General features: G+C 38.8%; 1 protein-coding gene, 1 long non-coding RNA gene and 1 pseudogene across 4 annotated transcripts; 1 reads left to right on the top strand and 2 right to left on the bottom strand.

The window, feature by feature from the left end:
• Window positions 1-250,105: 250,105 nt before the first annotated feature.
• LOC137201691 (uncharacterized) lies at window positions 250,106-497,869 on the bottom strand. Of its 2 annotated transcripts, XR_010932281.1 has the most exons (3): window positions 487,585-497,869; window positions 485,821-486,662; window positions 250,106-250,368 (listed from the first exon to the last, which is right to left on the bottom strand). It is a non-coding gene; the product is annotated as an uncharacterized lncRNA (long non-coding RNA). The 2 variants fall into 2 exon arrangements; XR_010932280.1 differs by lacking the exon at window positions 250,106-250,368 and having other exon boundaries at window positions 481,522-486,662.
• On the top strand, window positions 343,901-345,377 carry LOC137202783 (lysosomal dipeptide transporter MFSD1 pseudogene; annotated as a pseudogene).
• A 3,671-nt stretch (window positions 497,870-501,540) lies between the features above and the next one.
• On the bottom strand, window positions 501,541-558,600 carry AEBP2 (AE binding protein 2). 2 transcript variants are annotated; one of them, XM_067695836.1, is made up of 9 exons: window positions 557,779-558,600; window positions 537,516-537,723; window positions 531,907-532,014; window positions 516,384-516,570; window positions 513,174-513,298; window positions 508,265-508,332; window positions 506,077-506,190; window positions 503,680-503,706; window positions 501,541-503,118 (listed from the first exon to the last, which is right to left on the bottom strand). In XM_067695836.1, exons 1-9 carry the CDS (start codon window positions 558,453-558,455, stop codon window positions 503,073-503,075), a joined length of 1,560 nt encoding a protein of 519 aa, XP_067551937.1. In that variant the 5' UTR covers window positions 558,456-558,600; the 3' UTR covers window positions 501,541-503,072. The 2 variants fall into 2 exon arrangements, with proteins under 2 accessions (XP_067551937.1, XP_067551938.1); XM_067695837.1 differs by lacking the exon at window positions 557,779-558,600 and adding an exon at window positions 557,434-557,639.
• Between the last annotated feature and the right edge of the window lie 18,116 nt (window positions 558,601-576,716).

The following is a 576,716-nucleotide window of genomic DNA, read 5'->3' as shown; positions in this document are numbered from 1 at the left end:
AAGCACTTCACAAAGTACTCGACATAAAAGACAAGTTCCTTTGGTACTGCAAATGTTATGTCTTTATTTCCGTGTGTAAACGCTGATATTAAGTATTTTAATATTAATGTACATTATCAAAGAGATTACTGTTAAGACACATTCTCAAGTTATTGTAGGTTCTTAAATTCAAATGTACAGGTGAACAATTATCCAATTCCTGTGATTTTCTCCAAGGAGTGTGTAACCCTGAAAATTTCATTATAAAAGAAGAGCTTCCCATGTTTTAGTAGATTCCTCCTTTGCCTGAAGTATTACCTGATCTCAGCTAATTGTGATTTTATATTTTTCTTAAGCTTCTGCTATTTCCACCTAATTTCTTCAGTTCCATTTGTCAAGTCCTGGCTGTGTCCTTTTTCAAAGTTAACCGTGTTCCTGCATCTTTCTCTCCATTCTGAACATCACTCCTAGTTGGAATCTTATCATCTCCTTAAACATTTTCAAAACCTTTTGAAATTGTTATCCAGCCTATAGTTTCATTCTATCCTACAAGTCTTCCTCTTAAAAACCTTCCATGCCCCCTCTACTTTGCCAAACAGAAAGAATACATCTCCATGAATTATTGCTTACCTATATATATATCTTACACTCCAGCTAAAATAGAGAATAAGCTATGGTCTCTCAAAGGATATAATCCACTTTCCTACTTTTTTGCTTTTGTTATTTCTCCCCACCAAGAGAAATAATATTTATTTATTTTATTCAGTTGTGTCTTGCCTCGTAAAATCCTTTGCAATATATCTTGTATTGGTGATTTTTTGTGCGTGCTGTGTTCCTCCAAATCCTGAGATTCTGTGAAGGGTTTTGGTACACTTCAACAAAAGTAGCTCTGCTTAGAAGAGTATAAACCACAGACATATATTGTTACTCAGCTCTTCAACTCATATTTAAGAGCTAGGGAGAAAAGGAACTTAGTCTTTTTTCATTTTAATGTGCATCCAAAATGCCTTGTACATGATAGTTGATCCCCTGATAGGGATCAACTAACATTTAAATACCAGTTAAGGTTTTACCTCTTGTGAGTTACTGAAAACATGAAAATCCTAAAGGAGAACATAAATACTTAATTTAAAAAAGTACTTCTACATCTCACATGAGAGTAGACCATGAAAGCGTTAAACAGTAAGTCCCTGACCTGTTAAGGAAGAAGACAGTTACTTCAGCAGAAATGTCATGTCATCTATGTTTCTACATAATGGGACAATCATTTGTAGCCTGGAGCCCAGGAGGTAGGATTTTTCTCACCAAAACAAGGCCAAGTTAACTTTCCCTAACCATGTCATAAACAGAGAGCAGAAATGGGAAGAATGTATTTGTGGTATGATAATACATACATATAATCTATGTCCCTGGTTCCTGGGATGGGGCTTCAAAAATCCTTGGAATTTCCGGAGCGATAAGCAGTGTCTTTGTTATGCTAATGAGGTGACAATAGCTCCAAGATGGAGAGTAGTCACCATAAAGACCAATTCTGTGATTAGAGGACTGGAACTTTGGACCAACTCAATTTCTGGGCATGGGAGATGGGCTGGAAATTGAGTTCAATCATGTGGCCAATGATTTACTCAATCATGCCTATGTAATGACACCCCGATAACAGACTCTGGACACTGAGGCTCACTGGAGCTTCTTGGTTGGTGAACGCATTGATGCACTAGGAGAGTGATGTGCCCGGATTCCAGGAGACAGCCTAGAAGCTCTCCATTTGCCCCCAACACCTGACCTGCCCCAATGTCTCTCTTCGTTTTGCCGTTATAACATTTATAATGATACTGTAATCATAGGTAGAGCACCTTCAATGAGTTTTGTGGATTCTAACAAATTATCCAATCTGAGGACGTTGTGGGAAGCCTTAAGATTTTTTTTTACCAACCAGGCAGAAGTGAGGGTGGCTTGGAAACAGCCAAACTTGTGGCTGGTGTCTGAAGTAGGGGCAGTCTTGTGAAGGAACTGTACCTTTAACCGGGGTCAGTACTAACTCTAGGTAGTTAGCACTGGAGTTGAACTCTAATTTAATTCCACTGGGTGTCGGACACCCAGATGGTATCACGGAACTGGTCTCAGAATGCACTACTGCAATTAGTCAGGAGGTAGTTGCTCAAAAAGCATACATAAAGCACAGAAATGGGGCTTTCCTGGTGGTGCAGTGGTTGAGAGTCCGCCTGCCGATGCAGGGCACGCGGGTTCGTGCCCCGGTCCGGGAGGATCCCACATGCTGCGGAGCGGCTGGGCCCGTGAGCCATGTCCGCTAAGCCTGTGTGTCCGGAGCCTGTGCTCTGCAACGGGAGAGACCACGGCAGTGAGAGGTCCGCGTAGCGCAAAAAAAAAAAAAAAAAAAAAAAGCACAGAAATGAGAGAGAGTGATGTACGGAGCCTGGCAAAGAAGAAGAGACATCCCAGGATCATATGCAATTAACTATGGAAAATTTTCCAAAAGTAATGAAGTTTCTTAATAAAAACACTGACAGTGACTCTTTTTTTTTTTTTTTTTTTTTTTTTTTTTTGCGGTACGCGGGCCTCTCACTGTTGTGGCCTCTCCCGTTGCGGAGCACAGGCTCCAGACGTGCAGGCTCAGCGGCCATGGCTCACGGGCCCAGCCGCTTCACGGCATGTGGGATCTTCCCGGACCGGGGCACGAACCCGTATCCCCTGCATCGGCAGGCGGACTCTCAACCACTGCACCACCAGGGAAGCCCAACAGTGACTCTTGAGATAAATTTTGTGAGAGGCATAAGATAGACTGAGAAGCAGAACTTGACTCCATCATCATAACTCAGAACAGGATGTGTTCCTACTTAGAAATGGCAATGTAAGAATGAGGTGTATATGGGTGTGGGAGGTACAGACTGCATCTGGATGAGAACAAAGATATTTCTCTTAGCCACACACATTAAGGAAGTTTCACCCACTTTAAACTGAAGACAGGATGGGAAATCAATAACAGAACCCTCCCCTGCTGTGCATCATTATACTTAACACCACAGTGACATAAATGGCACTTCCAATCCCTTGCATGCGTTCACTTTCACCTAACATTTTCATTGTCTTCCTAAAGCGGGAATTGAAAGACTTCTCCAAGTATTCTTGGAAAAATCTACCTGAACTAGCATATTTTGTAGTCAAAATTCTTATACCCAGAGTGGGCAAGAGCAAATGCACACTAACCATCTTATTTCACCATAACCAGGCTTATTTGTGTCTGAATGCTGTACATATTCCACTTCTCTTTAATGAGAGTTCACAAACTGACTAGCCACTTTTAAAGAAAACAATCATTAATACATACATATACACATACATACATACATACATACATACATACACACATACATACATAAATCTAAGACCTGGGACTGATTCCAACTTATAAATGGCCAAGTTGTTTTGGTTCTGGAATTCTGGAAGGAAATATATTGAGAACATCAACTATTGACTCAGATTGCAAATTTCCCTGCTGAAAATATGCAGGAAGTGGGAGTGATGTGAATGAGTGCGTAAAGGGGCATTATGTCCTGTATTTGATGAATGAATAGGCTTACTTGGCCATTATCAAACCATCATGGGAACCATAAAGCTTACCTTCTCCCTTTCTTACAATCTGATAATCCTTAGAAAACAAAATTTTTTTCCTGCTCATTTTCAATGTATTTAGTATTTTCTGCTTTAGGAAAAAATTATTAAACTGAACAATTTCTGCTTTAAAACACATTCTAAACCTTAGTGTTATAAGATCACAGGTTCTCTCTTAAAAATCTCAAGGTCACCTAAAAATATTTTCGACAAATTTTTATAACAATACTAATTTCATAGTGATAAAATCTGACATAAAGTTCCCCAAAGTGTGCAACTCATTGGATCATGAAAATAACCACAAATTCACAAAATCCAATTTGCCACAGCACAGTACTTTACAGTATGTGATGGCTAATTTTATGTGTCACCTTGGCTGGGCCACAGTTCCCAGATATTTGGTCAAACACTATTCTGGATGTTTCTGTGAGGCTGTTTTTGAATTAGATTAATATTTACTTTGGTAAACTCTGAGCAAAGCAGATTGCCCTTTATAGGGTGGGCCTCATCCAATCAGCTGAAGGCCTGAATAGAACAAAAGACCAACCTCTCCCAGGGACAAGAAAAAATTCTACAGCAGACAGCCTTTGGACTTGAACTGCACCATCAGCTCTTCCCTGGGTCCCCAGCCTGCTGCCCCAGATTTGGGGGCTTGCCAGCCTCCATGACTGTGTGAGCCAGTTCCTTAAATTAAATCTCTTTCTACATGTATACGCATCCTTTGGTTACGTTTCTCTGGAAAACTCTGCCTAATACACAACAGAAACAATAAACATAAGTCAAATGGGCAAAAGGAGTTTCAAACCTAAAAAAGAATAACCTTGAGCTACAGAAGTATTTATGTAATGAACTATATACATTATAATAAAAAATTCCCTAATCACAAATGTCTTTATTCACAGAAAATATTCACTTTTGCCAGTCATCACAAAATATGATCAATCAATTATCAAATTACATTGCCTTTGATAATAGTATCAAATAGTATTTTTAATATATACTGACATACTGACAAAGATACCTCTCCTTTTCTTCCTGGTTTTCCTTCTTCTGGTAAGAGTACTTGACTTTTCTGTGGGTAATTAATTACGTGTTTCAGGTTGACCTCACATGCTAAGCCAGAGGTAGGTCGACCTGTGTGTGGAAAGCCCCTCCACAGACGAAGTGGAAAATTCACAGGTCCTGCAATGTAGCTACTGATAAATAGAGGTTCTGTAGCCTTGGAACAGGCACCAAAAAAAAGAGAGGTGGTCTAAGCATTCTGCAAAAAGAATTTCAGGACCCAGAACCACACATTAGGCCAGTGGTAATGGTTCGCTGAAGAGGTTTCTTTGCCTTACACTCTAGTGGAAGTATTTTCTGAGCCCTGTTACAACACTTCTCACAGGTGGAAAGATAAGAGTACTGGAAGTCTCTTTGTCCAGGGGTCCCCTCACCTGGCAGATTTCTCATTCCATGTGAGCTACCAATTATCATCACCACCTTGAACTGATCAGGACAAGAGAAGCCAGGCTCATTCAGATATATCCCAGAACCAGTGAAATACTCAGGGATGGGTATGCGACTCAAGTCAGGACAATAGAGCCACAATCACTGGACTATTTCTGGGAATGTCAGCAAAGAAAAATTCTCTTTCCTTGGGTATTGTGACGCTGCAAGGACGGGGGGGTGGTGAGCTCCTCTCTTTCTAACCTGTGGAAAGATCCTTCCTGAGAGTAAATCATGCAGAAAAAAGCAAAGCTGAGACAGAGAGAAAAGGGATGCTGTTCGTGGATATATGTCTTGATCAGCCGTATCTAAAGTCATATCCACCTCCTGGAGTTTTTGGTCACAGGGGCCAAAATATCCAAGTTTAGCTCAAGACTGAATTTAAATTCTGTCCCTTGAAAACCACAGAAGCCCTAATTCACTTATATAGCTTTCCACGAATTATATCTAGAACTTACAACAAACAAAATAGAAGCTACCATTAGACCTATATGAGTTACTTTACTTTTGTGACACAACTTGTTTTAAGGCCTACTGGCAAAGAAATGAAGGCTTCAATGCAATTGCTCATGAGACTGAAACCTGAGTTGAGTGAACACTTTTCTCAATACACTGGCCTCATTTTCAATCTATTCTTTACTTTCCATTAGTCCTTCCCATAATTTATTCAAGGTGAGTGAGGAAGATGCTGGGCACAAGAAGCAGAAGACACAGGAAAAAATGATTGAGACCATGCCTTGTCTCCTCAAACAGCTACCATTATTTTCACACTTGTTAAGTGTATTGGTTAATGCAAGTTTATTTTCAAATTTAGTCACTGTGCTTAAAAATGGAAAACTCTCTCCTTTTCTCCATATACTCTTATTCTATCTACATTTGAGCATTTTTTTTTTCTTCTCTTCCACTAAACAATTTGAAGCCTTCTAAAGCAGGAGAGACGTGGGCAGGAAACCAACCAAATGACTACAGGGTTGTATTGATATTTCTACCCTTTGGAAAGGTGTGTGAGGTATTCCTTTCCCCAGGCTACCAAGAGCCTCCACTGTAATGCAAAGCAAAATCTCTATTGTCCATACACTCATAAGTATAAAAGTGCTTTGGAGGACACATCAGGAGGCCACATAAGTGGACACGAAACGTTTTTGTAAAGAGATAAATAACTGTCAATACGAGTCATATCCTTTTTACCACAAATATACTGCCATGATATTTTGTTGTTCATTCAATCATTATTTTTTATTGTTATTGAAGTATAGTTGATTTACAATGTTGTGTTGGCTTCAGGTGTATAACCAAGTGATTCAATTATATACATTCTTTTTCAGATTATTTTCCCTTATAGGTTATTACAAAATATTGTGTATAGGTCCCTGTGCTATACAGTAGGTCCTTACTGGTTATCTATTTTACATAGAGTAGTGTGTATATGTTAATCCCAAACTCCTAATTTATCCCTCACTCCATTCCTTTCCCCTTTGGTAGGTATAAGTTTGTTTTCTATGTCTGTGCGTCTATTTCTACTTTGTATATAGGTTCATTTGTATCATTTTTTTTAGATTCCACATATAAGCGATATCATAAGATATTTGTCTTTGTCTGGCTTATTTCACTTAATATGATCATCTCTAGGTCCCTCCATGTTGCTGCAAATAGCATTATTTCATTCTATTTTATGACTGAGTAGTATTCCATTATATATATATATATATATACACACATATACACACACACACACACACATACCACATCCTCTTTATGCATTCCTCTACTGATGGACATTTAGGTTGTTTCCATGTCTTGGCTATTGTAAGTAGTGCTGCTATAAACATTGGGGTGCATGTATCTTTTCAAATTATGGTTTTCTCTGGATATACGCCCAGAAGTGGGATTGCTGGGTCATATGGTAGCTCTATTTTCAGTTTTTTAAGGAACCTCCATACTGTTCTCCACAGTGGCTGCACCAGTTTACATTTCTACCAACAGTGCAAGATTTTTTTAAATGCCATGCTATCTGAGACTCCCTAGCCAGTGACTGTACTAAATTACATGGGAGGGAGAGAGGCAATCCCTTTCAGCTGACAGCAAAGTCAAATAAGTGCAAGTTGAAGCAATAGGAATTTAGATAAAGTGGCAAAGGAGAAAATGGACAGATCACAATTTGTAGATTATAGACACTAGAATGTGTTCAAGGAAGTTGTAAAATCTTTTTTCTGAGGGATGGTTCATGATGAAAATACTGTCTACCATATGCTTGCCTTCAGGCGGGGAAAGGACCAGATACATATTTTTAAGCCAGTTCCAACTCCAAGTCCCAGTCATTACTAACATGAAGAAAAAGAGCTGCTGTTGACTGAACCAGCCGTGTTTTTCTCTGACTCATTCACATTATGTGGAATTGGCTCAAAAAGAGAACAGATGTGGGTCGTCAGGGTGCAGTGCCGACTTTTTGGCTCATCTAAGTAAGAAAACCTTCTATACTCCGCACTTGCAGATGTGTGGTATTAGCTAACATTTAACACTTCAAAACAATAGGAGAATAACTAGTGAAAAGGAGAGGAAAAGAAGTTCACCCTTTTTTTCATCACTTCGAGTGAAAGCATGTCCAGTAAAAGTCAGTCCCAGATACCACTGTACCCAGTGTCATTTTGCAATAAGTTAGGAAAGCAATAAATTGAATATTATTCTACTTCTGCCCAATAAGGCTGATTCTCTAGTGTTTGCATTTCTCATCCATGAGTTACTAACTCTTGTTAGTTTTGTTTTCCAAGAGAGAATTAATCTGAAAGTATAATCTTTTTTACTGGAGATATTCCGCTCATTTTCTGGCTGTCTGCAGATAACCTGTATATCTGAATTGATAAAAACCAGATTGTTCGAGTCAGACCTTCAAGATGGCAGAGGAGTAAGAAGTGGAGAATACCTTCCTCCCCCCAAATACATCAGAAATACAACTACATGTGGAACAACTCCTACAGAACACCTACTAAACACTGGCAGAAGACCTCAGACTTCCCAAAAGGCAAGAAACTCCCCACATACCTGGGTAGGGCAAAAGAAAAAACAATAAACAGACACAAAAGAATAGGGATGGGACCTGCACCTCTGGGAGGGAGCTGTGAAGGAGGAAAAGTTTCCACACACTAGGAAGCCCCTTCACTGGCAGAGATGGGGGTTGGCGGCGGGGAAGCTTTGCAGCCACGGAGGAGAGCACAGCAACAGGGGTGCAGAGGGCAAAGGGGAGAGATTCCCGCACAGAGGATCGGTGCCGACCAGCACTCACCAGCCCGAGGGGTTTGTCTGCTCACCCCTGGGGCCGGTGGGGGCTGGGAGCTGAGACTCGGGGTTCAGAGGTCAGATCCCAGGGAGAGGACTGGGCTTGGCTGCGTGGACACAGCGTGAAGGGGGCTAGTACGCCACAGCTAGCCGGGAGGGAGTCCGGGAAAAAGTCTGGACCTGCCTAAGAGGCAAGAGACCATTGTTTTGTGGTATGCGAGGAGAGGGGATTCAGAGCACCGCCTAAATGAGCTCCAGAGACGGGTGTATGCAACACCAGAGACGGGCATGAAATGCTAAGGCTGCTGCTGCAGCCACCAAGAAACCTGTGTGCAAGCACAGGTCACCATCCATAGCTTCCCACCCGGGAACCTGTGCAGCCCGCTACTGCCAGGGTCCCGTGATCCAGGGACAACTTCCCCAGGAGAACGCACAGTGTGCCTCAGGCTGCTGCAACATCATGGTGGCCTCTGCCGCCGCAGGCTTGCCCCGCATCCGTACCCCTCCCCCTACCCCCAGCCAGAGGAGCCAGAGAGCCCCCTAATCAGCTACTCCTTTAACCCTGTCCTGTCTGAGCGAACATGCCCTCAGGCAACCTACACGCAGAGGCGGGGCCAATTCCAAAGCTGAACCCCAGGAGCTGTGCAAACAAAGAAGAGAAAGGGAAATTTCTCCCAGCAGCCTCAGAAGCAGTGGATTAAATCTCCAAAATTAACCTGATGTACTCTGCATCTCTGGAATAACTGAATAGAGAGCAAATCATCACAAAATTGAGGCGGTGCACTTGGGAAGCAACTGTAGATTTGGGGTTTGCTTTCTGCATCTAATTTATTCCTGGTTTTATGCTTATCGTAGTTTAGTATTTAGAGTTTATTATCACTGGTAGATTTGTTTATTAATTTGGTTGCTCTTCCTCCTTTTTTTGAAAATATATATAGATTTTTTTTTCCTTTTTCTCTTTTTGTCTGTATGTGTATCCTTCTTTTTGTTATGGTGTCTGTATAGCTTTGCTTTTACCATTTGTCCCAGGGTACTGTCTGTCTGTTTCTATTTTTGTTTTTTAGTATAGTTTTTAGCGCTTGTTATAATTGTTTGATTTTTCGGTTTTGTTCTTCTCTTCTTTCTTTCATTTTTTAAATTACGTTTTAATTTTTTTAATATTTAATAATTATTTTTTATTTTATTAATAACTTTATTTTATTCATTTATTTATTTATTTTTCTTCCTTTCTCTATTTCTTTCTTATTTTCTCCCTTTTCTTCTGAGCTAAGTGGCTGACAGGGTCTTGGTGCTCTGGCTGGGTGTCAATCCTGTGCCTCTGAGGTGGGAGAGCAGAGTTCAGGATATTGGTCCACCAGAGACCTCCGGGCTCCAAGTAATATCAAACAGCAAAAGCTCTCCCAAAGATCTCCATCTCAAGGCAAAGAACCAGCTCCACTCAATGACCAGCAAGGTCTAGTGCTGGACACCCTATGACAAACAACTAGCAAGACAGGAACACAACCCCACTGATTACCACCAAGGCCATCTAAAATCATAATAAGGTCAGAGACGCCCCAAAACACATCACCAGATGTGGTCTGGCCCATCAAAAAGACAAGGTCCAGCCTCATCCACCAGAACAGAGGCACCACTCCCCTCCACCAGGAAGCCTACACAACACACTGAACCAACCTTAGCCACTGGGGGAAGACACCAAAAACAACGGGAACTACAAAACTGCACCCCGCAAAAAGGAGAACCCAAACACAGTAAGTTAAGCAAAATAAGAAGACAGAGAAACACACAGTAGATGAAGGAACAAGGTAAAACCCACCAGACCAAACAAATGAAGAGGAAATAAACAGTCTACCTGAAAAAGAATTCAGAGTAATGATAGTAAGGATGATACAAAATCTTGGAAACAGAATAGACAAAATGCAAGAAACATTTAACAAGGACCTAGAAGAACTAAAGATGAAACAAACAACGATGAACAACACAATAAATGAAAAGAAAAATACTCTAGAAGGAATCAATAGCAGAATAACTAAGGCAGAAGAATGGAGAAGTGACCTGGAGGATAAAATAGTGAAAATAACTACTGCAGAGCAGAATAAACAGAAAAGAATGAAAAGAATTGAGGACAGTCTCAGAGACCTCTGGGACAACATTAAACACACCAATATTCGAATTATAGGGGTTCCAGAAGAAGAAGAGAAAAAGAAAGGGACTGAGAAAATATTTGAAGAGATAATAGTTGAAAACTTCCCTAATATGGGAAGGGAAATAGTCAGTCAACTCCAGGAAGTGTAGAGAGTACCAAACAGGATAAATCCAAGGAGAAACACACCAAGACACATATTAATCAAACTATCAAAAATTAAATACAAAGAAAAAATATTAAAAGGGAAAAATAACAAACAAGGGAATTCCCATAAGGTTAACAGCTGATCATTTAGCAGAAACTCTGCAAGCCAGAAGGGAGTGGCAGGACATATTTAAAGTGAGGAAAGGGAAAAACCTACAACAAAGATGACTCTACCCAGCAAGGATCTCATTCAGATTTGACGGAGAAATTAAAATCTTTACAGACAAGCGAAAGCTAAGAGAATTCAGCACCACCAAACCAGCTTTACAACAAATGCTAAAGGAACTTCTATAGGCAGGAAACACAAGAGAAGGAAAAGACCTACAATAACAACCCCAAAACAATTAAGAAAATGGTAATAGGTACATACATACTGATAACTAACTTAAATGTAAATGGATTAAATGCTCCAACCAAAAGACATAGACTGGCTGAATGGATACAAAAACCAGACCCATATATACGCTGTCTACAAGAGACGCACTTCAGACCTACGGACACATAGAGACTGAAAGTGAGGGGATGGGAAAAGATATTCCATGCAAATGGAAATCAAAAGAAAGCTGGAGTAGTAATTCTCATATCAGACAAAATAGGCTTTAAAACAAAGATTATTACAAGAGACAAACAAGGCCACTACATAATGATCAAGGGATCGAACCAAGAAGAAGATATAACAATTGTAAATATTTATGCACCCAACATAGGAGCACCTCAATACATAAGGCAAATGCTAACAGCCATAAAAGGGGAAATCGACAGAAACACAATCATAGTAGGGGACTTTAACACCCCACTTTCACCAATGGACAGATCATCCAAAATGAAAATAAATAAGGAAACACAAGCTTTAAATGATACATTAAATAAGATGGACTTTATTGATATTTATAGGACATTCCATCCAAAACCAACAGAATACAATTTCTTTTCAAGTGATCATGGAACATTCTCCAGGATAAATCATATCTTGGGTCACAAATCAAGCCTTGGTAAATTTAAGAAAATTGAAATTGTATCAAGTATCTTTTCCGACCACAATGCTATGAGACTAGATATCAATTACAGGAAAAGATCTGTAAAACATACAAACACATGGAGGCTAAACAATACACTACTAAATAACCAAGACATCACTGAAGAAATCAAAGAGGAAATCAAAAAACACCTAGAAACAAAGGACAATGAAAACACAACGAACCAAAACCTATGGGATGCAGCAAAAGCAGTTCTAAGAGGGAAGTTTACTGCAATACAGTCCTACCTCAAGAAACAAGAAACATCTCAAATAAACAACCTAACCTTATACCTAAAGCAATTAAAGAAAGAAGAACAAAAAAACCCCAAAGTTAGCAGAAGGAAAGAAATCATAAAGATCAGATCAGGTATAGGTGAAAAAGAAATGATGGAAGCAATAGCAAAGATTAATAAGACGAAAAGCTGGTTCCTTGAGAAGATAAACAAAATTGATAACCATTAGCCAGACTCATCAAGAAAAAAAGGGAGAAGACTCAAATCAATAGAATTAGAAATGAAAAAGGAGTAGTAACAACTGACACTGCAGAAATACCAACGATCATGAGAGATTACTACAAGCAACTGTATGCCAATAAAATGTACAAACTAGAAGAAATAGACAAATTCTTAGAAAAGCACAACCATCCTAGAATGAACCAGGAAGAAACAGAAAATATAAACAGGCCAATCACAAGCACTGAAATTGAGACTGTGATTTAAAATCTTCCAACAAACAAAAGCCCAGAACCAGATGGCTTCACAGGCAAATTCTATCAAACATTTAGAGAAGAGCTAACACCTATCCTCAAAATCTTCCAAAATACAGCAGAGGGAGGAATACTCCCAAACTCATTCTATTAGGCCACCATCATCCTGATTTCAAAACTAGACAAAGATGTCACAAAGAAAGAAAACTACAGGCCAATATCACTGATGAACATAGATGCAAAAATCCTCAACAAAATACTAGCAAACAGAATCCAACAGCACATTAAAAGGATCATACACCATGATCAAATGGGGTTTCTCTCAGGAATGTAAGGATTCTTCAACACACACAAATTAATCAATGTGATAAACCATATTTAAAAATTGACGGAAAAAAACATAGGATCATCTCAATAGATGAAGAAAAAGCTTTCGACAAAATTCAACACCCATTTATGATAAAAACCCTCCAGGAAGTAGGCATAGAGGAAACTCATCTCAACATAATAAAGGCCATATATGACAAACCCACAGCCAACATCGTTCTCAATGGTGAAAAACTGAAACCATTTCCTCTAAGATCAGGAACAAGACAAGGTTGTCCACTCTCACCACTATTATTCAACATAGTTTTGGAAGTTTTATCCATAGCAATCAGAGAAGAAGAAGAAATAAAAGGAATCCAAATCGGAAAAGAAGAAGTAAATCTGTCACTGTTTGCAGATGACATGATACTATACACAGAGAATCCCAAAGATGCTACCAGAAAACTACTAGAGCTAATCGATGAATCTGGTAAAGATGCAGGTTACAAAATTAATGCACAGAAATCTCTTGCATTTCTATACACTAATGATGAAAAATCTGAAAGAGAAATTAAGGAAAGACTCCCATATACCACTGCAACAAAAAGAATAAAATACCTAGGAATAAACCTACCCAAAGAGACAAAAGACCTGTATGCACCAAACTATAACACACTAATGAAAGAAATTAAAGATGATACAAACAGATGGAGACACATACCATGTTCTTGGATTGGAAGAATCAACATTGTGAAAATGACTATACTATCCAAAGTAATCTACAGATTCGATCAAACTACCACTGGCATTTTTCACAGAACAAGAACAAAAAATTTCACAATTTGTATGGAAACACAAAAAACCCCGAATAGCCAAAGCAATCTTGAGAAAGAAAAACGGAGCTAGAGGAACCAGGCTCCCGGACATTGGACCATACTACAAATCTACAGTAATTAAGACAGGATGGTACTGGCACAAAAACAGAAATATAGATCAATGGAACAGGATAGAAATCCCAGAGACAAACCCATGCACATATGGTCACCTTATTTTTGATAAAGGAGGCAAGAATATACAATGGAGAAAAGACAGCCTCTTCAATAAGTGGTGCTGGGAAAACTGGACAGCTACATATAAAAAGAATGAAATAAGAACACTCCCTAATACCATACACAAAAATAAACACAAAATGGATTGAAGACCTAAATGTAAGGCCGGACACTATAAGACTCTTAGAGGAAAACACAGGCAGAATACTCTATGACGTAAATCACAGCCAGATCCTTTTTGACCCACCACCTAGAGAACTGGAAATAAAAACAAAAATAAACAAATGAACATAATGGACCTACTGAAACTTAAAAGCTTTTGCACAGCAAAGGAAAGCATAAACAAAATGAAAACACAACCTTCAGAATGGGAGAAAATATATGCAAATGAAACAACTGACAAAGGATTAACCTCCAAAATTTACAAGAAGCTCATGCAACTCAATATCAAAAAAACAAACAACCCAATCCAAAAATGGGCAGAAGACCTAAACAGACATTTCTCCAAAGAAGTTATACAGATTGCCAACAAACACATGAAAGAATATTCAATATCACTAATCATTAGAGAAATGCAAATCAAAACTACAATGAGGTATCACCTCACACCAGTCAGAATGGCCATCATCAAAAAATCTACAAACAATAAATGCTGGAGAGGGTGTGGAGAAAAGGGAAGCCTCTTGTACTGTTGGTGGGAATGTAAATTGATACAGCCACTATGGAGAACAGTATGGAGGTTCCTTAAAAAAAGAAAAATAGAACTACCATAGGACGCAGAAATCCCACTACTGGGCATATACCCTGAGAAAACCATAATTCAAAGAGTCATGTACCACTGTGTTCACTGCAGCTCTATTTACAATAGCGAGGACATGGAAGCAACCTACGTGCCCATCAACAGATGAATGGATAAAGAAGATGTGGCACATATATACAATGGAATACTACTCAGCCATAAAAGGAAACAAAATTGAGCTATTTGTAGCTATTTGTAGTGTATTTGTGTAGTGTATTTGTAGTGTATAGTGTATTTGTATTTGTAGTTTTATTTTTACAAATGAAGAGAATGAATGTTTGAGAAATCATTTTTCTGAAGCCCTAGAGGACTAGCTGTCAGAATCAGCATTTACACTCAAGCCAATATACCTTCTGGAACTCATGCTCTTTCGATACCCAGATGAGTTACTAACTTGTCACAAGCACCAGGGGATTGAACTCAGGAGAGACAGTAGTGACTACCTGAGGACCTGTCTAAAAGGTGGGCCCTCCAACCGGCTTAGTCCCCAACATTAGCCCTGTAGCTAGGTGCCCAGAAGTGAAAAGAAAGTAAAACTTAACAGGAGAAAAAGTAAAAGAGGTTGACTATAGAGGTACTTAGATCAATCAACTCTCTTACTAACTGCAATCAGAGGTCCAAATAAATTCCTCCATTCTCAATCCTGTATGAAAGAAGCAGAAATCAGTCCTATTATCTAATTGATATTATCCAGTCCATTTTACTCTTTCAGTATATCCCATAATTATTAGGTACTCAGTCCAGGATTTTTAAAGAAAATCCTTCTCTCACTCTCCTTTGTTCTAATTCTTTCTTTTTTTTTTTTTTTTCTGAAAAAATGTAGGCTGTGGTACAAGAAACCACCATACTGTTAATCATAAATGAGAAAATTGAAGGTTTATTCAAAAGCACTAGGTTACAAATCTGGGCCAAGAATTTATAAGGTGTCGACTTTTTCTGACACCTGACAGCTTGGATTTCTCTGTCTTTTTTGAAACAGAAGTATCAAGAGATTAGTTTTCTGGCTGTTCTATATGACTTTGCCAAACCCACAATACGTAGAAACCTATCAATGTGATAAATAATATGCAAAACAAATCCTGGGAAAGGGATTAATTTTGGTGGAGACTTCCTTCAAATAGTCAAATTCATCTTTCTCAAAAGAAGCAGAGGAAGCTGCTAATGTTGCCTTGGAAAATTTGAAAGTGAAATATGTTCACTTCTCTTTACTTATCCAAATATCTCAACTTAGTTCAAGCAATGGACTCAAAACATCCTGTGATTGAAAAGGCAGATTTTTTTCAGTTACTTTCCCCTAACTGATTTAAAACAGAAAATTTATACCACAAGTAATAAAAAGAAGTGATATAAAATGTTCCCCCCCACACAAAATAAATTGGAAACAAATGCAAAAAGACACATGAGGGGACACTGGAAGAAAAATTGAGGTCACAAAAAAGTGGTTTTGAACAAAATAAAATTTCAAGACATTAAAGAATTAATCAGCAGCTGTGATTTTTTCCCCTAAATAATGTAGTAATTAAGATCACAGGCTCAGTCACTTTATAGCTGTGTCATCTTAGGCAAATCATACTTCACCTCTCGTCATCTTATTTTCCTCACTCATAATATAGCTGTACCTAACCTCAAATGTCACTGTAAAGATTAAATAATTTGATACTTGAAAAGCTCTGAGAATCTTGCCTGGTACATAAAAATGTCTTACTACACAACTGCCAAACAAACGTCACTACTTTATTTATTAAACTCTAAAACTTGAATTTGAAAGGAAGCCACTACTTTTAGAAGGTTGCTTAATGTAGTTAATTCTGCTTATTCTACTCTTTCCATGTCATATAGGGGGAGAAAAGGGAGAAATACTCTAAATCTGGGCTCATCTTTTGTCTTCCAGCATTTTTCTCATCTTTGATATCTATTTTAAAAGACTACTGACCCTCAATGTGATAGAATAATGAGCAGCAAGGTTAATGGTCTCTACATCTCTCAGGGGGTATCAATTCTTTTGTCTCACTGTAATTTATTAAATGTTCTTATGGCAAGCTTTTATGTTAGCAATAACAGTGTATTCTTTGTTCAGGTGTGCGTGCAAAAAAAAAATACTAGTATAGAGGATAAGGAAAACATAGCTGATTTATCAATCACTAGAAGAGTCTTATCTAAAGATCCATTGCTTTAAGTTTGAAATTTGGTCTAGAACAATGGATCTCACATTTTAGCATGTATTAGAATCACTGGGAGGTCTCCTTTAATGCTGGTTCCAATCCCCAGAATTTCTGATTCAGTAGGGCCAAACATCTGCGTTTCGAACATGTTCTTGTGACGGTGATCGCGAGACCACACTTTGAGAACCTCTGCTTTAAATCTATATAATAAAGTCACTGGGAACTTTTTTCAAAAAATACCAATGCCTTTTAAATCAGAATCTTTGGGGGTGGGTCTGGGCAACTGCATTTTTTTTTAAAAAAAAAAACTCTTCCCAGGAGATGCTACAGTACAGCCAAGACTGAGAACTCCTGGTCTACAGAAAGGGTTGTCAAGTAGGATGGGTGTTGAACCAGATTCACCTAGGAAGCTTTTCCAACTCTTCCTTAGCCCACCCCCAAGGTTAGATGGAAAGGCGGTGGAAATACAGTTTCTAAATGTTTCTCGAAGTTAGTCTTGGGATGACTTCAGTCAAAATTACCTTATATTTATTAAAAATGAAGATCCCTTGCCTCACCTGGGACCTACAAAGTCTCAGATGAATTTACACACCACACCAAAGTTTGAAAATCACTGCTCTAGGGATCAGAAGCAGTGGGTTCTAATTCCTCCTTGCAGATTAGGAGTTGCACTGGAACCTCACAATTAATATGGTGATTGATTGGTTTACCAGCCCTAGAGAGGTGAAAGGAGAATTGATAAAAGGAGACAGGCAGGAAGGAACGGGGCAGATGGGCAGGGGTAGAAAAGGTAGGGCTCCTCTCTCCTTACCAAAACCAGTAACCACCCAGCTGGCCTCTCCTCTCTTTAATTTGCCCTGGCACGCAAGGACAGAACGTCTTCTGCTGATACACATGTCTAAAGCACCAAGCAGCCTCTGCTGACAGCTGTGTTGACTGCTGTCTCGACAAAGAAAAAGCAAGAGAGCAAAAGAATTTTGCAAGGAAACATTTTCATTTTCCCCTCTAAACAAGGAAAGAAAAGCCGTATGTGGGGAAACACGGGATGCAAACACGATTATGTAATGTAGTGAAAACAATAGAGACTAATGTAAAGTGAAATGTTTAGGAAAGTGACTATTGAGAAGAGACTGTCCTTGGTGATGCTGTTTCATTAACCTCTGCTATTCAAAAATCCAACGCCGGATTACTGGCATATATTATCATGCTATTGATAATGATTTCAAAAATGACTTTTCTGGGCATTTCCAAAAAGACAAAGATGAATGAAGAGTCCTCACGTCACTTTGGAAAGATAAACACTGCCCAGGGTGTTGTCAACCATAATCATTCTCTATATGGCGTTCCGGAGTTTGCACTTTTGCCCCTAGAACTGACGTGCTCCTGATGCCTTTGTGCCAAAGGGGAACCCCAAGCTCTGGTAGCCGGATTCTAGGTGAATCTCTTGGCCGGTGATGTTTTCTGTCAGCCCACAGCTTAGTTGTGCATCGGCAGCTTTAGGCAACGCTGCATATTGATGGCATAAGCCCAGGCAACAGAGCGCAATCAGATCTATCTGATGAAATCTGCCAAAAGAGTTTTAAATCCCAGCATAGGGTTTCTAACAAGATTTTCAAATAACTAAAGACTTTCTAAGATACAAACATTGTATCAACTATTAGTGTTACATGCTTCTAAGCATATTTTTCTTCATGTGTGCTGTGTACAGTCACTCTAACTCCTTAACAGTGGTTTAAATTTTAGGATGACAATCTGTAAATTTCTGAAAATGATTTAAGCATATAAAGTTGCAAAGTCAAATGATTCCCCTGTGACCTTTCCTTGAAATAAGAGGAAATTGAAAGAGTTTGTTTTCCTTCCATTTTATCTGAAGTAACCAGAGGGTTTTATTTTTGTGAACTTATCAGATTTACTAAGACTGTTCTCATCTAAAATAAAACTGATTCTGCAAAGATTGAATTCTCCTATGTCATGCTACAGCTCAGCACGGTAGAAATTAGAGCTACTGTCCCAGCCTTCCCCATCTTTTCAGTCGTCTAGTTCACTGTTCTGAAAAATGTGTAGAAACTTCTGGAAAGTATGAACAGATTGGATTTATATACGTAAGGATGAGAAAAAAGAAAGGAAGGACAGTGCGCTGCCACGCTTTCCTTGAGAAGCATAAGGTTTAAGATAGCGGTTCTTATCTGTGTCAAGAAAGGATGATTTGCAAATTCAGAAGAGCAGCTCAGTTTCTACTACATCCTGTAAAGAGAATTATTTCTCTCTTTGAGAAAGACCATAAATTCTGATGGTACTTGTCAGAATGGGAAAACATTTCTTGAGCCTCCCACCTATACAATGAAGTGAAATTGATTCCTTTTTGTTTAGACTCAAAAGCACCACCATTTAATGACATGAGCTCATGATTTTGATGAGATTAGAAAACTTTTAGTAATGACAAAATATTACAAGTGGAGTAGCTAAATGATTAAGAGGAAAATATGATGAGAATAAATGTATATAAAGGAAAAAGAAAAAGCTTTCTAATTTCCAGTGCAAAGTACACAGATGCAACATGTGACACAGGAAACGACAAACTTTCCAGCATTATTTTTTTCTTATGACAAGACCACATAAATTCATATGCTATTTCTCCTATGCTGTTTTTGATCATTTACTGCCATTTTAGCCATGAAATATGATATTAAATGTCACTTATTAAAAACAAACAATTTCAAATTGGTTAAACTAATTATTGGGAACAGAATAAAGCTTGTTATGTGTTTTTAAACCAATGATATGAATTCATTCTTTATCATAAGGGAGAGTTTCTAAATAGTGGCTGGAATCAACATATTGCCTTTTAAAGTGTGTTCCGCAGACTCCTGGGGGTCCCTGAAGATTTTCCAGGGGTTCATGAGGTCAAAACTATTGATATTTTTATCATTATACTAAGGTGTTATTTGCCTCTTCCACTGCGTTACATTTGCACTAATGGTGCAAAGGCAAAGATGGGCAAACCTGCTAGTGCCTGAACACTAAGAAAGGCCATTGCACCCAGAATCACCTCTACACATTTTCAATTTAAAAAAAAAAATAGTTGCAATTAAGAACTTCCTTGATGAAACATTTAACAATTATTAGTTTTTAAAAAATCTTCACCCGTTAGTCTACTTCTCTTTGATATTCTATGTGATGTAAGGGGTAATGCACGTCAAGCACTTCTGCCACAAAATGAAGCACAATGATTTTCTCAAGTAATAGCCCATGTGCTATTTTTTGAGTTGCAAACGAACTAGCTGCTTTTTTGCCTGAAACACCACCCCTGCCTGAAAGAATAACTGGCAGACAAGCTATGATTGTGCAGAATTAGGCATCTGGCTGATAATTTCTTCAAAATCAAAGAAATGAGCTGATTTCAAGGAAATGAGCTGATTTCAAGGAAAACAATTGACAGGCTTGTTGTCAGTAACAAAATTCAAGCTTTTGAGTAAAATCTTAGAATTTTTCAAAGTTATATTTGCCACCATGAGTTTGATAACTCCTCAATACTTAAGGAGCTTTCAAATGAGCTCAGTGGTTATTTTAATGAAAGTAATTTTTCTATTATAGAATGAAATATGTCAACAATCAGTGAATCAAGAGTTTCCGAATGACTAACATATCATTTTATAAAATCAAGCATGGGTCAAAGTGCAAGAGAGACCCATGGATTGTAACGTATAGATACATAAAGTTAATTAACATGTTTTCATATCCCATACTGAAACTGAACTTTAAGAAACTACCACTTGCCATGTTTTGGTATAATATCAAAGAAGAATACACACAATTATTTGAACATGTTATTAAGATACTCTTCTCTCTTCAAACTAGGTATTTGTGTGAGGTGGAAGTCTTCATATACTTCAACCAAAGCAACGTTACAAAAGATTGAATGCAGAGCAGATATGAGAGAATCAGCTGTCTTCTATTAATCCAGACATGAGATTTACAAAAAGTATAACACATGGCTATTTTCATTAAAATGCTTTACTTGTTATTTTTATTATTTTTAAATGAACTAAAATATTTTAAAATTCTCAGTCATAACTTCTGACTCAGTAAATATTGATAGATATAATCCACATAAGCAAAAGTGTTTGAGATCCTCAATAATTTTTAGTAGTATAAAGTGTTCCAAAACAAAAATATTTGACAACAATTGTCCTAGGCTAGGGTTATCATTTTCACTGTCATCCTGTGAACGAACACTGATTTTGGCACACTTAAAGGTAATTTTGTAAGGGCAAGTAGTCAGAGAAACATTATGGAGTTTAGATCATTCAGAGACTTGGAAGATGTACATACCCTGTGAGCTGGGATCCAGGCTACTCTGCACGGGTGCTGCTCAAGTGGTGCTGATGCCTCAGGAGCAAAGGGAACTGACCTCTATGAAAAAAGAGATATTTCTGGGAAAATTATAGAATCCTTAAGCATCCATGCTTGTGTCACCTTGAAATTGAAAAATACTACCAATAAAAGTTAAAGGGAAAAGAAACAAAATATTGTGCACAGGATTACACATATGCCAGGCTCTAATAAAGCTGATGACAAAAAGTAAATGATAGAAAAATAATTGTGATTCAATTGCCAGAAACTTAAAAATGAATGTGACAGCATGATCTATCAACATAATTGTGAATATTTAAAATGAGAAAGAAAATTATCTAGTGAGATGCTTAAAAAATGTAAGATATAGAGGAGGACATGGAAACAAGGATGAACTCAAAAGCACGTCACACCTACCAGAATTGTTTGTGGAAGATTATAAAGATGCAGAAAAACTAAAATAATTTTTAAAAGGATAAAATACGGGTAATTATAAATGTATAACAAGATAATGCTTATAAAGATGTTATGTTAATAAGTGACAGAAAAGTCACTACTCACCTTCTCTTTTGTTACCACCTTCTATATAAAGGTAGCACTCTTAAATCAGAAAGTGGCCAACAAATGCTTTAAAATGAAATAAAACATGATAAAGGTGAAATGATAGTCAAAGCATATCTAATTTAAATAAATTCCTTTCTCTAGTCCCACTGGAATTGCTTCCCAGGGAACTGAAAGAATCACAGATGCAACTATAGAAACGGTGTCTGGAATCTTTGAAAATTAAAGAATGGGAGGAGTGCCAGAAGTCTTTTTTTCCTGGTCATCTAAGAGAAAAGGGATGGATTCCACCAACTACAGTTCAGTAAGTTTGATAGATGTCTGCAATTTTAGATCTTAAGCCTAAAATCTGATACCAGTATATATTCCAAAGGAAAGTCACAATTAAACTAACCTATTAACTTTTTAAACAAGACTGTTGGACAAGGAACAGGGGAATGTCACGGATATATTGAAATTTGAATTAAAGAAGGTATTTGATAGAAACTCTCTGGATATCTGTTTTGAAGTGAAGAAATGCCAATGATAGCATATACATTTTTTTGCAATAACTAAGCCAATGGGTAACACTGATAGACTAATAATCTTAGAGAAGCCAAACCACGGGCTATTCACCAGTGACCGGAAGGAAGACGTGGAGCCAGGTTCATCAAGTTTGTAAATGACACCACACTGGGAGGGACAGCAAATACATTGCATCTGGATTCAGTAGACACTCCAATTAATGGAGTGCTGTGATAAAACCAAAGAGATGCAATTTATCACGTATAATACAAAATAATGCTTTTAATTTTTTAATTATATTCCAGGCTATGGCAGTCTAGTCTTGAAAATATCTGCTCTGAAAAGATCAGATGGTTGAGTTGACCACAATGTGTGATAATGATGTCGAGAACCCAAAAATGTACTGTTAGGTTACACGGAATGATACTACAGAGCCTAAATCCAGCTGTTGGTAGAGTTGGGCAGGGATCATCCCATTATAATTTCTAAAGTCAGATTATCTGTGGGGAACAGTCTTGATATATCCACTTGAAGAGGAACACTGACAAACTGAACTTTATTCCAAAGAGGCCAAATGGACTAATGAATGTCTGGAGACCCAAAATGTATGCATTCATGGGTGTTTAGTCTAAAGAGAAAAGAATAATCACTCTATTCATCTACAAATATTTGAAGGCCTATCCCATGCAGAGTTTATTCTGACTTTCCAAGACATCAGACAAGGACCACTGCATGAAAGTAAAGAAAGCACCCTAAACGAGCACATGAAGAGTCTTCCCCAATAAAGCCCACTGCCTCACAGTGGAGCATCACTGTCACAGGAACGGTCAGAACAGAAGCTAGATGATCAAGTTCAGGTCCTAAAGAAGGATTTCTTCATTTGGTGAGAAACTGGACTAGTTTTTCTAAGATCTCTACCACTTCATACTTCTTTTTTTTTTTTGCGGTACGCCGGCCTCTCACTGCCGTGGCCTCTCCCGTTGCGGAGCACAGGCTCCGGACGCACAGGCTCAGCGGCCATGGCTCACGGGCCCGGCCGCTCCTCGGCATGTGGGATCTTCCCGGACCAGGGTACGAACCCGTGTCCCCTACATCGGCAGGCAAACTGTCAATCACTGCGCCACCAGGGAAGCCCCACTTCATACTTCTTTAATTGATACAGTTGACGGTATCTGGAGGCAACTAGCTGTGCAGTCAGCAACCTTATAAGACTCAGACCTAGTCTTCTTCCCTATAATGTCTAGATAAATCAAGAAAAGTCGAGAATATAGCTAAACTATTTGGGCAATAGCAGCTATAGAAACTCAGGCAGAAAAGGGGGGAAATAATCACAGTTTCAGATTTACAATAAAAAGCCAAGTTAATGTTAAGTCCACAAATGGATATGGTTATCACACTAATAAGAAACTGTCAATAACATAGCCCTGAAGGTGGCAAACAAATGTACCATGTACTATACACTGCCAGAAATAAATCCGATTAGAGCAAAATGCTATTTAGGTTGCACGCACCTGGCTTTTCCTACTCTGGGCTTCAAAATCCTAGCCATACACACAGAGGCAGCCTAGTTCAGATATCAATCTCATTAGGCGTCTGCATTTCTGAGATTTATGAAGAAAAGATTGGTGAGAATGATTTGGAACGCCCAGAGTTCATTAACTTCGACACAAATACACGCTGTGACCTCCGAGGGAGCTCTGGCATACACTTCCCAGTCATCCTCTTAAATAGCGCTAGAGAAACCTTTAGCCAGAGCGATTAAGCGAATTGTTCTCTGGGTAAATTTTAGAGGCCTTTCTTCTGCTCGTCTTGTCCCGTGATCCTCCTCTGTGTGTCCTGTGCAATTCTTGTCCCTCATTGGACTCTAGTGGAATAAGATTTCCTTCTTTCAGGACCCTTGTTACTGTGATAGGAACTCCTGCTCTATTCATATGCTTACTTAAAGTTTATTTAATATGCAAATTAAATAAATTTAATTTATTAATTAAATACTGTGAATCAACTACATAGGATGCTTTGTTTACCTCTTAAATGATCTGCAAAATGTCTGTCTTTTCTTATTATCTTTTTTTTTTTTTTTTTTTTTACTTTATGTATCTGTTTATTTTTGCCTGCACTCGGTCTTTGTTGCTACGTGTGGGCTTTCTCCAGTTGTGGGCAAGCGGGGGCTCCTCTTCTTTGCGGTGCGCAGGCTTCTCAGTGCGGTGGCTTCTCCTGTTGTGGAGCACGGGCTCTAGGCACATGGGCTGCAGTAGCTGTGGCTCGCGGGCTTTAGAGCGCAGGCTCAGTAGTTGTGGCGCACAGGCTTAGTTGCTCCGCGGCATGTGGGATCTTCCTGGACCAGGGCTCGAACCCGTGTCCCTGGTATTGGCAGGCGGATTCTTAACCACTGCGCCACCAGGGAAGTCCCTTACCTATTATCTTGAAGTGACTTTCCTTTAGTCAGCTCAATGGTACAGCCGTGCTCCATAACATAGGTGCCCTTTGTTTCCTGCAATCAATATTCAAGTTTTCTTTGGATTTTCCATGCACTCATCCTGCTGACCATCCCTGCTCCAAGGATGATGTGTTATTCTATTCTATTCTCTTCAATGAGAAACCTCCTAATTCGGGGGGTTGGGGGGGAGGCATATTGGGGTAGAAAGGAGACCTCCAATAGATCAAGTCAAAAACTACATGATACTCTTTGTATTACCTATTAATTGCCTCCTTGGTTGTATTGGCTCAGTATTTGGTTTGGTTTGGTTTTCCTATAACTACTTCATGCCCTATGTTCTACGAACTAAAAAGCATGAAAATACAGGCATAACTCAGAGACGTTGCGTGTTTGGCTCCAGATCACCACAATAAAGTGAATATCACAATAAAGCGAGTGACATGAATTGTTTTGGTTTCCCAGTTTATATAAATGTTGTTTATACCATACTGTGGTCTATTAAGTGTGCAATAGCTTTATGTGTAAAACAACAATGTACATACCTTAAAAAATATTTTATTGCTAAAAAGTGCTAACTATCATCTGAGCCTTCAGCAACTCACAGCATTGATTCAAAGATCGCTGATGACAGATCACCATAAATACAATAATAAAGTGTGAAATATTGAGAGAATGATCACAGTGTGACACAGAGACACAAAGTGAGCAAATGCTTTCGGAAAAATGGCGCCGATAGACTTGCTAAGTGCAGGGTTGTCACAAACCTTCAATCTGTAAAAAACACAACAAATGCAAGTGCAATAAAGCAAACCACAATAGAATGAGGTATGCCTGTAAAAGGTATAAACAGAAAGATTTTATGACAATAATTTAAAGTTTTTTTCATACTCTTTCCTAGGTCATATGATCCTAATGAGTACATGTTGTACATACATGCTTCAAAACTATACACGCACCACAGACATTCTACGATATGTATTTTATTTTACTGCCAGAGGGGACCTGAGTGAATCTTTCCTGTCTGACTGTAACTAACATCAAAATATTCTGAGTAAAACTAACTTAGGCCATATGATCTGCGATTAACAAAATAGGATATAGGATATTGTGTACATGCTCATTTGTTTTACCCAGCTTGCTCTGACTCATTAAAAACTATTTTCATTCTTTGCTGGGAGTATTGGGTACCCAAAAAAGCAAGATACAAATGGAATTGATTCATGACTGTCTGGGTTCTGGGAACAGACACCTTCTGGCATGTGTTCACAGGTGGAACATTGCTTCTTGACTGTAGTCTGTCTGACGCAAACAATACCTGCTTGTTGAAAAGGTGGCCAATTACTTCCTTTGAATGGGAAACCCAGCAGACTTAGATTCAGGTCACAAAAGTTGTTTGGGGTTCTACCTTTTTTGAGATTTTCAAAGAGGTGCCCAAAGCGCCTTTGTTTTCAGAGTTCACGGGTTTTCTGTATCCAATATCAAAATATGCCTTGTAGGTAGCCAGGACTATTGCAACTTACGTTTACATTGTGGTTTTGTCTAATATTTCAAAACAGCATTGTCTAAACATACTCAGTTGGTATCATGAGAGTTAAGACAAGAGAATCTAAGGGATGTGGTTTTCCTCAAAACTAACTGAGGGGCTTCTCTGGTGGCGCCGTGGTTGAGAGTCCGCCTGACGATGCAGGGGACATGGGTTCGTGCCCCGGTCCAGGAAGATCCCACATGCCGCGAAGCGGCTGGGCCCGTGAGCCATGGCCGCTGAGCCTGCACATCCGGAGCCTGTGCTCCGCAACGGCAGAGGCCACAACAGTGAGAGGCCTGCTTACCGCAAAAACAAAAAAAACAACAAACAAAAAAACAAACAAACAAAAACTAACTGAGAGGTGAAATCAAAGCACACAGTGTTGGAAAGTCTTTTGTAAACTAGTAACAGCTGCTTAAAAAACGCTTTTGTTGGGATGGAGGAGGGAGAGCCTGCCTGCACAGGCTCAGCACGTAGGGAAGTCCACCTCGTGTTAAGTCAAAGGAAATTCAACAATGTTATCTAAAACATACAAAGGGCATAAACTGATAGGAGGTTAAATCGACTGTGTAAATATTCTTAAGAAGATATTATTAAAAAACCAAATGTTTTCTTTTGTCTAAACAATGAAATATGGAATTGTGTAGCTTTGCCATTTCCTTTTAGGCTGTTTAGGACTCAAGTTACTTTTATTTCCTGTTTTTTTCTTCTAATATGAAAGGTACAAATATAAGGATAAATCTAAAAGAAGAAGAAAAATAGGTTCTGGTCTTATTCAATGTGTATTACATTTTAGCTGAAATCAGGTACATGTGATGAAAACTAACAGGAGGTTTCCATCTCAGGAGGAACACTGTGTTTCTTTTGACCTTGAATTACGTAACATGATAAAGGACTCCTTTTGCCTAAACTTTTCTAGCAATTTCCCAACCGCATTCATTAGCAAATATAGGCCACTGTTTACTTCAAATTTTTTCTTGTATATGAAACTATGGAAGTTACCGAGTATTTAAAATTAAACTTAGATGATCAAATATCCATTAACAGAACAGAATTTTGTTGTTGTTGTAACAACTTGATACAAGTTACAGTACTATATATTATTAAAATTTAATGGAAATTTAAACAGAAAAAATATAAGCTGCACTGGTAATGATTATAATTATAGTATTAGATAGAGATTCACTAGGGAATAAGAAGGACTCTCATAGTTTTAAAAACCAGCAACAGCTTAATGGACGGTGGGTGTTGTCTCTCTAAACAGATAAGCATAATTAAACTGTCTATGGGACCACGGCCCACTCAAAGGTATTTGCTTCCCTCTCTACGTTATAAGAATTTACCTACACCGTGTGTCAAACAGAAAGAACCTAGAAATACTGGTCTTACCAACCATGGAGTGCTAATAGGACACCATATCAAGTTGGCAGAGATCCAAGTTTCACTGCCTAGCTTATTCATACAACACACTTCTTCCTGAGCCTTGACCTTTTAGACACCAACACTTACGTTAAAACAACTTCTAGAGTAGAGTGGAGTAACACAAAGGATGTAACTAAAATTAGAGACCTAGGCACTAATTCTAATGTTACCTCTGAATAAATCAAGACAACATAATCAGCCTCCCTCCCACAGTTTGTCTGATAAAGGAATGGGATCAAATTATTCTAAGGTCCTCTTTGGTTTAAATATTCTACAAACTTCACAATATAGCAGTGCTTCCCAAACTTTCCAACAACGAACGATCTCTCCCACACCTTTTTTTTTTAAACCACTGCTACAGACTAGATGCTTTATGTACTCACTTATCTCTCCATTTTAAAAGCCAAAGATTAATGTGCACAATTAATACCACACTGAGTTAACATAAATTTGATATTTAAGTTAAGCCATGTAGCTTATCTTTGGTAAATATATGCAATTCATTAGCTTTGGGGGGAATATTAAATGTATGAACTACTTAGGGATCTAGGTACATTTACTTGGAAATCACCAAAGTAAGGGAAAGACACCATCCAAATCTGTCAAGAGAACTTAGCTACCCTCTGTTTGTCTTCCTGATTCGGCTACCTGGAGAAAATCATTACCTCTACCAACTTCTCCCAGAAACAATATTTGTTAGTCCTGCATCTGAAGTCTTTCTGTCTTCATCTGAAGACCCTACATTAGTGGATAACACATCTTGACCAAAGAACAATCTTAAAACCAATCCCAATGAATTGGGGGTGAGTGGGTAGGGTGCCCACTGTCACATAAGCCATTGAACTTAAAGACATAGACTTTCAAGGTAATTCACACTTTTCATCAGTATTTGTTCTTGAAACCTTTAATTAACTAATCAGCCAGGCCGGAAATACTGATGTATATTCCATATGCCTGAAATTGGCCTTTTATGGATACGGCAAAGATGTATAAGAGGCCATCTAAGTAGGCAAGGAAGAGTTAAGTCAGGAAAACAAGGCACAAATACAAAGCACTAGCCAAGAAGCTGTGTGGCAAAGAGAAAACAGAGTTAAGGTGAGTCAGCTAGAGACCTTAAGCAAATAAACCATTTTAGCCAATCTGAGTTTTAATTTCAACTGATAAATGAAAGACAAGGGTTTTGAATATTTCTAATCCCACAGGACCAGTAAAATTATCAAATAGTAGAGGAGTTCACAGGCAGCTACTGAGGTCAGTGGTGGATTTAGCTCTAAAGTTAAAATTGAGCTGAGCGTAAAGGCATGTATATGGTTTGGAGAGTTAGTGCATAGAAACGAAATGGGCAAAGACAGAGATATCAAAGATCAAGGTATGTTCAGGTAAGAAAAATAACTAATCAACTACATAGAGTAGAACAGGATTATACCTGAAATCCTAGGTAGGTGGGAACAATACTATTCGGGGCATTGAAAGGCAATCTTAGGATGCTATGGAAGCCTTCTAGGTGGAGAAATTGCATTCATTTATTAATTCATTCACCATATACTTATGGAACACATACTACAAACAAAGTGCTATATTAGGGGCTGTGGGATGAAATAAAACTGGACACTATGTGTTCCTTATCTTCATCCATTTCACCTTTTCCCCCAACCCCTTGCCTCTAGCAACCACCAAACTGTTTTCTGTATCTATGGGTTCAGTTTCGTTTTGTTGTATAAGTGATACCATGCAGTATTTGTCTTTGTCTGACTTATTTCACTTAGCAGAACGCCTTCAAGGTCCCTCCATATTGTTGCAAATGGCAAGAAATCTTTTTTATGGCTGAATAATATTCCATTGTGTAGATACACCACATTTTCTTTATCCATGCATCCATCAATGGACACTTAGGTTGCTTCCATGTCTTGGCTACTGTCTTGGCAATGAACATGGAGATGCATATATCTTTTCAAGTTAGTCTTGCTGTATCCTTCAGATAAAAACTCAGAAGTAGAACTGCTGCATCATATAGTAGTTCTAGTTTTAATTGTTTGAGGAACCTCCATACTGTTTTCCATAGCGGCTGCACCAATTTAGATTCCAACCAACAGTGCAAGAGGGTTCCCTTTTCTCCACATCCTCTCCAACACTTGTTATTTCTTGTCTTTTTGTAACAGCCATTCTAACAGGGGTGAGGTGATATCTCATGGTTTGATTTGCAGGAGCAGGAATTTGAACCAATAAAGCCAAGTCTGAAGCCTGTTGTGTTAACCTTTACATTATGCTGCCTCTCTAATGACACCTATCAAGAAGCCTTAGTGATTCACTCATTTAGACAATGAGGCAAGGAGATGTAGGTGAAAACTTAGTTTTGAAGTTAAGAAGGTGATTTTTAAGGCCTCCTCTGGTTCAGAAATTTTCACACGGATTCAGAGTCAGGTAGATTATTGTATAACCATAGCTTAGCTGACTATTAGCTGACCTACCCTGGACAAACCTCAGGCTCCTACTTTGTGAAACGGCACAACTTCCCTTCACAATACTGTTACAAAGCTTAGAGGCGAGAATATTTGTACATGGTTTAGTGCGGGGCCTTGCACATACTAGTCAAAAGGAACAATACTTTCTCACCTTGTATACCCAACAGCATACCTGACCACAGGAGGCAACATAATTATTTTCTCAGTGTATGTATTAATTGACTCAATAATTGATTGATGAACTGATTGGTTAATGGAAAGAATTTTTTCTTATAAATTTATTATGTTTTTAATTTATTTACTTTCAGCTGCGTTGGGTCTTCATTGCTGCGCGCAGGGTTTCTCTAGTTGTGGCGAGCTAGGGCTACTCTTCGTTGAGGTGCACAGGCTTCTCATTGCGGTGGCTTCTCTTGTTGGCGGGCATGGACTCTAGGCACGTGGGCTTCAGTAGCTGTGGCAAACGGGCTCAGTAGTTGTGGCTCGCAGGCTCTAGAGCTCAGGCTCAGTAGTTGTGGCACACAGGATTAGTTGCTCTGCAGCATGTGGGATCTCCCCGGACCAGGGCTTGAACCCATGTCCCCTGCACTGGCAGGCGGATTCTTAACCACTGTGTCAACAGAGAAGTCCTAATGGAAAGAATTCTTAACCAACCATCTGATTCCAATGATCCATCTCTCTTTTCTCTGCCTTATCCCTAGTCTATGATTTCAAGTTTGAATAAATTTTCTATCTAGCATGTATCCATTAGTAGATGTTAAAAGAGGTGGCAGTATTTCAGAAAAAGTAAAATTAAGGCAAGTAGAATATATACAGAATTGTATGAATTTCATCATGGAGTTATCCTTTTCATACTGCTGCTCGAGCAGGAAGATCACAGCTTTAGAAACCTCGCTCCTTCCTCCTGTCAATTTAGATCTAAAACAACGACTGTGCAGACTCTTCTGCTCTATGTAGATTTAGACGCTTTTGTAATAACAAATGAAAAAAGAAATTCTACAAATGAAAAGGAAAAAATTCTGAATTATTGAATTCCTGAATTCCATTTTTTAAAATTTTTACTGGAGTATAGTTGACTTACAATGTTGTGTTAGTTTCAGGTATACAGCAAAGTGAATCAGTATATATATACATATATATATATATATGTGTGTATATATATATATATATATCCATTCTTTTTCAGATTCTTTTCCCATATGTGTTATTACAGAATATTGAGTAGAGTTCCCTGTGCTCTACAGTAGGTCCTTGTTAGTTATGTATTTTATATATAGTAGTCTGTACATGTTTATCTTAATCTCCAAATTTATCATTCCATTTGTTTTTGTTCACTAACAATTTAAACTGAGTTTTCAGTCACCAGGTATAGTAAATGTCTGAAAATAAATCTAGAGTCTTGAATTCACGTGGCATTACAGATACTTAACACATATTAAATGAAAAGCTTGGAAACTTCAATTGACCAGAAAACAAGAGTAAATAAAGGAGTTTGATCACCAAGGTAAAGTTCAAAACATTCCATTTTTACCACAGCAATCATTAAAATTCTCTTCTTATAAAATTCTCTGATTTTTCAGTCTGGGGAAAGTTTCCTAAAGGAGATATAAATGATGCTTTTTTTTTTCTGGCTGCTCCAGGTCTTAGTTGCTGGCATGCACGATCTTGGTTGCCGCATGCGGGATCTTTAGTTGCGGCAAGAGGTATCCTTTAGTTGCAGCATGCAGGCTCTTAGTTGCAGCATGCGGAATCTAGTTCCCTGAGCAGGGATTGAACCCAGGCCCCATGCATTGGGAGCACGGAGTCTTAATGGTTGGACCACCAGGTAAGTCCCTAAATGATGCTTTTTTAAAAAAATGATGAACTTGTTGTCATATTTTGGTAAACCATAAAAGGTCTTCACATTTCTCCTTCCACCCTCCCCCATTCATACCAGCATATAAAGTTTGCATTCCAGTCACGAGAGTAGAGGTAGAGTCAGTAATTTTTGAGGCACGTGGATGAAAATATCACTGTGGGAGGGGAAAAAATGCACCTCTGAACTATTTGCCCACGTCAGAAAAATAGTGCCACCGTCCAAACACAGGAACTCGCATTTACATAAGGCTGTCACTTATTTTCTACATAAAGAAGAAATAGCTTAATCCTTCATGGAAAGCAAAGCACAACAAGGAAATGAGATATTTTTTCTGGCAATTCACTTTCAGTGAAGTAGCAGGTCATTTTTATCTCCTTTTCTCAGAGAATAATACTTTCTTAATAAGTGTCCCTTTCTCTGTCAGGAAAAGTCTTACTAAGTTGTTGAGATGGATGTTGCTATCTCTCTCATGTTGAGAATCTGAAATGCCGTCTTCCAGCACAGTTTAGAGGGAACGCTTTCTGAGGATGCTGTGCGGTCCTACAAATGTCAGTTTGGAGAATCTCCTGGCCCTGGTCTCAATCTTTGTTGTACTAAAACATGTTTAAAAATATTAAAAAAAAACAGCCAATAAGCATTTTTAAGAATAAAAATAGTAATAGACACTCCTCTAATATTTCAAGTGATCTCTGAAATAGAAAGTGGCAGGGAAAAAAAAAGGAAAACGAAAATGAGGAGAGCATGTCACGAAGAGACTTATCTCCACTTCTCCACATTCACTCCTTGCCACTTCTGTTGCCACTCATGGCTGTTTCTTGGAGGCTCAGAAGAAGCTTTCTAGTTTATGACCGTGCTGATATTTCCTCTCGGGAAGGGAAAAAATGGTCCACAAACAGTGCATTAACCTAAAAGGAAAACATCTGTTTGGAGCATGGAGCAATCTACTGGCCGTTTTTTTTGAATTTTCTGAATACAGGGATTGCTGCTGAGATCCTCTGTCTGATTCCGCAGGTCTCATCCGAGCACAAGGAAAGGAAAATTGGCCTTTAGGGGAGCACTCACCTGGGACTTAACTGGATTAGAATAGAGATTATGTCTGTCATTTAGACAAAGGTGGCTTCCTTAATAGTACAGGAAATTTGAGAATAAACACAGCACGTAATGGTCAGAAGGATATGGTTAAAATGGCAAATTTTACGTTACGTAGATTTTACCACAAAGAAATGGTAAGACGGATTTGTTTTTTTAAAGATACTTATTCCTTCTCGTATTTCAGATTCTAAAACAGGCATCAAAAACCCCAAATCTAAATATCACCAAAGTAAATCCAACTTAGATGATTCTTTTGCTGTGAAATCAACCCCTCAACTTTTACTAACAAGCAAAGAGGACTTTTGTTTCTCTATAGACTAATATTAAAGTTTTTGGCCTTTTAAAAGGGCCAGTGTCTCATCCTATTAAGTCTATGTTCATTGAGAGCACTTTAAGTGTACATAGATATGTGAAGATCTAAAATTAGGTGTGGCATGTACATGAAACTAAAATGGAAAAAGAGGGATGTTAAGGAGAAAAGCTTCGAGAATAAAAACTGATTTAAAAGATTGCAACCCAATCCAAAAATGCGCAGGAGACCTAAACAGACATTTCTCCAAAGAAGATATACAGACTGCCAACAAACACATGAAAAGATGCTCAACATCACTAATTAGGGAAATACAAGTCAAAACTACAACAAGGTATCACCTCACACCAGTCAGAATGGCCATCATCAAAAAAGCTACAAACAATAAATGCTGGAGAGGGTGTGGAGAAAAGGGAACCCTCTTACACTGTTGGTGGGAATGTAAATTGATACAGCCACTATGGAGAACAGTATGGAGGTTCCTCAAAAAACTAAAAATAGAACTACCATACGACCCAGCAATCCCACTACTGGGCATATACCCTGAGAAAACCATAATTCAAAAAGAGTCATGTACCACAATGTTCACTGCAGCTCTATTTACAATAGCCAGGACATGCAAGCAACCTAAGTGTCCATCGACAGATGGACGGATAAAGAAGACGTGGCCCATATATACAATGGAATATTACTCAGCCATAAAAAGAAATGAAACTGAGCTATTTGTAGTGAGGTGGATGGACCTAGAGTCTGTCATACAGAGTGAAGTAAGTCAGAAAGAGAAAAATAAATACCGTATGCTAACATATATAGGGAATAAAAAAAAAAAAACAACGGTTCTGAAGAACCTAGGGGCAGGACAGGAATAAAGATGCAGACGTAGAGAATGGACTTGAGGACATGGGGAGGGGGAAGGGTAAGCTGGGACGAAGTGAGAGAGTGGCATGAACATATATACACTACCAAATGTAAAATAGATAGCTAGTGGGAAGCAGCCTCATAGCACAGGGAGATCAGCTCAGTGCTTTGTGACCACCTAGAGGGGTGGGATAGGGAGGATGGGAGGGAGACTCAAGAGGGAGGAAATATGGAGATATATGCATATGTATAGCTGATTCACTTTGTTATAAAGCAGAAACGAACACACCATTGTAAAGCACTTATACTCCAATGAAGATGTTTAAAAAAATAAATAAAAAATTTTAAAAAGTAAAGATTGGACTCGGTTTCAAAGCACCGGATTGGATCTTACGAATAGACAGCGAATGAAGTTCCTGGGACAAACCTGGCCAATAATCCAGGTGCCCTAAATCACCATCCGGTACTGCCACTGTGCAACTAACAGCCATTAGGTGTCAAACACACCAGCATATTCAAAAATAATTGCATTTAGAGCTGGGTCTAACTGGTCACATAATTGGAGATAATTTAATTTTTTTCAAATTGCTTCATAAAGTATAACTGGTAAGAGGGAAAATAGATACCCTATGCGATGGACTCACAGTGAGTCATACCTAATACTTATAACCCAAGAAGATAAATACAATCTAAACTAACCACCGTCAACAATAAAAACTGCACCTGAACCCATGGGTTTGTGACTACAGCAACCACTGTAAAATATAACTTGAAATTATTAAAGGAAGAAAGGAAAAATCTTATCTTTTACTCTTTCAATAAACTCTATAAGAAACTACAGGCAGTTCTTTTCATAGCATGAATTTAGAACTTCTACTTGTCAAATGATATCTTCTCCAAAATGACTTCATACACTACAGTCTTGATTTAACATGGAGCTACCAGTATTTTAAATAACTTATTACTGACCAATGATAAATTAGCTGCCACAACGAATCTCTACTTGCCAATAAATATTTGCCCAGTGGTCAGGCTTCTGGTTACAAGAACTACTGTTTGTATAACACTGGTGCATTTACAAAGTACGTTTTTCATATATGACAGTGTTTCATTTAAATCTCACAGCTGTCTGATAAAGTATTATCTCCACTGTCCTTTGACAGAGGAGAAGTAATATTTGACAAAGTCCTAAGATTGGTACAGGAAAGAGACAAAATAGAACCCCAGTCCTCTGACTCACGTTGTCATGATCTTTCCCTGAGAGAAACGTCAAAAGACAACTTGAAATGCAGAAATTAAACCACCACGATGGTTTTCAGAGTTTTAGTTATTTGCCTCAAGTGAATATTTTAATATTCAAGCATTTTTGTAATAGGTCGCAGCTGATACCTTGAGTGTTGTTGAAAAGGCAGAAGACCAAAAGCAAATATAAGAGTAATAAAAGCAGTGTTCTGTTGGCAAATTTTGTTCTCCCATAGGATACTGTGGTATTGCCATGTATGCGTTTGCTAGGGCTGCCATGACAAAATATCACAGACCGGGTGATTTAAACAACACAAATTAATTTTCTCACAGTTCTGGAGGCTAGCAGTCTGAGATCAAGGTGTCAGCATGGTTAGTTTCCTCTGAGGTCACTCTCCTCAGCTTGTAAATGGCTGCCTTCTCCCTGCATCTTCACCTCATCTCCCCTCTGTTGATGTCTGTGTCCAAATTTCCTTCTTATAAGGACACTAGTCATACTGGACTAAGCCACCCTAATGACCTTATTTTAACTTAGTTATCACTTTAAAGATTCTATTTCTAAATGTAGTCACATTCTGAGGTACCAGGGGATAGCACTTCAGCAATTAATTGATAATAAATGTATTGCTATAATTGTATTAGAAAAAAGTTTTTAAATGACTAAGAAGAGTTAGTACATAAAATATATACTAAACAAGAAAGAAAAGAAATGTATGAGTTTATGATTGAGTTGGGGGGGTAGATTTAATGTCATAGTCACCAATGAAATTAATAGTTTTAAATATAGTGGCTACCTTCTGTTTGTTCCTATAGTTCTTTAAAAAAAAAATTAGTTTCTAAAATAGTCTCCTTTTCTACTGCAAACCTGAATTGCCTCTTAGTCACTGTTTCACATACCATATTAAAAATTTATATCTGTTTCTTAACAAAATTTTAAGAACAATTTTTTTTTTTTTTTTTTTTTTTGCGGTACGCGGGCCTCTCACTGTTGTGGCCTCTCCCATTGTGGAGCACAGGCTCCGGACGCACAGGCTCAGCGGCCATGGCTCACGGGCCCAGCCGCTCCGCGGCATGTGGGATCTTCCTGGACCGGGGCACGAACCCATGTCCCCTGCATCAGCAGGTAGACTCCCAACCACTGCGCCACCAGGGAAGCCCTGAATTTTAAGAAAATTTTAATGATACATATTCAAAATAAAAATTAAATATTGTATCTGTCAAGACTATCAATCAAAAAATAAATATGTCATTAAAAATTTTAGCAGTCATAGAATACTCAAGTTAGAAGTGACCATAGGAATTTTACTAATTCCTTGATTACAAATATATATATATAATATTTTCAGTTTTGTTCTGATTCCAGGTTATACCTGCCATTGTGTTGGCTTTCTCGACTACTGCTGTCAAACATGGATCAATGTCTTTAGAAACAGGTTAACAATTATGTTTTTCTTTTATTCAAAGTGGTGGCTCGGAATGCGTCTCCTCTAAGACCCAGCGTGAGCTACTTCTCCCCAAACAGCTAATTTTACGCTGCTCACGTACATATGTAACTCAGTTAACATGGAATGATGGTAATAAAACGTTTTCTATTTGAAATGCATTGCATAATTCTTAACTCCTATTATAAACAGATGTCATCTAAAGAACAATTGCCACTTTTGATGTTCATTTACAGTCCTCCACCTTCACATGACAAAATGGTTGTTAACATTAGTTTATTTAGCCATAAATTTTTTCAACTACAGGTAACACCATCACAAGGGAAGAATGGCATTACATAAAAGGGTAAAAAGGAAAAAAAAAAGCAGAAGCATGACATAGCCAACTAATAACTAATTTACTAGGCTTGAGTTGACACATCATCAAAGAAAATTGTCACTGGGTTTATGATCCTTGTTAATTTTTAGCCAGCAAGGTAAATTTGTTTTTACTCTTTGGCATGACTTTGTGCTTGCTTATTTGCGTACCCACTTGCTTTCTCTATTTTTCTTTCCTTATTTCTTTTCTATTTAAAAAAAAATCAGAGTATATTCTCTTCCCATTATATTTACCCCCCAACTTCTACAAATATAAATCTTTATTATTCTAACTCAATATATTTTCCACTCCAGTAATCACCAGGAGGAATGCACTTCTGTTGTATTTAACTACACAAGTATATATAGAAAACCAGAAATAAAATTGAACTCTTAATACATCTAGTAACAAAAGGTAATCAATGTCCTTCAATTACGAAGAGCAAAAGGATTGCTCAGCTGTAGGGTGAGGTCCTTGTAAGGTGGATTTACGGTGATAGTTGATCAGAATAGAACCCTTAGAGAAGCAAGGGCAGAGATAAAGGAATAAATAACCTTACCTACCAACCTACTCAATGAACTTGAATAAATCAACAAGTTTAAAAAAAAAAAATCAACACGTTTTCTTTGTTCTTTCCCCCTGACAATTATTATTTTTTCTGCCTGTTGACTTAGACTACTGAATTGGAGTAGTGCCTGAATAATTTACCTCCACTAATTGAAACTTTATATGGTACAAACGTACGCTTCACTTTGTACTCTGTACAATGCTGTAGTACTCCAATTACAGTTTTGAACAACTGCAGGATTTTAGGGTATTGGTTAAACTCCTTAAATAGACAAACTGAGATCAAGCACTTGAGGAAGCACTATTTGCATATAAATAAATACTGTGCTCACCATTGCTAATCTTGTCCTGGTCTTTACTGAAGGTCTGCCAGGTTTCTAGTTGTCAGGGGCCCTTGTTACAGGAGTGTGAGTTACTCTGCATTTAGAAGACATAACACGGCCTTTCATTAAAATTCCTCTATAATCCCAATATGTAACCCTCAAGTAGCTAAATTAGTAATTGTCTGCAAAGTAAATTAACAAGGCTGGGCTACTGAACTGTTTTTAAGTAATCCAATGATGTTACGTGACCATGGGTTTAAAAGCATTTTTTGTTTTCAAACACCAAATTCTATTTTCACTGTTGTTTTAATGAAGTACACAGAGTCCTTCTCCATTTAATTGTCCCATGCTTGTTTCTGTCTTCAATATTTTCCCACTTTATAATATTGTTGAATCAGTTATTTTTCACTTCCCCGAGGCATTCAATACATTTATTCATCTTTCAATAATATTTGTAATGGGAAAACTTTGATTTTTTTTGTGAAGGCAAAAAAAATTCAAAATCTTCAAATATAATTTACAAATTTTAATTGGTGTCTTGGAAGTCTATAAAATCGCATTACTGTGCAGCTAGCTAGAAAAGAATTGGAAAAGGAGCCCAACAACATGAAACTGTTTCGTGGAGATAAAGGCAGAGTATACTAGAACCCAAGTCACAAGAACAGACTGGTTGGTTATTACAATGAGATAATCCAAGATCTTGCTTCCTGCTTCAGTAAGTTTGGGTGCAAATGTCCAACAGCTGTTCTCTTTTACCCAGAAGTAGGTGCCTTTAGCTATGGGTTGAATGACTGCCACATGCACAATTCCTAATTCCTTAGGCAGGGAACAAAAGAGAATCAACAGATACAAAATAATCAAATGATTACCCAGTGTATGGCCTTTATAGTATATGGTTTTCATCAAAGACAGTACACAATAAAAGCATCATCTTACACTATTTATCATGGTAGCCAGTGGTTTTCGACTTGGATTCCAAGAAGTGGCCAGATCTGTTCTATTTTCAAGTTATAGTCTAACTTCCATTGTCTAAGATTTCGTTATAAAAAGAGGCCCCCTCATTTTATTATTCCCATAATCAAATTTTTAACCTTAGAAAACCCACAAGGATAGCAGTAAAAGTTCCATATGGGGATAGAATTTTCTGTGTCATACTACAAGATCTGACCAATTGCTTCATTAATTAGTAAAGGGAAAAAAAACTATACTGAATTCCACAAAATATAATGTAAGCCAGAAGAGAATTGTTAGTTCTAAATTTTTCAGTTCTTAAGTTCAGTTCTTAAAAAAGACATTCTTTATTCTAGTTTGCTTAGTCAGAAAAGTTATGCAGCTTTATCATGGCCCTTATAAAGATTGCCACACAAGACCTATTCCAGTACCTTTTTACACAGTGATTTCAGCCAAAGGCACCACCATCCTATTCTCCAGTCCCTTATCCAGTGTGAATCACAACTAAGCACTTCAAATGACTAAAAATTGTTTATAATGGACTTCTGAATTTCACACGGTTGAGATCTAGAAACCACTAGAAAGATTTTAACTGAAACTTCGTCTCCTAGAAAAAGTAATCGGTGTCATTAATGAGCAAAAAAGAAAGGAGAGAGCACTTCTTGCTCCTGATGATTTTCTTATAATTGATCTGGAAAGATTGTGTGTGTGTGTGTTTCACTGGAAGGACAGTGGCCCACAAAAGGCACGTTAAACTACCCTGAATCCTTCTTGGAATAAGGCAAGCATCTTAAGGATCTTTCAGTTGAAAGTAATAGAAATCCACTCAAACCAGCTCAAGTGAAAGAGGAATTTAAAAGAGATTCAAAGTTATCTTGGAGTAGCCAAATACAGAAAACACATTTAGGTTTTGATAAAAAATGAAACATCCGTAAGGCAGTTTTTCTACCTTTCAGACATCTTCTCTACTTCGCTTTTAGATCATCTTCTGCAATGCAGTTATTTTTTGTTCCTCCATAACAGCAGCTTTCAGGTAAGTTTACTTTCCTATTTCCAACTCTCTTTAACTTACAGGCAGAATGTCCACTGCTGTCTAATTCAGTCTCTGGGGCTCCAAGTTTAAATTACTAAGAGAGTGAATCTGATTTGCTCAACTGGGTCACATTACACCTTGGCCCAATCAAGTGTGGCCAGGGGTTGGGACTTGCTCAAGCAAGTAATCTTTCATAGGCAATAGGTATCAGTAATAATACTTGCTGAGTTTGAAAATTAACTTCTATAGATTATATAAATGCCCTGTTTACTGAAGATACTAGATAAATGGTGATCGTAATAATATTAATATGAAAGTATCTTTCCTAATATGGCAAACATAACATTTAACTCATAACATTTTTAATTAGCCAAATATAGAAGAACATATTTGAAACTCAGGCATGAATTTAGTAATTATATTTTGATATTCAATATCTCACAATGAAAACAAATGTTCATATTGGAAAAATTTTTTTATAAACTACCATCAGTGAGTGTCTTTTTATTAAATTTCAATTAATAGTTGTATGCAAATCACGAATTTGGGTATGTTTTTTAAAACTCCTAGTAAAGACAGCATAAAGAAAACATCAGTTCAGTGGCTTAAAACAAATCATCAGAATGTTACAACTGTCATTGTAATAATAATACCTTTCATTTACAACTGCTGTGCTGAGCACTTTCTGTACAGATTCTCATATACCAATAACAATTCTTACACTTAGGTGTACTTTTTTTTTTTTTCTTTTGCGGTACACGGGCCTCTCACTGTTGTGGCCTCTCCCGTTGCGGAGCACAGACTCCGGACGCGTAGGCTCAGTGGCCATGGCTCACGGGCCCAGCCGCTCCGCGGCATGTGGGATCTTCCTGGACCGGGGCACGAACCCGTGTCCCCTGCATCGGCAGGCGGACTCTCAACCACTGCGCCACCAGGAAAGCCCCACTTAGATGTATTTTTTAAACCATATTACAAATGAGGAATCCGAGGTTCAGGAATACTGTATTTTGTCCAGTTACCCAAAGCAAGTCTGTAGTGATAGCAAGATTTTCTAATAAAAATCAGGCAGCTCTTCAACTAATTCAAAAGCCTCTTTGCAAAAATTTGAAGAATCTGACATTTTCTTAAGACAATGTTTTAACATCTGCTAAAAAATTACCATTATAAATATAGAAATCCATAATAACTACAAATATGAATGGTACCCCTAGAACTGTACAACACAAAACTTGCACAACTATATATGACAGCCTGTTAATCACAATAGTAAGGATATTACTAATCAATTCTCCTTTCTACATCGAGTACCATTCATTACTGCTCTAGCCCTCCCCACCTTTTCCATTTACCCCACCCCATTACCTAGGTAAATGATTAAACTCTAAAGTGTTTTAGCCCATTTGTTCCATTGATGGTTCAGTGATAAAAGACTTTAAAAGGAGTGTTAAACCAAAGTTCCAATAAATCCCTATATATAATTCAATCAATAAAACATTATGTGGTCCAAGAAATGCACATGGTTTATGACCCACTGCCCCTCTGTGACCTCCTTTACTTAAAAAAATCTTAGTTCTACAGTGAACAAGGGAAATCTCTTAACAAACATCAACAGAGCTTCCATTTTGTTGTTAGCTAGTTTGATGAAGTGAAATGTGACATCACTCAGCAAACCTGTTTAGAAGACGTAACTATTGATACTTGCACTAATTATGCTTATGCCCATTGGCTTTTTCCAGAATGATGGCTTTGCCACCTAATCTTACATTAGGCCAGCAATGCTCAAGGAGGATGGAGGAGAGAAGAGTGACGGATCAAAATGTCCAGGGAAGCACGCGTACTTAGGAAAAGTGTATTTATTGTAAGACAATATTGTAGTTGGGGGAAAAGGAAGGCAACTCTTGTTTTTGTAGTACAAACCACAGAAAGTAAAACCTTATGAAACCCTGGTTGATGGGGATGGAGGATGAGGGAGGGCTAAAAAAGAAGGGAGATATGACGAATATGTGACAACTTGAAGAACACTTGCCCAAACACTTCATCCTGAACTCGTGGCACCATTTCACTGAACACCATCTTATTTAACAACATCCTTTGCACTCAAGACATGGGAGGAGAAGTAGAGCCAACCAGGCTACTTGACTTTGGCTTTGAACTTAAAAGAGCCAAAAGTTTTAGCTTTTGTGTAGCAGCAAATTTGTGCAGGGAAACAATACAAGGCCTAGAATAGTGGCCTTGAAATATACCTTTCGTAGACTTTTTTCCAAAAGCCGTATTCATAGTTCTAAAAGCCACACAGTTACCAATTTTGGATATTGTTCCTATGTTAGTGAGGAACATGGGGACGTAGCTCATGCTACAATAACTCTATTGACATTCGCATTACAACCACTCCTTCTCCTATGGTAGCCTGTGATCCTCAGAAGCACAGTCTCTTGGAACTCTGTTAATATATGTGTTTGTATATGTGCATGTGTATGTATATGTACATCTTCCAAAAAATTTTTTTCCATGATTTTACTTAAATAGTAAGTGCTAACTAGATGAAGGAGGTGAAGATCCTTAGGGGCATAAAATATCACTGTAACACACAAAACTGTAATCCACAGTACTAACTCAATCCGAGGGTGCCAGGATAGACTCAAAGAAGGGGGACTTTAAACAGGCCTCCGTGAGTCTACAGGAAGGGGACCTGCATGGAAGTGGGATGTAGCAGTGGCTGGCTAAGGACAAAGGACTTCCATTTTCCTGTTGACAATTTCCACCTGCCAGCTTCCACCATATTTATGAGGCATAAAATAAAGATACCCACCTCCACCGAACGACCACCAAGCTCCAGTGCTGTGCGCCCCAAGCCAAAAATCTAGCAAGACAGGAACACAGCCCCACCCATTAGCAGAGAGGGTGCCTAAAATCATAATAAGGTCACAGACACCCCAAAACACACCACTAGAAATGGTCCTGCACACCAGAAAGACAAGATCCAGCCTCATCCACCAGAACACAGGCACCAGTGCCCTCCACCAGGAAGCCTACACAACCCACTGAACCAACCTGAGCCACTGGGGGCAGACACCAAAAGCAGTGGGAACTACGAACCTGCAGCCTGCAAAAAGGAGACCCCAAACACAGTAAGATAAGCAAAATGAGAAGACAGGAAACACACAGCACATGAAGGAGCAAGGTAAAAACCCAACACACCAAACAAATGAAGAGGAAATAGGCAGTCTACCTGAAAAAGAATTCAGAGTAATGATAGTAAAGATGATCCAAAATCTTGGAAATAGAATGGAGAAAATACAAGAAACGTTTAACAAGGACCTAGAAGAACTAAAGAGCAAACAAACAATGATTAACTGCACAATAAATGGAATTAAATATTTTCTAGAAGGAATCAACAGCAGAATAACTGAGGCAGAAGAATGGAGAAGTGCCCTGGAAGATAAAATACTGGAAATAACTACCACAGAGCAGAATAAAGAAAAAAGAATGAAAAGAATTGAGGACAGTCTCAGAGACCTCTGGGACAACATTATATGCACCAACATTCGAAGAATAGGGGTCCCAGAAGAAGAAGAGTGAAAGAAAGAGACTGAGAAAATATTTGAAGAGATTATAGTTGAAAACTTCCCTAATATGGGAAAGGAAATAGTCAATCAAGTCCAGGAAGGGCAGAGAGTCCCATATAGGATAAATCCAAGGAGAAACATGCCAAGACACATATTAATATAAATATCAAAAATTAAATACAAAGAAAATACATTAAAAGCAGCAAGAGAAAAATAAAAAAGAACATACAAGGGAATCCCCAAAAGGTTAACAGCTGATCTTTCAGCAGAAACTCTGAAAGCCAGAAAGGAGTAGCAGGACATATTTAAAGTGATGAAAGGGAAAAACCTACAACAAAGGTGATTCTACCCAGCAAGGATCTCATTCAGATTTGACAGAGAAATTAAAATCTTTACAGACAAGGAAAAGCTAACAGAATTCAGCACCACCAAACCAGCCTTCCAACAAATGCTAAAGGAACTCCTCTAGGAAGGAAACACAACAGAAGGAAAAGACCTCCAATAACAACCCCAAAACAATTAAGAAAATGGTAATAGGAACATACATATTGATAATTATCTTACATGTAAATGGATTAAATGCTCCAATCAAAAGACACAGACTGGCTGAATGGATACAAAAACAACAAGACCCATATATATGCTGTGTACAAGAGAACCACTTCAGACCTATGGACACATAGAGACTGAAAGTGAGGGGGTGGAAAAAGATATTCCATGCAAATGGAAATCGAAAGAAAGCCAGAGTAGCAATTCTCATATCAGAAAAAATAGACTTTAAAATAAAGATTATTACAAGAGATAAAGAAGGACACTACATAATGATCAAGGAATCAATCCAAGAAGAATATATAACAACCGTAAACATTTATGCACCCAACACAGGAGCACCTCAATACATAAGGCAAACACTAACAGCCATAAAAGGGAATTCAACAGTAACACAATCACAGTAGGGGACTTTAACACCCCACTTTCAACAACGGACAGATCATCCAAAATGAAAATAAATGAGGAAACACAAGCTTTAAATGATACATTAAACAAGATGGACTTAACTGATATTTACAGTACATTCCTTCCAAAAACAACAGAATACACATTCTTCTGAAGTGCTCATGGAACATTCTCCAGGATAGATCATATCTTGGGTCACAAATCAAGCCTTGGTAAATTTAAGAAAACTGAAATCGTATCAAGTATCTCTTCCGACCACAACACTATGAGACTACATATTAATTACAGGAAAAAATCTGTAAAACATACAAACACATGGAGGCTAAAAGATACACTACAAAATAACCAGACATCACTGAAATAATCCAAGAGGAAATCAAAAAATACCTAGAAACAAATAACAATGAAAACACGACGACACAAAACCTACGGGACGCAGCAAAAGCAGTTCTAAGCAGGAAGTTTACAGCAATACAATCCTACCTCAGGAAATAACAAATATGTCAAATAAACAACGTAAACTTACACCTAAAGCAATTAGAGAAAGAAGAATTAAAAAAGCCCCGAAGTTAGCAGAAGGAAAGATACCAAAAACATCAGATCAGAAATAAATGAAAAAGAAATGAAGGAAACAATAGCAAAGATCAATAAAACTAAAAGCCGGTTCTTTGAGAAGATAAACAAAATTGATAAACCATTAGCCAGACTCATCAAGAAAAAAAGGGAGAAGACTCAAATCAATAGAATTAGAAATGAAAAAGGAGAAGTAACAACTGAAACTGCAGAAATAGAAAGGAAAATGAGAGGTTACTACAAGCAACTCTATGCCAATACAATGGACAAACTGGAATAAATGCACAAATTCTTAGAAAAGCACAACCTCCTGAGACTGAACCAGGAAGAAATAGAAAATATAAACAGACCGATCACAAGCATTGAAATTGAGACTGTGATTAAACATCTTCCAACAAACCAAAGCCCAGGACCAGATGGCTTCACAGGAGAATTCTATCAAACATTTAGAGAAGAGCTAACACCTATCCTTCTCAAACTCTTCCAAAATATAGCAGAGGGAGGAACACTCCCAAACTCATTCTATGAGGCCAACATCACCCTGATACCAAAACCAGACAAAGATGTCACAAAAAAGAAAACTACAGACCAATATCACTGATGAACATAGATGCAAAAATCCTCAACAAACTACTTGCAAACAGAATCCAACAGCACATTAAAAGTCTCATACACCATGATCAAGGGGGGTTTATCCCAGGAATGCAAGTATTCTTCAATATACGCAAATCAATCAGTGTGATAAACCATATTAACAAACTGAAGGAGAAAAACCATATGATCATCTCAATAGATGCAGGAAAGGCTTTTGACAAAATTCAACACCCATTTATGATAAATACCTTCCAGAAAGTAGGCATAGAGGGAACTTATCTCAACATAATAAAGGCCATATATGACAAACCCACAGCCAACATCGTCCTCAATGGTGAAAAACTGAAACCATTTCCACTAAGATCAGGAACAAGACAAGATTGTCCACTCTCACCACTATTATTCAACATAGTTTTGGAAGTTTTAGCCACAGCAGCCAGAGAAAAAAAATAAATTAAAGGAATCCAAATAGGAAAAGAAGAAGTAAAGCTGTCACTGTTTGCAGACGACATGATACTATACATAGAGAATCCTAAACACGCCACCAGAAAACTACTAGAGCTAATCAATGAATTTGGTAAAGTAGCAGGATGCAAAATTAATCACAGAGATCTCTTGCATTCCTATACACTAATGATGAAAAATCTGAAAGAGAAATTAAGGAAACACTCCCATTTACCACTGCAACAAAAAGAATAAAATACCTAGGAATAAACCTACCCGAGGAGACAAATAACCTGTCTGCAGAAAACTATAAGACACTGATGAAAGAAATTAAAGATGATACAAACAAATGGAGAGATATACCATGTTCTTGGATTGGAAGAATTAACATTGTGAAAATGACTATACCACCCAAAGCAATCGACAGATTCAAAGCAATCCCTTTCAAACTACCAATGGCATTTTTCACAGAACAAGAACAAAAAATTTCACAATTTGTATGAAAACACAAAAGACCCCAAATAGCCAAAGCAATCTTGAGAAAAAAAAAATGGAGCTGGAGGAATCAGGCTCCAGGACCTCAGACTATACTACAAAGCTACAGTAATCAACACAGTATGGTACTGGCACAAAAACAGAAATATAGCTCGATGGAACAGTATAGAAAGCCCAGAGATAAACCCACATACATATGGTTACCTTATTTTTGATAAAGGAGGCAAGAATATACAATGGAGAAAAGACAGCCTCTTCAATAAGTGGTGCTGGGAAAACTGGACAGCTACATGTAAAAGAATGAAATTAGAACACTCTCTAACACTATACACAACAATAAACTCAAAATGGATTAAAGACCTAAATGTAAGGCCAGACTCTTTAAAACTCTTAGAGTAAAACATAGGCAGAACACTCTATGACATAAACCTCAGCAAGATCCTTTTTGACCCACCTCCTAGAGAAATAGAAATAAAAACAAAAATAAACAGATGGGACCTAATGAAACTTAAAAGCTTTTGCACAGCAAAGGAAACCATAAACAAGACAAAAAGACGACCCTCAGAATGGGAGAAAATATTTGTAAATGAAGCAACTGACAAAGGATTAATCTCCAAAATTTACAAGCAGCTCATGCAGCTCAATATCAAAAAAACAAACAACCCAATCCAAAAATGGGCAGACGATATAAATAGACATTTCTCCAAAGAAGATATACAGATTGCCAAGAAACACACGAAAGGATGCTCAACATCACTAATCATTAGAGAAACGCAAATCAAAACTACAATGATGTATCACCTCACGCCAGTCAGAATGGCCATCATCAAAAAATCTACAAACAATAAATGCTGGAGAGGGTGTGGAGAAAAGGGAACCCTCTTGCACTGTTTTGGGAATGTAAATTGATACAGCCATTATGGAGAACAGTATGGAGGTTCCTTAAAAAACTAAAACTAGAACTACCATATGACTTGGCAATCCCACTGCTGGGCATATACTCTAGAAAACCATAATTCAAAAAGAGTCATGTTACCACAATGTTTCATTGCAGCACTATTTACAATAGACAGGACATGGAAGCAACCTAAGTGTCCATTGACAGGTGAATGGATAAAGAAGATGTGGCACACATATACAATGGAATATTACTCAGCCATAAAAAGAAATGAAATTGAGGTATTTGTAGTGAGGTGAATGGACATAGAGTCTGTCACACAGAGTGAAGTAAGTCATAAATAGAATATATTTGTCCTTGTATATATGGCAAGGACATATATACACTACCAAATGTAAAATAGATAGCTAGTGGGAAGCAGCTGCATAGCACAGGGAGATCAGCTTGGTGCTTTGTGACCACCTAGAGGGGTGGGATAGGGAGGGTGGGAGGGAGATGCAAGAGGGGAGGAGATATGGTGATATATGTGTATGTACAGCTGATTCACTCTGTTATAAAGCAGAAACTAACACACCATTGTAAAGCAATTATACTTCAATAAAGATGTTAAAAAAAAAAAGATCTAAGTCTTCTCCCCATTGATTAAAAAAAAAAAAGTCTTGCTTTCTATTCTGCAATTTTGTTATCTTTAACTCACAGTTAATGCCTGGGGAGATGTTGGTTTGTTTTGTTTTGGATCTAAATCTGCAAGCCCTCTGCCATAGACTGAATGTACATGTCCCCCCAAAATTCATATGCTGAAACCTAATCCCTAATGTGAAGGTATCTGAAGATGGGGTCTTTGGGAGGTGATTACATCATGAGGGTGGGGACCTCATGAATGGGATTAGTGCCCTGATTAAGAAGAGATCTCCAAGAGCTCCCTCACCCATTCTGCTATGCGAGGACACTGCAGAAAGATGGCCATTTATGAACCAGAAGTGGGCCCTCACCAGGCATCACATGTGCAAACTCCTTGATCTTGGACTTCCCAGCCTCCTAAATTGTGAGAAATAAACTGCTGTTGTTTATAAGCCAAAAAAAAAAAGATCCCCTCCTCAACAATTTCTCTATCACATTGTTTTGTTAAAAAGATTCTCAGTCTAAGAAACTACTCCTTAAATATATATGTGTGTGTGTATACACACACACACACACACACACACATATAATACACACACACAGAAAAGCTATTTGAAAATTTCTTATAAAGTTAAACATACACTTAGTATGCAATCTACCAATTTCATTTAAGAAAAATGGAAATGTGTCCATGCAAAGACCTGTATATGAATGTTCACAGCAGCTTTATTCAGCTATAAACTGGAAGCAACCCAAAAGTCCATCAACAGAACATGTCCATGCAATAAAATGGTATTCAACAAAAACAAAAAAAAGAAACAAACTACTAATATATGCAACAACATAGATAAATCTCTAAAGCATTATGTTTAGTGGGAAAAAAAAACAGGCATAAAAGACTACAGTTGACATGATTCCATTTATATAACAATCTAAAAAAGGCAAAACCATAATGCCAGAAAGCAGATCATTGGTGTTGAGAGAGGAGACTGACTGCCAATACTCTTGAAGGATGTTTTTGGGGTGAGTAAATGTTTTATACCTTATTTTGGTGGTAGTTACATGGCTGCATATATGTGTCAAAACCCATTGAACTATATCCTTAAAATGAGTGAATTTTATTACATGTGATAGCTTAATAAAGCTGATTAAAAGGAAGAAAAATACAAATATAACAATTTAGATCAGTGGCCCTTAAAATATTTTGTATCATGATATTTAATGAAAGCTATTCACCTGATTTGACAAAATTAATAGAAAGACCATGAAGAAGTTTTGTAGACTCACTAAAGGCATCCCTATTTAGTCTACAGCCTAAAACACTTTTCCTTGGAGGATTAAGTTAAGACAGCCTGATGAAATACTCAGATTGCTTACCTCAACATTTAACCCAAAATCAACTGGATAGAGGAAAATGCAAGTTGAGGCATTCAAGGAAATTGTCCTACTTAGCCTGAGGAGAGACATTTCAGAAAAGAATTTTGAGAATGTTGAAAACAGATATCGCCCACTTACAATTTTTCCAAAACCCCCAAGTTTGGCACCCACCTCCATTCCATTGAAAATAACCTCATGCACCATCTTTGACACAAACAACCAAAGTTTGCAAATGCCTTTGATCCCAGTGAGATATAGTGAAATAGAATCTCCACTGATGAAAGCTAATAGTTTTGCATTCAATTCATATGGAGTACTAATGGCCAACATTTCCTCTTCTCTTGTACCAAAAGATTGAGGCCCTGTCCTTCAGATTTCCAAAAGATCACAAGTTTTATTATAATCATCTCATAAGGAGTAGCTTTTCATTAAAAAACTTCAAAAATTCTCACTTAATTTTTAATTAGCTATCGATTTTCTTTGCATCATTCTGTATACAAATGTTATCACAAAGAAATGGGCCAATTTTAATTGTCCTATCAACTGTCCTTCTTCCTTTGTCATCAAATTTCGGAAACAAAATAGTCCTACATGATTAAATTAGTCTTGATTTCCCTGATCGCTACAAGGGAGACTGATTTCTCTTAATCTCATGTCTATGAATATGGCATTACCATAAAGAATTTTTTAAAGCCAATTGTTTTCCAAATCAATATCGATATTTTGGTAGCAAGTTAAGCACTTACTTATTATAACTATGTTCCTAGTTCTTTTAGCCAGAGGATACAAATTTCGACAGAACATCATTTCTACCACGGTATGATAAAATATAAACTAACGAAAACTTTTTTGCTGTCCCATCCCACATGAGATTTTGTTGTTTGAAAAAGATCTTGCCATTTTTTCCTAATAAAAAAAGAAAAATATTTAAGTTAACTTAGAAAATTCAGCATCCCTTCTCTCTCCCTCAGGTTGTATTAATTTTGTAAAACTAAATCATAATTGTAGGATCTAGCCTTTCCTAAAATGCAGTCTCTACAACAGACAGTGGGACATGATGGAACCCATGTGACATAGAACTGAAGGCTCCTAATGAAGCTGCTTGAGGTGGCTTATGTAACCAGCTTAAAGCTGAGTAATGAAAATGTAATTTTCTAATAAATTCCTTTGAAGGTTCATTTATTCTTTCACTTATTCATTTTTATTTATTCATTTTTGCTTATTCAGCAAGCATTTAAAGCAAGGGGTTTTGTTTTTGTTTTTGCATAACATTGCAAATAATTCTACTGGAGAAAAATCAAAGAAACAGAAAATCAGTGATATGGTCCATGCAAGATTAATGTTCCAGAGCTGCAGCTGGAAGAAAGCAGAACAAGCTCAGGGATGACACAGAATTCTCTGACACGGTCATCCAGCATGGCAAGCAGATCAGATGTGAGCAGGAGGAAAGAGACGATGCTGGTAGAAAGAAGTTTTTATATGCTTTTTACAACTTGCACTAGGATAAAAGGTGAGTAAAATGCAGACCTTGTCCCAAGAAAATCTCAAAGTTTTATTGAAAGCCTAAAGCATTTGTTGTTTCTGCACAATTGATTCTTTCCAATGCCCTCAATTATTCCATGGCAATTTGGTATCCACTATCCTTTTTAAAAATACACACATGAAAAATTGCCAAAAGTTGGAGACAACCAGGATGCCCTTCAGTAGGTGAATGGATAAATAAACTGTAGCACATCTGTAGAATGGAATATTATTTAGCACTAACAAGAAATGAGCTATCAAGCCATGAAAAGACATAGAGGGATATTAAATGCATATTACTACGTGAAAGAAGCCAATCTGAAAGGCTACATATTGTAGGATCGCAAACACACAACATTCTGGAAAAGGCAAAACTATGGAGACAGTAAAGAGATCAGCAGTTGCCAGGGGTTAGGCAGTAGGGAGGGGTGAAGAGGCAGAGCATAGAGCATTCTTTTTCCACGATAAATATAATTTTTTTAATTGTGAAATCTTGTAGGACATAATATGGACAGAGTGGTAATACATCAAACTTCTCGGTATTTATTTAATAGAAGGACCTCAGCACTATGGAATGATGAGACTTCTGTAACTAAATTAGTTTAGGAGTTATCATGAAGCAAGCCAGACAAACCAAAACCATAAGACAGAGGTGTAAACTTGTCTTCAAAATACTGATACTACTATGCTGAAATGTTTCAAATTTTGTGACTATAGAGACAAAATAATGATGCAAAGTTGTAATAAATTCATGATTTTGAGAGCCTATAAAATTATTTTTCCTTTTCTTAAAATTGTTATTTTATATTGGAGTATAGTTAACAATGTTGTGTTAGTTTCAGGTGTACAGCAAAGAGATTCAGTTATACATATACACGTATCTATTCTTTTTCAAATTCTTTTCCCATTTAGGTTATTGCAGAATATTGAGCAGAGTTCCCTGTGCTATACAATAGGTCCTTGTTGGTTATCTATTTTTTTTTTTTTTTTTTTTTTTTTTTTTTTGCGGTACGCGGGCCTCTCACTGTTGTGGCCTCCCCCATTGCGGAGCACAGGCTCCGGACGCGCAGGCTCAGCGGCCATGGCTCATGAGCGCAGCCGCTCCGTGGCATGTGGGATCTTCCCAGAACGGGGCACGAACCCGTGTCCCCTGCATCGGCAGGCGGACTCTCAACCACTGCGCCACCAGGGAAGCCCGGTTATCTATTTTAAATATAGTGGTGTATACATGTCAATCCCAAACTCCCAATCTATCCCTCCCCCCAACCCTTCCCCCCGGTAACCATTAGTCCATTCTCTAAGTCTGTGAGTCTGTTTCTGTTTTGTAATAAGTTCATTTGTACCATTTTTTTTTAGATTCTGCATATAAATGATATCATATGATTTTTAAGGCAATGAAATTATTCTGTATCATATAATGATGTATGCATGTCCTTATGCATTTGTCAAAATCCACGGAATGTATACCTACAGTGAACCCTAATGTAAACTACAGACTTTGGGTGATAGGGATGGGTCAACATAGGTTCTTGGATAATAACAAATGCACCACTCCAAAGCAGGAAGGCAGGATGTTGATAGTGAGGGAGGTTATGTATGTGTTGGGGCAGGTGTGTGTGAGAACTCTGCTTGCTTAAGTTCTGCTTAATTCTGCTCTGAATTTAAAACTGCTGTAAAAAATAAAGTCTGTTAAAAAACAAACAAAATGCATGAAAAAATGTTGCTTTAACTGAAGTCTTAAATTGTTCCCTTTACTTATTAAACTATTCTTTCTGTTCATCTCCCACCGAATTTTTAATAATATACTTTAAGCTTAAAATTATTTTATTTATAACCCTATCGTATATATGTGTGAAACTTAATATTTTATATTCTCTGGCCATAATGTTCTAAGTGTTAACAAAAAATCGTTCTGAATTGAGTTACTGTAGTTTTTAATAGTACACAATCAAAATCACAGGTATTACAAATTAGGTAATACTTAAATCTAAAAATTATATTTTACTGGAAAGTTTCTCTTATCCAGATATGTGGTATTTTTTAAAAAAAAGAATAGTTTATGTATCTGTGAATAAAAATTCTTATTGCTATAATCATATAGGATTCAGAATCTATTTTATTCCTATTTTTAATTTTTATAAATGTAAGCACTGAAAAACTTGTTCACACAGAAGTAGCTGGAAGGTCTGAGGATCTAATGTATAACATGGTGATCACAGTTGATATTACTGTATTGTATAATTGGAAAAAAAAGTAAATATGTGAGGTGAGTGAGGTGGTGGATGTGTTAATTAACTTGAACGATGGGACTTCTTCCACAATGAATAATATATCAAATCATCATCACGCTGTATATTTTAAATATATTACAATTTTTAAAAATTAGTTGGGAATAGAGAATTTTTGAAAGCAACAAGTCTTTGAACACTGGGTTAGATGATGAAAAACATATAGATGAAGACCTACCTCAGGAAACAAGAAAAATCTCAAGTGAACAATCAAAAGGAACTAGAAAAAGAAGGCAAGCAAAGCTCAAAGTTAGTAGAAGGAAGAAAATAATAAAAATTACAGTGGAAGTAAATCATATGGCAACTAAAAATGATACACACCACTATGTATAAAATAGATAAACAAGGATGTACTGTATAGCACAGGGAACTGTATTCAATATCTTGTAATACCCTATAATGGAAAAGAATCTGAGAAAAAAAAAATATATATATAACTAAATTTTTTAAAAAGATCAATGAAACTAAAAGTTGGTTCTTTGAAAAGATAAACAAAGTTGATAAACCTTTAGCAAGACTCACTGAGAAAAAAAGAGACAGAGCCTAAATAAATAAAGTAAGAAATAGAAGAGGAGAAATTACAACTGATACCACAGAAATACAAAGGACCATAAGAGAATATTATGAACAGTAATGTGCCAATAAATTAGACAATCTAGAAGAAATGGATAATTTCCTAGAATCATATAATATTCCAAGACCAAATCATGAAGAAATAGAAAATTTAAATAGACCTATTACTAGTAATGAAATTGAATCAGTGAAGAAAAACTCCCAACAAACAAAAGTCCAGGTCCAGATGGCTTCATAGGAGAATTCTATCAAACATTTGAAGAAGAATTCATACATATCCTTCTCAAAATTATTCCCAAAAAATGAAGAGGAAGGAATTCCCTAAACTCATTTTACAAGGCCAGCATTACTCTGATACCAAAACCAGATAAAGACACAAGGAAAAAAAAAAGAAAGAAAGAAAATTACAGGCTAATATCCCTGATCAACATAGATGCAAAAATCTTTAACAAAATATTAGCAAACTGAATTCACAATACATTAAAAGGATCATACACCATAATCAAATGGGATTTATTCAGGATACAAAGACGATTTAACAGCCACAAATGAAACAACATGATACACCATATCAACAAAACAAAGAAAAATCATATGATCTTCTCAACAGATGCAAAAAAAAAATCCCAAAATTCGATATTTATGACAAAAATTCTCAACAAAGTGGGTATGGAGGGAACATACCCAACATAACAAAAGACATATGTAACAAATGTACAGCTAACATATTCAATGGTAAAAAGCTGAAAGCTTTTTCTCTAAGATCAGAAACAAGACAAGGATGCTCACTCTGGCCATTTTTATTCATAATATTAGAACATAGTATTGAAAGTCCTAGCTAAAGCAATTAGGTAAGAAAAAGAAATAAAATAAATCCAAATTGGAAAGGAAGAAGTAAAACTCACTATTTGCAGATGACATGATACTATATATATATTATATATATATATATAATATATATATATATACACACTATATATATAGGATACTATTTATATATAGTATATATGTACTATATATACATATGATCCTATATATCCAAAAGGCTCCACCAAAAAACTATTAGAATAAATTAACTCAGTAATGTAGCAGGAGACAAAATTAATATATAGAAATCTGTTCCATTCCTATACACTAATGAACTTTCAGAAAGAGAAATGAAGAAAACAATCCCATTTATAACTGCATCAAAAAGAATAAAATACATAGGAATAAATTTAACCAAGGAGGTGAAAGATCTGTGCTCTGAAAACTATGAGACACTGGTGAAAGAAACTGAAGATGACACAAATAAATGCAAAGTTATATCATGCTCATGGACTGGAAGAATTAAAACTGTTAAAGTGTCCATACTACCCAAAGCAATCTACAGATTCAGTGCAATTCCTATCAAAATACCAATGGCATTTTTCACAGAACTAGAACAAATAATTTTAAAATTTGTATGGAGATACAAAAGACCCCGAATAGCCAAAGCAATCTTAAGAAAAAGAAAAAAACTGGAGGTATCATGCTCCCAGACTTGCAATTGTACTACAAAACTTTAGTATTCAAAACAGTATGGTACTAGCAGATTAATGGAACAGAATAGAGAGCCCAGAAATAAACCTACACTCATATGGTCAATTAATCTACAACAAAGGAGGCAAGAATACACAGTGGAAGAGGGAGGAGATATGGGGATGTATGGATATGTATAGCTGATTCACGTTGTTCTACAACAAAAACTAACACACCATTGTAAAGCAATTATACTCCAATAAAGATGTTAAAAGAAAAAAAAGAATATACAGTGGGAGAAAGACAGCCTCTTCAATAAATGCTGTTGGGAAACTGGACAGCCACATGCAAAGGAATGAAACTGGACCACTTTCTTACATCACAAACAAAAATAAACTCAAAATGGATTAAAGACTTAAATGTAAGATATGAAACCATAAAACTCCTAGAAGAAAACATAGGCAGTGATCTCCTTGACATTGGTCTTAGCAATATTTTTTTGGATATGTCTTCTCAGGCAAGGGAAACAAAAGCAAAAACAAACAAAGGGTATGACATTGACCTAAAAATCTTCGGTATAGAGAAGGAAATCAACAACAAAACAAAAAAGCATCCTGTTGAATGGCAGAAGGTATTTGGAAATAATATATTTGATACGGGATTGATATCCAAAATATATAAAAACTCAACACCAAAAAAAATGAACAACTCAGTTAAAACATGGTCAGAGGACCTAAACACACATATTTCCAAAGAAGAACTACAAACGACCAATAGCCACATGAAAAGATGTACAAATTCACTACTCATCAGGGAAAAGCAACTCGAAACCACAATGAGATACCACCTTACACCTGTGAGAATGGCTACTAACAAAAAGGTAAGAAACAATAAGTGTTGGTGAAGATGTGGAGAAAAGGGAAACCTCATACATTGTTGGTAAGAATGTAAACTGGTACAGCCACTATGGAAAACAGTACGAAGGTTCTTCAAAAAAGTAAAAATAGAGCTACCATATGATCCAGCAATTCCACTTCTGGATATTTATTCAAAGAAAATAAAAACACTAACTTGAAAAGATACATGTACCCCTACAGTCATTGCAGCATAGTTTACAATAGCCAAGATACGGAAGCAACATAACTGTCTACAGATAAATGAATGAATAAAGATGACGTGGCATACACACACACACACACACATACACAGAAATATTACTCAGCTATAAAAAAGAATGAAAGCAACATGGGTGAATCTGGAGGGCATTATGCTAAGTGAAATAGGTCAGACAGAGAAAAACAAATACCTTATGATTTCACTTACATACGGAAAATAAAACAAATGAATAAAGCAAAACAGAAACAACTCATAGATACAACATAGAGAACAAACTGGTAGTTGCCAGAGGGGAGGGGTATGGGGAAGGAACTAAATAGGTAAAGGGAATTAAGAGATAAAACCTCTAGCTATAAAATAAACAAGAGAGAATGAGAATAAACATGAGAATGTAATGTACAAAATAGGGAACAGAGTCAATAATATTGTAACAAATTTGTATGGGGACAGATGGTAACTAGATCTTTGTGGTGATCATTTCATAATGTGAAAAAGATTAAATCACTATGCTGGACACTTGAAACTAAGTAATATTGTATGTTAATTATAAGTCAATTAAAAATCACATAGCTCTGGGCTTCCCTGGGGGCACAGTGGTTGAGAGTCCGCCTGCCAATGCAGGGGACACGGGTTCATGCCATGGTCCGGGAAGATCCCACATGCGGCGGAGCGGCTGGGCCCGTGAGCCATGGCTGCTGAGCCTGCATGTCCGGAGCCTGTGCTCCACAACGGGAGAGGCCACAACAGTGAGAGGCCCGCATACCGCCAAAAAACAAAAAAAAAATCATATAGCTCAATAAGTTAATTTGAGTAGGATCTCCATTTATTAATTATTAAAAAATTTTTTTGGAAAACAAAGAATTGAAAACTGCCACATCTTGGAAAAGGATTTGTATGTTACCTGTCACCAGAGCCATTTACTTTCTCAAGATCAACCGCAATAAGTAGAACAGTCTTTTGTTCCTCAGTTGGATTTTACACCCTGGACCATACACTAATTCAGGATGTGTGATATTTATGCCTTTGTAAGATAAGAGAAAGGAGATTGTGAATAGGGAGGAGGTGGGAAGAGAAAGCTTGTACTCTGTCACAGAAGAACTGAGGCTTTTTCATTAATTTTAGCAAAGAGTACACTTGGCAGTTGAGAATCAGGATACCTGAAAACTCTCAGTGACAGCATAACCTTGGAAAGCCTCTGAAGGCTTCCAGGGATGCAGGTCCTTGCATGGGAAGATCACTTTTACAGACACTGTGGTGCTTACAGAGGCTCACATAGTTAAAAGATAGGTATTACCAGGACAAACTAAATTGTAAGATTCATAATTTTTGGAAATGAGATTCCATTTATAACAGTGCACTTTAAAAGTATATATATACTTTATATGATTCCATTCCTATTAAAAGATTTAGTATTTACCAACCTTCTTTAAAGAATTTTTATATTCATGTATTTTTTAGAGGTAATCATGCTTTGCAAAAAGTAAACTGATTTCTACCTTCAATTTTCAGAACTTATGAGACATTTTCGAAAGTACCAAAATCTAATGGATTCTAATATTAGTGAAATGGATTCTTCTAACTCTAATATTCCTAGAACTGGGAAGACAATAAAGGAAGACAAAACACACTAATCAAGAACATTTGGCATATTTAAAAGAAGCCTGGTGAATAGAACAAACAATCCGAACATCTGTATGGAACCACAAAAGTTCCTGAATAGCCAAAGCAATCTTGAGAAAGACCAAAGCTGGTGGCATCACACTCTCTGATTCTAAACTATACTACAAAGCTATAGTTATCAAAACAATATGTTGTTGGCATAAAAAGAAAAACACATAAATCAATGGAACAGAATAGAGATCCCAGAAATAAACCCACACATATATTTTCAAGAAATTTACAAGAATTGAGTCAAGAATATACAATGCAGAAAGGGCAGTCTCTTCAATAAATGGTATTGGGAAAACTGGACAACTACATGTAGAAGAATGAAATTGGACCACTATGTTACACTTTACTCAAAAATTAACTCAAAATGGATTAAAGCCTTGATAAAGTAAGACCTGAAACCATAAAACTCCTAGAAGAAAACATAGGTGGGTAAGCATTTTGACTTAAGACTTGACAATGATTGCTTGGATTTGACACCAACAAAAAAGCAACAAAAACAAAAATTAAAAGGTGGGACTACACAAAATTAAAAAGCTTCTGAACAGCAGAGGAAACCCACAAAATGAAAAGGCAATCCACTGAATGGAAGAAAATATTTGCAAATCATACCCTTACCATTGCTCACTGTTGGTTGGAATGTAAATTAGTGCAGCTACTATGGAAACCAGTATGGAGGTTCCTCAAAGGATTGAAAATAGAACTATCATGATCCAGCAATTCCACTTCTAGGTATTTATCCAAAGGAACTAAAAACACTAACTTGAAAAGATATATGCCTCCCATGTTCATTGAAGCGTTATTTACAGTAATCAAGACATGGAAGCAATCTAAGTGTCCATCAATGGATGAGTGGATGAAAGAAATCACATTATATATATATATACATACACATACACACACACACACACACACACACTGGAATATTTTTCAGCCATAAAAAAGAAATCATGCCACTTGTGACACCATGGATGGACCTTGAAGGCATTATGCTAAATGAAATAAATAAGACAGAGAAAGGAAAATATTGTATGACCTCACTTATTTATGGATCTGAAAACAAACAAAATACAAACTCATTGATACAGAGAACGCATTGGTGGTTGCTAGAGGTAAGGGGGTAGAGGGTGGATGAAATTGATAAAGGTGGTCAAATGGTACAAACTTCCAGTTATAAAATAAACAACTTATGGGGAATTAATGTACAGCATTGGAACTACAGTTAATAATACTGTATTGTAGTTTTGAAAGTAGATCTTAAAAGTATTCACCACAAGAAAAAAAATTGTAACTATGTGTGGTAATGGATATTAACTAGATTTATTGTGGTGATCATTTCCAGGTTATCTGGTTCTATGGGGGCTATTTTACAACTCTGTAAACTGTAGATAACTGATGGCAATGCAAAATGATTTTTGTCTATGGACATGCAAATGAATTCTGTCCCCTACAGGCTCTTCTGACATCTCTCCCACTGTGGATGAAGCCAGTTTTGCTTCTATTTGCACATTTATTAAATAAATATTTTTACTCTATAAATGTCTATTCTTTGGATTCTTCTATTTTTCTTAACACTTTAAAATTTATTTTTAATTGCAGTAAAATGAACATAAAGGTTTGTCATCTTAAGCATTTTTAAGTGCCTAGTTCAGTAGTAAATACATCCACACTGTTGTAAATCACCACCATCCATCTCCAGAACTCTCTTCATCTTGCAAAACTGAAACTTGGTACCCACTAAATAGTAATTCCCTATTCCTCCCTCCTCCCCCAACCCCAAGCTCCTGGTAACCACCATTGTACTTTCTGCATCTACAAATTTTACCCCTCTAGATACTTTATTTAAGTGGAACCACACAGTATCTTTTTGTGACTGGCTTATTTCACTTAGCATAATATCCTCAAGGTTCATCCATTTTGTGCATGTGTCAGAATTTCCTTCCTTTTTAAGGCTGAATAATATTCCACTGTATGTATATACCACATTTTGCTTATTTATTCATCCATTAAGGGATATCTGAGTTACCTCCACCCACCCATGAACAATGCTGCTATGAACATAGGTGTACAAATATCTCTTCAAGACTCCGCTTTCAATTCCTTTGGGTATAGACCCAGAAGTGGGATTGTTGGATCATACAGTCATTCTATTTTTAATTTTTTGAGGAACAACCGTATTGTTTTCCATAGCAGCTGTACCATTTTACATCTCTACTAACAGTGTACAATGATTCCAATTTCCTCACCAAGACCTGTTATTGTCTGGGTTTTTTTTTTTTTTTTTTTGCAGTACGCGGGCCTCTCACTGTTGTGGCCTCTCCCGTTGTGGATGGAGCACAGGCTCCGGACGCGCAGGCTCAGCGGCCATGGCTCACGGGCCCAGCCGCTCTGCGGCATGTGGGATCTTCCCGGACCGGGGCATGAACCCGTGTCCCCTGCATAGGCAGCCGGACTCTCAACCACTGCGCCACCAGGGAAGCCCTGGGGTTTTTTTTTTTTATAGTAGCCAATCATGCTAATGGGTACAAAGAGGTTGGATTCTTCTTTGACTGCTTGTGGTACCTTACTGATCCTCTCATTAATAATAAGTTAAAACTTGTTTGTTCACTTTGTATCTGTAGGAGAACAAAGTTTTTATTTTATTTTGAAAATTACCTTTTAACAAGTGTAAAATGGAACAAGACAAGCAGTCTAGAATGTTTTATAAAAGTGAGAGATATTTCAGCATGTTTGCTAATAGATGCGATGCAATAAAGAGGGAAATGTCTGATGCCAGAGAGGAGTGTAATAGCAGGAGCGAAGTTCCTGGGTACAGAAAGAAAAAATCCAGAGAGCCTTGGAATCACATATAATTCATTGTAATTGGAAGAGAAGCAGAATATTCATGTCAAATGCACATAGATTGCTTCACTTGGTTGTGGGAGCATATGGGTGATATGCTTTTGAATTTCTCTTTTCATTTTTTAATCTCTACTCCTTAGCTCAAAACTTAGTGCAGAGTGGCTACTTAATGTTTCTAGCATGAATATATCAAAAGTAATCCTACTCTACAAGAAAGAACACAGTAGTAAAGACCCACTGCCTCTAATATATAAATACTTTGAATAGTCAACTAGTTCAACTCATAGCCTTTATTAGCAGCTCCGTAAGATGCTTTTAATTACCCATGTAAATAATTTTCTATATTAACTTTTTTCTTCCAGTTTTACTGAGATATAATTGACATACTACACTGTGTAAGCTTGCGTACAACATAATGATTTGACTTATATACACCATGAAACGATTATGACAATACATTTAGAGAACACCCATCATCTAGAAAATTAGAGAAATAGAAAAAAGTTGTTTTTTCCTTGTGATGAGAACCCTTAGGACTTACTCTCCTAGCAACTTTCATATGTAACACACAGCAGCGTTCATTATCTTTATCAGGTTATACATTACATTCCTAGTACTTCTTTAATTTATAACTGGAAGTTTGTACCTTTTGACCACCTTCATCCAATTCCCCCACCCCTACCCCTGTCTCTGATCTCTTTTTCTATAAGGACATGGAAATAATTTTAAAAGCACACTCTCCTGAATTTCCCTCTACCAACCCACGCTTAGTAATTGAAGGTAAAAGGGTCCTGCAGCAATGTCTACCTGTCTGCAACGTGACACATCTTTGACTGATAGAAAACAGACAAACTAATGAGAGGAAGCTAAATAGGGATATTGTTTCCTGGGCTCTGATGACTTAGTGCTGGCAAGCAGGTGAACTCTATCTAAGAGATAAGGAATAAGGAAAACTTTACGCTTGGCCTTAGATAAGTAGAATATGATTTAAAACAAAACAAAATGAAACAAAAAAATAGCTGACTCCTAGTTAGAGCTTACCAGCCCACAGAAGTAGAGCCCAGGATGTATTCTGAGCCTTTAAATGCATAAAGAGCAGGACTGGGAAGAGCGCTAATTGACAGCTGAGTGGCAGTCTCACTGTGTGGGAGAGGATAGCTGTGTACCTATTAGCATAAACAACACATTCCAGGGCTCCAAACTATGTAACTTCCCACATTGACCCAGCTGACCCCAATGCTGAGTGAGCTAGTCAGCATCTGAGAGTAAAGTGAGAAGTTACATAGATGCCAAAGGTAGAAAAAAGGTAGAAAAAGTTCAGCTATGTCTCTCCATTTAGTTCAATTCAACAAACGTTAACACCTCACGTTCAAAAAACCCTGTAACAGAAAGTAGGTACAAAGAACAGTAAAATGGATGCCTCCCTATTTTTGATGTAACTGTTAACATTTTTTCTTAGATTAGAATTCGAATTCAGAGAAAGGACTTGCTTATTATTACTTAACTACAGATCATGGAAAAAACAATACATGAATTTACTAAACATTTAAATTAAGTCTTACTAACAGATACACACTACTATATATAAAATAAACAACCTACTCTATAGCACAGGGAACTATATTCAATATCTTTTAATAATCTATAATGGAAAAGAATCTGGAAAAGGATATATAAATAAATAAATAAATATATATATATATATATATATATATATCTGAGCCACTTTGATGTACACCTGAAACACCTGTACACCTGTAAATCTAGCCTTCTAGCAATTGTGACCTAAATTATGAGCGCTGACACCTCCTCCCACAGTACACTCAGGATCACTTTTTGATCCAGGACAGCTAAATCTGAGTCCGGTCTGTCCCTAGTCCTCTCCATTTCCATCAGCTCGCCTTTTCTTCCTGTTTCCATGCTTATGGGTATGTGTATGGTCTCCCAGAGATTTATGGATTCCCCCTGCTTTGTGATGATGTTGCATTATTAAACCTTTAATGTTACACTGACAATTTGTATGTCTCCCATCCCTTGTGTTCCTTTTTCTTCTAACTTGTTGGTTCCTCTTCTGGGGTCTCTCGCTCTCTCTCTCTCTCTCTCCTATCTGGTCTCCTTGAAGTTGCAAAATCATTCGATACTTTCAACACATATTTAAGGAGCACAGCTGGCTGACTTTGTGAGTTGTGCTACACTGGAGATGTTCCCCGGCTTTTCCCTATTTACGCCTCCAGAGTGCTTTTTCATTCCCCATCTTACTGCAGTTATACTTGTTTCTCTGCTCCTCTACTTCGAGAAATCCCGTGGTTTAGTCTGGAGAAGACTGAGTTCATGAGAGGATGCCTGTAAAAAGATCATGCCCCGGGAACACTCAACAAGTCTGAAGTCAGTCTGTCTGTCTCTCTTTCTCTCTCTGCTTCTGTTTTTCTTTCTGGCCCTGAGGTTCTCTGCATTGGAGGGAATGACAACGTCATTTGAAAAATCTCGCCCACAATTTCATAGGTCACCCTCTCATGCATTTTTTCTCCCAACACATACTCTGTAAAATACCACTTTTATAGCTAGAACTAGTTGCAGAATTTATCAGAAAAGTTTTGGGGCTTTTAGATTTCTTTTATAAAAAATCCTTATGATGACTCACGTCATAAGGGTGATGTATGAAACTGTCAGACTGATTTTAATTTTGATCCTTTATGTTTCCTCCCCACTCTGTCACTGTCACACTAATGACTGTTAAAATATCCCCAAAGACAAGCGAATAAGAAAACAAAGACAAGAGCCAGAAGACTGCAAGTTCCCAAATGAGCAAATGTTGCCCATATTTGAGAAAAATTATATTGGCTTAGTTTATAAATGTTTGAGCATTATGACAATCTCCAGAGGGAAAAAAAGATAACCTTTGACTGTAAGAATGAGATACTTTGTTCGTGATGTCACCAGCCAGTTATTGCAATTTTTAAAGATTAACACCTTCCTCTCTAGGTTAATTTTATTTAGGAACAATTACAAATGTATTGACCTGTGAATGAAACAGATGTTTCAAGCATTATATGTTGTCGTATCAAGTATAAAATCTAAAGGAGTAAAAAACACTTTCAAAATCATTTTCAAAGAAGTCAGAAAAAATTCTGCTCATGTTGAAAGCTGTCCTTGCTAAAAAAAGAATACATGTCTTAATTTATATGTATCTGGCATGGAAAATCTAGCTATTATAGAAAATCTGTAATAACTCATAACATAGTTAACTGCCCATTACTAAGACCTTACCTGTCTCCACTCCATCCCATTGAGTTGTTCATATCAGCTTAATAACTGGATGGCCTGAGTCAGGTGTCAACAATCAGCTACCTTCTTCTTATTATGCGTTATCATCATCTCTTCACCATCATCATCAAACAGTCAATATTCAATGAAGTCTGCTGTGCGCTGGGCACTTTTAAAAACATATCTCATTTAATTCTCACAACAACCTTATCAAGTAGGTATTATTATCCCCTTTCCAAAGGAAACTGACGCTTAACAAGATTAAGAAATTTGCCCAAGGTCTTACACCTAAAAAGTGGTGAAGCCAGGATTTGAAATGGGCATGTCTGCTTGCATATCTGACAACACTGCGATGCTTCCATGATGGATATGATGGCAAAACTTAAGTGGTTCAAAATCAGCAGCTCATAGGAAATTACTGAAAGTATATAGGGGGACAAATTGTAACTTTCATCAGGAATGTGAAATTATTGTGCACATTTACCTTGATGATCAGAGAAGCATGAAAAATATGCTTCCCTTAATTTGAAGTTCTGGTAATAAAATATTTCACAAAGAACTTTTCCATTTGAGCTTAACTTAAGAGAGCAGGCCAGGCATTGTTGTTCTCATTTTACAGAAAAGGAAGCTGAGTCTTGGAGAGGCAGAGTCACACAACTTGGACACGGTGAAATAAAGCCTAGAACTCAAGTCTTTTGAGTTCTAGTTATTTGCTCTTTCCAACACATTTTAAGGAAGCCCATGTTTATGAATGATGAGAGGAAGCTCCCTGGACTTTGTTCCATGATTGCTCAAAAAAAAGGCGGGGGGAGAAAGAAAGCACCATAAATCAGCTTGAAATATCCACTGAGAACTTCGTTCACTAATTAAATGGTACTAATAAGTACTGTAACAAAACTGTTCCTGGAGTTACTCAGTTATTCTGGGTCTCTCCCATGTTATTAAACTGCTTGATTTTCTCCCTTTAAAAAAAAAAACAAAACATCGCCTGCTTTGTGACACAATGTGACTTCAAAACATACGAAATAAGGAAGAGGAGAAATTTATAAATAATGAAAAGACCATAAACCATTTACAAACAAAAAGCGTTAACGTTTGAATAGGACTATGCTAAAGCATTCTCAGAAGTCCCCTTGCATATGCCAATTCCTTTGTTACAAATTATCTTCCAAGATGATCTAGATATATTCCAAATATTTTTACTCTTATAAATCATAAACCAAATTTGCTAAAACTGAAATATGCATTGTTGAGTTTTCAAAATTCTAATTCATTTTTTAAGTTGGCAAAGTAACATAAGATTTAATACACAGTTTAACAGAAAGTTAGGAAATAATTGAAAACCACACATAAGGCAAAGATAACTATTCTTACAAAGAGGATTCACACCTAAAATTGTGGACTTTGTTTTGTTTCGTCTGGATACTGACTTAGAACCTTCCAGTTACTTAATTTCTAGGCATCCTTAGGCCAAGCCAATAAATGTAGGGATAAATAGATTTTACTTATATATTTAGTCATATATTTCATACTGGACTATTGGCTAAAACCAGGATGTACAAGAAACACTGAAACAGAATAAAAAGATAAACTTAATGAAAAGTCAATGAGCAGCATAAAAATAGTAATAACTTTTCAAGAGGAAAGAAATAGATTTGTTCCTGATACAAAAGAAGCACTCTTGAGAAAGCAGGATATAAGAGTTTCTGGTTGTTGAAATAAAAGAGGAAAAAAGACTCTGGAAGAATTTTGCTTGATGAGTATACTTGAATGAAATCCTGTCTGCTATATTATATAAACACTTCCAGTGACCCCAAAAAAATTTCATTACAGCTAAAAACATCATCACTAAGAAAAAAAAAATGTCATGAAGAACCTAGGGGTAAGACAGGAATAAAGACACAGAATTACTAGAGAATGGACTTGAGGATATGGGGAGGGGGAAGGGTAAGCTGTGACAAAGCGAGTGAGTGGCAGTAGACATATATACACTACCAAACGTAAGGCAGATAGCTAGTGGGAAGCAGCCGCATAGCACAGGGAGATCAGCTCGGTGCTTTGTGACCGCCTGGAGGGGTGGGATAGGGAGGGTGGGAGGGAGGGAGACGCAAGAGGGAAGAGATATGGGAACATATGTATATGTATAACTGATGTAAAAAAAAAAAACAAAAAAAAATATCATCACATTCTTAGGTGATCCAAACTTTTATAGGTGCTGTGGGAAGTTAACCCAAAGCTGAAGCAGAATCAGCCCAGAAAGGTAAAGGGACAGCATACATGTAGATCATGTTAAAAATAATATCTTAGTATCTTGGTGAAATTCTGGGGCCAGTGGACCCCAATCTGAAAATCATTGGTCTACATAGTAGCTTTCTGCAGAAACATAAACTCAAGAATCATAAAATGTTCAAGCTGTATGTAATACCAGATGAGATACGGTGAATTTGTTAGTCCCTGCCTTTGTGTATCCTTCATAGGTGTCACCCAGGCCCTATATCCCCACCAACATTTTTCTAGGATGTTCTAGGAGTCACATAGGCCCCTATTCAGAGACCATCTGCTCCAAGGTCAGCTGGAGACCAACACTGAGGGTTCTTCATTGATGGTGCTTGTTTTGCTGCATTTTGCGGTTGAAGAAGGTGTCAGGGCACTTGCCAAGGAGAAGAGGGGATGGCTGAGAAGAATTTATTTCAAAAGGTTAACCAAATGCTTAAATGGTTGCAACTGGGTTGATTAGGTTTAGAGTTTCTTAAACGGCATTTATATTTTCACTGCCATTCAAGGAAACATTTAAATTATTCATCCTGACTTCAGCTTAAAATCTGTCTATTAAATAAGACAGCAAGAAAATGATAAAAATGAGAACATTTCAGCAACTGGTTTTAATATATATATATATATATATATATATATATATATATATATATATATATGTGAGATACTTCATATCAGGAATCTACCTGTGGTATTTTTACTTCACCACCCCCCCCATATTTTTTTCTTCCAACTCCTGTGTAGGGATATTTTCAAAGTTTACTAGTTCTTTCTTCCTCTGGTTAAACATACTGATGCCTTTTTCTACATCTGTAAATTCTGACACTTTCATTTCAATATTACTTTGCTTCAAGAACAGGTATAAACCTCATAAGATATTTAGATTTTACAGGAAGATAGTGGAGAAATACTACTATTAGCCCAAGACCTAGCATTTGATTGCATTTCTTCATTGATTTCAAGGATAAAGAATCCTGAGGGCAACTATTTCCCAGATTGTAAAGGGGAAACCACACTAGTCATCGATGAGAACCTCACAGCCACCATACTTGTACTCTACCCCAAAAGCAGAGCTTTTCACATTATGATACCACAAGATGGACATGGTTAATTTTTTTAAGTTATTTTTCTTGAGACATCTTTTTTCTAGCTTTATTGAGATCAATTGACCTATAACGTTGTATGTTTAAGGTGTACAACGTGATTTGATATATGTATATATTGTGAAATTATTACCAAATTAACGTTAGTTAACAGATTCATCACCTCACATAGTTACCTGTGTGGGTGAGAACATTTAAGATCTACTCAGCAAGTTTCAAGGGTATGATACAGTATTGTTGACTAGAGTCACCATACTATACGTGAAAATCTTTTTCTAACTTCCCTGTGAAATTACTTTAGAATTCTCTCTTATTTACAAGTACATCTGAAATATTTTATTAACTTTATTCCACTCAAATAAAGTTACATTTAACTGCCTATAAGAACTAAGTGCATATCACTTCCATAGTCATTAATGTATCAAAACATTTGCTTATCCCAGATTTTACCTATTAGAATGCTATAGGAAATTATAAAAAACATGCAATTAAAAATGACAATAGCTGTTATGCAATCTCCCTCTATTGGAAAGTACTAAAAACTTACTCTAACATATGTACCTAAAGTTGTGGTTACATAGTCAAGTGACACTGTGACCTAAATCAATTAACCTAATGTCCTATCCCTCCCAACTTTGCCACAGAAAAACATGTCACAAGACTTGCCCACTTCGACTAATTTTGCTGCAAAACTGCTCTATTCTAGTTCATGCTAAATGTGGCACATAAAGGTAAAATTAACTATTTTTATCTCGTGTACCACAGTATCTGACTACAATTATTCAGTCAAAGTAGAATTTTTTTCAAAAATAATTTGGGAGACCTAAAACTACTATATCAAAAGAACATGTGTCATTCGTTTTTTTCTTAATTTATTTATTTAATTAATTTATTTTTGGCTGCATTGGGTCTTCCTTGCTGTGCACGGGGTCTACTCTTCGTTGCAGTGCGCAGGCTTCTTATTTCAGTGGCTTCTCTTTTTGCGGAGCACGGGCTCTAGGCTTGTGGGCTCAGTAGTTGTGGCTTGTGGGATCTAGAGCGCAGGCTCAGTAGTTGTGCACAGGCTTAGTTGCTCTGCGGCATGTGGGATCTTCCCGGACCAGGGCTTGAACCCGTGTCGCCTGCATTGGCAGGGGGATTCTTAACCACTGTGCCACCAGGGAAGCCCGAACAGGTGTCATTCTCACCTCAAAGTCAGGATTTCTAAATTCTTTCTTCAGTCAAATCTTTGCGTGAGGAAATTAGGTCCAAGTGTTTAAAGATAGTCCTTCATATCTTAAGACAGCGAGTTTCTACTTGATTAGTCTAAGAAAGCCTCTATCAGGAGAAAATTCACAAGCTAGAATTTATTCTCTTTTATGACATAATATAGAACAAAGATCCGGATTCAAACCACAGATGGGCCTTAACAGTTGTGTGACCCTGACAATTTAATTTATCCTTCTCAAGTTCAATCTCCTTATTTCTAAAGCAGAGGTAATCATCACACTTACTACTTAGGATTATATTTAGGATTATCTAAGTCAATGTACAAAAAGTGTTCATCAAAGTGTCTCACTCTGAAGAAATGCTCAACAATTGTTAGCTATTTTTAAATAGTAATACTAAACATGAATTTGATGAAGCTTGATAGCAAATTTAAATTACGTGAATGAGTCTTACAAAACAGAGTGCATTCAAAAGTATGTTTTTTATATCTTTAAGTAAAATTATAGAGCTAATAATGTATTCATTCTTTAATATGCTCCTCGGTAACCAAGACTGACATTAAAACTTAAGATCTAAGGCAGCAGAAAAGAGTAAATAGATCTTGGATGGACTTTAGGTATTATTTTGTATAATCTCCATGTTTTTTCACTTAGGAGAAAACTGAAGCCTTAAGAGGTAAAATGACCTCTAGCAAAGACACAGCTAGAATCTAGGCACTAGATGTCACAGAGCATGGAGTCAAAGTCAAGGCCCCAAAGGCCAGTTCAGTACACTTCTCAAAATAGCAAACTTTTGGGCTTCCCTGGTGGCGCAGTGGTTGAGGGTCCGCCCGCTGATGCAGGGGACACGGGTTCGTGCCCCGGTCCGGGAAGATCCCACATGCCGCGGAGCGGCTGGGCCCGTGAGCCATGGCCGCTGAGCCTGCGCGTCCGGAGCCTGTGCTCCGCAACGGGAGAGGTCACAACAGTGAGAGGCCCGTGTACCGCAAAAATAAAATAAAATAAAATAGCTCTCTAGCTACAGTAACTTTAATCTGTTTGTGTGTTTGTGTGTCACCTGTCAACTCAAAAATGGTCGAATCATTGATGCAGGCCTTTATTCTGACAAATGTTGAAAATAAAGCAGAGGAGCACAAATATCATTTAAAAAAAAAATAGCAAACTTCTTCCTGACATCAGAGGCTCTTCATTTCATTGTCACTTGTTCAATACATATAAAAAATACAAGAACACAAATATGATGCAAATTATGATGTGACCAAATGTGAATATGAAATCAGTATGTTTAGTCCCCAGAATAATAAACCTCAAAGAATATGCTACATTTCATCTTCAAATTATCTCATTTTATTCTTTAATCTACCCTGTAAAATAGGAAGGCTATATCTTATTAATTGCATCTTAAAGAAGGGTAAATTGAGACCCAGAAAAGTACAATTTTAAAGCTAGGGATGAATGAGACCAAAACCAGGTCTTTGGACTCCTGGTCAACTGTTTTCTTCACTCTTCTTTGCATTATGACGGTTTTATGCTACAAAATTGATACCCTCTGCCCATCATTAATAAATATTAAATGTGTAAAAGTAGAACCATCCAAGTGAATCAATATTTTGATGTATATGAAATTAGTATGCATCTTAGGATATATGTTGTAAAGAGTTTGACCTCAGAGAAAAGGTTATAGTCATTGTTAGCTTTATATTAGTTTAAAATACAAATTGCCCAGACTTTTAATTCCTATAATGCACATTACAAAATAAACTTAAGGTTACAATCAAAAAGGAATAGAAAGATTAAAAATCAGTTACTTTTTTAAGATTAAAAAAAAAAAGCCTTTCGCATTTGAATGCAACTTGTAGAAGAAATCACATAGGAAAACCATAAGATTCTGAGTTGTATTTTCAAAATGACCTTCACTTTGAAGTGTCCCTTTAAAGATATCCCTAAGTGTTGCTAAGCAGAATAAAACAAGTTCTACGGACTGTACTTTAACACAATGACAGATTCAACTGATGTAACAGCATTATCAGCTACACACCCTGGTCAGATAATACCTTTCCCAAGGCACTAGGGCAATAAAGATTTGCTTAAGCCATGCTGTCAGGATTGTAAATCCTCTCTGAGAAAAGCAATTTACCCCTTTGCCACATATACTGCTTGGATTAGGAGCAAACAAGGGAGACCTTCAGGGTGTGGTGTTCGCATCCATGCTCTGAGCCCCGGGAGGTGGGACAGCGAGTCTCTAATCCCCTTCCAGGGAACTGACCAGAGCTGTGCCTGGAATTTGTCAAAAACGCAGACTACATGATCTCCACAGAGAAGGGGAAGAGGTAACCGCCGTTATGAGATCAGTGAGATTAGTGCAAATCCGGTTTAAGGTTCTAGGGTGAACTGGCATAGGAAAAAGAGCACGGCATTTTTTAAATTGGAGAGATCTGAGTTTGAATTCCAATTCCTCCATTTCTCTACCACCAGCATGACTTTATCAATTTCCTCGTCTGCAAAATGAGACAATGCCTCTTAGAACGGTGGTGGGTTAAATGAATGAATATATGTAAAACCCTTGGGGAACGCTACTCAATACTCTGTCATGGCCTATGTGGGAAAATAATCTAAAAAAGAGTGGATATGTGTACACCTGAAACTAACACAACATTGTAAATCAACTATACTTCAATAAAAATTTAAAATAAATTAAAAAAAATAAAAACCACAGGGAGTTATGCTGCATTGAAAAAAAAAAAGTGCTTCGTGTATGTGGCAGGCCCTACTTTAGTGTTATTCTTATTTATTATCTCTCTGACCCTCAGTTTCCGCTTGTGAGAAATGGGGATAACAGAACAAACTTTGCGAGCTGTTTTGAGGATTACATGAAAATTCAATACTTCCTCCATAAATGGTATTGCTATTGCTGTTGCTGTGTTATTTTGTGGTTGTTTTTCTCCATGCAAATTAGTTTTTGCGTCGAACAGTGGTATCATATACTCTCATGCTAACTGAAAGTGAAGTGAGCTGGATCTTTCCCTAGTTATAGGATGACAGTTTATGACACAAGTCTGGAATTTAGCCCTAATTCAACCTAGGGTTGCCCAAGCAGTAGAAGATACTATTCTCGGACAAAGTAAGTAAATCATTGGAACTGAGTTACGTTGAAAAGTTCCTTCATACAGGTAATAAAACAGAGCTATAAAATTCAACGTCAGAAACACACTCAGATTATTCTGTTTTAAGATCTCAGGAATAATAAAGGTATTCCACAGAACAGTTCTTCCACATACACTTTTACCATGCTACCGCTAATATGTCTGTCAAAGTTAAACCTTCAGATAAGACTATAAGACATTCTCCAGGTTGGACAAAAAAGGACAATTGGCAAATTTGCTGATGATTTTTCTACAAGAGACCAGCACCAATATTAACTGTGATGAAACAAGATATACCCTGGGGGTAAAAAATAAGGAAGTAAGAATAGGGGGAGGCAAGTGAGACACCTTGAGTGCAGAAACCTGAGTAATCAAGATAAATAATACTGGTAGTGCAACGTCTTGTTCTGTTCTTTTAAATCAAAATTAATGTAAAAAAATCCATGACAAGCAAAATATCAAAATTTTAAATAAAATCAGTGACTATGTATTCTGTGGCTTCTGTAGCATATTGCCTCAAATTTAGTTGCTTAAAACAATACAAATTTAGGGCTTCCCTGGTGGCACAGTGGTTGAGAGTCCGCCTGCCGATGCAGGGGACGCGGGTTTGTGCCCCGGTCCGGGAAGATCCCACATGCCGCGGAGCGGCTGGGCCCGTGAGCCATGGCCGCTGGGCCTGCGCGTCCAGAGCCTGTACTCCACAACGGGAGAGGCCACAACAGTGAGAGGCCCGCGTACCGCAAAAAAATAAAAAATTTAAAAAAAACAATACCAATTCATTACCTTATCTTACAGGTCTGTAGACCAGAAGTCTGACACGGGCTAAAAAAAAAGATGTCAGCAGGTCCAGGTTCCTTCTCAAGGCTCTAGTGGAGAAGCCGATTCCTTGCCTTTTCCAGCTCCTCGAGGCTGCCCTAATTCCTTCGAGCAAGATCTCCTTCATCCACCTTCAAAGCCAGCCGGGTTGAGTCCTTCTCACAAGGCATCATCACCCTGACTGGCCTCCCTCTTCCACTTTTAGGACACTTGTGATTACACTGGCCCCACCAAATCCAATCCAATCAATCCAACACAATCTCCCCATATCAAGGCCCTTTACTTAATCATACCTGCAAAGTCCCTTTTGCCACTTAAAGTAATATATTCACAGGTTCCACTGATTGGGTCTTGGTCATCCTTGGGGGCCATTATTCTGCTTACCACAGAGAACGTCCAACCCTGCAGGTGCACGGCCTGGCCTCATTCTCCACACCCTAATCTCAGCCCTGCTGCGTTGTTTTTTGTTTTTTTTTTTGAATCTGGGTCAAAAATTTTATTTAACTCATTAATTAACAAGGAAACCACTAAGATGTTCTAATCATTTACAGGAGAATGCAAAGAGTAGACACAAATATAGGTCACCAGGGATCTGAATTAACTTAGAAATAGATGCAAAACTGGCAAAAAAAAACCCGGAGAGAAATAATGTTTCATTACATTGGATATAATTTGCATATCTATGGACGAGTCATTTACATTGCTATCAGTTTTCTACAACTTCCAGAATTGTAAAATAGCTGAGATAATGAAAGATTGCCTGCTGCATTGTTAATTGACAAACTGTGGTTATTTTAAACCTAAGTTTTCTGGATTGGTAGAACTCTATTCATGATACCCTTATAAACTCTTAGAGGTGTCACTAAACAAAGATACTCTAACAGTGGCCCAGAAGCATACAAGTAATCAAAAAATTGCAAAACAAGCACAATAAATAATTTGTTTATAGGCAAAGGCAGAAGTGGTTCAGTATTTGAAAGTTGTTGAAAAGTTAAAACTCACCTCTAAAGCATTAATGATTTTATTCTCTATGTAGTAAATAATATACTCTGTTATTCTAAAATTTTTACTCTATTACTGTTACTTTTGACTTATTTAAGTACTGCAAATGTTTCATTTGAAAGTGATGATTATTTTCTCTCAATTTTTTTTAACATCTTTATTGGGTATAATTGCTTTACAATGGTGTGTTAGTTTCTGCTTTATAACGAAGTGAATCCATACCTTCCTTCTGCAGGGCCCTGGGTGCTCTAGGATTGCTTTCTTCTCACATCAAGTGGAGCTGGGTATTCCTGGCAACTCTGAGCATATAAGTGCCTTCTCTAGACCTTACGTTGGATTTCTCCACCTTGATCTTCCCCCACGTTTGTGACTTCCAGAGCACAGGGACTATTTGTCATTTGACACAAAATATATGTAAGAGTTTTCTGCAAATGGTTTAGCATTGAATTTTTAAAATACCCCAAAGAATTAAGTACTGCCTCCTTATTTATTTATTTAATTTTTATTGGCGTATAGTTGCTTTACAATATTGTGTTAGCAACGTGAATCAGCAATACATATATATATATCCCCTCATTTTTGGATTTCCTTCCCATTTAGGTCACAACAGAGCACTAAGTAGAGTTCCCTGTGCTATACAGTACGTTCTCATTAGTTATCTATTTTATACATAGTATCAATAGTGTATATATGTCAATCCCAATCTCCCAATTCATCCCACCCACCCCCTTTTCCCCTTGGTATCCATATGCTTGTTCTCTACATCTGTGTCTCTATTTCTGCTTTGTAAATAAGATAGTCTATACCAATTTTTTCAGATTCCACACATATGCATTAATATATGATATTTGTTTTTCTCTTTCTGACTTACTTCACTCTGTATGACAGTCTCTAGGTCCATCAACATCTCTACAAATGACCCAATTTTGTTCCTTTTGTCCCAGAGAGGTGGAGTAGCTTTCCCAAAGTCACACAAGATATGAGCCCAGCTCCATCATGCTCTAAAGCCCCTGCCCTTTCTACCTACCCCCGCGCCAATTCATCACTACTGGGGGCATTATTGTGGATATCCAAATACAAGCTTAAATCAGGAGATAATCCCCATAGGGTCCAAACCATTTAGCCTTCCTTGGGAGTCTGAAGGGGAACATAAAGGCACACACATCAAGTGAGACCCTTTTCACACACACACACAAAAAGTCTGCTGACAAAAGTAACCATTAAAACTTTGTTAGAAAATTGAGCAGTCCAATTCCTGGAGATGTATTAACTACCCTACTTCTGATCAAAGGAAAGAAATGTGCTTGCAATTAACATGTTCAGGGAAGCAGAGAGAAAGACAGCTGCTTCATTAACAGTATCCTTGCCAGTAGCACCAATTAAATTAAGATGGTCTCTTTTCCCCCAAAAGATTTGGTTCCAAACACATTACACAAATTATACTCAGAAAATTTACTGCCAGGAGACCATTTATATTCATGAATCCTAGAACTTTCTTTTGCAATATTTTTCTAAAAAGGAAATTCCCATGGTTGCCCTAAATTATTGGACATTTTTATTTGTACATAAAAGAAGCAAATTCCTCCTCTTCGTGCCTTTAGCCAAGGCAGCCAGTGCCAGCACTGGATCAGCAGGTGCGGCTCCCAGCATCCTCTTGGAGCTGGCTGCAGCATCAAGAGAAAAGCCGGCAGTAATCACTTCGAGGGCAGGACATCATGGGCTCGTCCTGCAGAGCACTCGCCAGCGGCTTAAAACTGCCTGTGGAAGTCAGTGAGAGATGCAGGGCCATGGGCCTCTTGGTCAAATCAGAGTTCACTCAAGGGTACACGTTGCTTCACAGAGCAAGTGTGGTTCTAAAGAAACAGTCTTCAGACATTTCCCCCTGTAGCTGATCCTCTTTTCTCCCAAGTACCAACATTCCTCCTCTAAGTTCTGCCTTCCTTCCAGCTTAGATCCTGACAACAAACTGGTCAAATGCCATCATGGCAAAACGCCATCTCATAAAGACCAAGAAAAACAAAATAAAACCTAACAATGTTTGTTTTAAAGGACTTCAGAGTGAAGATGTTAACAAATTATAACATCCCATTTACCATCAGAGACCTTGCTTAAATACGTTTTCCTCAATAAATAAACACATTAAAAATCCAGCCTTTCTGAGAAATATTCCTTTTCAAATAGTAATCAGGAGACATAAATATTAAGTTTTATTCAACTGATCCCATGTTTTTAAAATTTAGTTAATCATCAGAATCATTTGGAAAGCTTCTAAAAGTGTAGATCCTTGGGCCTCCATCTAAATCTAATGAATCAGAATTACTCAAGGAAGTGCCTGAGAATCTGAATTTTTTACCAGAATGATGATAATTTGACAAGTTTAGGCAACACTGAACTAGGCAGATCTTTTTTGTTTCTATTATATGAATAGCTTTGCATTGAACCGTGTAGCTAATATAAAGATGAAAGGACACAGAGCTCATATTTCGGAAGGATTTGAAATTTAGTCGGAGAAATCAGACAAGACAATAATTACAGGCAGACTGCATTTTATTGCACTTCACAGATACTACGTTTTTACATTTGTTCTTTGTGTCTCTGTGCCACATTTTGATAATTCTCACAGTATTTTAAACTTTTTCATATTTGTTATGGTGACCTGTGATCGGTGATTTTTGATGTTACTGCTATGCCTCGCTGAGGTCTCAAATGATGGTTAGCATTTTTGATCAGTAAAGTTTCTTTTTTTGGCTGTGCCACATGGCATGCGGGATCTTAGTTCCCTGAGCCAGGGAAGTCCAGAGAGAGTACTTTTTAATTAAGGTAAAGACATTGTTTTTTTTAGACATAATGCTATTGTACACTCAACAGACTACAGTATAGGGTAAACATAACTTTTATAAGCACCAGGAAACCAGAAAATTCATGTGACTCACTTAATTGTGAAATTTGGCTTATTGTGATGGTCTGGAACCGAACCCACTCCGAGGTATGTCTGTATACAATAAGGCATAAGATAAGAAGTGGTATAAGAGTGTGTTCCACCAAAAGAGATCTAGGAGGTTAAAGGGGAATAGGAAGGAAAAGCTTTAAAGAATGTATTTCACTTGAGATGAACTTTATGAAAGTATCATCTTGATGAGAATCAGAAAATGCAAAGCTACAGAGACATAAAGCTCACTATATAATGAGAAAGAATGAGTGACAGTGTTTGGCTACAGCACTGGGAGTAGCCAGCACAAAGGCTGGACATTTAAACCAGTGCTCACCTGAGAGGCCACTGCATGTTTGGCAGTATTGTGTATATTCAATTTTATAAGAGATTAGATCAATGAACTAAAACACAGAGTCCCCTGGTGATGATATGCTCCAAACAGCACTGCAGCCAGAGCCCTCAGAGAAAAAGACAGGGCTTTGACACTTAGTGAAATGGACTGTGACATCTGAGCCTGAAATATATGAGATACCAGGTCTTAAAATCAACCCAAATATCCCTCATTTAATTCTATCTACCTACCTACCTGTCTATTTCTACTATGTAATTTCTGCACGGATGATAGGATTGCATGCAATTTTTTTTGAACATTCAGAAAGCTCAAAATACAAAACTCTTTGGGGATTTGCTGTTTTTGACAACATAAACTCAGTCTAAATTAAGACCTATAGAGGTGAGTTCTACCCACCAATAGACACATCTAAATCCACAGAGGTCAAACAAATAGATTTTGCTATCCTACTGCCAATAGTGAACATGCTCAAATGGTAACAAAGTGATATTTTCCAGGCATATCTGCCGCAGAGAAAAATGACTGATCTCTTTGCATGCTATATTTATGTAAATATTAATCAACAGCTTTTGATAAAGAAAAATACAGCATATGCTTAAGCAAACATGCACATATGTTTTTGAAAAATATTTTAAATACAAGCAGCTTTGCAGAAATTCTCAAGAATTATTCCAAACGTTAGCAATTATATTCTCAAAGGAAAGATTGGTCTCTATAAATGAAATAAATGCAGGGATCTTTTTTTTATTTAAGTACTCGTGATTGTGCAACACAGATGTCGAGATATGTTTATTCTAAGAGTTGGGAAAATAAGCACAAGGCTAGGGACACAGACCTAAAAGAAATCAAGAGCTAAGCAGAAAAAAAGAGACTGGAAAAAACCTGTATATTATTTTCTCTTCTCCTTTCTATTCCCTTTCAGTGTGAGTTTATCGAAGCATTGCTTTCATGAGAGTTTAATGCTTGGACAGCTCTGTACTGAAAAATAGGGAAGAGACAGGGAATAATAATTACTATTTTTTAAGCATCTAGTTTGTGCTAGAACATCTGCTAGACTCTTTACATGTGTTATCCTGCAAAGTAGGCAGCTCTTATTACCCACAGAAAGATTAAAGAAATTATCCAAGGTTATAGAACCAGTATTAATAGTGCCTAATTCATTGGGCTATTATGAGGATTAAAAAGGATTAGAACATGAAAAGTATTTAAAACAGTGCCTGGCATGCAGTGAGGAAATATAAGTCACCATTATTATGTAATTAGAAGACCAGTATCTATATATACTATATATAGAACTGAAATATATATAACTATATTATATAAATAATATAAAAATATTTCTATAAAATATAACTAACTTAAAATGCTCTCCATTTCTGTATTCTTGTCACATTTTTAGTGTTATTGATTCATGGAAGCACCATTTCTCAGTTATTTTATATTGAGAATCACTGCTATAATCTAAAATTGAGTTAAAGGATATTAAAGCACAAATATATGGAAGGAAGGCCTCCCTGTGATTTATTAGCAGAGTGAATAAACAGATCATATAATACCATTTACAATTTCCACCTGCTTTATTTGCATAACTGTGCAGTGTGTGCCCAATCACAGAGACAGATTTGTAAGAGGTATGTCTGTCTATGCATGTTTAAATGTGTCACAGCCAAGGCAAGGCCTCTCGGGCTTCTTCCCTATGAGGACAGAGAACAGATTTCAGAAAGCCTCGGCCAAATTTTCTTACTAAATTCTTTTGTTTCAAAAAATATATAGCTGTCTTTTTTAAAAAGTTGTCTAGAGATTACCATGCTAAGTGAAGTAAGCCAGACAGAGAAAAACAATTATCATATGATACCACTTACATGTGGAATATAAAAAAAATGATACAAATGAACTTATTTACAAAACAGAAACAGACTCACAGACATAGAAAACAAACACGGTTACCAAAGGAAAAGGGCTTGGGGAGGATAAATTAGAGGTTTGGGATTAACAGATCCACACTACTACATATAAAATAGATAACCAGCAAGGACCTACTGTATGGCGCAGGGAACTATACTCAACATCTTGTAATAACCAATAAAAGAAAAGAATCTGAAAAAGAATAGATAAATTATATGTATAACTGAATCACTCTGTTGTACCCCTGAAGCTAACACAACATTGTAAATCAACTATACTTCAATCAAGAAAGAAAGGAAAAGAAGTTGTCTATGTTAACATGTAACAGGTCTATTATTGTTATTTATAAATAAATGTAAATACATATTCAAATTTTTTGTTTTAATTTCTAATATTTAACATATAATATTAGTAGATATAACCCACAAAAAAGCAAGGGACCTCTGGGGAATTTCAATAACTTTTAAGACTGTAAAAGGGGGGACTTCCCTAGTGGTCCAGTGGTTAAGACTCCACACTCCCAATGCAGGGGTCCTGGGTTCAATCCCTGGTCGGGAAACTAGGATCCTACATGCTGCACAGCACGGCCAAAAAAAAAAAAATAGAGACTGTAAAAGGTTCTGAAACAAAAAGTTTGAGAACCCCTGCTACAGGTGCTATTGCTGCAATTCTCATGGAAAAACTGAGGCTTGGCTTCACCCAGCCTCAGCAGCATCATAACTGATCGGACTGGAGTATGAATGTAGACGTGTGTGCACATTTTGCATGTCCCATGCATGCCTGGTGTGGACAAGTGTGAAGCAAATGTGAAAATTAATCAGAGAGTCCTAGTATATAGTGTATTTTATTTCACGTCCTCACCTGATAGCCTTAAGAGGTAAGTGCTATTATTATCTGCATGTGAAGAAATTAAGATATAAAGAGAAAAGGGGCATTCAATAATAAACGTATAAACATTGAGGCAGAAATAATAAGCAGAAAGCCCATTTTCATCTAGAAGGGGAATCTCCCATCTGAGATAAAAAAAAAAAAATTAAGGAAAGGCAGAATGGGTGAAACAGAGCAAGTCTCAGAGGAAACAAACAATCAAACAATAACCACCCCCGTTGTTAGATCTTGAGAAATTGTTCCTCTACATTCATACATAGAGATATTAATACTTAATCTACCTTCCTCCAAGTTTGTAAGAATCAAAACAAATGCAAATGCTTATGGAAATTCTCTTCGAGATTTAAAGTCCAGAAGTAATAAATAAGGTTATACTGTGTATGTTCAGAAAGCACTGTAAATGTGCTCTTATGAGTATTTTAAGATTACTCAGTTTAGTGGGACTTTCTACTTATTAGTTTGATAATTTCTTAATGTTAAGCACAGTATTTTTGAGTGTTGTTTATGTTTTTCTACCTTTGAAATCATGATACGTGTTAAGCTAAGAGTTGCCAACGTGTTTGAATAGCGTTGCTAATTACTGGCATTTTCATGAATACTACAACCATATGCTCTGTAAATGACTAGGAAAAAACCTCAATCACAGAGCTTTTCAGAAAGCCAGGATCCCTCTTGTGGGCTATCATGAGAGGAAGGCCAGAAAAATAAATGCTTTCCAAATTTCCCTTGTAGATTGTTGACTTGAGGGTTATTTTACAAAATAGAATTGGCCATTGTTTACTTTTCTTCGTGTGTGTGTGTGTGTGTGTGTGTGTGTGTGTGTGTGTGTGTGTGTGTTTGTCAAGTCAAGCACCAGCAATCTGTTTGCAAATGGAATATTACCAAGCTACCCTCAAAAGCTTTGACCAAGCACATTCATCTCACTGTGTCTGGCAGCAACCACAGCAAGGGTGTCTATGTTTACAGATCTTGGCAATGAGCTGTCACCGGAGCTTGTCTGAGACCTGCTCGGGAGGACTCACGCAACTCTCAAGGCTGATACTACTTTGGTTTAGCTTAGAAAGTCAAGAAATGTGAAGCTTCTTGCATTTCTAACACTAGCTGTACAATCAAAGGCAAATAGCTCCAATCTCTGTTCCTCCATAACATGTGGTTAATAATAAAGTTTATTAAAGAAAATGCAATCTGCAATCTTTATTTCTGCCCCCCCCCCCAAAAAAAGCATTTTGAAGTTCTGAAGGTGAGCGCTATGGAAATGTTACACATTAAAATCATTATGTAATGTCTATCTCATCTCCACAAATGGATGTGCTCGAGAAATAAGAGGCCCACTCTGAAACCAGCCTTGTTCTGTCTTTGACATTCAATAACATCAAGAAGACAAAATTGGAAACAACTAGAAAACCATATAAAGCAATCCATAGAAAGGACGAGATTTATGATACAGACCAAGCACTATAGGAGTTTGGAGAAAGGTAATTAGGCTAGAGTGACCTGAATTGTAATATAAAAAGAAGAAAAAAAAATTCTGAAACCTAACAATGTTGCAGTAACGTAAAATATTTTGCTTAATTCTTTCTTTCCAATATCATGTTCTACAAATATGTGTGTGCAAAAAGAAAGAGAACGCCTTTGCCTTCCATCCGACATTCTCTTCTGAAGTCAAGTTTATGCTCAGTGCCAAAGAGAGAAGTACAGCTGACCCTTGACAACGTGGAGAGTTAATCCGAGTATAACTCATAGTTGGCCCTCTGTATCCTCACATCCAACCAACCATTCAACCAACGGACCATGTAGTACGATAATATTTACTATTGAAAAATATCCCCGTATAAGTGGACCCGTGCAGTGCAAACCCACGTTATTCAAGGGTCAATTGTACCATCCTATTCACAGATACTTGAGTACTGAATAAACACATCACACCAAAATTTTATTCCTGAGAAAATATCTCCAAGTCTCCAAATATCTCCAAGTCTCTGTGAGCCACTATCACTGGAAACAGAAGAATCAAAAGTACAGAATTTTCTTCCCCTACAACAAACGCTTGTAGCTTCTTCCCTCTGAAAGTTTTCACAAACATGAACCCTATGGTAAAATCTGAGACTTTGAACTTATTATTAGTCTCGTGTGAATTTATGCAAGAGATACACTTCCCTAAATGAAAGCACAGAAATGACTCCATGAACTAAACACAAACAATTGCACACAAGAGATAACTATTTTTAGAGAAAATGATAAAAATGAACATAAAAAAGAAAAAAACACAGGAGGCTGTTCATCAGAAGATTGAAGGTAAAAATATTTCAAAGCAATATCTGACATGGAAAACTTGATTGAACAATTCTGGGCACAGTGCCTTCAAAATGTAATTCACAATAATATCTTAAAATGTATATAAATAAAAACTACTTAATAAAAACCTAATAAACATTTGACTTTCTCTAAGTGGATGAGTAAATTGTACAATTTCTACCCAACTTCTGCTACTTCCTTTTAGAATTCGTGCAAGAAAAGCAAATGCGTATGTAGTTCTTGGACCTAGCAATGTGTGGACCTTGGATTTCTCTAGGCCTTAGTGATGTCAGCCTTGGATGGCATTCTCCCTGTTACATGACCACTGCAGGTCCTAAATAGTATATCTAAGATCTTTAAACATGTGCTGTAGAAAACATTAAAGAATAGGTCTTGTAAGCATTACATGGTCTTTATACAATACGTTTACACAAAGGTATACTATAACAGTTAGATGGACATGAACACATTCATGAAGAGCGTTTATGCAGGTTTACTCTAGTCTTACTATAGAGCGTGAGGTTTTACATGGAGGCAGAGACCCTTAAAACAGTGATGTGCCCTGCTGATCAGTTGACTCATTCACTCATCCAAGAAGCAATTATGAACGGCTTACTCTATGCCAGGCACTGCATTAATCATATGAATAAGACATGAGTAAATAAGATTTGATCCCTTTTTCAACTCACAGTATAGTGGGGCTGACAAGCAACGTTAAAAGAGTGAAAGCATACTAGATTCATGTTCAAAACACTGTACGGTGACAGAGGAAGCAGTAGCCAACTAGGCCCACAATGGTGCAGAGCCTTGCAAAAACAGAAGAAAAAAAACAACTTATTTCACAACACTCTGAGGACAGATAATGCAAGCAAGTGAAGCAGCCCATGCAAATACATGGAGACATGAAAGAAAATGTGGGCTTTTCGGTGCTACATGTGGTTTAGAAGGCCTGGTGCACAGAGCATGTGTAGGCAAGTGGCGGGAAGAGAGGTTGGGAAGGGAAGCAGAGCCAGATCATGTATGTTATGTTAAAGGAATCCAGATTGCTCCTTGAAGGCATTGGGAGTGACCTAACCAGATCTGTGGTTTAGAAAGAGAACTTGTGGAAGCACCAAGAACAATTTAGCTGAGCTAAGAGATCACTGCAATTTGGTATTATATATGCCACTTTCCTGATGGGAAAACAAGCAAGAATGTTCTGAAGCTGACTTTAGTTAACAACTGGGACAGATGCTGCTAGTTGCCTGCATACTATCTCTATTCCTTTTCATCACTACCTACAGAATTACAATTCTTTGGAGTGGCAATGTGCCAAATTAGAAACGCTCATCTCCCTCAAGATCTGATTTGATGCTAAAGCCAAAGGACCACAGTTATGTCCAAAAAGATGTAAGGGGAAATCCTACTACTGGGAGGAGTTTCTGTAAAACCTGTTGTTTTCCCGATTAAAAAGTGATATACAGTGAACACCTGCCTTTCTGTTCAACCTTGTTCCTTCTTTCTGCCTGAAACATGAATGTGATACCTAGAGATGGAGTCATCGTGTTGTGAACTTCAGGATAAAGCCACACACAAAGGATGGGCTTTTCAGCATGTGAAGAAAAGAAAGAATCTGGTTCCTTAATGATTCTGAATCCATATACAAGCCCCTGTGTCTCTGTTCTTTGAAGTAAAAGGCTGTTCTCTAGTCTTCCAGGGCTCCCCTGAATCTCAAAAGGCTGTCTCAAGAGTTAATGATTAGGAAATGTGAACATGTAGAAACAAAGAATACATGTTGGGCTGGGAAACTGATAACAATTTAGACTCTAAATCCAACACATGGCAGAATCACCGAATTCCCAGTTCCCTGAAAGACACAGAAAAAGGTCTGACACACATTCCTAAGTTGTTTTTACAGGAAACAGACCCCCACTAGATGAAAACTGCTGACTGCAAGCATTTAGGCCCCAGACCGATTGAAACCAGAAGGTTGACGATGCTCTAAACTTCACCTCAGGCTTCCCCGGTGGTGCCGTGGTTAAGAATCCACCTGCCAATGCAGGGGACACAGATTCGAGTCCTGGTCCGGGGAAGATCCCACATGCCGTGGAGCAACTAAGCCCGTATGCACAACTACTGAGCCTGCATTCTAGAGCCAATGAACCACAATTACTGAGCCTGAATGCCACAACTACTGAAGGCCATGCACCCTAGAGCCCATGCTCCACAACAAGAGAAGCCACCGCAACGAGAAGCCCATGCACTGCAATGAAGAGTAGCGCCCACTTGCCGCAACTAGAGAAAGCCCACATGCAGCAACGAAGACCCAACACGGCCAAAAATACATTAAAACAAAGCAAAACAAAACTTCACCTTGATGCCAATCAATCCAAGAACTGAGCACAAGTTGATGGGGCACTCTGCGGCCTCCCTCACCTTGTGTTTGAAACCCCTTCCTTAAAAGCCATCAGGGAATTCAAATCTTTTGAGCATGAGCTGCCTGTTCTCCTTGCTTGGTGCCCTGCAATAAACGCTGTACTTTTCTTCACCAGAAACCAGTGTCAGGAGATCGGCTTTGCTGCACGCAGGAGAGTGGATCCAAGTTTGGCTCAAGAGTGCAGTTACTTCAAGCCATTGTACCATCCCTAACTGCCCATCTCCAGATTTATTTTGATATGTAAAAGCAAATTTCTACTTGGTAAGGACCTATAGTCAGATTTCAACTACGTATAGCGAAAAGTAACACTGACTCAGCAACAAAGGAAAATTGATGGACCAAAAAAAAAAAAATCTAAAAAAACAAAAAAACTAAACAGTAAACAAGCAGAGAAGAGAATCTTGCTCAAGACAGAGAATGAACCAGAAAAGACCCACTAAGCCTTTTACTGTGGTGTATAGTCCCAAAAGCCTCAATCTTTGTCTTTATCAATCTCATCTTTTCTTGATTTTTTAAAAGTTTAAACCCATGATGTAATTCCTCCTATTCTACCTCACCATTTTTTGTTTTTAAAGATTGCCTAGGCTTGACATAGGATTAAGAGTAAACTAGGCCTCAAACTTAAGGATGAATTCTGTCATTACCTGAAAGCACAAGCAAATAAGTATTTAGAGGGCCCCCATGTCATCCTAATCCATCATTTTTCTCTCATACTGCTAGCTAAAAAATACCTATTAAAGGAAGTATTATTAAAATATCTTATTGAGGCAAACTAGTTTTGGTGAAAGGAACAATCAGAGCCATAGTCACTAGTTTTTTGTTTGTTTGTTTGGTTGTTTTTTCCATGAAAGCAAGAGATGAATGAACATCGGCATTATCCTAGATTTAAAGAGAAAATCTCCCATCAATACACAACATTTTTTAAACTGTGCCAGATCTGCCAAGTGAGGCGTTGGAACCCCTACACAAGGGGTAGGTCACATCTTCTCCTCCAGTCAACGTGTGAAGTTCCCATTGGCATTTCTGGGCTTCTAGCCATAAAGGGAGACTAGCATGTGGGTCTCAGCTATTCAGTTTCCCTGCACATCACAGGAACTGTTCTGATTATATGTGGGCTAATGCTGACACACTGTGTTGTTCCAACTAAGTAATTCCAAACATTCCCATCTGAAGTCAACCTACATTACCCCTCTGGCTGCCAGATGTTCTTGTGAGGAACTGTCTCCTCTGCTGTGTCATGAACCTTGATTAAAGCAGATGAAGGGCACTATATTTACTTCATCACCCTTATGTGGAACAATGTCCTGGCTATTGATTACAACTGGTCTGCAGTTGGAAAGAATAACCATTACTATATGAAAAGTTCTAAAAGCTCAACTGAGAAAACATGTAATACAACTTAACTGATTGATTTTAACTAACGACTGGTCAGCCTGACCTAAATGGACAAATCCTTTGTGACATTACTTACTTTTATTACGGTCCAAGAGTCAGTCATATCACTTCTGAGAAGCTGGTTTTCTGTTGGATGTGGATGATAAATAATGAAAGAGTCACCTCCATACAACACTGCAAAAAAAGAAAAGAAATGTTATGCATAACATACTTTACCTCTACCCAGCTGCATGCTGGTTTGATTGACCCCAGATGCTAGCAAAAGGCAAGGCAAAAAGCAAAACCACATAGCATGTTTAAACATCTTTTTATTTATACCTGCATAATGAACTCAATGGTCAGGATAAACATTTAAAAATAAGATTTACTATGAATATCATTAGTCAAGCTCTATCATAGCTCAAACTTTATGATGATTAAATACGAAAAGCCTTATATTGAATCAGAATGGTAGAGTTTTCACAAATGGTATTAAAGGAGAGAATGGGGAAAGATAAAAAAGAATGATAATTTTTTTACACCAAAAGCTGTGCTATCTATAACCTTCCAAACCTGGAACCTTCAGAAATTAGAGAAGCTAACATTAGTGCAGACTTAAAAATACAGGAAAAAATGAGATGTTCTGTGGTAGACACAGGGTTTTTAGTGATACGTACTCTAGATCTGATGGTGAAGACATACAAGTCTGGTGGGGCAGAGACAACGTGTAGCTCTAAAATTCTATGGCTGGCATACCAAAAAGTTTCAACTCAAGTATCAATTCTAATTGACTGGTAGTATTTCTCTGGAACATTATATTGAGCAAACTTCAGAGAGAGAATCCAAGATCAGAAAGAAAAAAATGCTATAACAGACTAGTAATACCTGCCATGGAGAGAAGCAGTAAGAACATGCATCAAACATACCATCCTACCTACGGTATGAGTTTCTGCAATCAACTGTAGTTTAAATATAAAAACTTCAGTTCCTTTTCTCTTACTAAAGCCAAATAAAGTTTTAAGAGAATTTAAATATTCCGGATTTTTTTTTTTTTTTTACTATCTACTCTGCCACAGTTGCTAGAGCTTTTTCCCCATAGCACCACTTTCCATACTAGCAGATTAGTTTATTACTCTGACAATTATCCATGGTATCTCCCCCAATGTATGACTCTACTTGAGGTAAGAAACAAACAAGTTCATTTATCACTTAACTAGGACAGAAATATCTAGAATTTATCAGAATAAAGTAGAGAATGTGTCCTAAGGGTATGGGTAATCCAAATTGGATAATCGGTTATTTTATTAAATGTTGACTTAAATGCTATTTAACATCACCTATGTTTTCATAGTGAGATAGATGAAAATCAGCCATACTCTAGAACACGTGACTATAACTTATTTTATTTATTTCAATAAATATTTATTGGGCATCTAGTCATTGTCAAGCATTAGTCTAAAAATTACACAAAGGTAAAACAGTTATTGTGGTATACTTTAAAGTGAATACAGTCTGGATATATGTATAACTGGTTCACTTTGCTGTACAGCAGAAACTAACACAACATTGTAAATCAACTATACTTCAATAAAAATTAATTAAAATAACTAAATAACACAGTCTGGTCTCTGTCTTCAAAAACTTACGATTTAGTAAAAGAGATCAATATTCAACTAACTGATTATATAGGACAATTTCATATACACAAAACAATAACATGTACAGTTTGTAGCTAGAGCAGAAATTATTAAATTTGAGAAGACTACTGCTTTTTAAATTAAGGACTTAGTAGAAGTACCCCAAATCCTTCATTGAAATAAACAAAGTCAATGAATCAGGAATGGGTTTACCCTAAACCTGGCTGCTTATGCCACACCGGAGGAGACCCAAAAGGACTGTGAACATACTTCTCGTCAAAGAAAACATGAAAGGAGTTTGGAGTCCACAAGAAGCATTCATCCCTCCATTCTGCCATAATGGTCCTCCTGCTGCTCCAGGCATCTAAACCCAAGGTATGCTCATCAGCTCAACGTTAGAAAGAAGACAGTCATCAGCAAGGTCTTCCAGATGACTATCATGAAAGGAAATGATGGAAATGTCCAAAGTGAGCCAAGAGTATGAATTCAGAGGAAAGACCAGTTTACTAATTCATCAGCAATTTACTGATGCCTACTGCACGCAAGGCAGTTTATAAGGGATAGGGAATACAAAGTTGACAGAATTCCAATTTCTGTCCTCATTTCAAGAATCTCGGGTCTGGAAGGGGAGGAAACAGCTTTTAAGGAAATGAGTAAAATGAATTTGAGCCTTTTCCTAACCACTTTCCCTTCCCTCCCCTTCTCCACAACAAGCCAACTGTACAATATCATGTAGGTTAGCAGGGAGCACACAAAGACTTGTGGCAGGGCATCCAGTCCACAGGCACCTGAGGAAGTGAGAAATAGGAGAAGGGTGGGACCTAAGCAGAAGATAGATCCATCTCAATCAGAAGCAGTGGGTCTGCTGACATCTTAGGAGGCAGGGCACAGGGAGTGGATGCCTGGAGGTGGAGGTGGCAGGCCTGGATGGTAAACTGGTTATACTGAACAAAGTAAATTGTTGAGAATAACGAGAGCTGGGTTTCTCACCGGCAAATGTATTGATACTTACATACATAGTAAAGGAGAGAGTCTATAAAGAGTACTACTCTGACATGCTGCCTGGAAATTAGAGGTATCCATATGACCTCATGTATATTTATGTATGTACATATATATTATATATATATTCAAATAGATATAGAAATAGTATAAATATGCTTATATTTTCTAGCTTTCTATGTTGAGAGAGCTGAGAAGTGATGGCATCCCGCTAGTAATGAGAGCCCAGATCTTAGAACCACAACTTCTTGGATAAATAGCTGATTCCAGAATTGGGGCAGGGAAAGTACAAGATAAGGCAGGAACACATTTTGGGGCCAGAAAGTAAGAAAGCGCTCAAAGAATAATGAGTACGTGTCAAAAAGACACAGGAGCCTTGAATAGGGTTCCCACTGGCCACATCTGGGGCAAATTCAAATGTCAAAACTCATAATGATAGTAACAGATGACAAACCAATGAATAAAATAGGAATCCATGAAACTATGCTGATCAAATTCAAAAATAAATGAGAAATTTCTTCTCTATGCTGGAATGTCAACAAATAAATGTAGATTGTAAGGGAAAATCAACATTTAGCAACCATGATATTGAGCTTGATACAAGTACTGGTTGTCAATAGAGGCTTAAAGGTGGTAGATAAAGGTGTGATGACAATAGGATATGGACATAATCTTAGGATATTTTCCCCACAAAGTACTATCATTAGTATTAATATACTCAGGGAGAAATGGTGACTTTACAGTGGAGAAACCTGGCAAGCACCAACATGATCAGGTGAAAAGTAAACACCCCTGTGTGCCCCAAGATGTGATGCACTGGTAAGAGCATAGCAACACTTTTATGGTACTACTGCCAAGAAAGCTTCAGTCTGGTCAGGAGGAAACACTGGGGAGACCCAGGCTGAGTGTCATGTGACAGAGAGAACACAGAGCCTCCATTATATAAAACTGTGAAGGGTGGGAAAGATGGGGGAAGGAGGAACACCTGTATAATTGGAGGAAACTGAACAGATATAATAATTTAATGTAACATACATTCCTGGATGGGATGCTGGCCCAGAAGAGACACTTTGTTGAACAACTAGAGAAAAGTGAATGGGATCTGTGGATTTGATGGTAGTATTTTATCAACAATTTCCTGATCCAGAGAGTTTCATAAAGGTTATGTAGGAGTGTGTCCATGTTTGGGGAAATAACACACTGCAGCATTTAGGGGTAAGAGGGCATCAAGTCTGCAATTTGCTTTTAAATAGTTCCAGAAAAGACTAATGGTAATGGAGGTATTTTTTAAAAAGGGGGTGATGGAACAAATGTGTTAAATGTTAATAGTTGGGGAATCTCTGTGAGGGAGACATAGGAGGTCTTTGTAATATACTTCAACTTTTCTATAAGTTTGAAATTATTTCAAAATTATTGAGCTGATTTTTCTTAAAGTTAATGTGTTGAAGACTATTGCAGAGAGGTACAGCAGGAACAAATAGCCCACAAACCCAGGTAATTTTCTTCATCTTTCTCATAATTAACTGAATTTCTAATTCAAGCTCTAGAGACTGCCAAGATTCATATTCCATTCAGTGACTCCCCATATACTCCTTTTCAGGGACCTATATCTAAATTCTGGACTCTAATAAATTCCAGGATATTGGGGAGAAAGGTGTGGGAAGACAGCCTTCATTTTCACCAGCCTTGCAGGTATCCAGAGACAGTGATGACTTTATCTGGTCCCATCTCAGCATCCCATGCAGATCCCTGAAGAAATATTCCTCATTCTCCTTTCACACAGCTCCTTCAGGTTTGCTGCTCTCTCTACCCTAGTGACAACCTGGCATGACATAAGCTCTAAAAAACTCATATACAACTATACCAGGGTAAAGTATGGGGGGGATTCTTGAACTGACTGACCGAGATTAACTTTCTGCCACTTTCTGTGTGTTACCAAAATGGGAAATATATTCAAACTCAGTATTGCTCTGGGGCAAGCATGAAAATCAGTGGGCGGATATAGGAAGTGGGAGCATCAGAGAAACCACAGTTTGAGAACCTAATCAATCAGCTAGAGAGCAAATTATTTAACCACAATCAACTTAAAAATAATAATTTGAGGGCAAATAATGAACTAAGTTTCTTTGGAATAGATATTCCTTTCTGAGACAAGAGAATAGCAACTATCAACGCATACATAAAAGTCATCTTTTCCAGCTTTTTAAGGGACTAAAAGACTCATGATTCTTGTATTCTAAAAAAGAAAAATCTAAAAATCAACTAAAAGAGGTTTTTTGAATCATAATCTGAGAATTCAAACACTATCAATTTACTTAGTATCTTTGACTTAGTACCAAATCAGACATTCCCAGAATTGTTACCTGGTATATGTTTTAGATGCTTTGCAATGGTAGTTTTAGTGGGCAAAACTAAAGGGATAATTGCTTTCATGTTTATCAGCAAGCTTCATTTTCCTTTCCTTACCATGAAAAATCCACTGAATTGGCCTTAACCCAAAAGTTCTTTGTGGTGAGTCTGAGAATGCAGCATACGTGTTTGCCAAAATAGTTATATGATAATGTTAAATTCAATGGGGCACTTATCGTACGAGCTTTAAAAAAGAATAAGAAATGGCACAATAGTTTCCCCTAGTCTGCACTGAAAATAATTCCCTTAAAAGAATCTTCTGATCATATTCTACAATTTATTTTAAATGGGAATTGCAGAAATGAATAAGCAACCACCAAAATGCCTGGAAGCAGTAAATGAAATTCCAGAGAGTGACTGAAAGTGTTGATCCAGATGGTGGTCAGTGTTTGGGAACTCTGCTGTCAGCCTAATTGTGAGTAATGACTGAACTCTGAGAAGTTTGCAGATTTGCATCAGATAAGCATCCACCATGTTGGATTCTTTCAAACTTTGTTTGAATGTGCCTTGGGTCATTACCTTTTTTTCACTTGTTTTAATCTTTGATCTTTTCATTTCTAAGAAGATATTCAAAAATATATATCCAGATATCCAGTGGCTTTTAAAACTAGCTTTAAATCTGTAATTTATTCTATCATCAAACTTTTTAAACTAAGTATATTGTACATATCACCAAAAAATGTAGCCAACTATTTACTCAACAAACGTTTTTTTGAATTCCTCTTCTCTGATGTCTTCTCCTCTACTGCTTTCTTCTACCTCTCCTTCTCCTTCCCTCATTTCTCAATATCTACCATCAAGGCTGCAACAGAGTTTCAGAGATCATACAGTTTAGTGGGAAGGAAAAAAAAACACACATACATAAATAGAATTATTATAAAATTGTAATAAGAGCTATAAACTCTTACTGGGTACCACGAAAGAGAAAAGTGGCAGTGGAAGGATGGAGAAAATATAAAGGCATGAATTTGCTTCAGAAATGATAGTCATGGAAAGCTTTTGGGGGGAGGTGATTTTGAAGGCAAGCTGACTTTGGGAACAATAGTCCAGGCAAATGAACCAAAATGTGCATGAAGCCCTAAGGAGAAAAAGAGCATGGGGTGTTCCCAAAAGGGAGAGATGATTAGTGTAGCTGAAGGCCAGTGAGAGGACAGGAGCCAGAGTTTAAACTGGAGAAGCATTTAGACAATGAGGGGCTTGAGGGATGGGAAGGGGCTTGGATTTGATTCTAAGTGCCCTAGGCAGTCACTGAAGGAGTGAGAGGTGGAGAATAACACCATTAGATCAGATATTTGAAGTTCTTTTTTAAAAAAATCACTGGCTTTTAGTAGACAACGGATGGGAGGAAGACAAAAGTAGAAGCAAGGAGAACAATTAGAGATCAATGAATATAGTCTAGACAGGAGATAAGAGTGGCCTGAACTAGGGTGGGAACAATGGAGAGACACCCTGCCCCATTTCAGCCCTGAGTATACCCAATTCTATCTTTATATCAGCAAAACAGCTTTATGTTTTATCCCTCTTTTTTGCTCACAATTCTTTATCTGTATAAAGACATAAAGTGCCTGGTACGATAATTGCACATTGTTTTCATTTGTTCCAGTGACCTTTTTTTCTACGTATCCTGAAACTGTCATCTTCATAAGGAGGGACTTAAAAGAAAGATAAAAGGATAGCCAACATTCAGCTCACCTGAACTGAAAACAGTCAAGTTGTTTTGTATAGTGAGAGAATAACTGTCATTCTAGTTCATGAGAAAATGTATTATATTTATACACTCTTGTCCTGTGGACTAAATATCATGTTATATAATCAGGCAAAATGACTCCAAGTCAACAATATAAACTTGACCCAAATTTAAAAGTTAAACTAAGACTTGAAGTTGGTTCCCAAACAAATTTAAAATTTACTAAGCAAGAGACCTTCAAGAAGGCAGAGGAGTAAAACGTGGAGATCACCTTCTTCCCCACAAATACATCAGAAATACAACTACATATGGAACAACTCTTACAGAACACCTACTGAACGCTGGCAGAAGACCTCAGACTTCCCAAAAGGCAAGAAACTCCCCACGTACCTGGGTAAGGAAAAAAAAAAAAAAAACAGAGAGAAAAGAATAGAGACAGGACCTGCACCTCTGGGAGGGAGCTGTGAAGGAGAAAAGGTTTCCACACACTAGGAAGCCCCTTCCCTGGTGGAGACAGGGGGTGGCCGGGGAGTGGTGGGGGTGGGGAGGAAGCTTCGGAGCCACAGAGGAGAGCGCAGCCACAGGGGTGCGGAGGGCAAAGCAGACAGATTCGTGCACAGAGGATTGGTGCCGACCAGCACTCACCAGCCCGAGAGGCTTGTCTGCTCACCCGCCAGGGTGGGCGGGGGCTGGGAGCTGAGGCTTGGGCTTCAGTCGGATCCCAGTGAGAGGACTGGGGTTGGCGGCGTAAACACCACCTGAAGGGGGCTAGTGCACCACGGCTAGCCAGGAGGGAGTCTGGGATAAAGTCTGGACCTGCCTAAGAGGCAAGAGACCATTGTTTCTGGATGCGCGAGGAGAGGGGATTCAGATCACCTCCTGAACGAGCTTCAGAGATGGGCGTGAGCCACGGCTATCAGTGCAGACACCAGAGACGGGCATGAAATGCTAAGGCTGCTACTGCAGCCACCAAGAAGCCTGTGTGCAAGCACAGGTCACTATCCACACCTCCCCTTCCGGGAGCCTGTGCAGCCCGCCACTGCCAGGGTCCCGTAATCCAGGGACAACTTCCCCGGGAGAACACACGGCGCCTCAGGCTGCTGCAACGTCACGCCGGCCTCTGCCGCCGCAGGCTCACCCCGTACCCGTACCCCTCCCTCCCCCCGTCCTGAGTGAGCCAGAGCCCCCTTATCAGCTGCTCCTTTAACCCCGTCTTGTCCAGGCAGGAACGAACGCCCTCAGGCAACCTACATGCAGAGGCGGGGCCAAATCCAAAGATGAACCTCTAGAGCTGTGCGAACAAAGAAGAGAAAGGGAAATCTCTCCCAGCAGCCTCAGGAGCAGCAGATTAAATCTCCATAATCAATTTGATGTACCTGCATCTGTGAAACACCTGAATAGACAACGAATCATCCCAAAATTGAGGCCGTGGACTTGGGGAGCAACTGTAGACTTGGGGTTTGCTTTCTGCCTCTAATGTGTTTCTGGTTTTCTGTTTATCTTAGTTTACTATTTAGAGTTTATTATCATTAGTAGATTTGTTTACCGATTTGGTTGCTCCTTCCTTTTTTTTTTTATATATGTAGATATATATATTTTTTTCCTTTATCTCTTTTTGTGTGTATGTGTATGCTTCTTTGTATGATTTTGTCTGTATAGCTTTGCTTTTACCATTTGTCCTAGGGTTCTGTCTGTTTTTTCTTTTTTCTTTTGGACAGTTTTTACACTTGTTATCATTGGTGGATTTGTTTTTGGTTTGGTTGCTCTCTTCTTTCTTTTTCTTGTGTTACTTTTTAATTTTCCTATTTTTTAATTTTTTTTTTATTTTAATAACTATTTTATTTACTGTTTTTTTCTTTCATTCTGTCTTTTTTTCCTCCCTTTTCTTCTGAGCTGTGTGGCTGACAGGGTCTTGGGGTTCCAGCCGGGTGTCAAGCCGGTAGGAGACACCAATAGGTAGGAGAGCCAAGTTCAGGACACTGGTCCACCAGAGACCTCCCGGCTCAACGTAATATCAAACGGTGAAAGCTCTCCCAGAGATCTCCATCTCAACACTAAGACCCAGGTACACTCAATGACCAGCAAGCTACAGTGCTGGACACCCTATGACAAACAACTAGCAAGACAGGAACACAACCCCATCCATTAGCAGAGAGGCTGCCTAAAATCATAACAAGGTCAGAGACATCCCAAAATACACCACCGGACGTGGTCCTGGCCACCAGAAAGACAAAATCCAGCCTCATCCACCAGAACACAGGCACTAGTGCCCTCCACCAGCAAGCCTGCACAACCCACTGAACCAACCTTAGCCACTGGGGGCAGACACCAAAAGCAATGGGAACTATGAACCTGCAGCCTGCAAAAAGGAGATCCCAAACACAGTAACTTAAACAAAATGAAAAGACAGAGAAACACACAGCAGGTGAAGGAGCAAGGTAAAAACCCACCAGACCAAACAAATGAAGAGGAAATAGGCAGTCTACCAGAAAAAGAATTCAGAGTAATGTTAGTAAGGATGATCCAAAATCGTGGAAATAGAATGGAGAAAATACAAGAAACGTTTAAAAGGACCTAGAAGAAATTAAGAGCAAACAAACAATGATGAACAACACCATAAATGAAATAAAAAATTCTCTAGAAGGTATCAATAGCAGAAGAACTGAGGCAGAAGAACAGATAAGTGACGTGGAAGATAAAATAGTGGAAATAACTACTGCAGAGCAGAATAAAGACAAAAGAATGAAAAGAATTGAGGACAGTCTCAAAGACCTCTGAGACAACATTAAATGCACCAACATTAGAATTATAGGGGTCCCAGAAGAAGAAGAGAAAAAGAAAGGGACTGAGAAAATATTTGAAGAGGTTATAATTGAAAATCCCTAATAAGGGAAAGGAAAGAGTTAATCAAGTCCAGGAAGCACAGAGAGTACCATACAGGATAAATCCAAGAAGAAACACGCCAAGACACATATTAATCCAACTTTCAAAAATTAAACACAAAGAAAAAATACCAAAAGCAGCAAGGGAAAAACAACAAGTAACACACAAGGGAATCCCCATAAGGTTAACAGCTGATTTTCCAGCAGAAACTCTGCAAGCCAGAAAGATGGCAGGACATATTTAAAGTAATGAAACGGAAAAACCTACAACAAAGATGACTCTACCCAGCAAGGATCTCATTCAGATTCGACAGAGAAATTAAAACCTTTACAGACAAGCAAAAGCTAAGAGAATGCAGCTCCACCAAACCAGCTTTACAACAAATGCTAAAGGAACTTCTCTAGGCAGGAAAAACGAGAGGAGAAAAGACCTACAATGACAAACCCAAAATAATTAAGAAAATAGTAATAGGAACATACATATCGATAATTACCTTAAATGTAAATGGATTAAATGCTCCAACCTAAAGACACAAACTGGCTGAATGGATACAAAAATAAGACCTGTATATATGCTGTCTCCAAAAGATGCACTTCAGACCTACAGACACACACAGACTGAAAGTGAGGGGATGGAAAAAGATATCCCATGAAAATGGAAATCATAAGAAAGCTGGAGTAGCAATTCTCATATCAGACAAAATAGACTTTAAAATAAAGACTATTGCAAGAGATAAAGAAGGACACTAAATAATGATCAAGGGATCAATCCAAGAAGAAGATGTAACAATTGTAAATATTTACGCACCCAAAATAGGAGCACCTCAATACATAAGGCAAATGCTAACAGCCATAAAAAGGAAAATCAAAAGTAACACAATCATGGTAGGGGACTTTAACACCCCATTTTCACCAATAGACAGATCATCCAAAATGACAATAAATAAGGAAACACAAGCTTTAAATAATACATTAAACAAGGTGCACTTAATGGATATTTATAGGACATTCCATCCAAAAACAACAGAATATACTTTCTTCTTAAATGCTCATGGAATATTCTCCAGGATAGACCACATCTTGGATCACAAGTCAAGACTTGATAAATTTAAGAAAATTGAGATAGTATCAACTACGTTTTCCAACTACAACACGATGAGATTAGATATCAATTACAGGAAAGAATCTGTAAAAAATACAAACACATGGAGGCTAAACAATACACAACTAAATAACCAAGAGATCACTGAAGAAATCAAAGAGGAAATCAAAAAATACCTAGAAACAAATGACAATGAAAACATGATGACCCAAAACCTATGGGATGCAGCAAAAGCAGTTCTAAGAGGGAAGTTTACAGCAATACAGTCCTACCTCAAGAAACATCTCAAATAAACAACCTAGCCTTACACCTAAATCAATTAGAGAAAGAAGAACAAAAAAACCCCAAAGTTAGCAGAAGGAAAGAAATCATAAAGATCACATCAGGTATACATGAAAAGGAAATGAAGGAAACAATAGCAAAGATCAATAAAACTAAAAGCTGGTTCTTTAAAAGGATAACAAAATTGATAAACCATTAGCCAGACTCATGAAGAAAAAAAGGGAGAAGACTCAAATCAATAGAACTAGAAATGAAAGGGGGGAAGTAACTGACACTGCAGAAATACAAAGGATCAAGAGAGATTACTACAAGCGACTCTATGTCAATAAAATGGACAACCTGGAATAAATGCACAAATTCTTAGAAAAGCACAACCTTCTGAGACTGAACCAGGAAGAAATAGAAAATATAAACAGACTGATCACAAGCATTGAAATTGAGACTGTGATTAATCATCTTCCAACAAACCAAAGCCCAGGACCAGATGACTTCACAGGCAAATTCTATCAAACATTTAGAGAAGAGCTAACACCTATCCTTCTCAAACTCTTCCAAAATATAGCAGAGGGAGGAACACTCCCAAACTCATTCTACGAGGCCACCGTCACCCTGATACCAAAACCAGACAAAGATGTCACAAAAAAGAAAACTACAGGCCAATATCACTGATGAACACAGATGCAAAAATCCTCAATAAAATACTAGCAAACAGAATCCAACAGCACATTAAAAGGATCATACACCATGATCAAGTGGGGTTTATCTCAGAAATGCAAGGATTCTTCAATATACACAAATCAATCAGTGTGATAAACCATATTAACAAACTGAAGGAGAAAAGCCATAGGATCATCTCAATAGATTCAGGAAAAGCTTTTGACAAAATTCAACACCTATGTATGATAATAACCCTCCAGAAAGTAGGCATAGAGGGAACTTATCTCAACATAATAAAGGACATATATGACAAACCCACAGCCAACATCATTCTCAATGGTGAAAAATTGAAACCATTTTTACTAAGATCAGGAACAAGACAAGGTTGTCCACTCTCACCTCTATTATTCAACATAGTTTTGCAAGTTTTAGCCACAGCAATCAGAGAAGAAAAAGAAATAAAAGCATCCAAATCGGAAAAGAAGCAAAGCTGTCACTGTTTGCAGATGACATAATACTATATACAGTAAGCCTAAAGATGCTAACAGAGAACTACTAGAGCAAATCAATGAATGTGGTAAAGTAGCAGGATACAAAATTAATGCACAGAAATCTCTTGCATTCCTGTACACTAATGATGAAAAGTTGCAAAGAGAAATTAAGGAAACACTCCCATTTACCACTGCAACAAAAAGAATAAAACCTAGGAATAAACCTACCTAAGGAGACAAAAGACCTACAAGATACTGATGAAAGAAATTCAAGATGATACAAACAGATGGAGATATATACCATGTTCTTGGGCTGGAAGAATCAACATCGTGAAAATGACTATACTGTCCAAAACAATCTACAGTTTCAATGCAATACCTACCAGCTATCAATGGCATTTTTCACAAAACTAGAACAAAAAATTTCACAGTTTGTATGGAAACACAAAAGACCCCGAATAGCCAAAGCAATCTTGAGAAACGAAAACGGAGCTGGAGGAATCAGGCTCCCAGACTTCAGACTATACTACAAGGCTACAGTAATCAAGACAGGATGATACGGGCACAAAAACAGAAATACAGATCAATGGAACATGATAGAAAGCGCAGAGATAAACCCACGCACATATGGTCACCTTATTTTTGATAAAGGAGGCAAGAATATGCAATGGAGAAAAGATAGCCTCTTACTGAAGAGTGCTGGGAAAACTGGACAGCTACAAGGAAAAGAATGAAATTAGAACACTCCCTAACACCATACACAAAAATAAACTCAAAATGGATTAAAGACCTAAATATAAGGCCAGACACCATCAAACTCTTAGAGGAAAACATAGGCATAACACTCTATGACATAAATCACAGCAAGATTCTTTTTGACCCACTTCCTAGAGTAATGGAAATAAAAACAAAAATAAACAAATGGGACCTAATGAAACTTAAAAGCTTTTGAACAGCAAAGGAAAACATAAACAAGATGAAAAGACAACCCTCAGAATGAGAGAAAATATTTGCAAATGAAGCAACTGACAAAGGATTAATCTCCAAAATTTACAAGCAGCTCATGAAGCTCAATATCAAAAAAAACAAACAACCCAGTCCAGAAATGGGCAGACGGCCTAAATAGACATTTCTCCAGAGATGATATACAGATTGCCAACAAACACATGAAAGAATGCTCAACATCACTCATCATTAGAGAAATGCAAATCAAAACTACAATGAGGTATCACCTCACACCAGTCAGAATGGCCATCATCAGAAAATCTACAAACAATAAATGCTGGGGAGGGTGTGGAGAAAAGGGAACCCTCTAGCATTGTTGGTGGGAATGTAAATTGATACAGTCACTAAGGAAAACAGTATGGAGGTTCCTTAAAAGTCTAAAAAGAGAACTACCATACAACTTAGCAACCCCACTACTGGGCACATACCCTGAGAAAACCATAATTCAAAAAGAGACATGTACCACAATGTTCATTGCAGATCTATTTACAATAGCCAGGACTTGGAAGTCACCTAAGTGTCCATCAACAGATGAATGGATAAAGAAGATGTGGCACATATATACAACGTAATATTACTCAGTCATAAAATGAAACTAAATTGAGTTATCTGTAGTGAGGTGGATGGACCTAGAGTGTGTCATACAGAGTGAAGTCAGAAAGAGCAAAACAAATACCATATGCTAACACATATATACGGAATCTAAAAAAAAAAAAAAAGGTTCTGAAGAACCTAGGGGCAGGACAGGAATAAAGATGCAGATGTAGCGAATGGACTTGAGGACACGGGGAGGGGGAAGTATAAGCTGGGACGAAGTGAGAGAGTGACACGGACTTATATATACTACTAAATGTAAAATCGATAGCTAGTGGGAAGCAGCTGCATAGCACAGGGAGATCAGCTCTGTGCTTTGTGACCACCTAGAGGGGTGGGATAGGGACGGTGGGAGGGAGATGCAAGAGGGAGGAGATATGGGGATATATGTATATGTATAGCTGATTCGCTTTGTTATGAAGCAGAAACTCACACACCATTGTAAGGCAATTATTCTCCAATAAAGTTATAAAAAATTATTAAGCATTATCCCTCTTCTCTATCAATGAAAGTATCAGTGTTGATATATCCAAGGAGTTTTTCGCATTATGACAGTGTTCATCTATACTTCCCAAGCAGTTAGTTAAGGAAAATTAGCATACCTTGGCATTTATAATTCTTCACTGATTTGATGGTTCTTTGGTGACATGAATTATAAGTGACATTAATGCACACAGTATGACACAGTCTAAAACTTTTCATTTCAGTGTAAAGTCCCTTGTTATTTATTTGTTAGTTTATAAAGGGCTTAGCCTCATGGCTAGAATATTTTCCTTATTAGAAAATGAGTAAAATAGATGCTTTATCCTAAATCATCTCTGCAGACAGGCCCAAATTATTCAATAATTCTTTAATACTCACAGTTGGGCATTCGCTGTCTGCTCTGATTCTTATCACTGGCAAAACCTTCCTAGATAGTTAGCAATTTACAATATGAATGAGTGGATGTGTCAGTAAGAAAGAAAAATACAGGTCAAGTGACAATAGCTGACTTTTTTTTTTTTTTTTTTTGCGGTACGCGGGCGTCTCACTGCTGCGGCCTCTCCCGTTGCGGAGCACAGGCTCCGGACGCGCAGGCCCAGCGGCCATGGCTCACGGGCCCAGCCACTCCGCGGCATGTGGGATCTTCCCGGACCGGGGCACGAACCCGTGTCCCCTGCATCGGCAGGCGGACTCTCAACCACTGCGCTACCAGGGAAGCCCCTAGCTAACTTTTTATAAACGGAAGAAACTATTATTTTTCTAAGATGAAATAAAATAATTTTCTTTGGTTTCACTGAGTAGCAGGAGGGAGGAGCTGAAATCAATTCGGGCTAAAGGCCAGTCAATAGCACTCCAGCACTCTACACATGGCTCAAATCCATTTTATGAATCCCCTCTGGGAGTAAATCCCTAATTCCAAATTAGGTCTCCAAATCCCTTTCAGTGCTTCAGCTTCTGCTGGCTGATCTGGGTAGATATTTCCCCCAGACTCCTTCTTCCATCTTTGTTTTCTTTTTCTTTTCATGTGCCATTCTTGTGATGAATATTTGAACATCAGCATGATGCTTATATAACCTTAAGTGCCAAGCTTCTCAGAGGGAGCTGAGGCAGCGAAGCGGAACATATCATGGCCGGGAAGGGGGAAGTGCTACCATGATGATTTACCCAGAGGACTCGCCCTACGTGAACGCTGCATAAATTAAATTCCATTCGTCATCCTGGTTGTCTTTGTCAAAGCTATCTCTCTCCCTTTTGTAAACAGCAGCAGGGTTCTGTAGCACTGGAATACTAGGGAAAGCAGACGAGAAAGGGCAATATATGTACCTCCACAGGGCATGCAGAAAATCATTTTCTAGTGACATGAGTGAACAAAGAAAATTGCACTAGAGAGACTTGTTCCACAGCATGAGGAAACATTTTGCAGGAGGGTGGATGAAAGATGTGATGAATGTAGATGGCATTATGAAACAGTGGCTCCTGAAATCGACATAATCATTATATACAGTGTTTCCTCAGATATAATCATGTGACATCGTTCTCTTACCCAGCACTTCCTCCATCTTCCTTAGTTCTCCAAATGTGTTCTGTGTAATACGTGTCCTATGGCTCCTTAACACGTAGTGAATAAGAATAATGCACTCCTGTCATGACATCAGGTACCAACCCATAAAAGGAGTCAGGTGACTAACCACTGGCAACAAACATTAGAATGTCCTTGCTGTTTGCCAGCCAGGAGATACCTCTGGGCAATTGATTTCCTCAGGTTTAGTTTGGGTTTATTTGTGTATCTTCCAACTGAATCACCAGAAACTGTGGGCTCTGGATCTGTAAAAGATTAGCATTCCTGACAGAAAGGCAATCAATAACAGCGAGAAACATCTGCTGCCTTAAAGGCACAATATCTTGTTGTTTATTCAACATTATTTATGCTTCTCCCTTATTTGTGTTATGAATAGAGAGATTCAAGCTGGTAAAAAAAAAAAGCTCTAGATTAAATACCTAATTAGTGAACCCCAACTTCTAAAAGGGGTTTTAGAACTTACTAATTAAGCTTCATGAAATCATAATCATGGATTAATCCTAATTATAGCAGGTTTTTGTAATTAATTTTCTTACTTTTATCAAAAAATAGAAAATAAGAGCTAAGTCAGAGTATATTTTATATTGATACTTCAATATATCAATCTTTTATAATGAAACTAAAGTATTTAAATTATAGAAGACATATTTAATTCCCAATGTAGAATAACCATAATTCAGCACCAGTGCTAAGAAGTGCTTTCTCATTGCAAAAAGAAATAGCATTGACAGGGGAATTCTTGTATTATGAGCACCTGCTATAAGCTAGTCTTTGAGCACAACGCACTATTGTCAAGCAGTTTGATACCTACAAACTTCTGAGGGTCCAGAAAACACCTCAAAACAACATGCCCAATATAAAACATCAGGTCTTCTCCGACCACTTCCTTCCCCTATATGCTGCACCATCCATCCAGGCCCACAAGCCATAAAACTAAGAGGCTTCTCTGTCATTTCCCTCACCCTTACCCCCACATCTTACCAACACCAACCCTGTTCATTTTATCTCCTAAATAAATTTGCAGTGGTTTCATCCCAGGTACACTACATACATCTCTTCCATAGGTAGTGCAAAACAGTCTCCTAACTGGTTTTCCTGAATTTTCCCTTTCCAGACTACAATCTAGTCTTCACAATACAGTCATACCAACCTTTTAAAAATACAAATCTCAAACCATCCTTAAAACCTTTACCCACTGGCATCTGGGGCTCCAAGGCAAGAGGACAGAGACAAACGCTCAGAAGTCAGGCTCCATGATCAAAGGAACAATAGCAATGCCAACTAAGAATGCGTCTTCAGCAAATCTTCATACACATTCCCCCCATGCTCCAGCCATACCGAGGTATTAACCTTTTCCAGAACCCAGAATGGAGTTTATGATTCTTTGCTTCTAAAGGAACTCTTTACACTTTTTCTTTCGAACTTCGTTCAACCCCTCCTCCCTCTTTTGGCCTTTTCTGGCTCTACCAAGGCTGGGTTACCCGATCCTTAGTGCTAGGACTTTTAGGTCCTTAGGTTAAGGCTTTTGTGTTTATGCTATTATCAGCCCTTTGTTTAGATATATGGCTATGGTCACCACTGGACTGTTAGCTGTTCATGAGTAAAAAGTATTCATTCATTTTCTCAACTTTTCAATGAATAGTTTGGAGTGTCTACTACTACATGCCAACACGTAACTCTAGTACATGAAAGGCACACAGTAGACAGTGGTTGTCCTGAGATAAAGAAAAACATTTTTTTCATGGTGTTCTACGTCTTCTTTATAAAAAAAAAAAAGAGACGAGAACAATCGTGTTTTTAATCATCACTGTTTTTTGTTGTTGTTGTTGTTTTGGGTTTTTTGTGTTTTTTTTAATCTTCAGTGTCCAGCACAATGCCTGACACACACTACGTGTCATGTAAATGTTTTCTGAACAGGTGAAATGAATCCCTAGAAAACCCTTCCCATATTTCTGCTAGGGAAACTCCAACTCATGCTTCCTTCTTTGAGGAAGCCCTACTCAGGACCCCCAGACAATTTTGTCAGCCTCTCCTTTATGCTCCCAGAGCAAATGTGCACACCCTTCCAAGAGTACTTAACTGCATTTTAAAATATTTTTGGAGCATCTTTTTTTTTTTCACTAGAGTATGAGCTCTTGATATCATGTGTCTTTTTGAACCACCATAACGAATAAATGAATGCATGAAGAGCTACAATGAAAAACAATATCTGAAAGTGCACAAGCAAGTCCCAGTAATTTCGAATTGAAAGACAGAAGGTTAGGTTTCTGGAGGAAATGGTATTGGGAGTTGAAAGATGAAGATGAATAAAATGTCAGGGTCATATAAGGGATAGAAATAAGAAAATGCAGTCCAGATAGAGGACAGTATAACGTAGCAGGTATGACTGTACATGTGTAGGAGCGAGTGGCTGGACCGCAGGAGAATGGAGGACTTGGAAATGATGCAGGGGTAGTTCAAGAAAAGAGCTTGAAGGCAGGTTATGAAAGGTTAATGCCATGCTGGGAGTTGCCATGGGTGGGATGTGAATGCCATTGAGGAACACAGCGTACTGCAGGACATCAGAATATGATAAGGGCAGAAAGTTGGATTTGGTACATAGAACATGGGATCTTTTAGGAGACTTTCTGCTGGATATTGGAAGAGAGAATCAAGAATGCAGGATTTTCCCAAAGAGTGGAAATAAAACAGTAGATCATTCTGAGAATTTTAACAATGAAAGAAGATAAAAAGACAAGGACCAGAATTCAAAGTTGATTACAGGAAAGTACACATGAGTAGGTCTGATAAAAAGAGACTAATTAATGGAGGCAATATCAAGAAACAGGTGAAGAGGATTATACAGGTGGAAGGGTGAACCTTTAAAAGGAAGAAGGAGATTTCTCCCTTAGGGATAAAATTGATAACCTTAAAAGAGTCACGTTATGCTTCCTTAGAATCTCTTTATTAGAATGCATGTGGTAAGGGTAAAGTCTAGCATCAAAAAGTATTGAATTGTATTTTATTATCATTTAAATGAATAAAGACTATATTATTTCAAAGGGAAAAGAGCTAGGTAGTATTGTCTGAGAGATGGTCTCTTAATTTTCTTGTAACTCTAAATGTCTTTGTCTATAAGTCTCTTCTAAGCCACTGCTCTTGATGGTTTCCAGTGTCAGAGGTGCTGGGAAGGCTGCTCTTCCTCATATACTGTAATGGATAATGCCAGTAGATGCACTGGGTTTTGTCTCTAAAAATGCCTTCCATAGAGTGAAAAATAATTGATTCCTTGCTACTGTGTATTTTTCATTCTCCAAAATTCAATGGCTGGGCAAACTATGTTGGGAAACTATTAAACGAATTTGCCGTATTATAATTAAAACTTGATTTCAAGTCAATGTATATTTTTATTCCTTTAAGAAATCAGCACAACAATGGTTCCCACACACAGATCATTCCATACTCCTACAGTATTGTCACATGCAAAAACAAAATAATGAAACCCTCATAAAGTTTATTACAAAACATGAAGTTCATTGAATTTCTCTTAACATAGTAACAAAATTAAATTTTTTAAAAAATTCCTAGAAAACTGAATCATAATCATACTTTGCATAATCTGCTGAATAACTGCTGGGTATACTGACATCTTAAACGAAAAAAAAGTTTCAGTAAGTCCTTATACTGCACCAGGATGATCACTGAGTAATTTTTCTTTCCGTTGACTTTCTAAAATAAATTTATCACTGTTATCTACTATAAAAATTGTCTAAAATGATATGTAGTGAATTTTACCAGCATACTAAGCTTAATTTCAATTCTCTCTAGTTGTGGCTTTTCTTCATTTTAAATCATCCAAACTCTAATTTGTTTTTTGCTTATGGCTGTAGATACAGCACAGTGTATTAATGATTCATCCCATATGTTTGTTAAGGTGAGTTCAATCATTCTTTGGCAGGAGTCTTCTTTTTTAACCTACATCATGCAAGAAAAATTAGGTTGACCTAATTGCTTTTTGGAGCACGGGATCTTCACAGCCATATTTGCAATGTCTCCTTTTAAATGCTGGTGTTCTCCCTACTCTTACCTTCTGATTTTTTTAAGATATGCTAGAAAAAAGGGGGAAAAGTCTAGTGCTATGTAGGGTGCTGGCCTTGCTAGGTTTTAATAATACGGTGCTAAGCTTATCTTCCCATCTCGACTGATTAGAGCTTGATGGCGTAGCAGAAGTTTGCAGCAATATTAAAATAGTACTGTTACATCTCTTAAACATCATTCCAAAAAGCTTCCAATGACAATCTGCTTACCCTCCCACTCCACCAGCTTCTGTTGTTATTTGCAGAAGACATTGCCAGGTCTTGGCTCTGAAGAGATCAGATAACTCTCTTAATGAACGATGGAATAAGAAGGAAAGGGCTGATGGCTCAATAAAACTATCCTCCATATCGTTCTCATAGGCAGTTACCTAAGCCAGTTTCCCACTAGCATTTAAATACATTCTTTAAGTAAAATAAAAGAGAAATGACTTTTCCTTTCATAAATTGTGAAATCTAGTTGCTAGCGTAAACTTTTTAAATTTAAACTGGTTTATAGCATATTTGAAAGATAATATCTATTAAGGCACAATAGATTGGAAACATATTTCAAGTAGCTCAAGAATTACTTTACTATGTGATTTAACAAGGAATCCATTTTAGAAAACAAAATGAATCTTGTGAGTCACTAGGTTTTGCCTCTAGTGGTTGTCTCAGTATGCATTGTACAAATAGAATGCACATTTATTGCCACCTAATATCCCAAGAAAGTAATAGTTTTAACTGATTTTTGTAGAAGTAAATGTGATAAGAAATGCTTATCTATATGAGATACAGTGTAAAAATGCAATAGGGATACAAAATATCTAATCCAAGAAATAAATAGGAATAAGAATATATTGTACCGTGAATTAGGACTTTTAATACATTCACATCACCCCATGTGCCAGTCCATTCAATGACTTTACCAGAAACAAATAAGTCCTATTTATACTCATCTCCATTTATAGGTTACAGACGTCTTCCTTCATGTAAGATTTGATGCAAATATCTTAGTGGTTTCGTTGATTCGACAAAGAGAAAGAGATGGTTTTTTCTTTTGTTATTATATTAGTTTGAGAGGATGTTTTTTTCTTTCTTAAAATTCAATTAGATGTGTAGCTTCAAAATGGAGAATGAAAACATTTTCACATTTTTCACCTCTCAAAGAAGCACCCCAAAATAATGAGGAGAGCATGAAACACAAAATCAATTCCATCATCAATGCAAATGAGACGTGTGAAAAACAATTTATATAAATATGGAAATAGATGAAGTCAATGGCTTAGCAACTCAGAAACGAGTCAAACCTAAGTGACCCTAAAAGGGGGAAACCAATGAAAAGTCAGGTGATTGTCCCTGCAGAACCTCAGAATGACAATATAGGTGACAGTGCAAAATGGCTCAAAAATCAAACTCCATAGGAAGTAAGAATAAGCAAATGGTACAAAGCAGGGCCACTTTTCTAAAATCTATAGAAGAGGCAGTTAGATCTGCAGCCAAAAATATAAAATTTCTAGAAGATTAGCAGGAGACCAAAGGTTTGCTCTGTGGGCAACTCAGCAAGAGTAGCTCCAAGCTCCAAGCATGGAGAAGGGCCAGTGTGAGAGGCCATACAAAAAAACAGCGATTACGTCTGAAAACTGAACCACTGAGTCACTTCCCCAACCCTTCCCAGCTGGCTCCAGAATACCAGATGTCTCCAGGCAGGAGACTGAAGATACTTTGCTAGAGAAAATAAAGAGATAAAGACCTACAACTACGAACATGTATGGTCTCCTAATGACAAAGCTAACCAGCCATCTGACTACCCAAGAATGAAGATCACTAGTGGACAAGGCTTCCCTACCCAAAGATCTTCCGACCAGCTTTTTAGCTTCTCACTCAAAACAAATGTACAGCCAAAGATTACTGAATCGTTAAGAATTCAACATAAAATATAAGTAAAAAAATGAACAAACACAAAATAAAGTAGTTAGTAGGAAACAGACAATGAATTTCACAGACATTGCAGGTAACAATAATCATGACATAGGTGTAAAAGAAAAGAGGCTAGGGGAGGAGGAAGGGGAAGCTGTGACAAAGCGAGAGAGTGGCATGGACATATATACACTACCAAACGTAAAATAGATAGCTAGTGGGAAGCAGCCGCATAGCACAGGGAGATCAGCTCGGTGCTCTGTGACCACTTAGAGGGGTGGGATAGGGAGGGTGGGAGGAAGGGAGACGCAAGAGGGAAGAGATATGGGAACATATGTCTATGTATAATTGATTCACTTTGTTATAAAGCAGAAACTAACACACCATTGTAAAGCAATTATACTCCAATAAAGATGTAAAAAAAAGACAGATTAACAAGAGAAAAAAAAAAGAGGCTATTGTATCAATGAAAGAGGAAATAAGCATGATTTTTTCAAAAAGGAAAATTTTGAAAGAGGTCTTGAAATTTTGTTCTTCCAGTTTTATTGAGATATAATTGACCTACAGCACTGTATAAGTTTAAGGTGCACAGCATGACGATTTGACCTATATACATCATAAAATGATTACCACAAGTTTAGTGAACATCCTTTATCTCATATAGATAGAAAACTAAAGAAATAGATAAAAAAAATTTTCCATGTGATGAGAACTCAGGATTTACTCTTCTAATAATTTTCATACGTAACATAAAGCAGTGTTAATTATATTTCTCCTGTTGTATGTTACATCCCTAGTACTTATTTATCTTAGAGCTGGAAGTTTGTACCTTTTGACCACCTTCATCCAATTCCCCCTCCCCCACCCCCCACCTCTGGTAACCACAAATCTTCTCTTTTTCTATGACTTTGTTTTTAAAGAATAATTGACCTACTAACCTAACTAACTAATAATTGACCTAACTAACACTATGTTAGTTCCTGGTACACAACATAGTGATTCCATATTTCTATATATTACAAAATGATCACCACAATAAGTCTATTATGATGTCACCAAAGATATTACATAAATATTGACTATATTCCCTATACTGTACCCATGACTCATCTATTTTGTAACTGGAAGTTTGTACCTCTTAATCTCCCTCACCTAGCTCCCTCATCCCCCAACCCCCTTCCCTTTGGCAAGTACCTTTTTTGTTCTCTGTATCTATGACTCTGTGTCTGTTTTACTATGATGGTTCATTTGTTTTGTTTTTTAGATTCCACATGTAAATGAAATCACACAGTATTTGTCTTTCTCTGTCTGACTTATTTCACTTAGCATAATACACTCTAGGTCCATTCATGTTGTCACATATGGCAAGATTTCATTCTTTTTTTATGGCTGAGTAATATTTCATTGTATATATTTCTTTATCCATTCATCTATTGATGGACACTTAGTTTGCTTCCATATCTTGCCTGTTATAAATAATGATGCAATAAATATTTCCTCTTAAAATTTTAAAGTAGGATTTCTGCAATATAAAAATCAAAGAAGATTTAGGTAATAATGTCCTGGAAATATAAAGTAAAGCCAAAAGCCAATTGGATAGGTAATAGAAGAGAAAATATAAGAATAATGAGGAATAATCTAGGAGATAAATCATACAACTAATGGGATCATCCAGAGACAGAACAGATGAAATGTTAGTTGGGAGAAAATCATCAAAGAAATAATACAAAAAAATTTTCAATAACCAATGTACATAGATTTCCAGAATGAAAATGTCCACCAAGTGCCCAGTACAATGAATGCAAAAATATTAACAAGACAAACTTTTGACTGATACTTCAATTAATATAAAATATTTAGGTTTTGGTATATTACTTTTGTTTTATTTTCTACTTTTATTGCTATTTTATGTGTTTTCATGCTTCCTAGATATTTTAATAAGAAATTAAAAAAGTATGACAGGCTGTTTGCTGCTATGTTAACAGAAAAAAAACTTACTGTTGAGGGTCTACAGCACACAATTACTTAATTGCACACTCTTGTCTTATTTCATGACTACTATATTTTCATGTTCATCAAAATATAAGGACTAGCCCACAAATATACCATCAAATGATTTTTAACAAGAGTACTAAACTAACTCAATAGGAAAAGCAAAGTCGCCTATGCAAAAATTATTTCAAGATAGCTTACAGATGCAAATGTAAAAACTCAAAATACTTGAGGAAGAAATATATGAGGATGTCTTTCAATCTTGAGAAAGGCAAATATTTCTTAGGTAAGAGAGATAAAGCACTAGTGATGAAAGAAAAATTGATAAATCTTACTTATCAAAAACTTGTTTTCATCAAACAAAAAAACTCCCACCTCTATTAAGAAAATAAATAGGCAAACCACAGACTAAGAGATAATATTCACAACTCATATAATTGACAAAAGATTTGAATTCAGAATATATAAACAACTTCTAAAATGCAATGACAAAATGGTAGGAAACCCAGTTGAAAAACAGGCAAAAGGTATTCCTAAAAGAAGATTTTTAAAAGTCTAATAAGTACATTAAAAAGTGTTCACGGGACTTCCCTAGTGGTGCAGTGGTTAAGACTCCGCGTTCCCAATGCAGGGGGCCTGGGTTCGATCCCTGGTCAGGGAACTAGATCCTACATGCATGCCACAACTAAGGAACCCATGTGCCGCAACTAAGGAGCCCACGAGCCACAACTAAGACCCAGAGCAACCAAAAAAAAAAGTGTTCAATATTATTAGTCATCAGGGAAATGCAAATTAAAACCACAATGAGAAATGATAAACCACTACACACCCGCTGGAATAGCTAAAATAAAAAAGATTGAATACAAATATTGATGAGGATGTGGACCTAGTAGTATTCTGCTACTTTGCTAGTGGAAGTTTAAATGACCCAATCACATTCACCCTATGATGCGACAATTCCACTCATAGATATTTACCCGAGAGAAACGAAAACATATGTCTTCAGAAAGACTTATACATGAATGTTCATTGCAATGTTAGTCATAATAGCCCCAAACTGGAAACAGATCAGTGTCCACCAGCAGCAAAACAGTTAAAGTGTGGTATTTATTCTATGGTATACTTCTCAGCAATAAAAAGGAACATGGATGCATCTCAAAAACATTATGCTGAAGAAAAGGAGCCAGATACAAGACTGCAAGCTGTATGGTTACATCTCAGTAAAGTACTAGATTAGGTAAAACTAATTAATTAGTGATTGGGGTGTGTGTGTGTGTGTGTGTGTGTGTATGTGTGTGTGTGTGTGAGGGAGGTTATTTCATGGGAAGGGGCACAAGTCCACTATCTAGGGTAATGGAAATTGTCCATATCTGGATAAAAATGTGGGTGACACAGATGTATCCATTTTTCGATACTGATGGAACTATACATTTAAGATTTGTGAATTTCACTCTATGTAGATGATATTTCAATAAACTTATCATATGGATGGAAATAGAAGGGCTAGGATTCCATATTAGATTTATAAGACATTTTTCCCCAGTAATTATCAGGTCACTGGGTAACATTAGTATAGAGTCCAAATGACATATTATAAAAACTCAGCCAAAGTAGATCTTAATATCGTTACAAGAGAAGTTCCAGTTTTATAATGACCCCACTACTGTTTATGACGAATTCTACTCTAGGTGGAAGTTAACCTGAAAACTACTCCCAATCAAAAAAGTGTATACATATTGCAAACTGCCCTAAATGAATTTGTTTATAACCATTAGGGATTTCTTTGGTATATATCTCAACGGTTAGAGGTAAATGAGGGTTAGGGGTGTCTTTCCCCAGTCATTTCACCTCTGGGAGGTGTGTTATAATGAAAGTTTTAGACTGAATTTGGTAACACATACTAATATTTATTAGCTGGCAACTATGAACACAATCATACAAACTGTTCTGCGTGTTCAAATTCCCAGCTCTCTCCTCTTCAGCACTTTGACAACAAACACTTTGCACAGAGGTTTAATTAGAATCACATGCTCTAGTGGAAGGAGTCAGCTAATATTCTAGTTGGATCAAGTAACAGAACCCTCCAAAGATCTTGGGACATGAGGTCGATGGAGTTTAGAAACAGGGTATGTAACTGAGCAGGACCCTATGGGGCCTTCCCAGGATGGACCCCTCCTTCCTTGTCCCCTGCCTGCCTCTTGTTTGTGGAAAAGCTGTAGTCTTCTAGCCCTCCCCAGGGTCACAAAAGCCTTGCTCAAGAATTAATGATTGAAAGGATGTGACCATGTAGTGACAAAAGTAGCAGTTGGGCCAGGAGAACTGGTAACAATTTAAACAGTAAATCAGCCATCTGGCAGTCACAGAATCTTTAGTTCCTCCCTGAAGTACATAAATAACAGTATCTGGTGTACATTCCTGAGTTGTTTTACAGATATTAACGCCCCCGCCAAATGGAGGAAGTTAACTACATGATGACCATGAATACTGGCTGGAGCATAAGGACTGGTAAAGTTAATCCTTGTGACACTGCCCTGCTACTTCACCATCAACCAGTCACAGAATTACCCATGAGCTGATCACATACCCTGCAACTCTCCTCCCTCATGTTATCTTTAAAAATGCTTCCGTGAAACCCACTGGTGGCCTTTTCAGCATGAGCTGCCCCATTCTCTTGCTCAGCCCTTGCAATAAACCTTTCTCCACTCCTAACTCCGACGTTTCCATTTGTTTGGCATCACTGTGCGATGGGCACACAAACTTGGGTTTGAACAAAAGGTAGAGATTCTTAGGTCCTGTGTGAGCACAGATGAGTTGGCTATATCATACCTCTAGCCAATCGACATATCTTGAAAATCACTCATTTCCTCAATGAAAAATAAGATATAACTTCATTTATGCTAATCTGTAAGTACTCTAGAGCTGACCTCAGGTAAAAATAGTTGTAGCTTAGCAACCTTGTGAGTTTTAGAGTCTGTTTAGAACAGTGGTTCTCAAACATGGCTATATGTTAGAATCATCTCTGGAGAGTTTTTAAATCCCAGTGCCCAGGCCACACTCCAGGCCAATAAAATCAGAGTTTCTAGGGGTGAGAGCCAGTCAACAGTATTTTTCAAACCTCCCTAGGTGATTCCAATTTACAGACAAAGCTAAGAACCACTGGATTAGAACCTTCCAATCTAGCCTAAATGCAGTGGATATCCTCAAACGGGTGTTTTAAATGCTATTTAACTACCTTTAAAGGATAAATAATACACACTAGATACCATACTGTTGATGTTTAAGTATTTTTAAGTAAATACGATAGCATGAAACTCATCCCATTTCCTCAAGGATAGAACAGAAACAACAGAACTAGAGATATCAACTAGAAGATTCTCCCTTAAAGAATGTGAGCCCAGACCCCAATGCCCTATAGATATTCCTCTTCTGACTCCCCCTTCCAGAGACACTACTAAGGCTTGTCGAAGTGATAAAGTCTAATTCCTGTTTTGGAATGCCGTTTATTACATGAACTCAGTAAATGTATATTGATAATGTTTAGCAATATAAAATTCCAATCGAATATTGCAAAATATTTTGTACCATCCCATTTGTTAATCAAAAACAGTCTGAGGGGCTTTGCAGAGAAACAAAAACCCAGGCTTCACCCCAAAAAAGCTCCTTCCCTAGCATCAGGTCACCTAACAGTTATCAGAAATTTACACCCAAATGCTCTATTCAATCTCAGGGCTTCTGTCACATTATTTCCCTCCCTCTGGAATTCTCATCTTGAAATCATCTTTCCAAATGTGGTTTAGATGACATTTCTAGGAAGTCTTTGATGAACCCTTTCAACCTTCCCTTTACAGTTCATCACTCCTTCCTCTCAGCTACGTCTTTTATGTTTACTGTATAGTATTTGTTTTCATTTCTTTCTCCTCTCACAACACTTTGACCTACTTGTGGGCGGGATCCATGGTATTTCTGCCCTCATCACAGAGCCTAAATTTTTTTTCAAATGTAATAAGTGTTTATTCAACTATTTCACCAGATTTTTGGTCCAATGATTATTTTACTTAACTTCAGACTCTACTTATAGACCCTTATTAACTAATGACACCTGAGTGTTATATTACTTTTGCATGACAAAAGGCCCACTGACATCGAGACACACAGATGTCAGTTGGTTGAGATAGAAATTCCAACTAGAAAAAGGGCAACTAAAATAGAAACTAGAAAGGTGCCAAAGGCAAAAATCAACTATTTGGGGTTGTTCTGGTGAATGAGCATTTTGTAGAAGTCTGGTAGCTTCTGCATGCTTTCTAGGGAAATTTCAGAATAATGTACTTTTGTATGCTTAAGTGTTTAGTTAAAAAAAGTAACTGATATGTAAGATTCCATCAGGTTCAAAAGAGCAGGATACGTACATGTTTATGTGTGTGTGTGTGTGTTTTCTCGCAGAAAAGAAAAATCTATATTGCCCTGTCACATCCTGTATTGTTACTGTTCCTGAATTTTTTCAGAGACACATGCTAGTTATTATATTCCCTATTTAAAAATAGAGAATTTTCTAATGTTGCATTCTTCATGGAAGAAAACACTTGTTTTCTCTCTTTTAATGGGTCTGAAAACTAAATGACATATTCAGGTCACTAAGAAAATAAATGTCAAAGTTGACGTGAGTCAAGATTTATCTAACAAGCCCTCCTTCCCCTGCAGTGAGTGAGTGGTTACACGGCATAAAAGACAGGCATTCGTTTTAGTATGCAAAATCCTGAGATCTAATTAGAAACTCACAACCTTATCTGGGCAACAATGGACCATTATTTCATGTCTCTGGGTCTCAGTTTCTTCATTCGATAAATGGGGATAACAGTCCCTCTTTTATAGAATTTTCCTGAGAATTACATGAGTAAAGTAAAAAAGTATATAGGAGGCAATAAAAATGTTTCTGTTGAATTGGAAATGTAGTCATAGCAACTCTGTGAATCAGTTAGGTAAATAAGAATTTCACTCACCTAGATCATCACTCTATAGCTGGGATCATGGTTCTGGATGCAGAGCTATGAATTCAAAGAAAAACTCTGTGAGCATAATTTAGGCAATGATAGATTTGCCAGGACACTGTAGACAATAAACCACCCCTTACATGAGACCACAGAGGTGTTTCAATATCCGTAAGTGGTCCAGATCTCTGTTTTATGTCTCTTCTGAAAGAAGGCAAAGTGCTTTTCCTATCTAGTTCTCACAGAAGAAGTAGGCAGAAATGTTAGCCGTGTGACTTTAATGAATATCACATGAACAAGTTCCCCACACACTGCTTTGGAAATGTCACCTAATGAAAGGCTGCACTTAGGAAGGGCATAAAACTGAACAAGATAATGGTACAGGCGTTACCTGGCACACAAGTGAGGATATCACCTTTGCTGCTGGAAAAGAGAACAAGGACGCAGTAAGTTTGATTACTAAATGCACAGCAATTACTCAGAACGTGTCGGTGCACCTGCTTTAACGAAAATTGGTTCTTCTCTCAAACAAAACCAAATAAAACCGAACAAAGTACACAGAGGGAACGCCTGGCGTACCCTACAGGGACTTGTTCTCCCTTGTTAGGCAGTTAGAAGTTTGACCCATGCTTAAAATGCACACTTAGTCATCCACACTTAACACATTTTCTGTTGCCATAAGTGAGGTTGATAAACAGTTAGTTAAAAACTCTCACAGATAATAGTTCCAGAATGCCCTTCTGTTTCAAGCCTGTTACCCATGGAACTTTTCCAAACAAAAACAAACAGTAAGTGGTGGCACAGTGGTTAAGAATCTGCCTGCCAACGCAGGGGACACAGGTTCGAGCACATGCTGCAGAGCAACTAAGCCCGTGCGCCACAACTACTGAGCCTGCGTGCCACAACTACTGAAGCCCGTGCACCTAGAGCCCGTGCTCCACAACAAGAGAAGCCACTGCAATGAGAAGCCTGCGCACTGCAATGAAGAGTAGCCCCCGCTTGCCACAACTAGAGAAAGCCCGCACACAGCAACGAAGACCCAATGCAGCCAAAAATAAATATTAAATTAAAAAAACGAAAAACAGTAAGAACTTCAGGACAACCTCTGTGGGGCTCTTACCTCCCATTCACATGATTAAAGTTTCATCTAACTGCCATTTGACTGCCCAAGGATCTTCTAAAATTTTGCCTGTATTCTCCACATGGCATTACAGCAAATCTGGTCTACTCAACTAGGAACCTGTTTGGACGATAGTCAGCTGTGTGCCTTTCTACCCTCGCCTTAGCTCCTGGATGGTGGATACAGTAAAATGCTGGAGTCATTTTTGTATCGCTGAAGCTTGGATACATAACACAGGATTTGGCATCTAATAGGTCCTCAGTAAATACTTGTTGACTATCTTAAGAATGCCGACACTGTCACACTTCCTACCAACCCAACCCTTTGTTTGTAATAATGCTCCTGCCTCCATTCTAATAATACCTAGATTCTTGAGTGTCTGGCAGCAAATTTTAACTCTCTGAATTAACCAAAATCTTTGAGATACTTATCACGCATTCACTCATTTACTTCCACCAAGCTCCCCCTCTACTTTCTCAACTGCAAAAAATATTTACCATCAATTGCCTGAAAGTACCATGCAAAATTTTATGCAGGTTGGAAAACTGCACAATCACTGCCATCTGTGACAGCACTCTCCAACAGAAAGACAAGGAGAGCCATGCGTGAAAGTAAATGTGTTATTTTTAGTTTTTCTGGTAGCTATAGTAAAAAAAAAAATAAGAAAAAGGTAAAATTAACTTCAATACTATATTTTAACTACGTATATAAAAATTATCATTTCTATACATGTCCAATATAAAAATTATTGATATATTTTGAATTCTTTTTTTCTTAACAAGTCTTCAAAACCTGGGGTGTATGTTAGGCTTACAGTACACTGAGTTTGACTAGCCACATTCCAACTGTCAACGGCCACGTGTGGCTATTGGTTACCACACTGGACAGCACAGACCTATAAAATCACCTTCTCATAAAAGAAAGGTGTAAATAGAACGTCTATACAAAAAAGACTAGAATGAATGCTTTAAAACAACAAAACACTGGGGCCAAGAGACGACTCAATTCTAAAAGGAGGGATAGAAGTAGGCCCCTTTGGACCTACTCTACCTCTCTTTCCTTTACTAAACATTGCATCCTCTCATCTTATTGGTCACTTCCTCCTTCATCCAATGACTGTGTGCACCCATGTATCTGTGCAAGCAGTTATGTGTTTCTTAGGACCACACATAAATGGACGACACATTTACGTGAGGGAGAGGCCATGTGTAAATGAATGTGACTCTGCAGCTTATATAAATAGTGACTTAGAATATACGGGAGGGCAAATGCAGGATAAAAAGTAGGGGCTGATAGAAAAAAGAAGGGGCTGTGATTGGCACAGCTTATAATGGTGTATTCTTTTCCTAGTGGATTACCAAAATGTTATTGCAGGCAATGAGTAAGATAAAGATGAACCTAGTTAAAAGGGAAGCCAACTAATTCTGCTTTTCTCCCTCATAGGAAAAAGAATTCGCAGAAATTAATGACAGTGTTTTCACAGACACCTGTTATAAAAAGATCTCCTAGTTCTTTTTTTTTTTTTTTTTTTTTGCGGTACGCGGGCCTCTCACTGCTGTGGCCTCTCCCGTTGCGGTGCACAGGCTCCGGACGCGCAGGCTCAGCGGCCATGGCTCACGGGCCCAGCCGCTCCACGGCATGTGGGATCCTCCCAGATCGGGGCATGAACCCACATCCCCTGCATCGGCAGGCGGACTCTCAACCACTGCGCCACCAGGGAAGCCCTCCTAGTCTTGACTATCAGGATTGGGTATGAACTTAGAACGTAGAATTTAGAACTCTTGTATTCCCCATGCTTGGCAGAGGTATTCCTAACGTTACTATTTTCTATCCAGTACAGACAAGTGCGAGGAGACACAAAGAAAAGACACGGAGCGCCAAGTGAAGGACCCAATGTAAGTTAAATGATAAAAAGACTGCGGAAAATGCATCAAAACAACACTGACCATATACACGCAGCATTTACCTGGGAAGAATTTCTCCACAAAGCAGTTGAGATGAGAGCTGTGTTTTGGAGGTTGAGGATTTGATTTAAGAAGGGAAAGTGATTGAGAAGGAGAAACTCAAGAATCAGACATGACACATCCTAAACAGACTGAAGAGAGTGGAATGGGAAATAAAATAAGTAGCTGTACACAGAATTGACACAAAGCCAATAAATGGCAGTGAGGGAGAAAAAAAATAAAAGAGGGGGGCTTGGACTCTGAGCCTTCACAGACTCATCCTAAATCCACTGGCCAACAGTGAGTTATCTGGTCTCTCTCAGCTTCAGTATCCTCATCTGAACCATGAGACTCATAACAGCACCTACTCAGTGAGGATTAAATGAGCCGTCTATGCAATATGCTTAGCACAAAGCCTAGCACTTAATAAACATGTGATGCATGTTAGTTGCAATTGTTAGAAGATCTGGGCTCACAAGTTTTGGAATTTGTTAAGAAGGGCAATTAGGTACTGTTGGGAAGTGTCTGATAAGTTATCTATAATGGAAAAAAAAAGATCTTATTTTTATTGCCATATGACGGAAGAAACTATAAATAAGGAGCCCAATGTAAATTTGGTGACTGTTAAGTGAAAGGCTGGTAGAACCTGGACCACAGTTTTGCCTAAGTAAAGAGAAAGTGGTAGAGGCAAGTCATACTTTTCATAAATAATCTGAGAACTGAGAATGAGCAAGGTCTGAGAAGAACAAAGAGAACATTGTACCCTTAGCTCGTCACAAAACACTCACTAGCATCACGTTGGGAAGATTTCTTAGTATCTCCAAGCTTCAGTTCCCTCCTCTTTAGAATGGGGATAATATTAATACAAACTTCACAGGGACATTACGAGGATGGAGTTATTATTTGTCAAGCACTTAGAATACTGACTGGCACATGGTCGGTGCTATGTAAGTATATGTGAGGTGAAACTGAAAACCACAATGTTTTGAAAAGCTCTTTAAACGTTAACTTTTACTCTTCCATACATTATATTTTTCAATCCCAAAAGCAACACTGTGAGGCAGTGCGACTCCCGTTTTAGGGATGAGGAGGGAGTTTTGGAGGCCTGGTCAAAGTCACACAGGAGGAGTCTGAGCCAGGAGCCGAACCCAAGCCTTCCACTCACACCTGGGCTCTTTCCACTACCAGCAGCGCCCCCAATGCCATGAGCCAAAAAACCTGAGGACAGTGATGTAACAATGATACTGAGAAGCTGGGAAGGGCTAGTAGTGCACTGACTTGTCATTAGGGTTCTTGTTACTTAAGTATCAGAGAATCACTAGAAATGTGGAAATACACTCAGACCACCCAAACAAGAGAAAGCAAAGGCTACTTATTCAGAGCTTGCTATAGCAAAGGAGTCAGCCACCAGCACTTCTGTTTTTTGCAGAGACTCAAAGGCATGCAGAGGAATGGGAAAGCTGTATAATTTAAAAAAAAATAAGAGACACAGCTTCCAGATATGCCCTGATTGAAGGCTGCTGGCAGGGGGAAGCTGCAGGTGGGCTAACTCAAAGCAGGGCATCCTATGTGATCGGTTAGGGGTACACAGTTGGCTTTCTCTGGCTGGCCCTAAGTTGCAAGGGGGACACAAATTAGGGAAGCTCTCAGTTATTAATAAGTCCTAGCTGTATGGGGTCGCTTGTTACAGGCGTTATTATTGCTAGAGACAGTGGTCTGTTTTAGATAGCAGGGCCACCTTCCTGGGCTGGTCACTGCAGATAATGGATTGGTTTCTTGGGCTGGTTGCCGCAGACTGTGGGTCAGAGTCCAGTTTTTATATATAGTCTGGCCACTGTCAGTTTGCATATTCAGCCCTTCAGAAGCCATCTAGTTGAAACCCCAATGTAAATATTTATTCCCTGACCATTGTGGAGTATAAGGGAAAACTCCAAAATAACAAGATGCACATCAGGACTTGTGGGCCATGGTCATGACTTTAGTCCCTGCCCTCAGAGCAAGATGGAAGCCACTGAAGCACATTAAGAATGAGGAAGATATTGGGACTTCCCTGGTGGTCCAGTGGTGAAGACTTTGCCTTCTAATGCAAGGGTTGTGGATTCGATCTCTGGGTGGGGAACTAAGATCACACATGCCTCGCGGCCAAAACACCAAAATATAAAACTGAAGCAAGGGGTTTCCCTGGTGGCACAGTGGTTAAGAATCTGCCTGCCAGTGCAGGAGACACGGGTTCGAGCCCTGGTCCGGGAAGATCCCACATGCCGTGGAGCACCTAAGCCTGTGCGCCACAACTACTGAGCCTGCACTCCAGAGCCCACAAGCCAAAACTACCAAGCCTGAGAGCCACAACTACTGAGCCCACGCGCTGCAACTACTGGAGCCCACGAGCCTAGAGCCCCCGCTCCACAACAAGAGAAGCCACTGCAATGAGAAGTCCGTGCACTGCAACGAAGAGTAGCCCCCGCTTGCCTCAACTAGAGAAAGCCCATGCGCAGCAACAAAGACGCAATGCAGCCAAAAAGACTTTAAAAATGTTCCACATCAAAAAAAACTTAAAAAAAATTAAAATTAATAAAAAAGGAAAGAGGAAGATATTAGCAGCATTATTTACAATAGCCAAGACATGGAAGCAACCTAAATGTCTATTGACAGATGGATAAAGATGTGGTACACATATACAATGGAATATTACTCAGCCTTTAAAAAAAGAGTGAAATAATGCCATTTGCAGAAACATGGATGGATCAAGAGATTATTGTACTAAGAAAGTCAGACAAAGACAAATAACATATGGTATCACTTATATGTGGAATCCGAAATGTGATACAAATGAACTTGTTTACAAAACAGAAACAGACTGACAGACACAGAAAACAAACTTCTGGTTACCAAAGAGGAAAGGGGGGCAGGGATAAATTAGGAGTTTGGGATTAGCAGATACACACTACTATATATAAAATAGATAACAAGGTCCTACTGTATTGCACCGGGAACTATGTTCAATGTCTTGTAATAAACCATAATAGAAAAGAATCTGAAAAAGAATACATATACATACACACACACGTAACTAAATCGCTTTGCTATACATCGGGAACTAACACAACATTGTAAATCAACTATACTTCAATTAAAAAAAAGAATGAGGATAATATGATCTGTTTTGCTTTTCTAAAAGATCACTTTGGCTGCAGGGTGGAGAGTAAGTTAAAGAGGGTCAATTAGAAGGTATGGCAATGATCCTGTAAAGAGATGACTTGTCCTAAATCAGAGAATGGCAGAAGGGCTTGATAAAGAGGCTTGCGGTAAGGACTACACAAGAGAAAGGAAGAGACATTGATGGAGATTCCCAGATGCTATCGGTGACGGAGACACTTCCTGAAGGACAGACTGGGGGAGAACACTTGCCCTCCCCAATGTTTGTTTTTACAATGCGTGTTTTGTTTTTATTTACAGGTCTCCTTAAGCAACTGTTTTTTTTTGTTTTTTGTTTTTTGTTTTTGCGATACGCGGGCCTCTCACTGCTGTGGCCTCTTCCAGTTGTGGAGCACAAGCGCCGGACGCGCAGGCTCAGCGGCCATGGCTCACGGGCCCAGCCGCTCCGCGGCACGTGGGATCCTCCCGGACTGGGGCACGAACCCGTGTCCCCTGCATCGGCAGGCGGACTCTGAACCACTGCGCCACCAGGGAAGCCCCTAAACAACTGTTTTAAGGGGCTCCACACAGACACACACACACACACACACAGAGCTACCTGCAAGCTGTTATTAACCAATCATGAGACTCCCCTGTTATTCCTTTTTGCCTTAGAGTTACCTGCTTCCCAAGAGAACCTCAAGAAGCTTAAGACTTACAAGTTTTCTAGTACGGAAGTTCATTTAAAAATTAAAAATAGAGCTACCATATGATCCAGCAATCTCACTCCTGTGCATATATCCAGAAAAGATGAAAACTCTAATTTTAAAAGATACACGCATCCCCTATATTCAAAGCAGCACTATTTACAATGGCCAAGACATGGGAACAACCCAAATGTCCATCGACAGAGTGGATAAGGAAGCTGGGGTATATATCTACTATGGAATATTACTCGGCCACAAAAAAGAATTAAAAATTGCCATTTGTAGCAACACAGATGAACCTGCAGATTATCATAGGAAGTGATAGACAAATATTATATAACTTATATGCAGAATCTAAAAAAGAATGCAAATGAACTTATTTACAAAACAGAATCAGATTCACAGACACAGAAAACAAACTTATGGTTATCAAAGGGGAAGGGGGAGGGATAAATTAAGAGTTGGGGATTAACAGATATATACCACTATATATAAAATAGAAAACCAACAAGGACCTACTGTATAGCACAGGGAACTATATTCAGTATCTTGTAATAACCTAGAGTAGACAAGAATCAGAAAAATATATATATAACTGAATCACTTTGCTGTACACCTGAAACTAACACAATACTGTAAATCGAATATACTTCAGTTAAAAAAAAAAAAAAAAGATAAGTTTCCTTTAATTCTGATGCCGGTAACCAGAACCACCACAACGTCCAGCTTAGGCCTGAGGGTCCACACCTGCTGACACCTCCACTCACAGGTTTTCCGACAGCTAGTCTTGCCAAGCAAGCTTTATCCACTGCCACTTCCTCAGCTGCGCCCATCTGCTCCACAAAGGTCTTGACCCACCCTCTTCAGATGATCCTTTCCCTGACATTCTCTTGGTTGTAGGGTTTTCATTGCTTCTCTCCTTCCTCGTGTTTTTAGGCTCCAAGGGTGATTCTTCTCCCAGTTCCAACACCCCACCACCACCACCAACCACCAGGACTACAGGAATTTACTTTACTTTCTCTTTCTCAAAAGGACCCCAAACCATTCCTGAACCCCATGTGAGAGCCACCCCTCCATCTCCTGTTCTTGGTTCCCAGGTAGCTTATTTCCTCCATGTAGACAATGCAGACTCACTCCCTCTCACTTTTTTTCTGGAATCTCCACTATGTAACTAGAGCTAACTGAAGGAGAGAGAGAAAGTATCATTTTTCCCCTCTTGGAAATTTGTCTCAAATCAATCAATTTGCCATAGTTAACATTCAAGCTTTGTACATATGCTAATAAATCATTAAAATTCATACAGAGCCTGACATTTTGAGGTTTTCTTTCTTTTTCTGCGTTTCAAAATTTCTACCCAATTCTGTAAACTATACATTTGCAAGCAAGAGCAATCATCACCAAAAAGCTGCACTGCACAAAGGACCAAACAGAGGAACCTCAAGTTAGAAACGTCCATCATTTGTTAGATACTTTTTGGCCTTGAGTAGTTAACAATTCTGTTCCTCTTCTCCTAGATGGAATACTGATTAACTTCAGTAGAAGTTTGGGACTTGGCAGATCAGAAGAGCCAAGCACCCACTACGTATTGTTCCTTAAAGATTTAGCTCCTGCTTGCATACTTCAGAGACCAGAAGACTCACTCACTGTGAGGCAGACAGTCCCAATGTTGGATGGTTCTTATTTGGGGAAAGTTTCTTTTACTGAAATGATATGAATGTTCTTATTCTTTTCACCTCTAGGTTCTCCAGAACAGTGACCAATAAATTCATTTCCACTTCTAAATCACAGCCTTCAACTCTTTGCACACAGTGGAGTCTCCATTAAGTAACTCTTCTTCAGACTGAGCATGTGTGGTGACCCCAACTCTCCTGCAGAGGCCAGGTCTTACCAATCCCTCCCTCACCTGTGCAGGCTCGCGTCCACCACCCCGGGAGCCCTTCCACCTCCTCTCACCCCATCCCACCCTGATGGTCCCCAGATAATGCCCCGTGGCACCCACATCCTAACAAAGGCCAGGAGACATGATCCAAACACAGAAAGCCAAGGGTCTTATAAAACCATCTTTGATCTGAGTTCAGTCCTCTTAGTTTTAACTTTATCTTTAGCACCATTTGACTATTCTTAAAACGGTAGTCCACTAAGACCCAAAGGCATTTTTGACATTTTGCTATAAAGTTAAGATTTCCCCATTATATTCCTGTTAGTTTTAGACTAACTGCTGGACTTTATATTTTTTCTTGTTACATTACAAAGTATTGATTCCTGCCTAGTAAGATTTTTTTTTTAGCCTTATTTTCCCATTTGAAGTATTAGCTATTCTTTCCAGCTCTCAGCCATCTTTTCCATTATCCAAGTCAAATAATACCAAAATACTAAACAGGATAGGGTAAAGGGCAAAAATACTGTGATAAAATTTAAGCACTTAAATATATGAAAAATGTTAAATCTCATTTAAATTATGTATCAAAAAATTAAAATTCCAAATGTCCTTCACGATGTGAATTTTGTAGTGAATTTGCTCCTTGCATATGAGAAAATAAAAGTATATTAGATTATAATTATAATAGGCTTAGAGATATCCATAGTCGCCAGCCTGAGCAAATTAATTTATTAAAAACTTACTATTATTTTTTTTAAGAACAAGCTTTTAGTTTTATTGATCTTTGCTATTGTTTTATTTGTTTCTATTTCATTTATTTCTGCTCTGATCTTTATGATTTCTTTCCTTCTACTAACTCTGGGTTTTGTTTGTTCTTCCTTCTCTAGTTCCTTTAGGTGTAAAGTTAGATTATTTGAGATTTTTCTTGTTTCTTGAGGTAGGCTTGTATTGCTATAAACTTCTCTCTTAGAACTGCTTTTGCTGCATCCCATAGGTTTTGGATCATCGTGTTTTCATTGTAATTTGTCTCTAGGTATTTTCTGATTTCCTCTTTGATTTCTTCAGTGATCTCTTGGTTATTTAGTAATGCACTGTTTAGCCTCCATGTGTTTGTGTTTTTTACGGTTTTTTTCCCTGTAATTGATTTCTAATCTCATAGCCTTGTGATCAGAAAAGATGCTGGATATGATTTCAATTTTCTTTAATTTACTGAGGCTTGATTTGTCACCCAAGATGTGATCTGTCCTTGGAGAATGTTCCATGTGCACTTGAGAAGAAAGTGTAATCTGCTGCTTTTGGCTGGAATGTCCTATAAATATCAATTAAATCTATCTGGTCTGTTGTCTCACTTAAAGCTTGTATTTCCTTATTAATTTTCTGTCTGGATGCTCTGTCCATTGGTGTAAGTGAGGTGTTAAAGTCTCCCACTATTACTGTTTTACTGTTGATTTCCTCTTTTATAGCTGTTAGCAGTTGCCTTATGTATTGAGGTGCTATGTTGTGTGCATATGTAATTGTTATATCTTCTTCTTGGACTGATCCCTTGATCATTACATAGTGTCCTTCCTTGTCTCTTGTAACATTCTTTATTTTAAAGTCAATTTTATCTGATATGAGTACTGCTACTCCAGCTTTCTTTTGATTTCCATTTGCATGGAATATCTTTTTCCATCCCATCACTTTCAGTCTGTATGTGTCCCTAGGTCTGAAGTGGGTCTTTTGTAGACAGCATATAGATGGGTCTTGTTTTTGTGTCCATTCAGCGAGCCTGTGTCTTTTGGTTGGAGCATTTAAGCCATTCACGTTTAAGGTAATTATCAATATGTATGTTCCTATTACCATTTTCTTAATTATTATGGGTTTGTTTTTGTAGGCCCTTTTCTTCTCTTATGTTTCCCACTTAGAGAAGTTCCTTTTGCATCTGTTGTAGAGCTGGTTTGGTGGTGCCAAATTCTCTTAGCTTTTGCTTGTCTGTAAATGTTTTAATTTCTCCATCGAATCTGAATGAGATCCTTACCGGGTAGAGTAATCTTGGCTGTAGGCTCTTCCCTTTCATCACTTTAAATATATCGTGCCACTCCCTTCTGGCTTGTAGAGTTTCTGCTGAGAAATCAGCTGTTAACCTTATGGGAGTTCCCTTATATGTTATTTGCCATTTTTCCCTTGTTGCTTTCAATAATTTTTCTTTGTCTTTAAGTTTTGTCAATTTGATTACTATGTGTCTCAGCATGTTTCTCCTTGGGTTTATCCTGCCTGGGACTCTCTGTGCTTCCTGGACTTGGGTGGCTCTTTCCTTTCCTATGTTAGGGAAGTTTTTGACTATAATGTCTTCAAATATTTTCTCGGGTCCTTTCTCTCTCTCTTCACCTTCTGGGACCCCTCTAATGTGAATGTTTTTGCATTTAATGTTGTCCCAGAGGTCTCTTAGGCTGTCTTCATTTCTTTTCATTCTTTTTTCTTTATTCTGTTCTGTGGCAGTGAATTCCACCATTCTGTCTTCCAGGTCACTTATCCATTCTTCTGCCTCAGTTTTTCTACTATGGATTCCTTCTAGTGTATTTTTCATTTCAGTTATTGTATTGTTCATCTCTGTTTGTTTGTTCTTTAATTCTTCTAGGTCTTCCAGGTCACTTATCCATTCTTCTGCCTCAGTTTTTCTACTATGGATTCCTTCTAGTGTATTTTTCATTTCAGTTATTGTATTGTTCATCTCTGTTTGTTTGTTCTTTAATTCTTCTAGGTCTTTGTTAAACATTTCTTACATCTTCTCGACCTTTGCCTCCATTCTTGATCTTTGCCTCCATTCCAAGGTCCTGGATTATCTTCACTATCATTATTCTGAATTCTTTTTCTGGAAGGTTGCCTATCTCCACTTCATTTAGTTGTCTTCCTGGGGTTTTCTCTTGTTCTTTCATCTGGTACATAGCCCTCTGCCTTTTCATCTTGTCTATCTTTCTGTGAATGTTGTTTTTGCTCCACAGGCTTCAGGACTGTAGTTCTTCTTGCTTCTCAAAAACTTACTATTATTGACTACAGAAAAGCTGAAGGACAAGTGGTATGCTGACATCCTTATGGAAAGCATCTTTTGTGCTGTGCAAAGAAATTTAAGATGCACTATTCTTTAACTATTTTCATCTAATAGGCTTACTTAGACTTTCACTTACATAGATGCCCAGACTAATGAAAAATATGTAACTAAGTTTGATATTAGTCTACTAACAATATTAATTTGGTTTGAAATTCTGAATATATACAAAGACTTCCAGTTACACCTCTCAAAGTGATCTCAAAGACCCTTAAAAACAATGATACAAAAATCATGAAGCAAAAGAAAACCAATTTTATTGAACATTTTAATATGCCTTTGGTAATATGTTTTACAGATAAATATGTGTGTATGCACTCAGTCTTGAAAGATATATACATAGAATTGCTTAACTGCAATGCTATTAGCAATAAATCCATGACCTAATTATTGCTATAAATTCATTACTAAAGCTTTTCCCTTTCCTACACCAAGCTAAAATATAAACCTTGCACCATTACAAATTCTAGCTACAGCCAAATACATCCAATTATAATCAGTTGCAGTAAACTCTCACTTTGCATTAGGCATAATTAACTGTGAGACAAATAATCAGTATGATAATATTTAATGTGCTGTGATAGCATTTCTAAACTACTCATGAGAATTCTAGAAAACAAAATATACTTCAATTCTAATCATCAATGTTTTTTAACCATTTCATATTTGAAATTTCATACCTGTGCCTTATAAGAGAAATTTTAGTATACCCACCTGGAAATTAAAAATTGGATCTACTCAAGCACATCTTCATGTATGTATTACAAAAACATTCTCTAGTTTTATCAAAATGTTATCAACTTTAATATTTAATTGATGCATTTGTATTTCAAGAAAAATCTCACACCTCCTTCATTTTAATCATCATCATCATCAGTGGAAGAGGAGGAGGAAGTGGAGGAAAGAGAGGAAGATCTCTTCTCTGTCCTCATAAGGAGTGAAATACAATATCGATTCCATAGAAGAATATCTGTATTCTAACACATAACGTTCTTATCATCACCATGAACATTGTCCTTCTTTTTATGTCTATGACAGCAAGGTCAATTAGAAATAATATCAAATAGTATTTCTGAATTTCATGCTCTTTGTTTAGTTTTAGGCTAATTTCACTCATATCATTAAATGACAAAATAATAATAGTACCTATTACAATTCCATGTTTTTATTTTACTAGAAACCCTATGATAATAAACCCTATGGAATGGTGAAAATTAATTGGATGCACTGTAATTTTGTTTGGCATTGTAACAGTACTGAAAAAATGGATCCTAAGCTAGGACTTAGAATTTTTTTTTCCCTCTGGGCAGAAACGATCATAATATTTGCTCTAGTGAGCTTTGACCTATATATTCATTACAAACATGGTTATAGGTTACATTTAATTACTTATCTCTTGTTTTCCCTCTTTGGCCCACAAAACTTTTGGCTGATAACTTCTCTGGCTCAGTTTACTATTTCCATCTTCAGAGGCTACTCTTAACTCACTCTTAATTAATCAGAGTTCCTAAGTGAATGCACTCTCATTATCTCTGTAACCGCTTTGTGTTCAATAACTTAAAACTGATTTTTAAAAGATATTCTCAGGCTTCCTTTTACTTCATGTTCACAACATTTCGAAAAGAAATTTTCAGGGTAATTAGGAGACCCTCTTTACCTGTGTTTTACATACACACACTACTATATATAAAATAGATAACTAATAAGGACCTACTGTAAAGCACACGGAACTCTACTTAATACTCTGTAGTGACCTATATGGGAAAAAAATCTTAAAAAGAGTGGGTATGTGTATATGTATAACTGATTCACTTTGCTATACAGCAGAAACTAACACAACATTGTAAATCAACTATACTCCAAAAAAATTTTTTAAAAAAAGACTTTTTAACTGCTGCCAAATAATGCAAATGGCTGTCCTTCACAAGAGAAATTCAAGTTACCAGAACTTGGCCAATGAGGGATTCTTCTAGAAAAGCTGGCAGAGTTACAGTAATCATTCATAGTTCCTCACCATTATGAACAAATGGGGATGGAATTTCCGATGGATAAATATGAAATAATAGAGTGACATCAATAAACTTCTCATGATGTTTAGCCTGTAACCTTGTAATTATCACACACCTTGTAATTATTGACTCACCTACCTGTCCACAAAGAATAAAGTAGGTGTCATTAAGAAGTTTCTTCCTCCTCTGGATACAACAAAGGCAGCCATGGATCTTGCCAAGGATCCAACACTTGTCCCTACTTCAAATAGGGACAAATAATAAAGCTGATTAAATATTATTAGGTCTCTATGTCCATTTCTCTAGGAGGTGGGTCAAAAAGGATCTTGCTGTGATTTATGTCATAGAGTGTTCTGCCTATGTTTTCCTCTAAGAGTCTGACAGTGTCTGGACTTACATTTAGGTCTTTAATCCATTTTTAGTTTATTTTTGTGTATGGTGTTAGGGAGTGTTCTAATTTCATTCTTTTACATGTAGCTGTCCAGTTTTCCCAGCACCACTTACTGAAGAGGCTGTCTTTTCTCCATTGTATATTCTTGCCTCCTTTATCAAAAATAAGGTGACCATATGTGTGTGGGTTTATCTCTGAGCTTTCTATCCTGTTCCATTAATCTATATTTCTGTTTTTGTGCCAGTACCATACTGTCCTAATTACTGTAGCTTTGTAGTATAGTCAGAAGTCCAGGAGCCTGATTCCTCCAGCTCTGTTTTTCTTTCTCAAGATTGCTTTGGCTATTCGGGATCTTCTGTATTTCCATACAAATTGTGAAATTTTTTGTTCTAGTTCTGTGAAAAATGCCATTGGTAGTGTCATAGGGATTGCACTGAATCTGTAGATTGCTTTGGGTAGTATAGTCATTTTCACAATTTTGATTCTTCCAATCCAAGAACATGGTATATCTCTCCATTTGTTTGTATCATCTTTAATTTCTTTCATTAGTGTCTTATAGTTTTCTGCATACAGGTCTGTTGTCTCCTTAGGTAGGTTTATTCCTAGACATTTTATTCTTTTCATTGCAATGGTAAATGAGAATAGATGTAAAACAGATAGCTAGTGGGAAGGAGCCACATAGCACAGGGAGATCAGCTCGGTGTTTGGTGACCATCTAGAGGGGTGTGGTAGGGAGGGTGGGAGGGAGACTCAAGGAGGAGGAGATATGGGGATATATGTATATGTATAGCTGATTCACTTTGTTATAAAGCAGAAACTAACACACCATTGTAAAGCAATTATACTCCAATAAAGCTGTTAAAAAAAAACAAATTATTAGGTCTCCAGAACCTATTCATCTTATAACTGGAAGTTTGTAACCCTTTGACCAACATCTCCCTATTTCCTCCACCTCCCAGGCCCTGGTAACCACCATGCTATTCTCTGTTACTATGAGTTCGATGTATATCAAAACATCATGTTAACAAACTTAAATATATACAATTTGTATTTGTCAATCATATACCAATAAAGCTGGAAAAAAACTAAAACCTTTAGAGGAAGAGAAAGAGAGAGAAGACATCACATTCTAGGAATGCAATCATTACAGCCTAGAAAGTTCAAGAAAAGATATAGATGTAAGATACGGTATTTTACATTTACATTATAAAATTCTGAAAAGTAAATTTTACCTGACTAGGAAATGAATGATTGTTGACATGTTCCTGCATCTTCTGGGTATGACTTGCATTTGTGGTTATGATCAACAAAGCACAGTAATAACTTTAATAGAGTTGCTGGAACCCAGTATGCACAAGGACTGCAGGGGATGATGCAGGAACATAAGCAATGATGTAACCAGCATAAAACTAATGATAGGACGGAACTGTAGGTGAAGACAAGAAGATACATTTTGTTTCAATACAAGCAGAATCTTAAGAGCCATGGCAGTCTGAGTAACAACAATTATGATAACCTTTTTCTCATGGTAGGTGTAGTAGGCTGAACAGTGTACCTCAAAACTCATGTCCACTCAGAAAGCAAACTTATTTGGAAACAGAGACTTTGGACTTGTAATTAGTTAAGACAAGGTAAGGCCACACTACATTAGGGTGGGTCCTATATCCAATGACTGGTGTCCTTTTAAGAACAGGAAAGGACACCCCGAAATACCCACAGGAAAAGAGGCCACGTGAACACAGAGGCAGAGACTGAAGTGATGCAGCTACAAGCTCAGGAACATCAAAGATTTCCAGGAGCCACCAGAAGCTAAGAGGAGGCAAGAAAAGAGTCTTCCCTAGAGCCCTTGGAGGGAGCATGGCCCTGCCAACACCTTGATTTCAGACTTCTAGCCCCCAGAACTGTGAGAGAATGAGTCTTCTGTATTAAGCCACCCAGTTTGTAGTCATTTGTCATGGCAACCCTAGGAAATCAATACAATAGGAGATAGAAAATTAGCCAGAGACGGCACATTGGATAATAAAGAACACAAGGAGACAGCTCCTGGATGCGAACAGGAAGAGATGGTACTTTAACACGATAGAAGCATCTACACATACACTTACTGGACAATGAACAAAGAAGTAACTACCTCTTCTCCACTCAGTCTAAATCTTCATTGATAAATCTTTATACCTCTTATGGACCCATGAATTTTATAATATATTTTTTTAAAAAATTGTTTCTATGGACAGGAACCTCACAAAAATATTTGTCCAGGGCCCTGCACATCCTAAATGTGGCCCTGTTACTGCTCACCTACATGTCATTCTTGGTTCCTCTCCTTTTTCCCCCTCATACCAGATGTGCTACTTTGCCTGAGACAGTCCCAGTTTGTACCAGTCCTGGCATAATCATTAAAAGTGTCCCCTTCCACGCTCCCCCTCTGGATGATAAAATCACAGGTCTTTCCAATTATACCATCAGTGAGTCTTATTGGCCCCATCTTCTAAAACATTCCTTATTTTGACCACTGCCCACCATCTTTCAATGGTCCTTTATAAGAACATCCAAACTGTGCTCCCTGCTTCCATTCTTCTTCTCCCTGCCCCAACCCTGGGTCCCCAACACGCACTTATTCTCAAAAAAAAAAAACTGGCACAGTGATCTTCTTAAAGTATAAATTGGTTTATGTCATTCTGCCAAATAAATAAATATAGATATAAATTCATAAATACAGAAAAAAAACAAAGCCATATAACTGCTTCCTTTCACACATGGAATAAAATCAAAAGCCTAGAATACCAACCTCCAATTCTTCTCATAGCTTCCCCTACTCCCCATTCAGATATACTATACTTGATACCCCATCCTCAGAAAGCCCTTTCATGACTACTTCCATCTAAATGTCTCCTTCCAGCTCTGTCACTCTCTAATTCCTAATTTCCTATTTTCTTTAAAACACTTAGTACTATAAGAGTCTATGCTCTATCCTGTATAGTGATTTTACTTTATGCTAGTCTGTCACTTCCATTAGAACATGAGCTTAATGAGGGCAGGGACTTTATCTTTTTCACCACTGAAATTACAGTACCTAGAAGAATGCCTGGAATATAGTAAGCACTTAATAAATATTTACTGCATAGGATAAAGTAACTGTTTTATAGTATACCAAAAGATATATATTTATAGAGCTATGGAAACAGAAGTGAGAAGCAATTAACTCCAATAGCTATGGTCAAATGCAACCCTACATGGTCTCTAGACTGACATTCCTGAAACATCAGTATTCTCATATCACCACACTATTCAAAAATCTTTAGAAATGTTTTATAATTAAAGAATAAATTCCACACTCACTACATAGTATTCAAAGTTATCTTCAGGGCTTCTCTGGTGGCGCAGCAGTTGAGAGTCCGCCTGACGATGCAGGGGACGTGGGTTCGTGCCCCGGTCTGGGAAGATTCCACATGCCGCAGAGAGGCTGGGCCCGTGAGCCATGGCTGCTGAGCCTGCGCGTCCGGAGCCTGTGCTCCACAATGGGAGAGTGAGAGGCAACAGTGAGAGGCCCGCATACCGCAAGTTATCTTCAGTCCGTCCATACTTTATTCTCTCCAACTTTACTTTTCCTCTCTAATTTTTTGGACTCAACTTATTAAAATAACAGACTCATTCTCATACTTTTTTCATCCACCTAGAATATCTTCTTCCATCCCCTTCCTGGCCCACAAATTTCTTTCTACACATATAATTCCAATTCACCCTTCAAGGTGTGGTTCAAGCTTTCTGTTGCTCTCCTGCATATTCTCAGATATCCCCAGAGCTTCCTTGGCTTTCCCTTTTCAGCAAGTGCGGTCTCTTATCATCTGCATCATTCGTTTTTAAGGCAAACGCTTATATCCTCTGTGTCAGTCACAGAATTGAGGTTATACCAAATATCCAATAAATTATTACTGATTGACCAATGAGTAGACATGTATACTATACTGTATGTAAAATGATACGTTACCTGAGTCATACTAGGGAATAAGTGCATCTACCGAGGGCTATTTTTGAGTTGAGTTGACTTATATCTTAATTGGTTTAGGAGAAATGAGATTAAATTGGAAACTCATATTTCTTGAAATGAAGAGACTAAAAATCAAGGGATTTTTTTCTCCAATAAAAAGTATAAGTATGGAATATTTAGAGTAAATGGCAGAGAAAATGGAGAAGAACGTTCCTTCTCAGACTCTTCCCAAAAGACAGGAATAAAACTGTAAACTTTTCTGGAAAGTTGTTCACCAGTCTTCGAAAACTTGCTCGTTCATTCTTTTTCTTCCTGTCTTTAATTTTTAAAGTAAGTTTAAAACATCAAGATGTTGGTCCTCAGCCAACGGGAAAATCATTCCTGGACGCTGCATGCTTGCTTAGCTCTGATGAAGGCGTGGAGCCCTGCTTTGAATTTTCAGGTTGTGTTTCTACACCAAGGGTTCCTGCGGTGGCTCCACAGTCCTGAGAGAAGCTTCCCCAGAAGGAGAGCAGATGTGACAGTCATATGTTTCCCTGATGTTCATTTTATTGAAATTGATTTCATTTATTGTTTTAACTCTTTTTTAAAAAGAGAGCCAAGTGTCCCTGGCTCAAAAGATTATTTTATTTTGCATTTATTTGCATAATGAGGAATTAGTTCAAAATACAGAAAACAAAATCAAGTAAATTCATTAGCCTACAGTCATTGTATTCAAGTTCAACAGGGGTGGTATTATCCACATAAAATGCCTACAGTTTTAAAATGAATCACAACCTTAATCAAGAAGAGGTAAGAATATTGCTGAAAAGCACTGCTTAATAATCCTACAAGAGATGCCGTGGAGTTACTCTACTTTTATTAAATAACTCTCAGGGAAATTGGCTGGAGCTCTATTTTCCCACTATGGCTACCAAAAGTGAGCACAACTCAAACTTCACCCCTTCCGTGAAGGCATTTTATTAATCTTTATGTCCTTAGGACCTAGCACTGTTGCCACAAAACAGTCAGAAGATCACCTCTTTTTTTTCTCGCGGTACATGGGCCTCTCACCGTTGCGGCCTCTCCCGCTGCAGAGCACAGGATCCGGACGCGCAGGCTCAGCGGCCATGGCTCACAGGCCCAGCCGCTCTGCGGCATGTGGGATCTTCCCGGACCAGGGCACAAACTCGTGTCCCCTGCATCGGCAGGCGGACTCCCAACCACCGTGCCACCAGGGAAGCCCACCTCTCTTTTTTATTTGACATTATTCAGTTTCCCTCTCTAGCTTATAAACCAGTTTTTCTGAAAAAGTAGTCTACTGAGGTCCTCCACCAGAATTATCAGCAGACTCTAGACCAAAACTACTGGGTCAGTTTCTTACAATAGGATCTATAACTGTAAAATTTCAACAAGCTTCCTGAATAATTTTCATTCACATGAGATTTTGAGGCCCATTCATACACATATCGCATAACAAACATATTTCTTACAGAGAGAAAAATATGTTAAGCAGATGTCAGAAAGTAGTTTTTTTCTATCAGTCTTTTGTACCCGTTACTAAAAGAAATGATTATTCACCTGGGGGAGGGGGGAGACCTATTAATTAGGTAAATAATGGAAAAGGGTAACAACTTTTTAAAAATCTGCTTTGCAGTTGCCATTCACTGGCAAGTGTGCCCCAGGAATCAGGACCCATTATGTTCTCTGTAATCCTCCCACACTCCCATCTGGAAATATAACATATCTGAGCCACATGAGTTCCTCAGTCTCCAAGAAGCCTGCCAGTTGGAGATGACTGAAAATACACAGCGAAGAAAATTCTATCATGTCAAGTATTTTAAAACTGGAAATCAACAAAGTACTAAAGATCACATTTTAACTAAATACATGCATTCAGTATATTAAAGGACAGACTTTTCCAACTCTCTTTACATCATGAAGAAATTTCTCCAGTTCAGTTGTCCTTGATTCTGGTTTTTTCATAGCCTTTCTATACAGACTTTCTTTTTTTTTTAAAACTGAAGTTTAGTTGGTTTAAAATATGCTATTAGTTTCAGGTATACAGCATAGCGAATCAATATTTTTATAGATGATACTCCATTTAAAGTTATTACAAAATAATGACTATATTTCCCTGTGCTGTACAATGTATCCTTGTTGCTTATCTATTTTATACACAGTAGCTTGTACCTCTTAATCCCCTACCCCTATGTTGCCCCTTCCCCCTTCCCCCTGGGAACCACTGGTTGGTTTTCTTATACAGATTCTCTTTCCAGTGCTGGAATGATCTTTGTGAAAGCTGGTTGAAAAAGCCTATATAAAATAAGTAATTTTCACGTGGCCAGATGTTCTGCTGGGTTTCTGCTTGCTTTGCTTTCAGTCATTAAAGTATCTGGAATTGCTAGAAGGCTAATCAGCCTTTTTTTTTTTTTTTACAAATGTCAAGTCATTAAATGACTATAGCTCTAAATAACTTTAAAAAAATTAATAAAGCCCCTGTCAAGGGGATGCACTCGGGCAGTCTTCTTTCTTAACTGCCCCAAAGTGTTTTCTAACATGAAATCTTTTGCTGAGAGAAAAGTGCTTAATGATGAGATGTAGAATGCTTTAACAAGTACCCTCTAAATTAGAGAAGAGAAACCATCTAGTACATTAAAAGAGGTAAACTACCCAGAGACTTGGGGCCAGAGAGAAATCCGCAGGCTATTCAATCAACTTTTTCTAAGGAAAAAAAAAAAAGCCCTTTGTATTAAAAAACAGTACACGTTTGTCTCATTGTGCTCTCGGAGCTGGTTTTCCAGTAATTATGATCAGTTCATACTAATTTATCCACTCTCTCTCACTTGTTTCCCATTGCTGTTGGTACAGAGTTTTATGGGCCATTGCCAAGATAATGGAAGTGAGTTTGAGCCTAAAACAATGACTGGTCACAATCCATATCATCATCATCGAATATGGAAAGACAAGCAGCAAAGTATTAAATATATTGTTGAAAAATAAAGTTTCTGGTTATTAAATAATTGCAATAACAAGAACAACAATAATGGATAGCTTTTTTTTTTTTTTTTTTTTTGCGGTACACGGGCCTCTCACTGCTGTGGCCTCTCCCTTTGCAGAGCACAGGCTCCGGACGCGCAGGCTCAGTGGCCATGGCTCACGGGCCTAGCTGCTCCGCGGCATGTGGGATCTTCCCGGACCCGGGCACGAACCCGTGTCCCCTGCATCGGCAGGCGGACTCTCAACCACCGTGCCACCAGGGAAGCCCGAGAGTCATTTTTTGAGTGCCAGAAAATGTTCTAAGACTTTTAAAAATATTGATAGTCATTTAATCCTCATTACAACTTCATGAGTTAAGTGATATCATTATCTCGACTTTAAAGAGGAAAACTGAAGCACAAAGAAGTTACATATTTTGCCCCAAGTCATATAGCTGGTAAGGAGCAGAGCCAGGATTCAAAACAGACAGGCTAGCTTCAGAGCACACACCCTTTACCACTGTATTATGATACTCTCAAACAAAATAAATTGGTTGATATAAGTATAGACTCAAGACTTCATTATCAGAGCTCTAAACAACTGAGCTCACCAGTCACAGGTAAATTTTGCCTAACAATTTAGATGCATACCCTGAGGTCTTCATAAAATTAAAGTGGAATCATTTTTATCTAACATAAAAGATGCCCAGGAGAACTAAGTAAGTATGATTTATGAAACTAATATAAGAATCAGTTATATTAGTCTTACAAATATAATAATGTATAACTGATTCACTTTGCTGTACAGCAGAAACTAACACAACATTGTAAATAAACTATATTCCAATAAAAATTAATTTTTAAAAAACTGATATAAGGGAAATACTAAACGAGTATTATATTAGAATAAGTTCTAATGCAGTTAATAGATTTTGGAGACCCAGGGACTGACCTTACACTTGGGGATGTAAGCCTTCTTTTTTTTTTTTTTTTTTTTTTTTGCAGTACGCGGGCCTCTCACTGTTGTGGCCTCTCCCGTTGCGGAGCACAGGCTCCGGATGCGCAGGCTCAGCGGCCATGGCTCATGGGCCCAGCCGCTCTGCGGCATGCGGGATCTTCCCGGACCGGGACATGAACCCGTGTCCCCTGCATCGGCAGGCGGACTCTCAACCACTGCGCCACCAGGGAGGCCCTAAGCCTTCTTTTGTCCACAATACATCGTAACTATTCTACTGCTTTTTCCAAAGTACTGAGGCTATAATTTGAGCATATATATTAGCATGAATAGAATCTTTTAAGGTAGGAAAAATATACAGATTTAAATTAGGAAAAAATATATTATTTTTAAAGTTTTACACACACACTCACACACCCTTAAATTAGTCTCTATAGTATTGCTCAAGATGATGACAGAAAAGGTTGTCAACTAACAATGTTAAATATATGTTGGAGGGTAAAATAAAGCTCCAGGGGGAGAAAAGTAAACATATGAATTATACTAAGTAAGCATTATCTGACAAACAGGGAGACCAGAATAGAGAAGAGGTGCTGGGGGTCACCACGGATAAATAAGAAAGACAGGACTGACATCTGGGTGGATAGCTCCAGAGTTGGAAGCAACAATCCAGTCTTGTGGTTAATGACGTGTCACAATTACATCCCAATTCAGCGTGTAAAACTCTGAACAAGTTTTTCCAAAGTGAAAGAGCTTCACAGAAAGCTTCTACTGCAAAAGTCCTTAGGCATATTCCTACTTTTGAAGCATCTCTCTACATTACTATTAGGCTTCAGAACTTTTTTTCTTTTTTCGGTTTCATAACTTAATAGTTAAAAGGACAGACTCTGACGTTAGAATGTCTGGTTCTAAATCCCAGTTCCCCATTTACTGTCAGTGATTAAGTCATTAAATTCCGAGCATTGCCTTACTTTCCTCATCTGTAAAATGGAAAGCATAAAACTGCCTACGTTACAGGATGGTGGTGAGAGAGATAAACCTTGTATAGGCCACAGACATAGTATGCGATACATGGTAAGATTTCAAAAACTGTTATCTCTTAACTATAACTCTGAGCCCAAAGAGCTGAAATTTTATTACCATTTTTGGGCTGTCCTTTCTTTAATCTGCAGAAGTAAGCCAAGAGGTAAAGGAGAGGTTATATATATCCTTTTTCTTTCCTTTCAATCTCCTTTGTATTCTCCGGGTACAGAAAGGTAAGGGGAAGAGAAAAATAATAAATGCCATTTTTAAAAGATACCACTGCTTTTGTTCTCACTTAGTCCTTACAGAACTTTGGGTCAAAACAGTCTACTACAAGGAAAGTTAAGAAACTTTAATTAGTGTTTTGAAATTGCCTTTACAAAAATGTCATTTTCATTCATTCAGTGTGTTGGCAAATATTTATTAAAGGGCTAAAAGGCTCCAGGCACTGTTAGCACACAAGTCCAGAAAAAAACAGAAGTCTTTCTCCTTAAGATACTCAAAAATGACTGAAGAGACAGACCCGGGAACAATTATAATACCCAAAAATAACTGTTTCATTGGAGGATTTTTCCAAGTATGGTGGGATCCCAGACAAAGAATCACCCATGTCTGTCTGGAAAAATTAAAGAAAGCTCACAGGAGTAAGGGTTTTCTAGACAGTCAGGAGAAGTTCAAGGAGAAGAACAAGAACACTCATGGCACAGAGGCTGAAACTACAAGATGCTGTTAAGAATTATAAGCACTATTGGAGTAAAAGAGTATGCTGGAGGAGAGATGGAATTAGGGCCCAGACAGACAAGTGGGAATCCAATCACAAAGGGCGTTTCATATCATATAAAGGAGTAGAGGGGGGATGGACATCAGATGTATGTGTTAGAAAGCGAATTTTAATGACATTGTGATTGAAGATGCAGGACTATCAAGAAGGATGCTACGTAAGAGCACAAGTAATAGATGATAGAGACAGAGACAGTAGGGGCAGAGGAGAAGCGGCATAAGAAAGGTATTTAAGAGAGCAACTGGACCTGCTGACTGACAGATATTAGGAATGAGAAGGAGTGCGGGTTGTGATGGTCTCTGTGATGAGGAATGCAAAGAGGAGTCTTATATGTGAGTCTGGGTCTAATGAGGAGACAGAAATCACGTAGTAATTTGAACAGAAAAAGTTAACTATTAATAAAATAGGGGGTGACCTACTAAAAGGAGAAAAGAACTGTAAAGACTACAGAAATGGCAGATGTATGGAACAGTCACTACCTTTAGGGCTCAGGCAAAATATCCAAGGAAGCAGCAAGTCTGGAAGAGGCCCCTATCTCCTACCAAGGTTGGATTCCAGAATTTGATGGAGACGGGCAGCACGGCCCACAGAGGGCCAAGTATTTGGCAGAGCTGTCACTCGAGCCGAACACGCTAGGATTCCGATCTCTGGGATGCTGTAGGATTCACCAGAAAGCTACCCTTGGGGCACCGAGGAAGCACCCATGGGAAGCGCTGCAGGCTGCTGGCCACGGTGAGCCTATCAAGGCGAAGGAGCTATGTATGGAAGAGACAGCCCTTCCCCCAACGGGGTGTCCTTCAACACTCTCTTCTGACATCCAGCCAGCTGGTAAAGGAGAAAACTTTACAGGGTCCAGCTCTACTATCACAGACAAGACAATGAAGAATGGATTTGGAGCTGAGAGGCAATCAATTAAGAACGGGCACAGTATGTGCAGGGAGAGGGTGAATTGCATTATGGAAATTTTGAGTTTGAGGTGCCTTTGGGGTCTCCTCTTGGATAATGGGTCTTGATCTGGAGAGGGGTTTGAGCTGAAGGTACGGAGTTTTAGAAATGTCAACAGATATGTGACAAAGCCTAGGGCGTGGATGTAATTGTCCAGAGAAAATTAGTTATTTGAAAAGAAAAGATGCCAAGGACAAAGGAAAACAGCACATGTGAAAAGGAAGCAGAGGCAAGAGACCCCACGAGAGACACCAGCAAACAGATCACAAGACACTAGATTTACGGTTTTAAAAGGTGAGGAGAGAGTGTTAAATAACCCGGAGTGTTAAGTAAAAGAAAACCTGAAAATTTTCACTAGATTTGACAACTAAAAGGTAAACTTAGTGAAAAAACGTTCAATGTAAGGGTAATAACGAAAGCCAAACTGCATGGATCAAGATATGAATACGTGAGGAAATAAAGACAGAAAACAGGTATTAATTTTTTCCCTAGGGTGGTATCTAAAAGAGAATGAAGTGTCCGTAGAGAGGGCAATTTTATTTGCTTTGGTGTGCGTGTGTATATGCGTGGCGTGGGGGGGAAGTGGAGTGAAAGAAGTTTGAGCATATGAAAGAAACCAGTGAAAATCCAGAGATTATAGGATAGACAGGAGATAATAGCTAAAGTAAATATTGGAGGAGGCGGCACGCAGATTAAGGAATCAGACTCAGATAGAAGTAGAGATACCTCTACCTCAAGAATTTAACTTCAATTAGTGAACAGAAATAAATGGTGGAATTTCCATCCACCCTTATAAACTTTCAACTCAGAAATGAAAGATTTGTTGAATTTTGGAGACTGAAGGGATCTCAGAGCAAGCGTTCTCAAGTGGTGGTTCACAAACCAGTAACATCAGAATGGGATGGGGAAAATCCTCTTTCTCAGGACTCCTTAGGAGCCGACTTAAAAACACCAGGGGGAGCCTAGCAGACAACACCCAGCCTTCTTCAACCACGGCATATTCCCTTCTTTCCTACTTGTCATGTTTAGCTTCCTTTTCCTATTTCATTCAAAGAATAGTCCTGCTGTAACATCATTTGAAAGCTATGCTTTAGTCCAAACCATTCGTTTTACAGATGAGGCATCTGGGGGATGGAGTAGACAAGTGATGTGTCCAAAACCCAGGGCTCCTCTCTCACTAGAACACAGGTTTTCCTTCATCACCAATAATAAACCAATTAATTTATCAATTCCCCTCGATCTAAACATGTATACACTTTGCAATTTTAATCCAAATAATTACCTCAGACCTCACCCTTTTCTTAGCATGGTGACATCCTACACCTTCAATTCAAGAAAAATCAAGAGGCTGCGTGTCTGTGGCTTATGTGTTTGCTTAGCAGAAATGCATTCAGAATAAATATTCTAATGACTTTTTAGACTCAAACAAGAAAGAAGACCCCAAGGAACCAGTTGAATGCAGTGTGTTCTACAACATCAATGCCCTAACTATTGGAGCCAGATGAATGGATAAACAAATTGTGGTATATCCATACAATGGAACACTAAACTGTTGATACACAGAATTACATGGACGGACATCAAAAGTATTACACTTAGTGAAAGAAGTCAACCAAAGAATATATACTGTATGACTGAATTTATACAAATTTCTGGGAAATGCAAATCGATCTATAACAGAAAGTAGATTAGTGGTTGCAGGGGGACAGATGAGGGATAAATTACAAAGGGGCAGAGGAGACTTTTGAAGATGCTGAAAATGTTTTGCATCTGGATATTAGTGATGAGTTCATGGCTGTATATGTATGTCCAAACTGATAAAATGCACATTTTAAACATGAATATTTTATTGTACTAATTTTATTGTACTCAATAAAGACATAAGAAATTTTTTAAATAATCCAGAATTGGGACAGAGTGGTTTGACTATGGAAGAAATAAGATTAGCTTAGGCTGATAATTACTGAAGTTAGGGGATAAGTCCAGGGGAATTCATTACACTAATATTGTTACTTTTGCATATGCTTGAAATTTTACTTAAAAAAATATTTCAGGGCTTCCCTGGTGGCACAGTGGTTGAGAGTCCGCCTGCCGATGCAGGGGACACGGGTTCGTGCCCCGGTCCGGGAGGATCCCACATGCTGCGGAGCGGCTGGGCCTGTGAGCCATGGCTGCTGAGCCTGCGCGTCCAGAGCCTGTGCTCCGCAGCGGGAGAGGCTACAGCAGTGAGAGGCCCGCGTACCGCCAAAAAAAAAAAAAAAAATATTTCAAAAATCTTTCCTATTAAAAATACAATCTCGGGCTTCCCTGGTGGCGCAGTGGTTGAGAGTCCACCTGCCGATGCAGGGGACGTGAGTTCGTGCCCCAGTCCGGGAAGATCCCACATGCCGCGGAGCGGCTGGGCCCGTGAGCCGTGGCTGCTGAGCCTGCGCGTCCGGAGCCTGTGTTCCGCAACGGGAGATGCCACGGCGGTGAGAGGCCCGCGTGCCGCAAAATAAACAAAAAACAAAAAATCTTAATTCCTTATGAAACCTGTAGAGAGAAGTTAATTTTCTGGCTTAGTAGTTGCCTAGCACTCTAGTCTCTATATTTGCTGACCATAGTACAAGGTGGCATATATATGTTAATCAATACTTTGCCATGCCTTTGGAAATGAATCAGACCAAAACATAATGACATCAGAATGAGTTCTGTGATCAAGAATTAATTTTGGAGATTATTTGTGATTATTGTGATTTTAAGTTGGGACTATTAAGGAAAAAATATCCAAAACTTGGAAATAGGCAAATGGATGACTATTAAAAAAAGCCACATTTTTTTTCAGTGTCTTGCTGGAACTTGTCTAACAAACATATCTAAGGTTTATTTAATTCTCTAGGGTATATACCTTTGATATACTATTTACTATTGGTTAGAGTATTTTACAACTCTGTGGATAGATGTGAACTTGTAGAGAACTTAAAATGATGCAAATGATTCTTGTCCAATAACAGGAAAAATAAATTTTGTCTAGTAGAGATTTTATCTAGTAAAGACACAAATGACTCCTACCTGGTAGGAAAAAAAAGATAACCCCAAGTATTATACTTTAATTGCTCTTTAGACATTCACTGGGATTGCACCTAACTTAGCAATCATTCATTCAGTATTCATTCTTCAAGTGACTAAAAACGTTTTCCTCTACTATACTCTTTTGAACCAGATTTACCTTACTTCTGGCTCTTTCATTAAAAAGTTAGAAATAATAGCCAAGATATGGAAACAACCTAAGTGTCCATCAATGGATGAATGGATAAAGAAAATGCAGAATGGTCGCGCGCGCACACACACACACACACACAGGAATATTATTCAGCCCTAAAAAAAAAAAAGAAAGAATGAGATTTTGCCATGTGTGATAACATGGGTGGATCTTGAGGGCTTTATGTTAAGTGAAACAAAGACAGAGAAAGAAAAATACTATGCTCTCTCAATTATGTGTGTAATCAATAAAACAATAATAACAAAACCTAACCAAGCTCATAGATACAGAGTACAGATTGGTAATTGCCATTGTAAGAGAGGCGTTTTGGGGGTGAGGGAGGGAATGGATGACGGGGGTCAAAAGGTACAGAAATAAATTATAAAATAAGTTATAAATATTTCATAGGAATGTTAAAAAGAGAGAGAGAGAGAGAGAGAGAGAGAGAGAAATCTTTACATAGTCTCTTAAAAAAAAAAAAAAGAGTCTTAAAAATGCCCAAATCCTGCCTTGCTTCAGTCACACTATCTCCCATAAAAATCTCACGGAGATTTTTTTCTCCAAAAATCTCCTGGGAGCAAAGGTTCAAGGGCAAAATCAAAGGACACTGTTATTTTTGGCTCAGCTCATGCCTGAAGCCCCAGCACAGAACTCTCTGGTCAATTGGGTTTAAGGCCTAAGGGGAAACTTCTCCTTCCACCACCTAAACCCAAATCTAAATTTCATTATCAGGCAGATATCCCAGCTCTTGTAAATGAAGAGAGTAAAAGGAAGCCAAACCTGTCCTTTGGGTCAGTTTGCCACCTGGAAGTAAGCGCCACATTCATGGGTGACGTTTTAAGCAAATATTAACTCTTATGCAAATGTGGCTTCAACAGCACCCTGAAATCTGATCCATCAAATTAACCACAACATGGTGATTTAGCACCACAATAGGTCAGGAAGAAGGGTTAGGACAAGGGGCAGGGGCTTGAGTTGGCGAACCCCCTACATAGATGCCTATTCTCAGGAGCAAGGCTGATGTGAGTAAGTCCTGGAGAAGGTCACACTCTAGTTGGAAAGGCCAGACTTTGAACATGACATAGTAACAGAGAGCTATCAATTGATACAGATGTTGTAGGTTAAAGGAACACAAGATTACCAGGACTGGGGCCTTCTGAATGAACTTTGATGAGTGAAATGTATCAATTTTTTTTTTTTTTTTTGAGGAAAGAAGCAAAAAGAGAAAATTTATAAAATGGGTTCTGGAGAGAGGAAGAGTTCAAGGTCTATCCTTCGATACCAAGTTTAAGTCTTAAGAGTGGAGATACAGGAAAGAGAATGTTCATAAAAATTACATGTATATTTAAGTAAAACATAAACAGAAGAGGAGTGGGGAGGGGACAGCAGGGCAGCTGGACCAGGGGAACGAAGCTGAGTTCTAACACACACTGACAGCACGACTGCAGTACCCTGGGGTAAGGGAAGCCCCAGCTCGCAGCAGTCAGGACGTCTCTCTCTCTGCAACCACAGTCCCAAAGCGACTATGAGGCACACTCTCTAGACACCCCACTGCTTGAAGATTAGCAAACCTGAACAGCGCCCTAGACATCACCATGAACTCCCCAGATACTCACATTAATCTTCTCCTGAAACAAACTGAACTGGAAGAAAGAAAATAAAGGGAAATGTGGCGAAAGATGTGTGGTTTTGGTTGTGGAGGAGAAAAGAGAGCGTGTTCCAGGGGCTTGAACCCCAGACTAAGCAAACAATGAAGCTTCTCATGTGCAGGGCACAGAACCAGCAGTGAAGAGCCTGGAAGCCAGCGCTGGTTAAGCCACTAGCTGTCCTGGGCAAACCATTTAACCACTCTGGCCTTATCTCCATATATTCAGTCAGGAGAAGGATCTCCTCGTTCCTTCCAACCCTAAGGTGCTAAACAAACTCTTAAATATTATGAGTTCAAAAAATTAAATTTAACAATAGATGGAAAGAATAGGGAAGAGGAGGATTACATTTTACACAAACAGGCAACAGTCAATCCTCGGAGCCACCCTTTTACAGAACCTGTAAGTTCTTCACTTTCTGATTAGAAACCAAGCTGTATTAGCAAATGGGACAATTACCATCATCGTTGCAATGCTTTAAAAAAAATGTAGGGGGGAAGGGACCCACGCGGTCACTGTTTTATTAATGAGATGCCGTCTCCTACGGTACACGACAAACATAGTGCTTAAACTTGAAATATCTCCTAAGAGCAAAACCAAACTATTTTATTTTAGTAGTCTTGCTTTTTGAACTTTTTTTTTAATTAGGGTGGTGGAAGGAAAAGAGGATACACACTTCAAACTTGTTAAAGTTTGCAAGCTTTTGAATGAAACTTCTTCCTAAATGCCAGCCGTGCCTGAGCTTGCCTTTGTCTGTTTCCCTCACATGTTCTCTGGAGCCCAGCTTTCTTCTCTGTGCTTTGTGCCACCTGGTTTACAGCTGAACAAAAAACAATCCTCTCCATTTTGCATTAGTCTTGCTTGAGGAGTTCATAAGAAAACAGGGATACCCAATGTGGCTGGCTCCTGAGAAAGTCTAATTACACAGAAACAAATAGGGTATGTGTTAGCCTAAATATGTCTGGAGTGATTTATTCTTTTTGTTACAGTTCAATACATTTTTTGTCTTTGATGTGGACATTTTCATTGAGGAAAATGCATGGTAAATTCTAACTGTAGAATATGCATTCTAAGAGCATGACCCTGGAGCCACCCTGCTGGGGTTTGAAATCCAGCCCCAGCCCTGACTAATTATCTGACTTGGGCTCAGTTGCTTCACCTCTTTGTGCCTCAGTTTCTTCAGCTATAAAATAGAGGTAACGGTAGTACTTATCTCCTGAGTAATGAATGAGTTCATCTTTGTAAAGCCTTAGAACAAGAGCTGGCACATAGTAATGCTATGTAAGTATTTATCAGTACTAATAAATATTTGTAAAATAAATAAGCTGGGGGGGGGGCAGAAGAACTGAATCCTACCTTTCTCAGGTACTTTCCCTTTCATAACCACCATCCATGTCTCTCTTCTGAATCTCTATTCTGCAACAACGAATCATCTTTGTCCCATCCCACCATTACAGAGAAAACAAGAATGGAAGAATCTTAAGGCAAGAAAGTATATCTAATGGTGTTTAGTCCTTTCACCTACAAGGAAGAGGAACTAAGAACCAGAGAGATTGACATGTCGGGGGTCAAAGAGCTAATAAATGTTAAACTTCTTAATAGACATTCAAAAGCTGCTACTCCTCCGAAGCACATTATTTCTGATACTGCACTTCGCCATTATTCCTGGCTCCTTCTTTTTCGCCCTCCCTCTGCCCTCCTCCCTCTTTGCCTCCCCCTCCCCTTCCCTCCTTCTCTGTCTCTCTTCCTCCCTGTCCCACACCCTCCACTCACTCCAGTGAAGGGCTGGCAACTGTGCATCTTGCTCAAGTCTGCCTTGAATGACATTTCAGGTCTGGTTGCTTTCTTTCCCTTTTGCTGGCATAAATTCCATAGTTCGGAAACAAAAATGGAAACCCATGGTAGGGTAAGAGATTTTTACCTTTTTGAAAAAGTGACATGTGAATTGTTTCTTCTATACTGGACAAGAAAGCATAAAAGGTGAAATCAGAGGTGATTTTGCATTTAGAGAATTATCTCTTTAAAAGAATGAAATTACATGAAATTGGGACCGTTCTAAAATTCCAATGTATGCCATCCCACGTGTACAGGTACACACCATATACAATTAAAACGACATGCATAGTCAAGTCTCTACAATCTTACTGGTTTCCAAGCTGTGCTCTTCCGATCATCTGGCCACCAGACACTCAGCCACCAAGGTATGTGCATCAGCATAACTTTATTACTTGTCATCATTTACTGACTCACTACTATCTGCAGAGAATTTGGTGGTATATTAAGGAATAACAATAAAACCCCAGCAGTAGAGCTTACAGCTGAGTGGGGTAAACAGAAAACTAAAAATAGACACATTTTTTAATTGTTAGAATGGAGAAAAACATACAAAAGTATCCCTCAACAGAGCCTCAGTCAAGTGTCAAATGTAGAACAAAAGACCATCTCACCCAGTCTGGTTGGCAGACATGTAAATAATGAATAAACTAATATACATAATTAGCAATGAAATTACTGTTGTGAAGGGAAAGATCAGGGTGCTGTCACCGACGAGAAAAGGTAACAGGAGGAAGCATATTAGGCATATCTGATGAAGTAGTCTGAGGCCACTGAAATTTGAAGAATGAGTTGAGGAAAAAGTGATCCAGGCAGAAGAACAGCATGAGTGAAAGTCCTGATTCGGTAAAGGACTCAGTGCTACCGTGCTTGGGACCAAAAGGAGGCCGGTTGTACCTGCTGATGGTGAACAACAAGAGATGGTGCAGGATGAGGCTGGTGGGAGAGGCAGGGGCTGGAGCCTGCAGAACCTCAAAGGCAAAGTTAAGGGTCTGTATTTTATCCTCATTGCAATGGGGGACTTTTGAAAGATGATAAGCAAGGAGATGACATGATCTTATTTGCATTTTAAATAAATCACCATGAATACCAGTGTGGAGATGGACCGTAGGGGGATAAGAGTAGAAGGACGGAGACCAATTAGGAAGTTCTTCCAGTGGTAGAGTGGAAAGATGATAATGGATTAGATTTAAGTAAAGAAGGTAGTGAAGACATGGGAGAAGATCAATCAATTCATGACATATTTGGGGGTTGAATATATATAGATCATTGTGATAAACTGCCTGAGGAGGGTGTTAATGGGAAGGATACTTTCAGGCTTTTCCCCAAGTTTTCTCTCTCCATCTCACCTAGTATTTTCTTCTTTTTCTTCATTCTCTGGTCATCTTTCATGCTTCTGGTACTCTGTAGAAAGAAGCATGATAACAAACCTGGCTATGCTCTTCAAGTTCGCAAGCTTTAGGACTTCATAATGGATAACATGGGAGCCACCTCTATAAATACACTTTTGTTATGACTGGAGATTTCCAGGAAGGGCCTCTTGTGCCAAGATATGTCTCAGTATCTGTGCCTTAAATTCTACCAATAGAATATTCATTTGGCCCTGGACAGCATTCCATCTCGCAGAATTTTCCAATCAAAATGCAAATATCCTAGGCAAGGTTAACACCATTCATTTACCTTACAAAGAAATACGTTAGGAGATAACTGGGAGGAAGTCTGTGCCTGGGTTATATCACAAGAAAAAGGTGAAGGACACTGAAAGGGGAAGCAGAAGGTACCAACTCTGGCTTTTTCAGAGTTCAGCAGATGACCAGCTTTGGATGTCACTTACTGATTAGAATGTTATTTTCTTGGGATTTGCACATATGCATATTCAGGTGTATAATTAGTGGACCTGAATATGAAAGGTACGTCTAGAATAGATTAGAATAGAGTAATGACAGAGAGGAAGCCACGCTGTGCTTGCAAACATGACGAAAGCTACTGTGTGATGTTCTTTTTCCCATGGATGGAAAGAAAGATCAAGAGTGAAACTAATTATGCTGGAAAAGCACATCCAGACAGAAATTTAGAAAAAGAAGGTGTCTGGAGCAATTAAAAGCAAAGTCTTTTCAAAGTAAAAAAAAAAAACTAATAATAATTGGAAGCTGAGAGAAGATCACCAAGGACAGAGCCCCAAGAAAAATAAGTACAAGATTAATTAAGTTAGATTTTGATTCGACTTTATGGAAACAAAAAGATTACACAGTAAAAATAATTAGGAAAATATAGCGACAAACTTGAAAACTTACAAGCAATTATATTGCGAATTTGAATTATTTCATTCATTTATTCATAATTAAAATACCACTTATTGAAGCTCTGCTACAGGGATACCTGAGACATTTTTATTTGTTTGCTCATTCACTGAATCTTTTCAGCAGCTGTTTAAGAATCTACTACTTCAAGGAACTATGGATTCAGAAATGAGCATGACTGATAAAGTCCCTGCCCTCATTGGAGTTTACATTCTGGTAGGAAGGACAGACAATAAACATGTCATCAAATGAATATGTAAGAATTTCAAATAGTACTAAATTTTTTAAAGTGGTAATGGGATGGAGTGTAACTCCATAACGAACAGAGGACAGGAAGAGTATTGTAGCAATGTAATAGGGAAGAACAAATCTGACTCTGTATCAGATCTGTTCCTTTTCCTGTGCTTAGTCATGCTGGCTACGCCATGCACCTTTTGTACAAGAATGTTGCCTATAGCCTGAAATATACAGGATAGCCCATTCTCAAGGCTCTGACCTTTAAAGGTGTAACACTTTTCCATCCATTTAGAGATAAAAAGTTGCAGAACAGAGAAGAACATTTGTCTTGTCGGAGGTTTATAGGAACATCATGACCTGACCTACATGGACAGCTGCAAGAACAAAGGATTCCCACACCAAGAAGTCTGCAACAACTAACCAAGCCTCTCTCTGACCTTACCTTTAAAAATGCTTTGTTGAAGCCCTTTGGGGAGTTGGGGTTTTTGGGGCATGAGCCACTCATCTCCTTGCATGGCCCTGCGATAAACCTTTCTCTGCTCCAAACATTTCATTATTGTTTGGCCTCACAGTGCGTCGGGCACACGAACTTGCAATTGGTAGCAACAGTCAGTGAAGGCCACTTAAATGATAAAACATTTAAACTGAGAAATAAATGAGGAGAAAGCAGCCATGTGAATATATGGGGAATGAGGATCCAAGCAGAGGGAACAGCAATGACAAAACCCCTGAGGTGGAAAAAGCCCCACAGGTTTAAGGGACAAAAGGAGGCAAGTTTGACTGGATGATGACGACTAGCTCAAGGTAAGTGGTGGTGACTTTGGTGGAGAATCATAGGCAACGGATTAAGAAGCAAAGACTGGGGGCCTTTGAGAAATGTGATATTACATTTAGATTGCATTCTATTCACAAAGAGAAGCTATAGGGGGGTTTTAAGCAAGAGAGAGAGATGATCTGATTTGTTGTGGGATAAACAAACATTTTTAGAAGACTTATTCTTCTCCAGGAGGGACAGGGGAACTCAGAGGTGCAGTCTTAGCCCCACCTATGTGGGAGGATTATGGGAACACCTAGGGGAGGAACTAAGTCATCTGACGAGCCTTCGAAGCTGATTTGGCCAAAGAGAGTAGGAAAAAGAGGAAACAGAGAGCATCCTATGAGCACAAAAGCAGCATAAGCAAAGGTGCTGTGGCAGGACATGGCATATGTGGGCAGGGGAATGCTAGCAGGTCAGAATTAGTGGAGGAAAACAGTTAAGACACAGCACGGTGAGGTCTGAGGTACAGCAGACCAGGACGATTCACGGAAGGCTTTGTATACGCCGGGATAAGACATACAGACTTGATTCTTTTAATAAGGTATCAGAGGATTTTAAGCAGCAGGACCAAGGAGTCCAGTTTATGATTCAGACAGAGTAACCTGAAGGCATCATCAAAAATCAAATGTCACAAGAATAGTTGCAGAAGGAAGCACAGGAAGCAGATGAAATAATCCAGACAGCAGCTGATCAGCACATGTTGGTGGTAACAATAATAATAATAATTTTAACATATTGTGGCACTTGCTCTGCTCTAGGCACTCTTTTAAGCAATTAACAGATTTTAATTCATTAAATGCTCATAAAAATCCTATAATGTAAGACCTATTATTATCCTCACTTTATGAATGAGGTAGAAGATATTAAGTAACTCGCCTGAAAGTAATAGAGCAATGCAGTAATGAAGTAAGGTGTAAAGCTGGGAGTCAGGATAATTGGAAGGAATTCAAGAAGTGCTTAAGGGAAAAAGTATTTCAAGGAATATTTAAGGAAAATTGGTAACATTTTATGAGTAGGAAAAGTTAAGAAAAAAACCCACATTTCCAACTGTGTCTTGAGGCGTTTGACTATGGCCTTAAATGAGATAGAAAAACAATGGGTAAGAAATCAGCATGTCTGTTGGGAAGTGATGGATTCCGTTTCAGATCTTTGAAGCACCTGTGGAATATCCAACTGGGTACAGTGAGCAGTGATTCGGAAAAATAGTTTATATCTCAAGAGAGATGTTGGGGACAAAGATATAAAATTGCAAGGCATTGACATATAAATGTAAATAAAAACCATGAAGAACTTTAAAAGGAAAGCTACCTTGTTAATAACGTCAACAGGAAAGGAGATTACTGGGATTCAGCTGGAATCTGTTTCTTCCCTAAAGAACCAGCAGACCTCACAGTTCCAGATATGCTTTTAGGTCAGATGAAAAATAAAAACTGAGAGGGCTGTGTCGTCAATTTAGCAGAATAAGTGCACTATTTTAGTTGCTAACAGTTTTTAAAGGAAAGTTTATCTTAATGCCAGTATATAATTTAGAGTTCAACCAAAAAAAATATTTCAGGTTGTAGAGTTTGCTGGAACTGATGATGTAATTCTTATTATAGATTTATTTAAGAAGGAAAAATTGGGTAGAATTTTATTTTTAGATGTAAAATGTATAATAATTATTTTTCTGTGAACAATCAATCTTCTAGTCAAACACTATGAAGACTAAATAATAATAAACAAATCCTCTTTCTACCTACCATGCCACTTAAAATCTAATATGTTTTTTCATTAGATTTTTTTTTCTACATGATCTGACTTTGAATTCCAAGTACAGAAATTCTCTTAAAATGTTTAGAAAACTAGGAGATAGACACGTCCAGGATAAACAAGGTAAGAAGACTAAATTCTAATGAAAAGAATGCCATTTTTGGTTTGTCAGGGACCAAAGTGATCTCTTAAGCATGATCCCTAATCCAGGGTCTCTGTCTCTCAGGCAGAGAAAAGATGGAGGAGAAAAAGCAAAATGATAGTTTAGGGTATAATGGTACATAAATCTACCAGCGTACTCTTAAATTTACCAATACATTTTACAAAGTATTATGCCTACAGCATGGTGTACGACTGCCAATCACCAATCAGATACATAGATAGAAAGAAAGTATACATAGAAATGTATTGATATACTCTCTAATTTATTTCTGTCCTTTTATTCTGCTATCAACTCTCATTAGCTGTTCTTCCTTTATCCTGAATCTATTTCTCAAATTCAGGCACTTAAAGTTAATTCAGTGGAAGGAAATGTCACTAGATTCTTAGTATTACAGAAAATAGAAATTTAAGAGAAGTTAAATTAATATTCTTAAATGGAAATTTAAGAGATTCCTATGTGCCTGGGTATAAGATATGAATACAATATATTTCTTATCATATTCAAATCTTAACCCCAGGAACATATAGTTTGTTTTGTTTTGTTTGTTTTTTCCCCTACAGATACTCATAGTCTGGTGGGGGGAACAAATTAGGTCTTACCAATCTCTCTTCTGATGACTATAAGCTTCTCCTTTCCCTTTTTCTGCTTCCTTTAACACAAAAAGAAATCCTGAACAACCAATAATGTGCCCAGATCATAATCTTATATTTCTATTGTTTTATGTAATACTAAAAATCCAGTGACATTTATTTCAATTGAATTAACAGCATTTATTATTTAAATAATATATTTGGCTATTAATTGTTTATGGTCCTATAATGTCTCTTGCATCACCATTTTCTTAATATATCACTTTCAGGTTCTGTCTTTTGTACATCTTATATCCTTAACTGGATTACAAACTGAAATCAGCAATCTTGTTTTATCAAACCAAAAAGAATTCCTTGCACCTAGAAAGTCTCAATAATTATTTCCTGATGAAACCATTTTTGACTGATCAACATACTTATTTTAAGAAAAGGTAAGTTCACTCATTCATTCACTGAATCAAAAATTATTCAATACCTACTCTGTGTCAGCCATTATACTGGAAATATAGCTGTGAAGTTAATACAGACCTTGGTATCTTGGAACTTATATACTATAAGGGAGAGAGGTGATAATGAAATACCCCGATAATAGAATGTCAGACAGTGTTAAGTGCTCTGAAGAATAAAACAGGCTCAAGGAATAGAGGGTGATCAGAATGATCAGGGAAGGACTCTCTAAAGAGCTAACATATGAAGAGAGGTCTACCTGCCCAAGTAAAGTGAGCACTAAGTACAAAGAACTGAGAGTAATATGCCTGTGGTGAGTTAAGGACACAGCAAGAAAGCCAGAAAGCCTGGATCAGAACATGCTAAGGAAAGTGGGGTAGAACAGGCTTGGGAAATGATTCAGCTCGGTACTTTGTGACCACCCAGAGGGACGGGATAGGGAGGGTGGGAGGGAGACTCAAGAGGAAGGGGATATGGGGATATATGTGTATATATGGCTGATTCACTTTGTTGTACAGCAGAAACTAACACGCCATTGTGGAGCAATTATACTCCAATAAAGATGTTAAAAAAAAAATCATTTCCTTAGACCTGACCCAGTCATTAAGTTTTGATTTGGGGTAATATTACTGCCCTAATATCATCAGGTTTGGTTAATAATATCTATCTAAATTCACAGATCTGACAATTATAAAAGGAGAGAATATATGTGAAAGCATTCTGAGCAAATATAAAGGGTTATGATTATCATCTTAAATCCTCAATGCCTGCTTTAAGGTTTTCCAGTGGGTTCTGCTGAACAACCCCGTTTCTTTTCTTCTCTAGTTTTCCTATAATAATATGGCCTCAAATAATTAAAGCAAAAATTAACTGAACAAAGAAATGTAGACACATCCACAGTTATACTGGAAAATTTTAGTATGCTTTTCTCAATAATTGATAGGACAAGCAGACACAAATTTAATGATATAGAACAAGAGAACAAGGAGATATATACGCTTGACCCAATGGACATATATAACACTGCATCACACTTTCTTTACAAATTGACATGGAACATTTATTTACCATATATTGAGTCATAAACCAACTATCAACAAATTTCTAAGAAAATCATACGAAGGTGTTATAAGCACAACACAATTAATCTATAAAACAGTATTTCTCAAATATCAGAAAATGTCCATGGGTTAGGACCATGTTAGAAATCAGAAAAGAGTATAAATTAAAAGAAATTAAAATAGAAGATACCAAAATTAAGAACATCTGTTTATTTTAAAGAAATTTTATTCTTTAAAGGCATATTTTTTTAAAAAAGACAGAAAAAACTTGAGGTAAACATTCATTTCCATAAATTAAAGGACATCAAATTAAAGTCTAAAAAAAGTAGAAACAAGACTAAATATTCAAAGAGAAATTAATGAACTAGAAAGCATAAACACAATAGAGAGGACCAATGACAAAAGTTGACTCTCTGAAAAGACAAATAAAACTGATAACATACTAGTGAACAAGTAAGAAAAGAGAAGACACACCCTTATTAGAAATGACAAAAGGAACATCTTGCAGTCATTAAAGAGATTAGGAAGATATTATGAACAGCTTATGACAATAAATATATATTTAGGACAAATGGATAAATTCCCAGAAAAATATAACTATGACTCAAGGAGAAAGAGGAAATACGAATAATCCTACAGCCATGAAAGAAACTGAGTCAATAATTAAAAGTCTTCCCACAACTAAACTCCAGGCACAAATGGTTCCACTGGCCAGTTAACCAAATATACTCATGCTTATCCTAAGAGGCTACCATAATTTGATACCAAAAGTAAGGGAAGAGTTACAGGTCAACCTAACTATAAACAAAAATGCAAAATTCTCAATAAAGACAGTAGTGGCAAACTAAACCCAGAAATATATACAAATAGTATATTTTAACAGAAGAGAATTTATTCCAAGAATGTGTTTAGTTTGACATGAAAAAGACAATTTAATTCACATTATCATATTACCTCAATGCAGGAAAAGGATTTAATAATATCCAATATTTGTTCTTGGTATCAAAATATTTAGCAAAAAAGAAATAAAGGAATAAAGAGACTCTTATAAAGATTATAAGAGAATAAATGCTGTTAAATCTGGTAGTGTAGAAGTTGGCAAACTTTTTCTTGTTAAAGAGTCAGACAATAAATATTTTCAGCTTTGCAGGCCATATGGTCTCTGCCACAATACTCACCTTTGCCATTGTGTTGCAAAAGTAGCTGTAGACAATAGTATTTACATGAATGACATGGTTGTATTCCAATAAAACCGTACTTACTAAATCAGGTGGCAGGCCAGATTGGGCCAGTGGGCCATAGGCTGCCAACTCCTGAGTTACAGGGTGTCTAGAAAACATAACCCACTGGTACTTATCACAATTAATGATGAAACCATTTTCTCTGAGATAGCAACAAGATAAAATTTCCCAGTGTTACAACTGTGCTTCACTTTGCATTTGAGGTTCTGGTCAGTGCAATAAGGTAAGAAAAATAAACAGAAGTACAAGGATTGAAAAGGAAGAAAAAGAACCATCAACATTTACAGAAGAAATAATTGTGTATGCATAAAATCCAAAAGAGCTTACTGATAATTTTTTAATGAGAATTTGGCATGGTTCCTAGCCATAAAAATCAATATAAAAATGTATTCCCAAGAAAAAATAAAATTTAAAGTGTGACACATTTACAATAGTGATCAAACATATAAAATACCTAAGAATAAATTTATGAAAATATACATAAGACTTCTACAAAGAAATCTATGAAGCTGAGAAATATTAAAAAGGACAAAATACATGGAAATAGAAAATATTTTCATAGGTTGAAATTTCTATATTTTAGATAAGAAATTCTCCCCAGCTGTATAGATTCAATACAATTGCACACAAAATCTCAACAGTCATTTTGTAGAGTTTGACAAGATAATTCTAAAACATATACAAAATTTTTGGTACTGGCACAAAAACAGAAATATAGATAAATGGAACAGGATAGAAAGCCCAGAAATAAACCCACACACCTATGATCAATTAATCTATGACAAAAGAGGCAAGAATATACAATGGAGAAAAGACAGCCTCTTCAATAACTGGTGCTGGGAAGACTGGACAGCTACATGTAAAATAATGAAATTAGAACATTCTCTAACACCATACACAAAAAAAAACCCTCAAAATGGATCAAAGACCTAATGTAAGGCTGGACACTATAAAATTCTTAGAGGAAAACATAGGCAGAACACTCTCTGACATTAATCTCAGCAATACCTTTTTGATCCACCTCCTAGAGTAATGAAAATAAAAACAGAAACAAACAAATGGTACCTAATTAAACTTAAAAGCTTCTGCACAGCAAAGGGAACCATAAACAAAACAAAAAGACAACCCTCAGAATGGAAGAAAATATTTGCTCATTTGAAGTGACCAACAAGGGATTAATTTCCAAAGTATACGAACAGCTCATGCAGCTCTATGTCAAAAAAACAAACAACCCAATCAAAAAATGGGCAGAAGATTTAAATAGACATTTCTCCAAAGAAGACATACAGATGGCCAAGAAGCACAGGAAAAGATGCTCAACATCACTAATAATCAGAGAAATGCAAATCAAAACTACAATGAGATATCACCTCACACCAGTCAGAATGGCCATCATCTAAAAGTCCTCAAACAATAAATGCTGGAGAGGGTGTGGAGAAAAGGGGACCCTCCTACACTGTTGGTGGGAATGTAAATTGGTACAACCACTATGGAGAACAGTATGGAGGTTCCTCAAGAAACTAAAAACAGAGCTACCATATGATCCAGCAATCCCACTCCTGGGCATATATCCAGAGAAAACCATAACCTAAAAAGACGCATGCACACCAATGTTCACTGCAGCACTATCTACAATAGCCAAGACATGGAAGCAACCTAAATGTCCATTGACAGAGGAATGGATAAAGAAGATGTGGTACATATATACAATGGAATAGTACTCAGTCATAAAAAAGAGTGAAATAATGCCATCTGCAGCAACATAGATGGACCTAAAGATTATCATACTAAGGTAATTCAGACAGAGAAAGATAAATATCATATGATGTCACTCATATGTGGAATCTAATTTTTTAAAATGATGCAAATGAACTTATTTACAAAACAGAAACAGACTTACAGATATCCTAAACAAACTTATGGTTACTAAAGGGGAAATATTGGGGGGGAGGGATAAATCAGGAGCTTGGGATGAACATACACACATTACTATGTATAAGATAGATAACCAACAAGGACCTACTGTATAGCACAGTGAACTCTACTCAATATTCTGTGATAACCTGTATGAGAAAAGTATCTAGAAAAGAGTGGATATATGTGTATGTATAACTGAATCACTGCTGTACACCTGAAACTAACACAGTATTGTAAATCAACTATATTCCAATAAAATTTAAAATAAACAAGTAACACACACACACAATTTCAAGAGGTCTGAAATAACAAAAACAGTTTTGAAGAACAAGTTAGGAAAACTTGCTCTAACAGATATCAAGACTCATTATAAGGCTCAAGTAAATAAAACAGCATGGTATTAGTCCAGTGACAGCTAGGAAACAAGCCACACTGGTATGGGCAGTCATATGACAGAAGTGGTACCATCAGTAAAGACATGGCAGCTTTTTAAGTAAGTGGTGCTGGGAAAAATGGATATCCATGTGAGTAAAATAAAATCAGACTCATTCATACAATCTACTAAAATCAACTGGAAAAGACCAAAATGAAAATAGTAAAACTATAAATTTTTGGAAAATAATAAACATATCCATATGACCTTAGAATGGCAAAAGATCTCTTAAATAAAATACAAACAAAATTGCCCAAGAAGAAAGTGACTGACAAATTCTTCCACATAACATTAAGAACAGCTGCTTATCTAAAGAACTACAAAGAAAATTGCAATCATACAGAAAGATATTTGCAATATATAAACACAAAAAGAAACTGTTATCTAGAATATAAAAACTCATAGATTTTTAAAAACAGTACAGTAGAAAATTGGGCAAAAGTTTTAACTACCAAAGTGACTAAAAAAAAAGTTCAAATGGAAAATAAACATAAAATATGATTCTCAATTTTATTAGTAATCAGGGTCACACAAATTTCTACAACCATTACATATATATCAGACTAACAGAAATTTTTCAAGTTTAATTATACTAGTATTGATGAGGATATGTCAATGGGAACTCTCATGCACTGCTGGAAAACTCTCCGACATTATATAATTGAAGATTTATATTCCCTTTGACTCAACAATTTCACATCTAGAGAAACTGGACCTATGTACCCTAGAAAACCAGTACAAAATGTTCATAGCTGGAAATACACCAAGTGTATCCCAACACTAGGATACATAAAAATTGTGGTATATCCATATAATTAAATACTATACATTAATGAAAATGAATGTACTCGGGGCTTCCCTGGTGGCGCAGTGGTTGAGAGTCCGCCTGCCGATGCAGGGGACACGGGTTCGTGCCCTGGACCAGAAAGATCCCACATGCCGCGGAGCGGCTGGGCCCATGAGCCATGGCCGCTGAGCCTGCGCGTCCGGAGCCTGTGCTCCGCAACGGGAGAGGCCACAACAGAGAGAGGCCGCATACCGCAAAAAAAAAAAAAAAAAAAAAAAAAAAAAAAAAAATTCTACCAAAAATATTATTATCCAGAGGCTGTAAGAAAGCTTATGATTTCAAATTAATAGCTCTAGATGCTGGATTTTTATCCATTTTTAAAATGTCAGTCCTACACCCTATAAAACGTAATTATATTCAATGCCATAGTATGGGCTCAACCCCATACATTTAAAAAGAATTAAAAACAGTTTTAATGGGCACATTACAAAATCACTGAAGTAGTAATACTTTTAAAACAAATTTTCATGAAGCTTTATTAGTCTGACATTCCTCTGTGCCTAGAATCTGTCTTCTCAATTCTATTTTGAGACTTTTGGTCATTTCTCTGATAGCAATGCCAGCAAAGCCACCAGTTGTCATTAATCTCAGTTCTAAGAAAGAGTAAATCATTCTCACCAGCAATTAAACAGTAAATGCATTAAAATAAGACCAATTAAAGCTAAGTCTAGACATTCACCACATAGTCTTGAGAAAGGCTTGTCATAATCATTTCAACTTTAATTGGAAATTTCCTTAATAATTCTTTCCAACTGAAGCAAGACTGAAGCTCTGGTTGTGGGAGCACCCAGATTCAGCAGAGTTTAAATTGAAATACTCCACCAGGAATTTCAGTTGTATGTCTGCAAAGCTTCCCTGTACCATTAATTTTTATGTCCAGGATTGGTTCCAAGCTTTGTTTGCCAATAATCCACCATACACAACACACTCTGAAGTTTGTAATTACATCAGTTCTCTTTCACATTTCCAAACTTTTAATACATTGCATTGCAAAGGTAAAGAGAACTCATAGCCAGTGGCTGTATGTGATTTTTCTCCTTTTGGTAGTCAATATTATACAGAAGACTGATTTTCAAGATGTTTGTAATAATATGGGCCTTTGTGGGAATAAAAATGTCTGAAACCTTCCTGTGATCTTTACAAATGTATCAGTTACTGTTTCGTAATGTTATTTCCTATGAAACATAAGCCTATGAATGTATGGACGAATTTAGATAATTTTCAAAGGAACTGTGAATAATTTTTTAATGAATTTCTAAAGCTTTTGTTGTTATTCTTCTTGTTGTTGTCCAGTTAATTTATGCCACAGTTGATTCACCAAAAAGCACTTCCACTCTAAGAGAGAAATAATGCAGCCCTGTATCTCATGACTTTTTGGCAAGAGTAAATTCCATTTCTTCCATTCACTGATGTAACAATAGTTTTTCTAAGAAAGGTAATAATGGGACAGAAAAGCTGTAAATAGAGATCAACACTCCCAATTTTGCTGGCAGGGGAAAGAGATTAGGGTTGGGGAGAGGGAGGTTTATGGAGCAAAAGGAACCCTCCCTGAAAACCCAAGCAAACACAAACACGTTCTTAGATGTAGCACGTGAATCAGAACGTGAAATGCCATGTTTTGATTTATTGCCATTAATAAGATATTTTCCAAAAAAGACAATTATCATGGGGAATCGTTCTGAGAATTTGCCCTGTGTTTAGTGCTAATGAAGCAATGTAGAGGGAGCACAGTGTTTTGATACCGGTACAGAAGAGACACAGGTATCCCCCCAACTCCAATCAGGGTTGAGGCAAAATCCGACAGGTGTTTAACCTTAGGGGTCAATCTAGTGACTTAAAAATATACTACCCAGCAATTACATAGGAACTACATCAATTGTAAATGGACCACAGGTGTCTGATCTGGATCCCTGAATGAGCATCAGAAGGTTCACAGACAACTTAAATCATAAGCAAAATACCATGTATGAGTATATCTAGGAAGAGAATCCAAACTTTTTAAATGTATAAGGTCTTGCAGAATGTTTAATGTATTTGACGTTTACATGTCATTTGGTTCTGCATCCCATCAGAATAACCTGCGTCCATGCAGACAGAAGTAAATATTTCATTAGGGTTATGTAACTAAACATTTAAGCCTTTTCATTTTAGTTCAAAAGAATGTTTGAGAGAATTTTCTTTCATCTAACTATATCAAGCACCATAAAGAGTGTTCTTTAAAAGTAACTAAGGAAACTATGTCTTCCTGAATTGTGATTTTGCCAACGCAAAGAAATAGATCATATGTTCACCTATTGTTGCTAACTGGTTACGGAAGTTAGAAACAGGAATGCAATGATAGGGACACAGACTTTTAACAATGGTTGACTCACACTCTACCCTCGCTCCAAGTCAGCTGTCATCCACCAGGTCCTATCATGACAGTTTAAAATGTCTTTTCTGATAGCATTTGAGGGATTAACTTAAGACGAAATCCCTGTTTGCATGTATACATAATAGGGAGAGAGTGGAGGGTAATAAATGTGCATTTCTCATGTAATTAAAAGACAACAACTTGTTTCTACAAGAGAAAAACAGACAAGAGAAATATGTGCCATGAGTATAAAAAATAACTCAACCTACTCTTGAACATTAGTGTAGGCCCCGTAAAATAAGCCCTAATAGAAATGCAGTCTGACTGAAATACTTTAGCCTACAATCAGGGGGAAAGCCACTACAAATTGAAAATATAACCTGGCACCATGAGACTTCATTCCTCTAGGCCCCTAGAAATGAGAGAATCTGGAATAAAATGTGTGCAAAAACATTCTAAGCTCCAACATTTTACAGCAATACGGTGTTACCAATATACTAAAGTCTAATCTATATTTGCTGAAATACAGGTCGCCTTTATATATCACGCATTAAGGTTGGTTGTCTTTACTTATAAAGGAAATAAATTACACACTGAATCTAAACAATTGGGGAAAAATCACACCGTTCAGCCCTTGAACATACGTATTTATGTATGTTTAAACAACAGCACGTATTTATTACATTGGACAAATATTGTAGATCAAGGCTCACCTCAAATCCCAGCCTACATGCTCAGGATTATTTTCTTTTATTCATTCAACATCATTCATTCCCTCCTGAACGCCAGTGTGTGATAAGAGAAAGAACTTGCTCTTTGCAGCAAGAAAGACCTGAGTTCTAATCTCAGACCATCTACTAACTGACCTTAAACAAGTAACTTAAGGGCTCAGCTTTTCCTCCTGTAAAATAACAGTGACAATAGTCCCTTCGTGAAGATTTAAGAAAGCAGGCTTACCAATAGAGACATGGTTCCCTTTAGCCCATCCTTCTCACTGTTCTTTATTCTTATTCCAACTCCGATTTCAGATTCATGTGTGAAAAAAACTCAGAACAATGAGTGACACGTAATGTCACTCAGTACACAGGGAAAACTTACGGTTTGGTATAAAAATGGTCATAATAACTTACACTTATGAGTAATATCTTCTGTTTCATCTTAAAAAAATAAATATCTAAAAATTATACCTGGGGTCTCAAGAATGGAATTCAATTGATTCTATTTAATATTTAAGAGTTAACAAGGTCAATCAAAGTTAAACAACATCTCTGTTAACTTTTGGATTTTTTCACTCTAATCTGCTATGATCCTAATGGAAGATCTGACTCATCTCTTTTTTTTTTTTTTAACACCTGTATTGGAGTATAATTGCTTTACAAGGGTGTGTTAATTTCTGCTTTATAACAAAGTGAATCAGCTATGCATATGCCTACATCCCTGTATCTCCTGCCTCTTGCGTCTCCCTCCCACCCTCCCTACTCCACCCCTCTAGGTGGTCACAAAGCACAGAGCTGATCTCCCTGTTCTATGTAACTGCTTCCTACTAGCTATTTTACATTTGGTAGTGTATATATGTCCATGCTACTCTCTCCCTTCATCCCAGCTTACACTTCCCCCACCCCGTGTCCTCAAGCCCGTTCTCTACGTCTGCATCTTTATTACTGTCCTGCCCCTGGTTCTTCAAAACCATTTTTTTTTTATTCCATATATATGTGTTAGCATATGGTATTTGTTTTTCCCTTTCTGACTTACTTCACTCAGTATGACAGACTCTAGGTCCATCCACCTCACTACAAATAACTCAATTTCGTTTCTTTTTATGGCTGAGTAATACTCCGTTGTATATATGTGCCACATCTTCTTTATCCATTTATCTGTCGATGGACACTTAGGTTGCTTCCGTGTCCTGGCTACTGAAAACAGAGCTGCAATGAACATTGTGGTACATGACTCTTTTTGAATTATGGTTTTCTCAGGGTATTTGCCAGGTAGTGGGATTGCTGGGTCGTATGGTAGTTCTATTTTTATCTTTTTAAGGAACCTCCAACTGTTCTCCATAGTGACTGTATCAATTTACAGTTCCACCAACAGTGCGAGAGGGTTCCCTTTTCTCCACACCCTCTCCAGCATTTATTGTTTGTAGATTTTTTGATGATGGCCATTCTGACTGGTGTGAGGTGATACCTCATTGTAGTTTTGATCGGCATTTCTATAATGATTAAGTGATGTTGAGCATTCTTTCATCTGTTTGTTGGCAATCTGTATATCTTCCTTGGAGAAATGTCTATTTAGGTCTTCTGCCCATTTGTGGATTGCATTGTTTGGTTTTGGACATTGAGCTGCACAAGCTGCTTGTAAATTCTGGAGATTAATCCTTTGTCAGTTGTTACGTTTACAAATATTTTCTCCCATTCTGAGGGTTGTCTTTTCGTCTGGTTTATGGTTTCCTTTGCTGTGCAAAACCTTTTAAGTTTCATTAGATCCCATTTGTTTTTTTTTTTTTTTTTTTTTGAGACTTAACCGAAATTTATTTGCTCACAGTTCTGGAGGCTAGAAGTATTTTTGTTTTTATTTCCATTTCTCTAGGAGATGGATCAAAAAGGATCTTGCTGTGATTTATGTCATAGAGTGTTCTCCCTATGTTTTCCTTTAAGAGTTTTATAGTGTCTGGCCTTACATTTAGATCTTTAATCCATTTTGAGTTTATTTTTGTGCATGGTGTTAGGGAGTGTTCTAATTTCATTCTTCTACATATAGCTGTCCAGTTTTCCCAGCACCACTTATTGAAGAGGCTGTCTTTTCTCCATTGTATATTCTTGCCTCCTTTATTAAAAATAAGGTGACCATATGTGGGTGGGTTTATCTCTGGGTTTTCTACCTATTACACTGATTTATACTTCTGTCCTTCTTCCCATACCATACTGTCTTGATTACTGTAACTGTGCAGTATAGTCTGAAGTCCAGGAGCCCGATGCCTCCAGCTCCGTTTTTCTTTCTCAAGATTGCTTTTGCTATTCGGGGTCTTTTGAGTTCCCATACAAATTGTGAAATTGTTTATTCTAGTTCTGTGAAAAATGCCATTGGTAGTTTGACAGGGATTGCACTGAATCTGTAGATTGCTTTGGGTAGTATAGTCATTTTCACAATGTTGATTCTTCCAATCCAAGAACATGGTATATCGCTCCATCTATTTGTATCATCTTTAATTTCTTTCATCAGTGTCTTATAGTTTTATGCATACAGATCTTTTGTCTCCTTAGGTAGGTTTATTCCTAGATATTTTATTCTTTATGTTGCAATGTCAAATGGGAGTATTTTCTTAATTTCTCTATCAGATTGTTCATCATTATTGTATAGAAATGCAAGAGATCTCTGTGATTAATTTTGCATCCTGCCACTTTACCAAATTCATCGATTAGCTCTAGTAGTTTTCTGGTAGCATCCTTAGGATTCTCTATGTATAGTATCATGTCATTTGCAAACAGTGACAGCTTTACTTCTTCTTTTCCAATTTGTATTCCCTTTCTTTTTCTTCTCTGATTGCTGTGGCTAAAACTTCCAAAACTATGTTCAATAACAGTGGTGAGAGTGAGCAACCTTGTCTTGTTCCTGATCTTAGTGGAAATGGTTTCAGGTTTTCGCCACTGAGACCAATGTTGGCTGTGGGTTTGTCATATATGGCCTTTATTATGTTGAGATAAGTTCCCTCCTTGCTTACTTTCTGGAGGGTTTTTATCAGAAATGGGTGTTGAATTTTGTCAAAACCTTTTTCTGCATCTACTGAAATGATCCTACGGTTTTTCTCCTTCAACTTGTTAATATGGTGTGTCACATTGACTGATTTGTGTATATTGAAGAATCCTTGCATTCCTGGGATAAACTCCACTTGATCATGGTGTATGATCCTTTTAATGTGCTGTTGGATTCTGTTTTCTAGTATTTTGTTGAGGATTTTTGCATCTATGTTCATCAGTGATATTGGCCTGTAGTTTTCTTTCTTTGTGACAGAGCTCGCTCAGGCCGAGGGGAGGGAGGGGTACGGAATGCGGGTGACGTTGCACCAGCCTGAGGCGCGCCGTGTGTTCTCCCGGGGAATTTGTCCCTGGATCACGAGACCCTGGCAGTGGTGGGCTGCACAGGCTCTTGGGAGGGGAGGTGTGGATAGTGACCTCTGCTTGCACACAGGCTTCTTGGTGGTTGCAGCAGCAGCCTTAGCGTCTCATGCCCATCTCTGGGGTCCGCGCTGAAAGCTGCGGCTCGCACTGTATCTGGAGCTCGTTTATGTGATGCTCTGAATCCCCTCTCCTCGCGCACCCCGAAACAACGGCCTCTTGCCTCTTTCGCAGTTCCAGACTTTTTCCCGGACTCCCTCCCGGCTAGCTGTGTCGCACTAGCCCCCTTCAGCCTGTGTTCACGCAGCCAACCCCAGTCCTCTCCCTGGGATCTGACTTCCGAAGCCTGAGCCTCAGCTCCCAGCCTCCGCCCGCCCCCTCGGGTGATCAGAGAAGCCTCTCGAGCTGGTGAGTGCCGGTCGGCCCTGATCCTCTGTGTGGGAATCTCTCCGCTTTGCCCTCTGCAGCCCTGTTGCTGCGCTCTCCTCCACGGCTCTGAAGCTTCCCCCCGCCCCCAACCCCATCTCCACCCGTGAAGGGGCTTCCTAGTGTGTGGAAACTTTTCCTCCTTCACAGCTCCCTTTTGCCTCTGTGTTTCCTTTTTTCTTTTGCCCTACCCAAGTACGTGGGGGAGTTTCTTGCCTTTTGGGAGGTCTGAGGTCTTCTGCCAGCGTTCAGTAGGTGTTCTGTAGGAGTTGTTCCACCTGTAGATGTATTTCTGATGTATTTGTGGGGAGGAAGGTGATCTCCATGTTTTACTTACTCCTCTGCCATCTTGAAGGTCTCTCCTGACTCATCTCTTATTTGCAAATTACCTCAGCAAACATGGAAGCAATTTGCAACCATTCATGCTACACATTAAAATTTCACAATACCCTGTCATCTGTCATTGTCATCAAGAAGACCACTTCCTTCATACGAACTTGTTTTATATTTTAAAACTGACTACACAGTCATCCAACACATTAAGAAGAGAGCCTCTTAAAACAACTGGCTCTGAGAGTGGTAATACAGTGAAAGATTCAATATGTGAAAGACTATGTCCTCTTAATTTATGTCCTAAACATTTTAAGTGGTTTGACTAAACACTAATTATCAAAGCTTCAACCTTGTCTTTTCCAAAATTCTTTCATTATTAATGTACTCATTACAGGAACACTCTGCAGGTCCCTACAAACAAATTGTTGGAAAACGCTAAATCAAGAGCACACCTGAAGACAAATGAAAACAGGGCCTAAGAAGGGGGCTTTTCCCATTCACATCTCATCTTTTCAGACTTGACTTGATTCTTCAATTCCTAGAGAACTGGAGGTCATATGGGTACTAACCTGGACTCTAGGACTTCAAATGATAGAAATCTAAGCTAACCAGTTTATGCACAAGAGTGAACAGTGGATGGCATCTTATCACTGTAATTGAGATCGTGTACTATGGATTCTTATTTTGGCTCCGCCCTTTTTTAGTTGTGCCATCTCTGGTGAGCCAATTAAGCTTGTCCTTCCTTGGCTCCTATAAAATGGGGACAGAAATAAAAACGATTTCCTGAAACTTTAAGGAAAATGGCATCATTTAATACGTGCAAAGCCCTAGAAAATTGCTTGGCACATGATAAACGTTCGATAATTTTTTTTAAAGAGCAGAAATGAACCTAATTTTAGAGACAACTGGAACCAGAGGATGAATGCCATCAGGATTCACTTATTCTATTTTATTTCTATCTACATTTCAAAACTTCCCAACTTCAGACAAAGAGCTTAGCAACCAGTGTGAAAGAGCCTTCTTTCCTCCAATCAATATAAACTATTTCAGAGGAGGATGCCGATTGGCCCAGTTTAGATGATGTGCCAATATCTGGACTAGCCACTTTGACTAGTCCAGGTGGGGTTCTATGATTAGTGTGGCCAAGTAGCCCAGTTTATACCTGTTGTCTCAGCATAATGACCAATAGTGCACATTGCACTCTCTAAACTATCCCAATTTCCGTAACATTATTTATGCAGTATTCTTGCCAAAATGTTTTATCTGAAGCTAATTATAAGGAAACATTAGAACTATCTAGACTGTGGGACATTCTATTACAATCATAATGGATGCTTCAAAAATGTCAGTGTTGTAAAAAATTTTTTTAAATAAGATTGAAACTAGAAAACCCAATGAAATGTATGATCATAGAGAGTGGGGGAACACCTATAAGGAACATTTGGGGGAACAACTGTAGATGATGGCAATACTGTGCTTATGTAGAAGAATAATATCCTTTGTTCTGTGATATACACACCAAAGGATTTAATGGGAAAATGTCATAATGTCTACATCTTGCTTTCAAATGATTTGAAAAAAAAAAAAAGGCTACATCAAAAGAGAGATACAGAGCCAATGTCACAAAATGTTAACAAATTACTGAATCTAGGTAATTCAACAGATTATATTCACTGTATTATTCTTTCTGAAAAATTTTAGAATTTTTCAAAACAAAAAGTCAGGAGAAAAATGACCCCATGTAATTATATGGTCTTCCTATGTATGATTGGACCACTTGCACCAATTACTGCTTGACAGGGAAGCAAACTTGCTTTAAAAATGGCTAGTTCCATTCAGAACAAGTGTCTAAAATATCAGGAAGAAGAGCAAATTCCCAAGGAATTTGAAACCAAGGAAGAATCATTGTGCATCAGGCAGCTACCCAGTTTATGTACTGTAACACACAAATTATCTCTAGTCCAAATACTGTGATTCTTGAATTCCATTTATGAGAAATAATAAGCCAAACCATTGTTCTTTTAGCAAAGGAAATGCCTCTTTCTCAATTGCTTCCCTGAAATGCCACCTAATGGTCTTTACATGTACCTAATGCCCTTTACATGTACCTAATGGTCAGGAAAATTTCAATAAGCGAGGCTTAGGAATTCTTCCAATCGCGGTTCCCAAAGCTAGGTCCCATCCAATCCGAAAACTCTTGACAGTTATGATTATTGCTACTATTTCTCTAGTGCCCCCTCTTCCCCTCATCAAAGCCTAGGAGAACCTGCAAATTTTCCTGTCACAAAGCTTTATTTTCTACTGGATAAACTTTTAAAGAATGTTCACCATTTTTTATTCCATAATCACGTAAGGTATTTGAGAAATAAGGCCATAAATAAAGATATGAGTTTGAATCCCAAGTCCACCATTCCTAAGATGCCACTTCGGGCAAGTTACTTTACATCTCTGAGACTCAGTTTCATAATTGGTAAAATGAGAACAATCACACCTCTCTTGCAGGATGGTTGCAAGTGTTGGAAACAAATAAGGTACAATATATAATAGTTGCTTTCTGTAAACAGGAACAAGGATAACAATGACGGCACAGCTCCTGCCCTCAGGGACCTCTCTGTCTAGTAACCACTGTCTCCCCTCACCCACGTCACTGCTTGTCTCAATCAATTAGAACTTTTGTCCAAAACAACTGAGTGCTCCTCTATATCAGCAGGCACAACATAGAAATACAGGCTTTTTGATGTCTGAGGCAACCTAACTGCATAGCATCTTATTTTCATTTGCACCTTGTTTTGTTTTTTAAACATTACTGTGATCCAGATTCATTCTAGTGCATCAAGTTCGAAAAGGCATTTCTTCCCTTTCAGACCTTTCCAGGTGAACTATTACCTTCTCTTTGCACAAAAAGAATTGGCATTCTCTTAAATTATTTTAGATTTTTCCCATCACTAGATGTGTCTAAATGTTTTTGTGAATAAGTAGGACCTTGTTACAGAGTAATGCGTCATCAATAAAACAGAAGACACAGCTGGTGAATTATCTGGTGCAAATCCATTTTTTCCAGATTATATGATCTTTGTTAGCAGTAAGTGTGTAATAGATGGAAAGAATGTAGTTAAGCCACTTGGTATGAGGTTTGGATTCACAAAATTAGAAGAAAATGATTTTGGTTAAGAAATTAAGAAAGCAAGACCTCAATATCAGTGTATGAAACAATTTGGAATAATTCTTTGTCTTTATACCACAGATATCCTAATACATGGACAAAATAGGAGAAAATCAATTACCAATAAATTTTTAATGATTTATGAATAAATTAACAAAAAATGAACCAATTTTAATGCACTTAGGGCCATAATATTTCAAATAAATTAGTAGAAACTCAACTATGTTAGAAAATGTCTGGAATTTAACCACTTAAGAGAGACACATTTTATATATATTCAAGAGTGACTCTGTACATAGATAGTTGCCTATATAACATGGTTTCTGAAACCCCTAAAGGCCTACTGTAGTTTTGAATGATTTCAAATAACTAGATTTCCTTGTAAGTTTCCACTGTAGTGAATCGTTTCACCTAAGGCCACTCAAAGCAGAACACAAAGTTCACAAAAAGAGACAATAGCTAAAACTCCCTATACAGCTAGATATCAACTCCTCTTTTGTCTTCCCAACCCCTTAACCTCAAAAAAAAAAAAAAAAAATAGGAAAGAAGGGTGCTACACATGGCCATGAAGTGCTGATGAGAAGACTCTTGAGACAGCCAAATACATCTGTGCAGTTCTCCATTTGAGCCTCAAGAGACGTTATCTGTACAGATGCCCAAACACAGACTAGCCTACTCAAAATATTTTCCCACTCAATTCAGTGTACCACTTACATGAGACACTGATTAGCCATATGTTAAGATAACTGGTCTCAGTTTTAGAAACTTCTCCAAAGATGAAAGTCTCAGTTTCTCCATTTGTCCAGAGACCCAATCTCTCCACTAGTATCTTCTATACTCTGAGCCCTATACAGTGTCTATTTTTCCTTAGATGCAGAAAATTTTCCTCTGGCTGCTATCTCAACATCAGTTTCAGTTTCTAGCAATCTATTTCAGTTATCTACATAGATACTCATATCTATTCAGTTGTGTATTCAGTTATAACAAACTGCCTCAACATTAAGTAGCTTAAAAGAGTAACGACCATTTACTTGCTCATGGTTCTATAACTTGGGCAGGGCTCAGCAAGGATAGCCTCATCTCTGCTTCACGTGATGTCAACTGGATCTCTCCTAGGACTCAAGAATCCAAGATGGCTTCACTCACATGCCTGCGACCACAGCTGAGATGCTGAAAAAGCTGGAGGCTGACCTCATCTCACTCTCTCCAGCAGGCTAGCTGCAATTCTTCACCTAGTGGCTCAGGGCTTCAAAAGAATAGCAGAGACAGCCAGGACTCTTAAGCCCAAGCCCAGAACAGGCACACTTTTAGATCTGCCCCCTTCTGTTGGTAAAAGCAAGTTACAAAGTCAGCCACGACCCAGGGGGAGCGGCAAAAAGATCCCACCTTGGATGAGAGGAGTGGCACGGTTGGGAGGAGCTACTGGTTCCTCCAGGGATGGGAGGAGCTAACGGTTGCCGTATTTGCTGTCATAAGGAACTAACTTATGATTTCATTTCCCTACATTTCAGCTAATGCTCAACATGCCATCATCTTGGATGAGGACAGAGAAGAAATTATATTCTTACTTCTTGAAGTCCTATAATACAAATCATTTCTTACTTTATAACTTTCACGTAATCTGTAAGATAATCTAAGAATATTTCTACTTTCTGGGTAGAATATTTCTACATTCTGGGTAGGTGGGAGTAAGTCCTTCAAAAACTGCACCCAACTCAAAAGAAGTCTTTCTTTCCTCATGTGCTATTACAGTTCCAAACAGTCTCAGCATTACAGTCCTCCTTTATAGTCAGGCTTTGAAACAGGAATAAAAATGAGCATGTGTTACCCACACCCAAAAGCACAGTACATTATCAATAATAAACACAATTATAGAAATGAGCTTCAAAATCACCTGCACGTGACCTTTGTAGAAAGAGACACAGATTTGAGGAGAATTAAGGAGAAGAGGGGCAAGATAAAGAGAAAAAAATTAACCAACGTAATTTGAGGCAGACGCCACTTTTAAGAAAACCTCTTAGAAGGAGCAATAGGTGTGAAGAGGTGAACAGCTGTGAGACATACAGTTGGCGCTCCGTGTCCACAGATGGAAAACCCATGGATATGGAGGCCCCACAGTACTATGCCATTTTATATAAGGGATTTGAGCATCTGTGGATTTTGGTTTTGGGAGGAGGGGGTCTGGAACCAATCCCTGGCAGGTACTGAGGGAGAACTGTGCTAAAGAGAAATTCACCTGTGGTACTTTGACCTGGGTAAATAACCTGTTTCGCTTTCAAGGTTCTTCGAGAGAAACAGTGGATGATGTTTTTGCTTCGTCACTTATAAACCACAATGCAACTGATTAACTATCATTCATTAATATATTATTCTTAACTGACACCTTGTCAGTTAAGGCATGATTATACACTGACTTGCAATTTTCTGTACCCTACTATCCAGTGCAAAACGAAACCTCTGGAGCTTCCTTTGCATCCGATACAAGGATAAAAATACTTTTAATTGCCGAAATAGACACTATTTCAAAGAACAGTTTGTACTTTTTATTAGCATTTCAAGGAACGCGCAGTTGATCCTTGAACAACTTGGGGACTGGGAGCCAACTCCCACTGAGTTGATAAATCACATATAACTTGACTCACCAAAAACATAACTACTAATAGCCTACCATTGACTGGAAGCCTTACTAATAATTAAGAGATACAAACGTCTATGCATAAAATAAATATGAAACAAGGACATATCATACAGCACAGGGAAATACAGCCATTATTTTGTAATAACTTTAAATGGAATATAATCTATAAATATACTGACTATGTTGTACACCTGAGACTAATATTATAAATCACATGTAATTTATTTTTTTAAATGAAAAGGTAATGTGTAAAGGAAATTTGTATTTATTTACAGGCATAACAGTTCAATTCATGCATTAATAATGAAGAGACAGCAATATGATTGCTTTATGATATCCTAGTATAAAAGATATAACGCTTCACAGTAGCTTAGCCTATACACTAATGAATAAACTGTCATAAAAAATTTTATGGCATACAGTATTACAGTCATATTCATAATACAGTACTGGAAATATTGTTACCAGTTTTTAAAAAAAACACTTACCAGTGATGATAGGCTGATACACAGTTTCTCCAATTACGAGAGAAGCTGCTGTACAGTAATTCTTTGAAAGCACTTACAAAACAGTAAGAAAACTAACACATTATTAATTCTGTATTAAATATCACTCACCTTACGCCTATGCAAGGATAGGCTAAACACTTCAATACAGGTCTAGCACACAATGGTCTACAGGATGAAGATGATGATAATGATAATGACGACACAAGGACATCTCATACAGTTCTTGCCTTACAGTTATTAGATTTTCACAGGAAGACACTCGCATACACACAACAGACAAGGTTATTAACTGAATGGCAAGGTGATTATTTACCATTCATTAAGTGGAAGTGGATCATCAAGAAGGTCTTCATCCTCATCATCTACATGTTGAGCAGTCCGAGGAGGCAGAGGAGGGGGAAGGGCAGGCAGGCACATTCAGTGTAACTTTACAGAAATACATCATAATTTCTGGCTGATTTTTTTTTTTTTTGCTTTATAATTTCTCTAAAAAATGTTTCTCTATGGTACCAATCCTTCATTGCACCTTATGGTTTAGTTTCAGTAGCCGTATCACAGAAGGATCCATGTCGTAAAAGAAGTCAAAAGCAGTCTTGAAAAATCAGAGCCCTTCCGCCAGACTGTCTAATGTCAATTTCTTTTCTGGCACTGATTCTTCTACATCTTCTTCCACATCGTCTGGCATTGGTTTGAAAGAACTCATTTCCATCAAATCATCTTCTGTTAATTCCTCTGGTGTGGTGTTTATTAGCTACTGAATTCCTCCAAGATCGATATCTTGAAGCCCTTCACCCTCTTCCCACCTTTTCTGCCATATCCACAACCTCTTTCATGATTTCCTTGGTTGGCTCTGTTGTAATCCTATGAAGTCATGCACAACATCTGGACAGTTTTCTCCACCAGGAATTTATTGTTTCTGGCTTGATGGCTTACTCGGGTTTTGTTCATAACACCACAATGGCATCTTCAATTGTATAATCCTTTCAGATTTTCATGATGTTCTATGTGATCCCATACCATTGGCAATCCGTTCCATAGAATATCATGTGTAATTAGCCTTAAAGGTCCTTATGACCCTCTGAACTAGAAGCTAAATTAGAGATGTTGTGCTGGGGGCAAGTAACCACTTGGACATCTTTGGTGTTGAACTCATGGGGCTCTAGGTGGCCGGGGGCATTGTCCAGTACCTAAAAAATTCTTTAAATGGCAGTCCCTTAACTTGGCAAAGTTCTTCCTGACTTCAGGAACAAAGCACTGATGGAATCAATTTAGAAGAAGGGTCTTGTGGTCCAGGTCTTCTTGTACAATCAAAAGACTAGCATCCGGTGTTTATTTTTTCCCTTCAAGGCTTGGGCAATAGCAGCTTTACAGATAGGGGCAGTCCTGCTCATAAACCCAATGCATCTGCACTAAACAGCAGGGTTAGCCTGTCCCTTCCTGCCTTAAATCCCAGGGCTCGTTTCTCTTCCTTACTAATAAGTGGTCCTTTGTAGTATTTTTTTTCCAGAATAAGGGCACTTTTGTCTATATTAACAACCTGTCCAAGCAGGTATCTTTTCTCCTCAATTATTTTCTTAATGGCATCTGGGAATTCATTTATTGCCTCTTGGTTGGCAGAAGTTGTTTCTCCTGTTATCTTGACATTTTTAAAGCCGAACATCACTCTAAAATTTTCAAGCCATCCTTTGCTATCATTAAACCCTCCACCTTTAGATCCTTCACCTTCCTTTTGCTTTAAATTGTCACATAATGACTTTGCTTTTTCTCAAATAATATCACAGTCTATAGGTATGCCTTTCTTAAAGCAATCCTGCACCCACGTAAAAGCTGCATTTTCAATATGAGACAAAATTGTATTTCACAAAAAATCTAGGTTTCCATGTCTGCTGGTGTAGCTGCAGTGACAGTTTCAAGAATTTCCTTTCCTTTTTTTTTTTTTTTTTTTTTTAACAAACGTTCTTATACTGGATTCATTTATCTTGAAACGGTGGACAACCACAACTGCAGGCCTCAATCTACGGCACATATCAAGCAATTCAACTTTTTCTTGTAACGTCATCACTTTTTTCTGCTTCTTGGGAACACCTCCAGCATCACTAGTGGTACTTTGTATGGGTCCCATGGTGTTATTCAAGGTTTACGCTATTGCACTAAACATGATGAAAAATACTCTAGAACCTCGAGAGATCACTTTTTACTGTGATACACAATCCAATGGAGAGATGAACTGCTCACATGGACATGATTAGCCTCACATGACATTTTAAGCAGATACTTGCAACTCTTGAGCTCACTGCAATAGCAACAGGAAGTGGCTAAGAAATTAGTACAGTAGTACAGTGTGTGCTACAGTTAATTTTATGCATTCATGAATACTGTTTTTGTTTGTTTATATTTCTCTCGACTGAAAATTGTGCCATATACAATCTGTTAGTGTTTGTGTGCCTAAGTTTTGATAAATTTTAACTTTTTATATCAGATTTGTATATGTTTTATGGAAGTATACAATAAAATAAATTAGTATCTACATATATTTTAGGCATTAAGATATTTAACTTTTTCTTAATTTTTAAAATATTTCTAGGCTACGTGGTTAATCTGTGAGTTTCTTCAAAGTGTTGCAAATTTCAAAAAAGTTTTCCAATATATTTACTGAAAAAAAAAAGGACTCCATGTATAAGTGAACCCACTCAGTCCGAACCTGTGCTGTTCAAGGGTCAGCTGTGTATATTAAAGTAACAAGAGCCAAAATTGGGCTGAACAGACACTTAGAATAAATTTTAAAAAAACAAACTTCTTATGGATAAAACATATTAATTCATGTAACAAATATCTTGTGAACAATCATTATGTGAAAGGAAACATCAGGGATCCAAAAAAGAATGGCTGTGCCTTTAAAGAGCTTAAAATGTAGCCCTCTAAGATGTGAAGACAAACAACCATAATATCAGATGCAGTGTCAAAATGCCATAGGAAAGGTGAAAGGAGGGACTTCCCTGGTGGTGCAGGGGTTGAGAATCCGCCTGCCAATTCAGGGGACACGGGTTCAAGCCCTGGTCTGGGACGATCCCACATGCCACAGAGCAACGAAGTCCATGCGCCACAACTACTAAGCCTGTGCTCTAGAGCTCATGAGCCACAACTACTGAGCCCACGTGCCATAACTACTGAAGCCCACATGCCTAGAGTCTGAGCTCTGCAACGATAAGCCACCACAATGAGAAGCCCATGCACCGCAACAAAGAGTAGCCCCCACATGCCGCAACTAGAGAAAGCCCACACATAGAAATGAAGACCCAATGCAGCCAAAACTAAATTAATTAATTATTTTTTTAAAAAAAGATAAAAGGAAAAAACATCAGAGACTAGAACCAAGAACAGCTCAGGGTAGTTCTTGATATATGGCTACTGTGAAGGTAAACATAAAATGATGGGATATAGGAAGACAGTTCAGTGAAATTATTTAGGTGCTATGAGAGAATACTGGCACAGGTCTTTGGGCCGTCTCCTAAAAACTAGAGGAAATCATCAGAAGGATTGTAAGCCGGATAGATTTGAAGGGGCAAGAGTACCTCTGGAAGACTTTGAGATCTTCTTGCAGATTCCAATTCACTAGCTTGGGTTTCCCTTCTTATGTTCAATGTGATATCAAAATCTGTCCATTTTTTCCTTTAAAAGGGGTGCTGGATTAGTACCTTCTTGTTCCTCTTACTACACAACTAGATTGCCTTTAATTTTTTTTTAATAATAATATAGTGATATTTATTACTTGTGACAAATGTACTATTTGAATATAAGATGTTAACAATAAAAGAAACTGGGTGTGGGACACATGGGAACACTCTACTGTATTCACAATTTTTCTGTAAATCTAAAACTATTCTAAAATTAAAAGTTTATTACATGGACTTCCCTGGTGGTGCAGTGATTTGAAAACATTAATAGAAGTGCATCCCAGAAGCCTGGAGGTAGATGCATGCGGAGAGAGAGAGAGAGGGAGAGAATGAACAAGTGCTTGTGTTTAGAACTGGACATTTGATACATTAAGGTGGATGGTCTTTCTAAAAGCCTTTAACAGCCTTTGGACATGGGACTTCCCTGGTGGCGCAGTGGTTAAGAACCTGCCTGCCAGTGCAGCGGACACGGGTTTGATCTCTGGTCCGGGAAGATCCCACATGCCACGGAGCAACTAAGCCCATGCACCACAACTACTGAGCCTGCGCTCTAGAGCCCGCGAACCACAACTACTGAGCCCATGCACCACAACAACTGAAGCCCAGGCGCCTAGAGCCCGTGCTCCACAATGAAGATTGCCTTTAATTTTGTTGAAAGCAAAGAATTTGATCTTATCTGATCTGCAACGGAAGTTACCCAGTTATTAGGGTCCAATTATATACCAGTATTTCAAATTGTCCCTTCTGTGGCACTTCAGAAACTTTTACAGCCTGGAGCAATGTACAAGATTCAGAAAGAATCTTAAATAGAACTGTCAGCGTCTGCATTCGCTACTCAAGAAGTATAATGTATACCTATTTCCAAATATATCAAGGCCTACTTCTGTTCCCCAATGATTAAGTCTCTCATTAAGAGACTGGTCTCTCTTTTGACCTAATCTTTTGATAAATATTATTTCTCACTGATTGCAACATGCCACCTGCACTTTCATGAGATTATTCCCCCCAACATGGACCAACACAGCTAGATTCATTCCCATCTCTCCTTATACCATCCCCCCACTCATAACAAACGCTTAAAACTCCTCCCACCTAATGTCTAGCCCCCTTCAAACTCTACTTCTATGTGAAGTCTTCTCTGTTATTCCTACACACGATATTTTATTTTATCTTGATTCCCAGTGTATTTAATGTAATAAATTAATACAATTCCATTTCCATTTACTGGGTTATATAAGGTTGATCTTACTATTTCTCTTCTTTTTCAAAGGAACTTCCCTTCTCCATGTAGTCAAAGTTTTCACTGTTAAATATAAAGGGACAGAATTTTATTCCATATATTACCTTTTAGATGCATATATTCATACTCAAATCTTCTAATGTACCATGAAGTCTAAAAAAATTAAAGCATCATCTAGTTCTCTAGGAAATTACTATTAATTTTTGGAAAACCTTGGGAAAGGATTTTCTTCTGTGGGATTGAGACATTCTTTCCCCTTCTCCCAAACCATAAATTCAAAGCAATCAACAATTAAGGACAAAACCCCTGATATTCCCACTGTCATATTCCTTATTAGCAATAAGGCCTGGCTTCATATAATCTACTTTTAAAACAGAGTAACTAAACTAGGCTTTAAAAAAAAAAAAAAAACCAATAAAACTCAACTTACATTAATAATACTTTTTTAAAGTATGATCTTTATTAATATTATTAGTAATTAAAATTTTTACTCCAAAAGTACACTTCTCCCTCAAATTAATAAACTTTGAATAAAAGAAAATTTAAATTCATCCTGGCTAGATCCAATATCTTAATGGAAATAAAGAAGACTGATACTTCAAAGTCACAGTAGTGAAAGAAATCTGATATATGAAAGAAATGACTCTTATCAGAGAATTGAGAAAAGTTGGCCAAAGTGTCACGTCTTAGCAATCAGGTTCTTGTCGATTTCTGAATTAGATTTATAAATAAAAACAGAACAGTAGGTTGGAAAGTCATTCAAGCGAAACATCCAACCAACGATTAATTATCCCACTTCTCTAACATTCCTATCAAACAGACTCCCTAGCAGATGTTCAAGTATTTCTTATGATTAGAAACCCTTGATTTCTCAAATTAGTCCATTCTGTCAGACGAAAGCTCTGAATACAAGAAATAAACTTCCTAAAGGAAGTCAAAAATCTGTCACATTTTAGCTTCATCCAGCAATTCTACCACTACCCTTTGGGGTCATAAATAATTTAATATGTTATCACCACCCTTTTCCCTTTAAATATTTAAAAATAACTTCACATCTTTACATTTTCTTCTTTTATGAGCTGAATATGTCCAGTCCCTTCCACATTATTTCACATGCCATGAATTTTAACTTTCCCACCTTCTCGGTCTCTTACCTATTAATGGCTTTTTCAAGTGTGACTCTCCCAAAGAATACAACTTTATCATGTCACACCTACCAGCTGAGAATACAGCAGGAAACTCACCATCCCTCTTTTGGATGACATACTCAATGAGGATGTGACAGTGGGGTCAACAGGCCAAATAATATTGTAGGGGAAGAAAATTTTCCCTTCTACCCTTCTAGGTTCTGTGTGTGTGGTCTAAGAATTAAATTGACATAATACAGATTAACAGAAGAAAAAAACCAATTTTAATTATGTATGTATGTACAGGAACCTCTCAGCGATATGAGACACCAAAGGCCACCAGATGATTGAGGCTTATACATCATCCTGAGCTAAGAAAAGGGGTAGGGGTTTGGGGCTTCAAAGGGGTGGGAGGGTAACTCATGGGAAAGGGAGAAGAGAAAATGTTGGGTAAATAAAGTTTGCCCTACCATGTAGGACAAGTCTCTCAGGTGGAGTTATCTCTGGTAATGTCAGTATCTTTCTTCCTGGTTCAGGCCCTCTTTCTAAGGTAAATTTCCTTAACAAAAGGGTAACTCCTGCTCTGTTTCAGAGCTTCTCCTGTGTCTGCATTTCTCAAAATAAAAAACTCAAAATAATGCTTACGTCAAAGAGTCATATTTTGGGGTGGCATATGCTGCTATCCTTCAATATGAGTGTTCCATGAGTAAAAATAATTTAAGAAAATGGCCTAACTTCACTGCACCTTTGCCTTCCATTTATATATGTATATAAAAATATATTTAATACTCTAAAGTTTCCATCTTACCCAAAAATAGCAGAAATTTTAAATACAATTAGGACATTTACTATTAGAATTACCAATCCTGCCCAGACTTCAAAATCTTAAATTATGCTATAAAAAAGCCTATTGCTTTAAGAAAGTCAGCTCAATTTTATAATCTAAATAGTCTGAAGCAAAAACATTTCATTATTTACACAATCCACTCATTTCTTTAACACTCTCAGAAGCTAATGAGCATAATATGAGATTAGATAGTGCTCTCCTCTTTGTGGGAAAAGTTCAAGCAAAGAAGACAAAAAGCAAGGGTTATCCCCACAGATAGAAAGCAAAGCAACGTCTTAAGTCCAGACAAATGTTTATACCTTGATGTGCTATTTTGCAATATTTCAAGGAGAAGAAATGTTCAACAGAAAACAAAAACAGAAATAGTTTCTTCCTTATTAGGAAACCATTAAAATGGAAGTCATATTTGCTAAATTCCTAGAAGAGATGAGTCATTATCTAGAGCAGAAGTAGTGAGGTGTTGAAGGCTCTTGCACAGATCTTAAATGTAGTCAACTGCCAAACCGTGTTTCTCTCATTGCTTATGAAATGGTCAAGATTTTAAAAGTCAAAGGAAGACTGTCAGGCAGAAAGCCTGGAAGAATCAAGTAAAGTCTGGAAGAATGAGCCTCCAGTCTCTGACATTTTAAATATTTTCATTTCTCAAAAAAAAAAAAATTCTCATATGGTTTAGGCTGTCCTTTCTTTATGGTCTGAAATAAACCCCTTAATTGTCCACAACTAAATTCTCCCCATTCAAACCGTCTAGGTATCCAAAACACCCTGAGAATAAATACGACACAGCGTTCGTTAGTTCCTTAGAGGCAAGTAAAATTTGAAATCAGAATACAACTACTGTCCCTATATTTGCTATATATTTTAAATAATTCCTGTAAAGGAATTTGTGAATAGAGATACTATGGTTTGAATATCCATGTCCCCCCTCAAAATTCAAATGTTAAATCCTAATGCCCAATGTGATAGTATTAGGAGGTGGGTCATTTGGGAGGTGATTAGGTCTTAAGGACAGGGCCCTCGTGAATGGTATTGATGTCCTTACAAAAGAGACTCTAGAGGGATCCCCAGTCCTCTTCCACCATTTGTGGATACAATGAGAGGTCTGTGACGTAGAAAAGGACCCTCATCTGACCTTGCTGGAATCCTGAACTCAGACTTCCAGCCTCCAAAACTGTCGAGATAACTTTGTTTTTTATAAGCCACCTGGTTATAGCATTTTGTTATAATAGCCTGAAAGAATTAAGGCAAGAGATTTATTAGAAACATGTTGAGGTAAAGTCCTCTACAGTGAATCAAACAGTATTTAGAGGAGAATTAGGCCCATTTCTTACTGCCAACCAAGTTTAGTGAGTTATAAATTTTCGGAGCTAAGTGTTTCATTTGCTGAGTAAGTGACATTGTCTGCTGTCCTAATAACTACTGTTAATGAATATATTCTTACGTTTAGAGGGTGAAGTGGAAGAGGAGACACATGGCCACCAAGATAATCAATACCAATGGCCAAATAAACCTTCAGAGGTGTCACAAAGGACTATGAGAAAATTATAACACATATCTCCATGAGCAAGCCTACTGGGGGGGGGGGGGCTGAAAATATTTTATAGTTTGACCTGGGAAGGGGTTGCACAGAGGTGTACACGTGGGAAATTTATCAAGCTGTATCTTACATTTGGTGCACTTCACTCTATGTAAGTTACATCTCAATAAGGAAGGGAAAAAATGCACCTATAAGTTGACCTTGTCTCAGTGGCTCTAAAATCCACTTCTGCTTTGGAGTTAAGTCCTTCAGTTATTATAATGGTCAGGAGTCCTCTGTGGGTCCCTCCACAGCTTTTATGCACCAATGTCATTCATGTTAAGACCCTGTAACACTCTTGAGCATACATGTCCCTCCCTGTTTAATCAAAGGTAGGAAAACCAGGGCTAACATCTGATTTACAAGGGAGCAGAAAACTTGCAACTTGTATTATATCAAAAGATTTCTGTGCCCAAAAGTTCTTTCCATCAACCTGACAGAATCCTAGGAATGTCCACTCAATCAAAACTTTTGAGTAAATGGATTGAAGTATTTAACAGAAACACAATTTTTTTCAGGTTTTCTAATGTCACCTAAAAAGGCTTTGAAGGGATGGAACACAGAGCAAGTGTTTATTTGGTGTGTTTCAAAAACCCAGAGTATGACTACTACCCAGGAAGGACAGACCTAAATATCATATCAGGATGTTGTCTGATGGCAGGAATGGGGAAACTGGTGGCATGAGAGGGAGAGATCTCTCAACTGGAGAAATTGTTCAAGTATTAACAGTGCCACCACCCCATCCCCTCACCACCGGAGACAGATGTTGGAAATCTGAGTGTGGGAAGCGTGGAGAAAGGCAGGGGAAAGGGGACAAAAACTACTTTCCAAAACTTAATCAGCCCTAATGCAGAAGAACCCACACTGGAATAATGAACAGGGAAACTTGGTTTCAGTCCCAAATCTGTCACTATGTAGCTGTGTAGTTATCACTTAATTTCTCCCATTCACCATTTCTTCATCTGTAAAAGGAAGAGGTAAAACAAGATGATGTATAAGCCCAGTGATTCCAAGTGCTCCAGTCTTGCTGAATTATAATGTCTCCTACTGTATCCTGGGGGGTTCTATAATTTTTCAGTTAGGAAGGAGAAATGTTTCCACTTGGAGCAGGAGGTTGTCATTGTTTATTTTCATGTCTACCGTAGCAACATTCAAACATGCCAGGATCACAGAAATGTCTGGCTCTCACCAGTGTCCTCTTGCTGGCATGCTTTCCAAAAAAGCAGACTTGACACAATAAAGTACAAAATCATGGGGAATTCCTACATCTAGCCTGAGACAATGCATCACCATCGGCATTTGAGTTCGGCCTCTGTTAGTATTTTTGCTCATAGGACCAATTTCCCCCAGGCTTTTGTGTTGGAATTCATAGGTAATTGTCCCCAGGAGACAGTCACTGGGTTTCACTGAAGGTGTATACTCTTAAAAGTTAAAATTATGAACATTATTCTATTTCAGGGGGGAAAACCTGCTGACAGAGGTAAAGATGCACAGCTAGCAAAAGCCCAAAGATTTTAAATATAAGTTCTTTTCTGGACATTTCCAAGCAATACCTCAAAAAAGCAATCTCTAAGGGGTTGAACTGTGGTTTGCGACAATAGAATGACATCAGTGAGTCTGTCAATGATGATAACACCCAATGACTTACAGGATGCAAAGTGCTGCACACCCATGGATGTGAAAGTCCTGACACATTATCAAGGATCTTGCACTATCAAGATAACTCAGATAACTCAGTCAGCATTGTTCCCGCTCAGAAAACAAGTTTCCAAGACAGGGTCAGGACCTCAGGGACTGTGGCAACCATCGAATCACGGACAGATTAAGTAGAATGGGTCTAATTCATCTGGCAACTACTACCTCTGGGAGGGCTCACTGTCCATCCACTGTTACCCCCACAAACATCTGCCCAACCCCTGGACTGGAGTGGAGAGAGGTGGGAGAGAAGGGATAGAGGAGAGGAGGTTTAAAATAAAAATTGTGGCTGCGGATGTAGGATCCAGAGAGAAAAATTCTCTCAGTTACCTTCATCCTGACCCTGCTGTTATAAATATGCTCCATGAAATTCTACCAGAAAAAGAAAAAGGGTAAAGAGGGATCTGGATGAAGATGGCAGGGTAGGAGGATCCTGAGCTCACCTCCTCCCACGGACACACCAACACTACAACTACATACAGGACAGCTGTTTCTGAGAATGACCTGATGACCAGAAGAACAGACTTTCTACAACTAAGGATGTAAAGAAAAGGCCACATCAAGAGGGGTAGGAGGGACAGAGACGTGATCCAGGCAGAACCCACACCCACGGTATGGTGACCTACAAGCAGGAAGGATGTCACCATCGTGAAGTTATCCCACGGAGAGTGAGAGGTCCAAACCTCCTTAGCCCAGGGGACCTGCACTAGGAAGACAAGTCCCCATCACATTGTGCTTTGAAAACTAACAGGGTTATGTCCAGGAGAGCCAGAGGGCTGTGGGAAACAGACTCCACTCTAGAAGGGCTTGTCCATAAGCTCACTCACTCTGAGTCCCACTCCAGATACAGCAGCTTGAAAAGTACCTGGGTCATAGGGGAAGGATGACTGGCTAATTTTAGGGTATGTGCCAGAGGGGCAGGGATCTGGTGCAACTGTCTCTAGGTATAGAAGCACTAGTGGGAGACTTTTTTTTTTTTTTTTAACTCTCCTTACACCTAGCTGGCCCAGTGCTGGAGGGCACCATTTCTGTCACTCTCCATCAACCTACCTAACACTGTGTGCCAGGCCCCAGTGTTCCCCTAAGGACCAGCCCTGCCCAAACCACCCAAGCTGGCCAGAAGCTCCAAAGTAGCTCTGCCTCAGCCCACCCAGTGGGCAGCCTCTGCTGGCACCGGCACCCCTCCAAAGCAGCTCCCACTCCAAGCGGCTGGTCCTAACTACCAGCATGCCTGTAGTAGGCATGCTGTAGGCCAGGGAATAGCCCCACCCATCAGGGCAATAGTCACACAACCCACACATGAAATACTCTTAGAGCACCTGGCTGTGGTGACCAGGGGGATTGAGCAATGGGACCCCACAGGACAACTTGCACATAAGGCCACTCTTTCAAGACCAGGAAATATAGCTGATGTACCTAATATATATAAACAAAGACAGAGAGTTAAGCAAAATGACGATACAAAAGAATACCTTCCCAATGAAAGAACAGGACAAAACCTCAGGAAAAAAAACTAAGTGAAATGGAGATAAGCAGTTGACTAGATAAAAAATTCAAAATAATAGTCATAAAAATGCTCACCAAACTTGGGGGGAAGAATGGATGAACTCAGTGAGAACTTCAACAAAGAGACAAAAACTTTTAAAAAGAAACCAATCAGAAATGAAGAATACAATAACTGAAATAAAAATACAATAACTGAAATAAAAAAATACACTAGAAGGGATCAACAGCATATCAGAGGATGCAGAAGAACAGATCAGTGATTTGGTAGACAGAGCAGTGGAAATAACGCACCTGGAACAGCAAAATAAAAAAATGAAGATAGTTTAAGGGATATCTGGGATATCTAGCATACTAACATTCCACTATAGAGGTCCCAGAAGGAGAAGAGATAAAGGGAAAGAAACCCTATCTGAAGAAGTAATGGCTGAAAACTTCCCTAACCTGAGAAAGGAAACAGACATCCAAGTCCAAGAAGCACAGAGAGTTCCAAACAATGTGAACCAGGACAAATGATAATTAAAATGTCAAAAGTTAAAGAGAGAATCTTAAAAGCAGCAACAGAAAAACAACTAGTTGTGCACAAAAGGTACCCTCATAAGGCTATCAGCTGATTTTTCAGCAGAAACTTTACAGGCCAGAAGCAACTGGAATGGTATAATCAAAGTACTGAAAGGAAAAAACTTACAACCAAGAGTACTCTAACTATTAAGGTTGTCATTCAGAACTGAAGGAGAGATAAAGAGATCCCAGGAAAGCAAAAGCTAAAGGCCTTCACTACCACTAAACCAGCCTTAAAAGAAATAGTAAAGAGACTTCATTAAATGGAAAAGAAAGTCCTTAACTAGAATCAAGAAAACTATGAAAAAAAAATTTCACTGGTAAAGGCAAACATATAATAAAGATAGTGGACCAACCACCTATAAGGCTAGTATGAAGGTTAAAAGACAAAAGTATTAAAATCATCCATATCTAAAATATTTAGTTAAGCAATACACAAAATAAAAAGATGTAAAACATGACATCAAAAACATGAAATTTAGGTGGGGGGAGTAAAAATGTAGTGCTTTTAGAATTTGCTCAAACATAAGCAACCATCAACTTAAAACAGAACGCTATATACATAGGTATATTTATATATGAATTTCATGGCAATCACAGACCAAAAACATATAACAGATACACACAAAAAATAAAGAGAAACAAATATAAACATAACACTAAAGAATGTCATCGAATCTCAAGGGAAGAGAACATGAGAAAAAGAAAGGAATGGAGAAGAACTACAAAAACAACCAGAAAACAATTAACAAAATGGCAATAAGTATATACCTATCAACAATTACTTTAAATGTAAATGGACTAAATGCACCAGTCAAAAGATGTAAGGTGCCTGAATAGATCTTAAAAAAAGAGCCATACATATGCTGCCTACAAGAGACACTTCAGATCTAAAGACACACACAAACAAAATGAAGGAATGGAAAAAGATATACCATACAAATGCAAACAAAAAGAAAACTGAAGTAGCAATACTTATCTCAGACAAAATAGACTTTAAATCAAACACTGTAACAAGAGACAAAGAAGGGAATTACGTAATAATAAAGGGACCAACCCAACAAGAGGTTATAACACTTGTAAATATTTATGCACCCGACATAGGAGCACCTAAATACACAAAACAAATATTGACAGACGCAAAGGGAGATATTGACAGTAATATGATATTAGTACAGGACCTTAACACTCCACTTATATCAATGGACAGATCATCCAAACAGAAAATCAATAAGGAACCACTGGCCTTGAATGACACATTAGACCAGATGCACTAAATAAATAGATATATACAGTACTTTTGACCCAAATATAGCAGAATACACACTCTCTTCAAGTAGACATGAAACATTCTCCAGTATAGATCACATGTAAGGCCATAAAACAAGTCTCAAAATAGGTAAAACTGAAATCACATCAAGCATATTTGAACCACAACAGTACAAAATTAGAAAACAATTACAAGAAGAAAACTGGAAAACACACACGTGTGTAAGCTAAACAACACGCTACTTCAAACAATCAACAGGGCAATGACTAAATCAGAGGGGAAATTTTTAAAAAATAATTAGAGACAAATGAAAATGTAAACACAAATTTCCAAAATCTACAGGACATGGCAAAAGCAGTACTAAGAGGGAAGTTCATAACAAGAGAGGCATACCTCAAGCAATAATAAAAATCTCAAAGAATATAATCTTACCTCTTTTAAAAGGACTATTAAAAAGCCCAAAGTTAGTAGAAGGAAGGAAATAATAACTATTAGAGTGGCTATAAATGAAATGGAGACAGAAAGAAAGAAAACAACAACAGAAAAAGATCAATGAAACTAAGTACTGATTCTTTGAAAAGATAAACAAAATTGATAAACCTTTACCCAGATTCATCAAGAACAAAAGAGATGGAACAAACAAATAGAATCAAAAATGAAAGAGAAGTTATAACCCATACCACAGAAATACAAAGGATCGTAAGAGATTACTACAATTATATGCCAATAAAATGGGCAATCTAGGAGAAATGGATATATTTTTATAAATATACAATCTTCTAAGACTGAAACAGAAAAAAATAGAAAATTTGAACAGACTGATCACTAGTAAAGAAATTGAACCAGTAATCAAAAAAATTCCAACAAACACAAGTCCAGGACATGATAGCTTCACAGGTGAATTCTCAAAACACTTAAAGAGTTAATACCTATCCTCTCCATCGAGTCCAAAGAAAATGAAGAGGAAGGGAAGCTTCCAAACTCATTCTTCAAGGCCAGCATTATTCCAATACCAAAACCAGATAAAGACAGTACAAAAAAAGAAAATTATAGGCCAATATCCCTGATGAACACAGATGCAAAAACCTTCAACAAAATTTTAGCAAACTGAATTCAACAAAATATAAAAAGGATCATACACCATGATCAAGTGGGATTTATCCCAGGATACAAGCATGTTTCAATATCCACAAGTTAATCAGTGTGATACAGCATGTTATCCTTTTTTAAAGGATAAAAATCATATGAGCATCTCAAGAGATGCATAAAAAACATTTGACAAAATTCAACACCCATTTCTGATGAAAACTCAACAAAGTTGGTATAGAAGTAATATACCTCAGCATAATAAAGGCCAAATATAACAAATTCACAGTTAACATAATACTCAGGTGAAAACCTGAAAGTTTCTCCTCTAAGATCTAGAACAATCTTAGAAGGGTGCCCACTAGGGACACTTTTATTCAACATACTATTAGAAGTCCTAGCCAGGACAATCAGACAATGAAAAGAGAGAGAGAGAGAAAGAGAGAAAAGGAACCGAAACTGGAAAGGAAAAAGTAAAACTGTCATTATTTGCTGATGACCTGATATTACATATAGGAAACCCTAAAGACTCCACCAAAAAAAACCTATTAGCACTAATGAATGCATTCAATAAAGCTGCAGGATACAAAATCAGTATAAAGAACTCTCTTGCATTTCTATACACTAATAACAAACTATCAAAGAAACAAAGAAAACAATCCCATTTACAATTGCATCAAGAAGAATAAAATACCTAGGACGAAATTTAACTAAAGAGGTGAAAGCCCTGTTCTCTGAAAACTATAAGACACTGATGAAAAAAACTGAGGATAACATAAATAAATAGCAATAGAAACAAGCAGGGGAGACCTTCAAGATGGTGGAGGAGTAATACGTGGAGATCACCTCCCTCCCCAAAAATACATCAAAAATACATCTACATGTGGAACAACTCCTACAGAACACCTACTGAACGCTGGCAGAAGACCTCAGACTTCCCAAAAGGCAAGAAAATCCCCATGTACCTGGGTAGGGCAAAAGAAAAAAGAAAAAACAGAAACAAAAGAATAGGGACAGGACCTGCACCTCTGGGAGGGAGCTGTGGAGGAGGAAAAGTTTCCACACACTAGGAAGCCCTGTCACTGGCGGAGACAGGGGCTGTGCCGGGGGGAAGCTTTGGAGCCACGGAGGAGAGCACAGCAACGGGTGCAGAGGGCAAAGCGGAGAGATTCCCGCACAGAGGATCGGTGCCGACCAGCACTCACCAACCTGAGACCAACCTTGTCTTCTCACCCACCAGGGTGGGTGGGGGCTGGGAGCTGAGGCTCGGGCTTCAGAGGTCAGACCCTAGGGAGAGGCCTGGGGTTGGCTGCATGAACACAGCCTGAAGGGGGTTAGTGCACCACAGCTAGCCGGGAGGGAGTCGGGGAAAAAGTCTGGACCTGCCTAAGAGGCAAGAGACCACTGTTTCAGGGTGCACGAGGAGAGGCGATTCCTTCCCCGTGTGCCCACAGAAGGCAGAGTACCACCTGCGTGAGCTCCAGAGACAGGCACAAGCCACGGCTATAAGCTCAGATCCCAGAGACAGGCACGAAAGGCTAACGCTGCTGCCACTGCCAACAAGAAGCCTGTGTGCAAGCACAGGTCACTCTCTCCACACCTGCCCTCCCAGGAGCCTGTGCAGCCCGCCACTGCCAGGGTCCTGAGATGCAGGGACAACTTCCCCGGGAGAACGCACGTCACGCCTCAGGATGTTGCAATGTCACGCTGGTCTCTGACTCCACAGGCTCGCCCCACATTCCAATTATGACTACCATACCCCTCCCTGTCCCTGACCTAAGTGACAAGAGAGCCCTAATCAGCCACTGTTTAACCCCTCTTGTCTGGGCGGGGAACAGGTGCCTGAGGGTGACCCACATGCAGAGGCGGGGCCAAAACCAAAGCTGAACCCCAGGAGCCATGCGAACAAAGAAGAGAAAGGGAAATTTCTCTGTGCAGCCCCAGGAGCAGTGGATTAAAACCCCACAATGAACTTGATGAACCCTACATCTGTTGAATACCGGAACAGACAACGAATGTTCCCAAAATTGATGCGGTGGACTTTGGGAGCAACTGTAGACTGGGGTTTGCTTCCTGTGACTGATTTGTTTCTGATTTTTATGTTTATTTTAGTTTAGCTTTCAGTGGTTGTTATCACTGGTACCTTTGTTTATTGGTTTGGTTTCTCCTTTTTTTTAACTTATTTTATTTTATTATTTTTTATTTTATTATTCATTTTCCTTTTTTTCTTCCTTTTCTTCTCAGCCATGTGGCTGGCACAGCCTTGGTGCTATGGCCGGGTGTCAGGCCTGAGTCTCTGAGGTGGAAGAGCCGAGTCCAGGACACTAACCACCAGAGACCTCCCGGCCCCACATAAAATCAATCGGCAAGAGCTCTCGCAGAGATCCCGTCCCAACACTAAGACCCAGTTCCACCCAATGACCAGCAAACTCCAGTGCTGGATGCCCCATGCCAAACAACTAAGAATACAGGAATACAACCCCGCCCATTAGCAAAGAGGCTGCCTAAAATCATACTAAGTTCACAGACACCCCAAAACACACCACCGGACATGGCCCTGCCCCCCAGAAAGACAAGATCTAGCACCACCCACCAGAACACAGGCACCAGTACCCTACACAAGGAAGCCTGCACAAGCCACTGAACCAACCTCACCCACTAGGGACAGACACCAAAAACAACAGGAACTACAAACCTGCAGCGTGTGAAAAGGAGACCCCAAACACAGTAAGTTAAACAAAATGAGAAGACAGAGAAATATGCAGCAGATGAAGGAGCAAGGTAAAAACCCACCAGACCAAACAAATGAAGAGGAAATAGGCAGTCTACCTGAAAAAGAATTCAGAGTAATGATAGTAAAGATGATCCAAAATCTTGGAAATAGAATGGAGAAAATACAAGAAACGTTTAACAAGGACCTAGAAGAACTAAAGAGCAAACAAACGATGATGAACAACAAATAAATGAAATAAAAAATTCTCTAGAGGGAATCAATAGCAGAAGAACCGAGGCAGAAGAACGGATAAGTGACCAGGAAGATAAGATAATGGAAATAACTATCGCAGAGCAGAATAAAGAAAACATAATGAAAAGAATTGAGGACAGTCTCAGAGACCTCTAGGACAACATTAAATGCACCAACATTTGAATTATACAGGTTCCAGAAGAAGAAGAGAAAAACAAAGGGACTGAGAAAATTTTTGAAGAGATTATAGTTGAAAACTTCATTAATATGGGAAAGGAAATAGTCAAGTCCAGGAAGCGCAGAGAATCCCACACAGGATAAATTGAAGGAGAAACACGCCAAAATACATATTAATCAAACTATCAAAAATCAAATACAAAGAAAAAATATTAAAGGCAGCAAGGGAAAGGCAACAAAAAACATACAAGGGAATCCCCATAACGTTAACAGCTGATCTTTCAGCAGAAACCCTGCAAGCCAGAAGGGAGTGGCAGGACACATTTAAAGGGATGAAAGGGGAAAACCTACTACCAAGATTACTCTACCCAGCAAAGATCTCATTCAGATTAGAAAGAGAAATTAAAACCTTTACAGACAAGCAAAGTTAAGAGAATTCAGCACCACCAAACCAGCTTTACAACAAATGCTAAAGGAATAACTATAGGCAGGAAGCACAAGAGAAGGAAGAGACCTACAATAACAAACCCAAAACAATTAAGAAAATGGTAATAGGAACATACACATCAATAATTACCTTAAATGTAAATGGATTAAATGCTCCAACCAAAAGACATACACTGGTTGAATGCATACAAAAACAAGACCCATACATATGCTGTCCACGAGAGACCCACTTCAGACCTAGGGACACATACAGACTGAAAGTGACAGGACTGGAAAAGATATTCCATGCAAATGGAAATCAAAAGAAAGCTGGAGTAGCAATTCTCATATCAGAAAAAATAGACTTCAAAATAAAGACTATTACAAGAGACAAAGAAGGACACTACATAATGATCAAGGGATCGATCCAAGAAGAAGATATAACAATTGTAAATATTTATGCAGCCAACATAGAAGCACCTCAATACATAAGGCAAATGTTAACAGCCATAAAAGGGAAAGTGACAGTAACACAATCACAGTAGGGAACTGTAACACCCCACTTTCACCAATGGACAGATCATCCAAAATGAAAGTAAATAAGGAAACACAAGCTTTAAATGATACATTAAATATGATGGACTTAACTGATATTTATAGGACATTCCATCCAAAAACAACAGAATACACATTGTTCTCAAGTGCTCATGGAACATTCTCCAGGATAGATCATATCTTGGGTTCAAAATCAAGCCCTGATACACTTAAGAAAACTGAAATTGTATCAAGTATCTTTTCGAACCACAATGATATGAGACTAGATATCGATTACAGGAAAAAAATCTGTAAAAAATACAAACACATGGAGACTAAACAGTACATGACTATATAACCAAGATCACTGAAGAAATCAAACAGGAAATCAAAAATTACCTAGAAACAAATGACAATGAAAATACGATGACCCAAAATCTATGGGATGCAGCAAAAGCAGTTCTAAGAGGGAAGTTTATAGCAATACAATCCTACCTGAAGAAACAAGAAACATCTCAAATAAACAACCAAACCTTACACCTAAAGCAATTAGAGAAAGAACAAAAGTAGCCCAAAGTTACCATAAGGAAAGAAATCATAAAGATCAGATCAGAAACAAATGAAGGAAAAATAGCAAAGATCAATAACACTAAAAGCTAGTTCTTTGAGAAGATAAACAAAATTGATAAACCATTAGCCAGACTCATCAAGAAAAAAAGGGAGCACACTCAAATCCATTGAATTACAAATGAAAAAGAAGTAACAACTGACACTGCAGAAATACAAAGGATTATAGGAGACTACTACAAACAACTGTATGTCAATAAAATGGACAACCACGAAGAAATGGACAAATTCTTAGAAAGCACAACATTCCGAGAGTGAACCAGAAAGACATAGAAAATATGAACAGACCAATCACAAGCACTGAAATTGAGACTGTGATTAAACATCTTCCAACAAACAAAAGCCCAGGACCAGATGGCTTCACAGGTGAACTCTATCAAACATTTAGAGAAGAGCTAACACCTATCCTTCTCAAACTCTTCCAAAATCTAGCAGAGGGAGGAACACTCCCAAACTCATTCTATGAGGCCACCATCACCTGATACCAAAACCAGACAAAGATGTCACAAAGAAGGAAGACTACAAGCCAATATCACCGATGAACATAGATGCAAAAATCCTCAACAAAATACTAGAAAACAGAATCCAACAGCACATTAAAAGGATCATACTCCATGATCAAGTGGGGTTTATCCCAGGAATGCAAGGATTCTTCAATATACACAAATCAATCAATGTGATACACCATATTAACAAATTGAAGGAGAAAAACCACAGGATCATCTCAGTAGATGCAGAAAAGCTTTTGACAAAATTCAACACCCATTTCTGATGAAAACCCGCCAGAAAGTAAGCATAGAGGGAACTGACCTCAACATAATAAAGGCCATATATGACAAACCCACAGCCAACACTGGTCTCAGTGGTGAAAAACTGAAAACATTTCCACTAAGATCAGGAACAAGACAAGGTTGCCCACTCTCACCACTATTATTCAACACAGTTTTGGAAGTTTTAGCCACAACAATCAGAGAAGAAAAAGAAAGGGAATCCAAATTGGAAAAGAAGAAGTAAAGCTGTCACTGTTTGCAAATGACATGATACTATACAGAGAGAATCCTAAGGATGCTACCAGAAAACTACTAGAGCTAATCAATGAATTTGGTAAAGTAGCAGGATGCAAAATTAATCACAGAGATCTCTTGCATTCCTATACACTAATGATGAACAATCTGATAGAGAAATTAAGGAAACACTCCCATTTACCACTGCAACAAAAAGAATAAAATACCTAGGAATAAACCTACCTAAGGCGACAAAAGACCTGTATGCATAAAACTATAAGACACTAATGAAAGAAATTAAAGATGATACAAACAAATGGAGCGATATACCATGTTCTTGGATTGGAAGAATCAACATTGTGAAAATGACTATACTACCCAAAGCAATCTACAGATTCAGTGCAATCCCTGTCAAACTACCAATGGCATTTTTCACAGAACTAGAATAAACAATTTCACAATTTGTATGGGAACTCAAAAGACCCCGAATAGCAAAAGCAATCTTGAGAAAGAAAAACGGAGCTGGAGGCATCGGGCTCCCGGACTTCAGACTATACTGCACAGTTACAGTAATCAAGACAGTATGGTATGGGCACAAAAACAGAAGTATAGATCAGTGTAATTGGTATAAAACCCAGAGATAAACCCACCCACAAATGGTCACCTTATTTTTAATAAAGGAGGCAAGATTATACAATGGAGAAAAGACAGCATCTTCAATAAGTGGTGCTAGGAAAACTGGACAGCTATATGTAGAAGATTGAAATTAGAACACTCCCTAACACCATGCACAAAAATAAACTCAAAATGGATTAAAGATCTAAATGTAAGGCCAGACACTATAAAACTCTTAGAGGAAAACATAGGGAGAACACTCTGACATAAATCACAGCAAGATCCTTTTTGACCCACCTCCTAGAGAAATGGAAATAAAAACAAAAATAAACAAATGGGACCTAATGAAACTTCAAAGCTTTTGCACAGCAAAGGAAACGATAAAGAAGACCAAAAGACAACCCTCAGAATGGGAGAAAATATTTGTAAATGAAGCAACTGACAAAGGATTAATCTCCAAAATATACAAGCAGCTCATGCAGCTCAATATCCAAAAAAACAAACAACCCAATCCAAAATGGGCAGAAGATCTACACAGACATTTCTCCAAAGAAGATATACAGATTGCCCACAAACACATGAAAGGATGCTCAACATCACTAATCATTAGAGAATTGCAAATCAAAACCACAATGAGGTATCACCTCACAGTGGTCAGAATGGCCATCATCAAAAAATGTACAAACAATAAATGCTGGAGAGGGTATGGAAAAAAGGGAACCCTCCTGCACTGTTGGTAGGAAGGTAAATTGATATAGCCACTATGGAGAATATTATGGAGGTTCCTTATAAAACTGATAATAGAACTACCATATGACCCAGTAATCTCACTACTGTGCATATACCCTGAGAAAATCATAATTCAAAAAGAGTCATGTACCAAAATGTTCATTGCAGCTCTATATACGATAGCCCCGAGATGGAAACAACCTAAGTGTCCATCAACAGATGGATATGGATAAAGAAGATGTGGCACATTTATACAATGGAATATTACTCAGCCATAAAAAGAAATGAAATTGAGTTATTTGTAGTGAGGTGGATGGACGTAGAGTCTGTCATACAGAGTGAAGTAAGTCAGAAAGAGAAAAACAAATACCATATGCTAACACATATATATGGAATAAAATTAAAAAAAAAGAAATCGTTTTGAATTACCTAGGGGCAGGACAGTAATAAAGACACAGACATAGAGAATGGACTTGAGGACACGGGGAGGGGGAAGGGTAAGCTGGGACCAAGTGAGAGAGTGGCATGGACATATATACACTACCAGATGTAAAATAGATAGCTTGTGGGAAGCAGCCGCATAGCACAGGGACACCAGCTCGGTGCTTTGTGACCACTTAGAGGGGTGGGATAGGAAGGGTGGGAGGGAAATGCAAGAGGGAGGGGATATGGGGATATATGTATATGTATAGCTGATTCACTTTGCTATACAGCAGAAACTAACACACCATTGTAAAGCAATTATACTCCAATAAAGATGTTAAAAAAAAAGACAGGTGGAAGAAAAAAAATACATACAAGCATACCTCAGAGACATTGAGTATTCAGTTCCAGACCACCACAATAAAGTGAATAATGTAATAAAGCAAGCCACAATAATTTTTTGGTTTTCCAGGTCATGTGAAAGTTATGTTTACACTATATTGTAGTCTATTAAGGATGGAACAGCGTTATGTAAAAAAAACAAACAAAGAAACCAATGTATATACCTTAATTAAAAAATAGTTTATTGCTGAAAAAGGCTAACCATCATTTCAGACTTCAGCAAGTTGTATGTTTTTTTTTGCTGGTGAAAGGTTTGAAATATTGTGAGAATTACGAGTGACACAGAGACACAAAGTGAGCAAATGCTGTTGGAGAAATGGTGCTGATAGACTTGCTTCGTGCCTGGTTGTCACAAATCTTCAGTTTGTAAAAGACGCAATAACTGTGAAGTGCATTAAAGCAAAGTGTAATAAAACAAGGCACGCGTGCACCATGCTCATGTATTGAAAGGATTAATATTGTTAAAATGTCCATGCTACCCAAAGCAGTCTACAGATTTATGCAATTCCTTTTTAAACACCAATCGTATCTTTCACAGAACTGGAACAAATGATCCTAAATTTTGTATGGAACCACAAAAGACCATGAATAGCCAAAGCAATGTTAAGAAAGAAAAACAAAGCTGGATGTATCATGCTCTCTGATTTCAAACTATACTACAAAGCCATACTAATCAAAACTGTGGTACTGGCATAAAATTAGGATGGAACAGAATAGAGATCCCAGAAATCAACCCACGTGTGTATAGTCAATTATATAAATATACAGTGGGGAAAAGACCGTCTCTTCTATAAATAATATTGAGAAAAATGGACAGCTATTATCAAAAGAATGAAACTGGACCACTTTCTTAAACCATATACAAAAATAAACTAAAAGTGGATTAAAGACTTAAATGTAAGACCTGAAACCATAAAACTCTTAGAAGGAAACATAGGCAATAATCTCTTTGACGTTGATCTTAGCAATATTTTTTTGGATCTGTCTCCTCAGGCAAGGGAAACAAAGGCAAAAATGAACAGATAAGACTGCATCAAAGTAACAAGATTTTACATAGCAAAAGAAATTATCAACAAAATGAAAAGGCAGCCTAGTGAATGCGAGAAGGTACCTGCCAAGGATATGTCCAACAAGGGGTTAATATCCAAAATATATGAATAACTTATACAACTCAATATCCCAAAATCAAACCATCTGATTAACAAATGGGTGGAGGACCTGAATAGATATTTTTCCAAAGAAGACATACAGATGGCCAACGGACAAAGGAAAGATGCTCAGCATCTCTGACCATCAAGGAAGTGCAGTTCAAAACCATAATGAGTTATCACCTCATTCCTGTCAGAATGGCTATTATCAAAAAGACATCAAATAAGGGTTGGGGAGTATGTGGAGAAAAGGAAACCCTTGTGCACTGTTGGTGGGAATGTAAATTGGTGCAGATGCTATGGAAGAGAGTATGGAGGTTCCTCAAAAAATTAAATATACAGTTGATCCTTGAAAAGGACAGGTCTGTCCTGTGCAGGTCCGTTTATACACAAATTTTTTTCAATAAGTACGTATTACAGTACTACACAAAGAGGGTCAGTGCCCCTAACCCCCACTTTGTTCACGGGTGACCTGTAGAACTACTATACAATTCGGCAATTCCATTTTTGAGTATCCAAAGAAAACAAGAACACTAATTCGAAAAAGATAAATGTACCTCTGTGTTCATTCCATCATTATTTACAATAGTCAAGATATGGAAGCAACCTAAGTGTCCATCAGTAGACGAATGAATAAAGAAGATGTGGTGTATACATATGTACACACGCAAGCACACATACAAACACACAGACAGGAATATTACTTGGCTGTAAAGAAAAATGAAATCTTGCCATTTGTGATGACATGGATGGACCTAGAGGGTACTATGCTAAGTGATAAAGTCAGACAGGGAAAGAAAAACACTATATGATTTCACTTATATGTGGAATCTAAAAAAACAAACACAGAGAGATTCAAAGATACAGAGAACAAACTGGCGGTTGCCAGAGGGGAGGGGGATGGGAGGTTGGGTAAAATAGGTGAAAGGGATTAAGAAGTAAAAACTTCCAGTTATAAACTAAATAAGTCATGGGGAAGAGTAACATACAGCACAGGGACTACAGTCTGTAATACTGCAGTACCTTTGTATGGTGACAAATGGTTACTAGACTGTGATGATCAGTTCATAATATGTATAAATGTCAAATTACTATGTTGCACACATGACACTAATATAATATTGTACATCAGCCATATTTCAAAGAAAAAAGAAAAGATAAAAAATATATTTCAGTTGGTAGCAGCATCTTTTTAATATTCTGTTTAACATTTTCATTTGTGTTTTCACAAAACTAAATTTTGCTACCCAGCACACCTGCTAAAAATAAAAGCATGGTTTAATAATAAGCGTATCATTCTGATTTCTATAAATCCAGGACTAAATAACCCTGATTTTAAATTAAAAGTTCAGTCTCCTTTTTATGTAATTTCTAAAAATAGTTTGCCTAGCTAAATATGTAGGTCCTGCAGAATTGGCTAGCTTTATGAAACATTCTTTAACAAAGCAAATAATGTCTATATAAAAAGCAGATGCAATACCTTTGTAATTCAATTTTATAGTTTAAAAATATTCTACATGGAAGTGCCAAATTCTGCCCTGCAGAGACGCAGGGCTCCCAATGACGTCAATGAGAGCCACGTACCCACAAAAGAGGGCAAAACTATGCCCTGAGCATTTAAATTTAGTAATCCATTAGGCGCAGCAAGGAAGGAAAAGATCAGTTCAAATACCATCTCATCAGCATTTAAATCCGCCAACGCTAGACACTGTTTGAGACATGTTTAACCCCACAGAGCTTACAAATGTAGGAAGAAACACAGGAGCAGATTTCATGCAATGACTGACCAATTTTTTAACTGGAATTTAACGTACACTTTTATTCCCAAAGATAACTCTGCTTTCATCCCCTCTGAGACCATCTTTTACCATTTTAAGATAGCTGAAGGGTCTGATTCCTGAAAGAAAATATAGAACTTGTGGTTGTATAAACAAGGAAAAAACCTCTTCCTTAACTGAATAGAAAAAGGATTTATATACAAGCTAATGACCGCTTCTGATGTAAGCCAGCACTCTGTATTAACTTCAGTAGCATCGGCAAAGGGAAGACAATGGGAAGACAAAGAGACTAAGAGCTGCAAGATCTGAGTGATGCTTCAAGGGAAGCCATTAATTCTCTGTGTACACCCTGCCTAGGCTCAAATGACTTACGGAGAGCTATGATTATCTTAACTACATGCTGTTAAAACAAAGCAAGAATGCAGTGCCATACGAGTGTAAAAAACTTTAAAGAGTTATTTGCATCATAGAAAAATAAAGTAGGAGGAGCAGAAACATCACGTGGATACACCCTTCAAATTCAAATACTCTATCATTAATAATGTTTCCTTGTCAGATTCTGTCATTAATGGAATTTTCCACAGGAGAGTTAATGCCTTGACTGCTCCATGAATTTTTTTTTTTTTTTTTTTTTTGCAGTACGCGGGCCTCTCACTATTGTGGCCTCTCCTGTTCCGGAGCACAGGCTCCGGACACGCAGGCTCAGTGGCCATGGCTCACGGGCCCAGCCGCTCCGCGGCATGTGGGATCTTCCTGGACCAGGGCACGAACCCGTGTCCCCAGCATCGGCAGGCGGACTCTCAATCACCACGCCACCAGGGAAGCCCTGCTCCATGAATTTTAAACATCTTGGAGACATACAGGGTGAGTTTAATTTTAAAACAAGACTAAAGTTGGACCATCTTCACCTCAAATAAGTCCTGGTTCTTTCTAGCGTCTTCCTCTTTTGGTCAGTTTTACTTCCTGCTGCCAGGATAATCTTACTAAAGAATGTATTCCCAATATAAACACTTTTCCTGCCTCCCCATTAACCAAAGGGCAAGTCTGAATGCCCTAACCTGACAAGGTTCTCTTTGGTCCGACCCCACTCTCTAGGAACCAATCTGAACAACTCACCACCCTCCTACAAAGTCCCTCACACTCTGCCACTTCTGTGCCTTTGTCATTTTGCTCTGTCAACGAGCCCATCTCCAGAGGTCCTTATCTAGATGACTTTCAAGGTTGGATCTGCAAATCACCTTCTCCACAATCCCTCGCTGCGAATTAGAAGGACAACTTTATCCCTCCCCAAACTCCCCACAGAGATGAGCTTGTACTCCCTGACTGCAATCACTGAACTTCTCCTTTCGGTTTTAATTACTAATGTGTGACTTATTTCTCTTCCTAGGCTATAAACACCTTATGGGCAACTTGCATATTTAATTCATACTTTTTATTATGAAATACCTAGACCAATACCTCACTAGCATTACCGGAGCCAAAGATATTTACAACTAAATATGATGTTATAATTATTGGTGAGGAAACGATCATTACAGTCAAAGTCAAAATAGACGAAAATGTTGGCCCCATCTTTAGAGTGGTCAGAGAGCCAAGGAGAACTATTAAATGCCCTGGTGCAAGTGGCTTCTCATCTGGCAACAGCTACCAGTGAGAACTTCCTCCCTGGGATCATGTCTTGAAATGTGAAGAAATCATTCATTGCATTATTGCAGAAGGAAGATAAAGAAAGAAGTAGCTGAGGGGCCTTTTTGCCACCACCATCTAATCCGCACACTTCATCTAAATGCTGCTTGCACTGACTTGAGAAGCAGAGTAGGTTTTATAAAAGACTCCCAATAACACCACATGTTTTGAGGAGCAGAGACTTCTCTGGGTAGCAGAGGAGGAACCAGCATAGAAAGACAAGAAATAGGAAGTCTTGGCTAGACAGCTGCAAATTAAGCTGAAGGAACCACTTTTCAGAGAATACAAACAATTGAGAGGCCATTGCAGCACCCTTAACAATTTCCAGCTGCGTAGGGCCTGATGGGCGGCCTCACCTGGGGCACTTAGGGAGGATGCAGAGGCTGAGCCCATCCCCAGAATTTCTGATGTAGAGAAACTGGCCTGGAGATTGGGTATTTGTAGTTTTCACAAGCACCCAGGACACTAGGTTATGTAAACCAGAGAGGAAGAGTCAAGTTCAGCTTAAAAGTTATTTTGCTTTTTAAATTTCATTTCCCCCATGTAGTAAAACGATGTCGTTTTATGTCAACAACTTAAAATGACCAATCACTACCATTAGGTTCATCAACGTAAGGCAATCAGAATCAACATCAGATACATACAGGATGAGAATATTTTACTAACCGTCTTATTGGTTAATCAATTATAATCTCAGGATTTTCAGGGGAGGGGATGTATGTACAATGCCAGGAGAGTTTGCCAATTAAAGCAAAACCACTTTCTTTTGCATCTGGTAAAGGAATCCCCTATTTGGCCATAATACAACAGAATTTCATTAATCTAATCAATATTTTTTTTGTTTCAAAAAGACACTGTTTCAAGTAGGTGGAAGTAAGACATAGCTATTCATCAGCTCCCCTGGGGTGTCTGATGAAGGACACAGTCACTTAATCATTTCCCCTAACCTTCAATTGCCAGCAATGCCTTAGTAAAAAGGCACATCTAAAGCTTATTTTATTCTGGAAATCCTTGTTTTTTTCTTTCTTCTCCTCCTTGACGTCTCCAGTTCTTTCTTTCTTTTCCTTTACTATTAGAAACAACAACTGAGTCATTTGGAGGGTGTCTTTAGAGTATGAATCCACTCTGAATGAGACATTAGAATCTAATCCAATGTATCTGAAATCCCTGAGCATCAAAAAACCTGGAAATAACATTCTCTTATGAGCTAATTAGTCTTTCCTGCTGCAAGTGTTCTGTTTGTTGTGTTACCTAAAAATGAAGAAATGGGGGCTTCCCTGGTGGCGCAGTGGTTGAGAGTCCGCCTGCAGATGCAGGGGACGCGGGTTCGTGCCCCGGTCTGGGAGGATCCCACGTGCCGCAGAGCGGCTGGGCCTGTGAGCCATGGCGGCTGAGCCTGCGTGTCCGGAGCCTGTGCTCTGTAACGGGAGAGGCCACAACAGTGAGAGGCCCGCATACCACAAAAAAAAAAAGAAATGGAAGATAAAATGGTGCAAGTTATTATTTTAAAACGTGCAGCTACATCCTCCTTCCTTCTACTAGAAACACAAGCAAGACTGCAAGGGCTACAGCAGCCATCTTTGGCCATGAGGTAGTCTTAAGGAAGGAAGCTATATGCCGAGGATGGTGGAGCAGAAAGGAGGAAGTCGGTGATGAATGTGTGGATGTCCCTGGGCTACCTTTAGACTCTTTCTTTTTAAGAAAAAAACTCTGCAGTTTATATAACCAACTGTAGTCAGGTCTCTGTACTAACAGCTAAACACAATCCATTACTTGTTACAGTGTGTAAAGCTCATGGTAATTTGCACCATGCTAAATAAATGATATTTAAGGAAAAAAATTTTTTAACTTAAAAAAAAAAACTTGCAAGAGGCTATGTTTCATGTTTGTTAATTATAAGGTTCCTGTTTTGGCTCATTTTCCCTTTAAATATTTTCTCCCTCCTTCTTTTTATCAGGTAAGAATTTTGTCACAGATCTAGTTAGATTTTCCAAAGGGAAAATCTTTCCCTTTTCCCAACCATCACCAATTTTGCTTTATTCCATAACTCAACATGTTTTAAAATTTACTTGAAAAGGACCTTCTTCTCCGTTTAGCTATATTATACGGCGACCAGAGTGAGCCTATGGTAAAAATAAGCCAAAAGTAATAATTATGGGAACAAAGAAAGAAGTTAACCATGTCCTTGCTCCAGCAAAAATAACCAAATTTCTCCTCACTTAGTCTAATTAAAGCCCACTGTACTGTCATTGGATATAGCAGATCATAAGTACAAGGGAATAAGAGACAAAAGACCAAAGAAACAATATCACCCAGGAGATACCAATTCATATAGAAACTTCATGAATCCAAATCTTTCAAATATCAGGTTCAGTCTCCCAACAATTTCTAGCCCATGTGACAACTTTTTGAATTAGCTGCCCCATGGCTTGGTATGAAGCCAAGTGCTACTTCAGATGGAAGCTCATCAAGTCAACTCCAAAAGTACTGATGCAGGAAAAAGTCCTTCTTCAACACCTTTTCTGATCATTAACTCTTCCTGAATCAAGATCCAAAATAACAAGGCAGAAAAGGGCCACATTAGGTTGAAAAAACAAGACACACGTGGCTTGGAAATCAGAAAACAGGCCAGAAAGTAAAATGCTCTTAAATGAGCTCCTGAACTTCACTGCAATGGATCCCTTAAGAGTGGTTGTTATCGGAAGGAAATACAAAAAAGAAGGGATATGTGTATATGTAGCTGATTCACTTTGTTGTACTGTAGAAACTAACACAATATTGTAAAGCAACTATACTCCAATAAATTTTTTTTAAAAAAATGAATAACAAGGTAAAAAAACAAGATAATGAAAAAGAAGAGTGGTTGTTATCAAATCTACTCAAAATACAGCATTTGACAATAGAGCACTTGCACTGCATCCCAAAGGCAGGGGAAGGTTGGTTCTCTGCAACAGTACATTTTCTTTGTGTAAACTTATCACTGTTTGGTTGTTTGAATGTTATAGCTTAATTATATGCATAATAAAGATATAAAACCCATATTATTAACAGATCATAGAAATTAATCACTGAAGTTGGAGGAGAACTTAAAAGCTACTTTATCCAATTTTTCACAAAATGCATAATCCCCAAGCTCTCTATAACAGGAAGAGCTTGACAATCTATAAATCTGAAACGTTTACTTAGTACCCAGAAGAAGAGCACTAGTATATTATACAAACCCAAAATATTTCCTACCAAGTTCACTCCATTTAATCTAAGAATGACAGAGAGAGGAGACAGAGAGAGAGAGAATGGAGGTATAGTATACATGTAAAACAACTTTAGACTGCTTGTTCTCTCTGCCTGAAATCCCCTTGCTTTTGCCCACGTATTGTATTTGCATTCCTTTTCTCACAAGCATGCTGTAAATCATATGACATAAGATCTGCTTTGCTTGTGTTTCTATCTCCCCACTTAGCTGATGAGTTCTTGAGGGCAGAGTGCAGGAGTCAGAGATTGTTTATCTTTGAATTCCTGTTGCTTAGCACACTACTGCACTGGGCATCTGATTGCGTGCATGATCCTAGTAGTAATAAAAGTAATATTATTTATGAAATACCCAACAAGAACTAAGCACTGCGCTCGCAACTTTCTAAATAGTATCTCTGATAATGACAATAATCCTGTTAAGTAGATTTTATTGAAATACATTTCACAGATGAGGGAACAGGCACAAAGAGGATATGTAACTTGGCTAGTATCACACCACTTTTAAGTGCGGGATTTTGAATTTTAACCCAGATAGAAAATATTCGACACACATATACTTTCCACTATACCATTTAGCAGGTGCACAAAAAAATGTCGAATTGAAATATATAAAGAATAAAATAATATGAATTACATAACACTAGAAGTGATATGTAATGCAGTATATGAATAACTAAAACAAGTGATATAACTAGACAAAACTGACAAATCTATCCATTTCTTCTTCAGAATGAAGATTTATAAATTTGACAGGTGACCTTGAAAATACCAAGACCATATAAAGTGCAAAGAATAAGATTTTAAAAGAAAACCTTAAATCCTCTACCCAGACATTAGTATTTTGGTAAACATGATTTTAGTCATTTTTCTACATACATGTACATATAAACACACTCTTCACATAGATAAAATCACACAGTCCTAGCTGTGAGTAACTTACATTTTTATTCAATAATGTGGCTTAGAGGTGTTTCTATATCACTGAACCTACGTCTACACCATAATTGTTAATGCCCATACAGTATTTCAATCAAAATTATTTAGCCTACTTCCTATTAGTAGATACTAATTTCTGCTCATCTTTTTATTAGGAATTTGTACAAATTTTATTTTTTAAATTCTGAAAGAATGAACATTATAAAAGATAGAGAGCATGACTACAGTGAATAAAGTATTTATTCAAGAAGTATAGTCATTACTGTGTGAAGGTTCCTTGTTTTTCTTAAAATTAAAAACAAATTCTGTGATTAACAATTGGCTCTTTACCTTCACATATAAACATTTTCTTTAGTGAAAAATCATTCATATGAAAGAAGGAGAAAACCACCAGCTGAAAATGGCCAAAGTGGCATGCCTTTAGACCAGGTATTTTAACACACAAATAGTCTTACCTTCATCTACTAGTTGAGCCTGACCTATATCTAGATTTTATTTGCTCACAGAGAACTGAAGAGTAATAACATGAAAGTCAACTCCAAAAATGTTTAATATTTTGCATTTGCGTTTCCCTCAATACTTCCACCTAAAATGGTCTAAAAAGCATGAGCACATACATGTACATGCCTAAGCAGAGTGCCTTTCACCCAGAACAATTCAATAAATATTTGGGAAAAAAATCAGTTACATTTCTATACACTGACAAAAAAACTAAAAAAGAGAAATTTTAAAAAACAATTCAATTCACAATATTATCAAAAACAATAAAATACTTAGGAATAAATTTAACCAAAGAGGTAAAAGATCTGTACACTGAAAACCATAAAACACTGATGAAAGAAACTGAAGACACAAATAAATGGAAAAATATCCCATGCTCATGAATTTGGAAGAAGTAATAAAATGTGCACAATGCCAGAAGCAATCTACAGATTCACTGCAATCTCTATGAAAACTCCAATAACATTTTTCACAAAAGTAGAAAAAAAAATCCTAAAATTTGAACAAAACCACAAAAGACCTCAAATAGCCCAAGCAATCTTGAGAAAGAAGAACAAAGCTGGAGGCATCATGCATCCTGATTTCAAACTATATTACAAAGCTATAGTAATCAAAACAGTATGGTATTGGCACAAAAACAGACACATAGGTCAATGGAACAGAATAGAGAGCCCAGATATAAGCCCACATATGTACTGCCAATAATCTTTTTTTTAAATACATTTATTTGTTTGTTTGTTTGTTTGTTTATTTATTTATGGCTGTGTTGGGTCTTTGTTGCTGCTCACGGATTTTCTCTAGTTGCAGACAGCAGGGGCTACTCTTCATTGCAGTGTGTGGGCTTCTCACTGCAGTGGCTTCTCTTGTTGTGGAACACAGGCCCTAGGCATGCAGGCTTCAGTAGTTGTGGCATGCAGGCTCAGTAGTTGTGGTGCACAGGCTTAGTTGCTCCACGGCATGTGGGATCTTCCTGGGCCAGGGATCAAACCTGTGTCCCCTGTACTGGCAGGCAGATTCTTAACCACTGCACCACCAGGGAAGTCCCTGTCAATTAATCTTTTACAAAGGCACTAAGAATACAAAAGGGGGAAGAATAGTCTCTACAATAAATGGTGCTGGGAAAACTAGAAATACAGAAGCGAACAAATTAAACTGGACCCTATCTTTCAAAAAACATCAACTCAAAATGGATCAAAGACTTAAACATGAGACCCGAAATCATAAAACTCACAGAAGAAGGCATAGAGGATAAGATCTTTGACATTGGTTTTGCCAATGATTTTATTTGGATTTAACACCAAAAGCAAAGGCAACAAAAGCAAAAAAAAAAAAAGAAAAGAAAAGAAAAGAAAAAACCGGGACTACGTCAAACTAAAAAGCTTCTGCATAGTAAAAGAAACAACCAATAAAATGAAAATTCAACTACATAATGAGCGAAAATACTGAAAATATATCTGAAAAGGGGTTAATATCCAAAATGTATAAGGAATGCATAGAACTCAATAGCCAAAAAGCAAATAATCTGATTTAAAGATGGGCAAAGGACTTGAATAGGCATTTTCACAGAGAAGACATATAAATGGCCAATAGGTACATGAAAAGGTGCTCAACATCGCTAATCATCAGGGATATGCAAGTCAAACCAACAATGAGATATCACCTCACATTTCTGTTATCAAAAAGACAAGCGATAACAACTGTTGGTAAGGATGTAGAGAAAAGGAAATATTTGTACACTATCAATGGTAATGTAACCTGGTACAGCCACCATGGAAAACAGTATGGAGGTTCCGCAAGAAATTAAATACAGAACTACGATATGATCCAACAATCCCACTTCTGGGTATGTATCCAAAAGAAATGAAATCATTATCTCAGATGATGTCTGTATGCCCATGTTCACTGCAGCATTATTCACAATAGCCAAGATATGGAAAAAACCTACAAGTCCTGTGATGGATGGATGGATAAGAAAATGTGGTATATACACAGTTGATCCTTGAACAACACAGGAGTTAACCTGTGTATGATTTATAGTAGGCCCTCCATATCTTTGGTTCCTCCACATTCACAGATTCAACCAACCATAGACTGTGTAGTACAGGGGTTGTGACTACCCCTGTGTAGTATTCACTACTGAAAAATATTCACGTATAAGTGGACCCATGCAGTTCAAACTCGCATTATTCAAGGGTCAACCACATACAATGAAATATTATCCCACCTCAAGAAAAAGAAAAAAAGGAAATCCTGTCACTGCGACAGCATGGATGAACCTGAAGGACATTATGCTAAGTGAAATAAACCAGACAAAGAAAGACAATGTAAGTGCACCATATTACTTATATGTGGAATCTGAAAAAAAAAATCAGACTCATAGAAACAGAGTAGAATGGTGGTCGCCAAGAGCAGTAGGGGGTGGAAATAAGGAGAGAGGTCTGAGGAGCTAATGTATTACTATTGTTAATAATACTACATTATATGATTGAAGTTCACTGAGGAAGTAGAACTTAAGCATTCTCAACAACAACAAAAAGTAACTATATGAGGCAATGGAAGTTAACTCCATGTGAGGATCATTTCACAATATATAATACAACAAAATATCACATTTTACACTTTAAGTACGTTACAGTTCTGTATGTAAATTATATCTCAATAAAGCGGGAAAAATAAGTAAAACAAAAAGATATTGATAAGCTGATTTTTAAAATTATATGAAAACTTAAAGGATCTAATATGACAAAAAAATCTTGAAAAAAATCACATTTAAGAACTCACTACCTGACTTCAAGACTTATCCTAGAGCTACAGTTATTAAGACAGTGGGATATTGATGTAAAACCAGGCCAGCAGGTCTAAAGAATTTTGGTCTTAGGACTCCTATATGCTCTGGCAAATTATTGGGGATCCAAACGAGCTTTTGTTTATATGGGTCATACTTATCAATATTGACCATATTCCCAACAAATCTGGGAAATTTTCAAACTTTATTTTTAATTCATTTAAAAACATTAATTATAAACCAATTTCATGTTTAAAAACTTAGTTTTATGGAAAATAAGTATTCTCCAAAACAAAGAAAAATCAGTGAGAAAATCAGCATTGTTTTACATTTTTAAGAACCTCTTTAATAGCTGACTTGGTTGAAGACAGCTGGACTTTCATATCTGATTCTGTATTTAACTCTTTGCTATGTTGCTTGGGTTGAAGCAGATGAAATCAGGCGACACACTGACACGTACTGGACTAGTGAGGAGTATTTTCACAGACTTTTCAGATTTTTACATACATTCTTTTTTGAAACTACATTAAAACTCAACTGGTAGCGTTTTAAGGTTAGTTGCAATGTAGAACCTGAAAACATTATCAATGAAGTTTTCATGCTCCATTGGTCTGTCTTGCACTTTGAATGGATCTTCTACCCACCCATGTTTTTGTAATATCATGCTTAGGTCATTTGGAAAATACTGATTCATCAAGTTCAGCACATTTTCCTAACAATGACACATTTTATTAGAAAATATCCAAAAAATCACGTTTATTAATATCACCATCGATCTTATCAACAAAATCTTTAAGTATTGGGAAGTGATTGAGCTTCTGGTGTCAGATACATATTCTGCAAAATTATAATGTTATCATTGGCAACAAAGATGGTCAGTTTATCTCCTTGGAATGACAGGCTTGCTTTGTTCATTTTTGAGAAAATACCTGCCAAATATTCCAATCTGAATAATCATAGTTTTTCAGTCATTCTTTCCAGTAATGATGGTGTTTCATGGAAGAAAAAAAAAGAATTTAGTTTACTTTGGAAATCAAAGAATTGCACAAGTGTTTTTCTCCTAGACCAGAAGTCCCCAAATTATGACCAGAAGAGGCCAAATCCAGCTTTACATCTGTTGTAGTAAATAAAGACTTAGTGGAACACTGCCACACTCATCTGTCTCCATATTGTCTATGACTGCTTTCACGCTATCGTGGCACAGTTGAATAGCTGCAGAATTTGGTGTGCAAAGCTGAAACTATTACTCTCTGGTCCTTTACAGAAAAAGTTGGCCAATCCTCACTCTAGATAACCATCATATTACAATTACATTTGGTATGCAACTGAAGTGTTTTATGCATACCTCCCATCTCATCAAATAGAAAATTTTAAAAAGACACATACTCAGACTCCCAATCTACAGATTAGGAGTTTGGGATTGACACGTACACACTGCTATATTTAAAAGAGATCACCAACAAGGACCTACTGTATAACTATAGCACAGGGAACTCTGCTCAATATTCTGTAATAACCTACATGGGAAAAGAATTTGAAAAATAATAGATACATGTACATCTATAACTGAATCATTTGCTGTACACCTGAAACTAACACAACATTGTTAATCAACTATACTCCAACATAAAATTTTAAAAAATAAATAAAAGACACACAGGAGTCAGCCTGAATAAACGTATTAGCTTTTCTTGCTTCATTTTGGACTTCTTAAGTGCGTGGCAGTGAGGAATACAATGACGATGAGTACAGTTGACACCATTGCCCACTTTCATACTAAGGTACAAGCAATTTTACTCACAATTGCTTTTACACCATCAGTGTAAACAGCAAACAGTATCTTAGTATTATCATGTAGTATAATATTATGAAAATAGTTTTGGCTACACAGACCCTCTGAAATGTTCTCAGGGACCCCCACCCCCCATGGGTCTGTAGACCATACTGTGAAAAACACTTTGATGGGCAAATAGATCAGTGGAACAGAAAAGAAATTTAAGAAATATACCCACACATATAGATTAAATTGATTTTCAATAGGCAGCAAGGCAGTCAATGAAGGGGAAAAAAAGCTTTTCAACAAATAAAACTGAAATAACTAGATAAATATGTGGGAAAAATTGACCCTTGACCCTACCTCATCCCATACACAAATAATTAATTTGATGTAGACCATAACCCTAAATACTGAAGCTGGAGCTATAAATTTTGAGGAGAAAAGGAGAAGATCTTTATGACCTTGGGCTGGGCAGATGTTTTAAAGAAAACATGAAAAAAACTAACCATAAAAGAATTATCTAATTTGTCTTTTCTATGAAAATGTGCACCCAGAGGCTTCCTTTCCCTCAGACATCATATGACACAACTGTACAAATCAACACAAACATAATCAGGTGACCTCGGTGTGCCAGCAACTTTTACAAAATTGTCAACCAGAGAAAAACACCGTTCTTCTCCACCATCACCACCTCACCATAGGCTGGCACATCGTAACTGATTCAGATCAGAAGCTCTTACCCCCTGACATTTCAAGTCATTGAAATTGCATCATAAAACCTTAGACCAGAATCTCTACTTCCAGTTTCGGGCAGACTGTTTTCAAGAGTAGATGAACTGCTTAGCCTGCTACATGGTGATAGTGATGCATGTGCATAAGTAATCTGAGAGAGGATATATGAGGTCACTAAAGAGGAAGCTGTAAATAAAATTACCACCAGAAGTATCTTACCATGCACTAACAGCTACAGATACAAAGCAATCACATTTAGCTCCATCTCCTTCATTGACGCCAGTGGCACTGCCAACAAAGCACAGATGCACACCACTTGAGCAGGTGCAAGGATGATTTCATGAGTTGTACAATGGCTGTTTGGAAACAGTACTGGGCTCATCCCACACTGGAACTGTACATCTGTTATGCATCCAGCCTTTCATTATGGAAAATCTTTGCATTCATTTAACCCCTTTGGTGGTGCATTCATTTAGCTGGGCTAAGTATTTCATGAATATTCATTAGTGTTCCTTATTTACATAGATACTAAGCTATTAGACATTGCAGCCAATATTCTAAACCAGAACTCAGTATTAACCATCACTCATGTTCAATCACAGTACCAAGACAATTGATGTTCATAATGACCCTAAAGTCTCACATGATTTTCGAAGACCCTTCTGTATCAAAGGAAATAAATTCATCTCCAAATTAAATCTCAACTGAAAATTTAAATGGTAATGAGATGCCATGTCTGGGCTATTAAACTGGCAAAGATTAAAAGAAATGATGACGGTATGGGGAAATGGGTCCCCTAGATACCACTTAAGGGAATGTAAACTAGTACAAACTTTTAGAGAGAACAGTTTGTCAAGATGCATTAAAACCCTTACAAATAATAAGAGCTAATACTTATATGGTGCTTATAAGTCATACACTATTCCAAGTGTTCTGCATTTGTTAACGAATTAATCCTAAAAATAACCCTAAAAAATAGCGATTATTAGCCCCAATTTAAAGATGAAAACACTAAGTGTCAGAGAGACTACTTTACCTGTCCAAGGTCACACAGCTGGTAAATGGCAGAACAGGAATTTGAACACAGGAGATCAGTCTTCAAAAATCCATGAGCTTATTTGCAAACAAAGCAACTGACAAGGGATTAATCTCCAAAATATACAAACAGCTCATGCAGCTCAATATCAAAAAAAATAAACAACCCAATCAAAAAATGGGTGGAAGACCTAAACAGACATTTCTCCAAAGAAGACATACAGATGGCCAAGAGGCACATGAAAAGCTGCTCAACATCACTAATTATTAGAGAAATGCAAATCAAAACTACAATGAGGTATCACCTCACACCAGTTAGAATGGGCATCATCAGAAAATCTACAAACAACAAATGCTGGAGAGGGTGTGGAGAAAAGGGAACCCTCTTGCACTGTTGGTGGGAATGTAAATTGATATGGCCACTATGGAGAACAGTATGGAGGTTCCTTAAAACTTTTTAAATAGCATTACCATATGACCCAGCAATCCCACTACTGGGCATATACCCTGAGAAAACCATAATTCAAAAAGATACATGCACCCCAATATTCATTGCAGCACTATTTACAACAGCCAGGTCATGGAAGCAACCTAAATGTCCATTGACAGACGAATGGATAAAGAAGATGTGGTACATATATATGATGGAATATTACTCAGCCATAAAAAGGAATGAAATTGCCTCATTTGTAGAGACGTGGATGGACCTAGAGACTGTCATACTAAGTCAGAAAGAGAAAAACAAATAACATATATTAACGCAAATATGTGGAATCTAGAAAAATGGTACAGATGAACCAATTTGCCAGGCAGAAATAGAGACACAGATGTAGAGAACAAACATATGGACACCAAGGGGTGAAAGCAGGGGTGGGATGAATTGGGAGATTGGGATTGACATATATACACTAATATGTATAAAACAGATAACTAATGAGAACCTGCTGTACTGCACAGGGAACTGTACTTCACTTCTCTGTATAGTAGAAACTAACAACATTGTAAAACGACTATACCCCTATTTAAAAAATAAAAAAGAAAGTCAAGACAGAAAAAACAACAAAAAAATAAATCCTTTGCCCAATTTTTAATTGGGTTACTTATCTTGGTATTATCAAGTTGAAAGAGTTCTTTATAAATTCCTTGCTTTGTTAAAAAAGAAAAAAGAGTCCATGAGCTTAATAGCTACCTTAGATTGCATTACATTGCATCTCAAAATGTGCAGACCTTCAAGCTCAAATGTCTCTTCTAGGAATTTACTCTAAATAAATGAAAAAAGATATGTTCAAAAATGTGTCTACAGGGACTACAGCATTTTTAAAACTAAAAAAATCACCAATGAACTACATATTCCATTGTAAAGATTATGGCATATCCATGTGGCAAATTGCTGTAACACCAGTTTTTAAATTAATCTTAATAAAATGGAAAATTATTATGCACAGTAAGACCCTGTGCTAGCATTTCCCAGCCCCTACACTCTATGCCCTGAGAGGTTAACCCTATGGACTGTGTCACCTGGGCCCCCTACGAGGCTGGATTCCAGCTGTGTTCTGCTAACAAGATGTACTAAACAGAAGACTAGAATGGAAGGAGATAAAGAAGAGATGCAGGTGAGATTATTTCTTTTTTCCATTATCGCTCTGCACTTGTGGCAGTGGTTGCATCCCTTCTGGATTACAGCTGCTGGTGAGAAGTCCGTCCTCCAGGACACTAGCTTTCACTGGGCTCCAACAACATTCTTTTCTCCCCAGAGGCTCTCAGATTAGGGTGGTAATAGGTCACCAGAGTTAGTTTCCAAGTGGCTCAACCTCCCTTGTACCCACACTTACATAAATCATCCCTTCCTTGTGGTCTCTTCCATAGAACCATGTGAGTAGAATTCTGTTGCCAACAGAGACCCTAACTGCGAGGGATGGGGAGTGGGGTGGGAGATTAGCTTAGAAAACATCTGATAGAATATACAAGAAAGTGCTGCCAGTATTTACCACTGGGTGGTGAGATTATGAGTTATTTATTTGAAACTTTATTTATAGGCATCGAAGAAAGAGAGGACTTTATTCACCTCCTGGTTCAAAAACTAACTGTACTGAAAACATTGAACAAATCACCTTATGCCATGTAGTCATTTATAAAGTAAAAATAATAATATCTACCTCTTTGAGTTTTTATGGATATTAAATAAGATAGTCCGTATAAAGGCCTAAGTATACAGTAGGTGTTTATAGGATGACTTGTTTTTTAATAACTTCCTAATACATGATTATCTGTGTGGTGAAACTGTATAACATATGATAAAGGTACATATCAAAAAACTCTGAAAATTATCAAAGGCCATATAAATGTATATTTTCAAGTTGTATAATGAAAAAAAACTTGCATACATAGTAAATAGTGATCTGAAATATTTTTGTTAATTTTTTGAAATGACTATACATCTACTCATTAAATTCTCATATAGAATACAGGCAGGTGTGCAATGAAAGGAACAGAAAGCCATTTGCAAAGCCAAGAGCTAGCTCCAAAGAAAAGTAAACAGAATTTTCCAGAAACTAGTACGTTCTTGATGGATATTAGCTTTGAAGATTGTCACACTGAAGGTAAAAAGCACATTCCAAAGCATCCTCGAGACACAATCCCTCTTTTGACAATAAATAAATTTTAATTTCATTTTGGAGCTTTTCACAGCCAGACTTGCAAGCCATTCATCTTATAGCTCACGTATGACTCAGTATTCATTCCAACACTGCCTCCCACCCCAGTCAATACTGGGTGACTTAAAGATCGGCATCATTCAATCCAAAAAGGCCAACTGTTTAAATGGTAACCTTTTTCACTGCTCTCTCCGCAAAATGAGCCACTGGATAAAATAATCAAAACTTTCACAATAAAAACAAATAAAATAATGAGAATTCCTCCAAGCTGAAGGTTTGAAAGGAGCCAACACCACTGAAATGTCTGAAGCCAGGCAGGGGCTAAGGAGTTCACAAGCTCATTCATTATGGGAAACTGAAGGAAATGTGGTCAGATCTGCTGTCAGCTTAAAGAATATCACTGCAGCTTTGCAAAAATGACGTTATGTTCCCATTCAAACATACCAAAAGCTATTGAACTTAATTTCCTTTTTAAACATGTACTTTGCTATCCTCAGTTGCTGATGGGTGAGGAAATGCTTTAACCCACAGGGCATTTTTGGTTCACTGACAAATGTATTCACAAGCAGCAGACTGTTCCCACAAATGTGTTTTTTACATGTAAGATTTCAAGTAGATTTCAGCCTTTCAAAGGTCTTGTCTCTCTTCATCCATTTTCCTCTTAAGAACCCAGCCATCTTCCCACCCTACCACCTCCCTCCTCATCATGTGTCGATTTTGTGTTACTCTCCTAACATCTTCTATAATTATTATCTTGACCATTGAAATCGAGTCACATCACTGGTCTCCTTGAATCCTTCCATGTGTGTGCCTTGATGTGTAGCCCTTTTCAGTCTAACATGGTGCCACTGATTTGTTATACTGGCTTGACTTTCCTCTGAAACACCAACCAAACTCAGCCCCATAGCAGGACACCCCGCTTCAGTACCCAAGGCCTTCACACAGTCACTTAATTCACTGTTGTGGGAACTTCTCATCCAAAAAATAAAAGTAGTAAGTTGCCTCTGAGCTGATTCTGAATAAAGCTATGAGGGAAAAATAAAAATCAGCTCTACCCTTGTATCTGGCAACTGGTAAAGATTAAATACTTCAAAATTTGCAGGGAGAGATGGGGAGACTGATTTGCATTCTTATTTCCTGCATTTTTTCCTTGCTTAATATCAGCGGAAATAAGGTAAGTTAATGTGGAAAATCCCATGCACGCTGAAACATACAGAACAAACTTCTGTGTACATTTAAAGACACATACACAATGTTTGTGTGCATTATAACATCTTCATTACAAACTACCAGAGAAGATAACATAGTTCAGCATGTAGCAGTTCAATGGCTTATAAGTAACTAAATGTCAGTTGGATTGAACCATTCTTCTCTAATTTTCTCTTAATGTGCTTTGCACACTATCAGGATAAAGAAGTTATAGGACAGGATATGAATATAATTTGCTAAATTCTAATTACTGCTGTCATGACTAATCGCCTTTCCTCCAGTTGTGTAAGCTGATTCAGAGCTAGTTTCTGTTACTTCTAAATTGCATTTAGTAACATGGCACATAACTCCAACAAGAGGCCAGACACATAACTCTAGCCCTAGGAAAAAAATGTAAGACGTGGTTACTTGTGCTCGAGGAGAATTTTTCTAAAAGTTGTAAGCTATACTATATAAATTTAGCTTTCTTCAGTTCCTGATGGAAAAGTAAAAACTTAAACTCCAAGGCACACTGATAAAAGGATTACTTTTTCACCATCATTGCTCCCTCCCTGTAATACTAGGTTGCATTAAGCCAAAAAGAAATATTGACTATCTAGTGTAAATTCACTTCTTCCCTTGTGTGATATTTGCTTAGATCACGCTCACATCCTGCCGGCATTACCTCTCCCTCTCAGCTGTTTAACCAGATTTTAAATGACTTGGGAGAGTGTAATATCACAGATAGAAAGTGCTCACCTATTTACTCAGTGAATGAATGAATGACGCAAGTGCAAATTATTAAATACAGGAAAATTAGGGCGGATGCAATTTAATACTTCACACAAGCAATCCAAGCAACTCAATTCCCATATAAACACTGCTATGTTTTCACACTCAATTCTCAGTTATTAAAACACAGCTTTCTCTCTCTCTCTCTTTCTCTCTCTCTTGATCCCTCTCTTTTTAATCACAATGGTTTAAAACTCTCCTAGAGAAAGTTACTCTATTTTCTGTTTTTTCTCTGGTATGTCTAAATTTGTTGCTACCACTTTTGCAGTACCATTATCCTAAGGGCTAAGTTGAAAACAGAAGAAAAAAAAAAGGACACAAGGTTTTAGCTGCCTTTACTATCTCTGCTTCCAAATGATCCTATATATTCTTTATTCCCTGGAAGCTCCAACCCACACAGGCTTTAGACTCATAGAGCTGCTGAGAAAGTGAATACATGACACGGTCAAAAATTCTTGTTCATTGAGAAAAGCTTTCTATTGTGCTATGTATTAGTACGGTTCTGTTTTTAACTTCGGATTGCATTAAAAATCATCTAAAAACCCTATATATATATATATATATATATATAATTTTGTCTTTTCTATCACTGGCAAGTATCATATAGAGAGCTGGTTGTTACATGAAGATAGAACTATAAAATGTGGGAACAAGCTTCAAAAAGCTGGCGGTGAATCTGTGTACACATTCAAGCACTAAAAGCGATACCCTCCTGCTCTTGCGTCTAGGCCATCTCACTTCCCTTCAGATTCTGATGTTGTCTCACACTGGCTAAGGCCACCCTGTCTCAGGGCGACCCCAGGCCAGCAGCCTAGGCCAGCCACACTCCAAGCATATGGCCAAATGCTTTCAGTTATTATGCCTTTGATTCCTATGGGGATGCAGGTGTGTCCTTTTTTTCCATAAGGATGATAAATTCCAAAAATTCAATTCTGAGAGTAAAGGAAAATAGTGGCTGACTTTGCTACAATATTCTTTAGGCTTACCTGGTACAGAAAACAGAACTCTCCAGATGCCTCCAGTCTAGCCTGGCAGAATCCTACAACGCTGCCCAACGACCAAGTTGATAAAATCGATAGTTATTTGCCTTGTGCCTTTTTTGGGAACAAATTTTCCTCAGGAACTCATACAAAAATGGTAAGCTATGGGGCTTCCCTGGTGGCGCAGTGGTTGGGAGTCCGCCTGCCGACGCAGGGGACGCGGGTTCGTGTCCCGGTCCGGGAGGATCCCACACGCCGCGGAGCGGCTGGGCCCGTGAGCCATGGCCGTTGAGCCTGCGCGTCCAGAGCCTGTGCTCCGCAGCAGGAGAGGCCACAGCGGCGGGAGGCCCGCGTACTGCAAAAAAAAAAGGTAAGCTATGGAATGTTCCCCAGGTCCATCATGATCATAACGCTGTATTAATATTATTTCCTGAAACAATCTCAGTGATCATAATCAACAATAATACAGAGATCATATGTTATGACTTGTACTTAAATTAGTATTACCCTATCAGTTTCTAATCCTGTCACTACCAGATAATAGTACTGTTCAAGATAATGGAAAATAGACCATTGATGAATAGTGTATTAACAAAGTAATCTTCTAATCCCATACCTTGTTCTTAAAGTGTTATCACTAGCATGAGGAAGCTAAAACACAAAGCTTAGAGAAAAATTTTTTTTGTATTTTTTAGTACAAATATATCTTTATTCACTTCTTATGGAAACTGCCACTTATCTCTTAATACTGACAAATTTGAACATTACTCTAGGGCCATTTGACAACTTCTAGAACTTTAAAAGCTTTTGGAAAAGTCACCATTCCAAACATCAGAGCATAACAACTGGACAAACTTTTCTCAGATTGCCTAAGTAATATTTATTGATATCACAGGGAACTATATTCAATATCTTGTAATAACCTAAAATGGGAAAAGTATATATTTATACACACATATATATGTATATCTGAATCACTTTGCTGTACACTTGAATCTAACACAACATTGTAAATTAACTATACTTCAATTAAAAAAAATTTATTGGGGCTTCCCTGGTGGTGCAGCGGTTGAGAATCTGCCTGCCAATGCAGGGGACACGGGTTCGAGCCCTGGTCTGGGAGGATCCCATATGCCGTGCAGCAACTAGGCCCGTGAGCCACAACTACTGAGCCTGCGCATCTGGAGCCTGTGCTCCGCAACGAGAGAGGCCACAACAGTGAGCGGCCCGCGCACCGCGATGAAGAGTGGCCCCCACTTGCCACAACTAGAGAAAGCCCTCGCACAGAAACGAAGACCCAACACAGCAAAAATAAATAAATTAATAACTCCTACCCCCAACATCTTCTTTAAAAAAAAAAAAAAATTATTGAAGAGTTCCTATGTGCTAGCTACTGTTCTAAGCATTTTACATGTATTAGTTTATTTCTTCCTCACAGCAAACAAATGACGTTTTAAACATGAGTAAAATAAGGCAAAGAGAGTTTCAGTAAGTCAGATCTCAGGCAGTAAAAGGTAGAGGGAAAATTCAAATCCAGGTAGTCTGGCTCCAGAAGCCCTACTCATAACCATTGTGATCTACCTCACAAAATTAACCAAAACAAAGTTTTGTTCGCCAATTGTATATGCTAGGTAAGAGAATATTTATGTCATCAATAAAGTTACAATTTAGTTGGGGGAAAAAATACAAGTCATGAGTGATTCAAAATGAGGCTCAGCATAATTAAAATGTCCTTGAAAAGAAAACTGTCCATTTGATTGCTGTTGTTTACTGTTAGATAAGGTTATATATGCTGTATACCACTTTGTGACGTTTTATAAAGTGTCTGAAAAAGCTTATAAGAACATTTATGTAAATAATTACATAATAAAACTGAGAGAAAATACCAAAGTAGAAGCTTAAGAAAGACACAAGTAACACAAACCATATGATACTTTGCATGTTTTTTAAGTTTATGACAAATGAAATTCCTGGTAGTCAAAAAAAGAAAAATGACCACTTACATGACTCCCACTGTCCATAACGAGAAAACATACCACCTTCAAAAAAAAGGTCAAGATTTCCAGAGGCTCCTACAACTCAAGTAATTTTATGCAATTTGGGATGTTTTTTATTCTGCTTCAGAAAATTACAGAATCCTTAATGAAAGAAATAGAGTTTGGTAGGATTTCAGAAGGCAAAAGAAGTATGGGCAATGCTGTTCTAGGCAGAGTGAAAGAATAACAAGAGTATGAAAGCATGAAATACTTTCCTGTGTTTGAGAAATGGTGAATAGACTGACATGTCTGCAGTAGCATCTCCTAAGGTGTCTTCCATGGAATGCTCACCAATGACCAAAAAAAAAAAAAAAAAAAAAATACATTGGTTTCCACTGTAAAACTAAGTTGAAGAAATGCTGGGTTAAAAAGCTAATAACTGGAGGTTGCATTTTGAGGCTATGATGAAATAGCTGTACCAGACTAACCTACTTCAAAAGTAAAAGCAGGGCTTCCCTGGTGGTGCAGTGGTTAGGAATCCACCTGCCAGTGCAGGGGACTTAGTTTCGAGCTTTGGTCCAGGAAGATCCTACATGCCACGGAACAACTAAGCCCGTGTGCCACAACTACTGAGCCTGTGCTCTAGAGCCCAAGAGCTACAACTACTGAAGCCCACGCACCTAGAGCCCGTGCTCCTCAACAAGAGAAGCCACCCCAATGAGAAGCACGTGCACCGCAATGAAGAGTAGCCCCTGCTCGCCGCAAAGAGAGAAAGCCCGTGCACAGCAATGAAGACCCAAGCAGCCAAAAATAAATTAATTAATTAAAAAGTAAAAAAGTGAAAGCAAAACAAAAACCAAACATAATGCGTATAAAGCTCCTTGAAGGTACTGGAAAGCAACCTAAGCAACCAGTACCTAAGAGGCAAACCTCCTAAGTGAAAAATAAGTATACAGAGGTGAGTCCTGCCTAAGCCTACTGCTTTGTCCTTCTGGGGCATTTGCCAACTCACAGTTCAAAGCATAGAATGCAAACAAAAAGCAGTGGCTTAGAACTTGTCTTTGTCGCTAGAGGTCTCAACAGAAATCGTGGAATATTTATCAGGACCTTTCTTTACAGACAGACCCTATAACTCAGATTTACTCAAATACTCTTAATAAGACACACTAACTTAATTTTTTTTCAAATGGCCTAAATTTCTACTTGCCTTTTTATTTTATTTTTTTTATGGTGTGTTAGTTTCTGCCTTATAACAAAGTTACTACCTGCCTTTTTAATATCTCAGCAGCTTATTTCTGATTGTTTGTTCAGCAACTTACCCAGTACACTGAAGAGTCAGCAAATCACTTGAGGTGGAAATTGCACCAAGAATTTGGGAGTCACTACTGCATGGTGCCCTATTCTTCAGGATCTTGGACTCTCGAGTCCTGGTTCTCGTGGTATCCCTGAACTACTGTTTTTGTTTCTCCAGTCTAGTGACAAAGACACAAGTTCTAAGCCACTGCTTTATGTTTGCATTCTATGCTTTGAACTGTGAATTGGCAAATACCCCAGAAGGACAAAGCAGCAGGCTTAGGTAGGGCTCACCTCTACTTACTTACTTTCACTTAGGAGGTTTGCCCCTTAGGTACTGGTTGCTTAGGTTGCTTTCCAGTACCTTCAAGGAGCTTTATATGCATTATGTTTGCTTTCACTTTTTTATTTTTTAATTTAATTAATTAATTTATTTTTGGCTGCTGGGGTCTTCGTTTCTGTGCACAGGCTTTCTCTCTTTGCGGCGAGCAGGGGCTACTCTTCATTGCGGTGCACGTGCTTCTCATTGGGGTGGCTTCTCTTGTTGAGGAGCATGGGTTCTAGGTGCATGGGCCTCACTAGTTGTGGCTCTTGGGATCTAGAGCACAGGCTCAGTAGTTGTGGCACACAGGCTTAGTTGTTCCGTGGCATGTAGGATCTTCCTGGACCAAAGCTCGAAACTAAGTCCCCTGCACTGGCAGGTGGATTCCTAACCACTGCACCACCAGGAAAGCCCTGCTTTTACTTTTGAAGTAGGTTAGTCTGGTACAGCTATTTCATCATAGCCCAAAAAAGCAACCTCCAGTTACTAGATAAGGGCAAAACTGAAATTGGGACTCAACTGAATCAAGGTGATCTTCTTTTATTTCTATTGCCTTATAGATGAAAATTAAATTCTCTCCAGTAGAAGATAACAAAATCCAGAGCTTCTAAAATTTTTCATTCGAATGTCTGGCATTCATTCAAATATTAACAAGAAGCCAAAAAAGAGGACCATGTGAATAAAAATTGGGAGGAAAAAAATAACAGAAAAAGACCCATGGGTGGCCCAGGTAGGGGAATTATTGGCAAAAGACTTAAAAATATCCATGATTAGTATGTTCAAAAAAATAAGGGGAAAGCATGGAGAATCTAACCACGTTTTATGAATTCATAAAAAGGAATAAAACTTTAATTCTAGAAGTGAACCATAACCAAAACTAAAAATTGGCAGATTAGACACAGCAGAAAATAAGAATAGTGAAGACAGTGAGTTAAAAAAATATTAAGATTAAAGTACATAGAGAAAAGATAATGAAAAGTACAGATGAGAGCATAATGAACATATAAAACAAAGTGAAGGGCTTCCCTGGTTGCACAGTGGTTGAGAGTCTGCCTGCCGATGCAGGGGACACGGGTTCGTGCCCCGGTCCAGGAAGATCCCACATGCCGCTGAGCGGCTGGGCCTGTGAGCCATGGCCGCTGGGCCTGTGTGTCCAGAGCCTGTGCTCCGCAACGGGACAGGCCACAGCAGTGAGAGGCCTGCATACCGCAAAAAAAAAAAAAAAAAAAAAAAGTGAAAAGACCTAAAATGGGTATAACTGGAGTCTCAGAAGGAGAAGGTTAGAATAGGTCAAAGCAATATTTAAAGAGGTCTCAGTGACAATTTTCAAAAACTGATGAAAATCATCAGTCTATAAATTAAAAAAGTATTATGAACTCCAAGCAGTTCAAATACAAAGAAAAGCATATCTAGGCACACCCAACAAAGAAAATTCTTTAAAACAGCCAAAGGAAGAGGCACATTTCTTTTAAGGACACAGCACCAAGACTGATGAATGCATTTTCAGTAAAAACGATCAGAAGGCTATGAATGATGTTTGCAAAGTGCTAAAATAAAACTAACACCAAGCTATTATCCTACATTCAGGAAAAAAACTTTTTTAATTAAACTACATGACATTTATAGAAAAAAATAAGGTAGTAGTAAATGGAATGAAGTGGTGGTAAATAGAATAAAGCGTGCTATAATTCCAGGACCGTTTCAGAAGAAATGTACTAACTCAAAGCCTCTAAAAATTAAAGGTACATATGATAAACTAGAGTTTGAAAATAAACAATATAATTTTAATAACCTATGGGTCAATGAAGCAGTATAAAAAAATATTTTTAAGTAAACGATAATAAAAATAACGCATATCAAAATTTGTGGCATGCAGCTAAAGCAGTTCCCAGAAAACAGCCTTGTAAGACGGTTTAAGAAGAAAAGAAAAGCACAAATTCTCAATAGGAGGAAAAAAAAAGGAGACATCACTACAGATCTGACATATTATAACAATAAATGATAAGGGAACATTATGAATTATGCAATAAATTTGACAATTTAGATGAAATGGGCTAATTTCTTGAAAGAATTCACCAAAACTGATATCAAAGTAGAAAATTTGAATATTCCTAAATATATTAAATAAACCGAATCTATAATTTACATAGTCCCACAAAGAAAACTCCAGGTTCACATGAATGCACCGAGAAATTCTTCCAAACATTTAACCAAGATAACACAAAGCTTACACAAATTTTCCCAGAGAATAGAAACTTATTTTTTGAAGGCAGCATAACCTTGACACCAAAACATAATGGCATAACATTTAAGAAAGGAAAATTACAAACCAGTCTCCCTCATAAACATTGATGGAAAAATCCTAAGGAATAACATTCAAAATTCAGAAACAGCCTCCAGCTCCACCCCTTTGCTGGCCACTCACAGGCAACTCTCCAGCCTGTGATGCTTCCGAGGTCTTCGCGTCACTCCCAGCAGCTGGGCCTGGACAGATAGCACGTGGCCACAGCTGGCCTCCCAGGGACTTTTATCCAGGAGTGCAATGAACTGAATGAAAAGACATTTCTCTTGCCCTGCGTTAGGTAGACTACCTGCTCTATTTCACATAAGATGAACATCTAGGCACGCCTCGTTCTGCTCTCGCCAAGGGGTTGGGCCTGACTTCTGTGATGGGAGCACGGAGTCCAAACTACTGGATTGACAGAGAACCTCAGACCCCAGTGAACATTAATTGGTGTGAGTTCTCCCAGAGGTTCTCATCTCAGCACTAAGAACTGACTCCACCCAACTGCCTGCAAACTTTAGTGCTGGACGCCTCAGGCCAAGCAACCAGCAAGACAGGAACAAAGCCCCACACATCAAAAAAAAAAAAAAAAAATTAAGTGAGAAAAAAATATGGTACAGACAAAGAAGCAAGGTAAAAACTACAAGACCAAATAAACGAAGAGGAAATACACAACCTACCTGAAAAACAATTCAGAGTAATAACAGTAAAGATGATCCAAAATCTTGGAAATAGAATGGAGGCATGGATTGAGAAAATACAAGAAATGTTTAACAAGGACCTAGAAAAACTAAAGAACAAACAAACAATGATGAACAACAGAATAACTAAAATGAAAAATACACTAGAAGGAATCAACAGCAGAATAACTGAAGCAGAAGAATGAATAAGTGATATGGAAGACAGACAGTGGAAATAACTGCTGAGGAGCAGAATAAAGAAAAAAGAATGAAAAGAAAAGAGGACAGTATCAGAGACCTCTGGGATAACACTAAACACACCAACATTTGAATTATAGCGGTCTCAGAAGAAGAAGAGAAAGAGAAAGGGTCTGAGAAGATATTTGAAGAGATTATAGTCAAAAACTTCCCTAACATGGGAAAGGAAATTGCCACCCAAGTCCAGGAAGCACAGAGAGTCCTATACAGGATAAACCCTAGGAGAAACATGCCAAGACACATATTAATTAAACTAACAAAAATTAAATTCAAAGAAAAAAATGTTCAAAGCAGCAAGGGAAAAGCAACAAACATACAAGGGAATCCCCATAAGGTTATCAGCTGCTTTTTCAGCAGAAACTCTGCAAGCCAGAAGGGACTGGCAGGACATATTTAAAGTGATGAAAGGGAAAAACCTACAACCAAGATTACTCTACCCAGCAAGGATCTCATTCAGATTTGATGGAGAAATCAAAAGCTTTATAAACAAGCAAAAACTAAGAGAATTCAGCACCACCAAACCAGCTTTAAAACAAACGCTAAATAAAGGAAATTCTCTAGGCAGGAAACACAAGAGAAGAAAAAGACCCACAAAAACAAACCCCAAAATATTAAGAAAATGGTAACAAGAACATACATATCAATAACTACCTTAAATGTAAATGGATTAAATGCTCCAACCAAAAGACAAAGACTAGCTAAATGGATACAAAAACAAGACCTGTATATATGCTGTCTACAAGAGACCCACTTCAGACCTAGAGATACATACAGACTGAAAGTGAGGGGATGGAAAAAGATATTCCATGCAAATGAAAATCAAAAGAAAGCTGCAGTAGGAATACTCATACCAGAAAAAATAGACTTTAAAATAAAGACTTACAAGAGACAAGGAAGGTCACACTACAATGATCAAGTGATCAATCCAAGAAGAAGATATAACAATTGTAAATATTCATGCACCAAACATAGGAGCATCTCAATATATAAGGCAAATGCTAACAGCCATAAATGAGGAAATTGACAGTAACACAATAATAGTGCGGGGCGGGGGGGACTTCCCTGGCAGTAGAGTGGTTAAGAATCCGCCCGCCAATGCAGGGGATACAGGTTCAAGCTCTGGTCCGGGAAGATCCCACATGCCACGAAACAACTAAGCCCATGTGCCACAACTACTGAGCCTGCATGCCTAGAGCCCATGCTCTGCAACAAGAGAAGCCACTGCAATGAGAAGCCCACACACTGCAAGAAAGAGTAGCTGCAACTAGAGAAACCCACACAGCAACGAAGACCCAACACAGCCAAAAATAAATTTTAAAAATAATAATAGTGGGGAACTTTAACACCCCACTTACACCAATGGACAGATCATCCAGACAGAAAATAAATAAGGAAACACAATCTTTAAATGACACAATAGACCACATAGACTTAGTTGACATTTATAGGACATTCCACCCATAAGTGGCAGAATACACTTTCTTCTCATGTGCACATGGAACATTCTCCAGGATAGATTACATCTTGGGTCACAAGCCAAGCCTTGGTAAATTTAAGAAAACTGAAATCAAATCAAGCAACTCCTCCGACCAAAACGCTATGAGATTAGAAATCAATTACAGGAAGAAAACTGTAAAAAACAAAAACACATGGAGGCTAAACAATATGCTACTAAATAACCAAGAGATCACTGAAGAAAACAAAGAGGAAATCAAAAAATACATAGAAAAAAATGACAATGAAAACACGATGACCAAAAACCTATGGGATGCAGCAAAAGCAGGTTTAAGAAGGAAGTTTATAGCAATTCAATCTCACCTCAAGAAACAAGAAAAATCTCAAATAAACAATCTAAACTTACACCTAAAGCAACTAGAGATAGAAGAACAACAACAAAAAAAAAACAACCCCAAGTTAGTAGAAGGAAAGAAATCAAAAAGATCAGAGCAGGAACAAATGAAATAGAAATGAAGAAAAAAATAGCAACGATCAATAAAACTAAACACTGGTTCTCTGAGAAGATAAAATTGATAAACCTTTAGTCAGACTCATCAAGAAAAAAAGGGAGAGGATTCCATACAGTAAAATTAGAAATGAAGGGACTTCCTTGTGGCACAGTGGCTAAGACTCCATGCTCCCAATGCCGGGAGCATGGGTTTGATCCCTGGTCAGGGAACTAGATCCCACATGCATGCTGCATCTAAGAGTTCGCATGACACAACTAAGGAGCCCATCTGCCGCAACTAAGGAGACAGTAAGCAGCAACTAAGGAGCCCACCTACCACAACTAACACCCCACACAACCAAATAAATAAATATTTTTAAAAATAAAAGAAGTGAAAGAGGAGAAATTACAACTGACACTGCAGAAATACAAAGGATAAGAGACTACTACAAGCAACTATATGCCAATAAAATGGACAACCTGGAAGAAATGGACAAATTCAAAGAAAGATACAACCTTCCAAGACTAAACCAGGAAGAAATAGAAAATATAAACAGACCTATCACAAGTAATGAAGTTGAAACTGTAATTAAAAATCTTCCAACAAATGAAAGTCAGGACCAGATGGCTTCACAGGCGAATTCTATCAAACAGTTAGAGAACAGCTTACACCTATTCTTCTCAAACTCTTCAAAGAAATCGCAGAGGGAGAAACACTCCCAAACTCACTCTACGAGGCCACCATCACCCTGATGCCAAAACCAGAAAACAATTTCACAAAAAAAGAAAATTACAGGCCGATATCTCTGATGAACATGGACACAAAAATCCTCAACAAAATACTAGCAAACAGAATCCAACAACACATTAAAGGATCATACAGCATGATCAAGCGGGATTTATCCCAGGGATGCAAAGGTTCACCAATATATGCAAAATCAATGTGATGCACCATATTGACAAATTAAAGAATAAATACCTTATGATCATCTCAATAGATGCAGAAGAAGCTTTTGACAAAATTCAACACTCATTTATGATAAAAACTCTCCAGGAAGTGGGCATGGAGGGAACCTACCTCAACATAATAAAGGCCATATACGACAAACCCACAGCAAACATCATTCTCAATGGTGTAAAACCAAAAGCATTTCCTCTAAGATCAGGAACACGACAAGAATGTCCAGTCTCGCCACTATTAGTCAACATAGTTTTGGAAGTCCTAGTCACAGCAGTCAGAGAGAAAAGGAAATAAAAGGAATACAAATTGCAAAAGAAGAAGTAAAACTGTCACTGTTTGCAGATGACATGATACTATACACGGAAAATCCTAAAGATGCCACCAGAAAACTACTAGAGCTAATCAGTGAATCTGGTAAAGTAGGATACAAAATTAATGCACAGAAATCTCTTGCATTCATATACACTAACAACAAAAGATGAGAAAGAGAAATTAAGGAAAAGTCCCATTTACCATAGCAACAAAATGAATAAAATACATAGGAATAAACCTACCTAAAGAGGCAAAAGACCTGTACTCAGAAAACTATAAAACTGAGGGAAAGGGCTTCCCTGGTGGTGCAGTGGTTGGGGGTCCGCCTGCCGATGCGGGGGACACGGGTTCGTGCCCCGATCCAGGAGGATCCCGCATGCCGCGGAGCGGCTGCGCCCGTGAGCCGTGGCCGCTGGGCCTGCGCGTCCGGAGCCTGTGCTCCGCAACGGGAGAGGCCACAACAGTGAGAGGCCCGCGTACTGCAAAAAAATAAAAAGTAAAAAAAACTGAGGAAAAAAATCAAAGATGACACAAACAGATGGAGAGATATACCATGTTCTTGGATTGGAAGAATCAATACTGTGAAAACGATTATACTACCCAAAGCAATCTATAGATTCAACGTAATCCCTATCAAATTACCAATGGCATTCTTCACAGATTTAGAACAAAAAAGTTTACAATTTGTATGGAAACACAAAAGACCCAGAATAGCCAAAGCAATATTAAGAAAAAAAAGTGGAGCTAGAGGAATCAGACTCCCTGACTTCAGACTATATACTATGAAGCTACAGTAATTAAGACACTATGGTACTGGCACAAAAACAGAAATACAGATCAATGGAATAGGATAGAAAGCCCAGAGATAAACCCATGCACCTATGGTCACCTAATCTATGAGAAAGGAGGCAAGAATATACAATGGAGAAAAGACAGCCTCTTCAATAAGTGGTGCTGGGAAAACTGGACAGCTACATGTAGAAGAATGAAATTAGAACACTCCCTAACACCATACACAAAAATAAACTCAAAATGGATTAAGGACCTAAATGTAAGACCAGACACTATAAAACTCTTAGAGGAAAACATAGGAAGAACACTCTTTGACATAAATCACAGAAAGATCTTTTCTGACCCATCTTCTACGGTAATAAAATAAAAACAAAGAAATGGAATCTAACTTAAAAGCTTCTGCACAGCAAAGGAAACCATAAACAAGACAAAAAGACAACCCTCAGAATGGGATAAAATATTTGCAAACGAAGCAACTGACAAAGGATTAATCTCCAAAACATACAAACAGCTCATGGAGCTCAATATCAAAAAAAAACCCAATCCAAAAATGGGAGGAAGACCTAAATAGGCATTTCTCCAAAGAAAACATACAGATGGCCAAGAGGCACATGAAAAGATGCTCAACATCACTAATTATCAGAGAAATGCAAATCAAAAGTACAATGAGGTATCACCTCACACAGGTCAGAACTGCTATCAAAAAATCTACAAACAGGGCTTCCCTGGTGGCGCAGTGGTTGAGAGTCCGCCTGCCGATGCAGGGGACACGGGTGTGTGCCCCGGTCCAGGAGGATCCCACGTGCCGTGGAGCGGCTGGGCCCGTGAGCCATGGCCGCTGAGCCTGCGCATCCGGAGCCTGTGCTCCGCAACGGGAGAGGCCACAACAGTGAGAGGCCCGCGTACCACAAAAAAAAAAAAAAAAATCTACAAACAATAAATGCTGGAGAGGGTGTGGAGAAAAGGGAACTCTCTTGCACTACTGGTGGGAATGTAAATTTATACAGCTACTATGGAGATGAGTATGGAGGTTTTTTAAAGAAACTAAAAATAGAACTACCATATGACCCAGAAATCCCACTACTGGACACATACCCCGAGAAAGCCATAATTCAAAAGGACACACGTTCCGCAGTGTTCACTGAAGCACTATTTACAATAGTCAGGACATGGGAGCACCCTAAATGTCCATCGACAGATGAATGGATAAAGAAGATGTGGTATGTATATACAATGGAATATTACTCATCCATAAACAGGAACGAAACTGAGTAATTTGTAGAGACGTGGATGGACCTAGAGAGTGTCATACAGAGTGAAGTAAGTCAGAAAGAGAAAAGCAGATATCGTATAATAATGCATATAAGTGGAATCTAGAGAAATGGTACAGATGAACCTATCTGCAGGGCAAGAATAGAGATGCAGACGTAGAGAATGGACATGTGGACACAGCAGGGGAAAGGAGCATGGGATGAACTGGGAGATTAGGATTCACACATATACACTACCATGTGTAAAACAGATAGCTAGTGGGAACCTGCTGTGTAGCCCAGGGAGCTCAGCTCAGTGCTCTGTGATGACCTAGATGGGCAGGATCAGGAGTAGGGGGGGAAGGAGGTCCAAGAGGGAGGGGATATATATATATATACATATAGCTGATTCACTTCATTGTACAGCAGAAACTAACACAACATTGAAAAGCAATACTCCAACATGAAAAAAAAGAAAATTCAGAAACAGACCCATACATACATATATGGCCAGTAGATTTGTGTTAAAGATACCACTGCAATGCAGTGGGAGAAAAGATAAATATTTCAACAAATGAAGGTAGGTTTTTTTTTTTTTATTAAACAACCAGGATAGCAGAAGGTAAGGCAGGTCCTCTGGACTTCGAACTTTAACTGCTGTCCTTAGCCAGTAGCATTGTAACAAGGGTCTCTGAGATTCTCTCCTGAAGTTGGGCCCAGCCTAGGTCTCACTTGGATTAACTTGGCCTTGTTTCCAAAGCCACACGCTTTGGGAAGGGAGCTAGAGTACAGTCTGTTGTTCTAAGGAAGCCAGGCCACGTTGCTAGTGTGTGTATCCCCCAGCAACAGTCTCCGGAGGCTCTAAACCCTGGGATGGGCATTCGGCTTCACCAAGATTGTTGCCAGAACACAGACCCTGCAGTAACCAGGGTTCTGCAGCCTTAGGATTACCAAGAACACCAACTGGCTATTCACAGGGAAAAAATAAACCTTTAGCTCTATCTCACACCAAACATAAAAATAATTTTCAGATGGATTGTAAACTAAGTGCAAAACATTAAACAATAGGGACTGTGGGAAGATAACACAGAAGAACACTTTAATGCTTTGTAGGGTAGGCAAGGATGTTTCTAAACAGTAAACAATAAGCATTAACTATAAAGTAGATTTGAAAAATTGGACTTCATTAAAATTAAGAACTTCTATCCATCATAAGACACCATAAATAAGTAAAAATGCAAACCAAAGAGCCTAGAAGGTACCTACGATATATACATCTGACAGAGGATTTGTATGCAGAATATATAAGAAGTTATATACATCAATAAAAGAAAAAACCAATTTTTATTTTTAAAAAATAAGCAAAGCAATAGGATTCTTCACAAAAAGGCTACCCAACTGTTCAATGAGCACATGAAAGTTGTTATACCTCATCAGGGAAAAGCAAATTAAACTCACGAGACACCACTACACATACAGTAAAAGAACTAAAATTTTAAAAATCTATCAATATCAAATGTTGAGACTGTGAGGCAACTGGAATTCTCAAACACCGATGAGGAAATTTTAATTGGTATGATCACTGTGAAAAACTTTTTAGCAGTTATCTCAATAAAACAAAAACAAAAAAACCCCACACACTTTATGTTCCACCAGTTCCACACCTAACCAAAATATGGACACGTGTTCACCAAAAGACGTGTACAAGAATGTTCATAGCCACATTATTTGTCATGTCCAAAACTAGGAAATAATTCAAATGCCCGTAAATGGTAGAACAGATAAGTAAATTATATTTTCATACAGTGGAATACCACAGAGCAGGAATTGGCAAAGTTTTTTCTGTAAAGGGCCAGAAAATAAGTGTTTTTGTCTCTGCAGGCCATATATGTTTTCCATTGCGTATTCACATATATATATACATACACACACACAAACACACACACACCCCTTAAAAAACATCAAAATCATTCTTAGTTCACAGGCTGTACAAAACAGATGGTGGACATGATTAGGCCTGCAGGCAGCACTTTGCCAGCCCCTGGCCTAGAGCAATACAACAAATTATGTGAGAACATGAATGAAGGTCATAACTATAACCTTGAGCAAAAGACAACAGACACAGAAGAAAACATACTCTACGATACCAGTTATAAAATGTTTGAAAACAAGCAGAACTCATCTATGGTGACAGAAGCCTGAATATTGTGATGGGCATGAAAAGGACTCTGGAGTTCAGGAAATCATCTCTATTTTTATTTGGATAGAGTCCATACTACCCAGATTGTGATCGCTTTGCAAAAATTCACAGACCTGTACACTTAACGTCTATGCACTTTAGAATATCTATGCTTACTTCAATACAAATTTACAAAAAACATAACAATTGTCTTTGCTATGGGACTTCTAAGACCACTTAATACACTAATGTGCATTTTGAAGTTCCCAGTAAAATGTGAAAAATACAGTATTTTTCCAAATTTATTTCATCACAGAACACTTTCTCCCAGAACACCTCTCAAAACTAATGTAACTCCTTAAGAAAAAGAAAAAAATTGGACCAGAACACAAGGTGTATGAAAGTGTATAGGAGAGAATAAAAATGAAATAATAGGCTAAGGTCATTGAATGCTTCAATGCCATATCCTCAAATAGTGTATCTAGTTTTAACTTTTATCTTGTAGACAGCTCTTATAGGATTTTAAGTAGGAGAGGGACAAGATCAGATCTTTGGGCTTACAAGACAGTACTGGCGGGCTTCCCTGGTGGCACAGTGGTTAAGAATCTGCCTGACAATGCAGGGGACACGAGTTCGAGCCCTGGTCTGGGAAGATCCCACATGCCGCGGAGCAACTAAGCCCATGCACAACTACCGAGCCTGCGCTCTAGAGCCACGAGCCACAGCTACCGAGCCTGTGTGCCACAGCTACTGAAACCTGCGCATCTAGAGCCCGTGCTCCGCAGCAAGAGAGGTCACTGCAATGCGAAGCCCACGCACCGCAATGAAGAGCAGCCCCCACTCGCCACAGCTAGAGAAAGCCCACGCACAGCAACGAAGACCCAATGCAACCAAAACTAAATAAATAAAATAAATTTATTTAAAAAAACAGTACTGGCAGTAGAAGCGGGGAGTAACTGGATGGAGGAAGAGAGGCGCAAAGGAAAAGAACAGAGAAAAATGTGTGTTGGGGATCAGTTAGTGATGCAGTCATCCTGAAATGCAGTGGGAAGGGCTTAAGCAAAGCAGCAAGAATGAGACAATTATGGCATATATCCAAAGAATACTCTAATTCAAAGATACATGCACACCAATGTTCATAGCAGAACTATTTACAACAGCCAAGACATGGAAACAACCTAATTATCCATCGACAGATGAATGGATAAAGAAGATGTGTTATACATACACACACACACACACACACACACACACGGAATATTACTCAGCTATAAAAAAGAATGAAATAATGCATTTGCAGCAACATGGATGGACCTAGAGATTATCAAACAGGTGAAATAAGTCAGAGAAAGACAAATATCTTATGATATCACATATGTGGAATCTAAAACAATGATACAAATGAACTTATTTACAAAACAGAAACAGACTCACAGACATAGAAAACAAATTTATGGTTACCAAAGGAGAAAGCAGAGGGGGAGGGATAAATTAGGAGTTTTGGATTAGCATATACACATGACTATGCATAAAACAAATTAACAACAAGGACCTACTGTATAGCACAGAGAACTATATTTGATATTTTGTAATAAACTATAATGGAAAAGAATATGAAAAAGAATATATATAAAAGTATATATATACATAACTGAATCACTCTGCTGTACACTAACACAACATTGGAAATCAACTATACTCCAATCGAATTTAAAAAAGAATGAGATAATTAAACAGGTTTAAAAAAATGTGTGGATTTGTCAATAAATCACTCATCTTAGATAAATATACTTGTCATATTTTTTAATTTATTTATTTTTATTTATTTATCTTTATTTATTTATTTTTGGCTGCGTTGGGTCTTCGTTGCTGTGCACAGGCTTTCTCTAGTTGCGGCGAGCGGGGGCTACTCTTCATTGTGGTGCACGGGCTTCTAATTGCGGTGACTTCTCTCGTTGAGGAGCACAGGATCTAGGTGCGTGGGCTTCGGTAGTTGTGGCTCGCAGGCTCTAGAGCACAGGCTCAGTAGTTGTGGTGCACGGGCTTAGTTGCTCTGCGGCACGTGGGATCTTCCAGGACCAGGGCTCGAACCCGTGTCCCCTGCATTGGCAGGCGGATTCTTAACCACTGTGCCACCCAGGGAAGTCCCTCCTTGTCATATTTTTAAGAATATACTCTTATTCTTTAGCTTTTATTACCACTCACTTCGAATCTGGAATTCTATATTATCACTATATACAAGGTACAAAAGATGCAGCTCTGAGTTCTACAAAGGAGGGCTTAGAGAATGCACTGTCAATACACTGATTGGAAAGGGCCCAGGAGAGCTTGTCTTACAATCACACCTGCAGAGCAATGCAGGTTTGCAAAGAGATTTTATTTATGTGATTTTTATTGAGGATGGCTCAAACCTGCATTTGCAGAGCAAAAATCGTGGTTTTACTTAGAAGGTATGTTTATTTGGGAGTGGTTGGGGAAGGGGATGATGAAAATTTGACAGAAATCAAAATCTCCCCATCTGACTACCCCCTTGCCTGGGCATTTAAACTAATTTGTAACATTTTAATGATATGATTCTCTTGTGAAATCTGCAGCTTTGAATGCTTCGTTATCTGCCACCCAAGTGTCAAAGAATTTAACAGTGGCCATATTTAAATGTTTTGACTCCAAATGGCTTTATTTGAAAAAATAAGCACAAAAGAGGGAAGTGTAATACATAATGAATTAAGTATGACAATCTGTTGTTCAACCTCATTTACATCCATGGTTTCTCCATGAGATGTTATCATGGGGTCTGCGTTAAACTGAATGATGGCCCCCCAAATATATCTACATCCTAATCCCAGGCACCCATGAATGTTATTTTATGCGGCAAAAGGGACTTTGTAGATGCAATCAATATAAGGATCTTAAAATGAAGGTTATCCAGGATTATCTGGGCGGGACCAATGCCATCGAAGTGGTCCTTATAGGAGAGACACGAAAGTGAGAGTCGGAGAAGCTACTGTTGACCCAAGCAGAGACTGGGGTGATGCACTTTGAGTATGCAGAATACAGCTAGCCATTAGAAGCTGAAATAAGCAAGGCAATGCTTTCCTTCCCTAGAACATCCAGAAGGAACCAGCCCTGCTGAAACCTTGCCCTTAGCACAGTGAAGATGACCTCCAGAATCACAAGAGAATAAATTTGTGTTGCTCTAGGCAATAAAACCTGTGGTAGGTTTTTACAGCCCCAAAAGGAAACTAATACAACATCCTAGTGAAATGTTTATCAAACAGTCAGAATCACACCAGAATCACCTAGGCAGTTTGTTAAAGACACAGATCCTTGGATCCCATGCCTAGAAGTTCTGTGTCCCTGGATCGTTGTTAAGGCGCAGACATCTAAACTGCTTAAGAAGCTTCTTGTATGACTGTTGTGCTACAAACCGGAGTGTAAGTCAGAAGAAGAAAATTCACTGCCCTAATCAGATTCCTAGGGCTGCCGTACCGAATTCCCACAAACTCGAAATTCTAAAATGACAGAGAACTGTCCACAGGGCTGCACTCCCACAGGAAGCCCTAAGAGACAATCTGTTCCTTGCCTCTTTGCTTCTGGTGGCTGCTAGCATTCCTTGACTTGTGGTCATATCACTCCAATCTCTGCCTCAGTGGTCACATTGCCTCCTCTTCTGCGTGGATCAAATCTCCCTCTGCCTCTCTTATAAAGTCACTGGTGATTGGAATTAGGACCCACCTGGATAATCCAGAACAATCATTCCATCTCAAGATCTGTAATCACCTCTGCCAAAATCTCTTTTTCTTATAAAGTAACACTCACAGGGTCTGGGAATTGGGACCTGATATCTCTGGGTGGCCATTACTCAGCCAGCAATAGTGCCTTAGTGCCCTTGGTGGTAATTTAGGGATGAAGACAGTAGAGCTGAAGCAGATTTTCCAAAAATACAAGACTGAAATATTTTTAGATTCAAATATTCTTTTGACCCTTTACAAAATACAATTATGCTATTTAAAAAAAAAAAACACCACCAGCCTCACTGGAGTATTCTGATGATTAATGAGGCTTTGATAAGCAGGGAATTGGGAGACTACTGGAAGAAGTAGGTCCCCAGGATTCAGTAGTATTTTTCTTATGAGGTTATATGCCCCTTTTAAAAATTGGTTTCTCACACGGGTGTTTCTGAACATAAAAGTACTGCCAACGAAAGAATCTTCATGAAAAGTTTCTATCACAGAGGAACTTACTACATCTCACTGCACAAAGAGATTACGAGAAACGTTGGTTAGGGAGTTCTTTTCATGCAAAAGCTATTTCAAATATAAATAAATCCAAGATTTCCTTTGCCTGCATTCTTTCTCTACACAAGCAAGAAATTTAGACTCCATGGTTCACTAACAAGAGCATTCTTATCCTGTTTGGCTTTTTAAGGTACTTCAGGTAAATAATCCAGAAGAGAAATTACCCTGAAGTCAAAAGGGACACACACCAGAATTCGAACAATGGCCTAAGAAATGTATAGAGTGTGGTGATGCGCCACAGCATTAACGAGTAATAGAGATTCTGTGTCCAAAACATGTCCTCTTCCTTTCAGAAATAGCAAGCGCTCATTCTAATATTTTCCTAACATCCCTGCACCACGAGGCTTAAGGCCTTCCCTAACTGAAATGGTATCCTTTTCTCGAATGTACATTTTTATATCCACCCCCTAAAAAACATTTACAGCTCCACTTCCCTTTACTGTTACCTACTCAAAATCTAAATAACCACCCCCTTTAAAATAATCCGTGGCTTGGCTTTCAACAACCCAATTTTCACTTTAGCAGGTCATCACTCCACCCTGAATAGCTTTTAGGGAAAAAAAAATTTTTTTCTCATTCATCCCCCTGGAGTATGACCACACTTCTTGCCTACAAGGTATTATTCACTTGCTTGAATCCCCTCAGTTGTACTGGCTCCAAATTGTGCTGTCAGTGCTCTGCGCTAATCTGCCAGCCTAGGTCCCATAAAATTCCCAGAGCAACAGTGTTGGCTAATAATCAACTAAAAATATGCAACAACTAGTAGTGTTAGGTAATAACTAACAATAGCACTGTTCAAGAACCACCTCAGAAGCTTGCAAAAATGCAGACTCCAGGGCCCCACCTCAGACCAACTAAATTTCCAGAAAAAATAACTCAGAATTTGCATTTTTTTGCAAACGAAATGTGGCCACTAGGAAATTGGAATCCAATGATTCGAAAGGCCTGAGCCTTGGAAATTCCCACTTCACGCATTTTCTCCTCCCCACAAACACCCGGGACTGTTTTACAGAAATAAAGTGGTCTTGGTTTGCACCCCGAAGATTGTCATCCACACACCATTCAGGAACTATGACACACCCTTACTGCACTCTTAAATGCTGACCCCATTTTTGGTTTTAAATCCCTATGCAATTTTATCTTTCCATTTTCAATCACTGTAACTCCATCATTTCCTGGAGGAATCCACCCTCAGTTACTCTTCTTTATTTCAATGCTCAGTTCCATTTTTTAGAGACTTTTGCCTAGGGCCCTTATCCCAATCCAGAAACCCCTTCCATTAAGGCCAGAGAGTGGGTAAGCAACGAGACCAAATATCTATGTGGAATCTAGAAAAATGGTACAGATGAACCTATTTGCAGGACAGGAATAGAAACGCAGATGTAGAGAACGCACGTGTGGACACAGGTGGGGAAGGGGAGGGTGAGGTGAATTGGGAGATTAGGTTTGACATAAATACACTACCATGTGTAAAACAGATAGCTAGTGGGAACCTGCTGTATGGCACAGGGAGCTCAGCTCGGTGCTCTGTGATGACCTGGAGGGGTGGGATGTGGGGAGGGAGGGAGGTCCAAGAGGGAGGGGATATAGGTGTACCTATAGCTGATTCACTTCATTGTACAGCAGAAACTAACAAACATTGTAAAGCAACATACTCCAATAAATTAATTAATTAATTAAAGTCTATATCACTTGAAAAAGTTTTTTGTTTTGTTTGTTTGGACAAATGGAACAAGAGAGGGTGGCTGTGAGCATATTTTGGACCACAAAATTTACCAGCAGGACCTAACGTCCCCTTGGGTAGCATCATAGAAAAGAGGATTCCTCTTAGGGGAAGAAAAATCTAGTTCTGCATCGTGTGACACAGGGAACCTCACTCTTCCTATCTGTAGAGATTTTTCACCAACATAACAGCATAAGGACAATTAAATCTTGTTCAGTTTTTACCGCAAATAAACATTTTTTCCAAAAGGAGCTTAATTTACCTGCCACAGACACAACTCTTCACCAAATGCCATTGACAGGAGCAATTGCCACCCGTGTTCTTTACTCTAATGTAGTGGAACCTCTTGGGCGAGACACTGAGAAAGAAAACCCAGCTGCAACTGGGACAAAGTACACATTCTGCCTCACCACAAAGTGCAGCTTCTACGTTCCAGCTGTCTTGGTGAAGTGCTTCATGGCCGAATGTTGTTGGCCAACTTACATGGTATTTGGATTTGAAGTTATATGCCATTTGGGGAAGATTACTATAATTAGAAAAATGGCCTAATTACTTTTCTGGCAACAGGGAAGAAAGAGAACAGACTTTTCAGCTTAGAGAGACAAGCCCTTGAGAAACCTCAAAAGGTTTCAGGATCCTGTTTGACAGGAAAGAACATCTCATCTGAACCTCTTGGATCTGTTGAAAACTGAGTTTTGTTTTGTTTTTTGAAAAGCCAAAACCACAAGAGAGGGAAAAAGAAAAAAAAAATGGAAAGCAAGAAAAGCACTCTTTCCTCTTGGATTCTGAAACGGATGACAAGAATGGTCCTTTCTGTTCCATGGCGAGTTTCATCTGCTGGTCCTTAGAAGCGCAAACAGGAAACAAGAGGGTCAGGAGGGAAGAGTGTGGATTTTCCGTGACAGGACTCGGAAGATGGTTTCACACAAATGTTACTTAATGGCCTTGTCTGTTCTAGCTGCAAATAATATAACAATATAACCTCAGCAGCTTCTGTTATTTTAGGTCTCCAGTTAACATTTGTGATATAAAAGGCAAAATCATACTAAGTTCCTCTTTTTTCTGCATCGAGGGAGGGAGACGTGGCTGCACTGAATCGAACACCCATTCCCCAGGCCTCGGTCCTACAGGATGTTGCCTTTCGCCCAGAAGGCAGGTGGGAACAGTGAGAGCTCTGTTGGAGAAAAATGACCCACGTCTTGCACTACTTAGGTTCTATTTCCTGAACTCGGCAATGGGAAAACCTGTACTACATCAAATACATCTTCGCCAAAATACAATTTGAAACAGTCGTGATTTTTTTTTTTTAATATAAAGGTAAAATCGGGACAGTGAATAAACTTCAAAATGTGCATTTTGTGGGGAGAGAGGGGAGGATGGTAGCTGGGGAGAAAGAAAAAGAGTTATGAAATAGTTGTTGCTTTCAAGTCATGCGCTGTCTAATGAAAATGTTCCTTGGTCCGTGTGGCTCTCGTTAGAATGTTTCCTACCATTAGTGACTTCTGGTGGGTCCCCTCCCCTTCTGAGGCCCTTTATCGAACCCAGAAAGGAAAAGTTGGATTTCAGGCTGTGCTCAAAGTCAAACGGCAGCTCTGTCTTTCACCGGCCTAAGTAAGAGTCATCATATAAAGGCCCCTTTGATCCAGAATCTCAGGGTTTGTTTTATGGAAAATGTAAACACATATAAAAATACTGCCCCCTCCCACAGTGATTTCTGGATCTTTTCCAATTTCAACCTAACTTTTAAAAATCATCTATAAAATTATTTCTTACTTTATATCAGGTGACTCATGTGAACATTTTAAAGCATAAATATTGTTCCAACTGGATTCTCGTTAATTTTATTTGTTTTTTGGAAAAAAGGATTTGCTGTACTATATCACAGAATTAAGTAAATCTGCTGATTTTTTTTTTTTGACAATAATCAGTTTCTTTGGAAGAAAGGGAAAATTTTCTATAATCATACATCCTAGGTTAATCTTTGGTGTGTGATAACAGCATCAACTAATTGAAATATAATCTTTTAATGCAACTGGAAGTTATCTAACTTAGTGCGTGGACCCTTTATAAAGATACCCATTGAAAATTATTTTCAATGGAAGGAATATAGCCTTTTTTACTAAGCTGCTAAGAACACGTTAATTAAAGATAGGTTACCATCTTGGGTCAAGCAGTCTGAAAACAAACTTATGCACTGAAATTACATTCCCTCAAAATTCACATGTTGAAGACCTAACCCCAATACCTTAGAATGTGACTGTATGTGTATTTGATAGACCTTTAAACAGGTGATAAAGATGAGGCCATCAGGGTAGATTCTAATACAAGCTGACTTGTTTTCTTACAAGAAGAGGAAATTTTTAGACACACCAAGAGACACCAGGAATACTCATAGAGGAAAGACCATGTGAAGACACAGGAACAAGGTGGTCGTCTGCAAGCCAAGGAGAGAGGCCTCAGAAGAAAACAACCCTGCCATCACCGTGATCTTGGACTTTCTAGCCAGAGGTTAAAAGATTGCTTAGTAATACAAAAGCAAGGCCCTGAGAGTAGATTGGAGTTGACAACACAAGAGACCTGGTATAAAACAGACAACAAGGAGGAAGGTCAGGAATACAGGAGAAAAGAGGCTGCCAGGTCAAGGCAAGAGACAAAAGAAATAAGCATCCTGACTTCCAAGCTATGAAGGAGCGATGGGGGAGACATGGCTCTTTCCTCCATCAGATGAGGACTGCAGTGAATGCAGTGCCAGAGAGTATCAACTTCATTCTGTGAAGGAAGAGAGAAGAGTGACCAGGCCTGGATTTTATGAGATGTTGGTAGGGAAAGAGTATGGTTCTGCGAGAGATTAGGCAAAAGATGACCTTGGTTCTAATTAAGGCAGGATTGGAGACATCCCAATAGTTCCAACAGGGATTCAGGATGACAGAATTAACTCAGGGAAGAAAGATAAAGAGAGAGTAAGCCAGGAAGATAAGTGAAATACAAGCTTGGTTAGACTGAGAAATATCAATACATAAATCTGACTGAATTTACTTCAAAGTTGCTAGATGTTTTTCAGCATCAGGAAGGACAGCATTCTAATAAATTTGGTTACAGAAATCTAACATTACATCTTCTCGCTCCTGAATCTATGTGAAATTTGTTTCATCTACACAATATTGGGAACCTCTGCTCAGAAGTATATTTAGGTATATAATGCTAATTATTTTATTCTTTACCTTTTTTTCATTCTACCTTTTCTATATGGCTCACTCCCAGGTCCATTATTTTATTCTATATATGTGAGCTATTAAAAAAATAGTCAGGGAGGAGATATGGGGATATGTGTATATGCATAGCTGATTCACTATGTTATAAAGCAGAAACTAACACACCATTGTAAAGCAATTATGCTCCAATAAAGATGTGAAAAAAAAATAATAAAGTAAAGTAAAATAAATTTTAAAAAGTCAACCTATTTCTATAAGAATAACAATTTGGAAGCTTGGGGGCTTTTGTTTATTGAGCTGTCTTATCCCTCCCACCCCCAGTTTAGCAATTACAGTAACATGGACTAAATGCAAATAAGAAGCTTTTGTAATATCACTAATAAATTCTAATTTTCACTAAAATAAGTATTTATCCCTTTTTAGTTTACTGTTTCTGTCTCTCTCTGTCTCTCATCAACTACACAGGCAGAACAAAATACAGAATACAAGAGGGCACAGGAGGACATAGCTCACCTCATTTTCAATATTTCAGGACATAAGTACACCCCATTCATCACAGAATTAGGTCCAGATTCCCTAGACTGAAATTTAACAGTCTTCACAATCTGAACCAATGCTGCCTTTCTAAATGACCACTCACTCATTCAGTAACGCCCACAGAGATCTGCTATGGGTCACGTTGTTTCAACTATTCCCTATAAAACTCCAGCCAGACTGGTCAACTCTACTGGCTAGAATACACCACATACATTCCCCTCTTCATATTCTCACGCTCTCAACTGTCTATAACACCCTCCTCCTCTCCTCAGTTTATTTAATTTCTACTAAATTTTTCAAGGCACAGGTCAAAACTTTTGTCTTCCATGAACCCACCAAGAACTTGCCCCCTTAGAAGTAACTCACTATCAGAACCATCATTTGAGGCCGCAGGTAGGTGAGAATGAATGTTTCCTGTTTTCTTCTTTTTAACAAAGATATACTTTGTCAAATAATGTCTACTTCTTTGAAACAATGGGAAATCATATCAACTGATAAACTTTTTTTTTTTTTTTTTTTTTGTGCGGTACGCGGGCCTCTCACTGTTGTGGCCTCTCCCGTTGCGGAGCACAGGCTCCGGACGCGCAGGCTCAGTGGCCATGGCTCATGGGCCCAGCCGCCCCGTGGCCCGTGGGATCCTTCCAGACCGGGGTACGAACCCGTGTCCCCTGCATCGTTAGGCAGCCTGTCAACCACTGTGCCACCAGGGGAGCCCCAACTGATAAACTTTTGCAGGGAGTTCTTTCAGCCTAGGCAAAGCATCATGGTTGGGAGTCATTACAGTCCAAAGACCTAAATATATGAGAGGGAAGTTCCAAAGATTATAAAGGAATGTGCAGACTCTTAAGTGTCCCAGGATGACAGGAATGGGAGTTCACTCTCTGAAAGGGAAGAACAGTGGAAGGGGAGGGACATGGAAATGCAGAGGTTCTTCAGCGATTAGTTTACAGTTCTCAATTCTGCCAAAAACATTCACATAACTTTAGGTCCACACAAAGACATCCTTAATTTACTTGCCTATGACACACCCAGTCAGCCCAGGGAGTCACCATAGCAACTGTATGCCTAGACCGAGGATCAAACTTTCAAACACATGTCAAATGCAGATAAGTGCTGAGAAAGTTTAAGGCAGGAATAGATTGATTCTAAATGGGGCCAAAGAAGAGGCTTCCCAGAGGAAACTGAATACAAGTTTGAGAATCCTACTTGCTAGGTCGAAACTCAATTCTCCATGAGAGGCCTGTTTTTGTATCAGCAGTTTGAGATTCCCTCACGAGGCTGAAAAACCATCAGTTGCAGAGGAAAGGCGCGAGTGTCACGTTAACTTATCTTGATGCCTAATTCTTCTGGAGTTAAAAACTCCGAAAAGCACACACATCCAGGTCTATTAAAAAATAACGCCTCGGTGACTCACTAAGAGTTTCGTTCCACTTATTTTTGAGAGTCAATCTTAACGGAAATACGACAAGATAAATATTAAGAGCTTATTTCAGGGTAGCACGCCTCAGCAATCTGAAGCATTTGCCCACTGTTTTTCCAAAGCAACCACAGATCTGTTTTGTACCCGTGATGTACTGTACTCTCATGGTTCACTGAGTGCCACAGGACACTGTCTACGTGTGCGTGTGTGCGAGTGTGCCGATACAAGAGCTGAATCCAAAGGGAAAACAATGAACTTCAAATAATAGTCCTAAGAAAAGGCAACAAGCCTAACAAAGAATAGTCCCGTTCTTCTTGCCTTAGAAATACACTCTAACTGTTAAATTACACCAGGATCCAGACGAGCCAGCTCCTGAAACTGAATACACGTATTTGGAATTGTTTGGAGCAGTCTCCATGACGACTCCTGGGGTTGCCTGCTCCTCTCAGAAGCCTGTTTTCACACACGCGAAGGAGCACAACCACACCACACAGAGACTCCAAAATTTACACTGGCTCCTCACTCAGCGAAGGATCTTTCCTAAACTGCTTTCCCAGTTGTTTTGAATTTTCTCCCTGAACTTCCTCCAGCTCCGCGAAATGCCTTCACCCCTCTAAGCTCCCTCTTCACTCTGTGCCTTCAACATCAACCATCAAGACCTGGAGAGGACTGGTTTCCTGTCCCACCAATAAACCCCTGGCCACTGACACAAGTGCCTGGGGAGAACTCTCCTTGCTGCCGTTTTTCCCAGCCCAGTTACTCCCGCACAACCCAGCCAGACACCCTTCTCCCAAAGAGGCACTGATAACATCCCTACTCCAAATCCATTTCTAAGATTAAGTCCAAATTCATCAGCTGGACATCCTGCCCAACCACCCCCACCCCCCAAATCTGACATCTAGACCTTACCTACTGCAATCGCTCTTCAGTCTTGATGCCAACTAGAATTGTCTAGTCTCTGTTATACAACCACGAATTCCCCCAACGCTGTTCTTCTGTTCGTGTTCTTCTCCTTGCCGGCAACATCCTCCCACCCTCTCTTTACTCTATCGAAGCACAGTTCATTCTCATTATTTGCAGTAGTTATGTTCTCCACAATCACCATGAATGCTGAATTAGCAAATCCTGAACCATTGCTCTTAGAAGAAATACAGGATTAGGTTCCTGTGAGCCTCAGGTCACACCACTTCTGTCAACTCATCAATACTTAACCTTGTGTGCTGTGTGTCTCTGCTGAAAGATACCTTATTGAATCTATACTGCTGATTCATCAACATGGAACTCACGGCCAACGACACTAGGTAACTCCTGCCTGAATGAAGCTAGAAAACACACATGCTTTCTCCATAAGGTACATCACGGCCTTCTTGTGTTCGGGAACACTGGACAGCACCTCAACACTGTGCCTGAGGCCACTTTAAAGAGAAAAATCACCAACGAAAATGTGACAAACGTGGCACTAAATAGACCGTGAAAAGGATGCTTGTTTACAGTCTGAGAGCTGAAGCGAGAGAAGGCAGAACTTGGCCTTGTTTGGCCTCAGCTGGGAATGTGCATGCATAGGGCGGGTCAGATCTTTCAGGGCTCTGCCCATGCCCGTTAAGTGACTGCAAAAGTGCCACAAGTACTGACTTGGGGATAACAGATAAATTTTAGCAAGTAGGCAAATTCTCAGATATTAGAATCTGAGAAAAATGAGGATTAACTATAGTAGTTATTGGTCAAGGAAGCCATAGAGTAGCAGATGGTCCTGGACTGGAAGTGGAAAACCAAGGTGTGAGGACCCTTCTCTACCTGTGTACAAATTAACCAGCGTTTCTTTTCTCTAGGCCTCAGAGTCCTCAGCTTTAAAATGGCAGTAATAACATGACACTCAACTAAGAGATGATGTATGGAAAATCCACCTGTTGCCATAAAGCACTACATAAGTGAGAGGTAGTCTGGGGGGCCCGTCTTTCACAAAAACTTTCCTGTTTATTTGAGCCTGTCTGATCTCTGTCAGCGCTGAATTCAGAGCACTTATGTTTTAAATGCTTACGTGTCCTTTGACACAGCCGTTTTTACTTTGCACTTCCTCGATTCATATGATTCGACCTTTTGACTTCTCAAATGGAAGATAACCTTCTTGAGGGCAATGAACTCTTGGGTGCTTCTGTCTCACTCACCCACACCTGGAGCAATTCTATTCATAAATGGATGCATGAGTGCAAGGCCCCCATAAATCATCCCACAGACTTCTCGCAGGACTCTGAAAGCAGGAGTGTGCAGTTCTGTATCAGCAGGCATCCCTCATGATGCCAGGTTAGGGCTCTTAGCATCTGGCTGGCCAGCAGTCAGATCAGCAAACTTGAGACCTGTTTGCAAAAAAGCTTATCTTTCCCTGTAGATAAACTACCTGGCGCTAAACCAAAGCCACTCACATACAAGTTCAGAAAGTTCAGTTGACTTGCTGATAGCTTCTACACTTCCAGCGTTTGATGGAGACCAGGCCCAAGCATGCTAACCTTTGAAAGAGCAAATCTTCTCATAGGGCACGTGATCCGGAAAAAAAGAGTGAGATTTTTGCCCCTCATGAAGTGGCTATGCAGGTTTTTAGGGTTTTTCTGGGTTGTTCCCCCCCCCCCACATAGTCCAGGTTTATAAAACTGTCTCTGATCTAGCCTGATGTCTGGGTGTTGATTAGGACCCAGTACCCAAACATCCTGATACTCTCCCCTTTCCTAATAACCTAAGCTATTTTCATCCACTTCTAGTCCCCATTCGCAGCAGCCCACAGTTTCACGTGATTCCATGACGGGATTAACTGGAGAAAGGAGAAAGAGGAATATTCAAAGGAAAGCCGTCTGCCCGGCTAATAGGAGAGAATCATATCACACGGATAGCTCGTGACGTGCTCTTGGCTGTTGGTCTATCCTTCTACTTTCTTAGTGATTTATTCAAGGGGCTCTGCTTTGTTTCACTTGCAAACTATTTTAACATTGCTGTGGGTAAACAGAATGTCACCAGACTTCCCGTCTTTCCTGGGTCATTTTTCCTGGTTATATAAATGTTTGTCTTAATCCTACTTCTTCCTCTGCACTTTTCAAACTGTTTTCCTATGCTTCCAGTCTGCACAGGGTCAGTGTGCTAATTACCCAACGAGATGAAGATGAAAGAGGCCAAAGATCTAGGCTACACATCTCAGGCAACGTCATAGGTTTTCTTTCTTTCTTTCTTTTTTTTTTCTTTTTTAATAGCATTCGTAGTTATCCATCCAGGCATCCTTCACCCTCATGTGTTGTTTCGAATTATTAACTGACAGCTGCAAATGGGCTCAGAGCAGAAAACTCCAGGTCAAGGATCCAATAAGGGCTGCTTCTGCTTTTGTGGTTTTCAGAAGAGGGAAAGGCTGAAGTCAGGGATGCTGATTTAGCAACGTGTTTCCTTCGGCTCCAAAAGTGGGTATTAGGGGGAGAAGTCTAGGTTAAATGTGAATGCTCCAGAGTTTTCCCACCATCCAAACTGTGTTGTATTTGGCAAATGGTTTTCTGGAAGAGGAACAACATGTTAAGCTCTGGCCATGACACAGTTTGTGATAAGCTTAACTGAATTCAAGAAAGAACAAATCAATGCCAACTGTTCTGACACTCTTACAATTTCTCATGCACGCAGTGGGGGGAAAAGCTGAGACAAAGCTTGAATATTTCAAAAGCAATTTGATATATAAACCATATTAATTAATCCTGATACCATTCTGAAGTGGCTTAAAAATTATAAACAATCCTCTGATCACATCCAGAGAGAAATATTTAGACTAAAAAATTAATGATCGAAACAGGATAAAAATATGCTACCAAGTATTTTCTAATACTTTCTATTTAACTCCAAAGTGAACAGAAAAATAGACTCTTTTTTTACTTTAACATAGCTGAAATAATCAGACATTAATTTTTCTCTTTCTTCATGAGAACTGCTTATATTTTTGTAAGACTCACCATCAGAACGGTATTGCTGTTGAAAGTGCTTAATGGTAGAGATGAAAAACTCTTACCTAAAATCCAGTAGCTTTCAAATTTTACTCAACTAAGCCCAGCATACCTCTTGCTAAGGGGACTAATTCTAGCTGTGAGGAGACAATTTATTCATGAACAACCAACCTACGCATCCCATTTTATCTACGGTGAGACTGACCCCAGAGTTAAAGTTTAGTACATGGTTAAAAGAGAAAATACCTAGGAAAACTTTCTAGGGCTGTAGCAATGACATTTCAAATGATTTCAGAGTATCTTTGAGGTGAAGCCAAGTACCAAGAGAACGGCACAGACCAGCCTACAGAAATCAGATTACTGTATTGTCTTCATTGAGGACTGTAGTCACAGTATTCATTGCAGAACAAAGAAACTCTCTTAAATGTAGGTAAGTAGACAGATGGCAACTCAAGTAGGACTTAAGAGGTATAAGAAAGACCTCTGTTTGTCTGCCTCTAATGCCCAAATAGTATCTTTAGAGTGATATTAGAAAGCAGGTAAAGTTAATATGAGGGCAGAATGCCTTTGAGAATCAGATAAAAATTATGAACTCGTTTCCTGCAAAAAGGATTATATGCACAATTTGGCAAATATGCAGAAAGTTTCTGAGCTTTATAAAACTCATCTACAAAATTGTGATGATTTATGGACCTCATATTAAGAATCCCAGAATAAAGGCATTTTCCCCCAGAAGACGCAAATGTTACTGAACGAAGTAACCTCAAACTATCTGAATCACTGGCACTCATTGATTTATTTTCTTTTAATAAATTCTTGTTCAGTACCTACCCTCACACAAAGCACTGTGCAAATGCTCTATGCCCCTGAGTGATCTCAGCAGAACCTCACCATTCAAGAGTAGGTTTGGATAAAGGGCAGCATTTCTCTTTATAATAATACTATTATTCCAACCAAAGATTTTTCTTCTTTATTGTTGTTCTGCTCAAATTTAACTTTTTATATTTACTTTTAAGAGGAAGATTTATGCAAGCCCAGGAAATACGTTAACTATATTTATGCAATTTTGGGTAAGTGTCTGCAAAAACTTCTGAGAGAGAACATTATTATTGGTTACTATTCCAAAGCATAGGCTCTAACCATATGCAATACTGCCCCCAGCTATGCAACAGGACCCAAGGGCATAGTCAGGAAGAGGCCTCCTGAGCCCCACTTAGACACCAGGTTTCCACTGCTGCAATGCAGGCAGCTTCAGAGAGCAGTGCCCCTAAATGGAGGGACTGAAACAGCTGCTGGATCCCAGAAGGATGTAAAACACAGTCCTAACACTTAACATTCAGACCCTTGAGCTGAGAATCCCCAAGACTCCTTCAGCTTTCTACTACCTTGTCTTTGGACCCTGAATTCCCAGATGAAAAGGCATCTGCAGACACGCGGGTCTGAAGCCTGCTTTCATCCGCTACTTCCTAGTTTTGTAACTACAGGTAGGGTAGTTAGCATTTTTAGATCTAACAGAGTCTCTGACACAGACGCTCTCTTGAAGACGAGATGAGATCATCTTCTAAAGGATGTAGTGTGGTGCTGCACAAAGAGAAGCACTCTATAAAATGTTAGTTCTTTTTATTATCAGACATTACCCGCCCTGGTCCTCGCAACCGCTGAAAGTTAGTAGGGTCTGGCTCAGAAAAAGCAACACTTGCTCAAAGTCAAAGAAGCTAACATACAGGGGAGCCCAAACTGGAAAGGGGGTCCTCTGATCCCTTGTCAGCAAGAGCTCTAATAAATACAGCACGGGTGCATACAAACACGGATGCAGGCAAAGTGGGCTAAACATTGCTGATGTGCTAATGTTGCGACCAGGTTTCTCGGCGTTCCTTAATCAATAGAAATAGATAGGAAGCCAGACAAGAAATTCAGGCAAGGCTTAATTGTGGCCCCTGCTGCAGCAGTGCAGAGCAGAAAACAAGTTAACAGTTTCCCCTGCTCACTCCCTGAGGGGTGGGGGTGGAGAAAACAAGTGGGTTCCTTATCTGGGGTGAGGGCAGGGGTATGTCCACAGGTCAGACCGGAGGGGTAGCTTAGGTGGTCTGCCCACCCCCCTGGTGGTGCTATGTGCAGGGATCATGCCTAGTACCCTAGTTTTGCTCCCGGCTCTTCAGAAGTGGCAGTTGGGGTTTTGGTCTTTTTGTATCCTGTTGCCCACAATTTGCCCCAACGGGTGCATACACACAGTTACTTTTAGTCCCTCACGGTTTCTTTGTATTTTGTTGCTTGAGGAGACGTTTGACCAGGTGCAAACACTGCAGCAAAGGGTTCCAGGTCCCAGGTCCCAGCCTGTCTCAGTAATAAGTAAGACAGGGCCTTTGTTTTTAGGATGGAACAGAGTCCATTGAGAGATGCATCCGACATGTACATGTTTATGTATATCACGTGATTTTTCAGCAGTAAAAACAAACTTAGAGGTCTCCAGGCGAAAGCAGAGTCTGCAATGGTTTTCTACAAAAAATGACATGATCTGGGTATCAAGGTGCAGTAAAAACATCCAAAGTCAGAACACCAGGATGGAATTACTCTACCACTTATAAGCAGTGAGACTTTGAACACATTCCTTAACATTCTCTAAATTATAGTTCTTCTCATGTGGAAAGAGGGGGTGATAATCTCCACCCTACAGAACTGCTGTGAGGATGAAATTAAGTAACACTGTAAAAACTTTATCCTCACATAAATCATTATGTAAACCATGACACTTCTGAAAGTATGAGAAGGTACTATTAAAAATTATACCAGGGCAAGAGATAAAAACCTGAACATCTGGTCACCCTATTTATTGCCATACCTGACACACAGATGGCACTAAAAATATATCAGTTCTTTAATTTGTCCCTGAGCCTTGAAGGATGTACAATAATTTCCCAGGCAGAGGAAGTGGGGAGGGAGAAACATGTTAAGAAAAAGAGGGGACTCCACTAGCAAAGGAATATTCCAACGCAAAAGGCTTGTGAAAAGGTTCATATCATTCATAAATATAATTGCATAATTATAAAATATCACAGCTGGAAGGAACTAAAGTGTCATTTAATCCAAACCATTTTATAGATGAAGAATATGAACCTCTGAATGGTTAAATGACAGGGGCATCTAGCTTCAGAGCCGGGTTTCAGCATCTAGGTTTCCTGACTGCTCACCCTATATCATCCCTCTATATCATCCCTCATCTATATCATCCCTCATCTCTAAGAAAGATTTGTCCTAGACCGGAGCTGTCACAGAAACGATAGAAAATCTATAACTTCCCTCAACAGCTGCTCTCATAGTTCTTAAATGCTTACTGACTGGGTCCAACCAGTTGCACAGCCAACCGGTTCTGTCTTCAGGGAAGATAAGTACAACCAGCAGCTAGCTCCCTCGCCATGGCGGAGGAAGCAGGTCCACTCCACTTAGCAATATTTACTGCTCAGTTAAGAAAGAATAGCTTCTTTTTCACTTACATAATATCTTTTCTTTGGATTTGGATTTTCCTTAGATTTGCCATTCATAATAGATATGCCTAACAGAGCAAATAATTTAGGAATAGGATTTCATAAATAATATACTTCATATAAAGCTCATTCTTCCAATTGACGAAATAGCTCCCTAGCGTGGAAGCTGTTGATATGTTCCTGCACAGCACGAATGAACTAACTGGCACACGGTCACAAAAGGGAGTGTAGGGAACAGCAGAATCTCTGGGACATGTGTATAATTTTTTCCTCAAGGGTCCTCAACTGGGCTTCCCTGGTGGCGCAGTGGTTGGGAGTCCGCCTGCTGATGCAGGGGACCCGGGTTCGTGCCCCAGTCCGGGAAGATCCCACGTGCCGCGGAGCGGCTGGGCCCGTGAGCCATGGCCGCTGAGCCTGCGCGTCCGGAGCCTGTGCTCCGCAACGGGAGAGGCCACAGCAGTGAGAGGCCCGCGTAACGCAAAAAAAAAAAAAAAAAAAAAAAAAAAGGTCCTCAAGTTATTCTGATACTCTCCGGTCTTCCTCCCCAAATTCTCCCCACCCACTAAGCCATTTTTCATAGCTCTGGCAGTAACTTGAGCATACAGAATGTCTCCACCTGGAAAATAAGTTAGAGAGGAGAGATTTCCATGCTTATTTTGTTGTACTGTTGAACCCTTGTTCAACCTTGCTCTTCTCTAAAAGCTTTAGAGCCCCTTCTCCAGAGTTCATTACTCTGTTCTCTGAGATACCATGGCATTTGCATCCACCCCTATTATAGCTGTTAGCCACATTCTCTGTTCTAATAATTGCTCAGATCTCTCTGCTCAAAAGATTGCTACCCAGAGATATGCATGAAGCTTTATACTGCTCTGTAAACCCAGTAACAGCCTGGCACATAGTAGGAGCTCAAATAATCACTCACTGAATGAATTACTTGGGGCACCTAGGGAACAATATTAATACAGAACAGTATCCAGGAACTGTTTTTAGGACAAAGGAAATGATCTATGTAAAAGCATTGTAAGTTCTTTGGAAGAAAGGAACTGTAAAACTACAAGGCATTACTCTCCTTTATTGCATGGCAAATCACTACAGCACTTTCCTTAAATGGTACTTATTGGCCTGGAAAGCTAACGTCTCTCATTAAATGCCAGACTCCCTGAGAGTCACTTATGTAACTGGAAGCACTTGAGTGATTTTGTTGCAAGAAGTCATTTTGTCTTCCAAAGTGCTGCACACAGAATTCCTTATCTTACCTAGCTCATTATTTGTAACATTAAGGAAATGATTAAAAAGACTCAACAAAAAGTTTAAACTTTCATATGCTAGAAAAAGTGATAAGGAAAAATAGCTAAGGCCTGTGAAAGATGTTTAAAAGGTAGGGTGAGAGTGGGGTATTACTCAAAGCAAGCTTATGGAATTAACCACAGGAAGTATTTAGGCTCTCAAATCCTGTTAGATGCATGATATTCCAAAAAAGTGTACTTAAATATATATTTTTTATATATATATGTGTATATATATATATATACACACACACACATATTTCGCTTTCATAAACGTGCTTTCTGGCTTAAAGAAGGGACAAGTAATTGCAAGATGATGTGTTCAAAGAAGGCAATATGATACAGGCACGAGTTTTAATTTCACCTCACATGATTTTTCACAAAGTATAAAAGGTTGTCAGAGTCAGTGAAACAACTGCTGGATTTTATGTCCTACAGCTATTTTATTTTCTTTATGGCCAAATCAGATGGAAAGAGTCGTTCATCTGTTGGCCTACTGATACTCTTTTTTTAAATCCTTTACAAGCATGTTGTGCAAAAACAAATAGCAAACACACTTCCCTGCACTGTGAGTGGAGGTTTAAATCCAAAAATCTGTTCTTCAGGCCGCCAAATGTAGTCACTGACGTCACAAGTCAATACAAAGCTCCTAGTGTCCATCAGCAATTCTACCACCACCCTCAAGAAATACAAATAAAACCACATTTCAAGCTGCTGATCAAGTCACCACAAATATATTCGTTTATCATTACATGCATTTGTTCCAAATTGTCTCTCAGGGTTTTATGAACTCCAAATGTACTTTTTGAGATGTTCACACTGAAATATAAACATTTAAGCCTTATACTCATATATTATTGATTCCTTACTAAAGAGATACCTCAGCATCTTCCCCATATTACCATAACTTCCAAACAGGTATTTTCAGCAAGCATTTCTTGAGCCCCTATCATATGTAATGGGGATACGAGTTGCTATCAGCAGCTGTAAAACTTGATTTTTGCCTCAGGGAGTTTGTATCATTGTACACCTCAAAGAAAGAAATGAGGGCAGGGGGAATCAAAATACTTAAACTGTTTGTCCCAAGATCTTTTTTTTTTTAACATCTTTATTGGAGTATAATTGCTTTACAATGGTGTGTTAGTTTCTGCTTTAAAACAAAGTGAATCAGCTATATGTATACATATATCCCCATATCCCCTCCCTCTTGCATCTCCCTCCCACCCTCCCTATCCCACCCCTCTAGGTGGTCACAAAGCACTGAGCTGATCTCCCTGTGCTAGGCGGCTGAGAAGAACATATCTTTCACTTTATGTTACCACATTTAAAATATGTTCAGCCTCCCCACTGATGACACTATGAATTTATTTTTTTCTTTCTCCTTCCAATGGTTTGGTGACTGTCATATGAATATGATTCCAGTGACCTCTGGCCCGCAAACCTCTACACACCATGGGGCCATTACAGGGCACTGAGATTTGATACAAACATGTTCAGGCCGGAGAACATGCGTCATATGTCCTACTGGCTGGAGAGAGGTTTTGCCTTTCAAGCTCTCAATCTTTATACTTAATGGAATAAACATTAGGGCACACCCACCATGTGCCCAGTATATTATATTAAGCAATGCAGATACAAAAATGAATATGTTCCTTGCCTTCAAGAAAGCAAAGTCAGCAGAAGGCTTATACATAATAGTATTCTAGAAAAGCTTGTAAAGGGCAAATTTCATGCATTTTCGTACTTCTCTTCTTTTTCAGAGAGTGGCCTACCCGATCATCTCAAGGATCGTCACAGACTAACTCCTCTCCTTTAATCCTAACATTTAAACAGAATGCAAGCCCCACCTTCTGAATTCCTCTATCACTGCCAAGGCTCGGATCTGCTTCTCTCTCTGCCTGGAATGCTGCAATAATTTCTGTATTTATCAGCAACATTTTAGTAGGAAGGGATAGAAACCAAATTCAATCTGGCCCAAGTGCAAAAACATACAAAAGGTGGAGTGAGGAAATTTTCTGGAAGGAAGGAAAGGTCAGGTGGCCCCTAAAATCGAAAGAGTAACTATGGAACCCCGTACAACTACAGGGCACTTAGTGACCAGAAACTAGGGCTCCTTTCCTGCTAATATTCGCTCTACCTGTCATCTCTGTTTCACCGAGTGCTGTGGACTTCTCTGTCCTACTGCAGCAGGTCTGCCCAGGCAGCAGGGAGTACAGCTGCACTGAGCTCAACAGTGCCCTGCCTCCACCTGCCACCACACAAAACTCATATCCACCTGGAACCTCCACCTTAGCTGGAAATAGGATCACTGACAATGTAGTCAAGTTAAGGTGAGGTCATACTAGATTAGGGTGGGCCTTAAGTCAGTGACTGATGTCCTTACAAAAAGAGGGACATTTGGGCCCAGAGACACACAGTAGGACAGCTGTGGGACAGCAGAGGCTGAGACAGAATGCTGCATCTACACACCGAGGAAAGCTAGGACTGCCTGATACTCCCCTAGAGCCTTCGGAGACACACAGACCCGCCGACAGCTTGATTTTAGACTTCCACCTTCCAGATCTGTGAGGAAGTACATTTCTTTTGTTACAAGACACCCAGTTTAAACAGATAATCAACGAGGACCTACTTACAGCCCAAGGAACTATACTCAGTATCTTGTAATAACCTATAATGGAAAAGAATCTCAAAAAGAATATATATATGTATTATATATATATAGATATATCACTGAATCACTTTGCTGTACATCTGAAATTAATGCAACATAGTTAATCAACTATAGTCCAATAAAAATTTTTTTAAAAAGACACCCAGTTTGTGGGACTTTCTTATGGCAACTCTAGGAAACTAATATAATGGCCAAGAGCATACCCAAATATCACTTCTGTTCAGGAACCCCAAAAGAAAAACACACTTCTGTCTTCCACAGCATATTTAAAAATCTAACCCCAGCATCCGATTGGCCTTACTTGAATCAGATGCCTATTCTTCGACAGATCAAAGCACCCAAGGAAGGACGTAATGCCAGCACATGCCTAGGAAATGTATGCATCTTTCTGACTCTAGAGAAGGGGCAAAGGATGGTAAATGGAAGTTTCACCAAAAAGCATATGAAAGGAGAAAATCTCAGACAAAAAGACAAAGATACCAAAACAGTGGGGAAGGGATATCAAACAGACAAACTGACATCAACTATGTTCTCTTACCTCACCTTGTCCTGCCATTAATCCATTTTCCAAACTGTTGCTAGACTAGTCTTCCCCAAAGGTATCGCTCAAAATCCTTCAGCAGCTGCCTTGAATTTTCAGAGTAAAGTATCGCGTCATCACGTAACAGTGTATCATCTTCTTGCCCCTGTCTTCTGTATCATCCCCAAAACTCACCGCACCTCCAGCTCCAGGTGCTTTCATCACACCCCATCTCCTTGCTCCTCTCTGGAACCTTCTCTCTACTTTTCTCCACTTTATTAATTCCTATTCAACCTTTAGGATTACATGTAAATATCAACAGTAACGTGCTTCTATGCACATTACCTCACCTCTCTAGCTTCAGAGGTGTCCTTTGCAATATGAGGGCTGGGCATTATTAATTTCAGGATAAAACTCTTCAAACCTCAGTGTGCTTCCTGGGTAACTGACAAGTTAAAGTCTCTGCTTTCTTCTGTGAGTCCAACAGGGCTGACAGAAACCACAGAAATACTCTAAATGACTGCTAGCAAATTGTTATCTATCTAGCAATAAAATGCCTCCTGTTCACTGGGGGAATAAAAAAAAAAAAGGTACCATGTGAGTGTTGTGAGTTAAGTTTTATTTGGGGGCAAAATGAGGACTGCAGCCCGGGAGACAGCATTTCAGACAGCCCTGAGAAACTGCTCCGCAGATGCAGGGAAGAGGTCAGTATGTGATTTTAGTAAAGGTATGTGCATTCAAGCACACATTTCAGCAGAGGCCTGCTGTTAGTCATGAGGCACAGATGTCACCATTAATGATTTTAGTGCTTTTCTAGGTATGAAGAGATGTAAGAATTGGGCTCATAAAATCTTCTCCTGAAAGTATCCAACCATCTGAAGGCTTGTTCTGCCTTTTTTTCCCACAGCACAGAGTGCCTCATTCCTAATCTCCACCCTGAACTCCATTCAGGGTGTGCTGCAGGTCAATGGCTGCAGTGGCTAGTGACTTAAGCCTTGTAGAGGCAGATGTCAAGTGCCCGTTTTTTGTTGGCATTCCTAATTCTGAAATCCTAGATTTGCTGTAAGCAATTCGGAAGCTAGGAAGAGTTGTTATGCAGCAGATGAAAGAAATCACTTATTTCAAAAAAACAGTGGAAAGAGTAAAGGAAGATACTTTGGAGGGTTATTGTGAAAGACCTGAGTCCCTCTTGGATACATTCCCTGGTCTCATTCTATCTGGAAATCCCATGTAACTTATCCCCTGCACATCATCATAAAATCCGGATAAGATTTCAGGGGACAACTCGTAAGCTAGTATCTTTTATTTATACCTCAACATTAATTGTCATACGTAGACCTGAACCACCTAAGCTCTAGACTCAGACTACTTTGGTTCAAACGTATGTTCTGCCATTACATACATGACCTCAGGGAACTTCTTCAAATTCCTAAAGTTTCTAAAGTTCTGTAAAATGGGGACAATAATAGTACTTTTCTCATAGGGGTCGTATAAGGATTGAATGGCCTAAGACATATAAAGCACTTAGAACAGAAGCTGACATACAGTAAGGTTTGATAAGTGTTTTGATTACATTATCTCCAGTCTTTTAGCAGGACCATAACAGAATAAAGGAAAGTTCAGGGTGGCGAGACAAACAGCATGGGGCAGACCCCATGTACGAGAGGGGCTGGCAAGACAGTTAATGGAGAAGGAAAAGAGAGATGCTACACGGGGCCTCTGGAGGCATCCTTGCTTCAGCAGGAGCTGGTGTTCATTCGGGAAAGTTGAATAACAGAGGGCTCAGCTACCGATTCGGGGCCAGTCATTGCTCTGCCATAGCGTCTCTCAAACTGGAAGCTCCTGTAGTTGGACTGCAGGTAGAATTCTCATCTCCATTTTTTTCCCCTGCTTCTCCATGCTAACTTCTGGCAGGAAGGGGAAACTTTCAGTGATGCAGCTTAGAGTTCCTCTATAATCCAGCAGGGAAAAAACTTTCCTATATGGTGTGGTGATCACCCTGCTCTCCTACCTCACAATGGTGTGAGGGCCTGCTGAACATGTCAAAAGTTTTAAAACAAGAGTTACGAAAAGAAAATCACACAAAGTGATGAGAGATGTCATTTTAGACCTAGTTACTGTATTAGGGTTCTTAAGGGAAACAGAAGCAATAGCATATGTGTGTATGAATATTTATACATGTATACATGTATACAGAGATATAGATACAGACAGAGACTTCAAGAATTGGCTCACATGAACATGCGGGCTGGCAAGTCCAAACACTGCAGAGCAGGCAGGCCAGAAACCCAAAGAAGAGTTGATGTGGCAGCTCAAGGTCAAAGGTAGTCTGCTGGTAGAATTCCCTCTTCCTTGGGGAAGGTCAGTCATTCTTCTCTAAAGACCTTCAGCTGATTGGGTGAGGTCTGCCCACATTATGGAGGGTAATCTGCTTTACTCAAAGTCTACTGATTTAAATATTAATCTCATCTAAAACATATATTCACAGCAACATCCAGACCACTGGTTGACCAAATATCTGGGTACCATGGCCTGGCCAAGTTGACACATAAAATTAACCATCACAATTACCAATTAGTCTTTTTCTTTCCCAAATCCCAAGGAAATGCTTCCATTTTAACCAACCAGATACTAGTTAGACTAGCACTATGTCTCTGTCTCTCTCTTTCTAAAGTAACAAAGACTACTTCAATTACAAATTTTGTTTTATTTCTACTGTTTCTTGAAAAAATAAAACTTTCAGCCCCCAATTCTCTGAGCGCAGTATCATTAGGTTCCAAAGTACGTGTTTCCAGATACAGTCATACTATGGAGAACCACACCCCAGAGGCAGCTCCTTAAAACTGGTGTGAATTCATGAAAAGATGCTCAACATCACTAATTATCAGAGAAATGAAAATCAAATCTACAGTGAGGTACCACCTCACACCAGTCAGAATGGCCATCACTAAAACGTCTACAAATAACAAATGCTAGAGGGGATGTGGAGAAAAGGGAACCCTCCTATATTGTTGGTGGGAATGTGAACAGGTGCAGTCACTATGGAAAACAGTACGGAGGTTTCTTAAAAACTAAAAATAGAGTTATCATATGATTCAGCAATCCCACTTCTGGGCATATATCCAGACAAAACTATAATTCAACAAGATACATGCACCCCTATGTTCACAGCACCACTATTCACAATAGCCAAGACATGGAAACAACCTAAACGTCCATCAACAGATGAATGGATAAAGAAGATGTAGTACATACCTACAATGGAATATTACTCAGCCATAAAAAGAATGAAATAATGCCATTTGCAGGTGGACCTAGAGATTATCATACTAAGTGAAGTAAGTCAGAAAAAGAAAGACAAATACCATATGATATCACTTACATTTGGAATCTAAAATATGATACAAGTGAACTTATCTATGAAACAGAAACAGACCCATACAGAGAACAGACTTGTGGTTGCCAAGGGGGTGGAGGGGTGGGGGAGGGAGGGATTGGGAGCTTGGGATTAGCAGATGCAAACTATTATATACAGAATGGATAAACAACAACGTCCTATTGTATAGCATAAGGAACTATATTCGATATCCTATGATAAACCATAATGGAAAAGAATATGAAAAAGAATATATATATGTACAACAGAGTCACTTTGCTGTACAGCAAAGATTAACAACATTGTAGATCAACTATACTTCAATAAAATTTTTTTTAAATATTAAAGTTTATTAAGTATAAAGAAATGAAACTGCAGAGGTAATCATAAGCTAATATAAAATACATGTGAAATACTGGAGGAGTCACAGGCCACAGTGTCAGTACAAAGCTGTAAGGGATGTTAGGACATTGCAACTTGGCTGCTTCTACGTACGAGTTCATGGATAAAGGGCTAAACCATGATGCTATCAGAGGGAACTTAGTGCACTGGACATGAGATCAAATGGTCGCGAATTCAGTGATATATCTTTAGAAAAGATATGATGCCAGATTCCTAAGCCTTCTCCCTAACTGTGATTTGGGCTTTAAGCTTTTTTCTTCCCTCTGTCTTTGAGAATCTAGGAGCCAGAACACTGTCTCTGAAGATAAGTAATTAGTTGTTATTTATTCCTCTCTGTTAACTTGGATATGAATGTCTCCATTTTTCTATTTTGACACTGATAATAAGAACTGCACCATGAGTCAACATTTACAAGACACATTGGAATCCTGAAACTAGGAGTATGGAGTGAGGATTACAATTTCTCACCAGAAAATGACCTCCAAGGTCTCTTTGTGTTCTGAGATGCTGTGATAGGCTCCGTTTGGTGTCCATTCATCATAACCAAGGGGCCAAGGTCAAGGATGCAATAGTAAGAAGCCCTGGTCTAGCTCAGACACTAAAATGGTGGGAAAAGAATGTGCTCTCAGCATCTTACATTAACAGCCAATAAAATTCAACATATCTTAAGAGCGAATGATAAAAATGAAAGAAAATTAATTTTAAAACTCAAAACAGAATTGGGACAGGGCAGAAGACCTGTTTGGGAAATGAAGTCAACTCTAACTTTCAAGGAACCATATATTAGCAAAGGAGAGAGGAACAAGTTTCTTTTTTTTTTTTTTTTTAATATGAAAGGAAGTTAAACAGCCACGTTTCTATCAAATCAGGAACAGATTTGAGCAGCCACAATTTGCTAGGATGATTGGGCTACCTAAATTACTTAATTGGATGAGGGTCATTTGATCATAGTAACTGATATTGCGTTAACTACATTTAATTCTCCAACAGAAACAAATCAATCCGCAGAAGCTTTTGGTGGTCTTAACTGATGATCCTATCATTTGCCTTTAACATTATTTCCTTAAGCACTTGAAAATGTTACCAGAGATTTTCTTCATTTTTAAGTTTTTTCTCTTTTAATATACAAAAGCTCTGAGCCAGACAACATAAGTAAAATAATTAAAGGTAAGTTTTATGCAGCATTTTTTAAATGCAAAAGATAGTTTTTTAAGGTCTTGGATATTCTAGATTAAGTCAACAGCAGTGGAATTTGGAAAGAAAAAATATCTTAACAAAATTCTGGAGCAGCAGCCCACAAGAATCCATGAAAAAACTGCTAGAGCTAATCAACAAATTCAGCAAGGTTTCAGGGCACAAGATCAACAAACAAAAATCAGTTGTGTTTCTATACACCAGCAATGAACAATCTGAAGAAGAAATTAAGAAAATGATTCCATTTATAAATGACTGTAATGATTAGTTTTGAAAGTGGAAAGCTTGAGTTCAAGGCCCAACTGCCACTACTAACCAGGGGGTCTCATGCAAATCACGTAATCACTTTGTGCCTCGGTTGCTTCAGCTGTGAAAATGGAAATAAACCATCACCTACTTCATAGGGTCACTGTCAGAACAAATCAGTTAATTCATGTAAATTTCTGAAAACCATCACCGGAGAAATCATGAGCACTGAATAAATGTAAGAGATATAAAAGAAACAACAACAAACAAGCAAAAGGAAAGATAAAGTTTCTCTTATTCATCAATGGTTTTGGAGGTGGATTTCTGTATTTGGAGGAACTTGTTCTGTTTTTGTTAATAGGCTGGGCTGCTTCAGACTCTCAGGAAGGTGAGAGCTAACAGTAGAAACTGGCAAAAGGTCCTCAACACAGATGACCATGTAAAAAACACTGTCTTCTCTACAAGATGCTCTAATGAGGAATTAGTCTTCTCTGAAAGCTGCCTTTGTCTCAGTCATTTCCACATCTAATCATTTACCAAGGTCTGTGATTCTACCTTTAAAATGGTTCTCCAGTCTCCCCTTTCTACTTCCTTCTCTACTCTTACTACTCTGGTTCAAGATTTTACGGTCTTTCACCTGGAGTACTGCCGCAGCCTCCAAACTTATGTCCCTACATCCGTCTCATAGTCTTCAAATCTCCCCTCTACATATCCTCCAAGGATGATCTTTCTAACATCACTTCCCTGCTGAAATGTGTCAAAGACTCTTTGCCATGGCATCCCAAGTCTTCTACGCTAGATCTCTGAGTTCCACTCCATCCTCGTCCACTACATCATTAACCGGTTTTCAATAAACTGCTTGCAGTGTGCTCTTCTTGCTGGTTCTCCCTCCATCACCTTTGTTCACGTTGTCTTCTCTTGCAAGGTGCACCCACCCTACCCCAAAATGATTCTCAAGTGATTTTATGACGTTCTCCAAATAGCTCCACCATTTCACTTGCTATCATGTTTTATAGGGTTTATGTGTTGTCTCCCCAGTTGACTGTGATTTCCTTGGAAACAGAACCTGCTTATTTATAGTTGTATTCTCCATGCACTCACTGCATAGTACCTTATACACGCTGAAAACAAGAATTCAACCATTCTGCATCACCACGGTATTTCCAGTACCTGGCACAGGGCCTGACCCATAACAGACACTTAATAAATGTTGAAAAAGGAAGGAAGGTAGGGTGGGAAGGAGGGAGAGAAGAATGTTTGTTGAGAGAGTAGCGTTAAGAGTCACAAAGTGCTGGGTTCTGCATGTACAACAAGCAGAAGGGTCCGTGAAAGAACAAATGTCCACGTTGACTAAAATATAAAGTACAACTGTCCAATATCTGTCCAGTGATACCACTCCTGTCATCTTCCACATGACACAGGCAGTGTCCTCCTCAGTGGCGTCACCCATAAAACTGAGCTATTACTACCTATATTCCATTATTTTTTTTTTTTAAACATTGTGACGACTAAAGTACCTGGGACAGAATCTGGTAAATATTTCTCAATAAATGGTAGTGACAACTAGGGCACCTGTCAGATGATGACGCCCAATGAGACAGGTGGAACCCCAGAGCAACCGAGTAGGATGTGGTGGGGAGTGAGGGGGGAGGAGAAATGGAGGGTTGACAAGACCGGTGCTCCTGAGTTGTGGCTGGGAGAGGGGAGGGGTTCCCTCACCTGGAGAGACGCTCAGGGGCTCGGAGGATTGGGGGGAGCACGCCCAGCATTTCCTATGCCCAATCGGGCCCTGGGAAGCCTGCTGGGTTCCCGGACTGGGTCCTCCACCCACTGAGGCCCCCTCCAGGATGCATGCCTCCTAGGGGCATAGGAGGGAAGCAAGGGGAGAAGAAGAGAGGCAGATTGGGAGGGGCTGTGCAGGATGAGAGGATCAGGGGGAAGGCACCTAGCATTCCCCCCACCCACTCAGGTCCAGGGAGCCTGCTGGGGTCCCAGACCTGGTCCTCGACCTTCCAAGGCCAGAGGCACTCCTGGGACCCTCCTGCTGCAGTAAGCCTAAGCCCCACCCCCCAGGGCCTTTTGTGGCCCTGTGGGTCCTAAGCATAGGCCCTGCGAACCACCTAACTCCGTCCCTGCCTAAGCCCCGCCACCCACAGCCAAGGCCTTTTCTGGCTTTTTCTTTTTTTCCTCTTTTTCGCTATTGTGGTTCTGTTTTACCTTCTGGTTGTTGTTTCCTCTATATTTTTATTTTTTTAATTTTTTCTAACATATCTGTTAGTTTTCTAATCTTATTTTATTTTTTACTCTTTGTTATTGTTCTGCTCCTTTTTTTCTTTTTCTTTTTTTTTTCCCACGCCCTGCTCAGCTTGCAGGATCTTGATTCACAAGCTGGGGGTCAGGCCTGAGCTTCTGCAGTGGGAGCTCTGAGTCCGAATCACTGGACTAACAGAGAACCTCAGACCCCAGGGAATATTCATCAGAGTGAGGTGCCCCGGAGGTCCTCATCTCGGCACCAAGACCCAGCTCTACCCAACAGCCTACAAACTCCAGTGCTGGAAGCCTCCGGCCAAACAACCAGGAATACAGGAACACAATCCCACCCATCCGGAAAAAAAAAAAAAAAAAAGAGAGATGACCAAAGATATGTCACAAATGAAGGAGCAAGGTAAAAACCTATAAGATCACATAAATGAAGAACCACATAAATGAAGAACACTCCCAAATTAATTCTATGAGGCCACTGATACCAAAACCAGACAAAGATATCACAAAAAAAAAGAAAACTACAGACCAATATCACTGATGAACACAGATGCAAAAATCCTGAACAAAATACGAGCAAACAGAATCCAGCAACACGTTAGAAGCATCATACACCATGATCACGTGGGATTTATCCTACGGATGCAAGGATTCTTTTATATATACAAATAAATCAATATGATACACCATATTAACAAATTAAGGAATAAAAACCATATGATCATCTCAATAGATGCAGAAAAAGTTTTTGACAAAATTCAACACCCATTTATAATAAGAACACTCCAGAAAATGGGCACAGAGGGAAACTACCTCGACATAATAAAGGCCATATACGACAAACCCACAGCAAACATCATTCTCAATGGTGAAAAACCGAAAGCATTTCCACTAAATTCAGGAACAAGACAAGGATATCCACTCTCTCCACTCTTATTCAACATAGTTTTGGAAATCATAGCCATGGCAATCCGAGAAGAAAAAGAAATAAAAGGAATACAAACTGGAAATGAAGCAAAACTGTCACTGTTTGCAGATGACATGATACTATACACAGAAAATCCTAAAGATGCCACCAAAAAACTACTAGAACTAATCAATGAATTTGGTAAGGTTGCAGGATACAAAATTAATGCACAGAAATCTCTGGCATTCCCATACGCTAAGAACAAGATCTTTCTGAAACATCATAAAGAGAAATTAAGGAAACAATCCCATTTACCATCACAACAGAAAGAATAAAATACCTAGGAATAAACCTACCTAAGGAGACAAAAGACCTGTATGCAGAAAACTATAAGACACTGATGAAAGAAATTAAAGATGATTCCAACAGATGGAGAGATATACCATGTTCTTGGATTGGAAGAATCAATATTGTGAAAATGACTATACTACCCAAATCAATCTACAGATTCAACGCAATCCCTATCAAACTACCAATGGCATTTTTCACAGAACTAGAACAGAAAATTTTACAATTTGTATGGAAACACAAAAGACCTGAAATAGCCAAAGCAATCTTGAGAAAGAAAAACGGAGCTGGAAGAATCAGGTTCCTTGATTTTGGACTATGCTACAAAGCTACAGTAATCAAGACAGTATGGTACTGGCTCAAAAATAGAAATATTGATCAATGGTACAGGATAGAAAGCCCAGAGATCAACCCATGCACATATGGTCAACTAATTTATGACAAAGGAGGCAAGAACATACAGTGGAGAAAAGACAGCCTCTTCCATAAGTGGTGCTGGGAAAACTGGACAGCTCCATGTAAAAGAATGAAAGTAGAACACTCCCTAACACCATACACAAAAATAAAGTGGATTAAAGACCAAAATGTAAATCCGGACACCATAGAAGTCTTAGAGAAAAACATAGGAGGAACACTCTTTGACATAAATCACAGCAAGATCTTTTTTGACCCACCTCCTAATGAAAATAAAAACAAAAATAAACAAGTGGGACCTAATGAAACTTACAGTCTTTTGCACAGCAAAGGAAACCATAAACAAGATGAAAAAAAAACCCTCAGAATTGGAGAAAATATTTGCAAACAAAGCAACTGACAAAGGATTTATCTCCAAAATATACAAACAGCTCATGCAGCTCAATACCAAAAAAACAAACAACCCAATCCAAACATGGGCAGAAGACCTAATAGTCGGTTCAATATAGAGAAATTCAAATGCAAACTACAATGTGCTAACACCTCACACCAGTCAGAATGGCCATCATCAAAAAATCTACAAACAGGGCTTCCCTGGTGGTGCAGTGGTTGAGAGTCTGCCTGCTGATGCAGGGGATACAGGTTCGTGACCCGGTCCAGGAAGATCTCACATGCCGCGGAGCGGCTGGGCCTGTGAGCCATGGCCTCTGAGCCTGCACGTCCGGAGCCTGTGCTCCGTAACGGGAGAGGCCACAGCAGTGAGAGGCCCGCGTACCGCAAAAAAAAAAAAAAAAAAAAAAAGAATCTTCAAACAATAAATGTTAGAGAGGATGTGGAGAAAAGGGAACCCTTTTGTACTGTTGGTGGGAATGTAAATTGATACAGCCACTATGGAGAACAGTATGGAGGTTCTTAAAAAACTCAAAATAGAATTACCATATGACCCAGCAATCCCACTACAGGGCATATACCCTGAGAAAACCATAATTCAAAAGGACACATGTACCCCAATGTTCACTGCAGCACTATTTACAATAGCCAGGACATGGAAGCACCCTAAATGTCCATCAACAGATGAACGGATAAAGAAGATGTGGTACGTATACACAATGGAATATTACTCATCCATAAAAAGGAACGAAATTGGGTCATTTGTTGAGACATGGATGGACCTAGAGACTGTCATACAGAGTGAAGTAAGGCAGAAAGAGAAAAACTGTATATTAATGCATATTTGTGGAATCTAGAAAAACGGTACAGATGAACCTATTTGTAGGGCAGGAATACAGACATGGATGTAGAGAACGGACATGTGGACACAGCACGGAGGGGAAGGTGGGACAAATTGGGACATTAGGTTTGACATAAATACACTACCATGTGTAAAACAGACAGCTAATGGGAACCTGCTGTATAGCACAGGGGGCTCAGCTCGGTGCTCTGTGATGACCTAGATGGGTGGGATGGGGAGTGTGGGAGGGATATATGTACACATATAGCTGATTCACTTCATTGTATATCAGAAACTAACACAACATTGTAAAGCAACTATACTCCAATTTAAAAAATAAACTTTCGAAAAAAAATGAAAAATAAAAAAATAAATGGTAGCCATTATTTTGGGAATAATTATAACGTTTGTTGACAAGATTAATGTAATCACATAGCTAGATAAATGATAGATGGATAGAAGAATGGATAGATGGATGAACGATAGATAGATAGATCAATCCACAGAACATCAGGAGATATCTAATACAATTTCTTACCATCATACTGTTAGGTTATCTTTACCAACTTTTCTCTGTGTAATCCTCAAACATTTAAACAACTCTGCGTCTCTTCCAGGATTTAATTAGGCAAATATTCAATGAAGGCCTACCTGTGTAGAACACTGTGCTGTGTTCTCTTTTATTCATTTTGGTCAGTACTCTCAGAATGTGACTCTGGTTTCCTTGTCATTTATTTAAAATGTGGTGACCCGAAGTGGATATAGTATTTTAATTAAGTCTTTTTCACTAAGCATCTAAATAATAATAATTAGAATAAGCAACAATTATTTCCTGAATCTTATACATAACATCCCATTTACTACATTATAGAACCGAGTTTCCTTTTACTAAAATATTATACTATTTATTCAGCATATGTTGAAACAGATTCTGCACATCTGCTTCTTTTATTCTTACACCTAAATACTACCACCTTGGTGCTTAAGCTTGGTTTTGTTTTCTTTTGTTCCACAGAGCACCTTGTCCTAATGTTAAAGAATTATTTTCCTTATTGTCAAGATCATTATGAATTTCAAATATTAATCATAGTAAACAACTTTCTTGGTGAAAATTTGATTTTAAAAAATCACCTTGGGGCTTCCTTGGTGGCGCAGTGGTTGAGAGTCCGCCTGCCGATGCAGGGGACACGGGTTCGTGCCCCAGTCCGGGAAGATCCCACATGCCGCGGAGCAGCTGGGCCCATGAGCCATGGCCACTGAGCCTGCGCGTCCGGAGCCTGTGCTCCACAACGGGAGAGGCCACAACAGTGAGAGGCCCACGTACCACAAAAAAAAAGAAATCACCTTGATCCCTTTTTTTAGACAACTTACTCAAATATTTAAAAGAATATGTCCTAAGACAAGCTCTGTGGGCCACCCATCGAAATATCCTAGGTCTTTCACAAATAAACCACTGCTGAAAATGCTTTGAATATATACAGTATCTAAGCCACCAGGTCACCCACCTGTAGGCACAGTGGTATAAAAAGATCTGAGATGCATCCCACACCTGACACTTACAAGCTTTAGGACCTTCAAAAATGTTACTTAGATGGAAAATTATTTTTCCTAACTTTTCAATTAAAAATATAAAAGCTGAATAACATGGAAACGTTAGATTAGAGAAAATAGTTATCTCCATATCCTTCGGATGTTAGGAGCAAGAAATATACATAGTATCAAATTTGTACTCTCTTTTGATCATTCCTGTTACCCAATAAACATGCATAATAACTTCCATTTCTCTCAGGCTATTGCCTCACATCTATTTAACACAACTCCTCAAAAGAGTTGATTATACACAATATTACTATCATTTATATGAGATGACCCATACTTGCTTTCCCTGTCCTCAAAAAACTCACAGTCTAGAGAAAAGGATAGAGAAGCAAACAGCTACAAGACCATAAATGAACAATAAAAACATTGTACTCACAGCAACACTATTCACAATAGCCATAATAACCTAAATGTCCATCGACAGATGAATGGATAAAGAAGATGTGGTATATATACACAATGGAATACTACTCAGCCATAAAAAGGAACTAAATAATGCCATTTGCAGCAACATGGATGCAACTAGAGATCATCTTACTAAGTGAAGTCAGAAAGAGAAAGATAAATACCATATGATATCACTTATATGTGAAATGTAAAATATGGCACAAATGAACCTATCTACAAAACAGAAACAGATTCACAGATATAGAGAATAGGCTTGTGGTTGCCAAGGGGGAGGCGGGGAGGGAGAGGGATGGACTGGGAGTTTGGGGTTGGTAGATGCAAACTATTACATTTAGAATGGATAAACAACAAGGTCTTAATGTATAGCACAGGAAACTCTATTCAATATCCTGTGATAAACCATAATGGAAAAGAATATAAAAAGAGAATGTGTATAACTGAGTCACTTTGCTGTATAGCAGAGATTGGTACAACATTGTAAATCAACTATACTCCAATTTAAAAAAAAGAAATACTGTATTCACAGAGTATCATGGGTGCACAGAGGGAGGGGCTTCCAGCTGATGCACAGCAGAGGGCAAAGGGCATGAGCAAGTTTCCCAGAAGAGATGCTGCTTCAACTGGGTCATGAACAACTCAGATAAATGCATCCAGGTATGACAAAAAAAAAACATTGTAAATGCAAAAGCTTGGAGATGAGCAACAACAGGTGATTCGGGGAACTGCAAATATTTTGCCATAGCTGGAGAACAGGGTGTTTAGACCTGGCAAGCCTAGACAGGTAGCCTAATATCTTATTAGAGCCTACATCACATTTCACTGTCATCACTTACCTACCGTCAGTCTTTCTCATTAGACCACAGGCCCCATGGGGTCAGGGACAAGGGCTGTTTTGTTCCTTCCTCTATGTGTCACTTCTGCATAAAACACGGTGTTCAAAAAATTATTTTTTGAATTTAGGTGTCTTTACTGTCATTCATAATACCTTAACTCTATCACGTGGCCAATGGAGATTCACTGAACCACTCACATAAGAGATTTGCATAATCACAGTAAGAAAGATCAGGCTGGCAGCAGTATCAAAAATGAAGGGGAAGAGGGCTAGACTGAAAGCAAGGACAGATCCATACAAGTGCTTTTTTTCCAGTCTGAATATTTAACTCACCAAATACCGTAGGTTTGTAAACGATATCAAATAATTGGAACACATTTTTTATTTTGAAGATGACATTTTAATTCTAATTTTTATTTTATTTTTATAATTGCAATGGAGAATTTAGAAGATGTAGAATCAGATCAAAATCCTGATGAAAGACTTGTTTTGCCTTCATTTATTTTCTCCTGTAGATTTCTATGAGTTTTAATTATTTTTATAATTCCTTCGTTCATTTTGTTGCTTCCTTTGTGTGTCAAAGTTCAGAGCCTTTTGTGTAAAGAGGTCTAGGACTCTGTGGTTGATAGGCCCATACAACTTTTTAATTATTTAGAACTTCATGAAAAAAAAGTACTGTATTACAGCCAAACAAACAGACATACAAACCAATGGAAAAGAACAGAAAGTCCAAAATAGGATCAATTACATACAGCATCTCCAATCACTAAGGAAGAGATAGCCTTTTTAAATACATGGTGCTATGACAATGAATCACCATTTGGAAAAAGATAAACTTGGATCCAAGGGAATCATAAATTCAAATGCTAAAAAAAAATGCAACCACAAAATTACTGGAAGAAAACACAGACAAATTCCTCTATAATTTTGGACAGGGGAAGGGCTTCCTAACCAGTGATCAAAATCCAAAAGCAGGACTTCCCTGATGGCACAGTGGTTGGGAATCCGCCTGCCAATGCAGAGGAAACAGGTTCGATCCCTGGTCCGGGAAGATCCCACATGGTGCGGAGCAGCTAAGCCCATGTGCCACAACTACTGAGCCTGCACCCGTGCTCTGTAATAAGAGAAGCCACCGCAATGAGAAGCCAGCACACCGCAACGAAGCCCCCGCTCGCCGCAACTAGAGAAAGCCCGCACACAGCAACGAAGACCCAACGCAGCCAAAAATAAATAAATAATTTTTTAAAAAAATCCAAAAGCCATGAAAGATTGACAAATTTATTACAGAAAAAATAAAAAATTTCTACTAGATACTTTCAGTAAAGCTAAAAATAAGTGACAAACTGGCCATGTATGTACATGTGGGTGTATACATATACATATATATATATATTTGTGGCTCATGTCATAGACAAAAGCCTAATTTCCCTAATATGTAAAGAACTCCTAGAGACTGAGAGAAAAGAGACTGGCACCCTTAACCTGTACAAAGATACTTAAATCGTTGATCTCTAAATTCTAAATTTTTAAACTAAATGAAAATTATATGAATATACTATTTCTCACCTAAGAGGTCAAAAGCCTAGTATTTGATAGCATACTCTTCTGACAAAGCTGAGGGGAAAGACGCAGCTGCGACTTCGCTGACTGCCCTGCACAATGCCCTGTGGGATGCCATTCACTACAGCACTGTTTGTAGCACCAATAAAAAAGGAAATACCCAATGTGTATCTACATTAGACCACTTGTATAAACAATATACCCACTTATCTCTAGATAATGATATAGAAAGACGTCTACGATACATTGTTAAGTAAAAAGAAAAAGCTAGTTGTATAAGAAATAAAGTAAGAATATGTATGAATTTTTGCTTGTATATTTCAAAGATACTTAAGAATAAAAGAAAATGGGGCAAGTACATAAAAATTGTCAAAAACAGGTAAGAGTAAGACCTCGATGTTACCTTTTTAATATTGTTTTTAGAGGAACCATATGAAGATATGACCTATTCAAAAAGTTTGAAGTCTAAAATGTCAGTGCACAAACTAAACTGCAAACACTGAAAATAAAAAGAATTGGCATAAAAATCGAGAACAAAGAATTCTTAAGAATAATGGCATAGAGATGAAAGATCCAGTGTAGGTTTTGTGTTTCCACTCTTCTATGATTTCTCCCTGTGAGATGACTGTCTTTACAATGGCAGCTTCCTCGCAAGTGTCCTCCATACTGTTATGTTACCAAGGTTGTTGCCCCAGAATCATACCCCCGGTCCCTCCCTCGAATAGAAACCAGTTACTTTTATCTAAGTTTCAGGAGGAAGCTGCAAAGAGAAAAAAACAAGAACTGGTTAGAAACAACTAGGCCCAAGATGGTAGAAGATTCGACTTCCAACACACCTTGATTTTCATTATACACTCATTGTAATACATTAGCATGCCAAGTCACACAGCCACCAGCTCCATGACAGTTGACAACTGCCATGACAACAAGCAGAAAAGTCTATACAAGGACAGAGAAGGAGAGCTGCATCAGTTCCAGGTCCAAACCACAACTCTGTTTTCAGATAACTCATGAATATTCCTCCCACTCTTTCCAATTTCCTCCCTTTTACCTCGACCCTCCTGCACATTTGGTGTCTCTGCCCAAATTGGGTTGAGAAGTTGATTTGTGCACTAGGTTCCCACTTCTCCATTCCTTGACCATTGAATAAAGCTTGTGCTGTTTCAGTCTCAGTGTAGGTTTCATTATTGGCTGCACAAATCCGATCAGAAAAAAAACCTCGCTGGCTGAGACACGGCGTCTTGGCCCAGGCTAGGACCCTGGTGCAGGTCGGGTAAACCAATTTGTAACAACTGCACCCATCCAGCAAAAAAGACTGACTAATAAAGTTAGGAGCTTTTAACATAGGCAGAGAAGGAGCTTAAAAGCTGATGTGAGTTTGTTGTTTTCACACCTAACAATCCACCCAAGCACAATAGTGTGGTATTCTTCCTTTAAAGGTATACATCAATATTATTTACATTCCATATGCATAGAGCAACAATACACTTTGTACAAGTACAAAAAAGAGCCAGAGGAAACAGGCTTCATTCAAGAGCAGTCAGGAAAATAGAGAGCGGAACTTAACTTTTCCAAGAACAGACGCATATGATCAGGTTCAATAATATTAATGTGTCAGAAACGGGTAAGTGAAGTCAATCTGCTTTCCCACAAAAGAGATGGAGAGGGCTTCCCTGGTGGTGCAGTGGTTGAGAGTCTGCCTGCCGATGCAGGGGACACGGGTTCGTGCCCCGGTCCGGGAAGATCCCACAAGCCGCGGAGCGGCTGGGCCCGTGAGCCATGGCCGCTGGGCCTGCGCGTCCGGAGCCTGTGCTCTGCAACGGGAGAGGCCACAACAGTGAGAGGCCCGCGTACCGCAAAAAAAAAAAAAAAAAAAAAGAGATGGAGAATACCTTCTCTCTTGGGGAAACCTTTCCTGCCAAATCACCCCAACTGATGGCAACAGATAGACCAGATCTGCCCGCACTAAGAAATGAAAGACAAACACAGGAGACATTCGAAAGCCATCAAGCATTTGGGGAAAATAAGAAGGAATGAATGAGTTGGCGCTGACCAAATTTAAAATGCTGAAGTAAGTAGACAAATTTGGAAATAAAGTCATAGAAAATGCTACATACTAGAAAGGCACCTTAAGATGTAGAATATCTTCTCAAAATTCTTATCCAGATCACAGAAATACTGTATTTTCAAATTCAGGGAGCTGTTTCATTAAGAATATAGATCTCCATTTCATAGCAGGAAACTGTGGCTTAAAGAAATAAAAGTAGATTACCTATAGTTGCAAACGAGTCAACAGTGGAACCTGGGATTTCTGGAGCCCACATTCTTGACTACCAAAAGCGTCAAAAAGTGACAGGAGGCAATCAACAAGGGGAAAAAAATCATAAAGGCAGATTCAGAAACAAACCAAAACAAAATTAGCAAATTTGAGGGCCTTTTTTCAAGTGTGCAAATATTTCCCCATACCACAGGAGCACATGCAGATCCTCACCTTTTCATATAACAGGAGAAATAAAAAGAGCAACCACCACAAAAATTAACACTTCTGGACGTCCTAAGTGCCAAGCTCTTTGCAGGCACTATTTCATTCTCTCCTCCCTAGGACCTGCGATTCAGTGCCGTTATCATTCTCATTTTAAGAGAAGGAAATTGGCACTTGGAAAAGTTAATCAACTCACCTCCCCACCCAAATATCAACTGGCAAAGCCAAAATTCAGACTTGAGCCCAATCTCATGTTTATCTCAGAAGCCGGAAAGCCTGAGGCTGAATGTGAATCCTGACATTACCACCTCTGAGATGGGCCACCTTGGCCAGTTACTGTACCTGTTCCTGATTAACTCAGCTGCAGCCTGAGAATGGTACTAGTACTTACTTCACAGTGTGCTAGTAAGAATTAAATGAGTTAATACAAACAAAGCACTTAAAAGCGTGCCTGCACACAATATTCTACATGATCACTAATGTTGGCTACTGTGAGGACGATGATGATCGCTACTGTGATCTTTAGTGCTCTAGACTGTCTTCCAGCACTGCAAAATAATGAACACTCATGAGATTTCTGTGCACCATTAGGAAAAGTTTAATGTATCTTCAAGAAGTTGAACAGAAAAGAAAGTTGGCCATATATTTTAGAAATTTTTCTACTAAAAACATTTATGTGATTAATGGAGTCTGCCTTAGTTATCCCAAAAAGTCATTATAAGGAACAATGAGGTTAGAAAAATAAGCTGCCTTTGTTTGTGAGACCATTATTTGATTCATAATAGCGAGGGCTGTGTGCCAACATTTGATATTTCTTTTTCCTTCATATTTTTGATTACCAAAGGATTTGCAATTAATATTAGTTCTTTTTAAAAAGAAAACCAAAACATTATAGCAACAAGGGAGCAGAACATCTGAATTCTTTTAGACCTTATCTTTGCTTTTTGTTATTAAAAAAAAAAAGTCCCATGCTAATCTGAAAAGTAAAATACCATAGTTACCTAAGATTTCATCCATATTGAGTTTAGATGCAGAAAAAACAGGTGCCCCTCTAATGTTCCAGTCTGTGTGTATTGTTTCCAAAGCACAAGTTACTACAGTATGTAAATTCTAAACCAAAGAATAAACGCTTACCTTGGGGATAGCGACAATATTTTTTAGAGACATATCCCTTTTATGCAACCATTCAACCAAAAACATTTTCCTCTAAGTTCACAGACACATTGGAAATAAGTAGATTTTACTGAATTCTAAATTGGCCCAATTTCCCAGCTGGACTATTTCTTTATGTTTGCACAGATTGATGTTTTTTAATCAACTGCTCTCCTGACTTTGGACAGCACTTACACCCTCTGTGCACAAAAACATCGTATTTCCTGTTCACTACGTGTGAGACACACTTGTCTGTTTCACCACACTGGAGAATTAAGTTAGAATACATATTTTCAGAGAGAGGGAGAGACCACAAAGAAATGAGGGTGGGGGGAATCACTCCTACTGCTATTAAATAGGGAAGAAATATGAATTTGCTAGAGACAGACACACTCCCACAGAAGAAAAAAATTCAGAATCCTATTATTTTCCCATTTTCAACAAAACTTATAGAAAGGAGGAAACATATTTTTTTTAATGACTCAGTAGGAGAAAGGCAGAGGAAACTATTTTAAGTCTAGAAGATCCAATTTTTTTTCTCAGTGAATTTTTTATTGAAGTATAGTTGATTTATAAGATCGTGTTAGTTTCAGATGTACAGCACGGCGATTCAGTTACACACACACACACACACACACACACACACACACACACACACATTCTTCTTCAGATTCTCTTCCCTTATAGGGTATTACAAAATACTGAGTAGAGTTCCCTGTGCTATCCAGTAGGTCCTTGTTGGTTATCTATTTTATATATAGTAGTGTGTATATGTTAATCCCAAGCTCCTAATTTATCCCTCCCCCACCCCCCCTTTCCCGTTTGGTAACCATAAATTTGTTTTCTATGTCAGTGAGTCTTTCTGTTTTGGAAATAAGTTCCTTTGTATCTTTTTGCTTTTTAGAAGAATATCTTATTAATCTCTTGTAACAATATGCTTTTACACTTTAAAACATGGAAAATAGACACGAGGAAAAGATACATGTGAGGCAATGGTACACTTTACCAATTGAATGAGAAAGCTTTACCCATTCAATTGGTGTATCCCCTTGTTTTCCACTTTAGATTTTTACCCATTCTGTGTCTTCTTCCAGTATCCTTCCTTGCAGTGAAAGGCCAGGCACAGATTGTTGACAGGAGGGGCCACACAACCTGTGAGATGCCTAAAACAGAACACAAGGTACCACTCTCCACACTGACAGGCTTCCTGGTTCAACTAGCAAAATATATGGTTGCAAGCAAGGGTGCTGGCACAAGACTGTGGAGGAAAGAAAACTGGGAAAGGATAATATATAAACTAAAACTTTTACAACACTTTAGAGGACTGAAAGTCTGCACAAAATAATATTAAAAGGGTTTGTTCAAGGCAAGTTAGCAAATATTCTATGCCAACTGTGTGCCTTGCTCTGTGCTGGTAATAAGGCTGTAATAATAACTTTTAGTATACTCACAAGTACATATTTTGTCTTCCCAAAGAAATCAGAGTCAGAGAGAGCAAAACTTATTCAAGGAACAATGACTAGATCAGCCCAGGTGTCAGCCCGTGACACTGTATAATACAACTCTAACTTATCATATTGTAAACACTTCATATATGCTAGCTATGATTATTATTTACGTACAAAATCCTATACAATTCCATGTATAAGTGTTTTAAATCCCTAGAAAAAGGTCAAGAATGAAACACAGCAAAGTGTTCACAGCAGAGACCTTTAGGGAGACATGAGAGGAGGGATGGGGGAGGAGTCTTTTTTTTTTTTAAATATCTTTTTTATACTTTTTGATTCATCAATTCTTTTTTTTTTTTTAATTTATTTATTTTTGGCTGTGCTGGGTCTTCACTGCTATGCGCGGGCTTTCTCTAGTTGCGGCGAGCGGGGGCTACTCTTCGTTGCCGTGCGTGGGCTTCTCATTGCGGTGGCTTCTCTTGGAGGAGCACGGGCTCTAGGTGCGCAGGCTTCAGTAGTTGCAGCATGTGGGCTCAGTAGTTGTGGCTCACGGGCTCTAGAGCACAGGCTCAGTAGTTGTGGCATGTGGGCTTAGTTGCTCCACGGCATGTGGGATCTTCCTGGACCAGGACTCGAACCCGTGTCCCCTGCACTGGCAGGCGTATTTCAACCACTGTGCCATCAGGGAAGCCCGAGTCTTCTTTTTAATTAAAAAACCCACACATCCAAGGGCCAAATATAAATTATAAACAAATGCTTTCTTCCATAACTATTAACAACGTCTGCTTCACCTGAATTTGCAGAGGGGGTTGCAAGGCCCAGGAGCCTACACACAAGGCTGAGGCCCCCAGGGCCCTGCCCCAGCCTCCTAATTGCTGAGAAGTGCTGACAGGGCTCTGGTGCCCAAGGTGTGCTGAAGGGCAGGAGCCCAAGAGCAAACGCTTCTCTCTCTCCCCTCCCCCACTAGGGGGAGGCCTCTTACTATGGAAAATTGTCCAGAGAATTCTGCTAAGGACTCCTGCCACTTGCTGGCTTCCAGCTAGTTGGTCAGTTGATTTCTTATTTTTATTCAGGCTAGATTTTATCTTTTAAAAAACATGGCTCATCTCAGCATTGTTTTAGCTTGCTGCTCAACCACACGGCTTAACTTTCTGTTTGTATGTTTATCATCTTTCTCATCTCCCTACTTCTTCCTTTTACTTTTGTCTTTATCTTTGAAGTCACACACTCTTATTCCTAATCATTTTTCTTATCAGCCTTTTTCTCATTTTTTTTTCTATTGGTTTTACTTACCTTTATTAAAAAATTACATGATTTGGGCATTCTCTTTAACTTTTATTATTTTTAAGTCAACCTATTTTATTTTTAAATTCAACACATTTTATAACCTTTCTTTTAGCTGTCTCTAGGTTTGTAAAATTCTTTATCTCGTTTCTTATATATCCTTATTTGTTTGGTCTTCTGTGGAGAGTTTAACTTTTTTCTTCTCCTTTCTTAAGTTTTCATTCAGTTTTATTTTATGATTTCCCTTGATGATGGCTGGCAGACAGCACAGGCAAGGGGGTGGTGATAATAAACATACACACCATGCTACGAGCAGAATCTGGAGACCTCCCTCCAGTTCTACTACACTCTCTACCCCTAATGAGAAAAAGGCCTCTTTTTTTTTTTTTTTTTAATTTTAAGTGAAGTATAGCTGACTTACTATGTTTCAGGTATAAGCAAAAGTGATTCAGTTATACATCTATATCTATTTTTTCCGATTCTTTTCCATTATAGGTTATTACAAGATATTGAATATACTTCCCTGTGCTATACAGTAGGTCACTGTTGTTTATTTTACGTATAGTAGTATGTACCTATGAATCCCAAATTCCAAATTTATCCCTCCCTGCCCCCCCCGCCACTTTCCCCTTTGGTAACCATAAGTTTGTTTTCTATGTCTGTGAGTCTATTTCTATTGTGTAAATAAGTTCATTTGTATCATTTTTCTTAGATTCCACATATAAGTAATACCATAGGATATTTGTCTTTTGTGTCTGACACTTCATTTAGTCTGATAATCTCTAGGCCCATCCATGTTGCTGCAAATGGCATTATTTCATTCCTTTTCATGGCTGAGTACTAGTCCATTGTATATATGTGCCACATCTTCTTTATCCATTCATCAGTGGACATTTAGGTTGCTTCCACATCTTGGCTATTGGGAACAGTGCTGCAGTGAACACTGGGGTACATGTATCTTTTCAAATTAGAGTTTTCTCCAGATATATGCCCAGGAGTGGGATTGCTGGATCATATGGTGGCTCTATTTTTAGTATTTTTTTTTAAAGAACCTCCATACTGTTCTCCATAGTGGCCGCCCCAATTTACATTCCCACCAACCGTGTAGGAGGGTTCCAAAAGGCCTCCTTTTATAATGCAGTTTCTTTCTAAATATCTTAAGAGTTGTGACAGGGTATGTCCTGTCCCATCTCTGTGAGGAGATTCCCTACTCTAAAACTCACAGTTAGACTATCATCTAAGGAGTTCAAGTGGGGCAAGAGATGATAATAAGAGAAGCTTGCTTCATCAATACTCCTGGTCTGACTTTGGCTAAACCACCCACAGATTTCTAGCCAAGAAGCCCAAGTAGAGAGTCCATAATCAGATTTCTGACCTCACTTCTATGGCAGCCTGATTCTGATATACCGATTTCTGGCTTAGTCTTCTCCCCTCTCAACAGACCTAGAGCAGGGCCATCCCATGTATCAGTTTCCTCAGGTATCTTCCCTGATTATGAGACACGAGGGGAAGCTCCAGAGAGCTGAGCTGATCCTCCATGGATGCGGGGAGAGGAGGGTTATTCACTCTGTCTTGAGTCACCTCTGCTTTAACTGGATGACATCACAAACGGAAAGTCACTAAGTGTATGGTCCAGTTGGCCTATCAAAATCAAATGGAAGGATGACATTCCTTCAACTGAAGAGGTTTGTATGATTCACAGAAGGTCTCAGGATATAGTCAAACAGCTCAGTGTGGGTTTCTCCTTCCCTAAGTCGTTCCCCCAAAGAGACATACAAAGCTATACTGAGAAAACCACCCAGTCAGTTTTCTGGACTTGGGCCATAATGTTAATTCTTCTTTCCTGTAGCTTTCTCCCATTATGCCTCCGTTTATTCTTTTTGGATCCTCTCTCTGTGGACCCAGCCTGCTGTTGTGCAATCCTTATTATTTTATTCCCCCCTCTTCCAGTCCTAGGAAATGACTGAGTCAAGATCCAACTCATCAGGCTGCTCTTACCCATTACCCACACCCATCCATGACAACCCTCTGCACTCAGCTCACTCACCCACTCACGAAGGCCCCTCAGGTCAGGGCTCTTCCAAGATCTGCCCACGTGAGCTCTCACCTGGCCTGTTTTATTTGGTCTGCTCAAACAGCAACTACAATTCAAGCTGATGCTAAGCTGCATAATCACGCCAGTGTCTACACTTCCTCATCGTCAGGAATGTACCACCCAGTGAATGTGAATCCCCAGGAAATGGTCACAAAGGAATTCAACAGTAAAGATGCTCATGGGTTGTTTTTCCTAATCCATTTTAAGAGTAGAGGTCTGTCGTAAGAGAACTGTATCTGAGAAATCTTTTTGCTCATATTCGGTGTTTAGGATAGTCCCCCTTTTCCCTCCATCTATAAAAAGGAGAGATGGACAGTAAAAAGGCCACTCTGAGAGATGTCTGCCTCAGAGATCAACTGCTGTGCCGTTCATGCTCTAGAAACACGTTCTGCTCACTCCATCAGTTTCCTGATAAGCTACATACACCTGGCCCACCTAAGCTGTGATCAAGAACAGAGAGCTTTGCCATTACCTTTTTCTAATATTTTGTTTTATTTTATTTCAGACTCTTGACAGAAAAGCACTTATTAAATAAAAGGCCTGGATATATTCCAGAAAATTATAAAAGTTTAACTAGGCTATTAGAAGAGCTCACTAAAAGAAAGAAGCCTAATCAGGGACTTCTGACAGGCTTTCCAGAAAAGGCACTCATGAATTTCCCCCAAAAGTTACCAGGTTGTTTGGATTCAGGGAAGTGATCATGGTCTTGGATGGCAGAGAGTGTAAAATGGTTGGTGTGCTTCTGACATTTACAGAAAGCTTCTGCCAAAATCCCAGAGCAAAAATAAATATACCACTTGCTGCCAAACCATGAAAATAAAATATTAAATAATAAAAATAGTCCACTGAAAATCCACTTAGAGACAGAAACTAGCTATAACCAAAAGAATCTGAAGATCTCGTCCAGAGTCAGAGATGATACCATTTAGGAAGCATAACCAACACCAAATGACACCTATATTTAATATAAAATGTTTTCCAAGGTTCTCAGAGACATAAGTTCAGTAACTCCTGCTGTCATTCATGAAGTAGGCATTACTGTTCATAAAAATGGAGTAATCCAATAGGGAAGGTGAAAAAACATGTCTGTGCAAAGGTGCTGTTCTCATCATTACTTATATTTTTTATCTGAAGCCGTCTAAATGACCTGAAATTGTGAAATGATTAAACGATGATTGATTAGTAAGTGAATTGATCAATGTCAATATACAATGGAATATGTCTCTACGTTGAAAATTATTTGGAAAAATACTTTGCAATCACATGAGAAAATGATATTTTACAACCGTATTAATTAGGAGAAGGCAGGAAAAAATTCAATAAGCAGCGTATATGCTAAAAATAAAGAAGTTGTAAATGACAAAAATATCCATAGTTCGGTATAGAAACAGGTGACACACAACGCATATAAGAATGCAGCTTCTCCTATACTCTCTCCCAGCAGCCCAGTAAGCCTTGAGGACCAGTGCAGATCCAAAAAAGGGAAGAGGAGGTGGTGACCCAGAAGCAAACTTCATCCCTCCCCACCCTGCCACTTTTACGCCCCACTGGGAAAAGGGAGGAAAAAAGAAGTCTTTGGGGCCTAAGCCTGGCTGTTGCTGGGGGAAGAGAAGGAGATATTCATGGAATTGAATATGAGATCTATACTTCACACTGGGCCAGAGAGAGTATTTAATAACTGAAAATGACTGGAAAATAGGGGATAGATACAAGTGTCATTAAGCAATGTAAAGAATAAATTCACCAGGCTACCCTGGTGGCGCAATGGTTGAGAGTCCGCCTGCTGATGCAGGGGACACGGGTTCGTGCCCCGGTCCGGGAAGATCCCGCATGCCGCAGAGCGGCTGGGCCCGTGAGCCATGGCCGCTGAGCCTGGGCGTCCGGAGCCTGTGCTCCGCAACGGGAGAGGCCACAGCGGTGAGAGGCCCACGTACCGCAAAAAAAAAAAAAAAAAAAAGAATAAATTCACCATGACACAATAGAAATGATTAGGGAAAATAAAACCATTTTATGTTTCCAGGCCACCAAGTTCACAATATTCAATGAAATATATGTATGTATGTATTTATTTAATGCACAATCATGTAGGGGTTTTGTACCTGTTTCTGCTTCATTGGTTTGCAAACTCTATGATTAATCACTTTTAACTCGGTCGTATCAAATATTTTGGGGGTTCAGGATATATAAATTCTTAAGTTCCAGGGCCCTCTACCTGCTCCATATTGGGGCCTTTCGTATTTTGTAAACATGTCTAATTTTTCCCATTAAACTAACACCTCTTTGAGTGCAGAGTTTAAGTTTGAGGCATCAGTTTTGTCCGCAAAGTACCAACACTGTGCCTTGCATATAGAGAGTCCTCAATAAATATTAATGGAACAAGCTATTCATGTATTTTACTACTATTTCTAAGTATATGAAAAAGTTGTTTACACATTTGTTAATAAAGAGTGATCTGAGTGATGGGTCATTTCATTCTGGAATTATAATTTGGAGACCTTTATAACATCTTCCACCCTAGTAAACCAGTGGTTAACTGATGTCGTTGTGTTAAATATTCACAATCCAGTGCAATATACATGTCTTCCAATTTATTCTAAATTGAGGAAAATGTCCCAACTTATTTTAAATTGGGAAAATCTTAAGAGTTCAAGGCAGTTATCTCTATTACCAACTTCTCAAAAATATAATCCATCTAATGTCAAAACTTGAAAATGTTATTCACCCTTAGTTATCCTATAATGACTAATGATTAATATGAGAAAGTATTCTATATTATAAATCATTCTTATGAATGTGTCAAAATTAAATATAAACTTGAGGAAATTAAGATAAGATTCCTAATCTCTTAGGTGTGATAAATCACATTTATGCAAGTTTACCAATCACAGCTGGCCAGTTAAGTTTATGCATATAAACAGCCTGAAAGTCATCTAAAGATGTGTTCTGGCAATCTTTCATTAAATTTTCTGGATGGAAATTCTACAGAACATAAGAATTAATGCCCAAGAGTTATTTTAAATGCATAGTTAAAAAAACTAATCCATAATTCCATATTTTAAAAACCAAAATTTATTCAAATTCTAGAATCAGAGAAAAGCTTTCCCCAGACTAAAAATTTACCAGGAAAATTAATATATGAAGCATCAATTTTTTCTCACAACCGATTGCTCCAAATTGCATTCTAAATGTTTATCTTTTTACTAGTTCTCTCCGCAAAATACACATGTAAAATTTATCATATGGTTGCAAATGTTATTATACGTATAAAGAGACAGACTTAAAGGTGCATAAATTATAGTAGATGTTTGTGCCATTTCATTAGTGATGATATCAATAGTCTAAGAACCAACTTAGAAACTCAATTCATAATTATAGAATGTCACTATATGAATGCAATTAAATGTAAAATTCAATTATTCTGCACCCTGTTTCTCTTCAAAAATATATTCAGTCACTTAAAAATGATAAATACAACTATTTTTAAGGATGAAAAAAAGTTTAGAGAAAATAACATGTGAAAAATAGTCATATATATATATAACGTCAGGAGCCTTAAACTAAAATTGTCATCCTATCTGAATGTTTAAGCATTTTGATTATAACTTAAGGTGAAATAAATGTCTTTTACACTAAAAAAGAAAGAAAAATAAAAAGGCAAGGTCAGTGCAACAGCTGTGATTGGGCTTAACACCTAGCTCTAAGCTTCCTGACAGCTAAAAAAGAGGAAAATGTAGTAACCTGTTACTTCACCTCACCAATGGAATTATGACAGTCTGTCTTTAAAGATACATCATGGGAACATCCTAAGAAAATGCAGAAGTGTTTGGCACAGTGCCTGGCATGTGGGAGACATCTAAGGATGTTATCTAGTATTACTATCCAAAAGCAAAAGACAAGTGAAGTTTCTCAGCAAAGACATGGTTAATGCTACTACCAAATCCTAGAAGAATTTTCCTACGTGGATCATTGTATTAGGGACTTAAATGAGAGCCATTTCATTAAACTTGACTGCAGCAGAGTTTGAATTACAAAGATAATTTCTTTTTTCAGGGAACGCTCATTGTATTGGTGCCCATCACAGTGCCTTGCACACAATAAACAGTCATATTTAATTGATCTGGTTACAAAGGAAGGCTCTATAATAAATATTTCTGGGCATCAAAGCCTTTGTCTTTTTCCATCACAGTCTGTAAATTCCCTGAGGTCTGGTCAAGGCTCTCATCTTCAACTCTTCCAACTACCTTGCAAGGGGGGAAAAAAATCTAAATTCGCAGCTAATGCCACCCGCCATGATGGAGCACATCAACTGATCCAGAGCTAAAAGAGGGAACAGAGTAGAAATGGATGGCACCCTCCCTAGGGTCTTACACGTTGAAATCCTACCTTCTTCAGAACAAAATCTGAGAATTTGAATCTCCACTTCCTAATCTCCCCTCTTACCTCTCATTCACTTTATAACCAGGTTCAAACTTGCTCTGTGCCCGCCCCCCATTCTCCCAGATCCGCTACCAACTCATGCCACCAACTCACCACTAAAACTGCTCTTGCTTTACAAGGTCTCAACTGACCTCTAATTACCAAACCTTCTGGACATTTTAATTTGTATATTTTTAGCTAGCGCGTCTTCTTAATTCCTGTAGGGCAGAATTTGATCATTGCCATGGATAGTGATTTCTACATCTTTCTCATTTCCCTCTTTCCCAAACGGGAAACTTTATACTGTAGTAGTTATTCTATTTCTTCTTTACCATTAGATTTTAAGTGATTATGGGGCAAATAGAATGTCTTTTAGATAGGTTACCAAACCACAAGAAGCTACAAGTGGCCCTTATGGAGAATACCAGGCATGCCTAGAGATCAAGGACTTTGAGTTGGATGAGTAACTTGACGGAACTTGGTATCTCATCGTCCATATGGAGGAGCTGATGGTGTTCTACGAATGATCAGAAGTGTGTTCATGGATTTTAAAAGACCAAAGTGTGGTCCCTCAATATCCATTTTTCTTTCTTTCAATGACGACAGAGTCTCCACTTTTGAGCTTGGCACATGGCTTCCCAGAACGGAGTCTGCAGCTTCTGCTTTCCATGTGACTAGGTCAATGGGATACTTAGCAAAAGTGTTCATGAAGCAGCTTCTGGGAATCTTTCTGATGAGACAGAACAGCCTTTTGCTCTGTTCTTTCTCCCTTCCTCTAACCTGCTGCCTGGAACTTAGATGCCACCATCTGTGACAAGGCAATAAGATACAAGGAACCCTTGTCCCTCAAGTTACACAGCACATATTAGTCTTCAACTCAGATTTTTATGTGCGTTAAAATAAACTTCTATATTGTTTAAGCCACTGTTGAAAGGAACTTTCTGTAACTTAGAGTAAAATCTCGTCCTAACTGACCCAGGTATATGAAATGGAAAAAGATCTCTTGCTTGAGAACAGATAAATGGTGGTACCATTCACTAAGATAGGAAAGGGCAAGTTTGAGTGGAGGATTGGATTTTGGATGTGTTGAGTATGGGGTGCTCATAAAACTCCAAGTAGAAACACCATCAGAAGAGGAGTTTAGGCAAAAACAAAAACTCTGGAAATCTATAACATGCAAATGGTAGATTAAATCTCAAGAACGGATAAGTTGATAAGTTTATCTAAGGAATATATATAAAGTAGATGGGTAACCATGGTATGAACCCGAAAACTATTTTAAGCTTACAAACGTCTGTCATTTCTCACATTCTGGCTTTCATGCTCATGTTTACCCAGCACGCACAGTATTTATGCTGAGCCGATCTCATGTCAGATCTGCCCTTGCCCCTCAGGAATAACCAGTGGAAAACACTGCTCTAACAAAGCCAGTGGAAAGTTCACAGACTTGTCTAAATCTTATCTGCCCTATTTATAGCCCAAGAAACAGAACTAGAACATTTAGGGTAAAATAGGCTTTCGTGAATCACCCCCATCATTCATAGTCGTAACTAAAAAAAAAAACCCATAAAATCTCAGAATAGAAAGTACCCTCAGATCCTTCCAAACCAATACACCATCATAAATGTTACTATACAGAAAGAGTACATATCATAAATATAATTTACTTAACAAGAACCCTAAATGAACAAATTTAACAGCTATTCCTACAACATGTTTAAAAGAGTAAGAGTTAAAAAACTTCTTTCAAGAAATAATGTAGTAAATATAAAAGTATTAAGTCCTTCCCATGTAGCCTCAAGACAGATCTTTCCCATCTCTAATATTCACAAAAGCAAACTCATTGATGATATTCTGACATCAACAAGAAAATTCAGTTTTAATACTGGGAGCCACCTTTTAACTACATACAAGGTCATTCAAACATTGCTTGAGTTTACCAAAGGAGTTAGGGAATCTCCCTCAGAGGTTTTAAAGAATCAGTTAGACACTCATCTGAAGGAATTAGTTTAAGATAAATTGTATGTACTTCTTTTGAAGCACGGAGAACCACAGGTTTTTCTATGACAGTATTTCCTGGCTGGATATTGAAGGTGGCAGAAGAAAATAACAGTGAGTTGGAAGTTTGGGGGGGTTATTATTTAAATAATTTCCTCATGTTTAATGAGCTGCACCTTTCACCATTTATGGCATTTAAATATATTCAAGACTCTAGGACATTTTTCATGCCCTTTGCCAAATGGGATTTATTTAATTTCTGACTAATTTATACTTAGGATTTCTCTGAAGGAGGTTCTGGCTCCAGCTTTATAACTTTCAGTCAAGGCGGAGAACCACAAGACTGAGCTACCACAGGGGACTGACCTCCATTGTTCAAAGACATCTTGGCTTGCCCGGACACTCTCTGATACTTGAAACTAGTATTTGAAGTCATACAGAGAAGTCATCTGTATGGTTTGGAAGCAGTTAACTTTTCCAACCAACAATCTACACAGTCAACTTTTGATTAATGGATTAACATGGTAGAGAAAGGTAATGACTGAATTCCGAATCACAGATAAAACAAACTGCAAATATCACGGTTAATCCACACCAAGTCATCACCTCAACATTCTAAATGAATAACGAAAGAACATGTATAAGGGGAAATTGACCCAAAGAGTTATGCAGAATGCAACCTTGGAAATCAGGGCTGCCAAGGACAGAGTTTACAGGAGAGTGATGGGTTATGCTCTAAACCCTTTAAAAAAAAAAAAAAAAAAAGAATCTGGATGTAGAATTCTCTTTTCAGGGGTGTAGGAAAACAAAATCACTTTAAATTCCTCATGTCCCAACAAGACCATAGTTAGCAACAAAGTAACTGTGGAGCAAATTATTAAATGGCCAGAAGAGAACACTGCTTGCTGAGGCCTACTACAAATGACACCATTTTAAGATTCATAAAATGTCTAGTAAGTCAAGGATTTAAGTCAAAGTTCCTCCTCTAGAAACAGAGGCCTACCTTCACTGCACCTCTCCGTAAGTCCAGCCAAGACTACAGGAACACAAGTTCAGTGCTCCTGTGGGTAGGGTTATCTAAGCTGCTTCTGCCACAGCATTTACAGGCTACTGATTAAACCACAGGGCATTATGGCCAAAGCATCTTCATCCTCGATGCCTTCCACCTGGAGAATGTTCCAAAGGCAAAAGAAAATTAATGGCTGAAGGTGGAAAGAGACTAAAACTAGACAGCGTCTTTCATGAAGAAGGACTATAGGGAATGAGTGGCTGACCTTCGGCATAGCTAGCAGTGGATACATTGACCTTGGTCTACAAAATCTGTGTCCAAGACCCCGGTTCTTCTGTTTCCTGTATGTACACTTGGGAAAATCTTATATTTTCTCTTAAAAGGAAGAAAAGGAAAAAAGAGAAAGAGAAGAAAGAGGAGGACAGGGAAAGGGAGAGGAGAAAAAGAAATCCATAGGATACCTACCTTAATGGATTGTTGTGAAAAATTCAACTTTTGATCCAACTCAAAAAGTTAATTATATGAAAGTTCTTTGCATAGTACAGAACTCTACAGAAAACAAGAAATTTCTGTTTATTATTTCATGATCATTCCTTGAGTTCATTCAATTTGATGTCCTCTTAAGCACCACCTAATTCTGTTCCAAAATCCACTGGAAGTTACACTTTCTAATGCAGAAAAAAGATACAATATCTACTGGTGGGAATGTAAACTGGTACAGCCACTATGGAAAACAGTATGGAGGTTCCTAAAAAAACTAAAACTAGAGCTACCATATGATCCAGCAATCACACTCCTGGGCATATACCCGGAAAAAAACAAAAACTCTAATTCAAAACGATGCATGCACCCCAATGTTCATAGCAGCACTATTTTGTTTTGTTTTTTGAACTTTTTTGAATTTTATTTATTTTTATACAGCAGGTTCTTATAAGTTATCTGTTTTATACATATTAGTGTATATATGTCAATCCCAATCTCCCAATTCATCCCATCACCACCACCCGGAACCCCCGCTTTCCCCCCTTGGTGTCCATACATTTGTTCTCTACAACTGTCTCTAATTCTGCCTTGCAAACTGGTTCATCTGTACCATTTTTCTAGATTCCACATATATGTGTTAATACACGGTATTTTTCTCTTTCTGACTTACTTCACTCTGTATGACACTCTCTAGGTCCATCCAGGTCTCTATGAATGACACAATTTCATTCCTTTTTAATGGCTGAGTAGCATTCCATTGGATATATGTACCACAGCTTTATCCATTCGTCTGTCGATGCACATTTAGGTTCCTTCCATGACCAAGCTATTGTAAATAGTGCTGCAGTGAACACTGTGGTACATGACTCGTTCTGAATTATGGTTTTCTCTGGGTATATGCCCAGTAGTGGGATTGCTGGGTCATATGGTAGTTCTGCTTAGTTTTTTAAGGAACCTCCATACTGTGCTCCATAGTGGCTGTATCAATTTACATTCCCACCAACAATATAGGAGGGTTCCCTTTTCTCCACATCCTCTCCAGCGTTTGTTGTTTGTAGATTTTCTGATGATGCCCATTCTCACTGGTGTGAGGTGATACCTCACTGTAGTTCTGATTTGCATTTCTCTAATAATTAGTGATGTTGAGCTTTCATGTGCTTATTGGCCATCTGCATGTCTTCTTTGGAGAAATGTCGATTTAGGTCTTCTACCCATTTTTTGATTGGGTTGTTTGTTTTTTTAATATTGAGCTGCAATGAGCTGTTTATATATTTTGGAGATTAATCCTTTGTCCACTGATTCATTTGCAAATATTTTCACCCATTCTGAGGGTTCTCTTTTCATCTTGTTTATAGTTTCCTTTGCTATGCAAAAGCTTTTAAGTTTCCTTAAGTCCCATTGTTTATTTTTGTTTTTATTTCCACTACTCTACGTCTACAAAAGACCTTGCTGTGATTTATATCGAAGAGTGTTCTTCCTATGTTTTCCTCTAAGAGCTTTAAAGTGTCCAGTCTTACATTTACCTCTTTAATCCATTTTGAGTTTATTTTTGTGCATGGTGTTCAGGAGTGTTCTAACATCATTCTTTTACATGTAGCTGTCCAGTTTTCCCAGCACCACTTCTTGAAGAGACAGTCTATTCTCCATTGTATATCCTTGCCTCCTTTGTCATGGATTAGTTGACCATAGGTGTGTGGGTTTATCTCTGGGCTTTCTATCCTGTTCCATTGATCTGTATTTCTGTTTTTGTGCCAGTACCATATTGCCTTGATTACTGTAGCTTTGTAGTACAGTCTGAAGTCAGGGAGTCTGATTCCTCTAGCTCCCTTTTTTTCTCTCAAGACTGCTTTGGCTATACGGGGTCTTTTGTGTCTCCATACAAATTTAAGATTTTTTTGTTCTAGTTCTGTAAAAAATGTCACTGGTAATTTGATAGGGATTGCATTGAATCTGTAGATTTCTCTGGGTAGTAGAGTCATTTTCACAATATTGATTCTTCCAATCCAAGAATATGGTATATCTCTCCATCTGTTTGTGTCATCTTTGATTTCTTTCACCAGTGTCATAGTTTTCTGAGTACAGGTCTTTTACCTCCTTCGGTAGGTTTATTCCTAGGTATTTTATGTTTTTGTTGCAATGGTGAATGGGATTGTTTCCTTAATTTCTCTTTCCAATCGTTTGTTGTTCGTGCATAGAAATGCAAGAGATTTCTGTGCATTAATTTTATGTACTGCTCCTTTACCAAATTCATTGATTAGCTCTAGTAGTTTTCTGGTGGCATCTTTAGGATTCTCTATGTATAGTATCATGTCATCTGCAAATAGTGACAGTTTCACTTCTTTTCTGATTTATATTCCTTTTATTTCCTTTTCTTCTCTGACTGCCGTGGTTAGAACTTCCAAAACTATGTTGAATAATAGTGGCAAGAGTGGACATCCTTGTCTTGTTCCTGATCTTAGAGGAAATGTTTTCAGTTTTTCACCACTGAGAATGACGTTTGCTGTGGGTTTCTCATATATGGCCTTTATTATGTCGAGGTAGGTTCGCTCTATGCCCAGTTTTTGGAGAGTTTTTATCATAAATGGGTGCTGAATTTTGTCAAAAGCTTTTCCTGCATCTATCGAGATGATCATATGGTTTTTATTCTTCAATTTGTTAATATGGTGCATCACATTGATTGATTTGCATATACTGAGGAATCCTTGCATCCCTGAGATTAATCCCACTTGATCATGGTGTATGATCCTTTCAATGTGTTGTTGGATTCTGTTTGCTAGTATTTTGTAGTATCTTTGTTTGGTTTTGGTATCAGGGTGATGGTGGCCTCATAGAATGAGTCTGGGAGTGCTCCTTCCTCTGCAATTTGTTGGGAGAGTTTGAGAAGGAGGGATGTTAGCTCTTCTCTAAATGTCTGATAGAATTCACCTGTGAAGCCATGTGGTACTGGATTTTGTTTGTTGGAAGATTTTTAATCACAGTTTCAATTTCATTACTGGTGATTGGTCTGTTCATGTTTTCTATTTCTTCCTCGTTCACTCTTGGAAGGTTATACCTTTCTAAGAATTTGTCCATTTCTTCCAGGTTGTCCATTTTATTGGCACAGAGTTGCTTGTAGTAGTCTCTTATGATGCACTGTATTTCTGCAGTGTTCGTTGTAACTTCTTTTTCATTTCTAATTTTACTGATTTATCTCCTCTTTTTCTTGATGAGTCTGGCTAAAGGTTAATCAATTTTGTTTATCTTCTCAAAGAACCAGCTTTTAGTTTTATTGATCTTTGCAACTGTTTTCTTTGTTTCTATTTCATTTATTTCTGCTCTGATCTTTATGATTTCTTTCCTTCTACTAACTTTGCATTTTGTTTGCTCTTCTTTCTCTAGTTCCTTTAGGTGTAAGGTTTGATTGTTTGAGATTTTTCCTGTTTCTTGAGGTAGGATTGTATCGCTATAAACTTCCCTCTTATAGCTGCTTTTGCTGCATCCCATAGGTTTTGGGTCATCGTGTTTTCACTGTGATTTGTCTCTAGGTATTTTTTGATTTCCTCTTTGATTTCTTCAGTGATCTCTTGGTTATTCAGTAATGTACTGTTTAGCTACCATGTGTTTGTGTTTTTTATGATTTTTTTCCCTGTAATTGATTTCTAATCTCATAGGGTTGTGGTCAGAAAAGATGCTTGCTATGATTTCAATTTTCTTAAATTTACTGAGGCTTGATTTGTGACCCAAGATGTGATCTATCCTGGAGAATGTTCCATGCATACTTGAGAAGAAAGTGTAATCTGCTGTTTTTGGATGGAATATCCTATAAATATCAATTAAATCTATCTGGTCCATTGTCATTTAAAGCTGTGTTTCCTTATTAATTTTCTGTTTGGAAGATCTGTCTATTGGTGTAAGTGAGGAGTTAAAGTCCCCCACTATTACTGTGTTACTGTTGATTTCCTCTTTTAAACCTGTTAGCATTTGCCTTATGTACTGAGGTACTCCTACACTGGGTGTACATATATTTACAATTGTTGTATCTTCTTCTTGGATTGATCCCTTGATCATTACGTAATGTCCTTCCTTGTCTCTTGTAACATTCTTTATTTTAAAGTCTAATTTAGCTGATATGAGTATTGCTACTCCAGCTTTCTTCTGATTTCCATTTGCATGGAAAATCTTTTTCCATTCCCTCACTTTGTCTGTATGTGTCCCTAAGTCTGAAGTAGGTCTCTTGTAGACAGCATATAGAAGGGTCTTGTTTTTGTATCCATTCAGCCATTCTGTGTCTTTTGGTTGGAGCATTTAATCCATTCCCACTTAAGGTAATTATCAATATGTATCCTCCTATTATCTTTTTCTTAATTGTCTTGGCTTTGTTTTTGTAGGTCCTTTTCTTGTCTTGTGTTTCCCACATAGAGAAGTTCCTTTAGCATTTGTTGTAGAGCTGGTTTGGTGGTGCTGAATTCTCTTAGTTTTTGCTTGTCTGTAAAGCTTTTAATTTGTCCATCAAATCTGAATGAGATCCTTGCCAGGTAGAATAATCTTAGTTGTATGTCCGCCCCTTTCATCACTTTAAATATATCATGCCACTCCCTTCTGGCTTGTAGAGTTTCTGCTGAGAAATCAGCTGTTAATTTTATGAGAGTTCCATTGTATGTCATTTGTCTTTTTTCCCTTGTTGCTTTTCAATTTTTTTCTTTGTTTTTAATTTTTGTCAATTTGATTACTATGTGTCTCAGCATGTTTCTCCTTGGGTTTATCCTGCGTGGGACTCTCTGTGCTTCCTGGACTTGGGTGGCTATTTCCTTTCCCATGTTAGGGAAGTTTTCAACTATAATCTCTTCATATATTGTCCCAGATCCTTTCTCTCTCTCTTCACTTTCTGGGACCCCTATAATGTGAATGTTGGTGCATTTAATTTTGTCCCAGAGGTCTCTTAGGCTATCCTCATTTCTTTCCATTCTTTTTTCTTTATTCTGTTCCGCAGCAGTGAATTCCACCATTCTGTCTTACAGGTCCTTTATGCGTTCTTCTGCCTCAGTTATTCTGCTATTGATTCCTTCTAGTTTATTTTTCATTTAAGTTATTGTAGTGTTCATCTCTGTTTGTTCTTTAATTCTTCTAGGTGTTTGTTCCTTAATTCTTCTAGGTCTTTGTTAAACATTTCTTGTATCTTCTCGATCTTTGTCTCCATTCTTTTTCCAAGGTCCTGGATCATCTTCACTATCATTATTCTGAATTCTTTTTCTGGAAGGTTGCCTGTCTCCACTTCATTTAATTGTTCTTCTGGGGTTTTAACTTGTTCCTTCAACTGGTACATGGTCCTCTGCCTTTTCATTTCATCTACCTTTCTGTGAATGTGGTTTTCGTTCCACAGGCTGCAGGACTGTTGTTCCTCTTGCTTCTTCTGTCTGCCCTCTGGTAGATGAGGCTATCTAAGAGACTTGTGCAAGCTTCCTGATGTGAGAGACTGGTGGTGGGTAAAGCTGGCTGTTACTCTGGTGGTCAGAGCTCAGTAAAACTTTAATCCACTTGTCTGCTGACAGGTGGGGCTGAGTTCCCTCCCTGTTGGTTGTTTGGCCTGAGGCAACACAGCCCTGGGGCCTACAGGCTCTTTGGTGGGGCTAATGGTGGACTCCAGCAGGACTCACGCCAAAGAGTACTTCCCAGAACTTCTGCTGCCAGTGTCCTTGTCCCCACGGTGAGCCACAGCTGACCCCTGCCTCTGCAGGAGACCCTCCAACACTAGCAGGTAGGTCTGGTTCAGCCTCCTATAGGGACACTGCTCCTTCCCCCGGGTCCTGACGTGAACACTACTTTGTGTGTGCCCTCCAAGAGTGGAGTCTCTGTTTCCCCAAGTACTGTCAAAGTCCTGCAATCAAATACCGCTAGCCTTCAAAGTCTGATTCTCTGGGAATTCTTCCTCTCATTGCCAGACCCCCAGGTTGGGAAGCCTGACATTGGGCTCAGAACCTTCACTCCAGTGGGTGGACTTCTGTGGTATAACTGTTTGCCAGTTTGTGAGTCACCCACCCAGCGGTTATGGGATTTGATTTTATTATGATTGCGCCCCTCCTACCATCTCACTGAAGCTTCTCCTTTGTCTTTGGATGTGGGGTATCTTTTTTGGTGAGTTCCAGTATCTTCCTGTCAATGACTGTTCAGCAGTTAGTTGTGGTTCCGGTACTCTTGCAAGAGGGAGTGAGCGTACGTCCTTCTATTCCACCATCTTGAACCAATCTCCTGGATTTGTTTTTATTAGTCTGTATTGTAATGAATGTTGAAGTCTGGTCTGGAAACCAAATCTGCTCCAAAAATAAAGGGTCTAATTATTGTTCTAAGTTTTAATCACCAGATTGTACAGTCTGAGCAGACAGGCTGGGAAGACTTGTGAGTCAGTCTGACAGAATTATTGAGAGTGAAGGGTCTGCACTGGAAATGCTGCTGTCTTTCCTCACTCTAACCTGAGCAGAGAAAATAGAAAGTCTTAGCTTCTCCACCAGGTGTCTGGCTTCCATGGTCTGAACCACAGAACAGGCTGTGGGATGGGATGGGGGCAAGGAGGAGCCTGCAAGGAGCCCTGGATGTCATTCCCCCCAACAATCACACGTTCTGCCATGTCTTCCACATGGGAAGTCTGGGCATGGAAAAACAGAGTCTTGCCCACCACATTTACGTTTCTCAGGGCGACTAAGGTGCCATCGTTGTTCACCTTGAAGTATGGGATTGAAACCTCATAGTGTAGCTTGTCATTTCCGTTACAGTCACTGAAGGTCACTCTAAACTCCGGAACTCCACAGTCCAAGGCCCCCCTCAGCCCTCAGGCTGTGCTGCCTTCCCCCTGCAGCACAGGTCCTGCATAGCAGCACTAATTACAATAGCTAAGACATGGAAACAATCCAAGTGCCCATCAACAGGCGATTGACTTAAGAAGATGTGATATATATATATACAATGGAATATTACTCAACCATAAAAAAAACTGAACTATTGCCATTGCAGCAACATGGATGGACCTAGAGAATATTATGCTTAGAGAAACATTCAGAGAAAGACAAGTACTATATGATATAACTTATATGTGGAATGTAAAATATGAATCTATATACAAAACAGAAACAGACTCACAGAGAGAGAACAAACTTATGGTTACTAACAGTGGGGGGTGGGGACAAATTAGAAGTACGGGATTAACAGATACAAACTACTATCCATAAAATAGGAAAGCAGTAAGGATTTACCATATAGCACAGGGAATTATATTCAGTATCTTACAATAACCTATAATGGAATGTAATCTGCAAAAAAAATACCTGAATCACTATGCTGTATACCTGAAACTAATGAAATATTGTAAGTCAACTATACTTCAGTTAAAATTAACATACAATACTTAAAATATATATTCGCAATCAATAGGCCACATATATACAATGAATGTCAAGCACCAAGTCCAGCTCATAGTATACCACTTATTATAATATATATATCACACACTTAATCTATAATTTGTTCAACAACTTCTATAAAACTGTGAACTCTTTTCATAAAAGCTGGGTACCTAGTGAATATGCCAAACACTCTGTTTACTACTGCCCATGATATTTTCTCTTGGGATGTGAGTCTTGGGATTTTTTCTTTTTCTCTGTCCTATTCTGTAATTATTTCCTTCTCTGGAATTACCTAAAGAATGCCTCATCTAATAACTGCTCTTTACTAGTAAAATTCAGGAAAAAGAAGTTGACCTTTATTGTGAAGCTGTCATGGGCTAAATACTTTACTATGCTATTGAGACAACTAGGGACGCCTAATGCTTGCTGAGAAACTCTCATGCTCCAGGCACTGTAATGGCAGTTTCCACATGTTATCTCATTTAATTCTGACAGCAATAATGAAAAATGCCTATTTTTCAGATGAGAAAACTGTGCCTCAGTGAGATTAGACTGACCTAAATTCATGTAATGGGCTACAAATCTGGGATTCCGGCGGGTTAACTTTCTTATTCCAAATATGTTTGAATTATTAACCAATTCATTTGTATGGAGGAAATAAGGTTCACAAAATTCCTAGAACATACAGTTATCTACAGAACAACCATGTCAATGGGCAGCAGCATCTCTCAAGACCCAAATAACAGTGAATGAAACAAAACATGGCAGCAGTCCAAAAAGAAAGTTATCACAGCTGGTGCCATCTTTCTTTATTTCCGTTAGTTATAGTTTCCTTGGATTGGGACGTACAGAACATTTTGTAAGTTTTCGTTAGAGGCAGATGCCTGCTCTTTCTTAGACTAGTTACTTGAGAGCTAGGATAAAATACGGAATTTGACAAGTAAAAACTTTATGAATTAAACAAGGACCTACTGTATAGGGAACTATACTCAATATCTTGTAATAACCTATAGTGGAAAAGAATCTCAAAAATAATACATACATACATACAAACAGACACACACACACACACACACAGTGGCCAAAAAGTTCGTTCGGGTTTTTCCATAACATGGGAGACCCGAACGAACTTTCTGGCCAAGTCAATATGTATTACTGAATCACTCTGCTGTACACCTGCAACAGAACACTGTAAATCAACTATACTTCAATAAAAAAATTTTCAACTATGAATTTTCCAAAAACCTTAGACCTCCAATAATGCTATTGGCATCCAATCAATCAAAAAGTATTTATTGTATTACTACTGTGTTCTCATCCTCAGCAAAATGTCATCTGCAGAGTAGACTAGACACCCTCTTTTATCATTTTATTGCACCCTGGATGTTTTCTTTGTAGCTGTTCAACATCTTTCTGCCCCATGAGATCACACAGTAAGCTACATAAGGATTAGGACTATATATTTGTCTTGCTGTCTGCTCTATTCCCAGACACACACACACACACACACACACACACAGCATTTACTGTATGGCAGAGCCCTTTGATTAGTGTTTCTTAGAGGGACACCAACTCTAAGCAAATCTTAAGTATAAACAAAAGACCATCTGATTTCAATGTTTTAAATATAACATGGTTGAACACTTTTTGCATTATCAGAATGTTTCCTGTGGCTTTTCTGCCTATAAAATGATTAAAGCCAAACGCTCTAAACTGATTTCATCCAAAAATAAGAGAACATCCTGCCATCACACCTGCATCAAGCCATTTCTGCTCATTCCCAGAGTTATATTTACTTTCAAAGGTAAGATCTTTCTTCACATTTTCATGATTTTTTTCCCAAATTTATTTCTCAACAAGCAGCCATACCTATGTGGTTTTATCTCCTGCCCCTTGTTAGCTATTAATATTCCAAATTCAGCTCACCTGTAAACTGGTTAAAAAGAAAAGTAACTGTCCTGAGGCAAAGAATATGAAAACTTTACAACACTAAAAGCAATAAAAACTATTATTAAGAATAAATATTTGTCAGGTTAAAATTTAGAGGAAGTTCTAAAAAATATCTAATAAATCGCCCCCATTGGTGATTAGCACTATTTTACTTATAAAAAAATTTTAACTTTATAAAATGAATTGTTTAATCAGGCTGGATTTTAAAGTCTAGAATCACTGCAAATGGGCTGGTATGTGCATACAGAAATCAACGTTTCAATTTCAAATGATTTCCATTTTCCATAATATCACCTTTGTCATCCTTTACGTAACACTGTCTTCTCTCAAATTTCTTACATCATAGACGGCAGAATACCCTCTCTGCTGCATCCTTTGCAAACTAAGCCTTTCTCTCCTGAAATGATCATGTCCTTTTTCCTGAACTTCCTTCCCTAAGTGAATCTCCACTATAACTCATTCAGGAGTTTTCACCCAATGAGATTTACTGCCTCTGATTAAAATGGCAACACGTCAACTTTCACTTGCGTGGACAGACTAATAATCTGTGAAGCATATTTTTATATCAACTCAAGACATAATGCATTGCCCTTTTCTGTAATCTTTGGCCCATGGCTCTGAAAGTTTTCTCAACGTATTTTGGTTAGACATGCTCAAATTGTATTCTTTCTTATGAATTTTCTTCTGCTGTTGGACTTCTTTCCTCATTGTGCAATGGCATCTTTTCTGTTTAATGGCTAGTAGAAAATCTTATGAAGAAAAGGATAGTTTCCCTCTGAAAATTTCAAAGATTTCTCAAGATACCATTTCCAAGTTCAAGTTTCTTTATCAGTGAGGTGAAATAATCTTAGGATTATTATATTTTCTATTCTTTAATAATGATGGTAGTAAAAACTTTATTTTCTTTTCTCTTTTGCCATGAAATATATATGTAAAAGAGTGTGTTAATTGTTTTTTTACATTTCAGAGAGAAATAATAAAATGATCAGCTGTATATGAGCCAACTCGCCTCAACAGAGCTTTGCTGATAACTACAGGCTCCCTGGGAGAAGTTTTCTGTTATCAAGTTCTTTGAATAGACTTTGAATACTTCAAAAGACCCCTTTCATCCACCCTTCATTCCACTCCTAACTAAAGATGCCCAACCTTACCTCTGCTAACATTTCCAACCATTCCCTAGGTTCCCAATCTGGACCACATAACCACTCACTTCGGCAACTCCATCGCTGCTCTCTAGACTTTGCCACATCTTTGCCTTTCTGATATACCAATGTGCAAGTCTAATAGTCCCAATAGCTAATATTTATTGCTCTTCTATGAGATAACACAGCATTGGGCTCAGTCCCACACATTTAATCCTCACAACAAACCAATGAAGCTGATATTGTTAGTTTTAATATCTTTGTGGTCTTTTTATAATACAAGACTGTGTTTTTTCCTCTATAATTAAAGATAATAAGAAAAGCTTTTTAAAATAAATGTTTGTTGAATGAAGATTTGGAAAAATCTTTACATACTTGTAAATAAAGAAACACACACACTTATGCATCTAGAATTGAAGGGGGAAATGTGGAAGGAGGAAGCAGAAAGTCTGGCATCACTGATGAATAATATCCATTTTTTAAATGCTTAAATGTATCCAAGGAGGAAAAACAACACGTGCTAATTCATTCTCTACATGAATTCTTTAGGACACTTTAAAATGAGGAAATTTCATCTTTATTCTCTTTTAGTCCTTTTCTTCTTTGCTGAAATTCTATTAAGGGAAATAAGTATTTGTGGCACCCATAATTTTTCCCTTTAATATATCGTTTTCTGTAGACGTTATAATTAAGGTCACAAATACACAGCAGGTAAGATTTTTTAAAAAAAGATAGACTCTGTTTGGGGTTCTGTCAAACCCTGGCTGAGTGAATTTGAAAAAAAAGGATTAGCTCCATTTTTTTCAATTATGATATAATAATCTTGCCACCTACTTCAAAGAATTGTGTGAATTAATGTGATAAAATTTGAGTTCTTTCAAAATGAGCACTCTAAAAATAAGTAAACTTATTTCACACTGTTTCATTAATTCTGAGTCTCCTTATTTTAAAAAGGAAACATAAAAAGGGAACAAATGGCAACCATAGTTTATTTTCTAACCACTTGCTCTTAAGAAAATTACTTTTGATTTGTGTCTATTACAATCTATTTCTGCCATTTCTTGAGAAATAGCATTAAAAAATTGTATTTGGAGCTTCCCTGGTGGCGCAGTGGTTAACAGTCCGCCTGCCGATGCAGGGGACACGGGTTCGTGCCCCGGTCCGGGAAGATCCCACATGCCGCGGAGCGGCTGGGCCCGTGAGCCATGGCTGCTGGGCCTGCGCGTCTGGAGCCTGTGCTCCGCAATGGGAGAGGCCACAACAGTGAGAGGCCCGCGTACCGCAAAAAAAAAAAAAAAAAAAAATTGTATTTGCCCTTTGACCCAGTAATTCTACTCTTGTGAACTTTGCCTAAGAGACATGTCAAAATATCCCCCCCAAAAAAGTTTTATACACAAATATATTTATTGTAGCCTTAATAGCACAGGGGGAAAAAAAACAACTAATGATCCAATAATGAGGTTATGTTTAAGTAAATTGTTATTTAGCCACATGATGAATCATATAAATATTAAAATATATATAATATATATATAAAGGAACTTCATAACAACACGGAGGAGGTCTTATCTTAAAGTTAACTGAAACAAAAGACAATGAAATTCTTTACATACTCTGAGCTCAGCTATATCAAAAAAAGATTAAGATGAAAAAGGTTATTAGCAATGCAGATCTTAAAATAGTAGAGTTATAGATAATTATACTATCTTCTTTTAGTTTTCCAATTATCTATAGTGGATTTTTTTTTTTTTTTTGGCCGCACCACAGGGCATACAGGATCTTAGTTCCCCAACAAGGGATCGAATCCGGGCCCCCTCCAATGGAAGCCTGGAGTCTTAACTACTAGACTGCCAGGGAAGTCCCTTTGCTATGTTTATAATAAGGAAAATTGGAAGTCACATTGTACACAAAATACTTTCAGGATACATTTTAAATTCAGTGGGTTGAGTTTACCAAGAAACTGATGCAAAGCAACACATGACACTCTGGTTCCTAAACATGGACACTGCTATCAGACTCACCAGCACCTCACACATTTTATTCAACAAGGAGTAGAATTAAACCACTCTTGGGATCTCAGTGAGATCCTAATGCTCTAGTACCACAAAGAAAATTCTGCAAAACAGAACTTAGTCACTTAGTACACCCCAGCCCCTCATCGTTCACTTCGCTACTCTCGCTAGACCAGACACCTGGTTCTTCAGGAGCTCAAGTTCTGTTTCCCTAAATTGGCCTAATAGGCAATTACTGCCTGGCTGCATATCAGAGCCCTAAATGATGTACCCTTCTCAAGTTCCTAAATAGATCGTCTTAGTCCTGAGACAACTAACAATTTATTTTGCAGGATAAAATGGTGTCCAGCAGACCACAATGGCTGAGTAAGTTTCTGAGGACAACCTCTTCTCCTTTTTCACTCTTACCTGAACACCAGGACACTGCACAACATAGTATAGCAATAATGAGGAAGAACCACCTGTGGTCCAGGTGGGTGTCCAGGTTACTGCCCAGACCCACACACACCCATGTGTGCTTTGCTCTGGTGGGCCGCCAGAACATGTCCCTATGCAACCTTAGAGAAGCACAGGGTGGAAAACTTCATCCAAAATAGCGTCTTTCCTGGGACCTGACATTGCATGCACTTGTCATAGTGATGCTTAGAGCACTGTATTGTATCAAAAAAAAAAAAAAAAGGCAGGGCGGTTAGCATAAATGAAAAGTCATTCAAAAATTATAAAAAATGTGACTTTCTTCCTCTATTTATAGCCTGTGATACAAAATTTAAAACTCAGTGAGGATCAAATAAGGTAAATATCATACACCAGAAATATGCTGTCGATTAATTCCCACAGATAGAAGCAAATTAAATAGGGTTCTTAAATATGAAAGCTGGTACTGGTTTATATTTAATAGTCCTATAGCTCTAGAGTTTAAAAACTGAATAAATTAAAAATTCATCTTCTAAATCTTTGTATATTGATCAATGAATTAAAATTAAATTTTGTGATATGCCTTTAGCCAAGTTCTAGCCTCAACCTAATATTCTGTGTGCCTGTCTTCATTATAGGGACTAGGTCCTGATCTAAAGGTATCTATGTTGGAAGAACCTTGAAAATCATTTTATTCTACCCCCCTTCATTTTCCACACAGGGAAAATGAAGACCCAGAGGGACAGAGAGGCTTATTTAGAATTACCTAGCTAATTAATTGTGAAGATGAGTCTAGAACTCCAACTAATATCCTGGGCATTACACAAGAGATTTTCCTGTTCTCTACAACCTTTGGATCTACAGATGCTTTGGATCAAAGCGTGCCTCAGGTATTAAGGAAGAGTTTTAGCAGTTTGCTGCAGAATACCAGACCCCATTATCCTTTCGCCATTTCAAACTAAGCAACTCCATTTGTTTTACAAATTGGCTTCCACGTTACATTTCATTTGAGGAACACATTTGGCTAGAATAATTTGACAGCCATTGCTTTCTGTAACAGTGGACTTTCTGTTTTCAAAAAACATGCATTGCGAATCAACAGAATCAACATAAACCTAATTTACCATTTTGCTAGGCTCGACAAGTAAATCTGAACTGCTGTTAACCCTCAACAAAAACGACATCAAACAGCCTTTAGATTGACACTCCCCTGCCTAAAGATGCTAACTTGCAAATAAATCACTAATTGGCTGGTCACTGGACCCCGGTTGAATAATTGATTTAGCTACATCATATATCGTATCTCTGTCTCATTTCACAGAAGAAAGCCACTCAAGGAAAATATGTTTAGAACGTAACTTCATAGGAGAGGGTAAAAAGACCAATATGTGTACATCAGGCACATTTCCACCAAACGCAGGCCAGTTACATTGGGAATGTCAGCTGTTGTCATCATTTCAAAATCCTGTCACTATTTGAGAACTTTGCATCTCAGGTCATCTTTGGTCAGATATATCTACCTCCAATCATTCTAAGGTGCACAGAAGGTGCTCTCTCTGATACTAATAGAGAAAACTCTATGCTCTGGGAATGCCTAAAATGTCCTGACTTTGTTAAATCCTCGTCACTGGGAATCTTTATCCTTACAACTGGTTTTCCAATTACCTGAAAGAAGATGATGGGTAGAGTCGATGGATAGAAAAAGCAACAACAATCAAAATGCCTTTTTGGCATAAATAACACTGATTCTTCTGAAGATAAGAAGGAAATCACCTAAGCCAAGATGAATAGAATCCGAATAGGTAATAAATGAGTAAGGAGTTCAGTACATACCTGAGGGCAAAGGGAGCAATACCTTTCCACCTTCTATATGAGCATGTGCCCTTTAGTTAACTTTCTAGCTCTGTCCTCTTGGTAACCCAATAAAAGCTGACAAGTTACATACCTCACCAGGCAACTCTGCTTATGGTAGAAGTGATTTCTGATTGGCAGACTGCATCTGAGAGAACAATAAATACCTCTGGGCTCCCCTGAGGGACAGGCCTCTTTCACTCAGCCTAATGTTTTCAAGATTCATCCATGTTGTAGCATGGATCAGTATTTCACTTCCTTCTTTTCTTTTTTCTTAACTTATTGAGACAGAATTCACATAACATGCAAGTCATTCATTTAAAGTGTACAATTAACTGGTTTTTAGTATATTCAGAGTTGTGCAAGCATCACCACAGTCAATTTAGAACCTTTCTGTCACCTCCAAAGAAACCCTGTACCCTTTATCACCCTACTCTCTGCCCATCTCCTCCAGTCCTAAGCAACCATCAATATGCTTTCTGTTCTGGACTTTCACGTGAATGGAATCATATAGTATGTGGTCTTTTATGGCTGGTTTCTTTCACTTAATGTACTGTTTTCTAGGCTCATCCATGTTGTATCATGTATCAGGACTTCATTCCTTTTATGGTTGAACAATATTCCATTGTAGGCATATACATTTTATACACTTTATCCATTATCCATCTATCCAATTGATAGATGCTGGGTTGTGACCACCTTTTGGCTATTATGAATAACACAGCTATAAACATCTGGGTACAAATCTTTGTGTGGATTTCATTTATCTTGGGCATATATCCATTTGCTGAGTCAGTGGCAACTCCAGGCTTAATCATTTGAGGAATTGCCAGACTGTTTTCCAAATTGGCTGCAACACTTTACATTCCTACCAGCCGTGTATGAGGGTTCTTATTTCTCCACATTCTCCTCAACTCTTTTCCAACTTGGTTAAGATGCCACATGGTTATTTTTAATGATCACTTTTTCCTTCTCCAAAGGGCTTGCAAACTCCATTCCGGGATATTTTCAAGAATTCTGCCCAGTATTACCAAATTCTCCAGCTTTCAGGTTGTAAAAATTTTCTTTTTAAGAGACAGTGGCCCTGGCCCAGCTCCTGCACTTAGACCATTCTTCAAACTTGCCCAAATATCACCATTTCTCAAAGATCACTTTGCACTGAGAGAAACCGAAGACGGGGTATCCACTTGTGTCTTTTTCTTCAACACTGAGAAAAAATTTTGCATAAAAACAACCCCCCAAACACAGATGATTAAAAAAAAAAGTTAATTTTGGTTATTTGGCACTACTTTTTTATTTCCCTCTATTATTCCTATATTGAGTTATAATAGGTCACATGTCATGAAATATAAATCAGTATTATAAGAGAAAAGGTTACTTAAGCACACAAAATTGAGAATATATTCAATCAATAAATGAATACCATAGTATTTTAAATGTAGAATCTAATCCTTTCGAAATGATCTGTTGGTTCTAATGAATAATTATTTCACAAAGTTTTTAATAAAATTCAGGTTTTAAATAGGAAGATTATTAACACTGTATTTTACTACCAAAAAGTTATTGAATGATTCTGATAATTTAAAACAGAGAGTATAACAAGTAATTTCATTATTATTTCAAACTAGTGTTATGACTCTATACAACCCGAGCAAAGGACATCATTTTATTGAGGTGTAATTGACATATTATATATCTTTCTCTGTCTCACTTATTTTACTTAGCGTAATGCCTTCAAAGTCCATCCATGTTGTTGCAAATGGCATGTGAGTGTATACATATATATCACAAATATATAAAATACACACACATATATATCTTATCTTCTTTATGCATTCATCCATCAATGGACACTCAGGTTGTTTCCATATCTTGTCTGTTGTAAATAATGCCGTGATGAACATGAGGGTGCATATATCTTCTCAAAGCAGTGTTTTTGTTTTCTTTGGATAAGTACTAGAAGTGGAACTGCCAGATCATATGGCAGTTCCATTTTCAATTTTTTGAGGGACCTCTGTACTGTTTTCCATAATGGCTATACTAATTTACATTTCACCAACATTGCACAGTTTTTTTTTTTCCCTTTTCTCTATATTATTGCCAACACTTTATTTCTTGTCTTTTTGATAACAGCCATTCTAATAGGTATGAGGTAATATCTCATTGTGCTTTTGATTTGCATTTCCCTGATGATTAGTGATGTTGAGCATCTTTTCATCTATTGTAGGCCAGCTGAATGTGTTCTTTGGAAAAATGTCTATTCAGATCCTCTACCTATTTTTCAATCCGATTGGGGTTTTTTTTGTTTCGTTTTGGCTATTGAGGCAATTGCCTTCGTTATAAATTTTGGATATTAGCCCCTTGGATATATGCAAATATTTTCTCCCATTTCTGAAAACATTTTCTCCCATTCAGTAGGTGGCCTTTTCATTTTGTTGATGGTCTCCTTTGCTGCGCAGAAACTTTTTTGTTTGATGTCATCCACTTGTTTATTTTTGCTTCTGTTGCCTTTGATTTTGAAGTCAGATCCAAAAAATTCATCACCAAGGGCTTCCTGCCTACTCATCCTTCTAGGTGTTTTATGGTTTTAGGTCTTACATTCATCTTTAATCCATTTTGAGTTAATTTTTGTATATGGCATAAGATGGTGGTCTCGTTTATTTTGTATCTGTCTGCCCAATTTTCCCAACGCCATTTCTTGAAGAAACTGTCTTTTCTCATCGTATATTCTTGGTTCCTTTATTGTAATTTAACTGACCACACATGACTGGTTCATTTCTGGGCTCTCTATTCTGTTCCCCCAACCTATGTGTCTTTTATGCTAACACCATACTGTTTTAATTACTATAGCTTTGTGATACAGTTTGAAATAAGGAAGCATGATACCTCTAGCTTTGTTCTTCCTTTTCAAGATTGCTTTAGCTATTCAAGATCTTTTATGATTCCATACAAATTTTAGTATTTTTTGTTCTATTTCTGTGAATGTTTTGAATCAAACGTTACCTCCTCCTTTGCAGATAAACTTAGAACTAAAAATTAGACAAACTTACAAAGAAATGAGCTGAAGTTTAGCTATCCTATCACATTATTCTGGTAGCTGACATGGTTAATCTTTGTCAAGTATGGAAAACAGACGAGTTATGAGATAAGAAGCTGTATAATAAATCGCAAAAACTCCAATCCTTGAGGAGTAATATTATCTGTATGTCCATTATTGATTCCCAGAATACCATATTCAAAATAAAAATACAAATATATTTTACTACCAAATGTAGTTTTAAATTATCTGCCACTGTTTATCTAATGCAAATCCAAGCCCCTCCTCATTTTATCGTGCTTACTTGAAAGTTTTCTATACATCTAAATTATATCTGTAAGGATTCTCACATTTTATAGGATGAGTAGTTAGTAGATATACATATTTGGACCAATGCCTAAGGCTAATTTTACTCACTTTTTGTTTAGTTCAAGTCCTGTCCAGTCCTCTGGAATTAATCCTCCAGAAAGAAGGGGAAAGCATGTGGTCATAACCAGGGTGCTAAATTAAAGAAGGGAAAAGAGCCTTAGGAGTAGCAAATGCCTGTCTGATTTTGTTGGTATCTTTTTAAGAAAGCCTCTCAGGTAGAAGGAGCATCTATACAGGGACATCTAGTGGCAAAGAAGAATCAATGCAGTTATTGGCCTCAACAACACTTGAATTTTACCTTTGCTCCACCTTTGTATAATCAAGGAGGAAAAAAACCCTGAACTCCAAATAATGGCCATTTACAGTATTTATAACCGTATTTGAGCAAGAAAAAAATACTTGAAAAAGCAAAGAATTTGAACTGAATCTTTTTCTTTTTCATGATAACAAAATTAAGCTTATAGCCAAGATAGATTTGTTCCCATCAGGTTTCTCTATTTTTTCAAGCCATAGTACTGTTAAGAGATAAAAGAACAGTTTTACCAAAATTAATCTTTCCAGAGACATCAAAAGCCAGAATAAACCAATTCCCCTTATGTTGAGGAACATTAGTTAAATAGCATTACTTTTTTAAGCAATATGACTGTAATTAAAAAAAAAACTAATAGAAAACTAATGATCTGTATCACAAATGAAACCATTAAAATGAAATAACAGTGAATCTTAATTAAACCATTCAGTAACCTTAAGATAGTTTCTTATGTGTCTCTTCTATAGAAATCTTTTTGTGTCTTTCTTTGAAATGAGACTGAAAATTAAGCAAAAACTGACTTCAGTGCAAATACTCTTTCTCCCCACTAGCTTTCTTTCCTACTGGAACAGGAAAGACAACTGCTTTTTCAGATATTTCTAGAGAGTTGTAGAGCAAAGGACAAGAAAAGGGTGAGCATTTAGATCTGGGTCTCAAAAGGCGTATATTATTAAGGATAACAGGTACAATGTTTTGACTTTAATTACTGGCCTGAATCATTTCAGCAGACCAACGTGGAATCTTACTCAAGACTAAACTTCAGAATGGTTATTTAATTTGCAAGGTGTTTTGTTTTTACCTTGCCTTCAAGACAGGAACTTTCCTCCACCCCACCAGGGGAACCAGCCTAGCACTTCTAGCTCTCTCCCTGTACCAGCTTTTCTCATCTCAATGCTGGTCCTTTTCTTCTCATAATTACCATAGCTTCCCATTTTTACTGATATAAAAGTGGGCTTTAATATTTCATGGCCACTTTGCACTCACATTGGTTTAGGAAAACACTAAGGTTGTATTTGAAATAGAAACCCAATCATCAGGCAGAGTTGTTATTCTCACTTTTCTGGGCACCTCATTTCTGACAGCCTGAACACTCACTGTTCTCCCTCTCAGTCACTCAGTATTTACCAGGTGTAAGATGATTTGACATTGATTTTTACTGAGGAAACCTGAAATTGCTAAACATCTCATTTCATCCCAGATCATAAGTTGATCCTAGTTGTACACAACTACCTCAGTATCATATAAGTATATGATACATAGATATAGATCGATAGATATAATGAGAAAACAAATGGTACAAACTTGAAGAACATCAAGAAACTTACCTTAACTAAAAAGGCAGAAAAAGCATAAGTAGTGATTCCCTGAATCCAGATGGACGAGATAGGGAAAGGGTGTTACTTTCTTATGAATTAAAAAAAAAAAGTATGATAGTTGTGAAAACCTGTTACTACACACTAATCTAATATTTAGTATACATTTTTCAATCGTTTTCCTTATGTCTTGCCCCCAAATGTCCCATCAACTGACAGCTTTTCTTGGACAATAAATATAATACTCATCATGGATGGAATTTTTTCTTTTAATTTGCAAAGGCCAGGCTAGACTTGGGGTACATGTAGGCTGACAAAGTCATCATGTGTATAAACTAACCCAATGGAGCAGATTAGGATATGGTTAGGGAAGACTGCATTGGATGAACTGTGTGAATTTATAAATTCTGACAGACTGATACACATAGAGCTATATATACACATATACATACACACAGAAATACAGATATAAATATGTGTATTAGCTATAGTTTGATTCCCTACATCTGCCCACTGAGAGGGCCTGGAAACAATGATACCTCAATAACCATGAACACACCTAGTGTCCAGATCTTGGCTTTTAATTGCCATTCTCAGCTAAAAGAAATGAAGGCTCCTTGGAGAAATGGCTGACTATAGACATGATTGAAACAGGGAAAGAACAAGACGACCCTGGAACATCTTATTATGCCAGAGACCAAGGATGTGCACAAAGAATGATGGAGTTATGTCAAAAGGACATGGAAACCAGCTTCAATAAACTCTAGTGGTTAGGCAGAGAGCAATCTGAGGATCACATCAAATAAAGACAGTAATGGGGTATAATCCATTGAATAAAGTGGGAAACAATCGTATTTAAATAAATAGATAAATTGATAGTTTGGTGAGGAAAGAGATATTTTATATTGTCTTCAAGTACCTCCCCACAAAATACTTACTACAAAGAGAAAACAGTAACTTTACAGTGGGAAACGTCTGGCGGACACCACCTGAATCAAAAAATCAATCATTAGCAATGGGACAAATCAAAATCATATGCCACATAGTAAGATGCAACGAAAAGAACTTAGCATCACTTCCGGCACGTTCCTGACAGACTCACAATTGAGTCTAATCTTGAGGAAATATCAGGACAACCCAAATGAAGGGATCATTCAAAATTCAATTATCTTCAAAATAATTGGCCTTTTATTTTCAAAAGTGTCCAGATTGTGAGAGTCAAGACTAAAGAACTGTTCCAAAGTGAAGGAAGCTAAAGGGAGATGACAGCTAAATGCAATAAGTGATTCTACTGGATCCTTCTTCTGTTAGTGGCATTATTGGTACAATGGATGAAACTTGAATGAATTCTGAGGAATATACCAAAGCAATGTATAAATGTAAATTTTCTGATTTGGTGGTTAAATTTGGTTATGTAGGAGAATATCCTTGTCAGTAAGAAATACACACGAAAGTATTCAGGAGTGAGCAGCATATTACCAAATGATTCAGAAAAAAAAAAAACTCTGGGACTGTACTTCCAACTGTTCTGAAAGTTAATGCTCATTTCAAAATTTTAAAACTTACATATATGAAAGTCTGCCCAAGCATTTAAGTAAAATTATTTCCAAAATATTTATACAAAACGAATTCAAAACCAATTTCCCACATCTGCTCCATCAATTGGCTATTTGATTGGAAAACATCATTCTGTAACTATTGAGAAAGTTGTATTTTTTTTTCTAGTTGATACGATGCATTCAACAAATACAGTCAATGAGTACATATTAGAAAAGGTAGTAAGGTTCCAGCACATAATAAAGTAGACAGTGTGGGTTTTTCCCCAGGTAGTAATCATTTATTTTTTAAAAAAAAGCACATTCTCTGAGATTTTAATTTAATTGCAGACAGTTCAATAAAATATCAAATCATGCTAACATGGTGAAATAAGAAAGTGATTGTGTCTCCTTTTGCCCCTTCCGTGTTCCTCTTTGCCTCTAGTTTCCAAACTGTGGGTTCAATTTGGGATGACAATGAGTACCTTAGTGTTCTTATCTTTCTCATTAACTGACAGGATATAAGCCAAGGTTTGCCAACTAGTGGCCCATAGGTATGCCCTGTGAGTTATACTCAGTTTAGAAAAATCAAGGAAGTTCACAGATAATGTGCATTTCCAAATTCTTTCAATAACAAAATTGACTGCAGTAGAATGATGGCATGCCCTTTTTATTTTTCTTTATTTTTTTAATGTTTTTATTGGAGTATAATTGCTTTACAATGGTATGTTAGTTTTTGCTTTATAACAAAGTGAATCAGTTATACATATACATATATTCCCATATCTCTTCCCTCTGGCATCTCCCTCCCTCCCACTCTCCCTATCCCACCCTTCCAGCTGGTCACAAAGCACTGAGCTGATCTCCCTGTGCAATGCGGCTGCTTCCCACTAGCTATCTATTTTACATTTGGTAGTGTTTATAGGTCCATATATACACTACCACGCTCTCACTTTGTAGACAGTGTCTTAGTATGAACTGAGTTTACATTCTGTAGAGGAGATGGACAATAAATAAATAAATAATTTCAGATAGTGATTGTGATATGGAGAAAATAAAGTAAGGTAATGTCAGAGTAAGTGGAGAGGGTTAAGAGAGGGCTTCCCTGGGGCAGTGATACTCACATGACAAGACCTAGCAATGAGAAATCTAGACAAAAATAGTCCAGGCAAGGGAAACACCTTGTACAAAAGCCCAAGGCAAGAACTGCAGGGCAGCCAGTGTGGCTGGAAAGCAACAAGCAAGGGGAGATAAGAAAGGAGGTCCAGATAAGAGGCAGGGCCAAAGTCATAGAGGGCTTTGTAGGTCACAGTTACTAAGAAGTTAGGGTTTTATTCTAAGGGCAGTGGATAATTATGAAAGGGTTCTGACCTTTAATCACCACTCTTACCTTTAAAAGATCACACTGTCGAATCCAAATTGGAAAAGAAGTAAAACTGTCACTGCTTGCAAATGACACGATACTATACATAAAGAATCCTAAAGATGCTACCAGAAAATTACTAGAGATAAACAATGAATTTGGTAAAGTAACAGGATACAAAATTAATGCACAGAAATCTCTGGCATTCCTATACACCAATGATGAAAAATATGAAAGAGAAATTAAGGAAACACTCCCACTTACCATTGCAACAAAAAGAATAAAATACCTAGGAATAAACCTACCTAAGGAGACAAAAGATCTGTATGCAGAAAACTGTAAGACACTGATGAAAGATATTAAAGATGATACAAACAGATGAAGAGATATACCATGTTCTTGGATTGGAAGAATCAACATTGTGAAAATAACTATACCACTCAAAGCAATCTACAGATTCAATGCAATCCCTATCACATGACCAGTGGCATCTTTCACAGAGCTAGAAGAGAAAATTTTACAATTTGTACAGAAACACAAAAGACTCCGAATAGCCAAAGCAATCTTGAGGGAAAAAAACGGAGCTGGAGGAATGAGGCTCCCTGACTTCACACTATACTACAAAGCTACAGTAATCAAGACAGTCTGGTACTGGCACAAAAACAGAAATATAGATCAATGGAACAGGATAGAAAGCCCAGAGACAAACCCATGCACATATGGTCTCCTTATCTTTGATAAAGGAGGCAAGAATATACAGTGGAGAGAAGACAGCCTCTTCAATAAGTGGTGCTGGGAAAACTGGACAGCTACATGGAAAAGTATGAAATTAGAACACTCCCTAACACCATACACAAAAATAAACTCAAAATGGATTGAAGACCTAAGTGTAAGGCCAGACACTACCAAACTCTTAGAGGAAAACATAGGCAGAACACTCTATGACATAAATCACAGCAAGATCCTTTTTGACCCACCTCCTAGAGAAATGGAAATAAAAACAAATAAACAAATGGGACCTAATGAAACTTAAATGCTTTTGCACAGCAAAGGAAACCATAAACAAGATGAAAAGACAGCCCTCAGAAAGGGAGAAAATATTTGTAAATGAATCAACTGACAAAGGATTAATCTCTGAAATTTACAAGCAGCTCATGCAGCTCAATATCAAATAAACAAACAACCCAATCCAAAAATGGGCAGAAGACCTAAAGAGACATTTCTCCAAAGAAGATATACAGATTGCCAACAAACACATGAAAGGATGCTTAACATCACTAATCACTGGAGAAATGCAAATCAAAACTACCATGAGCTATCACCTCACACCAGTCAGAATTTCCATCATCAAAAAATCTATGTATCAAAAAATCAATAAATGCTGGAGAGTGTATGGAGAAAAGGGAACCCTCTTGCACTGTTGGTGGGAATGTAAATTGATACAGCCACTATGGAGAACAGTATGGAGGTTCCTTAAAAAACTAAAAATAGAATTACCATATGACCCAGCAATCCCACTACTGGGCATATACCCTGAGAAAACCATAATTCAAACAGAGTCATGTACCACAATGTTCATTGCAGCACTATTTACAATAGCCAGGACATGGAAGCAACCTAAGTGTCCATCAACAGATGAATGGATAAAGAAGATGTGGCACATATATACAATGGAATATTACTCAGCCATAAAAAGAAGCAAAATTGAGTTTTTGTAGTGAGGTGGATGGACCCAGAGTCTGGTATACAGAGTGAAGTCAGTCAGAAAGAGAAAAACAAATACCGTATGCTAACACATGCATGGAATCTGAAAAAAAAGAAATGGTTCTGAAGAACCTAGGGACAGGACAGGAATAAAGACACAGATGTAGAGAATGGACTTGAGGACACAGGGAGGGGGAAGGGTAAGCTGGGACAAAGTGAGAGAGTGGCATTGACATATATACACTACCAAATGTAAAATAGATAGCTAGTGGGAAGCAGCCACATAGCACGGGGAGATCAGCTCGGTGCTTTGTGACCACCTAGAGGGGTGGGATAGGGAGGGTGGGAGGGAGACGCAAAAGGGAGGGGATATGGGGATATATGTATACATACAGCTGACACTTTATCATACAGCAGAAACTAAGACAACAATGTAAAGAAATTATACTCCAATAAAAATGTTAAAAAAAAAAGAGATCACATTGTCCACACTGCAGGACAAATGCATTGGTTACAGGGATGCAAGAAGAGTAGCAAAATAATAAATTAGGAAGTTATTATAGTACAGATGGGAATTGATTTGGTAAAAACCAGGATAACAGTGGGGCATAAAGTAGACAGACTGAGAATGTACTTTGGACTTGATAATACAACATAGTTTTATAAGATACTACCAATGTTTGATTGAGCAATTTCTATGTACCCAAATTAACTTCTATTTTAGTACTTAAGTCTTTAATACTGGCAGGAATAAAGTGATTAGGATCCTGTGAGCCTAGTTAAACCAAAAACAAAACAAATTTAGGACAAAATAAAAGTGCAAACAGAAAGCACCTCCTTTTGATCTGTACTTCTTTCAATAAAAATGTATGTTCTGGGACTTCCCCGGTGGCACAGTGGTTAAGAATCCGCCTGCCACTGCAGGGGACACGGATTCAAGCCCCAGTACGGGAAGATCCCACATGCTGCGGAGCAGCTAAGCCCATGCAGCACAACTACTGAGCCTGCACTCTAGTGCCCGCAAGCCACAACTACTGAGCCTGCATGCCACAACTACTGAAGCCCACACACCCTAGAGCCCATAATCCACAACAAGAAGCCACCGCAGTGAGAAGCCCGTGCACTGCAACGAAGAGTAGTCCCCATTCGCCGCAACTAGAGAAAGCCCGCACACAGCAACAAAGACTCAACACAGCCAAAAATAAAATTAATTATTTTTTAAATGTATGTTCTACCCTAATGTGAGAAGTGCTAAGTAGTATTAATTATTATTCAAAGAAGTGTTGACTGACACAAAATGAGCACAAATTTGTCATTGGAAGGAAGGAAGGAAGGAGAATACATTTACATTTGAAAAACCAGGAGATGAGATGTCAGGAACTACCATAATCCTGAAGGTTTGTGTGGTGAGTTGGGGCAGAGAAATGGAGGGTTTGGGGAAATCAGAATGTCAACCTTGTGCTCTGGAAATTTTATCAGAGGATATGACACCACAACTAGCCAAGAAAGGGTGTGTTGAACTATCAGATTTGACTAAAACCTGGAGAAATACAACACTGGAGCCCATTCTAACCCACAAACAAACTTTGCAACGTCAAATGGTCTACCCAGATTAACTTCCCTTCCTGACAGCAGTGATCTTTGGAAGTGAAAGGATTCAGAATATATCACTGTGAAAAGTTTTTTGTTTTTATTTTTGTTTTTTCTGAACTCTGCTTAACTGCCTAAAAGCAGAGCCTCTCAAAAGAATTCACTTGTCATAAACACCCCCACCCCCCCCCACCCCACCCCACCCCACCCCGGGAGAAATTATCAGGGAAGATTAACTCCTATGACAGCAGACAAGAAGCTGGCACCAGCATAAGAAATTGCCTAAAACAGACGTCACAAAACTATCGTTATCTCACATCTAATCTTCTAAAGGCCCATATTTCTCTTTCCCAAAGTCATTTGTTTTCTCATAAGTGGCCTTCTCCCCATCTTTTCCCCATTAAGATGGTATATATGCCCCAAATTCTAACTGCCTCTGTGAGTCACATTTTTCTGTGAACACTCCTGTATATACGTGAATAAAAATCTGTCTTTTCTCTTGCTAATCTGTCAGTTTAATTTGCACGCCCACAATCATTAAACATAAGAGGGTAGAGCAAAGGGTTTTCCTCCCTAACAGAAGAAAACAAAAGAAAGAATTTCTTTTATAAAAAAGAACTAGCTAAAAGACAAAACCCATTTTGCACCCAGTTGTTATTCTCACAAGTTCCATTTATAGATATTTTATACCCATGCTAAATCTTACAAAGAATTTTAAGCAATACCCAACAAAAACCCATATAGTAGAAGAGTAAACTATTGTTGACAAAGAAAAATGCACAACATGAGAGCTGTGAGTTTAAGTTTTATTCAGGGACTTACTGAGGACTATAGTTCAGGAGACAGCCTCTCAGTAGCTCTGAGAGAACAGCTCCAAAGGGGTAGAGGAGAAGCCAGTTTATATATGAATTTTTTTGGCCTGGAAATACATGCAGTCAAGCATACATCTTGATGAAAGATTATGCTAATCACAAATATATCTCAAGTTAATGATTTTAGTGCTTTTTTATGTATGGGAAGATGCAAGAAGCTGGGGTCCCTGAAATTCTTCCTGAGATACATGTCTAACTACCTAAGGCCGTGTTTACCCAAAGCACAGAGTGCCTCATCCTGTTTTTCATCCTGAATTCCTCTCAGGGTGCACTGTTGGTGGGCAGCTGCAGTGGGTTATGACTTAACCCTTGTAGAACTGGGTGATGAACAATGCTCTTCATTTTTCTTCATTCACACTGTCAATAATAATAAATCACTCCTGGGAAAATTTAAGGGAGGCAGTAAAGCAAGTATTCAGATCGTAAGTGTCTGTGTAATTCATTTTTCTAAAGGAGTCAAAGGGAAAAGGAAATTATGGTTGATTTTCTGTTGTAAACAGGAGAGAAATAAAGATGCAACGGTTCAGCAGAGAAAGCAGAACTCTTCTTAGCTCTTAGGGCTAAGTGGGATTTCTCACATGGGATTTTGCTCATGGGGCACTGAGCCATGTTGCAGGCAGCATCCTCGACAACCAGAGTTCACAAGAATGTTTCTTGCTGCTTTCCTCCAAGAAACATAGGAGTAATAGCTCAGTGGAGCAATGCTTAGCAAAGGGGCAAATTAGCTCATTAGCATCCCTGTTTATTGTCTATCCTGCTGGTGTGACTCAGCTTCTTAAAGCTTTATCATTCCTGGTTATACTGATCAACAGAGTTCGACAGAAGCCAGAAAAGGAGTTCCTCAGGTCCTCAGAGCACAGCAGGTCTTTTACATTTGGTACATTTTCAAAAATATATATATATATGACCAGCCCTCAAAGAGGCAGACCACTTCAAAGCACACTTTCTTGCTTGACTAGTATCTACAATGGTCAAAGTGCAATTTAATACAAGAGAGGGAGAGAAATTAAGCTGAAAATGTTCTAAGTTAAGACAATCATTCCAGCTCTGGCTCCCCCAATGCATGACCTTTGAAAAGTCATTTATCTTCTGTGTCTCCATCCCTAAAGTATCTACGATATGCTTTGGGAAAAGTTAGATTTATACAAAGAAATATCAAGAACTAGACGTGAACTCCTTTCAATCATTAGCCGCCACTGATTCACAACTTGCCTAAAGAGGAGCAAAGCTACCTCCCTAACACAGCAGAGCCTATGAACCATGAGCCATCAATTGGAGCAGCCCATTTGGAAATCTGTCACTTCCTAGACAGTTACAAGTACGAATTGGAAAAAAAAAATGAATTTGTCCTTGAGACTCAAAGAACCATTTTCTAGGAGGAGGCACAAAAGTATGGGATACGGAATGTTCAACAGACGGTTCTATTTTTGATTACATGCAAAGTGAAAGTGTCTCAACAATCAAGAAGTGAAAGGGAAAAAAAGTGTAACAGGAAATTTTGTCCACATGTTTAAAAGAGTTGCAAAACTCTTTTCTCTTTCTAATTGCTTCCAGGAAATGATTTTTCCTGGTCTGCCTTTTGGTAACGAGATACAGAAAACTGTGTCATTGTCATGTGACACCTGTTTAACCAGTCAGTTGATCGACTAGTTAGGGGATCTAAGAAGAAAGAGGTCACTTAAAGGAAAACCAATTAAATGGGTTGCTTCCTTCTGAAGGTCATAGAGCATTGTGGTTAAAAGTACAGATATGGAGTCAAAATGCCTGGCTTAGATGATAGAGCAATTTACTCACCACTCTATGCCTTTGTTACCTTATTTGCAAAATGGGGATGGTAAGTGTAAGCACCTCATCAGGTCATTTTGAAGATTAAACAGCATAACTCATGTGAAGTGCTTCGAGCAGGCTCTGCTTTATAGTAAGTGCTCATAAATGTTCACTGCACTGATCACACCTTTAGCCTCTAGAGTGACTCAGGTTCCTCAGCTGGCACCCATCCCAAGAGGTGGTCCCACTAAATAACTGCCGAGAAACGAAAAGGGGACTCTCATGCGGACGTAGTCTAAGATAGACTCAGAAATTCAGCCTTTTCCACTCCCCGAAACTATTATTCTAAAAAAAATTTCCTTCCAAAACTATTTTCTCCTGAAAAAATTCAGTTCAACATTTCAAGTGTAGCTTAAATGTACTTTCACTAGCTACAAAACATTCCATCTTACATAAACCCGTTTTAAAAATGCAATCAAAAGAAACAATGAAATTCCATATGGGGAAAGAAGACAATGAAACTGTGGTCACGATCTGAACTTCATAGATTATAGCTGGAATGTTTGTACAGCTGCACTATTTAATTGGTTTACTATCTTCCCAGAATTATGAGCAATACCAGGGGAAGACTGCTAGACTGTTCTTTTCATCCTGTGGGAAGTTAGGGGAAAATGTGTTGCAGAAGCAGTTTATACATGGAGGCAATCTGTTTACCTTGAGTTTGGTGGACTGGGAAAAAGAGTAGAAAGTTCCAGAACACAGATGACAGGAACTTCTATGTATATCAAGAATGTAACTGTTATATCCAAAAAAGGATGTAACGAAAGTGCACAAGAGCAGACAATATAGGAATAAAATAGGAGTGTCCCTCCTGCTCCCACAATTGAACCCAGGTCCCACTGATGGGTAATCTTGCGCCATTTAACCCAAATGAAATCCTCCCCAGAAACCCTAGACTCTAATCTCCCAAGACAAAACTTTCCTCCCCTGAACTCAACAATTTCCATGAACTTCATCTACCTTCCAGAAATCAGAACAGAAGTCCACCACTCCCCATATAGCTTAGATTGTTGTGTTTCCCAAATCACTGTTGCTCCTGGGGACAGGATAGCTTTACTCTCTCCTGAATCCCTGTGTCTCTATATCCAGGTAAGGAAGAGATAATGGAATTCCAAAACATAAAGACCATTCACAGGTAGAGATGCAGCCAAAAAAGACCCTGGATTTTGAGTCTGAAGATCTGGGTTCAGCTCTTAGCACAGTTACCAACTGGATCATCTTGGGCAAACCGTAAATCCTCTCCCGGCCTCGGATCTTCTCAGTTGTGAAGTAGGTAAAATATTATCCTACCTAAGAGTTTCTTGAGAGGATAAAAAGGGACGATAGATGTCAAAATTCTCTGTAAACTCTAACATGCTGTCAGAGTCGGTTACAGTGACTGTTTGACCAGGTTCCCAACAACTGTGTTTTATCTCCCTCAAAGAGATTGTGACTTCCTTGGGTGTAGGCACCGTTTTCTCATTTCTTTTATACTTACTAATTTCTTGAGCACTATCTTCATTGAGTACACAGAAAGAACACTGACCTGTAAGACCTGGGTTTCAGTTTCTTCCATGAGTCATTTAATCTCTTGATCTGAGTTTCCTTGGCTTAGATGTTTATTTTCTCACATAAACAAGGGCAAGTCTAAAGGTACCGCAAGTTTCAGGGTTAATTGATTCAGCGCCTTGAAGATGTCATTAAAAGATCACATTTAGTCCAACGCACCAACTTCATCCTAAGGCTGATCATGAGATGATGGGGTTGTCCTCCTTCACTTTGTCCTTAAGTGTGAATGTGCATCCTTGCCTTAAAAAGTAAACCAGTAACAGCCACCAGGGGAAATGTCAGAGCACACTGATTGGACGAGACTACTGTTCTCCATTACAACTGCACTTAGAATCACCCAGGAAGTACTTTTAAACCCACTTCTGGGACTTCCCTGGTGGCCCAGCGGTTAAGACTACACCGTGCTTCCAACTTCTGAGGCGTGGGGAACCAAGATCCCACATGCCACGCAGGGCAGCCAGTAAGTAAGTAAGTAAGTAAGTAAATAAATAAATAAATAAAATAAAAACACACAGTTCCCACATTCCAGAGACTCTGATTCAGTATGTCTGGAAGGGAAGGGGATCGGGGCATTTTTTTTTTTTTTTTGCGGTATGCGGGCCTCTCACTGTTGTGGCCTCTCCCGTTGTGGAGCACAGGCTCCCGACGCGCAGGCTCAGCGGCCATGGCTCACGGGCCCAGCCGCTCTGCCGCATGTGGGATCTTCCCAGACAGGGGCACGAACCCGTGTCCCCTGCATCAGCAGGTGGACTCTCAACCACTGTGCCACCAGGGAAGCCCCAATTGGGGCATTTTTAAAGCACCCCAGATGATTCAAATATGAAGCCAGGGATAAGAAACCACTTCAGAGTAACTGGGATACACCCATAAAACTGGGGAAGGGGAGGTTTAGAAGGTAACCAAGCAGTAAATATTGTAGTAGCTACTGTTAGCTACATAATATATACCCCTCTAAAAGTTCAAAGTGTACAACTGCATATTAAGCATTCAACAGTAAGGAAAGTTAGTTAATATTTTGTTCTTGTTTGGGGTTTTTGTTTGGGGTGGGAGGTGGGATTGGCTACTTAACAAAGAAGGGTCCTGGCAAAGAGAACAAAAGAGCTAACAGCCGAGTGAAGAACTAAGGACAAAAATCCCCTCTTACTAGTCTCAGACCAATATCCTTATAGGAATTTCCGAGATAGATTAGATATAAATGAACTATGCCAGCATAAAACAGGAAGTTCAGGAAGACCAAAGTTAAGGAGTGCAGAGGTCAATATAAAGCTGTCATTCAGGAATCTGAACAAATAAAGTCAATATCAGGACCAGGGGACCATGAAGTGACAGTAAACCCAGGCAAAAAGCATTTCTATTAGGAAAGTAACCAATTCCAGAGAATAGACAACTCAGGACCCATGGAAGAGAACCACCCTGGAAGTGAAATTAGCTAGAAATGGTACAAGAAAGAACAGCAATTGCAGATACCCTTCAAGGTCAACCGGCTGTCCTGCACAGAGAAGAAAAGGAACTCTTTTCAAAGTAACAGCGAGGCAGGGAGATGAACCACATGAGATCTCTGAATGGGCAATACTACTCATTATCTATCGTGCCTTTAGCAGAATTTTTCTTGCCAACGTGCAAGGCTCATGACCTGGCGAACCAAACATTTGGGTTCTGGCCAAAAGGGAATTAAAAGTACAGAACACTTACTAACAGCTCAAAAAACACATGAAACAAATATGTGGTAAATGAAGGATGTGGGGAAATATAGCACAGACATTCTGATATGCGTCAAGAACAAGATATAAGAGCAGCAGTGATGTAAATGTTTTATCAAAATGGTATTAATGAGGTCATTAGTGATGTCTGAATGTTGGCAACTCAAGGAGTCTTGGATATGTAAGCAAAAATCACACAGAACGCAGTTCTGGCAAAGTTACAAATAGGAAGCACTTGTGCAAACATTATGTGACAATGTCCCTTTGGGAAAAGCATGAGTGTCATCCAAAAAGAAGTGTATTTCTCCGGTCTAAAGCAGCAATTAGGTAATTCCTGACCACTTCTACAGGCACTCCTTTGAATACGTTCAGAGTCAAATCATCAACAGAATCTAGCTGGCAGCCACTGACAGAATAACTTTCCAATGCACACCACTTCAACACACATGAGGCTCAAGAAGCCGTTCTGCCCAAATTGAACTTTTTATCTTTCCAGAGACTTCCATCTCCTGTCTTAGGATTGCATTCACCACAAGTCTCAGAAAGGTTGTAATTCCTCCCACCCTTCTCATTCTCGTTAAGAGCTCTATATTATATATTTTTCCTCTTTGCAAGGGGAGAGGTGGAGGCAGTTCGGAATGAGAAAGTTTCGTTAATAAAAATAGTGTGGATTTAAAAACAAGAGAAAGAATTGAAGACAAAAATGAGAATGTTTCATCAGAATTCATTCAACCATCTATAAAAACCTATGATAAGCCAGACACCAAGATTAGGGCTAAGTTCATGAAAGCATTCTGTTGATCAACTGCAAAAGAGGAATTTGTGGACCAAAACTTGGGAAGGTGATGGTAGGAAGGTATTTTGTCCCTGTAAATTTGTTAGTACGTGTGGCATTTACTCCTTTCAAAATTTTAAATGATTTTCAAATTGTAAATCTATGTACTTGAGTTGTTAATATACCCAATGGCATTAGACCACAGGAACATATGCCAAAAACTGGCTCCAAATTTACATCTTTCAAGAAATCTTCCTTGCTCAATCCCTCTGCAGCTGTCCCCTTGGTTCCCATTTACATTATTGCGTACAGTGTGATAGCTGTACTGCAGGGGGTTAAACCCAGACGCAGACCAGCTGTGTTCATATCCTGGCTCTAAAAATTACGGGCTATGTGATCTGAGATTTTCTCAGAAACGAACAGTCCCTTGAAAGCCCTTGTCACAGTTCCTGGCACAGGAAAAGTGGACAGCAAATGTTAAGTATTATTATTTATGGTTTGCTTTATTATTTTAAATTCTTGATTTGTTCCATATACAGATTTTTGGTCTCAAGAAATGTCTGTTAAATAACTACTTTCATAAACTCCAATACATGGAAATATAATGATGGAACCTGAGTATCTTAATTTATAAATGGCCCCGTGTCAGAAATTCAGAGCACTGTTCTTATAGTGTATCAGAAATTCTGAACATTTTTTTTAGACTGGGTTGGGTTAATAAGGTTAAGTATGAGGGTTACATTGACTTTATTTATTTTTTTTTACATTGACTTTAGAAGTATATACTCAAGTTCATGAACTTTTAAGATCTGGCATGCTTAGGCTCACAGGAAAACCCAGTCATTCATGTGTCTCTAACCCTCACGCCTAATAAGATATAAGAAATGCGGGGTGGGAGGGGCAGGGAGAGTAACTTCTGGATAACCATTTCAGAGCTAGAAAACATAAGAAGAGAAGACTATAAAGTACAAATGTTATGATAAGTTCTGGTACTCTAGCCAGCCTCTATAGCAGGCCATCTCTTCCCTGGAGGGATGGAGGAGGGGATCCAGCCACCTGGGTAGAGGTGCATATCTGGGGAACGCACATGTGGTTCACCTGCCCCTCTGAATTGAGGCTCAGGGTTCACACCAGATCCTAAGATATTTTTAAAAAGCCAACATGAGATGTTCCTAAAGTTAGAAACCTGTATAGATGACTTCTTGAGGGTCTTGGAGGCATTGCTTCGTAAGTCCGTGGCTGTGTAGCTGACAGTATTTCAAGTATGAACAGTAACTACAGAGACCATGGCATTAGCAATGACGCAAGGTTCCACATCCTAGGAAAGGCCTCCCACCACTTGCCTTAATTTCCCATGGAGGCCTTTTTTTTCTCTCTTTTTCGAATGATAATATTTGATACCTGAGCTTCCTGGAGACTTAACAGAATCCTCAACCGTTCAGCAATCCTGCTATGCAATATAATAACAATATACAGAAAACCATTTCTTTGCCCTTCACACCATGGTTCTAATGAAAATAAAGACACACTTGATGGTGATAAACATTGAGTCAAGCACAGAATTTTGTTTATGGAGATGGAGGTGTCTGGGAAAAGAGAGGGATTTTTTTTTTCAGTAGCACAATACTTTGCAGCCATTAATTCATTATCCCATTTAATCCACTTACATCTCCTGAGGCTTCTTAGCACAATATTCCTTAGACTCTGTGATAATTGTCAAAGTAATTTAGGTTTAGCAGGACAGATCTGACAGAGCTTGGGAAAAAGAAGCTAGAGGGAAAAAAACCCAATGAAGACTACAGTACAAATAGCTCTTCCTAACAATAGCGGTCACCTGCAGTAGAAATGAATGGTACTCCTTTATTATCGCTCCACATACTTTTTTTCAGCATCAATTCAAAAGATTTCTCTTTTTAGAAAATGTAAAACATGCGACAATGGCACACAGGGAATTAACCTTTATTAAACAAACATAGTGTTGGCATTTTAAAGTTACTATTATCAATATATTCTGAAGGGGAGGCAATGAATAGTCCCTCCCATTATGAATCACCCAAACTCTCTCTATAGACACTCTTTTCATATGAGATTGGAAAAAAAAAAAAAGACTAGGTCTTTTCGGCCATTTTTTGAAATAAATTATTTAGTAAACCAATTTGACTGTGATGTTTAGGCTGTGATGTGCTAAGTGTTTAAGAATAAGCTGTCACTTGTAAACACTCCCGCGGTGGCTGACTTGCAGCTACCACCATGATGTTCCCAACGCTACGTTGAGAAGAGATACGCACAAACTGGCATGAATCCACTCTGAGACACCTGAACTGACGTGGAAGATGAAGCACACCCCCCAAATTCAGCTGTTACACCAACATTTGAGGAGGTAGGGGAGCGTAACAGAAATGATTTTTTCCTCCGCCTGACTGGAAAGTTTTCTAGTAGTTTATCCCAGATCCTAGACTAGGAGATACATCAAGAACAGCCAAAAGAAAAAAAGGAAGGGGAGAGTTATTAGTTTCACTTGTCTAGATGATGTCATAATAGCCCTTATTAGTATTATTATTGACTAAGATAAAGCACTTAGCATGAATTAGCCCAGGGAATTCTCCAGGACCGCTAAGGAGAAAATAAGCGGTAAGTGTGAATTCCATTTAATAGGAAGCAAAGAGTTTTCTGAGAAGATAAGAAATCACACTGAGCCACAGAACATTGAGCAGCAAGAATCCTTTTCAGCTGCGTGGTAGATGAGGCCCAATCCTCTGGGAAAAACAACTTATCTTTCTCCCCTGCACACTTCAATCTTAATACTCTAACAGCTGTCCCACTTAAACTCAACCTATTTTTCACCCAGCAAGTGCTCAGGGACTTAAGTTAGAAAATCAACCAGAAGCAGCGGCCTCTGTGAATCTGGATTTTCCTTTCACCTCCTCGGGTAACATTACCCATCCTAAAAACGTTCGTCTAGAATAAAGTGTAGCCTCGTGAAACAGGCCATATTGTTGAGAAACTAAAATTTGTCTTCTCTTCCTTGCTAAAAAATCACTGTCTTCTGTTCTCCTAGACATGTCGTTGTAATCTGAATTTCCTGGGAGAAAAGGAACCAGTTCTGATTTCAGAACCATTGGGGTGGATTAAACTCACGGTCTCAGAGGTAGAAGGCATGGAGGTTTTTGCCCCAACAGACCCTGGAGAGAAATGGATCTGCAGGGACTGGAAGCTGGGGGTGATGACCTCGAGTGGAGGTGGGAGGCTGGGAGCACAAGCAGCAGAGCTTCTGTGTGACCGTCAGGATGCTGAACGCTGCACAGCTCGGGGGCCCAAGTCCCTTGCCCCATGGAGGCAGTGAACGGTAATGGGGAACCACCTTCAAATGGGCCACACAAGCTTAAACAGCAAACACCTCAACCAGGACAGAGAACAGAGGCCCCCTTGTCCAATTTTTCTGGTTCTGTTCAGCCCCCTCAGCTCTTCTGCTGTTCTGAGTGAGATGGGGCAGGGTGTGGGTAAGGGGAGGTATTCTGAAAAAAACAACTTGAGTTTGGATGTCCTGCTAGCCAAGCGGATCCATCCATATTTAAGTTGATTCAGAACAATAAAGTGAGATGCTTTTTGCATCTCGGTGACATACTGAAAATCCCGACATAGCTTTACTGTAGCAGGAAGGGCTTTCTACAATCCTCCCTTGCCTTAGGCTAACTGGAAACCTTACCCTGTTAATCCCATACTCCTATGAATGTTCCCTGGCTCCACAAATATCTCTACTGCAAAGGAACTAACTACTCCTGAAGTTAAGCTTACTGAGCCGGCTCAGGGTTTTGACAATATCTGTAGCAAGTAAGTTACCCTAAGTCTTGGGATGCCCCCTCTGGTTAAATTTGATTAAGGATGCAGGTAGCCCTCTTTAACTTAGTAATTACCGTGGAAAAAATGCTGTTCCTCACATACCTTTTGGTCTCATGTGTACACTTAACTATATCTGAGATGCACTTCGGGAATCTTAACTGCTTTGTGCAGAAATTTTATGAAGCAAAGCAGAGGCAGACGAAGCGTGGTGAATGAATCAATCTCCACCAATAAGTTAAGTGCCTAAAGCTTCCTGCCTTCTATGCCACCAGAGAACAGCAAGAGAAATATGAGATGATAGAGTATTAGGCAATTGTGCCAGCTTTGCTCTGAAGAGGCCCATTTTCTGTTTTTAATTGAAAGTGGGTGTTTCTACCTTCAGACTGGACAAATTGTTTAACCTCTGCGGGCCATGAGTTCCTTACCTAAAAGTTTCTATGTTCAACTAGATGATCCCTATAATGTTGCCTGAAGCACTAAAATTTTGATTCCAAGATATTATGAAATCCCAAAAAGAAAGGAAAAGAGGGGCATTGTTCTCATTCTATTGTCCACCCAGCTGGATTTATCAGATTAAGATTCTGAGCTATAAATAAAGGAAGAAAAGACACTGATACAATATAGAATTTGCATTTGCAGGAAGCGCATTTTTCATCCATATGGATCTCAACTATTTCGTGCGCTAATAACTGGACAGCCTATCTACAGAAATGGTTCTGTCCATTCATCTGCTTTTCTCTATAACAGTAAAAATATCTTTATTGCTTTGTTATAAAACTGTGTTCAAATAAAAATAGGGAAATGCAATCCTCAGCAGTTTCTGAGATCTAGCTGAGAAAAGTCACCACGAGTCCAAACATCTCTTTATAAAAGCGCAAAGGTAAGAGTGCCATCTGCTGGCCTAAGCTGTCTAAAAGTGTCTTCCTAGTCAATAAAATTAACTCTGCAAATAGCTTCTAAAACGTGAGTCTATACCCTGCCTTATGAAGACTCTGAGCTCTTCAATAACTTGATGTACAGAGCCTAAACAGGAAAATCATGTGTCTTAATGTCCAAAATATACCAGCCATATGAACATACCGAATTATTACTCTCTGAATTAAATAAGTACTTATTTTAATTATACCCTACAATATTTACCATATCAAAAAACTGTAAACCTATCAGGTGTAAGAATAAGCAGACAATGTCTTCCTTTTAAAACCTTCTAAAAAGCTAGAATATTTGGAGTGTTTATAACAGTGGGAAATAGTGTCAAAATTGTCAGAAGTTTCCTCAGTTTCACAGCAGCAAACCAAGGGGTAGCTCTGTTAACAGAATTCAATTACGAAAGCAAGCATCAGGGCTTCCCTGGTGGTGCAGTGGTTAAGAATCCGCCTGCCACTGCAGGGGGCAAGGGTTCAATCCCTGGTCCGGGAAGATCCCACATGCCACGGAGCAACTAAGCCCGTGTGCCACAACTACTGAGCCCACATGCCGCAACTACTGAGCCTGTGTGCCACAACTACTGAAGCCCGCGCATCTAGAGCCTGTACTCCGCAACAAGAGAAGCCACTGCAATGAGAAGCCTGCGCACCACAACAAAGAGTAGCCCCCGCTCACCTCAACTAGAGAACGCCCGTGCGCAGCAACAATGACCCAACGCAGCCCCCCAAAAAAAGAACGAAAGAAAGCACACAGTTAAGTTGAAAAGTCATACAGCAGATATAACCATCACTTCACGCCTCCACATTGACGTCAGTGGGCAGATGGAGGCCAGGCTGAAACACTTATGTCCTTTATGAGGTGCTGTGATGGTAACATCTAGCCCACCAAGTATACTCATTCTTCTTAATCCCTCCCAAAATCTCCTTCAGGAAAGATTTTCTTTTAAACGGACCCCCTAGAGCAACGGAGCTGCTCAGAGACTATTTCACATAAAAACAAAATGATCCAACCAATGACTTGGCACTAAGCCTGAGATGATGCCAGGAAAGTGTATTCTATTGCCTGAAATACTGGATAACTGATTAGCACAATCCTAAAATCACCTAAGGAGGTGTATACGGCAATTGGAATACTTTTTATTCAAAGAAGTACATGAAACTTCCTATGCAGAAAACAATGAACTAGAAGAAAATAACTATTCTAAGTAGGTGATATTCAGTATCACCAAGAAGCCAAGTGATAGACAAGCACAGCCCTTAAGGGTCCTTGGCTTCCTGTTCATTTTCTGCCTTACCTATGTTGTAAATATAATCCCATAACAATTCACTGATTCTTGACACTAAAGATCTTTTATTTTCTCATGATGCCATGCTGTGAGGTTGTTTGGAAATGCCAATTATTAAAATATTAAATCGAGTAACTAGTATATACTTTAAATGAATTTAGACATAGAGATAGACAAAATCTACATAGGAAAAAAAACAATATATTTACTGTTCTTTTGTTGAAAGATGGTATCAATTTGTTGTTTCCTCTGTCTATGAATGTGAATGAGTGTGAGTAAAGCCACACTACACATCACTCACAGTCTGCATTTTGAATTAAAACTCTCTCATGATCAAAGTGACATTTTGTTTAGTATTAGTGACATATTTTCACAACTTTCTCATCACTGGCACCAGGATGTAAGGATGCAGTTGCCTGCAGCTCACATACTCTCTGAGAATGACTTAAGGTCAGTTTGTGTGTCTCCACCAGCCTTGCCAAAGTAATAATGACAGACCTCCGAAACCATATCCACAAGCGTGCAGGAACCCAGTCATGAGTTTACACCAAGTTCATGACAGCAGACAACTCGGAGGAAATTAGTTCATGTAGAACACACCACTCTTCATACTTACTCAACGCTGAAAACCACCACAGAGCAACTACAATGACAACGTTCTGACCAAGAGTAATTTATATTTGTATTACACTCCATAATAAAATATTTTCCCATCGATTATTTCACTTGTTTTTCAAGTCACCCTCTGAGACAGGCAGACCATTTTACAAATCACTTGAGATCCGTCATTCAATTTTTCACAATTGGAAAATACCTACTGGGTTTCTCCACCTGAATCATGTTTACCATAAGACTGGAAATCCAGGAGAGCTTGTAATATACTAGTAAACACTAAACCATAAACCATAGGTTGACATAACCCAATGAAGCACACTGGGTGGGCTTCACTGTGCTTCAGTACAATGAAGCATACTGGTGATCTGCTAGAACTATACTACATTCTCTGTTGATGAAATTCATAGGTGAAATTCATCCATCAGCCAAATAGTTGGCCCCGCCCCACGGAGCAAGAAATGACATTTCCCTCTAGATCAAGGGATGCCACCAGCAAGTGAAAACAATGGAGTCACACAATCACATTTGCTTTTTGAATTTATCAAAATGATATCAGTACCAAAATATATTTGAGATTATCTAGATAAAAAAACAGAGGACCGAAGGTTACATTTTATCAGGTTCCTATAGTAGCATACTAGCTACATAGCTAGTAGCAGAGTCAAGGCTAGAACTTGCTTCTAACCTGGAGTCCAGAAATTAGCGTTTCAGAAACGTGAAATCATTCATCAAAGTGGTAAAAACAGAAGCATCTGTGGCCAATAAATTAAAAGTCAAAGAATTTCTGTAATTCACCAGTCTAGCTGAGAATTTAATTATTGAGAGTGTGAGGAAACCACACTACCCACATAAGCAGCCAGCAGGATAGTAAAGTGATACAGCATTTAGATGCAGATAAAAATATAGATGATACAGATATATCCTTTAAAATATACAAATATCCATACCCTTTCATCCACTAATCCAATTTCTAGAATGAACACTAAATTATTTATAAGACTGTTGATCTCAAAGTTAATTACAACAGGTAAATAATAGATCATAAATGTCTACCTATACTGAATTGTTAAAATTAAAATGAATTTCTCACAAACATATGATTACCAAAGGGGAAACGGGGAGGGATAAATCAGGGACTTGGGATGAACACATACACACTACTGTATACGAGGTAGATAACAAACAAGGACCTACTGTATAGCACAGGGAACTCTACCCAATATTCTGTGATAACCTATATGAGAATAGAATCCAAAAAAGAATGAATATATGTATAACTGAATCACTTTGCTGTACACCTGAAACTAACACAACACTGTAAATCAACTATACTCCAATAAAATAAAATTTTAAAAAAATGTATCTTCTAAAAAAAATAAAATGAATTTCTCTCATTATAATGGAATACTATGGAGCAAAGAAAAATCATATTTGAGAAAAATAGCTTATGAGTTGGAAAAATGGTTTAGCATATTTTGATGTATTGATATATGCTTTTGATACATTTTGATATAAAAAGTATTTATTAGGTATGATCCTAATTAAGGCAATATTTGAGAATAAGCATATTTAGCAAATATATAGACACTGACACAAATATAAAAAGACACTACATCCATTTATGACAAAAATACTCAACAAAGTGGGTATAGAAGGGACATAACCTAAGAAAGGCCACATGTGACAAACATACAGCCAACATCACATTCAACATTGAGAACGTTTCTTCTAAGATCAGGAACAAGACAAGATTACCGACTCTCACCACTGTTACTCAACATAATATTGAAAGTCCTAGCCACAACAATCAGACAAGAAAAAGAAATAAAAGGAATCCAAATGAGAAAGGAAGAAGTAAAACTGTCACTGTTTGCAGATGACATGATACTATATTTAAAAAATACTAAAAATTCCACCAGAAAACTATTAGAATGAATTCAGTAAAGTTGCAGGATACAAGATTAATATACAGAAATCTGTTGCCTTTCTATACACTAATAATGAACTCTCAGAGAAATCAGTAAAATAATCCCATTTACAATGGCATCAAAAAGAAAAAAATACCGAGGAATAAATCTAACTATGGAGGTAAAAGACCTGTACTTGGAAAACTGTAAGACACTGATGAAAGAAATTGAAGATGCAAGCAAATGGAAAGATACACTGTGTCCATGGACTGAAAAATTAATATTGTTAAAATGACCATAATTACCCAAGACAATCTACAGGTTTAATACAATCCCTATTAAAATACCAATGGCATTTTTCACAGAACTGGAACAAATAATTCTAAAATTTGTATGAAGACACAAAAGACCCTGAAGAGCCAAAAGAATCTACAAAGCTAGTCACCAAAACTGGCACAAAAACAGACATATAGAAGAATGGAACAGAACAGAGCCCAGAAATGAACCCAAGTGTATATGGTCAATTAATCCACTACAAAGGAAGCAAGAATAAACAATGGAGAAAAGACAGCCTCTTCAATAAATGGTGTTGGGAAAACTGGACAGCTACATGCAAAATAATGAAACTGGATTACTTTCTCACACCATATACAAAAATTAACTCAAAATGGATTAAAGACTTAAACATAAGACCTGAAGCCATAAAACTCCTAGAAGAAAACATAGGCAGTGTACTCTCTGACACTGGTCTTAGCAACATTTTTTTAAATCTGGCTCCTGAGCCAAGGGAAATAGAAGTAAAAATAAACAAACGGGACAACATCAAACTAAAAAGCTTTTGCACGACAAAGGAAACTAGCAACAAAACGAAAAGGCAGACTCCTATACCGGAGAAGATATTTGCAAACAATATATCTGATAAGAGGTTAATATCCAAACTATACAAAAAACTCATACAACTCAACAACAACAAAATCAACCTGATTAAAAAATGGGCAGAGGAGCTGAAGAGACATTTTTCCAAAGAAAACATATAGACGGCCAAGAGACATATGAAAAGACGCTCAGCATCATCAGGGAAAAGCAAACCAAAACCACGATGAAGTATCACCTCACACCTGTTGGAATGGCTATCATCAAAAAGACAACAGACAACAAGTGCTGGTGAGAATATGGTGAAAAGGGAACCGCAGTGCACTGTTGGTGGGAATGTAAATTGGTGCAGCCACTATGGAAAACAGTATGGAGGTTCCTCAAAAAGTTAAAAATAGAACTATCATAGGATCCAGCAATTCCACTTCTGGATATTTTCCAAGGAAAACAAAAACACTAATTTGAAAATATATATGCATTCTCATGTTCACTGCAACATTATTTACAATAGCTAAGATATGGAAGCAACCTAAGTGTCCATTGACAGACAAATGGATAAAGAGGATGTAGTATATTATATACAATGGAATATTATTCAGCCATAGAAAGAATGAAATCTTGCCATTTGCAACAACATAGATGGATCAAAAGGGTATTATATTAAGTGAAATAAGTCAGAGAAAGACAAATACCATATGATTTCACTTACATGTGGAATCTAAAAAACAAAACAAATGAACAAACAGAAATAGACTCATAGATACAGAGAACAAACTGGTGGTTGCCAGAGTGGGGGGCAGTGGGAGAAATGAATGAAATAGGTGAGGGAGATTAAGAGGTACAAATTTCCAGTTATAAAATTAGTGTTTTCAAGCACACTTAAACAGGGATTAGCACTTAGGCAATTCTTCTGGCTCTTAATTTTCTGGAAGTTAAGGCAAAAATGGAGTAGCAGGTTCCTTTTTCTATCTATAGAAAACACATTATTCAGGGGTTTTTCTCCCCTGGCACTGTAGTCAAACAGGAATTTAGCTTCATTTGAGTCCTTATATGAAAGACCTCATAAAACATTAAGCAGTAACTTCAACTGTGGTCTTAAAAGCAGGTAGCATCTTTTAGGAATTGACCCTGTGATAAATCATAATCCACTATATAAAATTAAATATAAATACAATTCTGTTTGAGATCTGTGAAATCTCTAGCAAGAGATGGCTCCTTATAACATGCATTTAGGTAACAAGTATTTTTAATAAAACTGTAATAATCTATCCTATAATGCCCTAATTTCATTGGTTGAACAAAGGCTCAGTTAGAAGCACAATGTCTCCTTTTATTCAAAAAGAATGCCTTGGGACTTCCCTGGAGGCACAGTGGTTAAGAATCCGCCAGCCAATGCAGGCGACACGGGTTCGATCCCTGGTCCGGGAAGATCCCACGTGCCACGGAGCAACTAAGTCCATGTGCCACAACTACTGAGCCCACATGCCACAACTGCTGAGGTCCACACACCTAGAGCCCATGCTCCGCAACAAGAGAAGCCACCGCAATGAGAAGCCCACACACCGTAACAAAGAGTAGCCCCCACTCGCCACAACTAGAGAAAGCCCACATGCAGTAACAAAGACCCAATGCAGCCAAAAATAAAATTTATTTATTTATTTAAAAAAACAAAAATGTCTTTAATATCTCAATATATTAAATTAAAACCAACACCAGTCATTTCCTACAAATATTTTAATAGGTCGTTCATGTGTTTTTGTATCTACTCATTGAATGTGTAACATACTAAGTCACATCAAAACCCTTTTACTTCAAATTTGAAAATGTTGTATATAAAGTGTTTAACTGCATTCTTAGAAAGAGCATAAATAAAATTATCTAGAAAAGAAGATTGAGGTGATCATGTCAACTTTACCCTACCTTATGTAAATAACTATTTCACCAGTCATCCAATCAAAGGCAAAACAAAACCAAGAAATGAGTCTTCCTCTTGGCTGATCTAGATGTGCCAACCTCTCCTTGACCTAAATCCTAACCATCATACTGGGTAGCTGCCCGTACTTTGCTTTGCTCCTATCCATGGCCACATCACTGCCTCGTCTATATTCTCAATGACTATGATGCCAAAATGTACCTATGGGAAAAACATTGCTGATGCTTAAGATATCTATCTCAGAAAAGTTATGACATACCCCAGACATCCCTGTTTGCACTCTGATACTATTATTTCATTCAAACATTTTCATTTCTTACCGTGTGCCAGTACAAGACCCTTTACAAAACAGACTCGAGACAGATATGTGAGGAAAAAAATGGAATAAACTATTCTATTTGCTATGGTAACATGATATACATGGTTCAATGAAAAGTAAAGGAGAGAACTGTCAAGTTTATCTAAATAAGGATAGCAGGCTCATTACTATACACTATGTGTTCATACTCATGTTTTAATGAGCTTCGAACTATTCTTTCATTCTAATATATTGGGATTTAAGGATCGAGTGAATACTCCATTTTTCTAGCCTTTATATATGCTTTTTCCACTCACAGGACTCCTGACATAACCTAAAATACAGAACAGGTATTCATACTACAGCATTTTATTAATACTGTATTATTAATACAAACAGCATTAATTAAGTGATCGGTATACAAAGCTGGTAACACCCCTCTAAGATCCTATGCCATCTAAGTACCACTTTTGGGGGTGTGGTGAATACTTGTCATGTCTGTGGCAATTCAGCATCCTTTGAACACTATACTTTTGACTGAACAGTCTCACACGTACTGAGCCCTGTCTCTTCAACATAGAAGCCAGAACTCCAACTTACTTGCAGCAGGGTAAAGGTATGCAATGCACCCACACAGGACTTTAGTCTGGGAAGTTGGTGACATGAGAAAAGAGATGCAGATGTCACCCATCTTTCAGTAAGTGTGGCAGCAGAAGCATCCATCTTTTCAGGTCAGAAAGCCCAGAGCTTCTGGGGCCCAGACCAGTATCATCACTGGAAGTTACAATGTCCAAAACAAAATACGACGCCCACACGAGGTGGAGACAGCCTTGGTGTCTCTGCTGGAGTAGCCACCGAGGTCTGGTCTAGGTATCGTTTCTGGATGTGCAGTGACTAAGCCAGACACCCTAAGTATAATGCAGATTCTTTGATGCGTCAAATATATTTTAATAAGTTTCTTTCCTGCGTAGTTAAGCTAAGGTGAATTTTATTGTTTGCAGCACTGGCACACTTCCAATGGCTGCTGACTGTGGAGGGCGCCTCGCAAGGGACATCTGACGCCAAGCCTCCCTGATAATCACAGAGCAGTACCCCTGAAACAGCCACTTCCCACCCCTCAAGAATACAGACGACGTGTGGATAGCTGCTGGCGCTCTCGGCAGCCTGCTGTTCTGCTTCTCCAACAGTCGAAACACAGCTCAACAGCTACCGAGTCAGCTGTTGGAAGCAAACTACATTTCTTTGCTCCTGGGTAGCACACCCTTTCACTCCCTTCCTCCAAACCCTAGCACCCAACACTATGAATTCTCTTCACCTCAAGAAGTATCTGTATCTCCCTACTATTTATCTTCTGTCTCTACACCTCTACATTATAAAACATTTTTCCAAGTTCACAGTGACTAATTTGATAGTTATGTTTGAAGATATTTTCTCAAAGAGTTTTTGAAAGTCTTGGTGAAGTACTTAAACTCCTCCTTTTACTTCTTAATAAACCTGGTCATTTTATTCAGAAAAAAGTTCTCATAGGGAAGTCACATTACGCTTACTTGATTGACTTATCCTGTTAAAGTTTGTTCAGTGAGTCCATCCATTATTACAGATCCTACCGACCTATCTGACATCTATTGGTTCCTTCTGGAATACTAATTTTTTTTTTTTTTTTGCGGTACGCGGGCCTCTCACTGTTGTGGCCTCTCCCGTTGCGGAGCACAGGCTCTGGACGCGCAGGCCCAGCGGCCATGGCTCACGGGCCCAGCCGCTCCGCGGCATGTGGGATCTTCCCGGACCAGGGCACGAACCCGTGTCCCCTGCATCGGCAGGCGGACTCTCAACCACTGCGCCACCAGGGAAGCCCTGGAATACTAATTTTAGTGGCTTATTTTTTGTATAGTATAATTTTAAAAATTAATAGCAGTTTAGTGTTTTCATCTATAAACCAAGGCTCCACATGTTGTCACTTTTTAACAAGTATAGTTGGCATATGCAGAAATATATATATAGGTAAATATACACACACACACACTAATTTGTACTTTGTCATAATTCAACAAGACAGCGTTCAAATTTGCTTTCATACAGTATATGAAAGGCAATATTACTGAGCAAAGTGTACTATAAGTAAAGTGGAGATGGAGTTGTACTAATTAACAAATTATTCTCAAGCCTCTGAGCAGCCTCTATTCACATATGAAACACTGTATCAGCTCGAGTCCATGACATCTCATACCACATACGGAGAGTATGTGTGGGATTGTAGGAACCCATTTTGATATTTTGTATTAGAGTTTACAACACAGCTACTACTTCAGATATTTAATCAATAACTCCTGTGGGTTGACAAACCTAATAAACTCCCCTTTTCTGTTTGAGATTTCTGTAAGTTCAATTCTAGAGAGTTCACCCTTAGAAAAAAAACGCATGTGGGGGCTTCCCTGGTGGCGCAGTGGTTGAGAGTCCGCCTGCCAATGCAGGGGACACGGGTTTCTGCCCTGGTCCGGGAAGATCCCACATGCAGCGGAGCGGCTGTGCCCGTGAGCCATGGCCACTGAGCCTGCGCGTCTGGAGCCTGTGCTCCGCAACGGGAGAGGCCACAACAGTGAGAGGCCCGTGTACCGCAAAAAAAAAAAAAAAAAAAAAAAAAAACGCATGTGATATAGGAATTAAACAGGATATTGACCAAAGGGCACACTTGTTCCTTGGCCATAAACACTCCCTTTCTTCAATGAGAGCTAAAAGTTGGAGCCTAGAATGCAGGTAGAGATTACAAATACTAAGAAGCATTAAGTCAAAGCACACATGGGGGATCTTGGCACTAATTCTTTATGTTACTGGTATGAATATACATCACACCATTAACATAAAAAATTATGGGGAAAAATAGAAATTTAGCACCACACCTCGAAAAAGGATCAATACTGATATATAGCCTCAAGACTACATGGGGGACTCCCCTGGTGGCACAGTGGTTAAGAATCCACCTGCCAATACAGGGGACACGGGTCTGAGCCCTGGTCCGGGAAGATCCCACATGTCGTGGAGCAACTAAGCCAGTGCACCACAACTACTGAGCACACGTGCCACAACTACTGAAGCCCACACACCTAGAGCCCATGCTCCACAGCAAGAGAAGCCATCACAATGAGAAGACTGAGCACCGCAACAAAGAGTAGCCCCCGCTCGCCGCAACTAAAGGAGGCCCACACGCAGCAATGAAGACCCAACACAGCCAAAAATAAGTATTTTTTAAAAAAAGACTGTATGGGAATAATAGCAATAATTGACTGATTATGATATGCTAAGCATTTCCCTAAGAGATTTGTAAGTATTATCTCATTTAATCCTACACCAACACTAAGATCAATCTTTGTAACCCTGTTTTACAAATGAGGTACATAAGGGTACTAAGTGTATGACCTTCTCCATGGTCATACACTTAGTACTATTGAAGATGGGACTCAAACTGAGGCAACCCACGCCCAGACCCTGTGCTTTACATGAGTTACTATTCTGCCTCTCTATTTTCCCTCTTGGGTCTTTGAAATTATGTATCATAGATTTCTGACTATGTGATTGAAGTTGTGGGGAGGAAGAAGAGGAAAAAGGGGGAATGCTTAGAGAAATACCTAGCATAAAGACATTTTCCTCCTCTGGGGATTTGAGTGATGTTAGTACCCTAAGTAAAAATTGTGAACCAGTGTTACTCAAATATTAGTAAATACATATCCTGGCAAAATATGCTTCCAGCTGTTCAAGCTAACTGCTTTTTTTTTTTGGACTGGCTTTTTCAGAGCATTCATGATATTTTTAGCTGTGTTTTCCATATGCATAACAGATTGAACAAGAGGCTACTGAGTTAATAATCAACCAATTCTCAATAATTAGCCACTTGCTTCAACATCAAATGTATTTCACCTGCAGTATGTAGACTTGAGAATTTCTAAAGGGTGCTTGCAAGGTTCATCAAGCTGCCCAGTGCCGCAATCAGAAACACGCGCTTGACCTGCCGTAACTGCCTGTTTCACGTATACGTGTATTCTCTGCAAATTGTTTCCTGATCACTTGAGTCCACAGAGTGGTGGCAACTATGAGAAAAGCACCCCTGGTAAGACAAACTTCCTAAAGGAAGGAAAACAGATCACTTCTATGAGTAGGGTATCATGTCATCATTAATTCAACAAATGGGTATTGAGCGCTACTTTGTAGTACAGGTAAGGAGGATACAGTAGGAATAAACACAGACCCTGTTCTCAAAGAGCTCAGTCTAGTTTATAGAGTAGGCAAGAAAATCAGTATTATGATACACTGATAATTCTTATAATCAAGAAGGCAAAGACATTGTAAGAGCCCAGCAGAGGCATTTAGATGAAGGATAAAGACAGAGTGTATAAATCACACCCTGGGGTTGGACAGGGAAATGCTTCCAGAATAAAGGGCACTTGAAACAAATTTAAAAGAGTGAGAGATTTTTATCTAGGTTTACCCTAGATAAAAGGAGTTCCAAATCCAGAGAACATAATCAACAACTGTCTTTAGAAAATTGTATCAGAACAGCAAACTACAGGTCGGTTGGTGTGACTGAATGACAGTATACGTGTGGAGATGTCGTGAGTGATGGAGCTGGAAAGATCTGCCAAAGCCCTGATTCCAAAAGCTGCTTCTTCTGATAGATGCTTATTCTTTGATGCTCACATATCCCCTTTGTTAAAAATAAATAAGTATATGACAAAGAGTATAACTGGAAAACAACTGCGCAGGTTCTGATGAAACATGGTAGACTGAACAAACAGAAGACTGAATAAATGAAACTGCACTAATATAAATGGACTAAAAGAGAACAGTTGCTAAATAAAAAGTGAGTGATCCACCAGACAGACAGAATGAATACAACAGCAAGGGAGAGATGTTAACAAAATTTGGGAATATGGAAAGCAAATGAATGGATGGTAACCGAGACAGTTGAATACATTCAGAGGATGAACAAATACGACCCATGACCAGTTGTACGGCAGAATCCCAGAAAAGTACAGGAATTAGAGGCAAAGAGTGTTTATGAAAGTGGCTATGAGGGCTGGGGCAAGTACCACTCCTGCACCTTGGAAAAAGAAAGTCTGCCATGGAGAATGCAAACCAAAAGGCATAGTCGAGGGAGGGCATGAAGTACCATGTCACAAACAAAGGGATGATGTGAAAATCTACATGTTGAAGAGTGGTAGTCCCAGGCTTCTGGGATGCTGGCAGCCAGACTTATACCTCAAAAACAGGATGTGAAAAGATTCATCTCTGGAGAAATTAACTGGACCAAAAGGGATGTTTAACTGATACTTAAAAGATTGGTACAACTTTGAGTAGCGTGAGTAGGACATCCCAGGCAGACAGTACAGCTTGTACAGATACATAGTCATGAAGGAGTATGGCAAGTCTCAGGTGCAGCAAGAGCTTCAGCAAGTTTGACCAATGGAGTGCATGGTGTGAAGAGTGAGAAATGATGGGGACAAGTACAGGTCCACCCACTAAAGGCTTCTAAGCTAAGGAGAGGTCACTGCATATTATTTATACACAAGAAGGGAATTTCCACAGAAGAATGACATGATCAGATTTAGAAAGACAATTCTGGTTGTAGTACAAAAGCTAATCAGGGTGCAGGTAGAATGTAATAATGAGAAACCAGCTAGGAGACTGTGACTTTCTTATCTCTAGGAGGAAAACTAGACACTGAACTAGGGCGATTGTAATATTATAGAATAGAGAGGAAAGTCAGGATTCCAGAGACATTTATAAAGTATGATTGAATATATATGTACAACTGAGTCACTCTGTATGCAGAAATTAATACAATGTTGTAAATCAACTATATTTCAATTAAAAATTTTTAAGAATAAAACAAATAAAGTAGGATTAATGGAATATTTTTCTCAACTGGATGTAAGGGAGAAAGGTAAAGCAAAGAGGCAAGAATGAATCTTCTGCTTCTAGCTTAGGAAATAGGAATGGTGATGATGTCATTAACTAAAATAGGGAATATGACAGAACTAATCCCTTTGACAAGGGAAAATAATGTAGTCAAGGGCTTCCCTGGTGGCGCAGTGGTTGAGAGTCTGCCTGCCAATGCAGGGGACACGGGCTCGTGCCCCGGTCCGGGAAGATCCCACATGCAGCGCAGCGGCTGGGCCCGTGAGCCATGGCCGCTAGGCCTGCGCGTCCGGAGCCTGTGCTCCGCAATGGGAGAGGCCACAACAGTGAGAGGCCTGCGTACCACAAAAAAATAAAAAATAAATTAAAATAATAATAATAATGTAGTCCATTTTGAGACACAATGTTTAAGTTACCACAAGACATCTAGGAAGAGAAGTTCTATAGAAAGCTGGAAATTATCTACAATTAGGGAAAGAACTCACCTAGAGGGACAGATTTGACTCAAATGTTTAAAAAATCCAAAACTCTGAATCAGCACAACATACATAATGAAGCCATGGTAAGGACTGAGGGCATACAGAGGGAAACGCACACCACCACTCTCAGGACTCTTAGCTCCATGCCCAGGGAAAGCATCACAAAGCTATCAGAGCGCTCTCTCTTGCTAAACCCAGAGGATTTCAGAAACCTTCTCAGTATTGCTCCCCCAGCATCCACTACCAACCAACCACAGTTGGCACTTCAATTAAAAAACCATTTGTCTTCCTGATGCAAAGCAAGAGAAGACAACCAAGGACTGGACTCTGAAGAAAAGGTTCTTAAACATCTTCCACCAGCTTCCTGTGTGTGTGCTGTTGTGAGTACAGGTGAGAATCTGGTGAGAGGATACTGTACATTCATGTAAACCAAACCTTAAAGCATGTCCACATCCATAGGCTTATCTAACCTTCTTTCTCATTACTGAGTAATGAGGCCACCTGAACTATTGTCCCTCTACAATCCAGCCTCTACATTGCAGCCAAAGCAGAGATCTGATTGTATCACCCTCCACTCTCACCCCTGCTATTAAAACCCCTTTACAGCATCTACTTGCTCTTAAAATAGAGATGAAGATTTTTCACACGGTCTACAAACCTCACTGGGTTTAACCCCCGACTCTCCAGCCTATATTGTACCATGAGCCCCCGCCATCCATCCCCAAACTACATTCTGTACTGCTTCCCTCCACCACAGGCATTTGAAGATGCTGTCTGCCATCCGGAGGACTCTTGCCACGAGTCTTAGCTAACTCCTAGTCATCCTTTAGGTCTTGGCTTTAATTCCACTTCCACGGAAGCCTTCCATCAATGCTCAGGTATCATCACAGCACCATGTGCCTTTCTTGCAGAGCACTTACCAAAGTTGTAGTTTCACGTGTCCATGTGCCCTGTTTGATTGGCTTTGGTAATGTGAATTTTGATACTGTATTTTCACTCCGGGAAAATATGCCTATATGACGTATTTGTTAAGATTTTACTTCCATTTTGAAATAAATTAATGTGGTTTTAACAGACAAGAAACAATACTTGGCAAATATTATGACATATATTTCAATAGCCATTTTAATTCCATCAGAACGATTTCATCATTTCCTAGGAAATTTGCAAACTATTACTGAATAAATAGTCACATTACTTCCTGAAATTACATGCAGCTGGAAATCCTGCTGGCTCCAAAAACAGGAAAATGAGAAATCTCTTCTCTCCTTTTACTGGATTTACACACTGCTCTTCAAAAATATTACAACCGTTATTGTCCTCAGCATTGTCTCAAGAGTCATTAAGAACCACATTCCCATTTAGTTTAGCTAGCTGTGTGGAACACCTCTTACTTCCTGCCTCTGAGTATCCCTTCTCTATAAAAGGTTTTAAATTAAGACCACAAAGCTACTCTAGCCCCTTATCTATAGCAACAACATCCATTTGTGCCATTTCTTCCCTTAATTCTTCCTTAAGTGAAAGATGGGCACCACGGAGTAGAAGCTACTGTCATGGTAATACATGACTGGGAGCATCCTCTTAGCTGGTAATATACAGCACTGGCCTTCTGATGCATTGCTGACCCAACCTAACCCAGGAACTATAACGGGGTCCCATTAATGAAAGCACTAAATAAATTGTACAGTCTTTCAGCAGCCAAATACAAGGAGAAACACAAGTTTCACTTGGGCGCTGTTGTCTTAGTTACACATGACAACTCCTGGATACAAACTGTGCTTAAGGCAAACTGTGACACACACACACACACAGTCTCACACACATACAGTCTCACACACTGCCCATATATCATCCGAAGCTCCTTAGCACTTGGTCTATACTTCCATATACACCTTCACCTTCACTGCCCCAGGCCTTGTGATTCACCCTACTTAGGCCACACCCAGCTTCACTTGAAGAAAAACAAACTAACAAAAGTCTCAGTCAGAACAACCTACCTGGACTTCTACTTTCTTGGCATATGCTTCAGACCTGGGCCCCTCTAGCCAAAACAGGCTATTTACCTAATAAACTAATTTGTACTGAGGTATTAAGTTACTAGATTATGCATTTCCCATACCATATACATTTGAAGCTTATTAGGGGAAGCCAGAAATGACAGTACCTTCAGATAAGTGACCACTGGTGGGAATTTGGGGGAAAGAAAAGTCATCAAAGGATACCAGCTTAGGAACTGGCTAGCCATTTGTTCTACCCACACACATGTATTCACCTTGTTAAACATCCACTAAGGAGAAAACAAGGGATAGCAGATAAGGATAAATCCTAGTTGCCAGAATTCCATTCAATTCAGTAACTGAATTGATATCGTTCCTGAATAGGGTCCCTATTTTCAAGAATCTTACAGTCTGGGGTGCTTGGCCATGTGTCAGTCTTGAAGTCAAAGGCTCTATAACTTACATCCACTAGAATATATGCTCCATGAGGGCAAAGACCCCCGTTTGGCAACTATCAAGTCAGTGTCTTGCACTGAGCTCATTCAACAGTTGGTGAATGAATGAATACTAGTAGTATGGTCTTACAAATGCTTCTTAGCCCATTTTCCCTTCCATGAAATAGGAAGGACAATATTCACTTCACAAGACTTTTATGTAGATCAGATGACACAGAGATGGATTCCTTTGGCACAGAGAGCTTGCAACATATAAATAAGCCAGACCAGCATACAAGGACATAGACTAGATTAGGAAAACTGATAGTGGAACAGATTTGGAACAATCTGTGTTGAGAGAGCTAAAAATTAACTACACTCTCACTATATAGCTAACCAGGGAGGTGTAAGAAAGTAAAGGACTGAGTCTTAAATTCCAGACATCCCATAATAATCAAAATATGGTGATGGGGCATCAGAGGTGATATGTGATCCTTAAAATGGGCATGATAATACAATACGGCTGAGGATCCAGAACATTCTGTTTTGTCCCCAGCTCTCACAATGCTAACAAGTCATTAATTAATTCTGCGTCCTGGTTATCATTAAAAAGGCTCTAACCAACTAAAGAGTTATTTAAGACCGGTAAATATGAAACACGGGAAAGAGAAATGAAAAACTTTCTCCAGGGCTTTGCTTAACTTTGAAATATGTCTCCATTTTTACCATAGATCGTAACTGTCCCTCTCCAATGAAGATCCAAACAAGAATTTATTTCCAAGGTGATATAATAGTTAATGAATATATTACTGTATTAGGTACCGTGTCAGACACTAAATCACGTTATTTTGAGTCGCTGTCTCACAAAATCTAGTCTGTTACACAAAGTCCTGCCATCCAATATACAAATACTTTAAATTGTTCCTCCAGTAGGAGTAAAAGAAAAATTGTACTGACTTATTACTGGGAATGTGTGAAATACTGAGCCATCTTGGTAGCACAGTCAGTACCCTCCAAAGAGAGTTTTCTCTCAAATGACAGAGGATACTTCATGGGGAGAACAAACCTCATTAGCACCAGAGTTTAAACCTGTGATTAGCCGTTGAGCCCATAAGGTTTGTGACCATGAAACATGTTGCTATTTCTCATCTTGGAACCTGAGAACAAAACAGTATTTGAACACAGAACCTACTGTTTGACCTGTCTTTCATTCCAGTTCCTTGATTATAGCCCATGGAGAGAACATGGTACACTTATCACTAAGCTAACTGGTTCATCATAAAATACATCCATTTGATCATTCAACACACATTAATTAACCACCTATTATGCCCAGGAACTTGACAAAGATAAGCAAGATAAGACCTTGTGAGGGACACAGACGTGGACACCATTGCTTTACAGCATTCGAAGTGCGACCACTGCAGAACAAAGTCAAATGGAACATAGACCATGAGGGTCAACAAAGTCATCAAAGAAGTGGTGACAACTGAGCTGAATATTAAAGAATCAAAAGAATATTTTTCAGCCACAGGTGATAAAGGGGATCATTCCAGTCAGCAAGAAAAGTATTTCAAAGACACGGATTGAAATAAGCAAACTGATTTTGGGAACAGCGAGTCACCTGTCCCCAATAGGTAGAGCAAGAGGGGACAGGAGAGGTAACTGAAAAGGTGGATTAAAGCCCAATCATGAATGTTCTTTATTAATTCATACACAAATATTCATTGGGCATTTAACTATTTGCTAGAAATTATCTTAGATAATGTAGGCACATGGCAAACAAAATCCCTGCCCTAGAGTCTAGCATATGCTACACTGAAGAATTTAGACCTTAGTTTGAAAGCAACAGAGTTAAGCAGGAAAAACAGCACAAGCAGATTTAGAGAGGTAACTCTTTCGAGAGTGTGAAGAATGAACTGGAACAGAGGAAACTAGACACAGTAAGATGAGTCAGAAGGTTACGTCAATAGAGCAGATGAGTCCTGCTTCTGCTATGTCTTCCATGAAACATCATGGTCTTCTCACATACGTATCTTCATCAGGAATCTGTAGAGAATATTCATTCCAAAATTTCATTATTACTTGACTGAGTTCTCACAAGAGATGTGCGTTTTTTCTCAAACCTTCAATTTCTACACAAAGAATATATTCTTGTTAGAGCCGCATCATCTTGCACCACTAGATACTATCAGTCATTCTGACTCATTTCCTGAACTTTTAGTTGCTCCAAGAGAAGCTCATTTTGTCCAAGACAGTTGAGACAGGGCCAAACAGACTAAAGCCACCTATAAGGGCCCAGTGAAGTTTCAATTTCCAGAGAACCTCCAAAGGAACAGATGAATCAAGACTCCTGGAAGCCAGAGAAGAGGAACTAGAAACCGGTTTCCTTCCTCTAAACCATGCTTCCTGAGGTAATTAGGACCTCCCAGATCTACGATCTTCCAAACTCTATCCATTTCGTATGTATCCCAGAGTCTCAAGAATTGCCCAAAGCCTTGAGATTCATGTGAGAGAGCCCTAGATATTTATTCTTTTGTCTATGGAACTTCACACCTTTACAGCTATTATTTCATTGGCTCCTTGTAACCATCAAAGGAATAAGGCAAATCATATGTAATCGGACCCATTTTAAAGATGGAAAATCTAAAACCAAGAGAGAGCAAGACTTTGACCCAAAGGTATGTGCTCGTAAGTAGCAGAATCAGAACGAGCATCGAGAGACTGACTCCGTATCCACTCCTAGACTACACTCTTTGCTTTACCTCCATAGTGCCTCCTAAGCCATCAGTCATTGCCTCTCTCCTATCGTGCCTACACGTCTGCAAAACAATTCCTTGCTCTCCTAATGTTGATAAATAACCTCCTTTTTGTCAACCTAGACTTCATGAAGCAATCACTCTTATTTTCTAAAGCTCAAAGCCATCTACATTAACCACTAAATAAAATCTCTTTCCTTTAATGATCCCCTTCATCTTCCTCTCCAACCTCCTCCGAGTTGCTGAGAAGTTGAGCTCTAGTCAACCCACATCGACCCCAGTGAGCTGCAGGCTATTTTTAGTTCAAGACTGACATGTTCAGGCAGCAAAAAGAGCCAGGGAGACGCCAAACTCCGTATCCACCCTGGAAATGAACAAAAATGGGAAGCAAGCCGGCTGGTTCGGTGTCCCTTCAGATTTATTATAAATTGTCCGAGGGAACTTGGTGAATTAGCAGTGAATCCATTCGAGGAATGCTTTGCCTCGGCCAATCCTGGAGCTGACTCTGCTAAACCTAGGCCACCTGAGGTCTTTCAAAAATATTACTCTCACAAAAAGTCCACACAGCTCAACACTGCCGCCAAGAACAAGGCCCAGAAAACACAGCGGCAAGCTTGGTGCCGGCCCCACTGTGCAGTTACAGGAGGTGAGAGAGGAAACATCTCCTAAGTAGGAGTCAGAAAATCTAGATTCCTGACACTGAGGAGCCACGGGACACTGAGAAAGTCAGAGCGTGTGGCCTTGCCTGGCAGCCTCCTCAGGACTCCCTCTGCCTCAGCCACGCTGAACCCCCTTCACCCAAAGTCACACCCTTCCAGGAGTAGCCTGCATACAATGACTAATCAAGGGATAAAGGACTGGAAGCTCTGGCCCAATGTGAGGCATCTCTGACGGGCCCTTTCAGCTCCAGAGCTCCCCATGGGGTCAGCAGAGGCTGCCAGCCTGGGCCTCTATCTAGCTGGGCTCCTCACCTGCCCAGCCCTGCCGATAGGTCTCACCCCAAGGACACTCCCTAATACACAACCATAACAAAAACCCCTGTCTCAGAGCATGAATCCTGGAGAACCCAACGTGCAACACCAATAAATCGACGTCATTGACACTAACAGTGAACTCCAACAAAACAACACTCTAACGAGAATCCTCTGAAAATAAAATTTCTTTACTTAGGTGAAGAAATCTTCACAAACCGTGCGAAGCCACACCGGTGCTGTAGGGTTAGAGAAGGTCTCGGCTAAGTTCCAATAAAATGCAGCAGTTCTGGTTCAAGGTGGCAATGTAGAAAGGTCCTGAACTCACTTTCTCTCATGGATACACCAGGTCTACAGCTACATATGGAACAACTAACCTCTGAAAAAACCTAACGGCTGACCGAGCAATGACGACACATCTGACCAATGAGAAGAAAACCATGTCGAAGTGGAAACAGAAGAGGAGAAAAGAGAGAGGAGAAGGCCAGAAGATGTGACACAGCCACAAGCCAAAGAACACTTGGGGCCACCAGCAGCTGGAAGAGGCAAGGAAGAATCTTCCCCTAGAGCCCTCAGAGGGAGAACAGCCCTGGTGACACCTTGACTTTGGAGTTCTGGCCTCCAGAACTGTGAGAAGATCAATTTCTGCTGTGTAAAGGCAAAAAATTTAAAAATTATATTAAATTAAATATAGCCTTCTGCTTCCATTTCTTCACAATTGAGTGCAAGCAGATCCTGGATGCAATCATGGAATCAGAGAACTGTCTTCTCTCCCCTCAGCCGCTTTAGCCTTCTCTACAATCCCCCTGCATTTGGTCCTGTACTACCTCCAGTGCCTAATGCCTTCCTGCTCTCCAACCCCCTCTTTCATATCAGTGGGAAAATAAGAGGATGCCAAAAGCCTGAACTGTCTCAGACATATCACTGGAATTATATTTCTTGGTTGACAGATTCTGATGGTGGGCTCTGTGATAAGCGTTCAGATCCCCTTTTCGGGGCTGAAGGGCCTATTTCTCAGTGGCTGTAAGAGCTGCTGGCAGACTCCTCAACTCTCAGCCCTCTCCAGGAACTGCCTTCAGCTGAAGACAGCTGCATCCCCCATAAACAGAAGCCCATAAGATGACTAGTCAGTACACAAGTTTCCTGACTCTCTCACCCCAACTCGGGGCAACTCTGCAGGGCCTCCCCAGCTTCTGAGCTCCCCGTGAAGTTGGCTGAGGCTACGTGGAGACTGCATCACAGCCCAATTTCTACCTCTGTCCAATGCCTCTTCCTTTCCTTCCCCAACAAATACTGGGCCCCTAATAAGTTCCCTGCACACTAATGTCTGTCTCAGAGTCTGCTTCAGTTATTACCAGTAGCCTCTGAGAAAGCAAATATGAAGATGAGGTTTTGGTATTTGAATATTCTCTGGCTGACTAGCAATGAGAACCCCATCACTGGTGGTGGATCTCAGGTAACTCCAGGTCCTCCTACCTGCCCTCCACCTACTCAACATGGACCAGAAGAAGCCAGAAGAATATTATAAAACTAGATTCTAAGAAACCTGGATCGAAGTAGACAGTGCAATTGTTATTTTCACCCGTGGTGAACTGGGATGGTACACCAGTGGGAAGAAACGGTTTAGCAGGTGCAATGTATCAGGGCTTGGAGAATTTGAGGAAATAGACATTCTAAGAAAAATATAATTAGAGCAGTTTCTGAGAATTTATGCTCTGGAGAAAAAGAATGAAAGTCTGGTGGTTATAAATCGTTAATTAAAAGCTATATGTGAAATAAAGTTGGAGGACTCATACTTCCTGATTTCAAACTTACTACAAAGATACAGTAATCAAGACAGGGCAGTACTGGTATAAAGACAGACATATAAATCAATGGAGTCCAGTAATAAATTCATATATTGATAGTTTTTGACAATGGTACCAAGTCTATTCAATAGGGAAAGAATAGTCTCTTCAATAAGTGATGTTGGGACAACTGGATATCCACATACAAAAGAATAAGGTTGAACCTCTAACTCAGAATATACAAAAAATTAACACAAAGTGGATCAAATACTTAAATTTAAGAACTGAAACTATAAATAAGTTCATTTGTATCATTTTTTAAGATTCCACATATAGGCGATATCATATGATATTTGTCTTTCTCTGCCTGACTTACTTCACTATGATAATCTCTAGGTCCATCCATGTTGCTACAAATGGCATTATTTCATTCTTTTTTATGGCTGAGTAATAACTCAGGCACAGAAAACTTATGGTTACCAAAGGGGAAGGGGGAGAGGGATAAATTAGGAGTTCTGGATTAACGTATACACACTACTATATATAAAAAATATATAACCAATAAGGACCTACTGTACAGCACAGAGAATTATACTCAGTATCTTGTAATAATCTAACACAATGAATCTGAAAAAGGATAGATATATATAATTGAATCACTTTGCTGTACAACTAAAACTAACACAACATTGTACATCAACTATATTTCAATAAATAAATAAAGAACTAAAACTGTAAAACCCTTAGAAGAAAATACAGGGGCAAACCCTCACGACCTTAGATTTGGCAATGGTTTCTTAAACATGAAACCAGAAGCACAGGCAACAAAATTAGATAAATTGAACTTCACTAAAATGAAAGATTTCTGTGTATCAAAAGTACACTGTCAGGAGTCACTGTCGTCTCTCGGTCTCTGTTGGCCCAATGGAGGATGAGGAAGCAGGGGCGCCGCTGCCGCAACGAGGCCAGCAGAGGCGCCCCCGTTACCTCCCCCTGCCCCCGGGGCGCTGCCGGCCCTCTGCGACCCCAGTCGCCTGGCGCACCAGCTTTTGGTGCTGTTGCTTCCTTGGTTTCGGCAGCTGTTTTTGCTATGATAATCCTGCTGCCCTTCAGACTCAGGTTAAACGGGATATTCAGGTGAATACCACGAAATTCATGACGCTGCATGCCTGGTATTCTTGGCCCAACGTAGTTTTGTGTTTCTTTGGTGGCTTTTTGATAGACTGCGTGTCTGGAATACGATGGGGCGCCGTTATGTTTAGTTGCTTTGTTTGCGTTGGACAGGTTGTTTTTGCTATGGGTGGAATATTTCGTGCTTTTTGGCTGATGGAATTTAGAAGGTTTGTGTTTGGGATTGGTGGGGAGTCCTTAGCAGTTGCCCAGAATACATATGCTGTGAGTTGGTTTAAAGGCAAAGAATTAAACTTGGTGTTTGGACTCCAGCTTAGCATGGCTAGAATTGGAAGTACAGTAAACATGAACCCCACGGGATGGCTGTATTCTAAGGTTGAAGCTTCATTGGGTTCTGGTCACACAACCCTTGGGGTCACACTTATGATCGGGGGTATAACATGTCTTCTTTCACTAGTCTGTGCCTTGGCCCTTGCTTACTCGGATCAGAGAGCAGAATGAATCCTTCGTAAAGAGCAAGGAAAAACAGCTGAAGTTATCAAGTTCACTGATGTGAAGGACTTCTCCTTCCCCCTGTGGCTCATATTCATCATCTGTGTCTGCTATTATGTTGCTGTGTTCCCTTTCACTGGACTTGGGCAAGTTTTCTTACAGAGAAATCTGGCTTTTCCTCCCAGGCAGCGAGTGCTATTAACAGTATTGTGTATGTAACATCAGCTCCCATGTCCCCAATATTTGGGCTTCTAGTGGATAAAACAGGAAAGAACATCATCTGGGTTCTGTGTGCAGTGGTGACCACTCTTGCTTCCCATATGATGCTGGCCTTCAGGTTGTGGAACCCTTGGATTGCTATGTGTCTCCTGGGACTCTCTACTCATTGCCTGCCTGTACATTGTGGCCAATGGTGGCATTTGTAGTTCCCAAACATCAACTGGGAACTGCATACGGCTTCATGCAGTCCATTCAGAATCTTGGGTTGGCAGTCATTTCCATCATTGCTGGCATGATATTGGATATTTGGGGATATCTGTTTTTAGAAGTTTTCTTCATTGCCTGTGTTTCTTTCTCACTTTTATCTGTGGTCTTACTCTACTTGGTGAATCGTGCCCAAGGTGGGAACCTAAATTATTCCGCAAGACAAAGGGAAGAAATAAAACTTTCTCATGCAGAATGAGAAGTTTAAATGACTGTGTCATGAGAATGGGCTGCACACATCATTGGTTTGAAAACTTCCATTTTTTTTTTTTTAATTTAGAGTTTAGTCGTTAGGAAAAATAATGGTCTGGAGAATTATTATATTTATATTTTGAATACATCTATTTTAAAGTATAACTGTGAGGACTATTTTAGCCTGTGTCTTTTGTATTGCTGAAGAATTCTGCTTTGGAATAGGCTCATCAATGATGAAGTTTAGAAAATTGCATCTGGTACATGCAGGTGATTTTCAGTAAGGACAGTAAATAATGGAAATCTTTGGATCTTGTATTGAGATAATTTCCACAAAGTGTATCTTAGGAATATGGCCTTTGCTTTATCTTAAAGCAAAAAAAAAAAAGTTTTTGAGGGGGTAGAATGGATATTTTATATAGAATAAACAATGGCATTTTAATAGGCATTCCCTTTTGTAATAGGGAATATTTGAAAGATATTTTTATGAAGCCTCATTTCCACAAATAGCAGATTGTGCTCTGCTCTCTTTAGTTACCAGAGGTTGCTGAGCAGTGACCCTTTCGAGCTTCTTTATTTCTGTTACTGAGGACCCTAATTCCCAGGGACATAATTTTGTGGTACAAACTTTTTGTATGGTTTTTCTTATAGTCCAATTAATTACTAAAAAACGTCCTGTAAACTATGATAATTGCATACCTACAAGGATAAACAAACATTGCAAAAGAAAAAAAAAAGGTACACTATCAGAAGAGTGAAAAGACAAACCACGGAATGGGGGAAAGCATTTCCGAAACACATATCTGATAAGAGTTTAATATCCAAAGAACGCCTCCATGACAAAAAGACAATCCCAGTAAAAAATGAGCCAAGGGGCTTCCCCGGTGGTGCAGTGGTTGAGAATCCGCCTGTCAATGCAGGGGACACGGGTTCGAGCCCTGGTCTGGGAAGATTCCACATGCTGCGGAGCAACTAAGCCCATGCGCCACAACTACTGAAGCCCACGAGCCTAGAGCCTGTGCTCCGCAACAAGAGAAGCCACCGTAATGAGAAGCCTGTGCACCGCAACAAAGAGGCCCCACTCTCTGCAACTAGAGAAAGCCCGTGTGCAGCAACAAAGACTCAACGCAGCCAAAGATAAAATAAATAAAATTTTAAAATGAGCAAAGGACTAAGACATTTTTCCAAAGAAGATATACAAATGAACAAGCACATTGCTGTCTTGAGTCATTACGGAAATGCAACTCAAAACCCCAATGAGATCCCACTTTACACTCACTAGGTGACCGGTCAAAAATATAAACAATAACAAATATCGACCATAATGTGGAAAATTGGAACCCTCCTACATTGCTGATGGGAATTAAAATCACGCAGCTGCTTTGAAAAACAGTCTGGCAGTTCCTCAAAAAGTTAAACATAGAGTTACCATATGATCCAGCAATTCTACTCCTATGTGTATACCTGGGAGAATTCAAAAATATATGTCAAAAAAAACTTGTACATGAATGTTCACAGCAGCATTATTTATAACATCCAAAAGGTGGAGACAACCCAAATGTCCATCAACTGATGAGTGGATAAACAAAATATGCTATATCCAAACAGTGGATTATTATTTAATCATAAAAAGGAATTGAAGTACTGATACATGCTATAATACGGATGAACCTTGAAAACATCCTGAGTAAAAGAAACCAGACACAAAAATCACATATTTCATTAAAACTTATATGAAATGCATGGAATAGACAAATCCATAGAGACAAAGTAGATTAGTGCTTTCCAGAAGCTAGAAGAAGGGAATGAAGAGTATTATGGGCTCAGGGTTTCTTTCTGGGGTGATGGAAATGTTTTGAAATAGAAATGTTTTGAATTAGAAGTACAACTTTATGAATATACTAAAACCAAAGAATTTTACACTTTAAAAGGGTGAATGTTATGATATGTGAATTACATCTCAATTCTTTAAAATCCAAAGTTTGGGGAAAAAATAAACAGCTAAGTGTGAAAGTCAGGAGGTCTCCGTGGCAGCACATAATCTTATCTCCTGCAGCTGGAGGACAGAGAACGCTGAGGAATAGGCCCAGTACTTAGCAGAGTTCCAAAGAAAATTAATTTCTCAATCCACTATGCTAAGGTCAAGGCTGTTGCTGGCAAAGAATGGGACTGTGAGATATGGGATAGGAGTCATCTAAGTTGATGCATTATAAATCCAGAATCCATAGATTCCTCTAAGTCCTCCAAGTATGTGTAGAAGTGGCCCACTCCTCCCTGTTAAGGACAATTGCTTCCCCCTTGCTCAAACTAGAGGTCGAGGCTTCCCTCCTGCTCCCAAAGAAGACTCAGCGATTTTTAATCTATAGTTGGTACCCAAGCACTTTGGCATCCTTTTGCCAAAGAAGCAGTATGCAAGAAAGGCATCATCATCCTGTCAAGAATAACTGGCCCTGATCATCATTAGGAGATAAGGCAGGGTGGAATATATTTGGCAGCCCGGTGATCCATTTGGGCATCTCTGGGTATTCTTTTGCCCAATTTTGAAGGTAAACCAATGAGAGCAACAGCCATAGCCTGTAAAGGGCATGGTGACCAGGGGCTCAACTAGCTCAGAAGATAAGCCAACTAGACCAGAAGAGATGCAAGCTGAGGATGAGGGCAACATAAAATAGATAAAGAGATGGGAGTGGATGACTGTCAATTGCCACTCAAGCCCAGCTTACTAATACAGACCTTGGTTTATCCCACTAACTATCCTCCTGTAAGCTTCCCTCACAGAAACGGGTCCAACAGAATGCTGGAGGACCTCCTCCCAGAAGTGATACTTAAAAAGTGGATTTAAGTAGTATAAGGGGTAGACTGAAGTGGATGCTATAATGTGAAGCCCTGTCCCTTCAGGACTACAGACTTAACTTCTCCCACTACAGAAGTATTGTCACATAACAGCCCTTAGCCATCAGGCCTTTCTATAAATGCCCTCAGTTAAAGACAGCCTTCTTGCCCAAGGTCACATCCTCTTACCAGGGGCTGCCTGCATTTACGACAGATCAACATGGGGCTATAACAGCCTGGCCCCCTCAACTTAATGCAGGACAGCTCTGCAGGGCACCCATCCTCTGAGGTTAGTGGTAGCTTTTGCCGAGATTGTATCACAGCTCTCTCTGCCCAATCCTGCTTCCTTCTCTTCTGCCACAGGTGTTGATCTCAAGAGCATTCACTCAATAAACATCCTGTTGGCCGCGGGTCGACAGGCTGTCCTGGTGGACTTGGGCTCCGCAGCCCCGGCTGCCTGCTCCTTGTTTGTGTCCTGAAGATTAGTGTGCCGAGTTGGTCTGTTCATTAAGATTAAACATGTAAACAAGAACCACTTAAAAAAAAAATAAATTAAAAAAATTAAAATAAACATCCTGTTTGCAAATTTCTGTCTCAGAGTGTGCTCTCTAGGCAACCTGACCCGCAACATTTATAATTACACCATAATGGAAAACACTACATTTTAAGCTTCTTATCTGTAAGTTAATGTTATTTCAGCTCCTCTTAATTCTGGTGATTTATCTTTTAATAATCCTTGATTAATTTACTATGAAACATCACCAATTGAGAACTTTTCCTACATTATTCAAGTCTCCAAAAGCCTACTCATACTTTTAGTCTCAATAAATGACCTCACTTCATTGAAATCAAGGCTAAACATTAATTCTCTTAATCTCCTTCCTCCCACTCCTAAATTTCTTTGTGTGCTCAACACATATTTTTATCTTTTTTTCTTTCTCAGATAATAAAGTGTCTCTTTCCATACCAAGGTTAATTCTTACTACTTAGTTCTTTACTCTATGGTTTCCTGACTTCTCCAAAACAATATTTCATCAAAGTCTTTAATCTCTCCATCTGAAAGTTTACTTCCTTTGAGTGTATTAATATCCAAAACATATTCCATCAAAGTCTTTAATCTCTCTATACAAGTCTCTTTCCTTTTAGTCTATAAATACCATTGCTTATTTAAAAACCAAAAACAAAACTTGAGGTCTATCTTGTTTCTCTCTTATTCTTTACCAACAAACAAGGTGGGGAAATGTATAATCACGTATCTACTCCATTTTGAGTCCACAGTTCAATAAACTACAATCTGTATTCTATCCACAACGCTCTACTGAAATATCACTCTGAAAAGTCACCATGACTTCCTAATAGTCAGATCCAATGATTTTTTCCTTAGTCCTTTTTTTTCTCAACCATTCTATGATATTTTACATCATTTAGTCTTGTCTTATTCTTAAAATTCTCTCCTCATTACATTTTCCAAGAAGCTGTTTTGCCCAGGTTCTCAAACTCTTTAACGACATCTTTTTCAGTTTCCACCCCCCAACCAACCTCAATTATGGGCACTTTCAAAGTTCTGTTCTTGGTTGTTTTCTCTTTCAATTCTAATCTTCCTCTTTTAGTGATCCCTTTTTCCCCATCTTGAACTATAAAAATATGATTCTCAAAAATAAAACCACTAATTTGACACTTTTATTTGGGCTCTAAACTCAAGTTTTTACCATGAAACAATATATTAATTACTGAATTAAAATAACTATACTTCATTATGTTGTGAATGTTTCTATTCCCAGTTTACTAAGTACTTATGCTAAATTTGTGTTGAATATAATCAATGCTTTTTCAGGATTTACTGAGATAATATATATTTTATCCTTTACATATTAGATTCCCTGATAGTCAACTATCTTTGTCTTCCTGAAATAAATCCTGATTTAACACGTTGTGTTTTTTTTCCAGATTCCTAAATTGATAGGCACAAATGAGACTGACCCACAAACTTTATTGAAACTATCTTCATTAGGTTTTGTATTAAGGCTATTTTTTCCTATGATCTAAAAATTTTTATAGAATATGAGAAGTGTCAGTTTCATAACAGTTCCAAGTACTTGCCCACAACATCTTCTGAGTCTAGAAAACTCATTTTTAAGGTAGTTCTTAAAACATCACAGTTCTTCCATGGTTTCTTATCTATTCAGATTTTTTAATCTTACATGTCAATTTAGCTAGACAAAATGCAAAACCATTTTTAAAAATACATTACTGGGCTAGCAGCACCCAAAAAAAGAAATCCTAAGAGGCCTAAATTCACATAAAAGTTGGAATCCAGCTGGATAGCTCTCTGGTGATTGGGTTTTAACGGGACTCAAACATAAGGGAAAGAACACAAAGCCTTGATTCTTTACAAAGTAGAAAAGCAAATCAAAGAATCCTGCATAAAAGCATAAGTTAGTGAAGTAAAGGGAAAGAATTACAGGAAGATACCAAATGTATACTGCTGCAGCCTTGGCTCTGGGAGAAGGGGGATAGACATTCCGCCTGGAGAACTCATAATTATAGGCTGTCCCATGGTGGAATCAGAAGTGAAATTTATATTACCTCTGTTACTGGAAAAACTCCAAACGGAAATGAAGTTTAAAGTAGCCCTAGGACAGTAGTGCCCCCAGGCACCTGACAAAAACAAACATTTTTTTCTGGAGAAATACATTGCAACCCTCTCTCAAATAATTTCCAAATCTAAATTTCCAAGGTTAGGAGCTCAACAATAAAAACAAAGAAAAGAAGAAACATGCAACTATGAGTAAAAACTAGCAGAATCAAGAAGAGAAAAAAATCACACATGCAACAATTACATATATTAGAATGACCAGATACTGAATAAAAGGTAATTATATAATAAGAATATAATTAATAAAAATAAATAATATATTTATGTAGTAATATAAGAAATAGTGTACTGAAAGTATAAATGAAGGAACAAAATTGACCATGCAGATTTGAAGATAAAACCAAATAAAACCTCTAAAAATGAAAATATAATTGAAATTAGAAACAACATTGGTTTAAATATATGAATAAACAAAGTAGAAGAGAGAATTAGAAAATTAGAAAATATTTTTGAAGAACTTATTCAGAAGAATTTCTCAGATGGAAAATTAGGGAGAAAACAAGAGCTAAGAAACCAAGAAAACAGAGTGAGAAAATACACAGAATGTATCACAAAGAAACCATTAGATGGAAAACAAAAGAGTTTAAGAGGTAGGGTGTATACGATGAAATAGAGTTACAAGAAAGACTAAAGAGAATGGGAAGAAATTTTTAAATAGATAAGAGCTGATAATTTTCCAGATTTTTTTTAAAGTAAAAAATATATATATAAATCCTCACAATCAGGAGGCAACAAACCCCAGGAGGGAAAAATCAAAAGAAATCCACACTGAGGCACATTGTTGTGAAATTATAGAAGACTGAAAACAAAAAGAAGATCTTACAAGCCACCAGAGAGAGAAAATAGATTTCCTACAACAGAATGACAGACTGATGACTAATCTCTCAAAAGTAACAATGGAAGCTAAAAGAATTGTGGAATATCTTCAAAACACTGAGAGAACAATTTTCAGACAGAAGTGTATTCCCATCAACACCATCTTTCAAGAATAAAGGTGAAATAAGGGCATCTACAAAAGAATAAAACCTCAAAGAGTTTATTAATAATAGCCATCACTAGAGGAATGTATAAAGTAAGTACTTCATGAAGAAGGAAAATAACTTCTTAGGCAAGGGCTAAGATGCAAGATATGCCAACAATCAATGAAAATGGCAAACATGAGGTGAATCTGAAAAAGCACTGTATAAATCAATAGCAACAGCATCTAATGTGGCAGTTAAAATATTAAGATAGAACTAAAATACTAATCAAAATTTGAGCATTCTAAGTCTTTATACTGTCTAGCAGGAGGGTAACTACAAAAAGATTAGAATGAAGTGTATATATCTTTATTAGTAGAAGAGGAAAATAAGAAAAACAACTTAATCTAAAAGTACACAATAACAGAAAAGAAAAAAAGAAAGTGGGCTGAAGAAAAGGCCCATAATAAGATGGTAGAAATGAATTCAAGTATATTAATTACAATAAATGTAAATGGAATAAACTATTCTGTTAAAAGATAAAATCAACCATTTATAGCTTATATTAAAACAACTTTAATACATAAAATGCAAATAATAGTAATATCTATAGTGACTAGCTTATGGGATTAAAAATTAGTAGAAAAAATAAAATTCAGAGCAAATTAGAATATAACTTGGAAGAGAACTGACATAAAATATGAATGATCCTATAATCAGTGAAGGCATTCAATCAAAAGTTAAAAGTCTTTTCATAAAAAGAATCAAGCATTTCTCTCTCCTTTGTTGTATAATTATACGTCAGGATAACCGAATAATTGATGAAGGATTATTTCTTTTTATAAAAATATTTCAGCTAATAAACAAAGAAGAACTTATAGAATTAAACATTGTGAGTTGAAATCATTAATGAAATAACAAATCTAGGCAATAATGATCAATGGCTATAAAGCTGCATAGAGCAGTCATCATGGGCTTCATTTTAAAAATGGCATTAAGACTTAGAAAAGGTGAGGGAGTTCACCATGTCAAATGCTCAGGGAAGAATACTCCAGGCAGAGGGAACAATCACTGCAAAGGCCCTTCACTCAATGGGAGTCTAGCACTTTGTTAAAATGTACAAAAAGGAGACCCAAGAGGCTAGGAAAAATGATGACAGGAGATGGAACCAGATTGTACCAGGAGCCAAATAATGAGCAACTGGTAGAATGGAACTGGTATCAGCTGAATGGAGGACGACTGGGTGGAGGAGGTTTGGTAGTTGAAATCAGGAGCTTAGTTTTGAATATGTTAAGTTTAAGATGTTTATAGGACATCCAAGTGAAATTGTCATATAGGCAACTGAATATACAAACGTGGAATTCTGGGCCAGAAATTAAAATGTGGGAACCATCATCATATAAATGGTACTTACAGCCAGGGAACTGCATTAAGATCACTAAGGGAAAGAGACTGACAGAAAAACACAGACAACTAGGACTGAGTTTTGGAGAATGATTCAGGAGAAAATAGCATTTTCCACCTTCTTATATACTGTATACAGTTGTCCCTCATGGATACAGATTGATTCTGGGATGCCATGGATATCAAAACGTGTGGATGCTTAAGTCCCTTATATAAAATGTCATACTACATTCAGTTGGCCCTCTATATCTGTGGATATGGAACCCACAGAAAGGAAGGGCTGACTGTAATTTATTATGTATTGTATTTATTTTACAATATTACAAATTATGTATTACAGTGTTATGTTTTGTATTTTATGAACTATAAGAATGTAAAATCGCATAATGAGGACTTCCCTGGTGATGCAGTCGTTAAGAATCCACCTGCCAATGCAGGGGACACGGGTTCGATCCCTGGTCCAGGAAGATCCCACATGCCGCAGAGCAACTAAGCCCGTGTGCTGCAACTACTGAGCCTGTGCGTCACAACTACTGAAGCCCATGCGCCTAGAGCCCATGCTCCACAACAAGAGAAGCCACTGGAAGGAGAAGCCTGAGCACCGCAACGACGAGTAGCCCCTGCTCAATGCAACTAGAGAAAGTCCACGAGCAGCAGAGACCCAATGCAGCCAAAAATTTAAAAAAAAAAAAAAAAAAAAAAAAATCCCATAATGAAAGGGATTTTTGTCTTTTCTGTTCTGACCACTGATACATCACAAGGACAAAGAATAGTGTCTTGCTTAGTAGGTATTCAATAACCATCTGTTGAAAAGAATCTATGGATTTTGCTTTTCATGTTTGTTTTAGAAATTCTTCCACATGTTGAGGTCATAAAGATAGTCTTTCTTTTTTTCTCTAGTGTATTACATATTTGCCTTCCATATCTACTATCGTAATCCATATGGAACTGAATGATGTGAAGTAAGGATCTAATTTCATTTTTCACACATCTCTTTTCTACAGAATAAAGTTCAAAATTGTTAGCATAACATTCAAGGGCATTTAGATCTTCATGATCTAAATCTACTTTCTCTCTCCTATGTCATCTTTCATCGCCATCCTGTGGAGCCTTAGTTCAAATATGTTAAACTACTAGCAATTCTTGAGCTCTAGACAATGCAATATGATATGCAACAGGAAAATATGAAATTATTAAAAGATATAATCATGTGTGGATCATAAAACTGTACACCTAGAAAAAAGATTTTTTTTTCAAAAAAAGGTTTGCTGATAAGAACAAGAGTTAAAATATGTGCATCCATTAAAATGATTTTTGTAGGGAATTCCCTGGAGGCCTAGTCGTTGGGACTCTGAGCTTTCACTGCTGAGGGCCCAGGTTCAATCCCTGGTCGGGGAACTAGGATTCTGCAAGCCATGCAGTGAGGCCAAAAAATAAATAAATGGTGGCAATAAATAGAAGTGATAGCGAGCAGGGAACTAGTGACCACAGAAAAATTATTTTTTTCAAAAAATGTTTGTAAAGATACCAAATTACATGACACATGCTTATAAAAATCATATTAAATGATAAAAACAGAATTCCAAATTCTACCCACCTACCATATTGTTTAAATTGTTAAAAATTAAATATGGAATAAATGATTTAAGAGGCACACTACAATGATAATGGTCAATGTGTTTTGATGGTTGAATTTTCCCCATATGCTAAGTTTTATAAGTTGGTTTTATAATAAAAAATTTAAATAAAAGTATTTTATATTTGTACATAAATGCTAATACATCTTATCCCTGACCAGAGAACTTTCGCCAAATTTCAAATAAGGCCTTGGAAATGGGGACCTTAAGTATAATTTTTCATCAGTCATAACTACCCAAAAAATTGTAACACCCATTTAGGAATCTTTTTTTTTTTTTTTGTAGTAAACAGGCCTCTCACTGTTGTGGTCTCTCCTGTTGCGGAGCACAGGCTCCGGACACACAGGCTCAGCGGCCATGGTTCACGGGCCCAGCCGCTCCGTGGCATGTGGGATCTTCCCAGACCGGGGCACAAACCCGTGTCCCCTGCATCGGCAGGAGGACTCTCAACCACTGCGCCACCAGGGAAGCCCCATTTGGGAATCTTAATTCATCCCTAGAAAACAAATAGGTTCATTGTCACTAAGATTAACGAGTCTAAGTAATAAAGATATTTGGGGGAGGGGGTAATTTGTTAAGGTAGTATAATCTATAAGATGTTAAAAATAGCATTTACTGTATGTTTTCTAAGCTATAGCTATGAGCTATACTCATTACTTTAAATATATTATCTCATTTTAATTCTCAGAGTAGCCCTACAACACAGACATCATTATTTGCATTAGTGGTTAAGAGCATGTATCCATAGCTTTTCATCTTCATGTAGTAGAACCAAAAGAATGTTTACCAATAAGTCTTAAACACTCAGATAATATGAGCTTCTATTTTATACCTGGAAGTGTCCCTGGAGATCACTTACCCCAACATTTTAGAGATAAAGAAATTCCAGTACTCAGAGAGAAAATAGACTTGTTGATGACCACACATCTAGATAATAGGAATGACATCAATACCAGAATTACTGTTTCATCATTCTTTCCACTATATCACACTTCAATTCAATCACTGAACTCAAAACTCAAATCAAAATGATTGAATATTTCAAAATTCAAAAATTACCCTAACAGTACACTCCTCCCCAAAGTTTCTTTTCTGAAAAGATTACACATTATATATATATATTATATATATTGATATATATATAAAACACATATACATATAGAAATGTTTTTTTCTGAAAAGATTATATATATGTGTGTATATATATACCTATATATATTATATATAGAGAGATAGATGTAGGTTCACATGTCTGTTCACATAATTCTGAATACTGGAGCTCTTTGAAGACAATACCTGAGGCCACAAACTGATAGCCCACCTGCTTTTTGGGCATCTACAGAACAATCACTTGAATAGGCAGCACAGTTTTTAATATATAAATTCTCTATTAAAATGTCTATGAAGTAATTCTTCCTTTTGTTGCTAGTAAATGAAAACACTGTATCTTCTATAAAAAATTTCATTAAGGAATGCCATTCATAAGAAGATTCAATTAAGTATATGAAACTTATATGTCACTGTGACCTATATTGAGTTGTCCTCTAAGACAAGATAATCTTTTTTGTTGTTGTTCTGAGCTCATCTCTGGAACAAAAAGATCAAATTTCATTAAGAAAAACAGCTCTGTTCTCCCAGTTAGAGTCCCAGAGGAATCTGACTGTGTGAGATCTCCAGGGCACATGGTGGGAGAAAGACCACTCATGCTGTATCTCCCCACTCCACTCCACCCTCCCACACACACACACACACACTCCTTCCCACACATACACACATACAGTATCCCTTCCATTTGAGATTGACAAGAGTTAACCTTTTTTTTTTTTTTAAAGAAAGGAAATTATCAGAGCATTCACTCATTTTTGACTAAAGACCCAGAAAAGGCCATGCCTTAATCCAAAGATGATCCACTGAAAATCACAGCTAAATGCTCTCAGGACTGACTGACACGATCCCACCAAAACTGGCCTTTCTCTGAACACATACATTCCTCATCTGCCTCTTGCATCATAGACTCTTCCAGACTATTTAGCTAAAGTTACATCACTGTACAGAAATCCCCACGTACGGAGCAAAAGGCCATACTCTGCTTGAATAGCCTCAAATGATGTAAAACTCACCATTACTTCCTGCGGCAATCTGTGTTTTAGGGGGGCAGCTCGACTAGGAATTTTTCCCTGTCTTAGTCAGAGAGAGTCTGGTAATGTTTGCTTAAACGTCCCGTGGGTTATTAGACACGTCCACATCCACTCAGTAGTAATCATTAACCCCTATGTAAATGGCAGGTTTATTCTCTCATTCCTTCCATTTATCCAGCACTTTCTACATGCCTTCATATCTACGGAACCTTCAGCCATTAAAAATACGTACAACGGGGAATTCCCTGGTGGTCCAGTAGTTAAGACTCTGTGCCCTCACTGATGAGGGCCTGGGTTCAATCCCTGGTCAGGAAACTAAGATCCCAAAAACCTCGAGGTGTGGCCAAAGAAAATACATACAACAAAAATTAGGGTGTAGGCATCTGAGACTATAATTTTTTCTCATCTAGAAATGAAGTATTTTTTGTCAGTCATAGACTGGCTTCATCAGAATTATTTTGGTTAGCTCTGGGCCACCCCTCTAAAGATTATTCCGAAAATCTAGAAAGTCAAATTAAAAAAAAAAAAAAAAACTCAAGAGATTCTGACATACATCTCAATTTTAGGGACCATGGGTCTAAATAACTTCTCAAGTCTCTAAGAGTATCTTCAGTATACTCCAATCCAGCATCACACTGCGCTTATTAGTATTTACGCCAACTATGTCCACTAATTGTGATACCACCCTACAACTGTGAGAACAAGCCTTCTCAGTTCCCCACTGTGGCAGGCTGGGCTCCATGGGAAACAGGTTTTAGATCAGAGATTAGGATTCAGGAAGTTTACTGGGGGATATGAACTGTCAGGTAAGGAAATGAAGCAGGATTGGGCAGAGGGAGACACTGGGTTGAGATACCGCCATGAGAAAGACTGAAGCTGACTCACAGGGAGCTCTGAGGCTGGAACAGTTCTCCAGAGTTGTTTCAAGTTGGGACAAGGGGACTGGGTCTTTATACCTGGTGCTAACCTGTCACTGGATGTTTCCCTACCCCCGGAAGGGATCATGAACTTGGTGAGGTGGCTTTCTTCAGCCCAGGGCTGCTGATGGCTAAGCTCCTCAGCCCTGAAGGGGGACCTGGGCACACATCACAACATCTGGTTCACCTACCTTCACAAGAAACAAGATGGTAAGAGCTAAGCCAGAGCATTTCTCAGCAGAGAACCAGCAGGGGTTTTTTTGGTTGTTATTTGTTCTTGTTTTAATTGACGTATAGCTGATTTACAATGTGTTAGTTTCTGCTATACAGCAAAGTGATTCTGTTATACATATGTATACTTTTTTATTATTTTTTTCTTATTTTTAGAAATTTATTTTTTATTTATTGGGTCTTCGTTGCTTCATGCAGGCTTTCTCTAGTTGCAGTGAGCAGGGGCTGCTCTTCGTTGCGGTGCGCAGGCTTCTCATTGCGGTAGCTTCTCTTGCTGCGGAGCACGGCCTCTAGGCACGCAGGCTTCAGTAGTTGGGGTATGCAGGCTCATTAGTTGGGGCTCGCAGGCTCTAGAGCACAGGCTCAGTAGCTGTGGCACACAAACTTAGTTGCTCTGCTGCATGTGGGATCTTCCTGGACCAGGGCTCGAACCCATGTCCCCTGCATTGGCAGGCGGATTCTTAACCACTGCACCACCAGGGAAGTCGCTACATTTTTTTTTTAATATTCTTTTCCATTATGGTTTATCGCAGGATATTGAATATAGTTCCCCGTGCTATACAGTAAACCTTGTTGTTTACCCATCCTATGTATAAGAGTTTGCATCTGCTAACCCCAAACTCCCAATCCATCCCTCCTTCCACCCCCCCTTGGCAACCACAAGTCTGTTCTCTAGGAGAACCAGCAGTTTTTAAGTTGCCAAAAAGAGCACAACATTACTATCTTTCACTTCCTCCAATTTCAAGCACTGGATATTTATGGAATGACTCGCCACTAAAATGAAGCAGGAATGTCTATGTGAAATTATTTCTAACCCCTCAAACAGCACTTCTTAGGGTTTCTTCATGTTTATAATTTGATCAATCAGAATAAACTGCTTCCAAAATGGTCATTTTGTTTGTTTAAAAGATTTGTAATTAATACATGTATTTCTCCTTTAATGTTTCTTCGGAAAGAGGAGAAATCCTGATTCTTATGACAATCACATACTATAGCCCTTTCACAAAGCATTGCAATGAACAATCATTACAATTTCTCGGGAGCCAGGAAATGGCCCTTTTCCCTAACCTGCCTGATTCAGTAGATATATTAGACAAATAGATGAGATCATATCTTGGCACCTCCACATCAGATGGGGCCCTTCAGATGTCTAAGGAGATCACAACCTGCTATGAGAAATGGATGAGGGTGCAGATAGGATGTTCAATACTACACTTAAGAGTCAAATATCCTTGGTCTAAGTTCTGCTTCTGCTGCTTTTAGCTTCTGATATTGAACATTTCACTAAGTCTGAGTCCAACTTTCCTTGACTAGTAAAATAGGGATTACACCACATTCATCAGAGGTGTCATAATGATGACACAGGACTTTGTACACACATGCAAAGGCATCACCCCCATCCCAGAGTCCTCCATAATTGTATTTCTCTGCACTATCTTTACAACCAGCATACAAGCAGCTTGAGGCAGGCATTTTATTAAATCTCTGATTTAGACACATCACAAATGTTGCATATGATAATAGAACTACTTACTGTGTGCCATGTACTATGGCAAGTGCTTTACACACATAACCTAATTTAATTCTTCCAGCAAATCTATAAAGTGGATTCTTGTATCACATATTCCCATTTTACAATGAGGAGAGTGAACCTTAGAGGGGTCTGAGACATTCCAACCATCATATAAGGAGTAAAAGCAAAGCCTTTACAGCCTCTCACTCTGCTTCCCTTCCTCTTCTTAAAAGCTGTCAAAAGAGTAGAGACAGGAGAGAGAGAACATTTCTGAAATTCTCTGACACCATCCAATCTTGAAGCCATTAATAAAAATATAATTTTTTGTTAGATGCCAAGTGTTACTTTTAATACTTTTTAGTTTATTCTGTAAATAGATTTAGTTTTGTTTTGGATTTTTTGTGTTGGTTTTTGTTTTTGGTGCAAATAACAAAGGGATTTTTTCACCAAGAGTAGGGAAAAAAGAAATTGATGCTCCACTGTCAGAGAATGAACAAGCAAAGTTAGGCTGAAGGACACAAGAGGGACCAGAACCAGCACCACCTATTTCCATCCTCAGTCAAACAAAAGGGACACATCCTACTAACAAGAGGTTAATAACATCACATTCACAGATGAAAGATAAACCATTATAATCCCTTCAGGGCTGGACTTGCAGCTAAGCTACATTTTCTGTAACACTTCGCATTATCTTCTCGCAAAAAAATTACACTTTGAAATGCAAGTTAGAAAAATACAGAACACATGTGGAATACACTAGAAGCTTACACAAGTGACTTAATGTTAACATTTAGTGTGCACATGAATTAAGTGGCATGTTGTTTTTAAAATACAACCCCTAAACCCCATCTCCAGAATTGCTGACTCATAGATCCACCGTAGAGCTATGAAATCTGCATTTTTAACAAGTACCATGACTGGTTCTGATGCAGGTAGTTCACAACCATATTTTGAGAAAAAAATGGATTAAAAGAAAATCTTAACCCAGCCGGTGGTTTATATTCACATATAATAAAGTGAAATAAATATTGTATCAATATATACAAGTTTGCACTTCCCAGGCCTCAGTGAGGAAGAAAGAGGATGTGAGTGGAAAAGAAATCTCCTGATTAGAACAAAAGAAGGTCATGGATATGGAAATGGAGCTCCTAATTCCTTCCCCTGAGAGACAAAATTGTAGACTTCATAATACAGGAAAATAACTTCGGCCTCAGGCAAAAAGGAAAAGAAGGTACAAAAAGGGTCTAATTCGCTACCAAGAGCTGGTCACTGCTAAATAGACATTTCTCCAAAGAAGATATACAGATTGCCAACAAACTCTAGAAAAAATGCTCAACATCATTAATCATTAGAGAAATGCAAATCAAAACTACAATGCGATACCATCTCACACCGGTCAGAATGGCCATCATCAAAAAAATCTACAAACAGTAAATGCTGGAGAGGGTGTGGAGAAAAGGGAACCCTCATACACTGTTGGTGGGAATGTAAATTGATACAGCCACTATGGAGAACAGTATGGAGGTTCCTTAAAAAACTAAAAATAGAACTACCATACGACCCAGCAATCCCACTACTGGGCATATACCCTGAGAAAACCATAATTCAAAAAGAGTCATGTACCACAATGTTCACTACAACTCTATTTACAATAGCAAGGACATGGAAGCAACCTAAGTGTCCATCATCACATGAATGGATAAAGAAGATGTGGCACATATATACAACGGAATATTACTCAGCCATACAAAGAAACAAAATTGAGTTATTTGTAGTGAGGTGGATGGACCTAGAGTCTGTCATACAGAGTGAAGTAAGTCAGAAAGAGAAAAACAAATACCGTGTGCTAACACATATATATGGAATCTAAAAAAGAAAAAAAAGTGGTCATGAAGCACCTAGGGGCAAGATGGGAATAAAGATGCAGACCTACTAGAGAATGGACTTGAGAACACAGGGAGGGGGAAGGGTAAGCTGGAACAAAGTGAGAGAGCGGTAGTGTATATATGGACATATATACACTACCAAATGTAAAATAGATAGCTAGTGGGAAGCAGTCGCATAGCACAGGGAGATCAGCTCAGTGCTTTGTGACCAGCTAGAAGGGTGGGATAGGGAGGGTAGGAGGGAGGGAGACTCAAGAGGAAAGAGATATGGGAACATATGTATATGCATAACTGATTCACTTTGTTATAAAGCAGAAACTAACACACCATTGTAAAGCAATTATACTCCAATAAAAATGTTAAAAAAAAAAAAGAGCTGGTCAGTGGTCATCAGTGTGTCACTAAAAGTCCATCAATATGTAACAAGCTGTAGCAAGTTTTAAGAGTATCTGGAGAACATGCACAGGCTTAGGCATCTTCCACCATTAAAGACCTTTCAAAAGATGAACTGTTTGGGACTTCCCTGGCGGTCCAATGGTTAAGACTCCACGCTTCCAATGCAGGGGGCATAGGTTCGATGCCTGGTTGGGGAACTAAGATCCCACACGCCATGCGGCATGGCCAAAAAAAAAAAAAAAGGAAAGATTAACTGTTTACTTGTTCCTGCTCAAAGCAGAATACAAACAAATAATCTATAAGGGAAAAAAAATCTGAAAAGAAATATGTACATATACACATATATAATACATGTACATACATATATATATAAATGAACCGCTGTGCTGTGTGCCTGAAACTAACACAATATTGTAAATCAACTATGCTTCAATTAAAAATAATAACAATAAAATGAAAAAAAAATTTTAAAGCAGAGTAAGAACCATAATCAGACTAGGCAAAGGCTGGAAACAGTTGAAGATTTTAGGGGTTACTCTAATTGTTACCTTTTAAATATGTATGTCATTAATAATTAGTCAGTATTTGATGTTAGAAGTAAATAATTAATGTCTGGACTTTACTAAAGTTCTCTCATTCCAGAAATTGTATGACTGGAAAGCATACTATCTTCCTTCTTTCTCAAACATTCACATTAGTGTAAAAGCCTAGCCAAATGATATAGCCAGGTACCACCTTTAACATGATGGCACCTTCCAAAATTTCAGAACTCACGAGCAATATAAACAGCTCTGAAGACAACTCTGCACACAATGTCTGGGATCTCAGAAACAATTTTTTTTTCTTTATGTGGGGAAAGAAATGGCAACTGCTCCCTGGTTATCAAAAAGAAGATACAAAAATTTCAGATCACTTAAAAATAAAAAACTTACATAATAAAGTTAACATATTTACATGAAACCTTTCTAGACTCACAGAAACCATACTGAGTAATAAAATACTGAAAGCTTTCTCCTTGAGACAGAGGAGAAAAGTGACTTGTTATCACCACTTCTAATCAACACGGTACTGGGGTCTTAAACTTGGTCAGTGCAAAAAAAGGCAAAACAACAACAACAAAAAAACAGTAACGGGTATAAAATAAAAGGTCTGACTATTTGAAAGGAAGAAATAAAGCTGTAAGTCTTTCATTATTGGCAGATAACATGACTGTGTATATAAAAAAATCCAAAAGATTACAGACAAACTACTAGAATTCAACAAAGTTTCTAGACACAAAACCAACATACAAAACTCAATTATAATTGTATATACTGGCATCAAACAAACAAGACGAGATTTTTTAAATAGCAGTCAAAAAACATCAATGACTGACACAGGAGATCCTGCTCTGGCCGATAACAGAGTCTGACGGCTTTAGATGCCCAGAACAAGGGGCATCTCTACTCTGATTAGAGAGTTGAGGAGAACAGGAAAAGGTGGGAGAAGGGAGGCCAGGGAAGAACAGACCACAGATGTCTAAAAGAAATATAATGCAGGAGGTTAGTTCAAGATGGTGGAGAAGAAGGACGTGCACTCACTCCCTCTTGCAAGAGCACCGGAATCACAACTAACTGCTGAACAATCATCTACAGGAAGACACTGGACCCCACCACAGAAGATACCCCACCTGCAAAGACAAAGGAGAAGCCACAATAAGATGGTAGGAGGGGTAAAATCACAATAAAATCAAATCCCATGACTGCTGAGTGGGTGACGCACAAACTGGAGAACACTTATACCACAGAAGTCCACCCACTGGAGTGAAGGTTCTGAACTCCACATCAGGCTTCCCAACCTGGGGGGCCAGCAACGGGAGGAGGAATTCCTAGAGAATCAGACTTTGAAGGCTAGCGGGATTTGATTGCAGGACTTCGACAGGACTGGGGTACACAGAGACTCCACTCTTGGAGGGCACACACAAAGTAGTGTGTGCATCAGGACCCAGGGGGAAGGAGCAGTGACCCCACAGGAGACTGAACCAGACCTACTTGCTAGTGTTGGAGGGTCTCCTGCAGAGGTGGGGGGTGTCTGTGTCTCACTGTGAGGACAGGGACACTGGCAGCGGAAGTTCTGGGAAGTACGCCTTGGCGTGAGCCCTCCCAGAGTCTGCCATTAGCCCCACCAAAGAGCTGGATAGGCTCCAGTGCTGAGTCGCCTCACCCTAACAACCGACAGGGAGGGAACCCAGCCCCACCATTCAGCAGACAATTGGATTAAAGTTTTACTGAGCTCTGCCCAACACCCAGCTCTACCCACCACCAGTCCCTCCCATCAGGAAACTTGCACAAGCCTCTTACATAGCCTCAGTCACCAGAGGGCAGACAGCAGAAGCAAGAACTACAATCCTGCAGCCTGTGGAACAAAAACCACATTCACAGAAACATAGACAAGATGAAAAGGCAGAGGGGCTACGTACCAGATGAAAGAACAAGATAAAACCCCAGAAAAACAACTGAATGAAGTGGAGATAGGAAACCTTCCAGAAAAGGAATTCAGAATAATGATAGTGAAGATGATCCAGGACCTCAGAAAAAGAATGGAAGCAAAGATCGGGAAGATGCAAGAAATGTTTAACAAAGACGTACAAGAATTAAAGAACAAACTCCTAGAAGAATTAAAGAACAAACAGAGAAGAACAGTACAGTAACTTAAATGAAAAATAAACTAGAAGGAATCAGTAGCAGAATAACGGAGATAGAAGAACGGATAAGTGACCGGGAAGACAGAATGGTGGAATTCACTACTGCGGAACAGAATAAAGAAAACAGAATGGGGCTTCCGTGGTGGCTCAGTGGTTGAGAGTCTGCCTGCCGAAGCAGGGGACACAGGTTTGTGCCCGAGTCTGGGAAGATCCCACATGGCGTGGAGCGGCTGGGTCCGTGGGCCATGGCCGCTGAGCCTGCGCATCCGGAGCCTGTGCTCCGCGATGGGAGAGGCCACAACAGTGAAAGGCCCACGTACCTCAAAAAAAAACAAAAAGAAAAAAGAATGAAAAGAAATGAAGACAGCCTAAGAGACCTCTGGAACACCATTAAACGCAACAACATTCACATTATAGGGGTGCCAGAAGGAGAAGAGAGAGTGAAAGGACACGAGAAAATATTTGAAAAGATTATAGTCGAAAACTTCCCTAACATGGGAAAGGAAATGGCCACCCAAGTCCAGGAAGTGTAGAGAGTCTCACGCAGGATAAAACCAAGGAGAAACACGCCAAGCCACATAGTAATCAAACTGGCAAAAATAAAAGACGAAGAAAAATTATTGAAAGGAACAAGGGAAAAACGACAAATAACAAACAAGAGAACTCCCATAAGGTTAACAGCTGATTTCTCAGCAGAAACTCCACAAGCCAGAAGGCAGTGGAATGACATATTTAAAGTGATGAAAGGGAAGAACCTACAACCAAGATTACTCTACCCAACAAGGATCTCATTCAGATTAACGGAGAAATCAAAAGCTTTACAGACAAGCAAAAGCTAAGAGAATTCTGCACCACCAAACCAGCTCTACAACAAATGCTAAAGGAATTTCTCTAAGTGGGAAACACAAGAGAAGAAAAGGACCTACAAAAACAAACCCATAACAATTAAGAAAATGGTTAATAGGAACATACATATCGATAATTACCTTAAACATGAATGGATTAAATGCTCCAACCAAAAGACACAGGCTCACTGAATGGATACAAAAACAAGACCCATCTATATGCTGTCCACAAAAGACCCACTTCAGACTTAGGGACACATACGGACTGAAAGTGAGGGGATGGAAAAAGATATTCCATGCAAATGGAAATCAAAAGAAAGCTGGAGTAGCAATATTCATATCAGATAAAATATACTGTAAAATAAAGAATGTTACAAAAGACAAGGAAGGACACTACATAATGATCATGGGATCAATCCAAGAAGATATAACAATTATAAATATATATGCACCCAACATAGGAGCACCTCAATACATATGGCAACTGCTAACAACTATAAAAGAGGAAATCGACAGTAACACAATAATAGTGGGGGACCTTAACACCTCACTTACATCAATGGACAGATCATTGAAACAGAAAATTGATAAGGAAACACAAGCTTTAAATGACACAACAGACCAGATAGATTTAATTGGTAATTATAGGACACTCCATCCAATAACAACAGATTACACTTTCTTCTCATGTGCACACAGAACATTCTCCAGGATAGATCAAATCTTGGGTCACAAATCAAGCCTCAGTAAATTTAAGAAAACTGAAATCATATCAAGCATTTTTTTCTGACCACAATACTATGAGATTAGAAATCAACTTCAGGGAAATCAATTACAGGGAAATCAATTACAGGAAACGTAAAAAACACAAACACATGGAGGCTAAAAATATGTTACTAAATAACCAAGAGATCATTGAAGAAATCAAAGAGGAAATCAAAAAATACCTAGAGACAAATGACAAAAGAAACATGATGATCTAAAACCTATGGGATGCAGCAAAAGCAGTTCTAAGAGGGAAGTTTACAGCTATACAAGCCTACCTCAAGAAACAAGAAAAATCTCAAATAAACAATCTAACCTTACACCTAAAGGAAGTAGAGAAAGAAGAACAAACGAAACCCAAAGTTAGTAGAAGGAAAGAAATCATAAAGATAAGAGCAGATATAAATGAAATAGAAACAAAGAAAACTACAGCAACTATCAAAAAACCCAGAAGTTGGTTCTTTGTGAAGATAAACAAAATTGATAAACCATTAGACAGACTCATCAAGAAAAAGAGAAAGAGGACTCAAATCAATAAAATTAGAAATGAAAAAGGAGAAGTTACAACAGACACTGCAGAAATACAAAGCATCCTAAGAGACTACTACAAGCAACTCTATGCCAATAAAATGGACAACCTGGAAGAAATGGACAAATTCTTAGAAAGATACAACCTTCCAACAATGAACCAGGAAGAAACAGAAAATATGAACAGACCAATCACAAGTAATGAAATTGAAACTGTGATTAAAAATCTTCCAACAAACAAAAGCCCAAAACCAGATGGCTTCACAGGTGAATTCTATCAAACATTTAGAGAAGAGCTAACACCCATCCTTCTCAAACTCTTCCAAAAAATTGCAGAGGAAGGAACACTCCCAAACTCATTCTACGAGGCCACCATCACCTTGATACCAAAACCAGACAGAGATACTACAAAAAAAGAAAATTACAGACCAATATCACGGATGAATATAGAGGCAAAAATCCTCAACAAAATACTAGCAAACAGAATCCAACAACACATTAAAAGGATCATACACCGTGATCAAGTGGGATTTATCCCAGGGATGCAAGGATTCTTCAATATATGCAAATCAATCAATGTGATACACCATATTAACAAACTGAAGAAGAAAAACCATATGATCATCTCAATAGATGCAGAAAAAGCTTTTGACAAAATTCAACACCTATTTATGATAGAAACTCTCCAGAAAGGGGGCATAGAGGGAACCTACCTCAACATAATAAAGGTCATATATGACAAACCTACAGCAAACATCACTCTCAATGGTGAAAAACTGAAAATATTTCCTCTAAGATCAGGAATAAGACAAGGATGTCCACTCTCACCACTATTATTCAACATAGTTTTGGAAGTCCTAGCCATGGCAATCAGAGGAGAAAAAAAAATTAAATGAATACAAATTGCAAAAGAAGAAGTAAAACTGTCACTGTTTGCAGACGACAGGATACTATATACAGAGAATCCTAAAGATGCCACCAGAAAACTACTAGAGCTAATCAATGAATTTGGTAAAGTTGCAGGATGCAAAATTAATGCATGGAAATTTCTTGCATTCCTATACACTAATGATGAAAAATCTGCAAGAGAAATTAAGGAAACACTCCCACTTACTACTGCAATAGAAATAATAAACTATCTAGCAATAAAGCTACCTATGGAGACAAAAGACCTGTATGCAGAAAACTATAAGACACTGATGAAAGAAATTAAAGATGACACAAACAGATGGAGACATATACCATGTTCTTGGATTGGAAGAATCCATATTGTGAAAATGACTATACCACCCAAAGCAATCTACAGATTCAGTGCAATCCCTATCAAATTACCAGTGGCATTTTTTACAGAACTAGAACAAAACATCTTAAAATCTGTATGGAGACACAAAAGACCCTGAATAGCCAAAGCAGTCTTGGAAAAAAACGGGCTGGACGAATCAGACTCCCTGACTTCAGACTTTACTACAAAGCTACAGTAATCAAGACAGTATGGTACTGGCACATAAGCAGAAATATAGATCAATGGAACAGGGTAGAAAGCCCAGAGATAAACCCATGCACCTATGGTCAAATAATCTATGACAAAGGAGGCAAGGATACACAATGGAGAAAAGACAGTCTCTTCAATAAGTGGTGCCGGGAAAACTGGACAGCTCCATGTAAAAGAATGAAATTAGAACACTATACACAAAAATAAACTCAAAATGGATTAAAGACCTAAATGTAAGACTGGACACTACAAAACTCTTAGAGGATAAGAGAGGAGAACACACTTTGACATAAATCACAGCAAGATCTTTTTTGATCCACCTCCTAGAGTAATGGAAATTAAAACCAAAATAAACAAATGGGATCTAATAAAACTTAAAAGCTTTTGCACAGCAAAGGAAACTACAAACAAGATGAAAAGACAACCCTCAGAATGGGAGAAAATATTTGCAAACGAATTAACGGACAAAGGATTAATCTCCATAATATATAACAGCTCATGAAACTCAATATTAAAAAAACAAACAACCCAATCCAAAAATGGGCAGAAGACCTAAATAGGCATTTCTCCAAAGAAGACATACAGATGGCCAGGAAACACATGAAAAGCTGCTCAACATCACTAAATATTAGAGAAATGCAAATCAAAACTACAATGAGGTATCACCTCACACCAGTTAGAATGGGCATCATCAGAAAATCTACAAACAACAAATGCTGGAGAGGGTGTGGAGAAAAGGGAACCCTCTTGCACTGTTGGTGGGAATGTAAATTGATACAGCCACTATGGAGAACAGTATGGAGGTTCCTTAAAAAGTAAAAATAGAATTACCATCTGACCCAGCAATCCCACTACCGGGCATATACCCAGAGAAAACCATAATTCAAAAAGATACATGCACCTCATTGTTCATTGCAGCACTATTTACAATAGCCTGATCATGGAAGCAACCTAAATGCCCACCGACAGATGAATGGATAAAGAAGATGTGGTACATATATACAATGGAATATTACTCAGCCATAAAAAGGAACGAAATTGGTAGAGACATGGATGGATCTACAGACCCTCAACAGAGTGAAGTAAGGCAGAAAGAGAAAAACAAATATCGTATATTAATGCATATATGTTGAACCTAGAAAAATGGTACAGATGAACCGGTTTGCAGGGCAGAAATAGAGACACAGACGTAGAGAACAAACGTATGGACACCAAGGGGGGAAGTGGCGGGGTAGCGGTGTTGGTGTGATGAATTGGGAGATTGGGATTAACATATATACACTAATATGTATTAAATGGATAACAAATAAGAACCTGCTGTAAAAATAAATAAATAACATTCAATAATTCAAAGAAAACAAAAAAATCAATGACTCAGGAATAAACTCACTGAGTGATATGTAACACCATGTACTCAAAAAGTTAGAAAATATCATTGGGAGAGATGTATCATATTCATTGATTTGAAGATTCAGTGTTGTAAAATTATCAAATCCTCCAAAACTGATCTGTAGATTCCATGAATCCCAATCAAAATCCCAGCTGGATATTTTTTTAAGGAACTTGACAGGCTGAGTCAAACATTCAAAGTATCCACTTGATTTATAACACAATTAATTAGGAAGAGGATGGTTTTTAGTCAGTGTTGCTGGGTCAATTATATAAAATTTGAATCTTGAACCTTTACCTTATACCATATGCAAATATCAGTTCCAGGTGTAATGTAGATCTAAATGTGAAAGCTAAACATTAGGGCTTCTGGAATATATGATAAGAGAATATTTTTATGAACTTTGGATAGAAAAAGAAATCTTAAACAGAATACAAAAAGCACTAATCGTAAGTGTAACAAAATTGATAGATTTTACTATATGAAATCTAAGATTGTCTGTCAACAACACCATTAAGAATAATAATGCCCCACAGTGGAAGAAGATGTTTGCAGTACATCTTACTGACAAAAAGCTCATATCCAGAACCAAGAGAACTTCCAAAATCAATAAGAAAAAGACAATCCAATAGAAAAACTTGTCAAGTAACTTGAAAAGGCACTTTGCAAAAGGATATCTGAAGAGTCAACAAATACATCTAAAGATGCTCAACTTCTTTAGCTGAAACGCAAATTAAAACCACTATGAGATACCACCACCATCTGCCATCATGGCCAAAAATAAAAATGACTGGTAATACCAAGAGTTGGCAAGGACAAGAAGTTGAACAGAACTCTCATAAAACCACTTTGGAAAAACGATTCAGCAGTCTCCACTAAAGATGATTACCATATGCCCCAAAAGTTCCACTCCTAGGTATGTGGAAAAAGAAATGTGTACCTCTGTTCCCTATGAGAAAGACACTTATAAGAATATTCACAGCAGCACTGTTAATATTAGCCAAAAACTGTGGATTTCTCATACAACAGAAAACTATAAAACACTGAGAATTAACATTGTTACATACCACAAAGGAGTAAATCACAGAAACATAATACTCAGCTAACAAAGACACAAAAGCACATCCTCTGTGGTTAAATTAATGTAAAATTCAGAAGCAGGCAAAACTACTCTTGGGCTTAGAGGTCAGGGTTGTAGTTACATTTGGGACCACAGCAACAGGAGGTTATGCTGGTGGGGAAGGAGGACGCTGGGGTATCTGGTAGCAGCCTGTTTCTTGTTCTGGGTACAACTGCCTTCACTTTGTGGAAACTGAGCTACACCTTACACTTTATGGTCTGTGCCCTTTTCAGTATCTATGTTATACTTCAATAAAACATTTAAATTCCCAAAGCATTCCACAAAATAGAAACATTCATTTTTCTTTGCCCACAACAAATGAGGGATCTCAAGAACTCCTGGCTCAGGTATAAATCCAACGAAACCTTTGCCCATTCACAAATGACAGATGTCTCAGGCTGCAATTTTCCTAAGGCTGATTTATTCACAAGATTCAGCTGTGCCACTTATGAGTATTTTTTCCCATTCTCAATCATGGATCTTTTTTGCCATTTTCTTAAATCTGTGTTTTGTTTTTGCTTTCCTTACATGGTTCTGATGCTGATGAGAACAGACTTTGTTGCATCTCAGAAATTCATTTTCCATTTCTTAATTGCAATGGTAGCCATAACACAATTACAGAAAGGCAATTTGCCATCCAAATCTACCAAGAAAACACAAAAACTAATTATTTAGATGCTAACCCATCCGTATTCTTTTAAAATTTTAGCATGTTTTACTTTGATTCCTACATTCTCATTTTCAATTCCCATTGATTTTCACTGTGCAATTTTAGTATTTTGCAAAAAAGTAAATTTTTATGAATTCCTACTGCAAATTGGAAAAACTGTTAGATGTTTATCTTTATTCTTCATATTTCATTTTCAAGGTCAAAAGCAGCATTCATTCAACTTCACATTAAATATGTTGATGTTCCAGGATCTCCTGTGGCCCAATTCTAATTCTTTTCCTTCTTTTGATGAGTCTATTCCATCAAAACCATAGCAACTAAAATTGCCTCAGAGGAAAGGAGAAAGAATTAGAATTTAGTTGTTGACTTTTCCAAAGTGCATAGTAATGAATACATAAAACAATCATTTGATAAATAATCAATCACTGGTGCTAAATGAGCAATGCAAATGACTTCCTTTTTTTTTTTTTTAACTTTCTCTCTGATTAAACTGTAGTAAAGAGCAGTGCCTAGAAATTATAATTTCTAATAAAGAATCTGGCCTAAGCAATTTTTTTTATCACCTTCATTGAGCTATCCAGACTTAAGTCTCCATTTTTGACAGTTAATACAATTAACCCATAAATGCATTTAACTTATCTTCTTTTAAAGACTACGTAATTCTGAGACTTAAGATGAAAACTTGCTTATAGATAACAAAAACTAATAAGCGACAACTTAAAATTTCATTCAGAAAAAAATGGAAAATAATGTTTTAATTTAAAATACTGGTGAATAATTGGTCTAATTCTCGCTACCAAAAATATCTTTACCAATGAAAATATGCATACCTATAATGCACTGAGTGCAACAGAAGCGTTACAAAATCATAGATAAACAAAAAATATAATGACATGCAAACAACTGTTTTTATGACTGAAAACCGGGTGGGAAAAACCCTTGCAAGTCTGACCATTCCTTTAGAAATGACAATGACCCGAAAGTAACATTCCTCTTCTTCTACTTGTTAGTGATTTCCATGGCAACACTCCATCTGCTTCCTACTATTTGCATAGGCTTTTTAAATTAAACTTACATATGTTAATGTTCCAAGATTATCTCTGTGTTTGCATAAACCATATGGCTCTTTGACAAAGTTGGTTATGCCAATAACATTAGAGAAATATTTAAATTTCGCGTCTGTTTTGTAAGGAAATAAAGGGGGTAAAATGGGAATGAAGTTGGGGTGGGAAGTACTATGTCTACAAATTTATTTGGAATCAATCTTTAAGCCAGTGACTACAGGCTTCTCTTTAGTTTCTGAATGAGAAAGCGACTTAAACTCTAAAAACAAAGTAGTCTATACAGAATACACTTGAGTTTATAACAATACTTTATTTTTTTTAACTTTTATATTGGAGTATACTTGATTAACAATGTTGTGTTAGTTTCACGTGTACAACAAAGTGATTGTTATACATATATCTATTCTTTTTCAAATTCTTTTACCAATTAGGTTGTTACAGAATACTGAGCAGAGTTCAGGTGTGCTATACAGTAGGTCCTTGTTGGTTATCCTTTTTAAATATAGCAGTGTGTACATGTCAATCCCAAACTCCCTATCTCTCCCCCGCACCCCATCCCAATACTTTAAATCTATAGGAAATACAGTGTAACTTTGTTTTTGTTACATGAATTACACAAATTTTACTAAAGATCATGCAAAAGGTTAAGGTATCCCTTAAGAAAACATTAAAAGGTAGGTGGGAGCTATAAGTAAAAAAAAAAATTGGAACTTCTTCTCTCACTACCAAATCTTTATGTTACTAGGGAAGTGCTTTGGAAAAAATTAAGCTCATTACAAGTGTCCTGAGCATTAAAAAAAAGTTAAACTTTCACCCGAGATTTATTCTTCAGTCCTGTGTGACAGAAACCTCCGGCCACAAGCTCTTACACAGAGGAAAAACTAACAGAATCCTTAACCCCTGAAACTGTGATCCTAAGAAAGGCAACTATAATAATGGATACATTTCCTACAAAGTAACATTCTTTTTTTTTTTTTCCTTTTTCATTTATTTTTTTGGCCACTGTGTGGCATGCAGGGATCGAACCCGTGCCCCCTGCAGTGGAAGCACGGAGTCTTAACCACTGGACCGCCAGGGAATTTCCCAAAGTAACATTTATTTTAAGGATACCTTCTTGAAGATCCAGAAATGAATTTTAGATGCCACTGTTAAATAGATCTGTATTTTTTTTTTTTTAAGTAGGTTGATCTGTCTTGCACGTGGAGAATGTGTATGTCCTATGACCTGAAAAAGCTGACATAATCTCTTCCACCATTCTAATTTGCCCTTGTGCCCCAAATCTACCATTTGCATTCTTCAGCTTCGGTTCCTGAAATTCCACAGAAATACTCACATCTGAGAAAGGCAAGTCATTACATCTGGGCTCTGTACATTTTCATTTCCCTGGAAAAGAGTAGTGCTGGGACAAGGATGCTTTTAAAGGATAGGATGGTAGTGTCCCTATCAGGGCTCTATCCAGAAAGTGCAGACCGAAGTGAGCAACTACAGAGAAGGACCCTTTAAAATCTGGGGCAGGGAGAGGAGTGTCGTGAGCACATCATTACCTGGAGCAGGCCCCAAACATGGAAGCACAAGGGCAGGTTTAACCTATCTCAAATCTGTTCAATGTTATGCCTACCCTGATGCAGCGATACTTAACTTTGTTTGGACCCCAGATCCCTTTGAGAATGACAGAAAGGTACAAGTTTCTCCCCCCAAATTTTCCCTTGAAACATAGTTATAATCCATGTTGTAGCATCCACTCACCTGTGGGTAGACATTTAGGTTTTTTCCACCTCTTGGTTATTGTAAATAATGCTGAAATGAACATAGGAGGGCACATATCTCTGAGATCCTGATTTCAATTCTTTTGGATAAATACTCAGAAGTAGGATTGCTGGATCATATGGTAGTTCTATTTTTAATTTTTCAAGGAACCTCCATACTGTTTTCCACAGCAGTAAACAATTTTTACTTTTTCAAGGAAACTATCTGTTTTCCATAGCAGTAAACAATTACGCCAAGTGAAATAAACCAGTCACAGAAAGATGAATCCTGCATGATTCCACTTATATAAGGTATCAAAAGCAATCAAACTCATAGAAAGAACAAGTAGAATGGTGGCTGCCAAGGCCGGGGGCAGGAGTAGGGGGGAGAGTAGGGAGTTGCTATTTAAGGGGTACTGAATTTCAATCATGCAAGATGAAAAAGTTCTACAGATTTGCTTTGTAAAGCATTATGCTTATAGGTGACAATACGTACTGTATACTTAAAGTAGAGCTCACGTTACTTAGTATTTACCACAGTATAAAATGTTTTTAAAAACACACAGCTGTAATTTCGTGGAGAACAAGTCCCTTCTGATGCACATCGGGTTGAGTCTCTGATCTAGCAGATCCTCAGAACCCAAGGAAGTCCTCTGTCCTGAGGTGACTCAGGAAGACAGCCCTCGCCCAGTAAGCTAGAGCCTACCTGGTGAGATGGGACCTCTCCAGAAGTCAGGACAGTGGCACCAACCCTCCAATGTAACCAAACTCAGAATAGCTATTGTGACTGCATGTTTTAATAAAGAAAGTATCTGTTGTATCATCAGTTATCAACTCCCATCCCATGTCCTGTGTATGGGTGAGAAGGTATCTGTAATCAGCTCTTTAAAGTAACCTAAAACAACGAACTCCAGAAATGACATGCCTTTATTTTTACTGATAGGAAAGAGAAGACAAAGTGGGAGAGAGGGGAAAAGGAAGAGTTAACATCTTAGTAGTGAAGCTGTTCTACCTGTGATTGACAGATCTGTACATATATAGAATTTACATACATACAATGTATAATACATGTATAACATAATAGTAGCCCATTTGAATTGACTTATAATGATGTCAGTACTCTATTTTACACACATTATTTCACTTTCATCCCACAATACTAGGTGTTAAGTGTAATTATTCTGAATTTACAAATGAAACAACTAAAGCTCAAAGACATTAAGTAACCCATTATCTTCATCTCAAAACAATCTGAAATCCTTTATCTAAATTCACATCGCACTTCTAGTCTGTATCATCCAAAGTTTGACACTTATTTATTGCCCTTATCACCCTGCCTCCTGATTGGGACTAATGTGGGGTGTTTTTGTTTTACTACAGCATCTTGCATAGATCTGGGAAAAGCATAAATGTTTTAAAATTCTAGCTTAAGGTCAGTTAAAGTAATTCATAAAAGGCCTTTTACAACTGATTACAGCTTTGCATTGAAATACGTGTCAGGATCACTATTTTTTATAGTGGTTCCCGTAACCTAAAAGCTAATAGCCTTTTGCCCACTGTGGCCTGGCTGACGATCACAACTGAGGTCAAAGTCGACAAAGTAGGACCAGCTGCCGCCTCACCTCAATATATGGAGATGGACTGAGTACACTGCTGGGACCCAATAAATGTCAAGTAACAGCTTTAGAGCAGCAGTATTATATCTCTTTGAAGCTCTTCATTCAGTTATGTGGGAGCACAGTAAGACTACTCGGGAAGGCATTTTAATCCATGTCATATTTTATAATTACCTACAATCCATCAGTGCCAACTAAGATGACCTCAGAAGGCCGTAGATCAAAATATTACAGAGGAGTCCTTGCTCTGTTATTTACTAGTTGTGTGACTGTATTAACAGTATTTTCTTATTTCCTGTATTCTTTCTTTTTTTTTTTTTTTCGTGGTACGCGGGCCTCTCACTGTTGTGGCCTCTCCCGTTGCGGAGCACAGGCTCCGGACGTGCAGGCTCAGCGGCCATGGCTCACGGGCCCAGCCGCTCTGCGGCATGTGGGATCCTCCCGGACCGGGGCACGAACCCGCGTCCCCTGCATCGGCAGGCAGACTCTCAACCACTGCGCCACCAGGGAAGCCCCTTTCCTGTATTCTTGATGGTAGAGCACCTAGGGCCTTCCTGACAGGGAGAGACTGCCCCTCCCGAAGCTAGTCAATTCAAATGTACCCTTCATATGCAACCCAACTAATCCAGAGCCCATACTCAGAACCAACCCCTGTATCTGGCTCTTACACACCAGGGAGCAATATTCTTCTGCCCTAATCATCCCAGGGTCAGGTACCAGAAAACCAGGGGAGTCCCTAGGCCCCAGAGCCCACTGAACTTATTCAAACTACCCAGTCCTCTGCGTCCTTACCCTGCCTCTCCCATTCTTTCCTTCCCTGGGCCACTGCAATGAAGACTCTTGCCCATGTTCTCCTCCTGCTCCTTCTGCCTCCTGATTGACCCTGGTGCTTCCCCATGTGGCCCTGTGTGCTGGACTGTGTCTGTATTTCCAGAGAATTGTGAGTAAAAACCTCTTCCTTCATGATAATCATTTCTATGTGGACACATCTTGCTATACCTGATCAGGACAAAAACCAGGTACATTTTAAAGCTGTGACCTTGGGGGAGATTCTAAACTCCCTATGACTCAAGCTCCTTGTGTTTACAATGGCACTGTAATAATATTACCTGCCTCAAAATATTGTTATAAAATTAAGGTAATTAATACACAGAAAATGTTAAGACTAGCACTCAATACATAGCACACACTCAATAGCTGTTAGCTAGTATTACTGTGCTTAATGCCCAGTCATAAAAATAAGTGATTCTAAAATTAGTATTCTACACCAGCATACTTTATAAACTCTGGGTTACTTTTAGCTTTGACATTCAAGGATTTCACAGCCATGGGTTTACCTAAACGTGAAAAACACTGAAGCTTTATGACGTCTTGATAATGTCTAACTTTGCAAAGAAAGGAATTAAATTGAGTACAAGGTGAGTATGCTTTTAGTGACTGGCCGTGGACAATGGCCCAAAATCCACAGTTCAACACAGATCCCTACAGTCTGATCTCCAGAGTTATTCTTGTTAAGTAATAAAACTTTCTTTGATTCTCTGTGAAAATGCCCTCCCATATGCTTCTCCCCCCACCAAAAAAAAAAAGTTGGCTGATGATGTAAGAGAAGATAAAGTAAATAAATCTAAGAAAGCAAAAAGATGGTTAGAAGCCAAAAAATTTATGTTTTGGATAAATTAAAGCATGAAATGTTGAATTCAGGAAAAGGCAAGATATATGATATAAATATGCTCTACACAAAAATGAGAAAAAGCAATGTTTTAGACTGTCTCAAGGAGCTTTCCAGCCAAGCACAAAAATTGCTTACATATAAGAAATCAAACTGTAGCAAAAATATCAAGAGGGTCAACTTATAAAATGAAGAAATGCATAAAAAACAGATGACCCTTGGGATAAATGTGATTAGAGAAAAAGAGCCAGAGATCAGTATCAAAAAAAGAAAGAAAAAGGAAAAACAAAAAAACCCGTTTCAGTGAAGCAATAGAGAGCAAAGACACTAAACTGACCTTTGCTATAAAAAAAAGGTAGGGGCTTCCCTGGTGGCGCAGTGGTTGAGAGTCCGCCTGCGGATGCAGGGGACACAGGTTCGTGCCCCGGTCCGGGAAGATCCCACATGCCATGGAGTGGCTGGGCCCGTGAGCCATGGCCGCTGAGCCTGCGCCTCCCGGAACCTATGCTCCACAACGGGAGTGGCCGCAACAGTGAGAGGCCCGCGTACCGCAAAAAAAAAAAAAAAAAAAAGGTAGATTCAAAGTGTTAGCAAAGCATTTTCAGCCCAGAATATGAAGTACACATGAGATACAGCATTAATTGAACATGCTGCAATGGAAGCATTTTCTCCAGTGCCAAAGAACACATTGGGTTATACACTGGAACAAATGGAGCCAACAGAAAAAATCACAATAATGAAAAGAAGGTAATGATAGTGGGTGTTCAGTTCCATAGGCAAGGAGCTTGGAATTCGTCCCTAACTGTTCTGATGAGTAAAAAGCTGAACAGGCTGAAAAAGCAACAACTCTTTTTGGATGCTTAAGAGAGAGGAGGACACAGGGCAAACCTGTGTCACAAGACTGGAGAGACAGGCAAAAACAAGGGAGTCACAGATTACTGTTACAGACTTACTAGCAGAAACCACTGTGAGAACCAGCGCAGGGGTAGGAAAATCTAAACTGTAATGATGAATTGCTGGAGGTTCAGTGTGGACAAGTCTGAGAGTTAAAAAACTTCAGGGGGACCCAGTCATGGGGGACCCTCCACAATATTGTGAGATTTGCCTTCAGGAGCTCAACCAGATTCCCAAATAAATTCCAGCAAAGGGAGAAAAAGAAATACACAAGAGCACTCTGTTCTTCTTAACAAGATCTGACCTCAGGGGAAACTAGTTAACCAGAGCCTAACCTTCCGGGTATGATCAGAACCTAATTGACCTGCAGAAAGGAAATACCCAACCCCAGCTGGGTCTAACTTCCATGAGGGAGACGAAAAACACCCAACTCTAGCCATCCTATTCTACCTACAGGGAAGAAAAACTGAAAAGCACTTAAATTCACAGTTCAGAGGCATAGGCTCACTAAAAGTCTAAGACCTCCCTCACCACCACGTTACTGCAGGCTTATTTACAGCAGTTACTTTTACCCAGGACATCGTGTCTGGCTATCAAGAAAAAAATCATGAGCCAAGAGACAAAAAACACAATTTGAAGAGACAGAACAAGCAGGCAGAAAATCAGTTAGGACATCGTTGAAGTCAACCACACAATCAATCGAACGGATATAATTACCATCTATATAGGTTACTTCATCCAATAACAGCAGAACAAACATTTTTATCAAGCTCACTTCGAACATTCACCAAGACAGACCGCATTCTGGGCTATAAAGCACACCTTAAATTTAAAAGAATAGAAATCATCCAATGTCTATTCTCAGACCACAGTGAAATTAAATTAGAAATCAATAACAGATATAGCTGTAAAATCCTAAAATATGTAGAGATGATATAACACACTTCTAAATAACACATTTAGGGTTAAAGAAAAAAATCTCAAGAGAAACTTTAAAATGTGGGCTTTGGGGTGATTATGCTATGCCAATGCAGATTTGTCCTCGGTAAAAAATGTACCACTCTGGTGAGTGATACTAATGATGGGAGAGGCTATGCATACATTGGGACAGGGGTAAACGGGAAATCTGTTTTATGGTAAACCTAAAAATGCTTTTTTCAAAAAAAAAAAAAAAAAGGATATTTTTAGATATAAAGCCAATGTATTTTTCACACCAATAACATGGTATTAATTTCTTTAAAGTAATTTTAAGTATGATTAATCATTAAGTAATTTTAAGTAAAAATCAATGGTACTAATGATGTATAAGAAGTCAACTTTAAGTTTTAGGTTATATTTGAATACAACTAAGATAACTGGCTTTACTTTCAGGGAAACAAATTTTTTTAATCCTAAAATCTTTCTTTTTCCTATTAACACAGAGCTTTAAGTTCTGAGTATAGAATTTCTCTATAAGACAAAGTAGAGAGGATGCAGGTTACAACATCAAAGCAGCTTTCCCGTGCACAGAAAAAGAAGTAAAAGTTCAAGTAGCCAGCAAAAGGTAGAAAAAATTGGAAGGTTTAAAAACTAGGACAACATGCTGTCTGGGATCCCAAGAAATAAATCATGGCCCGTGTACTGCCCTCCTGGACCATGACTTCCCAAATAATGGAAGAAAGTCCATGAACAAGACCACAGCTCTCTTGCCCCTCAGGCCTGGGTAGTTAAATGAGCCAAAGACAGCACTTCTAGTTGCCCACAATTAGTTGTGTACAGCATGCAGGGGGTCCTAAAACTTGCATATGCCCCCATGGGAAGCATGGAAATTCTGAGAAGAAGATGGACTTGTTAAAGGATAATTTTATTTTTTTTAAAAGGATAATTTTTTTTTTTTTTTTTTTTTTTTTTTGCGGTACGCGGGCCTCTCGCTGTTGTGGCCTCTCCCATTGCGGAGCACAGGCTCCGGACATGCAGGCCCAGCGGCCATGGCTCACGGGCCCAGCCGCTCCGCGGCATGTGGGCTCTTCCCGGACCGGGGCACGAACCCGTGTCCCCTGCATTGGCAGGCGGACTCTCAACCACTGTGCCACCAGGGAAGCCCAAAAGGATAATATTTTTATAATACTGACTCTGACACAAATATAAAGTGAACACTCAAAGACTGTATTTAAGTCATTAATTAAGAAGGGAACCAGTAAGGTACGACTGGTTCAAAGTATATGTATATGACAACTACTATCACTCACATATATGACAACTATTATGATATCACTTATATATGGACTCAAAAAATAATACAAATGAATCTATATACAAAACAGAAAGACTCACAGACAGAAAACAAACTTACAGTTATCAAAGGAGGGAGGGATAAAGTAGGAGTATGGGATTAACAGATTCAAACTACTATACATAAAACAGATAAGTGACAAAGATTTACTATATAGCACAGGGAACTATACTTTTTAAACAAATATATATATATATGCATATATATACACACACATATATATGAATGCTGCAATAAATTTACAAATAGATGCAAAATGGATGTATCCACAGGGCAATGAACTAGTGCATTCCACTGGGTACAATTAATTTGCATTTCTGTAGACAAGAGTCATTTGCTTGCATCATTATTAGTTTTCCACAATTTACAGAACTGTAAAATAGCTCAAAGACAATGAAAGGAAAAAAAAAAAGACAATGAAAGGGATAGAGCCCCCATAGAATCAGGTAACCAAGAGTGTGCTAGGCTATGCCTTGTTTTCCATTAAGGCACTGAGTAATCTTGTTCCCAGTGTAGTCTTTCAGAATGACTGGGAAGAGGCCTGGGATCTGGAGAAGAAGGCAGAAAGCCTACAGAGACCTCACCTCCAGAGGCAATGGCAGATCTCAAGGTCATTAGCAGTGAAAGTCAGGAAAATACCCTCAACAGGATCCAACCAGCCCACCACGAGGGCACCAAGCTTATCAAGATATGAAGCTTACGCCTGAATCCAGACACTATGTTGGGACGGAGGAATGAGGGGAGACCCCTTTAAAGATTAACAGAGGGCTTCCCTGGTGGCGCAGTGGTTGGGAGTCAGCCTGCCGATGCAGGGGACACGGGTTCGTGCCCCGGTCCGGGAAGATCCCACATGCCGCAGAGCGGCTGGGCCCGTGAGCCATGGCCGCTGGGCCTGCATGTCCGGAGCCTGTGCTCCGCAACAGGAGAGGCCCCATCAGTGAGAGGCCCGCATACCGCAAAAAAAAAAAAAAAAGATTAACAGAGATGGTTCTAAGACAAAAACTGCTTTACTTTTAATTGGCCACTTTACAGTTTTTCCCTTCCACGCCAGTAAGAACAAAAGCAATATGAGGTCAAGTTACATAAAATGCAAAAAGCTACATTTTTGTTTTTGGACATCTATATAAATTTTCATCCTGTCATATTGGATGAGCTTTTCCTCAATTTTGAACACATTCTCATACCTAAACTTGCTAATGATCTTTACTAGTTACGATTCTTCAAAGGAGCAAAGCCTATGACCACCAAAGAAATAAATCTCAAAGAACTTCACACCAGAAACACAGAACATTTTGCAAAAGAGAAAAATTAATGTCAATTATTATTTCAAGAAAGAACTCGATTCAAGAGTATCTTGTCTCCAGCCTCACATCTTCTACTTCGTAACTGTCTCCCAAATCATCTCCACTGCTGTTAAAGCTGCTTCTGCTGAAATGTGACACCAAGAAACTGCCAGCAGGTCTGAAGGGCTTTGCTTTAACTAACCCGACTCGATCTCACTGCGCAGTATACCACGAACAACGCTATGCCCAGGAAATGGACAACCTGAAAGAAAGGGACAAATTCTTAGAAAGGGACAACCTTCCAAGACTGAACCAGGAAGAAAAAGAAAAGACGAACAGTCCAATCTCAAGTACTGAAATTGAAACAGTGATTAAAAACTCCCAAGAAAGTCCAGGACCAGAGGGCTTCACAGGCGAATTCTATCAAACATTTAGAGAAGAGTTAACACCTATCCTTCTGAAACTCTTCCAAAAAACTTCAGAGGAAGGAACACTCCCAAGCTCACTGTACAATATACCAAGGAAGTAAGTAAGCATCGTATCTTTAGGACTAAAAACTCAGTTAAAAACACAGCAATGAGGTCATATAACATGGCCATGCTAAGAACTTTATTCACTGTGGCTGAGTTTATTGTGATAATAAATGAGTTTAATCTGCTATTTATACCAGTATTGGAGATTTACCAAGGCCACTTACATTTTGTTTTAATTTATCATATTCTATGAGGGAAATTCTATCATCTAGTGCTATTTCTGAACTTGAGGTTTACAGAAGGGTCTGGGATATAGTCCTTTAAATGTTGGGAAATAATCTCCACAAGTTGTTTAGGTGACCTTTTTCCCCTCCAGGGGACAAAGTCAGCATAGGCATCAGGCCAGGCCTCCCAGTTACAGTAAATTGGAGCAATGAAACGATTACTCAAACTGCAAGTAAAAACTTCACTTTAATTTATAATTACCCTCATCCTTCTGTTTAAGGTTCTGTTCTTCCAGGTTCCAAGGAACTGTTTTTTTTTCCCCCAAGGAAATTTTTTTTTTTTTTTTTTTTTTTTTTTGCGGTATGCGGGCCTCTCACTGCTATGGCCTCTCCCATTGCGGAGCACAGCCTCCGGACGCGCAGGCTCAGTGGCCATGGCTCACGGGCCCAGCCGCTGCACTGCATGTGGGATCTTCCCGGACCGGGGCACAAACCCACGTCCCCTGCCTCGGCAGGCGGACTCTCAACCACTGCGCCACCAGGGAAGCCCCTCCCCAAGGAAATTTTTGATGAGAAATTCCTGAAAAACAAAACAAAACAAAACCCCACCTCATCTAGAAGCTGGTACTGTGGTGTACACTAAAGGAAACGCCCAGATAAAAGATGGACAGGAGCCTAGAAGCCAAGTGAAAACCAGTATTGCCCCAATTCTGCCTCTTGCTGAAGAAAGTTCCTATTAGCTTCATGCCACCCAGACTATGACTTACCTTTTCAAAGCAAGTCTCTGCGTGGTTAGTTCCAGGGGAGGAAAAGAGCTAGAACTTCTGGATACATAGCAGGCAACAAGATCAAACCATTCCCAAATTATTTTCTGCCCCATTTAATTATTTATTCATTCGTTTAACAAATACTTATTGATGACGCACCTGATAGAAGAAGGCTGTGAAATGCACTGGTGTTGGTTGGAAGCTTCAAGAGTTCCCCTGGCTGAAATTTGAAACTGGCCACCTGTACACTGACAGCGAGGAGAGACCGAAGGAAAGGCAGACCCGTCCAGATGGGTAGGTGGTGGATTTAACAAGCAAGGGAATTTACATAAGAGGCTTGTCTTGGGGGGTCGAAAAATGAACAGATCTCCAAACCCGCCCTCCAGAATCTTAAGAGTTTATAGAGAGGCTTTAACAGGGTTAAGACACATAAACAGTCCAGATGGTCTTAACACCACCTCAGTCTCTCAAGGCCAGAACCTAGAAAACCACTCCTAGTATGCGAACGGTGGGCAGAACGTACATTTCCAAGGGCAGGGGAGGGAGTGAGAAGCATCTGATTGCCGGGGTACAGCTCGAGGGTCAACCAGAGGTCACGTCCTCTCAATGACCTCCTTCAACAACTGGGAACGTAATAAGAGTGAAAAAGACAGAGTCTACATTTCCAAGGATACTGAAGGTTCAATACAGCTGAAAGATAAGTGAACAATTTCAATAGAGTGTCATCAGCGCTAAGACGGGCTAAGCACAGTGCTTTTCCTAAGCGATTTGGGGGAGGGGAAGGGGGCGGGTCACTGAGGTTTCCCGGAGGAAAAACTCTAAACGGATATCTGAAGAACACACTTTTTACCCAGCGATCAATAGATAAAAGCCCATGAACTTTGACCAGAATAAAGGTATTCCCAGGCAAATGTGTCTGGTGTAGAAACAGGACTATGCTAATTTCAGCAAGAAAGAAAAACACAAATACTGCATTTCCAAATTTAGTCAACTAGGGACACTGAGTCAGGCCACTTAAAACAGGCACAAAGTTTAATCATTCCAAGGAGTTGAGTACTGTGCCCCTTATCTACTAATCTAAAATTAAATTTCCTGTTTAGCTTTGACATAAAGACTATTTATAGGCATTTTTTTTTTAAAGTAGAAAACTAAAAAGCTTAAACCCAGGATATTGCTCCCAAACCAAAAGTGATGAGAAGAAAGCGACATCTAATGGTTGGTTACTTCAAAACAACTCCATTTGCCCCCAAAACTCAAGGGGCTAGAAAAGAGATTCTTTGACATAAACCATCAGACAAAGAGCCTCAAAGTCATCTAAAAAAGTCAAAAACGTCATCCAGCCATCTGGGAAACAAGCTCACTGCATTCAATCTAATGTCATGCTGCGCTGCAGAAAGTTTGACCAAAGGCACTCCAAAGATTGACCATAAACAGCTTAAATGCTTTTAGATTTTTAAGATTTTTAAGATTTTTTTTCCTCTTGTGAAAAAATAACATTTACATAGTGCAAACCTGTACCAGACCCTCATCCAAGTGCCTCATATACATTAACTCATTTAAAGATACTTTTACACAATCTACAACATTTATGCAAATGAATGAACTATAAATTCTGTTAGAACCCTTAAGGTCAAAGTAGGAATAAATTAATGTTGTACAAAGGCAGGAATGCTAAATGGATTTAATTACTTCTTAGAACAGAACCACAAAGGAACTTAAGACGTCATCATTTATATTTTGGTCCTTAGGACTTATTGAAAAATCTATCCCATGAGAGGAAATACAGCATGTTTACTTATTTTTACATATCCCTTAATTCTGTCTTGCTCTTTGCTTTCTTATCTTACTCATCTGTGAAAAGTATTTTTTCCAAACATCTTTATTCCATCACTGAATTTTACCAGTACTTTACAGACTTATAAGGTATACTCCCAAATAGTTTCTCTTTCTAAACATCATTTCTCCAGTTCTAGAAAAAGTTACCAGGTATAGAGTTGTGCCTGGCTTAAGTTTAGTAGGTCAAACGGCCAATACCAAGAATGAGAATATGAATCACAATATATGTTTCTTCTACAGCAAAATGTCTTCGTGTAAAAATTTATTGTAAGCATTGTTCTATATTTCCCACTGAAGGAAGATTTGTTCAATATTATATGTTAATCACCTTAACTAGCTAATTATCAACCAATAAACACAAACTGCTCCTAAATCCGAACGTAGTTTTATAAAAATGGTAGGAATCATATTTGTCCTCACCTACAGTTGTATCAGTTAATGAATTACATGTGATCTCTTGTCTATATATAAATTCAGTTTGAGAGACAGCTTCAGGATTTAAGCTCAATACAGGATATTTCTGGTAATAACCATTCCTTTGCAACTAATAAAAAAGACATTCATCTGCCTCTTCTTAAGGACTCATAATTTGTTCTGAAGCATCTTCTGTTGCTTTGTAGAACATCCTCATACTCAAAAGCTGAACAGATATGGAGTAGAGCTGACTGATCTCCTTTTGCAATGAATTTTTGCTACACATGGAAGCTTCTCTCTTTTGTAGTGGTCAGAATAGAAAAGCTTAGATTACATAACTTTACCAAAACGCACAAAACTATTTTTTTATGTTTTTCCATCAAGAAATGTTTCTTTTATGAATCAAAATTCTATACAACCCAACTGTCTTTCCTTAAAAATTGGATACTTATGCATAATGTATTTTGCACAGACTACATTAAGACTATACATTACCCAACCTGGTAATCCCCAGCTCCTTTTTTTTTTTTTTTGGAGTCCTCAGAACAAATGGAGCACACATTTTAGATGTCTAACCCAGAAGCAGCACGGAGAATTCTGTGGGTCTGTAACCCAGAAGAACCCTACCGGGCCTTCCCCGAACAGACCCCTCCCCCATATCCTCTGCTGTAGCTCCTCTCTGAAGTACCCAGATATTAGTATCTCATGCATACTTCCTGAGTTTTTCAGATGCTAAAAACCACCACCAAATGGAATGTTAACTACTTGATGATCATGAGCATGTAGCCCCCAGACCTACTGGCGCCTAAGCATTGATAATGTTAACTGCCCTGTTACCTCACCATCAACCAATCAGAGAATTGTGCACGAGCAGACCACACACCCTGGGACGCCCCTCCCTCACCTGGCCTTTAAAAAGGCTTTAAACCCTTTGGGGAGTTCAGGGTTTTTTGAGCACGAGCCACTCATTCTCCTTGCATGGCCCTTTCTCAGCTCCAAACTCCAAACTCCGATGTTTCAATTTGTTTGGCCTCACTGTCTGTCAGGCACATGAACTTGCGTTGGGTAACAGGTCCACTGCTTAATAGACAAAGTTCTGACCCACATTATCTATTAGTGACATCCAAGAGCACAAGCAATTAAGATTTTTAAATTATTTCTCTCAAAGATAATTAATTGGAAAATTTAAAAAAAAATTCTCTAGCTTTTCTTACTACACCTGTTAAGAGAAAGAAATGTTTCAAACTTCCGACTCTGGGAAAAAAAAAAAATGACATGCTCCTGGCAAAAAAAAATCCAAGGATAAAACCGCACAAAATTCCCCTTCTCTAGAATCCCCAAACTCCTTCACAATTCCAGACCCTGGAATACACCTGTCAATTTCTTCCCAAATAAAGTCCTTTTCAACCTTGCTCAGGAAGTTCCGGTCTCCCAGCCTTTACTCCAAGCACTGTTCCAGTTTCTAAAAGAGTGCCTTGTCAGTATCAGACCCTCAAAAGATGCTTGAGTTAATTAATTATAAGCATAGTTGTAAGTTTCTTTCCAACTTCTTTCATAGGTCAATTTCTCTAGCCACAGGCAGCCTGTAAAATACAGTAATTTCAATTTCACAGTACATTTCTGGAGGAGTGGAGGGAAGCAATACTGTTTAACAAACTAACAACTGAGCCAGACCTTGTGTCAGGGAAAAGGGGAGTGAAAGTAGCTTAGACATTTTCTCCCAAGACAGGATGTATTGATAGTTAGGTCTGAAAAGAATTAAACAAGGCAATAGCTTGTCTGGTCATTAGAGGCTTTGGTTTTCACATCTATGCAACAAAATCCTTGGTCTGGATGGCTTCTGACATGACTTTTGCCACAGACCTTAAAATAAAAATAAGAAAGTGGTTATAGAAGCCAGGGAGCTTTATGGTATAACCAAGAAGGAAATCTAATTTATCAAAAATTGAGAGTGGGAAAAATTGAGAGTGGGAAAGCCTCTCTCATGGGAGAAGAGCTCTGAGAGACTAATTCCCAAGGATCTTCTCTTCATTCATTCAGCACGGCGTGGAAAAAGAAAAGGTAAACAGGAGAAGCAAGGCAGTAAGGAAATTCTGTACATGAAATCAAAAGACAAGACACTTTCTAGCAGCTATCACAGCAGTCAATTTTCAGAACACAGAAATGCTTCTTAAACGATCTGTGGTACACAACAACGTTCTGTTTTGGGGGGGTTGGGGGGGCAGGGTGGGGCGGGACGTGCGGTTTGGCCACTGCACAGCATGCAGGATCTTAGTTCCCTGACCAGGCACCAGACCCTCACCCCCTGCAGGGGAGGTGCAGAAGTTCGGAGTCTTAAGCACTGGACCTCCAGAGAAGTCCCAGTTTTTTGTTGTTTGTTTTTAATTTCCAATCTGTTGCCAACTGATCTCTGATCTTTGTAAAGGAAGAGACATTGAGACACTTTATCCCTATATTATGAGAAGAAAGTACACAGTATCGTGAAAGCAATAATTACCTAGTTGCTTAGCCCTGGTTTAGAGGATTTTCAAAGAAACTTTGCAGAAGTGCATTAATAATGAACAAATGTGAAGAGCCTACTTGCAAACTAAAAAGTTAGCCTGCGGGAGTTTTACAGATGCTGGCAAAAGACATGACACTCCTGGGTCAGAGACAAACGACAGGGCATTACTCCCCGCAACAGCAGTAGCTCGAGTGTCAGCATCTGAGCCAGTTGCTCCAAGCCCCAACACCCACAGGGCAATGAAAAGAAAGTCAGATCATACCTGCATCCACAGTGAGTTGTGTTACAGCAGAGAAAACCTCTGGGAACCTGAAGATTTTATAATGGAAAATAGTATGCCTGCCTTTGCCCTGAAAAGAAACATTTTCTTTGTCATATTGTATAGTGAGTGTGCTTACTTACCCTTGGCCCCAGAGGGAAACGCTATCCCTATCTACCAAGAAATATGAGTTCCCTGTTGCTGCTGTAACAAATTACCACAAACTTAGTGGCTTAACCAACAGAAATTTATTTCTTATAGTTCTGGAGGTCAGAAGTTCAAATTGGATCTCACTAGGCTGAAATCAAGGTGTTGGCAGGAGAACCCACTGTCTTGACTTTTCTAGTTTCTAGGGGCCACCAGCATTCATTGGCTCATGGCCCCTTTCTTCCATTTTCAAAATTATCAGAAGATGAGTCCTTCTTACCTCAAATCACTCTAACCTTTTCTGTCTCTCCCACTTTAAAGGATTCTTGTGATTACATTGCGCCCACCTTGATCATCCAGGATAACCTCCTTATTTCAAGATCACTTAGCTAATTAGCATTCTTAATTCCACCTGCAACATTAATTCCCATTTTCCCCATAAAGTAACATATTCAAAGGTTCCTGGAATGAAGGTATGGACATCTTTGGAGGAGCCATTATTCTGCCTACCACTCAAGACTGTCCTTTGTTCCAGAAGGAAACATAATCTCTAACTTCCAAGGCTGTCAGACGTACAAACATCCTTGAAAAGACAGTCCAGAGCAAAGGGCAGTCAGTCCTTTCCTTCACAAGAAAATGTGAGACACTCATGGAAAAGTGTCCAATACTCATCACCACTTGCTACCCCCATATATTCACATAAGAAACTGAGTAGAGATTTTAATTGCTTTAGATTGTATGTTTGCTCTCGTACTATTGTTTTTCTTTTGTTTACTATGACACCTGACAGAATCTGGATCACAAGGCTATATTGGTCTATATGGGTTAAAATGCCTAGGTAATTCTATATACCTGTGGAAAAAAATTGTAACTAGATCTTCTTAGCAGAAGTTTCCTAGTTTAATCAGAGACTAAGTATAATGAACAATCATCAACTTGCAGAGATCAATGAACACTTACAGAAAACAAAGCAGTTTAAACAGACCACAGGAAGTCAGCTTGGCAGGCAGTGCTGGAGGGAGGGTCCTTTTGATATTTCATTCTAGTATTAAAGAGTTTTCTAGGTCAGGAAACTCTTCATGCTTAACCTTAAATCTTGCTATTTACAGCTCTAACCCATATCCTCTTACACTGTCCCCAGGGATATCTCTCACATGATCCTTTCTCTTTGTGCCTTACAGAAGGGACAAAAATACAAGACTCTCATGATATTTCTCCTTAATAAATTGTTCTAAAAGAAATTTGCCTGTCATTGCTACACAAAACCTATAAAAATGACTCTTCGGTATATTTTAGTTTTCCAATGAAGACCAGTTCTATCCATGTTAAGTTATTCTCAATGAAGTAAACTGAAAGATGTTTATCATCTTTGGAGAAATATTTGCATTTTATATTTAAAACAGAATGTTAAAATAGAAGTTCCAAAGAAAGCACCAAGGTAAAAACAGATGAAAAAGGTGGTATGAGACCCACATGCAGTATTTACAAAGGAGTAAACCAAAAACCTGGTACATGATTCTTGAAATTCCTTATGAGCATTAAGATTATAAAAGAACAGATTGTTAGGTAGAGTTTAAAATTTGTGAAGAGGATTTCTTGGAAGGTAGCTGTTATACCTCTGAATCCCAGTGCTTCAATATCCCATTGGGTTTGGGGGAAAGACTTACCCTTACCCTTACGGCAGAAAGAGCTTCAAGGAGACTACTCTAAGAAAAAATAATTCTGCTAACTGATTTGGCAACAAGATGATAAAGAGTTTGCTGCCTTGGTGGAATCAGCCTTCATTTCCAGAGTTTAATTAATCAAAGACTGTTTCCTGTAGACCATGTGGGCCTACAGCCCACATATGGTGTGCAGGTTGTATGCTGTCAAGAGTACAACATCTCACAGAGGACAGACAGCAGAAGCAAAAAGAACCACGATCCTGCAGCCTGTGAACAAAAACCACATTCACAGAAAGACAGACAAGATGAAAGGGAAGAGGGCTATGTACCAGATGAAGGAACAAGATAAAAACTGCAGAAAAACAACTAAATGAAGTGGAGATAGGAAACCTTCCAGAAAAAGAATTCAGAATAGTGATAGTGAAGATGATCCAAGACCTCGGAAAAACAATGGAGGCAAAGATCAAGAAGATCCAAGAAATGTTTAACAAAGACCTAGAAGAATTAAAGAACAAACATCTAGAAGAATTAAAGAACAAACAGATGAACAATACAATGACTGAAATGAAAAATACACTAGAAGGAATCAATAGCAGAATAACTGAGGCAAAAGAACAGATAAGGGACCTAGAAGACAGAATGGTGGAATTCACTGCCATGGAAGAGAATAAAGAAAAAAGAATGAAAGGAATTGAAGACAGCCTAAGAGACCCCTGGGACAACATTAAACGCAACAACATTCGCATTATACGGGTCCCAGATGAGAAGAGAGAGTGAAAGGACCTGAGAAAATATTTGAAGAGATTATAGTCGAAAACTTCCCTAACATGGGAAAGGAAATAGCCACCCAAGTCCAGGAAGCACAGAGAGTCCCACGCAGGATAAACCCAAAGAGAAACATGCCAAGACACATAGTAATCAAATTGGCAAAAATTAAAGACAAAGAAAAATTACTGAAAGCAACAAGGGGAAAATGACAAATAACATACAAGGGAACTCCCATAAGGTTAACAGCTGATTTCTCAGCAGAAACACCACAAGCCAGAAGGGAGTGGAATGACAAATTTAAAGTGATGAAAGGGAAGAACCTACAACCAAGATTACTCTACCCAACAAGGATCTCATTCAGATTGAACAGAGAAATCAAAAGCTTTTCAGACAAGCAAAAGCTAAGAGAATTCATCACCACCAAACCAGCTCTACAACAAATGCTAAAGGAACTTCTCTAAGTGGGAAACACAAGAGAAGAAAAGGACCTACAAAAACAAACCCATAACAATTAACAAACTGGTAATAGGAACATATATAGAGATAATTATCTTAAACGTGAATGGATTAAATGCTCCAACCAAAAGACACAGGCTCGCTGAATGGATACAAAAACAAGACCCATATATATGCTGTCTACAAGAGACCCATTTCAGACCTAGGGACACATACAAACTATAAGTGAGGGGATGAAAAAAGATACTCCATGCAAATGGAAATCAAAAGAAAGCTGGAGAAGCAATTCTCATATCAGAAAAAATACACTTTAAAACAAAGACTATTACAAGAGACAAAGAAGGACACTGCATAATGATCAAGGGATCAATCCAAGAAGATATAACAATTGTACTATTTATGCACCCAACACAGGAGCACCTCAAAACATAAGGCAACTGCTAACAACTATAAAAGAGGAAATAGACAGTAACACAATAATAGTGGGGGACCCTAACACCTCATTTACACCAATGGACAGATCATCGAAACAGAAAATTAATAAGGAAACACAAGCTTTAAATGACACAACAGACCAGATAGATTTAATTGATATTTATAGGACATTCCATCCAAAAACAGTAGATTACACTTTCTTCTCAAGTGCACATGGAACATTCTCCAGGATAGATCACATCTTGGGTCACAAATCAAGCCTCAGTTAATTTAAGAAAACTGAAATCATACCAAGCAACTTTTCTGACCGCAACACTATGAAATTAGAAATCAATTACAGAGAAAAAAACAAAAACACAAACACATGTAGGCTAATACATTACTAAATAACCAAGAGATCACTGAAGAAATCAAAGAGGAAATCAAAAAATACCTAGAGACAGATGACAATGAAAACATGACAATCCAAAACCTATGGGATGCAACAAAAGCAGTTCTAAGAGGGAAGTTTATAGCTATACAAGCCTACCTCAAGAAACAAGAAAAATCTAAAATAAACAATCAAACCTTACACCTAAAGGAACTAGAGAAAGAACAAACAGAACACAAAGTCAGCAGAAGGAAAGAAATCATAAAGATCAGTGCAGAAATAAATGGAATAGAAACAAAATACTATAGCAAAGATCAATAAAACTAAAAGCTTGCTCTTTGAGAAGATAAACAAAATTGATAAACCATTAGACAGACTCATCAAGAAAAAGAGGAAGAGGACTCAAATCAATAAAATTAGAAATGAAAAAGGAGAAGTTACAACAGACACTGCAGAAACACAAAGCATCCTAAGAGACTACTACAAGCAACTCTATGCCAATAAAATGGACAACCTGGAAGAAATGGACAATTCTTAGAAAGATACAACCTTCCAACAATGAACCAGGAAGAAACAGAAAATATGAACAGACCAATCACAAGTAATGAAGTTGAAACTGTGATTTAAAATCTTCCAACAAACAAAAGCCCAAAACCAGATGGCTTCACAGGTGAATTCTATCAAACATTTAGAAAAGAGCTAACACCCATCCTTCTCAATCTCTTCCAAAAACCTGCAGAGGAAGGAACACTCCCAAACTCACTCTACGAGGCCACCATCACCTTGATACCAAAACCAGACAGAGATACTACAAAAAAAGAAAATTACAGACCAATATCATGGATGAATATACATGCAAAAATCCTCAACAAAATACTAGCAAACAGAATCCAACACCTTAAAAGGATCATACACCGTGATCAAGTGGGATTTATCCCAGGGATGCAAGGATTCTTAAATATTTGCAAATCAATTAATGTGATACACCATATTAATAAACTGAAGAATAAAAACCATATGATCATCTCAATAGATGCAGAAAAAGCTTCTGACAAAAGTCAACACCGATTTATGATAAAACTCTCCAGAAAGTGGGCATAGAGGGTATCTACCTCAATATAATAAAGGCCATATACAAGAAACCCACAGCAACCACCATTCTCAATGGTGAAAAACTGAAAGCATTTCCTCTAAGATCAGGAAAAAGACAAGAATGTCCACTCTCGCCACTATCATTCAACATAGTTTTGGAAGTCCTAGCCATGGCAATCAAAGAAGAAAAAGAAATAAAAGGAATACAAATTGCAAAAGAAGTAGTAAAACTGTCACTGTTTGTAGATGACATGATACTATACACAGAGAATCATGAAGATGCCACCAGAAAACTACTAGAGCTAACCAATGAATTTGGTAAAGTTGCAGGTTACAAAATTAATGCACAGAAATCTCTTGCATTCCTATACACTAATGATAAAAAATCTGAAAGAGAAATTAAGGAAACCCTCCCATTTCCCACTGCAATAAAAAGAATAAAATACCTACGAATAAACCTACCTAGGGAGACTAAAGACCTGTATGCAGAAAACTGTAAGAAACTGATGAAAAAAATTAAAGATAACACAAACAGATGGAGACATATACCATGTTCTTGGATTGGAAGAGTCATTATTGTGAAAATGACTATACTACCCAAAGCAATCTACAGATTCAATGCAATCCCTATCAAATTACCAATGGCATTTTGTACAGAACTAGAACAAAAAATCTTAAAATTTGTATGGAGACACAAAAGACCCCGAATAGCCAAAGCAGTCTTGAAGGAAAAAAACAGAGCTGGAGCAATCAGACTCCCTGACTTCAGACTATACTACAAAGCTACAGTAATCAAGACAATATGGTACTGCCACAAAAACAGAAATATAGATCAATGGAACAGGATAGAAAGCCCAGAGATAAACCTACACACATTAGTTGACATAGATTAGGTCAACTAATCTATGACAAAGGAGGCAAGGATACACAGTGGAGAAAAGACAGTCTCTTCAGTAAGCGGTGCTTGGAAAATTGGACAGCTCCATGTAAAAGAATGAAATTAGAACACCATACACAAAAATAAACTCAAAATGGATTAAAGACCAAAATGTAAAACTCTTAGAGGAAAACATAGGAAGAACATTCTTTGACATAAATCACAGCAAGATCTTTTTTGATCCACCTCTTAGAGTAATGGAAATTAAAACTAAAAGTAACAAATGGGACCTAATGAAACTTAAAAGCTTTTGCACAGCAAAGGAAACTACAAACAAGACGAAAAGACAACCCTCAGAATGGGAGAAAATATTTGCAAATGAACTAACGGAAAAAGGATTAATCTCCATAATATATAACAGCTCATGCAGCTCAATATTAAAAAAACAAACAACCCAATCCAAAAATGGGCAGAAGACCTAAATAGGAATTTCTCCAAAGAAGACATACAGATGGCCAGGAAACACATGAAAAGCTGCTCAACATCACTAATTATTAGAGAAATGCAAATCAAAACTACAATGAGGTATCACCTCACACCAGTTAGAATGGGCATCATCAGAAAATCTGCAAACAACAAATGCTGGAGAGGGTGTGGAGAAAAGGGAACCCTCTTGCACTGTTGGTGGGAATGTAAATTGATACAGCCACTATAGAGAACAGTATGGAGGTTCCTTAAAAAACTAAAAACAGGGCTTCCCTGGTGGTACAGTGGTTGAGAGTCCGCCTGCCGATCAGCGGACGCAGGTTCGTGCCCCGGTCTGGGAAGATCCCACATGCCGCAGAGCGGCTGGGCCCGTGAGCCATGGCTGCTGAGCCTGTGCGTCCAGAGCCTGTGCTGCGCAACGGGAGAGGCCACAACAGTGAGAGGCCCACGTACCGCAAAAAAAAAAAAAAAAAAAAAAAAACTAAAAACAGGATTACCATATGACCCAGCCTTCCCACTACTGGGCACATACCCAGCGAAAACCATAATTCAAAAAGACACATGCACCACAATGTTCACTGTAGCACTATTTACAATAGCCAGGTCATGGAAGCAACCCAAATGCCCATCGACAGACGAATGGATAAAGAAGATGTGGTACATATATACAACGGAATATTACTCAGCCATAAAAAGGAACGAAATTAGGTCATTTATAGAGATGTGGATGGATCTAGAGACTGTCATACAGAGTGAAGTAAGTCAGAAAGAGAAAAACAAGTATCATATATCAACACATATATGTGGAAATCAGTAAAATAGTACAGATGAACTGGTTTGCAGGGCAGAAATAGAGACACAGATGTAGAGAACAAATGTACGGACACCAAGGGGAGGAAGTGGCGGGGTGGGGGTGGTGGTGTGATGAATTGGGAGATTGGGATTGACATATATACACTAATATGTATAAACTGGATAACTAATAAGAACCTGCTGTTTAAAAAAATGAATAAAATTTAAAAAAAAATTCCACATTACTCAAATACAAATATAACGATAAAGTATGTATTCTTCTTAGTAGTTTTTTTCAATTTATTTATAGATAGAAACTGAATTGGTACAGAATAGGTTTAATTGCATTGTTGTTGAATAGAGGTTAGCCTTAGCCTGGGACCCAGGTTTCACATGAAAAAAGGAAGTCACATTGCCTAATAAAATCAGTAAAACTGAGAATAAACAGAACAAAGAATGTCTTTGCAATTTATTAGGGTAAGGATAAAAAAATTAAAAAATAAGAAAACAACATCTCGGGAATTTCCTGGTGGTCCAGTGGTTAGGACTCGGCACTTTCACTGCCCTGGCCTAGGTTCAATCCCTGGTCGGGGAACTAAGATCCCACAAGCTGCATGGCAAAGCCAAAAAAACAAGAAAACAAACAAACAAAAAAAACTGTACAACATCTAGAATGGATAAAGAAGATGTGGTATATATATATATATATATATATATATGTGTGTATATATATATGTGTGTGTATATATATATGTGTGTGTGTATATATATATATATATATGTGTGTGTATATATATATATATATATATATATACACACACAATGGAATATTACTCAGCCATAAAAAAGAACGAAATAATGCTATCCGCAGCAACGTGGATGGACCTAGAGACTGTCATACTGAGTAAAGTAAGCCAGACAGAGAAAGACAAATATCATATATCACTTATATGTGGAATCTAAAAAAAGGATACAAATAAACTTATTTACAAAACAGAAATAGACTCCAGACATAGAAAACAAACTTATGGTTACCATAGGGGAGAGAAGTAGAGGGATAAATTAGGAGTTTAGGATTAAAATATACACACTACTATATATAAAATAGATAACCAACAAGGACATACTGTATAGCACAGGGAACTCTACTCAGTATCTTGTAATAAACTATAATGGAAGAGAATGTAAAAAAAAGAAAAGTATATATACTTATATATAACTGAATCACTTTATTGTACACCTGAAGCTAACACTGTAAATGAACTATATTTCAATAATTTTTTTTTAAAAGAGTACAACATCTAACTAAGTGGGGGTGGGGTCTTCACATGGTAGAATATTTATTTTCTGCACATGGCAGTAGAGGGTCTTGTTCTAACAAAACCAGCATACATTACCACAATTTCCCAACAGAACCAAATTGTCTTGAGGAATGTGCACATCTTCTTAATAAACACAAAAGCACCGCATGGGCAAGCAATGGCACTATGCAGGCTCTGTGAGAAAGAGAGAGAGAGAGAGAGAGCCAGCATAGAGACTACCTTGAATTCCATTCAATCGAGCTGGAGAGGTTCATGAAACCTCAGCAAACGCAAACAGAAGCCAGAGGTGGACCACCAGACTTTAAGAGTCTGCAGATGCCATAAGCAAGAGTGTTCCACTGGAACGAGAGAACTACAGATGAGCAGCCCCCCATCATGAGAGGAAATGGGTGTCCACAGAACACAAGAAAGCATCCCAGGAAAAAAAGTCCATTTTGAAAACTGGCAAATCCCCTTCTGCAACAGTAGATGTCCAGCAAGAAGTTTCTTGCCCCTTTCGTCATCTCTCTTACCTCCTTTCTGTTTCAACTGCCCAGGTCAGTAACATTGGTTGGCAAGATGGAAAGAGTGAAGGATGCATATATGTCATGTGCTATCACACAGGGATGAGCAAGTCCTACAGAAATGCTGGTCCTCAAACTTCTCTCTCACAGCTTCAGACCCCCCAGGCTTAAATGACTTTTGCACAACCCCCAAATCTACTTCATACACACACAGAAATTATGACTTACAATATTCCCTCAGTGTCTAAAATTTGGTAAATTTTGAATTTTTTATGGTTTGATCTTCACTAGCATTCAGAAAATGTGAAACAGGGCAAACTGAAATCTCAGAAGGAAATGTAAAAAGCACGTAAGCCTAAAAGGGCAAAGATGACCAAGAGGTTAAGTAGGAATGAAGCAGGATAAACGAACACAGACTGAAGTAGACAAAGGGGCCAGATTTCCAAGCAGGACAACAATGTATTTTTTAACTTAATTGGTACCTCATGATAAAGTCAATGAAAGTAAGGTGGCTGTCAAGTGGACTGAGGTTACTACCTCCAGCACCCACGTAAGCAGCCGTGCCTCCTGAAATGTGTATAATGGAAGATGAAGCCATCCAGTTACACAGCTAGGAAGCCAAGGAAACTGCTGGGCCAGGAGACTTCAAAAACACCAGGAAGATAGACCCGGAATAGACAGTGACTCCAAAGATCAGAGCGAAACGATACGCCTCAATTAACAGAAGCCAGAAAACAAGCAGAAACCAGAGGGTTTGCCCCAATTCACTAAGTCCAAACCAGGTCAGCAACCAACACATTAGAGAGACACAAGGTAACTTTGAAACCTTATTTGACAGAAACAAGCAGCAGTCTCCCACGGAAGACACTCATGCTCACCCTGGAGGTGTGCAAAGATTAGAGACTGAGTACAAGGTCACAGCTACTTTTAAAGCAACGAGTTTTCATCCCTGTAATTGCTCTTACTGATAATACACCCAGTCTTTTATACTCACTTGGCTCCCAACTTAAAAAAGAAAGGCCTGCCTCTCACCCACCTCAAACCTTAAAATGATACCAGGACCAGAGATACAATTTGGTAATTCCTTCAATGAAAACCCCATACACAGTTTCACATATATACACCCCAGTGGATCTAGTTAAGATATACATTTCCTGTATATTTTTACATCTATATACAATTTTATTCAAACAAACTTTAAAATCGTGCACTTAGGAATGTGTTCCCAGATAGTAAAGGGATAAAATAAAACCAGAAAGTGTTTGTTCTATGGTGTGAACATGAGACCCACAAGTTCATTTAAGGTGCTGGCTGACAATATACTGATACTATCTCTTAATTTAAGTAGTAGTTCTATGAGTATTCACTTCAAAGCATTCTTCAGACCTTTTTTTTAATGAACGAACGCTTCATTACTTTCTTATAGTGGTTAATAAATTATCACATACTTAGCAGCTTAAAATAACATCTATTTATTACCTCACTTTTTAAAAAAATAAATTTATTTATTCATTTTTGGCTGCGTTGGGTCCTCGTTGCTGCGCGCGGGCTTTCTTTTAGTTGCAGCGAGTGGGGGCTACTCTCCGTTGCGGTGTGTGGGCTTCTCATTGCGGTGGCTTCTCTTGTTGCGGAGCACGGGCTCTAGGTGTGTGGGCTTCAGTAGCTGTGGCTCGCAGGCTCTAGAGCGCAGGCTCAGTAGTTGTGGCGCAGGGGCTTAGCTGCTCCACAGCATGTGGGATCGTCCCGGACCAGGGCTCAAACTCGTGTCCCCTGCATTGGTAGGCGGATTCTTAACCACTGTGCCACCAGGGAAGCCCCCATCTCACTTTTTTTAATTATATTTTTTCCAGCTTTGAGATATAACTGACATAACATTATGTAAATTTAAGATGTGTTGATTTGATACATTTATATATTGCAAAATGATTATCACCATAGCATTAGCTAATGCTTTCATCCAATCACATAATTTTTTTAATAGATAGTTGATGTACAATACTATATGTTACAAGTGTACAACACAGTGACTCACAATTCTTGAAGGTTATACTCCATTTATAATTATAAAATATTGGCTATATTCCCTGTGCTGTACAATATATCCTTGTAGCTTATTTTATACAGAATACTTTGTACTCTTAATACCCTACCCCCATATCACCCCTCTCCCCTCCCCTCTCCCCACTAGTAACCACTAGTTTATTTTCTATATCTGTGAACCTGTTTTTTTTTTTTTTGGTTATATTCACTAGTTTATTTTTTAGATTCCACATATAAGTGATTATCACAGTATTTGTCTTTGACTTATTTCACTTAGCATAATGCCCTCCAAGTCCATCCGTGTTGCTATAAATGGCAAAATTTCATTTTTTTATGGCTGAGTACTATTCCATTGTATATATGCACCACATCTTTATCCATTCGTGTATTGACAGAAACTTAGGTTGCCTCCGTATCTTGGCTATTGTAAATAATGCTGCTATGAACATTGGGGTGCATGTATCTGGTATTCCTTCCTTTGAGGAAGTTATTTTCTGACTGATAATGCACTCTAGTCTTTTACAGTCACTTTACTTCAATTTACAGAAGAAAGGCCTACCTCTCACCCATCTCAAACCTTAAAATTATTCCAGGAACAAAAAGACAATTTGGTAATTTCTTCAATGAGAGCCCCATAAGCAGTTTCACATACATACACCCTAATGAATCTAATCAAGAGACGTATTTCTTATACATTTTTACTTTTTAAAAAAGTTATCAGATATTTCAATATACCTATATCATTTTGAGTTGCTGCAGTTTAGGAGAATTCAATGCTAAGGAAATATTTTAACATCATAAACTTAGTGTCACAGAAAAAGATACGTAATTTTTAACCTCCATTTACATATTTTTTTGTCATTGCAATTAAATTTACTAGAGTGAATGTACCAGTCAGGGTTCAAGAGAAACACGACCAATGGGAGATAAAGAGAAATTTACTTTAGGGAATTGGCTCTTGTGACTGTGGGAGCTGGCAGCTGGAAACCAGTAGGGCAGTGTGACAGGCTGGAAATTCAGGCAGGAGTTAATATGTCAGTTGTGAGGCAGAATTTCTTCTTCAGGAAACCTCTATTATTGCTCTTAGGACCTTCAAAGGATTGGATACATCGCCACTCACATGCGGAAGGGTCACCTCCTTGACTTAGAGTCAACTGATCATAGATCTTAACCACATCCACAGAATATTTCCCCAGCAGCTCCTAGACTACTGTTTGAGTAGCTGAGCACTAGAGCCTGCCAAGTTGACACAGCAAAGTATCAGTGAACCACACAGCATGCAAAAATACGTTACATTAGGATGAAATTCTGTGAGAGGTGGAATGAAAACAAAATTTCAAGGAGTACAAGGAGAATAATGCAATACTTAATATCGTAATCAAATCTTTTAAATGAGTGTTTTAAAACATGTATGAATTACATCTTTGTAAAAATCTTCAACTTAGGATAAAAATTTTAGGTGTCAACATAAAAGGATGCAGAAGTATGTGTGTACTGATTATCAATATTCTTTTAGGAGGTCACGCAAGCAAAAGTGTTTGAAGACAAGTTCTAGGGCAACAGAGTGTAGTTGTTAACGAACTCAGACTGTACTGTACACATGTATCAAGCTGTGTGAATTTAGGACAGTTACTTAAATGGGATCCCTTAGTTGGGGGCTGTTGTTGTTTTAATGTTATATTAATAGCACTTAATCTTCTCCCAAACCAGATGAAGTAACTGTGATAGTATTTGGAAAGCACTGCTTATTTCCTGACACAGTTGCTCCTCAACAAATGCTATTGTTATTATTCAGCAAGTATCATTTGCAGAACATGACCCACCAAGACCTATAATACAGGAACACGATGCCTGGCTTGTCCCACCAGACTCGTCTTTCTCTGGTCCTCCCTCCAGGTTCTGCGGGTCGACAGTAAAGGATCGGTCCTTAATCCCGACCTCAGCTCAGCATGGACAGGTGCCCTAGTGTTGGAATCCTCGCATTTTCCTAAGCATACATTGGACATTAGTTCTCTCCCACATTAGACATACCCCAGCCAGGTTTCTTCCTAATGGTTGCTCCTGTTCCGGAAAAGATCTCTAATGACCATGAGCTCAAAGTGCCCTTGCTGAGCTACTCAATTATGAGATGGGTTTCACATTTAGCAACAATTTCTTTCCAGCTTAAATAATTTTGTCTGTCTAGAGGCACTGGTTGACGATTTCTGGTGGACGCAGTAGAGAACCACTCCCTTTCGGCTGTAATCCCTGCAGACAGAGCGTATTTACTCTGGGGATTCCGTTCTAGGTTTTTTCCTGACTTTTAACAGCTGTTTTGTTCTTTTCCAGCCTCTCCTGTTTGTCAGCCCAAGGGCAGTTCTGTGACCTTCCTGGGCTGCCTCTCTCTCACAGGTCAAATTATCTCTCTCAAGCCTCTACCTATAACAATCAGGAATTACTGACCTAGCCAACTATCTTCTGGAATTTGGGTACTTATCCTAATTTATACTAAATCATACTAATTTTCCAAATTTAATTCTTTGTGTTTTTGTCAAGTTGAGCCTAGGAAATAGGCCTCTTGAAACAGAGAAAACACAAAGTATCATATTACTCCTTAGACATAATACATTTCCATTTGATTAAAGATTTCTTTCAAGTTGACCTTTACAAGGCATGAGTTCTCTAGATCAACCTTGCTCATTCCCCCATTTAAATTTTAAAATTAAATTTTTTAAAATCATTTCAGTAATATTACACGTTGAAGAAACAGCAGAGAAATGGTACAAAGGGAAAAAATACTATATTTCCATCACCCAAAGACAACCATTGCTAACTTTTTTAATCTTTTCTCTGAGCAAAAAAAAAAAAAAAAAAAAATGTCCACTTCTACTTCATACATACACACTCACACACACACAGTAAAAATAAAGGACGGGAGAAAAGTCAGATGACTTTCTGACTTTAAATCTTTTGCAGACATTTGCCCAGACGAATTACCCAACAACCTTCATTTCGTAGGTCACCAGAGAGAACAAGGTTTTCTGGGCAGGCTGTGTTGGTCTTACCTGTCTCACGGCTAATGAAGTTTCCAATCTGGTCTCTTGCTTTTGCTAACAAGACAGGGCTCCTACCATTTCTGTCCTTTAGATGGCAGCATGATTCCTAACACTTCACTGCCCTTTTCCCCTAAGTTATACAATTCTCACAATGGAAAAAGAGTTTTAAGGCTGAATTATCTGAGGAGTGCTGAGGAGATGGAGAGGTTGAGAGGGGCAGAAAGAGTCACTGAGGGTGAAGATGTGCAGAACAGGGAAACCAGAAGTTGTCTGCAGAATCAAATGTTTCAGCTACCATCCGTGCCAAAGAGCACACACATGGGTCATCGTCCCCAAATCCCACTTACTATTACTTGCAAAATTCTGAACAAAATGTATTCATTTGTTCACTCATTCATTCATACATACTTATGAACTTCCTACCTGTGCCAGATACAGTAGGGTAGTAGACAGTCCTAAACAGAAGTACTGTCTAGGAATTGGGTAACTGAGAATAAATACTGGGATATAGAGATGAATAAAATAGATCATTCTCATTCACTTATTCTGCCCTCATTCATCTTATTATATTCTAGTGTAGGAGATAGACAATTAAAAAGTAAACAATTTGGGGACTTCCCTGGTGGTCCAGTAGGCAAAACTCTGCGCTCCCAATGCAGGAGGCCCAGGTTCGATCCCTGGTCAGGGAACTAGATCCCGCGTGCCGCAACTAAGACCTGGGGCAGCCAAATAAATAATTATTTAAAAAATATATATATATAGTAAACAATTTGGTATACAATGTAAATTTAGGTAGTGAAAGGACTATGAGGAAAAACAAGACAAAGTAAAAGGGCTAGAAAGGGTACAGGGTAAAGGGTTCCAGAAGTTGTTATTTCAATCAGGACGAAGTGATCAACTTCGTCAAAAGCTTCTGAGAGTTTGAGTAAACGAGTGCCAAGGACTGACCACCGGATTTAGCAAAGTGGAAGTCACTGCCAGTGCTGACAAGGGCACTCTCAGCAGAACGTGGGGAAAGAACTGATTAGGGTGAACCAGGGGAAATACCAGGGGAAGGACGCTGAGTAGAGAAATCCTGCGGAGTTTTGCTATAAAGAGGAACAGAAAAAGGAGGCAGAAACTCGAGGGAGCTGGGGACACAAGGAAGAGCTTTTAAAGGTGGGAGGAACTCCAGCACACTTATGTCCTGGTACAGAGGGTCCAGCAGAGAGAAAGGAACACTGATGTCGGAGAAAAGGGAAGAATGATTGAGGAGCAGAACCAAGCACGGAGGAGGAAAGCCATCACACAAGTGGGGGGAAGGGCCTCAGCACGAAGCAAGGGAAGCTGCCCCAGAAAGGACGCACAGTGACGGCAGCCAGACCAGAGGCCGGACCCTGCAGACACGGGGTGGGGGGCGATAAGGTGGTTCTCTCGAGATTGCTTCCATCTTCCCCATGAAATAAGAAGATTACTGGCCAAGAGTGAGGAGAGGTAGGGAGTGCTGAAGGTTCAATGAGAGAGGAGAAGGTGTCGGATATTCCTCATTGGAAGGAGTAAGGTGACGTCATTAGGGAGACTACAATAAGACGTCTGGAAGTTCCATAGGCTTCCTTGAGGTTTGGGGCCACAGACTGAAAATCAGACTTGTCAGCTCATGTTTGCTTTGTTTTGTTTTGCTCTAGCCACAGGAAGATGGATCAGGAAGGCCCTCTGGCTTCTCCCCAGGTCTCCCTCATCACTCCTCTGGCTTCTTCTTTTTCTCAAGCTTTCTGTCCCCTTTCCACTAACACAGGGCCCAAAATGCAGTCTGCAAAGGCTCTCTCTCTGCCATCTTCTCTCATCTCTGCATTTCCCTGCTCAGCGATGCCTTCTCAGTCCCTGACTTCAGCTGTCTTCTCCCGGATGTAGAGCCTGATGTCCGCCTCATCTCCAGACTCAAATGTTTGTCTCCTGAACATTTCCACCGGTTCATAAAATTCAGCAACAGCACAACGCAGCTCCACAAAGCCTGCGGATCATGTTTCATCTACTGTCACCCACCCGATCTCCAAGAGGCCTTAGGATTTACTTCAATGCCTTTCTCTTAGTTTTTCCTTTGTTCCTCTGGTATCTGAGCAGTTGCCACGAATTTCTATCAATTCTACTCCCATCCTGTCTTTCAAACTTAACTTTAGAATGACTACCCTCATTTATGCTGTTTCTCTTTCAATCTATTGCTTTAAGAAGGGTCTGATAAACACATATGACTACATCAAACGAAAGAGCTTCTGCATGGCAAAGGAAGCCATCAACAAAATGAAAAGACAGCCTACAGAAGAGGAGAAGGTATTTGCAAATCACATATCCAATAAGGGATTAATATCCAGAATATATAAGAAACTCATACAACTCAACAACAAAAGCAACCAATTAAAAAATGGGCATAGGGCTTCCCTGGTGGCGCAGTGGTTGGGAGTCCGCCTGCCGATGCAGGGGACACGGGTTCGTGCTCCGGTCCGGGAGGATCCCGCATGCCGCGGAGCGGCTGGGCCCGTGAGCCATGGCCGCTGGGCCTGCGCGTCCGGAGCCTGTGCTCCGCAACGGGAGGGGCCGCGGCAGTGAGAGGCCCGCGTACGGGGGCGGGGGGAAATGGGCGTAGCAGCCGAACAGACATTCTTCTAAAGAAAATATCCTGATGGCTAACAGGCGCATGAAAACATGTTCAACATCATTAATTACTAGGGAAATGCAAATCAAAACCACGAGACATCACCTTACTCCCACTAGAAGGGCTATTATCAAAAAGGCGAGAAATAACCAGTGGTTGGAGAGAATGTAGAGAAAAGAAAACCCTCCTACACTGTTGGTGGGAATATAAAGTCGTGTAGCCACTGTGGATAACACTATGAATAGTCCTCCAAAAATTAAGAACTACCATACGATCCATCTATTCCACTTCTGGGTATTTATCGTAAGAAACAAAAACACTAATTTGAAAAAGATATATGCATCCATATGTTCATCGAAGCATTATTTAAAATAGCCAAGGTATGAAAACAACCTCAGCGCCCATCAACAGAATGGATAAAGAAGATATGATATGTATACACACACACAGAGTACCACTCAGCCATAAGAAGAGATGAAATCTTGCCACTCGTGACAATATGGATGGAATGAAATAAGTCAGATGGAGAAAGAAAAATACTGTGTAATTTCACTCATATGTGGAATCTACAAAACAAACCAAATGAAACAAAAACAAAAATGGAGATGCAGAGAACAGAGTACTGGTTATCAGAGGGAAAGAGGGGGAGGGGTGGGGAGGTTGAAACGGCTGAAGGGGATCAACAGTATGGTGATAAATGGAAACGAAATTTTTGGTAGTGGGCACACTACAGTGTATACAGAAATCAAAATATAATGTACACATGATCATAGAATGTTATAAACCAATGCTACCTCAATTTTTTAAAGAAGGGTCTGATATTAGTCCCTGCTCCAAAAGTTTAATGTATCCCTAATAAAGCTTAAACTCCCTAGCCCAGAGTCCATTTTCTTCAATTTATCTCAGTTGATTTTTTTTTCCAGTTCTCAGCACCCTCTTGCTCTCAATCCACAGCTGCAGATAATCCCAAACTCTGAGCAGTGCCGCCTCCTACTTTTCCACCATGGTGACACTCAGGCATTGACACTTCCCAGCCCCCTCTGTAGTAAGAATAAGACCAAGTGACTAGGTGCCACTCATGAAGGGCATCACTTCTAGACTGAGGCAGTTGACAGCCAAGCGCTTCCTCTGCCTCTCTCCTCCCCACCAGAACCCTTGGAGGCACATGTTCCAAATGCCATAGCTACAAGATGAAGAAAGATGGACTGGCCCATATCGGACTTTATGCAAGTGAGAAATAAACAGATTTCATTATACCACTAGGATGTGGGATTTGCCTAATGAAGCAGCTAACATCAATTATCCCAATGTTCTACCCCTGTGCCTTCAGTTATACAGATGTCTTTGCTAAAGTCCCTTTTTCTCTTCCCACCCATGATTACTAGCTATTGAAACCCTCTTATCCTTAAAAGTAGTATTTCCGGGCTTCCCTGGTGGCGCAGTGGTTGAGAATCTGCCTGCTAATGCAGGGGACACGGGTTCGAGCCCTGGTCTGGGAGGATCCCACATGCCGTGGAGCAACTAGGCCCGTGAGCCACAACTACTGAGCCTGCGCGTCTGGAGCCTGTGCTCCGCAACAAGAGAGGCCGCGATAGTGAGAGGCCCGCCCACCGCGATGAAGAGTGGCCCCCGCTTGCCACAACTAGAGAATGCCCTCGCACAGAAACGAAGACCCAACAAAGCAAAAATTAATTAATAAACTCCTACCCCCAACATCTTTAAAAAAAAAAAAAAAGTAGTATTTTCGAAACCTGGTATGTCAATTGGCTGGTCCATGATGAAACTGCACCCAAGTCAAGAAGGAAATAGGAAAATGACAATGTAGTAAGTTTCCAGAAAAACAAACATACTGAATTTAAAGCACTGTTCTTGGACTGAGATAACTCCTTTCATCTTTAAATGCCTTCTTTTATAAAATAATAGTGATATATTTAGATGGCAGAAGAGGCTCCCCCATCACCCATTATTTGGCCAAATAAAGTTTGCCATTGTATTTTGTTTCTAATGTTGTTTTCTAGATGTTATCGCTTTATAATGTTCCCATGTCTGGCAACCACCACTTTAAAGCATAACTGATACCTTCTCCAGCAAGCCTTCCATTATTCTCCAGATTCAAAGTGACTTCTGATATCATTTATTTTGTTTTGAGCCTTTGGCCTTTGAGCTTCTTTTCTCTCTCCTCTTGGAAAGAAAATTCCTTCAGAACAAGTGAGACCCTTTCTTATTGCCCATACCAAGAAGCCCAGAACAAAGGTATTCTTATACAAAATAGGAAAACTGAGATCTAGAGAAATTACATTACTTGGAAATTATAACTTCTCACATTTACTGAGCACACTCCAGATGTGCCAGACACTTCTTCTAAGCATTTCCCATACATGTACTCATTTCATCCTCCCAACAAACCCATCTGGTAGGTTACCGTCACATCGCCGTTTTGCAGACAGATTCTGCAACGAGCCCAAATTCACACAGCTAGGAAGGGGTCACTTCAAGGTGGGAACCCTAGTAGCCTGGCTTCAGAGCCCATGCAGTTCACTACACTACAGGTGAAATGGGGATGTAACTTTTGAAAATGCAAACCAGGCCGCCTAGTTTCGGCTGGCACTCTTTTCTAGAAGACCATGGCTATGAAATCAGTTTCTTCGACCTGTTTGTTTTTGTTTTTTTTTAAGTACTTAGCATTGCAAGCAAGTTTATCAGATGATTCAACCCCTTTTGTGAAGTCCAATCAGTATTTCAGTATAATTATTTCAGATTTCCCATTCCACATTCTAATTATCTACATCCATCTGTTTAACTGTTAAGGTCTTCCTATTTCTATGTGAATTACTTTTCCACCTGTCCCCCAGAAAGAAAGTAAATTAAATTAAGTCACCAAACATTGTTCAGGCAACTGTGACAGACACTCAATAAGGTGGGAAATAAGCCGGTAACGTCAAGCTTCCTTTCATTAAGATTTTCAATACTTATTTGGTCAGGCTGAAATAACCTGGATTCATCAGAGCCCGAGATTTTAAATGCAATGGATATCACAACAGGTTGAATCCTTTCGACAACACATATGCCATTTCAGACTTTCAAGAGTCTGAAGAGAATTTTGGAGTTCAAACACTAGGAAAATATCAACGCTACAATAAAAACAAAAATCAAGAACAGGGTGGTTGTCCTATCTAAGAGAGGCCCAAGTGATTTTATTTTAAGTGTATTTCATACTTTATTTGCCTGAGGAACCCCTCTTAAAAATCACAAATTTAGGGACTTCCCTGGTGGCGCAGTGGTTAAGAATCTGCCTGCCAATGCAGGAGACCCCTGGTCCGGGAAGACCGTGAGCAAGTAAGCCCGTGAGCCACAACTACTGAGCCTGAGTGCTGCAACTACTGAAGCCCACGCACCTAGAGCCCGTGCGCCGCAACAAGAGAAGCCCACGCGCCACAACGAGAGTAGCCCCTGCTCGCTGCAACTAGGGAAAGCCTGCGCACAGCAACAAAGACCCAACGCAGCCAAAAATAAAAATTAATTTTTAAAAATCACAAATCTCACCATAGTACAGCCCTAGAATGACATCATTTCCATAAATATTGATCACAGTGGCCAACAGATATCAAAAATATATTTTATTAGAAGAAAAAAAGATAAACAAATGTTTACAGAAGTCCAAAATTACCTAAATTCATACACCTTCTCAATGTCAATGCTCCCCATCCCCCGTATCAGTGACAGTCCCAAGATGAAGGGTCTTTTTACACCAGAGACTATCCCCTACCCTCTGCCAGCAGACTTCTACCGGAAAGCCTGCTTGCCGCCTCCTCCTCCATGTTCTTCGTCCAAGAACCCACTTTGCACTACCAATGACTCACCCTAGGATGGCAGGAGATGCCTCTGAATACTATTCTCCACCCAGGAGTATGACCCTGACAGCTGAGCTTATAATCTCAACAATGACGTAGGTCTCTCTTGGTGAGACCTTTTAGCCCTGTTCACACATCAGCTGCCTTTCAATGTCAAAGACTCCAAATGGAGTTTGGACCTGGTGCATCCTCCCACGGTACACATCACCTCTCCTTTGAAAGACTCCCCCTGCCCCCAGCTACAGAAGATCCAAATGCACTGACGATTTGCAGAGAAGACAACAGACCTCACCACAACTCAAGTAGGCCTCCTAGCATGGTGAGATTTTGTACATTCCTTTCCTAAGAAATATGTTCTTATACTGACTAGGGAGTTGCGGCAGTCTGTCACATATTTTTACAGAGAAAGAAAATGTTATATCGCCATAATAAGGTAATATTCTACCAACATATATATGTGTTGCTGAGTTTTAAGAAGTCTTTTTATTTTGATCAAAGTCACAGTCTACACTGATGTTAACACAGCATGTAAGTAAATAAAGCAATAACTTATGGAAATATACAGGGAAACTCCTAGAGATGCACACATACAGTATTCCACACACACAGTAAATAAAACTATATTTCCTAAAAATATACCATTTTTAAGTAACCAGGAAGCACTTACAAAATTCAACTATATAATAAGTGAAAAAGAAAACTTCATGAAGTGCAAAATTCAAAAAATGATGCAGGCCAAATTTGTCAACGTTAATACAAAAAGAGTAGAAATTCACGATAAAAGAATAAATTAAAAAGACTTGCCAATTTAAAAGCATTTATTCAAATAACTTGCAGGTGATGATAATGTTTTTCATTATAACTTCAGAAAAAGTTTTTTGGTATGTATTTTTTAGGTTAAGCCTACATTTCTGATGTAAACTCTTCAACGCCAACACTACTATTTACAAAGAATTATCACCATGGCTAGCCACAGACCTTCCCAGGGTTTAATTATTTCTACTGAAATTATTTTGGTTTCCATAGAAATCTCAAATGGCTGACCCTTTAGAACTGCCTGCAGGGGACATATTATTGCAGACTTTAGGACACATCCAGGATGAGCCTAAAATATAAAATCAGACCCTGCAGGAAGTTCTATCACAAATTTATGATCTCTTTAAAGTGTGTGTTTAAAAGACAATGGATCCCCAAGTTGGGTAACTCTACACTAACTCAAACCATTTCTCCCAAATGGAATTTAAGATCAAGAAATTGCAGGCTTGCCTCTAACTTACTCTAAGATAACTTCCCTAAAGCATGTTCTTCTAAGAGCGAAGAAACTCATTTAGGCTGTTAATTAAATCTGTCCCCTAAAGAGGAAGAAAAGAACATGAAGTTACAATTCTAAATATGCCCTCTATATACCTCCCAACACCTAAAATATGTTAACATTTGTACAATGGATGTCCACATAGAATCAACTAAAAACACAGAAGTATTCCTTATTCTTATTCTGAACAGGCCTCCAGAATTAAAAATAAGACCCTTAGAAAAATGACACACCAAAAATAAATAAATAAGAACACGATATGATTTAAGGGTCAAATAAAATTATTCCATGGGCACTTAAAAACTCAGGCATTTTCAATAGGCTGAAAGATTACTTTCTATAAAGGGAAACATATGTTATCCGTACAAATCTTTTCATTAAACCCCAAAGTCCCATTATCTGCTGGTTATAAAGATTCTACATATGGCAAGAAAGTTTAAAACCACTGAACTTGAAATTCAATGTATGTGCATATAGACATATGCACATAGTTTCCTGGGTAACTAAGCAGCATGTAAAATGCTTTTGTGGGTCTTGTTCTGTTTTACTTTTTTCACTGTTAAGTGATACTGAGCTTTAGAGCAACAGTTTCATGCCTGGGTTTATACTTTAACAAGATTTCTTATTTTCTCTGGCCACACAGAGTCGGAGGAAATTTAATTTGGCCCCAAGAGTCTACACACGAGGCACTCGTGCTTTTATTTACCTCTCAAACTGCACCACCAAAGACAATCATCAGTTGATCCTTCTCTGTCAAGGGATTGGGCCCCTTAACAGATCCTGGGGTGAGGTGGGGCGGGGGAAAGGCCCACGGGACTTGAAATCAAGGAGCTTCACCACTTAGCAAGGGGCTCTGAAATGGAAACTCCTGATGGCAGAAAATGGTACCCCGTCTGTATTAAATGAGAATACAGATTCCTTTCCCCGTCTACCCTACAGACTGCTTGTAGGAGAAGGTACGAGAGAATGAATGGTCAACACTCAAGAAGCACAGGATCTCTGCCAGGCCTTGGTGAAGCCAGGATGAATGAGGCACGGGACCCCACCACGCAGATTTGCAAAGTGCTTCCTCAGTTTGCAACCATGATACACAGGAAGGGCATCAGCAAGGGCCAGGTGTTCCCTGACAAATCAAGGCTCCTCCCCCAACAACGGTCACAGTTACCTGATTATTCACAGTTTGGATCCCTTGCACTCCTCGGTCTGAGGGTTTTCCTCCAGAGTTCTCCTGGGCTCCACGCTCACCCCGCCCCCGTCCCTACCTCCCCCATCCTCACTGCCCCCTGCTCCCTACCTCAGGTCTCCACTTGGACGGCTGCTTCTCAGTGAAGCAGTCTCTGAAACGTGATCCATTTGTTAATTTTTAATAATTTTACATCAATTGTTTGATTCAGTTTAAATATCTAAGTAATTATTTTTTCAATTGTTTTTGTAACTTTGTAGATTTAGGGGGTTTTGTCTGTGTTTTTTCAAGGGAATCCTACTGTTTTAATTTGGGTACATATTTATTGTTGTAATGTATTTTTAACTTTCTATTGTGGAGATTTTCAAACACACAGAAAAGTAGAGCAAACAGGTTAACGAATTCCCACATACTCATCACTACTTCAACACTGAACATAATCCTTGCTTTAGCTGTAACACCTTCCTGATGCCCCTGGCCCAATTCTGGATGGTTTTAAAGCACATCTCAGACATTTTCTCAGCATCATACCTCAGTAGACTTCACCATAATACATCTGCATATACAGCCATCCCTAGGCAGCTGCAAGGGGATTGGATGCAGGGTGAGGAACCCACAGATAGGACGCTGACTGTATCTCCAAATGGTAAAGGCGCTTAAAAAAAAAATCACATCATCACACTCAAACCTGACACTATTTAAAATTACAAACTCCCCAGCATGTCCTCTCTTTCCCAACTTTATTTCCCTCCATTGCCTTATTTCTGTCTGACTTACTACATATTTTACTTATTTATTCATTGTCGCACCCACTGGAACATAAGTGTCCTGAAGGGAGGTGTTTTTGTCTGTTCTGTTCCCTGCTGTATCCTCAATATCTAGAAATGTGGCAGACACACTGAAGGCACTCAATAATTTCTTTCTGAATTAATGAATCCACCCAAGTCAAAGGAACAGACTGGATTCATATGATAAACTTTAGTGTATGATCCTATCTTGGCTGTAAATGTCAACTAAGCTTTTGATCAGAGCAAGATAGCAGACTGTTCAAATTTGCTCTTTCCAAGGAAACCTGAAGTACTGTATTCCTATGTAATCGCTCAAGGGTGTATTCCAATGACAAGGTAGGAATGTTAAGGCAAACAAAAAAGGAACATAAGAATTATTACCACCTTGACAGAAAGCCATTTTACTTGGTACAGAAGTTTGTAGTCCCTGGGACTAAGAAGATTATTTCCACAACCTGAATGTGTACTTCCTGTTTATTAATAGCGTAGGAACAGGCACAAGCTAACAGTAAAAGCTCCTGATTCTATTTTGAATTACTATATATATTTATATAATAGTAACAGCTAACATTTGTAGATCATTTGCTATGCATCAGGCATCTTCTAAGTACGTTATCCACGTTAACTCCTTATCTTTACAAGGACTCTACAAAGTAGGTACCGTTATTACGCCCAGTTTACAGATGAACTCGGATGAGGCACAGCCTAAGAACTCTACATAGCAGAGCAGTTCAGAGTTCATCCAATGTCCCCCAGCAGAGAAGGGAGGGCTCGTGACCTAAACCCAGGAGGTCTGGGTCCAGAGACGACACTCTGAACTCCTGTGCTAGCCCCAAAATACTGCACACCTGTGAGCTGCCAGGCCACCTTCTCTACGAGGAAACCAGGAGGGCAGCAGCTGAGAGCAAAACCTTGGCAATCGATCCAACCTTAGTATCCCAGCTCCACTGGTTACATGACCTTCAGCAAATCAATTAACCTCTCTGAGATTCAATGTCTTCATTTCTAAAATAGGGATTATAATAAAACATACCTCAGAGAATCGTTAAAATGGTTAAATGTAAGTCTCTACATAAAGCATTTAGCCCAATTTCTGGCAGTCTGTAGCAATCAACGATCAACGGAGCACAGAGATTAAGAGTAATCCGTGGAGTCAAGAATGCCCAGAGGCTGGAATCCCAGCAGTGCCATAGACTCTGATCTTGGGCAAATTATTTCAACACTCTGTACCTCTATGTCCTCGTCTATAAAATGGGGGAAATATTAGTACCTACCTCAGAGTTAGGACGATTGAGAGCATTACTCCCTGTCACGTGCTTAGAACAGCACCTAACACATTATAAATTCTCAATAAACGTTAATCATTTAATTTTAACTACCCACGCCATTCCTCCCTTATCTCAACTTATTTCCAAGTCAGCTTTCCATACTCCACACACCCAGATGTTATATGTGACAGGATATTACAATTAACATTTTCACAGAGATCCCAAGAAATAACGATTGTAAAACTTCAAAGAAAGGTGCCAGGTGAGCATGTAAAATTTACAAATGCAAAGTCTGAGAACTGGTTTCCCAGGAGGAAGAAAGCCAGCTTTAAACATCTGTCAGGTCTGGAGGGAGTGAAGCCATCCATTCATGGAAAGCTCTTTCCCGCTGATGGGGTCAAAACTACATCCAGAGACAGGGAAGGATGGAGAGTAGCAGACCTGATCTTGCTTCCCCTGAGACGACTGGTCCCTCTCACCTGTTCCAGATGAATCAGCAGTGGGGAAAGGAACTCACTGGAGACCCCGGCTACAGGGTGGACGAGGAAGAGTCATATCTTTGAATAATATTGATATGTTAATACAATGAACTAGACACTTGTAAATACAGAACCAGGACCGTACATACGCAGCCCAGGTACCACAGTCAGTTTACTAAGAGCAAACGGCAAAGTCATGGGCCTGCTGGGGTTTGCATCCTGAGACAAGGGAATTTCACCCCACTGAATAAATTACACAGGGTCAGTACGAGAAGAGAACTAATTTGTGTGTAGTTGACCTCTTACATATCTTGCTTGTTTAACACACAAGCTATCTTTAGGTCACATCTGCCTCGTGTGCCCAGCTGCCCCGTTTCCGGTTTAGGATGCTCGTTACCCTCACCCTACCTCCACGCTCCCAACCTCCCCTCTGCAGCTAACCCCAGCCGATCTTAGACTCACCTTATGCCACATCTACCACAAAGCTCTAGCCACGAAACCTCCCCACTGTCCCAGCACAGGCAGTACGCCACGCCCCACTGTCCTTGCACACACCCATCCCTCTACTTGCAATGTCCTTTCCCCTTGTATCAGGCCACCAAGAGGGCTGTTCTCTTGCTCTCTGTACATCTCCTACTCAACCAGTCCCTGCTTCATCTACACCCTACTCACCTGACTGACCCTCCCTCTTAATCACAGAACCTGTGCAGCAAATGCCTACATACGTGCCCCAGCTAGTGACTGTTCTAATTTTTAGATCCGAACATCTCCACCATGATAGCTTATCAAAGGGAACAGTGAGGGGCATGCTCCTCTGCTGGTTTCCCTGGTAACCGATAAGCCAACCTGAGGTCAACTCCCCCTATAACTGGTAACCTCCCTCTCCCCCTGGGAGCAGAGACTACTGCCATGTCCTGCCCCTCATTTGCCACACACGGTGGGGTGTGGCTCCAGGACCTTGCTTCAGACATATAAGATTCCCCCATCCACTAAACCACTGATGTCTCTGTCGTTGACTCTGTGCTTTCTTCAGTCTTGAGGCTGGGCAAGCACAAGGCTTACAGGCCTGCAGGGTGCAGCCCGACACGCCTCTCCTGCCCCTGGAAAACACCTGCGCGACATCATCGTCAATGGCATCGCCCTAGCGGACACTTTCCCAATCTTCTCCAGACACGTTCACCCCTGCCTTCCAATGGCATGCAGAACATGCCCCATTACATCCTTCTCACGCCGCACTGGGTGGCGTGACCATTCACTGGGCTGAAGGACCCAAAAGGGCAGGGTCTTCGTCATCTCGGTAGGTTCATTAAGTAGCACTGAAAAGACTCAACCTGTTTACCAAATTCCAACAGGACATTTTGTTTTATTCGTAATGTTTAAGTGGTTCTTTTCAGAATCCTTCTAGCAAGTTTCCACCTTTAAAACTTCATAACTGATGTAACTCAAATATTTTGAAGCACAACGTCCTATCAGTCGATTTCTGGATGAAACACGAAATCTCCTGAAAATTAAGGTATAACATTTTAGAAGCTACAGGTAGCAGGGAAGCGTTCCAGTTCAAAGACCACGTCATCCATTTCTTTTCTCACGTATGGCAAGACGCTCCACCAACGACAAGCTCATACCAGCAAGAGTTGGACGCAACGGTCCTTACCATTTGGAAGGCAGCCCATGCTTCCCCTTCCTCCCGGGGCTTTGTCCAGGAACAACAAAGCAGACTGCCTTTAGATACAGAAAATGCCTTCTGGCTTGTGCTGGGGCTCCCTGTACAGACTTTCCTTTCATCTGCCTTCAGAGCACTTTCTTGTCTGGCCTTAAAAAATCCCTGGAGATACTTCATAGGACTCAACAGAGAGGCAAGGGCAGCACATTCCAACCTGCCTGAAGGAAGAAAACAGATGATGTGCACATTTCTTCAAGGCTACATGTGCTCTGCTTAGGGGGTTACCAACAGGGGAAAGCTGGGCTTTTACTCAAAGTGGAGGGTTTCCATAAAGTCCTGCTAAGAGTCAACTGAGCCACTCCTGCTTTAAAATAAACTCAAGACACTGCTACCTCCTCCATGTTACTGACACTCATTTTGTCACTGGTGGGGCAGGGGAATAATCATTAAGGACAATTTATTAGAGAAGCAAATATCATTTCAAGAGACTATGCAATAAAACCAAGTAACTTCTATATCCTGAGCATAACATACAACATTTTACATTTTCAATCTGGTTCTATCGATTCCCCACGAGGAAAATTCTCTCTGGTGCTCATAGCTGAGTAACTGAGCTCATTCCTTTCCCATGTCTAACATCTCTTTAGGCAAGTGGTACCTGACTGGGTGCCAACTGCACTACAGACAAAAACTTGGAACTGGGGAGGGGATGGGAGGCCAGAAAGTGGGGGAAGGAGACTGGGCAGCGACACTGTTGGCTCTTTGCCACATGTTAAGAGCTCAATACATGTTTTCTAAACCTATGTTCTGCATACAGTTTCAACAGTATGGTAGTGAGTGATCTTAATTATCACAGAATACCAAAGCCCAGGACTTTTATTATTGTCAGATACATCAAATCCTTCACAAGTGACTATAAACTGAAGATGGAAGGCAACTCAATTACTAGGGCATCATCCACTGGTCTACATGCCGCCCCAAAGCCCTGTGCCAAGGCTTTGGATGTCGACAGTCGTTTCCGAGTCCCTGCTTATGTGGTCAAAATTACTGCAAGTTGCAGCACAAATGAACGGCATGGCCCCTTATGCTAGTTATCAAAGAAAGCAGGACTACCGCCTCCTAGTCTAATCCAGTACGCAGAGATGTTTAATTCTTCCCTGTACTTCCCCAAACTCAACAGGGTTATAGGAAGAAGGGAGAAAGTAGGCTTCTGTACTGACCCTGTTACCTGGTTTTCTACACCAACGAGTGGAGCAGAGCTTCCACAAAGCACCCTGTTGCTGGTAAAGAGGGACACGCATGAGGATGTTATCTAGATGTCCTGTACTCACACTAGCCGTGATACATAACTATTTGAGGTGTGCTTACGACTCTCACAGTCTTCAGTTCTCTCTCTAGAGAAGTTCACCTAAAATATCCGAACTACACCTCCCATAAACGGTCCAGCAGCCAGAAGAAGGAAATGAAAGTGAACTTAGGACTTGAATCTCCTTTCTTTCTCTAAAGGCACAAAGTACGTCATTGGAGTTACTGATTGAGTACAATGTGGGTGGACATCAGCTTTGTTTCACCTCTAAAGTAAATGTTGGCAAGGTGATTTCTAATACAAATTCCATGGGGAAGCTAAATTTTTCAGGACTTTGACAAGTGAGGTATTAAAAGATGTTTCTGATGCTACATCAGTGCGATGTCACTGATCTATATTAAAAGATCGTACAGACATCAATCTGCATGATGGGGAGTTGTATTTACTATAAGGTTTCAGGGAAGACCTAGCACACTTCATGCAGTGGTTGTGAATAGAAACCCACCCAGGAACTGTACACTAATGCCAGTTGGGAAACCAGGTGAAGAAACACAGAGGCAGAGACTTTTGAAATAGCTTTTCGACAAGCTCTATTTCCTCTTCCTTCCCCTCCCAGTAATTAAATATGGAGAACAGAGGGAGGGAGGGATGAGGGAGAAAAAAAGAAAGGAAGGAAGGAAAGTAGGGAAGGAAAAAGGGAGGGAGGGGAAAAAAAGAAAAAGTAAGGAAGAAAGGAGGAAGGGAGGAAAGAGAAAGAAAGAAAAGAGGAAGGGTGGGAGGGAGGGGGGAGGAAAGATAAACACAAAGATCAGAGGGATAGAGGGTGGAAAAGGAAAGAATCTCTATAGCGCTAAAGGCAGGGAAAGAATTCTGAGGCTGCAGAATACCTCCTAGATGCTGAAGGCTTGGTTAGCCGAGGAGTAAACAGTAAGAAGACTCCTTATGGAACGTGGTGGTAGACACCGTCTCGGGAGCTACCCCACCGTGGCATGGCTCGCTCAGCTGTGTGAATCTGTGACCTGGGAAGTGAATGCTAGTAATACGCTTTACTTTCCCAACCAGCTGCCAGTGCCTCTGCTTAGCGTGAGTTGGGGATGCCTAGTTGCCCCTGCTGCACTCTGGGAGTCCCCTTTTCGACAGGTGCATATTATTTACTGCTACCATTAATGGGCGTCTAGGCACTATCTCAGCACCCTAATTATTCTTCCACCTCTGCACATTTTTAACAAAAGCCCTTCCTTTATTCATCTTACAGGTTGGCAAAGGTCAATTTTATTTCTCATATACATTCCCAGAATATCTTCCTGCTTTATAATCTTTTTTTTTTAAGATTTTTTTTAATGTGGACCATTTTTAAAGACTTTTTTGACTTTGTTACAATACTGCTTCTGTTTTATGTTTTGGTTTTTTGGCCGCGAGGCATGTGGGATCTTAGCTCCCTGACCAGGGATTGAAGCCGCACCCCCTGCATTGGAAGGCGATGTCCCAACCACTGGACCACCAGGGAAGTCCTCTGCTTTATAATCTTAATACACAGTGTTAAATGTTCCAAGGTCTCTTCAAAATAAAAAAGGGTCATTACATGGTTTTAGGTGGGTAGGAGAGAGAAGCCTGCAGTAAGTACCCTTTTTCATTATTATTACAAAAAATAAAATCCCCTTTATTGAGGACATGGGGATAAATGCCTTTATGTTCTTAAAAGCAGGAACATTTATATTCTTTTAGGAACTGGATTACTTTAATCTAATAGATACTCTGAATTGTTTATCAGATCAAATTTCCCTCTTTGCATCTTGATTTGATGAAAAGCATAAGGTCTCAAAAGAATGAGAAGATATGGGGCTTCCCTGGTGGCACAGTGGTTGAGAGTCCGCCTGCCGATGCAGGGGACACGGGTTCATGCCCCAGTCCGGGAAGATCCCACATGCCGTGGAGCAGCTGGGCCCGTGAGCCATGGACGCTGAGCCTGCGCGTCCGGAGCCTGTGCTCCTTAACGGGAGAGGCCACAACAGTGGGAGGTCCGCATACCGCAAAAAAAAAAAAGAATGAGAACATAAATCACAGATTGGGAGAAAATATTCACAAAAGACATATCTGATAAAGGGTTGTTATCCAAAATATCCAAAGAACTCTTAAAACTTAAAAGTAAATGAACAAGCCCACCTGCCGATGCAGGGTACACGGGTTCGTGCCCCGGTCCGGGAAGATCCCACATGCCGCGGAGCGGCTGGGCCCCTGAGCCATGGCCGCTGAGCCTGCACGTCCAGAGCCTGTGCTCCGCAACAGGAGAGGCCACAACGGTGAGAGGCCCGCGTACCGCAAAAAAAAAAAAAAGTAAATGAACAATCCGATTTTAAAATGGGCAAAAGACCTGAACAGACAACTCAAAGAAGATATACTAATGGCAAATGAGCATGTGAAAAAGATGTTCAACATCAGATGTCATTAGGGAATTAAAAAGTTAAACAATGAGATACCACAACACAACAATTAGACTGGCCGAAGTCCAAAACACTGACACACCAAATGCTAACAAGGATGTGAAGTAACAGAAACTCTGATCGCTGCTGGGAATGCAAAACGGTACAGCGAATCTGGAAGACAGTTTGACGGTTTCTTATAACACTAAACTAACTCTTAACGTACGATCCAGCAATCATGCTCCTTCGTATTTACCCAAAGAAACTGAAAACTTATATTCATCCAAACCTGCACACAGATGTTTACAGCAGCTTTATTCTTAACTGCCAAAACTGAGAAGCCATCAAGATATCCCTTAGTAGGTGATGGATAAATAAACTGTGGTACGTCCAGACAAAAGAATCTTATTCAGCGTTGAAAAGAAATGAGCGATCTAGCCATGAAAAAGACACGGAGGGATGCTGAATGCATATTACTAAGGGGAAAAAGCCAATCTGAAAAGGCCACAAACTGTATGATCCCAAACATCCCGTATTCAAGATTACTGAGACAATAAAAATATCAGTGGTTGCCAAGGGTTAAGGTGGAAGGAGGGTCAATAAAATTCAATTTAATTTATTAATTAAAATTTAGTTTGGTCAACATTCTACTTACAAAAAAACCAAATAACAAGTAGAACACATCACACCATTTAGAATGGGCATCATCAGAAAATCTGCAAACAACAAATGCTGGAGAGGGTGTGGCGAAAAGGGAACCCTCTTGCACTGTTGGTGGGAATGTAAATTGATACAGCCACTATGGAGAACAGTATGGAGGTTCCTTAAAAAACTAAAAACAGAATTGCCATATGACCCAGCAATCCCGCTACTGAGCATATACCCAGAGCAAACCATAATTCAAAAAGACACACGCACCCCAATGTTCACTGCAGCACTATTTACGGTAGCCAGGTCATGGAAGCAACCTAAATGCCCACTGACAGACGAATGGATAAAGAAGATGTGGTGCATATATACAATGGAATATTACCCAGCCATAAAAAGGAACAAAATTGGGTCATTTGTAGAGACGTGGATGGATCTAGAGACTGTCATACAGCGTGAAGTAAGGCAGAAAAAGAAAAACAAATATCGTATATTAACGCATATCTGCGGAACCTAGAAAAATGGTACAGATGAACCAGTTTGCAGGGCAGAAATAGAGACACAGACATAGAGAACAAACATATGGACACCAAGGGGGAAAGTGGCAGGGCCGGGGTGGTGGTGGGATGAACTGGGAGATTGGGATTGACAGGTATACACTGATGTGTATAAAATAAATAAGAACCTGCTGTATTAAAACAAACAACAAAAAAACCCAAGTAGAACACATCAGAAATTCTAAATTATATAGCAAAGAAAACTCTTCCCTGGCTTTCTAAGCTTTCTAATAGCTACTGACCTAGCACATCTTACTACGCACCTTGTGCAGTGACCACTAAGCAATGTGATTGATGGTCGTGGTCGGATCCTCCGACCTCCCACCTCAGTTTTTTCTGAAACAAGTAAGGATTTTACTTTCTACTTGACTGACTGTATTATTTGTCTTCTGCCCCAGGTTGTTGAGGGTGTGGTCCTCCACAACTGTCCACTCTGCCTATCCCCGCCGGGACAGCAAATGCCACAGGGTTCTTGTTACAAGGCTATCTACTGCCTATTTACTCAGACCTGTGCGACACCGTTAATATAATTTTTATAAAACTTCAACTTCAAAATACTGCAAGAAATTCTATAGAACTTTTGATCAGATTCCACAATTACTATCATTTTCTTCTTTGTCTCTCTCTAGATATATATGTTTGTGTGTATGTGGGTATTTCATAAATCATTTGAGAATAAGTTGAGACATCATCCCCCTGGACTCCTGATTCTTTATGGTATATTTTCTAATAACGAAGACTTTGTCTTTCATAACCTCAGTACACTTACCAAAATTAGGATTTTAACACTGACTCGGTACTAGTGTACATGCTATATGAACGACGGGGGAGGAGGGAGCAGGACAGAAGGAATGTGCGAGCACCTTGTCCTGAGACCAGGATTACAAATTGCCGTCAGATGTCATGACTCTTCAGTATTCTTTAATCTGGAACAGATCTATAATCTTTGTCTTTCGTGAACTTCATACTTTTGAAGGATACAGGCTAGTTATTATGTAGAAATGTCCCTCAGTCTGGGTTTGTCTGGTGTCAATCATGATGTTTCTTCATGATTAGATTTAGGTTATGCAGTTCTTAAAGGGATACCACAGAAGTAATGGTCATCCTCCTAGGGGCATCATATCAGGAAGCACCCATTATTTGTCCCAATACTGGGGGATATTAACTTTAATCAAGGTGATGCTTCCCCGGTTTCTTCACTGTAAGATTACCACTTTGCCCTTTGTAATTAATTAGTAATTTTTAAGAACATACTTTGAGACCCCAAATAGGAAATGCCTTACTAAACTTTCATCATTGGTTTTAGCATGCATTCATAATTTTTGCCTGAACCAATTATGACAATGATAGCTGTCATCCTTCATTTATTAATTGGCAAACTATTAAAAGGAAAACCTTCTCCTCCTTTTCCATTTATTTATATCAAATGTGACTTAGAGTTTTATCCTATTAATGGATTATATCTGATATTATCATTATTTATTTTGATGCTCAAGACATCCCAGGTTTTCTTTTTTTGAATTTTATGTACTTTTTTATACAGCAGGTTCTTATTAGTTCTTATTAAAATTAAAATAAATTAAAAATGATTTTTAAAGTAAAAATATTGACTGTTTTGTTAAACAAAATAACTTCTTCAAAGGAAGGAATACCAGATGCATGCGTCCCAATGTTCACAGCAGCATTATTTACAATTGCCAAGGTATGGAAGTGACACAAGTGTCCATCAACAGATGAATGGGTAAAGAAGATGTGGTACATATATACAATGGTATACTACTCAGCCATAAAAAAGGAAGAAATTTTGCCATTTGCAACAACATGGGTGGACTTAGAGGGGATTATGCTTTGTGAAAAAAGACAGAAAAGACAAATAAAAAAAGAAACAGACTCACAGATACAGAGGACAAACAATTGGTTACCAGGGGGAGGGTGGAGAGGGAACAGGGAGAGGGGCAAGTTAGGGGTAGGGGAGTAAGAAGTACAAACTATTATGTATAAAATAAATAAGCTACAGGATATATGTACAGCACAGGGAATGTACCCAATATTGTACAATAACTACAAATGGCATATAACCTTCAAAAATTATGAATCACTCTATTGTATACCTGAAACTTATATAATATTGTAAATCAACTATCTCTCAATAAAAAAATTTTCATAAAATTTTTACAAGGAAGGAATACCAGACTCAAAGTGTGGTCTTATCCATTAGGCCAGTTTTGATTCTAACAAATGTCTTTGTGCTTCTTTTCACTTCACTGCCATCCCAAACTTAAACTAAGCCTATGATTTTTCTATTCTTTGCCAGATTCTTGAGGATGTAAAAAATCCCTTTTAGAAACCACATACAGCTAATTTTAAATAAAGCGGTATTGCTTTTATCATTACCCCATTTTTACTGTTACTTCTAAGTAACAGGATAATGTAACAAGGATAATGGAGAGAACAATGGAGGATGAATGGGAGAAGGCAGAGAAGCCAATAATAACTTGGATCTTGGGTCCCCTAAGTCACTGATGGCTACCCTAAAGAACCTGATAACACTCATGGAAAGAACAGCAGTATTCTCTGAACACAAACTGTCCCAGCCTGGCACTCCTACGTAGTTACTGCTGCATCATAATTAATGTAGTATGAAACCATTTTTTTCCTTAAGCAAGAGCATCAAGCTATTACAAAAGTGAACTGATTTCAAATATTTTAAAATGGAAAATTCTGCCACAGTTCTATCTTCAGGAAAATCAAACATTACAAAAAGGCAAATTTAAGCCCTACATCCCAACACTATCATTTGCAAGGGGTTTCCCTGCAGTGGCTTCAATCAATAAAGAATAGCATTCCCTCAAGATACAAAGCTGGACAGGAATGTTCAGCCTGGCCGACACTCTCCTATCCAATCCTACTGGTTTAAGGAGAGAAATTCTGGCTGAAAAACTTAGGTAATTGGAATGCTCTCTCTCCAGAGTTCCAGGAAAAAATCAGAGATTAGGGTATCCCAAAGGAGATAAAGGTTTAGTTTATATTACACACTTCGGAACAAGTTGAGTTATGGAATAGAAAAGCTTATCTCCTGGGCTCTGCTACTTTTGTTTCCTTCCTTTTAACAAAACAGAGTCTCTTGGGTACAGAACAAAATGCTGGATTTAGAGACAGAAACACTTTAACTCTGCTGCTTCCTAGCCGTGCATCATTCACCAAGTTACTTCATCTCCTTGCTACGTTATTGCCATAGTTCAAGGAAGGACATAAAACTCATTTATTCTGAACGCTGACCTTTAACCAGTGCCATACTAGACACTGAGGTCCAAGAGATCATCTCTACTCCTGCATTAGCTGTGAGGTTTAGGATGAGCCCATGTGTGTATATCTGAAACAAAAACATGTTTCTCAACAGAGCTAGGGAACAATTATATGGCAATATGGAAACAGATGTGAAAAGCAAACAGTATGTTTCATAGCAAAATTTAAAGAAATTTGGAGCTTGTGGAAGACACACTGAGGAAGTGTGGAGCTAAGGGTTCCAAGCTGGAAAGTGGGTCACCTTCCAGCCCAGAAAACCTTGCCTCTCCCTCCTGCCTAGTCAATCTCAATCCTCCAGGTCCTGCTCTCAGCTAGCTGCCAATTCTCCCCCTCCCCTTAGGTATTAGCAAAGTCTTTAAGGTGTTCCTCCCTCAGTGTTCATACATATGAGTGAAGTCTAAAAAGGTATTACATCTCAAAGGAATGAATCTCTAATGGTAAAATTTCAGAAACAATTACAAAGCCTTCAAAGTTTGGGGGATTGGGGTGTCTGTGTTCAGAATACCTCTCATATCATACCCTGTGAGTAATTACATTCTTTTACTAATCTTAAGGCCAGCCCTTAAGGGGCTGCATTAACCTGAAAATCTTCAAAGAAAGGGTGCATCTTCACCTAGGCAGCTATGTATTTTTCATTTGCTCATGTCAAGTTTGCCTAAACTATAAATCTTCTGTTTCCAAAAGGCTTGCACATAGCTATGTGATTGGTAAAAAATTCATTAACTTGAGTTTTTAGCCCTAAGATTTTCAAACCAATTCAACAAAACAATTTCTACTTCTAACTCATGAACTGAGGGGTGAGGCATTACGGCTGCAGCCCTAAGCTTCCACTGAGTTTTCCCAAGATTTGTGAAAGGGTCATTTTCCCAAAATGATAGCATCAATAGCTCAATCTCTACCATTACTCCTCTCAGACTACAGCCCCAAAGAACAGGAAGCAGTCTCAATGCACAAGGGTAAACATTCCACAGTGGTTTAAAACAAGGCTTTGAACTTGGAGCTGCATTCCAATCTCAGCTCTCTCACTTAGTGGTCATATGATCTTGGTCAAGTTACCTAACTTTGCTAAACATCAGTTCCTCTATCTATACAACAGAACTAACACACACTCATTTTTATGTGCATGCTAAGCTTTTCCTTGTTTAATACCATTCAGGTATTAGACTCTCCGACAGCCATTATGGACTATGCCACTGAAGCACATACCCAGGAACTTACAAAATGAAGCCGCAACAGACGAACCTAGGAAATGAACCCAAGGACTCACTGACTCACTTCTTATGCACAACATTCTAGAAACAGCTCTAGCATGGGAGTTAGACAACTGGAAACGCAAGTCAGAAATTCATGATTCAGTTGTTTTCAAGACTCACATCTAAACTTTTGCCCTCGAGTGACAATGGACTGCAAATAGCTTTAAACTTTCCATTAACTAGAAAAGGTGGTTCTACGCCATTGCCAAGACTTCATGGTGCATATGGTCAGACAGAACAATTCATCTCTAAACAGAAGGAGATGGCCACCTGGCCCTCCCAGGTAAACCCAAATAGAGCTTGACATGTTTTCTTGACCTAGGTGTGGTGTGATACGGAATCACAGCTTTGAAGCATTCGACAAAGTCTGATGCTCTTAATCTTTGTGTCCATTGCAGCTGCCAAGTGTAGACTCCCCAGTCTTAAGTGCTGCACGGTCACTGTCGAGTCAGATGATCCAACACAGGAGACAGCATCAGACCCAAGTCCAACTTCAAACTGGTGTCTGATTGAAAGTGTCATCTAGAGATCACAGCAGTGGTGGAGATGAGGGATGGCTGTTTTGTGGCCCACGCTGGCCAGAAGACAGCTCAAGAGAGTGTGGGAGGGCTGCAATCCAGAACCACCCCCGTCAATTATGCAATTACAACTGCAGAATGACTCATGATTTGAGCAATGCTTCCTTCTTCTCTCCCAAACTTCACCTTCCTTGTATCTACCTTCACCTCAAGTAATAAAGCAATCCAATGACTTGCCCAAGCTTCCGACATCTCATCCTAAGAACCTGAGCCCAAACAATAAGTAATAAAAAACATGCACTAATGAGAAGTCATTTCAGAATTTACTGTGTTTGTCTTTTTAGGGTAAAGTTTGAGCAGGTTTGCTTGCAACCCAGTATGAAATAGCGAGGCTTCCTGAGCTCTGGGTTTCTTAAGCTTAGAGTTTCCTCAGCTGGAACACAAAACCACTGCACACACAATATCCACATGGGCCACTCCATGTGACCCCCGTGGGACTGGACAGGAAGAATTGTGTGAACATGAAGTTCACACTGCTTGTTGTGCCGTGATTAACAGTCTTTTGTCTCTGACCCAAGAATATCTTGTCTTCTGCCAGCATCTATGAAACTGGCAGGCTAACTCATTAGCTAGCAAATAGGGCAAAATCTCAGACCCTTTGCATTTCTCATGATATATGTCGCTTTCTCACTAGTCAATTCTTCTGGGAAAATGAAGATGGTTGAACAAAAGCTGGAATATTGCCAGTTTCAGAAAACACAAACCCCAAGACTACTGTTGTTTTGGATAGAATTGCAAAAGCAAATAGAGTCGTGAAGAAAGAGTGGTGTATAGTGTCTACTGGGGGGCACTGCCCAGATTCCCCCCTTCAGCTCCAAGGCAGTCATTCTCCCTGTTGCCAGGCCTCTTGGCTGTATCACTTTCTGGGATTGCCCTTGGCAGAAGGAGGGCAAAGTTGCCCCCAAAGTCGCTCCCTCCCCAAGGGAAGCCTACATTCAATGATGAGGTACAAAGGCGTGAGCCTTTGCCTCAATCCAAGACCTCACCAAATGGCCATCCCAGAACCACTGGTTCCCCGTAGGATCGCTGAGGCCGCTGTTAAAATTCTATCATGGTTGAACTCCTCCTTCCATCCAGTCCTGCTTCCTTCACTTCTATACAGGCAATATTTATGATAAAATCATCCAACAAACCTCCTGCACAGAAATCTCAGAGTCTGAGAGTTTGTTCTCAGAAACCCGACCAGAGATGGGGAAAGCCCTTTGCTTCTGTACATCCTCAGGATTCTCACCAACATGTTGGGTTTTTTTTTGTTTTTTTTTATAAATTTATATATTTATTTGGCTGCGTTGGATCTTCGTTGCTGTGCGCAGGCTTTCTCTAGTTGTGGCGAGTGGGGGCTACTCTTCATTGCAGTACGCGGGCTTCTCGTTGTGGTGGCTTCTCTTGTTGCGGAGCACAGGCTCTAGGCATGTGGGCTTCAGTAGTTGTGGCTCGCGGGCTCTAGGTGCACAGGCTTCAGTAGTTGTGGCACGTGGACTCAGTAGTTGTGGCTCACAGGCTCTAGAGCGCAGGCTCAGTAGTTGTGACGCACGGGCTTGGTTGCTCCGCGGCATGCGGGATCTTCCCGGACCAGGGCTCAAACCCATGTCCCCTGCATCGGCAGGTGGATTCTAAACCACTGCACCACCAGGGAAGTCCCTCACCAACACTTTGTGACAAAGCCTAGACCCAGCGGAGGCCTTAGCTATTTACAACTTTCTTCCTCACTTCACTCCCACTTATGCTCAAATTTCAGACGAATCCATTCATAATCGAACAGTCACCATTAGGGATTTTTACTTGAGGTCACCAAAGGGCATAAAAATAGTTACTTGAGATCATTCTCTTGAAAGGTCTCCTGGATGGAGATGGAACATCACAGGATATTAAACTCAAGGCAGATTAAGTAAAGATTCTGCATGAGTTTACACTTCCTCAACTGTGTACATTTTCTAAAATGGCTTCTAAGAGAATAGACTAAACGCTATGGGGGCCCTAGCATCAGCAAATATGGAGGTGGGGAGAGAATGGAGCAAATTTGACCAACAGAACCGGAATAAACAGCCAATATAGTTAGGCCTTCCTTTCATTTTTATTTCCTGTTATTTTAAAGGATTTTTTTTTTTTTTTCTCATAGAAGCAGAGTTTCTTTGTCTGAAGGATCTGACTGCTGGGACCATGGTCACTTAACCTGAAATCAAGTACCTGGGTATTTTTAAAAATTCTGAAACCCTATGCATGGGACCCAAAGGGCATTTTGAAAGGCGTATAGAAAACAGTTCTTTGTCAATGTTCATTTACTGAAGAATTTCATGTTAAGCAGGAATTGGGTTTCTACCTTTCTACTAACAGCTAACAGAGCTGGAAAACCAGAAGTCACTAAAGTAATTATTTTCCTTAAAAAGAACAAGTAAAAGCACCAACTCCTGAACTTCAGAGCAAAAACTCTGCTTACTATCAAAAACAAAAGTTCACCCAAAGGTAAATCAATCAATTGCCAGTTTTTTCAGGCAAAAGAAAGAACAAATGCATAAGTCACTGGCTTTATTACAGCATAATGTTTATAGAACATTTAATGCAGTGTTCCTTGCCAATTAGGAATGAGTGTAGGATTTACCTTTCAGTTTTAATATCTTTGCCTGACTCTACTAGTAGTAACATAAGCCAAAAGGATTAAGGAAACCCTTAAATACATATTTCTACACAACTGTCTTCACTGGAAATTATCTTCAGGGTAAAAGGAAATGATATTAGGGCACTGTAGCAGGGATAGGCTGGATTTCCTTTAGATATAATTGGTACAATGTGAAATTTGTATTTCTAATGTCGAAGCCTGATTATCTGAGCATCCCAGAGATTCTGTGAGCTACCTAATACTCTTTATACACCCTTTTTTATATACCCTTTAATAAAGCCCTTTCTGTTAAAACTAGCAAGAGAGGATTCAAACTTAAAGTAAGCCAGAGTCACTGGTGCCGAAGAGTCTGGAATCAAGAGACCCTCAAAGAAACAGGAAGCTTTGACTGATTTTCTTCCTGAACTGGGTTTGAAGGCAGTGAAGATCACATGACTTTTAAAGGACTGGTAGTTCATTTTACATGGGGCAAAAGTATGGCCTACATGATTACCCTGTAGTAAGTCGCAATGCAGCACTACTGTGAGCAAGACTGCATGATCCCCATCTCCTCACAGGAAAGCTCAAAGAGAGAAAATGCCAAGCTCAGTATCTAAAATTCTTAGCTCAAGGCACGGTCATCAAATAAAGGGTTTCTATGACTACCTACCCTAAGAGAGAGTCCCCTATATCTTGTAGCTGCTTGGCTGAGATCACAGAAGGTCAGACACTGAATATGACCTTAATTTGCACAACTGCAACACAGGCTGATTTCACAGTCCTCCTCTTGAGTACAAGTTAGGGAACTGATTGAGAAAGAGTGAGGCCCTAAGAGCTCAAGTGGAGTCCACTGATACCCCAAACCTTGGATTTAAAACCACTCATCTGGGACTTCCCTGGTGGCACAGGGAATCCGCCTGCCAATACAGGGGACAAGGGTTTGATCCCTGGTTCAGGAAGATCCCACATGCGACAGAGCAACTAAGCCTGTGTGCCACAACTACTGAGCCTTTGCTCTAGATCCCACGAGCCACAACTACTGAGCCTGCGAGCCACAACTACTGAAGCCCACGTGCCTAGAGCCCATGCTCCGCAACAAGAGAAGCCACCGCAATGAGAAGTCTGCGCACCGCAACTAGGGAAAAGTCCACGTGCAGCAACGAAGACCATAAGCAGCCTAAATAAATAAACTTAAAAAAAAATAAAACCACCCATCTTCCCTTGCCAGATAAAGTAGTTCCCTCTTCCATTAAGTTTAGTCTGTTTCTGACTTACTACAGGAGGCTTGGTTATAAATACCTCACCTCAGCAAGTAACTTCAAGGGGTGTCAATCCTCCCCATGTCCCATTCATCATTGCTTCTCTACCTAAAACTGGATGTATACTCCAGAACGCTCTTTGAGGTAAATTACAAAATCAAACCATGAGTACACAACAAGAAAAAAAAAAAATCACAAGAATTGGTTAATTTCTATTACCAAAAATCTGGAGAATAAATGTGAAAACGGATTCTGGGGATGCTAGATTAGAGGGAGAAGAACATCATTTTAGATTTATTCAAGTCACGCACGTGGAAACAAACGCCAAAAATGCTTCATCCAATATACTAGTTGTGGGTGAGCCAGGTTGCTTAACCTGGTTGGTTGTTTAACGCAAATCTGGACTCAGTGGCCTACCTAAATGAGGCTGAGATACAAGATTATATGATGTAGTAGAAAAAAATACAGAGGTCTAGAGACAGAAATAAACTAACCTAAAATTACCATATACAACATGTTTACCTGTTCCCAATTGCATCTCCCAAGAAGGCCCCACGTCTTTACCACAGCACTGAGGAATAGTTAATTGTTGATATCTTTGAAAAGCACTATAATGGTTGAACTCTGTGGATCAAGATAAGTGGGAAAGCTGCCTTTGCAATGGGTGCCATTATTTCAATAAAGATTATGGGATCCAGAGTGGAAGAGGCCAACAGAGTCACTTAATCACAATAGAGGACTGGCTTAATAACTACAATAAGCAATAAGGCTAGAGTAGACAGGAATTTAATTTGCTTAATAGAGTTTACTCCAAAATCTATTTTAGTAATGAAATTAATGAAAGATCATCAATGTCTGTATAAGTCTTATTAAAATGCATATATTTAGGCACACAAGGTCAAAACATCTACAGGGTGAAAACTTTTGTGGGAGTAGAACACCGAGACCAATGTGAAGGAGTCAATTGTCCTGAACGTGGAAGACAACACAAGGGATCATTTCCCCAAAGACGGTCAATGCCAAGGTCAGGGACTTGCTATGTCTATTGACCCAGAACAGGATTCGGCTTACGTCAAGCACTTTTCGTAAATTATCATCATTATAAATTAACTTGAGAAGATCCTGAGGGAAAAGTTTGATTCGCGAGTCTAAGACCTATATATACACCCAAATCTTCCTAAAGAAACTGTGTGGCGCCACACTTTGGGTCAGAAATTGTTATTCCACAGGGACCTTGTTCACTTCAAAATTATAATCATAAATTGTCTCAAAAGTAACAAAAAGGACTAAACAGGAGGGAGAAAACTTGAACAGATTAGTAATCACAAGACATCGGAAAGCAAAGTAAAGGTCTACCATTTCTCAAAAAACACCAGGCCCAGATAATATAACAGCTGAATTATACCTAATTTTTAAAGTACAAATAATTTCTAATTTATATTATTTATTCTCAAGCAGAGAATTCATTTATTTTATGCATTATCATGTTCTTATTAACATAAGAAAAAACGATAGGCAAATCTCATTGAGGAATAGGATGCAAACATTTAAAATGATATCAGATTCTGGCAGTGCATTAGAAGAACAGTTCATCATAACCCTTTTTTTTTTTTTGCGCGGTACACGGGCCTCTCACTGTGGCGGCCTCTCCCGTTGCGGAGCACAGGCTCCAGACGCGCAGGCTCAGCGGCCATGGCTCACGGGCCCAGCCGCTCCGCAGCATGTGGGATCCTCCCGGACCAGGGCACGAACCCGTGTTCCCGCATCGGCAGGCGGACTCCCAACAACTGCACCACCAGGGAAGCCCTCATCATAACCCATTTTTAAATCATTAGCAGGTTACGTCCATGTCGACATATAAGAGAATTCAATAATTTTCTCAAAATAACACAAGACCCTTTAAGACTGATCAGTCTCTTACACACAAGCACTGCGACCATACAAATAAAACATATTAAAGATACATCTGGTGTCTTCCCAGAATTTTTTCAAGGCTTCCTTGTGCCTTTTCCTCATTCCTCAACCACTGACCACCAGGGTGTGTCTTTGGGGTCAGCAGGCCTAGCCCGTGATGATTTCAGCAAGGGCAGAAGTGGCATCTGGGGCAAGACCATTCTACTCTGTGTAAGCCTGACTCGGGCACTGTAGGATGTTTATCATTTCTGACCCTGGGCATTAAGTTTCACAGCAGGTCCAAGTGACTGACAACTGAAAAGCCCCCATGTTTCCAAGTGTCTGGTGAGGATGATGCATCCCTCATTAAGAACCACTGCGGGGGGGGGGTTCCCTGGTGGCGCAGTGGTTGAGAATCCGCCTGCTAATGCAGGGGACACGGGTTCGAGCCCTGGTCTGGGAGGATCCCACATGCCACGGAGCGACTGGGCCCGTGAGCCATGGCCGCTGAGCCTGCGCGTCTGGAGCCTGTGCTCCTCAATGAGAGGCCGCGATAGTGAGAGGCCCGCGCACCGTGATGAAGAGTGGCCCCCATTGCCACAACTACAGAAAGCCCTCGCACAGAAACGAAGACCCAACACAGCAAAAATAAATAAATTAATTAATAAACTCCTACCCCCAACATCTAAAAAAAAAAAGAACCGCTGGGGGAAATTCCACAGAGAGCTACCCGTGCCACTGTATCCCAGTAACTACTGGGATCTCCTCCCCCTCAGATAACCTATTACCAGCTTCTTTCCCATCCCTCCATTATAATCTAATCCCATCGTTTTAGTCCTTTTGGCCTTTGCCATCTGTGTGCGCTAGAACATCAGGGACCAGGAAATACAAATCACCAGATAATGAGGTTAATATTTTAACCTCACTAAATACTGTCTCCATACAAAGTACACAAGGAAGCAGCAACATCTATGTGGCATGTTGTCATGTGGTTTTGTTGATTTGTAAGGGCATTGGAACAACAGAATTTCCACAGGATCAAAAATAATAACCTGCCGTGACCTATTAGGTCAAAATATTCACCACTCACTGGAGCTCTTTTTCTCCTCTGCTTCTCAGTACAATAAACATTAATGGCACAGCTCTGGAGAGAGATGGATTTAAATCCCAATTCCACTCTGCCCTGTCCTTTACCTACCCTTGGGCAATTTATTAACCTCTTTGACCTTAGTTTTCCTCATCTACAAAATGAGAGAAACAGCAGCTACCTTGTAGGGTGGTTGTGATAATTAATGAGATAATACTTGTAAGATGCTCAGCACAGTGGCTGGCATAGACCAAGCGTTCAGTCAGTGTTAGCTGTTTCATTATCTCCCCTAAACACCATGCTAGCAGATACTTCCACAGACGGGTTTCCAAATTCATTTTTAATTCTAACCAGTTAACCCATTTTGAAACGTTCCTTTTGCATGTTTTATGGAACGACAGCTATAGCACACTTCAGTGTGATAAGAAAACACACAATAATTTACTGTTGAAAAAGAGTTATGGTTAAATGACTCTCTCCCTGAAAGGCTGTGGGTACTGATGGCAGAAGAGAGGTCATCACGATGAACCCAAAGTCTATCACACTGTAGACACTGAATAATTATTTGTTAAATATGGAATTAATGAAAAACAAAAGCTCATGATCATTTAGTGCCTTAGAAGGGCACTCTACTAAGTATTTCTAAAGGATTATTTCTAAGTCACAACTACCCTGAAAAGTGAGCGTGGTCAGCAACTGATTAGGTGTACCACGGCAACAGAGATGCACCCCAGAAACAGAGCTCAGTGAAAAAAAGTAAAACACAGAAAACATTTTAGAACACACTAACATTCATGTAAAGTAACAGTACATATACAAATTGTCAAAACTCATTGAATGGTAATGCTTAAAAGTGGATCACTTCTCCATGTAAATTTTAACTAAATAAACAAATACTGAAATCTAATGAATAACATGCATACTTAAGTGTTAACAAGTAAAGGGTGCTGATGTCTACAACTTACTTTGAAAGGCATCTAGAAATTAAGATGGATGATGGACATGTGATGAAGTAAATACTGCAAAATGTTATTTGTAAACATCTAGACAGTGTTCACTATATAAGTCTTCCAATGTTTCTGTATTTTGAAATTTTTTCACAATAAAATGTTTGGGGAAAAAATGCATGCAAGACCATGGCTGTTTTCTGAGCATACAGACAGAAACAGGATACATACTGAATACATTAAAACAGTGCCTGGCAGATAGTAGGCTATTTGCACTCACTATTATCAGTGTAGGATGAGAGGAGGAAAACGGGAGTGGAATATGGAGATAAAAGAAAATGAATGAAAAACAGGAAAGAAAAGTCAAAGGATATATGATTAATTCCCATTTTGTAAGAATAACAGTTGAGTTTCAACAATGTTGAGAACTTCTACTCAAATACATATGAATTTCTTAAAAATTAGCCCCTATCTCAAAGAGCGAAATTATCTAAGGAAAACTATCATCATCTCTTCTCTCCCCTTTGTCCATCTCATATCTGTGCAGATAATCTTAACATGGAACTTGGAAACCAGCGTTTGACTTGGACTAGTGAAAATGAGTCACAAAACACGTGACAAGATTTCATATGTTCATCAATATGGTCTACTAGTGTTTTAACCAATTTTTTAATTGAAGTATAATTTACAATGTTGTGTTAGTTTCAGGTGTACAACAAAGTGTTTCAGTTATATACATTTTTTTTCAGATTCTTTTCCATAATAGGGTATTACAAGATACTGAATATAGTTCCCTGTGCTATACAGTAGGTCCTTGTTTTATATATACTAGTGTGTAACTGTTGATCCTAAATTTCTAACTTATCTCCCCCACGGCCTACTATCCCTTTTGGTGACCATGAACTTGTTTTCTATGTCTGTGAGTCTATTTCTGTTTTGTAAATAAGCTCGTTTGTATCTTTTTTCAGATTCCACATATAAGTGATATCATAAGATATTCGTCTTTCTGGTTTACTTCACTTACTATGATAATCTGTAGGTCTATCCATGTTGCTGCAAATGACACTATTTCATTCTTTTTTACGTCTAAGTATTATTCCATTATATATATGTACCACATCTTTACCCATTCACCTGTCGATGGACACTTAGGTTGCCTCCATATCTTGGCTATTGTAAATAATGCTGCTATGAACATTGGAGTGTATGTATCTTTTTGAATTATTTTTCTCCAGATATACACCCAGGAGCAGGATTGCAGGATCATATGGTAACTATTTTTAGTTTTTTAAGGAACCTCCGTACTGTTCTCCATGGTGGCTGATATTTTTTTTTTTTTTTCGTTCTTTAGAACAGCAATTTCCAATGTGGGCTGTACATGCTCCAGGGAATAACCAACAGATTCAATGGATAAAGAAAATACGCCATTTATGGCTTTTTGCCTCATTCTTTGAGATTTCCATTTTTGTATGTAGCACTAATAATGTTAGTACAGTATGTATTCCTCAAAAACCCTTAGAAGTTACTATTAAGAACTTATAGTACATTCGGGAGTACTAAGATTTTTGCTTCTTAATTCATAAAATGAAGTTATAATAATCAAACTACAAGGTCAAACGAACTTCAAATATAGAGAAGAATCATTCCATTCACTGAGCAGTAAGTGTTCTTCAGGACTGCAGTCATGATTTCCTTGACTCATAACAGTGGCCAGTATTTTCTATCAGGAGGCCTTCATAAGAGACTATTGAAGACAAGTCAGTCAGCTTTTCCAACCCACAAGTCAGAAAAATGCTTGTGAAACTCTGGAATGTAACACTGGGATTTTTTTTTTTTTTTGTGGGAAGGAGCACGCTTCTCTTGGAGATGAGCAAAGTCACTTGACTAAAGGGTCCAACGTCACTAAGCAGAATTCTTAGCGAGGGCACCTTGAGCCCCCATCTGGTCATTCCCAAATCTGGTGCATCGTTTTCACTTACACTGTAGCTGCATCTTTCTGGGTATCTGAAAACTGCATTATAACAAGGGGCAAGCGGCATAGAGTTATTGTGGTTTAATGGGGCAGGGGGACCTTGAACGGCTTCAGTAACTTGATTGTTAGTCCTGCTTCTACTGCTTACTGGATGAGTGACCTTAGGAATTATTTTCACCTCTCCAAACCTCAATTTCTTCATCGTATAGAGGACACAGTAATCCCTGCCATGCCTACCTCAAAGGGTTGTCAAGATGCAATGATATAAAGTATGTCCATATACCTTATGAACTGTAAAGCCTTTACAAAGTCAGGCATTGTTCTTATGCACTCGCATTCGGAGGAGGTGCCTTGGGCAGGCATGGAACCCAGAACAATCCTAGATATTTCCTATTTATACAGTGGAAGGTACTGAAACTCAACTCCTCCATTTCAGAGACCGTTTAACGTGGAGAAAAACGGAACCTGCAGCTTCACTAGCCACGAGTTGCAAACAGTGAATCCCTATTCAAATTCAGTTTAAGATTAATCCAAGGAAAGAACTTAAGATGCTAAGGAAAAAGGGAGAGCCTTTAGTCATCTGTAGTTATGGAAGGCAAATGATTGTATGCCCCCAAATCAGAAGGAAAATAAGGATGAAAAATGTTCCGTTTTGGCATTCTTGGAGAAGCATCTATGCACACAGTTTCAAAGGAAAATAAATGTTCCCGTTTCAAAAATCATTACCTTCTGGAAAGAAAATCAGAGCCATGTTGCTTCTTTCTAGCCAAGCTCATGTTGCATTAAGTCTTCCTGGTGGGAAGTTAATGCAACAAGAGAACTCCTGGAGGAGTATTAAGAGCTAATACTTTCCTTTGACTCACTTAATTCTATAATATACAGATAGAATTTTTAGTTTAATAGCCACGTAGAGACTAGTTAATACTTTAACATATTTTTCCCTAGCCGTTTTTGCAGCTCATGGTTTGCTACTCAGGAGTGAAAAAAAAATATGACTGGTAATGCTGACAGGTAAAAAAGGGAAACTTTCTCCATCACTCATCTCTCACTACCTTTTTATTGCTCTTGTGTATTGCCTCAAGGGTTTAACGGCCAAGGAATTAATTAGAAATGTCTGTTCTGGTAGAAACACTGCTGCTATTGTTTTGGTTAGTGATTTCTTTAATATAATTTTAAAAAGCTAAATTATCACCAAGTAGTGAAATGTTCTCTCTTGGTAGATTCCTCTTCGTTATTCTCATGAGTTAATTGCAATTTCAGAGAGTTTGGTGTCATTTTTCCATTACGTTGAGTAGGTAAATGATACAAAGGAGTTCTTAATATTTCTAAAAGTCCCTACCAAGCCATCCTTTCTAAACCTGAGACCACACGCTAAGATGGATATAGAGATTTCTTGGTTTGAAGACTAAGATAAATGACAAATAAGCCAAGCAAAATAAGATGAAGTGACCACTTTTTGGCTACTTCCATCCTAAAAGGTTTTCAGAATACAATCACCACGGAGTTGTTTAATGCTCCCCAGACAGTAACCTGGCGTTTCTTTGGAGAAGAAAACCTCTTCGGATTGACAACTATAGGAAAAAGCATAGGTAGTCCAAGGAATCAATAAGCACAAAGAGAAAAATCAATGACAATGAACATAGTGACACAGAACACCAACCAAATTAGAACCTTAATGAAGTGTTCTGGAAAAGGTCATTAGATTCTGCATCTTCAGAATCAACATGAATGGCACAAATTAGGGACTCGATCATAATCGAATAAATAGGATAGAAAGTTTAGCCAGTCTGCAATTTTATCCAAGGATTATTTTTCTACAGAAGTTTAATTTTTAATCCTTGGTCTTAAGGACTAGAGAAGACTGTTTACATTCCTAAATGGTCCTAAATGGCAGTGCAGGCTCCTGACACAGACCATAACTGGGAAGGCCTTCTGAGCAGGACACCAACTTACATTGCTTTGAACAGCCTTCAGCGTAGTAACATGCATGGAGAATTTGAATACATTTCAGAGACATAAAAATATCTCAGATATAAGAAATGCTGTATAGAAGTACCTCAAACATACAATTTTCATCTCTAGTTACTGAAATAAGAAAGCTGGGGAAAAAAATAAAAATAAAATATATGCTTTCTGGACCTCATTGTCAGCAAAAAAAAAAAAAAGGAGAGAACTAGGTGGCTGAATGCCAATGAAGTTTTTGTTATGAATCAGAATTAAATCACAAAGGAATTTGTGTTTTCTTTTTCAAAACAAGCTTGCGCCCCTTTTTTTAAAGTATGTTATTTGGTCCCATGTATGCTACTAATAACTTTTATCGTTCTTCCTAGATGGCATCACTCTTTGATGTCTATCACTGCAAGAATGCAAAAAATGGATACATGGAAAAAGACAGGATGGCATTAGTTTGGAGTTTTAAGAGGAAAGTAAATGGGAGCAATGAAGCAAGGATAAAACTTCTCACTTGAAGAGTAGTGGGGAGAGTTTTTATTCACAATGGAGAGTATCCAGCATCATCTGGAGAGTTTTAAGACCAGCCACTGAAATCTGGATGCTCATGACACCTAAGTTTTTATCTCTAGTCAACCCATCTATTCGGACATACCTGTCCCAGCCCCACCACACCTCACTCCATTCACGTCCTCCTGAACAACAAATTGTGTGATAATTTCTGACATGTTCCTAAAGTAGTAATTAACTTAGCCCTGAAAACGTGAATAAACTTAAGGAGGCTAAAATTAATAATAGGAAACCCTTATATGGCATGTGTCTGAGATTGTTACATACATTCATCCATTTAATCCTCACAATTCCATAAAGTGGACAGTCATTCATATTTTTACAGACAACAGAAGTAAGGCACAGAGGGGTTAAGCAGCTGGCTCAAGAACACACAGCTAGAAACTGGTGGAGCCGGAATCTGAACCCAGGAAGCTTTCTTCCAGAATCCTTATCCTTAACTCCTATCCTAGGCTGCCTCACAAAAATAAGCAAGCAAACGCACAAACAAAAAGAAATGCAAGATGCTAAAGTTAGTCTCTTAACCCCTTTTCAACCCCGCACCTACTTTACATTGATTATTTTTGGAATTCTTCAATCCCTTCCAGTTTGGTCTCCAGTTGTTGAAGATGCACAAAATAGGAGAGGAGGAGAAGAAAGTCTTCGGATGGAAACAGTCGATAAAAATGTGTTGAATGGGGACTTCCCTGGTGGCACAGTGGTTAAGAATCTGCCTGCTAATGCAGGGGACACGGGTTCGAGCCCTAGTCCGGGAAGATCCCACATGCCACAGAGCAACTAAGCCCGTATGCCACAACTACTAAGCCTGCGCTCTAGAGCCCGTGAGCCACAGCTACTGAAGCCCACGCACCTAGAACCTGTGCTCCGCAACAAGAGAAGCCACTGCAATGAGAAGCCCGCACACCGCAACGAAGAGCAGCCCCCGCTCACCGCAACTAGAGAAAGCCCGCGCACACCAATGAAGACCCAACGCAGCCATAAATAAATAATAAATAAATAAATAAATGTGTTGAATGAATGAATGAAAATACGAGGACCCTCTACTTTCACAGGGCCATCTGTTAGCATTAGCTTAACCTAAGCCAGCAGGCCTAACACTTCCCTGCTTTTCCCCTTGCTCTGCGCACAGGTTTTCTCCAGACTCCTGTCTGTCTTCAGCACTGGCTGTAATGAACCTGGAGGTAACCTGGCATCCGTCTTTCCTCGGGTCTACTCCTCTCCTCTCCATCTGCTCTTCTGAGGCTGCACTCCCTGCATATTCTCCAATGAAGCCACATTGGCTTCTGCTTTTTATAACTCTTGAAATATTTTAGGCATACAGAACTACAACCAACAGCACTCGGCTAAAGAAATAAAAAATGAGAACAACTGCTTCAACTGAAGCCCCTCTGAACCCTACATGATCCTTTTTTCTTCTCTCCCCCCGAATTAACCACTATCCTGCATTGGGGGTACATGTTATACTTCCAATATGACTCTAGGAAGAATATCTAGCTCTACATGATTTTAAACGTTATAGAAATGATATCTCATTGTACATATCCTATTCCCTCAACACTGGGTTATTCCCTCAACACTGTGGGTTATTTTAATAAGTACTAGGGATCTAATATATAGCTTGATAAATATAATTAATACTGCTGCATGTTACATATGAAAGTTAAGAGTAAATCCTAAGAGCTCTCATCACACACAAATATTTTTCTGTCTTTAATTTTGTATCTATATGAGATGATGTATGTTCACTAAACTTACAAAATTCATGAAATGATGAGCACAGTTAAGTCAAATTATCATGCTGTACACCTTAAACTTATACAGTGCTATAGGTCAATTTTTTTTCCAAAAAAACTGGAAGGAAAAAGAGTCATCATAATTTTTATTATTATTATTATTTTTGCAGTACGCAGGCCTCTCACGGTTGTGGCCTCTCCCGCTGCGGAGCACAGGCTCCGGACGCGCAGGCTCAGCGGCCATGGCTCACGGGCCCAGCCGCTCCGTGGCATATGGGATCTTCCCGGACCGGGACACGAACCCGTGTCCCCTGCATCGGCTGGCGGACTCTCAACCACTGCGCCACCGGGGAAGCCCCATCATAATTTTTAAAGTGAACAACCCACCCCACAGGTTAAGAAAAAGAACATTACCACTTTTGTCTGTATCCCTAGAGCAAGTATTTCTCAGTTTTGCCTGTTTATCATCTCATATAATGTTTGCATATCTTCTTCTAATGACTTGCTTCCTACACAACAGTTTGGAAATTCTTCCACACTGATTCACATAGCAATAATTCCTTTATTTTCACCATGGCGTTGTACTACCTTGTATGGCAATTCCACGAATGGCCTAGTCTCTTATTGATGGGTTTTATTTTGTTGTTTGTGTTGTTGTTTTAATCTTTTTTGGGGGGAGGGGGCTATAAATATGCTTGACCGGGCTTCCCTGGTGGCGCAGTGGTTGAGAGCCCGCCTGCCGATGCAGGGAATACGGGTTCGAGCCCCGGTCCGGGAAGATCCTACATGCCGTGGAGCGGCTGGGCCCGTGAGCCATGGCCGCTGAGCCTGCGCGTCTGGAGCCTGTGCTCCGCAACGGGAGAGGCCACAGCAGTGAGAAGCCCGCATACCGCAAAAAAAAAAAATATATATATATATATATATATATATATATATTTGCCTGACCATGCCCATAGTAAACATATGAAAGCATCACTGCATTATTGCTCTGTAACTCAGGTTTTGGCAGGGGTGGGGAGGGTGGGGAGTAACTTTAGTCACTTCTGTATCTTCTCAGTTTAGATTTAAGCTCAGTCAGTTCAGAATTTTCCTCTCTGATTCCTTCATCCAAGTGGAGAAACGTAGTCCAGGAGTCAATTTTGTAGGGCAAGAAAACTTCTGGTCCACTGCCGTACTCTGTCTTCCACTGACATCCTCTGGGATCTCTCATCCTGGTTTTGTTATTTTTCTTGTGGTTTTGGTCTGGCCCTGCTCTCGGGTGGCTAGCTCAGAGATGTCACAGATCCCCCTCTTAGCCCTTCTGTACCTTTCTCGGGAGGAAAAAGAACACCTTCCAGATACCTTGCCACAGGATTCTGCGACCGTGAACCATCGGAGCACTGCCGAGGTCCTCTCTTCCCAGCCTCACGTTGGCCAAGGAACTTTTCCCCAAGTCTGTCTCCTCTGACTTCATCAGGAAGAGAGGTTTGGAAACTCCCCAGTTGCATGGGGCCTTGGGGACATAAACAAGAGAGCTCTCTAAAATCTGAGGCTGCAGTCAAAGTTTAGTCTATCTTAATGGTCTGAGTTAATTAGCTGGATGACTTGAAAGCAAAGGAAAGCCTCTTCTCTCTTGCAGAATAAACCAGTGACATTATCCAAAGGCTCAGCCTCAGTACCGTAAAGATACCCTGTCCAGCATGGCAGAGCCACCTGCCACATATGGACATTTACGTTTAAATGGTAAATTACTAAAACCGAATAAAACTTAAAATTCAGTTCCTTAGCTACATGAGCCACATTCAAAGTACTTTCCATCATCACAGAAAATTCTATTGGACAGCACTGCCTTAGAGGATGCGTGCACAAGAGAGAGCCAAGTGGGTACTGCAAAGAAAAACACTGGAGTCCCTAACAGCTGAACTGATCTTGGCACCAGGCATCCGGGTTCACAACTAGAGTAAGCTGGTTTCACCTCAGCACCCAGGAGAATGGTGAGGGGGCACCCACCAGGGGTAACGGGCATTTTTTGAAAGACCTCCACCATCACTCCCTCCCTCGAGCAACAGGGAGAGATGAGGGCAGGGGCTGTTGTCGTAGCTCATCATCAGGCCGATCTGAGCTAGGAGAGGATGAGACTATCATTGTCTCTCACCCTGGCTGTTCCTCCATATGGCTGGTACCTGTGACAAAACGAAGGAAGGTAATTTCTCCACTGCAAGATGTGCACTGTTGAATAACACAGGCCCATTTCACCAAGTCCCAGTCATATCAATCGAAAATTTTCATGTTTCATGTTGTTGGTCACTGTGTACTGATACATTTTAATGGCCAACCTAAACCCCTCTTCCTCCACGTGCCTTCTTTCTAAACAACTTTATTAAAAGCACTTTGTAGAGTTCTTGGTTATGCAGTTTAGTCTCAGATTTTCTTCTCTCCCACTGTTCCAAGCTTGAGGCTGTGAGCCCCCAGATGGCATTCCTCTGCTTCCTCTGGCCTGCTCTGGATGGCAGGGGGGCTGGCCCTGCACGGCTCCCCTGTAGTCAGAGGATCTGAAATCGGCCAGGGGAAGAAGGGGAGGGAGACTGGAGCCGTGGCGTAAAGGAGAACCCAAGCTATTTCTCCCTCTCCTTCTCGGTTCCCTCTGGGGTGCAACTCATACAACCCAGCCCACGGTGGTCTCACTCTCCACAGAGGGACCCTGGCCTCTAGGCTCTAGGAGCGCCTCTGTCCCTCCAGCCTAGGAGTGACACTAGCTTCCTGCCATCACCAGTATCAGGGTTGGCTCCCCACCTCCTGTTTAACTTCTCAGCAATTCCATCACCTGCTTGACCGATTCCTGCATTAAATTCCCTCTAATGACTCACCGTGGTTTCTGTGCGGACTCTGAAACAACTCTACAAAACCTGTTCCACCTCCCACGGGAAAGCTGCCAAGTGTCTTCCCCAGTTATTCTGCAAAGCACTCCGATCCCTCCCCAGAGGATATCAGTCTGTCTCTGTAAGCCAAGTTCACAAAATTAAATCCTTCCCCTAAACTGCATGCACATATGCGTGCATGTACTGCATCCTGCTCCGATTTTTTTAAATTGTAATCTTCAAAAGCAAGAATGACAAAAACCCACCCCTGCCAGGTCACCACATTTATTGATTCAGGTTGTGCCTGAGACAGTGGCCCCTGCCAGGCAGGAGTGAGCGATGGCTTCGGTCCAGCCCTCTGACCACCAGCCCTTGCACCCTGACCCAAGGTTGAACCGACCCACCCAGAGGGATGTCTTTTGCTGAGTAGTCTTTGTATGGGAAGGAGGGACACATTTTGCAATGTATCTGTCCAGAAGCGGTTTCTCTTTCCAATTTGCACAATGGTAGCTCCATGACAGAAGTGGCCCAGTACCTGTGTATTTTTCTCCCCAGATATACACAATGCTATAGATCTGAAGTTGTCTAATCAATTGTGTGAACTTCTGATGAGGGGCACTAGGGGTCCAGGGATCCTACATCAAGAGGTCCCTCAATCATCTACAAATCCACAGTGTTTTTATGTTCTAGATCACAGTGCATTCTGGCTATGGGCGCACCCGCCGTCACAGACTGTGAGCTCCCTGAGGGCAAGGACTGTGTCTCTCTCAGCTTTGTATCTGCAGACCTTAACAGTGCCTGACACACATAGCTGTTCAGTATACATCTGCTGAGCGAAGACTGCACGGTGCTTTACAGTTTACAAAGCACGTTTACATATGCTATCACACTTCATGCCCAGGATACTGTGAAGTAATCTAGATGATTTTACAGATGAGGAAACTGAGACTGAGAGGTCAAGGCCACACTCATGGTTAATAATTCAAGAAGGTCTTAAACTTGGGCCTACGTATTTCCACACCCATGTTCTATCACACTTATCCAAGCATTCCTCCTGGTCTTCACTTGTGCTGCTAACTCTGCACAAAACTTTTAATGAATTAGGAAAAAGTACTCCCTCTGGGGCATGAATTACAAAAAGTTTTCTTCTAAGACAAATTAGAAAAAGACCTCCCCTTCCTCCAGGCTAAGTCAGGCCCTACCCAGGCACAGGCCACCTTGGCCAGGTGTTTCTGTGCAAAGCACATCCCACCCAATCATACGTGGGCACGCATACGGTACAACTGTTATAGCCTCTCTGTAAACTGAAGTTCCGGGATTCCTTTTGATTTTGTTTTTAAACTACAAAGGGCTTCTTTTACTAATTCTAATACATATTTATACTGTAAAATCTGTTTTTCTTGGTTTTGTTTTTGATCTCTTATAATGTGTTTATACTCAAAGCATTTTTTTAATCAACCAAAACATTTTAATAATGCAATTATTCTAGTATGTAATCCACACAAGCCTTTAGTGGTCTTCTTTATTCATGAAGTACCCACCATGACTTGTCACCGTTGCAAGTTAAACTCAAAGCATTATTAAGGAAGTTCTTGAGGGCGGCAATATTTTTATCCATATCACAATGAAATAGCTATCTTATATTAGCTACCTTCTTATCCACCATATTCAAATGTTTAAAGCAACAAAATTTTGAATAGATTCAGTCTCTTTGCCATACATCTCCCCTCTTGCTTGAAAAGATACATTTCCCTATTCTGCCTCTTGTTTTGTTTTGCTTTTTTCAAGTCGAGCCATAGCTATTTCTAACAGAGAGGTGAGCACATTGTATTTCATCAGCTATCAATTTTCCATAAATTTCCTTATTTTGTTTTTAATTCTCTTATTTTCAAATAATGGATGTACCAGACGTAACCATTTAGAATACAAACCTAATCTATAAACCACACTGTATGCCACCAGCCAGGCCTGCACTGTTCTTGTTTCAGGATTACTTAACAGATGTCAGAAACTGTTATTCCAGGCACATGAAAATGGTGGTGCCTCTCTTGATATTAAACCCACAAACACATACACAAAAAGCAACTCTGCAAAAAAAATTTTTTTAAACTTTGTTCTTCTGAACTTCAAAAGGCAACCACAAGTTCATTCCCTCTTTTACATTTTTTCCCTCTCCTTTACAGTATCAACTGAGGTCTCTATTTCTACATCTTTCTAGGGAATTGTTACAGACACTTCTGTGATTTATAAAATAATTCCCTGCAGAGTAATGCGAAAATTCTGTGACTTCCCAACTCAGTTGAAACAACAGTTATGATTCCAATTTGAATCTTCTCTCTTCCCTTTCTGATCTTTATCTCGTGTTCCTTTTATCTCACCTCTTCCATTTCTAAGCCTCAAGATCAATCTTTTCCTGTTGCTCCATTCCACCCTCTAACCCTTGCACGAAACAGGAATTCAATCAAACATGTTCATGCTCAGCCCTCTCTCTTTTCCTTGTACCTTCTGTCAGTCACTGACTCTAGCTGAGCACTGCTCTCCCCTCCCCAGTTTAGACTGGTCTCAAAGCATTACCCACCACCAACACCTTTATCCATTAAAGGATATAACCTTGACATTCATCTGGTAAGATCCGTTGTTGTTTTTTTTTTTTTTTAATTTTTTGGCCACACCGTGTGGCATGTGGGAGCTTAGTTCCCTGACCAGGGATCGAACCCACGCCCCCTGCACTGAAAGTGTGGAGTCTTAACCACTGGACCGCCAGGGAAGTCCCAGATTTGTATATTTATTAAAAACCAATCTGGTCATCAGCAAAATGAGTAGAAGGATAAGATGGCAGCTGGGAGACCAATTTGGGAGGTAACCGCAGTGTCCACTGAAAATGTCATCAGGGCCCAATGGAGGCAACAGTAGAAGCAGCATAGGAGAGAAGACAGAGTTAGGAGACACCAAGAAATAAAACTGACAAGACTCAGGGTCTGGGATATGGGGACTGAGGGAGAACAAGTCGTAGAGAATGACTCCTAAGTCAGTCTTTGGTGGCTGGGCAATGTTGTCCTTTATGAGATAAGATATGAAGAAGAGCAAGTTTTGGTCAAAACATGATTCTTTCGGTTTTGGTAAATATCTTTCCTTCGGGAAACAGCCCTCTGCTTCTGTTTTCACTGAATCCAAAGTTGACATGTAGCATTTTTTTTTTTAGGTAGAGTGAGATATGGAGAAATTGATTTGTGCCTACCAGTTAATTTTCTGTTTGCCTTTGATATCCCCATGGAATAATCAAAAGGCAATAACTGATGAACAGTGACAAATACAAGTCTGGAGCCCTCAAGAAAGATCTGGGCTAGAAATACATTTCTTTTGTGTGTGTGTGTGTGTGTGTGTGTGTGTGTGTGTGTGTGTGTGTGTGTATATACACACACACACACACCAAAAAATACATAGTGTACGTGTACAAAGATATAGATGTTCTTTGTGCCATTTTTAGCTACTGTCTCTCAACTCCAAATCCAGTCTTCTGTACTGTATTATGTGAGGCTGGGAGATATTCTGAAAACTACATTTCCCAGACTCCTTTGCCAGCTGGCTTCCTGTTAAGTTTTGAGAGAGACAGAGAGAGAGAGACAGAGAAAGAGAGAAAGAGACAGAGACAGAGCGATGGGAAGGCAAGCAAGCCAAGGAGACGAGCAACTTCCTCCTTCCTTCTCCCCTTTTGCTTACTGTTCCTATCAAAGGCACTCAGCCACAGCTGCAACAGCTGGTTCCTGCCTCGAGCCCTTTTGGCACCCATACCCAACCTCATCTCAGGCCCTCAGATTTACCAGCTGCAGCTCTGTCACAACCACTCATCAGAGGCCCAGTGATGCAGTTCCCCTACTCTTACAATCCCAGCCTCTTCCCTGTTGTTTCCCCAGGACTAGGATTGGTGGCAGCCTCCTTGTAATTCTCTCCGCGTCAGTTCAGTGCCCCCTTTTGTTTTTTCCACCTTCCAGTATCTGTGGAAACAATTCTCTGTATTACATTCCCTCTGTTGAAATCTCTAGCATGGCTTCTGTTTTTCTGACTGGACAGTGACTAATATACTTTGTGTATATAAAGAGGAATAAGAAACCTCCCTGCTCTCGGGAGCTCACAGACTAGTCAGGGGAGGAAGAGAGCCCAGAAACTGTCTTCAAGATGGCAGACTGACCATCTTGCTTTCCTCTCACTCCCAAGACCATAATAAAATGATAGCAGAAGAATTAAAAGCTATCAACTTCAATTAACAGAGAACAGGAGAGAAGACAGACACATCCAAAGAGCATTTCAAAACATTTCTGGAAGTTAAAAGGTAGAAGACTAGTAACGAAGTAAGGCAGCCTAGAATACGCATAGAGAGGGCTGTGGATAAGGATGCAGACAGTCTGCCCAGCAGAGTTAAAGAAGGGCTAGAAACTCAGAAACACTGATTACTACGGGGTGAGAGAGAGGCTGAACACTGCAAACACTGAATGTGCACAGACTGGCTTCCTCTCCATCCACCTCCTTGAGCAGAAGGGTCAGCCTCCAGATAACCCTGTCCCCACCACCGCTAAGAAAATAAAAAATGACGTATCTCCAGTGAAACAGGATGTACCATCTGGGGTGAACCACAATAGCCAGTGGTAATGCAACAAATTCTTCCGGAACGTAAGGATCCTGAGTCTAAGGACTTCCCTGGTGGTGCAGTGGTTAAGAATCCACCTGCCAATGCAGGAGACACAGGTTTGAGCCCTGTTCCGGGAAGATCCCACATGCCGCGGAGCAACTAAGCCCGTGCGCCACAGCTACTGAGCCTGTGCTCTGGAGCCTGCGAGCCACAACTACTGAAGCCCGCGTGCCTAGAGCCCATGCTCCACAACAAGAGAAGCCACCGCAATGAGAAGCCCGTGCACCGCAACGAAGAGCCGCCCCCACTCACCGCAACTAGAGAAAATCCCCGCGCAGCAATGAAGACCCAATGCAGCCAAAAATAAATATAATAAATAAATTTAAAAAAAAAAAGAAGAATCCTGAGTTAACAGCAGGCTCCCTGGCCCCACACTTTACTACGAAGCCTGCCATTCAAGAAGCCTCACTCACATCCCTCAAGATGTATTTTCTATTGCATAATTCACTTAAAAAAATCAAATACAGTCACATGTTCAGAATAAAAAATCAAATAATATAAAAATACAATCAAAACACTCTCACTTTTCCCCACGCCCCGCACCAACGTCCCCACTACTCCCACCCCAAAAGTAAACTCTCATTAGTTTCCTGGATATCCTTCTAGAGTTTATACAAATCTATTTGTATACTCCATTTTCCACTAAAATTAGTATACAATACACGCTGATCAGTTTAATTTTTTTCCATATTATTCTTCCTGAAAGATATGTAGTGATACTGCACTGTGGTTTTAATCAGTATATTCCTTATGATCAATGATGCTGAGCGTCTTTTCATGTACTTTTTGCCATCTGTATCAGTCTCCTATGGCTGCTAGTAACACGTTACCATAAACTTGGTGGCTTAAAATAACAATTTTATCTTTTCATAGCTCGAGAGACAAGTAGTCCAAAATCAGTATCACTGAGACAAAATTAATGTTCCTCAGGGTTTTGCTCCCTTGGAAGTCTCTAGGGAAGAATCCTTTCCTTGCCTTTTGTAGCTTCTAGAGCTATATTCCTTGCATTCCTTGGCTCTAGGCCCCTTCCTCCAACTTCAATGCTGTGGGCAGCATCTTCTCTGTTTCTGCTTCTACGTGCTTCCATCACATATGAACAAAGAAGAAGTCCATGGCATTTTTATGGCCTGGCCTTGGAAGTCACAGAACATCACTTCCACAATACTCTATTGATGAAGGCAGTCAAAAAAACACTCCCCAACGAAGACTACAAATGGCCAACAGGCACATGAAAAGGTGCTCGACATCACCACTCATCAGGGAAATGCAAATCACAGCCACAGTGAGCTATCACCTCCACTGTTAGGAGGGCTATTATTAAAAGGACAAGACATAGCAAGTGTTGATGAACATGTGGAGAAAAGAGAACCCTTATGAACTGTTGGTGGGGATGCAAATTGGTACAGCCACGATGGCAAAGAGTTTTATGCAAGTTCCTCAAAAAATTACAAATAGAACTGCCACATAATCCAGGAACTCCATTTTGGGCAAATGTCCAAAGGAAGTAAAATGAAGTTCTTGAAGAGATATCTGAACTCCAATGGTCACTGCAGCATTATTCCTAATAGCTAAGATGTGGAAACAACCTAAGTGTTCATCAGCAGATGAACGGATGATGAAGATGTGGTGAAAATATACAATGATATTATTCAGCCACGGCAAAGGAGGAAATCCCACTGTTTTTGACATTGTGGATGGACCTCGAGGGCATTATGCTAAATGAAAGTGAGACAGAGAAACACAAAATACTATATGTTCTCATTTATGTAACATCTTAAAGCTGAACTCATAGAAACAGAGAGTAGAACAGTAGTTGTCAGAGGCTGAGGGGTAAGGGAAATGGGCAAATATCCGAGAGTACAAACTTCCAGTTATAATATGAATAAATTCTGGGGATATAACGTACAGCATGGTGACTATAGTTAATAATACTGTATTACATACTTGAAGGTTGCTAAGAGTAGAACTTAAATGTCTCACCACAAAATAAAAAGGGATAATTATGTGAGGTGATGGAGATGTTAACTAACCCAATTGTGGTAATCATTGTGCAATACTTATACAGTGTTATATGTTAATGACATCTCAATAAAGCTGGAAAAGAATGAAAATTTTACATATACACTAGAACCTAGCAATTCACTCTATATATACCTCAGGGAAATGCATACTGACGTACCTAGAATTACATACCAGAGAATGTTCATTGCTGCATTACTTATAATAGCCAAAAGCTAGAAACAACCCCAAATGTTTCAACAGTAGGAAAGGTACTTGTATGTACCATGATACATGCATGCAGTTGAACAGGGGTGAAAAATGAAACAACTACTATGTGCCTCAACAGGGATGAATCTCACGAACATACATTCCGTGCAACTGCATTTATATTAAGTCCAAAAACAGGCATATCTCATGACGATATTAGAGTAAACATTTATTATTTCCCACGTGTGAGTTTCTGTGGCTATAAAACTGAATAAACTATGGTGTTAGAAATTAGGACGGTATTTACCTTTGGGAGAAAAGGGGGTAGTGACGGCAGGGAGCTCTGGGAAGGCTCCTGGGTTGCTGACGACGTTCTATTTCTTGATCTGAATTGTGGCTTTACTTTGGGGTAATTTATTGAGTCACTGTCTACTCTTCTTCATGTAGATCAACAAGCAAACATTCATGTGTGTAAGACTGTATCAGGCACCATGTCCTCCCCTTGTTAGCATCACCCCACGGGGGAAGCCCATCATTACTCACTGGCTCGAGGGACAGCACAGGCTATGAGGTCAGCCAGGCTCAGCAAGCCCCTTCTGCAAGTGGAAGGTCAGGCCCAGTCAGGCTTAGGACAGGAGTTCAATCCCTCTGACCGGCAGAGTCCCCTTTAGTACATCCCAGTTCAGGACAGCTTTTGCTGTGCCACAGGTAAATTTCCAAAGATAACTACACTGCTGATGGCCAGGAGGCCCCTGCCTCAAAGCTCAAGTGGCTCTCCTTGATCCAGGTGTCTGGCTCTGCCATCTGGAAGCGACGGTAGGGAGCCAGAGGAAGATCCTGCTGCGACCCCAGGATGCCTGAGCATCGAGCGAGAGGCGGGGGTCAAGCCTGAACACTGTGCTCTGGTTACGCACTAAACTACATGACTACTTATTTTCTCAGCTATAAAGCTGTAAGAACGGCCACACACCTGTTGAGTTATCTGAGGAGGACTTGTTGGCACGATGATATGGTTGATGGCATCAGTGTGTGGAACAGTCTTGCCTGTATCCTGACGAAAGCTTCAGTCATGGAGCTAAAGAAATAAAAATGTTTTGATTGGGGGGGGCGGAAGAACCTTCAAGATTCAAGAGGAGGAGGGACAAAAAGTCTACCTCTTGATAGGAGAATGGGAAGTTTCTAGAAAGTTATGTGGCTTGAGGAAAGGCTAAGTGAAATACGCCAGTCACAGAAGGACAAATCCTACATGACTCCACTTAAACGAAATACCTAGAATAGTTAAATTCATGGAATTAAAAAGAGTGGAACGGTGGTTGCCAGGGCCTGCGGGGTGGGGGCAGAGGAAAGGAGGTATCACTAATCAACGGGCAGAAAATTTTAGGCAAGGAAGATGAATAAGCTGTAGAGATCTGCCATCAACCTTGCACCTGTGGTCAACAATACTACACTGTACACTCTAAAATTTGAGGGTAGAACTCATTAAGTATTCTTTCCATAATAAAATGCATTTTAAAAAAGAAAGTTATGTGAAATAGGAGGAGATACTGTCTTGATCATCTTTAAAAAATGTAATTGCTGCAGTGACCTTAGCGTATTATTTTGGGATACGAAGATCCCCACCAAGAACTAAATACAGAATCGGTTTAATGAATTAAAAATGGTTGACCCTGGGCCAGAAGCATGGGACTGTGGCTTTTTATCTCAAGCCTTCTGCAATATTTTTTTTAATCAATTGCACATATTAGTTTGATCAATCCTCTTAAGACTGTACGCAGAAAAACATAGATGTAGCTAAGATCCCAGCTGTTCTGCAACGTTCAAAAGCTGACACTTCAGGTCTCACATCAGCCAGTACTTAGAACCCAGCTTCTTCACTGGTTTCCCTAAAGAAAAAGAATCACTCCAAATTTGGTGATTTTTAAAAAATTCTTTATGGTGATGTCTGGGACCATGGAAGAGGATCACAGCACAGACTATCAATTGTTACATTTGTTTTCCTAATTATAATTTAAGTGATTTATCAAAGTAATTTGATTTTGAAAAATCAAAAACGCCAGAAGGCTTATGGTGAGAAGCAACTGGCCTACCCCATGAACCAACCCCTGTCCCCGCTCTCCACTCCCAGTCCATTCTCCAGGCCCAACCTCTTCTCATTCCTTTCAGTTAATTCTCCATTCGGTTCTTCTGACAGTTTTGACTCGAAAAATCTTCCATTTGAAATTTCGCCCCTCCTTTCAAGCCTCCTCTGTCTTCTCAACTTTACCCTCCAGCCACACTGCACAGACCCCCGTTCCTCTTCCCTAAGAGGAACCTGAACAGAGACTCAGCTGGTCCTCTGAGCAAGCGTGTCGAAGCTCCGCCTCTGCAAAGCCTTGCATCTCCCCACAGGAATTTTATACCTGCCGCTCATAAGAGAAAGTTTCTCCAGAACTTAATAAGTAAAATAGAGAGTAATGTAATCATTAATGGAAGTATGTTCAGATGCTCCAAAAAAAAAAAAAAAAACCAACCACCAGGAACGCATGGTTCGCTCTAAGGAAATCAGAAAAACAAGGAAAAAATAAGTTTGGTAAGCAGGGCAGGCATTTCAGATGGATGGAAAGGCCTGAGAAATGGTAACATCACACAATGGCTTAGAGGAAACCTGTATTTTTGGAGTATAAAGCTCAAGAAGAGAAAATAAATGAGAAATGAGCCTTAAAAAGTAAGAGTCAGATGGTCTTTACGTGTGAGGCTAAGGCGCTGGACGTGAGCCCATGGCCCAGGAGGTGACAATTTAAACGCCTGTAAATGCCAAACGGATTGTGCAAATGAGCGAAATGAGATCATGTAAATGAGAAAAAAAGGAAGTGTGGGAAACTGGGGAGACTGTGCCCTTCCGAATGGAGTTCAATTATTTTTATACAACACGTGAGGCTTTGCCAGGCCTTCCACTTTAACAACAGCAGAGTATCCAGAGTTTTCTGTCAAAGTCTCCAATTTTTAAATGTTGGCAACTATTACATGTTTCTTCAGGCTCACAGTATGTGGTAAAAAAAAAATTATTATATACGATTGAAAGCTGGTTTCAGCCAACAGACCACACGTTTTTACCTCTTCTAGAAGCAATAAAGAACCACCATTATGAAATTTAAGGCAGGGAGGAGCCACTGTCGGATCTGTAGTTTTAAAGCTCGCTCTGGTGGAAGAGTATAGGATGGACTGATTAGGGGAAGGAGAAATTGAAATCAAATGTGGAGAGATAAATCTGAAGGCTTCTGCAATCAACCATTGGTAACGGATATGCTGAGAGTCGAAACCAAGGCACAACACTTATCATCGATTATTAATTTTTCAGCGCAAGTAGATGAAATGGTCCTGAGCACTGCCACCAGAATTTGACCCCAAATGATCCCTGAGAACTTTCTCCTCTCTGTAAATCTTGGGTGTGACATACACTTTGAAAGACAGAATGGATTTATATCTTTGTTACTTTCCATAACTTCCATTTATTTTTCTTATAAATGTACTTGCCAATAGTAGTAAAAGGAAAGAGTGTACATCTGGCTTTGGAAAGGCAGCTTGTCAAAACTCTACCCTTTGCTGCTGTATTATATCAATCGTAGAAGCAAACAAAGATATTTTCTGCAAATGGTTCCCATGTGCCCATATCTCTGAATGTAAAATAAACAGTTCAGGCCATGAAAACAGAGTGTTTTAAACAGAGCGTTCCAGGGCTTCCCTGGTGGCGCAGTGTTTGAGAGTCCACCTGCCGATGCAGGGGACACAGGTTCGTGTCCCGGTCCGGGAGGATCCCACATGCCGCGGAGCGGCTGGGCCCGTGAGCCACAGCCGCTGAGCCTGCGCGTCCGGAACCTGTGCTCCGCAACGGGAGAGGCCACAACAGTGAGAGGTCCGCATACCACAAAAACAAAACAAAACAAAACAGAGCGTTCCAGCTGGGAAAATGGCCTAAACATGAACCTTATTTTTACAGTCACTTAAAGATGTCCCTTATCTATTAAATTAACTTTTAAAAAGGAGGAAATGGGGATAGAGAAAGGCGGGGTGCAGTGGCAGGGGTCCAGAGAGAGCTTATCCATCTGTTTTTCTCTAACACCTAATACTTCCATTTCTATGTGCTTAGGTAGATATATTTTTCTATCACAAAATTATTGCATCTAGGCAACAGATCAAGAGAAAATATTAGCCACTTTCAGTATATTTTTAAGATTTTTCTGAACCAAATCTGTTCAAGACTGATCAAATCCCATCTTTGTCTCATGTTCTAACCAATTAAGTCAGGGAGGAACAATATTCCCTAGCTTCACAGACAGAACCGGGCAGGTGCTGGCCATGGTTTGTCCCATCCCAGTCCACGAGTTCACAGGGTATGTATGCCCAGGCATCTGATCCATCCCGCTGGTCCCCAGAACACAAAGAGAAGGAGATACAACATCAATATGGCATTTTATGACAGGCGGGCTTTGAACAGCGTCCAGGCTTCAGTGACAGTTTCAGCCACTTGCAAACCAACCAGCACATGAAGAAGTCAAGAGCTCACATGCAGAAAGAGGGAACTCGGGCCTGCTTTCCCCCTAAGCCCTGGACTCTCTTCCCACTTTTTACTTTTCATAAAGGTATGTATGTCTAGGACCCTGGCACCAGAGACCTTTCTCTCATTTCTGTAAAATTCCTTTTCTCCACAGAGATAAAAGTCAACATTCCCACCCACCACGTGCATTTTGGGCAAGCTTGTTCCTGCTTCTATCTGCGGAGGCTCAGCTTACAGAGGGTGCAATTCCCATCTCTGAGATGAGAGTAAAGAAAAAGTGAAATTCCTGTGAATCCTTCTGGAGTTGTGATAATGGGAGATGTGTTCCAGACATCCTGAGTTGAAAACTGGAATACATTTTCTTAGAGAAACAGTCATCAGCTGTCAACAGCTTTTCCGGCAAGTTTGCAAAATTGTTCTTAACCCAAAACGTTCTCAGAACATTCCAGAAATTTCTATGTAACCCACCTGCTCTGTTCCCATTTTTCCCCAGCTTGTTATTTTCAACTAAGTAGTGTGGATCTATCCCTGCTTTACCAAATTCTCCAACGTTCTCCACTCAAATTAATAAAGTTCCATTTGTGCAGTCCCCCAGATGTTAAAAACCTACGGAGGCGCCGCTGATGAGTTTTGCAGTTCCAGTGCTGCCTGCCGGCCGTCTCAGGCCATTAACAGGGTGTGGGTGTATTCCACAGCTCTTTCCTTCTGTCCTTCAGCTTTTATGGAAAATGCAGGAAGTTTGAGGCCTCTTATTTTAAATGGTGGCCTGCCAGAGACAGGCCCATTTATATATATAAGTGTTACATATGATATCAATTGAGTAATGGGAAAAGAATGGATTGTTTATTAGATGGGGTTGAGAAAACCGCTCATTGTATGGGGAAAAACAAATCATTCTTCTGGAGCTAAGATTCCTCCCTACCATGTCGTTGGAGAAAAGAGGTAAAAACAGGGAGAGAAGTGCACTGGATCCATGAAATATACAGACTGGACTTCAATAGAGCTTATCAAAGTCAATCTACACACAGCATGTGATGCACCCTAGAAGGGTGATAAGCTACAAGCATCAGCTGGGCTCCCATTGGCTGCCTCAACAAGCCACCGGTGAAACTCATCAGCCTCCTAATCCTGACCCAACTCTTCTTCACCTGGATGAAGTGAGAACCTCTCACTCCAACTCTGATCTCCTATAAGCAATGCCCCATCTTCCCTAGCCCAGGTGCCCTCCTCTGGTCTCAAGTGTACAGATGAGGCCAATCTCATTCTTCAAGTTTCTAGCTAATTGTATAAGCTGTAGTCTAAACTCTGAGTCCGGATTCCTTCAGGCCCTCTCTTGTGACTCTCAAAACCTTGTTTATTGGAAGAAAAAAAGAAAAACCCTGAAATTCCGTTTTCTTGCTCTCTTCTTTAAGGTAATAATGATGCCTTGGAGTAACAAGTGGAGAATCAAGAGCATAAAGATGATTGCTTCTAGAAGTTCCGTGGCTGTATATGGGTAATCCAGCACCATTCTTACGAGACCACAGAGAAAAGTGCCCATCAGGCTCTCCTTTAAAAAAAGCTACGGAGGGCTTCCCTGATGGCGCAGTGGTTGAGGGTGCGCCCGCCGATGCAGGGGACACGGGTTCCTGCCCCGGTCCGGGAAGATCCCACATGCCGCGGGGCGGCTGGGCCCGTGAGCCATGGCCGCTGAGCCTGCGCGTCCGGACCCTGTGTTCCGCAACGGGAGAGGCCGCAACAGTGAGAGGCCCGCGTACCGCAAAAAATAAAAATAAAAAAATAAAAAATAAAAAGCTACGTAAAGTCTCTGATTGGTCCAACTAATTTCTCCCATCCCTGATCAAGCATTCTGGTGCTTGGAAAATGAGGCACGGTGAGAGGCCCATCTTGTGGCAGAGAAAGTCAGCCTCACCAAAAACCACATATTTGAGCTAAGGAAGCATCATTAATTCTCCAAAAGAAGGTGGAAGCAGTTTTCAAAGCAGGTATAAGATTATTTACTACACAAGAATCTATTCTAGAAGTCATCCCAGAAATAGTTTCTGAAAGTGTTTAACAAATGATTAAATACACCTTTTACAACTGGAGAGAACATAAACTTATTCAGATATATATATTTGGATATACATCCTGTACTGTAAGTGAGGTCAAGTCCCGAAAACGTTTCTCAAAAGTGATTTCAGCTCGCAGGGCACCCGGCGGCCCCGCGTACCCGTTGTCTCGCTTCAACGGCGTTTGTACAGAACAGAGCCCGGGACGCCCCTTCTTCCAGCCTCTGACCACCCTCTTTCCCAGTTGCAACCTCCTGGACCATCTTCCCCACCACCCTTTGCCTCCAGGACCAGCCAATACCGCTTTCTGTGCTTAGCTCCTTACTGCCAACCAACCGCGAGCTCCCTGATTCGCCAGAAAAAGTCCACCTAGGTGGAGGCCGCAGTCAACTTCCAGCTCAACCTGCATCTGCAGGCCTCCGACACCTACCTCTCTCCGGGCTTCTACTTTCACCGCGAAGATGTGGCTCTAGAAGGCCTGGGCCACGGCTTCTGCGAGTTGGCAAAGGAGAAGCGCCAGGGTGCCGGGTGTCTCTTGAAGATGCAAAACCAGTGCGTCAGACACGCCATCTTCCAGGACAAGCAGAAGCTGTCCCATCAGGAGTGGGGTGAAACCCTGGACGACACGGAAGCCGCCAAGGCCCTGGAGAAGAACCTGAACCAAGCGGTTTGGGATCTGCATGCCCTGCGCTCTGCTCGCGCAGACTCAGTCTGACTTCCTGGAAGCCGCTTCCTTAAAGAGATGAGCAGGTGAAACTCATCCCGAAGCCAGCACCCACCTGACTGCCCTCTGCAGGCTGGAGGCCCCCAGGCTGGGCTGGGCAAGTACCATTCACCCTCAAACATGACCAGGAACGTGAGAAGCCTAGCAGCCTCAGGGCTTCTGCCTGAGCCTCTCCCTGCAGCCACTAGGTAGCTTTTTTTTTTTCTCAGGCAGCTTTTGAACCATCTTGGAGTCCTTGCCCAAGCCACGGACCAGCTGGAAACAATAAAGCTTGTAGCAGAGGAGAACAAAATATTCTAGGCTTGCAAACTACTTGCATCAAGAGGTTTCTTTCTACACACTGTATAATCCCAAATCCAGTAATTCCAGCAAGTTTAGTAACTCAAAGACCACGTTTAGACCATTTGTTGCCCTCACTCAGAGAATGCACCAGACTCAAAGGAGAGGATCAATCACCCCCCCACCCCAGGTCTTAAAATCCCTCGAAATATAGGACAGCTTCTCAGATAACCAGGAAGACCTTGGTTACTCTGGAACTGGAATATAAAATTATTTATATTTATATAAATAATAATTATTTATAACAATATTTAATGGTAATTTACCATGTGCCCTAATCTATACTAAGTGGCTTTTACATATTTTCTTATTTGATATTCACAACCACCTTCTGAGGTAGGTATTTCCATGAAAGGTGAGGTAACTGAGGCTTAGAAAAGTTAAGACACTTGCACCAAAAGACACAAGTGGTAGGTGGTAGAGCTGGTCTTAATCCAGGTCTGCCTAATTCCAGAATCCAAGATCTCAGCTCCTATGCCACACTGCTTCCATTTTAAACTGTTTTCATATGCATTAATTCAGATCGAAATACTATAAGAACAATAATCTCCCAGAGAATTAAAATACAAAGACGTGTTAATGATCATGCAGACAGGCAGAATGAGCAAATCATATGGAAAAAGCCTGAATTCTTCTTCAATTAAATCCAAACTCTTAGGTCTAGTTCAAGTCTTCCAAAATTTACCCAGCCCTTCATTTCCAGTGATATCTCTCATCACTCTTCACTATCATCATCATCACCACCATCCACCCCAGAAGGGTCCCCTACAGCCCAATGGTAGGTACTTTCTCTTCATGTCTGATCCCCTTCCTCTGCTTTTCTCTGCCTAAAACACCTCTTTCTCCCCTTTTTTGCCCAAATCCAGTGCCATCTTTTCCAAGAAGACTGTCTGCTCTGCTTTCTTTCTCAGACTCTTCAGCATTTTGAACCTGCAGTAGAGTCAGAATCTCCCTTATTTTTTAATTGTCTTATATGTTTCTGGTTCCCCTATTAGATTTTGAACTTCAGGAAAGGAGGAAATTCGCAGTATGTATTTAAACTTCTAAGAAGTCATTTAAACTTCTAAGTCTCGTATGTAAAAGGGAGATAATAATATGCCAGTTAAATGCAGCCTCAGGGCAAAGTTCAGATTAAGAATGTGGCTTTAAGACCCTTGGTTAAACCTCAGAAATATTTAAGTTGGTGCCTCATAGATCCTCTCAGACAGACCATAGGACTGCTAAGAATCTTAAGGGCATTGCTCCCACAGCACCCTGTGTCTCAGCATAAGGTAGGAGGAGATCTATAAGTGTGGTTTTCATCTAGAGGAGCAGATCATAACTTGATCCACAAATTAGGTATGAGCACACGTTATGTAGGAAGTCCACAAAGTTTTTAAAAGCTTGAGGACTTCCCTGGTGGCACATTGGTTAGGACTCCCCATTCCCAATGCAAGGGGCCTGGGTTCGATTCCTGGTCAGGAAATTAGATCCCACATGCATGCCACAACTAAGAGTTTGCATGCCACAACTAAGGAGCCCACGTGCCGCAGCTAAGACCCAGCACAACCAAATAAATAATAATAAATGAATTTTTAAAAAATTTTTTGAAAGCTTGGACTACACGGGTCAAGTCAGTTCAAAATTAAAAGAGGCCCTGAGGCAGAAATCAAGCTGAGAACGCTACTCAGATGTAGGCACATACCATTTCTTACAGAAAGGGGAGTGTGGCTGGGAGTGTTAATCAAGAACCCAGAAGACAAAACCAAGAGCCACAGAGAACCACTCTCAAGGAGCAAGGCTGGGCCTAAATTAAAGAACATTCCCTGTTCTGTAGCAGAAATACTGATGTGCTCAGCTTGATTTCAAAGTTGCTATGGGTCAGCAACAGCTGTGTGCCCCCTTCCTCCCCCCCCCCTTTGGTTATCCTAGCCTTCTTGCATCATAATATGCTGGATATGTGAGTGTCAGGAAACTTGTCTTTTTTGTTTACAGGGGTCTGCTCCTAAGAAACCCCACCAGAGAGTCCCAGCCACACCCTGTCTTAGCTCAGGCTGCTTTAGAAAAATACTATAAATTAGGTGGCTTATCAGCAACAGAAATTTATTTCTTACAGTTCCAAAGGCTAAAAGTCCAAGATCATCATGCCAGCATGGTCAAGTTCTGGTGATCCCTACTCTGGGTTGCAGATAGCTGACTTTTCATGGTATCCTCACATGGCAGAAAGAGAGCAAGCTAAACCTCTGGTCTATTCTTACAGAGTCATTTAATTACCTACCCAATGTCCCACTTCCAAATACCATCGCATTGGAGATTAGATTTCAACGTGGGGGGGGCACACAAACATTTAGTCCATAACACACCTGAACCTAATAAGATAAAGAAATACTAAACTTTGAGCCCATGCTGTAATAAGATGAATCTTTGAGGGAGGGCTGACTGTATTCTGTGTGTGGGAGGGATGTGAATTTTTCTTCCCTATGGTTGACTATGGTAGATAGTTCTCAAATATGACCACAATCAATTCCCTCCCTCCCTGTGTGCATATGCCACAAATCATCAAGAGATGGAGTTAAGGACTTCCCTGGTGGCGCAATGGTTAAGACTCCACACTCGCAATACAGGGGGCCAGGGTTCGATCCCTGGTCGAGGAACTAGATCCCGCATGCATGCCGCAACTAAGAGTTTGAATGCCATAACTAAGGAGCCTGCAACCCACAACTAAGGAGCACATGTGCCACAACTAAAGGAGCCCACTGGCCGCAACTAAGGAGCCCACCTGCCACAACTAAGACCCGGCATAACCAAATAAATAAATAAATAAATAAATAAAAGAGATGGAGTTAGTCTCCCCTCTCCTTGAATCTGAGCTAATCCTGTGCTTATTTTCACCTGTAGAATCTGGCAAAGGTGATGTTTGGGGACTTCCAAGCCCAAACCTTAAACGAACTGACTACTCATACTTTCTTCACTTGAAAGCCAGGAACCATGCTGTAAGAAGAATTAGGATAATTGAGGATAATCAAGGTCAGTGAAACCAGCTGAGCTCTGGGCCAACAGTTAGCCCAGTAGAGAAGGCATCTTAGATATTCTAGCCCAGTTTAGCCTTCAACTCCAACCACAACATCACGTGGAGCAAAAGAGTCGCCCTAGATAATTCTAGTCAGGCCAAAGACTCATGAGTGATTAAATGTTTGTTTTTTTAAGCCACTAAGTTTTGAGGTGGTTTGTTATATAGGAATAAATCACTGACAAAAAAGATGAGCATAGTACTTGATGATAATGTAGAAAAGGAGTCAAGTCATATGACTGGAGACACTGTAAAGATCATCTATTTTAGATCAATGTGTTCACTCCAGGAGAAAAACTGTAGGCCACACAGTGAGTTCATAAGGAGACAAAATTCTAGAATCCATCTCTCCTACTTTACCAATCTCTAGAGTCCTTAAAGCAAAAAATCACACAGACCTGTGTTCTCTAAATCACAGAGATACATTTCAGAGTTACTCTTGAACATGATGTAAAATCCTGTTTTATTCTTTGGAAAAAAGAGCAGGAGTAGCAATTTCTTAGGTCAACCTAGAGTTTCTGAGAAGATATTTCTATGGCTATGTGGCATGTATGAAGCAACATTTGATCAGTTTATTCAGACAAATGATTTAGAGGATGTCTCTCTTCGCATAAAACTTCAGAAGAGAAAAGGCTGATAAAGAAGAAAATATGTTCATCTAAAAAAGTTTCTATAAAGAACAGAAAAAATCTGGCTGCTGTTCAGAGTCGTTTTCCAGGTGGCAAGGAGATCTGCCAACCATATGTTGCTATTCAAGGTTAGGAAAATGCTCATGGAAAGTGAAGTCTTAGCTATCCTGTGGATGGCAATCCAAACTAAAGCTACCTTAGTCTCTAGGAAATCATTCTTACCCACGAAAACTCTTTTTCTCAAACTTTTTGATGATTAACTCCCAAGCAGGTTTACCAACATAACTCCACCTGCTCATCTTTGATTTCTCTGACAACTATCCTATTTTTTGGAAGCATCAACCATTGGATTTGTAGTCTTTTCAACTGAATTGTTGTCTTTTTAAATGAATACACGTGAAAAAGCTTTGGAGGAGAAACACTTGGCAACAAAAGTTTGGTTTTACTTTACATGTTGAACAAATGAGACCTAAAAGGAGAAATGTGACATTTTCACTGTCATACCGTTGCAAGTACTTAAACTTGACAAAATTCAATGTTTTCAGTTCAAATGACACCATGTGACCTATTATTGATTTATAAGTATCCAACTGACTTGCTCAGTGTTGCCAGCCAAAGTATCAAAATTTAGGGGAAAAATATAAATATTTAAAAGGATGATATATTTATTTTCAGTAATTATATTACACTTGTTTTCACCAGAGTAAAAGGATTACAGGCTTTGGACAAATTGCATGTTTTGCCTTGGCCCCTTGCCTTGGGAAAGAAGTAATTGTTGTTAATTGATAAGTAAGCCAAAACTAAGTCTCAATTCACCAATTTAAATGGTCCTGAAAGACCTCCTCTTTCTTTCTTCACTGGCCTCCCTCCATGAATTGTGTTTTAGAATTTTTATTTTTCTTGGATTCTGGGTTTAGAATCTCTTCTCACATAAGATCTTATATAACCCTCTCTGTCCTTTTTCTCCTCATAAAAATTCAATAAACTTGTAACAAGGACATTGTGCCTTTATAGTGTGTGACAACATTTTATCACCATGAAAGGAGGCATGGTTTCCCAACTATAACCATGGGAAGTTTAATTTTGATGTCTCTCAGCAAAACACATGAATACTGAATATCTAATAAACAAGATACTTGGGAACAGAACACTAAATCTTCCAAATAAACATTTTTATGAATTAAAATATTAATCTGATGTTTGGATGAACTTTTCTCTGAAATGTGTATGGATTAAACAAAAGGGAAAAAAAATAAATAAAAGCATTTTGGGTTTTGTTAACTACTTAGATAGCTCTTTAAGACACTATTGTATCTATTATAATATCTATTGGTTCTTCTCAAGAAGAAAATATCTCCTTCGGTTTATCTTTTTAAAAACATGCATTAATATCAAAGTAACAGATCTTTTCAATGATAGTTTTATTAGAATTTTTCAAAGAAAGTATACTGATAACCAACTTACATAAGCCCTACTGTTTACATTTTTATGATCTTTTCAAAATGTAAATATTGTTTTTACATAAACAATCTGTTGATAAATTACCTTTTAATTTTTTATTTGAAAATTATATATATATACATAATCATTAATCTTTCCTCACTTCTGTCTTTATATACTGTTTGGATCTCTTTTATTTGACCCTTCACAATTACAGAAATATCTCATGAGTTTTCCAGTCCAAACTAACTTTTCTTTGGTGCCTGCTTAAGAGAAGGGCTAGATAGATGCTCCCTAAAATCTCCCTAGGCCCCACTAGTCATTGTCTTTTCCCTCTGAATGTTACACCTATCAGGTCAAGTTCATCTCACCTAACACAGGTGTGGCATAACTAGAAATACACATTTGGTCTCTACTTCTGGTTCCTGACACAGAGCTCCTAAATTCCTTGGAATTTCCCGAGTCACAGGACTGTCTTTTGTTCTAATGAGGTGACCCTTGGTGGGCTCCTGAATAGCTTCAGGATGGCAACTGATCACCAGAAAGACCAGGCCGTGATTAGATTAGCTTGGGTTTTTTTTTTTTTTTTCCTAGCCCTATCCCCCATTCTCCAGGGAGCAGAGAGGGGCTGGAGATGGAATTAATAATTGATCATGCCTACGTGATGAAGCCTCCATAAAAATCCCAAAACTATGGGGTTTGGAGAGCTTCTGGGTTGATGAACACATCCACATCCTGGGAAGATGGTACACCCCACCTCCAAAGGAAAAGAAGCTCCTGTGCTCCAGACCCTTCCAGACTTTGCCCCCTATACCCCTTCATCTGGCTGTTCATCTGCATCCTTTATCATATCCTTCATAATAAATCCGTAAATGTAAGTAATGTTTTTCTGACTTATGTGCGCCATCTAGCAAATATTGAACTGGAGAAGGGGGTTGTGGGAACGCCTGGTTTATAGCCAGTTGATCAGAAGTACAGGTGACATCCTGGGACTTACCGAAGTGGGGGCAGTCTTGAGGGATTGAGCCCTCAACCTGTGGGGTCTCTGCTAATTCTGTGTCAGTAGTGTCAGATTTGGATTGTAGCACCCAAATGGTGTTGAGAGAGTTGGAGAACTGTTTGGTTTGCGAGAAAAAAACACACAATTGGTGTCAGAAGTGGTCCATGGGGTAGGGAAAGAAGTTTTTTCCTTTTAGCAGGGTTTCTGCTTCCCTTATTCTAAGGATTCTATAATTCTCTTCTCCTTTCTTCCTTCAGAACACCAACTGGTATTTTCTCTACAAAGAAAATCTCCTTGATATGGCCAGTGGTTAAGGGAATGACCAGTGATTCTGTCCTGCTGTGTTAATCCTTGAGAAATCAAAGTATAATTGTCGTCATCACTCAGCAAATGGAAAACTGGACAGTTTCTTTGAAGGAACTTTAGACATCTTCTAGCCAACCAGTTTCAAGTGAATTTCAAAAAGAAGAAATGGTTGATTTTAAGGTGTTAATTTTTTGTTTCATTGTGTTTGCTTAATTTATGTGGCATGATGATATTTCAAAGTATTAATGATGTGCTCTTTCCCACATGCCCAGTAAAATGACTGATCTTCCTACAACTTGTCAATATATCTTTGACTGTAAAACAGGGAGAAAAAAAAGATGTCACATTCTTAATCTCTAAATCAGAGGAAATTGCCTCCCCAACTCCTGCTCTGATAAGACAACAAAATATTACAAAAAGTAGATACAAACAGGGAGGACAGATTTTCCTTTTGCTCCCTTATTTCTTGCCCCAAATAGATCCCAGTAGGAGAAGGAAAAAGGAGAGCTTCAGGGAATGAAACAGCATGGTGGTGGCATAGTGGCCAGTCACCAGGAGAGAGAAGGCAATATGGAAAACCTTTCACTGGGAAATCCCAAAGTAAAGAGACACATGTTCAGCTCCAACTTTGGGATATTTTGAAAGCCCCAGCCATACAGAATCGCTCTGCATTGTAAGGGGACAAGACTGCGGAGAAAGCAACAAGGTGTATCTATACCAAAGAGGAGCTAGAAACACCTCCCCTGGGTTTCCCTGCAGCTCCTAAGGGGATGGTGAAGATCCAGAAGTTTCCGTGGGCCCCACATGTGTAGGCATGGTGTCCACCTGCCAGGAGACCATCTTCAGGGCAAAGGTATGTACATTACTTGAACCTCTTGATGTAAGTAAAAGAGGACTCCGTAGCTCAATTTCAGAGCCATCATTTTTGCCAGGTTGTTTGATATGAATTAAATAAACAGAGACAGCCTTGCCATGTACTCCACAGGGGAAACAAGCCAAGGGAAGACCAAGATGTGAAGTGCCCTCTCCTCAGCTATCTGAGGCAGCTCTTGGGGGTTAGAATTGGGAGCTGGGCAAGGGAAAAGGAGAAAAACCTTGAGACGAGGTCATGCCTACACTGGAATTATTTATGAAGCTGACATGGAAATGATGAGATTGGACTGAGGGAAAGACAAGGATGAAAAGGACTAGACCAAGCTGAACACCACTAGGGGGCTGAGAGCTCAGGCTGGTCAGAAATCAGCCATTAGATTCTAACTACTTTTAAAATGTCATTAAAAACACCAATTTTGAACACATCGGAGATCACCATTCTGTTACCTCTCATTCAGTTTTCTTCATTTTTATACAGACCTTAAATTATAGCTTTTTCAGCCATCTCTAGCATATATATAATACATTGAACCGAATAAGTAGTAACTCTGCACCAGTCCTTTTTTTTTTTTTTCAAGTCAGACTTGCATGTGGCCTCTCCTGTAAAATTATACTGGCGAGTAGACTTACCCTAACATGCATTAATCAGATTCATCAAATGCCAGACAAGGCTCAGATGCTTCTGCTCAGTGCTTGCTCTTGTCAGAAAGCCACAGAAATCTGTACGGCAAACAAGTAACATATGTCATGATAATTACTTAGGCTTAAGTGTTATGGTAAGTTTTGGATACTTTTTGTTTAAATTAAAATATTTTTTCTCGTGAGACAAAGTAATTACCTTTAAAAGTAGAAAGGAATCATTGGTTAAGGAGTCAAATTTAACAAGAAAATAAGATAATGAGTAAAATAAGATTGTCTCAAGACAAAAAGTGCCTATTTGGCCCAAAGTGATAGTCAAGCAATGGTCAACCACATCACTGTAACAAAAGTATATGAAATGCAAAGTCGTTTCAGTGTATCTAAAACTGCTCAACTTCTTGTACTTCATGCAGTGAAATCATACCGTCTTTTTTTTGTTGTTGTTGCGGTACGCGGGCCTCTCACTGTTGCAGCCTCTCCTGCTGCGGAGCACAGACTCCAGACGCGCAGGCTCAGCGGCCATGGCTCACGGGCCCAGCCGCTCAGCGGCATGTGGGATCTTCCCAGACCAGGGCACGAACCCATGTCCCCTGCATCGGCAGGTGGACTCTCAACCACTGCGCCACTAGGGAAGCCCCACACCATCTTTAACCCTGCTAAATTAGAGGATTTGGAAACAAAACACAAAAGTCCCAAAAGCAAGGAACTCAGATGTTCCTGCTCAGCGTCATCAGCACAAATTTTATGTGAACTAAATTTCAATCTGTCAATGAAAACTCCTCAACAGGAGCATCCAAAGCTACAAGTGAGGAAAAGCCAAATTCTTGTTAAAGCCTGGGCTATGTTAAATAAGCTGACATTTACAGAAACATAATTACCCTCATTTTCCGCTGGCGTTTCAGGTGAGACAAGTACAAGTCACTTAGCAACCTTGGCTCAAAGAAACTTAGTGCCAGGTGTGCCCTTGGGTACTGAGACAAGCAAAAGGCTCCCACAGATTTGCAAATACCCTTAAGGACCCATATCACGCTGGGTAGCACCACTGTTCTTACCCCCAAAATACACATCAAAACACTTCTGGTGAATTCCCTTAAAGCTCAGCTTTTATGATTCAACTGAATGAAAATATGGATTTGCCGATCTCTGTGTTTTGCTTGTTTTTTATACAGTCATCCAAAAGAAACTCAAGGAAGATGTATTAGATAAAACACAACTGGAGGAAAAAAACTGTTTTCAGATTAGATTATAATATACCATTGAACAACTTGTCAAAAATGTAGCATGTCTATTCTGAGGCTATGGAAAGAGTTGCTCAGATAAAAGAAGTTGTTGAAACATGCTGGTGGACACTGCACTTGTGCTAAATGGTTGTCTGTGCAGCACTTTGCAAGAAGTTGGATAAAGCCATAAAACTGTCAAATTTAAGGCACAGTCTTTAAACTGGGGACATTTCAGAGTTATTTTCATGATAAGGGTGGTAAGTTCCAGAATGTATGTTTTTACACTGAAGCTTTTAGTAGTTTCAAGGCAAGGTTCTGGAACAGATATTTCAAATCAAAATATAAATAACTTTTGTGTTAGAAAGAAACCTCCATTAATTAAACATCTCTTGAATGTAACTTAGTTGGACCAGATGGAGTATCTAGATACTGTTTTCAACCCGCTGAATGGGCTCCTTGAGGGAGTTCACAGTCCCCACGTTACAGCTTACAATTGCAGAGAAAGTTTCAGCAACAAAACTGAAACCAAGTTGAGACTTAAGATACAAAATAACACTACTCCCTACTGTTGTGAAATTTTGAGGCAATGTCAGACAGGACATGCCACTAGCAAGATGTTTTCAAACGGTGTTATTAAACCCAGGGTATGATGACATTTGGAAACACAGTTTCAGCCAAATATAATGATGATCTACGCTTCCTCCGGAGTCCAGTTATCAAGTCCTTTTAAAAAGTGAACCCTCTCCAGTAAGGAAGGTGAGTATTGCTCAGGAAATTGTCAGTAATTTAACGTTGATGCATAAATTTCCCAATGTGGCTCTTTCAGACCTCGGGATCAGTTGAAATGAAGGCATTAAGATTGAGATTGCAAAATGGCATGTTTACATTTTAAAAAAATAAAGGACCACCATTTACATTTACTTATTAGTGTGGAGCACGATTTTTCTCCATATGGTGCTACCAAACAAAATACAGAAGTGAATTGGTCCAAAATCTACAAGCAGCTCATGCAGCTCAATAACAAAAAAACAAACAACCCAATCCAAAAATGGGCAGAAGACCTAAATAGACATTTCTCCAAAGAAGATATACAGACTGCCAACAAACACATGAAAGGATGCTCAACATCATTAATCATTAGAGAAATGCAAATCAAAGCTACAATGAGATATCATCTCACACCAGTCAGAATGGCCATCATCAGAAAATCTACAAACAATAAATGCTGGAGAGGGTGTGGAGAAAAGGGAACCCTCATACACTGCTGGTGGGAATGTAAATTGATACAGCCACTATGGAGAACAGTAATGGAGGTTCCTTAAAAAACTACAAATAGAATTACCATATGACCCAGCAATCTCAGTACTGGGCATATACCCTGAGAAAACCATAATTCAAAAAGAGACATGTACCAAAATGTTCATTGCAGCTCTATTTACAGTAGCCAGGAGATGGAAGCAACCTAAGTGTCCATCATCGGATGAATGGATAAAGAAGATGTGGTACATATATACAATGGAATATTACTCAGCCATAAAAAGAAACGAAATTGAGTTATTTCTAGTGAGGTGGATGGACCTAGAGTCTGTCATACAGAGTGAAGTAAGTGAGAAAGAGAAAGACAAATACCGTATGCTAACACATATATATGGAATCTAAGAAAAAAAAATGTCATGAAGAACCTAGGGGTAAGAAGGGAATAAAGACACAGACCTACTAGAGAATGGACTTGAGGATATGGGGAGGGGGAAGGGTAAGCTGTGACAAAGCGCGAGAGAGGCATGGACATATATACACTACCAAACGTAAGGTAGATAGCTAGTGGGAAGCAGCCGCATAGCACAGGGAGATCAGCTCGGTGCTCTGTGACCACCTAGAGGGGTGGGATAGGGAGGGTGGGAGGGAGGGAGACGCAAGAGGGAAGAGATATGGGAACATATGTATATGTATAACTGATTCACTTTGTTATAAAGCAGAAACTAACACACCATTGTAAAGCAATTATACTCCAATAAAGATGTTAAAAAATAAAAAAGTGAATTGGTTACTGGTGTTAATCTAACCCTGCAATTGTCATCTGTCACTCTTATTACTGTTGAATTGCATCCCCTCACACAATATGTTGAAATCCCAATCCACAGTCCCTGTGAATGTGACCTTATTTGAAAATAGGGTCTTTAAAAAAAAGAAAAAGAAAATAGGGTATTTATGTTAAAAAAAAAAAAATAGGGTCTTTGCAGATGTAACCAAGTTAAGCTGAGGTCAGGCTTGATTAGGGTGGGCCCTTAACCCAATGACTGATGCTCCTATAAGATGAGAAAACAGACACAGAGAAGGGATCGCCATGTGACGACATAGAGACACAAACACAGAGGGAAGACGGCCATGGGAAGATGAGCAGAGATTGGAATTATGTTGCTGGGAGCCGAGGGATGCCTGGGGCTGCCAGAAGTTGGAAGAGGCAGGGGAGGCGCATCCTCCCCAGAGACTTCACTGGGAACACAGCCCTACCCACACCTTGATTTTGGACTTCTGACCTCCAGAACCGTGAGAGAGTAAATTTCTATTGTCTAAAACCACCGGTTTGTGGTAGTTTGTTATGGCAGTCTTAGGAAATTAATACAACTCCCCTTTCAGTTGTTTATGAATGCCCAAATGGCCTCTGTTCTTATGGCTTAACTTTTTAATAAAGATTAATTTAGATCTCATAAATTGTCTTTTATCTAAATGACGTACTGGAGTTTATGTAAGATTGTGTTTGATAAGAGGACACTGCAGTAAGAAAAAAACAAAATCAAGTTTAAATTCACTGACTCAGTTTCACCACATCATCTTACTGATCAGTTCACCAAGGTGTAGAGGGAAAGGAAATGACTTGCCCAAGATGACAAAACACATTCACAGTAGGTATGGTGCTCGGGCTTTTGCATCTCTTGATTTCTAATCCAGAATTTCTCTCCTGCCCCTTTGGAATGAGGCTTCACTCTCCAGGGCAAGAAGCCAAGGATGATTTGGGAAAGCACAGAAATATTTAAATAGCATGCTTCCCACACAATCCTCTCAAGGGATTGCCTTTCATATTTCAACAAGTGTACATTCTTTACCCTAGACCCGTCTGAGATTTGTCATAAATTTAAAAATAATTCTCACGTCTTTGGGTAGAGAGCTAAATTCCTACTTTTATGACAACAAAAGCAAACTTAAAACAAAATTGCGTCTATTGAGTCAGGGGGAAAAAGAAGAAAAAAGAAAGAGGCATTCATGAAGGCTACCACTTCCAATATGAACAAAATACTTTTTTTCACCCTAGGATATTACTGATCAAAAAGAAAGAAAAAAAAGTAGTAACATCTCCATGTTTTTTATTACACTTGTGTCGCTGAAAGATGTAACTTTCAGGTGTTATTCGGGTCTTATTCGGGATGACAGAAGCCCCAATACTGTGTTTTGGACGCTGTTCAGAAGTTTGATCCAGTTTAATTTCTTGGCTGAGTTCTTGCCTTTGTTGAATTCTCTCCAAAGGTTGAGGTCGAAGGGGCCTCACTAACAGCAGGCCTCCATCTCTCCAAACAGAGGAAAGACTCAAATTGGGAAAAGAATGCAGAGGCAGCGATGCCTATTTGATTTCTACAAATCATCAGTGATATGGAGGGTCAAGAAAGCAGGGCTGAGATGGAAACAGTGTGTTTCCATTTTAAAGAGGAATGTTAACAGCATGGGAAAAACTCGCAAATATGAAGGTGGGTGGAGTTTACGGAGACTCGGGGATAGAAGGCTGAAAGTCCCTGAACTCCCAGCAGCATCAAGATGGTACTTGATGCAAAACGGTACTGAAAGGAGCCCAGTGTGATAAAGGAAAATAAGTTCAGTCCTTGGCTATAGGGAAAAGAAAAAACCCCAAAACCTGCAAAGGTGCTTGTTTCCCTTGGTGTTGAATTGCTGAATCGTGCTTATGAACTTGAACGTGACCCTGAGAGGCCCTGGTTGGTTACCCTCACCCCAGAAATACTGACACCTTGTTTTTTCAAACATGCTGTGTCTCCAGGCGGACCTAGACCTTGCCTTAGATCTAAACATCATCACCGCCACCTGGAAGCTGTACCAATTAGCCAGAGAAGCAGGCTTTGCACACCATTTGGCTGTACAAAAGGGGCTGCCAGGGCCGAGTCTGAGTTTTCAGGCAGGCTTTGCAAACTCCGTATGAAAGGCCGAGGGGGGAGTGCCATGAACACAGTTTAAGATTATTTCATCCTTCCTTCAAGCTTTCAGAAAAAGCTTGCCACCAGATTTGTTTAAAGGGATTCCATCTCACGTGAGGGATTTCTTGGCATGAAGAACCTTTTCTTTCATGTTATATTAAGAGCGTGTGTGCCACATTTCTTCAAAAGGCAAGTTTTCCTCTCAAACAGAAAGCAAGCTCACAGAACCTATAATGATCCTAAGCAAAGCTACGGGTGGGTATCCCAAATCCCTTAGCTTTAGAAAAGCTTGAATTATATTTACCTCAAACATCATGGCTTTGCCTGAATTGGTTCATATTTTGTAAGGTGCTTTTTTTTTTTTTTTTTTTTTGCTATTAAGGAAACAATCTTTGTTTCCTGGAGCTAAAATCATCAGTGGTCTTTCTCGCAGCATTGGAAAATAGGAATATGACACTGAAAACTGTTTACTGCCCAGCAAACACTCTGGCCCCATGCTCTGGAGTAGAAAGCAAAGGCATTTCATTGCATCAATTGACTGCAGCTGGAATCTCTCTTCCCAGGCAAACAAGAAGGTGGAGACAGAGCAGGGCCTCGGGCAGCTTTCTGGTGAGCGAAGCAAGCCGATTTGTGATTGGTAATAAAAACTGTTACCTTGCCCCACTGCACAGAGAAGCATGCAAGGCGGTGTGCCCTTTCTAGTCACCTAGTTAATGATAAAGCCCTGAGACCCACAGAAATCAGTGGCCAGCTCGTAGCCAGGCAAGTGCATCACCCTCTTTTCTGCTTTTCACCTGAAGTCATTGCTGGGCTTTTGAGGTCAAACAAAAGATTTGATGATGCAAAACACTGAGAAATGCAGCTCTCCAGAGATTTTTCAGATTCCATGTTCTGAAATTAATTTTGCTCCTCCACAAAGATTGTGAGGCAAATGGGAATATCATTCCACTTATTGTGGAATGGGCCCAAAACCAAGGCCCTTAAAGTCCAGTCTGCACAGGCTTCCTGCCATCACCCTCATACATGCAGTCACGGGTGTTACAGGCCAATGGCCTTCACCACTCTTCCCAACGTCAAGGGAGTTTCTTCCCAGAATCAGCTTTCAACCAACCCTGCCTCCATCCTCTTATTCTCTGAGTCATCCAGCTTGATCCCCATCAGTGGATCTGAAATACAAAACCCAACACTTTCCTCACTGGGGCTGGGAGGTAAAAGCAGGTTGTAGAGCCACTCAGACCTTTAAGAAACAATGCTGGGCTCATCTTCTGGGGTAGGAGTGGTAACAGGGATAATTTAGGCTTCCCGATTAAATACACAGCAGCAACAGTATTTTGTTTGCTTATTTGTTTGTTTGTTTGTTTTTGGCCGAGCTGCGAGGCTGGCGGGATCTTAGTTCCTCGACCAGGGATTGAACCCGGGTCACGGCGGTGAAAGCGCCGAGTCCTAACTACTGGACTACCAGGGAATTCCCCACAGCAGCAAAATTAAAACCCAAAATATCAATTCCTTTTTTTCTTATTAATTCACATCTCTGACAGAAGTATTTACAGAAATCTGTCTACCAAAAACAAAAAAAAAGTCTCTACAAACCAAAATCTATTTCCACAAACATCCGGTCACATGTTAGTTCAACGTGAACATTTACTCATCTTTCATTCCCTCTCCATCTCAGCTGTCTGTGGTTACTCATATTTATTCTTCCCATTCACACCGTATTTGAGCAGATTTCATTAATCCTTTGACATTTCTCTCCAACTTCCTTCCTGAATCCTGTTTTGATTGCAGGGATCTCATTTCTAACTCCCTAATTCACCTAGGCTAAGTCTTTATTTCCTACATCCTCCATGGATGGTAGAAACCAAGTCTCTTGTCTAGATCATCAAGAGGGACTCACCATCCCATCCCGTCCTATTCCACAGTCCCCCATCCCCACACATACACACAACAGAAATCACCACTATCCCTCTCCAGGGCAACCTCAACTTATGCTAAGAAGGATATTCGGGTCAGACTAAATTGTCATATTGCTAAAACGAAAAGTCACTTTTTCTGTTTTCTTCCTTAACTGATACACTAGAACCATGCAGTTGGGGGGAGGTAGGACCTCCCATATCTCTAAAGAAATAACCACTGAGGGAGGTGATCAAAAACCAAAATTCGATAAGATGAAATACTTAACAACCGTGAAAGGAGAAGAAATAAAAGAAGAAAACACAGGCACTTAAAGCCCAGAAACTTTGATGCCAAGACAGGAGTTTTGATCAACCAGGATTAAAAAGATTTCTGAGAAGACAGTGGCTTTTCTTACAAAGATGGGCAATTTTACAATAACTTCTAGGGATGGACAGCTTTAAAGAAAGGGACTGGATGTTTTTTGAAACTTCTAAGTGAAAATACCTTTCAATGGTTTTGTTACTTTAGTTGATATGTCACAGATCATCTAAGTACAAATTGTGTGACTGCTATGCAAACTCAGCTCAAGATAATTATTTTAGCCTCTCCACCAATCACATTGCTGTTCCTTCCCCTCTTACAACAACTTCCTGAGCTGCTACTGGTGTAAGAGCTAACTAGGGAAGACCAGTGTTCCTTTCACACAGGCTCTCACAAAAAATATCCACTGCCCTTGTTAAATATATATATTTTTAATCTGAAGTTATTTTGGGGGTGAGGATGCATGGACTTTGAGGAAGCTATTCCCACTTCACCTCCATCTTCAATCCCATCAGATGACCTCATCTCCAACATCTAAGACAAAAACAACAAGAACCTCTTGGGACTTCCCCGGTGGTCAGAGTGGTTAAGACTCTGCGCTTTCACTGCTGAGGGCCTGGGCTCGATCCCTGGTCAGGGAACTGAGATCCGCTCACAAACTGCGTGGCATGGCCAAAAAAAAAAAAAAAAAAAAATCAAGAACCTCTTTAATTTCCTCATCTGTAAAATAGGAATAACAGTATCTATGACATACAGGTGAATAACAGTATGACATATGTTATGAGGATTAAATGAGCTATAATTTACACAAAGCACTCAGATCAGCAATGGGTTAGGAAGCATTAAACATTAGCTATTGTAATTATTATCCCTCAACTACCCCCCCCAGCAAATCTATAAACCTACCTACATCTGCACCCACCAATTTTCCTTTTCTCCTCCTGCTTCAAAAAGAGTAATGTCCCGCCTCTTGTCTAAGCCTCTTGTGCTGGAGATTCCATCTGTCCCAGTCTCTACAAGACATGGTTATTATCATGTTCCCTCATTTCTGTATCTTCAATCTTATCTTCTCCATAGGCTCCTCTCCATCATGAGACAGTAAACTTTAGACTCATTACATCTCCACAACAAGAAGTCCACTTTATGGAAATTCCCCTGGTGGTCCAGTGGTTAGTACTCTGAGCTTCCACTGCAGGGGGCACAGGCTCGATCCCTGGTCAGGGAACTAAGATCCTGCAAGCCACACGGTGCAGTCTAAATAAATTAATTAATTTTTCAAAAAAAGCAGAAGTCCAAATGATAATATCTTTGTCACTTTTTAGACAGACTGTTGCTGCTTACTAGTAATGGTCGAAAACTGAACTCATGATCTCCATATCTCTCTGTTCTCGGAGACCCTTGGTTCAATTTGTCTAGGTCTGAAGTCCCAAACCTCCACCATTTACCATAAAATTAATAAACTTCTCCTATATTAGAGGGGAAAAATCAGGTTATGCTGCAGCAAGAAATAACCCCTATTGTCAGTAGCTTAAAACAAGAAAGGTTTCTTTCTTATTCAAATTATATACCCACTGCACACCAGTGGGGCCTCTGTTCCATGTTTCCTCAATTAGGGACCCAGGCTGACAGAGAGGCTTCACCATCTGAAACATGCTACTGATAGCAGCAGTGGGAAGGAGATAGAGAGAGTGAAAGGGAAATTTTGCTCTGGTTCTTAAATGTTTCCACCTGGAAGTATATACCATTTCCACTCTTATTTCACTGGCCAAAGCAAATTAGATGGCTATACCTAAATTCAAGGAGGTGAAGTATAATCCATCACGCACAGAGCCAGAAACCATGAGGACAGCCCATCTGTCTACTACATCTCCTTGTGGCTAACAAACAGGACTAGGGAACTGCCACTGCTGTCCTTTGACCTTATCCAATTTTTATTAATGTTTTCCTAAGGGATAAATTATATTTACATTATATATACATTTTGCAACAAGGATGAGAAAAAGCTTGTGAAAGTTCTGTAAGACATCTCTCTGTCCACAAATTACGTTTGCCTACTACATATTATATATTTTAGAAAAAGTCTATACTTTGAACCTGTCACGTGGGTCATCACCTCTACCCTCAGGGAGACACAAAATGTGTCAGAAACGTTCCCTGTTTTTTTTTTTTTATTATTATTTTGCGGTACGCGGGCCTCTCACTGTTGTGGCCTCTCCCGTTGCGGAGCACAGGCTCCGGACGCACAGGCTCAGCGGCCATGGCTCACGGGCCCAGCTGTTCCGCGGCACGTGGGATCTTCCCGGACCGAGGCACGAACCCGTGTCCCCTGCATCGGCAGGCGGACTCTCAACCACTGCGCCACCAGGGAAGCCCACGTTCCCTGTTTTTTAAAACGCTCTATGTTGAGTCCAAACTGACTGCCCTCCAACACCAAGTGAAACATGACAGATCAGAGTTTCTAGAGTGTTTAGACTTTCAAAGTAATTCTACCCTCAAAGATTAAAACAGAAACTAATAAAATTATTCTATATAGGCAGTGGGTAGGAAAGAGGCAGAAAGTACAGGAGATGAAATGGGACTGCTACGTACACTTTTTTTTAATATATAGTTTTGACTTTTGAATGATGTTAAATTTTATATATTCAAAATAGTAAAATTAAACAAAAGTAGAAAAAAACCCAAACAACTAGAAGTGGTAATTAAAAAAAAAAATTTACAATAGCATCAAAAAGCACAAAATATTTAGGGAAAATTTAAACATCTACATAACCTAGCCAAAGAAAACTAAAGATATAACTGAGAGAAATTTTAAAACACCTAAAATATCGATGGATATATGCATGGATTGGAAGCCAATATTGTTAACTCGTCATTTTCCCCAAATTGACTTAAAGACTCAAGACAATTCCAATCAAAACCTTAGCAAGTCTACTTGTAGAAACGAACAAACTGATTCTAAAATGTATATGGAAGTGCAAAAAACCAAGAATAGCCAAAAACAATCTTGAAAAAGGAGAACAAAGTTGGAGGACTAGTATCACCTGATTTTTTAAGCCATTTCTACAACAAAAAATGAGGGAAAGAAGGAGGGAAAAAAGGAAGAAGGAAAGGGAAAAATATAAAGGGGGTGCCTACAGACTAAAAGAAACTTCAATGTGTATTAACCAAAGGCAATGTACAAATCTTTTTTGATTCCTAATTTCAAACTTTTGAAAACAATTATAAGACAACCAGGAAAATGACACTGAATTAGGGATTACTGTTAAATTCTTTATGTGCGATAATGGTACTGTGGTTATGTCTGAAAAAGTGAAATCCTTATCTTTTAGAGATACAACCCTAAATATCAACAGATTAAATGATACTCAAATGCCTGAGATTTGCTTCTAAATACCGCAAGAGTATCTGGGGGCAGAAATAGATGGAACAAGACTGGCCATGTACTGATACTTGTTGAAGATGGGTGATGACCACAGATTCATTATGCTCCTCTCTGTAACTCTTAAATATGCTTGAAATTTTACATAATTGTTTTCTAAAAAGTGAAATCAAGATATAACCTGAAGGAAATAGCTTACTCTGATATTTCATCGGAAAGGACTTTCTACACATTAACAAAGAAAAGATCCATAATGAAAAAGATTGAGTTTTGATTCAAAATCTATATAAAAATAACAAAGTTAGACAAACATATTTTGCAACATACAGAGAATAGGATTTTTGTTTGTTTGTTTGTTTGTTTTTGCGGTACACGGGCCTCTCACTGTTGTGGCCTCTCCCGTTGCGGAGCACAGGCTCCGGACGCACAGGCTCAGCGGCCATGGCTCACGGGCCCAGCTGTTCCGCGGCACGTGGGATCTTCCCGGACCGAGGCACGAACCCGTGTCCCCTGCATTGGCAGGCGGACTCTCAACCACTGCGCCACCAGGGAAGCCCAAGGATGAATATTCTTACATGTGAATATTAAAATAAGAAATACGACCTGGTCAATAAGCATAAAAATATGCCCAGGCTTTACTGTAATAAGATAAATGTAAATTAAAACAATGAGCTATACTTACTTTTTTAAAAATTTTAATGATAATGTTAAGGGTTGGAAGCGCACTTAAAACCAATGTCACATACATTTTCTAGAATGCAAACAACAAAAGATACCAGGAACTAAAAAATGTTTCTACTCTTTGAGAAAATAATTCCCATTGTAGGAATTCCATCTAGGGAAGTAACCAAATACACAAAGTTTTCAGATCAAGGATGTTTGTGAAAGCATTATTCATACTGGTGAGACACTGGAAAGTAAAATACTCAACAGGTGCCCAGCTGACTGAAGTATGACACATACATACAGTGGAATATAACATCAGTGCTAGGAGTAGTCCAATGATGGAAAGATGCTCAGCACATACATGATACTTTATTAACCCAACATGGAAAAAGATCTGTCTGGGTAGATAGAAGAAAACATCCTTGGGGAGTTCCCTGGTGGCCTAGGGGTTAGGATGCCGAGCTTTCACTGTTGTGGCCAGGGAACCGAGATCCTGCAAGCTGCGTGGCCCAAAAAAAAAAAAATCCTCACCTCACACGTTGATATCTAATATATTAACAGTGGTTTTTAAAACATGATTAGATGATAAATTTTTATTTTCATTCTTTTTTGTCAGTATTTTCTAAATTCTCTATATTGAATGTTACTGTCATACTGTATTTGGAAAATTTCCAAGGAAATTATTTGATTTCTTTTGGAATACTTTTGGAAAATGTACTTTATTGACTAAGAATTTCTCTAATTTTTTGTTCTTTTACCAAGGGGTTATTTTTCCTTTTATGCTATCCAGTTGCTATTTTAAATAAAAATTTAACTATTTGGAGCACTATAGTGTCTTCTGAAATCTGGACCTCCCCCAAAGAAAAGCCTACACAACTTAAATTCATATTCTATACCTATATCCTCTTTATGGATTAGATAATCTTGTAAACCAAAAAGGAAAGCTTCCTTCAGACGTGCTACACAATTTCCTTTGGGATCAATCAGTCTGGCTGGGTCTTGTCACTGAAACAATAATTGATTTAGAACTGAAATCATCCTGTTCAATACGCTATACATATAAGACTTGAAACAACTTAAGAGTTTTCTTTACCAATTTTCCAAATACTATCCTAAGTTTTCTCCTTACTCCTGTCTGGCTATACCTGGGTGAAAAACAAAAGCTATCCCAAATTCCTCCTTGTAGTTATGACCAAAGCAACTTTTCTCAGCCAGTTGTATGGCACCTAGAAAAAAATAATTCAGCTATTTCTCATTAGACAAAGAGTAAAACGCTACAACTATAAAACCAAAGCAGTCTGCACAAACTACCGCTAGATATGAAAGTTATTGCTGTTTTAGCCAAGTAGGCAAATAAACTGTCAAAAACATTAGCCTTTCCAAAGCCAGCTGCAGTCCAGTACTGTTTGCACAGGTAAATTATCTCCATTCTGTATCACTAATGCACATAACGGTTCTTAGGAGATTTGTAAATTTTAAAAGAATTCCAGAGGGACTTCCCTGGTGGTGCAGTGGTTAAGAATCCGCCTGCCAATGCAGGGGACATGGGTTCGAGCCCTGGGCCGGGAAGATCCCACATGCCGCGGAGCAACTAAGCCCGTGTGCCTCAACTACTGAGCCTGCACTCTAGAGCCTGCGTGCCACAACTACTGAAGCCCGTGCGCCTAGAGGCCGTGCTCCGCAACAAGAGGAGCCACAGCAATGAGAAGCCCACACACGGCAACAAAGGGTAGCCCCTCCTTGCCGCAGCTAGAGAAAGCCCGCGCGCAGCAACGAAGACCCGATGCAGCCAAAAATTAATTTTAAAAAAATAATAAATTTACATTAAAAAAAAAAAGAATTCCAGAGACAAAGTCTAACATTATCCTGGCATCACCATTCACTCACTAACAACTTCTTAAGCATTTGCTGTGGGCCCCATACCGTCAGCCAGGAGAAAGATTATTTGTAGATAAAAGATTTTTTTCCTGCTGCCTTCTAAATAGTCTATAAACTCACTATACCTCTGTGTACATCCTATGCCTTGTCCTGGTCTTGGACTGATTTTGTTCTATGTGAATGGACAGCTATACGTCCACAATGAAAAGTGAGCGCCTCAATTTAGAGACTACTCCTTTACAGATGACTTTTTAGGAACTGCTTAAAGGAAAAAAGAAACACCCGTATCTGAGACTATGAAATCCTTGAGAAAGTGAAAATCAAATTGCAAACCTTATCGGAAATGGATTAATGTTCCTGCTTCCTCATGACCTAACTAAGTTTTAAGTCACTCTGATCTTATTATAAATATACTTTAGCTACAACACACACTGGTTGTTCAATATTACACATTACAAAATCCTTACTAATAGAAAGACTTTATACCCATTAAAATTATTTACATACAAAAAGCTAGTAAATGCCTCAGAGTTTAAGCAAACTATGCATAAGTATAACCACTACTTCCTAATCTTTCATCATACTGTATTTGCATAAAGGGTGAAAACTGCCTCTTAAAAACAGTTAACTTTAGGAAGTCTTTTATCTTCATTCGATAACAATTTATTAAAGCTCTTTTAACATATGAAACACTATGGTAGAGACTGAAAAATACAGACAAAGGTTAACATGAGATACAAAAGTCAGTTATAATCAATGAAAAGTATTTTGGCTTTTGACTGTGGTGACAGCTTTGTGATTGTACCACTGTTGAACTCTCCGGATCAATGGATTCATTAAACTGACGCCTGAAGTAAATAATGCTCAAAGATATCACCGCCCTAGAAGGAAACTTCCATTCTTTCCCTTCCCAGCCCTTTCTCGTTTCTTCCAATTTCTATGATAGTCCAGGTTTTCACGTTTATAAAAATGCTGCTACACCAGCAGAGGTTAGTTGTTGTGACAGAGACCATAAAGCCCCTAACATTTAAAAAAATATTTACTATTTTTATATAAAAAAAGTTTGCCGATCCTTGTCCCTCGTAATGTGTCTCTAGTCTCCCCTCACTCACTGTGTTTCACTACCACAAACAGAAGGGAACTGACACCTGAGTGGTTAACTGATTGACCTGAAGCCACAGAGCTGATTAAAATCAGCACTTACAACCATCTTCTGGCTCATTGGCCATCATTCACATTCACTGAGGAGTTTCACTTGCTTCCAAGCTCACTGCCTTGGTCTCCAGTACTACTCTGACGATCACGGTGATTCCAAAATGCACGTGAAGGGCAAGGGCCCACTCTAGCCTCTCAGCTACTGGACTTCCTTACACCCAACGATCACATCTTCATTCACATCCACCACCCGTTCCCCTGGTCCTGTGTTGCATCTTTCTGGTAGCAATTAATGTATCAATAGCAAAATCTGACCAAACTCTTGCCTTTCTATTTCACTTCCTCCAGTAACAATGAGTCCAACAATTCTTCAACCCCACCAGGACCTACGATCTATTCATTTCTCACGCCCCACCTGAAATGGATTCCACAGACCACATACTTTCCCAGGACTCTCCCTCCATTCTACCTGCTTAATAAAATCCAAGTTCTAGTTCAATCCAACCCTCCACCAACTCCACACCCGCACCCACACAGCTCCTCATGGCTGCGGGAGGATGTACACAGTAATGGCATCTACTTCCACTTTAAATTGATGAGGACAGACCTTGTGCTATTTCAGGGCTGTCTAGTATTTCTCTTACGTTTCCTTATTCCATTCACTCTCCCAGATGATTTACACACCTTCTCTTCTCCCTGGAAGACAGAAGACTGGAATACCTCCAACTGCCTACCTCACTTCTGGCACCTAAATGTCTGACAGCCATCTCAAATTTAACCACACTTGACTTCTCCACCAAATCTCATCCTTGTGAAGTCTTCCCTAAACTGCCTTTTACTCAGTTGCTCAAATAGTCATCCTTGGCCACTTCTACACACACACACACACACACACACACACACACACACACACACACACACACACACACACACACACACACACACACACACACACACACACACACACACACACTTCATCTAACACCCCTTCTTGCCAACACCACTGCTGCTACTACCTCAGTTCAAGGCACCTTCTCTCCTCAACTCATATAAAACGCCCAACAGCTTTCCCTGCTTCCATTCCTGTGTGGAGAAAATGGTCTGTTCCCTGTGAAGCCACCAGTAATCCTTTTAAAATTAATCCTATCACTTCATTGACCTGCTCGTAGCCCTCCAGTGACTATGATCATATTTAGACTAAAACCCAAAGCGCTTTCCAACGGCCTATGAGACCCTATGTTAGAAATTAGCAAACTATGGCTCATGTGCAAAATCTGGCCCACTGCCTGCTCCTGTAAAAAGTTTCTCTGGAACACAGCTGCCCATTTGTCTATGTAACATCTGTGGTTGCTTTCTCACTACAATGGCAGGGACCTTAAAGCCCCCAAAATAAAAAAAAAAATTTTAAATGACTGTTCTTACAGGAAAAAAGTTTGCTGATCCCTGTCCTTCATGATGTGCCTGGCGTCTCCCCTCACCCGCTGGGTTCCGGCCATGCCAACTGGCTTTCTATTCATCAGCAGGCCAGGCCTCCTCCCCCCTCAGGCCTCCGCCCAGAACATTCTCTCTCACACACACACACACACACACACACACACACACACACACACACACACACACGCCTTGCCCCCCATGTTAGTCAGGTCTCTCTCCCCAAACGTTACCACCTCCAAGGGCACTTCCGTGGCTGAGCTACAATCACACCCTCCCTTTCTCCAGCACCTCACTCTGCTTTGTCTTCCTTCATGGCCTCATCACTGACTTCATGCATCCATTTATTATCTCAGCCCTTCCTTCCCCATTAAGGATGTGGGTTCCATGAGGACTGGGCCTTTCGTTTTGTTTATTTCTGTATCCCCAGAACACGGCACATAGTAGAAATTCGGTAAGTACTGAATTAATGAATTTTCTCAATCCTCATTTGATCCCTCCCTCCTTTTTGCTCATTTGATCCCTCCTTTTCCTTGAAGTTCCTCCATTTTGGAGTCATGTAGGGGAAAACAAAACTTAAAAATCATAAAAAGAAAAATACCGTAATTCTGTTTGAGAATGCTTAATGTAAGATGACATAAATCACATAACATACAGTCTGAAGACACAATCCTGATCCTTGTATATGCTTAACCCTCACAGTAATGAAGCCGAAGCAATGGATGGATCAATAGCAGAGTATTATTTATTTCTAATGGATTAAACTTCTGATTGCTGGTCTGGCACGTAAGGAGCTTGAAAGTCATCATTCTGCCCTAACAAGTAAAAAGCTGAATTGTCAATCAACAACTCTTCTTAGACCCATCAGAGAACTGAGGTCACAGGGCAAACCACTGCCCCCAAAACTGGAGAGACAGGCAGATACAGAGAATGACAACTTACCAGAGCAGAAACCTCCATGGACCAGTAACGGGATAGGAGAACCTAAACTGTAATTGGCAATTTGCTGGAGGGAGGCACGGTGTGGACAACTTTGAGAGCTGAAGACTCTGAGACCCAGTTTTGGGGGCCCCATCACACTCTTGCGAGTTTTACCTCCAGGAGCTCTACCCGATTCTCACAGTGGAAAGAGAGAAAAGTCCCCTCCTGCTCTTTGCAGGATGAGGGAAAAGTAGTCATTTTGAAATACAGTCGTCCCTCAGTATTCGCAGGGGATTGTTTCCAGGACCCCTGAAGATACCAAAATGCACGGATGCTCAAGACTCGTATAAATTTGCATGCAACTACACATATCCTCCTGTATACGTTAAACCATCTTTAGATTACTTATAATACCTAATACAATGTAAAGGCTATGCAAATAGTTGCAAATGCAAGGCAAATGCTGTGTAAATAGTGGCCCAAGTATGGCGTGTTCAAGTTTTGCTTTTTGGAACTTTCTGGAATTTTCTGCTTCCAAAATATTTTCAATCCACGCTTGGTTGAATCCAAGGATGCGGAACAGCAGATACAGAGGGCCAACTGTACACCCGAAGCATTCCGCAATTCTTAACAAGGCCCACCCTCAAAAGAAGAAACTGCTTCACCAGAGCCTAACCCTACTGGAGTTTTATCAGAGCCTCACTGACCTGGGAGAATCTTCCAGGTGGGAGAGGGAAAGTCCCAACTCCAGCCTCCTCCAGCCACCCTGCCCCACCTACGGAAGGAAAGACTGAGAAGCACTCCTGAAGGTCACAGCCTAGGCACAGGCTCACCCAGTCATAGGACCGGCTCTAGGTATTTTGTCATAAGAAGCTTCATGCAAGCAGTTTCGCCAGACAACTGATTGGCCATAAGGCACTTTTGCAGTACAAGACAAAATAACTGGCTGATGGTTTGGTTTGACAGTTTGGTTTCAATGCCGTAAAAGCTAGAATAACCGGTTGATGGTTTTGTTTCCCAGTTTGGTTTCGTTTCTCCATTGATGCAGTACTCCCATCTTTATATCATAGAAATCTTGGGCCTCAATGGTCTATACAGTGATGAGTATGTGTGGAGGTCTTCAGATGTGGAGAATAACAAATGTACATCAACTTGATAGAAAATACGGTGATCGAAAACTTACTGGAAGTGTGAGATGAGAGAGTGTAAAGCCAGACTGCATACGAGAAAATAACACATTGGTTTGCAGATCTTTTGGTGAGTACCACCACCCTCATGCTCTACAAAACCAAAAGCTTACCAAGCCATGGCTAATCATTCAGAACAGGCTTCGAGAGCACTCAGGCTCGATTTTTAAGCTCATTTAGATCCAACAGCTTGTTCTCTAACACCGTCTTTACCCAATTTTTCATGCAATATTAGAAGCTGGAGGCAAAAGTGGAATCACACTCCTCCGATCCCCCACAAAAGAAATGGTTACGTGATTCCTGACGAGTTTCTTGAAAATGGTGAAAGCTTTTTGCTATTTGAAAGTTAAGAACATTACGTGGATGGAATTTTGGTATTGGCACAGAATCTGGCTTAGATGATTCAGTGAAATATAAGGAACTGAGAGTGTGATGGAACTTTAAAAAAGGTAGTCCAGATATGTACTACCACTTACATACGTTACACATATGGAAAAGAAACAGCAGCATCCCCGTCTGTTCATTTTACTCCTAGGGAAATCTGAAGAGACTCAGATCTCTTTACATCGTAAAGAGTTTATGTCTGACGTTAGATCCTGAATCTTTAGTGACTGTCTTTGAGAAAGATGGTATCATTTCTTCCTCTAAGATATACTCAAACACAACCATCAGCGTGAATCTACACATACTTTAAATGTATTTAAATGCTTTTTGGATTTATTTTTCACAACAAAATCTTTTAAAATTTGTTATTGATTTTTCATGTTTCATTATGTCCCTTTTTTGAATGTTCCTCTTTTATTTTCATTATTTTATCTGTAACGGCATAATTGCCTTATGGCCAATTAGCGATGTGGTGAAACTGCTTGTGGTGAGGCTGCTTGCACTAAAGATGTTTACAGTGAAAATCCTTGCAGAGGACTAAAGAATGCTTCACACCACTGAAACCCAGAGTTCTTTTTACTAGGTACATCCCATCCAGCTTTCAATGAATTACATGGGTACTAAAAGGTAAAAAACACATTTTTAAAGAGACAGAGCAAGCATCAGAACCAGACTCAGATACAGCAGCCATTTTGGAATTATCAGACTGGGAATTTATTTTATTTATTTATTTATTTTTAACTTTTTATTTTATATTGGAGCAGACCCAGTTAACAACACTGTGATAGTTTCAAGTGCACAGCAAAGCGACTCAGCCATACATGTACATGGGTCCATTCTCCCCCAAACTCCCCTCCCATCCAGGCTGCCACATAACACTGAGCAGAGTTCCCTGTGCTATACAGCAGGTCCCTGTTGGTTATCCATTTTAAATATAGCAGTGTGTACATCAGTCTGGGAATTTAAAATAATTAAAATTAATATGCTAAGAGAATAAGTATTAACATGCTATGAAAAAAGTAGACAATATTCAAGAACAGATGAGTAATGTAAGCAGAGATGAAAGCTAAAAGAATCAAAAAGAAATGCTAGAAATAGAAAGCACTGTAAAAGAAATGAAAAAAGACTGATGGGCTCAGGAAAGCACCTATGAGCTTGGGGATATGTCAACAGAGACTTCCAAAGCTGAAAAGCAAAGAGAAAAAAAGACTTAAAAAAAAAAAAGAAAAAACAGAATATTCAAGAACTGTGGGACAACTACAAAGGTATAACATATGTGTAATGGGAATACCTCTAGAAGAAGAGAGAAAGGGCCAGAAGAAATACCTGAAGTGATAAAGACTGAAAATTTCCCAAAATGAATGTCAGACAGCAAACCACAGATACAGGAAACTCAGACAATAAGCAGGATAAATGCCAAAAAAAATCTACATGTAGGCATATCATATTCAAACTGCAGAAAATCCAAGATAAAAATCTTGGAAGAAGCCAGAGGGGGCGAAAAATACCTTATCTTTAAGGGCCAAGGATAAGAATAACATCAGACATCTCCTCAGAAACCATGCAATCAAGGAAAGAGGAATGAAATATTTAAGTGTTGAGAGATAGAGCTACCATATGATCCAGCAATCCCATTCCTGGGCATACCTCTGAAGAAAACCATAATTTGAAAGGATACATGCACCTCAGTGTTCACTGCAGCACTATTTACAACAGCCAGGACATGGAAGCAACCTAAATGTCCATCAACGGAGGAATGGATAAAGAAGATGTGGTACATATATAAAAAGAATACTACTCAGCCATAGAAAAGAACGAAATAATGCCATTTGCAGCAACATGGATGGACTCAGAGATTGTCATACAGAGTGAAGTAAGTCAGAGAAAGATGAATATCTTATGATATCGCTTATATGTGGAATCTAAAAAATAATAATACAAATGAACCTATTTACCAAAGAGAAATCGAGTCACAGATGTAGAAAACAAAGTTATGGTTACCAAGAGGGTAAGGGCGGGTGGGAGGATAAACTGGGAGATTGGGATTGACATATACAAACTACCGTATTTAAAAGATAACTAATAAGAACCTACTGTAGAGCACAGGGAACTCTATTCGGTGCTCTGTAATGACCTATGTGAGAATGAAGTCTAGAAGAGAGTGGATATGTGTATATGTATGGCTGATTCCCTTTGCTGTACAGCAGAAACTAACACAACATTGTCAATCAACTATACTCCAATAAAAAAAAGTTAACTAAAAAAAGTGTTGCGAGCAAAACACCCAGCAACCAAGAATTCTGTATCATGTGAAATTATCCTTCAAAAGTGAAGGAGAAATACTTTCTCAGACAAACAGAAATTGGGGGTATTTCTTGCCAGTAGACCTGCCTTGCAAAAAATATTAAGAGAAGTTCTTCAGAGAGGAGGAGATGATGTATGTCAGAAACTCAGATCTGAAAAAATAAAGAGCATTAAGGAAGGAATAAATGAAGATAAAATACTTCCAATGGTTTTGTACAACACTTACCTTGCTGTTTGTCATAAATTAAAACCAATTTCAATCCTTAGGCAGAGTTGCATTAATAAGTGAAAATCGCTTGGAAGGAGACAAGGAGAAAGATGAGCAACACTTGGTTAAGATTCCTCGACAGTAACTAAGATGCTTTCTTTCAGAGATGCTTATGCTTTTAACACAGGCCTGCAAAATACATTCAAATAATAAACCACTTATCCAAAAGGCATCGTGGTAAGAGACCTCTAGGTTTAGAATCAGGCAAAAGTGGTTCAAACTCCAGGCTAGGCAACTTGCTGACTGTATAGTCTTGGGTAAGTTGCCTGAGTAACTCATCTGTAAAACAAAAATAATGAAACCCACATTTTATATGTTAAGTGTAAGCTTCAAACGTGAAGGATATGCAAATTCACCTAGCCCTCTGTCCCGCTAATTCTAAGTGCTTAATGACTGAGTTGTAAACAGTATGAACCTGGCAACTTCCTCTTTACATTAGCTTCACAATAAACTTAGAGGTAGCAAGTCGATGATCAATCTCTAGCAAATGTATAAAATTTCAGAGCATGCATTTTGCGGACATCATCCCAGCTGTACTTTACATTGAAATTTTTCCTATGTATTAAATGTATTAGTTTTAAAAAATATTATCTTGCTTCATACTTCATAGTAGTATGAAACCTTTTGAAACAAGAAGAGAAATAAAAAGGTAGAGACCAAACCAACAGTTTTATATTTTCTCCAAGGAATGGATGAAACGATCCTCAGAATTATCTTCTAGTAGTACCTCAACTGCCAATCTTCATAATACGGCATCCAAGGCAGACCCGCTGGTCCATGTTCCCAACCACAGGAAATGCCTATCACACACATATTTATGGGTCACTATGATTCATTTCTATACTTTGCTTTTTTTTTTTTCCTGGCAAGGATTACATTTCAATTATTTGATGTTTACCAAATCTGTTTTGAATACCTGCCTCATGTTCTAATTTCCTTATAAACTACAAACATCAACAAATCTCTCTGTACTAAATATCATTCTCTATTTCAGGGAATATTCCCTATGTTGCTAAGTTCCTCAGTGATGTGCACAATGTCACAAATTAAATCAAAATGCTAGGAGCAAAAAACAAATAATTCTTGGCTCAGTTCCATGTTAATGAGGCTATGTTTTCCCCTATTTGGAAATACATCTAGGCAGGACTTGTCTGCCAGTTTGAATATGATATACCATAAAGGCAAGACCGTCTTTAAGTGCTTTAAGGACATTTTTGATGTTTTACCTCTCACAAAGATAAAATCTGTACTTCACACCCCACTTGAAAAGAAAACATGATGGTACAATTAGAGCAACACACAACGCAGAGCTAAAAACGTCACTTAGTCTAGCCCTCAACTTCACCGAAGCAAGTCTGAATTTAATAGATAATACATTTGATTAAGAACTGTAAGAAAAGAAAATATATTAATTTCCCCAGTAACAATTCTATTATTTTCAATTCTTGGGGACCTACTTTTCAGTAAAACTTACACACTTTTGAAAATTATGGTTTTCTTATTTTCCCCTTTCTAGAGAGCGAGGCAGAACAGACTTTGAGTAGTCTCTCCGTCATCCCTCTGCCAGGCCCAGGTTCTCATGTACTACTGGGCACAGTGGCCAAAACAAATCTGACCATTTGTTCCCTTCCTGAAACCTTAAATAGTTTCCCATGAATCTTCCACATGAAACCCAAACTGTGATGCATGGAAATAAGGCCGTGAACAGAGGTCCATCCTTACCTCCGCAGGATCACCTCCACCACTCCAGACCTCCAGCATTGCCTCACACAGGCCGTTCCAGCATCCGGCACACGGAGCGCCCGCTGTCCTAAACTACTCCATCCTGTCCTCCATTCTCCAGCACTGAGTCCCAGGTAATCTTTAAAAGGTAACTCTGAGTTCTCTTCCGAGGGAACCTGCCCCAGTGCTCCAGGCTGGCCAGATGCTCTCAGCGCTGCCACGATCGTCCAGGCAAACCTCCAACGTGGCCCTTCACACTGCACAGAAATTATGTTAACGCACTATAACCTTCCTCCTCCCAAGTCTGGAAAGTATGAACAGAACAGCTGATTCATTTTTATTCAAAGTACTAAATACGTGCTGGGCACTGAACATTTTCACAGTTGTACTAAATTTTGTGTCTTGTTTGCACATGCTATTTCCTCTGGCAAATTTCACCACGTCCTTCTATGTCAAGTTGGAAAGTCACTTCCTCCGGGATATTATTCACAAATTCTCCAAGAGATTTCCCAAATACTTACTGTGTGATCTTGGAAACATCACTTAACCATCACCTAATCTCTGCACCTGTTTTCTCCACCATAAAAATGGAATGATCCCAGCTTCACAGAGATATCATGAGGATTAAATGAATTAGTATGCCTAAGACACTCAGAACAGAGTCTGGCCCTTGTTGTCTGAGAAATGTTCACTATTCCTATTATTCCAAGCGATGATGTTAATGCCCTCTTATCCCACATTATTGTAGAAAGGATTTAAGATGATTCGCTTAAATCAGTATTTGGTATACAGGATATAAGGGATAAGCAGTTGTCTTTCTGTTCCTAACTTTTTTTTTTTATCACAAGCAACTCTCAAACCACTGACCGTTCTTTACCACCACTTGGCAGTTGATAAACCAATCAAAAACTATCTGTTTCTTCTAGGTCTTTGCTTGAATTCCTCCTGCTTAGCTTGTTCAAAAACGGCCCAGCGTCCTGCTTTTGCTCAAGCCCAGACTCCAAAGGAAGTCTATGAACTCTCCACTGGAGGTGAAATGATAAACTCGTCTTTATAAGTATTTAACTTAGCCTAGATTTCAAAGAAAGTATGTAAATTGTATTCATGGTCTTCAACTTTAAATCATTTGCACTATATATTCCTTTCTGACTCATGACACCCCTACATGGATGTCTAATAAGCATCCCAAACATAAACCACTCGAAGCTTAATTCACCCCCCGCCAAACCTTCTCCACACCGCAGTCTTTCCCATCACTATCGGGAGGGCAGCTCCAATCCACTCGTTCACACCCCAAAAGCTGAAGTCATTCTTGACTCTCATACCCCATCCAAACTCCCAGCAAATCTACCTGCAAATGAACACCCAAATTCCAGCTTTTTACCACCATCCGTTCTGGTTCCTGCCTCTGCCCTTGCTCTTTACAGTCACTTCTTCAAAGAGTCATCAGACCTTCCCGCCACCTCAAAGTCCTTTCGCATCAACGCCCGCCCAACAACACACCAAGCTTGATAAAACGTCGGCTCCAAGAAGCTGGAATTATTCTTGTAATGTTTTGTTCAATGCAGCATCACCAATACCTGGGATCATGCTGGGATATTGTTAAGAACCTGATAACCTATTTGAATAACTGCTCTTGCCTCAAGGCTTTTTATACTTGCTGTTCTCTGCCAGAAACGCTCTTCGCTCAGACACCTGCATGACTCCTCACTCAACTCCTTCAGGGCTCTGCTCAAATGTTGCCTTACCAACTACCCTTACACTCCCATCTCCCATCCACACCCTTTTCAGTCCCACGAGACCAAGAATGTTTGCAGTGCCTTGCACTTTGCAGATGCTCTTAAGATTTTGCTTTCTATTACTATTTTATTAATGTTGTAGGCTAACAGCTAACTTCATGACATTCTAAGTATGACAGCTATATTTATTTGCTAGAAATATTTGTTCTCACATCTCCAGTATAAAGGAATACCTAAAAACTTCCATCTTAAGCCACACAACTACCTTAAAAACAGATATAAATTATGAAATTATGATTGAACAGTTTGTTTTAAAAAAAAACAACTGCCTTAAATAATGTATTTAATGCTGCCCAATCATATCCCAGAACCAGAAGTCTTAGTAAATCTTTAATAACTGAAGTCAGAAGAATTTAGATAATTTTTAGTGTTCCCAATGCCTACTTAGAATACAGACAAAAAATACAGAAAAGTGTTTAATATCACTCTAGAAGCAGAAAATGTAACTATTTACAGTATATATTGATCCATTTCAAAATCATTATTCTGAAAGAAATGAGACACAAAGGAGTACATGTATGATTCCATTTATATAAAATCTTAGAAAATGCAAACCAATCTTATCAATACATTAAGAGAGAATACAGAACAGCGGTTGCCAGTGTCTGGGGCTGGAGGAAAGGATGAACTGCAACCCCGCAGGAGGAAACTTATGGGAGGTGGTGGGCGTGTTCTGTATCTTGATTGTGTTGGCGATTTCATGGTTGTGAGCAACTGTCAAAATTCATCTAATAGTACAATTAAAATTGATTAAGAGATAAATACTTAATGAAATTAATAAAATGTTAAAATGAGATTATTTTTATGACTACATGAGATTGGGGAGCTTTTTATTACCCAAGTATAATCAGAAAAACGAACGGAACCCGCATGAGATTTCTTCCAATGACAAGAAAAGACCACATCCACAGTGGGTCTGAAGGGATCATAAGAAGACAGAAAGATTAAGATTGTACTCTTCAAGGACTTCCCTGGTGGCCCAGTGGTTAGGACTCAGTGCCTTCACTGCCGTGGTCTCGGGTTCGATCCCTGGTAAGGGAACTAAGATCCCGCAAGCCAGGAAGAGGCAGGGGGTGGGGGGAAGATTGCACTCTTCAAACCACACACATGCAAAACGACGACTACACGTCATCTCATTTTCACCTCACAACAAATCCTATCAGGAAAGTGATTAACAGCATGCCATTTTATAAATGAAAAAGCAGGTACAGAGAGTTTAACTTCCCCCAAACCACCAAGTCAGTTTTCAGCTGAACTGAGAATTAAATCCAGGCAATTCATACTCTTAACCCACTTTTCCACTTTAGATTGACTGAAATTTTAAAGATTGATAGTACTTAAGAACTGGTGCGGCACAGGGGAAAAGAGCATCCACAACCGGTCGATGGGAGTTTATGTTAGCGCCACGCTTTTAGGAAAATATTTTGGCAAAACCAAAACTGGTAACAGACACAACTCACAAGCTCTTTAAGTCGGCTAGCAGTCCCTCACAGGAAACTGCAGTGTAGAAATCTCTCTGCAAGTATATTTTCAAGGATGCTACTGTATTAATTACATGACACAAAACCTGTAAACAATCTCAGTGTCAACAAGCAGGGATGGTTAAACGATTTACAGTACACATCACCCCTGGCCATAAAAAAAGAATAAGAAATAGCTATATGAATGTCTTGAGTAAAAGCCAAACAGTAGAACTGGGCATATAATAGCAATTTAAATAGCAGAAAATAAACATTTTGTAAGAATTCAACAAAATGTTAATCTGGAGACTAGGAAAGTATGGTCAGTTGAAAGTAACCCTATTATCCCTATTTTCTGTATTGTTTCTTTTTTTTTTTTGGCTGCACTGTGTGGCTTGCAGGATCTTCATTCCCCAACCAGGGACTGAACCTGGGCCACAGCAGTGAAAGCGCCAAGTCCTAACCACTGGACTCCCAGGGAATTCCATCATTTCTTAATTTTAATAACAAAGAAACTAAGTTATTTTTAAATACTATTGATGTTTAAGATAAATTTTGAATGAACTGCTGACAATTCTGAGTTACCTTTAAAAAGGAAATTAGGTATTTTGGGTGATTTAGGGGAGAACATATAGAGAAAAGGAAGAAATAAAATGAAACTTAAATAAGCCCTCAACTTCTACAAAGAATGACATTTATGACACTTACTGCAATCTTTTAAAGGTATTATACCAGTACTAAAAATACACAAAGATAACCAATTAAGCCCTCTTAATTTATGAAATTCAAGAAGACATAAGCTGGGAGTGACGTCAACATCACGGCGGCATGAGACACTCCCTTTCAATCTACATCCAGTAAAACATCCATAGCAACAGAGGTTCCTCTGCTCATTAAACCAGAACACCAGAGAATTCCATACACCTGTACATCTAAAGGTGAGTGGACTACGCCCCCCAGAGGAGGTGCCTATGATTTTAGCACCCCTGGCTGCAGCAGCTGAGCCCAGGAGAACACAAGTAGCAGTAGGGGAGGCAGTGCACGAGACTCCAGCGTCCTACCTACAGCAGTGCCTGCGGTCAGGGTGAAACTGGCAGCAGTGGCACAGGGGCCTGCGACCCCAAACCTCCGGCTACAGGTGCACCCGTGAGTCTGCCCCCTATCCCCCCATCGCCCACAGCAGTGTCACCCAATAACCCCAGATGAAGCAGAGGCACCCAGGATCCTGGCTTTCCCCCACCTCCCCCTGTGGTGGCACAGCCCACGACCCAGGCAACCCTGGGCGTGTCAGAGGTGCCTGCCCTCCCAGTGCCTCAGGGAGCGACACCACCAACAGCAGTGGCAGCGGCAGCAGCAAAGGCACCAGTGACTCAGGAGGCACAAGCAGCAACAAGGAGGGCACCAGGTGACACCCCCAGCAGAGGCAGTGGAGGCTGGAAAGCGTTGATTCTCAAACATAACCAGAGGCAGTTCGGGTAAGAGAAACCAAAAACTTGTGCTACAGCACCACCTATTGGAAAACAAAAGAAAAGGCCTCCAACTACTAACCTGTTGAATTGTTAGAATCAAGTTAAAAAAAGCTTTAAAAGAAAAGTATTCACTACTTCAAATGCACCAGCAGAGGACAAATTCATCAAGCACCATGAAACACCATGGTATCACACAAAGAAAATGACAATTTTCCAAATACCAAACTTAAAATCACAGAATATTGCAATCTAACTGACAGAGAATTCAGACTGGCTGTCATGAAGAAACACAATGAGCTACAAGAAAATTCAGAAAGGCATTTCAAAGAGTTCAGGAATAAAATTAATGAACAGAAAGAATACTTTATCAAACAAATTGAAACTGTAAAAAAAAGAAACAAACTTCTGGAACTGTAGAAAGCATTGGAAATAAAGCAGGTGGTATGGAAGAGAGAAATCTCTTCAAGTGAGCTTGAAGACAGAAATGACACAGGTAGAAAAGGAAAGAATAAGATCTAAAAAAAGAAGAAGAAATTCTACAAGAACTATCAGCCTCTACTAGGAAGAGCAACATAAGAATAATGGGTATCCCAGAAGAGAGGGAGAAGGGAAAAGAGAGTTTATTTAAAGAAATAATAGCCGAGAACTTCCCAAACCTGGTGAATGAACTGGATGTATAAGTCCATGAAGCTAAGAGAACACCTAATTACCTCAATACAAAAAGACCTTCTCTCAGATACATCATATTAAACAGTCAAAAGTCAGTGGCAAAGGAAGAATTTTAAAGACAGCCAAGGGAAAAAAAAAAGAGCAACCTACTAAGGAACCCCCATTAGACTACCAGATTTCTCAGTAGAAACACTACAGGACAGGAGTGAGCGGAATGACATACTCAAAATATTGAAAGATAAAAACTGTGAGCCAAGAATACCCAGCAAATTTATCCTTAGATACGAAGGAGAAATAAAGGCTTTTCCAGACAAACAAAAGCTGAGGGAGTTCATGACCACTAGGCCTGCCTTACCAGAAATGGTGAAAGGACAACTTCCTTCTGAAATGAAAAGGCAAAAGTACACAAAACTTTTGAGTAAGGTGATAGACAGAATTAGAAAACTGTAACTCTGTATTAGAAGAAGTTAAACACTTAATTACAACATAAAGGTTAAAGGGGAAAAAGCAGTAAAAATAACTAAAGTGACTTCAATTTGGTAACCAGCTTACAACATAAAAAGGGATAATCTGGGACCACAAAAACATTGCTGAAAAGGAAAAGGACAGAAGTCATATAGGCAAATGGAGAGGCGATCAGCAGGAAAAGAACCACTTTATGAGAAATGTATACAAACCTCATGGTAACCATACCATATAATTCTAGATCAGAGACACGAAAAATAACGAAAGAGGAAACAGAAAAACATCATAGAAAACCACCAAACTAAAATGGCAGACAGAAATAGACACAAAATAAACAATGGAGATACAGAGCAACTAGAAAATAAAAGATAAAATGGCAATACTACGTCCTTATTTATCAACTATCACCCTAAATATAAATGGATTGAATTCATCAATCAAAAAGACACAGGGTGTGGGAATTCCCTGGCAGTCCAGTGGTTAGGACTCGGCACTTTCACTGCCATGGCCCAGGTTCAATCCCTGGTTGGGGAACTAAGATCCCACAAGCTACACGGCTGGGCCAAACAAACAAACAAAAAACAAAGAAAGACACAGGGTGGTTGGACAGATTAGAAAAACAAGACCCAACTATATGCTGCCTCCAGGAGACTAAGCTCTAAAGACAAACATAGGCTCAAAGTGAAAGAATGAAAAATGACACTCCAAGCAAACAGCAGACAAAAGAAAAAGTAGGTGTAGCCATACTCAATATCGGACAAAATAGACTTCATGCCAAAACAGAAAAAGGTAATGAGAGACAAAGACGGACACTCTATAATGATAAAGGGGAAAATTCATCAAGAAGGTATAAAAGTTAATAATATATATGCACATAACATAGGAGCACCAAATTACATAAGGCAATTATTAACATACCTAAAGGGAGAAACTGACAGCAACACAATAATAGTAGGGGACTTTAACACCCCACTTACATCAATGGACAGATCACCCAGACACAATGTCAACAAGGGAACAGCGGCCTTAAGTGAAACATTACATCAGATGGACTTAATAAAGAACACTCCATCCAAATGCAGCAGGATACAAATTCTTCTCAAGAGCATGTGGAACATTCTCAAGCATAGACCAAATTTTGGAACACAAAACAAGTCTCAATAACTTAAATAAAACTCAACTCAGATCAAGCATCTTTTCCAACCACAATGGTAGGAAACTAGAAATGAAAAACAAGAAAAAAGCTGGAAAATTGACAAATATGTGGAGACTTGACAACATGCTACTGAACAATTACTGGGTCAACAAATAAAGATATCTTTTTATACCTGAAGACGAATGAAAATGCAAATACAACATACTAAACCTATGGGATGCAGCAAAAGTAATATTAAGAGGGAAGTTCACAGCAACACAGGCCTACCTCAAGAAACAAGAAAAATCTCAAATATTCAAACCTTACACCTAAAAAAACTAGAAAAAGAGCAAAATCCAAAGTCAGCAGAAGGAAGGAAATAATAAAGATCAGAGCAAAAATAAATGAGAGAGACTAAAAAATAGGAAATATCAATAAAACTAAGAACTTTTTTTTTTTTAAAGGAACAAAATTGACAAACCTTTAGCTAGACTGGCTAAGAAGTCTCTGATAAATAAAATCCGAAACAAAAAGGAGAAATTACAATGGATACCACAGAAATACAACAGATTATAATACTACGAAAATTATATGCCAACAAATTGGGCAGTCTAGAAGAAATACATAAATACTTAGAATCATATAACCTTCTAAGACTGAATCATGAAGAAATAGAAAACCTGAATAGACCAATCACTACGAGAGAGACTGAAATAGTAATCAAATACCTCCCAAAAAACAAAAGTCTAGGACCAGATGGCTTCACAGGTGAATTCTACCGAACATTCAAAGAACAGCCAATACCTATCCTTCTCAAACTCTTCCAAAAAACTGAAGAGGAGGGAAAGCTTCTAAACTCATTTTACAAAGCCAATACAAGGACAATACAAAAAAAGAAAATGATAGGCAATATCCTGATGAACATAGATGCAAAAGTACTCAACAAATATTAGCAAAACAAATACAATAATTAAAATGATCAAACACCATGATCAAGTAGGATTTATTCCAGGGATGCAGGATGGTTCCACATCTGCAAATCAATATCATACATCACAGCAACCAAATGAAAGATAGAAATCGTATGATCATCTCAACAGATGTAGAAAAATATTGATATCTGACAAGATTCAATACTGATGTATAATAAAAACTTTCAATAAAATGGGTATAGCAGGAACATACCTCATCATAACAAGGGCCATTTATGACAAACCCATGACTAACATTATACTCAACAGTGAAACACTGAAAGCCATCCCTCTAAGATCAGGAACAAGACAAGGATGCTTACTCTAGCCACTCTTACTCAACATAGTACTGGAAGTCCTAGCTAGAGCAATTAGGGAAGAAAAAGAAAAAAAAAGGCATCCAAATTGGAAAGGAAGAAGTAGAACTGCCACTTTGTAGATGACATGATGTATACACAGAAAACTCTAAAGACTCCACCAAAAAACTATTAAAAATAATAAATACAGGGACTTCCCTGGTGGCACAGTGGTTGGGAATCCGCCTGCCAGTGCAGGGGACATGGGTTCAAGCCCCCGTCCAGGAAGATCCCACATGCCACGGAGCAACTAGGCCTGTGCGCCACAACTACTGAGCATGCGCGCCTGGAGCCCGTGCTCCGCAACAAGAGAAGCCACCACAATGAGAAGCCCACTCACCACAACTAGAGAAAGTCCACGTGCAGCACCGAAGACCCAGCACAGCCAAAAATAAATTAAAAAAAAATTTTTTAAATACACTAAAGTTGCAGCATGCAAAATCAATATACAAAAAAACTGCTGTGTTTCCATATGCTAACAACAAACTAGCAGAGAGAGAAATTAAGAAAACAATTCCATTTACAATTACAACAAAAAGAATAAAATACCTAGGAATGTATTGAATCAAGGAGGTGCAAGATCTGTGTACTGAAAACTCTTAAGACATTGTTGAATGAAACTGAAGAACACACAAAGAAATGGAAAGACATTCTGTGCTCATGAACTGGAATTAACATTGATAAAATGTCCACATTACCTAAAGCAACCTACAGATTCAACACAATCCCTATCAAAATCACAAGAGTTTTCATAGAAATGAAACAAAAACTCCTAAAGCTTATACAGAACCACAAACCCCCAAATAACCAAAGCAACTCTGAAATAAAATACAAATCAGAAGCTGGAGGTATCACACTCCCTGATTTCAAGTTATACTACATCGCTATGGTAATCAAAAGAACATGGCATTGACAGAAAAATAGACACACAGACCCATGAAACAGAATTCAGAGCCCAGAAATAAATCCACACATACGTGAACAATTAATGTATGAAAAAGGAGCAAAGTACATTCAACAGAGAAATGAGTCTCTTCAATAAATGGCGCTGGGAAAACTGGACAGCCACATACAAAAGAATGAAACTAGACCACTATCTTACACCATACACAAAATGAATTAGACTTAAATATAAGACCTGAAACCATAAAAAACCCATAGAAGAAAACACAGACAGTACACTCTTTGACGAAGGTCTTAGCAATAGAAGAAAACACAGACGGTACACTCTTTGACGAAGGTCTTAGCAATAGAAGAAAACACAGACAGTACGCTCTTTGACGAAGGTCTTAGCAATATTTTTTTTGGATCTGGCTCCTTAGGCAAGGGAACAAAAGCAAAAATAAACAAATGAGACTACATCAAACTAAAGGGCTTCTGCATAGCAAAGGAAACCATCAACAAAATGAAAAGACAACCTACCAATAGGAGAAAAAAAATTGCAAATCATATATCCAATAAGAGATTAATATCTAAAACATATAAGGAACACACACAACAAAAAGCAAACATGATTTAAAAACGGGCAGAACAGCTGAATATACATTTTCCTAAAAATACATACAGATGCCAGCAGGTACATGAAAAGATGCTCAGCATCATTAATTATTAAGGAAAGGCAAATCAAAACCACAATGAGGTATTCCATCACTCTGGTTAGAATGGCTGTTATCAGAAAGACAAGAAATAACAAGTGTTGGAGAGCATATGGAGAAAAGGGAACCCTTGGACACTGTTGGTGGGAATGCAAAATGGTGCAGCCACTATCGAAAACAGTATGCAGCTTCCTCAAAAAATTAAAAAATAAAATTACCAGGCTTCCCTGGTGGCGCAGTGGTTAAGAGTCCGCCTGCCAATGCAGGGGACATGGGTTCGTGCCCCGTTCCGGGAAGATCCCACATGCCGCAGAGCAGCTGGGCCCGTGACCCACGGCTGCTGAGCCTGCGCGTCTGGAGCCTATGCTCCGCCAACAGGAGAGGCCACAGCAGGGAGAGGCCCGCGTACCGCAAAAAAAAAAAAAAAAAATAAAATAAAATAAATTACCATATAATCCAGCTATTCCACTTGTGGGTATTTATCCAAAGAATATGAAAACACTCATTCAGAAAATCATATGCACCCCTATATTCATAGCAGCATCATTTACAATATCCTAGATATGGAACCAACCTAAGTGACCACTGACAGATGAATGGATAAAGAAGATGTGGTGTGTGTGCATGTGTGTATATATATGCACACATACACACACACAAACGAAATGGAATACTCCTCAGTCATTAAAAAAAAAAAGATGAAATCTTGCCATCTGCAACAATCTGTAAGGAACTTAAGGGTATTATGTGAAGACAAGTCAGATGGAGAAAAACAAATACTGTATGATTTCACTCATATGTTCATATGTGGAATATAAAAATAAATGAAGAAAACCAAACAAAAACAAACACACAGATACAGAGAGACAGCAGTGGTTACCAGAAGGGAAGGGGGAACGTGTGGGAGAATAAAATGGGCAAAGAGAGTCAACTGGTGGACTGATGGACAGATGGAAACTAAACTTTTGATGGTGAGAACACTGTAGTGTATACAGAAGTCAACATATAATGTTATAAACACCAACGTTACCTCAAGTTTTAAAAAAGAAGACATAAGCTGGGAATCTTCTGACCTACTCTTACGCAACGCTCAATGGTGTTTATGCTAAACTATTTGAACTGGGCCCAGCTATCAAGAGTAAACGCTCACAATGCTCACCTTTTACAATCTATTATTCTTCCCTAGCTACACACTCACCCCAAAAAACTTTACTTTTCTAAAAGGAAAACTGCCTCAAACATGTAATAATCTTATATGAGACTTATTAGTCATCCAAATATAAACGAATTTCTGAAATGGTTTTCTTTAACAGGAACATATAAATCCTTGGCAATTTCATAATAAATTTGTAAGATTTATAAAATTTAACTTTTCCGTTAGCAGAATCTTATAAATACTGAAGAGGGAAAAAGGTCCTTTGGGTGACAATGCTGTGAGATGAAAACAATAAGATAAAGTAATCGAATGCGAATTTTAACTCCTTTAAAATAGTGTTATTACTTCAAAACATGTTATTCATATCATAAATATAACTGAGGTCTTAATTATTTTAAAAATGGGCTCTACAAATATGTGTGTGTGTATATGAATCACTTTGCTGTACACCAGAAACTAACACAACATTGTAAATCAACTATACTTCAACTAAAAAGGGAGGAGGGGCCTCCACAAAAACATGATTGAGGACAATTTTAACAAAATTAAACAAACTAAAAATACTTACATTACAACTGAGTATGTAAAAATATAACATCAATAATTCTTTCCATTGAGAATGTTTAGACAAACTGAAATATAGTTCCCTTTATAGGTTCATATATAAAGTTAAATATTATCACAGAGGGTGGTTTAAGCCAGATTGCTTCAACCAGTACTCTCCAAAATACCTTTCTTTAACAAGTATTCACCTACAATACTCATTCAACAAATATTTCAGAGACTAATTTTGTACCATGCATCATGCTAGGGACTAGCTATGGCAGAAACCTAGAAAAATATATGGGTTGCAATTCCTGCTCTAACTGGTTACAAGTCCTTTTTAATTTTCAGAGTAATAGAACCATGTGTTATATATCAGGCAAATCTGATTCAGAGAATGAACTGGACTACGTAAACATTTTTTTTTAATTTTAATTTAAAATAATACATCATTTTGTCACATTCTTAAGGCTACTGAAGCTCATACCATTAGAAATGACAAAAGACTCTAACCCTTAAAAAAAAAAAAAATCCTCAAACCTTATTTATATTAAAGCTATAGTGCTGGAATTGCAAAACATTCTCCACTAGGTCAGATTCTTTAATAATTAAAAAAGAAAAATATGTAAGACGTTTTCTTTAAAAATGTTACCTTTTAAGAAATACTTTATACATTTTTAGAATAGAAAAATATTTTTCATTGAACCCCAAAAAAGTGCCACTTCTCTCAAAAAAAAAAAAAAAAAAACACCAAAACCCCAAGACATTCAAATGACATATATGATTCAGCTCCCTTTTTAATAAAGACTATATATATAAGCATCTCCTTGTAGGTCTGCAACCCTAGGCCTTGCTATACAGGTTATCAGTTTTTCAAATTGAGAACCTACCTAAACTAAGAATTTCTCTTTGTCTTTTAGAGAACTTATGCAGAGGTATTAAAGACTTAAAAAGAAAAAAATAGTTGTAACCATATAAAAAGCCCCCCCATCAACTATTTTAAAGACTTAAACCATATTTTCCCATTTTTATATTTTATTCAAATAGCTAACACTTTTATTAACCATACAGTATTAAGAAAAGAATTCAAACAGCAAACAATAAAAGAGGTCTTAAATAACTGTGGCAAATTCTACCCTTTTAAGAATACTTGCATATTTAAAACACTTTATTAAGGTGTGAAAGGGAAAAAAGTTTCACAAAGGTTTACTGACGTGATTATCAATGCTTTCAAATGAGAGTAAAACAAATCTTAAAATACACATTGAGAGTCAATTACTGTCCATCTTAATTTCCTTTCATCTGAAATTCAGAGGTAATGTGTGTCTACTTTAGGGAAGATTTATATATGAAAAAGTAAGTTTATTAGAAAAATAAACAACTTTAAATTTTACAGTATTTTCCACTTCTAAGATTCTTTGAGATAGAGCAGATGTGCCGTACGATTTAAACATGATCTGATTTACAAAATCTCATTTAGTCCTATTTAGTAAAACAAAATACAAACGGCAAAATGTTAGTAACTATTAAGAACTCCAATGTAAAAGTTAAAAAAAAAAAAAAAAAATTTGTCGCATGTACCTAATATGGCAATATCTACTCTGATGTATATTAAACAACTCACTGAAATTTAATGTGCTTTATTACCAAGATAATACTATCATATTAAAATATAAGTTGTGCGGTCTAGCTTTATTTTTCAAAACAACTTATCAACTATAACCAGGGATTGGCAAATTTTTCCTTAAAAGGTGAGACAGTAAGTATTTTAAGTTTGCAGGCAATAAAGTGTCACTACTCAGCTCTGCCACAACAGGGAGAAAGCAGTCACAAGTAAATGAATGGGTATGCCTGTGAGCTGCAGTTTTGCCTGCTGCTGAAAAGACAATGGATTTTGAATGAGAGACTAATTATTTTAGGTGCCATATTACAAATATGTCATATATTGGGGGGCAGGGGGGGCCACAGTGGTAGGAAAAATAATATAGATGGATAGCTATCACTAAATGAACACTATAAAATAAAAATTTCCACACTTGTTTCCAATCATAATTGCATGTGTGTATATATGTATACATACAAGTTATAAAACTATTTCATTTTAATTCAATATTCTTTTTGGTGTGTAAACAGTATCAGAACAAAGTCAGATAAGCAGCAGAGTATCTTGAGCGACTGAGTACTCAGAGGCTAATCAATAACCATGAAATTTGGTTTTGACATCTTAGTATTTCTACACAATGGGAAAACTAATCTATTCGCTGTGCCCCTGAAGAATATAGATGTATATTTTAGATGTTTTAAAATTTAATTGAATTGTTACAATTTTGAAACTAAATGTGATTTGCTTTGTTTTATTAGAAAAAATACTCAGGCAAGGTCTACAATCATCGGTCAATTAAGAATGACTTACAAGAACATGAGGCAATAAAATAAAAATACAAGTACAAACTATATATCTGAAACACTTCTATTTGGCAATTTTATAACAAATCAAAATTTAAAAAGAACAAAGGAGATTGCAGATTACTTCGCAGATACAGAATAAAGCAACTGATGAAGTGCTTAAGCAAAAGAAAACAAAAAAATAGTAAGAAAACACACTGCTTTTCTTCTTTTTAAAAATAAAACCACATTTGCTACAAGTCATATGAATAATACCCTTATTAAACAACCATTCCAGAATGTCTTATAGAAGCAGTGCTTTTATTTGCACTTCATTTAATTTTATATGACTTACTTCACGTATATAGCTCTTTACCCCATTGTTAACGAATAAAGTCTCCCATAATTTTTATTATTTTTTTAAAATTTTTTAAAGTATGAGAAATGATTTATGTATCATGGAACCTTTCCCATTTTGGAACCAAAAGGCTTATTAATTCTATATTTTTGTCTATTCTTTCTTTAAAAAATTTTAGTGTAAAAACTGCTGGTTTTTATATCACTGTAGTAAAGTGAAAACTCCTTAATCAGGAGTATTTTCTGCAGTTTGACTGCATATAACCACATACTTTACAATATGTCCTTCCAACAGTAAGGAAATAATTGATTTCACGGTCACTGTCAGAAATGAGTGCCATAATTCTATTATGGGTATAGGTCCTCCCTCAAAGACTTTCTGGAAGGATGTTCAATGTGTTTTGTTCTTACAGATATTAACAGTAGTACATAGTCCCTTAAGTCTGCAAAAGACATTTATTGTTAAAGAAGGTGCTTTATTAACAATTCCTCTGGCAGCACTAGTGAATTACAATATCCTTCAATATTATCTCTACCCATAATATATACATTTAACTTTTCATGCCTCTAGAAAAACATCTACAGTACATTTCATAATATAAAAATATATTACAAATCTGCTGAATTATTTACAAGCAATGTTCTATTATCTCTATGCAACATTTGTTTGATACAATACTAACAAGTTACACATATTTCCATTTCTGTAAGTTAAAAAAAAAATCCATATGGCTTCTTGCTTACCAAGCAAGAAAGTGATTTTATTTTCCTTTTCAAAACCAACTTTGGTGCATAAAGGATTCAGTTTGAAGATACTTTTAAAAAAAATACAATTTTTCTTATGTTAAGAAAAAACAACTCATAACCAAATGCTTTCCTCAGAAAAAAAAAAAAATTAGAGGCTTATATAGGTTAAAATGAAAATATGAGGATTATTCAAATAATTTGAAATAAAGGTTTTTCAAAAACCGTTAACAGATTAGTTATATAGGTAAATATTAACATACTGTACTCCATGAGAAAACCCTAGTCCTGAAAGGGGAGCCACCAGACATACTGCAACACTCTTTAACAGAAATTTTCAGCCCTAATTCGATAGACGAATTTTTAGTTGATTGCAAATGTCGTTCACTGTTTGCTTAAATACAAATTGAACACTTTTCTTATCAGAGTTCTGCAAAAGAACACAAATGGCAACCAATCACATCTATTTATCATAATTGAAAGGTAAATTATCTTTTGATAATTTTCATTGTCTAAATATTTCCTTATATGACTTCAAATCAATAGACACTGTCAAGACAAATATCCTTACAGTGCTTTTGGTATTTTTAAGGGCACATGTTGTAATTGGTTTTCTTTTCAATATAAACTACTGTAATCACTAAAGGGTTTAAAAAAAAAAAAAAAAAAAAGGCAGCTTAAAGCAGCAAGCATGCAAAGCCTTTAAGAAGCTGTTCTACTAAGTTGCCAGAAGAGTGTTTGCTCAGTCTCCCACAGTACCATTCCATGAAAATGTGGATATACAGTAATATATTAATATATTCCACAGAAGAGCCTACTTCATTCACAGAATGTTTACACTAAGCATAAATATTATTCTAAATACTGGATTTAAGGAAAAAAAAGGAAGGGGGTTGAATCTAATGTGCAACTTTTACTAAACCCATTGTCAGTGACTAAGACTGCAGGTGTCCCCGCTTGTTTGCTTTTTATGTATTTATTTATTTTTTACCTCTTCAACCTCTTCTGCGGCATTGTTCTAGAAAAAGAGAAAAAGGAGTATTCTTTTATTCAATTGAATGAAAAACACATTAAGTGCTTCAAAAATACAAATATGTATAAGAAATAGGCAATGTGATGATCACTGATCACCATGAAAATTTATTTCCAAAGCATTCACATGATGGATATAAATTTAGTTACATAATATATATAGCTTGTTAAGAAATCCTTTTTATGTAGCCTGATAATGTGTTTCTAAAAAAGAATCTCATGTTTAACACATACATTTTAACCATACTTTAAAACTAATGTTTAAACCTCAAATAAATATGTCCTTTTTACTCTCATTTTGAAGTTAATATATTTTTGGAAGGTTTGTCATGCTTTCATTTTGAGATGCGCATAAGCTGTCAAGTTTGTCATGCTTTCATTTTGAGATGCGCATAAGCTGTCAAGTTATTTCTCCTGAAACAAATTAGAATAATTGCTTTGTCCCCTCTTAATTTCACAAGTTTTCCCAGTCAAAATCCAGGCATTGCTAAGATGTTACACCACGGCAAATGTAGTGGGTTCTACGACTCTGTACCACTTTAGAGTAGACTTGATTCTAATTTCCAGAATAGTAGAAGCATGAAAGTTTAGACTCAAGATTAAATGTTAAGATGGGGTGGAGGCTGGTTTACAGCTAAAGAAAATTAACACCACAGAAGCACCAAATATATCTTAAGAACATCTTCATTACTCCAGTAATCAGTAATAATTGCAGAATTATACCCTGAAAACAGGTGATGAAAGTCCTATGTACTTCTGGACATCAGTTCTGAGCTTGAATGATATTTATTTGTCACTTTCACCAAAATATCTTAATTGTTTCCTATATAGCATAAGAACAGCAAAAATAAGCTGATTCTGTGAAAAAGGAAGACCCTTTGAGAGTGGGAAGTAGAATGCAGGGCAGAAACACAGAAGTTAGTCTCAATCTTATAATTAAGATTCATGCCCCTTTGTCAACTCACTGCTTAAGGCATGTTTACTACCAGTCTTGGCTCTCCCCAAATACCACTCTTTTAGAATGCAAATTTTAATCACTCCCTTCAAAGAATAAGCAGAAATAAACCCTAAATTAGGTGCCAATAAATAAAGAATATTCAATTATTTTTCTTTATAAAGAGAAAGGTAAATCATAACTCTCATATTTTTGGTAGTGAACGTCCCTCGATCTTTTCCTTTAAGGTCATTTCACTATTCTCTCTGCTAGTTAATCTCTTGCTAACCTAGCTCAACCCACAAAAAACAAGTTTTCATTACATTTAGGACCTTCACCAAAAGATGCTTTAAAAGTTTGGAAGAGTCTCAATGTTTCCACACACCGCAAGGCCCATTATGTGAGAATTTCATTCTCAGAAGATGCTTCACATTCCAAAAAGTTGAGTCATGGAATGAACAAAACCTCAAAGTATTTAATTGTTTCAAAATTTGGCATAAGACATAGTACCTTTACAATAGCTAAAATTCACATTTGGGATTATCAATTTTTATGTCATCTTACTCTTACCCAACCTATTGCTATACTAAACTAGAATTCCTTTTTAAAATATATAAAGTTCACTCATTAAGAGTGCCTTTTAAACATTTTCACCACTTTTTTAATCACCCTAGTATATGTCATGTGGATAGAGGCAGTATGGAGTTCAGTCACATCCTAGTTGTGTAACCTCTTGCCTCAGATTTAAGCTATTTAACCTCTTGCCTCAGATTTCCAATCTGTAAAACAGACATAGGAACACCTACTTCACAGGACTGCTGTGAGGATGAAGTATATGTAAAGCACCTAGCACAGTGACTCAGCACATAGCCAGTAATGTTGGTCTCTTCTCCTTCCCCCCCTATACCTTCATATGCACAGCACACTAAAACAAAGGTCAGATCAGAAAATTGTTAGAAACGTGAACACTCCAAGCTACCTCTTAAATAAAAACACAGTAATATTTAAAATGCTCTTTTGAAAAGTTTGGCGAGAGTACAAGTTTAAGAACTTCAACCATTAATGGTATTTAGGGCACATGCGATATATTCCCAGGTCAACACGTGTGATATTATAAAAAAGAATTACCTACTTAAACAAAAGGAACTTATTTTCAAAACACTATGTATACCACAATTTAAGCTATTTAAGGTAAATCTGGAATTAACCTGGCATATAAACTTTACCAAAATATTACCCTTCTAGTCTACAATTTATAAATCATTGTGATGTAATTTCCATATATGAAACTCCAGAAAGCAAGATATGCTTGATACTGAAATTCAGTACTTAAAAATTAAGTCCTAACTTTATATCCAAAATTTAAGGAGATTTAAGATTACAATTCAAAAAAATAAAACATCAAAGCAAGAATTAAATTACCTGTATATGTTTGGGTCCAAAAGCAAGGCAGTATCTTTGGGTAGCTTTGATAAATGAACTACTTTAGTTTTTAACTGATGTCGTTCACTTTCATTCACCCACACGTCAGGCAGACTATGAATTAAAAAACAAGTCATATATAAAATAACATTAATTTTAAATTTACCCTTCACATTACCCAGCTTTTTCTGCTAGTCTGACTGGGGCACCTAGGTTAACGAGATTCTCAGATGCCAAGGAAACTCAGTGATCTAAGTAGTGGGATGTAGAGTCCCAGCTAAAAAAATGGCAAGGTGAAATTTTAGGCATAAATCTGGAAATGAATTATGATTTTTTTTTTTTTTTGCGGTACGCGGGCCTCTCACTGTTGTGGCCTCTCCCGTTGTGGAGCACAGGCTCCGGACACGCAGGCTCAGCGGCCATGGCTCACGGGCCCAGCCGCTGCACAGCATGTGGGATCTTCCCGGACTGGGGCACGAACCTGTGTCCCCTGCATCGGCAGGCGGACTCTTAGCCACTGAGCCACCAGGGAAGCCCTGAATTATAAATTTTTGATGGCAAAGCCACATCAGACTTAGAAACAAATATTAGAACACACTGTCTGCCTTTTAGTTTGCTAAGTGGAACTATATCTGAGCTTAACTTGATGAAAATCTGACACCTAGTCTCTTTCTGAAGAAATAAGAAATAAAAACCCCACCAGATTAATTTCCACTTTAAAAAAAAGGCACATACAACCAACATCCTGAATTTAAAAAAATTTAATCCTATACAAAAATTCAAATAAAATGATTTTGATATTTGGATTGATCGATTTCCAAAATACTAAGAATACAGATATTTGAATATGATATTTTTTAAAGGAACTGTTTATAAACTTAATATAAAAAGGGCTCTTACAAATCAATATGAAACAAGTGAACACTCATTAGGTAAAAAGGAACAAGGGAGACAAAGGTCACAAACCATTAATTCACCAAAGATACAGTTTTTAAATTATCTTGCTCATAATCAAAGAAATGAAGAATGTAAGAATGCCAATAGCCAGTGCTGATAATAAGCCAGGGAAATAAGCTCTCTAATGCAGTAGATGAGATCAGAAATTGGTACAAACTTTCGGGAAGGCGATGAGTATCAAAACCCATAACATTTTGCATACTTTGTAAATAAAGACATTTTAATGTCTCTTTTTTTAACAGTAGAGAAAAATGGGTAACTTTAATGTTCGGTAAAAAGGAGTTCATTAAATAAATATTACGCGCTATTTCAAAGTATTTTAGAGTAGCATTTCCCTAAAACATGGAAGGGGCAGGGGTAAAAGGAAGTGGAAAATATGTTCTACACTAATAGAAGTTTGACAATCACAGGATTTTTAAAAAGCTAAAGAGATTTCTTTACTTCAATATGCTAACATGCATTGTAATCTTCCAAATCTACTTTTAAAGCTCTTAATTCATATCAGATTCATTAACATCTCTTTAGACTGGAGTTTGGGAAACAATATTACAGAAAAATATTTAATAACAAGTGTTAACCACATATTATTAATTTTTAATGAGATTCCATTCATGTGAACTTATTCTATTCTTGATGCTGATAAGATTTCTATGATACATCTTCATTACCTTTTGCAACAACAAAAAAAATTATTTTTGAGAATAAAAGGAAAATTGAACATGAAATTAAATTAAGGAGCATTTGGACCAGAATTGCTCTAATAAAATGGTACTAAAACTCAAAAGAAAAATTTAACACTCCTGGAAAACTGACCAACTGTTTTTTTCTATAAACTATCATTAATTGTGTGCTGGAAAATGTTTAGAAATTTTTAAAATAAATGATTCAAACAAAGGCACAAATAAGGTTGCTTGCACCCTATCCTACTTGAGGGTCATTAAAAATTCTAAAAATAATCACATCCTAAAAATGATTAAAAATTGCTTTAACAGCTTCCATTAAAAACAATTTTAAAAGCTAGTTTTAAAGCTTATACCTTGAGCCAGGTACTCTTAAGAGCTTTTACAGATTATCTTTTTAAGGCTGACGACCTCAAAATGTTTCGTGGTTTCATTTCTTTAAAGTCTTTTACTTTGAACCCAATAGCTTAAGTAATTTTTGAGTATAAGATTTTAATAAAAATAAGACTGATCAGTTTATTAGTTATATATATAGTATTCCAAATACTTACATGTCTTCAGGCATCCAATGAAGCAAAAGTTTTATCTTTCCAGAATCCTCTTTTCTCTTAGCTATTACCTAGCAATGATATAAAAGAAATCATAAAACTATTTATAAAAGATCATTTTAATATGTTTAAAAAACGCTTTTGGTCCTAATCAAGAACTTAAGTTTTCATGTCCTGGACCAGATATTACCACCACAACATCTTGTTCTGCCCTGGTTTGTAGCAATTTCCCACCTTTGATCATATATTTTCACAAAAGAAAAAGAAAAAAGGAACTGAAGTAGCTTTGTACAGCCAAATACTAAAACCATATTATCTTTGAAAATGCTATTTATTTTACTCTCTACAAAGTCTTTAGCTGAGCCAGACTGCCAACCAAGAATCCATATTGGCTGAAATACTTTTAAAGGACAAATGAAGAGTAAAGAAAAAATAATGCTAGAAAGGGAGAGGTCTCCTTTTTAGGATTAAGGTATTTGTCGTTTGCTTGGGAGTTTTCTGTTTGTTGGTTGATTTCTGTTATTTTAAATGAAACATTAACCAATCAGTGTTCAGTTCAGTTAGGAATCTACCTAAGTTAAAGTGTGGATCAACCAGAACACAAAGACCTACATAAGTGTAGTAAAACCAATATGCTTGTCACTCATTACCAGATTCAGAAAACTAAGGTAACGATTTTTAAAAATCGATCAAAATGGTATTTTATTAACTCTTAGAACTGCCATATTAACCAAATTAGCTCTTTAGTGCTTTAATAATCTAAATCTCAATATTTTTACCAAGTTTAACTTCCAAACAGCCTCACAAAGTAATGTTATGTGTCATTCTCAAAACATATTAGAAGTAAAAACAGTACTTCATACAAATATAAAAGTTTCTGGTCCCATTATTTAAAAACCTATAGTTAAGTACCCTAATTCTAGACTCGATAATGGAATCAATTAAAAAGCTCAAAGACAGATCTGTAGATGCTAAAACAAAGTACCTCTACAAAGAAGTAAGATATAAAAATAATGCAATGCAACCAAGTGCAGCAAACCAACTGACTGGTAACTAGGATTCTGCTGACCTCTTCTGGAGGCGGCTCAAAAGAAAATGTTTCAATTAAAGAAGACAAATTAGGCAAACTGCACGGCGTAGTACCTCACATAAATACTTTTATGCAAATCTTTTCACTACAAATATGGTTATTTCCTATAAAAGTTAATTTGGTAACGAGGAAACTTACATTTGCAGTTAGCACTGAACATCTGACTACTGTTTAACACGAACTGCCCCCACCAACCTTTCCAGTCACACTCAGGGAACCTTAGAGAACCTCCTCACCTGGCCCCAAGAAGACCTTTTCCCATTAGGGATGTTTCTTCCTTCCACTTCCCCCAGGAAAAAGCATTCTTCAGATTATACTACACCTTTGTGACTTTTCCTCAGTCAAGGTACCTCTGCCACCCCAATGTCGCTTGGGGGTGTGAATCACTCTTATTCCTAGGTTTTTAAAGTTTATGATAAACACAGGTAATCAATCATGTTCTTAAATCCTCTCAGATGTTTTCTACAGCTCGAAAACCTATTTTCATCTTCAGACTATTTTCACTCTGAGTAAATTTTAAGTTTTCTTCCAGACTCCTAATATCACATTTCTAGTTCCTTCATTTTTTTGATTATCTTTACTCCTCCCACGGTGAGCCTAAGGATTTCATCCAAAAAGCTGCTCTAATGAAAGCATGAAGTTGATGCTTCATTTTTTAAAACACAACCTTATTTATCATCATCGCCTCTATTCCCTAACATGTAGAGATACTTGTTCATTACTAGACCATTATTTCATCAGATTTATTGCCCTTTAAATCATTAAATGTTGATAGGCCCCAAACCTCAATCCTCTATTTCTTCTCTTTTCTCTTTAATACTTCCTAGGTGATCTTATCCAGTCTGATACCTTTAAATAACACTAATATGCTAGAAAGTTCTATTCTTACCTGTAGCCACACCTTTCCTCTAAGCTCAAACTCTTAAATCCTTGTGCCTACATGACAGAAGCACGAGATGTTTAGAATGTGCCGAAATTATGGCTCTTGATACTCCCCTCTCCCCGAATCTGCTCACCTCACAGCCTCTATTATATGGCAACTCCATCCTTTTGGCTAGCTGCCCAGGCCAAAAACATTGGAGTCATCCTTTCCTCTCGTTATCATACCTGACATCTGATCCATCCATAATTCTTGTCAATACCACTTTCAAAAGATATCCAAAATCTAACCCTTCTTAGTATCTCCACTTCAACCATTCTGACCTCTTCTCACCTGAGATACTGAAAAGACTGATCCCTTCTCACCCCAACCCTGACCTATAATCTGTTCTCAGTACAGAAACCAGAGTGAGCACATTAAAACCTGCATGAGAGGAAAGAGATCAGTGAGTTCTCTTAAGGCAGGGGGCAGAGGCCGAGATGGACTACAGGAAGATGAGCTACACCAGGAATGTTCTGCGTGACAGGACTGTCCTACAGCTCAACTGTGGTGGTGTGGTGGTTTCATAGGTAAGTACAACCGTCAAAACTCACAGAATTGCATATGTATTTTTTTGGCTGTGCTGCGTGGCTTGCAGGAGCTTAGTTCCCTGACCAGGGACAGAACCTAGGCCCGGCAGTGAGAGCCACTGGACCGCCAGAGAATTCCCTTGTATACTTTAAATGGGTGGGTCTGTATTTATTATATCTCAATAAAAATTTTATTTAAAAGAAATCACAATAGAGCATGGCTACTCAAACTCCTCCAATGGCTTCCCAATACACATAGAACAAAAGTCAACATCTCAGTCCAACAACACTCTCCCCATTGCCTCTCCGACTGCTCCTACTTTCTCTGCCGCACTTGTTTCCTCCAGCCACACTGGCCTCCTCATGGCTTTGCAGACATACTTGCATGTCCCCACTTGAGGATCTTATGCTTGATTTTGCCTCTGGCTATGATGCTCATCCCCCTAATGACGGAATGGCTCATACCCTCACTTCCTTTTAAGTTGTGTTTTTTTTTTTTCCTTTTAAGTTTTTAATTTTACTAATTTATCTTGTTTATCATGTCTCTTCCACTGGAGTGTAGGCATGGTTTCTTGTTTTGTTTTAGCCCGTTTTGTTCACTGCTGTATCATTAGTACCTGGCACATGTAGGTGCTCAATATTTAAGTAAATTAACAAATTATCCCTAATGCCAACTCTGGGTTTGGTGACCACATCTTACTGACTAAAAAAGAAAAATAATAATAGAAATCAAACTTATGGTTATCAAAGGGGAGAGGGAGGGAAGGGGGAACAAATTAGAAGTATGGGATTAACAGATACAAAATACTATATGTAAAACAGATAAGAAACTAGGATTTACTGTATAGCACAGGGAATTATATTCAATATCTTGTCATATCCTATAATGGAATATAATCTGAAAAAATTACATGTGTGTATATATGTGTATATATACGGCTGAATTACTTTGCTGTACACATGAACCTAACACAATATTGTAAATCAACTATACTTCAATTAAAAAAAACTCATGGATAAAAAAATTAACTTATTTTTTATCTGACATGCTTTTATTCAGTAAGATAATTAAAAGTCTATTTTATCAAATCATGAAATATTTTATGATTACAGTCAATCCTCCACTTATTTCAACTTATAAAATGATTAATATTTTCTATTTCCTATTAACAATACATAAATGTAAACTTGGATAATAAATGTTAGCTTTCAACTTAAAAAAAAAAAAAAGTGTTATAGACCTACCAAATCATAAACGTATGTTATCAAATTCCAAAGGAGGACTTTAACCATCACTGTTGAGCAAGCTCCTGATCTTGCTGAATCCCAACAAAATTCCCAGCACAGACATTTTTACTTTGTCTTCATTCTTATTTAGATAACTATGTTTACAACATTCTTTAAAAGAGCGTAAGTATGGTACAACTTTCCTTAAACCCAAACTCACACCATTATGTGCTCCAATCTCAGAAAAGATTCCCTTTCCTTTGTGTCTAATCTTCTACCTTCTTGCCTGTAATTTGGGGAATCAAAATCAAAATTGGGCATTTTGAATTGTAAGTATACATAAAAGAAAAAATGAAAATATAAGAAAACCTCATTATTAGAGGAGATGGGAAGAATAAGAGATTCAAACCAGTAGAGATATCAATACTGATCTTTTATATTTAAATTCTCATGCATTTTGATTAGAATATAAAAATAAAACCTAAATTTAGTATATTTTCTATTTCTACAGGCAAAATTAAATAATCTCTCTTTCCAGGGATTCAAATCACCAAAAGTCTGGTCTAAAGTTTATTTCTACTAACTGACCTACACCAAACTATAGCAATATAAAGATGACTGGATAATAAAAATGGCAGGGGGCATGAGAAGAAAGAACAGCTCTCTATTAACTCCTAGTTAACTAAAAATAAATTCATTATTGCCTTTTCAAATTCAATACTTTTCTTTTTCCAAGTAGAACAACATAGTTATTCAACAAATACACTGAGTTCCTACTATGTGCCAGGCACAGTTCTAGACACTTGGAATACATTCACAGAACAAAACAGATTAAAATTCCCTCCTTCATAAACCTTTCATTTAACACAAACTTTAGATGTGCATTTTATGGGTGATGGAGGAGCATGCACCACATAGGGATGTGAGTTAAAAGAAGTCTAATGCTCTAACTTTACCTGCAAGGAAACCAGAGGTCAGAAAAGACACCTAGTTTACTTAAGGTCAGAGACTGATCTTCAAATGCCTAGTAGCCCAAATGCCACCCCAATATACTTAAATAGTTCAAATTAAAGGCTAAAAAGTTCAACATAATCATTAAAATGTCAAATTGTGGGAAATATTTGAAAAATAAAATCGAATACTTACAGTACTATGAAAAACAACACTGTGTCCCTTCCCTAAACTTTCTATATGAGCTGAGAGGTTAAAGCATATGGCTCGATGTCTTATCGCATCCAGTGTTTGTGCATCGAAGAAATCATGTGGTCGTGCTAAAAGTCAATATAAAAGAGGTAAAGAATATTTAGAAAAATATAACAGTCTCCAAGCAGCCATATTAGTAGTCCATTTTCCACAAAAATATGTAATAAGTAAAAAAGACTGAAACAACGAATAAGTACCTATCCAGTGTTTAAATGCAAGATCTTCTTTGCTTTCAAAACATAGAACCTAGCTAACAAGGTAAGGATATACAAAAGCAGAACTCCAACCAGTGAGTAAGTGTGGGTTAATTCTGCCCCTTGGTGTGTGAGGTTCTAGCCTCCAACCGCATGATTGCATATTTCAGCTACTATCTTTTTCATATAATTTTATATTTTACTCCAGCATCTCTCCTGAGCAGCAGTCCTACATTTTCAACAATCTGATAAATGTCTCCATCTGTGCACTACACACAGATCTCATTCACCTCAGCCAAACATGAAATACATTTCATGAACATTTTACATTAATAATGTAATCAAAAATTTTTCCAGATTTGACACAGTGGTCATATTATTTTGGAATTTTTGACAAGCATTTTCTTGATTAAGAATAACTCTTCTAGGGCTTCCCTGATGGCGCAGTGGTTGGGAGTCTGCCTGCCGATGCAGGGGACGCGGGTTCGTGCCCCGGTTAGGGAGAATCCCACATGCCGCGGAGCGGCTGGGCCCGTGAGCCATGGCCGCTAAGCCTGCGCGTCCAGAGCCTGTGCTCCGCAACGGGAGAGGCCACAGCAGTGAGAGGCCCGCGTACCGCAAAAAAAAAAAGAAAAAGAAAAAGAATAACTCTTCTAACAATAATCTAAGAAAATTATAAATACTGTTTTGTTTTTGTTTTTAATTTTTTGGCCCTGCTGCCTGGCATGCGGGCTCTTAGTACCCCGACCAGGGAGTGAACCTGTGCCCCCTACAGGGGAAGCACAGAGTCTTAACCACTGGACCGCCAAGGAAGTCCCACCATAAATACATTTTTAATGCCAATGAGTCCACCAAAATTCTTTCTAACTCTCAATGCCACCAGTTATTAGCAATGTGACTTTGCACAAACTGCTTGATCTACCTTAGACTGTTTCCTTATTTGAGAAATGGAAATATAACAGCTATAGATTATGAATAAGTAAAATAAATGTATATGAAAAATGCCTTCAGTCATAACGCAGTTTTGATTAATATGCTCACACAATTTTTTAAAAAATAAATTCACAAACTTAGAGTAAGCAATCTTTTAGTATGATCATAACAAAGTTAAACATTGAATATTTGATAAAAACATTTTTAAAATTTCTATTTTTATCCCACTAATATTATTATAAACATGTTGTTTTTATTCCTAAGAAAAACACTGTTCAAAGTAAGGAAAAAGAATTTATTATTTTACAGTTGTGGAGCTTTCTAATATATGTAAAATATCTCAAGATCATCTGTAATTAAAAAGTAAATTTTAGGGCTTCCCTGGTGGAGCAGTGGTTGAGAGTCCGCCTGCCGATGCAGGGGACACGGGATCGTGCCCCGGTCCGGGAGGATCCCACATGCCGCGGAGCGGCTAGGCCTGTGAGCCATGGCCGCTGAGCCTGCGCGTCCGGAGCCTGTGCTCCGCAACGGGAGAGGCCACAACAGTGAGAGGCCCGTGTACCGCAAAAAAAAAAAAAAAAAAGTAAATTTTACCGCCAATAAAAGAAATGGCTTGATTTCCTGGTACAGCATACTCTGAATTACATGTATGCTGATTTACCACACTATTCTGACTTACCACTATGTGGAGTGAAATTATCTCTACTATTCATGGAGTTCACTGTACATCTACACAAATCTAACAGCTGGCATACTCAATAAAACAACATGAATAGCTCTTTCCTCATTGGATTTTTTGCTCAAAAGGAAATAAACAAAACGCCAGCTAGTGATAAACTAACAGAACCCACAAGACTAAGAATGCAATGACAATGGGAAATCAGTTAAAAAAAATTAAAAAAAATTTAAAAAGAGAGATTTATGGGAGAGAAAAAAGTCACGATTTTACATAAAGCTGAGAAACAAATCCCCTTCCTATTTTGATCTGTTGCTACTAGGGGGAAAAATGTATACTTTCTCCATGCTCTCCAAATATGCTTTTTCCTGAGAAGGATAAGCACTTAGAGAAAATAACAATAACTCACCCCTCTAAATCATTCAAATATATCACTCCTCACTCAAGATTCAAACACAGAAGTCATCACTTGAATTAAATTCAGAATAATAAAAGCTCCCAAATTTCAGATTCTATGCATTCAGACCTTAACCATGTTATGTCCACTATTAAAGTGTCAGGAATGCTCAACTAAAATAACAGTCTCCAAACCAGGTGTGTGTCATGATCCAATAGAGTGGGGAAGAAAATAATATCACTTCTGGATTTTTTTCATCTCTGTTTTTCAGTATTCCTTCTTGGTAATTATAATGCACACTAGCAGTGTTACCTATATATACTGTATAAATACACAAGTTAAGATTGGGTGCCCAACCATTTTTTTAATGAGCTGTATAATGAAATACCTTTGAAGACGACAAAAATAGAGACTCTTAGCCTGCGGTTCAAAAGTATACAATCATCTAATTATGTTCTATCCTAAATATCAAGGATACATCGCATAATTTGATGAGTAAGCCCATAACCATTGTACATGTGTGTCACAGCAAGACTGTTAAGTAGAGACACAGACTACACAGAGCTTCGCTATTCACACACACCACTTCGGAGCAGACAGGTTACTTAACTTTTACTTGATTTTTATCTTTAACATTCAGATTTTCTAAAATATTGTCAGAAATACCAACACTGCCATAATTGGTCTTAATTTAGAAGAGAATCAAAGTAGCCCTCAAAATCTAATTACAGAGCTTGGATTCTAAGGCCACATATACTTACATTCCCTTAGCTACTAGAGGTAAAACATACATCACTGAATTCTCACAGTGAAAGACCAAGATCCTATCTGTTCATTACTGTTAACAAAAACAGATAAGCAGAGTTGAAGAATGGTAAAAACTGAATTTGCATGAAAGCCCAAGACAAAAACAAAACCATCTAATACACACTGATTTTCAGTGAGACACTTACGTAATGAGCGTCGTCTTTTGTTCTTTAATTTCCTCCTTTTGTTCATTCCAGCTTTAGAAGGAGATTCTTCTTTGGCCTTTGGCTGGCTAGAAACTTTTGAGGAGTTCTGCTGACTGAAGTGTGTGGGTACATGGCGAGCTAGCCCTCCCTGAGAAGCAAAGCTGGCATTGCAGCCACCAACAACACACTAAATAAAAAAATTTAAAAAAATGTCAGGGATGCTGTATAGGATAGAAGCAAAATATGAACGAGTGAATATTTCATATTTTCAGAAGTAAATCAGTAACACTACAGAACTAATTCCAGAAAGGATCTATGAGGGACTAGTACAACCCTTTCACTTTATAGGTTGCACAAAATACAGATTAACCAGTGACAGAGCCTGGAAACTTTCATGACTCCTTAGTTTACTGCTCTTCCCACCATGTGCAAGACAAAAATAGTGGAATCTTCTTCCCAGAAAAACCTGGAGGTTAATCACTTTTCTAAGAGGAGCAGTAAGTTCTTTTCACATCAAAGAATAAGATAATCGAACAATTACTGGGATTCCTGGATTTTCAAAGTTATTTTTATTTTAAGATATATGCTATTTCAGGGAGTTCCCCAGTGGCCTAGTGGTTATGATTCCAGGCTTTCACCGAGTTCAATCCCTGGTCAGGGAACTGAGATCCCACAAGCCACGGAGCCGCAAGAAAAAAAAAAAAAAAGATATATGCTACTTCAAAACCTTCATCAGGCTCCCAACTGCTCTACACTGTTTTAACAGACAAGAAAGAAATACAATAATACTGACTTTTAAACTACTGGATCTAGTCGCTCAGAGAAGATAACTTGTATGCTCAGGGTTGGTCTTATGCAACCCTCTATAAGTTCCATTAAATACTGCCTCCTCAGCCTTCTGTACTTGCAAGACTGAGAAAACAAGAGGTCAACTTAACTACCCAAGTCACCTGGCAGATCTGCTATTCCAACAATGAATGCAGAATGTTTGGATATCACTAAAATTACAATGCTCAAATTAGCTACAGTGCAAGTGTGTGATTTCTAGTTAGATCTTAGAAAATAGTATTTGCAGGTCTTCTAACAAATGAATGTTACTAATTAAAACAAACATTTTCCAAAACGATCCCCAAATAGCAAAATCCACAGCTGGATTTTGCTGGTGGCCTTCTATTAGTGAGTTATTAAAGTTGCTTAGTTTCTGACTTGAAAACAAAACTACAAGTACGCAAATTTGCCACGTATGCTACTAAATGTATCCATCACATTATTCCCAGGTGGTTCAACTTAATTACATTTTTCTAGATAATACCACAAAAAAATCCACATGCTTCCAGGCTCTTTCTTTCAATCTAGGTACCGTACCTCTACCATTTTAAACTTCTAAAAACACACTACAACCCTCTCTTAGTTGAGATTATAACTTTATTCACAAAATCTCTCTAAATCTGCCCATGTGAAAGGGAGCTCATCCTCTTTTGAGGACATCCTCACACTTTCAGAGCATAATTAGATAATTTATCCTAACTCATCTTTTCCATGCATTTTGAAGGCAGGAACATACTTTCATGAATATATATATATTACCAGAAGCATCTTGCAAATCACAGGTATTTCTAAATACACTGGCTTATAGATTCTGACAAAAACCAATGCTAGCTAAGACATTTCACAGCAAAATCCTTATATAGTGCCATTAATAATTATTCTATTTACTTCAATATACAAGAGACATGTTACGGGCTCTAACTGTACTCAGAATTGCTAACAAAAGGTTAAGAGGCAGAGGAATGACTCAAGATTTTAGTTCAAATACTTATCTATTCTATATTCAGTACTATGTAAGATGCTAGAAGTATAAGGATGATTAAGACACAGTTCTTGCCCTGAAAGTGCTTACATGTGATCAGCAAGACATACATACAAAGCAACAACTTCAAAGGACTATAGTCAGGGGTAAGGCACAGAGTGTTATGGGAACCCTGAAAAGAAGCAATTAGCCATATTCAGTGCTTACCAATTCATTTAATTCTTACAATCCTATCAATAGTGTGGTCCTCAGATAGCCTACATCAAGAACGTTCAGCTACAGATTCTGACCATGAGAAGTTTAGCATCTAACGGATGCTGAATTCTTAGAATTTAAAAACTTACTACACGTATTTTGAGTACCAGAAAAGAATAATGGTTTTTAAAGCTTCTGTCTTCTGTAGATTACCACATTGCCATAGAACACCACAGTCTACTACAGAAGCCACTAGCCAGATGCTGCTACTTAACATTTTAAATAAGGCTACTATAAGAAACTGAACTTTTATTTTTATTTAATTTTATTAATTTTGTTGAGGTGAATTTCACATAACATAGCATTTTAAAGTATACAATTCAGTGGTATTCAGTGTATTCACAATGTATAAACAAATAGAAGGTTATACAAGGATAGCTCCACATCCTTGCCCAGACTTGTTATTTTCCATTTATTTTATTAAAACCATCCTAGTGAGTATGAAGTGTTATCTCATCGTGGTTTTTATTTGTATTTCCTTAATAATTTTTAATTTAAAACCTGATATTCAGTTTAACTACTGAAAAAGTTTTAAATATGTTTGGAAAACTTGAGTGTGTGAATCTACTTCTCCAACTGCAAATTTTATGAAATCTAAATACAGATGAAGATGGGGGTGGTGTTAAGAGTTTGGGATTAACATATACACACTACTATATATAAAACAGATAAACAACAAAGCCTACTGTGTAGCAAGAGAACTATATTTAATATCTTGTAATAACCAATAATGGAAAATAATCTGAAAAAGAATATATATACATTTTATATATATATGTATGTATAACTGAATCACTTAGCTGTACACTTGTAGCTAACACAACACTGTAAATTAACAATACTTCGATTTTTAAAAAATGGTTAGAAAAATAAATTAAATAAAGATGAATTGTTTAGCACCTGAATTAAGGGTGATGAAGTAGAATTGCCCTAATGGGTTAGTTTTGCACTGTCCAATACATTTTAGTCATTAGACACATACAGCTACTGAGCACTTAAATTGTGGCTAGTCTGAATTAAAAAGTGTTAAGTATAAAATACACACCAAATTTGGAAGATTTAGTACCAAAAAAGCAGAACATCTTATTAATTATACTGTATATTGATAAGGTGCTGAAATGATATAATCAGTTAAGTCAAAGATATTACTTAAATTATTTTCACTTTTTTCAATTATTTTTAACACAGCACTGGAAAATTTTAAACAACACATTTGGGTCACACATATTTCCATTCTACAGTACTGCCATAGACTAAGCCATGCAGTACTTATTTTTCTTTTCAATTTTAGATGTCATCCCTGTATTTCCTAACACCTATCCTAAAAACATACTTTAGGGCTTCCCTGGTGGTGCAGTGGTTAAGAATCTGCCTGCCAATGCGGGGGACACAGGTTCAAGCCCTGGTCCAGGAAGATCCCACATGCCACAGAGCAGCTAAGCCCGTGCACCTCAACTACTGAGCTTGCGCTCTAGAGCCCGCGAGCCACAGCTACTGAGCCTGCGCTCTACAGCCCGTGAGCCACAACTACTGAAACCCGTGCGCCTAGAGCCCGTGCTCTGCAACAAGAGAAGCCACCGCAATGAGAAGCCCGCACACCACAATGAAGAGTAGCCCCCGCTCACCGCAACTAGAGAAAGCCCACATACAGCAACGAAGACCCAACGCAGCCAAAAATAATAAATAAATTTTTAAAAATAAATAAAAACATACTTTGAATAAGCATAATTTGTGTCCCATGTGTCAGATACTTCAAGGAATACGATATAAATAAAATAGTCTTTGCCCTTGGATTCCCAGTTTAGTACTGGTTATTCAAAAAAATTTGTTGAGAAACTCCACATTTCAAATTTTAGAACTGCTTGCTACGTGACTACAGTTAAAGCAGCAATGATAATAAGTTCTGGTCCAAGTCCTCAGGTTTAAATTGAAAGGGATTTTGTGATATGAATCCACCCAGGATTATCCTTAATTACAAGGGCCCAAATAGGCTAACAGATTCATTTTGTCCTGGGTTCCTTCAAAACTACAAAGAATAAGCCCTGGTAGTATCTAGAAGTGAGAGAGTAAATATCACAAATTTATTTTAATCAGCAATGATTCAATGCTCAGGACATAAAATCAATAATGAGAATTCTAACAGAAAATTGTTTTATCTTTGATTTTGATTATTCATCAGTCAAGAATAAAAAACAAATCTAAAAAAGAAAATATAGAAAGTACAATGAGAATTTAGAATGAGAGAAAAAGAGTACTTTTTTTTTTTTTTTTTTACGGTACGCGGGCCTCTCACTGTTGTGGCCTCTCCCGTTGCGGAGCACAGGCTCCGGACGCGCAGGCTCAGCAGCCATGGCTCACGGGCCCAGCCGCTGCGCGGCATGTGGGATCTTCCCAGGCCGGGGCACGAACCTGTGTCCCCTTTATCGGCAGGCAGACTCTCAACCACTGCGCCACCACGGAAGCCCCAAAAGAGTACTTTTAATGAAAAGAAATACAACAGAATCACACACCTTTCACTAAAACACAAATTCTTTTACCCTAACAGAGAAAGTAATTTTAAGCACCATCTAATCAATATTCCACTCATTTAGTGTTTATCCCAGAGAACAAGGTGAGAGACAAATCTGCTGCCTCAAATGGTCTTAGTGCCTTCACTCCCCTTAACACAAGCATCTCACAGTGCTGAGTGATTTTACTGTTCAAATATTCAATGTTTCACCCACACATACAACAATGACTACGGAACTCAAGCTACCACACATGGTGCTCTGGTTTAAAAAAAAAAAAAAAAAAAAAAGCCTGTTTCAACAATCAGGGAAAAAACTGGTTGTTGGACATTGAGTGTTTTAAATGTTCTGTCTCCCAAATCCACTGAAACATTCAATATGTCAGCTACTCTTGTGGGCAAGTAGCTGTTATAAAATTTGAAACGTGGAATGACAGTTTTTTCAAACAGATTTGTTCGAATGAAGCAACACTAAGACTTTCTTTGCTAGTACAAAGACTGTCTTATTCATACTCATATTCCCGTTAAGTAGTATGAAAATCTACAAGGGGCGACTGAAACATAGAGCAGAAAACACCAGTTTCACAGAAGATATGGTAGTATTTATTAGCAGGTAATCTAAAGGAAAACAAAAATTCCAGGTAGAAACGCTGGTTTCCTAGTTTTGACAAATGTACCACAGAATGTGAGATGATAAGATCGGGGGAAAAAAACTGGGTGAAGGTACATTGGTACCCTCTGTACCATCTTTGCAACCTTTCTGTAATTCTAAAATCTTTCCAAAACAAAAAGCTTTTAAGATTCTCAGGTAGAAAGCACAGCCTATACAAAACCACAATGAGGGCAAAATGTGACCCATTTGAGATCTACAAGTAATATAGTATGGCTGGAACACAATTTCCTATGAAGGTAAAGTAAGGGATTGAATGAGAGTAGAGAAGCAGGTAAGTATCAGATATGATATTATGCATCATGCTAAGAAATAGATTTTAATTTAGAGAGGAGTTATCAAGGATTTCAAATAGTAATAACTAAGTGAACCTTAGAAGAACTGGGAATAACAGAGTGAGAAGTAGTAATAATATTCAAAATACCCTGAGAGGCAAGCAAATCGATAGGATTTGCTAATGCATGGGGCGGTGGGGCAGTATAGGAAAAGTTAAGAGAAGAATCAAGACTATTTCAGGGCTCTTAAAGTCAGGGTAACTGGATGGAAGATCTTAGTATTTACTGAGTCTAAAACAGAACCATGTTTGAAATGGAAAACCAAGATTTTGTACATGTTAAGTTCAAAATGCCCTATTAGACATCCAAGCTGAATATTCTATTCTGGAATCCAAGAGGGAAAGTCAGGGCTAGAGGTAATCTGGGAGTAATCAGAATATACACAGTATTTAAAACCAAAGGACTATGGGGCTTCCCTAGTGGCGCAGTGGTTGAGAGTCCGCCTGCCGATGCAGGGGACACGGGTTTGTGCCCCGGTCCGGGAAGATCCCACATGCCGTGGAGCGGCTGGGCCCGTGAGCCATGGCCGCAGCCTATCGCCTGCATCGGCAGGCGGACTCTCAACCACTGCTGCCACCAGGGAAGCCCTAGGGTGAGAATTTTTGACAGCACTCTCCAACATTTAGAAGTGAGGCAGAACAGAGGTCAGCAAAGCAGACTGGGAAGAAGCAGCCACTGAGTCTGGGTGGGGATGAACAACAGGCAAGTGTGATATCAAGGAGGCCCAGAGAAGAAAGAGTAAAAACAAGATCCCATATGCAACATGCACATAGTAAACACAGCATACATCTTTCTTCCCCTGTGCCTTTTTCCCTCCTTTCAACGAGCACTGAATTGGTAACCTCATTTACCAGAGAAATATTGCTTAGTTATCAGCTTTTATAACTAACAAAGTTCACCTAGTGTTATAATAAGCGGTATTTCTCTTACAGGTCCCCCCATAAGAGAAATCTCTTGTAAACAGAAGTTCTTAAGCCTGGGTACACACCCAAATCACCAGAAAGATTTCTTTAAATATAGCAATGACAGGCAGCACATCCCAGAGATTCTAATTTAATTGGTCATGGGTGCAACTCAGGCACCAGAATTTGAATACCAAGTGGCACAGCTCATATAGTAAAAAAAGAACTACCTCTTGATTCTTACCAGATTTCCAAATAATGAGATCCCTACCACTCTCAACAGTGACCAATCGGTTTTTCATTTCTGGAGGGGAGAGGAATCACCTTTTGTTTTTCAGTAGCATCATGTTCACTGCAGCTATTTTCCTTATTTTACTCAAACTGTACCATCTTTGGTCAGTGGGAGCCTGCTAAAAACTGTCTGCCGAGGCTAGGGAACATGAGAGCTTCAAATACACAGACACACAGAGACATACACACAGAGAATTAAAGCTAGAACAGGGTGCTTTAAGCTTTGTGTTATTACAGAGAATGTCTGTTGAAAAGCAAAAGATTCTCACAAAAAATATATATATATACACATATATATAATTTAAAAAGATACATAATAAATATATATATAATTTTTAAATGTATTTTATACATATATCTGTGAGGTGATGGATGTATTAATTAACTAGATGGAGGGAATACTTTCACAATTGACTAATGCATATCAAATCATCACGACGTATACTTTAAGTATCTTACAATTTTATTTGTCAATTATACCTCAAAAATGCTGGGGGGAAAAAGCAGAAGATTTTTTAAATTATCAGTATCGACTAACATTATAAAACAGGTTACAAGGGAACTGAAGAAGGAAATTATTGCATCACCCATCGCAGTGAATGATGTATTATTAGCATCACTATGTCCTGTAAAAATTACCAGAATTTGCCTGTGTGCACAACTGTAAGCCACCCACAGGAATAAAGATATGATAGTTTAAGTCTGGTTTGATAAAATTTCTTTTTTCTTCATCGACAATTTAGGCTACGTTCTTGATTCCAAAACACCTAAAAAGACTGTCTATTTCATGTATAAGGCCTGAAAGAAAATCTGAGTTTTTCAAGCAATACTCTATCACAATAAGAAGTCACTCAGATGTGTCACTATTATGAACGAAGCCAATCATGTTGAGCTGCTGGAGACTAGCTGCTGAGGAAAACTTACAATAAATTCATTAACCCATGACAACTAAGTGACGACAAGTACTGTGTTCAAAGTAAACAGAAATACTAGAGTAGGGGAGAAACATGTAGGAAGAAAAAAAAAACTATGGAGCCTATCTGAAAAGTTCAACTATGTAATTTCTAACATACTATACAAATTTGTCCAGACAAGCCACTGCCACACTGGCAAAAAAGGAAATCAAAACGATCACCAAACATGCTATGTATGACTAATTTTTATTTTCTTCAGTTAAGTAAAATATTTCTGAGCATGGTGAGTTGAAGCCAATTAGCCATGATAAAGCTTAATACCAAATGACTAAGAAAAATCAAAATCACACTTAAAAAAAAGAAGACCAGAGAATAGTTGAAAGAATTCCAAAATCCTAGTCCTATAAACACATGTAATGTTTTCCAAACCTTTAATAATAAAAGGTTTCACTACGTTAAACAAAATGGCAGCAGCAACTCCCCTTCACACAAACTCTAAATGCACATAAAAAGCAAGGGTGTATACACAAGACAAAGAGAATATGGGGAGAGGCCGGGGCAGAAGGTGCTTATCTAGGAATAATCTTTGCACTTTAATTATAAAAGATAAACATTATTAAAAGAAAAAACTATATTTACATTTTAGGAGTATGTTTGATTTTACAAAACTAAAATTTCATAACGAGCTGACATGATCAATTATTTTCATATGACATTAACTTCTTCTCAAGCACAAAACAACAAGTTTAAGAAACATCAAATGTAACTTAAACATAAATGAAACATCCATGACTTTCATTTATTTCCCATGTCAACTCAATTAGGTCTTACAGACTTCCAGTTTCTAGCCTTTGCCATTACCAACACTCCAATGGACTTTTACCATCTGAATCTTTAGACAGTTGCTCCAGAAGCCACATGAGCAAAAACTGATAAATATATAAAAATCTGTATTAGATGAGCATCAAAATGATAGTCATGTATGATAAGCCAAAGAATAACATACAGCTTCCCTGGTGGCGCAGTGGTTAAGAATCCACCTGCCAGTGCAGGGGACACATGTTCGAGCCATGGTCCGGGAAGATCCCACATGCCGCGGAGCAACTAAGTCCGTGCGCCACAACTAGTAAGCTTGCACTCTAGAGCCTGCAAGCCACAACTACTGAGCCCTCGTGCCACAACTACTGAAGCCCGTGTGCCTAGAGCCCATGCTCTGCAAGTAGAGAAGCCACCACAATGAGAAGCCTGCGCACTGCAACGAAGAGTAGCCCCCGCTCGCCGCAACTAGGGAAAACCCACGTGCAGCAACAAAGACCCAATGCAGCCAAAAATTAAATAAATTTATTTAAAAAAAAGAATAACATAATACATGAGTCATTCTGTAGACAGATGATTGACTGACTGATAGAATCAAGAGTAGAAAGCGCTGAAAGTAGAATGTCAACTTATAAACTTAGATGGTAAGAGAGAAAAAAACTCATTTTGTAACCCTCATAGTAATAAATGATTCAGGCAAGAAACATTAATGGATACTAAAACTAGTTCTAATGGGGAACAATATATTCATATAGTTCAAAGTATCTCTCCAAAAATTAATCATTAATTGTAAAGGGACAAATAAGTTTATGGTAGAGAACCTGGCAAATTCCACCTTAACCAAGTGATGCTAGGTAATTTCATCCATGATGGAACAAACTCTCATCAAGTGTCCCCTGAAGTGATACTGTGACAATTTTATTCTATTTTCACCAAAAATGCATAAACTGAATCTGATCACATCAAACAACCCCCAAGTGGGCAACATACTACAAAATAAAATGTTTATACTTTTTAAAAATATTAGTGCTATAAAAGATAAAGACAGGCTGAGGAAACTGTAAGTTTTAAGGAGTCATGAAAACTAAATGTAGTGCATGATCCTCAACTGGATTCTAAACCAAGGGGGGAGAAAAACGGCTATGAAGGACATTATTGGGACAATTAGTGAAATCTGAATAGCTGATGGCATCAATGTTAAATTTCTGGAACTTGGTAACTGTACTAAGGTTATGTAAATGAACGTCCTTGCTCTTAGGAAATAACACACTGAAGTATCTAGGGATACGGCTCCTCTTAAATAGTTCCCCCAAAATAGTGTGCACGCGTGTGCGTGTGTGTGTATGTAGGAAAAAAGGGAGGAAAGAAGAGAGAGAGATGGGGGGAGGGAGACAGATGGAGAGATGGATGATGTACTGCTGGATGGAAAGATACAGAGAAAGAAAATGTGGCAAAATGTTAACTGGTGAATCTGGCTGAAGGGTATACAGGAGTTCTTTACCCATACATGTGTGAGAGAGAAATATATGGGAGTTCTTGTATCTTTTCTGCAAGTTGAAATTTTTCAAAATTAAAAGTTTAAAAAATCTGTGTTTTAGAAAAAGTACCATAAAAAGTCAAGAAAAAGGTCAAAATGGGGAAAATATTTAATTCCTATCACAGGAGGGAAATTTTTTCCTACTTTATAAAAAAGAATAATGAGCTCAAAAAGGATTTCCATTCTAAAAATACAAAATAATTAATACAGAGGAAAAATGATGTGAATACATAGAAAAGTATTTATACTGTATTTACACTGTATGTGTCTGCACTGTATATAAGTAGAAATGTGTTACCATATACCGGCAGATTGGTAAAGATAGAATAACAAGCCTCAAGGTTGTTGAGAAACAGGCACTATATTATACCCTGCTGGTTAGAATACAAATTGGTACGTTTTTCTGTAGGGGGAATAATACCTTTCAAAAGCAAGCCTAGACATATACCCTTTGACTGAACAAAATAGCTTCTAGGAATTTATATTAGCTCACAAAAGTAGTTTATAAAAATGTGTTAACTGATTATATTGTGGAAAACTGGACCAACAAAATCCATCAAGGAATGATTAAATAAAATATGGTAAACTATTACATAGAAAGATCACACAACCACTAAAAAGTTAATTTATTGACATGAAATGATGTCCAATACAAAACTAAAATGGTAGGCTAGGGAATTCCTGGTCCAGAAACTAAAATACAGCAAGTCAAGCAACATGACCCCCCCAAAAAAAAGGTACAATACACGTAGGTGCAAAATGATCCCACTTATTTCTTTGCTCTGTACATATATGTTAAGAAGTCAAACATCATAGATAGTTAGATTATAGCTCCACTACCTTCTTATTTAAGCTTGTCAATGTCAAATTGTTTAATATGAAGCAAGCATAACCTTTATAACACACTTATTTCCATGTGACAGAGTGGAGGAAGAAGAGCGAGTCTACTAGGAACTAAGGAAAAGCTTTGCTGGCTGTGAACTCCCAACATCTGTCGTAGCCAGGCAACACTAGGCACTATACTAGCCCTTCCTTTCCCTATCCCTCCATCCCTTTTATTTATTCAGGCTTCATTCTAAAGAATTAACAACTTTAAATGTTTTCAGTAAAGACAGTGTGTATTTTAAAAAATTTCTCTTCAAGATGATTCTATCAATTATCCCACACACAAACCATCCAACCACAAAGCAGCCACACCGATGCTGTTTAAGATATGAACACAACTGAACTCTCTGTCAAGTGCTTGAAGCCTATGGTAAAAATAAAAGACAAAAAATACAATGCAAACTCCTTATAATAATCAGATTCCAGACTAGAAGGTAATAAGAGATAAGAACAGTAATGCAAAGAAAACATTTTGCAACCAATTACTTTTATACTTAATTTCTAGAGAGTCCAAGCTCACTAGTCAGAAATTTTTTTTACATATTTTCAAATTGCCACCATATAGTATCGCTAAATATATGAAACTACATGTGATTCCCTAAATAGTCCACTCATTCTTTAATGCTTCCTTTTCTTTCTTTCAAAAGTACATATTTCTGTAATTAGTGGTGAGTTGCACAAACCTGTGAATACACTAAAAACTACTTAATTATACACTTGGTAAGTTTTATGATATGTAAATTTTTATTTTTATTTTTTTTGCGGTACGCGGGCCTCTCACTGCTGTGGTCTCTCCCGTCGCGGAGCACAGGCTCCGGACGCGCAGGCTCAGCGGCCATGGCTCACGGGCCCAGCGGCCATGGCTCACAGGCCCAGCCGCTCCACGGCATGTGGGATCTTCCTGGACTGGGGCACGAACCCGTGTCCCCTGTATCGGCAGGCGGACTCTCAACCACTGCGCCACGAGGGAAGCCCCTGTAAATTATATTACACACACACACACACACACACACACACTTCTGAAATGACCTCCCTATTACCATGAGACAAAACTCTTAGCTCTGTTACGATCCTCCTCATCTTCATATACTGAGGGTTGGCAAAGAATTTTTAAATAGAATGTAAGAAGCACTAACCATAAAAGTGATAAATTAGATTTCATTAAAACTAAAAACTGTTCTTCAAAAGATCTCATTAGGAAAGGTGAGAAGGATAACCAAAGACAGACTGGAAGAAGGCATTTACAATATACATATCTGACAAAGGACTTGTAACCAAAATATATACAAAACTTTATATAATAATAAAAGACAAATCATTCAATAAAATAATAGAGAAGGGCTTGAATAGGCACTTCATCCAAAAAAGGAAATTCAAATAGCCAAAAGCCCATGAAAATGTGTGCAACATATCATTACTCACCAGGGAAATACAAATTAAAGCCACAATGGGATACCCCTACACAGACACCAGAATGGCTAAAATTAACAAGATGGCAAATACCAAACTACAGAGCAACTAAAACTCTCATTCACTGCTGGTGGTAATGTAAAGTGATATGACCAATCTGAAAAAGAGTTTGTAGTTGCTAAAGCTAAATATGCCGTATTCTATGACCCAGTAATTCCACTCCTAACGATACAACGAAGAGAAATGAAATGAGTACATGTGTGCCATCAGAAGACATGTAGACAGTGTGTTTAGGACAGCTTGATTAATAACAGCCAAAGACTAGAAAACCATGAGCAGAAGAATGGATAAACTATCGTTTATTGGACACTGGAATGCTACACAGCAGTTTTTTTTAATGACTGATACCTACAAGGACAAATCTCACCGCTATTTTGTTGAGTGAAAAAAAGCCAGACACAAAAGTTCATACAACTAAGCCAGGATGATAGAAATCGTAACATGGCCTGGGGAAAGGAGTAGAGGATGGAGGGGGATAGACTGGGAAGGGACACTGAGTATTTTTACTGAAAATATTCTTCATCAGAATGGTAGTTACACAGGTGCATACAAACATACGAAACAAACCTGTAAAGTGCTGAACACTTAAGTGTACTTTAAATACTTTATTGTACATTATATCATGTTACAACTAAAAAAATTTTTTTCAAAGGGACTTGCCTCAAGCATCATCACCTCATCACCTCCTCTCTATAGCCAACTCCCACTCACCTCCTACTACTGTTTTCCAGCCCCATTCATCACTAATTCATGTTTCCAGAGAACCTTTTGAAGGTCACTATAGTGACCTATAGTGACATTTCACTACTTAAATCTACTTATATCTGTATAAACCTAAAGATGTAAGTTCCCTGATGAGCAGAGGCCTGCCTTTCCTACTCACCTTGCTTCCCAAATGCCTAGCACGTTGCCATGTACTACAGACATCAAAAAATGTTTTTTTGATTCAAATGGTTCCTATGATTTATAGAACAATGCCTCACTAAATCACACTCCTTAACTTCTGCCTTTTAAAGACATTTTCTTCCCCCCTCTCCAATGGGAATCTTCTCTAGTTTCTAAAAAGAGATCTGGGGGGGGGAATCCATTTGTACAAGCTGTGAAATTAACCTGAACATCATAATCGACCAGCAACAGAATTGCTGCCTTAAAGAAAAATATATGGAAATAAAACGAGAAATGAAATGATTCTTTTACTTTAACAACAATAATCTCTTACATTTACTAGCTATATACTGTACAACTCTATGAGGTAACTATTATTACCAGTTATGTGTTAGATGGGAAGTTCAAAAAACTGTCCCAGGTCACGTACTTCAGGGCCAGGATCTGTAGTATGACTATAGGGAAGACTAGGGGGTTAACATTATAGGACCCACATGCCAACAGAAGGCTCCATGAGACTATTTTAAAAAGAACAAAAGAAAAGAAATCCAAATGGTTAAACATATGAAAAGATGCCCTACTTCATCAATAATAAAGGAAAAGCAAGACTACATCAGGGGAGCGAATTCCCTAACGGTCCAGTGGTTAGGACCTGGCACTTCCACTGAATGGGCCTGGGTTTTGATCCCTGATCAGGAAACTAAGATCCTGAAAGCTATGAGGCGCGGCCAAAAAATAAAAATAAAAAACTACATCAGGATGCAATTTCTCATCTATTAGATGGGCAAAAACACAAAAGTTTGACAACACCCTCTTAGCAAAGCTGTGAAGAAGGCAGACACTCTAACATTGCTGATGAGGACACAACCCCTAGAGAGGGCAGTTTGGCAGTATTTATCAAAATTACCAATGCTTATATAGCCTTTGATCCAACCACTCACATTATTTTGGGAATTTCTCCTACATATACAATTACACATGTACAAGATGACATATGTTCAAAGATTTATCACTGCAGTACTATTTGCAACAGGAAAAGACTAAAAACAACCCAAGTATCTATACAAGTTTGCTTAAATAAACTGCTACAGCAACAAAATGGAATACTGTAAAACTGTTTAAAAAGAGAATATTGTCTATGAACAGATATGAAAAGATCTCTACTAGAAAGTATGTTACAAAAGCAAGGTACACATACATACAATAAAAATGTTAATAACGGGAAATTTGGTATAGGACATACAGTAACTCTGCAATCTTTGTAATATTTCTATAAATCTAAAACTGCTCTAAAATAAAAAGCTTATAAAAAATAAGATACAGACAGTATATAGTTTATTAGATTTTGTGTAAAAGGAAGGAGAATGATCTTATATATGTATCTGCTTGTAGTTTCATAAAGAATTCACTACTAAGAACAATGGTTATATATTCAGGGGAGCGAAAATAAGGAACAAGAAAGGGAGCAAGATTTCTCAATTAAATGTTTTCTTTATAATTTTTTAAATTGTTAATGATTGTCTTTTCCAAAAAAATTAAGTAATTTTTAAAAAAATAACTCTACAAGAATAATCTCCTTCTCTAACGAAACCCAAGGGAAGTTTCTGGCACAGTATTTATATACCAGCAGATACTGTGTTAACTTATGAAACTTCTTTAAATACAAACTTTTAACCTCTATGGTATACACTTTCCATAATTACAAACCAAAATATTTTAACTTTTAATGAGGATAAAAGGAAAAATGGTCTTTACAGAAAATTGCTCTTTGTACAGATTTCCCCAAATACATCTATTTGACTCGGTAATTTATGACTGAGCTCAGTAGCATGACCTCAAAACTGAGTGAAAAGAATCAAATCCCTTCATGTTCTACAATTTCATTTTTTCATATAATAATCAGTACTGTTTGCTAATAAAAAGGTTCAAACCTATGACAGTGAGAAAATATAATTAGAGCACGAGGTATTAACCACAACCAAGCAATTTTAAAGACATACATTCAAGTCACTGATCTGCACACTAGCTGTTTTCAAGACCCTACCTTCACAGTGACTTTTTTCTGGTCTTCAAATTTTTAAAAATTAGATTAAATTATCTTTACCTTCATCTATTTTATAAATTCCATGCATCTATGGGAATGTTAAAACAAATGGTTCTTTAAAAAACTTTTAGAACGGCAAAAGTATGCCCATTAAAAAACGTGTTAACTTGAAGTGAAGAAAAAACTCACATACACTTACTTACCTTAAAAGGTTTGTCTCCACTGTGTGTCAGCATATGCCTCTGTAACCAACTCTGACTGGTTGACGGAGTGTTATATACTTTACAACCTTTCCATAAGCAAACAAATACCTGTTAAAAGAAGAGCCATAATTGTTTTCATCACTTATTTCAACAAGGACTTTTATTCCTTGTAAATTCAAATAAACATGTTGGAAGTCTTCAATTCACAGAGACATTTATTGTACAAGTCAATCAAAATGCTTACTGTAGATAAACTTCCTGAACTTCCAGAATGAGAGGCATAGTTTTAACCCTTCCCCATTAAGGCTGCTGTCCATTCCCTCAATAAGGAACTGATACACCAATCCCAAAGTGCCATTCAGAAGGAAATATACAAAATATTAACAATATAGCCCTAGGAACTAGAACCATGGACCATTATTTACATTTTTTGTATTTACTGCATGAGGGAACAAGCACGTATTAATTGTAAATATCAGAAATATATTAAGGTATAAAGAAACAATGAAAATAAATCAAAACAGTCAATTGGTGGACACTCATTCAAAGAATGAGTAAACAAATTATCCAATTACAGTCTTTCTGCTCTTGATTTCCTATTCTCAAATGTATACTAACACTACTTATGTTTATATTGTTCTACTTATTAAAAATGATTTCCAATTATCTTGCTTATGAAGCAAAATCTAATATAGAATGTTAAAATTAATATAGCTGCAAAAGCAGTGTCATGAGATACTTCTATCATCATAATAGATCCACATTCTTGGGTTCAGGCAACCGAGTGTGACTGGGTTAACAACTAACAACATAATCTTTTTCCTACCATTGAGGTATCAATTTTTTGACCGATTCTACTTTTATCAAACTGAACACTGAAAACTGCTCCCCATCATCAGTAAAAGAAGTACGAATCTACTGTAACCGCTACCTTCAAAAACCATATATAGGCTCTGTTCTTTTCTAAGGTTATAACAATTATAGATAGAGCCACACTCTGAAGATTATAATGTACTGCATATAGAACAGAACAAAGCTACACACAGGACTGAGGAAACAATCATTAAACAGTAAGTGTAAAATAAAATTTTTTATAAGTCTAGAAAAACAGTCTAAAGTAAATGAGATCAATTTTTACTCAAAATCATTTTACAAGACAACACTGCTGCTGCTGTTTGATACGCTTAAAGAATGTTAGCGCACATCTCGATTCTACAACAGATTTGCTGGTTTCTTTTAGTTAAGCAGATATTGTAAGTCATAACATTTCCTCCTTGGTACTTAAAATTCCTGACCCTAATACATGTTTATAAAATTATTCCTAAAGTTACCAGAATTAAAAGCTACTTTTTAAATGAATGTAGACAAAATTTTCTTTAGGTAAACTGTAAAACCCACTGCAAAGTAATACAATGCAACCTGTAAAAGTCTAACAAGCATGCATAAGGAAAATTCCATTACTATTAGTAAAGTGAGATCAGTCAGATATACTCAAATACAGAGCCAGTAAGCAGCATAATTTACATGCTCAAAGGGAGCGAAAGAAAGCCTACTTTTACTAATTAGATTCCTTCTGCAGTAAAATGATACAAAAAGATTTTATATTAAAGAAGAGAGACACAATCTAAAGTCAGGAAGGGGTTTGAATGGATGATCTCATGGTTCCTTTAAGCTCTTAGGAAAAAACTAGCTCAGTTTTTCACAAAATGTGAACATGTAAAAGGGAAGCAAATGTCTTTGATATTTATTTTGTCTCAAATCAGTCTGCTCTTTCAAGATCTGTCTAAAATGAAGGCTATAATTTTGTATCCCATAATTTTTAGCCACATTAAATGTGCTAACATTTTCAATTTCCTCTGTTAAAAGGTATTTAATAAACAGAGGACAAAATATTCGATAAACTGTCCAAATACAAGAATAAAATATTTCTCATTTCTTGCAAAAGATATGACCAACTTCATGTTGTGTTCAGGAGATACCAGATTGGCAATCAAAACACAAAGTAACCTCCTAAGATTGATTCCACTTCCTAGCAGCATTCGGATTTAACCATGAGAGTCTAAAAATATCATTTTAAATAACATAGAGGTAACTCATTCGAGTCTTTGAATAATAATATCCTATTATCGCCCCTCCTCAAAATCTCCCTCTGGCCCTCTTCCCTCAAACACACCAAAGAACATATACAAAAGTGAACTTAATAAAATGACACATGTAAAATCACCCCTGCAACAAGAAACAAACAGATTTCTTTCTGGCAACTGCTTTTAAAGTAAGAAATAGTTAAGACAGAAAAAAAACAGAACACTAATGGATCTTACGGAACCACTGAAATCCTACAAGATTAAGTTCCCTGCCTACCAAGACTTACGTGTATATTAAGAGGACACAGGGGTTTGAAATTTGATTAGTAAAACAGCTCAGCCTCGTTCCTGAAATCCAGTCATGCACAGAAGTACGAGCCGAAGAACACAATTCTATTTTACTTAACAAAAAAGGTTAAATTTTTCTTGCTTTTTATTTTTTTTTTTATAAATTTATTTATTTATGTTTGGCTGCGTTGGGTCTTCATTGCTGCGTGCGGGCTTTCTCTAATTGCGGTGAGCAGGGGCTACTCTTCGTTGCGGTGCGCAGGCTTCTCATTGCTGTGGCTTCTCTTGTTGCAGAGCACGGGCTCTAGGCACATGGGCTCAGTAGTTGTGGCACACAGGCTTAGTTGCTCCCCGGGATGTGGGATCTTCCCGGACCGGGGCTCGAACCTGTGTCTCCTACACTGGCAGCCAGATTCTTAACCACTGCGCCACCAGGGAAGTCCCTGTTTTTATTTTTTAAATACAAGAAAGTACTCTCATGATTCTTTTTTAAAAAGGTATATTCATAAAAGGTGTTTAAATGGTAAGTTCCTTTAATGTAGAATTAAGTATCCACCCACTTTGAAAGGGTCAGGAAAACCTAAACTCCACCTGATTTCATCCTTCAAATATAAAGTCCACATGACATGGCAACACAAACAGCTTACTGGAAAGTAAAGAAGTTTCTAAGCTGTTATATGACAGTTTTGTTTTTCCCAGGGCAAAGATTAGAGTGGGATGAGAAAAAGAACAGGAATTAATATAGTATTTAGATCTTACTAACTTACTGCTTCAGAAAAACTGTCATCTTTCAGTAATTAGAAACATAAAATCCTGCAGAATTACCAATAATTTACTCATTTGTTTCTGTTCTATTATGACAGTTTAACACTTGGAGTAGAAAGAAGAGAAATAAAAATTCTTTAAAAATGTCATCAAAATCAGCTGTTTTCCACTATACATGAGGTATCTAGAAGAGTCAATTTTATAGAGACAGAAAATAGAATAGTGGTTACCAGGGGTTAGCGGAAGAGACGATTAGGGAGTTATTGTCTAATAGGTACAGATTTCAGTTTGGGATAATGAAAAAGTTCCAGAGAATGACAGTAGTGATGACTGCACAACAATGTGATGTACTTAATGCCACTGAACTGTACATTTAAAAACAATTAAAATGATTTCTTTTTAATTTCCCTTCCAAGAGGTCGTTTTAAAAAAAAATGTTCCAACCAACAACTACTCTATTGTAGATGAGATCGGGCGCGTTCAGGGTGGTACGGCTGTAGACACAACTATTCTATTTTAAAGCACAAACTAGATCAAGATTTCCTGTCTTATCTAGCAGTATCAAGTTTTCAAATTCTCATTCACACTTTCATTCTGAAAGCTTAAGTCTAGATATCAAAGACTGATATGTAGAAATAAATGGAAACTATTTTCTTCATTAAGCTGATTCTTTACGTTTGTAGTTTAGCAACTAATGTCCTTCAAAGATCAGGACATCTTTCTGAAGTCAATAGCATTACTCTTAAAATTAGCCAGAAAATCTTATTATTTGTAATAAAGTAATTTTATGAATAAGCATTCAAGAAATGACATGGGGGAGGGGGTTTCCATTTCAGCAAGTTTATAGTTACTGTAGAAACACCACAACTTCATGCCTAGCTCTGTAATATCAGTAAGACACGCGCAGGTGCAGCGATTACATGATACATTCAGACTGTTAACTCCATTTTTTCTTCAAATCTGTAAAAGGCAGAAAACATTCTCCTAAAGGCTGTGTGCCAACTCAACTTGTAGGATCAAGACTTAGAAATGTGAAATTCTCCCATACTCCTAAGAGGTCGCCTACATAGCTTGGGATCCTATATGCAGTTGCGAAGTCAAGTGACTAAAAAGCATCATGCCATGGTTCATCATGCCATGGTTCATCATGCCATGGTTCATCATGCCATGGTTCATCATGCCATGGACTACCTTAGTGATATATACCCAGTGACAACAAGCACTGGCTCACAAAAGGCAACTCTGTAATGACCAAGAAACCAACTTGGTTAAGACAGTTTCACTAAAAATCTGAGATATACATATGGGGGAAATAAAGACTGTTACCAACGGAGCTTAACCACTGAGCTGGGTGGGTTACGCAGTGAAAATACCATATGATGGGCACAGTTCATTAATACACACTTTGGTGTCTACCCAGACCCCATATACATTAAATCTAATAATATGACAAATGTTTACTTATCAAGTAACTAAAAGATTGCTGAAACATTATAACATATTGTGATAACAGCAAATATCTCTTAAAAGAAATTTCAAATGCAACACCATTGGTAAAAACCTGAGGAGTGCCTGTTACGGTTGCATGTTTAAAAAAAAAAGATCAGTAATACAATCTAAATATCAATACCATGGAAACAGTTACCCACTTATTTAAACCAAGAAGATTTTAACCATTTTAGTATCAGTATATCTCAAAAGTGATGGCACACTGACAGGCAATGTGTGGCCTAATAAATTATCTGTACTTACAATGTGACATTAATTTCTGGAAAACATACTAAGTATGGTTAACCAAGACATAAACCTAGATGAAGTTGAAAAAAATTATAATATTATCAATTTTATAAATATTTTGGTCCATTACACTGTGCCTCACCTAATCTGCTTTAGCTCTTTATTTACTATTCAATAAAAAGTATATGAACTGACACAACTAAATGGATTCCTGAAAGAATACAGGTCAATACTAAGCCAGCTCTGACAAGACTTGGGAAAGATGATCAATTATCACAAATAATGAGTACAGATTGCCATTTAACAGGACTGTTTATACTAATCCTCATACCAATAGCTTCTCTAGTTAATTTCAGCATCAGGGATAACTTAAGACCACTCTAACAACAGAAATCCCAAACAGTGCCAATTCCTAAATGTCCTCAACTCAAAACATCAGAAGCTTGAAATACATAGTATTCATTTACAATACTCCCACTGTATTGTAGAAAGTCTAATTTCTTCAAAGTAATATACCTAAGAGCAAATTAAAATCCAACACATAATATGTTCTATTTAATTTGATTCCATCAAATGTGGGAAGTAAATAAAAGGGGAAAAAAAAACATTTGAAAAAAATAAACCCTGTGTAAAAGCAATCCCAAATTACTTTGGAAAAAAAAAGCCTAACTAGCAATTATAAATTAATAAAACTAATGAAAACAGGGAGTGAAAAAAAGAAATGACAAAACCAACCCCTCCTCGCTGACCATCTACATGTATGGAACGGATGTGATCTGCCAGATCTGGACTAGAGTTGAAGGAAGCCTGGCACTGGTCCCAACAACAATTATAGGCAATATTTTTGCTTGAAGAAGTAGTGCTTCCTTGTCCATTCATCATTGCTGGAGTTGAACGCCCACTGGAAATTGTGCTGTCTACATCCATTATAGTACTGCTTATGCTACAAAAGAAGAAAAAAGGCTGTGTTATTCCTAGAAATTCACTAACATGAATATGATCTTATAAATAATTAAGATTACCACTTGACATTCTGCCCCATAAAGCATACTAACCATATTTTCCATTAGAAAACAACACTGCTTTAAAATTATTTAGTTTCAAATAATTATTCTCTGAAACTAAATTTCAAATAAATATTATTTGCAATAAAGTGCAAATCAAGGTAAGAAAAGCTAGTTCCTCAAAACCAGATGCGGGATAATTTGAGCAACTTTTGGCAGACATGAAGTCCCCAACACCATACCCTACAGAAAATAAACCAAACCACCCCCCCCCCCCCCCACACACACACACACACACAGCTCTTCACATTTCATCCCTTCCACAGTTCTAAGAGGCATGATAAAGTAATAGATTCCAACTGCAAATAATTCAGAATCAAAAGATTATCTTTACAGTTCTGCAAATCACTTGTTGATCTGAAATCTTTTCTTCTATTCACTAATCTGAGAATACAACTGCTATCACATCCTACCTCTTTCCATCTCAAAGAAGTTGGGAAATTTTGCTGTATTTTCCCTTCTTAATAACAGGCAGAAGAGAGAAATCTGAATGCAATAAAAGTTTCTCTGATTTTACCCAAGTCTAAATAAGAAGTACTTTCCTGGCCCTCATTTTTTTTTTAAACTCCTTTGCACCAAAAAGACTGAAAATGCCAATCAATCCCTTTAACTTTTTATTTACTAAACAAAGTATTACATGTTAGTAATTCTTTTATTTACTAAAAAATTATTACATTAGTAATAAATAAAATTGAGTAATTTTGAATGTTCAAAATTTCACATCATAATAAAATGTAATACTTTGCCTTCATCTTAAAAGCAATTCATTTTCTAATTCTTTTTTCAATATCTTCTCCATAGAGAAATTACATGGACATGGGATCAATCACAGAAGGACCAACAGTAAGAATGCTTCAGACTAAATCCATTAAAAGCTATATAACTGCTTGTAATTTAAGTACCAGTAAATTATAAAACTGATACTAACTTTTAAGGGGTATGCTTCCCCCCTACCCCCAAGCTTTTATTATAGAAAATTTCAAAAACACAGAAAAATATATCTAAACCTGAACTCAGATACAGACAACAAGCTAGTGGTTACCAGTAGAGAGGCAGGAGGTGGAGAGGAGCGAGACAGGGGCAGGGGATTACGAGGTGCCAACTACTATACATAACATAAATAAGCTAGGATAAACAAGGATATATTGTACAACACAGGAAATATTGCCAATATTTTATAATAACTAGTAAATGGAATATAACCTTTAAAAGTTGTGAATCACTATGCTGTACACCTGAAAATGTATATAATATTGTACCATCAACTATATCTTAATAAAAATAATTAAATCTGAACTCAACAATTAACACTTCGTGCTGTTTTTTGTTTTCTCGTTTTTGGGTTTTTTTTGGCCATGCTGCGTGGCATGCGGGATCTTAGCTCCCCAACCAGGGATCGAACCCTCACCCGCTGCATTGGAAGTGCAGAGTGTTAACCACCGGACCACCAGGAAAGTCCCTGTCCTGTTTGCTATATTGCTATAATTTGTTTTTCTCAATCATCTGCAGGTTGCAAACATAATACTTCAACCACAATTATTTCAGCACATGTCTTCTAAAAACAAGAACATTCACCTGTAACCACTACAACCTTATTTGTTCACACCCAAGAATTAAACTGAACTTTTTAAATAAGCTTAATAATGACTTGTGTCTAACATCAAATGCACCCATTTTACAAAGATAACGAAAATGTTTTTGTAGGATGTTTCAGATGTGAAAAATGTCTCAGATTTCCCTTTGAAGGATATTCACATATTTAAGTCCATCTGGCTAACTATCTACCAGTCAATACATAGATTCTAAATTGCAACTTTAAAACTTCATTCTAAAACTCTGTAATCTCAAGAAAACTCTCCAATGTGAATCAATTCTTGAATACCTGAAAATCTACTTATATACTGTTTGTTTTTGCAGGAATAAACTGTAAGTACGGTATATACTGAAACACAAGTTTTTACTTGAGCACTAGAAATTTCAAGTCTCATGAGGCCTTTATCTGCCAAATGGTTACCTATTTTCCTTATCACTTGCTTCATATATTCTAAAACACTTCAACTGTAAAGTTCATACTTTCGTAAACCATACTAATTAACTCCAAAGGCAAACAAAATATTAACAATTTTAAGTGCAATACTGTCTACATGCAGTATTATTCACTTGAAAAATAGTACTTCATGTGGATATGGATCCTCATAAAAGGAGAACATAATGCAGGTGTTAAAGGACATGAACTTTGTCCACCATTGGCAACAAGCTGCAAATGCAATGGCAGAGGAGATAAAGGGCAGGTACCCTACCCTGGAAGACGCAAGAGACACTTCACAATTGGGCAGCATCCCCACAGAGCCTCCCAGAGCCCAGCAGGGCAAACTGGAGTCCTGCCTTATGATCCCTTCTTGACTCCTCCAACTTCTAGAAAGTGCCTAATCCTAAACCTCCAGGCTACCTTTTGGCCCCAGATCCATGCCGGAATCAGTGGTTCTATCCAGTCTTAAGACTGATAAAGGCAACAGTCCTGATGCAGGAGAGCACAGGAGACGAGTTACAAGCAATTTCTGATTTTTGACAGGGCCCTGAGATAGATAAAGATTTCATAGAAAGTCCTTCTTCCTATAATAGTAGGATAACAAGATGCTCAGAACTAAAAGGTGACATTCCACCTGACCTTGTGTCTAGGTTCAAGCATATATTAAGATTGTTCATTCAGTTAGTTCTCCTTCCCAATGAACTTACTGATTCTGTAAAATGTGAACAAAAGCAGCCTGGTATTTTTAAGAAAACCTAAGCCAGAAAAAGCACTCACTCTATTCAGATAGTTTCAATAATTTAAAGCAGTGCTGTTCAAACTAATATGTGTACGAACATCTGTGATCTTATTAATCGCAGATTCTGATCCGGTGGTTTGGGGGTAAGACTTGACATACTGTATTTTTAGCAAGAGCCTACTTGTTGATGCTGCTGCTACAACATTTTAATTAGCAAGACTCTAAAAGATCTCTTTCATTATTATTACCCAACTGAAACTGACCAGACTATCTAAGGAATTGTCTCATATTGTAGAATAGTAAGCTAAAGCAACCACGTGTGTGCATGTACACGTACACATACACACACACACACACACACACACACACACGATGACAGAAAACCCGTAAGTTTAAAAAAAACAGAAAACCACACACACATTGTTAGAGATTCCTACGCAATATTTAGGGAAGGATGTAAGACATTTTTAACATAACAACGTTCCCTTTTTCCTCTTTTCCATGGGCCTTGTTAAGAAACTATCTGGCAGAGCAAACCCTAACGTCTAGAGTAACTACATGGATTTTATGAAAATGGTTTCCCTTGAGAATTCAAGGGCCAGTTCACACATACATACAAGAATAGCCCTTTTCTGATAACTCAAATTACTTCCAAGCAAAACATATGTTTGGTGGATGTGACCACTGTCAATAGGGCTATCAACACTGACAAGATCAGCTTGCTAAATGACAAGATACAGGAGCAGAGGAAGCAAAACATGGATGCTATCTTATGATAGAGAAGGAAGAGACCACGGTCTTGATGTAGCAGTAAAAAAGTTTGCTGACATGGCTTCAGATTCCACACTGCAAATAATCTTAAAAAAACTATCACTTGTCAAGTTTTGGTATATTATCAAATAGCCACACAATTATCTTAAAAAGTATATTAAAATACTCCTTCCTTTTCCAACTAAATATCTGCACGAGGCCAGATTTTCTTCATATGGCTCAACCAACTCAATTCATTGCACCAGGCTGAATGCAGAAGCAGGTATGAGAAACTAGTTGTTAAGCCAAACATTAAATATAAAACAATGTCACTCTTCTATTTTTTTTTTAACTGAAAAAGTTATTTTGCATTTAAAAAAACTTCCTGGGACTTCCCTGGTGGCACAGTGGTTAAGAATCCGCCTGCCAATGCAGGGGACGTGGGTTCGATCCCTGGTCCTGGAAGATCCCACATGCCATGGAGCAACTAAGCCCATGCTCCACAACTACTGAGCCTGAGTTCTAAAGCTCGCGAGCCACAACTGCTGAGCCCGCACACCATAACTACTGAAGCCTGCGCATCACGACGAAGAGTAGTCCGCGCTCACCGCAACTAGAAAGCCGGCACACAGCAACGAAGACACAACGCAGCCAAAAAAAAACGAAAACCAAACTTCCTGTTACATATAATTGGTTTATTTTTAGATTAAATGTTTTTAATGTTCTCAGTTTTGAATTTTGATCCTGTAACAGTGATAAATGTAACGTCCATAAACAAGCTCTATGGTTTCTTCAGTAACTTTTTTTTTAAATAAATTTATTTATTTTATTTTTGGCTGCGTTGGGTCTTCGTTGCTGCGCGTGGGCTTTCTCTAGTTGCAGTGAGCGGGGGCTGCTCTTCGTTGCAGTGCACGGTCTTCTCATTGCGGTGGCTTCTCTTGTTGTGGAGCACGGGTTCTAGGCGTGCGGGCTTCAGCAGTTGTGGCGTACAGGCTTAGTTGCTCTGCGGCATGTGGGATCTTCCCGGACCAGGGCTTGAACCCGTGTCCCCTGCATTGGCAGGCGGATTCTTATCCACTGCGCCACCAGGGAAGCCCTTCAGTAACTTTTTTAACAGCTTTACTGAGATATAGTTCGTATTCCTCAATACTTAAGAAAGCAAAGGTGTCCTTACAAGCAAAATGTTTGAGAACCACTGATCTAGACTATATTTAAAGCAAGGCTTAAAGGTCTCTCTGAAATAGACTGGAAAGAGTATGTTTCTGACCTGGAATATTTTTATTTTATTCTAAGGTTAACTGCTGAATTTGAAATTCAGTTTGAGGTGAAACGGGTAGGGGCAGGCTTATCTGCAATCTACTTTTCAGTTATCTGTGAGGAAACTCATTTGGAGTATGAATTTTCCTTGGTAACTTTGAGTCCCTCTTTCTAGGCTACTGAATGTGTAACTTTAAAGGAGGATTGAGGACAGGTACCTGAAGGGGATACAACGTATAATGTGAAATCAAATATAATTTACTCTTATCATCAAAAAACTAAAATATAAGAATTTCAGAATTTCCGATAAATATGTCATTAATTAGCAAAGCTGCAGCTCTGCACTGGTGCTTCTCCAACCCTAACTTAGGCCTCCACTTGTCCATTCATATAAAAATTAGGTCTGCAAATCCCATATCTTATGCTTTATCCAATTAAATGCCTTCCAAAAAGACTCACAGTTACTTGCTGAATGCTCTCTTCTGCTAGGGGACTAGCCCAGTAGCTGGTAACAAATCAAACAGCTGACATGAAACGATATTAAGAGTTTTATTGCTTGACTTTAAGATTCTAGTCACTTCGGGACTGACATATATACATACACTAATATTTATAAAATAGATAACTAATAAGAACCTGCTGTATTAAAAAAAAAAAAAGATTCTGGTCACTGTTGCATTTGTGATATGAAGTAAAGACAATTAAGACCAACCATTAAGTAATGGCGTATTCCAAACACGGTTTCCATACTGGTAATCCCCTTTCATAGCTCTTGGCCAGGAGAATTAAAGTGTATATGGAGACTACAGACAAGCTGCCCATGTCCACAAGTCACATCTTCAAGATTAAGCAGCCAAAATAGAGTAAGAAAAAAACTGGATGCTAATACTGACATAAACTTGTATCATCCACAAACCTCACATGAAATTTAAGTTCATCTCAAAAAAACTTCCTATTCTGATTGACCTGATAAATTGTTAACTTTCTGAACTTACAAAAAAAATACTCATAAAATATCATTTTAATATATCTTATGCATTGGGGTTCCACATAAAAATTCATAACAACAGACCTCGAAATTGTCAAACTACTAATTTTATACTAAAAGGTTAGAAACCACTGAGCTCTATTATGTACAGATTAAGCTTTAAAAATGTAGTAGGAAAACAGAATGATCGAGGCATCTAGAAACTCTCTTCAGGATCTGGAAGTTACTGATTGAAGTTCCACAAAAGAACCCCCTTAATCTCTAAAGGATCGAGGCTGTTTCTGTTTTGTTTTGTTTTGGCTGCACCACGCGGCATGCAGGATCTTAGTTCCCCAACCAGGGATCGAACCCGTGCCCCCTGCAATGGAAGCAAGGAACTCTAACCACGGGACCGCCAGGGAATTCCCCAAGGCTGTTTTATTTTTGTTCTATCAGTGAAAAACACATAATCTTTAGGAAGCCTTCAGTTCATAGACTGTATCTGAATTATTATAAAATAAACATTCTCTCATTCTAACTTTTTAAGAATGGAACATGGTTCCCCATGTGGACTGAAGAAAGTGCAACGAGGTACAGGGAGACAAAAATTCTACTGGTCTAAGTAAGGAACACTTAACAGGGTCAAGCGTTATAAACTTAGCTTTATTTTGTAACTGGTAATAAACTTTGGATAGATACAAGTATACTATATAGTTTTCAAAATACTTATCAAATTGTAGGTAAACATAACCACACACACGGGTTTCCTTATCTAATTATGTAACAAGGTAAGCTATTATTTGGTTAAAAGGTGATGTTCCTTTCATCTATAATAAAACTGCCACTCAATACTAGAAAGATTACTCTGTGTCTCTCCCATACCTGTAATCAAAATTATTAAAATCCAGAACAGTACAAAACATGTAAGACAATCCTATATTTTTTAATTCAAAAAACTGAATCTAATTAATTCAATTAATTAAAACAAAGACCATATTCTATCATAGGCAGACTAAGGCATTTTGTGGAGATGTTAAGCCCTTATTGATGTCAAATTGTGCCAGTTGCTGGTCAACCAGTGGCAATCCTCTATTTCTGAGAAATCTGAAGTTGTATGCCTGATATGATACAACTTTGAGTGAACTCTCTATTTCAATTATCCGTACCAGTCCTCGCCTCCTTTTGTTGGAAGAGACCATGGTTTTGTGCCCTGCTCCTTATTCTAGGCATTGACAAAGGAATTAAAGGCTAAAACTGAATCCGTTAAAAGAAGAAACAGATACTTCAAGAAAACTATGAACTGCCTGCCTGTTACATCTTATGACTTTATCTTAAGGAAAAAAGGGATTATGTAACTTACTATATCAAAATTTGTATCACAAAAGTAAGGTGCTGTTTTTAAATCTGACTTCCCATTCTTTATCACAACAGCTAACAAGTACTGTTTGCTATATGCCCTGCATTGTTCTTTGCGCTTGTGCCAGACTGTATTTTCCAAAGACAGCCACCCCCATACACACAGCTTCCCACATCCTCTTCTTACAGCTTGGCATCAAGAAGTGAGGGATCTATACTACCTCCCCTTGAATCTGAGCAGTCCTAAAACTCTTGCAGAAGTGACACTGCCAGAACTTCCACAGCTAGGTCATCAAAGGCAATACAGCTCGGCCTGTCTCCCCTGGGACATACAGCTTGGGAGCCCTGAACTACTTACTTACCCTATAAAGAAATCTGGCTCCCCTGAAGCCACTGTGCTAAAAAGATCCTGTGAAGAAAGTACACAGAGCTAGAGAGAGATGCCAGGAGCCCCAGCTGTTCTAGCTCCCAGCTGTTTGAGTCTTCTCAGCTCAGGCACCACACACGTGACAGCTTCGTGAGCAAGCGAGCTTTCTGGTGACTGCAGTCCCCAGACTTTACACTGCTCCAAGCTGCCAAGCCCTGCTCGGACTGTAGATTTGTAAGCAAAATAATGTTTTAAACTACCAAATGTTGGGAGTCGATTGCCACGCGGTCATAATAACCGGAACAATGCCTGATGTGAATTAACTCATGTAACGCTTACAGCAACCAAATGAGGTAATTACTCATTATTTACTAATACTCAAGTATTAGTAGCCTCATCTTACAGATAAAAGAGACTGAGCAGATAAAAGGGACAAAAACACAAAAATTATGTGACTTGCCCAGTCACACAAGTACAAAACATTAACGCCAAACAATCTATTTGCCACATTTATACAAAAGAAAAATGAGTAAATTACTGATTTAAGAAATACTGAAATGCTGCCTATATTACATATCAAGATAACGTGACGGTTTCATCTGGTGTGCACACACAAGAAGGTGTTCCTTTGCTTTTGTACATCTACAGCACACACACACACACACACACAAAAGATATTTAGCATTACGTGTAATGCGACTCATTTGAACAGATGAGTCGGACGGTTTTACAAGATAAACTATTAAATTTGATTTCTACAAGTCAATTAGCTCCATGAAAAAAATTAATTCAAGGTCAGTCATACAAAGCAACACTATTCTCAGGTAGAACTTGTTCCAAATTTAGAACTTAGGCCACTGAACCAGATTATGAGACAAACAATGTCAGTGTAAAATCCAGCTCCAGAATACTCCGGGAACAAGGAGGAGACACTTTAGTTTTTATTTATCAAAAACAAAGAGTAAGTTATGAGATTGGTCTTAACTGGGATTAAGGAATTTAGACCACATCTGATTTCTGTAAGGCTGCCTGGTTTGGTCTTTCAAACTGCTGTGGTGCTATAGGCTTTCAGAGCTTTAAACTCAGAAACAATTAGGGGAAAAAAAAGGAAAGATAAGTGCCCAGTTTATTGTATGTGCTATATATATGCTCAGGTCAAACTTGCCTAAGGTCTTTCCTACCCACCTAAGGTGGAAGGAATTCTGCTTCTTTATGATCTGGTTGATCTGTACTGTGAGTCACCTATAAACCTCTTACTCAGAGTAAACTCCTAAACCCAGCTAGTGCCTTGCACACAGTAAATGCTCATATAGTTTTCAGTGACAAATTTAAGTAGGCTTTTTAAGGCAAGTAAAATATATGGCTTTGTCACACTGAGATAATCATTAAAATTAATTGGAGGCACAGTAAAAATCATTAGCCAACACCAAGATATTATTATTACTATTGTTACTGTAATTATAAGCTATTATCACTGTAATTTAAAAAGCTAAATGGATTTTTCTAATCAAGAAAAAGACTACTCTCTATCCCTACAATTATTTCTCTGAATAAAGACAAAAGATTTTTCCCCAAGACCCAGCAGTATTCACCAAATTGGCCAAAAGGGACTTTATGCAACAATGATGAAATATAGTTCATGGAAAACAAGTACGTTACATTCTTCTATCACCACTATGCACTGCGCACATTATTTTCAATTTGTTTCTCATCTCTAGTCTATGCCCTTTAAGATTACTCCACCCACATTTTTCATCCAGCTTAAGAGATCAGCAAGCAATTATCTTCAAAAAGATTGTAATACTAGAAACATTCTACTTCAGTAAAACTACACTATCAGGAGTCACCTTTTACCGTCTTAAAAAGGTTTCCAGAAAAACGTCTATACACAATGATGGTATATTAAAAAATCTGCTATGAAAAACAATACCCATTTTATACAGAAGCAATCACATATTCATTTCGTGTTTTTTTAAGTTAGTGTTAAATCATAAAAATGATTTTATCGGATCATTTCAGTGTACCCATATCTGACAAGAATAACTACAGTAGAGTTCAACACCTCAGAAGACAAGTTCAAATGACTGCCAACAGGAATGTAAATCACTAGAAAGGCTATTGCTCATTAATCCCACCCTCAGTACTTTAACAAGTATTTATATATTCATAATTTTGTAATGACAAAAATTTTATAGTTTAGAAATGAACTAGTAAGTGTATTTACTAAGAAATACTAATACCCTTCTGAAATCTGTGTTTTCTTTAATTGATAACACTTTATCTTTCTAGAAACTCAAAATACAAATGAAAACCAGAAAACAAGTCAAGGGCTTTGAAAAGTGTCAAAATTAAAGAAATAAAATGTCAATAAAGACTCTCTATTCCCCTAAAGACTGAATAACTATAATACTTTAAAAAATTAACTTCCGTATTTCATAGTCTTAAGAGGAATCCAGGTTACAAAGTCTAACTATATAATTACAAATGAGAATAAAGCCCAGAAATGTAAATGAACTCAAGCACCTAAGTTATTCTTTGCTAAAGGGACAGGATGAAAATTAAAACAGCCGCTAATGTAAACTACTGATATTTTAATTAAACTTCCCTGGTCAAGGCTGTTACAACAGTCCTATAGGCAATGTAAGTGTAGTAGCTAAGACCGCGTCTAGAGCCAGGACTGCCAACATTCTCCAGGAGCTGTGTGACTGTAGACGAGACAGTCTGTGCGTGCTTCCTCACCTCACTGGTCCTGTGGATGAACTTCACCGACTCCTTTCAATAAGCTCAAGTCTCAGATTCTTAAGCAAACCAGACAATCAACAGTGGGTTTTCTTCTAAAACAGTGTGTAAATACATACTTTTCTTGAGAAACAAAATATAAGTTGGGGAATCCTGCTTTTTTAAAATTATTCAAATAACCACAACTTTTTTCAAATACTGTTTTCACATATGCTGCTTAAAAGAACTGGGGGAAGAAATAAGGCATAGAATGGTTCAACTCCTTGTTTCATGCAGCCACACTAGTAATAGTGAGAAAGAAGAAATATATATCAGGTACATCCACATTCAGCTGAATTCAACCAATTACAGAGTTACTGAATATACAGAGTGTAACAGGTGAGTGCGCTACAGGTAAGTGCTGGAAGTATAAATAGGACCTGATTTTAATCTTAAAAATGTTATAGCCTGGAGAAGACAAACAAACACAAATGGATATTTCAATGCAACGCCATAAATATGAATTAGAATTATGGTGATTTTTGAACTCAGAAGAACCTAAAGTATCTTTGAGATCCTGGATGGAGCAAAGACACACCTGCAATATTCTGTGTTTGTCTAAAGGATAGGAAACACACACACACAGAGACACACACACACACACACACACACACACAGCATATATACAGAATAGGTTCCTAATCTCAGGGAGCACACATTCCAGCAAGAGAGATGAACAGTAAATACTTACTCAAATTGTGATAGGGCCAATGCAGAACTTTGAGTGCGGCAATGAGCCTAACAAAGAATTGGGGACAGTCTGCCTGAGAAAATGTTCAAGGTAAGACCTGATCGTGACTAGGAGTTACAAACACAGAAGCTGGAGAACGGAAAAGAATGTGATTCACGATATGATGCATATATTTATCTTCTGACTTCCATTAGAGCACTTGCCAAATCTACAGCAGATTTATCACATCTGAGCTCCAAATTTCTTTATACTGTTTAGTCCAAAACCCTCACTTTAAAGAAAGAGTCAATCTACAGCTCAGAGAAATGAAACGATTTGCCAAATATCCTGCAGGCAGTCTCTAGTAATGCCAGTACTACAATACTGATTATTCTCAATAAAGTATTCTTCCCACATTTTACACATGAAAAATGGGAAAATAAATGACACTGAATTAATTACAGCCCTAGGCCCTTTACATATTCCGTCTCATTTAACCATAACACTAAGATACTTCTTCTAGGGCTTCCCTGGTGGCACAGTGGGTAAGAATCTGCCTGCCAATGCAGGGGACACGGGTTCGAGCCCTGGTCCGGGAAGATCCCACATGCCATGGAGCAACTAAGCCCGTGCACCACAACTACTGAGCCTGCGCTCTAGAGCCCACGTGCCACAACTATTGAAGCCCACGCGCCTAGAGCCCGTGATCCACAAGAGAAGCCACCACAATGAGAAGCCTGCGCGTTGCAACAAAGAGCAGCCCCCACTCGATGCAACTCAAGAAAGCCCGCGTGCAGCAACAAAGACCCAATGCAGCCATACATAAATAGACAGACAGATACTACTTCTATTTTAAAGCTAAGGAAACAACTTCTGAAAAGTTAAATTATAACGCCAAGTCTTTCTGACTTAGAGGTTCATGCCCTTTCACTACCCAATGTTCCTTTAGCTGTTTTAGTGATAGATGTGTCTAGAAAAATATGGTGAAGTACTGTTCCAGTTAAATCGTCAAGAAAAAAACTTTTTACTCAGAAATAGTAACACTATTTCTCTCATTGATCACTCAGGAAATTAGCTTTTCTTTCCTTTAATTCAGTTTCCCAAGCATGACTTTTTCCCCAACTTCTACCCCAGCTCGAGTCTCTTTATTTCACACCTGTACTACTCCTACCACCTCCTAAATGGTCTCCCAGCTCCCAAGCTTTCCTTCTCTACCTCTGCCACATGTGATTAATTTTCCGGTAACACAAGTTTCATCATTCATTCAAAATATATTTTAAAATACCTAAAATGATTGTCAAGCACTGTGCCAGGTACTGCAGATAGTGCAATGTTCAAAACAGATGTAGTTCCTATTCTCAAGGAGCTCATATTCTAGGAAGAGAGATGAACAGTAAATAATTACTCAAACTGTGATAAAAGCAATGCAGAACTTGAAGGGCTAGCAATGTGTCCAACAAAGAATCAGGGATAGTTTGCCTGAGAAAATGTTCAAGGTAAGACCTGATCATGACTAGGAGTTACAAACACAGAAGTTGGGGAGAGGCAAAGAATCCAATTCACAAGCCTATAGAGAGAAAGATGGGCAAATTTGTGTTTGCATGAAAGGTCACATTTTAGTCATTAATTCTTATTTCCCTGTTCCAATGTGGATCCTCTAATCCAGGCAGAAAGTTTTCTGAATATGCTAGGCTCTTTCCTTCCTATGTTTCATTTCGGCTTCCTAGAAATTTCTTTTCATCACTCAACTAACCCTAAAATCCAGTCCCTCTCCCATCAAAACTTTAGTCATCGACTATAATACTCCACAGTTTTAATTTTTATGTACTGTGTCACAAACAATTTACAGGAAAACTAGAAAACAATGGAATCACCTTTTTAGTCTTCTCTTTAAAAACTATCTGGGGATGCACATTTTTCTTATCATTAAACAGGGTTAAATGCTAACCATCAGTAAATTCTCAAAAATGACTTTTTTAAAAAATTAATTAATTTATTTATTTTTGGCTGCATTGGGTCTTCGGTGCTGCGCACAGGTTTTTTCTAGTTGCGGCGAGCAGGGGCTACTCTTTGTTGCGGTGTGCGGGCTTTTCTCCACGGTGGCCTCTCTTGTCGCGGAGCATGGGCTCTAGGCACACGGAAATCAAGGCTGTGGCACGCAGGCTCAGTAGTTGTGGCGCACGGGCATAGTTGCTCCACGGCATGTGGGATCTTCCCAGATCAGGAATCGAACCCGTGTCCCCTGCACTGGCAGGCGGATTCTTAACCAATGCGCAACCAGGGAAGCCCAAAAATGATTTTTTAAACATCTAAACATCTACCTGATCTCCTATCCATGCCCAAAATTGTCCGTTTAGTTCTAAGGTCAATATCACTATTACTTTCACAAATGTATACTATCAGTCATAAAAATGAACTCAATATGCGGTTAGATAACTGCAGATCCATTACCATTACTAGAAAACATATCCCAAAACCTTTTAGTAATAGATCAGCAGCATTACTTACATATTAAAAACTATTAAAAACAAAAGGTATTAAGAGGCCTTTTAGGTCAACCATATATGTTAAAGAAAATGATTAAAATGTAGATTTTGTAATGAAATATTTTGGTAGAGCGTATCCTTTTGCAAGTTTCTGCAGCACTCATTTACAGATATTTGCCACACATTTAACAGCTGGTACAGTACTTTTGGCATTTCAGATCTTAAACTGCTTCAACCAAAGACCAGTGCTAGCTTGACTATTATCAGCTCTTGTTCACAGTCTGTCTCCCCCACCCATGAGGTCAGGTGCTTTGTTTTACTCACTGCTGTGTACCCAACACCTAGAATAGTACCTGGCACATAACGGGGGTTCTACGTACATCTGTGGAATAAATACCTATCACATAATACATGCTTAGAAAATTGTGTGCGAAATACTGTACATGTAATCCCCATAGCTATCTTACAGGATAGGAACTATTACAGTCCCCCTTCGGCAGATAAGAAACCTGAAGTAGTAGAAAGCCATTAAATAACTTAAATGACTGTCCCACGGTCACCCAGCTTCAGTGAGAGCTAGAATTCAAATCCAAACATTCTGGCTCATCTTGTACTCTTAACAACTTCTCTACTTAACTTCAAATTTTCCATGTACCTTTGATAGAATGTTGGGCATTTTTCTACAATAAATGCTTCTAAACAATGGTTTTAAAAAAAAAAAACCTCGGGTGACTATCCACTTCAGATTTTCCATCCTTATACTTACTTTTAAAATAAGCTTTTTACAGAAATTTACAATTTCAAAGTTGTCCAATCATTTAAAAAGTATTTATTATGCACCTCTGGATCACCTCTAAATTGGTAGTTCTTAACTTAGACCAAACCCCCTTTTTTTTTTTTTTTTGCAGTACGCGGACCTCTCACCACTGCGGCCTCTCCTGTCGTGGAGCACAGACTGCGGACGCGCAGGCTCAGCGGCCATGGCTCACAGGCCCAGCCGCTCCGTGGCATGTGGGATCTTCCCGGACCGGAGCACGTGTCCCCTGAATCAGCAGGCGGACTCCCAACCACTGCTCCACCAGGGAAGCCCTAGACCAAACCCTTTTAAGACTCTGAGAAAAACTGCTGACATCTTCTCAGAGAAACGCCCACATAAAATTTTGCATACGACCTCAAAGGCCTTACTAGAGTACACCCCCAGAGAAAAGCTGGCCTTAAACTCACTATACTAAATACAATGATCCAGCCAAAGGCACCAATTCCTGGCCCTCACTTTATAGTCTTCTTTATACAAATTCTACTGCAGGTATTTCAATTTAATTCTAATAATTGAGTACTCACCATATGCAGGTACTGTGCTAGATACTACAAAGATATAAATGAGCTAAACTACCCCTGCTCTCAAAACTACCATGCTACAACAAAAAGGATGAAGCAACATTCAAGTGCTTTGAACAACGTGGATTCTTCCAAACGGTCCACAGGGCTCCTTAACAGAAGTTCACGTGGACCTTAAAACACCTTCATGGTTAAACCTAACCCTGTCGTCTTGCAGTTGAGGAACTAAGGGTCAAAGATATTACTTAAAATCATAATGTAAGTAGCAATGCTAAAATCTGAATTGTGTCCTTTGACTTTTTTGTGTGTGTGTGTGTGTGTGGTACGCGGGCCTCTCACTGCTGTGGCCTCTCCCATTGCGGAGCACAGGCTCCGGACGTGCAGGCTCAGCGGCCATGGCTCACGGGCCCAGCCGCTCTGCGGCATGTGGGATCCTCCCGGACCAGGGCACGAACCCGAGTCCCCTGCATCGGCAGGCGGACTCTCAACCTCTGCGCCACCAGGGAAGCCCCTGTCCTTTGACTGTTGATTACAGGCTCTTTATACTGCAATTTCTACATCCCTACATAACAAAGCCAGAAATTGAGATGAAAAAATAAAGGAGAAATACAAACACAGTAATTAAAAAGAAAAAATTAAAATCAAGTTTAGTAAGACCAGGAAAGAATTTGTTGTGGCATTTTGATGGGTTTTGAAACGTTGTCTCAGTCAACAAAAATCTGAAGCATTTGTTATGTATCAGTATGAATAAAAAGAAAAGTAGGAAAAATGTATCTGCTAAGTGAAGATGTATGAAGACTATGTGAGCAGGTATATTTAGGTCATAAAATTCTTGGCTCTCTTTCTCACAGATGACTTGCTCTGGGGGAAACTAGTTGCTGTGTCCTAAGAACACAAAAACAGCCTTATGGAGATACTGACCTGGTGAGTAACTGAGGCCTCCTGCCAAAAGGTACATTAAGTGAGCTGATTTCCAGCCCCAGTCCAGCCTTCAGATGACTGCAGTGCTGGCCAACACTTCTGCTGCAACAGCAGACTCTGAGCCGGAACCACCAAGCTAAGCCTCTCCATTCTTGACTTTCAGAAACCACATGTGATACCAAATGTTTGTTTTAAGTTGCTAAATTTGGGGAATATATCTGTTACACAGCAATAAATAGCTAATACAACAGGCAAGGTGTGACATCTCTAACTTTGTTTAGAGTCAATAAAGTTTTGTGCTAGGAATTATGGCAAAACCACACTTTGGAATTAAAAGTTTCAGAGCAATATACAAGATGGATGAACTGGGAAGCATTTTGTCTTCCTGTATCCCACAATATCCAGTAGAGTCCTTCCTGCACACAGTAAATACCTATGCTTGGTAACAAACTAGATTACACACAAGATTTCCTAACTGATGCAATGCAATAGTCTCAATGTTTCTTAACAGTAAAATGACCCCTTAGAATCTCTCCATATAAGTTCAATCCTGAAACCTGTGGTTTTATTGTTGTTTACTTTTTAGCACAGAGCCGTACCTTTCTTAACTGAGAATTACAATCTGTAATCAATGACAACTGAGACCTGTCATAGAAGCTCTTCCCTAAATTTAGTCAAAATTAAAAGGTAGCTTAAAAACAGGGATTCTGGAGAGACTATGAACAGCTGCTGCAGAGTTGAAAAGTGAATGGTGAAAAGCAGTTCCTTCATGAAATATGAGCAAAATCTTACCTCTTATAAAAGTATTTTATTGCCTCAACCGTACAGAGCCTTAATAGGTCTTGATGATAACCTCAACATGCAGCCTTCTAATATTAACCCGATTTAAAAGTTTAGCCTCCATACTAGAAAAAGATCTTCCTAATCATATTACTGGGAAAGTGCAAAACATAACCCTGTTTTCCCAGTGTCAAAACAACCTTAATTATACCTCAAAGTTTGCAACCCATTAGGTTGGTAATCCAAATTTTAATCCACAAAACAGTAAGGGCCTGTAGTCTTTGCTTATCATTAAGTTTCATACTAAATGCCCTTCCCTATCACCCCAACCTTATGCACGCACTCTTCACCTGACACCTGGATTTACCCAGAAAGTCTGATAAAAGTGGCTTTTTCAAAATAAGTCGTATCTTATATTCTAGATGGGAGGGGGGAACCGTAATAGAGACAAATAACCACAAAACAGAGGCTGTTATTATCAATTCGCTTATACAGATAAGCAACTGAACAGTATTTTAATGTATAATCTGATTCAACAGGTAGAACTAATTTCTACACTAAAAATATTTCAGAGGCATTCTAAAATTCTATTTAAAAGTCAACTTAGCCTCTGAAATTAACTTAAAAGGTGGTAAATTTTTAAAAGGTACTTAAGCTTAGATTCAAAGTAAAATAAAATAAAAGCTAGTTTTTAGTGGCCTCACGCAGCTAAATATTCCCCTCAAAGAAAATCCCATTATCTTTATAACCAAACTAAAAGGAAACTACACAATAACTTTAAGGTTTTCTAACTTTACCACAATAAACACACCAATACATTTAGGCTGGTTCTGAATAACTTTCTCCTGGGAAAAACAATGTTTTTGGTACCAAGTGTGATTTAATCATTTTATAAATTAATCACTTTCACAACACTTCGAATACGTTTTGTAAACTGACTCCTTGGATCACAAGCTTTAATATCCAAATCTTTAAAGTTAATTCTTTCTTAAAACGGAACACTTACAGTTAAAAATATTTAAGATAATTTCAACAACTTACAAAGTATGTTAGATAAACTCAAAAGTATAAACTAATTTCAAACTGAAAGAAAAACTCAACTGGCATTCTAATAGAAAGAGTAAATTCTAATGATAATAAAATCCTTGCAATAGGATGCCTCATGTTTCTAAAAAGCACTTTAAAACCACGATATCCTCCCATCAGTTACAAATATAAAGACTTCCTACCGTGAAATCAATCTATAAAATCCGTAGATTGATGTAACCTGCAGGACAGTTTATAAGAATTATGACTCCTCTGCAAATTTAAAATAACTCTTAAAAAAAACTCAAAGGCATAAAAGGGGGAGTTTCAAAATTAAGATTATCAAGACCACAACCAGTTTCACTAGTCACATAAGGTTTTTTCATACAAGTGATAAATTTATTACCCTGTAATGGTAAAATGATTACAGTGTTTTGTAGTCTCTAATGTTTAAGCATCAAGAAAAGCAAGTACATTTGGTTATCAGGTTTTAACCTTATTTGGCACCAATATCTTACTCCTTACTCTGAAATATGATGTAAATATTACATATTCAAGTGAATAATAAAAATGAAGTCAAAACTCCACTTCCTGAAATACTGCTTGGCCAATTACTATCTCCTAAAAGGACTAGTAGACAGATATTAACTAAAAAAAAACAAAACAAAACGCCAAATACCTGGCACATCCTGCTTGTAGCTATTTAAAGTGAATTATTCTAACTCTTGTGAAGTGGAAATAGCAGAGAACCTTTGTTCAGATCCAGCTCCACCACTTCCATTCTATACTTATTGTTTTGAGTAAGACACTCAACTTGCTTCTTCATCTGTTAAATGGAAGTCAAAATAATACCTACCTTGAGCCAGAGTTGTGGAAATGAAATGATTAAGGCATTTAAATCGTGCAGTGCTAGGCAAGTGTGTTTTATGGGTGTATGTGTATACTAGGTACATGGAACAACTGTGGTAGATGCTGACTGTATAAATTAATGTCAACTTTCAAATATCTACTGGTACCAAAGAAGGAGTATACAGTAAAATGATAAATGACACATGCTTCATTGTGCAGTTCACATCAATTTTTAATTTTCTTGAAGACATTCTCATTCCTGCCATGCCTGTATAGTTCAGGACAATTTTTCCAAGGTTTGCACTCTCTACTTTACCCCACTCAAGATGTTTCCTTAACTAGACATTAGAGTAAATGTCAAACAGAATTTGATGCTATATTTTCAAAATATTTAGAGCTGTGAATTCCTTATAACACTAAATATAAGCCATTGTGTTTATTTTTATGTTAACAATAGAATTCCTAGAACTTTAGAATACTTTAACTTTTAAATCCAAGTCAATAAAGATTGTTAAAAATTCTACTGCTCATCAAAACATTAGCAGATGGTCAAAATAACTAATATACTTTAGATGCATTATAATACGCATGACATGGTTCTCTCTCTTTAAAAAAGTACATTAAAAGCCAATTAGCTAAAGTACGAAGTTTTCCAGGGATCAAAAGTAATGATAGTAACAACTGAAACATACCATAACAATAAACTTCTTAATGTCCCGAAAAAATGAAGCGCATTTTTGTCAGTCTCCACATTCTTTCTAAGAAGCTTTAGAAAAATGCTACTAATCCCTTCAGAGATCTCGCCAAAACATGACTTTAAATATTATCATCTAAAATCATGATTCTCACATTGAAGCATTACTGTATAAAGATTTTAAAACGCATACTGACATGCTGTACCTTAAGACTGCATTTTGTCACAATTCCAACTCTCTTCGATTCCGCAAAGTTATTTTAAAGGACACTAATTCATTATTCTTTTACACAACGATTTATACGTTTTTAAAACTTTCTCCCCAATTTGATCACCAACGAAATATAAGTTACTAAAACCACTTTGGAGACCATGTTAATGACCACACATGAGGAATTCTGGAAGCTCTGATTAAATATAAAAGAATAGTCTTCACTTTTCTAAGTAAAGGAAAGTGATGGTTGGGGGTCTCCTCCCTGAACAAGTTAGTTCTGTTACATCCAGGCGAAACCAGCCATGTTGGAAAACACTTGTCAATTACGGTTCTGACAAGTATTCGCGAACACGGCTGGATGAAGCTACCTTGTGTACCGAGGTGCGTACATCAAGGCCCTCTTCGGCTCCGCCACAGGATCTGGGCCTACTTTGGGGATTGTTTCCGAGTTGGAGCCGTCCTTAGGTCCGTACGGAGTGCAGAGCCGAGGGGAAAGAGGGCGGGGAAAGGAGAGTTGGGGGGAAAAGGGTTTGAGAGTTGGAAGCCGCTATCCGCAGCGAGAGGGGCGCGGCGGCCGGCAGAGGTTTCCGAGTTGAGAGCCGGGGGGAGGGGCCGAGGATTCGGGGAGCAGGGGGATCTCAGCAAAAAGTCCCCTCGAGGGGCCTAGGAGCGCAAGAGGAGGAAAGGAGGGGGAAACGCTTCCGTGCACTGACCTGTCCTCGGAGTCCATGCGGCTCAGGGGTTCCCCATCCGACGACATCTCCAAGCTGCCTCGCCGGCCCGCGGAGGTCGCGCTGCTTCCGCCTCCCCCGGTCCCGTAGCCCTCATCGCCGCCGCTGGAAACGACGCTGCTGCTGCTGCTGCCGCCCCCGCCGCCTCCCTGGCTGCCCCGCGGTCCCTTGGGCTCCTCCAGGCCCTCCTTGCCGTCCCCATCCCCGCTGCTGCTGCTGGCGGCACCGGGGCTCAGCGAGCGCGTCTCGTCGCTGCTGCTCCCGCCGCTGCTGCCCACCAGGCTCTCGGCGCTGCTCTCCTCCTCGCCCCCGCCACTGCTGCTGCTCTCGTCCTCCTCTTCCTCGTCCTCCTCCTCGTCCTCCTCCTCCCCGGCCTGGCTGGCGCTCTCGGGGCTCGGCTCCGACATCGTCTCCGCCTCGCCGCCCCCCACTCCGCCGCCGCCTCCGCCGCCTCCACCGCCCCCACCGCCGCCGCCGCCGTTCAGCAGCAGCGCCGCCACCGCCTCGGCCTCCGCCTCTTCTTCCTCCTCCTCTTCCTCCTCCTCCTCCTCTGGCGGCTCAGCCCGACCCCGCGCCGCCGGGCCGGGGCTGCCAGGGGGCAGAGGGCTCAGGCGGGAGAGCTCCTCCAGGTCGGCCATGTCGGTGATAGCGGCGGCCATGGCGGCGCCTGCTCCTCCTCCTCCTCCTCCCCGCCGCCGCCGCCGCCTCCCTCTCTGGACTCTCGCTCCCGTGCCCCCTCCCGAACGCCCAAAACTCCGCCGACGCCGCTGCAGACCAGGAGGAGGGCCCGCGAGCTGCGTCAGCCTGCACACGCGCTACGGAGCCCGCGCGGGGACAGGCGCGCGACTGCGCGCACTCACGCGGAGACGGCTGCGCGCCTGCGCGGCGGCACGCGGTGGCACCTCCCCCCCCCCCACCCCCGGCCGCGGATTCCGCGCCCCCGCTGGTCCCTGCCCGGCCTCCGCCCCGACCCGCCGAGGACTCAGAGTTTCCGCGGGGCCTTCCCACGGCTTCCCTGCCCGCGCGGCGGGCGGGACACGCGGAACGAAAACCTGAGCGCTAGCCGGCGATTCTAACAGCCCTCCGAGGTCTCAAAATAAAGTCATTCATTCCGGGGGGTGTTTGGGGAGTCCCCGATGCACAGGCGCTGAGCTAAGAATCGAACAAGTCCCTGGGCTTCTGAGAGCTGACAGTCTACGAGGAGAGGCGATTAAAATGAGTAAAAATCAATAATACAGTGCGAGGTACTGAGTCCATACGCGCGACATAGAGCCACAGGTTATCATCTAACCTGCGTTCGAATAACCCGAGGAATGGTTAAATCACAGTCTCAGAGCAAACATGTGTGTTCTAGATCTTCAAACTTTTTAGCTCCTGAGCCCTCTAAAACGATTTTGTACATCCTTATACGGTTTGAAGTGACATCCACATTTTTTCCAGCTTCTTATGTTTTATAACTGTCACACTTTTTTAAACGTAGCCAATGAACCCTAAATACCATAGGGATTTAACACCCACCAATATACACTTTTTAGAATCCGATCTCTGTTATGCTTGGGCAATTTCCATCCTTTATCTTCTGGGACTTATGTACATTTTACATCCTGTCCTGAATTTTATCTTAATAATATATTTTATATTCGAACTGTTTTATTGATCATCTTATATTTCCTTGTAACAAAAATGTGTACAGAAATTGAAATTTAACGGTTGTTTTTAAATCTCCTGTGATCATAACACTCTTAAGTCTTATTATTTCAACTGATCAAAACAAATATATTTCAAAATATAAATAAATATTAAACACAAAAGTAAAGTTTTGTTGGCAATGCACCTCACAAAGATGGAATTGAATACTTTTTTAAACTAGATTATTTATCAGTGGATGAGTATTTCTAGAATGAGAACGAGCTGCTTCAATTCTATTCCAAGCTTTCAATTCCATGGATGTAAGCACTGAGAAAACTTGTTCACATAAATAAGTACATGAGAATTAATGGAGTTTTGTTACAGCAATGCAACTCAATTCTTTGAACTCTTTCCAAATTATATGCCCCCAAAAGTCACACAACGATCTAACAAGAAAAAAATACTTTTAATGGTCTATCTGCTGACAACACAGACTAGATTCTCTTTCAACTTTGTTGAAAGCAAGTAACTGAAAACCACCTGACTTCTAAAAGGATGTGTTACTCATTCTCATTCACCAGTCAATAGTTCCTTTTTCGGTGTTGTGGAGGTTTTTGCATCACCGGGGTACAGCACCTTAGGAAGATGTGAGGTGGGGCAGAATTATGCCTTTTTTTTTGTAAAGTAGGGGAGGGGCAATTGGGATAAGGGAAGCTGCAAAGGAGCCCACATTACCCTCTGACCCCAGAGCACATTTTCCGGCAGATCCTTTCAGGTAAAAGGGAAGTGAGAATCAGAGAACAGATTGCCTTAAAACAGGCTCGGTGCTCATACACATCTTAGAAAGTCTTCATACACCATGGATACCCCAGTATTATGTCTATTGCCTTAGGCCTTTGGACAGCTGTTATATGTTCCATATGTTGCCTCAAGGGAAAGCAAAAATAAAAATAAGAAATAATAGTATGGGGCATTATGGCTTACAGATACCTTTCACACACACATACAATGCAAAATGCTAACTGCAAATACGTTAACCTCAAAGCCACTCTTTGAGATAGACTAGGAAGGTATTATCTTTCTGTGTTGTCAGTTAAGAACTATTAGAGGGACGTCCCTGGCAGTCCACTGTTTAGGACTCCACGCTTCCACTGCAGGGAGCACAGGTTTGATCCCTGGTCTGGGAAGCAAGATCCCATGCGGCGAAGTGAGGCCAAAAAGAAAAAAAAAGAACTATGAGAGAGTTTAGCTGAAAAGTGTGTATTAAGTGTATGTGCCAAGCACTGTATGAAGCCCTAGAGATTTTGGCTGAGTTATTTAAGGAAAACTTAACGAAGAATGTAGGATTTGAACAGCTGTGTATGTAAGATATACTACATTTAAGTTTAAGTCATTTGAGCTGGATCTTGAAGAGTGAATAGACTAGAATTCTGTGTGAGGGGGAATTCTAGGACTGAGAAGCAGTAACACTGGAAAAGCATAAAAATTTAATTTGTGACTGTTAATTAACCATGAGAAAACGAAGCTAAAAAGCTGAAAAAGAGTTCAAGATGAGATTACAGAAAATCTTGAATAAAAAGATTGACTTTGAAAGATGACAGGTATATTTATATACCACAGTGTGTGTGTGTGTGTGTGTGTGTGTGTGTGTGTGTATACATTTAGAAAAAATATTTTTTAAAGGTGTGCCATGATTAAAGTTATAAGGGTATCTAATGTTATAGATGATATGGAGAAAAATGTGAAAAGACTGAAAGGCGAATGGAGATTAGACACGTGGAAATGGCAGGTATCAAAGCCACAAATGAATGCTCCGACTGCAGTATTTATACTTGAATATGAAAACGAGCTATCTTAGAACTGGCTTTTTGGAGAAAAGTGAGTTTCCCATCACTGGAGAGGTTTTCTGTTTTTTTAATTGCAAATTTTCTGAAAATTTGAAAGAATTGGATAATAAACACCTATACACCCGCCTAGATTCATCAATTACTAACATTTTGCCACATTTGCACAGTCTGTGTCCCTCTGTCTCTGTTTCTTTCTCTGTGTCCCCTCCCTCTCCCTCCCCCCTTTCCCTTTCTCGCTCTCCCTCTTGGTTTAGTTGCAGACATCATTACTCCGCATGCATCTCCTTAGAACAAGGCCACTCTCATACATAACCATAGTGTCACAATGTCATTATCGCATTCAGTGAAGTGTCTGACTAAAGGCAGGACCTGGGTGACAGAATTTTTTCAGGTGACATCAGGTGAGAGGTTGGATGAAATGCAAGCAGTGTGGTCTGCAGACCAGTACCCATCCACCCCCTGTTCGTTACCAGCCTGCAGCTAGATACATGCTGAAATTAGCTTCAGGAAACTTTTATAACAACATGGTAGAGTAATTTTACATCTGCTGAACCTAATAATAAAAAATGGAGGCTTATTTTTTGATGTCATCAGTTTACTTTTTATCTTATAATTCTGGTAATTCACTTTTTAAAAATTTATTATCTTATTTATTTATTTATTTGGTTGTGCCAGGTCTTAGTTGCCGCTCACAGGCTCCTTAGTTGCGGCAGGCGGGTTCCTTATTTGCAGCATGCATGTGGGATCTAGTTCCCTGACCAGGGATCGAACCCAGGCCCCCTTCATTGGGAGCGGGAGTCTTAACCACTGTGCCACCAGGCAAGTCCCATCTGGTAATTCACTTTTATTGTATTTTTCAAAAGCCTCAGTCCACTGGTAAGTAAAAAACTGATCCTTCAGTTGAGAATCACTGTTCTATTTCCCTCCTGCCTGCTTGGAGAGTATGTGATTCTATGCATAATTATAAGTTACCCAATAATACACCATTGCATACGAGCTATTTGATTAGGAATAGTATTCAAACTCATCAACCACAGTACCAATGGGTCAAATTAGCAACAATAACTTGAATTTTACTGGCGCTTCTACCTACCAAGTCTGCTAACACAGGCAGGTCATTGCCAGTTTTCGGGGAGCCCCTGGGGTGGGAGGATCTCTGCTCACCCAGTGGCCCCCTCCCCTGCTCTGCTCCTACCAGACACTGCAGGCTCCTCCTACCGGGGCCTGTGATACAAACAAAACAGCCAAAGCCATGGTGTAGCCTGAAGAAATGGAGATCGCTGTGTTGACCTCTTTTAGGGGAACCCCGGAGCAGACTGCTTGGCCCAATATCATATATGATTTTCAATGAAACAGGTCTTTATGGTATTACTCAGAGCTCTGTCTCTCCTAGGAACCCAGACATGCTTTCATGGGCCTAGACTGGTGATGGATTTGAGTAACAGCTACCCCAAGCTGCATTTATTCCTCCCCATCCAATGACTAAGTCTTTCTTATAGGGCTTCTCTGTCTAATTCTCTTTTCCACGAACATGAGTCCTGTTCAAGGAAGCAGTCTCAGCCCCCAGGCCAACAGGTTTCTTTCAGCCCTGCCTCACCAGTTTGCCAGACATGCCGAGACATGCTTGAACCCCAGCATCAGACCCAGCTTGGATTCAGGCTGAGATTCCTGCTATACTACATGTACAATACTTCTGAAAAATTCTCTAAAATATGCAGCCATAGCAGGTTTTGCACCTTTATTTGAGGTTCCTCATTCTGCTTGTTGACACTGCCATGGTGAGCAGAATCAGTAGCAGTGTAATGACCTCATTTTCTGATTGACTTGACATCTAAAGAAAGTACATGTGAAAAGAGAGAACATCTTACTGAAAGATGGAATGATAGGATCTTAAAGCTGGAAAAGAACTAGAAAGCTGATGAAAGCTTCCCCAATCTGTAGACTGTCATCCAACAAAAATACAACCAACTGATTATTACGTCTGCTTGCTTGTTTTTTAAATAGAAGAAGTATCTTACATCTACTGTAGCACTTTCTGGTTTCTAAAGCATTGTAGCATCCCTCATCTCAACGAACTGGAGAGGCTGTGTGGTGCGGTGTTAAAAGCATGAGCTCTGGGGGCTTCCCTGGTAGCGCAGTGGTTAAGAATCCGCCTGCTAATGCAGGGGACACGGGTGCGGTGCGAGCCCTGGTCTGGGAAGATCTCACATGCCACGGGGCAACTAATCCCGAGGGCCACAACCACTGAGCCTGTGCTCTAGAGCCCATGCTCCGCAGCAAGAGAAGCCACCGCAATGAGAAGCCCACGCATGGCAACAAAGAACCAACACAGCCAAAAATAAATAAAAATAAAATAAATTTATTTTTTTAAAAAAAAGCATGAGCTCTGGGGCCAAACTGCCTGGGTTCAAGTCCTGTTTCTTCCCTTTACACTTGTGACCTTGGGCAACTTACTTCTGTTCTCTGATCTGTAAAAGGAGGTTGATAATAGTATCTCCCTCAGGGTTGTTGTAAAGATCAAAAGCTGAGTATCCCTAAGGGGCTCAGAAGAGCACATGTTAGTTACCATCATTATCATCTGTCAGCATCATCTTCTTCATGATTAGTTTTTGAGTTACAGTTTCTGTCGTCAGTAGGACCATTTTAAGACGTAACTGCTTTGGCTGGTAACTTTCGACAATAAGGACATCATAAGCATGTCTGGTATTGTGAATAGTTTCTAATTTTGAATTTAGTAAACTGCTTTTTCTATAAACTATCAATGAAAGGATAAGCAAAATGTGAAAAGTGAATAACATAAATACCATGGTTTGGTTTTTTTTAAATGACAACTTAGTTTTCATTCAAATGCACGAACCTTTACTTTACATCTTAACCCATCAGTGTCGATTTCCTACTCTGTCTTCAATCCCACCCTCTCCACTGGCTCTTTCTTTTCAGTTTATGAACACAATCAGATCTTTTCATCCTTGTAAGTATTGATTCTGTTTTCATCTAAACTTCTAAAAATATGAAAAAGGGCTTCCCTGGTGGCGCAGCGGTTGAGAGTCCGCCTGCCGATGCAGGGGACACGGGTTCGTGCCCCGGTCCGGGAGGATATCACATGCCGCGGAGCAGCTGGGCCCGTGAGCCATGGCTGCTGAACCTGCGCGTCCGGAGCCTGTGCTCCGCAACGGGAGAGGCCACAACAGCAAGAGGCCCGCGTACCGCAAAAAACAAACAAACAAAAAATAAATAAAAATAAAAATATGAACAAGAGTTGCTTGTTGCACTCTCTTACCCCCCATATATTGTCCCTCTACTGCAACATGATATCCAACCCCACTACATTTTTGAAAACTACTCTCAGTAAAATCATTAATTGCCAAACCTGGGGGATACTCTTCAGTTCTTGGCTTACAACTTTGCTATCACACTACGATGAAAGTAAGTCTCAGGTCAAATTCTGCGTTGTGCACTTTGTGGCATATTCTCCTCTTCTCTCTTGAATTCTACGATGCCACACTTATCTATAATAGATTGCCAATACCTTCCATCGTTTCTTCTTGATCTCCTGTTCTTCAAATGTTGGCTCCCAAGTCTATATACTTGGCCAAGTCCCTTCTTGTTCTAAAGAGTCTTCCTGGTAAATAACATCCAGTCTCCCGATTCTGATCCCTTGTTGATGAATCTTGAGAGCCTCCCAGATTCATCCTCCACATGGCTGGAGAGCACCAATGCCTCCCTACAACAGAGGATCCTTCATTTATACAGCACCAATATAAAAACTTGTCTGTGTGTCTGTCCCACAGTCTTCTCATGTATTGCCAATTGACTTCAGCCTTTTGGGTTCTTCAGTAACTGTCAGGTACTCTGAGTAAATATCAATTTACTCAAAGTCCACTGATTGGACTAGGCAGAAGTTAAGCATGCCCCCTCTCCCACCCAACACTGATGTCAGGTGGTAGCTTACAAGGAAAGCAAGCCTTCGTCAAAATTTTTCCAAATGTGTTAATTTTTATCTGCAAATGGGCAAAAAAAGTTATAACCTGCGCATGTAAGGTTAAGGAAATCCTCACTCTCTGTCCTGAAGCATGCCTAAAGCATCTTGTAGGAGAGGCTCACTCTGAGGTGGGTGCAGCAATATCTGAACAGCAGAATCACTCAACCTTCTATTCAGGTCTGTCAGTAGATGCCTCTAAGAATTGAACAGAAGATGGACCTAGAGATGATCACACTAAGTGAAGTAAGCCAGACAGAGAAAGACAAGTATCGTATGATATCACTAATATGTGGAATCTTAAAAAAAAAGATACAAATGAACTGATTTATAAAACAGAAACAGACTGACAGACATAAAAAACAAACTTAAGGTTACCAAAGAGGAAAGGGGGGTGGGGAGGGATAAATTAAAAGTTTGGGATTAGCAGATATAAACTACTATATACAAAATAGATAAACAACAGGGCTTATTGTATAGCACAGGGAACTGTGTTCAGTATCTTGTAATAAACTATAATGGAAAAGAATCTGAAAAAGAATATATATATATATATATATACGTGTGTGTGTGTGAGTGTGTATATATATATAAAATACATATATATGTAACTGAATCACTTTGTTGCACACCAGAAACTAACACAACACTGTAAATCAACTATAAATAAATAACAAAATTAAATAAAAAACAAAAATAAACGAATAAAGAAAACAATAGACACTATTTTAAAAAACTGAATAGAAGGCACTGGGGAGAAGTAGATAACACAGAACCATATAGAATTTAGACTGAGAAGGTAGTAGGCTGCTGGGCTTTCTAGCAACTTATTCACCATATATTGGATCTACTGAGTGTCTCCTATGTGTCAAGCGCTGTTCTCAGCACTGGATATAGACCTATGGTGGGTAAAGTCAAGAAAAATTCCTACTTTCATAGAGCTTACTCTCTGGTTAGGTGTTCTCATACCTCATTTTCACAAGAGTGACAGGGCTGTGAAGTCTTTCTAGCCAGCCATATATCTGGGACATCATTTATTTCACCAATGAAAATGTATTTCTAACATCCCTTATGCTAATTAATGAACCTTCTGGTATAAATTTCAATAAAGATCCTTGAAATGCTTAAGTAGCCACCTGGGGAGTATGGATTCCTGATTAGGGCACTTCAGATGATAACTAACCACCTCTGGAGTGTGAATTCCTAACAGGGTAACTCTAATGATAACTAACCTCCCCTAGAGTGTAGATTAAAGTTAATTTACACACAAGTACATTACACTGTTTATAAGGAAGTATTTTAAAATAAATTATTACAGAGGCAGTATGACAACATGGCAGGAAGTATGGTTGCTCAGAACTCCCAAGTTTCACATAGAGATCTTTTTTTTTTTTTGGCTGTGCCGCAAGGGTTGCAGGATCTTAGTTCCCCCACCAGGGATTGAACCTGGGCCCAAGGCAGTGAAAGCACAGAGTCCTAACCACTGGAACGCCAGGGAATTCTCCACATAGAGATTTTAAAATCCTGACGCACACTACCTCCCTAGGACTCCCAGATCCTTCCCAAGATCCAGCAACTACAGGGACAACAAAAGGCATCAGGACCCCCCCCCCCCAGGCCCCTCCTACTGTCACATGGTTTCTATCCATTCTGAATGGTGAGTGCCCATATCATTCCAATCACTGAATTTTTTTTTTATTATTTTCTTTTTTTTTTTTTACGCGGGCCTCTCACTGCCGTGGCCTCTCCCGTTGCGGAGCACAGGCTCCGGACGCGCAGGCTCAGCGGCCGTGGCTCACGGGCCCAGCCGCTCCGCGGCATGTGGGATCTTCCCGGATCGGGGCACGAACCCGCGCCCCCTGCATCGGCAGGCGGACTCTCAACCACTACGCCACCAGGGAAGCCCCCCAAAAATTTTACTTCAAGTAAAAGCCAAGAATCCAAAGGGAGAATTGGGTCAGGCACCCAGAATCCTCCAGTGTTCCTCGTGAGAGACCCCTTGAAGGATTTAGCCTAGAGCATCATTGCTAAAGGTACAGGCTACAGACCTCTTGGGATTTGTACACCCTACTTACACAATGGGAGGGAATACTTTTAGAAAAATCACATATCTTGGGAATTCCCTGGTGGTCCAATGGTTAGAACTTCACGCTTTCACTTCTGAGGGTCCGGGTTCAATCCCTGGTCAGGGAACTAAGATCCCTCAAGCTGCGCGGTGAGGCGAAAAAAATTTAAAAATCACATATCTTGAATATCTTTCATTTGGCCAGAAAAAAACCCTCTAATTTCCAACATTTATCCTGTTGTTCCATAGGCCATTGTTTTTACCAGTAAAACCCATTCCCCATGTTTGGTTGGCAAATTATAAAGTGTCATGGTTGGTCAAGTTACGGGTAACAGAAGCATTTGCAAAAGCTGCCTCTGAAAGCAAGAAAACCACCACCCCTGGCCTGCGTGTTATTTTTTTTTTCTTTAGCTTTTCATTATAAACATTTTTTTATACATACAGAAAAGTGGAGAGAATAGTTTAATGAACACCCATATACTCATAACCTAGTCCTAATACTCTTAATATTTTATCATATTTGCTCAAGTATTACATAGTTAATTATAGACATCATGATATTTCACCCTTAAATACTTTTTGTGTGTGTGTGGTACGCGGGCCTCTCACTGTTGTGGCCTCTCCTACTGCGGAGCACAGGCTCCGGACGCGCAGGCCCAGCGGCCATGGCTCACGGGCCCAGCTGCTCCGCGGCATGCGGGATCTTCCCAGACCGGGCACGAACCCGTGTCCCCTGCATCGGCAGGCGGACTCTCAACCACTGTGCCACCAGGGAAGCCCTCACCCTTAAATACTTTATGATGCATTTCTAACAACCTAATACATTTCCCCATGATCACAATACCACCACCACACTGAATAAAATTAACAGTAATCCCTAATATCCTCTCATGCCCAGCCTGTACTCAGATTTTCACATTTGTCCCCAAAAGGCGTTTACAGTTGATTTTTAAAAACCAGACCCAATGAGGATCTTGCCTTTCATTTGGCTGTTACTGGCTTGTACCTTCCAGATTAGAATGCTGGTAGCATCTGAATTACAGCCTAATCTAAGTGGTACACATGTAATATCCCAAAATACAGGCTAAAATATGTTAAAGAAAATTATAGAACTCATAATGACTTAACTAGATACTTTTACCAACATCATCTCATGTATCTCTTTCCCAGAAAGGAAGAAGGTTTCCAAAGGACTCAGCCAAGCTAACATGTATTCTCCGTAGCAAAGACCTTTCTAGTCAATTTGAGAATTCCAACACCACACTTGGAGAAACGCTGCCCAGTGGTGTAATACGCAGACTCTCAGGTACGGCTCCGAAGGCTCCCTAGGATCTAGCCTCAAACCACTTTTCTACTGCCTTCTGTCCCCACGTAGGTACCCGGATCTATTCAATGTTTGCTGACTAGTCAGGCGGGGACTAGGGCGAGGAGAGACGCCTGGGACAGAAAACGCCTGGGACAGAAGAACGGCACGCCTGTGCTTGCATGAAGGCATCTTTTTAAATTTTGTGTCCTGGGTACCTTCCTCACCTTGCCCTGTCCCCACCCTGAGATCTCAGGCACCTCACCTGTACAAACAATTTCAGCACATCACACACGGAGTTTAGGATTTCCTCTTATAAAAACTTTGGAAATCAAAGCGTGCGTTCTTGGTAACGGTCCATAGGTTACCTGAATTTTGGCATCTGAAGATCTGAGATTCCTAGGGCCTCTGAGGATCCAGACAAAGCCTACATGTGACTGCTGAAAGGTGCTTTTGTCGGGACAAGACAGCCCTGCAGAGGGTACACGCTGGGCAGGCAGTTGCCTGGGAAGGTGCAAAACCTGCTTCACCCAAATGGCAGGGATCTACGATCTCTACCTCATATGTGGGTGATGAGAAATGGGTACTGAATGGACCTTTCCAAATCCAAGCCAACCATTTGCCAGGAGACTTTGGGCTTCACCTGACTTGGTCGTGCCTGTTTCCTCATCTCTAAAATGTGAGTGATCATCATTACTTTTTTAGCATTATTGTGAGGAGTGAAAGAGTCATAAGTAAAGCCTTTCTTCCTGTAACATAGTTGGTGCTCATTAAATGCTAGTTTCTCTAGAAGAGCTTAATAGAGAGTTAATACATCTGTTTCCTTCAGGAAATGTTCCAGCCGTGGTGGAGGTTTTGGACCTGCCAAGACCTGAGATGATGGTAAAAATAATAATAAGGAGGAGGGGGGAAGGGATGGTGAAAAGGAAGAGGAGGGAAAGGGTGAGGGAGAGGAAGAAGGAGAGGAGAAGGAGGATTTATTTATTACTATTATTTTTAATTTTATTTATTTATTTTTGGCTGCATTGGGTCTTCATTGCTGTGCGCGGGCTTTCTCTTGTTGCGGTCAGTGGCGGCTACTCTTCACTGCAGTGTGCGGGCTTCTCATTGCGGTGGCTTCTCTTGTTGTGGAGCACGGGCTCCAGGCGCGCGGGCTCAGTAGTTGTGGTGCACGGGCTTAGTTGCTCCATGGCATGTGGGATCTTCCCGGACCAGGGATCGAACCCATATCACCTGCACTGGCAGGCGGATTCTTGTTTTGTTTTGTTTTGTTTTGTTTTGCGGTACGCGGGCCTCTCACTGTTGTGGTCTCTCCCGTTGCAGAGCACAGGCTCCGGACACGCAGGCTCAGCGGACATGGCTCACGGGCCCAGCTGCTCCGCGGCATGTGGGATCCTCCCGGACCGGGGCACGAACCCGCGTCCCCTGCATCGGCAGGCAGACTCTCAACCACTGCGCCACCAGGGAAGCCCAGGCAGGTGGATTCTTAACCACTGCGCCACCAGGGAAGTTCCAGGAGAAGGAGAATTTATTGTCTTTACTTCTGCCAGACATTGTTCTAAGAATTATATGTGGATTAACTCATTCAATTCTCCCAACCCTATGAGGTAGTAATTTGTAAAATCCCAGCGCAGAGATGCAAAACGGCCCTCTCCAGAGTCCTGAGGCTCCTCTGGTTAAGTGAGCTAAGGCAGAAGAGGAAATTCTCGTTTCTTTTTCTCTCGAATCCATGTGGATATCTGGCCAGGCTGGGTCTCCTTACCTGGCCTGTGGCATAGCAGTCAGGGCACACACTGCCTGCCCAGGGGGGCACCATGCTGAAATGAGGAGCATCCTCTCCTCTGACCAGTTTGTAATATTGTGAGTTATCAAATAAGCTGTGCTGTTCGTATAACACTAGAGCTAATGATGAACACTAGATCCTAAGATGATTTCCTTTGTGTTTTATAAAATATGAGAGTAGGTTTGTTGGTTTGTTTAGTGGAGTTAAGTGGTTTCAGAAGATCCACTCCCAAATTGTAGTCCAAGTTCCCACATGCTGACTTTCAATCATTTGCCAAAAGCTTTGCCAGTCCTTTAGTTTATCGGTCATCAAAACGACTGTGTGGTGCAGTGGTTAAGAATCCGCCTGCCAGTGCAGGGCACACGGGTTCGAGCCCTGGTCGGGGAAGATCCCACATGCCACGGAGCAACTAAGCCCATGCGCCACAACTACTGAGCCCACGTGCCACAACTACTGAAGCCTGCACACCTAGAGCCCGTGCTCCGCAACAAGAGAAGCCACCGCAATGAGAAGCCTGCGCACCACAACGAAGAGTAGCCCCCGCTCGCCGCAACTAGAGAAAGCCCACGTGCAGCAACAAAGACCCAATGCAGCCAAAAAAACAAAAAAATGGTTGTGTGTTTCACGAATGGTGTGCGTTTCACGTCTGTTAGCATCTCTGAGAACTTTCAGTGAACCTAGTCACTTCTGTCATCAACTTCTCCAGGCCACTGATATGGAAGTTAACTTTAAGTAACAAAAGTTAGTTTACCCACAACAAATTATGCATTTTAGCATTTGTAAAGCATGTCATGTCTTCTCTCCATTGCCTCCCATGCAGCTCTTTACATTGCTGGCGTATCAATGACAGATCTCTTCAAGCTCACATCAATGAAAGGTCTTCAAAATGCTTCCCGCCCCAGAATTCTTGGCTATCAAGATCCACATGGGCAGAAAGAGTTTTGATCATTTCCAGCCTTCCAGCAAACAGATCAAGTATGTCATCATTTGGTATTTTTATTTATTCAGAAAATACTGACTGAACACCTACTATGTGCCAGGATTTGTAGAGTCTCTGGCAGAGAATTCAGAAATCTTCTGCCGGTTGGAAAGGAGATGGAGAAAGCCTAGAAAAAGGAGAGAGGCAATTCCTAGAGGCACAGGGAGGCTGTGGAGAGAGCAGGGCGTTCGCACAGACTCCCTCAGCTAGAGAAAACATCTGTGAAAAGACCAGACACAATGCAGGTTCTGTCTCAAATATTTGAATCTATTCCATCTACACCATTTGGCTGGCAGGAAGTCCCTGCTCTCTGTGGATTTACTAACGGGAGACACAAACCTCTGACATAATGAAGTGGCAGGAGGCATGCTTTACTCCAACTTCCCTTGAAGGGAGAATAGTGGCTAAAGTTTCTTCTGTTAATCCCAGGGCACACATTTTCATGTGGGTGCACTTGCTGGTACGCAATTATCTGTTAAATCCAACAGGCTTCAGCTCTGTAAGATACAGAAAATTAACTCATTGGTATTTTCAAACAATAAGAAAAAGGAGGCGTAGCAGCGAAGTTTGGACACTGGGCCCTTTCTTAGAATGAGACAGAGTCTGATCTCTTAGAGGAGAAGCTTTGCTTGTACTGTTTTCTTGCCCTGGTCTGCTCCATCCTTGCACATTTCTGACAACTACACAAGCTACAGGCTGAACTCAGTTCCCTTGATCGTATTTAGCTATCAGCGAATCTGGGGAAAACTCTAGATTTTAGAAGGTTAAATCAGACAATAATTCAGAAAGTTTGCTTTTAAGGAGAGGCAACATAATTATTGCTCTGAAGAAAATTTTCATGCAGTCCACAGATAATTAGCTACAAAACCTAAATTAGATGCAGTACTTGCTACATCGACTTTCTGTAACCTAGAAAAAAAAAGATTCCTCAGCAAAGCCCACAACATTGTAATGAAAAAAGCCATCTACTAAGCCTGGCCTGATTGACTTGGTCAAATGGTATATAAATTAAATCCATCTGAAGAATCTGATCTCCAAATGGGATTTTCATTTCCATAAGACTGCAGTTTAAAAATGTATGTGAAGTAAGAAAGAATAAAATAATTTCCCCCCACGCCTGGTGAACTTGGCAGCCCACGTGGAAAATGAGCCAGCTCTTCCCCTGCTGAACAAATCCATTCAAAAGGATTTCATAGTTTTCCTTCCTTATCCTTTGGAATGTGGAAGCCATTTTCCAGTGGGTTTAAAAAAAAAAATTCTGAATTTAACCCTTTGAGAGAAGATATTCATTCACTTTTTCTATTTCTCTAAGGGTATGGAGAATAATGCAATGGAGTTTTTGTTTGGTTTTTTTTGGTCTTTTTTTTTTTTTTTAGCGCAAATGCTATAGGCAGAAAGTTGATTCAACCTTATTTAATGAGGATCCAAGGGAAATAGTTGTGCCTAATATAGTGCAAAATTCTGTAACTGAACTAATGTGATTTTGCAGCCATCTGCCAGGGAAATACCAATGCAGGTAGATTAAATGATACAGAAAACTTTTTTTTTTTTGCTTTGGTATTGCAAAATTAAATAAGCTAATTAAAAACACCAGTTGAAAAAAAAAAAACACCAGTTGATGCAGCCATTATGGAAGACAATATACAGGTTCCTCAAAAAACTAAAAATAGAGTTTCCATATGATTCTGTAATCCCACTCCTGGGCATATATCCAGAGAAAACCATAATTCGAAAAGATACAGGCACCCCAATGTTCATAGCAGCACTATTTACAATAGCCAAGACATGGAACCAACCTAAATGTCCTTCGACAGATGAATGGATAAAGAAGATGTGGTACATATATACAATGGAATATGAGCCATTTAAAAGAATGAAATAATGCCATCTGCAGCAATATGGATGGACCTAGAAATTATACTAAACGAAATAAGTCAGAAAGAGAGACAACTGCCATATGATATCACTTATACGTGGAATCTAAAATATGACACAAAGGAACATATCCATGAAACAAAAACAGACTCACAAATATAGAGAACAGACTTGTGGTTGCCAAAGGGGAGGGAGTGTGGGGGAGGGATGGATTGGGAGTTTGGGGTTAGCAGATGCAAACTATTATATATAGAATGGATAAACAACAAGGTCCTACTGTACAGCACAGGGAACTATATTCAATATCCTGTGATAAACCATAACGGAAAATAATGTGAAAAAGAATATATGTATGTATAACTGAGTCATTTTGCTATAGTACAGCAGAAATTAAATACAACATTGTAAATCAACTATACTTCAATAAAATTTTTTAAAAAATCTTCAGTTGAAGACTGCTAGCTTTTGTAGTCAAGTTGGATTCTTTCTGGAGTGTCATTCTTCCCTTGTCTAGTTTATCGCCTATCCTAAGCCAAACTCTATTCCAGGTAGAAAAGATAAATACATATTTGCTTATATATGCATAAAGTACATCTTCCAGAAGAGAAACACACACACACACAAAAAAAACTTGGTAATTTTTGCATATTTTATATTTTCTTTTTCTGTATTGATCAAGACAACTTGTACACTGGGACTCACAAAATGAAGCCAGCCTCCGTGGCCTGGCCCACATCACAAATTTCAACCTAAATCAGCCTGTGTTTATGGGAAACACCTGTCAAGAAACTGAACCTAACCAATCAAAATCCTCTAACTCAGCTTTCACTAGCTTACCTGACCATAGAAAATAGAACGGCTGGCCTTATAAGGAAATCCCCCACCTCCTAGCCCATCATGCCCTATTTCCACGTTACCTCTTCTAATACTCTGTAAAACTCGCTCCTGCCCCAGATCTTAGGCCACTGCTCCTGAGGCACTGGACTCCCCCAATCCATGGAATATTTCCCTTAAATAAAGGACATCAAACTTGCTACTAAATTGTTCTAGTTTTGTCATTTGACTAGTATAGGTAATTCATTCACGTTAATCCAAACTGAGAAAGGATATACAGGAAAAGTGTTTCTATCCCTAACCCCTAGCTGCCCAATCTTTCCTTTCCAAAACAGCTAATGTTGTAAGTTTGTTTTGATTTTGTTTTTGTTACAGTAAGGAGTGTAACTCTTTCTGAGACATTTTATGGATATTTAGGTAACTACATATATGTATTCTCTAAATCCTAATCTTTATTTTTATACAAAGGGTAGCGTAGCAAAATATTAATCTGTGCCATACCTTTTTTTAACTCAAAATATACATTTGACAAAGGAGCAAAATCTGTAACAACTGGATATCCACATCCAAAAAGAAAAAAAAAAGAGAATCTAGACACAGACTTTACATCCTTCACAAAAGTTAACTCAAAATGGATCATAGGGCTTCCCCGGTGGTGCAGTGGTTGGGAGTCCGCCTGCCTATACAGGGAACACGGGTTCGTGCCCTGGTCCGGGAGGATCCCACATGCCGCGGAGCAGCTGGGCCCGTGAGCCATGGCCGCTGAGCCTGTGCGTCCACAGCCTGTGCTCCACAGCGGGAGAGGCCGCAGCAGTGGGAGGCCCGCGTATCGCAAAAAAAAAAAGGATCATAGACCTAAATGTAAAATGTAAAAAGTATACAACTCCTAGAAGACAGATTAGGAGAAAACCTAGATAACCATGAATATGGTGGATGCCTTTTTAAATATAACACCAGAGGAATTCCCTGGTGGTTAGGACTCTGCATGTTCACTGCCAAGGGCATGGGTTCAATCCGTGGTCAGGGAATTAAGATCCCACAAGCTGTGCATCACAGCCAAAAAAATAAAAGAAAGAAAAGAAAGAAAGAAAAAACGATAACACCAGAAGCATGATTCATAAAAGAAAAATTGATGAGCTATTTTTTATTAAAATTAAAAACTTCTGCTCAGTGAAGGACATTGCCAAAAGAATGAAAAGACGAGCCACAGACTGGGAGAAAATATTTGTAAAAGACATATCTGATGATGGACTGTTAGCCAAAATATACAAAGATCTCTTAAAGCTCAACAATAATTGGGTATCGTGAAAATATATTTGGTCTTTGCCCCCAGTTCCTAACACAGAACTCCTAAAACCCTAGGAATTTTCTGAGTAACAGGAGTATCTTTTTATTCATAACCAGCCCCTTCCACCACAATGGATTTGTGCTAATGAGGTGGCTCATGGTGGGGCCCTTAGAAAACCTAGACCTAATGATTAGAGAGTCAGAGCTCTCAGCTCCACCCACCAACCTCAGGAGGCTGGACATTGAGCTCTAAGAGAGTTGGTGAACCCATTCAAGTACTAGGAGGGTGGTATATACAGAGTGGGTGTGAAAGCTTCTTGATTCCTCCTACCCCCATACTTTGTCCTGTGAATCTCTCCATTTGACTCTTCATGAGTTGCATCCTTTATCCTAAATATAATTAAAATGCTTTCCTGAGTTTTGTGAGCCATTGTAGCAAATTATTGAACATGAGAGTGGCTCATGAGAACCCCTGAATTTGTAGTTGATCAGGCAAAACTGTATGTAGCCTGGGTATGTCATTTGCAGTTGGCATCTGAAGTGAGACAGTCTTTTGAGCCTGAGCCCTTTAACTTGTGGGATCTGATGCTAACTCCAGGTAGACATTGCCAGATGAATGGAATTGTTGGATACCACGTTGGTGTCAGAGAATTGGAGAATTGATGGTGTTGGAAAAGACACAATATATTTGGTGTCTGGGGGGGGAAAAGCCTCGCAATAAGAAAATGAACAAACAACCTGATTAAAAATGCACTGGATGGGAATTCCCTGGTTGTCCAGTGGTTAGGACTCAGTGCTTTCAGTGCCGGAGCCTGGATTCAATCCCTGGTTGGGGAAACAAGATGCCGCAAGTCGTGTGGCAAGGCACCCCCCAAAAAAGATTTTTTACATGCACAGGACTTGAACAGAGAAGATATACAGATGGCAAGTAAGTATATGAAAAGATGCTCAACATTATATATTATTAGGGAATTACAAATTAAAACAATAAGATATCACTACACACCTATTAGAATGGTGAAAATCCAAAACACTGATAATACCAAATGCTGGCGAGGAGCCACAGGAACCGCAGGAACTCTCATTCTTTGCTGGCTTAAGGCAAAATGCCACTTTGGAAGACAGTTTGGCAGTCTCTTACAAAACTGAACATACTCTTACCATGCAATCCAGCAATTGTGTTTCTTGGTATTTACCCAAGTGTGCTGAAGAGTTATGTCTACACAAAAACTTGCATACACATGTTTATAGCAGCGTTATTCATAGTTACCAAAACTTGGAAACAACCAAGATGTTCTTCAGCAGGTGAACAGATACACAAACTTTTTTTTTTTTTTGC

The sequence above is a fragment of the Pseudorca crassidens genome, chromosome 11, assembly GCF_039906515.1.
Source record: "Pseudorca crassidens isolate mPseCra1 chromosome 11, mPseCra1.hap1, whole genome shotgun sequence".
NCBI lineage: Eukaryota > Metazoa > Chordata > Mammalia > Artiodactyla > Delphinidae > Pseudorca > Pseudorca crassidens.
This window is presented reverse-complemented; position numbering and strand designations above follow the sequence as displayed.

Bases quoted from the DNA above. Each gene is read 5' to 3' on its own strand.
- AEBP2 (XM_067695836.1), bottom strand. From the start codon at position 558,455: ATGGCCGCCGCTATCACCGACATGGCCGACCTGGAGGAGCTCTCCCGC. The intron at 508,333-513,173 runs GTAAGTATTCGA...TATCATTGCTAG, and splicing joins GTGTTGTTTTTCATAGTACT to GTAATAGCTAAGAGAAAAGA. The intron at 503,707-506,076 runs GTAATTTAATTC...CTCTTTTTCTAG, and splicing joins TTGGACCCAAACATATACAG to AACAATGCCGCAGAAGAGGT.